The sequence below is a fragment of the Gopherus flavomarginatus genome, chromosome 4, assembly GCF_025201925.1.
Source record: "Gopherus flavomarginatus isolate rGopFla2 chromosome 4, rGopFla2.mat.asm, whole genome shotgun sequence".
In the NCBI taxonomy this organism is placed as follows: domain Eukaryota; kingdom Metazoa; phylum Chordata; order Testudines; family Testudinidae; genus Gopherus; species Gopherus flavomarginatus.
Genome location: NC_066620.1, coordinates 157,696,230 through 158,272,945, shown reverse-complemented (window position 1 = coordinate 158,272,945; position 576,716 = coordinate 157,696,230). Strand labels below are relative to the sequence as shown.

At 41.2% G+C, this 576,716-nt stretch overlaps 4 protein-coding genes and 2 long non-coding RNA genes across 8 annotated transcripts; 2 read left to right on the top strand and 4 right to left on the bottom strand.

The window, feature by feature from the left end:
* Positions 1–167,895: 167,895 nt before the first annotated feature.
* Positions 167,896–306,544, bottom strand: COL12A1 (collagen type XII alpha 1 chain). The gene is given in 69 exon segments (XM_050950508.1): positions 167,896–168,819; positions 168,821–168,939; positions 171,363–171,533; positions 172,637–172,705; positions 173,875–174,063; positions 175,729–175,795; positions 175,915–175,950; positions 183,276–183,347; positions 184,353–184,406; positions 185,748–185,801; positions 186,878–186,931; positions 188,468–188,563; positions 189,172–189,225; positions 192,377–192,463; positions 193,184–193,261; positions 194,478–194,627; positions 201,191–201,300; positions 201,702–201,844; positions 204,447–204,585; positions 204,693–204,731; positions 205,653–205,817; positions 208,659–208,802; positions 208,993–209,116; positions 213,067–213,206; positions 213,902–213,976; positions 214,467–214,613; positions 215,153–215,269; positions 216,208–216,357; positions 217,258–217,377; positions 217,615–217,744; positions 220,303–220,445; positions 222,000–222,129; positions 223,685–223,827; positions 224,597–224,726; positions 227,085–227,224; positions 227,529–227,658; positions 231,217–231,359; positions 231,690–231,716; positions 233,445–233,577; positions 233,799–233,938; positions 234,797–234,926; positions 237,354–237,493; positions 238,362–238,491; positions 238,774–238,919; positions 240,085–240,214; positions 241,580–241,719; positions 242,445–242,591; positions 242,762–242,926; positions 243,800–243,919; positions 244,003–244,152; positions 247,097–247,218; positions 248,321–248,510; positions 252,148–252,414; positions 254,002–254,271; positions 271,129–271,401; positions 273,797–274,069; positions 276,379–276,651; positions 278,502–278,774; positions 281,679–281,951; positions 283,614–284,216; positions 284,446–284,736; positions 285,625–285,798; positions 286,250–286,414; positions 286,582–286,845; positions 288,370–288,429; positions 288,968–289,111; positions 291,632–291,748; positions 303,356–303,463; positions 306,306–306,544. Coding segments are annotated over 68 exon segments (9,918 nt in total). The 5' UTR covers positions 303,429–303,463; positions 306,306–306,544; the 3' UTR covers positions 167,896–168,756.
* Positions 306,545–329,559: 23,015 nt separating this feature from the next.
* LOC127049791 (cytochrome c oxidase subunit 7A2, mitochondrial) lies at positions 329,560–333,812 on the bottom strand. The gene is made up of 4 exons (XM_050951090.1): positions 333,695–333,812; positions 331,508–331,597; positions 330,495–330,579; positions 329,560–329,955 (listed from the first exon to the last, which is right to left on the bottom strand). Exons 1-4 carry the CDS (start codon positions 333,710–333,712, stop codon positions 329,897–329,899), a joined length of 252 nt encoding a protein of 83 aa, XP_050807047.1. The 5' UTR covers positions 333,713–333,812; the 3' UTR covers positions 329,560–329,896.
* Positions 333,813–334,186: 374 nt separating this feature from the next.
* LOC127049810 (uncharacterized) lies at positions 334,187–342,460 on the top strand. The gene is made up of 3 exons (XR_007774067.1): positions 334,187–334,284; positions 339,299–339,391; positions 340,352–342,460. It is a non-coding gene; the product is annotated as an uncharacterized LOC127049810 (long non-coding RNA).
* A 4,276-nt stretch (positions 342,461–346,736) lies between these two features.
* TMEM30A (transmembrane protein 30A) lies at positions 346,737–371,132 on the bottom strand. Its single transcript, XM_050950922.1, has 7 exons — positions 370,779–371,132; positions 362,144–362,260; positions 360,248–360,355; positions 357,030–357,117; positions 353,933–354,076; positions 353,119–353,325; positions 346,737–348,978 (listed from the first exon to the last, which is right to left on the bottom strand). Exons 1-7 carry the CDS (start codon positions 371,019–371,021, stop codon positions 348,785–348,787), a joined length of 1,101 nt encoding a protein of 366 aa, XP_050806879.1. The 5' UTR covers positions 371,022–371,132; the 3' UTR covers positions 346,737–348,784.
* A 211-nt stretch (positions 371,133–371,343) lies between these two features.
* On the top strand, positions 371,344–381,307 carry LOC127049804 (uncharacterized). Its single transcript, XR_007774059.1, has 3 exons — positions 371,344–371,909; positions 374,639–374,761; positions 378,816–381,307. It is a non-coding gene; the product is annotated as an uncharacterized LOC127049804 (long non-coding RNA).
* FILIP1 (filamin A interacting protein 1) lies at positions 375,498–531,565 on the bottom strand. Of its 3 annotated transcripts, none has more exons than XM_050950664.1 (7): positions 531,174–531,565; positions 476,501–476,779; positions 442,554–442,727; positions 438,318–438,496; positions 393,398–396,200; positions 385,813–386,036; positions 375,498–378,441 (listed from the first exon to the last, which is right to left on the bottom strand). In XM_050950664.1, the coding sequence occupies exons 2-6, from the start codon at positions 476,771–476,773 to the stop codon at positions 385,830–385,832; spliced, it is 3,636 nt and encodes a 1,211-aa protein (XP_050806621.1). In that variant the 5' UTR covers positions 476,774–476,779; positions 531,174–531,565; the 3' UTR covers positions 375,498–378,441; positions 385,813–385,829. The 3 variants fall into 3 exon arrangements, with proteins under 3 accessions (XP_050806621.1, XP_050806622.1, XP_050806623.1); XM_050950665.1 differs by having other exon boundaries at positions 385,979–386,036; XM_050950666.1 differs by lacking the exons at positions 438,318–438,496; positions 442,554–442,727; positions 476,501–476,779; positions 531,174–531,565 and adding an exon at positions 409,472–409,597.
* Between the last annotated feature and the right edge of the window lie 45,151 nt (positions 531,566–576,716).

The window sequence follows — 576,716 nt, the reverse complement described above, 5'->3', positions numbered from 1 at the left end:
AAAATTTTAATTCCTGATATGCATTCCTTCACTGACAAAATTACATATCTTAATTACTGGCTCTGAGGAAGTAATTAGACAGATAACCCCAGTGAAGGTGCTACCAACAAGGGCATTAATGACTAGGATTTTTTTGTTCTTCTTTGTTGGCAAGTAAAAAAAAAAAGATCAAAAAATTGTTTCAGATTGAACCAAAATGATTTTACGAACATTTTCAGTTGAAAAGTCGAAAAAAATTATTTAGGGTCAGATCATGCATTTTGTTTTGATGAAATTGAAACATTTCACTTCAATTTTGACTATTTTTAAATGTTTTGATTCCTTTTTAGTAAAATTAAAGGACTTTTGAAATGAAAAGTTATTTTGTACCAAAAAACTCAAAACTTTTCATTTAGAAAATGTCAAAATGAAATGCTTTGACAATTTAGAAATTTGTTTTAGGATTTTTTGGTTCTTTTACTGGAACAATTCAGCAAACCAGCATGAATTTGGGCAACATTTTGATGTCACTGAATCTGTATTTTTTACCAAAAATAGTTTTGACCAGAAAATTTACCCAGCTCTATTAATGATCTCTTCTTGGCCAAGGCCAAGGGTCTCTTTGGTGTCCTATCCTTGTTCTGTCTGAAAAGGTTTACACAGTCAGCCAGTCCTCATCCTTCTTTCCTAGATATTTATTTCATCTCTCCTGAATTAATTCTCTTCTTTACCTCTGCTAACTCCTTTAGCATCCTTGCTTCCCTTATCTACTCCCGATATGCATTTAGCTTTGAATGGCCTCACTGAAGACACAGATCAGATCTTTAATCTCTCTACATAGTGTCATGAATATGCCTTTCAACATATCAGTGAATTCTGAAAAAAATAGACAAGTGGAGCTTAACAAGTTCTACGTTGTCCAGTGTATGCAAAAAGCGATAATCAACAGCTCTGTCCAACTGACATTAACAACTGGGCTTCAGCATTGCAGAAAATTAAAATTCTGATGTGTTAAACACATTTATAACATAGTTTGGATGGCCCAGTGGCCAGGGCTAAACTGAATCAGGACTGTGATCAAGAACTGGGCATTAGATTTCACCTTTGAAACAGTGGGTTAAAATTATCAATGGATGATTCAAAAGCTTATGAAACCTAGAACTTTTTTTTTAAGTCACTATCTTTTTCAAATCGTGAAAAAGTTTGGGCTTGGTTTGTGTCATAAACAGATAGCTAAGGGTTAATGTCTCTTTCACCTGAAGCACCTGACCAGAGGACCAATCAGGAAACCGGATTTTTTCAACTTTGGGTGGAGGGAATTGAGGTCTTTTGTCTTTGTTTTCTGCCTGCCTGCTTTCTCTGAGCTTTGGAGAAGTAGTTCTACTTTCTAGTCTTCTGTTTCCAAGTGTAAGGACAAAGAGATCAAATAGTAAGTTATATGGTTTCTTTTCTTTGGTATTTGCATGAATATAAGTGCTGGAGTGCTTTGATTTGTATTCTTTTTGAATAAGGCTGTTTATTCAATATTCTTTTAAGCAATTGACCCTGTGTTGTATCATCTTAATACAGAGAGAACATTTGTACTTATTTTTCTTTCTTTTTATATAAAGCTTTCTTTTAAGACCTGTTGGAGTTTTTCTTTACTTCAGGGAAATTGAGTCTGTACTCACCAGGGAATTGGTGGGAGGAAGAAATCAAGGGGAGATCTGTGTGTTGGATTGCTAGCCTGATGTTGCATTCCCTCTGGGGGAATAGGAAAGTACTTTTGTTTCCAGGATTGGGAACGGAGAGGGGGAGTCCCTCTGTGTAGTTTCACAGAGCTTGTGTCTGTGTATCTCTCCAGGAGCACCTGGAGGGGGGAAGGGAAAAAGGATTATTTCCCTTGGTTGTGAGACTCAAGGGATTTGGGTCTTGGGGTCCCCAGGGAAGGTTTTCAGAGGGACCAGAGTGCCCCAAAACACTCTAATTTTTTGGGTGGTGGCAGCAGGTACCAGGTCCAAGCTGGTAACTAAGCTTGGAGGTTTTCATGCTAACCCCCATATTTTGGACGCTAAGGTCCAAATCTGGGACTAAGGTTATTACATGAGTGGCAGCTGGTGGGAGATAGACAGAACCCAGAAGCCAGTAGAAATATTATATTTTTCTTTTCTCTGCTAAGGGCTTTTTAGCAGAGAGAAGCAGTTGGTTTTAAAAGGGAACCAGAGAGAATTTTTTTTTTCTGCTCTCTCTCGCAGTTTGTGGCTTGCATGTTAAGGGTCTTTTGTCATGCAATAGCCCTCCCATTAGGAGGCAAGTACCGGCACTTATATGCATGCAAATAAAGTGGTTTTTCTGGTTTCCCTTCATTGAACCTTAGCTAGAGAGAGAAAGGAAAATTAACTAAAGGCACTGTTGCTAGGCAGACTTCAGGAGGCAACAGAGAACCTGCAGTTCAGAAAATAAACACCGGAGGGCACCCCAACACAAGAAAACAGGAACCATGACTTCTAAGGCAAAAATTGACGCCGAAGAACAAATCAAAGAAGCTGAACACAGGCGACAACTGGAAATAAAACAAAAAGAGATGGAGATGAAAGAAAGAGAAGAACAGATCAAAGAGGCAGCACACAAAAGAAAACTAGAAGAAGAAGAGATGGCCTACCGAAGGAAACAAGCAGAAGATGAGTTGGCCCACAGAAGGAAGCAAGAAGAAGAGGAGGCGGCCCACCACCGAGAAATGGAAAAACAACAAAAAAAAATGAAGAGAAGGAAAAACAGAGAAAACATGAACTGGACTTGGCAAAAGCTGGGCTGCCTGTGCCAGCCAACCCTAACAACCCAGCGCCAAATATTGCTCCACAGCACAGGAAATTTCCCACCTACAAGGCAGGTGATGACACCGAGGCCTTCTTGGAAAATTTTGAAAGAGCCTGTCTTGGGTACAGCATTCCCGAAGACCAGTACATGGTAGAATTGAGGTCACAGCTCAGTGGACCTTTAGCAGAGGTGGCAGCTGAAATGCCTAAGCAGCAAATGAATGACTATAAACTTTTCCTAACCAAGGCCAGATACAGGATGGGGATAACCCCAGATCATGCCCGTCGGCGCTTCAGAACCCAAAAGTGGAAACCAGAGGTGTCATTTCCCAAACACGCCTACTACATTGCAAAAAACTATGAGGCCTGGCTAACAGGAAACAACATTCAAACCTTGGAAGAACTGAACCTCCTCATACAAATGGAGCAGTTCTTGGATGGTGTTCCTGAAGACCTCACACGGTACATACAAGATGGAAACCCCAAGAATATCGCTGAGGCGGGGGAGATTGAAGCCAAATGGATGGAACTGGCAGAAAGCAAGAAAGCTACTGTCAAGGGGAACGATTACCCCAGGGGGCACACAGACCATAAACCCTACAACCGAGGACAGCCAAAGACCCCACATACCACCCAAGTAAAGCCACAGATACCCTACCCTTCAACCTCACCAGTCTCCAGTAACTCACCTCGGCCCAGTGACCCATCAGATGGAAGATGCTTTAAGTGTAATGAACTGGGACATATCAAGGCCAACTGTCCCAAGAACACCATGCGAGTGCAATTCATTACACCACCATCACACCAAAGATCCCCAGGCCCGGATGCCTCTCAAATACCCTTGGAGCGAAGGGAAAATTTGAGAGTGGGTGGAAAGAAGGTTACTGCGTGGAGAGACACGGGGGCACAAGTGTCAGCTATCCACCAATCCTTCGTTGACCCCAAATTCATCAACCCAAAGGCCAAAGTTACAATTTACCCCTTCATGTCACAAGCTGTAGACTTGCCTACAGCTCAACTGCCTGTCCAGTACAAAGGCTGGTCAGGAATGTGGACTTTTGCAGTCTATGACAATTATCCTATCCCCATGCTACTGGGGGAAGACTTGGCCAACCAGGTGAGGCGGGCCAAGAGAGTGGGAATGGTTACACGTAGCCAAACCAGGCAAGCTTCCAGACCCATTCCTGTTCCTGAGCCGTCCACAGAGGCCCCGTCTGTGTTACCAGAGACCCAGACAGAGGTAGTGGACCCGGATTCCATGCCAACCTCTGAAACAGCCACAGCACCTCCAGTCCCAGGCCCGGAACTGGAACAGCAACCAGCACCAGCAAGTGCAACCACATCTTCAAACTCAACGCCAGAGGGCGCCAGCGAGCCAGAACTGGCAGAAGCAAAAGACAGCCATACCCAAAAGGCTCAGCCAGAGCCTGAAATGCCCTCAGGTGCACCAGCGGAGAGCGGTTCACCAGCAACGGAAACAACCCCATCACCTACAGCGCTTCCAGAGGGACCAAGCCCAAGTCCACAGTCTGAGGAAGAACTGGTAACCCCAGCCTCAAGGGAACAGTTCCAGACTGAGCAGGAAGCGGATGACAGCCTTCAGAAAGCTTGGGCGGCGGCACGGAGCACCCCACCGCCTCTCAGCTCTTCTAATCGATCCCGGTTTGTTATAGACCAAGGACTTTTATACAAGGAAATTCTTTCTGGTGGACACCGGGAAGAATGGCAGCCGCAAAAACAGTTGGTGGTTCCAACTAAGTACCGGGGGAAGCTCTTAAGCTTAGCCCATGATCATCCCAGTGGCCATGCTGGGGTGAACAGAACCAAAGACCGGTTGGGGAAGTCCTTCCACTGGGAGGGGATGGGCAAGGACGTTGCCAAGTATGTCCGGTCTTGTGAGGTATGCCAAAGAGTGGGAAAGCCTCAAGACCAGGTCAAGGCCCTTCTCCAGCCACTCCCCATAATTGAGGTCCCATTTCAGCAAGTAGCTGTGGATATTCTGGGTCCTTTCCCAAAAAAGACACCCAGAGGAAAGCAGTACGTACTAACTTTAGTGGACTTTACTACCCGATGGCCAGAAGCAGTAGCTCTAGGCAACACCAGGGCTAACACTGTGTGCCTGGCCCTAACAGACATCTTTGCCAGGGTAGGTTGGCCCTGCGACATCCTTACAGATTCAGGGTCTAATTTCCTGGCAGGGACCATGGAAAAACTGTGGGAAACTCATGGGGTGAATCACTTGGTTGCCACCCCATACCACCATCAAACCAATGGCCTGGTGGAAAGGTTCAATGGAACTTTGGGGGCCATGATACGAAAATTCATCAACGAATTCTCCAATAATTGGGACCTAGTGTTGCAGCAGTTGCTGTTTGCCTACAGGGCTGTACCACATCCCAGTTTAGGGTTTTCACCATTTGAACTTGTGTATGGTCACGAGGTTAAGGGGCCATTACAGTTGGTGAAGCAGCAATGGGAGGGGTTTACGCCTTCTCCAGGAACTAACATTCTGGACTTTGTAAGCAATCTGCAAAGCACCCTCCGACACTCTTTAGCCCTTGCTAGAGAGAATCTAAAGGATGCTCAGGAAGAGCAAAAGGCCTGGTATGACAGACATGCCAGACAACGTTCTTTCAAGGTAGGAGACCAGGTTATGGTCTTGAAGGCGCAACAGGCCCATAACATGGAAGCATCATGGGAAGGGCCATTCACGGTCCAAGAGCGCCTAGGAGCTGTAAACTACCTCATAGCATTTCCCAATTCCTCACTAAAGCCTAAAGTGTACCATGTTAATTCTCTCAAGCCTTTCTATTCCAGAGACTTACAGGTTTGTCAGTTTACAGTCCAGGGAGATGATGCTGAGTGGCCTGACGGTGTCTACTACGACGGGAAAAAAAAAGGTGGCGTGGAAGAGGTGAACCTCTCAACCACCCTGGAACGTCTGCAGCGGCAACAAATCAAGGAGCTGTGCACTAGCTTCGCCCCATTGTTCTCAGCCACCCCAGGACGGACTGAACGGGCATACCACTCCATTTATACAGGTAATGCTCACCCAATCAGAACCCCACCCTACCGAGTGTCTCCTCATGCCCAAGCTGCTATAGAACGGGAGATCCAGAACATGCTACAAATGGGTATAATCCGCCCATCTACCAGTGCATGGGCATCTCCAGTGGTTCTGGTACCCAAACCAGATGGGGAAATACGCTTTTGCGTGGACTACCGTAAGCTAAATGCTGTAACTCGTCCGGACAACTATCCAATGCCACGTACCGATGAGCTATTGGAAAAGTTGGGACGTGCCCAGTTCATCTCTACAATACACTTAACCAAGGGGTACTGGCAAGTACCGCTAGATGAACCTGCCAAGCAGAGGTCAGCATACGTCACCCATGCGGGGGTGTATGAATTCAATGTCCTTCCTTTCGGCCTTCGAAATGCACCCGCCACCTTCCATAGGCTGGTAGATGGTCTACTAGCTGGACTGGGAGAATTTGCAGTTGCCTACCTCGATGATGTGGCCATTTTTTCAGACTCCTGGCCCGAACACCTACTACACCTGGAAAAGGTCTTTGAGCGCATCAGGCAGGCAGGACTAACTGTTAAGGCCAAAAAGTGTCAAATAGGCCAAAACAGAGTAACTTACCTGGGGCACCAGGTGGGTCGAGGAACCATAAACCCCCTACAGGCCAAGGTAGATGCTATCCAAAAGTGGCCTGTCCCACGGTCCAAGAAGCAGGTCCAATCCTTCTTAGGCTTGGCCGGATACTACAGGCGATTTGTACCACACTACAGCCAAATCGCTGCCCCACTGACCGACCTGACCAAAAAGACCCAGCCAAATGCAGTTAAGTGGACTGATGAGTGTCAAAAGGCCTTTACCCAACTTAAGGCAACGCTCATGTCGGACCCTGTGCTCAGGGCCCCGGACTTTGACAAGCCATTCCTAGTAACCACGAATGCATCTCAGCGTGGTATAGGAGCAGTGCTCATGCAGGAAGCAACAGATCACAACTTCCATCCTGTCGTGTTTCTCAGCAAAAAACTGTCTGAGAGGGAAAGTCACTGGTCAGTCAGTGAAAAGGAATGCTATGCCATTGTGTACGCCCTGGAAAAGCTACGCCCATATGTTTGGGGACGGCGGTTCCAACTACAAACTGACCATGCTGCACTAAAGTGGCTTCATACTGCCAAGGGGAACAACAAGAAACTTCTTCGTTGGAGTTTAGCTCTCCAAAATTTTGATTTTGAAATTCAACACATCACAGGAGCTTCTAATAAAGTTGCTGATGCACTCTCCCGTGACAGTTTCCCAGAATTCAGTAGTTAAAAAGTGTTCTTAAAATGTACAAGTCTGTTAGTTATATACTTAGGAGTATATGTAAAGGTGTATGTGTTGTATTAATCTGTTTATTTTCAAGTTCTAGAAGGAAATCGCCGCCAGTGAGCTTCCCCACTGTCTGCAATTTGGGGGGCGTGTCATAAACAGATAGCTAAGGGTTAATGTCTCTTTCACCTGAAGCACCTGACCAGAGGACCAATCAGGAAACCGGATTTTTTCAACTTTGGGTGGAGGGAATTGAGGTCTTTTGTCTTTGTTTTCTGCCTGCCTGCTTTCTCTGAGCTTTGGAGAAGTAGTTCTACTTTCTAGTCTTCTGTTTCCAAGTGTAAGGACAAAGAGATCAAATAGTAAGTTATATGGTTTCTTTTCTTTGGTATTTGCATGAATATAAGTGCTGGAGTGCTTTGATTTGTATTCTTTTTGAATAAGGCTGTTTATTCAATATTCTTTTAAGCAATTGACCCTGTGTTGTATCATCTTAATACAGAGAGAACATTTGTACTTATTTTTCTTTCTTTTTATATAAAGCTTTCTTTTAAGACCTGTTGGAGTTTTTCTTTACTTCAGGGAAATTGAGTCTGTACTCACCAGGGAATTGGTGGGAGGAAGAAATCAAGGGGAGATCTGTGTGTTGGATTGCTAGCCTGATGTTGCATTCCGTCTGGGGGAATAGGAAAGTACTTTTGTTTCCAGGATTGGGAACGGAGAGGGGGAGTCCCTCTGTGTAGTTTCACAGAGCTTGTGTCTGTGTATCTCTCCAGGAGCACCTGGAGGGGGGAAGGGAAAAAGGATTATTTCCCTTGGTTGTGAGACTCAAGGGATTTGGGTCTTGGGGTCCCCAGGGAAGGTTTTTTCAGAGGGACCAGAGTGCCCCAAAACACTCTAATTTTTTGGGTGGTGGCAGCAGGTACCAGGTCCAAGCTGGTAACTAAGCTTGGCGGTTTTCATGCTAACCCCCATATTTTGGACGCTAAGGTCCAAATCTGGGACTAAGGTTATTACAGTTTGCTATAAAGTTGGGATGAAAACCATGATAATTTGTTATAAAATTCAAATTTACCCTATGCCAAGTTAAAGTCTGTTTCAGATCACAAGTGGAACAGTGATGGGGGCTTGTTTTCTTTTTCCAGATGAAAACCTAGTACACCTTTGTTCAGACTGTAAATTTAGCATGCTGTTCAGCAGAGCTGCCAGATTTAATCCGAAGCAATCTGTTACTAGAATTATGGATTCAATATACGTAGATATTGTTTCTCAGGATTGGAGGTCAGACACATATTTATACTGATAGGCTTGACAAGCCTGCCGGTACTATGTCTTGCTCTAGTCAGTGCAATCAGGATCTCATTTTCATAAATTCATATATTATAAAGCCAGAAGGGACCATTATGATCATCTAGTCTGACCGCCAATATAACACAGGCCATAGAATTTCCCAGAATCAATTCCTGTTTATATATGCATTAACATATACAAAAATTATTTCCAAGATATATGTCCAAACAGTAGTGTCTATTGGGCTTACTGGCCAAGCCTGTATGTATATTTTAAATACAGATATAAGGCAATGATGTTGGTTTTTATTACCTTGTAGGAAAATTGTGCATGACTTAATGCAGACAGATTCCTTTTTCATGATATTCAGAAAAGAAACCATCTGCACCATAGAACAAGTAGGGTAAATGGCATTGCACCAGAGTGCACAGTCTGCTCATGCTGATTCTCTGATGTTGCCCGCTTGTCCCTTAGGATGCTCTTAACCCTGATGACTCATTATGCTCTGTCACTGATTCATATAGCCCTAGTTAAACGAAAATGTCTCTGAGAAAAATATCACATGATGGACATTCATGAAAATACTCCTCAATTATACCATTTTACTGTACTTCAGCTTCCACTTTGAATGCTTATGCTGCTGCTCTAGAGAAGTCTGCTGCTACATTTCTAGACTGGTTTATATCACTCTGGTCATAGTCAAAGTTATTGGTTCAGTCTGAGAGTTTAAAGTATTTGTTAAACTTAGCAAACTGTGTCTGACTGTTTGAAAGTTGGGCTCCTTATAACATATTTCAGGTGGTGAATATAGAAGATTATTTCAGTAGCAGTCACATGGCCATACATATGTTGGTGTCACTCTGGCATAACCCTAGGTAACTCGGGAGGGTGGTAGACCACAAGTGTCAATGAAGCCCTCCTGTTGTAGGCCTCAATGAACTAATGTTCTTCCATGTTAAACACTTTGTGTAACCTAGTGTAACCTAATATGTTAGGAGCTGTAAAATGTAATGTTAGCAGTTAGTTTTCTGATTGTAACAGCCAGTTCTCTGCTGTAACACACTGGAGCTAAATTGAAGCAAGTTTCAAGGCCGCTTTTAGATACAGCATACATGTCTCTGTAGCAGAAAGGGGGAGAGGGAGGGGGAAGACAAAGGAGTGTGTGAGAAGAGAATGCTGCAGCTGGACAGAAGAGGGAGGGGAAATGGGGGATTGTTAGTCAGCAAGAAAAGTTCTCATGGGATATAAAGGAACAGACTACTTGTTTTAGCTGTGCTTGATTTGAGGCATCAGCCTCCCAGCACCGCTTTGAGATCTCAAATAAACTTGTGTTTTGCTTCTCCACCCTGGTGTGTTCATTGGCGCTAAGCACTCTGGGCAACGAACCGCTGTTGCTTGCCTCTGGCACTTCTGTCTCGGCAACACATACATCATAAAATCTTTCCACTTACTGCTAACTACTTGGATTTTAGGGTCTGATCTTAGTCATTGACATCAAAAGTGAAAGTCCCATTGATTTTTGTGGTACATTATTCTTTCTTTCTTTCTTTCTTTCCAGCCAAGAGAGAGAAAGAGAGAGATGAACTCACCCTTTCTCTTTTGTACATTATGATACACAATGTAGAGAAAAAGAATGGACCAATAGACAGTGCATTGGAATGAGAATCCACTAGCTTACCTTTGCTCCCCCATACTGTACAACAGAGCATACAAATGAGAAAAATCAAGTTCAACTCTTTTTATTTTATTTTTATGTTATCTTGAAAAGAAGGAAATTAGTTATTTAGAGCCTGATGGCTAATCAAAGGTAGATTTGCCATTGATGTCAATCACAGAAGGATCAGACCCAAAGATCACTGCAGCTGGCAGTAAGCCTGATGATTTTATGATGTGTGTATGCACAAAATGTTCATTGCAAAACACATACCATGTGAATCTTGCCTAGTTTAAGGTTTTGTTAGGAATTTGAAACTCAGCCTAGATTCATTGAAAGCAGGGCCAACTTTAGGCCAATTCACCCGATTCCCCAGAATTGGGCCATGCGCCTAAGAGGGCCCTGCGCCCGCACCTAAGAGGGCCCCATGCCTTAGGCGCCTTTTTAATTTTTTTTTACTCACCCAGTGGTGGTCCGGGCCTTTGGCGGCACTTTGGTGGCAGGGGAGTCCTTCGCTCGCTCCAGGTCTTCAGCAGCATTTCGGTGGCGGGGGGTCCACGGAAGATCCGGAGAGAGGGAAGGACCCTCCACCAATGAAGTGTCGCCGAAGACCCAGACCGCCGCCGGGTATTCGAATAGGGCCCTGCGTGAAGCTGACCCTGAGTGAAAGCTTTGTTCAAAGGTCATGAAGCTTTTTAAGTGAACTTGCACCAAGATCTAGATTAGTAATAAAACAATGCACAATTTGTGACGCTGATGGAAATAGTGCATAAATCACAGGAGGCTGCACAATTTACAGGAATGCAAACATCTGAGATCTTTACAGCTCCAGCTATGGTGTGAATTCACTCACAAAATATTTTTGTTGCTTTTTTTCTTCTCTCTCTGTCACCTCTGTCCTCTTAAAGCATGAAATGTAACAATGTAACTTCAAAAATATGTATAAGGATTTGAATTAAAATAAAAGAGTTTCTTGATACTCAGCAGTGTATGGAAATTCAGAGTTTAGTTTGACAGGCTGACCAGACTTCATAATGTTTACCCTTGACATCTGAGTACAAAGATAAGGAGCACTCTTTCAAACAAAAATTCCTCTTCCCACTCCTCTCACCTCCAAGAGCATAACAATTAGTGAGTCAAAAAAATTCAGAGAGCAGGTCAGACAGTCTTTTCCAGCACTTTTCATGCTGAAAGCAAACACCCTGTTCAGAGCTGCTGCCCAACCTACTATCCTCCCCTTGAGCACATTTTGTACTCATAAAATGATGAACAGCCAGTCCCCTTATATCAGGGGTTCTCAAACTGGGGGTCAGTCGCAAGGTTATTGCATGGGGGTGTCATAGTATCTTTCCCCAATCTGAACCTTAGAGTCCAAAAGTTGGGGTACTAGCATGAATTCCTCTAAGCTTAATTACCTGCTTAGATCTGATAAGCTGCCACCAATCAGGAATTCCAGTGCCTGATACACTCTGGTCCCCCCAAAACCTTCCCTGGGGACTCCAAGACCCAAATTCCTTGAGTCTTACAACACAGGGGAATAAACCATTTCCCTCCCCTTCTCCTCCCCTCCAGGTGTTCCCTCCCTGGGCTCCTGCATAGATATACAGATTCAAGCTCCGTGAATCTAAAACAAAGGGATTCCACCCTTCTCCCTCCCTGTTAAGTACAGACTCAATTCCCTTGAGCCTCAACAAGGGGAAAAAATCAGACAGGTCTTAAAAACAAAACTTTTAATAAAAGAAAAAAAAGAATAAAGAAAATCACTGTAAATTCAAGATGGAATATTACAGGGTCTGTCAGCTTCTAGAAACTGGAGAAAAACCTCCTCCAGCAGAAATGCAATTTAAAATACTTCCAGCCAAATACACATTAGACCTCTACCAGCCAGATACACATTTGCAAATAAAGAAAACCAATTAAAAAGACTAAACCGCCTTTCTACTTGCACTTACTACTTGAATAGAAAATTAGAGCCTGTAGTACGTCCAATCACTCACAGATCCCAGAGAGAACAAAGCCAAACCCAAAAAACACAAACAAAGGCTTCCCTCCACCGAGATTTGAAAGTATCTTGTCTCCTGATTGGTCCCCTGGTAAGGTGTTTGGTTCCCTGTTTGTTAACCCTTTACAAGTAAAAGAGACATTAACCCTTAAGTATCTGTTTATGAACGGAGGGTCCTGAGCAGTCAGACTCCATCCCCAAACCCCGCTTCGCCTCTAGCACTTATAATAACGTTAAATATAAAAACAATGTTTTTAATTTATAAAGGCGGTCACACTCAGAGGCTTGCTGTGTAAAAGGCATCACCAGTACAAAAGTTTGAGAACCACTGCCTTATGTCATAGCTTAGGGTCTGCTAGCAGTGCAGAAGTACTGTTCAGTATAAACCACTGCCTGTCAACCAAGAAACTAAAGAGTTCACATCACCTTCTTGCTCCTACATTTCCCCCATTTCAAATGTCTAGGAGAGATGATGAGTTTTGCAGCATGCCCTGAAGGGTACCAAATATGGGCTATTTTGGATAAGTGGGGGGCATGAGATCTGTAGCTGTTGGGCTTCCCAGGAAATGTCCAGCCAGCAGTCTCTTCTTGTGTGTAACAAGGGGGCTTCAGCTCAAGCACCTCTGTTGATCTCTGATACTCTGTTAATGTCATGTGCGCGCTGCGAAGAAAAATTCTTTCATTTTCCAGTATTTTCATTCCTGCACCTTTCATTCACTTTAGACACTATGATGGAAAAATATTATTGATTTTATATTTGTGTTGTCAAATAGGCTTCTATAATATGTCTCCTGCGTGTGTGGTGGTGGTGTTGTATTTCTGTTGGTCCCAGGATACTAGGCAGACAGGGAGGGTAAGATAATGTTTATTGTACAAACTTCTATTGGTGAAAGAGACAAGCCTTTGAACTCTTGAGAAGAAGCAGCTTATCTCTTTCACCAACAGAAGTTTGTCAAATAAAAGATATTCCCTCACCCACCTTATGTGCATGTATGTATGTGATGGCGTGTGAACACCACAGAAGGCCTGAAAGGGTTAATTAGGTCAATTAAAGTGTACGCTGCCCCTGGAGGAAAGCCAGGGAGTGCTAAAACCTAATTTTAAGTAGAATTCCCCATATGCCAGTCCAGCTAGGGGAGAAGCTGGCCTGGGTTTATAACGACAGGTAGTTGGCAACACAAAGGGGCTGCAGGTAAATAGTTTGCAGCCAGCGAGGCTACAGAGTTCAGAAGTTTGCAATTACTCTCTGGGAGGAAGGAGTTTAAGTTGGTACACCTAGAGAGGGGGACGACCATACGGTTGCCAGATATAAGATCCCTGGACTGGAACCTGGATTAGTGGGTAGGCCCAGGTTCCCTGACTGGCCAATGGGGAAGTGGCACCATCAGGACAGTGCATGAGAAGACTGCCTGAGACAGTATGTGCAGCAGGACTTTGATATGCTGGAAGGGGGAAATTATAGTGACCTGGCTGGAGGGCCAAGCTACAAAGACAGAGTACACTGAATCACAGGGAGCAAGAGAGAGACAGCAGGGCATGCAGCGTGCAGCAGAAGGGGGAGTCAGACCTGAGTGGAGCTAATCCTCAGATACGGCCACAAGGAGGCACTACCCAGCAGTGAGTAGAGTACCCTGTCACAATATAATATATGTATAATTTGTTTAGCCTGATATTTGTTTGAGCTTCATTTTTACATTCAAAATAATCTGAAGAACAAATGTCTGTCTTGTCTCTTTCAATGGCTGACACAAAACTTGAAATTCCTTCTGATATGCCTCTTTCTCCTTTCTTAAGGAATTCTGGAGCTCAAAGTGTTCCTCAGCATTGATTTAGCCATCAGAAAGTGTTAGATGTGTTAACAATTTATTGTTATAGAGCTTAAAAGATAACAATGAAGTCATAAATGAATATTTTGTAGGACAACACCATGACATATCAGAGATACAGAGCAATTGCGGAAGGTGAGAGGTGCTGCTGAGATGCGTACATAGCAATAGCAGAAGTAGATAGTAAAACGCTGTAGCGGCTTCAGTAATTTGTCTTGAACAGGATCCGGAGATAGGTGATGTCTCTTTCCCCAGAAGCTTCCACTTGCAATAGCCTACTGGGATCTATCTTATGCCCCTTGTGCCTTCTTCTTCAGTACATAGCAGCCCTTGCTGAAGTTATTTTGTTGGGAGTGGAGCCAGCAACAAAGTGGTGAAACCCCAATGTATATTTCATTTTCTACCAATACAGCCAGTGCAATCAAAAAGATTCCTGTTGCCAGCAAGAGTTGAACAGTCAGTTTTAACTGAAGCCAGAAAGGCTGGAGAAGCACTAGTGGGAAGGGGAATAATATTCAATGAGCTAACAGAGATATTCACCAATCCTCCCATTTGGAGGTGTCTGCCACTAAACAAGGTATATAGGCAGTTCAACTTAAAAACTGATGCACAATTGGATACAAAATGGGCCCTCCGACCACCTACATCAGAGTGCCTCAGAGCAGGAGCAACACACTCCAGATAAAGCAGAGTATAAATGGATGTAGACCTCAGCTGCACACATCATTGAAGTATATCATCCCCTTCCTCTCCAAGGAAAATAATACTTAGGAAATGCCAGTTCACCTTATATATAGACCTCAGGATTTGTTTAGCCTTGATGACCACCTGAGGGTTTAGCTTATGCATCTGTTCCCACTTAGCCTAATTGACAAGAGGAAGAATATATTTACGTTTGATGAAGCCATTTTACTGAAGCAACAGAATATGTTAATTTCAAATAATAGAATAAACTTTGTTTTAGCAATGATGTAAAATAAGTATATGATGATGTGAAAACATTTGCTTAACCTCTTGTGAGCCAGCATTCTTATAATCATCATAAAGAGTAGAATATCCATGCAGTCACCATCACAGAATGAGCACAGTATTTGCTGAGGCTTTAGAGATGTTTACATACATATCAAAGGAGCAAAAGAAATCCAAACCAAATTGCTGAATAGTGTATTTTACACAACCTGGCAACTAATAAATACCCAGTGTTTTTTTATATATATATATAGTGTTTTCAATTGGAGAGCTCAATGCACTTTACAAATAAGGTCAGTATCATCACCATTGTACAGGTGGCAAAACTGAGGCACATGTAGTTGAAATGACTTATCTAAGGTCACACAACAGGCCAATGGCAGAGCTGGCAATAGAATGCAGGTCTTCTGGATCCCAAGCTAGTGCTCTGTCCACTAGGCCACATTGCTCCCCCATACAGTACTGTAACTTTGACGTTTTAAAATGTTTATTACAATCATTCATTACTTCTATGTCCCTTTTACCTAGTTGCAATATATTGGGAACCACATTATTTGGCTTATCACTAGTAATGGGCAAAACAATGTAGTTAGAATAAGAATTGACCCAAGCAGCTAAAGAGAAATTTTGGAGAGGAATGAGGACTAGAGATAGATGACAAAAGAGGAGGTGATGGATAACTATAGAAATGGTGAATGGGCTTCAGAGCCTAAGCCCTAGCCTGAGCTGCAACTTCAAAGTGCTGCCTATTTTCGGAGTGCTAATGCAAGTCCCACTAGCACAAGTCTGTCAACTCAGGTTGGGCGGCTCACTTCTGGGGGCTGTGTAGACTACCCAAAGCGGCTCCCAAGGACAGAGCTACAAAGTTGTTCCACTATAATTGAATAATTAAATATGAATTGAGCCAGAGGAAGAGAGACAATCACTCTATAGTCCGATGGTCAGAGCTCTTGCCTGAAAGGTGACAGATCCCTGTTCAGATACCTGCTCTTCAGCAGGCAGAGAGGGACATTAACCTCCTGCACCATAGAAGAGTGTTCTATCCACTGGAATCAAGGTTATAAGGGAGCAAATCCTACCTCCTGCTGGCTGCTAGGTGATATCTGAACATGTGGTTCTGCAGGCAAGAGGGGTGGGTGAACTATCATTCTCCGGTTTGTGGATTGCATATTGATACTTAGGTGAGAGATAGGCATCCAGGAACCTAGAGGCAGCAGCGGTGTTCCTGCCCAGAGGCATCTAGGAAACATAGGCACCTAGGAAACTTTAACTGTAAAAATGTAGGTGTCAACTGCATTTAAGCACCTACTGATAGATATGGCACTAGGCATAAGCAGACTCAGCCTTGGTCTACCCTACACAGTTAGGTCAATATAAGGTAGCTTACGTTCATGGGCACCAGGTTTATATAATTTTTGGTGGTGCCCAGAATGGATCCAAGCAGAGCCATCCCGTCCATAGGACAGACGAGGCATCTGCCCTGGGCCCCGAGCTTCAGGGGGTGCCGTGCTTCAGGGGGACGCAGGGTCCAGGGAGACCTGGGGGGCTAGTAGGGTGGCCTGGTACCAGCAGCAGTGAATGACCTGGCCTCAACCTGCCCCACTGGCTTGGGAAGGGGGCGGAAGCCGGAAAGAGTCAGGGCAGGGGCTTGGCAGAAGGGGTGCAATGGGGGTAGAGCAGAGGTGGGAAGATTTGGGGTGGGGATGGAACAGGGGCGGGAAGAGTGGGGCAGGGGCTTGGGAGAAAGGGTGGAGTGGGGGCAGGGCAGAGCAGGGTGGGGTGGTCTGGGGACCAGTCACTCACTGCTGACAGCACCAGCCCCCCCCGAACTCTGTACCTCCCTGAAGTGCAGGGCCCCCAAAGCACAGGGCGTGGGGCGGTTGCCCTGGTCCATCCTATGGATGGGACAGCTCTGAATATATAAGCCCAAATATTGATGGAGCATGGGTACCACGGGCCCATATAACTCGCTGCCTATGCTTATGTTGACCTAACTATGTCAGTGTGCACACTACAGTCTTGCTCCCACTGATGTAAATGCCTTACTGCACTGAAATAATAACTCCATCTCCAGGAGAGGCGTAGAGATTATGTCAGTGTAGTTAAGCCGACTCAGTGTCAATGTAGGTACGGCGTTACTTACATCAGCTGTTGGATGTCTTGTCCCAGCCAGGCTGTTGCTGGTTCTCCACTCCAAGCTGGGTTGCCACCCAGGTTTCCAGCTTGGTCTGTTATCCCCCACTGCCTCAGAGTCCCTGCTTCTTGCTCCCAACAGAAAGCCCAGCTGTACCAAGACTCTTGGCTAGAAGCCTGGCTGCCTCCCCAGCCTCTTAGTTTACCATTAGGAGCACAGCAGCCAACTGGACTCTGGGCACAGATCTCCGCACCAGAGACGAGAAGTCCTGGCCAGCTTCCCACGCTCCCAGAGGCGAGAAGCCCTCTAGACTGCCAGGGGCGGCTCTAGCTATTTCGCCGTCCCAAGCACGGTGGCATGCCGCGAGGGGCACTCTGCCGGTCGCCGGTCCCGCGGCTCTGGTGGACCTCCCGCATGCGTGCCTGCGGGTGCTCCAACGAAGCCGCGGGACCAGCGGACCCTCCGCAGGCACGTCTGTGGGAGGTCCACCGGAGCCGCCTGCTGCCCTCCCGGCAACTGGCAGAGCCCCCCCCCGTGGCTTGCCACCCCAAGCACGCACTTCGTATGCTGGGGCCTGGAGTTGCCCCTGCACACTGCCCCTCTTCAGTCGGTGGAAGTGTTCCTGGTGAGGACACACACCGATAGATGGAGAGTAATTACTGTGGTGGCTGTAAGTCAACCTAACCTAGGTTGACTTAATATTGTAGTGTAGGACTCCCTATGAATTATTAGTACATGTTGTTTGTGTGTGTGTGTGCGGGGGGGGATATTCCTGCTTAGGGCCCTCAATGGGCTAGGACTGGCACTGCCTACAGAGTTAGGTGGCAGTCAGGCGGTAGTTTTGTAGTGTGCAGTTGCACCTAAAACTGGGCCTTGTGGATCCTGGCCTTTGTCTCTGCCTCAGTTTCCACATCTGTGAAATAGGGCTGATAACACTCTCTTGTAGGGGAGTTGTGAAGATAAATTCATTAATATGAGTGAGGCACTCAGATACAACTAGCATGAGCACTGTTGAAAAGGCCACAAGGCAACGAATAATCCTGTATTTAGGGCAGGGTTTAAATAGTGTGCAAGAAATAAGGTATGGAGGCGCACATTGAATTATGATAAAATAATATTGAACAGCAGCCTCATTCAGTGAGCACCATCCTTCCTATGCACTGAACGAGACAGCTGTCCTATAGAGGAAATATGTGATCATATAATTAAAAGACTGTATAATAATATAGATTCACAAGGAGATCAAATTCAGGTTGCACAGGCAATCCTAAATCTGTCATTTTCAAACTTTTGAGTGCTTGATTTTAGAAGCAAAGTAATATTATTTGAATGTAATGTTTTGTGTATAACATATTAATTTTACAACTCTCCCCCCTAAAACCTAATATGATTCAACATATTTGCAAAAATATTAGGTTATTCAAATTTGCGTTTGAATCCTTTTGATCTTCCAACTTTATCTGAGCAGCTCCTGAGTAGTGATAATATTATGTAGTGATATATGACAGAGTTAATTTACAGAGCTGTCATGAGGGTTAGTAAATTACTGAGCTCAATTCTGTACTCCTTCACTAGACAAAACTCCTGTTGGCCTACGTCATTGGCCTAACTCCAGGGCTTTGACAATGTAAAGCTTTATGTAAGTGCTAAGTATTACAATATGACCATTACATTATAGAATCCATTTTTATCAGTACATTTTAATCCCTGCATTATATTGCAAATTGGAAAAGATTATCTTGCTGGAATATAGAAATTAGAAATAGAGAAATAATGACATTAAAAACATTTGTAAACTTGTTTGTACATGAGGTAGAAGGATGATTGTGTTGTTAAGTCTTGGGTCTGTGAATCAGGGGATCTTAACTCCATTTCAGTCTGTGCCACAGATTTCCTCCCTAACCCCGGCAAATGAGCTGTGCCTCAGTTTCCTTATCTGCCCACTACACCACTGAGCCACTCATTACCTATTGCTGTTCCAATCCCTAAACCAATGTGCAAGAGAAGGAGGAATGAGAGCACATTGGTGACTGAGTCCCATTCTATACAGAAGTGGCATAATCCACACGCAGAGAGTAGATACAATAAAACCCTTTGTTAACACATTCTGGTAATAATAATGCCTAGCTCTTATAGTAGAGAGATATGGTGGGTGAGGGAATATCTTTTCTGGACCAACTTCTGTCCAGGAGAGAGACAAACTTTCGAGCTTACACATTGCTCTTCTTCAGGTCTGGGAAACGTACTCAGAGTGTCACAGCCACCTTGTCATAGTCCTCCTATAGTATTTTTCATCAGTAGATCTATCGCTTATTAGTTATCCAATTGAAAGTGATCTAGAGACCATACTGATGAAATGCAGTGTAACCAAACTTATCAAATTACCGAGCACGCTCAAATAAATTTGTTAGTCTCTAAGGTGCCACAAGTACTCCTGTTATTTTTACAATTGTCTAATTACTAAGAGACTTGGAAAGCTGCTACTTCATCTGGCAGCAGAGTCAATGGAGAGAGTTAAACTCAGCTGGTGAAGACTAGCAGAAAAGACCAGCACAATAAGGATATAGGCCTGCCTAGTTCTACTATCATTTACTTCAATTTTACATTAGTTTAACTTGATTTATGTCAGTGTAGTAATTCCTGACTTATACTAGTAACTGCTAGAAGAATTGGGCCTTATGAGTGTAGCTGGAGCAGCTTCCTGATGTATATTTTAGAAAGGCATACATGTTCAAAAAGACTGCAATAATTCTTCTCCATACCAGGGTAGGGTAAATACTTTAATTTGGTCCATAGAAAGGAATATGTCGGATGTGAGAAAACAAGGACGCATGCTCCATTTATTTTCTTTCCATCATAATGTGTTAAACTTATTTTAAAATGCTAAAAAATAAAATAAGCCAAGGCTAAGCTTCAAGGACAAACAATTATAAAATATAATGATAAAATCATATAATCTCTTCATTATCTGGTATTTCCTTAATTTTGGGCAGATGTTTTCAGTATGCAACAGATCAGTTAATAGCCTGGTTTACAGAAACCTAACAGTCCATAGTACTAGACTCTTATGCAATGGAAGCAATAGGAAAAGTTACACTTAATAAAAGAGATGACTATGGACAGATTAATAACTCTTGCTTAACAACATTATCCAAAAAATGAGGTTGTTAAAAAGAGTGAAATTAATGGAGAATGAGTCAAGGACTTGGATGATTTGTACTCCCATCATATAAAATCACACACAAAACTGAATTGTGTTAGGACTGGAAAACTTGAGAGAAATTCTATTTCTGGAGTTGATTCTATTTTTATTTGAACTAAATAAACCACGTTCTGAACAGTCACAAATTAAATGGAACTCAATCAAAGTTCCTCAGGATCAGAGCTCATTAATGTAGCTAGAGCACTGAACAAGGCCTCAGAAGATATGCATTCCATTCCTGGTTTGGCTGGTGACCACGGTGCCTCAGTTTCCCCACCCGTGATATGAGGACAATGGATTCTTGTCTCCTTTTTTGTAAAGTGCTTTTAGTTCTACTGATGAAAAGTGCTATGTAAGAGCTAGTTAATACTATTAATTTAGTGGTCTCTCAACCTTAGACTATATTCCCCCATATCTCACATACAGGCCTGGTCTACACTATGTGTTTATACCAATTTTAGCAGCGTTAAACCATTTAACGCTGCACCCGTCCACACTACGATGCTCTTTAAATCGATATAAAGGGCTCTTTAAATCGGTTTCTGTACTCCTCCTCAACGAGAGGAGTAGCGCTAAAATCGGTATTATTATATCGGATTAGGGTTAGTGTGGCCGCAAATCAATGGTATTGGCCTCCAGGCCGTATCCCACAGTGCACCACTGACCACTCTGGACAGCTATCTGAACTCGGATGCACTGGCCAGGTAGACAGGAAAAGCCCCGCGAACTTTTGAATTTCAGTTCCTGTTTGGCCAGCATGGAGCTCTGATCAGCACAGGTGACCACGCAGAGCTCATCAGCACAGGTAACAATGCAGTCTCCTGAGAACAGAAAAAGAGTTCCAGCATGGACCACATGGGAAGTACTGGATCTGATCGCTATATGGGGAGAGAATTCAGTGCTAACAGAACTCCGTTCAAAAAGACGAAATGAAAAAATTTTGAAAAAATTTCCAAGACCATGAAGGAGAGAGGCCACACCAGGGACTCAGTGCAGTGCAGAGTGAAAGTGAAGGAGCTCAGACAAGCCTACCAGAAAACCAAAGAGGCAAACGGAAGGTCTGAGGCAGGGCCAAAAACATGCTGCTTCTACGCTGAGCTGCATGCAATTTTAGGGGGTTGCGCCACCACTACCCCCCCCCGCCCGTCCTTGGATTCCGTGGTGGGGGTTGTAATCTCAGCCATGCCTGAGGATTATGCGGACAGGGAAGGTGAGGAGGAGGAAGAGGAGGACGAGCTTGAAGAGAGCACACAGCACTCTGTTAGCCCCAACAGCCAGGAGCTTTTTCTGACCCAGACGGAATTACCGTCCCAGCCCTCCCAAGCCACTAGCCCAGACAGTGAAGCCATGGAAGCGACCTCTGTTGAGTGTACCTTTGGTGAACGTACCTTTGTAAATATAAAACATAGTTTAAAAGCAAGCTTTTGTTAATGATTGATTTGCCCTGAGGGCTTGGGATGCATTCGCAGGCAGTAAAGTTACTGGAAAAGTTTGTTAACATGTCTGGGGATGGAGCGGAAATCCTCCAGCGGACATCTCCATGAAGCGCTCCTGGAGGTACTCCAAAAGCCTTTGCAGAAGGTTTGTGGGCAGGACAGCCTTGTTCCGTCCATCATGGTAGGACACTTTACCACGCCATGCATGTAACAAGTAATCGGGTATCATTGCATGACAAAGCATAGCTGCGTATGGTCCCGGTGATTGCAGGCATTCAAGAAACATCCGTTCTTTATCTCGCTCTGTTATCCTCAGCAGAGCGATATCGTTCATGGTAACCTGATTGAAATTCAGGAATTTAATTAAGGGGACAGAGATGGCCTTTTTCCTACAGGGGTGTTTGGCTGTTGCTTACAAGAAATCCTTCCTTGCATGTAGCCAAGCAGGGGGAGGGGAGGAAGGATAGCGCTGAGCTTTCTCGCGTTTGGCTAGCAGGAATCTTCCCAGCTACCAGCCACGCGGTGGGGGGGAAGAGGGGTGATTAGCAGTGATCTTCCATGTTACCAGCCATGCGGTGGGGGGCGGGGGGTAAAACGATCATCCTAGAGAATTGGAGTGGGGGTTGGAGGTGGCTTCTGTGAATGGAAGTGAAGGCTGGAGAAGCCGAAAGACAATGGCTTACCATGGCCGCATGCAAGCTGAATTCTGATGCCCGGACCTGCGTCTGTGAGATCTGTAACACCAGAGCCCAGGCACTCAAAGTTAAGATGCAAAATGCGACCTTGTAGTGAAATCACATGTGCTGTGTAAGGTGAATAGTGTTGTTCACTGTGAAAGCATATAACCATTGTTCTGTAAAATGTATCTTTTAAAATATTTCTCTCCCTTTTTTCCCTCCTTCATGCAGCTGCACATTTTTCAAGCCTCCCTACTCCATCCCAAAGGCTAGCTCAGATAAGGCAGAGGAAGAAGAGGACGTGAGACGAAATGTTCTCTGAAATCATGGAAGTAACCCGCAATGAAAGAGCTCATCTGAATCAGTGGAAGGACGTGGTATCAAATTACAGGAAAGATGCCAGTGAACGTGAGGACAGGAGGGACCAACGTGAGGAGAGACGCTCGAGATGAGAGGTGGCGGCAGGAAGATCAGAGGTGTAGGCAGGAAGATCAGCAGTGGCGGAATGAAATGCTGGGGCTGCTGCATGATCAAACTGACATCCTCCGACGTCTGGTGGAGCTTCAGAAAGAGCAGCGAGGTCACAGAGTGCCGCTGCAGCCCCTGTGTCACCACCCTCAGTACTCACCATGTTCCATATGTTCCTCACCCAGACGTGTAAGAACGTGTGGGGGAAGGCTTTGTGCACCCACACACTCCACCCCCGTGGACAGCCCAACCAAAAGGCTGTCATTACATTGAAATGATTTTAGTGGCCTTTTCCTTCCCTCCTATCCTCCTCCCAAACCGCACCCGGGCTACCTTGCCAGTTCTGTCCCTCTTTTTATAATGACCTTTTTAATAAAGAATACATGATTATTAAACAATAGTGACTTTATTTTCTTAAGCAAGCTGTAATCAAAGGGGGAGGGTGGGTTGCTTACAGGGAATGAGTCAGTCAAGGGGGTGGGGTTCATCAAGGGGAAACAAACACAGCAGTCACACCATACCCTGGCCCGTGATGAAACTCATTTTCAAAGCTTCTCTGATGCGCACCGCTTCCCGGTGTTCTCTTCTAATCGCCCTGGTGTCTGGCTGCGTGTAATCAGCGGCCAGGTGATTTGCCTCAGCCTCCCACCCCGCCATATAGGTCTCCCCCTTACTCTCACAGAGATTGTGGAGCACACAGCAAGCAGCAATAACAAAGGGGACATTGGTTTGGCTGAGGTCTGAGCAAGTCAGTAATGTGCGCCAGCGCGTCTTTAAACGGCCAAATGCACATTCTACCACCATTCTGCACTTGCTCGGCCTGTAGTTGAACAGCTCCTGACCACTGTCCAGGTTGCCTGTGTATGGCTTCATGAGCCATGGCATCAAGGGGTAGGCTGGGTCCCCCAGGATAACTACAGGCATTTCAACATCCCCAACAGTTATTTTCTGGCCTGGGAAGTAAATTCCTTGCTGCAGCATTTTAAACAGAGCAGTGCTTCTGAAGACGCGAGTGTCATGAACTGTTCCTGGCCATCCCACGTGGATGTTGGTGAAATGTCCCTTGTGATCCATCAGTGCTTGCAGCACCATTGAAAAGTACCCCTTGCGGTTTATGTACTGGGTGGCCTGGTGCGCCGGTGCCAAGATAGGGATATGGGTTCCATCTATCGCCCCCCCACAGTTAGGGAATCCCATTGCACCAAAGCCATCCACTATGGCCTGCACGTTTCCTAGAGTCACAACCTTTTGTAGTAGCAGCTTAGTGATTGCTTTGGCTACTTGCATCACAGCAGCCCCCACAGTAGATTTTCCCACTCCAAATTGATTCCCGACTGACCGGTAGCTGTCTTGCGTTGCAAGCTTCCAGAGAGCTATTGCCACTCACTTCTCCACTGTGAGGGCTGCTCTCATCTTGGTATTATGGCGTTTCAGGGCAGGGGAAAGCAAGTCACAAAGTTCCATGAAAGTGCTCTTACGTATGCGAAAGTTTCGCAGCCACTGCGAATCGTCCCACACCTGCAAAACTATGCGGTCCCACCAGTCTGTGCTTGTTTCTCGGGCCCAAAATCGGCGTTCAATGGGTAGAACCTGCCCCAGTACCAGCAGGAGCTCCAAAGCGCAGGGGCCTGCGGTTAAGGAGAATTTCCATGTCCTCATCACTCTCGTCGCCGTGCTGCCGTAGCCGCCTCTTCCTCCTTGCCTGGCTTTGCAGTTCATGGTTCACCATAGACTGCACGAGAATGCATGAGGTGTTTACAACGTTCACGATTGTGGTGTTGATCTGAGCGGGGTCCATGCTTGCAGTGCTATGGCGTCTGCACAGTTCACCCAGGAAAAAAGGCACGAAATGGTTGTCTGCTGCTTTCACTTAGGGATGGGTGAGGCTATACCCAGAACCACCCGCGACAATGATTTTTGCCCATCAGGCACTGGGCTCTGAAACCAGAATTCCAAGGGGCGGGGGAGACTGCGGGAACTATGGGATAGCTACCGGATAGCTACCCACAGTGCAACGCTCCAGAAATTGATGCTAGCCTCGGACCATGGACGCACAGCGCCGAATTAATGTACCTAGTGTGGCCGCGTGCAATCGACTTTATACTATCTGTTTTATAAAACCGGTTTATGTTAAATCGAATTTATCCCGTAGTGTAGACGTACCCTTAGATTTAAAGGTTTTATAAAATCACATACTAAAAATATTATCCAAGAGACAAAAAATGTCCAAGTTTTTTAGCTATATATTTAGTTTTGTGTAAAAACCATGTATTTAATTTGCTAAATAGCTTTTCAAGAAGCATCAGGTGAGTTAAATATTATGTACTATGCATAATTTACATATTGTCATGAAACAATAAATTTAATGTTCCTGATTAGCTCTTTTTAGAATCCCCAAAACAACCTAACAAAGAAACTCATTCTATATATATATATATATTTTCTTAAATTAAATGCTTTTAAAAGCAGGCAAATCACCAACCCTCAACTAACAGGCACACCTGCAGAGCCACATATTCAGAGCCCCCTCCAATGTGTTAAAGCTTAATGCTAGCATTAAGCAAGCATTGTTTAGACTCTAAAACCCCTTCAAAGTACTCAGCAAAATGCCAAGATGAAAAACAGCTTGGTGTTGAATTCTAACACAACTCCCGTCATATCAGCCAGCGCCTCTTTCCAGTACTCTGTCATGGTAACACATTCCAAAACAGCATACAATAAAGAGTCCAACATGAAATCCCGTATTTACAAACAGCTCATCTTGAAATAATCAAAACAGATCCCATATGAGAGATCAAGATGGATTTCCCTTAATCTTACAGTGGCAAAAACATTATACTCAGGCGACTGGCAAGACAATGTGAGAGCATTAATAAGGGAGCAGATTTCACACTAAGGCACTCACATACAACATGGGAAAGAATGAATTAGAATTTAATGTCTGGACAACATTGCTAATAGGAATTTGGGGTTTTAGGAAACTTCTAAACTCAATTCTGCAGTTTTTCCTCAAGCAACATTCCACTTAACATCAAAACTCCACCTTCCCTCCCTTCCATCCCCTTCCATTTTCCCTCTGCTAAGAAGGGCCTGCTGTGAAGCACTGTTGTGCTCAGTGGTGATGTATAAATAAGCCCCTCCCGGTGGAGAGGGTTACAGATATGGAAGGGCGTGCTAATAAGGAAATTATGTATACCACTAATTTAACTATAGCCACAGGAAGTTGTGTCAGTAGCAGCTGAAGAATATTATCATTTCATGGTATGTAATGATCAGTGCCTTACTCTCAGATACCCATGCTGTCCCTAGGAGGGTGAGCCGGTGTGATGCGTGACATTCATCATGGCACCACAGATAGCTTCAGTGGTAAACTAGTTTAGCCCATCACTAACCAAATAATGCTTTTGTTGTGTTTGCTAAAATCCAGATAAAAGCCAAACCAGGTTTTATTTTTTTTTTAAATCCCTAACAGGATCTTACATGTGGAGTTTTAGTCGGGGTATGATATTTTAATACAATCACTGAGTTATAAACCATTTAAAGCTGTGGGCTAATAATGGAAACAGTGAGCAATGATAGTAGCACTACCATAATACACCAATTCCCCTTAGAATAGGTACTTTTTCTTAAACAGCCTCTGAGTTCAGCCTCAATGACCTTGCCTGGTTAGGCCATTGCAAGCTTGGCTCTTTATACAGCACAGTACTTCTTGATATGTGTTTCAAATTTACCTTTATTTTCATTGTAGACTGAGTTATGGTCTGATGAGTAACCAGAGCAGACTTTACCTACAATATTTAGATTTACATTTTTGACAGCTTAATCTCCTCTAACTCTATTTCTTTTAAGATTGATTGACGTTTGAAGGATGGAGAACAGGTAACCATTTTGAAATCAGGAAATAATCATCTGAAATTGTTAACAGGAAGCATGAATTTAAGAAAGATGTTTTCTTTGAACTGACAAAGACTGTATGAAAGCCTAAATAATATGTGTTTTCTACGTAAAAAAAAAATCTGATGTCATAAATTCAGTCATTTTTCAATGTAATACCATGCCCCATTGATAGTCCAGTGTATGCAAGACAGAATTCTAATGTAGTCTAGCATTTAATTCCACAGAAGAGATTTTTAAAACTCTTTTAAATAAAGTTTATATTTATAGTTATATATATAATAAATAAGTTATACATATTAATACATAACTATTAATATATATATAACTTAAATATATATTAATTTTTAAAAAAAATACTTCAGAAGATTGCTAAGGTTGCAAAATTAAACATTAGAAGTAAAGAAATGCCAACGTTAAGGCTACCTGCACAACCTTAACTCTGCCCCTTTGTGGCTATGCATTAGGTTATAGCCTTAAATTAGCCCACAAGAGTTAGCCCTTAGAGTCTGTGCAGGAGATAGGACTGATGCTGTTACTCTGCAAATAGATTTAGGGTATCCAGAATGTAACAAATGTGATCTTATTAGGTATGGTACACAGAGCACTAAAATTAAACAAACAGCTGGCTCCAATTGATGGCTTCTTAACTCAAAGATATTCCCAGTTCCTGTAGATGTATTCTAGGAAGCTGATGAAGTTCATCTTTATCCCAAAGCTAGAGTTTTTCCAATTTTCTTCTCACATTCGCTTGTGACTTAATCACTGTTTCCAATATTCTTACATTTAAAAATGTACACTTTGTTTATTTTTCCAAGTTTTAAATTGTTTGAAATTGCGCTTTAAATTGCTTTCAGCTTTTCAGCCTTTCCTTTCAGAGTTATGATGCTGCTTTCCTCCATTCTTCTGAGTTGAAAAACACCCTGTCAGAGGCGTTTTTTCCTTTCTTTCCCCTCCTACTCCCCACCCCCCATTCTAGGCCTGTCTTCAAAACCTTAAGAGAAGAAAGAGTCTTCAAATAAAGTTCTAATTCAAAGTTTTAGAGGTTGATAAACCACACCTCATTTCTTTCTTCAAATCATCGTCCCATAGATTACGTGCTTTTTTTACTGGTTATCTTCTTAACACTTTATTTGTTTCCATAATCATGCATAAACTAAACTGGGCATCTGCTGTTTTAAAAAAAAAGATTTGCTCATCTTGTAGCACTGAGGCCTAAATGCTATTCAGCAGCAGCACACAGCCTGTGTAGGGGGCTGTGCACTGCCCTGTTTCACAATGAGTGGGGAGGAATTCTCCTCTAAGGTTTGGAGCAGCTTCTGAGCTCCTCCACAACCTGGATGTTACAACAGCCCTCAGGTTTGTTAGGTGCCCTCTTCACTGTGGGGAGGCTAGGAGATCTTGCATAGCTGGGGATCCTCTGACTCCTTCCTCATGACTCACACTGCTTAGCCCAACTCATTCATGGTTTGTCCGTGCACAGGGGACCACTGAATAACTGAGCTTCAAATATGTAGGGGCTGTGTACTCCTGTCCGCTTCCCTGGGCAATGGTTCTGGTGCCAGAGGAGCCTCCACAGCTTCAGACATGAGGGGCTGATTTGCCCCAGGAAATCTTTCTCTTGGCCTATTTGATTTCATTCGTGGGTAAAACACAATAAACATTGTTTACACTTCAGTATAAGTTTTTCCAGCTGAGCCTAGAGAGGCTCGTAGAGTAGGAAGATCTGGCATGCAGCTTGCCAGCAGAAGATCTCTTGTATTAAAAACTAATTGATATTTCTCTAAAGCTCATTTTTATTTTATTTTTAACATCTATTTCCATGTCATCATGCAGCCTGACTGGTTCTTTGTCCTTTGTTATAGTGATTCTTTCCATTCTTTCCTCACCTGTATCTAACACACACAACAATCCAGAATTTTCCTAAGGACCTTCCAGTCTAGCCACTTTTCTATAAAATCTGGCTGTAATTTATTTATTCCTCTCCCAAGGCCTCATTTCCTCCCCTTTCCCACTACTGCGCTGTTCAAAAGATGATGTAACGCTTCTATTCTTAACTTCAGTTACGTCTGTGTAACTTTTCTGTTTTTCAGGCTGGGGGCTTAGTTACATGTGTTTACATTTTCCAGACATAAGTCTACCCCTTTTCCCACTTCTGCTCCTCAGTAATGTCTCAGAATCCAGGAATGAGACTGAAAATGCCATTTAAAAAAAATGCTACTGAACAGTAGCCGTATCAAGACTGGATATTTTCTTCATTACTGGTATTAGGGTAGTTTCTAGAGCCACTGACAACTGCACCCCAATGTGCTAGGTACTGTACAAATACAGACTGACAGACAGGCCCTGCTCTGAAGAGTTTGCAGCCTAAAGAGACAAGAGAGACAAAGGATAAGAGAAATAGATAGAAAATACAAACAGACAAGCAGAGTGATGGTTTGCAAACAGGGGCGGCTCCAGGCACCAGCACGCCAAGTGTGTGCCTGAGGCGGGCAAGCCACAAGCGATGCTCTGCCAGTCGCTGTAAGGGCGGCAGGCAGGTTGCCTTCAGTGGCATGCCTGCAGAGGGTCCGTTGGTCCCGCGGCTTCGGCAGACCTCCCGCAGGCTGCCGCTGAATCTGCGGGACTGGGGACCTCCCGCAGGCAAGCCATCGAAGGCAGTCTGCCTGCCGTGCTTGGGGCAGCAAAATACCTAGAGCCGCCCCTGTTTGCAAACATCATGTTAGTGACACAATTTATTTTTAATTCTCTATGTGAGGTTTTGTTAGGAGGGGTGTAGTGGGGTGGTTACCCGCTCCTGCCCAGAGGGGTTTAAAGACAGCTCTGGGAGAGGGCTGTGGCAGGGGAAAAACTAGTAGGCTGATTGGGGAAGCAGCTGCAGCTGGGCCACACCCTAATCAGGCCTCAGCTGGCGCTATAAAGGCAGGGGAGCCAGGGGCTCAAGAGTTTCTCTCTGTTTGTAGAGAGAGATGGGCCTGGCTGCAGGGAGCTAGAGACAGGGTACCTGAGTGAAGCAGGGCTGGGGAAAGGCAGCGGAGCTGGGGAGTTCCAGCCTGGAAAGCTCCAGGCTGCGGCCTAGCAGAAGGCAAATAGGTACTGGGGGTTGCAGAGGGCAGCCCAGGGGTAGGCAAAGGCAGCAGGTCCAAACCCAACCTTGCTGCTGATACTGCAGTCTTCCCCAGGCCGTGGGAGCTAGACAATGACTGGCAGTAGCTGTATAGTGAGGTGGGTTAGTGGGTGGGGGTTCCATGGGGAGGGGAGACCCTAAGACTGAGGGGTCAGCACATCAGGTCCAGGGGGGCCACGAGGCTGTGGGACACTACCCTGCAGAGGGCACTCCAATGGCTGGATGAGCGAATTCCCTGGATGACCAGCAGGAGGCGCCACAGGGGTCAGTCTGCATTGCTAGAAGGGGAAATCGCTAAATAGAAAGACAAAGGAAAGGAAGTGGACATAGAGGGGAGGGAAGTAACAGGTTCAGGAGGAGAGAAGAAGGAGAAGAGGAAGGACAGGAGCATAGAAGACAGGAGGAATAAGGTTGAACTGAAGAGACTGAGGAAGGGGCTGGGAGAGAGTGTGACAATCAGGGTGCAGATGCCCAAAAGGGAAAACAGATGGTTTAAACTCCAGTTAAATCAACTGATTTTTATAAAATATGTTGGTTCTATAAAAATACACTATTCTTTTATTAACCCTTGTAATGTTCTAAACTCAATCACTATGAGATAGGTATACAGGAGACTGTGGTTATGAACGTATATAGAAAACTGTGCTCCTAATCCCTGCTGCAACTTCAGTCCACCTCCCATCAGGGAAGTGAGCAGTCAAATAGGGGAGGGCAGCCAGTTGTTTACAGGAAACTGGCTTCCAGTAACTATCCATTGTCCAGCCCAGGAAAGGACAATGGTGGACCATTAGAGTTAATGGGAAGACATTGAGACAACTGGCTCCCCAGACCTTGCGCATCAAATCAGGAAAAAGTTTCCCCACTCTGATTTACCATGAGTCACTGTGGACTGAGAGGGGAGGGAAAAAAGGTAAAAAAAAAAAAAAAAAGGCTTTTAAAGGCAGGCTTGGAAATGAGGGGTTTTTTATCCAGAACTTGGGGGACAGTCTCAAGGCAGGAGGCTGTCCGTGAATGCTGGATCCCTCCTACAACTAGGGGCTGCACTGGAGAACTCTTTTAAGGCAATAGGGTAAATCTTATTTTAAAAGGGATTTTATCTAATATGGAAATGTAAAGCCTGAGATTTCATCTTTGTTTATTTTCTGTGTCACTTGTATGTGTTTGCACTCCCTTACTATATCATCTTTGAGTCTGGGCTGTTTTTATTAAATAAACTTTTTGTTTATTTTCATCCCCAGCAGGTCTCTGGTGCACAAACCACAAGCGCTGACTTTCCATTGTGTCGGGGGGTGCTCCACCTCTGGCTCTGCCCCAGGCCCCGCCCCCACTCCTCCCCTTCCCTCAAGGCCACATCCTCTTCCCAACCCATTCTGACCCCTCACCCATGTGTACCGTGTCCTTGCTCCTCCTCCCTCCCCCCTCATCCTGCTGCATGCTGCAAAACAGTTGATTGTGGTGAATGGAAGGTGCAGGGAAGGAATGGGAGGTGCTGATTGGCAGGGCTTGCCAGTAGGCAGGAGGTACTGGGGGAAGGGAAGGTGCTCATAGGGGGGCTGCCGGTGAGTGCTTAGCACCCACCATTTTTCCCTGTGGGTGCTCCAGCCCCAGAGCACCCACGGAGTCAGCACCAATGGTGCAAACTGTGGAGTGTGTGCGTGTGTGCCAAAGGGAGCTAATAACTGGGGAGGAGTTCATGCACTCAGGGATAATGAACCAGAGCGGAACCATCTGAGTCTCTGATAACTAAAAACTCAAGGAAGACATATGTGGGGAGACTTGGAATTGGAAGGGCAGTTGGTGTCATCCTAGAAGAAGTAACTGGGCTGGTGAGAGCCAGGGTCAGATCTTATTCTTGTGGGATGGCTACTGTGTCAGGGATCTGAACCATAGCTGCACAGCACAAAGGCCTCCTTCCCAATCTGATGGGTCCCTGAAGCATCACAAGGGGTTGGAGCAAACAGTCAGTCCTCAGAGAGATTGACATTGTGGCAATCTGCTTTTAAAGTTCATCCCTCATCCTTTCATTATAGGAAATCTGAAATCTTTTACTGTAATATTTTTTAAACAATTTCTTATATAGCATTTTTCATCAGAAGCTCTCAAACCTCTTCAGTCTTTTTTAATGTATTTAGCTCCATGACATTCCTCTGAGATAGGGAAGCTCTGCTGTCCACACTTTACAAATTGGGAAACTAAGGGACTTGCTCGAGGTCATACACGAAGTCCATAGCAGAGCAGTGAATTGAGCCTGGGTCTTCTAGGTCCTTAGCCAGAGGCCTAACTACTGGAGCATTCTTCCTTCTTATATAGCAGGCCTGTTTGAGATCCATATTGCTAACTGAGAAAGTAGCCCTAGGTTTCAGCCAAAGACATTACACCATTAAGGTAGCACAGTTGAGAATTTAAAGGTCAGGAACTGCAAAAGAACAACCTTGACTCTCATAGACTCAGACTCTAGGACTGGAAGGGACCTCGAGAGGTCATCGAGTCCAGTCCCCTGCCCTCATGGCAGGACCAAATACTGTCTAGACCATCCCTAATAGATATTTATCTAACCTACTCTTAAATATCTCCAGAGATGGAGATTCCACAACTTCCCTAGGCAATCTATTCCAGTGTTTAACTACCCTGACAGTTAGGAACTTTTTCCTAATGTCCAACCTGAATCTCCCTTGCTGCAGTTTAAGCCCATTGCTTCTTGTTCTATCATTGGAGGCTAAGATGAACAAGTTTTCTCCCTCCTCCTGATGACACCCTTTTAGATACCTGAAAACTGCTATCATGTCCCCTCTCAGTCTTCTCTTTTCCAAACTAAACAAACCCAATTCCTTCAGCCTTCCTTCATAGGTCATGGTCTCAAGACCTTTAATCATTCTTGTTGCTCTTCTCTGGACCCTTTCCAATTTTTCCACATCTTTCTTGAAATGCGGTGCCCAGAACTGGACACAATACTCCAGTTGAGGCCTAACGAGTGCAGAGTAAAGCGGAAGAATGACTTCTCGTGTCTTGTTTACAACACACCTGATAATACATCCCAGAATCACGTTTGCCTTTTTTGCAACAGTATGACACTGTTGACTCATATTAAGCTTGTGGTCTAGTATGACCCCTAGATCTCTTTCTGCCATACTCCTTCCTAGACAGTCTCTTCCCATTCTGTATGTGTGAAACTGATTGTTCCTTCCTAAGTGGAGCACTTTGCATTTATCTTTATTGAACTTCATCCTGTTTACCTCAGACCATTTCTCCAATTTGTCCAGATCATTTTGAATTTTGACCCTGTCCTCCAAAGCAGTTGCAATCCCTCCCAGTTTGGTATCGTCCGCAAACTTAATAAGCGTACTTTCTATGCCAACATCTAAATCGTTGATGAAGATATTGAACAGAGCCGGTCCCAAAACAGACCCTTGCGGAACCCCACTTGTTATACCTTTCCAGCAGGATTGGGAGCCATTAATAACTACTCTCTGAGTACGGTTATCCAGCCAGTTATGCACCCGCCTTATAGTAGCCCCATCTAAATTGTACTTTCCTAGTTTATCTATAAGAATATCATGCGAGACCGTATCAAATGCCTTACTAAAGTCTAGGTATATCACATCTACCGCTTCTCCCTTATCCACAAGGCTCGTTATCCTATCAAAGAATGTTATCAGATTAGTTTGACATGATTTGTTCTTTACAAATCCATGCTGGCTATTCCCTATCACCTTACCACCTTCCAAGTGTTTGCAGATGATTTCTTTAATTACCTGCTCCATTATCTTCCCTGCACAGAAGTTAAACTAACTGGTCTGTAGTTTCCTGGGTTGTTTTTATTTCCCTTTTTATAGATGGGCACTATATTTGCCCCCTTCCAGTCTTCTGGAATATCCCCCGTCTCCCATGATTTCCCAAAGATAATAGACAGAGGCTCAGATACCTCCTCTATTAACTCCTTGAGTATTCTAGGATGCATTTCATCAGGCCCTGGTGACTTGCAGGCATCTAACTTTTCTAAGTGATTTTTTACTTGCTCTTTTTTTATTTTATCTTCTAATCCTACCCTCTTCCCGTAAGCATTCACTATACTAGACATTCCTTCAGACTTCTCAGTGAAGACCGAAACAAAGAAGTCATTAAGCATCTCTGCCATTTCCAAGTCTCCCGTTACTGTTTCCCCCTCCTCACTGAGCAGTGGGCCTACCCTGTCCTTGGTCTTCCTCTTGCTTCTAATGTATTGATAAAAAGTCTTCTTGTTTCCCTTTATTCCCATAGCTAGTTTGAGCTCATTTTGTGCCTTTGCCTTTCTAATCTTGCCTCTGCATTCCTGTGTTATTTGCCTATATTCGTCCTTTGTGATCTGACCTACTTTCCATTTTTTATATGATGCCTTTTTATTTTGTAGGTCACGCAAGATCTCGTGGTTAAGCCAAGGTGGTCTTTTGCCACATTTTCTATCTGTCTACTCTGTCTCACCATGTCTTTGTATTATCTCAGGTTTTATTTATGTCATACAATTTTGTCAATGTTTTAAATGCTATTAGCCTTTTTGTGAAAGAGAAATGGCCATAAAGATCGCATGGTTCATGTGTGTTTCACAGAAAAATTCAGAAGGCCAAATTCAGTCCTGTTGTAAAAGGACATAACTCTGTTACACTCACAATTTGGAGAGGGCCTCTCTTACATCAGGGCTAAATTTGGCCCAGTAGTGTCCACTGTAATAAAAGGAGTTCACTGCAGAAGAGGCAGTCTGCTGCAAGAGGCAACTGAATAGAGAATGCTATTGTGTAGCCATAAGAATAGCAGCCATTCTGCAGTAAATCATAAACCATCATGTCACATGTATATTTAAGTATGGTTTTAAATGTCCGATGTACTGCTCCAGGCACATGCACACTAAAAACATTTACTAACCTTATTAAATAAACATCAAATTCCTTATTCAAGATTAAATACAAATTATCTTAAGTCCTCTTCTTCACTCACCCTCTTCTCAAAATCCTGACACAATTGACGGACCTTGTAGCATGCTCTAGCCTCAAGCAGATTTAGGATGTATCAGGCTACTTGAGAGGAAAAGGGTCAAAGTTCCCGACTCCAGGGCAGTCCCTCACTGAGAATGCCCTGCCAACAGCCTCCTCTGGGTTAAGGCCTCACTTTAGTAAAGCACTTAAGGATGTGCTACACTTTAAGCATGTGAACAGTCCCATTACTTGTGTGTTTCAAGTTAAGCATGTCCTGAAGGGCTTTGTTGGCTCAAGTTTTAAAGCAAGGAACTGTCAGTTCAAGTTTCTAAGGTCATCTCAGCCACCTGGTTATCACAGGAAAAGAGGTGGGCTCTCAACAAAGAAAGTGACAGACCACACAATGTCAAACTCAAAGTGCAGACAAGCAGACTACAGAAAACAACTCACAGTACAATTTAACCAGGTGCAAACAGAGTTCGAACTAATTTGTAACTTGTCAATATGGCATGAACATTCTTTGCTTTTCAACACAATATATCACTGTGAATTATTCAGTTTATATACTACATATGTAACTTGTTTATAGTATTATCATCACTTTCTTCAACAGCATGAGTTCACTGGTCAATTAGAACAAAATACCTTCCCCTTTTCCTGCCATTTTACAATGTTGTATCTGAAACAAGCCAGCTTTGTGACTAAAGCAAAAAGAAAAGCATCAATGACAGCTAAATGAGCAATGGGAAGTGATTCCAAATGAAAATCATACCAACATTTTTAACAAATGGAAATATTTAAAGAGCAGACCCATTTTACAAAGTGACCTAATTGCCTGTTTTCTAAGTTGAACATATAATATTGGAACAAAATAGCTTATGTTTAACCTTTCTAGGAGAAAAGCTTTCTAATGTTCCAGTGTAGTTTTTACAGTCATGAATTAGTGCTTTTCTCAACAGTAGAATAGCCTTTCCAAAGATAAATCCAAGATATCAAAAAATAAATAGATACAGTTGTTTAAGACTTTCAACAGTATTACTTCAGCATTTACTAGTAACTGGATAATCCAAGGGAATTGTGGTTTCCTAAGGGATAATGTAACTCAGTTGATGTCACCGTCACTGGGGTTCTGCCTTTAGAAATGTTTAGGAAAAAGGAAGCCAAATGATGGATATTATACAACTTATTTAGAAGGATTTATCCAATTGTCATCCTGCAGGCATGAGTGTGTAGGCCAATATATCTGAAATCATGCCATTAACTGGCCAGCAGGGAGGTGGAAACTGTAGCAGATGTTATTAGGGAGCAAAAGAAGTAGGGGAGTCTTTCTTAATGTATGCCACTTTAAGGAAATCTCTTAGATATTGGAACCCCTTGGCTTCAATTCTTAGCCCTGCCTGTTCTGCACTCAATGCAGAAACAGAGGGGTGGCACAAAAGTAGCTCTTGTTTTCTCTGTATTTTGGAGGCAGACAGGGCCTGGCCGTGTGTGACTTAGACCAGTTTCCTAACATTCTTCCTGTATTATTTATTTAGTCTTAAGTACAAGGAATTTTCTGGTTAACTATCCCAGCTATCATTCAATCATGCTGTCTTTTCCTTTCTGATCCTCCTTACCTCAGTGAACTTTGCCAACTTGTATAAAATAATACATCCTTCTAGTTGAAGGGCACAGTTGTTTGATTCCCTATTCCCTTTGTCTGCCACACATTTTCTGTCTTCCTTGTGTAGTCTTAATGATGCTAGACACGTGATTTTTTCTGATGACAGAATACCATTTGATGTCTAAGCATCAGGTCTTCATTAGGCAGTGGATCTAAATAACACCTTCTCAGGTAGAAGTCAGAAAGACATACAAATTTTATAAAAATCTCACATTTGGAATTATGGATTTTTTAAACAATTTCCCACTGCTAGATAGTAAGTTATCTTGATTATTATTTTCCTTTCTGTTAAAATTAGCACTGGAGATCTTAAAGAATTCAAATTATGTACATAACCTAAAGAACATGTTAGCTACTCAATTTATATCTAGAATTTCTGTGACAGAGTTAAGTAAAACATCTTTGGTATCAGGAACAGGACTTGTTGCAAATTACTTCCAGGGCTGGCGCTTCCATTGAGGTGAACTAGGCAATCGCCTAGGACGCCAGGATTTTCGGGGGGCAGCATTTTGGGTTACCTAGGGAGGTGGTGGAATCTCCATCCTTAGAAGTTTTTAAGGCCCAGATTGACAAAGCCTTGGCTGGGATGATTTAGTTGGGGTTGGTCCTGCTTTGAGCAGGGGATTGGACTAGATGACCTCCTGAGGTCTCTTCCCACCCTAATATTCTATGATTCTCTAACGGTAGGCAGTGAAGTCTGACACAGAGCGTTACCTACTTGTCTGAATGGAAATTTGTTTCATAATCCTTACATTTATACATTCTAGGGTGAAATCTTGGCCCAATGGACAAAACTTCTTTGACTTTAGGATTTCATTCAAAATCTCAGCCATGTTTGTGCCTTCTGTTACACTCCCAGTATGTCCACTCACAAGTTGCTATTCCTAGTATCAATGCAGATGCAAATCTAGAAACCCAAACATGCTTGCCCTGCCCCCTTCCCAGAGGCCCTGCCCTGCTCGTTCCATCCCCCCTCTGTTCCTGACTCTCCATCACCCTCACTCACTTTCACGGAGGTGGGATGCAGGAAGTGGTGCAGAGTGTAGGCTCTGGGAGGGAGTCTGGGTGCTGGAGGTAGGCTCTGGGCATGGGCAGGGGATTAGGGTGCAAGAGGGAGTGCGGGGTGCAAGCTCCTGGAGGTGCATACCTCAGGTGGCTCCCGGTCAGCAGCACCACAGGGCTAAAGCAGGCTCCTTGCCTGCCCTGTCCCCATGCTGCTCCCAGAAATGGACATCCCATCCCTGTGGCTCTTGGGAGGAAGCAGGGGGCTCTGTGTCCTGTCCACACCCACAAGCATCACCCCCGCAGCTCCAATTGGCCACAGTTACCAGTCTCATTCCTAAGTGAGCACTAAAACTGGTAGGTTTCAGAATATTCAAAATTAGCAGTACATCACAAAGGACATTATTGTGTTGTGTACTTGGCATACAAGTATGCCACTATAAGCTTTGTTTTAGATAACCTTATGCACTCAAATAAGAAAAATTAGCTTTTGTAGCACAGTGGTTTCAGAAGGCTCATATGGCAGACCCATGTGAACCCTAATTTGATGGCCACCATTGTCATAATCTCTAAGAGGGAAAAGGAGTCCAAGATTTCTACTGGGAAGGCAAGATTGTCACTGGCATCTGAATCAGAAGAAACCATTGTCTTTTGCTTATAGGCACACAGACAAGGCCACCCAAGGGTGCGGGTGGCAAGCGGGGCAATTTGCCCCGGGCGTCACAGGGGCCCCACGAGCCCTGGCTGATAATCTCTTCCCTGACTAGAGGTGCCTTTTTAATTTTTACTCACCCGGCGGCGGTCTGGGTCTTCAGCGGCGAATCCTTCAGTGCTGCCGAAGATGCAGAGCGAGTGAAGGACTCACCACTGCCGAAGACTCGGAGTGCCGCCCAGTGAGTATGAGCACCACAGTGGGTGACGCCTTTTTTATGTCCACTCCTCTGCTTTGCCTCAGGCAGGGCCGGCATTAGGAAGTGCGGGGCCCAATTTGAACCGTTTCGATGGGGCCCTGGCAGGGATGACTAAAAAAAATAAAAAAAAAAATAATGTTAACAAACACATGGGGCTTGTATTAACCTGGAGGTTCTCCCAGCACTGAAGGACCCGCCACCGAAGTACCGCCGAAGACCCGGAGCGAGCGAAGGACCCACCGCCAAAGTGCCGCTGGAGACCTGGACAGCCGCCGGATGAGTAAAAATTAAAAAGCCGCCTCTAGCAAGGGAAGGGATTCTCATTGAGCGTGGGGCCCTCTTAGGTGTGGGTCCCAATTCGGGGGAATTGGTGGAATAGGCCTAAAGCCGGTTCTGGCCCCAGGCCCCCTGAATCCTCTGGGCAGCCCTGCACACAGACAGCAAAAGGGATACAACTTTGTGAGAAGAAGCTTTGCCAGAAGAAAAAACACCCCAGTGATTACACTTTGTCAGCAATTCCTTCAACCCTGAGAGAGCATTTAAGCTAACCCACAGTCCATTTAAAGATAAGTATCAGAGGGGTAGCTGTGTTAGTCTGTATCCACAAAAACAACAAGGAGTCCGGTGGCACCTTAAAAACTAACAGATTTATTCGGGCATAAGCTTTCGTGGGTAAAAAACACACTTCTTCAGATGCATGGAGAGCATGGACAAAGCACTCTAGCAGTATTATTAATATACCATTACTACAGTTTATGCAATGGAACGATCATCAAGAAAATAGCTAAAAAAAAGTCAGAGATTTCAGTTGTCAATAGATCAGAGTATTTCACGACCTTTTTGGAAGCGGGAAAGAAACTGCAGTAAACTACAGACAACAAAGAACAGGGTGTTCTAAACAGCATGGCAACTCCATGATTTGAAAAATATGGATAGATCTTGCTATGACAGAAAATAATCAAAGGAAAATTAGCTTAATTGAACCTTAATTGAAAATTAGCTAAATTGAACCTTAATTGAGGTGATAAACAGAGTTGGAGAGAATTAGAATAAACCCATATTGTTTATCTTAAAAGGAATCCCTATATAGATAGATTTGTAGATTCTTTTTCAAGACAGCTTTCTTATAATATTATATTTGATATAATACTGCCAAAATTTAGTATGTGTGACTAAAATCTAATGTACAATTTCAGTGGTAATTTTAATATTTTGCATTTTAAAAAATGTTAATCTCAATTAATGTAATGGAACAAGAAACAGCAAGAGTGAAAGAGTTGAAACTCTCAAATACATCTCCCACAATGCAATGCAGACCCAGTTGACTGATCTGTGTGACAGACTGGTCAGCTGGGCCCACACTGCTTTAGGGATATGTAGTGTTATAGGGAGGATGGCTCTCCGAAGAGAATGAAGGCCTGAACTACAACTCCCATAAAGCCTTGGGGAATGTAGTTTACTGGGTTTTTAAAGCTAATATGCTACAAAAACGTGTCATGTCAGTTCAATAACATTGGTACAGGTTGAACTGACCCAAAACAAAATATTTCATTTAAATTTTTACAGTGGAAAATCAAAAATTTTCAAAAAATTGAAGTTTTCCTACAGAAAATTTAGATTTTGTAGAAACAATATTCTCCTTTGGAAAATCATTCCAGTGGAAAATTACTGAGCAGCTTTGCTTGAGATAAACCAAGGGCTTGATCCTGTGCCCAGTGAAGACAATAGTATTGATTTCAGTAATGCATGCTCAAGGCCTAAGACCCAACTCCTGGGACCCAAGATCAGTGTGATCTGGCACAAATATCTAATCAGCATATTCCATTAGGTCCTGCAACATCTCAGTAAACTTAAAATTAAAAGGGAAGATGTAGCTTGCCTCTATTATTTACTGGAGCTGGCTCATAAAGTATTATGTGGAAAGTGTGGATGACAAATCAACTACCTCATGGGACCTGTGGCTGAAACTAACTGAAGAATTTCTGCCCCTCAGACAAATACAATTTAGTTTCCATCAGAAGATTCTATGCTAAGTCAGGTAATGTTGTGAAATAGTTGGAAGTTAACAGGAAGAAACTTAAATTACTGTGGAAGGGTTTTGTGTAAGTGGAAGGGTTTTATGTAAGAAAATATAAATACTAACTATACAGACATTTATGTGAAGTGATGGTTATGTTTTCTGTTCTTTGTTTATAACTCAATTACTAATTTTAATTAATGCTAGGGGCATACTGCAAAATTTGCCAGATTTATATGTAGTTTTATGTTGCTTGCCAAATTAACTTTTTTGAATTTACCTTGAAGTATGACCTACTGTTGTGTTCAGAAAAGATATGATAGCAAAAAAATTTGGTTTGTTGGCTCCATAAGAAAATTATAGGATCTGGGTCCAATCCTGAAACAATTACCCAAGTTGTTTTTACATAAGAAAGGACTGTTTGCCTGCATGAAGTTTGCAGGACTCAGCCCTGTGCTGTGTGTAGTTATGATTCTGTTTTCTTTTGTAATGCACCTTTAAATTTAAGATGTCTGCCTGTGAGAGGATTCAAGATGGAGGATCTTACAAAGTGAGAGATACTGTTTTTTCGCTTAGGGAAAATTTACATACGAATTTCAGTCCTGATTTCTTTTAAATTAGATTAAAGATGAAAACAAAACAAGAAAGAACAAATATGAAATCTTTGAGAATCAGAATTAAAGAGACACAGCCCATTTGAAGTCTTGTCCATTTTTCAAAAATGAGTTAAATTGTGGATACTTCACCGGAGACATTCTGAGGTTATATTCATCCCATTTTCCTGTTTTTAAAGTAAGTTTCTCTCCATTGTGACTGTATGAAAGACACAAATAATAAAGCGGGAGAATGACTGTTTACCCTTTACGATCAACGTATATGTAAAGTCCTATCACATGCACAAAATAAACAAAGTAAAAATAGAAAAAATATATTTGTTCTCTAATCTATTTATAGTCATTTTAAAGCATAACTTCTGATAACAGTTCTCAATCTATAGAAGTATGGATTTTTTTTAAACTAATGGTGTAAAGTGCTAAAGGTAAAGTGCTACAGAATGGAGAAGTCCAGTAAATGAGTAAGAATTACATTGGAAGAGAAATTGAGGCACTATTGGGAATACGCTGCTAAAGCCAATGAAGCCGTTTTGTGAAGCATGCTGTTTTATTGAGATTATCTTAATTGGGACCTTTAGGTCATGAAGTTGCTGGAATAATTTAGGATAAGCAAACATTCTTATGACAAACCACAGTAGGATTCTGCAATTTGGAATTTTTTGAACCCCTGACAAGTAACTTAAGTTAAACCAAATTTTATAAACATTTTGTGAAAGATTTTTCTTCAGTAAATTTGAGAATTACATTCACCAAATTGGAGATTCTATTAAAAAAATAATAAATTGTAAGGCCAGAAGTGGCCACTGCAATCATTTGCTCATACTTTCTATCTAAACAGGCCATTGGATGTCCCTGAATTAATTCTTGTTTGCACTACAGCATATCTTTTTAAAAAAGACATCCAATCCTGACTTAAAAATCCAAATGATGAGGAATCCACAGTGACTCATGGTAAATTGTTCCAAAGGCTAATTAACCTCACTGTTAAAAATGTGCACCTTATTTCCACTCTTATTGTTGACGATGACACCAGAATTGTGGTCTGGAGTGACTGAGAGTCTGATGGCACTCTCAGTGGTGATGGAGAAGTGGAGGAGATAGGAAGGCTTGGGAAGAAAGAGGGACAGTTTGAGTTTGGCCATATTAAGTGTAAACCGACAAACACATCCATTAATTCTTTATAACGTATTTCCTGCTTCACCTGACTTTAGAAACACCTGATCATGGTGGTTCTGTAACCAGCAGTATGCCACAAAACTTTGATCTCATGCTTCTCTGATTAAATTCCCTTGTGGTTTTCATCCCACAGTAACTTAAAGGAAACATTTAAAAACTTTTGGGTGGATAGTCACAAGATCCAACTCATCTTTCATCTTCAAGCTGTGTGAAAAATATTCTTTGAAGACAAATTAATTAAACTCACTGTTCAACCAGCATTCAAGCTCCTTTTGCAGTAGACGTGCACTTACTTGTTTGCTTCCTCTCAGCATTGCAGTCTGCTTTGGCCAAGAGGAAATTTATCAGTTATATATGAAGAAACGTGCTGATCCTCCATTTAGCTTAAATGATGGGTTTGTTAAAAATTTCCTTTTCTTCTCCAAATTACAATACAAAAGCAAATTGCCTGCCTGCATTTGAAATACAGGACTGAATCCAAGCTGTTGTTTTTCTATAGGATTTTTTTGTGTCGTGAACTTTCACAAACTTTGTGCATTTCTTCAAATAGTGTCAACAAGTTAAAGAGTCAAAATATAATAGTCAGCAGCTCTGAATCCATGACGCTCAACTTACCTACTATTTTACTAAACAAGGTACATGGGTAATGGAATGGCATGTTTATTAGCAGATTTTTACAATTATATCTGCATATTCTTTGCAAAATTCTAAATAATGGTAGCAACCCATAATGGAAAGTCTTTACAATACTGCCCAGATACCACAGGGATGGGCATTTGGAAAATAATTAATACATTAATTCTATATCTGGTGAAGAAAGAAGAAAAGTAGCTCCCCTTTTTTAAAATATATCAATTCCTCAAACAAGCTTTATTCCATATTAACCTCTCAATTGTACAGCCTGAGCTGAAGGCAGTGGTATGGAAATGACATAAATACTGAGTACCTCTTGCTGGAGCATTGAGCATTGGACACTGTAAGTGTTAGATAGCAAGAAAGTTGAGTTGTTTATAACATTTAAAGTGACTATCCCTTTTTTATAAATTGTTTTCTAATAGTAAAATTCCAAGTTCTTTTAGCACAGTGCCAGTGGACATTGATAAATGTCAGGCAGAACACCTAAGTGGGGTTCTGTGAAAGTCACAAGGTGCCAGTTGTCACTTCTCTACCTTTGGGAAACATGCCCTCCAGCAGTTACCTTGAGAAACAGCACTCAGAAAGCACATGCTGATCAGGAAGGAAACTCCAGCTATATATGTTTGAGGGATTACTTTATCAGAAAACATCATTTCTTGAAATATGAGGCAGAACTGCATGATCTAGAAGTATTCAATACCTGTTGTTTCCAAAATATGAGTATTAAATAAGCCTTGTGAATACACTGTAGAAATAAACCTTTATTTAACACCAATTTTATTTTTACAAATTAAACTTGAATTGTTTTGTAGTGTGGGGATCTACCTTTGAAACAGATAGTAGAGGTGTAACACTGAAATGAAATCCCTAAAGGCCGGATCCTGACAACTCTTTGTTACTAGTCATAGCGCTTTCATTAGCATGAGCGATTACCATTGTCGTCAAGCATGGGCGTAAGCATCCTAATGTTAATGGGACTGCTCATTGTTAAGTGCTACATTCAGTGACCTGAAGAAGAACTTCGTATAGCTTGAATGCTTGGTCCAATAAAAGATGTTAACCTCACCTACCTTGTCTCTCACATTCAATGATGAGCATTCATGAACTGGGCCCTAACCTACATAATAGCCATAGAATTCAAGTAACCGTTAAAAATTTTCATGATGTGTGAAATTTGACTGTACCAACCCTAAATACATGGCACTGAATCCAGGCATCCTTGCAACAAAGCCCAATGCCAACTCTGTCCACATATTTATTCAAATGACACCATCATAGGACCTAATCACATTAGCCATGCCGTCAGGGGCTCATTCACCTGCACATCTACGAATGTGATATATGCCATCATGTGCCAGCAATGCCTCTCTGCCATGCCTCTCAAACTGGACAGTCTCTACACAAAAGAATAAATGAACACAATCTGACATCAGGAATCATAACATTCAAAATCCAGTAGGAGAACACTTCAATCTGTAGAACTGATAAATGAAATTGTTTTTAATTGTTCACTTTATTAATGTAACTTCTGTTCACCATTCACTACACTTGCCTACGCTGTAACTTCTGTTCCATATTGTAATTCAAACCCCATTTTAAAACACTCAAGCCATTTTGTAAAAGCTTCCTCCAACCTTCATTTTTGCAAACCCTGCTGTAATCTTATTAGTTTAGTTTAGATGTGTGAATGAGGTATGTATGAATGACAGAATCAACCTCCAGCCCCAGCCTGTCCTGATGAGATAAAGTTCAAATATCAACGGCTGAAGACCTAGACAACAGCCCTAAACAAAGTAAGAAGCATCCACCCCAAAGAAAAGGACAACAGAACAACAGAAGGAAGATCAAAGCCAGGTTCGAGGCTGAAAGTCACGCCTGCAATTGATGGGTGATCAATCTAAACCCAGAGGCAGTGTGACACAGCAAGACCTATAGACTTTGAATCCAAACTAAAAGCCTATGAAAAAGAAGGGTGAGATGAGAGACTCTCGGTAACATTCTGCTGCCAACATGGAAGGACGTCAGTGCCTGCCCAACAGAGATCCAGCTTGTCCTAATGCCTAGCTTTCCTGGCCAGTTAGCCGCCACAAGCTACAAACCCAAGCTACAAAATCAAGCTATGAACTTAAGCTATCTTCAGGACTGGTAACTATGCAGCAGCTGCAGAACATCTGATGGATATGTGTGTGTGTGTGTGTGTGTGTGTGTCTGTGTAGGTATTAGGTATAATGTGTGTGTATAAGAATTAAGATATTAGTTATTAGTCATAAATCAAATTGTTATCATAATAAATGTGGCATCTTTGTCTTGTCCCCTTTTATAAGATCCTGCTGGTTTTTACTGGTCTAATGTAATTGGTATAACAAATCTTCCTGATCACTCAGTAACAGACTTAAAGGTGGCAATTTAGCAACAGAAAAGCTTCAAAAACAGACTCCAGTGAGAAACTGCTGAGCTTGAATTAATATGAAAACTAGATACCATTAACTTGGGCTTGAATATAGAGTGGGAGTGGCTGGGTCATTACACATATTTAATCTATTTCCCCATGTTCAGTATCCTCATACCTTCTTGTCGACTGTCTAAAATGGGCCATCTTGATTATCACTACAAAAGTTTTTTTTTTCTCCTGTCTCCTGCTGATAACAGCTCATCTTAATTAATTAGCCTCTTACAGTTGTTATGGCTATTTCCACCTTTTCATGTTCTCTGTATGTATATATATCTTCTTACTATATGTTCCATTCTATGAATCTGATGAAGTGGGCTGTAGCCCACAAAAAGTTTATGCTCAAATAAATTTGTTAGTCTCTCAGGTGCCTGTTCTTTTTACTAACATGGCTGCTACTCTGAAACCATATTTAGCAGAGCACTCCTTTCCATCTATTGACCAAAGCTCTCATGCCTCCTTAGTACAACATATCTTTAGAATATATTTTTTCTACATCTTAAAGTGGGAAACCATACTCTTTCCTCCTGCCCCCAACATATGTTATATCCTATAAAATAATCCACCTTCATGGTAATTTTCTGCTTTAAACAAAAATACAGTCCTTTCATGGCCTTCAAATCAAACGTGAATCCTGCAGGATTAACACTGTATGGAAATACAGGTCCCATAGAAGTCAGCAGAAGTTTGCCAGAGACTGCACTAGGGCCAGGATTTCACCCATGGAGTTTAAAGATACAATGATTTCCTGCTAGAAATACACCACTGAAAAATGTAATATAGTTGTTGCATATACTCTGTCTCATTTTGGAAGGGTTTGTATTTTTTTAGACTACAATGCAAAATTGAAAGATCTGTCCCTCCTTGCCATAACATCAGAGTACCTGGCTGTCTTGGAATGTACGTAACCTCAGAATACCCCTGTGAGGTAGGGTAATACAATCATCCCCATTTTACACATGGGGAACTGAGGCCCACAAAGGACTTCAAACCCATGCAATTCATGTACTCAGGCTCCCTCACCCTAGGTGAACACCATAACCACTAGACCATCTTTCTTTCTTGCTGTGCTAATAATATCTGCAATACTATATTAAGACTCTTTAGTCTAAAACAGTATCAGTTCATTTTCCATACAAACTTTGTATGTTTCCCCATTTGTAGAGTCAGTGATATTCATTTCTGAAATGTGTTATACTATTTGTGCTGATTTCTAATGAACACTGCAGTGAAACAAGTTTCACACTTCCATTTTCCATCAGTTGAGCCAGGAACTCTGATTTTTGAAGAAGTTCACCAAACTCACAATCCTAGTGGTGGAAGGACTTGTAAAGACAAAAATGTAATTTAAGCAATAAAAAAAGTTAAAATAAAGAGCAAAGAAAAAAAAATCTGCTGTGCCTAGACCTGAGCTGGTTCACACATCAAGAAACCAGTAGTTGAGATTTCATTCCAGGAAAACTTCCAATCTCATCTGAGGTCTTTCATATCCTTGAAAAGATGATAGAAAGTAGTGAGTTATTAAATACAACATCACTTTTGCTAAAATACTTCTAGACAAGACATTAAAAGCCATAGAAATGAGAAAGAAAAATGTAATTTACTTTAAACAAATTAACTGTTGCCACATAACCTCTTTCAAGAGGATTGTTTGTCTTATATGTTGCTGCATTTTACTGCTTTTTATCTTGTTTCAAAATTAAATGTTTATTTAATTTTTGTTTATGTACAATAACTACACGTATCCCTGTTTATTTGAAAATGTAATTAATAAAGTGTACAAAGTTTATGCTCCCACAACATTTTTGGTCTAACATATACCAATTACTTCAGGTCTTATGTATAGATATGAGACTCGTATCTATTCCCCTGAATTACATGTCATACCATTTAGTCTTGTAAAGAGACAGTGACAGAGCCTCAGGTGGTGTAAATGGGTGTGGCTCCACTGAAATTAATGCTGCAAGGACTGGGAGTGCCTGCCAGGGGCAGCAGCAAGTCCAGATTTGCAGGGTCTTCATGTGAATGACCCTGGCCTTCCATGGATCCCACAAGGTCCAGTGGGATTGGCCTTAGCTGTGGGATGGCAATCTATGCTCTCCATGCCCTCAATGAAATGATAGTAGAGGAGCTCTACAAGGGGATCCTCCCCATGAGCTTCCCCATCCATAGGCTTCTCCATTCCAAGGGATGATCTCAGCCTTGGTATTAACTTACTTCCTTTAACCCTTAAACATGTGCTTTGAATACAACATAAGATAATCTTTTAATTAAGCTGGACTTCTGCTAAATAGCAGGGCTTCATTATAATACAAATCGCTCAAACGATTCACACAGTCAGCATTGGCACCAAGCAAAACAGTGAAGTCAGCCAAACCAAACCTTCTACAGTATGGCATATTCAGTGCTGTGCAAGTTGTTGAATATGTAAAATATAGGAGTTATTAATGTAGTATGTTTGAAGACTCTGGCTACAGTGCATTCGTCATCAAATTGTCTGATTATCAGTTATTTTAAGGAGGACTGCTCTAAGAAGTGCTTTATGCAAATGAAATGCAAAACTGGGTGTCTAACCACCTGGTAGTAACTCTATGAATATTTTATATTACAGCCTATCATTGTACCATAATTAAAGAGCCCACAGTACATCACAAGAATCCCAGTGTCCTAACCACGTTACATTTTGGGTAATTTATTTCTGTCCACCTAAATTATCCTGATAGTTTTAGGTAGATAAGGAATATTTAGTCTCTTTCTTCCCTAAAGATGCACTGTTGACATTTTCTACTCTTTGGATCATGGTAGCAGAAAGGCAAGTAGAACTGCATGGTCTCAATGCATGAGTGAGATGATGGTATAAGGAGGATGGCTTTAGGTTCATTAGAAACTGGGGGACCTTTTGGGAAATGAGGAGCCTATACAGTAAGAATGGGCTCCACCTAAACCAAAACTGAAAGAAACTGCTGGCATGTAAAATTAAAAGATTGTTGATGACTTTTTAAACTATGGGTTGAGGGGACACTAGATGCAAAGGAGCACACAGTTTGGGTGGAGACATCCTTTAGGACCAGCGGATGCTTCAGGCGCCAGTGCTCCAAGCTAGAGCCGCCACTGTTTAGGACGGAATATATTAATGGGGGAACGCCATATACTAAAACAGGATAAGAAGGAGGGCAAAGGTGGGGGGTGGGGATAGGGGCTAGAGAGGAACAGTCAAATGCAAGAGTCCTATTTAAATATAACATAAAGGCAAGCAACTGAATATTGACAAAATGTACTATTGCTTATATACAAATGCTAGAGGTCTAAACACTAAGATGGGTGAACTAATTTGCCTGGCATTAAATTTGGATATTGATATAATAGGCATTACAGAAACTTGGTGGAATGAGGATAATCAACGGGACATGGTAATACCAAGTAAAAATATATATAGAAATGACAGATTAGGTTGTGCTGGTGGGGGAGTGGTACTAAGCATAGAGTCAAATAAAGTAAAAATTTTAAAAGACTCAAACCTCACCATGCAATCTCTATGGATAAAAATTCCATGCTTGAACAATAAGAGTATAGCAACAGGAATATACTACTGACTGCCTGATCAGGATGGTGATGGTGATTGTGAAATACTCAGTTTGATTAGAGAGGCTACAAAGGCAGAAAAATGCAGGTATAATGGGAGATTTCAACAATCTTTATACTGACTGGGTGTATGTAACCACAGGAAGATAAAATTTCTAGACACCATAAATGACTGCTTCTTGGAGCAGCTTTTCCTGGAACCCACAAGAAGATAGACAATTCTTGATATAGTCCAACTGGTGCACAGAGCTGGTGCAACAGCTGTATTCAGCTGAGCCATTCAGTAATAACAATTGTGATGTAATTAAATTTAACATACTTTTAGGGGGAAATTCCAAAGAAACCCGTCACAACGGTATTTACTTTAAAAAGGGGAACTATACAGAAATGAGGAAGCTAAACAAGAATTAGAAGAAACAATCACAAGAGTGGAGTCCCTGAAAACTGCATGAAAACTATTTTAAAACACTATAATAGAGGCTCAAACTAATTAAATTAAAAAAACATTAAGAGGACCAGAAAGCACCACTCTGGCTAAAGAGCAAAGTTAAAGAGGTAGAGGCCAAAAAAAAAAAAAGGGCATCCTTTTAAAAATTAGAAGTCAAATCTTAGTGAGGAAAGTAGAAAGGAGAATAAACTATGGCAAGTCAAGTGTAAAAGTATAATAAGGCAGGCTAGGAAAGAATTTGAAGAGCAGCTAGCTTAAGACACAAAAACTAGTTGTAAGTACATCGGAAGCAGGAAGCCTGTTAAACAGCCACTGAGGCCACTGGACAATCAAGATGCTAAAGGAGCACTCAGGAAACACAAGGCAATTGTGGAGAAGGTAAATTAATTCTTTGCAACTGTCTTCATGATAGGGGATGTTGGGGGAAATCCTCATGCCCAAGCCATTATTTTTTAGGTGACAAATCTGAAGAACTGTCCCAGGCTGAGGAATCAGTAGAGGTGGTTTTGGAACAAATTGATAAACTTAACAGCAATAAGTCACCAGAACCAGATGGTGTTCACCCAAGAGTTCTGAAGGAACTCAAATGTGAAACTGCAGGACTACTAACTGTTGTTGTTGCCTATCATTTAAATCAGCTTCTGTACCAGAAGACTGGAGGATAGCTAATGTAAAACTGATTTTTAAAAAAGGTTTCATAGGCGATCCTGTCAATTATAGACCAATGAGCTTAACTTCAGTAACAGGCAAATTTGTTGAAACTATAGTAAAGAATAGAAGTAACAGACATAGATGAACACAATATGTTGGGGAAGCGTCAACACGGCTTCATGTCTCACCAATTAGAATTCCTTGTAGGGATCAAAAGGCATATGGACAAGGGTGATCCAGCTCTGGGCCACCTAGGTGCGGGGAAGTGGGGCAATTTTTCAGGGCCTCTGGAGCAGGGTCCTTCACTCGCTCCGGGGGCCCTGGAAAACTCTCACGGGACCCGGGCCCCCGGAGCTTCTTCCGCTCTGGGTCTTTGGCAGCAATTTGGCAGCAGGGGGTCCTTCCGCTCCGGGACCCGCCGCCGAAGTGCCCCGAAGACCCACAGCGGGGGTCCTTCCGCCCCGGGACCCGCCGCCAAAGTGCCGGGTCTTCAGCGGCAATTCGGTGGAGGGCCCCCAGGCCCCCTGAATCCTCTGGGCAGCCCTGATCCAGGTGATATAGTGTGCTTGGCCTTTCAGAAAGCTATTGACAAAGTCACACACCAAAGGCATTTAAGCAAAGCAAACAGTCATGAGGTCAGAGAGAAGGTCCTTCCCTGGATTAGTAACTGATTCAAAGATAGGAAACAAAGAGTAGGAATAAACGGTATGTTTTCCCAATGGCGAGAGGTAAATAGTGGTGTCCACCAAGGATCTGTCCTGGGACCTGTGCTGTTCACCTCCTTTTCCCAATCATTTATAAATATGTTGAACAGTGAGGTGGCAACATTTGCAGAGGATACAAAATTAGTCAAGATAGTTAAATCCAAAGCTTACTGAAAAGTTAGAGGGATTTCACAAAAAACTGTGTGACTGAGCAACAAAACAGCCAATGAAATTCAGTGTTGATAAATGCAAAGTAATGCACTTTGGAAAAAGATAATCTCAACTATACGTATAAAATGATAGGATCTAAATTAGCTGTTACCCGTTAATAAAGAGATCTGGGAGTCAATAGTTGTCTGAAAACAGCTCAGTAAGCAGCAGCAGTCAGAAAAGCTAACTATTGTTATGAACCATTAGGAAAGGGATAGATGATAAAACAGAAAATATAATTTCCCTATATAAATTCATGAGCTATATAATGTCACCATATACATTTATATAAGCCCACACCTTGACTACTGCACGCAGATCTGGTTGCACCATTTCAAAAAAATATACATTAGAATTGCAAAAGGTACAGAGAAGGCAACAAAAATGATTGGGGGTAAGGAACAGTTTCCATATCAGGAGAGATTAAAAAGACCCAGACTGTTCACCTTAGAAAAGATTACTAAAGGGGGATATGATAGAGATTTATAAAATCATGAATGGCATGGAGAAAATGAATAGGGAAGTGTTATTTACTCCTTCACATAACACAGGAATAAGGGTTCACCCAATGAAATTAATAGGCAACAGGTTTAAAAAAGACACAAGGAAATACTTCCTTCACACAACAAATGTCTGAAGTTGTGTGAAGGTGGGGAACTGGGGAACTCTTAGTCAGGGGATGTTGTGAAGACTAAAAGTATAACTAGGTTAAAAAAAATTAGGTAAATTCATAGGTCCATCAATGGCTTTTAGCCATGATGCTCAGGGACAATCCCATAACCTCCAACTGCCAGAAGCTGGGACTGAACCACAGGGGATGGACCACTCGCTATGGCCATGTTCTGTTCATTCCCTCTGGAGCATCTGACACTGCCACTATCAGTGATGCCAGTATTACAGATGGGCAAACCAACTGAGGAAAATACAAGATCAATCCCAAATCTCAGAACAAAGTGGACCTCAGATTTTCTTTTTGTTCTGATTGGTTCAGGTACACAACCCTTCTCCTGCTGTTTTTCACCATAACAGGTCTCCTATCTTTTGCTGAAATACATTGCAAGGTGAGTCTGAGATCTAGCAATCTCTACTTGTCTAGCCACTGTCTACAGATCTCGTGAGTGCTGTGAATGCATTCTGGGATGACTGAGCTGGGAGAGCCTCAGAACTTGCTAAGTTTGAAAACTGCAATATGGAGACAGCAAAAGAGTGAGTGTGAGACCTGAGACCTTCTCTTCCTGCTTCCAATGGAAGGCAGAAGACCTGAATGTTGAGAAGAAGGAACTGGGGAGTCAGGAAATGGAGCTGAGAGGTTGGCTGGGGGACTGTTAGGAGCTCAGGATATAGATCTGGATGGTCAGAATACTGATAATAGGAAACTCAGACAATGGGCCTGCATGATCTAACTCTTATTTAAGAAAGGTGGAAATCCCAGATAAGCAGGCTGTATATTTAAAAGCAGAGTACACAGTGCCTTGGGATTTCTATAGGCAGCTACAATTCACTACTTGTGAGTGCAGAAACATCTTGTGAAATTTTAACTACATCTGACATTGCTGATGAGAAGACACAGAAAAGTCAAATCCTGATCTAATTGTCATTGATATCCCAAGGCTATAAGTGAGTCAGCCAGAATCACAAGTTTTATAAATAAAGCTTGGCAATCTAGGATTGGCTAAGAAAATTCAGACTATTCTACGAGACAAATGGAATAGAGTTTATCCCTAAGCAGAATCCCCATTTGTTTTCACTGTAAATTGCATGACTCCAGGACCTGCAAGAGAAATCTTGGCAGGCACCAGTGATACCTGGTATAATGCCAGCCAATGTTTCCTGAATGGGATTTTGATAAAAACAACATTGTCTCAAAAAATATATTAACACCTGCAGGAAATGACCAAAACACAAAATCAAATACTATTTGTTGCAATATACTTGTCATCATGCAGATAATAGGCAAGATTTTTTTATTTTTTGGACCTGCAAAGATATGCAAGGTTGGAGTTAGAAGGGTGCAAGTACCCCATATACAGGTTGGGCACAAAATGATCCTTCTACTTGTACAGATAAGGCCTTTTTCTGTAGCCATATTGTAAGGTCTGAGGCCTTTGTCTCTGGCCATATTAGGAGAGAAGCAGCCATGAGCTAAGAAGCAGAAAGTCACATCCTCACAGTCCATCTAAATTACATTAAAACAATGTAATATCGGGCTGTTAAGAGGTGATCCTGTCCTAATAGCACTCACTATCACCAGATAAAGAAACAGATCTTAAGATGGTTAAAGAAAACTTAGTTTATAGCAAGAAATCACATATCAATAGTTGTGGTTGTGAAATCCTCACTTCTTTATTGTTTTGTCCTTATGGTCCCCACTTCTCTATTGTTTGTCTGTATCATCTCTGTCTAGTTCTTTGATTGTTTGTCTGTATTTTGCTAGGTGTAAATCAAGAAAGGTGACAGGGTATGATTGGTTAAAGGATTGTTTTACAATATGTTAGGATTGGTTAGAAAATTGTTTAGTCATATTTTAATAAAATGATTGGTTAAGGTATAGCTAAGCAGGACTCAAGTTCCACTATATAAACTGGGGTCCAAAAGGAAGTTCTTTGGAATCAACTCCAAGATACAACCCCAAGATCAGAGCTGCCAGACCTCAGCCTGCCACCCATGCTGTGCAGAAGCTGAAGTTCCCCACATGACCTGATCCTGACTGGCCATCAAGAAAAGTTCATCTGCCTTGTTGGGGGTGGTGAGCATTGTATGCATAGTGTGTGTATTCTGTTTTGGTAATTGTTTTAAGACCTTGCAAACCTGCAGAGTATAAGGTTTTGCCTTAAGCCCTAGGAACTGGGTAAAGGTGAGTGTCCTTAGAGTGTGCGAGTAACAGAATTTTGTGTGGGTAACGCTCTGTGAGCACAAGAACTACTCAACGGCTGCCATTCAATTATTTATTATTTGCACTACAGTAAGCACCCAAAATGTGGTAGACATTGTAGAAACATATATGAAGAGACAGTCCTTGTCATAAAGCAGTTTATCTAAGTTGAAGTAAGATCAGGATAGAAGAACAAAATAAAGGGGAATAAGGATATTGAATACCGATGAATTACATAGTGGTTACTGAATATCTTTGTTTTGGAGGGGCAGACACAACAAATGGAAAGAATAGGAGATGAGACAGGAACATGTGGTTACATACACATAGACTAGCAGTGTGCATAATTACATGGTCATAATTCCTTCAATTTTTTTATTTACTATCAGAAATAAATACAGAAGAATAGTGATGAACGATAAAACAATAATCTTCACCTTCCTACCCATTAAAGTCGTCAGTGACATTGCTGATTCATCGGTGGGCCTGCAGGCCCCGCTGATCAACTCCTGCCCCTCCCTCCACAGCTGTTCTCTGGCATGCGGGAAGAGCAGGGACAATGCATGCTCAGGAGAGGGAGTGGAATCATGTCCAGGGGCCGCCAACTCCTCCCTCTCCCTCCCAGTGCCTGAACATCTCAAAATCTGCAGAGTCGAGGTGCATCGATGTCTCTGGAGCCCATGTTTTGGGCTGGGCCAGTCTCTAGTTAATGTGATACAATTAAGAGTTTTCTCCAGTACCAAAGTTCTGGTTTGGACCCTGACTCAGCAGAGCATTTAAGTGTATGTCTAAAGTTAAATACACACAGTGCTTGGCTAAATCAGTGCCTCCTCTTCCCCACCTCTTTCTGCTTTTGATTTGTGAAGAGTTGATGCTCGCCCGCACCCCGCTTCCTTCAGGAACCAGTTCATCTCCAGGCACGGATTTAGCTCTGGACTTTGAATACTCCATCTGGGTAGAAAGCCGTTTGGTGTTTACCAACTTCATTCTATAGACCAGCTGAAAGATGGAGATCAGGAACAGTCTGGCTTTGGGCCTGGACCATGAAAACATCATCAAGGCCATTATAGCTTCTAATGAGCTTTTGCAGCAATGCAGGTACAGGAAAACTTTACCAAGCTACTGCTGAATTTATTTATTTAAATTTCTGCTACTGTTCAGACTTTGCACAGGCTCAGATTTCTCAGAGGTAATACCCTTAAAATCAATTCCCTGCCCCATCCCAAAATACCATGAGGAATCAGTGACATAGTGCTAAGAAAGGGATCCCTGCTTTCATGGGAAGAACAAGAGATTGGCCTCACTGAGAACATAACTGTATGGGACATTTTCCAAAGATTGTTAAGAAGAATCAGGACATGATTCCACCCCGTCCCTCAAGTGCCCCGTCCCCCAAGTGCCCATGCACCTCCTGCATGGCTGGCACTGGGAGGAGGGGCAGCGGTGGAGTAGGAGGACATGGGGGTCCCTGAAAAATTTTAAATCAAAATGGGGGTCCTTGGGTTGCTAAAGTTTGAGAACCAGTGAATTACATATCTAATAGATCTTTTTGGTCTCTAATTTCTATCATATGATTCTACGATATATTATTTATCATTAAATTGGCATTACAAGAGATGGCCATATTTTATCCCAACTGTCTGCTAAAAAAACCACTTATTTCTTCTGGAAGAAAAATCACTCCAGCTTACTCTAAATCCTACTTGTGTAAATCAGTTGATGGAAGAACTAATGTGAGTACATGTTGTATCAATTCAGACTTCATGCTTTGGAAAATATATACAGAGATAAATTTAAGGCTTCATATTTTGGAAATATAGCTTTATAAACTGTTGGTCTGGCTGGCATACCAGGAAAAGGTGTGAAGTTGCAACTCTGCCCATAAAATTAGCATCAGAGCCTGAAGAGTTTATCAGGAATCACCTCCATAGGCATGCCTTGTTACTTCCTGTCATAAACAGATAGCTAAGGGTTAATGTCTCTTTCACCTGAAGCACCTGACCAGAGGACCAATCAGGAAACCAGATTTTTTCAACTTTGGGTGGAGGGAATTTTGTGTCTGAGGTCTTTGTTGTCTGTCTGCCTGCTTTCTCTGAGCTTTGGAGAAGTAGTTTCTGCTTTCTAATCTTCTGTTTCTAAGTGTAAGGACAAAGAGATCAGATAGTAAGTTATATGGTTTCTTTTCTTTGGTATTTGCAAGAATATAAGTGCTAGAGTGCTTTGATTTGTATTCTTTTTGAATAAGGCTGTTTATTCATATTTCTTTTAAGCAATTAACCCTGTATTTGTCACCTTAATACAGAGAGACCATTTGTATGTATTTTTCTTTCTTTTTTATATAAAGCTTTCTTTTTAAAACCTGTTAAAGTTTTTCTTTACTGGGAAATTTCAGGGAAATTGAGTCTGTACTCACCAGGGAATTGGTGGGAGGAAGAAATCAGGAGGAGATCTGTGTGTGTTGGATTTGCTAGCCTGATTTTGCATTCCCTCTGGGTGAAGAGGAAAGTGCTTTTGTTTCCAGGACTGGGAACGGAGAGGGGGAGTCACTCTGTTTGGATTCACAGAGCTTGTGTCTGTGTATCTCTCCAGGAGCACCTGGAGAGGGGGGAAGGGAAAAGGATTATTTCCCTTTGTTGTGAGACTCAAGGGATTTGGGTCTTGGGGTCCCCAGGGAAGGTTTTTCAGGGGGACCAGAGTGCCCCAAAACACTCTAATTTTTTGGGTGGTGGCAGCAAGTACCAGGTCCAAGCTGGTAACTAAGCTTGCAGGTTTTCATGCTAATCCCCATATTTTGGACGCTAAGGTCCAAATCTGGGATAAAGGTATGATACTTCTGCAATGAAACATTTGTATTTTATTTTATTTCTTAATATCTATAAGATAAGATGTCTATCACTTAATACATAGCCCCGTTACAGGGCTTTTCAAGATTAGATTTCAAAGTGCTTTACAAAAGAGGCCAATATCATTTTTGAAAACTTGTGATGACTGGAGGAGGTCCCGGATGATTGGAAAAAGGCAAATATAGTGCCCATCTTTAAAAAAAGGGAAGAAGGAGAATCTGGGGAAGTACACACTGATCAGCCTCTCTTCAGTCCCTGGAAAAATCATGGAACAGGTCTTCAAGGAAACCATTTTGAAGCACTTAGAGGAGAGGAAGGTGATCAGGAACAGTCAACATGGATTCATCAAGGGCAAGTCATGCCTAACTAATCTGATTGCCTTTTATGATGAGATAACTGGCTCTGTGCATATGGAGAAAAAACAGTGGACGTGATATATCTTGACTTTAGCAAAGGTTTTGATACAGTCTCCCACAGTATTCTTGCCAGCAAATTAAGGAAGTATGAATTGGATGAATGGACTATAAGGTGGATAGAAAACTGGCTAGATCGTCAGGCTCAATGGGTAGTGATCAACAACTCGATGTCTAGTTGGCAGCTGGTATCAAGCAGAGAGCCCAAGGGGCTGGTCCTGGGGCCGGTTTTGTTCAACATCTTTATTAATTAATCTGGATGATGGGCTGGATTGCACCCTCAGCAAGTTTTCAGATGACAGTAAGCTTGCAGAGGAGAGGTAGATACACGTGAGAGTAGGGATATAGTCCAGAGTGACTTAGACAAATTGGAAGATTGGGTCAAAAGAAATCTGAGGATGTTCAACAAGGACAAGTGCAGAGTCCTGCACTTAGGATGGAAGAATCCCATACACTGCTACAGGCTGGGGACCAACTGACTAAGCAGCAGTTCTGCAGAAAAGGACCTAGGGGTTACAGTGGATGAGAAGCTGGATATGAGTCAGCAGTGTGCCCTTGTTGCAAAGAAGGCATTTTGGGCTGTATAAGTAGGAGCATTGCCAGCAGCTCGAGCGACATGATCATTCCTCTCTATTTGGCATTGGTGAGGCCTCATCTGGAGTACTGTGTCCAGTTTTGGGCCCCACACTACAAGAAGGATGTGGAAAAATTGGAAAGAGTCCAGCGGAGGGCAACAAAAATGACCAGGGGGCTGGGGCACATGACTTATGAGGAGAGGCTGAGGGAACTGGGCTTATTTAGTCAGCAGAAGAGAAGAATGAGGGGTGATTTGATAGCAGCTTTCAACTACCTGAAGGGAGGGTTCCAAAGAGGATGAAGATCAGCTGTTCTCAGTGGTGGCAGATGACAGAACAAGGAGCAATGGTCTCAAGTTGCAGTGCGGAAGGTTTAGGTTGGATATTAGGAAAAATTATTTCATTAGGAGGTTTCAGAGTAGCAGCCATGTTAGTCTGTATCCTAAATTAATTTAGGCTTGAATAGAGACTGGGAATGGCTGAGTCATTACACAGATTGAATCTATTTCCCCATGTAAAGTATCCTCACACCTCTTGTCAACTGTCTGTAATGGGCCATCTTGATGATCACTACAAATGTTTTTTTCCTCCTGCTGATAATAGCTCATCTCAATTAATTAGCCTCTTAGAGTTTATATGGCTACTTCCACCTTTTCATGTTCTGTATGTATATATATCTTCTTACTGTATGTTCCATTCTATGCATCTGATGAAGTGGGCTGTAGCTCACAAAAGCTTATGCTCAAATAAATTTGTTAGTCTCTAAGGTGCTACAAGTACTCCTGTTCTTTTCACTAGGAGGGTGGTGAAGCACTGGAATGGGTTATCTAGGGAGGTGGTGGAATCTCCTTCCTTAGAGGTTTTTAAGGCCTGGCTTGACAAAGCTCTGGTTGCGATGATTTACTTGGGGTTGGTCCTGTTTGGAGCAGGAAATTGGAGTAGATGATCTCCTGAGGTCTCTTCCAATCCTAGTCTTCCATGATTCTATGATTATTCTTATTTCACAGATGGGAAAACAGAGGCACACAGAGGTGAAGTGGGCCAAGGTCACCCAGCAGGACAGAGGTAGAGCTGGGAATAGAATCTTGGTCTCCTGAGTCCCAGTCCAGTGCTCTCTCTGCTAGGTAACTAATCATACTAACCATATAGCTCAACATAAAAAGCAGATTCAGCACATTCCCTATACATCACTCCTGACTGTGTTTGCCCTTTCAGCTTGCCCTGAAAGCCAGCAGACTATTTCCGACACAAGGGAAAGCATGTTCAAAAGAAGTGTGCTTGACAAGAATCTCCCTCTTTTACATTGAGGAGGTTGCAGCTCAAGTAGCTGTGCAGATTTCAAATGTAGCAGGGTTGAGGTGAGGTCTGTTAGGTAGGAAGATCCTTGGCTACATGCTAATGCCATAAAGAACAATGGCAGCAACATTCGGAGAGGTGCAGGTCACAACTGTTACTGGAGATGATTTGCGTAGCAAAGTAGAAAGGGGGAGAGAATCAGAAACTGCATTTAAGCAAGAGAATTAAGGTCAGATACAAACAGATCATGATGGAAGATGGATCCTGTTAGAGATAAGAGAAAACAGGACTAAAAAGGAGAAGGAGACCTGAAAATGATGGGCGCATAGGCAGCAAGTTACATGGGCCCGTCATGCCCGTGTTCCACCAATATTCAGGAACGTGGGCCTGGTTCCACCAGCATTTGGGTTTATATTATCAGAGCCGTCCATAGAGATGGGACAGTTCTGCTTCAACTCGTTCTGGGCACCACCAAAAATTACACAAAACTTGCACCCATGGCATGGGAGAAAACCTAAAGAAGAAGAGAAACAGAACTGTGGTCATAAAACTGGACTCTGGAAAGAAAAAGAGTAACAGGCACATGTCAAGGATTCAGTAGGAGGAGGAGAGGTGGGTTCCTCACAGAAAGGAAGGGAGAGAGGGAGAGATGGCAAGTCTTTTCTACATCACACAGGATTACAGTGATATTTGCTGTTGCAGAAACATCTACACCATCTAAATAATTTTCTAGGAAAACATTCATTTTTAAGTACCCAATTAGTCCCACGGAAACAGGCTAAAAAAGTCACGTGTCCCCAGTGTATGTGCATGAGAAATGGAGGAAACCCAACTGCTTTAGACAGAGCTGGGGACTTTAGTGAGACTGATCTCATGAGTAAGAGCTCCTCACTGTGAGTAATGGTTACACTATTGTGCCATAAATACTGATTTTAATATTTTGTATAAAAAGAAGACCAGTCTGAAAGTTCTGAATCACTTTGGTATTTAGGGCAAAATTTTGCCCCCAGTTACACTGATGTAAATCCAGCATTACTCCATTAAGTCGGTGTCGCTAAGAGTGGAATTCATCCACAAGCATGAAACATTTCATCCTGAGCAGTTTAAGTTTCCAAAATAAGCAACTGAAAGTGGGTTGAAAGTGAAAATCAGTAAGCCTCCCTAGCTATCAAGCACACTTCCCATCTTGATACAATTGAACAGTATCATTTATTTTGCCATTCTGTAACCATACACAGTGTTCTAATTTGGTACTCATATACCCCTTTCTCTCATCTTATACCTTCACTGGTTAAAGTCCTCAATCTCTTGAACTCTTTCAGATGAAACAATTAAATTTCTTTGTCATTCCCTCAGCAGAGTGTTTTGTGGGGGATCTTTTCCTTTCTGCTTTTTTCATATTGAGTGGTTATCTCAAACTAGCAGATGTACTTCTATGTTTCTGTATTTTAAAGGTACCCAATTACATAATTCCAATAAAATAAATAGATCTCTAAACAATACTACCTCAATTCCGTATCAAGACTCAAAGGGCTAAATACCTCGCTCTACCTTGTGGCAAGTCAGCCATGGAAAAGAGACCATAAGGCCAGTTTAATTAGCTGCTGGGAAAATACTCCCTCTCCCCACTCCCACCGTATGGGAGCGGCTTGCCGGAGGAGTTTCCATGGCAGATGTGGGAATGGCTGCAGAACAGCCCATAGCCAGCTTTGTGGAGCTGCCATAAGTCCAGGAGCTACTCTAATTGATGTAGGGCCCAGCCCAGCACAGCCCAGCACACCTTACATCTAGGCTTGGCAGAATTTTATCTTTTTTCATAATTGCGACAGATAATATGTATGTTTATTTTTAAGTATTTTGTTCTATTTATATCAATTTTAATTTTAACAGTTACAGGAAATTTGGTGTGGGGGAGGCTCAGACAATAATTTAAAGATAGTAGATGTTGAGATTCAAAAAACTCTGTAACCATTTGTAACACAAATTGTTAACATCACATGTCAAAATATACAAGGTAAATAGCCTTAAATCAAACTCTAAGAAGTTCTTTAGCAGCATTTTTCATAATTTACCTCTCTGCACATTTTGATTATTATCAGAAATATTTTTCCATTGGTTTGTGTGTGTGCCATGAAATTGCTGTTTACTGCCATTTTCCAATTAAAAAAAAATCCAATTCCAAACCTGTTTACATCTCCAAGAAGGAGCAGTATGTGTCCCATCTAGGGAGTGCTGCTGATACATGGGGACAATCTCATTGGGAGTTCCACTGATGACAAATCTGGGACATTAATTTGATGCATTTATTTAATTGTGTTTCTTTTTAAAGGGATGAGACAGAGGCTTTACATCAACAGTTTAATAGATAGTATTTCAAAAGTGACCACAAAAGAGAAAGAAACAGCAAAAGAACCAAGACAACATTTTTCTGCTGTTGAGAAGATATAATCTAATAAATATATTTCCAACCCTGTGAACAGGGAGTTGGCAACACAGCTCCCATTCATATTAATTGGAGGTGATATCCTGCTCACCACTCCAAAAGTATTCCCCTAGCAAACCTCTAGAAAGAGTAAGGAAAGCCAGAAATCCCAAACACTAATTCTGCCAGTCTCATCCCTATCGGCAGCAGTATAAATAAACTAAACACTTTATGGGTTAGGTACAAGATGTTCTTTCAGAAAAGAGTCATCTGTAGCCAAAGGCAAAGAGGAGGAAAATTATATGGAAAGTAAAGAGAAAACAAGAAGCAATGCAAAAGAAAAAAAAGGGTAATTGTATAGCTCTAGAGCAAAAGAAAATGTTTGGCCCAGAAAGCTATGGAACACATATGTAACGTACTGTGGGAAGAAGGCATAAGGGTTTACAAGACACACACAGATGTGAAAATTTACTAAGACATATTTAAGTTTTTCCCTGTCCAATGGGTGCTCCACTGTTTTTGTACCACCAAGCAACAGAAGCAGTGACAGTTCTGAATGACTCACACAGACATTTCTAACATGAGTCAGTTATCACTTCTTGGAATAAATATTGATTCCATGCCTGATTGGACTAAAGATGCCTCTATTGGCTCATTAGTGAAATTATACCATGCTTAAGGACCATGTTTTTCTCCTGTAACTTGTGTCTTCTAAGGCTCTGATCCAGCAAAGCAGTTAACCTGCTTAACTTTATTCCATTGACTACAACTGCATTGTTACTCACATGCTTAGAGTTTAGCAAATGCAGGTTCTTTCCTGGATCAGGGCCTAAATGGTTAATATGTGTTTATAGTTTTACTATATTGTATTCTTCAGTTACTGGCTCACTAACAGCCTCATATTCTTTCCCATGTGTTTTTACCATCCCGTGTGACCCTTGGATTTGTTCTTTCCATAGCTGAGATGCTCAGCTGAAACTCTTGCTGAAGGTCATACGGTCACCACCTTGGCCATACCCACTTGGCATGAAGGTCTTACTTGGAGTATTTTGGCCTTCTTATAGGGTTTATAAGAAGTTGATACTATGATAATGAGATGCTATTCCATGTGAGGGTGTAGCAGGGTTTCTGTTTCTTATGAAGTTTATTGTATTCTGTTTGTATGATTATATAGAATTATTGGGGCTGTCAAGTGATTAAAAATTAATCATGATTAATCATGCTGTTTAACAGAATAGTATTTATTTAAATATTTTTGGATGTTTTCTACATTTTCAAATATATTGATGTCAATTACACCACAGAATACAAAGTGTACAGTGCTCACTTTATATTATTTTAATACAAATATTTTCACTGTAAAAATGTAGAGAAGGGAAATAGTATTTTTCAATTCCCCTCATACAAGTACGGTAGTGCAATCTTTATAGCTTTAAAGCACAACTTGTAACAAAGAAAATCTACATTTGTAAGTTGTACTTTCATGATAAAGAGATTGCAGTACAGTACTTGTATGAGGGGAACTGAACATCTCGTATTAATGTCAATGGAAGTGACATCAAAAGGAACAGGCTTGGAACCTAAAACTGCAAAATTATTTAGTTCTTCACTGAACCTATAAATGATTTGAAAGACAGCAATAAAAGTAGTCGAGTATTTGTGAAATCCTGTGAAATACCCAAAGTCTGACCTTGGCCTGAGAGGGAAAACAACTTTATTTTTCACATTTGATCTTGCTAGATTCAAACTGCACATTAGGAGATAAAGGTGAGGCTATGATTACAAAGTTACAGTATCTTTTCCTTCTCTAATGTGATCTTTTCATGGTTCCTTCAGCATTTTGACTCTTAGTGGTATTGTGTTGTGCAGATGGTAGTTGTTTCACCAATAGTTAAAAGCAAGTCTGTTCTGACATATCAAGCAACTTACTTCCAAGAATGTGACATGTATGTACAGGCTGTCACACAATGAGGCAGGCCTTATGTGGAGAAAAAATATCAGACTAGATGCTCGCTTTCTGAGGAAGTTCACAGTCTAGCCCAGAGGGTATGATTTGATTACACATATTGGGCTCAATTCTCCCCTGAGTCTTAATAATCCTATATGTAGGAGGCTGTGAATTCAGATGAGACTGACCTTGCCTGACCAACAGGGAAAGTCCACTTGCATGATCTGGATTTCTGAGCATAGCATTGTATGCTTAGCATGTGTATTTTGCTTGGTAATTGTTAATAAAGAGGGGATAAGGATATTACTGTGTAAGGCCCGTTCATTGATAAGAGGTCCTGCAAACCTGCTGAAGATACACTCTGTGCTCTGGGAATTGGGTAAGGGTGGGGGTGCCCAAATTAACAGGATTATGCCTTGAGCCCACAGAAGGGTAAAGTGTATAAGGTTATGCCTGAGCCCTAGGAACAGGGTAACGGTGGATTCCCCCTAGAGTGTGTGAGTAACAAAATTTTGTGCAGGTAACAGATCATATCATAGGAAATGGCCCTTTATCTTTAAGCAATTTTTGTTCTGTTGTCTGGCCCTTTGCTACCCCTTCTCTTGGAGAAAAGCTTTACACATACCCTTCATAATGCTCATCTCCTGCTCTTCACGTGAGCATTTTTCTGTTCTCAATGCGGCTTACGTAGCAGACATGGACATCAGGTTTGTATAATTTTGGTGGTGCCCAGAATAGGTCCAAGCAGAACCATCCCATCCATAGGACAGACCAGGGCAACTGCCCTGGTACCTGCACTTTGGGGGGCCCCACGCTTCAGGGGGACACAGGATCCAGGGTGGCCTGGGGGCTTAGCGGTGGGCCTGGCACCAGCAGCAGCAAGCGACCCAGCCCGCCCCACTCCGCTGGCTCCCGGAGTCACTCGGGGGAAGAGATAGAAGCCAGAAAGAGGCAGGCCAGGTGCTTGGGGGAAGGGGTGGGAGTGGGCGTGGGGAGAGGGCAAAGCAAGGGTGGGAAGAGGAGGCATGGAATGGGGGAGGCTTGGACCAGGTCGCCTGCTGCTACTAGTGTCAGGCCGCCCACTACACCCCCAGGCTGCCCTGGACCCTGCATCCCCCTGAAGCACAGAGCCCCCCAAAGCACGGGGCCCAGGGCGGTTGCCCCGGTATGTCCTATGGACCGGACGGCTCCAAAAATATAAGCCCAAACACTGGTGGAGCAGGGGCACCACGGGCCCATATAACTTGCCGCCTATGATAGCAGATGATGTATTTCAGTCTTGTATGGCTCTTACGAGATTTAGTCTTGTTTAAATATTGTATGTGGTAGTAAGTTAACCATTTTTGAGTTAGCTGGAATGGTAGTGTTGAAATAAATATGCTAGTTTTTTGAGTAAATGATAAAGCTATCTACAATGCTATTTTAATAGTTCAAAGAAAAGGAAACCAGTGGGACTCCGAGACCCACTAGATGGCACTGCGTACAGGTCTGATAATGTGCGATATTAATCATCAGGGAAGAGTCCTTAGCAAAACCAAGAGGTAAAAATAAGTCTTAGCCCAAACTCTTTATATTTTATTGAATCGCTTGATTTCCAACAAAATTTCTAAATCTGGAACTTCATACAACCAGTCTGCCTGCTCAGCAGCTTTCCTTAGTCACTCTAAATTAATGCTCTTTTACACAATTACTGCTATTTTTCCCGCAGAAGCTCCAATGTTTTTTTCTTCCAGGCTCTGGCCCACTCCCAAAACATTCCAGAGGTTTCATGAAATATTTAGAAAACCAGTGAATTTGTCTCGTGTGCCATGTGCATGTGACTGGACGGGTACATATTTCAACCAACCCCCTCAAAAAGATTGTAATTTACACCGATAACCCTATTCTTCCATCCTGGTTACAGATTGTCTGATATAGAGGCTTGATCCAGATCCCATTAAAACCAATGGGATTATTTCCATTGAGTTCAGTGGGAGCTGGATCAGGACCTCTGCTGGGCTGCCAAGAGACAAAAATGAGGGCACTGTTATTTTATGTGGATAAATTTTTCCCCTTCCTTGTCTGGAACATCTGCGCTCACTCAAACACCCACCAGTTAATACTCCCATTGAAAACTAATGGGATGATAAGGTGCAGTTTAGAGTTCTATGTTTTGGAGCAGCTTTTCACCATGTGTGCTTTACCAACTGCTATGGGAGTGCATTTTTCAAAGGTAAAATCTCTATTACTTCCTTCCTACCCCCATCTCCCACCTTCAAAAATGTCACTTTGGATGTGACTCCTCCAGGGTTCTAAGACACAGGATTGAGGTTCTTTTATCTTTTGAAAAAGTTTTAGTGACTTGGCTTCCCAAGCAAAAGTGCTGTGCAAGAAGCTCCCTGTTCTCCTTCCCTTTGACTTCATTCCTCATTCCAATTCACCTAATTAGATCATATTAAAACATGCCATTCAGTGTTCTAGCCACAAATAATCCAAATTTAAAAATACACAGAAAATGTACAGGCTAATCAAAAGTCAGCAATAAAGTGCGGTGACTCAAAGGCAAGTCCCACTCCACCCACTCAAGCCGCACTTCAAAGAAAGTCTGGGTATATAGGCCACTCTAACAGCGTGTTTGGCTACCATCATGGCACCTCTGGCTGGCTATTCTGGGAATTAGCTTGGAGTTGCCAGGGCAACCTCTTCTGGTGGTGTCTCACCCATCATCACTTCTGTCTCTACCTCCAGGACCCAATCACTCCCCTGACCATGTCATCCTCTTCTGGACACAGCTCTCTGGCTGTGCCCCCCTCAGTTTTTTCCGCCTTTCCAGGGGGACCAACAGTCCTCAGTCCAACCACTTGCCTCAGTGGCAAACTGCAATCCAGGTTCTAGCCACTTATCTCAGTGGCAAACTGCAGTCTGTACACTGCCACTCCCCTCAGTGGCAAGGGGATTAAACAAGGGGAGGACCCAGGCCCGCCCACTACTCCAGGTCCTAACCCATGGACCCTACAGCTGGCAGCCTTGTGCTGCCCCTCCTTCAACTCCACCATCTCCTTCCTGTCATAAACAGATAGCTAAGGGTTAATGTCTCTTTCACCTGAAAAAAAAAAAAGTATCCTGAAACACCTGACCAGAGGACCAATCAGAAAACCAGACTTTTTTCAACTCTGGGTGGAGGGAAGTTTGTGTCTGAGTTCTTTGTCTTCTGCCTGAATCTCTCTCAGCTAGAGAAGGATTTTTCTATTTTCTGCTTTTTAATCTTCTGTTTCCAAGTTGTGAGTACAAAGTTGGTTTTTTGTTTTGTATTTACATGTCTATAGTTGCTGGAGTGCTTTAAATTGTATTCTTTTGAATAAGGCTGTTTATTCATATTTCTTTTAAGCAATTGACCCTGTATTTGTCACCTTAATACAGAGAGACCATTTGTATGTATTTTTCTTTCTTTTTTATATAAAGCTTTCTTTTTAAGACCTGTTGGAGTTTTTCTTTAGTGAGGAACTCCAGGGAATTGGGTCTGCAGCTCACCAGGGAATTAGTGGGAGGAAGAAGTCAGGGGAAAACCTGTGTGTGTTAGATGTACTAGCCTGACTTTGCATTCACTCTGGGTGAGGGGGGAAGAGAGATTGACTCTCGGTAATTCTGTTCTCCAGGCTGGGAACGGGGAGGGTGGAATCCCTCTGTTTAGATTCACGGAGGTTGCTTCTGTGTATCTCTCCAGGAACACCAGGAGGGGGGGGAAGGGAAAAGGTTTATTTCCCTTTGTTGTGAGACTCAAGGGATTTGGGTCTTGGGGTCCCCAGGGAAGGTTTTTGGGGGGACCAGAGTGCCCCAAAACACTCTAAATTTTTGGGTGGTGGCAGCAGTACCAGGTCCAAGCTGGTAACTAAGCTTGGAGGTTTTCATGCTAACCCCCATATTTTGGACGCTAAGGTCCAAATCTGGGACTAGGTTATTGACACTTCCCCAGGCCACTTCCCTGCAGCCACTGCACCTCTCCTCTCCTCTGCCCTTGTATCAGGGCCTCAGTTGGGCAACTGTCAGCCTGAAGCTTCCTCATACTCTACTGACCCTGCCCAACACTGCTCTGTCTATGGTTCTCTTCCCTCAAACTCTAGGGAATGACTGCATCTGCTTTGCTCAGCAGCCCCTTCTTATATGCGTCAGCCTGGCTCTGACTGGCTCCTCCAATAAACTTTCCCCTAATTGGCTGGCATTGCAAACCTTTTCCTTATTGACTGCCTCCCACGCAGCCTCCCCAAGATTGCTTTAACCGCTTACATACCAGTGAGGGGATAGCTGCCCCATCACAGTCACACACAGCCTGTTTCTCCAATGAGGGTAAGTTCCAGAAGCCCAGGGTGGCTACTGAAAATGGAATTCTGGCCTCTAGTCACAGAGAAATTGTCAAACAAACATAAAAAGAAGAGGAAACAAAGAGAAAAAATGGAGTGAAAGTTACTCTTGTCTTTTTAGGCACTGGTCCTGCAATTGAGTACATGTGGGTGGACTGTGAGCCTGCACAAAGGCCACTGGAGTCAACAAGACCCCATATTCTTATACCTATTCACAGACAGTTGCAGGAGATGGGCCACGTTTAGCACAGTATTGTGGTTTAAGTCTTTTCAAACTTTTAAAATGGGTCTGTCTCTTAAATGGACAGCTAGTTCCATCAAAAAAACAAAAAATGAAAACAGGCAATCCACCAAGGTTTCCATATTAAGAATATTCACTGTATTCAGTGTTTTACCAGCAACTATATAGAATCCCAGACTTGAAATTGTCCTAGGACCTGGTCTTCAGGCTCAGCTAAGCTCTACTCAGATCATGGGGGGAAGTGGGAAGATTTTGGGGGGCCAGGCCTGAGTTATGACAGCTGCAATGCTGCTTTAACTTATAGCAACATGTAATGACCCCTAATGGACATTACACCAACCACGGGACACTGAAGTACAGAGTACTGTAGCCAAGACCTTCACAACATGACCCATATGCCAGGGTAATGGCATGGAACAAGTTTTAACGATCCACAGAAATCCTCAGGTGCCCATTTACTGCAAAATTTCCTGCTCTATAGCATAGGCCAGTATCTGGTCCCCAAATCTTCTGCTAGCTCCACGGAACAATTTCTCACTTATTAAACCTCTACCACAAAACTAGTGGGTACATCTTTGTTCTGTATTTTCTCTAGGCAAAGAGCAAATTATTTGGGGGCACACTGTTTATCAGACTTTGCAACTGCCTAATAATTTCTGGCCTCTCTGAATGTTATTTGAGAAAGCAGGGTCATGGCACTGTTCAGCATTCCACGTCCACTTCCAGTGTCTCAGGATCCAGTTCTTATGTTTGCTTGGTTTTTTTTTTTTAAGAGAATAAGGTGTTCTGGGGGGGAAATCAACAGATCTTTGACGAAAACCATTTGCAGATGCTCAAAGAGTGAGACACTACACAAATATTATGAAAATAACAAGAAGCTGTGAAACAGCAGCATTGGTTTTCCATAACAACTAAATACACACCCGCAGGTTCACATTTTCTTCTGTGCCCTTTGCCACCATTCATTATTCATGTTTAAACAGTGTAGAGATTCTGCATTCATTTCTCCTGTAACTTCTTGTTTGGTCCTATAATGAAGCAATTAAAGTGAGTTTATATTACAGTTAAAGTTGGCAAATCCAAACGTACCTGCAGTGCTTTTAGATGGCAAGCCAGTAGGAATCCACCCTCAGCTCAACACGTGTGTATATGTTTTACAAGCTATTTAAACCCTGTCCTTGAAAACCTACCTTAAAAGCTCCTAGATTACCTGCAGTTTCATACTCTACTGCACTTAATCAGAATTTAGAAGCCTCTAAGAATAGTTAAACAAAATAAAGGAATTTAAACTAGATACACTAAGATATTTTTAACCTCTTCACTACTGAATGGATTTGTTGGTACTTTAAATAGATATTACATTGATATAAAGGTACTCAATGTCAGGCTATATCAGTAATGAACAGAATCATAGAATATCAGGGTTGGAAGGGACCTCAGGAGATCATCTAGTCCAACCTCCTGCTCAAAGCAGGACCAAACCCCAACTAAATCATCCCAGCCAGGGCTTTGTCAAGCCTGATCTTAAAAACCTCTAAGGAAGGTGATTCCACCACCTCCCTAGGTAACCCATTCCAGTACTTGACACAATGTTTGCATACGGATACCCAGTACATTCTGCATCAGCAAAGGAATAGGCCTTCACAAAGGAACAGCCAGATATAAGGTGCCCCATAAAGGCTCAATCCCACCTTGTGGAACAGAATTATCAGAACAGTTCGCATAAATAATACACATATGCAACAGCTTCAGGCATGTGTAAATTGTCAGATGTGATTCTGATTATGTACTACATTCTAGCTGATAACAATAATCAGATTCTCCTTTGAGCCATGACGAAGGGGCAGCATGGGAGGAATCATGTATGCCTCACTGAGTCACAATTCCTTCTTTGCTGCTCCCTTACTGACCCATGCCATCTGTGGATTGTTATCTCCACATGTCCTTCTAGCTACAATGGCCTATGAGTTGGGAGTGATGGGAAGGGCCAAGACTCTGTCCATTAGCATTGCCTTGTTTGGAGAGGAGGGGCAAGCAGCCATTTACCCATAGGTACCTGGACCTAAAGTCTAGGGGAGGCCACACAGAGACACACTAGGTGTGTATAGGTGAGTCTTCCTTCCCCTTCTGCCCTTTCACAGGCACAGAACCCAGGCCACTGGCTCCCCCAATCTAATTTAAGCAATGAAAGTTCATCTGCACTTTCTCAACTAAAAGCAGCACAGACAAAGCAGTCTGACTCTACTCTGACTTGCATTGATTGTACATAGTGTAACTCCATTGACTTCGACAGATTTACTCCTGATTGATCCCAGCCTATGTGAGAGGAATCAGGCCCAATTCATCTACACTACACCAGCTAAGGTTATCAACTGCAGGAGCGATGCTACCAGTTGCATATTCCAGTGTTCAGTGCTTCAGCTGGTGGTTGTATTGGTTGTGTGGCTGGTGTGCAGTAGTTATATATGTAATAATGATGATTGTAATTCTACCACCACAAAGGCATTGGTGGTGATACTGACTTGACAGCAGTTACACCGGAGAGAGGACAGAAAAGACAATCTTTTTTTAATGTATTATTATTTATCTCTAGGGTGACCAGAAGAAGGTCCTGAAAAGAAGATTTAAGAGTCACCTGACCATAAGCAAAGGAAGTACATTACTTCCACAGTGTACCTGAGCTGCTACACTCCTCCATCCTGAGAAAAGCAGGCCTTTGAAGTTTACTGACAGATATTGCTCCTCACATAATAGAAGAATATATTCTGGCTGAGTAATCTGCCTGGACATACTAGTATTAGCCATTGGTTTCTTTTTGAGTTTGAGCCAGACTTTATCCCATCCTCATTTGCAGTGCATTCCATTTTCCAGGACTGGCATTCTAATAAGGTGGAGTGGCTTCATTCCAGTGACAGGGAGATTAACTCACTCTGCTGGTCTCAGCTAACCCGTCCCCACCCCTCTTGCAGGAAGTGTGAGGGTGGAGGGAAGGAAATATAAGAGCAGGGTCCTGCATCTCAGCTGAAGCCAGACCATAAAAGTGAAAAAAACCCAGGGTCTCTGCCAACCAGACCCAGGGGAAATTTCCTTCCATCTTCCATTCCCTGTAGGCTGTCTTCTTTTTTAAAATCATTTGTTTGAGATTCTTGTTCATCCAGCTTGGTCTGCAACCTTTCCCTACACATTTTTCCCCCTTGTTTAGGATGCAGGCTTCAGATAGTTTCTGTAACTTTCACTTGAAGTAATTCCAAGATTCCTTCACATTCAAGTGCATTGTGGTGACAGACTTTCAATAGTATTTTAATATTTACATTACCAGCTCTATCCAAAATAGGAGGTGAACTGAAGGGGAACAATACAGCATTTTTCCAGGCTTGTTGAAAAGCTGAACACCAATGGAATGACCCAGTGAGAATGAATTTCAACATTAAAAGGTTTGTCTGAGAAAGGAGAAAATTAAAAAAGAAGCGGGGAGTGATCATTGGAAGGCAAAGTGTAATAAGAGTGAGATGTCTGTAATGAAAGCTGAACTCCGAAAGAAATGACTGCATCACGTCTATTCCTTTTCACAGCTAGAAGCAATTCTATGGAATGTACCATATATGGAAGCCATATGTTGTGTAAACCCAAAGGTGTCTTTAGAATGGTTCTGTGTGATTCTCTCAGAAAAAAAATTTGTAATGATCATTTGTAAATAGCACACTTACCACAGTAGGAAAATAAATTACAGTACATAGGGGGTTCAAAGAGCTAGAGGCAATATTTGCAAATAACTTGATTTATAAATGTATAGCATGAGAGTTTTGGTATGCTTTTTTTTTTAACCAAGAATGGTATATATTGCTTTTAAATGATTCTTTTGCAAATTATATAAAAGTAAGCAGACACTTTTGTAAATATTTCGTGTATTTCATGCAACAAATATCTTCCTTCCAATGCATATGAAAAGCTTTGAGCCATGCAGTTTAGTAGAGAAAATATAGATAATTACAATGCCATTTATTCAGCAGAAATGTTACCTATCTTTTCCACGCATTACAAGACTTGCAGAAACCACATAATGGGCTTCCTTTGCTTTCTAGCTATTCAGCAGAAATGTGGTCATCTTGCAGAATGCTTCCTAGTCAGTTCTATTTAGCCATCTGCTTGGGAACTTCCTATGGAAAGCCATAAGGAGGTGTAATGGATACCCACTAATTGCAGAATACTCATCCTTGGACGTGAAACTACCTTGGAGAAGCATTTTAAACATGTTTAGAAGTTCATCCTCTTCTGAGCTGTAGTAGCAATAGAAAATCCTGTGCCCTTTAGGAATTTATAACTGTAAGGACTGTTAAGATTCCCCTGGCTTCAGATAATACTCCATCTACCCACAATCATTGTTGCTTGTCAGCAAATAATTGTTCCTATATGTTATGGAAATGTAGTCCATTTTTTGAAGTCACTGTGCCGCCTGGAACTGGGTTACCACTGTGCCTGCCTGACCCACCAACCCGGGTTCCCACTCTCCTGTAATGCTCAGGGCCACCCAGAGGGAAGGCAAGTGGGGCAATTTGCCCCAGGCCCTGGGCCCTGCAGGGGCCCCCACGAGAGTTTTTAAGGGGCCCTGGAGTGGGATCCTTCACTTGCTCCGAGGGCCCCAGAAAATTCTCGCGGGGCCTGAGCCCCCGGAGCTTCTTCCGCTCTGGGTCTTTGGCAGCAATTCGGTGGCAGGGGGGTCTTTCTGCTCCGGGACCCACCGCTGAAGTGCCCCAAAGACCCACGGCGGGGGGTCCTTCTGCCCCAGGACCCACTGCCAAAGTGCCGGTCTTCGGCGGTAATTCGCTGGCAGGGGGCCCCCACCGCAGGTCTTTGGGGCACTTCAGAAGCAAGTCCCGGAGCAAAAGGACCCCCCGCCACCGAATTACCTCCAAAGTGGGGCCCCCCTGCCACTGAGGACCTCAGGCCCCCTGAATCCTCTGGGCGGCCCTGGTAATGCTGTGACAAGCTGCAGACACGCTCCCAGTCTCAAATTTTCACCAGTACGCAGGTATGGACGCACCTAGCTGCAGCTACTCCTGAGATCAGCTCTGCATGGGAAAGTTTCAGCTAATGTACCTCCCAGTTTCTAAGACACACGGCCCCCTCTGGAAGGTAAACTCTAAATTATACCATCTTGCTCTGCACAGAGATTTGTACAGCATAAACTCATGAGATTCGCCCCCTCCCTCAGTGTGGAGAATATACACAGTTTTCTGCCTCCAGTTATGACTTCCACACACTGCTTTTAGACAACGCATAAAAAAGTTTATTAACTACAAAAGATATATTTTAAATGATTAAAGCAACCTAAGCAAACGGATCAAAGTGAGTTACTGAGCAAATAAAGCAAAACACACAAACTAAGATTAATATACTAAAGAAATTGGATATGTGTAGCAAATTCTCACACTAAATGTTGTTTTAGGCAGATTGCAGATATTCTTGAAGGCACACTGCACTTGCTTAAAACTCCAGGTATTCCTTTCACAGGCTAGAAATCCCTCTAGCCAGGGTTCAGCCCTTCTCCTCACAGTTCAGTCCTTGTTTCTCAGTTGTTTCCAAGTTTCCCTTTGGGCAGCGAGACAGTGAAGAAGAACTAAAATGATGTCACTCCCCTGCCTTAAATAGCTTTTGCATATGATGGGAACCCTTTGTCTCTAACTTTAGTTCTCACGCCTTTCAGTGAAAAAACACTCATATTCTATGATGGAGTCCAGTACCAGGTGACTTGGTCACATGCCCCTGTAGGGACATAGCAGCCATGACTCAGAGGCTGTTTGTAGTGTCCACGGGAAGACTCCTCTGGAAGGCTTCCTGGTGGAAGACTACCTTCTTCTAAGGCCTATTTTTCTCCCTAATGGTCGATTAACTTGAATGTTTTCTTCCCAGCCAGCCATCTAGACTGATAGCTTTTTGTCTAATGGGCGTTCCCCATGTGTAAACACAATTTGTAATACAGATACATAGTCAATATTCCTAACTTCAGATATAAAAATGATACATGCATACAAATAGGATAATTCAATAAATTAAAACCTTTCCAATGATATCTCACATGACCTATCTTGCATAAAGTACATTATAATTATGTCATAATCATATCATAATAATATTACTATGAAGAATATGAGACATAATGCCACACTCACGATGATAGATGCACACAGGCATGAGCACGTGCACCGAAGATGTGTTTAGATGGGCAGGATGCTGATCATTGTAAGCACCATCTCTTCTTCAGATTGTTTTTTCTTTATCACGTTTCTCCATTGATATCACGTGCCTATTTACATCAGATTGTTCATGCATATTTATGAGCTGATGTAGAATACTTTGGGAAAGGAAGCCAAGGGGTTTGTGTAGTACCCACCACAGATTCACAGAGAACTGAAATGGAAATAAATAGTCAGATAAAGAGACAGGTTATACTAGCTTGTGCACAGGGGACTTTATTAAGAACATGTCCTGTCAAAACATAAGTGAATGAAAAGTAATGGATGCTGGCACTCAGTTTAAGGGCAAACTACAGCAGGCAACCATTGATGGCAGCGAACAGCAGAGGCTAACAGAGGGAGTTTGCCTGGGATCTGTCCGAGAGGAGGTACGCTAAGTGCTGCATTAGGGGGGCTGTGTTGGTGAGTATCTGAGTGTCTGTTGCGGGGACAGTTGCCAGTTTGTCAGTTTGACCGTGTGCTTGATTATTTGTTTGAAAAGTGTGAATTGGGAGTGCTTTGTTCCAGATGGGCCTTGAGTGGGCCTGACTGTTATAAAAAGGCAGTCAGCAATGAACCAGCTGAACGGTGAACAGCAGAGGCTAACAGAGGGAGTTTTCCCGGGAGTTCGCCTGGGAAGAGTGCACTGAGGCTTTCATCTTTAATCACCCTGATATCTGCTGGGAGAGCAATACAGCGGTGCACAGAAAATCCAGGAAGTTTTTGGAACGTGTATGGGACAATTTCCTGGTGCAAGTGCTGGAGGAACCAACTAAGGGCAGAGCTTTTCTTGACCTGCTGCTCACAAACTGGGAAGAATTAGTAGAGGAAGCAAAAATTGATGGGAACTTGGGAGACAGTGACCATGAGATGGTCAAGTTCAGGATCCTGACACAAAGAAGAAAGGATACCAGCAGAATATGGACCCTGGACTTCAGAAAAGCAGACTTTGACTCCCTCAGTGAACTGATGGGCAGAATCCCTGGGAGAATAACATGAGGGGCAAAGGAGTCCAGGAGAGCTAGCTGTATTTTAAAGAATCCTTACTGAGATTGCAGGAACAAACCATTCTGATGTGTAGAAAGAATAGTAAATATGGCAGGTGACCAGCTTGGCTTAACAGTGAAATCCTTGCTGATCTTAAATGCAGAAAAGAAGCTTACAAGAAGTGGAAGATTGGACAAATGACCAGGGAGGAGTACAAAAATATTGCTCAGGCATGCAGGAAGGCCAAATCATACTTGTAGTTGTGTCAATAACCTAGTCCCAGATTTGGACCTTAGCGTCCAAAATATGGAGGTTAGCACTGGAAAACCTCCAAGCTTAGTTACCAGCTTGGACCTGGTACTGCTGCCACCACCCAAAAAATTAGAGTGTTTTGGGGCACTCTGGTCCCCCCAAAAACCTTCCCTGGGGACCCCAAGACCCAAATCCCTTGAGTCTCACAACAAAGGGAAATAAACCTTTTCCCTTCCCCCCCCCTCCAGGTGTTCCTGGAGATAGACACTGAAGTAAGCTTCGTGAATCTAAACAGAGGGATTCCACCCTCCCCGTTCCCAGCCTTGGAAAACAGAAGCACCGAGAGTTAATCTCTCTTTCCCCCCTCACCCAGAGGGTATGCAAAGTCAGGCTAGTAAATCTAACACACACAGATTTTCCTCTGACTTCTTCCTCCCACCAATTCCCTGGTGAGTACAGACTCAATTTCCCTGAAGTTCCTCACTAAAGAAAAACTCCAACAGGTCTTAAAAGAAAGCTTTATATAAAAAAGAAAGAAAAATACATACAAATGGTCTCTCTGTATTAAGGTGACAAATACAGGGTCAATTGCTTAAAAGAAATATGAATAAACAGCCTTATTCAAAAAAAGAATACAATTCAAAGCACTCCAGCAACTATAGACATGTAAATACAAAAGAACATATAAATCCCTATCTGATCTTTGGTACTTACAACTGGGAAACAGAAGATTAGAAAGCAGGAAACAGAAATCACTTCTCATCTGAGAGAGAATACAGGCAGAAGAACAAGAACAAATGACTCACACACAAACTTCCCTCCACCCAGAGTTGAAAAAATCCTGTTTCCTGATTGGTCCTCTGGTCAGGTGCTTCAGATACTTATTTCCAGGTGAAAGAGATGTTAACCCTTAGCTATCTGTTTATGACAAGTTGCAGCTAGCAAGAGATGTTAAGAATAACAAGAAGGGTTTCTTCAGGTATGTTAGCAACAAGAAGAAAGTCAAGGAAAGTGTGGGCCCCTTACTGAGTGAGGAAGGCAACCTAGTGACAGAGAATGTGAAAAAAGCTAACGTACTCAATGCTTTTTTTGCCTCTGTCTTCATGAACAAGGTCAGCTCCCAGACTGCTGCACTGGGCAGCACAGCGTGGGGAGGAGGCGACCAGCCCTCTGTGGAGAAAGAAGTGGTTCAAGACTATTTAGAAAAGCTGGATGAGCACAAGTCCATGGGGCCAGATGCGTTGCATCTGAGGGTGCTAAAGGAGTTGACGGATGTGATTGCAGAGCCATTGGCCATTATCTTTGAAAACTCATGGCGATCAGGGGAGGTCCCAGATGACTGGAAAAAACCTAACGTAATGTCAATCTTTAAAACAGGGAAGAAGGAGGATCCGGGGAACTACAGGCCAGTCAGCTTCACCTCAGTCCTGGGAAAAATCATGGAGCAGGTCCTCAAGTAATCAATTCTGAAGCACTTAGAGGAGAGGAAAGTGATCAGGAACAGTCAGCATGGACTCACCAAGGGCAAGTCAGGCCTGACTAACTTAATTGCCTTCTATGAGGAAATAACTGGGTCTATAGATGAGGGGAAAACGGTGGATGTGTTGTTCCTTGAATTTAGCAGTACATACAGTCTCCCACAGTATTCTTGCCAGCAAGTTAAAGAAGTATGGGCTGGATGAATGGACTATAAGGTGGATAGAAGGCTGGCTTGATTGTCGAGCTCAACGGGTGGTGATCAGTGGCTCCATGTCTAGCTGGCAGCCAGTATCAAACAGAGTGCCCCAAGGGTCAGTCCTGGGGCTAGTTTTGTTCAATATCTTCATTAATGATCTGGAGGATGGCATGGATTGCACTCTCAGCAAGTTTGCAGATGACACTAAACTGGGAGGAGTGGTAGATATGCTGGAGGGTAGGGATAGGATACAGAGGGACCTAGACAAATTAGAGGATTGGGCCAAAAGAAACCTGATGAGATTCAACAAGGACAGGTGCAGAGTTCTGCACTTAGGACGGAGGAATCACACGTGCTGCTACAGACTAGGGACCGAATGGCTAGGCATCAGTTCTGCAGAAAAGGACCTAGGGGTTACAGTGGATGAGAAGCTGGATATGAGTCAACAGTGTGCCCTTGTTGCAAGAAGGCTAATGGCATTTTGGGCTGTATAAGTAGGGGCATTGCCAGCAGATAGAGGGACGTGATCATTCCCCTCTATTCGACATTGGTGAGGGCTCATCTGGAGTACTGTGTACAGTTTGGGCCCTACACTACAAGAAGGATGTGGAAAAATTGGAAAGAGTCCAATGGAGGGCAACAAAAATGATTAGGGGTCTGGGGCACATGACTTATGAGAAGAGACTGAGGGAACTGGGATTGTTTAGTCTGCAGAAGAGAAGAATGAGGGGGGATTTGATAGCTGCTTTCAACTACCTGAAAGGGAGTTCCAAAGAGGATGGATCTAGACTGTTCTCAGTGGTAGCAGATGACAGAACAAGGAGTAATGGTCTCAAGTTGCAGTGGGGGAGGTTTAAGTTGGATATTAGGAAAATCTTTTTCACTAGGAGGGTGGTGAAGCCCTGGAATGGGTTACCTAGGGAGGTGGTGGAATCTCCTTCCTTAGAGGTTTTTAAGGTCAGGCTTGACAAAGCCCTGGCTGGGATGATTTAGTTGAGGATTGGTCCTGCTTTGAGCAGGGGGTTGGACTAGATGACCTCCTGAGGTCCCTTCCAACCTGATATTCTATGAATCGATGATTCTAGAGGCCATCTAAAAAGAGTCAAGGAGGCAGATCACAAAGTATAGACATATGTGCTGAAAAACTGTCACTGTTGCATAACCTCTGACTTCTTCAGTGCTTTTTTTAAAGATGAAAAAACCTACTGCTGGCCTGTGCTGAGATCCTCCTTTTTGCTTGGTACTTGGATTATAGGTCCTGTAAAAGTGAAGGCAAATGTATCATACTTCTCTACTGTGTTATACTTACACAGGTGAGGAGAATTGTTTGAGTACAGGACTGTCAAGTAGGATTTCCCATGTTCTGATCCTGTCAGAAGCAAATCTCATACCCTCCCTGCCTTAGTTCCTTGTCTGTGAAACAGGAGATAATAATACTTATTTATGGAGTGAGGATAGGGCCCCAGGATTCTATTTCTGCTCCTTATGCCCCCATATACTGCTTACTAAATATTAGTGAGTTTACTGAGTCCTCAGTTCTGCTGTGCTTACCTTCTCCTATCTCACAGCTCTTGACTGGCATTTCATTGAGGCTCTGGATTTTGCCTCTACGTTCCACAAAAGGATTTCCCGGGGCTCTCTAGTGTTCCATTCTCTGTCTCCATGTCTGTTTGCTTTTGACCAGGGTTACTTTTGTCATCAGTGGCTGAGTTCTGTATTTCTTTTGCCCTCATTATTTTCTGTGTATAGTGTATATTTTGCTTTGCATTTTAGTCTCCTCTAATGCCTTTGGGGTTCCCCAGGCATGCCTGTAACATTCCTGCATTTCAGGGCCCAGGGAACCCCCTTCAGTGGTGGCAAGGAATCAGTGCTCACAGCTGATTAGGCTCTCCCCTATTGAGATCCGGGAGTGGGTGGGCACAAGCCCACCCATGTCTAAAGGTCTTTCCCCCAGCCTAAGCGATTAAACCCAGGACTCAAATGATTCTAGGGACAACTAATAAAAAAAAAGGGACAGGTGTGAGGTCATAGGGCCATAAGCAGGGAATCAGAGGGAGAAACTGAGCAGAGAACCCCAGACAGCTACTGCTACTCAAAGATCCCACTGCTACTTAAAGATCTCTAGGAAGCCAGCGGATGTGGGCCAGAGGACCTCTGCCCAGATGCATGATCAAATGGAGGAATAGAAATAGGTCCCACAGTCGCACAGAGCACCAACCTGTCCTCCTACTTTTATAAATGTCCATCTTGGTCAGCACCATGAGGAGGTTGATGAAGAGGTCTTGTGACTTCATGGAGCCACAGATAGGGTGTGTGTAAATCAGGAAGTGTGGGGAAAAGTGCAGTCAGAACCTTAGGAGAAGGTTCTGAAGGAGCCGGAAAAGGTGCTGCAACCTGGCACACTCCAGGTAGACAAGCGTCAGGGTCTCCCTGATGCTGCAGAAGGGCTGGTTAGTCTCTCAACTGAGCAAGCAGTAGCGCAGGCCTCCTAAATGAAGGCTGAGCTGGGAGAGTGAGTGGCTCAGTCCTTCTGGGTAAGAGCTGAGCAAATCAATAGTCTATAGCTCAGGTCTTCTGGCTGAAGGTTGAGCAAATCAACAATCAGTGGATCAGCCTTCTAGCATAAGAGTTAGCACTCATCCAGCCCCTGGTGCGAGGCCGAGGTAGTGGGACCTGAGTCCATCCTGCTCCACAGAGTCCAAACCCAGGGCCCTAGAAGCAATGGGTGATCCCATAATCGGGTGAGGTGAGAACGTGAGGTCACTGTCTTACCTCCTGGCAACACAACAGGACCAATGTCTCTATTCCCTGGGCTACTTCCTACTGGCATCTGGTCAAACTGTTCTGTGGCTGCTGGGGCCTGGGGCCTGGTCTCCTTGTCGAGTGGCCTGCTTACTGCTCCCTCGTTGAGTATCTTAGTCTCTTGGGGCAAGGGTTTGCTTTTCCCACAAGCTGGCTCCAGAGGGTCATTGCCCGCCACAGCTGGTCAAGGGCTCTGCTGGTGGTTTGGCTCCCTGGGAAGGATGTCTGGCTCTTTCCCTCTACACCATGGGGCACGGTCACTTGCTGATTTAAGTCAGTGTAAATGGTGAATTCTCTTCAACTTGAAATCTTTAAACCATGATTTGAGGACTTCAGTAACTCAGCCAGAGTTTAGGGTTCTATTCCTGGAGTGGGGGAGGTTTTGTGGCCTGTGATGTGCAGGAGATCAGACTAGATGATCACAATGGTCCGTTCTGGCCTTAATGTCTATGAGTATGAGTCATTGGAAAATAATACATCCCAGTGACTACTGTGGGCTTTGTATCAAGCCTTAATTTCTAACCCAGCCAGAATCAGGAAGGTTAGAAATAGGATGGCTACATATGCATACCCAGAATACAGGAGTTCTGAATGATATGGATCCACCCCTACCTGAGTGATCCCACCCACGCTAAAATGGTATCTTCTGTGTGCCCATGATGATATCAGACAAAACCATGTTTTATTTTATAGCAGTACTGGGCTAGGACAAAACAAGACTGTCCAGCTTAAAACCAGCTGAATGGCCTGCCTAATTAGAAAGTTTTCAGGAAACTGATCTTGTGAGATTCCCAGTCTGATTACCCAAATAAAGATACTCAGAAAAGTCCAAGTAAAAAATTAACCACTTTAAAGCTCTCTCTGTGATCTCAGGCCAGAATTCAAGATTCTCACTTGTCATGTGGTTTAAAGTTTCAAACACAGCAGATAATTCCGGCATTACAAACAAACTACTCCTTTGCCTCGCTATGTCAATAAAGGATTTCTTGACTTCATTTCCTTGATTCTACGACTATAATAGTCTTTTGAAAGTTTAGCTTCAATTATAGTATTGCAACAACTTGAATTCTGGCCTGGTGTTAGAGCAACAGCGTTTAAGCCATTTTATCTTTCCAAGTGGTTTCATGGACAATGGCTCATCTGCTATTGCCTACTTAGATTGTAAGAACCCAAGTCCTATTTCTAGCCCACTTAGTTTTGATTTATGTGTGTTTCTTTCTGGCAATATTATTCAGATACTTGGTTTTTGAAGGTCAATATTTTAACAAAAAATATTTCACACCCACAATTAATTGTGGGCACAAATGATAAATACCCTATCAGAATGCACCCATAAACCAGAGAGATGTCTAAATGCTATCACTTGTTTCCATAATTACTTGTATGCACAATTTCTCCCCCTGCAATTAAGTAAAGGTACATAATTAGAGGCTAAGTTCAGCCCATTTTTAAAAATATGTCTCTATAAGCCTGAAGTACTCTTACAGTTTCTCTGATGGATCTGTTTGTTGACTGCAACAATAGACACTTTCATTAAAAATCTTGGAGTTATTTCTGCTTCATACTTCTCCCTAATACCAGTTAATACTTTATAATCAGAAATGCTGCTGTCACCTGAGGAATATTACTATTCTTTGTTAACTTGTCAGAGTCTGGATACTTTTGCTCAAGTCTTGGTCTCTGTGAGATTCAGCTACAGAGGGGTCAACAACCTTTCAGAAGTGGTGTACCGAGTCTTCATTTATTCACTCTGATTTAAGGTTTCGCATGCCAGTAATACATTTTAACGTTTTTAGAAGGTCTCTTTCTATAAGTCTATAATATATAACTAAACTATTGTTGAATGTAAAGTAAATAAGCTTTCAAAATATTTAAGAAGCTTCATTTAAAATTAAATTAAAATGCAGAGCCCCTTGGACCGGTGGCCAGGACACAGGCAGTATGAGTGCCACTGAAAATCAGCTCGAGTGCCGCCTTCGGCATGCATGCCATATGTTGCCTATCCCTGAGATACAATAACCTAAAAATGACCAGTATTTTGCTTTGCTTTTTATTTTATCTTTACCTTCTGCAGAATTCTACTGGTAATTACAACATAGACCACATCAATTCTGCAGGACATGCATGGATATCTGACAATATACTGAATATAATAGTAATTAGTTGTACAGAAATTTCACAGTTTTGCTCTACTTATGTGTTTGATTGATCCCATGTGCCTGGGGTTACTTCTACATCAAGTTTTATCTGAACTTGTATTAAAATATTGTATTGGCTTTTGTTCCTGTTTTGCTTGTTTCATGTGGAATTCCTTTCTTTAAGTACGAAGAGCATAGAAATTGTTAATAGTTTTAAAACTTAGTCCTATTCTACTTGGGCTTTTACTTAATTTTCCCATTTAGATCTTCGTAAATTGCTTTAAGATTTTGAATGACAATTACTATGCAAAATAACATGATATACTCAAAATTTTGCTTATAATGGATATTTTTTCTGATTCTGCTTTTCTATATTTTAATGAATTAGTTTAAAGATCTATTTTAAGTGTCAATGCTTAGATCCTATGCCAATGGGCACTATTCAATACCATAAAATAAATTAGTATAGGGTATTAGTTAATTTATAACATATTCCCATATAAAAGTAGAAGTTTTATGTGGCTCAGTAACTCATCAGATTATTAAAAGGGGCATAAAAGATAGTTCACATTTTTTCCCTTTCGTCTTAACAGGAGGCTTTGATTTCTCTACGGGATTGAGTAACAATTAATGCAAAAAACATCAAGAAGAAAAGAAAAATATCAGCTTTCTTGTCAAGCACTATGGGCCTCAACACCTGGCCAAACAGGGCTGCAAAGCAAGAGCCTTACTTCTCTGCATCACTACAGTGCAAAGCCAGCTGAAGGAACTGCAACTGATACCCCTCAAAGAGGGGCTACACCTGCTGACTTGGCATGATCAGCTGACTAGCAGCAGACTCTTGATTAGCACCTCTTTGCATAAAGCTTCCTGTTCCTGCTCCACGCCTTGTCTGAGCAACTAGTTAGTAGATCTATTGCTGACTAGAACTCTGAGATCAAGTTCTGGTTCCTGCTCATTTTTCTGTTGCCTTGACTTGTGCCTTATTCCTGCTCCTTGCCCTAACTCCAGTTGTTGACTATGGCTTGACCCTTGGTGTGACTTTGAGTCCAGTTTGACCCTTGGCATGGTTTCTAACTCTGACTTTAGCTCTGATCCCGATGTGACCTCTGGCTCCAACTCTGGTTTAACCCTTGAGGAGACTTCTAACTCTGGCTGTGACCCTTGGTGTGACTGCTGACCCTGACTCTACTTCTGGCTGTGAGCATTAGGTCAGACTGCCCACATTACAGGTCCTAACAGTTCTGAACAACTTACGCTGCAATCTTGTTCTTTGCTGAGGAGGGAAGAAAGAACACAATAGCTACTGTTGCATTTTGGAGATCTCTGGAGTTGGTGGTCAATTCTTGGAAATTACTGAGGGACAATAAGTTGTGTTCAGCTAGAGCTTTTATCTATCGATCTATCTTGCCATGTTACTATATCTATTCATACAATACAGGGAAAAAAGGATGTATATCCAGTATCTAACAGTGTTTGTGTGTGACTTGGAACACTATAGACTGTGTCAGAATAATAGATTTCATGTTATATTAATTCCCCTTTGATGTGCCAAATTGTGAACATTTATTTTATGTGAAGTATTATTTTCAGCATAGCCCTGTATTTCTCTTAGCTCCTTCCTTTTACACTGTGAAGGACACTACATCATCACCACCAGACAGGGTATTTTTCCCCACCACTGAAGTGCAACTAATTTGTTTATTGAATTATTCATTCATTTGAAAATAACGTTTAAAAATTTAGGCTATAATTACTTTCTCTTTTAGCTGATAGTAGAAAACAAAAACACATCCAACCGAATCTGTTACCTCAAAAAAACAGAGCACATAAATAGTTGTTACTTAATAAAATGGGGAGGTCAGATATCAAAGGAACAGAATTTATACCCATTCCTCATCTTGATTAGAATTCTCAAATTTACTGCAGTGTGCCCCTATTTCCTGCTGGCTGTTCTTCTTCATCAGTAATAAATCCCTTTAGAAGTTGTTGATAATAAACACATGAGGCTGATTAAATCTGTAAAACAATTTGCTTATTTGCAGTTTCAATCCTGCTGTGGTTTCTTATTCATTCTTTGAAAGGTTGCCATTTACTGACTGGGATTTTCTGTGGCTGTGAAACTGAAATGCTTAATAGTATGTACAGTCTATCAGATTTACTTCCATATATCTTAAATTGGACTAATTGGGTCCTGGACTCACTTTTGGTAGAGAGCCTGATTTTGCAATTCTCAGTCAGTTAAATGAACAAACCTGACCACCCAGCTAGAGAGCTGCGGCCTGTATCCAATAACTCTGGGATCATATGTTAGGACAAGCGTATGTGGTAAATGCTGGAAGATCCATATATTTCATCAGTACAAAAAAGACAGATGATCAGCTGAGTGTGATGAAGCCAAAGTAAATAAGCTAAAAGAAAAAATACACCAATGTGACATGAAACAAATGTGGCAAAACCAATCTCATCACCAGGCTCATTCCTATAAATTCTTACATCATAGTTGTTTGAATGTGGCGTGGATTGCAAAGGGTGTTCTCTCAGCACCAATTACACAAGAAAATGTATATCCTCATCATGGATCATTTGGTTACACTCTTGCCTCTGAGCCAGGTTGTGGTTTCAAGCTCCCCCTTAGCATGTGAGATCCCACCCACTGCTGGCAGAGCAATTATTAGTTGTATCATTAATTACACTGCTCTACAGCCAAAATGCTTCTGAAATAAATGTAGTCCAACTTTACTAATTCTTGGTCACTGAGAATGAAAATGATGCTTAAAATTGTTGATTGGCTCTAGTTTTCAAGATATGCTATTGGGTCAGTATGTACGACCCTTGACTTGGGAATGGCGGAGATAAGTGAGTTATAAAGGGAAGGGATCTCAATTTAAACTAGAAATGACTAAAATACATCTTTGACTGGATCTATGAATAAATCTATGACTGGGTTTAGACAGTACTTGCTTTTTAGGCAAAGCAATGAATGATACAATCTGAAGCTGGTATTGTGTCATACATGATATGAATTGCATCATGTTATTCCTAGAAGTCATGGATGATGCAATCATAAGGAAGCTTACATCATTCTGCTGAACAAATTGCCCTATATCAGCTCTAGAAATCATACAGTGTCGTGCTCTCTTATTTGTCAGTGTTTGATTTTGCAAAGGGACACATTTCTGTTTAGCCAAAGTGAGCAGAGATGCCTCATGCTTGTGTGAAGAGTGCAGATAACTTCTGCTATGTTTGTGCTGAAGTGATTTTTGCATCACAAAAGTGCAGTATAACCAGTATGGTTAAGAAAGCCTATCCCCTTTATTTTGGCTGCAAAATTGGAGATCAGGACAAGAGGTGGGCCCCACACATATGCTGCAACACTTGTGCAACAAATCTTGCCAGTGGTTGAACAGGAAAAGGAAATCTATGCCTTTTGCAGTGCCAATGATTTAGAGAGAGCCAAGAGATCATACCAGCAATTATTACTTCTGCATGGTGCCTCCAGTTGAGAAAGGTGTGTCAAAGAAGAAAAAGTCCACTGTGCATTATCCAAACATTCCATCAGCTATACGCCCAGTACCCCACGGAGAAGGACTGCCGGTTCCTGATGCACCAGAATCATTCTCACTTGAGTCAGACGAGGAAGAGGAAGAGGATGAAACTTCTGGTCCTGAACCATCAATGTCACAGGACCCACATTTTCTCTCATCCTCCTCCTCTGAACCACACCTCAGAACACAAGGTGAACTGAATGACCTTGTCAGGGATTTGGAACTACCCAAGAGTAAGGCAGAGCTGTTGGGCTCCATACTACATCAGTGGAATCTCCTGGCAGGCTATCAGGGCAAATGGAGCCCAGCAATGCTTGCAGACTATTGCTGGACAGTGACAAGAGATGCACCATTTAATGAATACAAGAGACAAGCCAAGAAGCACCGAGTAGACACTGAAAAGGACTAAACTATGTACAGAATAGTTTTTTGCCTTTTGTTTCATAATACATTTTATTTATATAACCATTTTGCTGATTTTTAAAGTGTTACATAAACAGGACAGGTGAAATATTATCATGTAAAGCAACCATAAACACATGAAAAGACCTAGGTTTGCAATTTATGATTAAAACTCTACTATCTACACAATATACATAGACATAAAATGTAAAAACTTAAATATCTTAGAAACAGTAGCCAATCAGTTGTTTTAATTGTCATATTTGAATTCAGCACATCAAAATACATAATAAATATCACATTTTATCTCTGAAGCAAACGACTTCTCAAAAATTGTAGACCAGTGTTATGATGATTATGATTATTGCAGCATTGCTTGGTCATGGATCACGACCGCATTGTGCTGGGCACTGTATAAACACAGAACAAAAAGACAATCCCCGCCCTAAAAAGCTTAGAGTCTAAATATAAACCCAGGAACAACAGGTGGAACCAGACTGACGGGGGCAACACAAGGAAACAGTTGTAGTGGTTGCTGCAGTATATGTAACCTATATGAACTAGCAGCTGCTGCGCTGTTAAAAGTGCTACTCTTTAGCTGACAGACATTTACCTGCGGTTGCAGCAGCTCTGCCATTTACACACACAGAACTGGAAAAGGTGGGCAGAATTCTTCTGGACACATCACGTGACATAACACTCCAAAGAACGTAGAGCTCGAAGTGGCCAGGTCACATTATGCAGCCTGACCTGCAGATTCTCAATTCTCAGCTCTGAGATTCCCCATCACAGGAATCCATTCCATGACCATAGAAGTCAAAGCACAGGAACAAACTCAGGGACAGCATGAAGAAGATTTTCATGTTAGTGGTTTTGACCACTCACATTTGACTTTACTGCCTGCTCTTTTCAGATCAGCAACGAAGGAGGAAAATAGTCACTGAGGAGAGACAAGACTTTTTCAATACCAAACTAAGGATTCTGGGAAGATCAAGAAGTCATTCAACATATGGTATGTGAAGATGTATCACTACCTGAAATTCAGGTCTGGGAGAAAATGGCAGATTTAGGGCTAGATTGTGGCATTTAGCCAAAGCCCAGAGTAAAGGGAACTATGGAACCACATCAGCTGAGTGGGGGTTCACAAGCTACAATCCTTTCCTAGCTCCCCAAAGGGCAGGGGGAGGCCTCATGTAACGCCAACCGGTTGGATGATCTGGTATGCATTAACATTGAGCTTAGCAGGCCATTGAAAGGGGCCGAGCTCCCTGCCCAGTTTACAGCAATTTGTGTCCTGGGGGTGCACGGAAGAAACACTCTCTTGTGTTTTCCTGTGAGCAGTGTATAGTGAGTGTGATGTGGAAGGGAGAATATTCTCTACAAGGAGTCATACACCATAAACCTTATAAGGCACTGTTCACACCATAAGTTTGCAACGTTATAATGAGAGCTGTTATGACAGATTATGTAAAACCGCACATGGTTAAGCTCCATGCCTGTCTCTATATCATAGCCAAATGCTGCTTGCCTTTATCACAGGAGAAGTCCCAGTAATATCAATGGGGCTATCCTCATGAGTCAGCTGAGCAGTAATATGAAGCAATTTGATGTGACTGACTTTATTAATAACAAATAATAAAATAATACCCTCCTTTGGATTTCCCAGTATGCCCCATCTTCTAAGTATCTGTTCTTTAGCATGTAAACTCCTCAGAGCAAGGCCTTTTTTTTATCGTAGTTCTGTGTTTTGTATAGCATTAACCATATGGTTGGTGCTAAACAAATAGTGTAAAATTTCAGCTCAATGTATAAGGTTTTACAGGTCATAAGAGCTATGGATATAACTATTTATGCAACATGAATTCAAGACCTCAAAATTCTATAAATCATTCTTTATTAACCATTTGCACATCAAATCCATCCAATCACAAGGATATGTTTTGTTTTCGTTGTGTGGGTCTTCTGGGATACACTGTATAAACATTTCAGGAAATATTTTTTCTATTGCTATATTTATTCAGAGTGGGAAAACGCCCTTTCATTGTCTGCATCCATGTCAGCCTTAGCCATTGCTCTTTGATTTATTTATGCTGGATGCTTTTGACAGTGATTCAGGGTTGCAATTTGTGGGGTATCAGTAATGCATAGAGTTGCTGGTTTGTAAATTCTTAATAAATTTGAATGCCAAGGATAGTACACAAGAGCATGTTGGAAATACTGCTGGGCTCCAGCGGGAAAGTCTGTCTCAGCTAGCAGCCAACCCTCAATTAGACATTTGTTTACATGTTTCTGTTTATTTTGTTGTTTTTCTTTTCTTTCTCTTTTTCTCTCCTCTTACTTCTAAACTCATTTAAAAAGGAAACTATAAAAGCTGCCAGGTACATATGCCAAACGTAGTGGAGCACTTCTAAAGCTAGGTCTCTTTTAGCAAAGCAGAGTGCAATACAAAATAATAATAATAATAATAATAATAATAATAAAATAAAAGGCAAGTGAGACACAGGTAGGCAGAAGAGGATACAAAATTTGGGAAATAAGATTAATTGTGCTTGCTATGAATTTGGCAATTTTTTTATGGGAATGCACCTCATCTGAGTCACCAGATGCTTAGGGCCTTGCAGATATTAAATAGCCTCATTTTCAAAACTCCATTCCCTCTAAGTGATGCTAGATGATTAATTCAACAGGCTTTGATGTGTCGTGTGTGGATGGCATTGGAGCACAGACCAGGCCCAGTTGGGGATCTCTGGAAATGAGAAATCTGCAGTGAATAAAGTTACTTTTTCAAAGACGTCCCAATGTGCTCTTTATTCAGTCAAGAAAGGGGAAGAAGCCAATAAACCAGAGATTGGGACTTCCCACAGGTGAAGACTACAGGCCAAGCTCGCCTTGCTGGCATAGGCATGCCTGCATTGATTGAAAATAAATAGCACATAAAATAGAAAATTCTGGTATTGTGGTGGGAGCCCATTTCTGTGCAACTCTGCAAAAAAGTGCTCTTTTTCTCACTGGAGATTGTGATGAAATGTTTTTTTGGACTGTGCAGTGTGGACAGAAGCTGTGTGCTTTCTCTAATCCTGCTAACTTTTGGACTGATAGACAGACATTCACTGGGGTTTTGTGCTGCTATACAGAAGCTCTCCGACTTACGCAAGCGTTCTGTTCCGGAATGCCTTGCATAAGTCGCATTTTGTGTAAGTCTGGAACGTATCTCTGACAATAACGCAAAAAAAAAAAAGGCTTACAGAACTTATGGAACTTTTTCCGTAAGTCTGGTTTTCTGTAAGTTGGATTTGTGTAACCTGGGGAACATCTGTATACATGTCCGTTTCATTCCAGGACATCCCTGCCATCTATCTATTCCTTCCATTCCTCTACATAACTCACACTTGAGTGTCTTTTACAGTAGGTGGTTAATCTGTAGTAGCATTCTCCCAAAACTAATATCATCTCCTAAAATTTAGCGAAATTTCAGGAGGCTAAATAAATCTGTCACTTAATTTACAGAGCCAACTTGTTAATAACAACTAACTCTAAGTGTCCCCAGTTTTAGCAGCAGAATATGGGCAACAGTATCACTGGCTCCATCTGCACCAGAAAGTTGTGCTGGTAAAAGTTCTGTGGACAGAATGCCAGTGACGGTGCTTTCACACTCTGGCACATGTACCAGCACACTATAGTCACACTACATCAAATATATCCACAAAAGCTTGTTGCAGTGTGAATAGACATCCCAGTGCCCTTCACACCATCTCCAAGCACACCACCTCCAGAGAAATTGTCGCTGGATTTTGCAGGATGCCTCTGCAACTCTAAATCAATTGTGGAGGGTTGGGGTCAAAAACCCACAATTCCCTCTGTTCCCGCCCATAAACATGTGCTCTTATGTGTCATTTGCAAACTCCTGGCAGCAAACATGGATGCAATGCAGAGGAACAACTCGCCTATAAGGACAGGACATATGATGATACCCAATTTTTCAATCATAACTAATCCAAAGTGTCCCCAACTTAGCAGCAGTATAGGGGTTAGAGTGCAGGAAGAACTCTTGCTGAGCGTACATCTTCACTGCAGCCTTGGGTATGATTTGCAGTTCATGGAGAAGTACCCATGCTAGCTGTACTCTAGCTAGCTTGTTAAAAACAACAGTGGGGACCCTTCAGAACAGGCTACACAAGCTACCAGACACCCTCCCCCCAGGAATGTACTCAGAGTGCAGCCAGTGCTTAAGCCCATGCTGCTGCATTCTCACTTCCATTTTTAGCAAACTAGCTAGAGCACAGCTAGCATGCGTATGTCTACATGAGCTGCTAATCACATCCATGACTGCAGTGTAGACATACCCTTATATGGCTAAAAGACAGGACTAAGAATAAGGAGATCTGTTTTTATTCCTGGTTCCTTCACAGACTTCCTGTCAAACCTTGAGCAAGTCACTGGATTTCTGTATGCCTTGGCATCCCTGCTTATGGAAGAGGGTTAATACTGCTTTCCTCCCTCATGGGATAATGTGCAGGCTGTGAAGTAGTAGTCCTTTAATATCTGAAAAGGAATCCAGGGAGCTCAGATGACAGAATTGTAGCCAGAAAATGCTAACCCACATAAAATGAGCTATAAGGAAATGGCAGAAGAGTTGCCAAGGACTGGCCCCTGGGAAATTTTGAAATTTAAATACTCTCAGATGCTATGTTAACATTTTATTAAAAGAATGTTTGTGGGAATCTCCACAGAGTTTTTCACAGTAGTCAAAAATGTGCAGCAGTTTGTGCACTCTCATGCAGACCAGGGAGCTCCAGGAGGCAAGCTGCTTCTCCGAGGCAGATTGCCTTCATTCAGTGTCTCATCCTGTCTTCCCTCCTTCCCCGCAGGATAGGTCAGCACCATATTATCTCCAAGGCAGAACTGGGAAATAAAGCAAACCCGTAGAAAATATATTGAAAGACATAGTCCAAAACTGCAAAATGAAAATACTAGCAGTAAAAGAGGTTGGGATTTATTTGTTTATTTGATTTTTAAAATTGAATAAAATAAAATAAGGCGGTTGGGGGGGGCAGTTTTTCAATGGGTAGATTCTGTAGTGTTCCTTGTGGTAGAGAAGAGACTGCATTTCGCTATAATACATTTAAAGTTACTCTTGATTTGCGCCATTGGTCCTTGAAATTCTATGTAGCTCCCAGAATAAATTAACCTGTGTTGGTTTATCATCACAGTGTCCCTAAGGGCACATCTACACTGGCAAAGTTACAGCACCAGCAGTTACAGTCATCTGTTCACACTGTCATCTGCCTGCGCAATAGCATGTGCACACTTGTGGCACTTGCAGCGGTATTCGGAGTGGTGCACTCTGGGCAGCTATTCCACAGAGCATCTCTTCCTCTTCTGCTGCTAAGACTTGTGGGAAGGCAGAGGGGGTCGTGCAGCATGCTGGATCCTGTCCCAGTGACCTCTGATGCATTGCTTCGCATCCCAGAAATCCCTGTGCTTCCATCTGCATTTGGCACCATCTTTCAATGGTTTTTGTACTGCATGCCCTGCCTCTTTGGACTGCAGGAATGGATCCCGAACTGCTGACCAGTATGCTGCTCACTCTGACCAACACATCACAAATGGCAGTTGAGTTATTCCTTCAACCACAAAGGCAAGAGGCTTGCGACTTTGATCTCACCATGCGTAGTAGCTACAACATGAGATTGCTTGTGGCATTCATAGAGGTGCTGACCATGTTGGAACGCCACTTTTGGGCTTGGGAAACAAGCACTGAGTAGTGAGATTACATCATCATGCACGTCTGGAATGACAAGCAGTGACTGCAGAACTTTTGGATGAGGAAAGCCACATCATAGGACTGTGTGATGAGCTCTCCCCAGCCCTGCAGCATAAGGACACGAGAATGAGAGCTGCCCAGTCATTGGAGGAGCATGTGGCGATTGCACTACTCCAGACTGCCACCAATTGGTTGCTAACCAGTTCGGAGTGGGAAAGTCGACTGTTGATCTTGTGTTGATAGAAGTGTGCAGGGCCATTAATCTCATCCTGCTCCCAAAGACTGTGACTCTGGGCAACGCGCGTGACATTGTGGATGGCTTTGCACAAATAGGCTTCCCTAACTGCAGAGGGGTGATATATAGCATGCACATTCCAATTCTGGCACCAGACTGCCTAGCCACAAGTACATTAATCACAGGGGGTATTTCTCAATGGTCGTCCAGGTGCTTGTGGATCACCATGGGTGTTTCACAGACATTAACACAGGCTGATCCAGAAAGGTGCATGATACATACATCTTTCAGAACACTGGCCTATTCAGGAAGCTACAAGCAGGGACTTTCTTCCCGGACCGGAAGATCACTGTAGGGGAAGTCGAAATGCCCACTGTGATCCTGGGAGACCCCACCTACCCCTTAATGCCTTGGTTTATGAAGCCACAGACGGGGTAACTTGACAGCAGCAATGAGCGGTTTAACAACAGGCTGAGCAGGTGCAGAATGACTGTTGAGTGTGCTTATGTCCATTTAAAAGCCCACTGGCGATGCCTCTATGGGAAGCTGGACCTGGCCAATGACCATATTCCTATGCTTATAACTGCATGTGGTACGCTACATAATATTTGTGAAGGGATGGGTGAAAGCTTCACTCAGGGCTGGACTACAGAGGCTCAGCACCTGGAGGATGAGTTTGAACAGCGAGAGACCAAGACTATTAGAGGGGCACAGCGCAGGCCATAAGGATCAGGGATGCCTTGAGGCAGCAATTTGAAGCTGAAAGCCAGCTTTGAAGTTGAAGCTGAAATATTTGTTGCTATGCTTGGGATTGCAGTGCCATGAGGGCAGGGGACTGGACTCGATGACCTCTCAAGGTCCCTTCCAGTCCTAGAGTCTATGAATCTATGAATCTATAATGCTGGGAGGTGATTGGTGCACATGATGCAATAAGGGGGTTTAACATAATTGTATGTTGCTTTGCAGTGTTCTTTTTGTTTTCAATTAATAGAATAAAGATTGCTTTCAAACCAACACAATTCTTTTATTAAAAGACAACAACCGGTGGAGAGGGTCAAATGAAAAAATACATCATCTGGGAGGGGGATGGGTCCCGGGATGGCTAAAGATTTGTGTATGTCCAGGGATCATATACTTTAAAACACAGCCAGTACACACACATCTGTCACTAACTGGCTGACCCCAGGCAAGCACACATGAGCCACAAGACCCCCAATATGGTGAGAAGCCGCAGGGGCAGGGTGAATCACTCTTCCGAGACCCTGCTGTACACTGGGCACGTGGTTCTTGGGGAATCCAGCACCATAGGGAGGGGGGCACTGATAATCATCATTCCTGTCTCCACAATTTCCACTGGCTGTGATCATTATGGAAGATATCTCGCTGCTGAGAGTGAGCAGGGAATCAAAGGAGGGTCTTCTCCAAGGCTGGAGCTTCTGGCCTGGCACGTATGCAGCTCACCTGTATGCAACATTGTTCCACGCTCCTCCCATGATGGCCCAGTGGAGTGGGAAAGTTACCATTAATGGGGCAAGAAACAAAGCAGCTCTACCAAAGAACCTGTGACAGTGGATTGCCCCAATATCTCCATGAGAGTTTCCTGGAGATCTGTGAGAGAGTTTCCCTTAAAATGAGGGAGTCAGTCAACAGCCTGTCCCACTGTTCAGACTAGGCATGCAGTGGAAGACAAGCCTGCTTTCTGCAACCCTCCTGCCCCCAACAATTCACTTCAGAGAGTCCTAAAATCAGATCCACTTACCAGGGGCCTCCTCTCCTGTTTGTGCTTCACCAAGATCCGACTGCTGTGACTGGCTAGGCTCCTCCAGGGTAGAAGAGAGCTCCTGGCTGCATGTATCTCTGGCCTCCAAGTCATCCTCTGCCTCTGGGTCCCCCTTCCCACCCTTGTCCAAGATTTCCTCCTCTTGGCTGAGTCTACCCTCAATTGGCATGCGAGCCAACAAAGTATCCACAGGACCTTCGCAGTGGAGGTGGGGTCGTTGCGGAGTATTGCGTAGCTCTTTGTAGAACTGGTAGCTTGTGGGCTCAGTGCAGGAGCAGCGGTTTGCCTCTCATGCCTTGTGGTAGGTGTTCCACAGCTCCTTCACTTTTATCCTACATTGCAGTGTGTCCCTGTCATTATTTCTTTCTATCATGAATTATGAAATCTGTCCACAGGGATCATAATTCCTATGGCTGGAGCGCTGCTGGGACTGGACAGTCTCCTCTCTGCAAATGCTGATGAGGTCCAGCAGCTCAGCATTGCTCCACATGGGGGATCACCTGGTGCATGGAGCAGACATGGCCATTGGAAAGATTCACTGAGACCACTGCACATGTCACCGAGTAAACAGGAAGGGGACTTTCAATTTTCCAAAGGAATTTATGGGGTGGTGATGACGGTTGGTCAGCTGAGGGCAGGGCAGTAAGTTCAAACTGATGACCAGAGAGATGATAACAGGCATTGTGCGACACCTTCTGGAGGCCAAATGCAGTGCGGTAATTGCCACGGTGTCTACACTGGCACTGCGACACTGTACTCTCAGCGCAGAAAGCTGTATGCCTCCCGTCAGAGTGGTTTTTTAAAAGTACTACAACTGTGCAGTTTCTGCACACTAAGTGGCTTGGCAATGTGAGCTGCTTTACTGTGCAGAGAGCTGCTTTACTGTGCAGAAACTTGCTAGTGTAGACAGGGCCTATGTCATGGCCTGTGATAAAGATGATGAGAGGTACTTTTAACTACACTATACTACAACTCAGGGGGGGCCTGGGAGGTATATGCTCAAGTGACTAGCCCAGCCTGGCACCCGTGCTACCCCCAGCTATGCTGGTATTGTTCATATGCTAGCTTGACTAAAGCTAGCACAAGCAGTCTATGCAAGATGGGAATCACATCTCCCAGCTCAAATGTAGATGTACCCATAGCGGCTGAGTGGCAGCAGGCTCAGAGCAAAATGCAGAGAAGTCAAGTTTTTTATCTGTCCACAGAACAGCCACGATCTGACCAGCAATACTGTGCCTCATCCAAACATGCCCATTCTCTCCTGAATCTAGCCTTCTTGGTATAAATGAGAAACTTTCAGCAAGTTTTGGCTCAGGACCTCTATCTCTGGCTTTCCTGCCGTGGAAAGGTACCAGTTATGATTGCCATGTCATAGCATGAACACTTAACCACTGAGAGTGTGAGACCACCAATGAATTTCAATGAATATGGCAGATCACAGCAGAGTTATCATGTGACATCAATCATATGTCACTACCAGCTAGAACTAAAGATTAAATAAAGTCTTCATTTTCATTATCGTTCCTGAGCCAGTCTCCTACCTAATAAACCATTTCACTTACCAGTTTATCTGAGCAAACAGCTTGCTCATGATTTACAATTTAAGTAAAGACATGCATTCTTCTTCCCCATAATCTCGTGTGATATCCATTATGCTTACATAGTTTTTTGCCAATCACAGTGGAAAATATGACATGCTGCTAAAAGTCCTTCTGATAATGTTTTCTCATGGGCTTACATCTTTAAAACATCATAACATACTAAAACATATTTTAAAATATTTTCCTTTGTTTGAGAAATTAGTTCCATCTTGTGTTACATAAAAAAGGACATTTACAAGTATCCCAAACTCACACAAAAAATAAGCCTTATCTTGCATTTTTCACATAGGCAGAACTCCTATTGATTCTAATGGGAATTTAATCCATAGAGGTTTGCAGTATGAAGCCCAGTAATATTTCAAAATTCAAACTTTCATTTTGGAAAGCAAAACTTCATAGGTTATAAGGCCAGAAGGGACCATTAGGTCATCTAATCTGACAACCTCTGTAACACAGGCCATACCATTTAATATAGTTACTCCTGTATTGAGCCCAATGACTTGTGTCTGACTAAAGCATGTCCTCCAAAAAGGCATCCAAATGTGAACATTTAAATTTCCAATATTAAATTGGCTACCTGTTCTCAATTCATAGAATCATAGACTCATAGGACTGGAAGGAACCTTGAAAGGTCATCTAGTCCAGTCCCTGCACTCATTGCAGCACATCCCTCGGCCCGCGCCACTTCCTGCAGCCCCCATTGGCTTGGAGTGGCGAACCGCGGCCAGTGGGAACTGTGATCAGCCGAACCCGCGGACACGGCAGATAAACAAACTGGCCCAGCCTGACAGGGGCTTTCCCTGAACAAGCAGTGGACTGGCTTTGAGAACCACTGATCTAGACCATCCCTAATAGCTGTTTTTCTAACCTGCAGTGATGGAGATTCCGCTGCCTCCCTAGGCAATTTATTGCAGTGCTTAACCACCCTGACAGTTAGGAAGTTTTTCCTAATGTCCAACTTAAACCACCCTTACTGCAATTTAAGCCCATTGCTTCTTGTCCTATCCTCAGAGGTTAAGGAGAATAATTTTTCTCCCTCCTCCTTGTAACAACCTTTTATGTACTTTAAAAATATTATCATGTCTCCTCTCAGTCTTCTCTTCTCCAGACTAAATAAAATCATTTTTTTTCAATTTCCCCTCTTAGATCATGTTTTCTAAATCTGTAATCATTTTTATTGCTCTTCTCTGGACTTTCTCCAATTTGTCTACATATTTTCTGAAATATGGTGCTCAGAACTGGACACAATACTCCAGTTGAAGCCTAATCAGCATGGAGTAAAATGGCAAAATTACTTCTTGTATCTTGCTTACAACTCTTCTGCTAATACATACCAGAATACTGTTTGTTTGTTTTGCAACAGTGTTACACTGTTCACTCATATTTAGCTTGTGGTCTGCTATGAGCCCCAGTTCCCTTTCCACAGTACCCCTTCCTAGGCAGTCATTTCCCATTTTGTATGTATGCAACTGATTGTTCCTTCATAAGTGGAGTACTTTCCATTTTTCCTTATTGCATTTCATTCTGTTTACGTCAGACCATTTCTGCATTTTGTCAAGATCATTTTGAATTTTAATCCTATCCTCCATGGCACTTGCAAATTCTCCCAGCTTGGTAATTGCTGCAAACTTTATAAGTGTACTCTCTATATCATTATCTAAATCACTGATGAAGATATTGACCAGAACTGGACCCAGAACTGATTCCTGTGGGACCCCACTCATTATGCCCTTCTATTATGACTATGAACCACCGATAACCACTCTCTCAGAATGGTTTTCAAACCAGTTATGCACCCACATTATGGTAGTTCCATCTTAGTTGTGTTTCCCTGGTTTATTTATGAAAAGGTCATGCAAGACAGTATCAAAAGGCTTACTAAAGTCAAGATATACCACATCTACTGCTTCCCCTATATACAAGGCTTGTTACTCTGTCAAAGAAAGTTATGCAATTGGTTTGACATAATTTGTTCTTGACAAATCTGTGCTGACTGTTACTTATCACTTTATTATCTTCTAGGTGTTTGCAAATTGATTGCTTAATTACTTGCTCCATTATCTTTCAGGTACAGAAGTTAAGCTGACTGGTCTGTAATTCCCAGGGTTGTCCTTATTTCCCTTTTTATAAATGGGCACTATATTTGCCCTTTCCAGTCTTCTGGAATCTCTCCTGTCTTCCATGACTTTTCAACAATAATCACTAATGGCTCAGATACCTCATCAGTCAGCAACTTGAGTATTCTAGGATGTATTTCATCAGGCCCTGATGACTTGAAGACATTGAACTTGTCTAAGTAATTTTAACTTGTTCATTCCCTATTTTAGCCTATTCATGCTGGTATGAGTCAGTAAAAATACCTACTATAAACTGGAAAAAATCATAAAATATTAGAGAACATTTTAACTGTTTTTCTTATGGCATATTAAATGAAACTGAGGAATTTGTCATAAGGAAAAATGTACAAGGAATTAAAAAGCCAAAACCAGAAAAATGTCAAAAGCCTTTATCCCGAAGTTCTTGGGGATATTCTGAGCTGTGCCTCTAGCAAGGGTGAAGGGGAACCAAGGTGGCTTTAAGCCACCTTTTATCTGAGCTGCTCTGGTGGCCCCTGTAATTAAGACCACCATGGTGTGACCTAAGAACCTCTGATACCAGAAAGCACAGGGGTGCAAAAGGGTTACAAGGTTTCTCTAGGTTTAGTATTTACTTTCTAGTTCAGCCTAGAGCAGGGGTTCTCAAACTTCATCACACCATGACCCCCTTCTGACAGCAGAGTTACTACATGACCGTGGGAGAGGGGCAGAGACTGGGCTACAGTGCCTCAGGTATGGGGAAAGGGGGTCACATCCCAAGTCCTGCCGCCCCACTTGGGGGTGGAGCTCAGGCGTCAGCTTCAGTCCTCAGTCCCAGAAAGTCTAATGTTGGCCCTCGCAACTCCATTAAAATGGGGTCTGCTGTGTAATGTACAATTTCTTCTGAAAGCCTGTGTCACATTGGTTATCATAATCTTTGCAAAATGCTTGTGTGGATAATATGTAAGAAGATATGTGTATATACTGGAAATTATGTTCTAAAGCCCTCAAGTTAAAGGCAGGTCACCCAGAGGTAGCATGACCTAGGTCAGGTTCCACCAAACAGGAGGTGGGGAGACATTTATGTCCCTGGTTGACAATTCTGTATTATGTGTCTTACGATGGAAGGCAATTTGCATACTCAGTCAAAGGCTAATGAAGATATTACAGGGACTTCATTAGAAGAAATTAACAGGAAGAGATGAACAGCAGGGAGGGGAGAACCTTGTTTACAGGTCAAGAAAACAGGACTGATCTAATGTATCTAGGTGTGCAGGGGCGTGCACAATGGGGGGCAAGCAGGAGCACACACCCCTAATAATTGGTGAGGGCACAGAACTCCTCAGGGGCTGTGGGTTATCCTAAATCTTCACAGTACTACATGTTGCAGCCCCATCCCCACAACATGTCTCTATGCCAAGGCTTTTGAATGGGCCTCCGGAAAGATAATTTGCAGCTGCCTTCCTAAATTCCTGCATCAGAGGAGTACAGATCAGGGCTGTAGTGGGAATGAGGATCTTACCCTTTCTAATGATAAAGAGGAGAAAAACACACTTAAGACATAACTCCAATTGGTATATGCCACAAAATGTCATGATGACCAAAATAGGGTGGAGCTAGCATGCTTCTACTGGTAAAATATTGGCTACTGAGTTGGTTTTGTAGTTAAGAAGTCACAGATACTACAATATGAAGGGTTTTTTCATAATTAACCTTTACAGCAAAACTTCTACAATGCAATAGGTCTCAGTGGGGCTGATATTTGCCCAGGCAGAGCATCTTACAGGATCAAGACCTAAGTTATCATGTCATTCAGCTAAAAGTACCACATCTGGAATGTTGAGAAAGCAATAGCAATAAGAAACATTTATATGTGTTCTATTAAATACTTTATTATTCTATGTAGAACAGTTAATATCCCACAAAGAGCAATATTTGATAAGAAGAGTTTTAGGTTTTAAATTTTTGTTTTATTAGAATGGAATTCAGGCATACTAAGAATGGAAATAAATTCACAAAAATAAATTTCTTTCTGATCCTGCATTGTTCATATTAATGAGTAAAATGCACTAACATGAAATATTGTATTTACTCCTAAGTTAAGCAATTCATATTTGTCAATTTCCTGATTTGGAGTGCCAAGCAATTTCTGGGATGGGAGTCCCTGTTTAGAATTTGTTTTTATTTGTGCCAGCGGTCCACAAGATTTTACCTCTGACACACATTGATCTGCATTCACAATCTTTATTAGATTATTTTGTATATGTTCTGTGAGATCCCTTCAAATAACTGGAGGAAAATAAAAATTGCTAGTGTTTTCATCTTGATGTTACTCTGGTCCTTAATGATCGTCTGCAGTTTCCTTCTTCATCCTATATCCCCTATGGAACAATGACACTAAAATTAGCTGAGAAAAATCTGAAAAGAATGCTGAGAAGGTAACAGCTGCACAAGCTAGATCAATACCAGGATAAAAGTGATCAGATAATGTGGCTATGGAAATAGGAGTGTAGATAAGAAGACACAACATTACAAATTTATTACTTTCACTCCACTGTGATTAATCCAGCTACCTCTAAACCATCTCTAATCATATTAGCTTCTGCAAAACATTTTGTTTAATAAACTTTGGACCTTAACGAAGTGGATAACGTCCCCTGTTCCAGGCTTATTATGTTGCAAACTAATACAAATGAATTATACGCTTACATACATTAATAAAGAACTACTCACGAATTTCTTACTTTATGCAAAAGTGCATCCCTAATCTGCCAAGAATTCAACAAAATTGAACTGTCATATTTTCATCCATTTTACTATCAGGTGTGATGCCAGAATCTCTGTAGGGACCTGTAATCGGGAGGCTGAACACCACAAGGGAGCCCAAGGACTCACAGCTGCTAGTAATTAGGTTTGTTAGCATTGCTCTCAGTAGATTTCTGTTGGCTCATCAAGGCTAATTGCCAACAGGCATCTGTTTGGCCTAGATTCTGTAGATATAAAACTTAGCAAGCAATGCCTTAGGAAGGATTGGGTTGATTTTATAAAAATCTACAGAGGTAGTTCATCCCTTATTTTCCTGCTACTACTGATTTAGAGTCTCAGAAGCTAACCTCTTTGTGTCCCCTCCATTTGGCTCCTAGCTAATACAAGCCTTTCATATAATATCTACTTTATTTATATTTGGTCTCTATCCAAGGGAAGTCTTCATTTTATATTTAGGACTGGTTCTCTTTTTCTTAGTGCAGTCAATAATCCATCACTAGCCCATTACTGTGTATCATCCCTGTGCATAAATAGAGGAAGGAGTTTATTCCAGGAAGATGGTTATTTGCAGATTAATCTCCTTATAAGCATGAAGGAACAATTCCACTTTCCCCCTTTCTGACTATTTCAACGCCAATTGTTGTATCAGTATGGTATGCAAACTTTGTAAGTTCTTTCAATAGTTCTGTGCTTGGTAACTTTTACATCAGCCAACAAACTAGTATTCTTGTAGGTATTTCTATTTGGTTCATAGAAAGGAAGATAATTTTCAAACTTAGTTAATGCTCATTAAATTGTTCCTACTCAACAAAACTGGCTTCTTTCTCATTTTACATTAGTAAGTTTCTTTATTTAGATTTTCAAACAGTGGAATAAAATAAACCTTCTGAAATTGTAGTAGTTTTTCATTGCCACATCTATCTGTAACCAAGTTTTTTAATGTTTCTGGGGTGAGAAATCTGGGTTTTCCAAATTAATCCAATTTAGTAGCAGAACAAGAATAAAAGCCTTCCCTGGTCTGTGTGCCTCCTGCTCTCAAGTGTACCCTCTAGTTTAGTTTTCCACCTCACGGTTCAAAGTTGAGTTGGTCTCTGTCTTGATGAGGCTCTGGGTTACAGATGGCAAGAACCAGTGAAATATTAATGAAAAATGTGGGAGTTAAGATCAAAATGTGTTCAGACAGATAGCATTATCACAGGTACATAGTAGAAGCAGAAAGTCAAAGCTGGCTGAGTTGGAAAGGAGTTGTGGAAATAGAGAGCTTTAGTACTTGGTGGAGCAGGGCATAGCCAGGTTTTTAGGAACAAGGAAGGTGCTAGAAAAGTTTCGTTGTGATACAGTTGCTTTTAATTTCTTGCCTCAAAACATTCTCCAGATTAATGGAAAACACTTTCAAGAGCCTAGTGCCAACTCTCTATTTACCCTAAAAGCAACCACACATTGAAGCCCTAAAAGCAGCCAAACATTGGCACACAGAGACTTTGTAGCTTGCAAAATAAAACAAAAGAGAACTTTCATAACTGTGTTGGTTCTCTGTTTAATTGCCTTTTTATCCCAGGAAGGAGATGGAGGTTTTACCCACTGGGCGCCACTTACAAGGAGTCTGCTCAGCTCTTGGGTTAGAAATATTACACCCTTGCTCTGTTTGTCATAGTTCCTTAACTGAGAGACAGAGGTCAAGTTTCAGTCTCTACACAAGTTGGCTTTATTAGAATTTTCACAGCAATCAAGTCATGAAACATTTCTGGGTTGGCTCCTGTACACCTTGGCTGTTCAGACAACCATTTCAAATTGTCCATCCAGATAATTACACTAAAGTGAGAAAAAGAGACAGCACGCTCTTCTGTTTAGAAGCCTTCTGCCTATAGGGCCTGCTTCTCCTCTGCCCTCCACTTGAGGGACTCTTATCAGGGAGCAGTTATATGACTCAGCTCCCTGTGTTTTACCACCTTGATCTTTGTAACTGGAATCTTTTCTGCACTAGAATTCTTTGGAAAACATCTGATGGTTTTTCAGTGGGATGAGCTGTGACATAGAGTGATGATGGGAATATGCAATTTAGGCCTCAGTCCTGCAAACATTTGTATGTTCGTTTAATTTTACACACATGACTAGTCCCATTAACTCAGGACTTAATCACAGGCATAAAGTTAAGCTTGTGCGATGCATATGTTTGCACAATTGGGGCCTTATATAGTATTGCACATCTCAATGGATAATACTGTACGGTGTGATAATAAACAAAGTCAAGATAAGGTGATTTGTAATATAAAAAAAATACACAAAATCGCTGTAACTTATAGTATAAAAGTTATTTCTAAATGTAAAAAAACACCCTAAGTGAATGTTCTTCTGGGTATCAGAAAACTGTTAATTGATACACAAGTTTTATGCTTTGCCAGTCTTCAGTGCTTTGAGGATCTGGGCCCTTGCTTCTCTGAGGAGTGGAGTTGCAATTCCTCCAATACATTCTTCTTGCTCCATAGATGGAGCCATGTGTTACTGCCCTCTTCAGCATGTTTTCTCATACTTATAGCCAGCCAGCTCTTCTGGCCAGTGCTTGTCGGGATGGAGCCATGGCTCTAACTCTCCCTCCCACTTGCTCAGAGTAAAAAGTATCAGGCATAAAGTCCCTGCTATTCTTGTGCCTGGCTGGAGCTGCAATCCAGGCTGGTGTAATGCAGCTGTGCTAGGGGGCAGAGGAGTCCTTACTTCCTCCTGTTTTTCTGCACGTTAGTCCTAACCACAAATTAATACATAATGAGAGTAGAATGCATTACTTTATCATTGTAAAACATAGTGGAATGTCAGCATATGTTGTGTCACATCTGAGAACAATCAGCATGCAAGTATGCAAGGGACATTCCACCACTACAGGGGGCAAAAAAGACTAGACTTAAGTCATCTTGTGCTTGAAACTTCCTTAGAATGTGAATTAGTTCATGATAGCACGCGCTGAATCTCCCTCTACAAAATCCACAAGGGCCAAGAACATTCTAAAATGGCATGCAAGAAATCCATAGTGGCATGAAAGATTGTATAAGGAAACCCAGCTATTACATGGAGTTGTTAGATATAAACTCAATCATTATATCTTGCAGTTGGGCATATAAACTAAAGAGATTACTTTTCTTGTCTGCACAGTATTCTGGTTGTTAATGGCAATGGGAAACATGAGTGAGTGGTGAACAGAAATGAAAACGTCTTTAATTATATTTCAGAAAAGTTCATCCTTCCACAAGCATAAATTTCACTGCAGGTTGAATAAATAGTGGTTGCTATTTAGAATGTATTTGATTATTTCATTTTATGAAAATTTAGTGCTTATGAATTATTCTAGTTTTGAGAGTTCTGGAGTCCTACAGTCATTGCATTTATTTCTTTTTGTATTTCAGTTTATACTAAGCATTTCTAGGCAATTTTATAAATTTAAAATGTGCAGTACAAAAAAAATCATAATATGCTATACTAAAAACTGCATTAAAAGAACATTATTCTGGTCACAAAGTAAAGCATCCAAGAGTTAGGAAATGCCAGAATTCAGGTAATCCATGCAACCTTATTTCTGCCTCCTGATGTGTTTGCATTATTAAACATGGGCAAAACAAATATATGGATGTTCTGGACATTTGCAGTAATCCAGGTCAGATTCTAAATAAATGATATTGGTGAGATATGTTGTACAATGTTGCTTATTTTGATGAGTTCAATGATACTCTTAAATTCACTATTCCAGAGCATGGATTGATCATTTCCTTTTACAAGGGTCTGCAACACCTCATTATAAAAGGAAATTCAACATAATGTCTTTTTCATGTATTTTCTCATATGGAATAAAATAATCACAAGCTTAATGGAAAACTGAAATAAAGCAAGAGTCACATATCATCCCATTTTTAATTTCAAGGCTTTGTAAAATAAATTCCAGAACTCTGTAGGAGTAAAAGCTAAAGGCAAGTGTTCTGTTGTCTGAAAAATGGATTGTGGCTTTTCTTTAAGCAAATGAAGATCTCAAGCATTTTATCAGAAGACTCCCAACAAAAAAAATCTCTAGGGAGGTCACTTGATCATATCCTTTTTATAATAGAGTTGATTTACATCGCTCTCCAAGGCATTCTAGGAAACTGTTTCCATTGAGAGGTCTGGTTATGAAGTCTCGATTCTGACTACTATAATTGCTACTGAAGTCTCCTCCTGGAGACTCATGACTGGAACTAATAGACTTGGTGTTTCCTTACTTATTCCCCTCACCATTCATGAGATAGTGTCTCCAGAAATCTGTACTCTCTCATTTTCACTGAAGCTTCCCATTGTTTAGCCAGGGACCACAGGATGAATTAAAAACAGAGGACCTGATTGTGATCTCCTATCATGGAGATGGGGAGGCAAAGTAGAAATTTGTCTGGTTCCTGGTTTGTCTGTGTTTAGCTTTCCAGCAAAACTATTCATCCACTCTTTCATTCTAAAAAAAGCTAATGAAGTCCAGCATAAACAAACACATTCTTCTCTCCTGGGTAATTTAAATGAAATCTCTTTGCTTCTCTGAAGTGATTCCATAGCTGAATATCGCAAACAAAGGTCTAAACTCTTCCACCAGGGATCAGAGGCAGACCAGTTCAAGGTGCTCAGTGGTCTTGGCCCAGCTGCCCAGCATATCTAAGCTCGAGGTTGAAGTCCATGGTTGACAACTCCATGCCTAAGAAACGATGGAACTCTCTATCATAAGGGAAAAGCTCAGCTGTACAGGAGCTAGAGCTTTCTTGTGGGGTCAGTCCACAAATTTGGAATAAACTTCCACAGGACCATCACAGACCTCACTCACCACCTTCTGCGCTAAGTGAAAAGTGCACTTCAACTTTCCCTTTGCTCAGATAAACACACAGTATCATGCACGTAAAAAGAAAACAACCAAATCAAAACCAAACTCAATTGTACTAATACAAACACTCCACTGCACACACATAATTTCCCCACTGTGGAGAGGATGAGATAAAGAGCAATGATATGATAGATGTTAGTCACATTGCTCAATGCATGTTATGAAGGTTCCCAGATACCTCAGTGATGATAGTATTATAAAAACTTAGATAGAATAGAGTAGAATAGTATCATGTGAAAGAGTCTGTGGTGTTGTTTCCCTCTCCATTAACAAGAAAAAGGGAAGCTACATAGCTGAGCCATCATTTATCTCAAATCTTCCATCTATCGTTAACCATGACAGAATGCCTGTGTTCTCCAGCCTCGCCTGGTCCCCCTCAGCCTTTGCCATGGAAAACAAACCCTTTTCCAATCAAGCACACTCATTTCTGCACTGCCCTCAAGGCAACATTCCGTGGGGAGGCAGTGAAGAAAGTGCAGCACAGGGGTGAGGCTGTGACTCTCAACAATCTCAGAGCTGATGGAATGCTGAATTCTAAATCAATTATAGCTGCTTTAGCGTCAGTGGTTTCAGGCCTAGGCACAGAGAATGACAGTAATCACCATACCAATCAGTATGGCTAAGCCCAAATCCAACAACAGGAGGATTCAATCTTCTTTCAAGTCATGGACAGAGATGGATTTTTCTTGCAGCTGTGACTATTTAAGTATTGAAAACAGTGAGGAGTCCAGGTAAATAGCAAAGTCTTAATGGTCAGAGGGTACCCTCACTGGAGAGCAAGTATTACTAATGTTACAGGAGTGATGAGGTCTTCTTTCACCCACCAGCATGACCTCACTCTTTCCAAGAATCAGATTCAAGCAGCGGCATTTTATTCACTCCAAATCTCTGGAGAGCTGAGATGGTGTTGCTTGTATATGATGAGAAGATAACCTAGAGCTGACAGGTAGCTCTGTATTGCTGACATTTTAGCCCATGCTGTTCATTCAACAGGCTGCAGCACAGCAGGCTTCACGCTGGTTTTTGAAGCTCCACTAATGAGACCTGTTGTACTTATTTAGATGAATTACATGGGCCCAAAGAGTTAAAGATGTTAACAAGACTCTTTTGCTGTCCAATATTAAACAGTGTTAAACAAGTTTCAGGATTTGGTATACAGAAACCTCAGCCTGCTTAGTACCAAGGAAAATACACCATTAAATGACATTTTAACCTCTTATTAAATGTATAGAAGAGAAAGAAAAACAGTTAAAGCATTTGAAAAGTAAAATATTAAGTACAGTTTTCATTTTAACAACTTCCCTTGTTGCCTTTCACTGGAGAGAGTTTTAAATGGAAAAAAACCGTTCTTTGACAATCTCACAGGGAAAGTCCGACCACATTTCCTATTAGACAAAACAAGACAAAACACACGAAAAAGGAGTCTTTGTGTTAGTTCAGTAGGCCTTTATGTTTGGACTAATTCAGTCTCTCTGTCTAGCTTTTCCACATTTTCCCATCAATATCTGTTGTTTTACATTATTGTGGCATGTTATGAATATACATGTACTTTTCACAGTTGAGCTTACCATTAGAATAAATTTATAGGCCCAATTATCACAACAAACCACTATCGGTGGAAGAACAAGTTCCCCTCTCACCACACTGAGTAGGGACTGGGAGGAATCACAGACACCATCCCAAAAGGATCTGGCTCACCCATGCTATATCTCTGAAGTAGAACAGGGGGATTCAGCAAGTTTGCAGATGACACTAAGCTGGGAGGAGAAGTAGATATGCTGGAGGGTAGGGATAGGATCCATCGTGACTTAGACAAATTGGAGGATTGGGCCAAAAGAAATCTGATAAAGTTCAACAAGGACAAGTTCAGAGATCTGCACCTAGGTTGGAAGAATCCCATGCACCACTATAGGCTGGGGACTAACTGGCTAAGAGGCAATTCTGCAGAAAAGGACCTAGGGATTACAGTGGACAAGAAGTAAGAGAGGGTTAGCCGTGTTAGTCTGGATCTGTAAAAGCAGCAAAGAGTCCTGTGGCACCTTATAGACTAACAGACGTTTTGGAGCATGAACTTTCCTGGGTGAATACCCACTTCGTCGGATGCATGTAGTGGAAATTTCCAGGGGCAGGTGTATATATATGCAAGCAAGCTAGAGATAACGAGGTTAGTTCAATCAGAGAGGATGAGGCCCTGTTCTAGCAGTTGAGGTGTGAAATCCAAGGGAGGAGAAACTGGTTTTGTAGTTGGCAAGCCATTCACAGCCTTTGTTTAATCCTGAGCTGATGGTGTCAAATTTGCAGATGAACTGAAGCTTGCACCTCCTCCCACACACAGCCCCCTACCCCAGCCCTGATCCTTCTCCTGCACCCCAAACTCCTCATCCCTGGCCCCACCCCAGACTTCCCCCCCAGCCAGAGCCCTCATCCTCACCCTCCCTCACACCCCAACCCCTTGCTCCAGCCCAAAGCCCCCTCCCACACCCTGAACCCCTCATTTCTGGCCCCACCCAAGAGCACACACCCCCCAGCTGGAGCCCTCACCCCATCCGCACCCTAAGCCCCTGTCCCAGGTGAAAATGAACAAATGGGCGAGTGTGGGGGAGAACGAGCGATGGAGAGAGTGGTTATGGAGTGAGTGGGGGCAGAGCATCAGGGAAGGGGTGGGGCTTCAGGGCAGAGACAGGGAAGGGGTGAGGCAAGGGTGTTCAGTTTTCTGCAATCAGAAAGTTGGCAACCCTACCCTTTTTCCCTGTCCATGCCCCCCTCTGGGGGGGAGGGACATGAAGAAGGGTAAGAAAGCCAAGGCTGGGGCCGCAGCTGGGGGTGGGGCCTCCCACATGTTCCTCAGCACACCCCCAGGGGAGCATGTCCCACAGTTTGGGGACATAGAGTAGCACCGCTGTGTAAGCTGGGGTGATTTAGACATCTACTGAATCATAATGTCTTTTCTTTCTATAAATGAGGGCATTTTGGCATGTTTCACTCTTCTGCGGGAGCTTTCTTTAAAAGTTCCAGACTAGGAAGTACTTCTCTGTGTCTGCTGACCTTTGACAAAACATTTCAGTCTCTGGTAAATTGGAGTAAACTATCCTCTTGTTTGCACATAAGAGAGATCCCTTTTGAGAAAGCAGATGACCTTCAAACCAAGCTGAGGCTGCATCAGCTTTCCTTTGAGGAACACTGAGGATATCCAGCGTAGGATCAATAGAAATGTAACAATTCTCTTTTCTGACACCTTGTGCAAAAAGGTTATTAGAAAAGTACATAAAAGGCTAGGTTGTTTATGTCAATTTAACAAAATTGTTTATTTGGTGCATAATTGGTACACTTACCCTCAGGAGCAAAACAGGGTAATTACTTGGGACCACCACCATATCTGATACTTGCATGTAGTTGCATATTCACCTAAACTGCATAGACAAACTCACATGTTCATTAAAGTCCTAAAGTTGAAATTGAAATAAAAACCCCAGACTCCCATAAAATGACATCAGGCATCATTTTCTTTGCATCATGTTTTTAAGACTAGTGCCAGAATAGCCAGGAGACCCCATCTCTAGTTCCGTTGAATTCCAGTAATTTTAGTTAGTGTAAGATTTAACTTTATCTTCATATTTTGTTTACTTTGGGCACTGCAGCTCTTTTAAATGCCAGATTCATTACATTTCCATTTAGAACAATTTATAATATACAGCATTTATGTAGTGCCTTCGTGTTCAAAGTGCTTTACAGACATTGTCTAGTTTTATTTGTTATAACTTTATAATTACGCTGTTTTTTGTTTAGTTTAAAATATATCTTTCCCACCTATGGTTACATTATCCATAATGACTGCCGAGAAAACAAGTTTTACAATAAAAGTTTTAAACTACATTAAAATGAGCTGGTTTCCAAAATGTAGTGTAAAAATTTGGACTTCATTTTCTTTCAGACACATTAAGCTTTTATGGCTTCATTTTTTTAAAGATAGGCCTATGCTGTATTATTCATTTTCATTTCTGCTGTGGTATCTTATCTAATAGATGTACCATATTGCATTTCACTTTAAATAAGGGGTTTATCACCATATTTTACAATTTTTTAAATATTATTCTCTTTTCAATTCTTTTTTCAATTCCCCTAGAAACTCACATTCATGTACCATAACTGATCTGTTGGAAGCAATTTTATTCAGAAATCAAAAGTCAATATAGGATTCTCCCTCTGGGCCCTAAAGGCTAGCAGCCCCAGTAGATCTGTGTTACGCTATCAATTTCCTTTCCATTTTAATTTTCCACCTGTAATCAGATTTTTGTGAATTTTGGTTCAGGTAAAAAATCTGACCGTTTCCATCAGCAAACACATTTTAGTAGCAAAAATGGTGATATTTGGTCCCAGATACATCCCAAAATATCTGTTGATTTGCCTGGACACAAGTTCATCATTTTTCTAGAAAGATTTCACCATCCAAATGATAGTTTTCTTCATGTAAAACTTGCCTTTTATTTCCTCATAAAATATCAAAAAAATTTGCTTCGGAAGATGGCTGAAAGGCAATTTCAAATTGGATGTACCTACAGAGTAAATTTTATCACACAACTTAACCCTCTCTATGCTTTTATTTACAACCTCTTGGTTTACTTTGCTCCAAGCCTCCGGCTTTTAATAATGTAATATAATATAAAACCCAATGTTAACAGTAAGCTTTCTTGTTAAAAGCTAGGAATGATAGTTTTGTGATGAAGGCACTGGGTTGCATCGCTGGAGATTTTAGCTCAGTTCCTGGCCATGCTACAGATTCTCTTTGTGAGTCTAGCAAGTCTCCGAGGGTATGTCTACCTGCAATAAAACACACATGGCTTTTCCCAGGTCTGCAGTCTCAGGATCTCGGGGCGCTGCAGGGCTATAAAATTGCAATTTAGACTTTTGGGCTCGGATTCGAGCCCGGGCTCTGGGACACCCCCTCCTCTTCACGGGGTCCCAGAATCCAGGCTCCAGTCCAAGCCCGAATGTCTACACTGCAATTTTATAGTTCCACAACCTGAGCCACAGTGGCTGACATGGGTCAGCTGTGAGTGTTTAATTGCAGTGTAGACATACCATCAATCTCTGTCTATAAACTATGGATAATAATTCTGTCTTCTCTATTTAGATTGTAACCTTAGGGCAAAACCTGTCTCTTACTATGTGTAAATACTACGTCTAACACAATGGGATCCCCGCTTCAGTGGGGGTCTCCAGACACCACCACAGCACAGGGCAGGAACTGTCTCTATCTTTGTACAGCATATAACACATTGCTTGCACTATTGAAACAAGTAATAAGAATACATTTAATTTCAACCTTGCTCCAATTTTCAAGTAGACAAGATTCTTACACCTCCCTTTCCCTGGAAACTTGTATAAACTCTTAATAAAACAATAGAAAGTCTGGAAAAGAGAAGACTGAGAGGGGGCATGATAACAGTTTTCAAGTACATAAAAGGTTGTTACAACGAGGAGGGAGAAAAATTGTTCTTCTTAACCTGTGAGGATAGGACAAGAAGCAATGGGTTTAAATTGCAGCAAGGGAGGTTTAGGTTGGACATTTGGAAAAACGTCCTGACTGTCAGGGTGGAATAAAGCACTGGAATAAATTTCCTAGAGAGGTTGTAGAATCTCCATCATTGGAGATTTTTAAGAGCACCTGTCAGGGATGGTCTAGATAATACTTAGTCCTGCCATGAGTACAGGGAACTGTACTAGACTGCCTTCTCAAGGTTCCTTCCAGACCTATGATTCTCTGATAAAGGTCTGATCCTATAGTGGTACCCACCATGGAATTTCCATTGAAGTCAGTGGGAGTTCCATGTGCTCCAGGATTTGTCTTGACTATGGTAGCTATGCTTTATGTATAGTTGGGACTAATGATCATATGATTAGTCCTTATAGAAAAACTGGCCATTCTATTCTTGGACCCAGCCCTGACCTACTGGAGAAGCTTGGGCAAGTCAATTTCCTTCTCTGTGCCTCTGTTTTCCCATCTGTACAATGGGGGGAAATTATACTGACTTCTTTTTAAAGTGCTCTGTGATCTACTCATGAACGACTGTTAAATACGAGCTAGGTGTTTTATTTATTATTATTTTAGCTAGAAAGAAACCTAATAAGCAATTATGAACAGATCTTTCTCTACCAGAGCAGTAACATAATTTATACCAGATTGAACTCTCCATAGCCCTCCACATCTGATATCACATACAATTATGTGGCTGAAGGTAGAATTTCCATTCCATAACTTTGCCAAACATGGTGATAGTGCTGCTCATATACTTGGGTGTCTCTTTTTCCACATTCAGGTGTTTTGCTCCTTTATGTTTTGCAACCACAGAACTAGCTCATCCTCAATCATATCAATACCTGAAAGAGTAAGTGTACCCAAATAAGTGACAAAATAGGGTCCAAATTGCAGTTCTCAAAAACATTTGGAATAGGCGAACTGGACCAGATACAATGAGAAATTCTCCGGCACTTACCCCTGAGCCTTTGCCCCAAACTTGAACTCTTTGCTAACCAAATTATTTTTAGCTTTAGGAAGCTTGGTTAATTTATTTTCATTGTGCTTCATGTTTGTATGCCTCTGCGCTTCTGGTTTCTGGCAACAACTAGAAGTGAGAATGCCAAAGTACTGTGAGAGAGGCTGTTCATATCGTATGTTTGGCCAAACTAGAAGAGGAAAGTACTAGAAATCTTGTAAGAGGCTCTGTTCTCATGAACTTTCTGTTTTCATGGACTTTTTAGATTTCAAAAGTTCAGAAACTTCAGATAGGAAACTAAACTTTTGAGATTCTCTCATCATTCAACAATATAGGCTATTCAACTGGTGACTCAACAAGACGAGCGGAAGAATGAGGAGAAAATGAAAAAGAGGATATAAAGTCCAGAAAGTTGAAAAAATGGTCAATTAGATAATAAATGAACTGAATAAGAAGAAATTCCAGGAGGCATAAGGTGCAAAGAAGATGATTATATTAAGAAAAGGAGAGACTGTCCAAGAGGTAAAGTGGGTCAGAGATAGAAGATTCAGCTGATGTGCCTAATGAAGCTTCAATGACACATGGCTGACCATTCTTAGGGTGTCATAAAATGGACTTATGGAGGATACTGCTAGACATCTAAACAATGAATGACCAAGCTGTCATGTCGTCCATCCTGCTCTCAAGTATCTAGGTGTGCTAAAGTCTCTCAGACTCATAGCCTTTAAGGCCAGGAGGGACTGTTGTGATCATCTAGTCTGACCTCCTGCACATCGCAGGCCACAGAACCTCACCCCTCACTCCAATAATAGACCACCTAACTTCTGGCTGAGTTCTTAAGTCCTCAAATCATAATTTAAAGACTTCAGGTTACAGAGAATCCAATATTTACTGTAGTTTAAACCTGTAAGTGACCCATGCATCATGCTGCAGAGGAAAATGACCTCCCCCGCAACTCCTGGGTTTCTGTCAATCTGACCTGGGTGGAAATTCCTTTCCAACCCCAAATAGGGAGATCAGTTGGACGCTGAGCATGTTGGCAAGTCTCACCAGTCAGACCCCCAGGAAAGAATTCTCTGTAGTGACTCAGAGTCCTCCCCAGCTAGTGTCTCATCTCCAGCTTGTGAGGATATTTGCTACTAGCAGTTGCAGGTGGGCCACATGCCACTGTAGGCATCTCATCATACCATCCCCTCCACAAATTTATCAAGCTTAGTCTTGAAACCAGTTAGGTTTTTTGCCCCCCCCCCCCACTGCTCCCCTTGGAAGGCTGTTCCAGAACTTCACTCCTCTGATCATTAGAAAACTTTGTCAATAAACTTGTTAATGGCCAGTTTATATCCATTTGCTCTTGTGTCAGCATTGGGGCTTAACATAAATAACATTTCTCTCTCTCTGGTATTTATCCTTCTGATGTATTTACATAAAGCAATCATATTTGTCCTCATCCTTCATTTAGTTAGGCAAAACAAGCCAAGCTCTATGACTCTCCTTTTGTAAAGGAGGTTCTCTCTTCCACTGGCCATCCTAGTAACTCTTCTCTGCGCGTGTTCCAGTTGGAATTCATCTTTCTTAAACTTGGGAGACCAGACTTGCACGCAATACCCCAGATGAGGCAATATCTGTATCTTGTGTAATGGCAATAACACCCTACTATCTTTGCTGGCGATATCTAGCCAGACACATCCTAGAATTGCATTAGCCCTTTTCACATCATATAGGTGGCTCACAGTCATCCTGTGATCAACCAATACATCCAGATTTTCCTCCTCCTCTGTCTCTTCCAACTGATAAATCTCCATCTTATAGCAAAAATTACTTTTGTTGGTTCCTAAGTGCATAAGCTTGCACTTTGCACTATTAAATCCCATTTGCATTTCTCCAGTTTTTAACGTCGTCCATATCTTCTTGTATGATATTTTGGTCCTCCTCCATATTGGCAATACCGCCCAACTTTCTGTCATCCACAAATTTTGTTAACACACTCTCACTTTTTGTGGCAAGGTCATGAACAAAAATGTAAAATAAGATTGGTCCCAAGACTGATTGCTAAGAAACTCCATTAGTAACCGACCTTTCACAATGACCTGTTGTAGTCTCCCCTTTAACCAGTTCCTTATCCACCTTTCAGTTCTCATATTAATCCCCATCTTCTCCAATTTAACTAATAATTTCATATGTGGAACTGTATCAAATGACTTACTGAAATCCAGGTAGAATAGATCTACTGCATTTCCTTTGTCTAAAAAATCAGTTATCTTCTAAAAGAAAGAGATCAGGTTGGTCTGGCACCATCTACCTTTTATAAAACCATGTTGTATTTTATCCCAAGTACCATTCACCTCTATGTCCTTAACTACTTTCTCTTTCAAAATTCATTCCAAGATTTTGCATACAGTTGAGGTCAAACTAACAGGTCTGTAGTTTCCTGGATCTGAGAGCAAAGTCTGGAGATGAGCACAGAATCATAAGACAGTTCACTCAGTTCAATTACCTTTGTACTGTCACTGAGGATTTTAAATAAAGTGAATAATGTAAGATGTTAAAAACAACATCTAAGTGTTCTTCTGTTGTTTATCAGCGCAGATAGAAAATACTTTCCTTGTCTCCTAATCCTTAATACTTCATTTTCTGTGCACATCTAAATTCTTTACCTCATTTTATTTAGTAATAAAATTGGTATTGTTGCACACTTTAAGGGTTATTATTTCTTACTTGCAAAACTTTTGACATGATGAATATGAATAATCTTATTGGTCAATAATTATGACACATTCATCATAACTCCTAAATGGCACAAAAGTTAATAGTTAATTATTAGAATTTCTCAACAAACACTACATAGAGAAGTTCTATATAGTAGAATATCTCAACAGAGTTAAGGTAGCAAAGAAAATTGTGTTGGTTTTTTTAAAAGGAAAAATTGGGCTTCATGCTAGCCTAAATTATTTATATTCACCCATTCATCCATCTACCTATCCACGTATTGTGATGCTTTCGTTCAAGCTTGTATTACAGCCTTTGTGTTCAATTTATTTAAAGTCTTTGATATGCAAAACCTTATAAATCCCTATTCAGTAAGTACTGGAAAATATAAGCATTTTAATAGAATGAATAGTTCTCCAATCATATGCTCGAATGATCACAAAGAGCCCAATTTTCACAGCACTGCAGGAGTTTTGACTCTTCACATTCAAATCTCACCCATCACTTTGAAAACGTACCCCTTTAACATGTTGTTAATAGTGTTCATATGTGCCTGCCAGGATTCCTGAAGAGTTTTTCTTTGGCTCAGCACTGGTTTTAATTTATGTGGATAATATAAACCACTTGCACCTCTTGCCAACTACTAATCCTACTTTCTTTGTTAAAGTCACAATCCTTCTTAATCCAGCTTTTATCATTCAAGTAACCTTTCTGACTTTTAGATTGATGTAACATTAGTAAGTGACTAGTACCAATCCAACCCATATATTCATCAATTCTACGAGCAACATGGATGATAATTACTAATTATAAGAACCCATTATTAACAGTATATATATAATATCTGGGAGAACTAATAGAGCAAATGAAATCTGACGGCATTCTGTTTCCAGATTTTGTTAGGGAAAAATGCAGATTTTACATGTACAGTAGCTACCTGGTTGTCAGTATTGATTTGGTTGTTGTTATAATTTACACATTCACATTGTTGTGGTGCCTAGATGCCTTAGCCAATCATGGCCCACTGTGCCATGCAATGAACACACAAATAGAACATGACAGTCCCTGCCCCAAAGACCTTACAATCTAAAAGTAGCCACTTCCATTCTTGGACCTTCTCCACTTCTCTCCTAGATGACAATTCTTCATTTTACAGAAATAAAATATGGTGCCATCTACTAGAAGCCTCCAATATTGCATTATAACCATGCAATAGTACAGTCCACTTAACACAAGAACAATATTAAGTTTCTTCAAGAGATTTTTTGCTTCCTTTATTTTAGATAGTTATTGTATGGCTGAATTAGCCTTCTAAAACAGGTAATTTATTTCTGTGTATTTAAGTCAAAGTTTGACAGAAACAGGAGTGAAGCTGAGGTGCCCTCAGAAACAAAATCCTTTTTGACACTGTTCAGCACTTTTTTCCACAGCTGAGCAGCAGAGATCAAGTCAGGGAATAGTCGAATCTTGCAGCCATCCATCTCCATCTGATCTTTTTTCAGTGTTTTCATAAGAAGCTGCCCTCTGTTCTGAACATGTGGCAGTTATTAAGCTGCTTGCTGGAGCTCATGGGTGCTGTTCTTCATAAGGGATTCTATAGCAATGTTATGGGAATACTAGATCTTTACTGAGATCTACGCCATAGCATGTTTTTGTTTGGAAAGTTCACAGTGCTAAGATTTTTTGTCCCTGGCTTGATTCTGCCACATTTCTAGCCTACTGTAAACTTAGGAACCTTGTTTTAACATAGATATTTTAACCGCTGAGCTCTTGGCCACCATGGTGTTAATTTTACAAGATTTTAGCTACTTCATTCTCAGACCCAAGGATTGCAGTCATTTTAAATTCTAGAAATTCCTCCCTATTGCTCAGTTTTTGGATTTTTCATTTAATTTCATTTCATGTCTGTTGTCTTTAACACAATCTAGAAGCTTCTAGAATTTCTATCTCACCAGCCACAGCAGCTCTGGAGGAATAGAGACCTGAATAGAGCCTGCAGCTGGCTGTAAGTGTGGGGACAATTTCTGTCCTTTCTCTATCTTGTCCATTCATGAATTAGAGGTAATTTTCAATCTGTTAGCAGGGATGAGAAATGGCACTTTTAACATTGGAAAGTAAGATGTAAACAAGACTTAAGCTGCTTTTAGCAGCAACAGTCCAGCTCTAGCTGTTCCCCATCTTATTCTCTGAGCTGTTATATAAAGATTTTGGTTAAAAACTTGTATCCTTTTTGCTTTCAGTATCCCTTTGATTGTTGAATGGGATAGATTCAGTCTCTTCATGGATAGAAATGTAGAATCAAGCAGACAACTTGTTTGCCCCTGAGGCAAAATCTCTTTTACTTTGGCTTTGCTCAAAGGAACTTGATCCATTGTTTTTAGAGTTTTTAACTTCAGATAAAACAAAACCACCAAGCATTATTTGCATTTTCAATGCTATCTTCCTAAACACAAGACTTCTAATTTTATAACTCAGTTTAGAGTACAGAGGACACTGAAACATCCCAACAGATGATTCAAGTTTTCTTTTTGCTCATTTTGGTTTTATTGTGAGGTACCTAGATGCTTTAGGCAGTAAAAATATGTTTAAATAATGCAATTACATAAACAGAATAAAAATCTGCGTGGATGTATTCATTTTGTTATGCTGTGATGCCTCCTGACAAAAACCTTCTTTTTCTCTCCAGAGGTTCTACCTTTTTTCATTGTCCAGACGTTATTCCTTCAATTGTTCCCTATATTACTTCTAACTGAATGGTGCTTTTCACTTGCTTGTGCCTGGGATGTGTGAATGGGGGATGTTTCACTGACTTTTCTAAACTCCTTTGAAAGACTTACTAGCTTTTTCAATGAAACCTTTTGCTTTCCTGGAATTTCTCCTCTACTTTTCATAATCTTTAGATTTTTAGATATACTTTTACCTACATCAATATTTCTATTTTAGCACCTTCTTCTAATAAGCACCCATTATCCATGTTCTTAAATATGCAATACATATCCATTAGTTTATTGTATATTTCTCATTGCTAACTTTAGTCACCATCCTGACTGGTGGGTTTTAGATCAAACCTAATCTGTATGCATGTTTGGAGTTTTATAATTATATTTTCAATTTCAGTGCTCAGTTAAAATATTTTAGCTGAATTTGTAGCCCACATATAGTACTGATCAGCACATGCCCTTTTATTCTCAGCGTTACTTCCTTGAATTATTCTAATTAATAATTTATTCATTATTTCTTTTTCCTCCCTGCTGCTTGATTGTTAATCTCAGGAATTCACTACATTTATTTTTGTTTCATAATTAATTAACTGCAATGCTACTATTTAAACCTCTTAGCATAGTAATCTTTCTTTTTAGCCCTTTCTGTATAAATTTTGTCTGTCATATTCCATTTAATTACAGCCTGTGGTGGAAATTGAAATATTACTCAGCATTGATTCATATTCATTTGATTTTTTCAATGTTTATACAACCCCCAAAATATGGTTTATCTGCTCTTTTCATGTCTACAAAAGAGACTTTGCTGTCTTCTAGGGTCTGTAAAGTGCCAGAATTTGTGATGTGGGCTTGAAACAGACCAAAATGTAAGATTTTTTTAAAATACATAATATTAAACAAACAACTAAAAGAGCCATATGACTGGTCACATAAAATTATTTTATCAAGATTAAATTAAAGAAAAGATCTCCTTCCTTTTCAGATTTAACTAAGTGACCATAAGGTTTGCTGATCTTTTAAATTCTTTGAAGATTCACATTAAATTGTAGCATATCACAGAACCCTTCAAGTTGGAAATATTTGATAAGCAAAGTCCATTGCATACACACACTGACACACACCCATTCTATCTTGCAGGGCAGAAACCGAACAGGAAATGCCACTGTTGCCCCTTTTTGACATGAGTGGCTAGTCAAAATTCAGGGCCCAATTCCAGTTGGAAGGAGAAATTGATGGATCTGGTATTTTCTTTGATGCAGTCTTGTTTATTTACAAGGAATGTACAAGTCCTGCATCTCTGAATGCAGGAGAAATCAAGAACAAAAGGAGCTGTTTCTAAGCTTACAGGCCTAGCCTCTTTATCCAACAGACCCTAAAGCTTTCTCTCTCTCTTTTTCTAAGGTCATACCAAGTTCACAGGCCATTGCTTGGATTTCTTGCATTTTTGCCTTTTCTTTTCTCTCTGTTCTTGTCCTTTACAGTGTTTTGTCTCTTCTCCTTGAACCAAGTAAACTTGTCTTGTGTCTTTGATAAGTAGTTCTCAAACTTCTCACCTTCAGGCCCCACTTTTGTCAGAGCATATGAGTTTAGGCCCTCAAGTGAGAAAAACAATGAGTGAAATTCTTATGCTACTGAAGTAAATGGCCAGATTTCTACTTCTTAAGATTGAATCATCGTTTCATCCAATATTCATGTGTATCAACAATTTGTACAGTGTTTCATGAGGTGGATGAACTTCTGTGTCCATAGTTTATCTGTTTTTTGAAAACTGACATTAATTGAAACTGGAAAGTAACCTGAGAGTCCTCACTAAGAAAATGAGATCCAAGGGGGAGCAGGCTGAGGGGATAAAATGAGGCATTAGAGACTGGTCACCCTCATCCTAATTCCCATGAGCCTCCTGTCTCCCCATTCTGATCCTGCAATCTGTTCTTATTACATAATCATTTAATATCATTCTAGGGTGTACTAACAGGAATGTTGCATGTAAGACCAGGAGAGTAGTTGTCCCACTGTACTCTGCACTTGTGAGGCCTCAGCTGGAGTATTGTATTCTATTCTGTGCACCCCACTGAAGGAAAGGTGCGGACAAATTGGAGAAAATCCAGAGAAGAGCAACAAAAATGATAAAAGATTTAGAAAACCTCATCTATGAGGAAAGGGTTAAAAACTGGACATGTTTAGTCTTCAGAAAAGAAGACTGAAGGGGGACTGATAACAGTCTTCAAACATGTTAAGGGCTGTTTTAAAAGAGGATGATAATCACCATGTCCACCAAAAGAAGGGCAAGTAGTAATCGGCTTAACCAGCTGCAAGGAAGATTTAGGTTTAATATTAGGAAAAACTTTCTAATTATAAGGATAATTAAGTACTTTAATGTGTTACCAAGGGAGGTTGTGGAATCCCCATCACTTTAAGAGTAGGAAGGACAAACAACTGTCAGGGATGATCTAAGCTTATTTGGTCATGGTTCTATGATTTACAAATAAACTTTACAACTTAAAAGCAGATTCCTAGTGGAAATCAAACGGAATTCCAAGTAGGCTTAAGTATAATCTAGGAAGCTTTCTGCTGCTTTGCTTGTGCCAAACAGATTTAAAGGTGTTAGCACCCTAAAGCTTTTTTCTTCCCCAAAAATCTCCAGTCCCAGTTAAGTTCCACTGAGAGACAAAGAGATCACATAGGGGGACATGAAGGTCGGTGTAATGGTTAGGGTGATAACCTCGACTCAGGACACATGGGATCAGTTTCCTGCTCTCTACAGACTTTCTTTCCAACCTTGTACAAGCCACTTTGTCTGTCCATGGTCCAGTTCCCTGTTTGTAAAAGGGGCATCCCGGTTATTTTCCTTCCTCCAAACAATAGGGCTGGCCCCCTACATATTTATATTGTAAACTACTCCAGGCAGGGACAATGTATTCATTTGGTTTGTAAAGAACCATTCAGAGCTATGGTGCTATATATAAATAGTGTTAATTATCAATAATAATAAATGATACTCAGTAAAGAGTCCTTGAATCTGTTCCAGCAGGCTGTGTTTTATAACTCCACTCCCCTTGGTAATAGGCTGTACTTAAATACAGCTTGTTGCTCCAATCAAAGCAATGCATGATTTGATTAATTATACGCTGTGCACTTTAAATCCTTTTAACCGCCAGCAACAGTGATATTTTAAACCAATCAATTACTGTTATTAACAATTTCACAAAGAATTGTTGATTGCAGCTAAGTGCTTTTTAATTTAAATTGTGATATTCCCATTCATTTTCAAATGTCTCAGGGGACCATTCACAATTTGTTGAAAAGGTCATAGTGGAGAGAATTAACCTTTGGAAAGTCTTACTGATTTATTGGTCATTTTTTTTAAATAAACGATTAAAAATTCACCATAATCATATCTTCTTGTCTGGTACCAAACTTATGTCTGAAACTTAAAACACCCAAAGTGCAAGGCAGAAACATCAAAATGTTTATCATCAAAAATAAATTCACAACAGTCATGTGGAACCACTTGTTTTAGTGACAAGATTTTCACTTAAAACAGCCACCAGGCTGCCTGTAGTGCTTTGTTGCTTGTATCCATTTTTTCAAAATTAATTTTGAATCCAACATATAAAAAAGTTAACCCTGTAAAATAAATATTTAACCAGTAGGCTGTCACTATGTAATTAAAGACCCTATCAAATTGCAAAGTGTTTCAAGCTAAGATTATTACCAGCAACGCTGACTTTACATTTCCTGCATTTTTTAAAATGTAAACTCCCAGAACATCAATGGGTTTTGCATCAATCCCTAAATGGACCCAATCCATGTCCCCCTTAAGTCAATGGAATGACTCCAGCTGGTCTATGTGAGAGCTGGATCAGGCCCTTCATCTGGCTATTTTCTTTTTCCAAATGTCTGTAACGGGAAATTCCCATTTCTTAGGACAGTCAAGACTCTGCACATTAAAGCGGGTCTTTCATTTCTCAGATAATTAAAATTGGTTGGATGTCAACTACATAACATCTGAAGCATGCAAGCCTGTACTATACCTTAATGCTTGAAAGGATAGACTCAGGTCTGAGTTACATGTTTAGTTATGAATTTAATTGTTGATTGAAACATTAAGAGCACATTTCCTTGCCCCTAATTACCAGCACTTATTTGTGGCAATGCAGTGGAAGGGATATAGGGAAGATATTTTGGCTGCCATGTTTTAAGAGAGAAATTATTTAAATGGCACATTCCAGATTAGAAGAAGATTGATCATGTGATTTAGGAGTTTGACTCAGGTTCAAGAGATCTAAGTTCAATTTCTAGTGCTTCCACAGGCTCATTTTATGACCCTGAGCAAGACACTTAATCCTTCTGTGCCTAAGGTTCAGATATGTGAAATGGGCAAAATAATATTTCATTTCTCTCTACCTTTGTCAGTGATCTTGTTAGAGCATAAGATGGTTGGGGTGGGAGATTGCCTCTTACTATGTGTTTGTACGGCACCTAGCACAATGGGACCCTGATCTTAGCTGGGTCTTCAGGTGGTACCAAAAACAAGTACTAAATAATCATTTCAATGCCCTAATTTACTTCCAATTATTCCTAGTTATATCCCTTCATTAACTGGCTTTAAAAAAAAAAAAAAAGAAGGAAACTATTCTTCTGCTCCAGCCTTGGATTAGAGGGTGATGACCTTAAAACATTAATCTTCCACTTCTGTTCTTTTTCTTTGTAAATACAACAATCTTCCAGCTGCTACAGTTGCACTCACTGACAAGCACCAGAAGACGTCATCCTTCAAATACGTTGTTAGTTATTGTTTGGCTTTTGATGGATTTATCTTCAGCCAGCTAATAAGTGAGAGTTTTTCCAGTGATGCTTTTTACATCAGGCCTGTAAGTGGGAGCACTGGTTCAGGGAATCTATGTGAAGCAATGTCTATGGAGACAAATGGGGTTGAGGGCGGGTTTCTAAGTTTTACTAAGCTCTTACTTAGGAAAGAGGATTTTGGAAAATGTTCAGAGGTCAACTGGTCTCTATGTTAGTCAGCATTGTTTTGGATATCCAGACGGAAAGAGAAAGTCATTACTAAACATGGTGTTTTCCAAAAATGGCTTCAAGTTAGTAGATGGAGTGGGATGTCCAGATTGCTGAGAGTGCACAAGTCTCCATTTTAAGCCTTAATTCTGCATTCTGACCCTGATCAAGAAAAATATTTATGTATGTGGTGAATATTAAACATATGGATTGCCTCACTGGTTTTTAAATGGAACTACCCCTTCTTAAATGGTTTGCTGGATCCAGAGTGCTGGATTGGGACAGAGTTCTCAGACCCTTATATGATGCATCTAAAGAAGTGGATTTTTTTACCCATGAAAGCTTATGCCCAAATAAATCAGTTAGTGTTTAAGGTGCCACTGGACTCCTGGTTTTTTTTGTGGATACAGACTAATACAGTTACTCCTCTAATATTCTTAAAGTAACTCAGATTGTGGATCATTGGCTCAAGGATTGCCTCTTCTACTGTCTTTTTATACAGAATCTAATGCAATGGGCCCCAAATCATTATGGGATCTCTTGATGCTTTGGTAATGCTGTCTCATTCTACAAGCAGGTAACAAGATTAGCTAACACACATGAGCTAGTATTAATGGAGGATTTTAACATCCCTGATATCTGTTGGAAGACTATTACAGCAAAACATAACATGTCCTGCAAATTCTTAGCATGGGTAGAGGAAACAACTAGGCGATCATTCATTTTGGGTCTGATGTTGATTAGCAGAGTTGAATTAGTTGAGGATGTGAAGGTAGTCAGGAACTTGGGAGGAACGAGAAGTGATCGAATTCAAGATCCTATAGAAAGGAGGAGATGAGGACAGCAAAACAAGGACACTAGACTTCAGAGAGGTAGATTTCAACTAGTTCAGAGAAATCGTAGGCAAGGTGCCATGGAAAGACCAATTAGGAAGAAAAGGAGTTGAAGAGGGCTGGCAGCTCCTAAAAGATGTAATACTCGAGGTTCAACATCAAGCTATTTGGATGCAGATTATAGATAAGAAGAGCCACAGGAGGCCAATGTGGCTGCACAAGGAGCTTTTTAGATATCTAAAAACTAAGAAGGATACATACAGGAAATGGAAGGAGGGACATGTTACAAAGGAATAGTGCGAGCATATAGGGACAAAATCAGGACAGCCAAGGCAAAGAATGAGTTCCATATAAAATGATGGGGTCTGAATTATCTGTTACCACTCAAGAAAGAGATCTTGGAGTCATTGTGGATAGTTCTCTGAAAATATAAACTCAATGTGCAGCGGCAGTCAAAAAAGCAAACAAAATCTTGGGAATCGTTAAGAAAGAGATCGATAATAAGACAGAAAATATCATATTGCTCCTATATAAATTCATGGTATGCCAACATCTTGAATACTGCGTGCAGATGTGGTAGCCCCATCTCAAAAAAGATATATTGGAATTGAAAAAGGTACAGAAAAGGACAACAAAAATGATTAGAGTATGGAGCTGCTTCCGTCTCAGGATAAATTAATAAGACTGGAATTTTTCAACTTGAAAAAAAGACTACTAAGGGAGATGTAACGGTGTGACATCCAGGGAATTAGCTCTTTCCACTCAGGAGTGCCCTCTCCAGGCCAGTGTCCCGCTTGCCCCTGGCAGTACCCCACCAATCTGGGTCTCCCCTCCTGGGGAACCCCCAACCCACTACCCCTACTTTGCCTCAGAATATGGCTACTGCCAGTCACCATCTAGCCCCCACTTCCTGGGGCAGACTGCAGTGTACATGCCATTCATCACTGGCAAAGAGGGGTTTGGACCTGCTGCCTTTACCTACCCTTGGCTACCCCTCTATAGCCCCAGTACCTGTCCTGGCCTTTATCAAGGCTGCAGGCTGAGGTTTTCCAGGCTGGAGCTCCCTAGCCCTGCTCCACTCTAGGTACCTTGTCTCTAGCTTCTAAGCAGCCAGGCTCTTCTCCCTCTACAGGCAGAGAGAGACTGTTTGCTCCTGGCTTCCCTGGCCTTTTTATATAGGCCAGCTGTGGCCTGATTAGAATGTGGCCCAGCTGTGGCTGCTTTTCCAATCAGCCCAGCTTTTAGAGCTGCAGCTTTCAAGCCCTCCCAGGCCACTTTTTAAACCTCTCAGGGCAGGAGCGGGTAACCACCCTGCTACAGGCTCCATGTCCAATTGGCAGCCAGTTTCAAGCAGAGTGCCCCAAGGGTCGGTCCTGGGGCCAGTTTTGTTCAATATCTTCATTAATGATCTGGAAGATGGTGTGGACTTCACTCTCAGCAAGTTTGCAGATGACACTAAACTTGGAGGAGTGGTAGATACACTGGAGGGTAGGGATAGGATACAGAGGGACCTACACAAGTTAGAGGATTGGGCCAAAAGAAACCTGATGAGGTTCAACAAGGACAAGTGCAGAGTCCTTCACTTAGGACAGAAGAATCCATTCACTGTTACAGACTAGTGACCAAATGGCTAGGCAGCAGTTCTGCAGAAAAGGACCTAAGGGTTACAGTGGACAAGAAGCTGGATATGAGTCAAGAGTGTGCCCTTGTTGCCAAGAAGGCTAACGGCATTTTGGGCTGTATAAGTAGGGGCATTGCCAGCAGATCGAGGGACGTGATCATTCCCCTCTATTCGACATTGGTGAGGCCTCACTGGAGTACTGTGTACAGTTTTGAGCCCCACACTAGAAGAAGGATGTGGAAAAATTGGAAAGAGTCCAGCGGAGGACAAAAAAAAAAATAATCAGGGAGCTGGAGCACATGACTTATGAGGAGAGGCTGAGGGAACTGAGATTGTTTAGTCTGCAGAAGAGAAGACTGAGCGGGGATTTGATAGCTGCTTTCAACTGCCTGAAAGGGAGTTCCAAAGAGGATGGATCTAGACTGTTCTCAGTGGTAGCAGATGACAGAACAAGGAGTAATGGCCTCAAGTTGCAGTGGGGGAGGTTTAGGTTGGATATTAGAAAAAACTTTTTCACTAGGAGGGTAGTGAAGCCCAGGAATGGGTTACCTAGGGAGATGGTGGAATCTCCTTCCTTAGAGGTTTTTTGAGGTCAGGCTTGACAAAGCCCTGGCTGGGATGATTTAGTTGGGAATTGGTCCTGCTTTGAGCAGGGGTTGGACTAGATGACCTCCTGAGGTCCCTTCTAACCCTGATATTCTATGATTCTATGATCTCCTGCCTCTGCCTACCCTTGGCTGCCCTGTTGCAACCCCAGTACCTTCTCAGCCTTTAACAAGGGCTGCAGTCTGGAGGTTTTCCAGGCCAGAGCTCCCCAGCTCCTCTGGCCTTTCCCCAGCCTGCTCCACTTTAGGTACCCGGCTCAGCTCCCAGCAGCTAGGCCCATCCCTCTCAACAGCTAGAGAGAGACTGTCTTAGCTCCAGCCTAGCAGCCTCTTTATAGGGCCAGCTGTGGCCCCAGCTGAGGCTGCTTCCCCAGTCAGCCTTTCCCCAGCCACAGCCCTCTCCAGGGCTGCTTTTAACCTCCCCAGGCCAGAGCAGGGTGACCACTCCGCTACAGGGGAATATGGTAGAGGTCTATAAAATCATCACTGATGTGGAGAAAGTAAATGAAGCGTTATTTACTCCTTCTCATAACACATGAACTAGGGATCACCAAATGAAATTAATAGGCAGCAGGTTCAAAACAAACAAAAGGAAGTATTTTTTCATGCAACACACAGTCAACCTGTGCAACTCTTTGCCAGAGGATGTTGTGAAGGCCGAGACCATAACATGGTTCAAAAAAGAACTAGATAAGTTCATGAAGTATAGGTCCATCAATGGCTATTAGCCAGGATGGGCAGGGATGGTGACACTAGCCTCTGTTTGCCAGAAGCTGGATGGACAACAGGGGATGAATCATTTGATTATTACCTGTTTTGTTCATTCCCTCTGGGGCACCTGGCATTGGCCACTGTCAGAAGACAGGATACTGGGCTGGATGGACCTTTGGTCTGACCCAGTATGGCGGGTCTTATGTTCTTATGTACAGCTGTCAAGGAATGATAGAGACTATAAGAAAGGGTTCTTCAAATATGCCAGACAAAAAGAAAGATCAAGGACTTTGTGGGTCAGCTGCTCCATGGAGGTGAGCTGGTAACAGGAGATGATAGAAAGGAAAAATTACTCAACGGCTACTTTGCTTCAGTCTTCTTACAAAAAATAACATGTGACCAGATGACTAGCAAAGTTTCCGTAGTCAGTAAAGGGGAAGGGATGGAGATCGGTATAAGTAAAGAACACATCAGAGATCTTCTGACCAATTTGAATTAATTCAAATCATCAGGACTTGATGCTATTCGCCCAAGGGTACTGAAGGAATAAGCCAAAGAAATCTCAGAGCCACTGACAATAATATTTGCAAACTCATGGATGACAGGAGAGGTCCTGGAAGACTGGAGAAGGGCTAACACAGTGCCCATCTTTCAAAAGGGGGAATAGGAGGAGCCGGGAAACTATAGACTAATCAGCGTGACTTTGATACCTGAGAATCTACTTAGGACAATGTATAAGATATTCAATTTGTGAATACCTGATGGATGAAGGAATAATCACTAACTGCCAGTACGGATTTATCAAGAACAAATCATTCCAAACCATATTGATTTACTTCTTTGACAGGGCCACTGCTTTGGTGGATAAGGGGAATATAGTGGAAATAATATACCTGGACTTCAGCAAGGCTTTTGACACATGACATTCTGAAAAGTAAACTGAAGAAATGAGGGCTCGTCAGAACTACAATTAAATGGATACATAATTGGTTATACAACTGCAAACAAAAAATAACTATTAATGAAATGATGTCAGATTGGAGGGAGGTTTCAAGTGGGGTTCCACAGAGATCTGTTTTGTGTCTGCTGTTGCTTAACATCTTTATTAATTACCTGGAAGTAGGTATAGAGAGTATACTAATCATATTTGCAGGTGACACAAATGTAAGAGGGTTGCTAACACTTTAGAGGATAAAGTGAAAATTCAAAGGAATCTTGATATATTGGAGAACTAGTTTATAGACAATGAAATGAAATTCAACAAAGACAAATGTAAGGTGCTACACTTAGGGAAGAAAAAACAAATGAACAAGTACAGAATGGGGAATAACTGGCTTGGCAGCAGCAGTGCTGAGAAGGATCAGAGAGTTGTGGTGGATTGCAACCTTAACATGAATCGGCAATGTGATGTGGTTGCAAAACAAAGAAAATGCAATTTTAGGTTGCATTAACAGAGGCATAGCATGCAAGTCACAAGAGGTGATAGTACCACTCGGTGCTGGTTACACCTCAGCTGGAGTACTGTGTCCAATTTTGGTCATCAATTTATAGAAAGGATGTAGAGAAACTGGAAAGGATCCAGAGGTGAGCGACAAAGATGATCAAAGTGATGGAATGCAAGCCATATGAGCAAAGGCTAAAAGAACTGGGTATGTTTAGTCTGGAAAAGAGGAGATTAAGGGGGGGATACAGTAGCATTCTTCAAATACTTACCATACAAAAGGATGGAGAAAAGTTGTTTTCTCTTGCCACAGAGGGAAAAACAAGAGGAATTGAGTTCAAACTACAGTATAGCAGGTTTAGATTAAATCTCAGGAAAAAATTCCAAACTGTAGGAACAGTATGACAATGGAACAGACTGCCTAGGGAGATTGTGAAAGTTCCTTCGCTAGAGCTTTTCAAAAGGAGGCTGAATGATAGCCATCTGTCTTGGATGATTTAGACACAGTAAATCCAGAATCTTGGCAGGGGGTTAAATTAGATGACCCTTGCAGTCCCTAACTGATTCTACTTCTAAAACTGTCACCACTGATTACAGGAATCCTTTCTTTTATCTCCTAACTTCCTATTTCCCTTCTCATCCCTTCTTTCTTTCTTCCTTCCACTACTTCTGTGCTCTGTGTGTCCATCCTTTGCATTTCACATCCTGTGGTCTTACTCTCCTACCCTCTTTGGTTTTCTCTTCTCCTCCTCTTCTTATTTTCATCTATCTGTGACCAGTGACAGACCTGGACCACTCATCCTTGTAAAGCTGACTAGTCCCTCAGTGACCACTCCTTCCTACTAAAATCAGGGTAAGGTACCTTTGCTTCCATTCAGTTCTGAAGGGCAGGAAGGAGACTGCCACAGTTTCAGGGTAACTGTACCCCGACTCCCTCTTTGGTCAGCTTAAGGGACACCCCCTTAGATATCAGACCTCAAGCCATCACCTCTCTATGAGCAAAGACCTCTGTCCCTCTCTCTCAACCCCAGGGTTTCAGGCTGCAGGCTGCAGCAGCTCACTGTGATTACCCCAGCAGATCTGACCTGGCTCAGCACCTGCAGTTTCTCTCAAAGAGCAGACAGCTCTGCACAGGGAACAGGGCATTGATCTTAGGGCTAATGCGTGACTGAGAAAAATTACCATAAAACAATAAGGGGTTTGAACACAGACTTAAACTTCCTGTGGGCTCTCATCTTTCCTATGGAGACCCTGGCAAGTTCAAGTCCTTTGAACCCTTTCAGCGGGGTTTGTCTTCTTTGTGAAAGATTTGTGTCAGATTTTTTTATCAAAATCTGGGGTCTACCTAGTCAGTTCTAGCTGGTCCTTTCTTTCTTTGTCTTCTTAGTCTCTTGAACCTGATCTAAACCAGTATGTGCATTTCACCCCAGGGAGTGATTCTTCTCTAGAATTGTTTATCTGTCTCAGAGTCTGCAGTAATTATCCCCATCACAGTTCAGTGAAACTGCACCTGAATTTCCTCTCACTGGCCCAGCAAGGGCACCCACTATCAGAAGTCCATCTCCCTAGAAATTGCCTTAATTGGTGGAGACCCATGTCTGTCTCGCATCTGACTGAAATATTTCCAGGTTGTACAGTTCCCTGCCTTCACTGTGTATTTCCCAGCACAGAGCATTTAAAAGGACACCTGCTTGCTTTCTCTTCAGAGATGGTTAACACAGATACAATTGCTACAGTTATAAGGTACCACAGAGCACTTCCCATGCAAACCTACTTTATTCTTAAGGTGAAAAGCATTATAGAGAAAACTTATTAAAAAAAAATAGAAGGACCTAAAAACGTGCTAATAAGTTTACCAGAGTAAACCTCAACCCTCACATGGATTTTGGCAGGAGCAGTCTTTCAACATCCCCACCCAAAGTGATTACCAGTTCATCACAGCTTCAGCTCAGAGCAAGTACCCAGTCTTATGAGATCCCAGGCAATCCAGTCCTTCCAACTGGGGCCATACATGGACCAGGGATCTTCTCCATTTGCTGGATCAGGAAGAAGGCTCTGAGCCATTTAAAACCAAGAAATTTGTCAAAGAATACTTTCTTTGTCAGTTGATGGAGAATCTGCTTTGAATTCATATATGCATCTCTCTCCAGTGGATGGTCTCAAAGGGTTGATAAGAAAGGAAGTATATTAGCATCTCCCCCTCCCTACTAGGGAAAGTACATATAATGCCATAATAATACATACACAAATGCATTTTTATATACTAAGTACCCCAGAAGTACTAACAACCCTATTTTGATAAACTTTACTAAATTAAGTTAAACTTCATCTTAATACAGGGCAGGCGCAACCCATTAGGTGATCTAGGCAGTTGCCTAGGGCGCTAACATTTGGGGGGCGGTGACCGCAGTGGCCTCGTGTTTGGCCGCCGCAGTCGTCGGCAGTATTTCGGGGGCAGGACCTTCCGCTGCCTAAGGCACCAAAAAGGCTGCCAGCACTCCTGTCTTAATGCCATAAAATTTGTTCAGGATATGTCCTGATTTTATAGGGACAGTCCTGATATTTGGGGCTTTATCTTCTATAGGCACCTATTACTCCCCACCCCATGACCTGATTTATCAAACTTGCTGGTTGGTCACCCTATCAGGATATTACAGGACATTGACAGTCTCTCAAAGCCCCCACTGATTTTAGTTCCTGAATGGAGCTTGGTAACCCTTCCCATACAATCTCTGGCTCACAGTGATACAGATAACAATGATAAAGTTGATACAACAGTCTCAAAGATGTGTCTGTGTTCATCATATCTGTCCCCGAGAGCAGCAGTGATCACATTCTACACCTAAGAATTCACCAGGTGAGTTATAGCTAGTGTGAAGATGGGCCCAATGAACATAGTGCAATCAAAGGACAGCAGCAATCAACAGCCAATCAAAAATACTTTACAAGTTTTCAGTAAAATTTGTGGAATGCTCATCCAGCACAAAGCTGAGCTTTGAAGATACATTCAGGCCTTGTCTACATGGGGTTGTTACATTGGAGTGACTGTAGTTTGTTCATCTTAGATTGCATTTAATCCACAGACTACTATTAAAGCAATTTATTTGGTGTCTTAGATTGCAGGAAATAACTCTTCATGGAACAGCAGTAACTCCACTTCGCAGTGAGTTTTTGTTTGCTTTCAGGTTTGTGTGGACTCATTCCTGACTACTCCACTGCTGGCAGTGCTCCAGCTAGTATCCCTCATTACATTGATTCACACATGGCTCAATCTGCCTAATACCTGGGTGTTGGCCATTGCTCCAGGTTCAGCTTCTCCAGATGTCACCTCTCCATCTAAAAGCTAACACAGAGCCAGGAGTGCCCATTTCCTGTGTCAGGTAGAAATAAGACTACATACCCATTACAGCACACAGGCCTCCCTTCCCTACGCTTCTGTGTGAACATCTGCAAAGCTCCTGGATTTGATTGCCCTCTTTGGAGATCTGCATCTTCAGTCGCATCTGGAGAAGAATCACTGAATACAGACATCCACAAGGTACTGTCAGCACAAATGAAGAATTAGTATGAAATTGTGGAAAGTATGGCAGCAAGAAACTGAAAGTGTTATTAGAAAACTTTCTTTACTGAAGTTGCCAAGAATTTTACTCCAAAACAGAAGCTAGAAACTTCATCTGGGTGAGAGGGATTCCTATTAAGGCCTGTATTATTCTGTAGAAAAGCTTTCCCTGGAGACTGGTAGCTGCCCAGGACATATAGGAAATTGGATAGAAGCCCAGGAGGGCATCAGTCCTTTTTAATTAAATAAAATGACAATGATAATTTACTGGGCATGGAAAAGAGGAGAAAAATACAAACATTTTTAAAGCGTGTCAAAAGTTATCCATATAAAAAAAGTTCTCCTGCCTGTAGGAAGTTTCATTTCCCTTGTGACATAAGCCAATGCCTTAGAGTGTCAAAAAGAATGTATTTTAGCAGTTCAGTTCATAAAAGAAACACAGTGGCATGTATGTACTCAAGCCAAGAATTCATGGAAAGGTTTAGCCTGAACAAAGGACTACAGTAGCTTCATTCTTTATAGCAGCTTTGCAGAGCTTCAGTTTGTGGGACATCAGTTTTTGACAGTGTGAGTGATATTTACAGAAATTTACAAATGTTCTTATGGCTTGTCTTCACTACCGGGAGATTGATGCTGCTACAATCGATGCAGCAGGTGTCGATTTAGCGGGTCTAGTGAAGACCCGCTAAATTGACAGCAGCGCGCTCTCTGATCAACTCCAGTACTCCAGCTGCCCAAGAAGAGTAACGTAAGTCAATCGGAGCACGTCCCCCATCAATGCAGCACCATGAAGACACCATGGCAAATCAACCTAAGTGATGTTGACTTCAGCTCTTTTATTCACATAGCTGGAGTAGCATAACTTAGGTTGACTTACCCCAGTAGTGAAGACGAGCCCTCAAGGTGCTATTGTAGCTGTGTTGGTCCCAATAAACGTAAGTTAGTCCAATAAAATATATTACCTCACCCCCCTTGTTTCATTCTCTATATTCTTTTCTTAGTCTTCGTTCTCACTGCCCCTCTCCTCAGCCTTTCCATCACCCACCAGCTTTCCTCTCAGTATCTTTCCCCTTTCATGTTCCAGCAGAAGGTAGCCTGCAAAGTAATATTTCAAAGCACAAAAAAGCCTCTTATTGATCTTTAACTTCTTTCCTCCTATTTGATCTCATTGTGCTTAGCAGATAGAACAAATTTTTCATTGTGTTGTTATGTTAGCTTTAAATAAATGTTCTTTTTACTGTGCTGTCTGATGGTGTTATACAGTTGCTTGGGGAAATTGTATTTGGCTGAGTCATTTACATTTTAGCAGTGTTTTTAGAGTACTCTGGTTTCCTGTCTGTATTGCTATAACCCTTTGCTGCCCCTTTTCTGTATCCATTCACATTTGCCCATATTTTTATTATTAATAATACTAATATTGGTATTACAGTAATACCTGTAGGCTTTAACCAATTTAACTAAGCATTGTGCGTACACACAGTAAGAGGCAATCCCTGCCCTGAATATCTTACAATCTAAACAGACAAGCCTGGCAAAGGTTGGGTGAAGGGAAGTGCTATCTTCACATCACAGATGGGGAAATATGGCACAGAGAGAGTATGTCAGCTGCCCGAGGTCACATGGGGAGCATGTGGCAGCAGTGGAAATTGACCCTGAATCTCCTGAGTCACATCCTAATGCTATAACCACCGCCATCCTTCCTCTCTTCCCACTACTCCTAGCCCATTACTTCCTTCATTAACATCAATTAAGAATAATTCCGAGAGGACTCCATTTTTCTTCACTCTTTATTCTGTGTGTAGAAGCTGGGGAACATGAGGGTTTCTCAGATGCCTCACATCACTTGGCTGTCTGGGTGGAAGAGACTGTGAGACAGAGAGAGAGTGAGATCCAAGCCAACAGCCCCACAAATGAAAGGTTGCCTCTCCACTTTTCAAGCAAATTTCCAAACAAGACTGTTAACAGAGAAGCTATTCTGAAGAAGTGGGTAGATTTCTGGCTCCTTCTTTTTCTCACCCCACCACAATATTTTTTCATGGTAAACCAGACTCGGAATGAGACAGACAAGCCGAACACATGTAATGACATTGTTTTAACCACACAAAAACTTTCCAGGCTTCCTCCCATATTCATGTGATGTTTGCAAGTTTCAGATAACAGGAATGATGACTGAAGCTCTATGAAACAACCAGTCACAGTCTGTCATTGAGGATAGAAATAGAAAGCTCTGTCAGCCCACTAAGCTAGGTATGAGGGACAGGGCAGAGCTGCACCCCCGCACACATCTCCCTTATACAAGGTGCAACATGAGATCTTTTCCAGAGGATAGCCAGCTCTCCTGAGCAGTGCCGGGGCCATGGCTTTTCCTCATCCATCTTGCAGAGGTTAGCACCACTAAGGGTACGTCTACACTACAGGATTATTCCGATTTTACATAAACCGGTTTTATAAAACAGATTGTATAAAGTCGAGTGCACGTGGCCACACTAAGCACATTAATTCGGCGGTGTGCATCCATGGTCCGAGGCTAGCGTCGATTTCCGGAGCATTGCACTGTGGGTAGCTATTCCATAGCTATCCCATAGTTCCCGCAGTCTCCCCCACCCCTTAGAATTCTGGGTTGAGAGCCCAGTGGCTGATGGGGCAAAAATCATTGTCTCAGGTGGTTCTGGGTAAATGTTGTCATTCCTTCCTTCCTCCGGGAAAGCAACGGCAGACAATCATTTCGCATCCTTTTTCCCTGGATTGCCCTGGCAGACGCCATAGCACGGCAACCATGGAGCCCGTTCAGCTTTTTTTTTTACAGTCACCGTATGTGTACTGGATGCCGCGGACAGAGGCGATACTACAGCGCTACACAGCAGCATTAATTTGCTTTTGCATGATAGCAGAGATGGTTACCAGTTGTTCTGTACTGTCTGCTGCCAGTGTAATTTGGCAATGAGATGACGGTTATCTGTCCTTCTGTGCTGTCTGCTGCTATCATGGGTGCCCCTGGCTGAGATCGGCCGGGGGCACAAAAGCAAAACGGGGAATGACTCCCCAAGTCAATCCCTCCTTTATAGTTTCTAAAAATAGAGTCAGTCCTGCCTAGAATATGGGGCAAATGTACTAGAGAAGCAGTGTATCAGAGAGTACAGCTGCTCTGTCAGATCCCACAGAAATGATGAGCTACATGCCGTTCACGGGGGGTGCCCCTGCAACAACCCCACCCGTTGCTTCCCTTCTCCCCCAACCTTCCTGGGCCACCGTGGCAGTGTCCCCCCCATTTGTCTCATGAAGTAGTAAAGAATGCACGAATAAGAAACACTGAGTTTTTAGTGACATAAAATGAGGGGGAGGCAGCCTCCCTGTGCTATGATAGTCCAGGCAGGATATTAAGCAGTGTAGGGGAGAGGACCCCAGCATCCCACTGCTATGATAATCCAGACAGTACAGAATCTTTTCTTTTCACGTGAAAGGGAGGGGGCTGATTGAAGCTCAGCCCCCAGTTGCTATGATGAAGACAGTTACCAGCCGTTCTGTACCATCTACTGGGAATGACCGGGAGTCATTCCTATTTTCAGCCAGGCTCCCCCAGCCAGCCTCACCTAAAGCCAGCCAGGAGCACTCACAGGTTGATAAGAAGGACGGTTACCAGTCCTACTGCACTGTCTGCAACCGGGGAGGGGAGAGGAGCGGATACTTCTCTTCACTGCTGCAGCATCGCGTCTACCAGCAGCATTCAGTAGACATAGGGTGACACTGAAAGAAGTCAAGAAATGATTTCTTTCCCTTTTCTTTCACGTGAGCGGGGAGTGAATTGAGGAGCTATTCCCTGAACCACACCGGACAATGTGTTTGACCCTACAAGCATTGGGAGCTCAGCCAAGAATGCAAATACTTTTCAGAGACTGCTGTGGACTGTGGGATAGCTGGAGTCCTCAGTACCACCTCCCTCCCTCCATGAGCGTCCATTTGAGTCTCTGGCTTCCCGTTATGCTTGTCACGCAGCACTGTGTAGCCTGTAGATTTTTTTTTCAAATGCTTTGGCATTTCGTCTTCTGTAACGGAGCTTTGATAGAACAGATTTGTCTCCCCATACAGCAATAATATTCAGTATCTCCCGTACGGTCCATGCTGGAGCTCTTTTTGGATTTGGGACTGCATTGCCATCCATGCTGATCAGAGCTTCATGCTGGGCAAACAGGAAAATCAAAATTTCACGGAGCTTTTCCTGTTTACCTGGACACTGCATCCGAGCTGAGATTGCTGTCAAGAGCGGTCACAGTGGTGCACTGTGGGATGCCGCCCAGAGGCCAATACCATCGATTTGCTGCTACACTAACCCTAATCCGATATGGTAATGCCGATTTTAGCGCTACTCCTCTCGTTGGGGAGGAGTACAGAAACCGATTTAAAGAGCCCTTTATACCAATATAAAGGGCCTCATAGTGTGGACGGGTACAGCGTTAAATCGGTTTAACGCTGCTAAAATCGGTTTAAACGCGTAGTGTAGACCAGGCCTAACAGTGATAGCTTTGCGGAGTCCTTTGACTTTCTGAACTTAAGGATGCTCATTGTGCCCAGCCCTTTAGCAGACGCTCTTTCCCTCCTCCCTAGCACACCCAAACAAGGGTCTGATACAGTCTAATATAGACTAGAAATGCACTATCAATCCTAAACCAGATCCTAAAAGTTAGAGATGAACAACAAATCTATCACCGCACAAATTCAGGGCATCCCCACAATGTAGAATGTTTGAGATAATCATGTAACCCACCAGTCAACATGTGTTATGCATCCCCCTCTGTGCCTGATCCACAGAGGATATGGGTCAGTTACAGATCTATTCAAGTGGCAATAGACACAGACAAAGCACTGATACCAAATATAATAAGCTTCCCCCTTACTAAGGGTTTGTTGATGAACCGGAAGAATCTGCTGAACCAGTGAGCATAATACCCAGAAACGTTACTGTGTCCATTAACCCTCTCATAGATTTTAAGGGACCATAATGATAATCTACTCTGACTTCCTGTATAACACAGGCCATAGAAATTCATCAAATGATTGCTGCATCGATTCCGTAACGTCTGGCTAAGCTAGGATATACCTTTCAGAAAGATATCCAGTCTTGATTTAAAGACTGCAGGTGATGGAGAATTCTCCATGTCTCTAGGTAAATTATTCCAATGGTTAATTACCTTATCTTTAAGAAAATGGACTGAATTTGTCTGGCTTCAGCTTCCTAACGTTGGATCTTATGCTTTCCTTTGTTTAGTGGTTTCCATTTTTTATTTTGAGATGGAGCTTTCAAAGGAGAAGTCTGGGGGAATGTGTCACTACATTATAGAACATAAACGTGCAGGAAGTAAGACTATTGGTCCCTTCTGGTTAAAATCAATTAACCCGTAACATATGCAACATTGAAATGACCAGTTGTTGAGCAGATGGTAGCTTGGCAGTTTTGGTAGATTTGCATTTCTGCTGAGGTGAATTTTAGTTCAGTGAAATCAGGTAGACAACATTGCTTCTTATAGATGGTGTCTCTAACCACAGATGAGTAAAGCAGCCAATTATAACTCATGCCAATAAAATCTTATACCACACCATACTAGCCACAGTGAAGCCTGTGATAATTTTATGTCTGAATAGTAAAATTGTACAGTGTTATAGCACTTTTCAACTGAGGCCCTCAAGGCATTTCACATGCATTAGTTAACTGAGTCTCATGGTACCATCTAAGGTCAGCAAAGTATGTATCATGGTCACTTCATCCATCAAGGAGTTTGCAACCACTGTCTGAGGTGGAACACAAGAGCTGTTTAATGTACAGCAATAATAGTTTAGGATAGAAAGTGAAGAATAATAAGTGCAACTGAAGTAGCACATGGAATTTGGATAAGCAGAATGTTATTGCCTAAGCAGGAATTTTGGTCAGGACATCAGGGTTAACACTGCTTCCTGGGAAGCCTTAATGATTCCATTGGCACTTTCAGCAGCACATTATCTGGTAGCCCCATATTGGGGCCTTTTTCATCCAAGAGTGTACGGTGCCCCAAAAGTGGGAGTGGAAGTGGGCAAGGAGGAGTCAAGCCAGGTTCCCTTTTTCCTCCTGCATTGGCCTGTAAACCATTAAAGGGGCATATCGCCCATGCATCCTTCCTTTGCACACCAGGGAGCACGTCTGATATTCAACCAAGGGCATGCAATCCCAGAGGACCCCTTACTCTGGGCTTTTCCTCAAACACCCATTTTAGCTCCGTGTGGTTAGTTCTGTACTGTGCGTGACAGGTTTTGTTTTTAATCCCTGATTTATTCCATGCCTACAATACTGGAAGCTGATACACAGTGAAATGAGTTCTGCATTGTTCTCTGTGAATCACACACACACACACACACACACACACAACCAGTCCCCCCATAAAAGGTCTTTAGCAAAATCATTACAATGCTCACATATGTAAACCAGCCTTGCAAACTTCCGCTGAGCTGGTGTGTGTCATTTTTTTATGGGCAAGTAAATTATCATTAGTCTGTCATTAACATAATCACTGGAGAAAGGGTGGATGGGTAGATTTTGTGCTTGAACTGCTCAATTTTTCATGACATTTTTTCAAGTCTGAGGAAAAAGTGTCTTTTTTTTTTTTTAATTATTTGGTTTGGTTTTCCTGCTGGTTGCGTGCTCACTATACATGGAGTATATATAACACATAAATATTGAGGCCAAGCATTTTACTCTGTTTGTTTCTACATGGAATTTCACTTTCCTGGCTCTGGATCAAATGGTGATGTAGTCTATGGTATTTCTTGAGCCTTTTCCTTTCAGCTCAATTAGCTACTAAATTAGTAGCCTCCCTAAGCATTTTGTCTATTGTCGCAAAATTTTAACCACTGGGTTAAAAAGCAGAAGTCAGGGCTCTTTTTAGAACAAAGACTAAACAAAAGTTGGAGATTTTTACCACGAACAGTGGTTCCCCTCCGTTATGAGTTACTTGTTAAACAGGTTCTACTCTCTGTAAAGTTCCCAACCCTGGACATACAAAGTGTTGCAGTTCCCTCAGCAGCCAAAGATGTACTGGTAACAACTAAGCATAAAGCTCTCTTGGCACTTGGGATTCTGCAGTGAGCTTTGGAATTGTTTCCATTTTGCTGGAGCTGGCAATGATGGATAGGGTCAGTTTACAACAGCTCCTTTTTGGAGAGGGCTGTCTGAGGTAATTGCTTATCCTTCTCAAGGGGTCTCATAAGCAGAGGCCTATACGTTTCCATCTTTCCATGTCTTGCATTCAGTGTGCATATGTGGCCTCTAGAGAACATTGTGAAGCATTGCTTGACACGACTTTTAGCACCTTCAGGTAACCTAACCAAGAGTTCCTAACCTTTCTGATGTAGACTCTCTATATCTCTGATAACTCTAGGCTGAACTTGCAGATGATTCTGCTTAGGGCTACCTACAATGACCACTCACAGGTAGTGTTGCATGCAGCAAACAAGAGCACATTAAACCACTGCACCATACTTTGCAGTGGCTTCTCCTTGAAAGGAAGGCTGGCTCAGTGGTTAGGCTGTTTGAGAGTCAAGAGACCTGGGTTTAAGTCAGTGCTTTGCCAGGGACTTCTTGTGTGACCTTGAACAAATAATTTTGTGTCAGTTTCTCTTCTATACAATGGAGATGGAGGAAAAATATATTAAAGAGTGTGAGTTGGAGATCATGGAATTACCTGAAATAGATTGACTTTTGTGTGCTGTTCTGTCAGCTTTTGGCATGCTTAGTTGGAATGTTTTAATTTCTGCCAGTGTACCCAGGATACAATATACCTTTTTATACCAATAAAAAGCAAATAGAATAATAACTGGGTATGTCTCTCAACCTTAAAGTTAAATTTCATTTGGTTTTATGTTTAGTATTTACACTGAATAACGAGTATACAAGCTAATGAGTGCTTTACGTTTGGAGTTTTAGTATTCCTATTTTAAAAGACTGAGTAATAACACAAACTGGAGCAAACTAAGTTATTATTGGCAAAAGCTCGGCACAAAACATTTGTGTGCAAGGTTCAAGGCTGTTGATAATGGGCTTGGGAAAACTATTGGATAAAATAAAATGAAAATAGTCCAAGATTTTGATTATTCAAGAATCTGCATAATCCTGAGACAAATTACAGTTAACATGAGTTATGCCAAGAACAATAGTACAGGACACCCATAATAAGAGTTGTAAAAACAAGGCTTCTTTCTCTCTCTGAGAGACTCGGTGTTGAAAAAGGTTCCACTATAACTTTGTCCCTTTTATCCATTTTCTAGTAACCACGAATGGCATGGGCCATTTACAAACAGTTAGTGTTTTTGGAAGTCATGCACATTGAACCTGTCCAAAATCCACTGAAGTCAATAGCAAAACTACCATTGACTTCAATGGACCTTGGATCAGGAGTCACAGATATTTGACTAGGATCTATATACTACCTTTCGCTGTTTGCACTGCATTTGTATATCACTGATATGCACCTTTTCCGATTAACTGTCCAAAATAATAACCAAAAACATTTTGGTACAAAGTTTTCATTCTTCATAGCAAACTTCAGAAACAACATGGACAGCATCTGTAAGTGTAGTAACTGTGCCCATAATGATAAACTAATAAATAAAATGGTTCTTATTAAAGATAAGATAGTATTTACAAAAAGAGAAGTTTTGAAAACAAGATTAGCATTGAAAGAAATCAGTATGTAGAACCATAAGTACATTTAGCAGATTCTGGAGTTATCACAACCTTAAATAAAGGACTACTCTAAAAGTAAGATGAATGGGAGAATTTTGTGTAGACTTTCTCCCGGAAAGTATATGTTTCCACCCTTCTCATTTATTTTTGTAAAATAATAATAGTACTCAGGATAGAAAAGTACATAAATATGATAATCTGTCCTGGATTCATGAGTCATTGATTGTTTTCACTGGTAAAGTTAGTGAAAGGTCTAATGTAATTTTTTCGTAAACCACTGTAACGTAATACAGGAGTGTATCACTGATCTGTAGTAATGAGGTGGAGGCCCAGTGAGAATCAGTGAACTTTTCACATTACCAAGGTTCTCTCATTTTAGAGCCAATGTTGGTAATGAGATACTTCCTATGGACTACTAGGAGGGGGGGTCACATCACCCTTGAAGTAGTTAAGAAGATAGCAATTGCTGTACCCAGTCAGAATAGAGGTTTATCTAGTCTAATATCCTATCAGACAGTAGCTAGTAGTGGATGCTTCAAAGGAAGGTGCAAAAAGGGCTGTAATGAATAATTACGGAATAACCTACCCATTCCCAAAGTGGCTGAATTATGATCTGAAGTCTAAAGGTTTATATCCCTTCTAAACTAAAGTTCATCCTATCTAATGTATCTGCAATTCTTGCCATTATCCGTATAAATGTCCAATCCTAAATCCTTGGCCTCAGTGATATCTTATCGCAATGAATTCCACAGGTTAACTGTATGTTTTTAAATGTATCTTTCTTTTAAATTTGCTGCCTCTCAATTTCACTGAATGTCTTTTGCTCTTATATTATAAGAAAGAGGAAATAAGACCCCAGACATAGCTTCTGTGAACCATTTGTTATTTTGAATACCTCTGTCATGTCCCATCGTATTTGTCTTGAGACAACTCTTCACTTTACTCAAGCTTTTAAGTCTCTAGACATCTTTCTCTGCCTCTAATCATTTTTATGGCCACCTTTTTTTTTCTGCTTAATTTGTTTTGAGGTACAGTGACCAGACCTGAACACGGGTAGATTAATCCTTTAAATCCCTCTTTGTCACAGAGTAATGCCATGGGATATTTACTGGGTTCCTTCTCCTATGATGATGATTCTGGGTTTGGCAATGTGACAGGATCTAGGCAGGAATGACATCTGACTCCTGCTCTATTATTTTCATTTTATTCACAAGTTCAGCTACAGGGAAAGGACATTACAGCATATAAGTCACAGACGTGGAATATTTTACTTACAGCTCAACAAATCAGACTATAAAATTATCAGTGTTAACCATGCAGTGTAGAACCAAACTCATTCTGAATTGCTGCCCAAGCTTCTTGGGATGCAGGTAAAAAATGCCCACAAACATATGGAAATGCAGGAATAACCTTGCTTTTCCAGCTGCAGCTGCAGCACTGATTTTAGAACCACTAATACCATGTCTGAGCCAATAAGGATTATGGCATTGCATCAGAGAGATTACAAAAATAAATAAAAGATCAAAAGAAAAATTCCTATTGATATTAAAGATCACATTTGTATTTCCTTATGATAGTATGCCTCTGGCATTCTAGACTCTACATAGACAAAATCTAAAAGGCATGTACAATATCTGGCACTGGGGAACATTAAGGAATGGGAACACCAAATCCAAGTCACATTCAGCAGCAAAAACAAACTTGTCTCTGGCAGTGACATCACAGTCTAGGAGAGCTTTCCCTTCTATGAAATACATTCTGCTTTAAAAATACAATGATCATTAACTTTAGACTTGGCATATTAAATACGTTTGGGTGAAAAATGTAATGTGGGAATTAAAATATCCTTATCCATTATAAATCTGCAGACAGCACTTCCTAACCAACTTGCATGGAATACATTTCAGCACCTGGCCTGAAGACCGATGTGCTGGACAGGGACATAGAATTATTACGAACCTCCTGCAAGTTAGTAGATTCTGTTTGCTTTAAACATCGCTTCTTCCTTCAAGTGTATGTATTCATTGCCAGTTGGACTAGAGGTGACAAAACTGAGGTGGATCAGTTAGATAAAGATGTTTTTCCCTTGCCTTTTTGAAGCTTTATTGTACCATTCATGATACTGGCAAGAAATCAGGGTCTTACTGACAGCCCTGAAATCCATTTCTCCAGTTGGAACATTTCAGAGATAATGTCAGTCTAAATGTATATTGTGGCTGAACAAAGATCTGCCATTGTAAGATGATATGCTGTGAGGAAATAGAGCTATTTACCATAGTTGTCACTGATTTCTCCCATATCACTACAGCTAAGATTGTCAGAATTTCCTTATTATAAACATCTCTGTTCAGGTGTCATAAGATTTTCATCTGGCTAAGAATGTTTACATTCTATATTGCTTTACTCTCTATCCCCCCAAGGTTATCTACCAGCATTGCTCCTCTCCAGGTAACAGAGTGGAACTGTACTCCATTGATTTTACTCCACCATAATGACAAGGAAGGACAGATGAAGATAGAAAGGACTGAGATCCCTCAGCACCTGACTCCCTAGATCCAAATAAATTGATCAAATGGCAGACACTCCTCTGATCCCAATAGATAAACCCAAAGTTATGGTCCATTGAACAGTAGGAAAAAAAACAAGATTATTGCCAATATATAGTACTCTCAGGGTTCCTTCCTCATTCTGGACTCTAGGGTACAGATGTGGGGACCCGCATGAAAGCCCCCTAAGCTTATTTCTACCAGCTTAGGCTAAAACCTAGTACGCTGCCACCACCAAGTGATTTAACAAGAAACAGGGAACGGACCACTTGGAGTTCCTCTTCCCCAAAAATATCCCCCCAAGCACTTACATCCCCTTTCCTGGGGAAGCTTGAGAATAATATCCTAACCAATTAGTTACAAAGTGATCAAAGACGCAAACCCCTGGGTCTTTGGACAATGGAAAAATCAGTGAGGTTCTTAAAAGAAGGATTTTATTAAAAAGAAAATGTAAAAATCATCTGTGTAAAATCAGGATGGAAAATAACTTTACAGGGTAATCAGATTCAAAAAGCCCAGAGGAACCCCGTTTAGCCTTCGTTTCAAAGTTACAACAAAATGGATAAATTTCTGTGATGAAGTGGGAATGTTCTTGACGTGTTATGTGAATGCTGAGTGGGGAGTATTAACCTGGGAAGGTTGCAGGGGAGTTTGGGACTGCCTGAATTGGGGAACGAAGCATACCTGAGCGTGTAACCTGAGAACCTAGGTGGGGGGTTGGAGGCCAGGTAACACCTCTGCCCAGGAAACTGGAAAAAGGACAAAGGCTGGGGGAGGAGCCGGTGGGAGGCTGAGTGGGAGGCTGGAGGGAGTTTGAGTTTGGAGCTGGCTGGGAAATGGAGACGGGCGCCCTGACGGGGCTTGGGCTTCCCAAAGGGGCTGTGACCTCCCTGGGGGCCCCAGATGGACCTAACCAAAGGGGGTCCTGTTGTCTGTACTGGCTAGACCTGTTTTGGACTGTGTTCCCTGTCGTCTAAATAAACCTTCTGTTTTACTGACTGGCTGAGAGTCATAGTGAATTGCAGGAAGCCGGGGGTGCCGGACCTAGTCTGCCCCACACTCCGTGACAACTTCCATCCAGCAAAGGTAAAATTTAGAAGTTGAGAAAACAAAGATAAACGAATACGCCATGCCTGGCTGTTACTTACAAGTTTGAAATATGAGAGACTTGTTCAGAAAGATTTGGAGGACATGGGTTGACGTCCAGTCACTCTTAGTCCCAAGAGCGAACACCACCAAAAACAAAGAGCACAAAGAAAAGTCTTCCCCCCACCCAAGATTTGAAAGTATCTTGTCCTCTTATTGCTCCTTTGAGTCAGGTGTCAGCCAGGTTACCTGAGCTTCTTAACCCTTTACAGGTAAAAGGTAAATTGATCAAATGGCAGACACCATTTGGTGCCTCTGGCAAGGAGGGATTTTATAGTATTGTATACAGTAGGGTTGTTACTCTTCCCTTTATAGTTATGAAAAGTACTTTAAAGGGAAATCCCTTCCTTCACTAAATCTCCCCAGGGTGTCCTTATGCAAATATACAAGGTGGAGGGGAAGGTTTTCTTTCTGCTTCCCCCAGCATGTACCCACCCTAAGGTAGAATCTTCCCTTAATAGCTCAGCTACAGAGGCATTTCCAGAAAAGTAACTAACTCAAAGTCTTTCTCCTAATCTCATAATTCTCCTTCAATCAACTCAGCTGGATACACACTCTGGGCCAGATTCAGCCCTGAAACCAGTTTGGAACTGCAGCAGCTTACACCATGGCTGAACTTGACCTCTGAGTCAGCATGTGTATTTCAGTTCTAAACAGGAATATAGGCACTCAGATCCTATAGACAGGGGCGGCTCCAGGCACCAGCACGCCAAGCGCATGCTTGGGGCAGCAAGCCACTGGAGGCGCTTTGCCAGTCACCGTGAGGGCAGCAGGCAGGCTGCTGTGCTTGGAGCAGCAAAATGCCTAGAGCCGCCCTTGCCTATAGATCCAGAATGAGGAGTGACTCTTACTCCATAGAACCCCACTGATACCTGCTGACTGGAGCAGAGTTGTTTAACATCAATCTTTCTAGGTAGATCAGGTGTATAGGCCTCTACCCTTACAAAGGAATAGTAGACTATATTTAGTACCAATTCATTTGTGTCTCTAAAAGCATTGCCTTGATTATCTTTTCTGAAGATTCACCTCTGAAGACCAACCTTTCTTTTAAGCGCTCTGATAAGAAGATAAAGCAAGTAACAACATTAAAATTAGATGACTCATGTCAGAACAGTGCATTAATAGAGGTCACTTCCCCTCTCTTTGAAATGAATTTGCAGTGGGAGCTGCGGGGGCTGACTGGATTGGAAAGACATCAAAATCTGGAAAAGATCATATATTGCTAATAACATCTCCACGCCTTATCTCAACAAGTGTTTAAAAGCATGACAAATTGGGCCAGAGGCTAGAATAGTAACAATTTCTATTGTGTTTGCTCAGATGCTTTCCATAAGGGTATGAGCTGCTTAATGTCTCCTGAATTAATGCCTACGCAAACAGTGAAAACATGCATATATAAGTTCAGTAGATGCCGGTAATATGTTTATGTACATAATTCCACTAAATTATATGAGTGATGAGTGAGTGAAAAATAATGACTCTATAATAAGTTGTCTGCCACCTCCACTAGGATTTGTCCCATTTCTTGGTTTCCATTAAGTCATTATTGGCTGGAAAAGTCTTTTAAGATTCAAATGCAGTATGAGAGTGAGAGAAACCAGAGCAGAAAGAACTTTTTACTAGCCCTTGCTTTGCTAACTACAGTCCATAAAAAAGAATAGGGTGACAGAGTGACATATGGAAATGACATAATTTGTTTCATTATTCCAGTCTTTAATTAAAATAATTAGTTTTCACAACCTGTACAAGATTTTAAATATTTCAGTTCAATGACAGATTTTTTTAACAACTTCCTCCTTGAGACAAACTTATAGCAGTTATTGAACTTTCAAGTGTGCCTACCCTATATTTTATTATAATTATGGGAGGGGTGGATTTTCCAAGGTGCCTGAGGGAGTTAGTCCAGTAACTCTTGCGCACTTTTGAAAATCCCACCCTATTTTTTTCCTTGTAACATCTTTTAGTTCCTGACTACTTTAAAATCAATAGCATTCATTATATATCTATATCCTATATCTAATTTTATAGATTCATAGATTCTCAGGCCAGAAGGGAGCATTGTGATTATCTAGTCCAGTGATACTCAGGAGCCACAAAAGTCTCTTCGATGTGTCTCCTGCTGCAACACCTGATTTTAAAACACAATGTGATTTAATTAGTAACCAGGCTGAGTTATTAACCAGTCAGGATGCTTTTACTATGGTATTAACCACTGTAGAATACTTGGTCAGTCATTTTGCTGTGAGAATAATAAAATTATATATATGTATAAATAGTATATGAAACAAAGAATTCACACTACTGCGGCTCTTTTCGGTAATATTGGTCATTAATTTAGCTCCTGAACCACTGAGGTCTGAGTATCACTGATCTAATCTGTTTCCCGGATAACACAGATCATAGGATGTCCCTGAATTAATTCTTGTTTGAACTGGAGTCCACTAATCATTTTTGTGGCTCTCTCTGAATTCTCTCCACTTTATTAACGTCCTTTCTAAATTGTTTTCCAGACATCATGACAGAGGGGTGGCCAGGCCAAACCTAAGTGGTGCTGCAACCCTGTGTGCCAGGTCACAATTGTAGGTCCAGTCCAGGGTCCACTCTATCCATAGACAAGGTAGGCAGCTGCATAGAACAGTGGACTTGGCTCTGGAACAACCTTTCTATCCCCCTGAGGGCCTCCACTCTGCACAGGGCTGGGATTAGGGTTGCGGTACTGGGGCAGTGAGTATACATATGTAATGATGAGTCACAAAAAAAGACTAAGGTGGATTGCCTTAGTAAAAAGTTTGGGAACAGTTGAGTTAATAGGTACCATGTTGATTTTGTTGTGTTCTAGTTTTTTAATCAAAATATCTTGTGGTACCAAGCCAAATGCCTTACTGAAGACTCAATATAATATATCACCCAAAATTGCAATCTCAGCAAAAAAGATATCAAGTTAATTTGATAATCAATTTTCCATAAATCTATATTGATTGCCATTAATGATTACCATCCTTGTATTACTGTCCTCTAAGTCTTTATTAATCAAGTCCCACATCAGGCATTACATTATTTAGCCTGGGCTTTATGTCAGAATGATAGGCCAATAGTTATCTGGGTCATCCAATTTACCTTGTTAAAATATTTGCACAACATTAGATTTCTCCCAGTCTTCTGGAACTTCCCCAGTGTTCCAAGAGTTAGTAAAAAATCAATATTAATAGTACAATGATCTCCTTGGCCAGCACTTCTAAAACTCTTGGATGCATGATATGCAGACCTGCTGATTTAAAAAATGACTAACATTAGTAGTTGCTGTTTAATATTCTCTTGAGTTACTATTGGAACAGAAAGTTTTCTTTACCATCATGTAATATAACATCTGGTTTTCCCAAATACAGAATAGAAATATTTATTGAACATTTCTACCTTTTCTGCATTGTTGTTGACAATTCTACCATTTCCAGGGTTACTAGAATCTTTAGTTAAGATTGCCTAATTTCCAAATTTGACCTTTCAGGATGACATTTTCCAGGCCTGTTCTTTTGTGACAAATTAGGGGCTGCTTGTTGGTGAATACTGATCTGTACATGAAATTATGATTTATGTATAGTAGTTCTCAGATGGTGTGTTGGAATGTCAGGAGGAGCAGACAGGTTCAGCACACTGCCCCACAGGAAAGAATCATCAAAAGATCTGTGATTGCAATGATGGAGCACCTATCACTGGGGTATTCTCTTCAGTGTCTGGCTGATGGGGAAAAATAGTCTGAGGCAAAAGGAAAATAGTCTGAGCTCTCCTGTAACACAAGCCATTAAGATATATTGTTATTAGGCTCAGACTCACAGAGGGAAGGCGGGGCTTGGAGAAAGGAGAGATCATTTGATACAGAAGAAAAGACTAAGCGAGAGTCAAATGGAGACCACACTGGGTCCCAAAAGCCCTTTGGCTTCCTAAAAGAATACAAATTTGTTCCATCCTTTTCCTGTAACTCAAAAGAGAAGCCCAGCTCATTTAGCTTGTACTGAAGGAGATTAGATTAAACGATGGGTATAGATTGTTTGTTGTTTTGAAATCATTCTATAATACATTGTTTAATTTTCCTAATAGACGTATTTGTCCTAAGATGACTGCTAGTCACTCTGGGCCTGGTCACAGGATTCCAAGAGAGGTTCAAGTTGGCGCCTGAGTCCAGTTGTGCCTGCATGATAATGAGCAGTTGGCATCATGTGATTCCATCCCAAGACAGTTGTAAAGGCAGGAGGCCTGGCCCCTGAGGGGGGCCCTATTCAGAGAGACGGGAAACGGGCAGAGGTGTGATCAGCCCCATAACTATGACATTCCTATATTGGAGGGAGGGGTTTCACTTTTGAACAAGTATGAAGAAGAAGAGAGTAAAAAAAAACAAAAAACACTTCTTCCCATTCTAAAATAACTATTTGCAATTTTTTTAACAGTTCTAGAACTGAAATGTCAGAGGGCTGGAAGGTAGGTCTTTAGAAAGAGCAGTCCTCACAGAGAAGAGTCTTTCTGTGTTCTCATGAAAATTGATTTGGCCATATGAATTGCAAATGATATTTGTTAGCATTTTTTGAGCAAGGTTCAAAGAGAAGTGACACTGCATGGGATGCTTACATGGAACAAGACAGAGATACATGATGGAAGTGTTGGGGGCTGAGTGTTTTTGAAAATCTGACATTTCATTTAGTTGCCTGAATGGGCGGTAAGGTTTTTGAAAAATCTGGGTCCAGTTGGTGGGTACTTGGGACTCTTGAAAATTTGGCGCATATCATATTCAGCACCGATCAGTTTTAAGATGTATAACATTCAGCTGTATAACATTCAACCCTGATCAGTTTTCAAGAAGTTTAATCAAGTCAAAATCCACTGTTTTTTTTTTTACTCTCCTGGAATTCCTATAGGAGCTGTACTTGTGTTTATCTATAGTGTGATACTCAAGGCTTGTCTACGCTACCCTGCAGTTTTGGACTACTGGGGTGTGAACAGCAGTGTGTGCCAAAGCGCTGCGATGCCTGTAACTTCCCAGTGTGGACGCTGCAGGTGTGAACTAAAAGGTTCCTACTTCGTTTTAATTTAGTCCTTTTAAACAGAGCTTCTTTAATCTGAACTAGGAATCTTCTACTTCATGCCTGCGGCTTCCACACATGGGCGTTACAGGACTGCGCTTTAGAGCATATAGATATTCACACCCCCATAGTCCCAACCATGGAGCACTGTAGACATAGCCTTAGTCTCAATAATGTTGCAGGATGACCACAGTCCAAAGTATCGTGGATAATGTCAGGCAACATGCCACAGGTCAACATACTAACAAGATGAGAAATTACGGTTGTAAATTTAAACTACCAAAGCTGAATTGGTTCAAGATGTTTTAGAAATGTGTATCATTTGCAGCATTTTTGTGCTGGTGATGCTCCTGGAAAAAATATACAAACTCAAATCAGCTGTAACTGATAAAAGCTGGGAATATTCTGAACGGGGACAAAACATAATATATTGTTGGTGCTATAATGAGAACTTTCATAACTATTGCAGCAGGAGTGATCCTTACAACTACAAAATCAAGCAGATGAAGTAAATAAAGAAATCCCACATCAGACAAAATATGATGATACACATAAGTGTAACAAAAACACATTTATACTACATCATTCATACCTCAATTCATTCACTGTTTACCCAGCATGGAAACCTGAACAAGAATGCGATGATATATAAACCATCTGGGGGTTGTAAGTTAGTTTTTTGATCCTTCAGGACTTTGGCATAGTAACTTATTGGAGTTTTCTCCTTACATATGTAGTGAATTATCTAAGAATCACCAAAATAAACTTTTCTATTGCTGCTATCAGACCATATTTCTACAAGACTCTTGTTGTTGGGCGTTACCATTTGAATAATTTTCTGTGTTCTCATTGGCAAATGTTTATAGAACATTACATTTCCCACAGTGAATCAGATAATAGGTGGATGAAGTCCAGTATCCTGTCTCTGGCTGTAGCTGATAACTGATAAAAGGAAGATGCATCCTGTCTTTCCTGTGCCCTGCTGATTATGAGCCTGATGGACTTCAATGGGTTTAGCATTGAGCCCCAAATGACCATATTTTGCAAGGGGATCTTGGACATGTTTGTGACAGATATGGCAATTTTCTGCAATATCCTTGAAAAACCTTGCATTAAGTTGGTATCTTTAGAGTACATTGTACTAAATGCAATGGTTAGATGTTATTGTGAGCACTAGGAAGTGTTGGGTACTTTTATGGAACAGTGGACCCGACAAGAATGAACTTTTGGATGCACAGCATTACATGGTTTGCCTGGGGAAACTCTAGAGAGCGGTGAATGCAGATTCCACACTTGTAATTAGGCAAAACCCTAGCCAGACTTTTGAAGCTGTGCCCTGATGAGGGGACCGTTGTCTGCCAGTTACCTGTTCCTAGAATCTGAAGGCCAAGCTGTATAAAGGAAAGACTAAAGGATTCATGGGGGTGCTTGTTCTGAGCTGAAGCTGTTATGAGCTTGTAACCATAGAAACCCCCCTTTGTGCGGTTTGAAGAACTGACTCTGAGCAGAGCCTCTACAAGAGTTGGGAGGTGGGAGATGTGCTCTGGTATGCTTATTAGCATGTGTATAGGTTCTTTTATTGTTTTTAATATGTTTCCTCTGTAATGCTTTCACCTTAAAAATAAACTTGTAGTACCTTATAACTATGAACGATTATGCTGTTTATTATCTATAATGAGAAAATAAAGTACAGATGTTGACCTATTTAGGCAGCCTGTCTCTGTTGGGAATGACACAGTAAAGGCAGGGAACTGTGCAGCCTGGAAAAAAACCTGGTCAGGAGGGAGAGAGACATGCTGGTCCCCACCCAAGAGAGCTGACGGCTGGCAGCCGGAAGTCTGTGATGGTTGCCCTTGTTGGACCATAGCAGGTGAACACAGGTGCAATTGCTCTTACCTGTGACATTATTTAAAAAAGGAGCAATTTTTTTGTATATTCTGCTTGAAGATACCATAAACAACTTTAGGTATCTGTATTTATAAGCCAGACACACTTTAATGTCTATTAAAAATGCACTACTGATTCTTGCCTGCATATTTATACCTGCCTCTGGAAATTTCCGTTACATGCATCTGACGAAGTGGGTATTCACCCATGAAAGCTTATGCTCCAATATATCTGTTAGTCTATAAGGTGCCACAGAACTCTTTGTTGCTTTTTACAGATCAAGACTATCATGGCTACCCCTCTGATACTTCATAGCATTCATGATACTCTTGGACAAACCCTTCCTGTGATGTTTAGTCATGTCATTCAATGCTCTCTGCCTGCTCTTATCACTACTTTGAGTAAAAAAACATAGTGACTCAGAATGTAAAAGTGGAGAAGGAAGAACAAACATGTTTATTCTAACTAAGAATTGAAAGTGAGAAGGTGGAAGACTGAGCAATGTAATTAGACTAAACTCAAGACACTCCATCGCACACCCACTGATCAGAGCCACAAAACTGAAGCAGCTTTCTCATGCTGGATTTTCAAAATTTTCAAAGAAAACCTCTATTTCAGGAAGTCTGTACTAACCAGAAAATTTCTTTCTCAACCAGGGCTTGGTTGAAAGGTCTGCACTCAAATCACAGTTTTACCAAAACCAAAATACCATGCTAGTGATCGGTCTCTAAAGGTGCTATTAATTAATACAGAACTACTGTATTGAGGTATTTCCTCTTGAGCCTAAATTCCAAAGATAATTGTCTGAAGTATCTTAACTATAAAGATATATCTGAAACTTATAATTCTCCATTCATCACTTCTCATTCTGGTGCACTGGTGATAAAGGTCTTTAATCATATCCTTAAATTAGCTCAATGTAAACCAAATTCAATCATCTGATTATACACAGTATTGCAAATTTTGTACATGCAGTTACTTGTGTGCAACTTTATCTGCATATCTTCCAGGAATAACTTGTAGTAGCAACCTTTATTTCAAACAGTGGGCCAGTTTTCTTTTGTGTTTTATTGTAGAAAATGGTCAGGTACACTCTATCTTGTCTTTATTCCTGTTGTGGGAAATGTGTTATATCTCCATAGCAAATTACTTTGGAAACTATCTTGAAAATCTATACAGCCAATCCCTTTATACAGTTTTTAAAATAATGAAACTGGTTGAGTCTATATAGCCCAATTGTTGTAAATTTAGTGTCCTAATTTTCTAGGATCTGTATAATATTCCCCTCTCCCACAGGCAACTGAGACCTTCGTTGTTATCCTTGTGTAAACCTCCTACCAATGTGACATTTAATTCTCATTTTCATATTACAATATGATTAGATTATATTAGATTTTTCATGATGGGCCATTAATTTAATGAGAGATAAGTCTGTATATTCCATTTGAAGATTAGTGCCGCATTTCATACACATCTATTATTCAAGTTGGCAAATGGACAGTCCTACTGATGGCCATTTAAGGAATTAAAAAATAAAATACCAAAAAACAACAACAAACACCTCTAAAAGCACTAAATGGATTATTTAACAAGTGGAAATTTCTCCCACTTTTAGAACCAGGTAGTGCCTAACTCGAAGCTACCAACTCACACACCCTGTGCATCTTTGCCTTTTGCTCAGGTGAAGTGGGATGACAGGCACTGAGAGTCCAGTTCTCTCTCTCCCCTACCCATGCAGTTTAGTGAGGAGCAGGGTCAAGTGAGCAGAGCCTTGACTAGCCATTATATCTGGCCAGAAGAATGGGAAGGGAATGACCTGCACCTGGTAAGGGAGTGGCCCAGATTCCTTCCCCATGGAGCAAGTGGGAGCAATTAATTCCAGGGGTGGTATAGCTATGCACCACTTCATAATCAAAGCTCCATTTAGCCCTTAGCACTTGTTTGTAATTCTTACAGATCCATAGTAGCTGAGCCTTTGGTGATAGGCGTCAAATACTCCGTTAAAGAAAATGCACACAAAGTTTGAGCACTGGCTTCAAGAAAGCAAGTACCATATCTGCCAACAGGGTGACCAGACAGCAACTGTGAAAAATCGGGACATGGAGTGGGGGGTAATAGGCACCTATATAAGGCACAGCCCCAAATATCAGGACTGTCCCTATTAATTTGGGACATCAGGTCAGCCTATCTGCCAATAACTGTAATTAATATACAGAATACAAATTGTGCCAGCATTTAAGTTCTGAGGTAACATTTAAGTTGCTACCTAGTAACATCTCTACTGATCACGTATTAATCAGAAGTCCCTCCCTCACCTTTGTTAAAAGACTGTACCCATCATCTAAAAGGTATATCCTGAAGCTTCAGCTACCCCATTGTGAAGTTGGGAAAACCTTAATGTCAAATGGATTTGTTCAACTCTTTTAAAAAACTGTTAGCAACAGGTTACATTTTTATCTTTGGGTCCAATTTTTTAAGCACTTCCTCCCATTACCCAATGATGGTTTGTGTGGCCAGTACAAAGCTTATAACCTTTCCCACTGGCAAGGAACACGAGGCAGGCTGATCTCCTTTTGCTTCTGATCATTCAAGCTATTAAACCTCTCACTTTTTTCTGTCAAGATATACTCTTGGGTAGTGATGTCACTGTACCTAGCCATGAAATTTATCTTCACATAGTGTGCAAATTATTTATTCCAGTTTACGAAGAATCTATCCATCATTCACATCTCTTCATGTTGTTTAGCATTTTTTCCTCCACGATATGACAATATATTTTGAAAGGTTTGGGGTTGGGCTCTTATAAACTTAAAGAAGCAAGTCCCTTCCCTAATCCACAGGTGTGAAAAATGCTGATTATAGCATAAATGGTGTGGTTCTGCTGCCATGAGAGATGAAAGAAACAGGATGGAGGGAACCTACCATTCTGCTAGACCACAGTCCCTGAACTTTTTTCCCCTATGGGAGCTCCCATCTTTCCGGCATGCTAGAAGAGTTTGTAGGGAGGCTTGGGCAAAGTCAGTGGATCTGTGTCTACATGGGTTGTACACCTCCCCCCAAAAAGAGGACTGTAGCGGAGCCTTAAAGATGCAACAGTAACTCAACTGCCAAACCACAGCCCAAGGAGAAGGTTCCAGCCTTCCCAACAATTAATTATAGCTATTAACTATATCTCCAAACATCTCCTGACTTGCATAAGCTTTTAAATAACAGCCCTCTTTCAGAGAAAGAAAAAGGATATACTATTGTTCTTGACTGGACAGGGTTAGAATCCATGAACTTAAGGTATTACAGACAGATCGTTAGTTACATCTTTCCCTCCTGCTGCCTCGTCCCTGGGACATCCTGCTGCCAGATAGTTTATTGTTTTTCTTCTGCTCTTCAGGGCTTAATTTTCCTCCCAAGGAGGGAGGCAGCTCAACCAACCAAGACCATTCCAGCAGGTGGCCAGAAGGCAACAATCAGGTGTCCACCATGCACCCTGCCATTCTGTCTTCTTTATTGCTGTGTCTGGGCTGCTGTAGCAGGGCCTAGACACCAACACCATTAAGCATGGTGACGGGTAAATGAGAATTTATTAAATGAGGATGGAGAAAATGCATATTTCAATAAAATGAACCATGTATTCCTGACCTAGGTTTTGGCAGATCATCCTGTGGGAATTTTTCATCTCTGTGAGCTTATTTATCCTAGCAAGAATGAATTCAAAAAACATTTCCTTGTAGGCTGGAGCAAGGGGTTTTGATTTATCCTACATTTAAAGGAATTAATCAAAGACCGTGCACCCAAAAACTGGGCACAGCTCCCATGATGAGTTCTCTGGGTGACCTTCCTTTATGAAATTCCTTATTGTAATGGCACAGTAGTGATGCTGTTGAGGATGCACTTTCGCTAGAAACCCTTTGTCATAAACAGATAGCTAAGGGTTAATGTCTCTTTCACCTGAAGCACCTGACCAGAGGACCAATCAGGAAACCGGATTTTTTCAACTTTGGGTGGAGGGAATTTTGTGTCTGAGGTTTTTGTTTTCTGTCTGCCTGCTTTCTCTGAGCTTTGGAGAAGTAGTTTCTGCTTTCTAATCTTCTGTTTCTAAGTGTAAGGACAAAGAGATCAGAGAGTAAGTTATATGGTTTCTTTTCTTTGGTATTTGCATGAATATAAGTGCTGGAGTGCTTTGATTTGTATTCTTTTTGAATAAGGCTGTTTATTCATATTTCTTTTAAGCAATTAACCCTGTATTTTGTCACCTTAATACAGAGAGACCATTTGTATGTATTTTTCTTTCTTTTTTATATAAAGCTTTCTTTTAAGACCTGTTGGAGTTTTTCTTTACTTCAGGGAAATTGAGTCTGCACTCACCAGGGAATTGGTGGGAGTAAGAAATCAGGGGGAGATCTGTGTGTGTTGGATTTGCTAGCCTGATTTTACATTCCCTCTGGGTGAAGAGGAAAGTGCTTTTGTTTCCAGGACTGGGAACGGAGAGGGGGAGTCACTCTGTTTGGATTCCCAGAGCTTGTATCTGTGTATATCTCCAGGAGCACCTGGAGGGGGGAAGGGAAAAAGGATTATTTCCCTTTGTTGTGAGACTCAAGGGATTTGGGTCTTGGGGTCCCCAGGGAAGGTTTTCCAGGGGGACCAGAGTGCCCCAAAACACTCTAATTTTTTGGGTGGTGGCAGCAAGTACCAGGTCCAAGCTGGTAGCTAAGCTTGGAGGTTTTCATGCTAACCCCCATATTTTGGACGCTAAGGTCCAAATCTGGGACTAAAGGTATGATATGAGTGGCAGCGGTTACGAGATAGACAAAATCCAGAAGCCAGTAGGAATATTATTTTTTTCTCTTCTCTGCTAAGGGCTTTTTAGCAGAGAGAAACAGTTTGGGTTTAAAAGAGAATTTTTTTTTCTGCTCTCTCTGGCAGTTTGTGGCTTGCATAATAAGCAAGAGACCATTAAGCTGTGACAAAGAATCTTTTGTGACAATAGCTCTCCCATTGAGAGTCATTACCAGCACTATATACATGCAAATAAAGTGGTTTTTCAGGTTTACTTAACATTGAAGATTAGCTAAAAGCATTGTTGCTAGGCAGACCCCAGGAGGCAACAGAGCCTGCAGTTCAGAAGAGAAACACCAGAGGGCACCCCAACACAAGAAAACAGGAATCATGACTTCTAAGGCAAAAATTGAGGCCGAAGAGCAATGCAAAGAAGCTGAACACAGGCGACAACTGGAGCTGAAAGAAAAGGAAGAAAGCATCAAACTGGCAGCCTACCAAAGAGAACAGGCAGCCAAAGAGGCAGCACACAAAAGAAAACTAGAAGAAGAAGAGGTGGCCCACCGAAGGAAACAAGCAGAAGAAGAGTTGGCCCACAGAAGGAAGCAAGAAGAAGAAGAGGCGGCCCACCGCCGAGACATGGAAAAACAACAAAAAGAAATGGAAAAACAACAAAAAGAAAATGAAGAGAAGGAAAAACAGAGAAAACATGAACTGGACTTGGCAAAAGCTGGGCTGCATGTGCCAGCCAACCCTAACAACCTGGCGCCAATTATTGCTCCACAGCACAGGAAATTTCCCACCTACAAGGCAGGTGATGACACCGAGGCCTTCTTGGAAAATTTTGAAAGAGCCTGTCTTGGGTACAGCATCCCCGAAGACCAGTACATGGTAGAATTGAGGTCACAGCTCAGTGGACCTTTAGCAGAGGTGGCAGCTGAAATGCCTAAGCAGCAAATGAATGACTATAAACTTTTTCAAACCAAGGCCAGATACAGAATGGGGATAACCCCAGATCATGCCCGTCGGCGCTTCAGAACCCAAAAGTGGAAACCAGATGTGTCATTTCCCAAACACGCCTACTACGTTGCAAAAAATTATGAGGCCTGGATATCAGGACACAATGTTAAAACCTTGGAAGAACTGCACCTCCTCATACAAATGGAGCAGTTCTTGGATGGTGTTCCTGAAGACATCACACGGTACATACAAGATGGAAAACCCAAAGATCTCGCTGAGGCGGGGGAGATTGGAGCCAAATGGATGGAACTGGCAGAAAGCAAGAAAGCTACTGTCAAGGGGAACGATTACCCCAGGGGGCACACAGACCATAAACCCTACAACCGAGGACAGCCAAAGACCCCACATACCACCCAAGTAAAGCCACAGACACCCTACTCTTCCACCTCACCAGTCTCCAGTAACTCACCTCGGCCCAGTGACCCATCAGATGGAAGATGCTTTAAGTGTAATGAACTGGGACATATCAAGGCCAACTGTCCAAAGAACACCATGCGAGTGCAATTCATTACACCACCATCACACCAAAGATCCCCAGGCCCGGATGCCTCTCAAATACCCTTGGAGCGAAGGGGAAATTTGAGAGTGGGCGGAAAGAAGGTTACTGCGTGGAGAGACACGGGGGCACAAGTGTCAGCTATCCACCAATCCTTCGTTGACCCCAAATTCATCAACCCAAAGGCCAAAGTTACAATTTACCCCTTCATGTCACAAGCTGTAGACTTGCCTACAGCTCAACTGCCTGTCCAGTACAAAGGCTGGTCAGGAATGTGGACTTTTGCAGTCTATGACAATTATCCTATCCCCATGCTACTGGGAGAAGACTTGGCCAACCAGGTGAAGCGGGCCAAGCGAGTGGGAATGGTTACATGTAGCCAAACCAGGCAAGTTCCAGACCTATTCCTGTTCCTGAGCCGTCCACAGAGGCCCCGTCTGTGTTACCAGAGACCCAGACAGAGGTAGTGGATCCAGATTCCATGCCAACCACTGAAACAGCCACAGCACCTCCAGTCCCAGGCCCGGAACTGGAACAGCAACCAGCACCAGCAATTGCAACCCCATCTTCAAACTCAAAGCCAGAGGGCACCAGCGAGCCAAAACTGGCAGAAGCAACAGACAGCCATACCCAAAAGGCTCAGACAGAGCCTGAAATAACCTCACGTGCACCAGCGGAGAGCGGTACACCAGCAACGGAAACAACCCCATCACCTACATTGCTTCCAGAGGGACCAAGCCCAAGTCCACAGTCTGAGGAAGAACTGGTGACCCCAGCCTCAAGGGAACAGTTCCAGACTGAGCAGGAAGCAGATGACAGCCTTCAGAAAGCTTGGGCGGCGGCACGGAGCACCCCACCGCCTCTCAGCTTTTCTAATCGATCCCGGTTTGTTATAGACCATGGACTTTTATACAAGGAAATTCTTTCTGGTGGACACCGGGAAGAATGGCAGCCGCAAAAACAGTTGGTGGTTCCAACTAAGTACCGGGGGAAGCTCTTAAGCTTAGCCCATGATCATCCCAGTGGCCATGCTGGGGTGAACAGAACCAAAGACAGGTTGGGGAAGTCCTTCCACTGGGAGGGGATGGGCAAGGATGTTGCCAAGTATGTCCGGTCTTGTGAGGTATGCCAAAGAGTGGGAAAGCCTCAAGACCAGGTCAAGGCCCCTCTCCAGCCACTCCCCATAATTGAGGTCCCATTTCATCGAGTAGCTGTGGATATTCTGGGCCCTTTCCCAAAAAAGACGCCCAGAGGAAAGCAGTACGTACTGACTTTAGTGGACTTTGCTACCCGATGGCCGGAAGCAGTAGCTCTAGGCAACACCAGGGCTAACACTGTGTGCCTGGCCCTAACAGACATCTTTGCCAGGGTAGGTTGGCCCTCCGACATCCTTACAGATTCAGGGTCTAATTTCCTGGCAGGGACCATGGAAAAACTGTGGGAAACTCATGGGGTGAATCACTTGGTTGCCACCCCATACCACCATCAAACCAATGGCCTGGTGGAAAGGTTCAGTGGAACTTTGGGGGCCATGATACGAAAATTCATCAACGAATTCTCCAATAATTGGGACCTAGTGTTGCAGCAGTTGCTGTTTACCTACAGGGCTGTATCACATCCCAGTTTAGGGTTTTCACCATTTGAACTTGTGTATGGTCACGAGGTTAAGGGACCATTATAGTTGGTGAAGCAGCAATGGGAGGGGTTTACGCCTTCTCCAGGAACTAACATTCTGGACTTTGTAAGCAACCTACAAAGCACCCTCCGACACTCTTTAGCCCTTGCTAGAGAGAACCTAAAGGATGCTCAAGAAGAGCAAAAGGCCTGGTATGACAGACATGCCAGAGAACGTTCCTTCAAGGTAGGAGACCAGGTTATGGTCTTGAAGGCGCAACAGGCCCATAAGATGGAAGCATCATGGGAAGGGCCATTCACGGTCCAACAGCGCCTGGGAATTGTAAACTACCTCATAGCATTTCCCAATTCCTCACTAAAGCCTAAAGTGTACCATGTTAATTCTCTCAAGCCTTTCTATTCCAGAGACTTACAGGTTTGTCAGTTTACAGTCCAGGGAGATGAGGCTGAGTGGCCTGACGGTGTCTACTACGACGGGGAAAAAGACGGTGGCGTGGAAGAGGTGAACCTCTCAACCACCCTGGAACGTCTGCAGCGGCGACAAATCAAGGAGCTGTGCACTAGCTTCGCCCCATTGTTCTCAGCCACCCCAGGACGGTCTGAACGGGCATACCACTCCATTGATACAGGTAATGCTCACCCAATCAGAACCCCACCCTACCGGGTGTCTCCTCATGCCCAAGCTGCTATAGAACGGGAGATCCAGAACATGCTACACATGGGTATAATCCGCTCATCTACCAGTGCATGGGCATCTCCAGTGGTTCTGGTACCCAAACCAGATGGGGAAATACGCTTTTGCGTGGACTACCGTAAGCTAAATGCGGTAACTCGTCCGGACAACTATCCAATGCCACGCACCGATGAGCTATTGGAGAAGTTGGGACGTGCCCAGTTCATCTCTACAATAGACTTAACCAAGGGGTACGGGCAAGTACCGCTAGATGAACCTGCCAAGGAGAGGTCAGCATTCGTCACCCATGCGGGGGTGTATGAATTCAATGTCCTTCCTTTCGGCCTTCGAAATGCACCCGCCACCTTCCAGAGGCTGGTAGATGGTCTACTAGCTGGACTGGGAGAATTTGCAGTTGCCTACCTCGATGATGTGGCCATTTTTTCAGACTCCTGGCCCGAACACCTACTACACCTGGAAAAGGTCTTTGAGCGCATCAGGCAGGCCGGACTAACTGTTAAGGCCAAAAAGTGTCAAATAGGCCAAAACAGAGTGACTTACCTGGGGCACCAGGTGGGTCGAGGAACCATAAACCCCCTACAGGCCAAGGTGGATGCTATCCAAAAGTGGCCTGTCCCAAGGTCAAAGAAACAGGTCCAATCCTTCTTAGGCTTGGCCGGAAACTACAGGCGATTTGTACCACACTACAGCCAAATCGCTGCCCCACTGACCGACCTGACCAAAAAGACCCAGCCAAATGCAGTTAAGTGGACTGATGAGTGTCAAAAGGCCTTTACCCAACTTAAGGCAAGGCTCACGTCTGACCCTGTGCTCAGGGCCCCGGATTTTGACAAACCATTCCTAGTAACCACGGATGCATCTGAGCGTGGTATAGGAGCAGTGCTCATGCAGGAAGCAACAGATCACAACTTCCATCCTGTCGTGTTTCTCAGCAAGAAACTGTCTGAGAGGGAAAGTCACTGGTCAGTCAGTGAAAAGGAATGCTATGCCATTGTGTACGCCCTGGAAAAGCTACGCCCATATGTTTGGGGACGGCGGTTCCAACTACAAACTGACCATGCTGCACTAAAGTGGCTTCATACTGCCAAGGGGAACAACAAGAAACTTCTCCAAGATTTTGATTTTGAAATTCAACACATCACAGGAGCTTCTAACAAAGTTGCTGATGCACTCTCCCGTGAGAGTTTCCCAGAATTCAGTAGTTAAAAAGTGTTCTTAAAATGTAAAAGTCTGTTAGTTATATACTTAGTAGTATATGTAAAGGTGCATGTGTTGTAGTAATCTGTTTATTTTAAAGTTCTAGAAGGAAATCGCCGCCAGTGAGCTTCCCCACTGTCTGCAATTTGGGGGGCGTGTCATAAACAGATAGCTAAGGGTTAATGTCTCTTTCACCTGAAGCACCTGACCAGAGGACCAATCAGGAAACCGGATTTTTTCAACTTTGGGTGGAGGGAATTTTGTGTCTGAGGTTTTTGTTTTCTGTCTGCCTGCTTTCTCTGAGCTTTGGAGAAGTAGTTTCTGCTTTCTAATCTTCTGTTTCTAAGTGTAAGGACAAAGAGATCAGAGAGTAAGTTATATGGTTTCTTTTCTTTGGTATTTGCATGAATATAAGTGCTGGAGTGCTTTGATTTGTATTCTTTTTGAATAAGGCTGTTTATTCATATTTCTTTTAAGCAATTAACCCTGTATTTTGTCACCTTAATACAGAGAGACCATTTGTATGTATTTTTCTTTCTTTTTTATATAAAGCTTTCTTTTAAGACCTGTTGGAGTTTTTCTTTACTTCAGGGAAATTGAGTCTGCACTCACCAGGGAATTGGTGGGAGTAAGAAATCAGGGGGAGATCTGTGTGTGTTGGATTTGCTAGCCTGATTTTACATTCCCTCTGGGTGAAGAGGAAAGTGCTTTTGTTTCCAGGACTGGGAACGGAGAGGGGGAGTCACTCTGTTTGGATTCCCAGAGCTTGTATCTGTGTATCTCTCCAGGAGCACCTGGAGGGGGGAAGGGAAAAAGGATTATTTCCCTTTGTTGTGAGACTCAAGGGATTTGGGTCTTGGGGTCCCCAGGGAAGGTTTTCCAGGGGGACCAGAGTGCCCCAAAACACTCTAATTTTTTGGGTGGTGGCAGCAAGTACCAGGTCCAAGCTGGTAGCTAAGCTTGGAGGTTTTCATGCTAACCCCCATATTTTGGACGCTAAGGTCCAAATCTGGGACTAAAGGTATGATATCCTTATTCATAGCCCCCAAACAGGTAGATCCCAGCCATTGTCAATACCCGTAGAAACCTGGCCAAAAGCTGCTTTTCCCTGCTTCCTCTTAACCACTGTTCGTCTTCCAGATTTGGGAGGGCATGGCATCAACTCTGTGGCTCCTCCAAAAGTGCAGTCAGCTGTACTAGTTACTGCCCCTTCAGAGTCTGTGCGTGCGTGCGTGCACGCGCGCGGGCTCTTGAGCTCTAATTGTACTGAAATGTCCTTTGTTTGGCCAAATACTGGGATCATTTGACCTTATGTACTGCCTAACATCATAAACTATTAATCATTGGTGTATACAAAACAACTATATTTCTAGCTGAATTCATGAAATGTCTAAGAGCAGTTATAACAGGCCTTCTTTGGGAAAGAAATGCTGTAGACAGGGGGAAATGTCCTTTCAAAGTTTCTTGAAAACTTGGGACAGCTATTTGAAATGTTTGGTGTTGGTTTGGCTTTAGCTGCTATTGACTACATAGCTAAGTTAGGCAGATTGTTTCATTTTAAGGAATATAACCTCAGGACACTGCTGCTGAGAATGCGTTGGCTGGGTTTTTGAAGTCCAGCAGAATTTTCTTTCAGTTGTGCCATGTACCAGGGTATTGCTAGTAGCAATACAGAGTGTTCGTGGCATTCTAAGGGACTGCCAAGTAAACCTATTGGTGTTATGCACAGCAAATTCACTATATTTGTCACTGTACTGGCATGTGTCATACCATTAGAGTTCTTAGAACTGGAACATGAATGCTAAGTCTGATATTGCTGTTTTTACATAGGTCACAATCCCATTTGGGTCCTTAAGGACAAATCCCAGTTCACTGCAATCAGTGAGAGGAATTTGTTCTTAGACTAGAAAAATCTCCCCTCCCTTCTGTATATATACACTAATGTGTTACTTTAAAGTTCAGGGGAATTGTTTTCCTTTCTTATTCAAGCCATGGCTATGTTCTATGCAACTATTTAGCCGTAATGGGTAAAATCCTGCCTTCTTTGAATTCAATGGGTTTTTTTCCATTGTAACAAAGAGAAAGTTAAGGGGTGACTTTATCATAGTCTGTAAGTACCTATACTTGTAAACAAATATTTGATAATGGGATCTTCAATCTAGCACAGCAAGGTATCACAAGGTTCAATGGCTGGAAGTTGAAGCAAGACAAATTTAGACTAGAAATAAGGCATAATTTTTGAACAATGAGGGTAATTAACCACTGGAACAATTTTCCAAAGCTCGTGGTGGATTCTGCATCACCGGCAGTTTTTATATCAAAACTGGATGTTTTTTTAAAAGATCTGTGCTAGTTCAGAAGGAATTTTTAGGGGAAGTTTTATGGTCTGTGTTATGCAAGAGGTTAGACTAGATTATCACAGTGGACCTTTCTGGCCTTGGACTATATGAATCAAGAAAAACCTTATATTGATCTGCAGTACAGCTGGATGTTCCTTAAACTTGTATTAGTACAGTTATGTCTAAAATATAAAAAGAAAAAGTAAGCACTCAAAGCAGCAAAAGGGGGAAAGTGAACAGAATTGAAAACTATCAGAGGGGTAGCCGTGTTAGTCTGGATCTGTAAAAGCAGCAAAGAATCCTGTGGCACCTTATAGACTAACAGACGTTTTGGAGCATGAGCTTTCGTGGATGAACGCCCACTTCGTCAGATGCATGTAGTGGAAATTTCCAGGGGCAGGTATATATATGCAAGCAAGCTAGAGATAATGAGGTTAGTTCAATCAGGGAGGATGAGGCTCTGTTCTAGCAGTTGAGGTGTGAAAACCAAGGACAGAGAAACTGGTTTTGTAGTTTGACAAACCAGTTTCTCCTCCTTTGGTTTTCACACTTCAACTGCTAGAACAGGGCATCATCCTCCCTGATTGAACTAACCTCGTTATCTCTAGCTTGCTTGCATATATATACCTGCCCCTGGAAATTTCCACTACATGCATCTGACGAAGTGGGTGTTCACCCACGAAAGCTCATGCTCCAAAACATCTGTTAGTCTATAAGGTGCCACAGGATTCTTTGCTGCTTTTACAGAATTGAATACAGCAGAAAGGAGCCAGTGGAAAAGAGATAAAGAAAAAAGGGCTAAATATAACAAGGGGCCAAATGCAAAGACAAACATGAGCAAAAGGGGAAGAGAGGGGAGGAAAAGCTGGGCCAAAAAGAGATTTGTGAGAGGATCTGATAACAGAAATCAGGTACTGTACAGTGTACAGAAAATTTGAATAATTTGCTGTTATCTACATAAAAGGAGCCAGAAAGCTGCAAATATTAAACAATATGTTGCAACATTCCAGTGGCAGTTGCTATGAGGCATAAACAGTAGACCATTGTAATTGATAAACATCTCACATCTGTTTTGCTTTAACAACTGTAAAACCATTCTCACTGTAGGTATTTATTAGTTATACACATCTGTTTATCCAAGACAGGAAAACTTTTAATATAATCAATAGTAAACTTAGAAATGTCTTTATTATTGTGCCACGTCAATGAAGACTCATTCTGGCTGATGTCTCTGGTAGAAGGCACTGGCCAGATACCCTTTCTAATGGAAAAAAAGATACAGATCCTTTCCTTTTCCCTTTCATGTGTATTTCCTGAACAGCTGAAGCTTTTCTACTTTCGTCATAGCTGTAGGCATTCATAATCCCTCTCCCTCTGTATTTTATTTTCTGCTTAAGTATCTTGAAGGATAACATGCTAGGAAAATGACAGAAAAGGAGATTCTATTTCTTATTGGTCTTTTTATTTATTTTTTTCCATCTTCATTTATGAATTGTTTAACATTTTGAAAATATTTATTTACTAAAGAAGCATTTAAGATATAGCTTATGGTCATGATTTTCAAAAGGGACCAATGATTTGGTGGGTGCCTCAATATTTGGAAGCCCTGCTTTTGAGACACCTTAAAGGGGCTGGATATTCAGGGGCTGAGCAGGCCCTTAAAAATCAGAAGTCACTCAGATGTCTCTGGGGCTGGCTCTAGGTTTTTTTGCTGCCCCAAGCAAAAAAAAAAAAAAAACCTCAGAGAACACAGCTGACGAAGCAAAAAAAAAAAAAAAAAACCTCCCGGAATGCCGACCCTGGAATTGTGCCACCCCAAACACGTGTTTGGTTTGCTGGTGCCTAGAGCTGGTCCTGGGTGTCTCAACTGAGCATGCGGAAATCTAGCTACCAAAATCAGTAGTGACTGCTGAAAATCTTGGCTGTTCACATCCACAATTATTAGCTTAGGCTTAAATATAGTTCACACTTAAAGAAAGAACCATAATGGTCATGAGCTAGAGCCTGGAGGTGTCCATGAATGGCTAGTTGGGGGGGGTGTGTGAAAAAATAGTATTTCACAGTCACATATTATAAGCAAAAGTGTGAGCTAAAATATGCTTGTAAAAACAACTTTAAAGCAAAGCCACTGCAGATTGCCAGGAGGAGGAAGCTGGCCAACCATTTCTCTCTGTACATATGCCCAAAGAACTAGATAGGTCTGAAGTCTGCTCTCAGTTACACACAGGTGTGAATTCAGAGTAACAACATAAAATAAGAGTGTGACTGAGAGCAGAATGTGGATCATAACTCATACAGGCAATAATGCCTTTCCTCATTATATTGCAACCAATATCTGCTGAGGGGTCTTGTATGTCCCCAAATGAATGTTCCAAATTTGACTTCAATGGGCTTTCACCCCAAGTTTTTTAACCATCTGCTCAGGTGTCATTTGGAACAATGAACTCAGTTGTAGTGCTACTCTTATCCAACACACGACAAAACAAAAGCAGTGGAGCGAAAGCCTATAACTCAAACAATGCAGGAAAAGAAGTGCAAAGATAAGTCAAATAAGATGCTTCTCTTATTTTCAGATGCTCATGTTGTATTCACCACTGACTCCATTTTCTGCATTTACTGCTCTTAAGTGAATGTTGGCTAACAGGTTTCCAACTGAGAAGAAATCTCCAAAACAGAATTTTCTTTCATGTTTCACGCTGATTTGTATATTGCATAAAGAGATGACTGTCCATATTTAAATTAGTTTCACCAAGGGAAAAGCTCCTTTTCTTTTACCTGTAATGAACAGACAATTTGGCACTTTAGACTTTGTATTTGCCTGATGGCTGCAAAAATCCAGTTTTTCACCTCGGGGTTGGATACTTGAAATATGAGTGTTCTCCACTGATCATCAGTATGCTGCAGGTTCAGATAGTCTAGTAGGAAGTCCAAACCAAAATGCCATTAAAAATTGGGTCATCCAATTTATATCCAATGAAACACCTGGGGTTTCTACTGTCTCCCAGGAGGTGTAGATCGGTGGCCATTTTATCTTTGATTTTGTTTTTCAGCCACGTCACAGTCAGGATCTCAATGTCTAATTTTTCTTCACTAGAGCAGAGGAGAGTTTTGGGTAATGTGTAGTTCCTTGAACATTTTTTATTTTTTTTTGCAGTGGACTTTGCTGTCTGGAATTAATGCTCCTGGGCTCCCCGCTGACCCATGTCAAGCTGTAACTTATTTATGTATTTATTTTCTCCAGAAGGGCCTGCTTGGGCTCCAATGGCAGCTCTGTGTGGTGCAGATGGTGGTGTCTGCCATGCACATGGCAAAAATCAATCAGTATGCCTTTATGTTCCTCTCCTTCAAGTGTCTTAGCTTCACAGTCACTTCAGCTTTCCTTCCGCTTTCCTTTAGAAATCATTATTACTGCAAATACGCAACTGAAAAATAGTGAAAAACAGGCTTTCAGTTGAAGTGCTATAGCTTTGCATCCTTGCCACTGAGCCCCTTTTGCCTTTATTTATTTGGTTTGCATACCAGTAGTTACACACTACAGTCACAATGTGTACAATTTTAGCCATTGTAAGTAGACAGCCTTACCAGGGCTCTTCCAGTTTCTCCTCTCCTTGGTATCAGGAATGCAACAAAGAATCTGCTCTGTGTGTGTGAGTGTTTGTGGGTGGAGGGGGGAGGAATTATTTTCTTCACTAAGGTCACACCCTAAACATTCCATTCTAATCTCAGATCAGTGGAAGCCCATGGCTGTCTACCTGTACACACATGCACAGTCACTGCCAAAATACAGCGAGAGAGCTGTAGATGAGCTTAGAAGTGTGTCTTTAATCCATCCCCTTGTTTAAAATTGCTAAACTAAATAAACTGTGCAATTGGCACATTATCTGCACGAGTTTCTCAGGAACTAAGGATTGTTTATATTTGCTTTATACGCTGTCTTTCTAGTTTCTATAACTGAATGGCTTCATTTCAGACATACTTCCTCAGAAGTTAAAGCTTAAAACCACAGTGCTATCTAGTCCATCCTGAGGGTCATTCCCCTGAGGCTACATTTCTTAAATATTATTTAATTTCTTCCTTCTCGCTGTGCCAAATTAGTGAGCACTCATTTAAATGCAGCTCAAACATTTCATATCATTGCCCTCAAATTTTAGATATGCTGGTAAGTGTCTTTTTTCTCAAAAAGTGAGTTTCAGAAAGAGAAGCTCTTTCTCAGCCTTTGTTGTGGAGATGGAAGAAGCCCTCTGCTGATCTTGTCTGAAAAACAATGACTACCAGCAAAATCCTTCTCTCAGATTCATAGAACTGATCCTCACTCATTTTGACTGTTTCCCTCTTATTTTTTACTGGGACTTCCATGCATTTAAGGAATAACTTGCAGATCTGAGAATAGAATTAAATCATAAAAGTGTATTAACTATACATAAACATAGTTTTTATTTAAATCTTCTGTGTCTCCAGATTATCAGTCTTAATAGAGGACATTACTGAATGGGCATTACTGTGCACTGCAGCTGGCAGGAGTTGGATACATTTCATAAAGAACTAATTTTAATTCTGTGTTTTAGATAAGATATTTTGGCTATGGGCCTTTTCATTTTGTGGATAAATGGGAATACCTTCATGGAAGATCTGGGCATCTTTTTAAGCTTTCCCCAGGTATACATTTAATCCCTGAATCTGCAAGAAAGATTTTATCCAATAATATTATTTTATACAAGACACACAGTTCAGTCAATTTTCTAAATTCCTATCAATCATTTTAGCAAGTCATAGGTAATGCATTATAGAAAACTATAATGCAGAACCACATTTTCTATGCTTTACCTTTTGCAACTAGAGGGTTACACCAAACATAAGAACTTGATATCTTTGACTTTCCTTTGAACATCTCAGCTCATTATATCTCCTGCTAAACTCCCAATAGATTACGGACTTTACTGCCCTAATTCTAGTCCATTTCTGCTGCTTCACTTGATTGGATTCCATTTACCATATAACCAAGCTGGCAGTTTACATAGCTGTGTTGTATATTTTGCATTTTAGGGTACTAAAAATTCAATGGGAAAAAAGCTTACTTTTTAAAAGCTAAGCACTTTCAAATATAATTTCACTATATTGTTCCCACTAGAGCACAGGGATTGTCCAGTGGTGAGAGGGTGCGAGTCTGGAGAGCTGGGTTCACTTCCCTGCTCTGCCACAGACTTCCTGTGTCACCTTGGGCATCTTTCCATTGGCATTGACCCAGATGCTACACTTTTGGGGGATATAAGTACCTAAAATATGTAGCTAGAGCACAATGAGTGTGTGGCCAAGTGTGGAACAGGTGCCACCACCAGCCATGCTCTGCCTGCTACCTAGTGAGAACTTTTGAGGCATCTGGCAATTTTCTCACCCCCATTATTCCTCTGCTTCAATCTCCAGTGGCCTCTCTAGCTGCTCACCCATCCACTAATCTCATAGGGACCAATGAGGTACGGGGGATGGTGCAGCAATTGGAGCGTGGAGCCTCAGTTTTTTTTTCACCACCTGTGTTACAGGCTGCATTATATTGCCAGCTACATCAAAACCCTACAGGGTGGGAGCCAACTAAATCCAGAAACTCCACCACCCTCCCCTAATCAACCAGCGTCACAGCCTCAGGGACCTGTTTTAACACTAGTAACATTCCAAATTAATTTGTGGTCACTATAACATCAGAAGGAGTTAATAAAGAAAATGTAATGGTCTGGGTGTGTTTGTTACATCTCATTCTTGTAACTTACAAGTCTGTATCCTCACAGCCCCATTCAAGAAATGATCATACAAAGTAAATTTTCAGTAGTTTTATTGAAAAATGCCTCCTTTGTTTCAGAAATAAATAATATAAGGCAGTGAAATTCACAATTTGCAGTTAAAATATAAAAGCAGCAATTCTATATCCATAGTCTTGCAAACAATTTCCAACTGCTTTTGATAACTAAGAAACATTATATTCTGAAAAAAAAATCCATACTAAATATACAACACAAACATGCAATTCCATCTCTGCAGGATTGACTGCAATTTGGCATAAATGTTAATGAGTCTACAAGGAGATTTAAAGCATTATAAAACTATATCCAGTTGATACAATGATTTCAGCTACATTACTTAAGGTTTGTGGTTGTTAAAAGAGATGTATAAGAGCAATATATGCCCTGCAAGGTATAACTAAGGATAGAAAAAATTGACAATGATGTAGAAGGAGTTGGTTTGCTTTTTACTAGACAATGCAGACTTGTGATGTGACTTTACTGCAAACAGGCAATAAAAGGAGGGAAACTGTAGAGCTAAAGCAGACAGGCCTTTGAAAATTTGCAGCAGCTCTGGTTTTTGGTGTTTTGTGTTGTTTTGGTTTTTTTATTTAAAGAAAATGCAGCATTGTGATAACTGAATGCACACATTAAGTGCTAAGCAGCCACTTTAAGCAAAAGTATTTTACAGGCATTTCAAGAGCAAGAACGAAATCTATAGTTACATACATTGCTATTCGCACATAAGCATGATACGCCTACAAGATGCGAGTGCATTTCTGATTTGAGAAGGTGGCATTGGAGAATATAGGATGCACCCACTCTGTATGTATCTGCATATGAGAGCATAGCACAAACAAAAACAAACAACCAAAAACACAAAACAAGACAGATCTTTTATGGTTTTGTTTTTGCTTTTCTTGGTAATGATCTTTTCCAGCACATTTGTTCAGGGTAATCCTGGTGAATGCATTTCAACTTCATAGTCCTCATATTCATCCTCTCTCCTTTCTGACTCCATTGGTACTATGTAGGGCTCACTCTCAGGTTGATAGGGTCCACTTTCAGGTACGTATGACTCTGGTTGAAAATAGTTGTCTGATTGAACATTATAGTTATCGCATGTCTTTGAATCCACAAATATAATGAAAGTTAGTTTGGCTACATAATGTTAGTTCAATCTTAATTTCATATAATAAATATCTAAATTAATAATTCACTGTGTTTTTTTCCAGTTTTGTTCATGGCATTTTTGGGGGGGAGGTGAGAGCAGGAGAGGCAGTAAAATAATAAGAAAAATGATATTTGGTTTTGAAAGGCCTTCCAGGATCCAGCTCTTTATAACACAAGAAACATTGTAGAAACAGTCTTAATGTGTTATGCAAGGGCCCAATAAATTGTTAAAAAATAAAAATAGCCTTTTACATCTACTTCAATCAACCTAAAAAATACTTGGATTTGATTTAAAAAATAATTAATTAATAGAGCAAATGGATTACGTAAAAAGAAAATGTTTGACTGGCTTCTAGTAATGTTCTTTGAGGGTGGGAAATAAATGTACACATAACTATCACCAGTGGCAATATGCAGTACATGTCATTTTCTGATGCTGTTCCTCGTAACAGACTGAGTTACAGCTGGTGCTGGAGGAACACCAAAGACTACAGCAAAACAGAAGAAAAATAATTATAAAACTTTAGTATTTAGAACTGCAATTACAAAACCCAACAAGATTACATATACAAAAAGGCACATGCCTTGAATCAGACATGTTGATCACAAGCAACAGACAGGTAGATTTCATACAGAGTCAAAGATGTTATTCTGGCACATAGCAAGCAGCAGCAGGCCTTAATGCAGAAGCTTAATGTAAAGATGTTAACTGATTTTAGTGGACACAATCCCTTACAAATCATTTACAAGCCACAATTAGTTTACTATTTACATAAGTCATTTCTTGTTTATCAGGTTAAATCTGTATCCCACAATGGTGTTACTTCTGCTGGTTAGTAGTTTTATAAGCCTCCTTCAGTACTGAGGCTTCTGATGATTTGTGTGTGGAGGGGAGGGGGTGTTAAAAATAGTTGTTTTTCTACTTTATTACTGAAATGCAACAGGCTTGATAATGAGTTGACATCACTGTCCTTATGTCATTCACAAATGTTGTTAGTATTATATAAGGCCAACACGGTTCGATTTTAACCATATCCGTGGTGAAATATCCATACAGACTCATTTCCTACTAAGCACGTGCGCAAACATCTCAGAAACAGGTTTTTCATGTATTCAAACTGTAAGCAGCACTGGAGACTTAGAAAATGTGTTAGCCGGAACCTGAAACAGGTCAAAGATTATGTTAATTTTTAAAAAGTCAGACTGCTGTGCAAAAATATATTGTCATCCAACTAAAATACACAATGGTTAAGTTATATGCATATATCTATATATGTATACATAGCTGTTCACTAGGAAGGATAGCACTGCTGCACAATGGGTATGAGTTTAGCTCTTTTTCATTTAAACAGGAATCTTGGATTAGATCTGTGCAAGTACTTGGCTTTTTACACCCAACAGCACTGCGTCTGTATACACATATATATATATATATTTTTTTTTCATGTATACATGCACAGTATGCTAGTGGCAAACCATATCCAACATCAGTATCACATACACTAATTGTAAAATGCTACAGTGCACACATATGAATTTGTTAACAATACTGCGGGCCTGGACTTTCTTCGTGAAAATGGCCTGCAGGACCCTAGGTATAGAATATATTAGTGTCTTCTCATTAGTCAGAAATTGATGGCCATTGTCATCCATTATTTGACTCCCTGTGACAGCCCATTGTTTTAAACTGCTTCTCGCAGCAGGAGGCTGACATGACTCAGGGCTAATAGAGACGCATGGGGTTTAATTCAGTGTAAATTGTAGGATAGTGGAGTTTTTCAGTTGTTTGCACTGTAACAGAGAACAGTTTTTGTTTGTGGAAAATTTTAATGTCAGGTATTAATTTTGTATAAATAATCCTGATGTTGATCAAAAAACACACATACAAAAATTGCCAACCAGAGCGTTCTTTTTACTTTTCAAGAGAAACATGGAGTATTCAACCTTGTTCTGAAGATTGGAGGGAGGGAGAGGAGAAGAAGAAGAAGAAAATGGTCATTTAAATCCTAACAGCAAAATAATCATCTACTAATCTTCTATGTATTACAAACCAGTTATCTGTATACTTTAATCACCTCCTTCCTAAAGCTAAACACATTTCAAATCAACGCGAGACAAGTTTGCATAACAATCTGAACAGCTGCTCTAAGACCTGACTGTGTTAGAAGGACTGAACTGTTCCAAGATATGTTACAACTAAGCAGTTTCAGTACCATTTGCTCCTGAAATGATTCACTACGTCCACACTAGCGGGCCTGTCTTGCATAAAGCTGCTCTGCATCTGGGAAGGCTATTTAAAATGACTACAGTTTAAGTTGTCAATAACCTACCTGGGAATCCTTGACCATTGTAAGCGATGCTAGAACACTGGGATGAATCACAATACCCAGGTGGGCCTGGGGGACCTCGAATACCCCCATTTCCAGGACGACCCGGTGGCCCAGGTGGCCCTCGTGAACCTGTAGAACCTGGTGGGCCAGTTCGAGACTCTCCTGGTGGACCTAATTTTAGAATTAAAAGGAAGATAATTTTTTTAAGGAATCAACCTGTCATAAACCACTGGCACTACTGCCGTCTAGACTATGAATGAGCCTTTGGTAAGAAAACGTTGATATTTGGCTTCTACATGTGGTCAATGAAACAACCAAAGAGAACCAAAATGTGACTCATCACTAGTTGCTTTCCTGTGTGTGGCTAATTTAAGGTCTTTATTCACAGAAACTGATTTGGCAAGGTTTGAGCCACGCTAAAGACATCAATGAATTCTCTGGTTTATTTCCACTCTGTGTGAGATATGAAGATCTCAAGGGAAACTACTACATTAGACAAGCACATTGGATTTCAATTAAAACATAGGAGTGTATTAATTCTGCTACCCTGCAACCCTCGAGTAGATGAGGTAATGTTTTCTTTGGAACAGGCTGTATTATGGTTAACAGAATTGTAGAGTTTCAACTGAGGCTAGAATTTGTTGCAAGCTTCTTATGGCTCTTGTAATGAAAAAATCATGTTTAAACTAGTAAATTAAAGGCAGAAACAATGAGAAAGCCTAACTATTTCTGCCAAGACATCAGTAAATGATCAGTGAATGAAATCAAATGACACAAAGAACAAAATAACAGAGAAAGGATCATATTCTCGACTAGTAATGCTATGCTTTGCCACTAAAGGACATCAGGGAAACTGCAAACATAATCCAACAATGGCACTAGACATTCCAAAAGTATCAGGTGATATTTTGTTTCTATCAAAAAGAAAAAAGTGAGAAAATGTCCATTTCAGTAGGAATCAACTCCTGATTACTGAGTCAATAAAGGTTCAATCAGTATTTTCATCAAAAATATTTTCATGCGCAAATGTGCCAGAAGAAAAAATTATATGATAAAGCCAACTTTGAACTAGCCATGTCTAAAAACTATTTCTAGTTACAGTTTTCAGGATTTCACTTTATTTCCAATAAATGTCAAAAATGTACAGTGCATTGAGTAACATATGCTTATTTGCTATAAAGAGCAATTAAGCAATCTGACTTTCTAGGAAGTTTTTGTTCTCTTTTACTTCTCCTGTTCTGTAAGCTGATGTAAATTAAAAACAGAAAATTTACCAGGTGGTCCAGGCAAACCTCGTGGTCCTTGTGATCCAATCCCTCTTTCACCTTTCTCTCCTGGTAGTCCTAAAGATCGAAAAGGAAATAAAAACCACACACACAAAAAGAAACCATGTCAGAAAACTATATTTTTTCATGCTCTCTCATTGATTATAACATATACTTCAAATAGTTTATTGCTTTATATCTCTGATTTAGGAAGTCTTAATTTGGATGAGGAAAATATTTTAAGGAAACAAACATCTCAGTTTGAAAGACAAGATTTTTAAATGTAGTTTACAGAGGCAACCTGGTGTGAAGAGACTGTCTTAAAACATAGTAACATCTTTGAGGTACCCATGATATGATAGAAGTTCATTCCACACATCTACCAACAAGAGTAAAGGGATACAAGCTTTGTATATTTCTGTTACAAATACACTTCATGCATCCTTCAAAACCTAATGAAATAGTGTAAGTCAATGTTATTATATAGCTGGATTCAGAAGTTCATTATTTTCTTTTAAGTGGTAAATATTTACAGTAAAATCTATGTTAGAAAACACAACACTATGTCCACATTCTGAAGTGTAAGAGCCAGAACAACTGAGGGCCAGATTCACTGGTTACAGCCTGGGTCCCTTATGCTATTGTAAACCAGCCATAACCCAGGCTTCATCAGCCATTTAAACTGAGTTTGCACCAACTTTGCATCACCAGAGCAGCTCAAAGCAGCTGAAGTGTACTGGCACATCTAATCATATATTTCCCATATACCTACTACTCTGCTGCAGCTGAGACACACAACTGCAGTGTTACTAAGCTACGGTTCACCCCACATTCTTGTTAACGAATCTTATTTTCCCCTCATCCAGATGCCAGTTCAGAAAAGTAGCTTGTCAAGATGCAGCTAATAGCAGAAATAGCTTTGAGAAGAGAATGTTCTTTGTACTAAGATATCTTGATTAAGTTGATATATTTTCTTGAGATAGCATTGAGACTCGGCAGTGACTGGTGTTCCATAAATACCACACGGAGAGGGAAGTACTGTAGACGCAAATCTTTGTAATTTTAGATCTTGTCTTCAGACACTGAATATTCCACTGTACCAGCTGTACCAATACCTTCAGAGCAATTCGATTGGCTATGGAAAGCTATATGTTTCATGGCCTTTCTGGCTGATGCAGCTGCATTGCATTCCCCTGCTGACAGTTTTTGAAATATGGTCATACATGTGCTGTTTGAGCACTACTCACCTCTTTCACCAGGTGGTCCTTGGTCGCCAGGTGTTCCTGGGAACCCTGGTCTTCCTCCAGGTCCAGGTTCTCCTCTTGCCCCAGCGCTTCCTGGAGGCCCTGGTGGTCCTGGAGGTCCTGGTTGATTGCGGTTTGCATAGTAATCATTCGGGATTTGATTCAGCATGTGATTGAACCGGTTCATTTGGCCTTTAAAGAGAAAGAAAGGGTTTTTTAATCATTTTTCATTAAAATCACACATACACACACCCACCACCCACTGTCCAAATAGTGGAGAATTGGAACATATGCACAGATTAAGATGAATGCAAGCTATGATCACGTAAAATACGTGGGGAAGGGGAGGGGGAGAGGGGAGATTCTGGCAGCAGACATGAGTAGATAAAAATTCACAGCCACCAAAACTGAGTTTTGGATTACAACAGCCTTGTTGGTTGAGACCCGGCAAAGAACTCTCTCCTAGTCTGCAGACAGCAAAGGCTAATTCCAAAAGATGATCTAAAATGCAATTCTAGCCAACAAAAATTGACATTTCTGGGTACTCTGCATTCAAAGAACAGATATTACAGTGGCAGGGAACAGAAGATGAAATTCAGCCCCATGTCGAGGGCTTGCACAAGGGCGATGTATCACTTAAGACCCACTTAAGCTCTGAGGGTGCATACATCTCTGCTAGCCCTGGTCACAGGGGCAAATTTAACTCCCTGAGAATGTTTGTGTTGCTCAAGAGAGACAGCTGTGTCCAAGTAAGCAGCAAGAAGTTCTGGAGGGGAGACCCAGCTATTTATTCTTGATTAGAAGTATGGTGACCATGCAGAGGAAGGCTCAGTATAGGGAACCTAAAACAGAAGAAGACATCCTAGTAGTTCTATTACAAGTGACACTGCTTGGGCACAACTTGATATTTTTTGGCTGAACAAAATAAGTATGTCACAATTCTGTATCTATCTGGGGTTACCTCAAAAACAGCAGTATCAGGGTATAAGCAGAACATGCCATATTGCATAAATAACAAAGCATAAGCAAATATTGCCCTGTCTTCCTTGGGGGACTTCCCGACAGCAAACGCTGGGCAGCTGTGCTGTGGAAGAGGTAGAGATGATTTGAGGAAGCTGTGCAGGGGGGTTACGCTTCCTGTGGAGCACAGAGCTGCACTCTGGGGTTACTCCCTGTAGGGTGGTCTAGGGAGCTTAGAGGATCCTCCACTGAATGAACTGTCCAGTGGTCGCTCCTGCCTGGAGGTAGGGGCACATTAGGGCTACAGGGTGCTACGTCAGCTTTGGGGATGAAGTAAAAACAAGAACCATTAAATATTGTTTTGGGGGGCCTGAATTTTGGGACTTGCCCAGTGAAATTATTTCTTCCCTTGCATAACACAATTTGTCCTGTATGCATCACTTGCCCAGATAGCATGTGACAATATACTTCAATCCTAATACCTGTAATGCTCCTTCCATTCCAGCCTTGTGCCTTCCAACTCTCAGAGGTGAGACCTGGTTTATGCCAAAATGTGTGGTGGCTTTATGACATGGACAGTGCTAAAACAGGGACATAACTGACTGCACAAAATCATTCCCTTTGTGGCATGTGCACGATCTGAATATGGGTCTCCAGAGGTGACCGATTAGTTCATTAACAAGTTAGCCCTTCAGATTCAGGAACCAATTTTGTGGTGCATTTTCCTTCCATCAGATCGGTAGTACACAAGATAGCAATGACAACACACTGGCTCCTGTTACGCTTTGCAACTGGGATCCTTTCATCTCAAATTTAAATCATTTTGACTTTTCACAAATGAGCTATTAAATTAGCCATATGGAAAACAGAACTAAGAAAAAGCACAACATTGTTTACCATTTATCAATTGTTCACAGACTTGTCTTGCAACAGCTCGCATCATGTTCTGAGAAGCAATATCTCCCTTAATAATTAAAACAAGTATTATATTAGTACATTGTCTGTGCTTCTAAAAAGCCAGTATTTATTACATTAAAGTAAGTGATAAATAAACTAATTTTAATAATTGTAATAAGTACTTACTCTGTCACCTTTTTCTCCTTTCATTCCAGGTGGACCCTAAAACAAGTTAATTTCCATTATTATTTAATGCATCCGCATATACTGCAGTTTATTGTATAGGAACACGGAAACATAAAGGGATGAAAGAAAATGGAAGAATGAAGAAGAAAAAGAAAACATGCTTTGTAAGTGCAGTCTGGTGCATATATACTACACTGACAGGTGCTTTAGATGGATTTGATAGAGCAACTGTTCAATAACCGCATCCAGTTGTGTCCTTACATGCACCTGCAATCATGCAGCACCTGCAATTTTTCATCAGCAAATCAGATAGGTCAGACGTTTCAATGGAAATATTTGTATCCAGTTATTAGCAGATGCAAAACTGTGCCCAAAAAAATAGAGGACACTTTTTTCTTTTAAAAAAGGTACCCTGTTAAAAGCTCTCTTGTACTCCGGGTAAATTGTGTCCCGGTCTGTTGAAACAGTATATTATTTCCTCACAAATTCTATCACATTTTTCATTGTATTTGCTGTTGATAGCCATGCTGATTATCTCTCCTTAAATCAGAAATATTGATCTATTCTGATTCTGATAAGTGACTGCAGTACTTTCTCCAAAATTGAAGGCCTGTTTTTTCCATACCTTCCCCAGATGCTTTCTTAAACATAAAAGAGTAACATTATTTTCTTCAAATGTTACTGAATATAAGCAAATTCTTACTTTACTCTTCAATTTGTCTCTGTCCTAAACAAACCTACTACTACTTCACTTTTGTTATAAATAATTTACAGTAGAAAAGCAACATCGTAAAACCGAGGTTGTAGAAAATGTTAGAAAAAAATGTCACATGATTCAGAGTTAACGTCACTATTGTTTTTATCATGTGCCTCATTCTGGGTCTTTGTCCTGTATGGGACCTGATACAGCAGTCTTTTCACAGAAAAGCCCTGTTTACTCCAGTAGGAGTTCTGTCTGAGGAACAGCTGCCGGATTAAGATATTTCACCCAACATTTAGGTCCTGGAAGTGTTATTCTTGAAAGCATGTTTACCCTATCAGCACAATCCTGCAACTGGATTCTCTTTGAACTTTGTGGCAGGTTCCAGAAGAGAAAGAGCAAAGCAACCATTTGGGTATGTGACTGAACAGACTCTGACAGATTCTGAAAGAAGAGGTTTGAAGGAGAAAGTCAAACTAAACCCAGAGAGACTGAGGGATTATGACACAGAGCACACTGTAAGGTTAAAGGCTGTGTTCCTAGTAGGGCACCTCTGAAAACAGGGCCATATGATCTGGTTCAGTCTTGTTGCATATATTATGTTACTCTTTAATTGTAAATAATAATTTCAGTCTGAAACAATGTCTTGCCTCATTCATTAACAAACTAAACTGAGACCAAAGACTGCACATCCAGGAAGGGTAGCTATCTCCTCCAAATTCAGCAGTGAGAAACAGAGAGTGTAATCCTGCATTGAGGGATGCAGGACTACAGGCAGGAGGTATAGAAGATTGGGAGAGATGGCTTCAAGTACTTATTCTATTTCCAATGACATCTCCCTTACTAGTTGCTGAATGCTTCTAATCTTACAATATACTACAAATACCTGTTGTAGTGTGAGCTTGAGCTGTCACCATAATTATTTTAATTTGTCAAGAGCTATATTTCTTTCTCTGACAGCATTTTCCCATTTGCATTTGCATTCCATGGTGGTTTGTTTTTGGTGTTGGTGTTGTTTTTACAAGAAGCCAACAAGAATGACTGATTATCCACTTATAAAAACAAATGTCTGAATTGTCACAATTGCATAAAATGCACTTGGAGGCCATTTTTAAAGAACACAATTCAGAAAATATATACACATAATTCATTCTGAAAATTAAATTTTGTGTGTGCCTCTCCCATGTAATGTTTTGAGACTTTAGCCTTTTGTTTGCATTCCACTGTTAGCAAATAGAAGGACCAAGAAAGAGCATGACACAGTTTCCTGGGAAAATGTAATTATGATGCTTAGTATGTTGAATTTTGCAGATTTTCACATTAGATAACAATGACCTCACAAAGATGTTTATAGCTGGTTTTGGTCCATCTGACATAATTATGGCCACAAGCTAAATACAGATGCCCATTTCAAATAGGCCAAAAATCAGACACATGATCATTTTAACTATTCGTTTGCTGTCTGAGAAATCTAAAAATCTGGTGCCATTTAAAGCCTTTTTTAAATGTATCCCCAGAGCTCAAAAAGAAAAAGCTTGCTTGACCCATGTTTAGTGCAAGAGATGCTTTTGTGTACAGCTCTAGCAATGCACTTTAATCATAACTGTAACAACCCCCGCCAGATTTTAGAAATGTTCAAGAGCACTTTGCTCCCATGGAAGTCAATAGACATTTCATTGGTGACTTCAGTGGGAACAGAATTAGGGACAGCGCTGAGTGCTTTTGAAATTCTCACTCCTACGGTCTCATGAGCAGACTGCAAATTTTGCCAAAACATGCCCAAACTGCAAAGTAGTTCTGAATATAGACCTTCTGCAAATTCCCAAAGATGACTCGTTCAATAGTCTGCTGCTTCACCTAGCTACCATCGTCATTAGTAACATCCTTAGCCCTGGTCCCTTTGACAATTTAATATTTTTAAGCAGCCCATTTAACACTATTATAAAAGCAAATGCTGAATGTGGGCAGTAGCTGATTTTTTTCATAACATTCTTGTTGTACCCACAAATAACTTCAATAACACACTATAACAAATCATTCCACTGAGGTCACAGTAGAGCTGGATATAATTTGAATGCAATAGCAGTGTTTCATAAACTTCCTTTGAGATCATAAGGCCTCAAATTAAGGAGTTGGAATGGCTACTTTGAAATGGCATGTGTGGACACGATTCATAGCCACTGGAGCACATCATGCCTATAATTTGCAAACTAATAATTGATTAATAATAAGCATACAACCCATATGATCATGGGTTCAGAGATTAAAGTTTGCCTAAGAAAACACTGTCACATCAATACTCAAAATTCAAAGCAAACGTTGACAGAACAGCGTTGAAGCAAGAATAGTTTGACTCCCGGTTATGCAGACAATGTTAAAGGCCTGCTAGATACAAAAACATCTCTCACATTTCTCTCATGAATTACATAGGGAAATATTATGGCTTTTTCTACTCCAGTATATATAATATGAATATCTTGGTAAATAGGGTGCAACCCACAAAGCAACTTAGGCTCAGAGAGTGGGAATGACTCTGTAGCCCAGTGCCTAGGCCCTAAGGTACCCTTGTGTGTATGGTCCAGTCCCCCTGCTCCAGTCACGTTTTTGTTATTTATCCATAGTGGAACAGCTTCAGCGGGAAAGACTGAGGGAGCCCCACATCAAAGTGCTCCACAGTTCAGTGGCTGGAGCACTCTACTGAAAGGTGGGAGATCTCTCTTCAAATCCCCTCTCCTACTCGGGAGAGAGGGGGAATTAAACCAGTGTCTCCCAGGTCAGTATGTAAAGCACTGGGTTAAAAGCTATAAGGTAGGCATCTCCTCCTCCTCCTCCTCCTCCTCCAGTGCTGTTTTGTGTGCAGCAAAGCAGAGGCCTAACTCATTCCCACAAGAAGCCGCTAAGGCGCCTAAGCCACCTCATTCCAGAGTTCCGTTCGTGGACTGCAAGAAGCGATAGGCACCTCCCTGCAGCCCAGACTTAGGTGCCTATCTCTGAGCGGAGCAGGGCTTAGCCCACACCCCTCTGGTTGGCATCTCCCATTGGCTAGTTTAGGAGGCTCTGCACCTAGCATGCCGGCTTTTGTGGATCGCAATCTAAGGAGCCTGTCTCTCCCCATTAATTGTATAGGGAGCCTAGGCACCTAACTCGGCTTTGTGGATCACAGTGTTGTCCCTGGGATTTCTTAGGTGCCTACAAGTTAGGCTCCATGACACTCACCACTGCAACACCTAACCTGGATCCCACCCAGAATTCATCACAAATAATTTTATTCAATAAATTTAGTTTCTCTTTCTGTTTGCAAATTGTCAGCATGTTGCTATTTTCTGGAAATGAATTTATTTATACCGGTACCTATTTGCTGAATATATTTGTGTAAATATTTCTTCGTCTGTAACATTCTTAAGCTGCTTTGATTGGAAACATTGTCATATAGTGTGTCTCAGTTCCCTGATTAAATGGATGCACATATGAATTAAAAATTCATTTTAGTCAATTATCCTAGCCACTTTCTGACCATATTCTCTAATGTTTGCTTAAAATTAATTGTTCCATAGAGCTCATTTGCTGGAGTGTCTACAAAACATGAACACAGAAAAGAGGGCAACCAATTGAAGCAAACTTCAAATGCTCACATGCTGCATGCTATTTGCAGAAATATTTTTGCAGTGCAGTGCCGATCAAACAAAAAGAAACTTCTCAAGGCTCACATCAGCCAAAAGCCATGCTAGCTGGTTGAAAAGCTTTTTCAAAGGGGCATATTGCATCACTGGTTTCTAAGCAACAACCTTTCCATTAACTTTGTTGGAGAGTGTTGCTCCAATACAAAAGGCAAAATATTCCTCAAAGATATTTATTGCCAGCAAAATTTCGATAGCTGAGAAACATCAAAAGCATTAATCTCGCCAATGCAAATAGATCCTTTCTCATTAATGAGAAGGTGCATTAGTCAATTTTCAAAACTTCACTGAAGCTGAATGATCCTGAGCCTCACATCAGCAACCTCGCAAAGGAAATACTTGATTTTGATTTGTAAATGATGCAAAGGGTTGTCATTAATACAGCTGAATACTAAAGACAGACCTGCCTAAAGACTAAACTAATTTTCCATTGGGATGTTTGAGAATACTACCTGTTCAACAACACAATTGTCTTTTCAATTACTGAGTGAAGCTTGTCCATTTGTGTCCTCATCCAACCTGGCAACATTCTGTTTAGATTTCACTTTATTTTCTTTTAACGGAGAAAAATGTGCACTTCAGCCAACTGCTTTCCAGAATGTTGAGAGAAAACGGCTGCTGCCACCATTCTAGTTTGTTGACCTCCTGTGATGAGGATACTTGGGGTGACTGAGAGGCAATGTTAGCTTTTGCTTTATCTGGGACTTTTCTGAGCAGTGGGGTGAAGGCTGGAATTGTGGCAAGACTCCGCAGCTGAGAAAGGATAAGCCAAGAAATATACTTTAAAAGACAACAGGCTTGACTGCTTTCCCCAGAAGATCTTCCCCTACTCATGTGCTGTCTCCACGGGACCATGCACAGAAGTGAATAAAATCTGAGGCTGCATTTACTCCTGAACAGAGTTCCCTTACACATACTGTGCAACCCCCTTTAAAGAGGGTTCCAGGGCTAGCCACAGCATGCTAGGTCCCTGGAAGGATCTCTCCATTGCAACTCTATATAGAAAACATAAATGACTTCTTTATTCCTAACAGTTAACAGATGCCATAGTGCTCTGATTCTTTTCTTTTCTTCTCTTCTGTCTATTACTGATCTAAAATCCCACTTCCTTTTCTTTTGGGAGTACTTGTTAGCAAATTATCAAGGTGAAACTTTGCAAATCTATGAAAATTCAGTTAATGCTTCAGAGAACAGCTTGACTTAGTACTAATGTGCATTGAGGTACAAAACCTTTTACAGCCATACTAATCCGTTAAGGAACTTCTGTGATCTACTTGATTTTGCAACGTTTGTAAGAGCTGCAGTGCATTTATTGGCTAAAACTGAGGTGGCCAAATGTATAACCCTGATGTCAACACTCACTGGCAATTTGCCAGGAGCCCGAGGGCTGCATATAATTTGAATTTAATTTTTGGTATAAGGTAATAATATTTGAGTATATTTGCATCTTCTCTGGTAAGTGCCAGGTCCCGTCACACTTACTTACACTGAGTGTTACCTTATACCACATACCACTCAACAGGAGCAAAAATGACAAGATCTAATCCTATGTGAAGAGAGGTTATTTGCTCCTCGAGTTCACCAACAGCAGCGGGCAGGTGACCAGTTCTCTCCTGGACCTGCGGTTACAAATACCAGCCAGGCCTGGACTACATGTCAGGATTTTGCAGGCTGTACTTGGACCTTGGGCTGCACCTTTGGCACTTCTAATGCAAAACACAAACTTAAATGTCGAAATCCTGTCTACCATGAGTCTCAGAAAACATCTGCACAAAGCACAAGCCAGAATTCCTGCTGGGATCTGTTCTGAAAACATTTGAAACACTAGATGTGATGTCGTGCAGTGTCACTTCACAGGAAAGTGGGAAATTTGAAGCAAATTATACTTTTAAATGGCATGAACTCTGGGATTAGCGTTTAGAAGTACTTAAACAGTACTTGTACTTTCTGAATTTATACAGATTTGGCTAGATTAAGGTTATTCCTGCATGGGTCAGGGCATAGATAGCCTCTTTCTTCTTTTGAGTGCCTGTACAAGGACAGACACAATGTTGGCTTTTGTGCTCCTGGCCTGTTAGGAGGAGGGGTGGCTAGCACTGATAGCAGAACTAAAAATAACAATAGCACTTTATTTGTTCAAAGCGTTGGACAGACAAACTAATGAATCCTCACAACCGCCCAGCAAGCTGGTAGGTTAGATAGCATTAATTGCATTTTACAGAAGAAGAAAGCTGAAGTGACTTCCCAATGCCTCACAGAGACCGAGCCAGCATTAGAATACACAAACACCTAACTTTTCGTGCCTGTGCTCATTCCGCCAGACCACACTGCCTAAGAACTATACACTCCATGAAGATGGAGAACTCTGCCCCTTTCCAAACTGGCTGGCACAAGGGAATGAATCCTGCACTCTTTCAGAGACATCACAGCTCCTTTTCTGGCTGATTCAGCTCAAATGTTTCCTGGGACCACGATACTTCTGCTCCCTCCCTTCCACTGTGGGGCCGTGGCTGTCAAAGCCTCAATAGAGCCCACAGTACTTAAATAATGTTTAAATCATGTTGTTAAATCACAAACATTTGCAAACCACCAGCGATCATATAACATTATCAAAGATTTTCCACCTTCAGCATTATACCACTTTTTACTATAAAAAAAAACCAATTTCCAGTTATTCTGCTGACCTAGCTCTTGATGTTTACACAGTGTAGAAATATGTGTCTTGGCACATACAGACTGTGCTTTTTTCTTAGTAGAAACCAGTAACCACAGTTTCCAGGCCCAACTATTAAAATGAACAGAAGGAAGTACTATAAAATGAAATTGTTTAAAAATTAGGTTTGTGGCCTTAGCTCAGCTTCAATGTATTTACCACTTTCATGAACATACATGAGACAAATATTTTAAAGCCAGGGTAAGTCACATATTTATCTGCAGCCAGAGTATGTTACAACTCATACTGTAAATATAAATCATTCTCTCACTTGTGGCCCACGATCTCCTGGTTTCCCTGGTTTTCCACTTGGACCTGCTACTCCTGGAACGCCTGGAGCGCCCTAAAACAGAACAACATACAAAGGAATGCTAAGAAACAACGTGAGTGGCTGAGCGTAACTGGTTCTGAAATCTGCCACAATGGGTACATCTACGCTGTACAAAACAAACAAACAAAAATGATGGCAGCCAGTCTCTGAGCCTGGGTCAACTGATTCGGGCTCATGGTGTGGGTTTCTGAGCCCAAGCGGGAATATCTACACTGCTATTTTTAGTTGACCCAGGCTCTGAGATGCATTGCCGTGGGTTTTGTTTTCAGTGTAGCTGCACCCAATATACGTAAGTGAATAGCACGTTTAAGAGAAAATTATTCTTATCCCTAACATAGAGCCAGAATTGCAATGGCATTTAGGTGCTTAAAGATGCAGATAGGCACCTAGTGGGATTTTCAAAAGCACCCAGGTGCCTCCGGTTTCGTTTTTATTCAGGGTTTCCTGAATAAAGAGCACATGATTTGGCCCTATTGTAGTTCTGTGATTTGTGCAGAAGTCATGACCATGAGTCTACAACATTCACGTCAGTGATTTTTAGATAGATTTGAACAAATGAAAGACCAGCACATTGTCCAATACAGCCACCAACATGTGCTATAAAGTTCAATATTTTTAATTAGTCATAACTACTCAAATATTCTTCTATTTGTCCTGAAGTGATAATTTTTCATAATTATTGGGTCTATAGTTACCTGATCCAGTTTCCCTATATTGTTTTCTAACCCAACAGTAATTAAGGAATAAGTAAAGTTCATGAAAGTCAATTGAGTAACACCACTATGAAAACAGAATCAAGCCCTAGTAGTTCTGTGTATCATTTTTAAATTAAGAGTTTGCAAGTTTTAAACAACTTCTTCCCTTTCCAATAGTTCTCAACATCATAATGTTCATTTGATATGTTTTTTCAAATATGATAAAGGATTCATTTGATGGAGTTCAAAATAAGCATTGTGGAATTCTCTCCTTTTTGGGTTATATCTCTTGGTTCATTCTATGCTGAGGTATTATATTTACCGCTGATCCAGGTGGGCCTCTGGGTCCTGTGGCACCATCTTTTCCTGTGAAACCCTATTCCAAAAATGAAAATATTTACAGATTAATAAGGACAGGGCCGGCTCCAGGCACCAGCGCCAAGCGCGTGCTTGGGGCGGCATGCCAGGAGGGCGCTCTTTCGGTTGCCGGGAGGGCGGCAGGCAGCTCCGGTGGACCTCCCGCAGGCGTCCCTGCAGAGGGTCCGCTGGACCCGCAGCTCCGGTGGAGCATCCGCAGGAATGCTTGCAGGAGGTCCACAGGAGCCACGGCACCACCGGATCCCCCGCAGGGAAGCCTGTGGGAGGTCCACCGAAGCCGCAGGACCGGCGAGCAGCAGAGCGCCCCCCGCGGCGTGCCGTCATGCTTGGGGCAGCGAAATGGCTAGAGCCGGCCCTGAATAAGGACAGGCCTAAGGCTGCAGCAATCTTCATTTAAAACTAGTGGCCCTTAAAGCTATGTATAATGGTGCTATTCATAATTAATGCTAAAATGTATGTATAATTTAATGTGTCAGTTATTTAAATATGCACCATTGCTATTGCCAGTTAAATATCTCATTGGCACAGTTTTACCCAAATTAAGAGAGCCTCAGGCTGCTGACTCACTGAGAGTGGAGTGCCTGTCTCTCAGACACAGCCATATATATAATCATTAGAAATCTGCTGCCTCCTTCCCAGAGGTGGAATTGGAGGTTCAGCCCAAAGTGACTGATGATCTCAATAAGAAAGAAGAAAGGGGCCCATTAGGTCAAAGATTCCTCCTTATTGCCCCACTTTGATAAAGCAAAGCCCTGCTCATGGAGAGGATTAAGCAATGCAGAGAATAAGCTTCTAAAATGATAAAGGAAGCAGCTTCTGAATGGTCTTGAGAAGTTCCATCTAAACAGCCTAACACAGCAGTTCTCTAAGTGGCTGTTAACTCCCAGTGATCAGAGGTCAAGCATAAAGGGACAAATACTGCCTTAACAGTAGGTTCTGTACATGCACATCCCCCATGTTGTGGACATGCCATTCCATGGGACTCCCTAACAACAGCAGACAGAATGTGGGAGGGGACCAGGATATTAGCAGGGTCAGAGGAGTCCTGCTCAGTGGATCTCTCATTCTCTCTGCATAGGAGTCATAGAGCCCAGTCCGGTCAGTGAATTTGAGTAGCCTCTGCACAAGTTCTGTGGCTGTTTTATGGCCCATGGGTGATCCTCCCCACAATCTTCCTGGTCCCCACCAAGCATCCTTCCTGAGTCTCGCTGGACTCTGGGCAGAGGACTTATTTCTAAAAAAAGGAAGAAGCTGAAAAACAGAAAGCAGTGCTGGAGTTTCATGTGCTACAAATGGAGCATGGCTTGTGCCATAACACTGTAGACTGAAAAGACCTTACCCTGTCACCTGGTGGTCCCACTGGGCCAGGTGGGCCAGACAAACCTGGGGTTCCCTATGGGAAAAAATAATGAGACATTCACATAAGACAGAACACGTACTTGATCTGTACTAAACACTCCTATGGCAACGAGACCAGCCGTATTTTAACAATGCAATGTACTTTATTATTTATCCCATTTTTCCTTATTTCCCTTAAAAATGTGTTTTACATTTTCAATCCTATTACCAGAATATAGATCTTTTTCAAAAGCCTTTTCAGCCATGGCTTACTAATGTTGACTAGTTATTAAACACTTGGTACTAAACTCTGGTTGTAAGACAATGCTCTATCAATTTGGTTGTTGTGAAGAGCATGAGTTGCAGTTTCTCTTTATTACCCCCTTTTCTCATTACCACTAGTCTCTGCCTGTTCTATTTTATAATTAGCTGTTGCCACATTTTATATTCTTTCTTAGTATTGTAGCTTCTGTGTCAAGAAGAAACACTTGAAGGTAGTTACAGAGGGCTTAATGGGAACTGAGGACCTCAGCACCTTGCAGGGTCAGGCCCAGAATTACAGGAATTAGAGATATCTTCTGGTCCATTCCAGGCATTTTCTACTGCCTGAGTGAGTGTTTCAGATAATACAAATAGTATAGGCTGTATACTATCCTCAATTTACACAAAGGGTTCCTATTTATGTAAACGTATGGGCAGATTGAGGCTCATATATCAACAGTATACATATGGTCCACAGCTGTCATAGCAAGTCATAGTCCCAAAACTCCCCCTGAAAATAAATCCCTGAAAAAGACAATAGACGTGTTCTTGATATTTGATTATTCTATGCATTCTTAGTTGTTCTCCTCTTCTAAACTTAATCCCACAATCAACATGGAATCATTTCCCTTACATATATGTACAACTGCAAACAAGCTGAATTGAACATTGATTTCTCTATTTATTTATTTTCTCTTATTCACATTTTAAATGGTTTCATATTTCCTATAATTCAGATTGTTAATGTTACCCAGCACATGTCCTATGCAATATACAGGGAGCAAAAAAGTTCTATTCACAACACTGAGAGTTGTACGAAAAGTGTCCACGCACCGCTATACAGGCAAATGACATAAAAAATTAACTTACTGATCGGCCTGGTAGCCCTGGTTCTCCAGCATCACCTTTCATTCCTTGGCGACCCTATAATCATCACAAATTGGTATTAGGAATACAATTTCATGACTCAGGGCTGGTCTTCACTATGGGGAGATTGACGCTGCTTCAATTGATACAGCAGAGGTTGATTTAGCGGGTCTAGTGAAGACCCGCTAAATTGACAGCAGAGTGTTCTCTGGTTGATCCGGTACTCCACCTCTCTGAGAAGAGTAAGGGATGTCAACCGGAGAGCATCCCACATCGACACAGCACAATGAAGACACAGTGGTTAAGTCGACCTATGTACATGGACTCCAGTTACGTTATTCACGTAGCTGGAGTAGTGTAGCTTAGGTTGACTTACTCTGGAAGTGAAGGCAAGACCTCAGAGAGACATTACAATGTTTTGTTCTGGAAACAATTTCATCAATGACAAGTTCCAAGCAATATGTTTCTTTGTGTTTTCATACTTCAAAGTCTTTCAAATTGCCTGGGACAAAACAAAAATATTTATCACATTCCACAAACACAAGGAATGCATTTAGCCTTCCATGCTGTTTGGCATCCATGGGCCATCCTGATGAAGTTTTTCCTTCAAGCATACATGAAAACCATATACTGACCTTCCATTTGGTCCTTTCCTAAAGGGAATGTGGATCTAATTTCTACCATCATGTCTTTTTGGTTTTCTGTTTTGAATTAGGCCACTTATAAATCTATCAGACAGAGAAGATGAATTGCCTATTGAATGTAAGGTGTGTTTTCCAGTTAGAAGCCAACTCTGCCAATATTCCTAATGAAGAATAACACTTAGCCATATAGATTGTTACAACATTCCAGATATCCCTAATATACTCTCATAGGAAACAGCAAGTTAAGACATAATAAGATCTTCTCTGGCTACATGTTGAAGTGACCAAGAGTTGGCAGTAGTAGTGTCAGGATGCTGTGTGGTCACTTAGGGCTATATTCTGCTCTCTGACCAGTGTGGGAAAGTCCACTGATGTTAATGGAGTTACTTTATATGTTCATTAATGCAAATGAAATCAGAAGTTGGCATGGATAGCTGTATACGAGAAAGGAACAGCGCCAACAAAGCACCAAAAGAACATAAGGCCAAGCTTTAAAACTTGGATGCCTAAATTTAGGCACCCATTACCTGCTTTACACTTCTAACTGCTGATTTAGTTACCTAAAGAAAGAAGCTAGATATATAAATCACTGCAGACATGCATAAATCTGTGAAAAAGCTTAGCTGTGACTTCAGATTCTTAACTTCTCAACATCCGACTTTGAAAATTTGAGTCTCAGAGTCTGAAGGTCTGGACAGTGTGTAGAAAAGCAGTAAAATAAACCAGTGAAACACACCACACACTACTTCATATATAATCCCCAAGACTGTAGTACGTGTAACACTCAGGGTAAAACAATGTGACATTTTAAAGGCAACCAACTTTTGAGCTACAGGGCAAGAAGAAATGACAAAACATGATGGTCAGAGATTTTCGGAGACCGCTCCCATGATGTATCAGTTCTCTGTCTCCACACAGTTTCACTCACAAATACAGAATGGTTACTCACTGGTTCTCCTGGAATTGAAAGTCCATTGATCCCTTGTGGACCTGGTGGACCCTGAGGACCCGGTGGACCTGCCTCACCAGGAAGACCAGGTGGCCCCTTAAAACACAAAATTAAAAAGATATTAAACCATGGTTTCTTCCTAGAGTTGCAGCTAAAGGATTCGTATGGACATGCACGTAGGACAGGCCAGCAGCATGGGCTTAGTTGATACTTGAATAACATTTGAACTTGCAAGTCCTTATTAAAGCTGTGCTTCCATCATTGTCCACAGGAGGGTTGATGCTGCTACCTTAGTAAGGATCGCAGGATCAAGCCAAGAAACTATATGCATTTGGCAGCATGAATATAAACATAGATATCCACTACTTCTGGAGAGGAAAGTGTCCCAGAGAGTGACTGCCTGCGTCCTCTGACCCCCTAGTGCCTCCCCAGAGAAGGGAAACCATGAGGTAGAGTTGGCATTCCCAACTTTCCATGGCTCCTACCACTGATACACATGATCTGGCTCCCCTATGCGAAAAGCAGAGGACAACAGGATCCTAGGACACACAGACCAGATATATAAATAACATCCAGACTTATCCCTACTCAGAAAACACTTAAACTTGGGTGCTTGGATATATTAGTTTACTGTGGATTTTAACATCCAAAATTCCATGTGGTGTGCATATAAACTTTGAAATGCATTCCAGAGAGATACTTACGGCAGTTCCAGTCAAACCCCTTTCACCTCTAGGCCCCTTAGTGCCTGGACCACCCTAAAATAGACATTTGAAAAGAAAATAAATATACACACTGGGGGAAGGAGAAGATAACTTGTACAGGCAGAAATTATCCATCCCCATGATAAAACTGACCAGCTGACCCAAGGTTTCAAGCAAGAATAAAGTTCTGATATGAACAGATCTTGGCATGCTTGGTGTTCAAAGAAGCACTAATGCAAGAGTAAGAGCTGCATCAGGCCCCAAATCAGTAACAGCCTCACTGACCTAGAGGACCCGTGTTGATGCCTAGGAAATAGGGAATTTATGCTATCCAAGCAGCACTTTGTGGACTATGAGCCCCATCTGTCTCCATGTGGGGATCACAGAAATACTGCAGACTAGGAATTGCAGTAACCCTGAGGACCAGCTTCTGAAGGAGTGAGGAGAACTAACATGAGACAAAGAAGGTTCGGAGTAGGAGAGGGTTTCTATGATGCCCTTCCTCATTGCCCTCAAAGAGGAGGAATGACCCATTCTCCTGTCCCAACTGACAGCTCCATTTGAAGCTGTTTGTTTCCTGGGATTACTGTTTTGACCATTCAGCCCCTTCAAGGCTCTCTGCAACTCAATGTACAGAGATGGGAATGTTCTGAGCATGCACAGGGCCTCTCTGGTGTCATCTGCAAAGACTCAGTGAGCTATCACAGAGTCAGGAGGAGCAATCACTCCATGGCAGCCATGAGGTTTGGATCCCACTCAGGATACCAAGTTGAACGCTGTGACTGTGGAATCAGCCCCTGCCAGCTCTGCTCAGTGGAGCACAGTGCATCTTAAAAGAAGCTTATTTCAACCTTTGGTCCTTTTGAGAGACTACGGTTTACTTTCAAAACTAATCTCAAAGATCACTGAAAGATTGTTTGAAAGGGCCAAAATTTCTCTAGGGCCAGAGAGACAGGATTAAAAAAAGAACTAGATAAGTTCATAGAGGATAGGTCAATTAATGGCTATTAGCCAGGATGGGCAGAGGTGGTGTCCCTAGCCTCTGTTTGCCAGAAGCTGGGATAGGGCAATAGGGGATGGATCACTTGACGTTTACCTGTTCTGTTCATTCCCTCTGGGGCACCTGGCATTGGCCACTGTTAGAAGACAGGCTACTGGGCTAGATGGACCTTTGGTCTGATCCAATATGGCTGTTCCTATGACAGGTATCCATGTTTCTTAATGAAACTCAAATAACACCACCACCATAGTTATTTGGAGAAAATGTAAATAGAAGAATAAAAAAAGGAGCTCCTATCTCAGTCTCTGACTCACACAAATCAGGTGCAATTCCATCAATCAAATTTAGAGCTCAATAAAAACAGAATGTGAATTTACCACGGTCCTGGATCAAATCCCACATTGACTTGTAAATGTGATAATCCAACCTCATGCTTTTACTAGTTAAGAAATGAACCATACTGCATAGTGGATGTTACTCAGAGTGATTTCAGACATAGCAGAACTCCATTTTATAGGGAAGTATAGTATTGTTTAACACACTGCACAGTGCAAACTGTACTTCTATGTATAGTGAACCTTTGCTTATATTCTTCTTTGAGAATAATGACATAACTGATTGGAGCTGTATTGCCTAACCCAGCTCTGCAGACACAAACGCTACAAGTCCCCTCCTTAAACACAGCCATGTAATGCTTATGATAGGCCACCCACCTCCATCCCTCCTGAGCCCTGGGATGGAGTCTGGGAGCACTGAACTCCTTGAAGTCAATTGGATGGGTTCTCTCGAGCTGACTGATGAGCAGCTGGGAGGATCTTAGAAGGACTGCAAATTCCTAATACAGCATTCTAGGCTGATAAATTCAAAATGAGAGAAGAAAGGGCCATGAGGCTGAAGATAATCCTTCACACACAGCCCTATTGTTGATCTCCCCATCCACAAAGAGGTAACCAACTTCTTTCCTCAACAAAGTAAAAAATCTCTCTCTTTGGATAAAATCCTGACTCCATTTAAATCAGTGGCAAAACGCCTATTGATTTAAGGGGGGCAGCATTTCCCCTCTTCCTTCAAAAGTTCTGAGGGACTAAGTGTGGCCACAGGGTTGCAGTAACCTCTGCAGACCCATTGCAGAGAGAATGACTCAGGGATCTGAAGAAGGCTGTTTGGGAAAGAAGTGTGGTGAACTCACTTGCATCAGCTGCTCATTTGCATTGTTTCATCCTGAAGGGAAGCTCCAAGGATCCTCACTGCAGAGCAGGTACAAAGCCCCTCTACATCACCGCCAGTGAGGAAAAGGTCAATGCAGAGTAAAAGTAAATGGCACTAATGCCCAGATTTTTAAAGGTTTTTAAGTGTTGCTGTTCTTAGCATTGCAGTGCATTAGGAACCTAAGCCTCATTTTCAAAAGCGATTCAAACACTTAGGAGCCAAAATGCCATTGATTGTCAATATGATTTTGGCTCTTAAATGCCTGAATCCCTTTTGAAAATGAGACTCATGCTTCTAAAGCTGTTAGGCACTGCAACACTGAACACAGCCAAGCCTAAATACCTTTACAAATCTGGGCCTAAGAATCTACTTCACCTCCTATGAGTGCCCAGGCCTTGAAGACAACTGTATTGCTCCTGTGTTATGACATTTTCCTCCGATGCACAAAGGTAAATTCTCTGTATCTAACTGAGCCACCATATATATTCTCTATAGATACTTGTAAGTGCAAAGTTGAGGAAGATTTGCCTTTTGTTGGACCAGGTTCTGTCTCCCTTACTACTCCTCGTTGAGTGTCTTACTCCACAGGTAAACATATCGACTTCAGTGGGACTACTTGAGAAGTAGCACACTACTCAGAACAGATAAAGGTTGCAGAATCTGACTTGTGTTTTAAACTCAGAAAAAAGAATAGTGGGCTAATTTAAATGGTGACATGGATCTGTTGATCCCAAATTTCTTCCTTGTTGATGTTTGTACATCTGACAAAAACTACCATACAGTATGGCACTCATGAGCACAGCTGACATTTCCATGTAGTAAAGGAACACCAGGAGATCAAATGCAAGGGTTCTGTGAAGTCCAGATTGAGGTGCATTAACAGGGCATTATGGAAATGCTTCTTTGATTTCTGCCATTACTGTCTTTCCTTATTTTGAGAAACATCTCCCTACATTTAGAAAACCAGACAATTTCTCTGTACTAATAGCTGCTTACAGCAGGTCCAGGAGGTCCCGGGGGTCCCACGCTGTCTTGTGTACATGTACAAGCATTTGGAAGAGCTGGGCATTTTGCTTCATCCCTCTGAAAATTCAAGCACATTCATCACACACTCTCTTTAAAAGAAATGTATTAGCTGGTGGTGTTTTTTTCCCCTCACAGCAATAACAAAAAAAATCTCCATAACCTAAGAAGAAACTCTATTCTGAAGTATAACTGAGTTCAACAGAAAAATAGTAATTTCCAAGATTTCCTACTGTGTTTTTCAGATTTGTTATTAGTTTATTTCCTCTAGGATCTTCTTAAGGCAATGGAATATTTACAACAGTGGAGGGACAGGAACACACATTGGTGCACAATCTTTATTGTGTTTCATATGCTCTAATTCCAAATTCTCTTCTATTCCCTCACCAAGACAGAAAGTTTTGCATTGGATAATCAGCTAACACAGACAAAAATAAATGGGATTTTTTTCAAGTTCAATCATACAACTATTTTAATACAAATAAATGTGGACATGACATACATAATAGCAAGGAAGTTAAATATTATTGCAATTTAGAATATATTTCTGACTCTGTCTGATACTTGTGCCATCATTCTTGAGCTGAATCATTTCAGCACATTCTGAACTTATTCTTTCCTACAGAAGACTTTGAAATACAGAGCTGTACATTGCAAGCTTTGACAACTGTGATTGACATAGGCTCATAGGTATGAGGCATAACAGCTGGTTAATATTAAAGTTGCCAAGTCTTTTATGAATACTATTTCCTGAACAGGATCTGGTCCACTTACACTTACCATTGAAGGAAGATCACAGCATCTATCACGGCTAGTCCAAACTGCATTACATACTATGTCAAAACTCTGGATTTCAAACTGTAAAACAAAGGAAATTTCTCTTATTCCTTGATGCATTAATTATAAATGTTTCAAGAGAGAAGCAGACCTAATATGAATACATTTAAGAATGAAACATCTACAGAATGCTCCATTTTGTACATAGTTAATATACTTCAATTTTACTCTGCTATTTTTGATAAGAATAAAAGAAAAAAAATGCTGAAAACACTAAAACATTTCATTAATACCAGGAACTACCCCAAGGACCGATGCTTCTGTTGACCTCCTGCTCCTGTTCTGGCGCAAAAGGTAACTGAATACACAAATATTTCACAGCACTTAATGAAGAATGCAGTTTCCACATCTGCTAAATGCCTGTACATGTCAACATGGAATCTGGCCTGAGAACATCTGGAGTAACTTTACAGACTGCATCACTGGGTTGTACATTGACCCAGATCCATGTGTGAAACTGACATCAGTGGGGAATAGTTTGTAAGGAAGACTAAGGGAAGAAGATGGCCATTAGATAGAGCTGCAGGATGACAGCAATTTCTTCTCTTTCATCTATGAGCCCTCATCCTGAAATCTAATCCCCACAAGCAGATTCAGGTGCCCACCAGAAACCCATTAGAGTCTACAGATGAAGATTAGACTGATGAATTAAGGCCCTTATGAAGCCCAAATAGTAGTATTGATCATACACTACATATACAGTGAGCCCATTGTACTATGACAATTGACATAACTTTCATAGCAGCAGCAGTTGTTCAGCATAAACTATAAAGCCAGAATGGACTACTGTGATTATCTAGTCTGACCTCCTGTATAACAGCAGGCATAGGACTTCCCAGAATTAATTCATCTTTGAACTAGAGCATATATTTTAGGGGAAAAAAAACAACCAATCCTGATTTTAAAAGTGCCAGGGATAAGTTGTTCCAATGGTTAAGTACCCTCACTGTTAAAAATTTGCATTTTATTTCTAGTCTGAATTTATCTAGTTTCATCTTCCATCCACTGGATCTTGTCAGACCTTTGTCTGCTATAACAGAGCCCTCAATTATCAAATTTCTGAATCATGTAGCTTAGTTCCTGCAGTACAAAAAATTTACAAAATTTGTACAAGATTTGGTGCTACGACTGGGTCTTTAACTGGTCCATTCAAGTCCTTTTATTCAGAAAATCAAAATTTATCTAGAAATCATGAAGATGTTTTGAGTTAAGAAATAAATACAAATGTACTGCTTACTGTTGCTGATTTCCGATCACCTTTCACTAGTTTGCCAAGTATTTCAAAGCCATCAGTTGTGATGTTTCCAGACTCCTTAATTGGTTTCTCCATTACTTCACTGCAATCAATGTAAATCTTAACACTTGTTGAGGTTACAACAATATGAACCTAACAAAAAAGGGTATAAAAATAGCAATGTAACTAAAAACATGTGAATGTACTTGACCTTTAATAGTGTTCACCTTTTTATGTCTTTTTATATTATTTTTGTTCCCTTTCCAGGAACCTAGTTTCTAAAGGGGGAAAGTGCTAATTTCAGGAAAGTATAGCACCTAACGTCTGCTTTAAAACAAGTTGAAAATTTGGCAAAATGAATACACAAGTAAAATCAAAAAGTAAAAGAATAATATCATTTAAACCATAGAACTACCATGAACAATTTACATGAGTTTTAAAAGCTTGAATAAAAAATTCTCTAAAACAGAAAGAAACAAACTAACAAAGAATAGAACTGAAAGAAGTAAATGTCACTTCTCTTCCTGTAAGAGCTGGGACCACACAAGAAGTTTATGAGTTTGCTACTGATGTGTAACTAATAGACCTGATCTGATAGTTGAGACAGTAGATTGTTTTAGATCCAGAGATCTGGGGTTCAAGTCACACAGATGAGTCAGGCAGGAGTGTCGTTACATGATACATGACAACCCAGAAGGGAGAAGAAAGGGGGGAACAAAAAACAAAGCAAACACACCAGATCCATCAGGGAATAGAAAACTGGAAAGAAGAGAAAAGGACAAATGACAAGTAGTAGAAAGAAGACTGGGTCAAAAGAAATGAAAGACATGAGCAAAGGAGACAAGGCTAGTGAGAAAGGAGAATGAAATCTGTTAAGGAAATCAGGGGTAATTAAAGGGAGAGGGAGAAAGATATGTAAAACACACTGTAAACATACTGATTTGTCCTGCTGTGACTGTACATGGTTAAGTACCAGATTATGCCTGGATAAAATAAAAGGATGTCCTGCCTCCAAAATATTCAGTATTTTACAGCTTGGTTCCACTCCGGGACTATATTTACCTATGGACCAGTTGGGTCAAGCTCTGGGACAACAGTAAAGGGGACACAACAGCCAGGAAACAAGTGTTGGAAAGAAAAGGGACACAGATGAGCTGTCAGAAACACGTTTCTTTTTCATTTCAACTTGACTTGGTGTTGAATTTTTCTGTAATCAACCAGAAGACTCTCTGATCACAAGGATAATGTGTCCACTGTTGCCTTATTTATGTATGAAGTTTTGCCTATTTACAGAATTTGGCCAATTCTGGCCAGAGGTCAATAATTTTAGTCCTGACCTAGGGCACCAGAATGGTTTCACAGGTCCTACATACCTCTGCCTGTTAAATGTTACCATTTAGGAATGCTAAAAACAGGAGCAGACAATTCTTGAAGTATATTTATTTATGCTCCAATTTTCTGTTTATCACATCACATACTGTACAAATACCAGAACAGTATTTGGTGATTACTTTAAAAAGTCTGGCATAAAGTTGAAAAAAACAGAAACTCTCTTAAATGTCTTCAGTCAACAAGTGACTGACCAATCTCCTGAGAATTAGATTTTTTTCAGGCTAACTATTTTCCATGTAGAGTTGTCTCCAGGACATTAGCTTAGCTTATCTAAAACTCTCCAAACATTCATATTACTGTATATAATTAGAATTACGACTTTACAAACTGCCATAATTTTTTTTTAATTCAGTTAGTTTCATGATCTAATATTACATGTACTATGAGCTTTTTGTTAATTTTCCAAATTTTGTGTGTTAATCAAATGAAGAACTTTTGCAAAACAAGAATAAGAATGTAATCTAACATGCCAAAAATGTGTTATGTCCAGATAACTGGGCATAAAGACCTGGATGGTGATGAAACCTCCCATAACAAGAAATTTCAGGCATTATGACAAGACCCTAAATTCATTCTCATTTAGTATATGACACACGATTAAACTGTCATAGCAGCTTTTACCAAACAATTTCATATTAAATTTAACCATGCTATAGATATGTTTTACTTCAACTAAAATATATTTAAAGTGTGCACATATTTTTCACCTTTACCCAAAGCCTATCTGCATAGCAGTTAAGAGTTACACTGTACTACCTATTTACAAATGTGAATTATAAGAGATGGGTCTAAACCAGAACAATGGATATGAATGCCAACAAACTTTGGAAATGTTCATATCAGTGCTGTGCTACTTAAACTCCATCAAAAGTAAGAAAAACACCCTAAGGTTCCTTTCAGTTTTAGAGTGAAAATTTAATAAGGGTCTCCCACAGACACTTGAGAATCCTCTCCAGGTCATCACTAGTTTAAATCTGAATCTGAACCCAGGCTTGAATTTCACAGATCAACCACATCTGTAATTAAAATGTTTGCACATTTACCTAAAGTTGATCATAAATATAAGATATATTAGTTCATTGGTTTGAATTCTTTTTCACATCCCTCACTTTAAGAGAAACGTTCCTTCCAATTTCTAACCAACTAATGTAAAACATCATTTCTGACTAAGTTCAGTTGCCATATCTGGCACTGAAGAGTTACAAAAAATATATTCTTTGCAGTAGTGTGTGTCTGCATGGACCATACTAAAAGAAAATTGATGATCTTTGTTAGCTACAACTAATCAACAGACTATGTAAACTATTGTTCCATTAAAAAACTACACATCATAAGAAATAAAGTGTATTACGAAGTTCTCTGCAGTCAACTTCTGGAAGACTGTAATCTAAAAGACAATCTAGCATAGTAAAAAGAAAGAACAATAAAAGATATCTGTCTCTCCAAGAGGTTTAAATGTAATTTTAATGGTTGTATCCAGGAGCCAATATTTTTCCTAAGGCACTTGCCAGATTCAACAGCTTTCATCATAGCCATGCTACACAAAGCCTACAAATATGCCAAAGTGAATTTCCCCTGTACCACTAGCTGTAGGCTAACTGCTTTTCACTGAATGAATCTGTAAGTCATCAGATGAAAACCACAAAAATGTTTGATATTCTGGAACACATTTGGTCATGTTTTAAAGATGTGTCATCTTTTTCACACTGAATGGCAAAAAAATTCTGAAGTACATTTTACAATGTGTTCGAAACTGCCTCCACCCCCAAACCTAAGACTTTCAACTAGCTGAAACTACAGATATTCATTACTACAAAATACTCCTGTTTATCCCAATGGCCTAGGGGACATCCCAAACTTTCAGATAATTGGGTGTTCATATAAATGGTTGTTATTTCAACTAGCGTAGGATTATGTGGTGGGCACACTGTCGATTTGGCTAACTAGGATTTCCAGATACAGGGCATTCAGAGAGCTGGAATTATACTGTACTGATAATCAACGGGTCTGACAAAGAATTCATCCCTGCATATGCATGTTGGGCTTTAAGTGATACCCGGTGCATGAGCAGGGGAGGCCCTTCATGCCATCATCAAGAGTCCGACTCACATACAGCAGTCAGGCTGGAGAGAGAGTCCAATGGCCAGATTATGATTTCAGTTATACTGGTGTGAAATCCAGAATACCTCCAATGAAATCAAAATTACTCCAGATCAACTCTGGTGTAAATAATCTCAGACTCTGAGCTACTGATTCAGTTCTGGGAATAGGGTGCAAGGAATCATTCCGCTACATCAAAGAATGGATACATATTTCAATTGCCCCCAAAGAATAAGGAATAGTCTAGTAGTCAGTTTATGGATCTGGATTTTCTTAAACAATTTGCAAATGACTGCTGCTCCTCAATTAGTGGTGATCAGGTAGCTATCTGCATTTATTTAATGACAGAAATAACATCAAATGCTACATTCTTATTTTGCCTTACTGAATGTAATTAATGCACACAACTAATACCCTATCTTTTTGTTCCCATTAGCTCTGATTTCTAAGCTGATCTTTATTACGAGCAGTATCAGAGAACTTTGTCACCTCTGCTGTATTCATAGTGGGATGCTAAGAACAACATGACACCAGCTGCCAATATACGTAATGATGGACACCTCAAAAGAAAGGTGGCAGCATAGCGCTCAGAGCTTTAGAAAAATGACTCAGGTATTTTATAGTCCTCTAGGAAAGCACTTTGAACCCTGAGACTGACATCTGGAATAAGACATGCTAAGTGCTATTCTGCATTTTGTAACTGCTTTTTTGTTATATATATGAATATAACTTTCATGCCAAGAAAAATATTTATTCTACATTTTATTGACAGTATTACTCCATTTCTGTATATGGACAAAACTACTTAAAATTCAAGTATCTTACTGAACTGTTATAGAAAGAAAGACAAAGGGCCAGAGGCCAAGCATAAAACAGAGACCACCCTAGATTTAGGGGCTATGCAGCTGTGATCCAACCCACTTACTGACATCTTTCCCAAAGTCCCTGGGATAAACATTTCTTAAAGTGGAGAAAGAAAAGTTCATTACAACAGAAAATAAATGTACTCAAGATGATGTTTTTGGCAGTATCCTGTGCTTGTTACATTATAAAAAGCTAGCAGTGAGTGACTTTTATTCACTTGTGTTTTAATTAGGTGTGAAGATCATGGTTCAACATACTAAAATGCTGGTACAAAAAAAACCCAGTTACTACAGAGAAGTTAAAAAACCCTAGCCCGCTTTCACTGAGGTCCCAGGGAGTAGGATAGGATCACAATATAATCTGGCTCAGTGGGCAATAATAGCAACCTGAATTTAGTATCAATAAAGGGACCTGTTGCAACCATATGCAGTAGCCAGAAGAAAGCTAAGGAAAAGGGAGATAAAGAAAAGCAAAGAGAACATATATTTCAGGTGATTAAAAATGTTGTTATTCTAACTCACTTTCATAGCTTACATCTAATTGCTTAAAAAAGAGATTTTTAGGCCTATGTATTCATACGGTCTGGGCCAGACTCTTTCATCTGCTCTTTGGTTACAGGTAGACAAGCCTGTTCGGATCAAATTTTCAGAATTAAGTAGACAAAAATGGATATGCATAATCTGTGCATAAAATTACTACAACTGTGTGACACTAGGGTAATAGTCAAACATCTCACTAGTTATTTATGCTTTAGACATGCTGGGTTTCAGTCTAAAAATTGCATTTACATCAATTATCTCTTTTAATCCAATTTTCCCTTATATACTTTTTCTATTCAGCCATTGCAGATTCATGTGCCAACCCCATTCCTAGCAAACGAGCAACAGAGGCATTTGCTGTGTATGCATCCTGCACAGATACCACATAAAAAAATAAAACCTTAGCATCTATGTAGTAATTTTATTTGTGATTTCAGAGAGACTTACAAAAGATGGTGTTGTCCCTATGTTACAGATGGGCACTCTGAGATAGTGAGACATTAAAGGAATTGATCAAGGCCCCAGACTAAGCCGGCTACCAACAGAAGAACAGAATCCAGGTCTCCTGACTCTCTGTACTCTGCTCAACCAACAGATACACTTATCTCGTTCATCTATATAACCCTATGGCTGACTGAGAGCTGACATTCTCCCAACATGGTTATTAATCTTGAGAAATCAAGTAAGTTTTGATCTTGCCTGGCTCAAGGCACAGCTGTAACTGGCAAACATTTTTTCAAAAATGCTATGCTCGTGCTGGAAGCTGAAGGTGATGATACAGACAGAAGACATTCTGGTGCTAGCTTTCAGAGAAGTGAGTAAGAGTTCCAGCTCAAGAGAACATACTTGCAAGCATACTTTATCAACCAATATGTGCTTTCTCCAGATACAGTAATTTATGCAATTAGTTAAGTACTGTACACCTCTGCTAAAATTCATATTAAATAATATTTTAGACTCAATATTTCAGAAGCCATTGCACTTAGTATAATTACTAGGCATTACATGTATCGTGCTTGTTAAGCACATGACTTCAATTCAAATAGCTATTTATCTTTTAAACTACTGATGCCTCACAATTGACTGCATATTCTCACACCCACATATATCTCAGCTCCTATTTCTTCCTCTTTTCTCTGTCTTTCCCTAGGCTCCTCCCAATTGTTTCTCTCTATGGATTCTTTTCCCTATTTTCTGCTTCATAATTTTCTTGCTGTCTCATATGCCTGGAAGAGTCTCCTGCCTCTTGTCCACATAGGGCCCTCCCTCCACACCTTTGGCAAATCCTTTCTAACACTGGACCCCATGTCATTTTCACTGACATCAATAGGAGCTTGAAAAGTGTTACTTCAGGCATCTTGTCTCACTGTGATTTGTAAACCACTATGTAAATGCATGTGTCTGTACATGGCCGGCTCCAGACACCAGCTAAGGAAGCAGGTGCTTGGGGTGGCCAATACAAAGGGGCACACTCCGTCCAGTATTGGGGTGGCACATCCAGGTCTTCGACGGGAATTCAGCAATGGGTCCCTCAGTCCTTCTATTCCTCTTTGAGCTGCCACCGAAGTGCCGCTGAAGAGGAAGAGAGAAAGTGAAGGACCCGCCACCAAACTGCCGCCAAAGAATGGAGCGACGCGATTGAGCTGCTGTCAAAGTACTGCCGATAAGCTTTTTTTTTTTCCCCACTGCTTGGGGCGGCAAAAAACCTGGAGCCAGCCTTGTGTCTGTACAAAGTATAAATATTACAGCTGTTTTTGTATGCTTGTTTGTTTAACAGAGAAGCATTTGCAAGATAATATGCACATCATTTTAATTCTTTACCTTGTGGAAGCTTCCATAAAAGATTTTCTTTACTTCATTATCATCAAAAGTTACTGTCTGAACTTCTCCTCTTGTATCCTTGTTAAAGAATGACAATAATTTGGTGGAAGCTACAACAAGAAGATACAATAAATAAATGTCATTTGGGCCATAGTGTTGATGTTATTCAAAGAAGAGAACGCCACCACACTAACAATACATACATATACATTGTACAGTTCTACCAAGTACCTTTTTAATTGTATACACAGCAATTACTGGGACAGTTTTAAAGACCCAGATTAGTGAAAGTGTGCATTCCACTGGTCTTAGATTTAATAATGATAAAGAAACATACTGCTTATACAGATTTTTGAATAATTGAAATAAAATATTAAAAAAACATTTAGAACACAAAATAATATACCTTTTTACCCGGTAGGAATATTTGGGTTTTGAAACAATTTTGGAAAGAATGCAAAACAATTGTAAATTTCTATCTACAAATTTATACAAGTAAAATCGTTCTTACGATCAAGAATTACTCCGACTTGTGGTTTGAAATCCCTGTCTGTAATCTGCCAAATGGCAAATGGCTCATTGGGGGTTTCCGAAAGAAGGCGGAACAGCAGTATGATTGTGTAAGCATGTGGCAATCCGTCTGGATGAAGCTCCCTGTTCAGAGAACATGAGGATATTTCGCATCAAACATGCATAGAAAAAGGAAAGATCTTCATCATTTTCACTTTTTTTAAAAGACAGGACATAATCAAAATGGGAAAATTACATCGTTTAGCAAAGCTCAGCCTGTTAAATTTTTAATCAAATAGCAAAGAATTTAGCAAATAGAAATCACATTATGGACTATGTTGAGACCTTAACTCCTAGCCTGCATTAGAGTAGAGGTGGGAGAAATTGATGCAGGACCAGCAAGAATAGGCATTTTAAAGGCATTCTGGTTGACTCAGCCAGGGTTTTGGTGCCTGACCTCTGTTACATTTACAGGATGTGGAGTGGGATGCTCCCATATAAACTCAGCTGGTGATCCCTACAGGAAGAGGATGGGCCATAACCTAGTTCTTGCCATGCACATCTCATTTTGAGTAGGCAGGCACTGGGAGCACAAAGAACTCAGCTGTAGCTGGCTCACATGCAGAGGGTGCAATGGGAGAAGGAGACATTAAATTTATTCCACAGATGTAGTGCAGCATTTGGGACACGCTTCCTTAGTTGTCACCTGTGGATTGTTAGGTTTGTGTCGTGGACACCAAATGACAGAAAACCACAAGTAAATGAAAGTATGTTAAAGGGAACCCGGAGACCTGGTTGAGCAAAGTCTGGAGTGAAAAGGAAGCAGCAGAGTGGATGTGAGGGAAACTGTGAGGAGGAGCAAATTTTGTTTCAATTTAGCCAACAACATGGCTGACACTATTACTGCTAAAATTCTGCCATTGGCTGAGAAGGCCATATGGCACCGTGAGCTAAAACGGAGAAACCTCAAAAACCGGTAGTGAAGCTTTTATATATTTTGGATAAAACTGACAACCCTTTACATTTAGTATCACGCTACTACAGTAACCATATCGCTGCTTCAATAAAAGGCGTCTGACATAAGGGACAAGATAAGCAAGTGAATATGACAAACCTATGTATAATTCAAAATCAAGAGATAACTCAGATATTAATGCAACTGTGCCATTAGGATTCCTAGGGAGCATTGATTTCCTGAACACTACAGTTTAAATTGAATTTAATTTTCTGGCTTTATATAATATACATGTATCAAGAAGATCCCACAGAGGCTATTTTTGCTTGCGCTCTCTCTCTCTCTCTCTCTCTCTCCTTACAGTCAGCCAGCCAATTCTTCAATATTTTTCCTAATTTGAATACACAGAAAACATCTTACTCAGGTCCCACTTAGGTGCAGGCTTTGACTTAATAAAATGGTAAAGCAAGCTATAAGATTCTAATGAATGCAAACTATCTGCACTTTATGAGTCCTGCAATATCCAGAAAACCATAGAGCTTTGCTCTTTCCCAGGCCAAGCTATCAAAGAGAGAGACTGGCTGACCAAAGAAGACAAAAAAAAAAAAAAAAGTCCCCAAATACTCCACCGTGGCACATTGAGAGTTGAGCAAGCTGGCAAGGGGAAGGCGAAAGAGCCTGTTTAAATTTATTCCTTATATTTGGCAATTCTTCTATGTTTTGTCTGCCCCCTTCTATCCATTCTGGTAGGATTGCACAGCTGTCAAAAGTTCCCATAACTGGACAACTCGAGTTACATGATATAAAAAATGGGGAGACGGAGGGGTGGACTGGCTCTAGACGTGTCCTCTGGCAGAGCAACGCTAAATACTAAACTTTACCTGAGTGGGAAGAGAAGAATCTTCTGGATCCTCCCTTCATGGTGGGAAGGGAAAGGGGTTTCTCCTCTATGACTGGACTTCTGGGGATTGGTTCTGCTTTGAGCAGGGGATTGGACTAGATGACCTTCTGATGTCCCTTCCAACCCTAATCTTCTATGATTCTATGATTCCTCTTATTCTAGCTAGCTCTGTTTTTTGTGAGGGTCCCACATAACCCCTCTCAGTATCTCCCTAGCTGAGCTCTAGAACAGAGTGGTCAGCTAGGGAAGACTTGCTTCAGGACATAGCTCCTTGAAAAATTCTCCATTTGTCCAATATGGTGACTGGGCTGGGTGGTGTCACATACCTGGGGCATTGTGACCACAGGCAGAAATGTGCTGCCTGTTACAACTGCTAAACAAATGGCACTTATCCTTCAGAATCAAAAACAGTCTCTTTGGCTAAGTGGTTTCTTTGTACAAGTAGCCACAGAGGGCATTTTTTTTATTGTGTAGGGCCTGTAATGTGAATTAAATTAATTAACTAAAGTAGGCCTGGTTATATGAGGCATCCTCTTGAGAAATGAACAGGGACTGTCTCTTTGTTCTGTGTTTATACAATGCCTAGCAGAATGGGGTCCTGGTCCATGACTGGGACTCTTAGGCACTACAGTAATACAAATCATGATCATCATCATGAAGCTGGAATTACCAATATAAAGACCACTAATGAAGGAACTGAATAACGTTTAATCAGAGCAATGGTCGCACATTCTTTGGAGTGTATTTCTTGGACTTCAGTAAAAACAAAAACAAAATAAAACTCATCCTCCAGCAGGTATTAATACCATTATCTATAAATTCTATTATCCTTCCTCACTTCCCCCCCTATATACAGTGTTCCAGGAAAACAGGTTTCACAGATAACTTACGATGCAGGCTGACTGATGAAAGCATTTCTATGGAGTCTGTATGCCACATGGCTAGGGAAGGATCCTGATTCCAGTGATACTCCTTGTACAGAGGCAAAATGCTTCTCTGTTAAGTTGTATGATTCCAACATCTTGAAACCTTTTTTGGGGGGAGGGGAGAGAAACACAATTTGGAGAAATCATGATAAATGAAAAAAAAAACCTTCAGAATTATCCTGTGCTAGGATGTTTGTATATGATTCTTACCAGGTGAAGTGTATCCCTCCAAGTAAATGAGAGGGCAAGCTGAAACAGATGAAAACTGTGTTATTTTAAAAAATTCAAATGGAATCATGAAATACAAATATTTTCAAAAGATTTTATTCCCGTAAGTTTGAACTATTGTTAATTACCAGCCAACATCTGCCACTACAATAATTATCATCTGTTTGTGATCTTAAGCTTTATTCTGCTCAAGATCAAGCAGTAGATTTCCAAGTATGTTGGTGAAATGTTCAAATCCTTATTTATGAGGCTTTTTAATGTACTATTTCTACCATGCTGGAATATAAGGAATAGCAAACAGATGAGCTTCAAGTATATTTTATTTTAAGAGCCCAATTCATAAAAAGAAATGGGCAAAATGACACAATCTTTCCATGGATCTTTTATGCATGAGTCAGACTGCATATTATGCCTCAGATTCACAAGGAAAAACTGCAGATTTATATGGCTTCTTAGTCGTATGTGGAGGAGGCAATATGGGAACACATAGTTGCAGATGATACAAATGTACAAATATTTCCCTTTTTTTTATTCTTTTTGCCATAGAAGGACTCCAGATTTGAAAACAGATGGATTTTATTTTAGATCTTTATAAAAGTAATATTAGACATGGGTTAGCTACATCCCCAATGCAGCCAAAAAACAGTGGTAAAGAGGAAATCTGTCACATCCAGAAGTCCATTTTAGCTACCATTCTACTAGCTCTTCAAAGAAAAATAATTGTCACTTACTGTTTATTCATTTTTAATAGAGTATCACCTCAGGGTGGGAGATAAGATAAAAATATAATAACCACTTAAATAAGAAACATGCATTTGCTCACTGGAAATATATATTAATATGTCTTTAAAAAGGTGTAAATGGGAAAACCTTGACATGAGAGTTGTAGCAGTACATAGTCAAATTTACTAGCTTGTGAGAGAAACATTGTCTCTTACTTACTTGAGGTAGCTGTCTCACAAATAAAAGTGAGGAGGTTCTCCTCAATCTTTTCAAAGGCATCAAAATCATCAACAATAAATACATGACGTTCACTGGGTTTGCTGGCAATCTTTGACAGCTCATGGTAATCCACATCAGCTACACCAACAACAAAGATGCTGAAACCTGCAAAAATAATGTTTGTTATATGAAAATGCAATGAATATACATGCTTATACATTATCATTGGCTCAGTAACTCAATATCAAATCCCAATCATGTAGAGATACTGTATTCTCTGTTAAAAAACACAAGAACCAAATAATGCAAGTAGAATATGCTTTTGGTTGAACCCAGTCCCTTTGCACTTTCTGGATAAAATAGAGAATAAAGTAAAACCCAATGGAGAAGAGTATTCAATATGCTTTTGACCAAGGGATGTCAAATGGAGAAACTCTTTCTCCATTACCTTGACGAAACAGAAGAAGCAATAATTTAAAACCAACGGCAAAAATGTGGCGCAAAGGGCTCATGTACTGCAGGGAAGGGAAATTCTGTTATGGAATCATTCAGCTGCACTAAACGGTTTGAAATAGGCAGAAGGAGTCTTTTTATGAGGTCTTCTTGCTGCTAAAAAAATGGCTGAAATAGATGAATCTATGAGTTAGATGACTGAACACCCAAGGAAGAGACATACTAAACCTAAGTATACAATTTAGATCAGAAGTGCCCAGCCAATCTCCCTGAACCAAGCAGAGGAACGTATACTATTCTGAACATTTCCTTTTGCAAGAATAGGGTGAAGAAACTCATGCCAATGAAGACACTGAATAGAAACCTTGAATTTTCTGGTATTAAACCACCACTATATAAACCCCCGGAAGCTGAAAATGAAACTGTTTTCTAATGTACAATATTATCTTATGAGAGGGATCATTGAAACATTACAGGAAGGCATTTGAGGAGAAATGAAGAGCATAACAGTTCTGGGTTACTCCCAAGACAAACTAATCAAAAATAGTTAGGCTCTGCTCTTCAATAAAAAGGATGATTAAAAAAATACTCTTCCACTTTAGGCACTGTTGATCACTCTCTCATCCTGGATTCCTCTCCTGCCTGTCAGGTTGCTCCTTCCAGTTCTCTTCTTCCTCTCCTCTTCCACACTTTTGGCAACCCTCAAGACTCTGCTATTTGGTCTTCTCCTGTTTTTCTTATAGCTTATCCCTGGATAAATCATCCACTCACCAAGCTTCAACTGTCATCTCCATGCCAACAGTTCACAAATCTTCTCTATCCCTGACCTCTCCTGTTCATCAGTCTTCCATCTGACTATATTTCTGATATATACTCTGGAGATCATATCACCTAATTAAACTCAACAAGGCTTATGATGAGCCCCTCATGTATTTTCCAAAACTCGCTCCCCTTCTTCCAATGCCATTGGACAATATCATCATCTTCTCCATCATCCAAGCTCACAAACTTGCTATGAGAGCCTCCTTACTCTTTCACAAAACATACAGGCTGCCACCGAATCCTATCGGTTCTACAACATTTCATAAATCTGACTCTTCCTTTCTGTCCCTATGTCTAAAATCATTATCCGTACTTTGGTTACATTGACTGTTGAAGTCTCCTAATTTCTGTGCTTCTTGATTTCCATCTCATTCCCGTGGTCCATCCAAATCACCCTGGCTAAAGTCATCTTCATCATCTGAGTCTTAAACCATGTCATTCTCCTCTTCAAATCCTTCTAATGGCATCTTCTTGCCTTGAACATCAATGTTAGCTTATCTTCTTCAGCTTCTGGACTTTGCATAATTTTGTCTCTGCCTATATCTCTCTCCCATTTCCTCCTCCTCCTTCTCTCACCACTTCATCCTATCAATAAATCCCCTCTACCACTTTCTTTGTCACCTCCCTGATACACCTGAAGACTGAGGAAAAGATGAGGCAGAAGGAAACGGACTTTCCACCAAACAGTTTAGAATGCAAAAGTGATTCTCCCAAGAAGTACCATTTCAAATGCTGGCTTCAGCCCAAACACTGATGGCAGCAGTCACATGTATTGCTCAACAAATATGATATAACTGCCTTTATTATGCACTTTAAGCTTTCTTAAGCCTTCGGTTGTTTGTTGTTGTTCTTGTTTTCAGTAAGTATTAGCAATCAAAACAGGTACGATATAAACACAAGTTGAGAGCTACAATCAGCCCTGTAACTATGATTTTAGCATGCTTGCTTATACTTGGGCTGAATTTGGCCAATTTAACAATTTTTAATAGCTAATATGAAACCCAAGGAGGACAAATACAGAATTCCAAGGTAACAAAGCAATCTGAGTCTTAATCAACAGACACAAAGAAACAGAGCTAAGGTAAGGAAACACAACAAATGCTTCTATAGGAAATTAATCACCAGGCTGCTTATACTGTATATAAAAATATGCACTAAAAATGCAGAATTGGAGAACTAGAGCCTCAGCTACAGTAAATTACACTTGGTCCATCTAAAGAGGGACTATAGCTGGCCACCTCCTCCTCAAAACCGGGGTGAGAGAGCCAGGGGCCTGGTCAGACCCCTGCTCAAGGTAGAGTAAATGAAGGGCTGCTCTAACTTGTGCCAGCATTAAAAATGCTCTAAGGACCATTCCAGCAGATTGGGATCACTGGACTGAAGGGCACTTAATAATGTCTCCGCCCTCTGAATAAGGGCCAGGAGTGATATAGGACAAGTTCTGTAACTATGTAAGGGGAATTCCCAGCGAACTGTTTAAGGCTGCTCTGTCCACAGAGAAAGAAGAGGCTAGAATTAGGTCCAGTCAATCTTAACATTCTTAAAATAGTCTGAGCCATTTCAAATCATATATTGTAATTCAAATGTCTCTCTCAGGAACCACTACCTATTTAGGATGAATAAAGGACCAACAATACCTGATACTGTTATACACCCATATGTTAAATTGCATGACTTAAACTCCTTAGTAAAATGAATGTCAGACTCAACTTCGTTTTACAGGTTGCTTACCAGAGTGCTGTATAATTGCAGCAGCTTTCTTAACTTCATCCTGTGACCGACCGTCTGTGACAACAACAAGTACCTTGGGCACACCTCTCCTCATGCCACTTTCCCAAGTCAAGACTTTTTCATTGATAAATGTAAGGGCTTTGCCTGCAAATTGCACAAAGAATGAGGACTCACACCACATTTGCCACTGAAAATATTTGCTTTGAAGAACTAATATAACTAATACGAGTAGAACATAAAGGCCTGGCCTTAAACTACAGAGGATTAAGATAATGAATAGGTTTTCAAAAAATGGACTACTGGGAAGGAATACATCGTTATTCATCAGACGCACCTGTTCTTGTATTTCCTCCTTTGTACCGAATATTCTGAAGTGCTCCTAGAGCCTGGGCCTTATCATCATATGTATTCAGTTTAAATTCAGACTTTGCATCATCGCTGTACTGCACAAAGGAAACCTGAAATGAAATGCAGCACAGCGTTCAGCCTTTGACCTGTGTGGCTTCAAGTGATCTCTCCACTAAAGTGAATTATGTTGTCAGTCACCACTGAAACAGGAAACCCATGACTGAAGTTATATGTAAATATAGATATAACAATGGTCAAGTTATTAGTTAATGCATTCACTAGAAAATACTTGTTAGAACTATGGTGGCACCATATTTAGTGCTGATTCTCTAGTTCAGCTTGGGAATACAGCACTTATAAAAGCTGTTAAAGATTACAAAAAAATGCAAGAAGCTCATGACATAGCAATTAATAGGGAATGTGCCAGAATTTAAGTCATTTGATACATACAGTATAATATACTTCCTGAACTGGAACGTTAACTCATCTTGTATATTTGTATATATCCATGTAAACCCAGAGTGAATGTTCTGCCTATGTATATTATGTATATTTCATTTTGCATTTCCTTGCAGTCATAGAAGATTAGGGTTGGAAGAGATCTCAGGAGGTCATCTAGTCCAACCCCCTGCTCAAAGCAGGACCAACACCAACTAAATCATCCCCACCAAGACTTTGTCAAGCCGGGCCTTAAAAGCCACTAAGGATGGAGATTCCACCACCTCCCTAGGTAACCCATTCCAATGGCTTCACCACCTTCCTAGTGAAATAGTGTTTCCTAATATCCAACCTAGACCTCCCCAACTGTAACTTGAGACCATTGCTCCTTATTCTGTCATCTGCCACCGCTGAGAACAGACTAGCTCCATCTTCTTTGGAAGGTAGTTGAAGACTGCTATCAAATCCTCCCTCACTCTTCTCTTCTGCAGACTAAATAAGTCCAGTTCCCTCAGCCTCTCTTTGTAAGTCATGTGCCCCAGCCCCCTAATCATTTTAGTTGCCCTGCGCTGGATTATCTCCAATTTGTCCACACCTCTTCTGTAGCGGGGGGGGGACCAAAACTGGATGGAATACTCCAGGTGTGGCCTCACCAGAGTGGAATAGAGGGGAATAATCACTTCCCTCGATCTGCTGGCAATGCTCCTACTAATACAGTCCAATATGCCGTTGGCTATCTTGGCAACGAGAGCAAACTGCTGATTCATTTCCTTCTTCTCATACACTGTAATCCTCAGGTCCTTTTCTGCAGAACTGCTGCATAACCAGTCAGTCCCCAGCCTGTAGCAATGCATGGAATTCTTCCTTTCTATGTGCACTTGTCCTTGTTGAACCTGATCGGTTTTCTTTTGGCCCAATCCTCCAATTTGTCTAGTTCACTCTGGATCCTATCCTTACCCTCCAGTGTATCCCTCTCCCCTCATCGTAGTGTCATCTGTGAACTTACTGAGGGTGCAATCCATCCCATCATCCAGATCATTAATAAAGATGTTGAACAAAACCAGCCCCAGAACTGACCCCTGGGGCACTCCGCTTGATACCAGCTGCCAACTAGACATCGAGCCATTGCTCACTACCTGCTGAGTCCAACAATCTAGCCAGCTTCTATCTATATTATAGTGCATTCATCCAATCCATACTTTTTTAACATGCTGGCAAGAATACTATGGGAGACCATATCAAAAGCTTTGCTAAAGTCAAGATATATCACATCCACCACTTTTCCCATATCCACAGAGCCAGTTATCCCATTATAAAAGGCAATCAGGTTGGTCAGGCATGACTTGCCCTTCGTGAATCCATGTGGACTGTTCCTGATCACCTTCCTCCTCTCCAAGTGCTTCAAAATGGATGCCTTGAGTACCTGCTCCATGATTTTGACGGGGACTGAAGTGAGGCTGACCCGTCTGAAGTTACCCACATTCTCTTTCTTCCTTTTTTTTAAATATGAGCACTATATTTGCCTTTTTCCACTTGTCTGGGACCTCCCCTGATTGCCACGAATTTTCAAATATAATGGCCAATGGCTCTGCAATCACATCAGCCAACTCCCTCCGCACCCTCGGATGCATTAGATCTGGACCCATGGATTTGTGCATGTCCAGCTTTCCTAAATAGTCCTTAACCTGTTCTTTCACCACTGAGGGCTGCTCATCTCCTCCCCATACTGTGTTGCCCAGTGCAGCAGTCTGGGAGCTGATCTTGTCTGTGAAGACTGAGGGGAAAAAAGCATTGAGTACTTCAGGTTTTTCCACATCATCTGTCATTAGGTTGCCTAATCAGTAAGTATCCCAGAGTTTCCCTGACCTTCTTCTTGTTGCTAACATACGCACAGAAACCCTTCTTGTTACTCTTCACATCCCTTGCTATCTGCAACTCCAATTGTACTTTGGCCTTCCTGATTACACTCCTGCATGCTCTAGCAATATTTTTATACTCCTCCCTAGCCATCTGTACAAATTTCCACTTTTTATAAGCTTTCTTTTTGAGTTTTAGCTCACCAAAGATTTCACTGTTAAGCCAAGCTGGTCGCCTGCCATATTTGCTATTCTTTCTGCACATCGGGATGGTTTGTTCCTGCTCCCTCAGTAAGGCTTCTTTAAAATACAGGCAGCTCTCCTGGACTCCTTGCCCCCTCATATTAGCTTCCCAGGGGATCCTGCCAATCAGTTCCCTAAGAGAGTCAAAGTCTGCTTTTCTGAAGTCCAGGGTCCGTATTTTGCTACTGTCCTTTCTTCTAGACTGTCGCATTTCTATTATTAACATGCCTTACTAAGGTGGTCTTGAGCAGATGTCTAAGTATTCACACTTACTGAAATAAGTTTATCTTTTTTAATCCTCATAAATGTCTAAAATGAAGAACTAAGAATGTGTGTAACTAGCCCAGGACAAAAGAGGAAAGGAGCTTTAAGTCTTTCCCTAATAAGCCCAGGAAGTTCACAGCTATTCTCCTCCAATAGCTAATTTGCAGCAACTCTCCTGTTGGGCCAAAGAAGAAAAAATGTTTGAAAACCAAGCAGTGTGAGGTTAGAGCTAGGCAGGATGGAGATACTGGAGGAGATTTTTCTTTCTAGAAGTATGTCTGCAGAATGAAATAGGGGGAACCAATGACCTAAAGGCATGAATGAGGAAGGAGAGAATTGTTCATGAGCAAGATAACTGGGTGCTGCATTTCAGAAAAACAGAAATAAAACATTCTTCCAAGGAAAATCACTCTCTTCCTTCCTACATGGGAAGATGGTCTTGCACAAAGCGGTGATGGCAAAGCTCCAGAGACATTCTTACTCATGCCATTCACCTCTAGCTAATCAAAGAGCAATGCTTATGAGAGCGAGACAGAGCTCCTATCCAGTTCCCCTTATCTAGAAGGAAAACAGTCATGATGTAGGGTCTTGACCATGGGAAGATTACCATAAGACATAATTAAAGGCTCCTCAGGAGTCTGGCAGGGACACATGGAGAAACCCAGGACAAAGACAAGATGTTTCAGCCTCTCCAATATTCCTTATAGCTTTCTCTTTAAAGATGCATCCAATTTCATCCAGTGAATCCTCTTTGCCACCTCTCCTGCAATTGTCTCCATGCTTTCTTCTGCCCACTGCACATGCACCATCCTTTCTGAACCGACACACCAAGACATTACCCTCATTCATCACCACACTCCTTCTCAATGCCCACTTCTGCTGCGACACAAAAATTAGCCCATTCATAACAACTATGGAGAGGGGCAGCTGAGGATATTTTATATGCACAAAGAAGCAAAAACATGCAACTAACATTACATTGGCCACAGAGCACCCTGACCACTCTGCTTGTATGCTGATTCCCTTTCATCTGCTTGCCTTCTGTCTTTTGTCTTTCAGGGTATCTACTCTTAAACAGGGACTGTGTTTTCCTTTATGTTTGTATAGCACAGAGCACATATATATACACACAACATAGTACCAGAATAATTGGCAGAAATCCTATACAATAGAAAAAGTTGGGGAGACTTTAAGAATTCAGGTTTGTTGGTTTGTTTGTTTAATTTCCCTGCAAAAAGCATGTAATGGAAATTACTCACCTGAATTCCAGCAGGGTTGATTAAGTCAAAGGCTCCAACAGTATTAAAAACAAATTTCACTACTTTGTTGAAATTATCATCACCAATACTCCAGGAAGCATCAGTCAGGAACACAATGTCTGCTTTGGCGCCTTTACATACTGAAAGACAAACAGCTCAATGAACTCTAAAACACCCACCTCATTTAGGACTGTGGACTAAACAGCACTGTTTTGATAATTTTAAAGAAAGAAAGATGAGCAAACATTCAGCAAACTTCAGTCACATTCTCAATCTGCAGACTACTCTTAAATATTAAAGTAGTGTTTCTCTTGCGTGTATCTCTTGCATTTCCTGGGTTTTGCAGGTTTTCACACTATGCATTCAAGGACATCTCAGGTCAAATTTTGGCATATATGTGCAAAAAGTTCATATGAAACAAAACCCTGAAGACTGCAACTTAACACCAGTTTTCTTGGCAATCTACAACAAAAATAGGTTCATATGCTAAAAAGCAAAGCTCACAAATCCACAGTGCACACTGAGAGTCATGGCCATTCCCCCAAATCTATGCACATTCCTACCATGACCCAGTTGCTATCTGAGCCCAATGCAACACTCTGGCAAATAGCTAGTATCAAGGGAATGAGGCCCAGGCATCATTCCCCTGTCTACATAAGGCAGGTGATGGTGTCAGAGCTGCCGCAAAGGTCCAAAGTGGGCCAGAGGATCATTAGGCCCATATATTTTTGAACTTACTTCAATTTAGGAAAAATATAATTCAATCTAACCTTTGAGTGTCTGGATGGACAGCAAATAAGACAAAATATACCACGAATCTACAACGCACACTTACCATCCCGAGCTGGTGGGATTGTGGGAGGTGGAGGAGGAGGAGGCGGTTGAGTTGGTGCTTCGGTAGGTTTGATGACTGAAGTAAAACAATTAAAAACTTTTATTTAATGTAACACTTTACTCAAGAAAAGACTCCACGCATGTGAATTACCCTGTGTCTGACTGAGGAAAGAACTATCAATGCTTTTATTGGTGACCAAGGCAAGTAATTCCTAATCAGCAAAGAAAAATCTGCTGTTACAAAAGCAAGTCCTTAATTATGACAAGGGACCAGATTCTGCCACTTTTACACAAACTGAGAAATCTCTCACACTGTGGTTACTGCCCAATGGGATTAACCTGAGCAAGATAATACTCCATTTGAATTTCCCCCAAATAATTGCTATTGTCTGTTCCCCAGTTCAGGATGTTTCCCACTGACTTACACTTGGAGACACAACAAAATAGACCCCTTAGTTGCGGTATTGTATGTCTTGTACAAACAAGACAATTGTAAAATCTGTAGTCTGGACTATTTCCATCCCATTCTATTCACACACTTACTGTTCATATTGCCCCTGACTTACATGTGCGCTCTTTCAGAGAGATGGGCGGTCCCTCAAGGTTCGGAGTCTGAACAAAGACAGTAGCATTGTATTCGGTGTCTGGTGAAAGGCCAGTGAAACAGTGGCTGGTTTCTGTCCCACGTACTGTAATTTCTTGTCCTCGGGATCCTGTGAAAACAAACCCAAAGGAAGGAAGATGTAGGGTCCAGTACTTCCCTTTCCATAGGTGTGCAGAACAAAACAAGGGCAAGTGCAGGTAGGGAGGGTGCTGAAATGGGATGAATGGCACCTCTGCTGCTTGCTCTTCCCAGCCCAAGAAAGCCTCTGTGCAGCAACACTGTGTGGTGGGTGCTCTGCCCGCTGGGGAGCTGTCACGCTTTGAAGGGGAAGAGGCAGAGAGCAGCTGCTCTCCATAGTATGCACTCATAACCTCTGGTGAGCAGCAGATTTCCATTGGGAAATCCTAGCAGGAGTTAACATGGATAGAAGCAGCATTAATTTCCAATCTGCATCTTCTTAGAAAGGCAGGCTGCATGCAAGCCTGGGGAGTTTTACCAACACAGCTTGCCTCCTGGGGGAGGCACGGGAGTTGTAATTATCGCAAACTCAGGGCCCTCAGCCTGTCACATTACAATCCTTAGTTAGTCATGGCATAAAACCGACACGTACATCTGCCCTCAGAATGCACAAGGAATCAAAGGATTTACCATCAGATGGGTTTAGCTTTAATCTGTAGGAAGACGCTGACCGGTGAGGTGACCATCGGATACAGAAGGTATCCCATCCCACCTTGTAACTTGTTAGATCAGTGACATTCAAGTACACTGCAAAAAGGGAAAGTGTTCAATTTATTATCTGGGAAATATAATACATTAGATATCAAATTAACCAGATCAGAAAGAACAATGGCATTAGTAGTGCTGGCCCATATATCACTATGGCAGTAAATTTTGCCCGCATGTGGTTTTATTTTAAAAATGTCCACAGAGGAAAAAAATAGTTCTAGTCAATTCATCTCTGTTCTTTCTGTTTAGTCCCACAGATCTGACCTCTGTTATTTACCAAAGCCCAAATTCTGATACTCTTTATTATGCTAAGTACTATCTGATTCTATGGGCTGTCCCACTAAAATCAACAGAATCACTTATAAAGATATTTAGCATGAGGAAAGTGCATCTGATTCAGGCCCCGTTGTATTTTATTTTATTTACTGGCAGTGCCAAGAGCTTTTAATGAGACCATTTAACAAAATCAGGATTTTACAACTCATCCTTTTTTGCTGAAATCTCAAATGGCTCATTAACTGAGTTCAGCAACAAACCAATCCTCCGCTGAGCACGTTCAGCTTTGATGGAATGTGTAGTCAGTCACTATTACCATGAGATGCACTCAGAAGCAGTGAGGGGCCTTAATCTGCATGGTGCTGACTGCACCCTGCAATCTACTGAACACATTCTAGCCAATGGGTGCAGCAGGTGTTGAGCACCTTGCAGGCTCAAACCCAGCTACAGCCAAACAAATTTTAAGAAATGGAACTAGAGGGTTGTCTATTGCAAGCCATTAGTAAAAGCAGTGTTTAAATAATGTGGGTTTCTAAGCTTCATCTTATTTATGGGCCTGATTCTCACAGGTCTGAGCATCCATAATTGTGGAGTGTGAAGACCTTAAGGATCAAGGCCCTAAATATGGACTTTTCAGTCAACATGAGATCACTTCAACAATTATATCCTATGTGACTACAATAAAAGTGGTTTGGACTTACATGTAGTGCCTTGATCAATCAGGGGTGCGCTGAGTCCAGAATCGTATTGGGCATAAACATTCACATCATAGATAGTACTAGGAGACAGGTTGTGCAATGTGTATGAAGTCACTTCCCCAACGAACACCTCCATTGGCGGCTCAGCAGAACCTTGAGTTAAAGGGAATCACAGAAAAAGACACACAATTCTGAGCATTCTGCTATGGCACTATCAGTGGTCTTTTATATAATCCATACCCCTGAGTGTCATAGTTATATCAACCTAGCCCCGGGTGTACACAGCACGAGGTCTAGAAGCTGGGCTTCTCCAATCAACATAGCGACTGCCTCTCACACAGGCGGATTAACTATGCCAATGGGAGAAGCTCTCCTATAGGCATAGTAGTGTCTTCAATGAAGTGCTACACTGTGCAGCTGCACTGATGCAGCATTTTATGTGTAGACCTGCCCCAAAACTTGGTCCTTCTTTTTAAAAAACAAACATACTTGTTATTTCTTAAACCTATTAATTTAGTAAACATTCTGACTGCTAATAAAATAAATGTAGCTTTACTAGTGCAATTTGTATTTAATTTAATTTAATTTCCAGAGAAGCATGCAAATGTGGATTCATTCTCATGTCAAATAAAAGCATTGAAGGACAGTCATTCATTCAAACTCTAGGCCTGATTCTATTCACACACTTGTGTAAATAATGAGCATCTCCATGAAAGATACAAAAACTGGTGTAAATGAGAAGAGAACAGGCCTGGGACAGGAGATGCATGTTGTATTAAATATCAAATACGTAATTAAATCAAATGTGCTGCAATGTGTGTGACAATATATCTGGTGTTCTAATGGTCTTTCTTTTGAAACACTGAAATTAACAGAAAAACTTTTTACTACTTTAAAGTTAATAAACCCACAAATTAAAATAAATAAAGAAAACACCTTTGAAGCAAAGGGCTCATTTTTCATGAGGATACACAGGATATTTCCACCCAAATATCTTAACTCATTCCTCATTGTTTTCAAAGTGTTCTCTTCAAAGGAGACAGGTTTTCTTACCTACAGGTTTATATGCAAGTTTGTACCCAAGAACAGGAGATGGTGAGGGATCCCAGGAAACTCTGAATCGTGTATACCATTCATCAGAAATATGTATATTTTGAGGAGGAAGCAACCCAACTGAAAAGAAAGAATAACCATTAGAATTGTTATTAGTAGCAACTGCCTTTTAAAGCAGCATAACAGGTAAACTGTAAACTCCCTGAAGAAGAAATTATGACTTTGGATATGTTTGTATCGTGCCTAGTACAACAGGGCCCCCACACAGATGGGGGCCTCTGGCACTACTGCAGCAGAACTATTAATTAATAAGGAGGAGAAATGAGAATACAGTACTTAATGCTAAAGCTAAGTTACCAGTTCGTCCATTTCCTGTCAGCTGTCCACCGTCTCCATCATCATACACAGCCACAACAGTAATTTTATATGGCGTGTCTGAATGCAGTGGCTGTAATATCACATTATTTCTTCTTCCGGGTACTGTTGTCTAGAAATCACGAGAGAAATACAGATGAATATGTTGTAATATTTTACCTGACCTATAATTGTAATGAACTGTAAATGAGCAATCCTTGCGGAATTTGTGGATGTATTTCACTGCAAATACCCAGCTGTGGTTTTTTAATCCAGCTATAGAGAAATCCATTTTATTGAAAGGAAGACTCCACTGCTTTACCATTTCAGAACAATTTCAGCCTGCCTAAAATTAACAGCATGGCCTGTTAAAATTATTTTTAAGTACAACTTTGTAACTTTTGTCAAAAAACTGGACTTCTCGTCTCCTTCCCTTTATAATATTGTAGCTATCCTCACACCAGAGTGATATTCCATAGCTCCCTGTGGCTTCTCCAGACCTCATTCAAGAATTAAACAGCTACACACACACAAAAGATTTGTTTCCTCCTCACATACACTCACATGGAGAGAGGACAAGTTATTGTTGTGGGTTTTTGGAGAGAGAATAAACAAGAGAAGACAAAAGCTACTGAAGGGAGGAGGGTGTTGGTGTGTTTCCATTGTGAGAGTGTGGAGTAGAGAAAAGGCAGAGTACCCACAAACGCCATGGTCATCTTCTCCGAGGCACAAGGCCAGAACAGCAGGGTAAAGAGAGATGGGATGGACATACACAGAAGGGAAAAGTATGTGTGAATTGGGCCTGGAAACTCTCCCAAATCCACAGATAAGATGAGGCTGGTTGGGGAAGGAGAAGCTATGGAATGACAGCGGGTGGGACTATGATAAATGGTGTGCAGAGGGGAATGAGATAAAGACATGACTTTTTTCTACCTGTCACAAGTTAGCTATATTAATTCATGGTGTATCTCCACTGAGCCATTGCAGTTAAACCAGATATGAATTTCAAGATATATATCAGCCTCCAGAATATAAAGTCAGAGCCATCCAAGGCACAGAAAAGATGAAACCTCCACAAATATTCCTTCACATTAACATTCAAAATTCAAAAGTAACAAATACTAGTTATTATTTTAATACATTTATCTGACTAATCAACCTTTCCTATAAAACAGCTGGACTTTTTCCTTTAAAACACCTAATTTGTGCCATCTGCTCCCACAGCTGTTTCATTGTCCAAAAACTCTTCATGAGAAGTAAGCGCTCTTTCCAGTATCTGGCTTAAACCTTAACAGTCTGCAGCTTCTCTTCATGACCACATATTTTCCACATTCTTGGTACAGTAGTTGGACCAAACAATGTCCTGGATCCTTCTACATCCCCTTTAAAAACTGAAAAGCCATAGTAAGGTACCCTCTCAGTCTCCTTTTTTTCTCCATACTAAGCACATTTAACCTTTCCTTTTCAGACAGAACCAGTCACACTATTACTCAATCCCATTACCCTCCTCCACTCTCTACCTAAAAGCTGGAAATCCTTCTTGTCAACCAAAACTGTACACAATATTCCACATTACCATATCAATGTTTTATGAATGTCAACAATAATTATTTTGATGTGCAAAATTTTCCTAAGTTATGCAATCTGGTACCCCACTTGCTTCCTGCTGCAGCCATGCATCATGGTCTCTCCTTTTACAGAGACACTGTGGTGCATCATTGGAGAGCCATGGCCACAACACATCATGGGAGATGTAGTCCACATGGCAGCTGGTCCCAAAGAGGAGAATGAGAGCATAAGGCACAGGAACTACAAGTCCTATGAGACACTGCTGTGGTATTTTCTCATCGAAATTTTGAGGTTTTGGACAAAATGTTTTCTGTCTGGGGCTGAAAATCAGCATGATTTTGGTTTTCAGTGTGTAGCTTTTTTAAGGAAAGTCAATTTTTTTTTTTGCAGAAAGCAGACATGTTTTGAGAAAAAAACTATTTAGTTGAAAATACAATTTCCCATCAAAAACTAATTCTGAATGGCTAATTTTCAACCAGCCCTATTCAGCAATAATATAGTGCTCTATAGGCCAAATCTTTGTGCCATGGAACTTGATGTGAAACAGCAGAAAGTTAAGGCACAAACTGTTACAATTCAGACAAAACCACAAAAGCAAGTACTATAAAATTTGAATTCAGGTTAATCCAGCTTTCTTAACGCAGCTCATTCTACCTACTGATTGCCGCATATACTGTATGGTGCTGTGTTTACCGGGAGTTTTAGCATGATAATACATAGTATGTGAAGCAACACGAGGCTATTTACCTAACCACAATGACTTGAACTAAGCATATTGTGATAAGCTCAGCTCAGAATCTTCTCCTTGATCTCAACTTTAACACTATAATATGCATTGCTTTCAAGGCCGTGGTGTCTTTCTATATTTTATGTATGCAACTACTCTGTGGAACTGACTGTTTCACTCAAGAGACTAAGACCCAGCTCCTTAAGTGCCCACTTAACATTGCCCTATATAATAATGCCCAAACAATTCATCCCTTAAGCAACCAAAATGTACAATATCCAAATATCAGATATTTTTGTTTTTCTCTAATATCAACAGAGGATATTTAAATGATTATTAATGAATATGTATGTATATATATTATATATATATGAATTATATATATAGGTACTTACATATTCATCTATGGGGTCTCCAACGGTGGGTGAATAAATGATTCTGTATTGCTGAACTGGCCCGTCAGCATGGTCCCATTGTACAGACAGGCTGTTTGTTGTTGGATCAAACACCTTCAAGTTCCTTGGCCCACTACGAGGTGCTAAAAGGGGAATAAGTATAAGGACCAATGAACTGCAGTGAAGACAGAAGTCCTTTCACACTATGATACCTTGGGATATACAACTGTCATTGTCAGTGGGTCAGATGTTGCCCTGGAGTGCACATCAAGGACTTCCACTGATCCCTGCATGTACATGTACATTAGGTAATAACAAACAGGTTTTGCTGTTTCAGGTAATGGGGGGCAGATTTTTGTGGGCTCTCTACAATGGGTTGTACCATGGCTGGCCCTAGACCAAATGGGGACACAGGCAAGGAGCGTTTTCAGCAGCCCCCCTCCCTTCATTTGTTAACATTTTGAATACCTTATTTTTTATTGCATTTGTAGCCCATTTCACGATTTCGATGCACAATTTGCATGCATGATTTATCCCTGTCATATAAGACAATAAATTTGCACACTAGGATCTGTAAATCTGTATTTATATCTTACTGTTTGACTGTTGACATCTCGACCATAATATACCTGCAAGGGCATGGCTAACAACATTCTAGGAGGTTTGAGGAAAATGTAGTTCTCAGAAAGTCTGGAAGATTCCATGAAATTCTGCAAAGGTCTGGAACATTCTAGGAGGTTAGTGAAAAATGAATCTACGTATGGAATACCTGAAACACGTTACTTCAAACATGTTCCCTTTTGTCGCTAACAACAAAAACAACACCCCAAGCCTGGGTCACCTGGGTCACCTGCCCCTAAATCTGGCCCTGGGTTGCACTCATGTGATTATTATGGCAGACAAGATCCAGAATTCAAGCTCAAATTTATGCCTCTGTTTTGGCAGCAAACTGTCCATTTTAATGTGCTATTTGTTTTGGAGAGAGAGAGACAGTTAGGATTGTAACTGTAATTGAATGTTACAGGCCAAAGGACTTTTTTACTGCTAAAGACCTAGGTTCAATTTAAGCTCTCATCACAAATGTCAGTCTAGTCTGGTCCCTAGTAAGAATTTATCTGCATTACAACCAGCAGATTATCTGACCTAATTGGCAGCTGTTGTTCCAGGGAGGTCTAAAATCGAAAAAGCCATTACTCAGGTGAACTGGCAGAACTACATGGGGAAGTGTACCTGACATTTGTTTGTAGGCAATCCCTCACTCATATACAGGGCCGGCTCCAGGCTCCAGCATTTCAAGCAGGTGCTTGGAGCAGCAATCTGCAAGGGGCGGCAGTCTGTGTCTTTTTGCCTCCAAGCAACGCACTGAATTGCCGCCGTGGATGGCGGGGGCAGTCCGTGTGCCGTTAGGGCAGTTCGCACGTTTCCATAGCAGCGGCAATTCGGCGGCAGCTTTTTTGTTCAGCTGTCTGCGGCGGCGCAGCTTCTATCTTCCGGCTGAAGACAGAAGCTGCTGCCGAATTGCTGCCGATGTGGAAATGCGTGAGCCGCTCTAATGGCACATGAACTACCCCCGTCATCCACGGCAGCAATTCGGCGCGCTGCTTGGGGAGACGAAAGCAGTAGAGCCGGCCCTGCTCATATAAACAGCAAATAGAGACACAAAGATAGCAGTAAATAAACATAATTTTGCCTCTTACTTGTTCTCCCCTGCCCAGAGCTTTGATTTCCCTCTCCATCAGCATACAGAGCCACAACATTCACAGAGTAAGGAGTGTCAGGGGTCAGGCGCTCCAGCACAACGTCACGAGTGTTCGCAGGAACCACAATCTAGAAGGAAAAAGAAAGTGAAGTTTTATCTGACAGGTTCATACAACATCCTAATATGGATAATGCCTCATAGAATTATTATTATCCAAATTAATTATCAGTCATTTATATTGAAAGGAGGAAATTTAGAAGCCTGATCCTGTTGTGTATTTTCCAACTACAATAAGGCAAGTTTATAGGAACCAGTCAGTACTGCTTGCCTAACACAAAACTCAACAGCAGGAGATGCAATTATGTGGCAGTACAATACAGGAGTTTTCATTGTGCAAAATGACTTTTTTTCTAAAATGCTGATAGTTTAAAACCATAATTATTGTACATTATTTGAACATGAATGTTCATGGAAAAGCTGCGACTGGTAAAGATAGAGACATGCAGAAATCCAGAGCAAAATATTTCTCCATTGTGATTTACTGACATATGTTAAGGATACATTTTCAAAAGGGCCTCTATTAGGTCTCACATGTGTGCACAGTTATAAGCACCCACACTTGACAGATGCAAACAATACATTACAAATTCTAACAGATTCACACAGATGTTGGACTGCTTATAGTGAACATATTTGTAGAGTGTGGGTGATTGTCTGTACGTACAAGGGCTCAGGTACCCCTAAAACTTCTTATCCAAATCAAAGCATATATAAAGTCCTAACTTTACATCCCCAGAGAGACCTGAAGCCATTCCCACATACATATCAATAGTCTTTGCTTAGTATTTCTTATGTTTAAAAATCAATATTCCAATTTAATTCCCTTTTGTTAGCAATACAATAAAGGATTCTCAATAGCAAATTTAAAATGGGTGGGGCTTTTATTCTTTTACTCCACTGAATGGTGCAATTACATACAGTACATTAAATTCATATGGAAATGGGGTTTTCAGCAGAGATGCTGCATGCAGATGGTTACAATCAATGGCATAATAATGGGGGAACAAGGGCACTGGGCACCCCCAGCCCCAGGTGAAAGTGAAGTAGAGGGCACCAGGAATCTCCAGGAGGTGGAAGGATTGAATCCAGGCTTTTGGTGCTTCTTGGAGAAGTAGAGATGCAGCAGAAGATGGGTTCTAGTGGTCCCAGATCTGCCTGGCCTCTAGTGGGGATGATGCTCTTCAGCCTGACCACCCCTCTGGGTAATAGCTCAGGGTGAGTGAGGGGAGAGGAGACCATGGGGCTGGATGCAGGGGGAAAGTTTGGAGCTGGTTCCGTGGGGGACGAGCATGGGGCTAGATGGGGTACACCTGGAGGGGCGTGGGTGTAAAGTAGGGTGCCAGGTTGTGAGCATGGATCCGGGTGCAGCAACAGCGAATGAGAGCTCAGGGCTGGGGGCAGAGGCAGCAGAAGTGGGGATACTGTGTGGGGTTGGTTGCAGGTGAAGAGCGTGGGGGAAAGAGTATGGTGCAGAGCATGGAAGGGAGAGCTCTGGGTCTTCTGCTTAGGAGAATTCTGATCGTGCCCCTGGTTACAACTGTTTTGTTACTGTGAGCCAGAGATCACTGGAGGTAACATCCTCAGCACTTCTTTGAGGAATACTCAGGAGGCTAAGTAACTTACAGATTCTGATGGCCTTGGGCCAACCAGCGGAGCGTAGACAACTCTATACTGTTGTACTGGACCTGGTGCAGGTTCCCATCGGACATTCAAGGTGTTCGGTGTAGGGTTGTAAACTTGTATGTTTCTTGCTGCTCCTCTAACCACTAAGCCAAGGATAATTTAAATAAGTGTTAAAGAGATGAATACACAAGAATAACTCTGTTCCGTCCGGACTCACACAGTAGCACAAAAATGGTGCTAACAGTTCATCTATCTAAGGTACTCATATGCCCTTCATTACCACAGTATCTGAGCATCTCACAGTCTTTAACATGTTTATCCTCACAAACACCCATAGCAGGTAGGCAAGCGCTATTGTCTCAATTTGTATAGATAGAAAGCTGAAGTACAGATAGACTAGTGAATTACCCCGGGGCATACAGAAAGTCTGTGATAAAGCAGGGGATTGAACTCATGTGTCCCAAGTCACAGGCTAACATCCTAATCATTGGACCTCACTTCCTGTCAGCAAAAGCAGACTGAAATCCTTCCTTACAGAGAGCAATGAAGACTGAGTACATTGTGAAAGTGAATCATGATACACTCATATCATATTCAGTGACACATGAGAACATCATTCTTGTGTACCTGCCCCACAACTAACTCAGGATCAGAAAATTTGCAGAGGAAATGTAAAGTAAATTAGGACTATACAAGCAGCAAAGGGTCCTGTGGCACCTTATAAACTAACGGACGTATTGGAGCATAAGCTTTTGTGGGTGAATACCCACTTTGTCCCCCAGGACTTTTTGCTGCTTTTACAGATCCAGACTAACATGGCTACCTCTCTGACACTTAGGACTATACTATCTATACTTTTGAATTATTTATATATAAATCCAAGGATGTTATGAATAAGACTACTTTACTTACAAGTTCTTCCAGTGTCGGATACACGTCCACCATCCCCTTCTGGGTAAGTTGGAACCACAGTTATTTTGTAAGGTGTGTCAGGCTGGAGAGATCTCAGGATGATATAATTTGTGTTCCCTGGTACTGTTGTCTGTCGGTTTAAAAAAAGTGATGTGGTATTTAAATAAAGGATGAAACAATTGAGCATTTCAAGTACAACTGTCACTGCAGACGTCAGTTTAAACCAGGGGTAGGCAACCTATGGCACACATGCCAAAGGCGGCACACAAGCTGATTTTCAGTGGCACTCACAGTGCCCAGGTTCTGGCCACCGGTCTCGGGGACTCTGCATTTTAATTTAATTTTAAATGAAGCTTCTTAAACATTTTAAAAATCTTATTTACTTTAAATTCAACAATAGTTCAGTTATACATTATAGACTTATAGAAAGAGACCTTCTAAAAACGTTAAAATGTATTACTGGCACGCAAAACCTGAAATTACAGTGAATAAATAAAGACTCAGCACACCACTTCTGAAAAGTTGCCGACCCCTGGTTTAAACTATTTTAGATTTTCTTAATGATCCCAAAAAGGAGTCTACAAATGAAGTCAGTGGGGCTACCCTGATTTATACCAGCTCAAGATATTTGGCCTAGTAATTACTACAAATGAAATTCAAAAGCACATTTTCTTTTTACTTAAAGTGACAGCTACAGCTACATCTGTGCAACTTAACATGACAGGCTGCAGCTGCACGTTGGTTTAGAAGCCTGCTTCTGATGTCAAGGACAACTTTGCACTTCCTTGGGTCATCTGTTAGGTGGGAAGTGACAATATATTTTGCAAAACTGGAACATGGGTGAAACTTGAAACTGAAACTCAGCCAAAGAAAGAAACATTTGGCTGGTTAATGTAAAGACAAATATCCATATCCCATCCAATTTACACATGAATGATGAGTGATGGCTGGAAATACAAGACATCAACTGAAGAAACTTTTTTCTCCTTATTAAAAGCTATTTATATGGATAGTGGAACTATGAAGCAAAATAGCAGTTTTCTGGGTAGAGAGAGTATCTTAGACAAAACCAATGCAAAGGACTAATAGTGCTTTGTCAGTTTAAAAGTAAAATAGTTAAAGGGAAAGTTATTATTTAATTTAACTTTTAATTTAATTTTTATTACTCCTTCATAATTACTTTCATTCTATTTACTCTATTCTACACAAGTTTTTATACTTCCCTCATCATTGTACTATCCGAGCTCCTTCCACCAGTGCATTGAATAACGTAGCTAACATCTGTCATGTCTAATTCATTCTCTCTCTCATTCTCTCCGCAGACAGGGAAATATGGGTGCAGTGGATTGTGTTGTGGTGGTAGGGGTTTTGTGTTGTTGACTGTTTATTATTTTTAAGTGTGCACCCACTGCTGTGTGTGTTTATGTTAGAGGAAGCAGGTCAAAGAAATGTGCCTTGTACTTAGGAGCGGAAGGTGGTGAGGTTTGTGATAGTCCTGAGTTTCTGAAGGAGTTTGTTCCACAGGTTGAAACTGGGCCTGATAAAACTCTGTCTCTGTACTTAAGCTTTATATTCCATTCCAAACAGTGATTGTTATTTGCTATGCTACACATTCCCTTGGAACTGACCTGGACTGGTGGTGGACTTAGGGCCAGATGCCACCGGTATCAACTCCAAAACGTGCAAGGATTGGTTTAAGACAAGGATTTGGCTCATAGCATTATATCTCAACTCAGTTATTTTTAGAGTTCAGTACTAATAATATCACATACATAAGTAACATTACATACTTGTAAAGGCAGGTAGAAAGAAACTTCTCAGTTTAATATAGTAATACCACTTAGCACTTATACAGTGCTTCTCAGCAATAGATTAGTGCTCTCTGAAAGACGGATAAGTGGCACTATCATTAGTTTACTGGTGGGAAAACTGAGGTACAAAGAGGTGAATAGTAAGATTTTCAAAAGTGATTTAGGCTCCTAAGTTCCGAAGTCCTTTTAGAAGGTGTGATGTAGGCACCTAAATCACTGATGTGTTTTTGAAACTGTTATCCGAAGTTACTTGAATAACGTCACACCATCAGTGGCAAAGATGGGAACAGAAATGAGGTCTCCTAAGTCCTTATCCACTGGCCCTTCCCCTTATGACAACATTCATGCCCATATATTTTGCCTTCAGAAGGAGGAGTGCAGTAGTTGGTGTGGAATAAAAATACAGTTGCTCCCATGTGCTAACATCTCATCGCTGAAGATTTGCTTCTTAATGTATTACATTAAAAAAGTGGTATTAAGTCATGTGTCTTAAGGCATAAGTCACTGACTTCCATGGAGCTACTCTGAATTTATACCAGTGTAGCAGAGAACAGAATTTGCACAAGGTCTATATATGTCCTTGTATTGGAGTGAGGCACTCATCATTGTCAATTTTTTTCAGGGGTTTATATGGCAACTTTTCTGAGACAACTAATAAGACCCACAAGAATTATTACCATTTCCTCTGCACCGCCTGTTGTTGGCACATAATATATTTTATACTGGCGAGGACTTCCTTCAGCATGATCCCATCGTACACTCAGTGTGCTGGTGGTTGGATCATACACCCGGAGGTTCTTTACGGTGTTGAGTGGCTCTGAAATACATCGAAAGCCCTGTCAGATGCTGAAATCACACTCCCTCTCCGGCAAATTCATGACAATTAACACAGGGAATGAAGCACATGTGCTATGAAGGGAGGGAAGAAGATTTCAGATGTTTTTAAGTTGTAGGATAGGGACAAAATGTGGTGGATTACACTCCAGAAGGTCCACACTATAAGACACCCCCTCCCAAAGCAAAACTAGTCGATCTGCTGATCTCCAGCACAAGGTATAAATGGTTTCACAGCCATTTGCTAACCATTGCCATTTGCCACCACAAACAGTTCTTTTACTTACTGGTCTTGCCCCTGCCTGTCATCCGTCCTCCTTCCCCATCCGCATACATAGACGATACAGTAATAGTATATGGTGTGTCGGGCTGCAGCTTCTGTAGCACTACACTGTTCTGCCTCCCTCCTACCATGGTCTGGAGTAAGACAAAAATGAACCATTAAAATCACGTATTTACCAAGTCTCACTGCTGTAGTAAAGAATGCAAGTATTTGATACACACAATAGAATCCTGTATAGACTACATGAGGTATTGCTCCTGTCATGATCAGAAAGCTCACTAATAAATTAAACAGTAATTATATTCAGTTCAGTGTGGCAAAATTCATTAAGGCTGGTTTTAAAAGACTACAGTAATACAAAGCCAGCATTTGTGAAAAGATTTCCAAACTTGTATATAACAATGAAATAATGACTTTCAATCTTTTTAGTGCCACTGTAGAGATATTTCTTCCCAGATAGCTCCTGATCCATAGCCCATCGAAATCAGCCTTTCCATTAACTTCAACGAGCTTTGGAGTAGGCATATCACACCTATTGCTCAGGTGTATTTCAAGAAATGATGATAACACTCTGTAGAGCTCTAAAACACAAATAATTGTATAATATTAAAATTATGGAATTCTAGCCTCACTTTCACACATTTCGTTGCATGTTGATTCTAGAAATGTCCTAAACATTTTTGCTTTAATCCAAAAAATACAATAACCTTTCTACTTCAATTATACCTAGACAGTTAACCATGCGACTACAGTCCTTCTCAGACCACATAGGTAAAAGATTTACAGTGACTTGAGAATGACACCATGCTAGCAGGCTCAATTTTCTTTCATTATGTGAAATCAGTGTTTTCATACATTGCTCAAAGTAGCCTAACAATCCTCTTATACAATTTGTACATTTTTAACAGTCTACTGAATTCACATGTTTATGCCACAGAAATTAGAATCAGTTGAAAATGGAGAACTCCCAAAATGAGTAAGCATTTAGACATCTGGACATTTTACTGGAGTCCAGATGTTTTTAACCTAGTGCCCACCCATCCACTGACATATTCTAAATTTCAGAGTAATCTACAATCTTTAGCGGAACAACCTTTAGCATATGCTAATGAAACAAGCAATCTAAATAACAGGTTTAAATCCTTATTATTTGTATATAGTTACTAAGGGCCAGAGTTTTAAAGGTGTTTAGGCACCTAGTAGGATTTTCACAAGTTCCTAGGTGCCTTCCTAACTCCTGTTGGAAGTAAGGCACCCAGGAGTTTTTGAAAATACCACTAGGTACCGATTTCCATCCTTAGGTGCCTAAATACCTTTACAAACCTGGCCCTAAGTCACTGGTATTGGCTCAGATACTGGGGTGTGGCTTGAAACCACCTTTCTCTTCCCTGATCATGGGGCTGTTTGGCACTCGACCAATCTCTCAGAGCAACCTACAGCCTCTTTTTGACAATTTGGCTTTGAAAGTTTTAGATGAGGTACTGATATAATCCAATAGTACCAGCAGTTTAATCAAATACCTACACCAGAAAAGTAGTCAAGAAATTACTGTCATATGGCTGGTAATCATTAGCAAATACTGATTTTATTGATCAATATACCATGAATCCAAAAATTATATACATAATGTATTATATAATACAAATGTGAGGTTTGGAAAGGGCCATCTGGGTCATCACTAGTCCGATGGTTCTCAACATTTTTGTTCTGAGGAATGCTTTCCAGGAGGAGGCCTCCTCATGGGTGATCTCTTCTCCCAGTCCCATACAGCGTTGCTCTCCAAATGAGGGAGAATAATTGATCTAGTCCATCCTCCGCTTTTCTCAAGGACAGAGTATTCATAGATTTCTACAGAATGCCTCTTTTTGCCCTGTCTCACTTGAAAACCACCAGTTACAGATCACAGCCCCTCTTGGCAAATCATTCCCTGTTTAATTGACCTTATCACTGTTCTCTGTTATTTACTGACTTTTCATTATAGCTGCAATGACTGTTGAAAACACACCCCCTTAATTCCTCACAGATACTTCCAGGCCTTTCTAACACATGTTGCTGCTTATTGACATATTTTGGGTTTTCAAAGAATCACATATTTCACATTTTAACTCAAATATATGCTGTTCATAGAAAAGTAAATTTGGATGTGAAAACATCCAGCCAAATCTAAAGTAAATATTGTCTTGATATGCTTGTGAACATGTAGGCTCTCGGATTATTATATTGAGCCAAATGTTACTGGCTTTCTTCCAAGGGCTTTGAATCCAATGGTAATCACCACAATAGTCTCATATTACAGAATAGAGCTGTTAGCCAACATGTATGTTATACATATTGCACACCATATCAATATGTATTACACACCACGTTAATATTATATAAATTATAATATATATGAATGCTAACACAACCTTACGCTAAGTTTCATTAGGTTCACTCTTGCCCACTTATGCGAAAAGCTACCCTGCAAAGCTAAATGTGGTGTCTGCTGTAAACCCTGCCAAAAATCAAGATACATGAATTTTCTACCCTGGTACAAGGTAGGGAATGTCTTCATGGCCCAACCGGTTTTGAATGCTTGTTCAAAAAACAAGAGATAAGGGATATGCCATGGTATCAAAAAACAAGGTAAAAAGCTGATTGGTGAATTTTAGTCTTGGGTGACACTGAGAATGTCTTTCACTTGTAAACAGGTCTACTATGAATACAGCTAGTTTGGAGGAGTATTTTGGGAGCACTTTCTGCATACCGTGAACAGACACAATGCAAGAAACAGCTTGCTAGAAGGATTGGTAACCTAGTAACTCTTTCCTGTACTATTACTGATTTTTAGCAATAGAACTGGCTACATTTGGTTATTTTGAACATTTTTCATAATAAACCACAAATGCAGACAATCAACTGGGCATGCTATTAGTCAATAGGGTTTGGTTTTGTTATTAGTAGCATACATTTCAGGTAAACTGGGTGACTAGGAGAGGGGCTGGATCAGTGGTTGCCCAAATGAGCTGTATGGACGACCAGTGGTGTAAAGAGCACTAGCTGGTGGTCCGTGGGAAGCTGGTCACATGGTGCCGGCTGTCCTCCTTGTTTACAAAAGCTAAATCATATTAAAAGAAGCTAAACTACCTTCACTGCTTTCCTAATACTACTTTCTCACCTAAGCAGTTGCTGTAGTTACCATAGAGATGTTACTTATTCACTACTGGAATAGACGGTGGTCCACACTATCTTGAATTAGTCACCGTGACACAGTCCCTCTATTAGCATGTTAACCACACAGTGAAAATCTCAGACAAGCCCTGGACTAGAAGATATTTGTGAATCACAGTTCTCCAGGACTTACATTTTGATATTTTTATTTGATTTGTACATATTTAAGGTAGAAATATAGCTAGTTTTACTTTATTATCTGATCTGTACAGATAATGGGATGCAAGAAGATCTCAAGAAAATTGACTTTCCAAATGGGCACTTTTTTCCCCCATAAAGAACATATTAGTTTGGAAATGTTATATTTAATATACAAATACACATATTTATTCTGAACATAAAGCTTCATCTAAAAATGCCCCTATTAATATCCGCACTGCTGTGATTTGAAACTAAATTGTTCTGACACACTAATCTTAAGAACTACATGGTCAAATTTGTTTTTCATGGTCTAATAATTATAGTCCTTAAAAATTAGTTACCGATTGTTCAGCACCATCCCCAGTTGTACGCTGGTAAGTGATCCTGTATCTCTGCACTCGGCCACTGGCTGGATCCCACTTTACAGTCAGGCTATTGGAAGTCGCATTGTACACCTGAAGGTTTCGAGGGCCGCTCTTTGGTGCTGATTTGAAGTTATTGAAGCACAGGGTAAGCACACAGTTCAAACAATGGGCCAAATTCTGTACTTGGATGTGAGCCAGGATGCCACTGGCTTCACTGAGCCAGGCATGTGCAGAATTTGGCCCAGAGTTTTCAAAATACAATCAAGAAGAGAATTTAACTGGAATATTAGTAAAATAATGAAGCGTGGGTTAACCATATGTTTAGTATCACTCCAAATAAAAATATATATTTATTAACAAGCTGAGATCATCGTAAATATACTATTCAGTTTTAAATGGGAATTATGACTTCTTTAAATAACATGAAACCTGATAATTCAGGTTCTTACCTTGCGTTGTTGGACGTATTGCAGGTACTAGGAAAAAGCACAAGAATTTTTTAGAAGTACTGCCTTTAATTCTAATTTAATAGCTAATAATAATAATAATTAGGGATGCTGATTATTGTGGTTTACTCACACGATTAACTCAAAAAAATAATCGCGATTTAAAAAGTTAATCACAATTAATTGCAATTTTAATTGCACTGTTAAACAATAGCATACCCATTGAAATTTATTAAATATTTTGGATGTTTTTCTACATTTTCATATATATTGTATTCTGTGTGGTAACTGAAACCAAAGTGTATATTATTTTTTATTATAAATATTTGCACTGTAAAAATGATAAACAAAAGCAATAATATTTTTAAATTCACCACATACAAATACTACAAGAGGCAATCTCTTTGTCGTGCAAGTGCAACTTACAAATGTATTTTTTTTGTTACATAACTGCACTCAAAACAAAACAATGTAAAATTTCAGAGCTTACAAGTCCACTAAGTCCTACTTCTTGTTCAGCCAATCACTAAGGCAAACATCTATGGGAAATAATGCTACCCTCTTCTTATTTACAATGTCACCAGAAAGTGAGACACTTTTGTAGCCATCATTGCAAGGTATTTAAGTGCCAGATATGCTAAGCATTCATAGGCCCCTTCATGCTTCAGCCACCATTCCAGAGGACAATGCTTCCATGCTGATGACACTCATTAAAAAATAATACATTAATTAATTAATTTGTGACTGAACTCCCTGGAGAGAATTGTATGTTCCCTGCTCTGTTTTACCTACATTCTGCCATAACAGTCTTGAATGATGACCCAGCACACATTGTTCATTTTAAGAACACTTCCACTGTAGATTAGACAAAACGCAAAGAAGGTACCAATGTGAGATTTGTAAAGATAGCTACAGCACTCGACTCTAGGTTTAAGAATCTGAAGTGCCTTCCAAAATCTGAGTGGGATGAGGTGTGGGGCATGCTTTTAGAAATCTTAAAAGAGCAACATTCCAATGTGAAAACTACAGAACCTGAACCACCAAAAAAGAAAATCAACCTTCCGCTGGTGGCATCTGACTCAGATAATGAAAATGAACAGGCGTCCATCTGCACTGCTTTGGATTGTTATTGAGCAGAATCTGTGAGCAGCAACAACATGTCTCTCCTGGAATGGTGGTTGAAGCATGAAAGGACATATGAATCTTTAGAGCATCTGGCACATAAATATCTTGCAACGCCAGTGCTATGCAAATACCTGTTCTCAGTTTAAACACGAAGTGGGCAGCATTTTCTCCTGCAAATGTAAACTAACATGTTTGTCTCAGCAATTGACTGAACAAGAAGTAGGACTGAGTGGACTTGTAGGCTCTAAAATTTTACATTTTTATTTTTGAATGCAGTTTTTTGTATATAATTCTATATTTGTAAGTTTAACGTTCAAGAGATTGCACTACACTACTTTTATTAGGTGCATTCAAAAATACTATTTCTTTTTTTTTTACAATGCAAATACTTGTAATAAAAATAAGTATTAAGTATAAAGAGCACTGTACACTTTGTATTCTGTGTTGTAACTGAAATCAATATATTTGAAAATCTAAAAATATCCAAAAAGATTTAAATAAATGCATTCTATTATTGTTTAACTGTAGGATTAAACGTGTGATTAATCACAATAAAATTTAATCACTTGACAGCCCTAATAATAATAATAATTAATAACACACATTATCCCTTTTAGGGAATTGATTACTTACATGTTCGCTCACTGCCAATCAAGTCATCACTTTCGGATTCATCAGGATAGATGGCAGTAACTGAGACATCATATAGGGTGTCTGGGTTCAAATTTTCAAAAACCAGAGAATTTTCATCACCATTTAGGATGGTCTGGTGGTGAGAGGAAAGAAAGGAGATAACTGAACATTTTTCTTTACATTGTGACATTTTAGTTGGCTGCAAATATTGGATCAGATCCTGAAAGCCTCTCCACATGCAATTCCCACTGAAGGCTTTCCAAGATTGAGGCCATTCACGAATTTAATTTCAGATAAAAAGTACTGCTCTGATAGCATCCTAAAGAAAACTACATGTTGACTATTCATTCCTACCTCCTGCTTTTCTGTTCCACCATAGGGTCCCCAGGTGATTCTATAGAGAGCCACATCTGGAGCTCCATGGTCCCAAGTGCCTCTGAAACTTTGCTTTGTTACTTCTGTGAGTCTGAGATTGACTGGTGCTGGTACAGGCACTATTAAGAAGAAAGGAAAAATACTTAAACAAACAAACAAACAAACAAAAGATACAGCCTATAAACTAAGAATAATCACAACCACAAAGCTCCATTAATAAACAACCTTCTTTGCAACAGAGTACGCTCCCAGACACATTTCCAATGACTTTAATATAAATTGTAGTGTTACTCAGCACTTATACAGAGCAATTTATCTTTCATAGGGCCAGGTCCTCAGCTAATATAAACTGGCACAGCTCCATTGACTTCAGTAGAACTACACCAATTCATAGCAGCTGAAGTTCTGGAACATAGGTTTCCCTATGTATACCCCATAGGTATAATTATGACCATCTAGTCTGAGCTCCTGCATAAATAATTCTTAGAACTTCACCCAAGAATTCCTGCACTGAATCCAATATCTTTTGGCTGAACACTTTCCCTGTTTTTTCTGTCACTGACAAAAAATCTGCTAGGTTAAAAAACTTTTCAGTATCAGCCTTTTTTCCCCTGTATAAGGGCAGAGGGCTATTCCCATTTTACAGATGAAGAAACTGAGAGAAAGAGTGGCTTATGCAAAGCCACACAGTTTATTAATGCAAAACTGGGAACAGAACCCATATGTCCTGATTCCTAATGCTATGCCTTATCCACTGGACAGCTTCAGAAGTTGTATAGGTCCCAGAGGGCAGAATTCTGCCCGGTAAGCATTCTACTTAATAAGAAGAATTTAGAATTCTCAAACTGAAGGTTAGGAAATGGATTAAATGATATTGCTGCCTAAATTCTATAATAATATGCAGCATATTTTGCTTAAACAGAATCTAAGACAACATATTTAATAGCAGAGTTAAATTAAATATCCCCACAGCTTACAAGTGGTAGCTTTAGCAGCTACTGGTATAGATTCTCCTTCATCATATACTGCAACGAGTTGTAGATCATACAGGGTTTGTGAGAGAAGACTAGGAAGAACTGTGCTCGTTTTTGATTTATCAACTTCCACCTAGAAAAAAAAATAAAGGAGAAGAATTGTAAATTGGCACACAGTTAAGTTTCTGTCCCTATACCTGCACATTAATATACTGTAGTCATTGCTACAAAAAAAGATGAAGATATTCTGGGATAATTTTGCATTCCTTTTGAGGGTGCAATTTGTACCTACATTGTTGCACCTGCACTTGAACTGTGGGTGCAAATCTGGGTAGTCATATCTCTGACTACCAGACTGTAGGTGAAAAATAAGTCGTTTAAGCAGCAAGTACTGTAACTGGCACCTAGAGTTCACTTCAAGAAATCAGGGACTGATGAAATACATTGTAGAGTACTCAAGGAGCAGACAGAGGCAATATCTAAGCCATTAGCAATTATCTTCCAAAAGTCATGGAAGACAAGAGAGATTCCAGAGGACTGGAAAAGGGCAAATATAGTGACAATCTATAAAAAGTGGAATAAGGACAGCCCAGGAATTACAGACCAGTCAGCTTAACTTCAGCACCCAGAAAGATAATGGAGCAAATAATTAAGCAATCAATTTGCAAACACCTAGAAGATAAGAAGGTGATAAGTAACAGTGAGCATGGATTTGTCAAGAACAAATTGTGTCAAACCAACCTAATAGCTTTCTTTGACAGGGTAACAAGCTTGTGAATGGGGGGAAGCAGTAGATGTGGAATATCTTGACTTAAGTAAGGCTTTTGATACTGTTTCGCATCACCCCATAAAAAAGCTAGGGAAATACAACTTATATGTACCTGCTATGAGGTAGAATAACTGGTTGGAAAGTAGTTCTCAGTGGTTGACAGTCAAGCTGGAAGGGCATACCAAGAGGGGTCTGCAGGGATCAGTTCTGGGTCCGGTTCTGATCAATATCTTCATCAATTATTTAGATAATGGCATAGAGAGAGTACAGTTATAAAGTTTGTGGATAATACCAAGCAGGGAGGGGTTGCAAGTGCTTTGGAGGATATGATTAAAATTCAAAATGATCTGGACAAACTGGAGAAATGGTCTGAAGTAAATAGGATGAAATTCAATAAGGACAAATGCAAAGTACTCCACTTAGGAGGGAACAATCATGTGCAAACATACAAAATGTCCCTAGGAAGGAGTACTGCAGAAAGGGACCTGAGGGGTCACAGTGGATCACAAGCTAAATATGAGTCAACAGTATAACACTGTGGCAAAAAAGCATACATCATTCTGGGATATACTAACAGGAGTGCTGCAATCAAGACACAAGAAGTAATTCTTCCACTCTGCTCTGATTAGGCCTCAACTGGAGTATTGTGTCCAGTTCTGGGCACCACATTTCAGGAAGGATGTGGACAAATTGGAGGAAGTACAGAGAAGAACAACAAAAATGATTAAAAATCTAGAAAACATGAGCTATGATGGAAGATTGAGAAAAATTGGGGTTTTTAGTCTGGAGAAGAGAAGACCGAGAAGGGCCATGATAACCATTTTCAAGTACATAAAAGATTGTTATCAGGTGAAGGGAGGAAAATTGTTCTCGTCAACCTCTGAGAATAGGACAAGAAGCAATGGGATTAAATTGCAGCAAGAGAGGTTTAGGTTGGTCATTAGGAAAAAGCTTCCTAACCGTCAGGGTACTTAAACATTGGAATAAATTGCATAGGGAGGTTGTTCAATCTCCGTCGTTGGAGATTTTTAAAAGCAGCTAGACAAACACTTGTCAGGGATGGTCTAGATAATACTTAGTCCTTCCATGAGTGCAGGGGATTGGACTAGAAGACCTCTCAAGATTCCTCTCAGTCCTACAATTCTATGATTATCCATGTACAATAATGCAGATGCAAATTGCACCTGCAAAAGGAGCCTTGGCCCTTTTGACAATGTACTTTATTGTCAGGTTTCCAGTAACAGCTAAGTCATTACACTAAGTTATGTTCCCTCAGTATAAATATGCACACCCTGTTATATCACTCAGTGCAAATGGCTCTAGGGGTGCAATTGTGTGCTGTGCCTCCTGGAAGAGCAGCACATGCAGCTGTAATCCAGGGCCACAGGGGATTAAAATAGCTTGAAGCCACCTTTATGCCCTCCTGACTTTGAGGTGTTCCAGGGGTGATGTAGCCACTCTTAGAAAGCCTGAAGGATTGACTAAGTTACCTCAGCCCATCTTTGGCTGTCTATGGGCAGCAGGGCCACACAGAATGTCCAGTGCTTACTGCACAGAAATTGTCCTTTGGCCAGCTAAGGGGCTTTTCCAGTCCCTTTGTAGAACCAAGGGGATCAGGGGGAGAATTTCAATCCAAGCTTGTAAACCTTCCAAGATGTCAGTACCCTTTTAATGATATTGCAGCTGCCAAGAGCTGATGTTCTCTGTTTTTACTACCTGTTTCTAATATTATATTTAAGCTTCTTACAGTAAAACAATCTTCAGTTACTTGCTAAAATGCTTTCCACCTACCTCTTTTGGTTCATCTCCCAAAGTTGTTTTGTATCTCAATAGGTATTTGCGGACTTTTCCTGGGGCAGGATCCCAAATGACATTCATGCTGCTGTGAGTAATGTCTCTAACCCTCAAGCTTTTGGCTCCAGCTAAAGGTACTGTAAAATAGAACCATAATATACAACTACTATTCTCAAACTGGAAAAGAAACTCTTTTCACATCTTTTTTTGTTAAAGAAAAAAAGCCAAAAACTTATCAAAGGGAATCCCTGTTTTGGTCACCAGATGAGTCATTTCAACAAATTATCCAGCCACCAGAATAGCTGAAGACCTGTACTCTGCTCATGTTGGTGATTTCAAAATTAATCAGTATTGGCTGGAAAAGGCCCAGATCCTCTTATAAACATAATTTAAATGTCATTTAAAGGAGGTTGCTTTAATTAGAAAGTACAGGTGATGCCATTTTAAATAAACACCATTTCAAATGTGTTTATTGTTTTTAAATAATCCTTTTTGCACCCAAATACTAGTTGTTATATTTAGGTGAACAGTCCCACTGAACTCAGTGATGTGCGTAAAGCAAGCAGAATTTGGCTTTTAGTAGCTACAGGTAATGCGAGATAGTCCAACTTTTCCTCTACCTTTAGTCTTCTTCCACTTTAATTTTTAAAATACTGAATCTTTTTGAAAACTGGTATAAGTAGGCTCACAATAAAATAAATCCACTGTAATCTGCTGTCTGCAAGTTGTTAGCCAAATTGCCCTTCCTTTATCAAGCTCCCATGAGCTTGGAGAGGAAGCCATATTGGTGTTTTTTTTTTAATTAGATCATTTTCAGTTGAAGTAGCTCTATGACCTTTCAAAACCCTTGCAATGATAAAAAATCCATATCTAGAGTAAAAAATTGGCAAAAAGTGACAAAATAAATGCCCCGCTCCTCCACCCACGCATCGCTGCTAAAATATAATGTAAGTTAGATATTACTGATACAACAAAAAGCAAAGCAAGAATTCAAGAAGCCCTTACATGTCACTTCCTGAGTGGTAAGTGGGTCACTGCTGAGATCGCCAAACTCTGCATGAATAGTTAAAGTGTAGGCAGCATTGGGGATGAGGTCTACCAGCTGAACATCATTCACTGTTGACCCAACGCGCATCTGCATGTGAAAGAAAGATGCAGGTGTTGAAAAATAAAAGAGAGCAGAAAGAAAAAAGCAATGATTTAATTAAAAGAGAACTTTGTTTCCAAGATTTACATTACATTTACAACTTCCTGACTGATTTCATTGTATATAATACTCCAGTAAATGTGCTGCACTTCATAAGTACCTGCCAGACTTTTCTTACTATTATGGGATACCCTTGAAAATCTAAGAGCTTTTTGTGGAGATCCAGAGGGGAGAGACAAGTTACAGAGAACTAAAGGTAACTTTCCACACCTCTTTTTCTACAGCTGGTATTGTGGCATTGAGAGGTTCATACAATAACCGATAACCAGTAGCTCCCCTGAGAGGCTCCCATCTCACTCTCATGGAAGTCGATCCAATGTCATAAGCATTCAGGTTTCTGATTGTAGGGATTGGCACTGTGAAAATATGAAATTACTCATTTTATTCAATCACTTTATTTATTATTTTTCTGCCTACTCCACCACCTTTTAGCATTACACAGCATCCAGCAGTACTATAGAGAATAGGTCACTTGGGAATAAGGAGGTATAGGGTTAGTGAAATAGGGAATCCATAGATTTTGTTGTTGTAAGTGGTGATTAACTTAAAGAATTAGTAACAGTCATATCTTTTTTAATGTGTCCAGTGATTTTCTGTCATAACACTAATTTTCAAAACTTTAACATTCCCTTCATAAAGGACAAAGCTGCATTTTGAAGTGTATATTAAGATTCTTGAATATTCTAAAGTTCTACCTTAATTAATATTAAATGTTGATTATCAACTCCAAACATAGCGGGCTTGTGGATTTGTACATGTAAAGGGAACATTTTTGTATCTATTTTCTTTACTACGTTACACATTTTTCTTACTCTGTAAAAAACTACACGAACAGTAAAAAAAAAATCACCTCAAATTTTAAAGCACCAATGTGAATAAATTAATTTTGAATTTATGACTTGCCTAATGTAGAGCAATCACATATGACAGAAGGGAATTGCTAATGATCAACATTTTGACAGGCTCAGGATGCCACTCTATCTTGCACTCAGTAACAACATACATATTATCAATCATTTGAACAGCTGATAATGGAAACATGAGACAATCTATGCCCGTAAGCATGAAATTGATGTAATTGCTCTGAACCAGGCACACATTAATGCTGCAAAATCAGAGTCAATTTGAGACAATGTTTTGGCTGCCTGGAGCAAGAATGATCTGTGTAATATGGAAGTTGCACAGGTTGAATGAAGGTGTGTATTTGACAACTTCTGGACCATATTCCCTGAGGTTATAAGTTATTTTCTGGAATGTTTCTCCAGGGCTCTGGCCCAAGAGGACTAGTAAAGCAGTGTCTTTACGAGTTTGGAAGGAAGCCAGAGTCAGGGCAGACAATTTCCACCCTGCTGCTGTCTCTTATGGCCACAACTTTCCAGGCATGGTTATATGGGCTCAAAGGACCAAACTACCATTTTATGTTGTCAAGAAGTGTTGCAGTAATAAGTGTTCTACTGAGGGACTATCATTGGTGTCACACCAGTTGTTAAACACATTGATCATACTGGAATTTTAACTTACAAGTTGTTTCTGTGCCACTTAGAGGTTCACTGCTTTCATCTTCTACCACAGAGAACACTTTAATAACATATTCCGTTTCAGGTTTCAGGTTCTTCAGAACTGTAGTAGTTTCCACTCGATTTACATAAAACTACACAAAAATAAAAGCAATGTTAATTTCATTTACCAAAGGCATCTTCAGTTTTGCTGCATATTACTCTTGCATCAGTGGAGTTACACTATAAATAAATCCATCCCTTAGTCTTCTGCATGTTTAGTTTTTCAGTATTCTGCCTCCATTATGTATGAAAAAACAAGTTGTAGGGATTTAGGCAGACATATGTTTTCAATAGGGATACACACGTGTAACAATGTACAATAGATTAAAATGACTCTCTGCTATCACAGGTGGTATTTATGCTACCCAGTGGTTCTCAAACTTTTGTACTGGTGACCCCTTTTAGACAGCAAGCCTCTGAGTACATTAAAAACACCTTTTAACATATTTAGCACCATTATAAATGCTGGAGGCAAAGCGGGGTTTGGGGTGGAGGCTGACAAGTTGTGACCCCCAATGTAATAACCTCACAATCCTCTGAGGGGTCCCAACCCCCAGTTTGAGAACTCCTGTGCTACACATTATTTGGTTGAATGGGGAACATGCTTGGAAATGTAGTTCAAATTCTTCCTCCTTGTTTTGGAAATAGAATGTAGACAGTATGGCACCATGGAAAATTGAGACTTGTATAGCACATGTACTGTATGCAGTGATATTAGTAACAAGGATCAACCAAAAACAAGCAGAAAGTCTTCAAAATAAAATGCCACTGGATAAGCAAGGTATAAAGTCAACATGTGCCAGAATGGCTGCCACCTGCCGTAACCAAAGGACAAATCTGGAAGAAAGTGCTAGTTTAGGCTGAGTCAGATCTGAGTATGGATTTAACAGTCTTGACCCTAACTTTGACCCTAACCTAAATACTCTCTCACAACCTGTAGAGCCCACCATCCCTCTTGCTTTTAACCATGACCCAGAACAAGGTGACTAAAGGACTACTATTTCCAGTTGCTGATATGGTCAGAGAGTTTTCATGAACGGACTTGATTAAAGGAACATATGACTGTGGACATTTGAGCCAATGGGCATTACTAGGAAACATAGACAAGTATTTTCCGAGGTATATTAAACTCCTGGTTTTATAATTTTAAAATATCCAAGGTCATCTGTAGTATGAACCTCACTTCTGTTAGGTTTTTGAAACACAAAGCAAAAAGAATGTAACTTGCTATTTGTGGCCAGGAATATATCCCTTTTGTAAGATGCCTCCATGCTCTTTGAGACAGAAGTCCTTTCCCACCTCACACCACTCCACACATAATCAGTATTCTTTCAGATTAACACAAACTTTAAATTGGTACCATGCTGTCTTGGCAGAATCTAGATGAGAGAAACTTCAATATGTAAGAGTCTGCGGTTCATACAGATAAGATCGGAACAGAGACTCCAGGCACTAACCTGCTGAGGTGGGCCTCCAGAAACAGGGTAGTATTCAACCCTGTATCTATCCACGCTCTCAACAGGTGCAGTCCACGTCACTCTGAAAGAACGAGGTGTCACCTCAGATGTCACCAGGTTGGAGGGAGATGACAAACCACCTACAGCATTGAAACAAATAAAGGGAGATGCTCATTAATGAGGAAGCTCGCCAACGATGGGAATGGAACTCAGAATAATACACAAGTTCAACTGCTTTGAAAAAAATATTTACTGGTATTTACTGGCTCTTTGGTGGTATTTCTGAAATGAAGCCTCACATCACCGGGGGAGCCCTTACAACAGCAATGACAATGATAACCCAGCACCATGTCATTATGTGGCTCTGTGGGCAGCAGCCTTCCAAACAGACCTATGCAAATTCCTTCTCCTTCCTACCCCACTCCGAACACTAACATTTGATATGGAGAACCCTCATCTTGAGGGGCTCTTTTTCCATGCTAAGGTTTGCTTCTGAGCTGTAAGCCAGCCAGATTTCACATTTCAGCAGTGCAGTCCTGTTAAAACTTTTCCCGGGTTGCATAACTGTCAGTCAGCCAGCGAAGAACCTTTCCCCTGACCCCCCATGTAAGGGGACACACATCAAACAACATCTTTTCCACGTGCCTGACCCTGGGAAGAAGGCAGGCTTAGATAGCCACATAATGCTGGTGGAGGCAAAACACAGTTGTTATCCCAGGTAGCCTGCACAGCTTCTTTAGGTCGGTAGCTGAAAAAGCAGATTGATTTGACAGTTTCCAGGCAGCAATGGAAATGAATTTTCAGGCCAAGGTATTAAAGCACATAAACTGGGAAAGGATGAATTTGATTGAAAAAGAAGACGTACCTGGGCCTTTTACACTATTACATAGATTAATCGTTAAGTCATCAACAATATTAGTGAGGAAGGAGAAATCAGCAACGTTGAAAACATGGGTATCATCTGGATCTGTTGCAATCTGCTTCAACTCATTTTCATCCGCATTTTTAATACCTTAAATACACGACACATAAACAAGACTTAAATCAAGTGTAATACAGCTAAACCCCCCACACCGAAACACATCATTTCTATAGCATTTCATGGATTCAAGTGCATTACTATTGATCTATTATATTTTAAAACATATCTCTACATTCAATTTCTCTTCATACAGTACTTACCAATCGCATAAAGTTCCACTCCCTCATCCCTGAGTCTCCTTGAAGGAGCCACTATATCATCTTGTGATTTGCCATCAGTGATGAGGACACCGATTTTGCGAGCTTTAGGCCGCAATCCAACTTCTGGTTTGAAATTGTCTTTTAGGATGAAACTCAAAGCCATTCCTAATGTGACATAAAGAGGCAACTTGTGAGCACTGTACACTATTACAAATATACCTTACTGGCAAACAAATATATTTCACCATAGCCATCACTGACCACATCACTCCCCTCTTTATATCCTTTACATCCCCCCTTTACATCCCATCATCTTCCACATCAAATTCAAGCTTCTCATCCTCCTCTACCAGGCCCTGCATCACCTCTGCCCTTGCCAACATCTCTGCTCCCCATTCTTCCTCCTCTCCCTTTTATGATAGAATCATAAACTTCAAGGTCAGAAGGGACCATTATGATCATCTAGTCTGACCTCCTGCACAACGCAGGCCACAGAATCTCACCCACCCACTCCTGTATCAAACCTGTGTCTGAGCCAATGAAGTCCTCAAATCATGGTTTAAAGACTTCAAGGTGCAGAGAATCTTCCAGCAAGTGATAGCCTTCCCTCCTGCCAAAATCCCCACCACACTACCCCTTTTTTATCTCCAGACTTGTTTTCATGCTGCCCCTTGTGCATTAAATTGCCTTCCCCTCTTTTCATAGGCCAAATTATTTCATCCATCACATTCCTTATCCACCCAAATTCTCCTCCATCAAATCCCTCCTTAAAACACACTCTACTGAGAACCCTTTCCTTTGAATGATGACCTCATCAAGATTTCCCCAACACCTCAAGCTTATGCCATCACCTTTCGTATTATAATATGTCTGAACAGTTTTAGTCATGTCAAAACTAGGCTGGAAGCACCTTTGGGCAGGGAATTTTTTTATGATGCACAGTGCTGAGCTAATTGATAATACTGACCAGATAATTTATGGCAATTAATGGAACATTTTTAAGTATAGCTTAAGGAAAACTAAGGGAATGTAACATACCAGTTAGAGTATTGCCTCCTTTGTATGGTAAGTTAGCCACAGCATCTAGTAAACTCTGTTTGGAACCGTAAGTATTTAGGTGCCATTCTGTTCTGGGATCTCCACTATACTGAGCAAGAGCTGAAAAAGCCATTATCACTCGGTTACTACACAGTTACGGAACAGTTATGTGCCCAGACCCCTTTTATACCTGCAAGACTTACCAATCTGCACTTTATCAGGACCAATATCAAAGACTTCAACAATACGAGCAATGAAGTTCCTGACTGTTTTAAAATTTGGTCTCCCGATACTCCATGAGCCATCCACCAGCAGCACAATATCAGCTTCTGCTCTGGTAGTACACTCCAAGCCTGCCACACCAACCAGAAAAAAAAATGCTTTATCCATATTAATCCAGGTACTTTATTTTCTTCTGCCCTCTTCTACACTACATAATATACACTGAATTGACTTACTGACTGAAGTACTTCTAGCATTATCCACTGATGCTCTGTGGCCTGTCAATATCAGCTACTGATCCACTATTCATGAATTATTTCACTGGTACAAGATTTATTAATTTCATCATACACACATCCCTCCCAGAAGGACTTCTTCTAACATGTCAGAATTAATGAACATGCTTTTCCCTACTATGATAGCTTTTACCTAGCTTGATCTTTATTAATGGAAAATAAATTTTTTTCAGATTCCTCAGGGAACAGAAGTTTAAGATAATAACTAATCTGGCAGTGGGATTGCCCTATATTTTGAACAAACTAAATGCAAAATTAAAATATGTGAGCATTTTCAAATGATCCAGATTTACATTATTTTAGTCTAGAATCAGGAGCTAAATTAATGTCCTGTTTTCAATTATACACTGGAATAATTAGTATATATCATTAACATAATCAGGTAAGCAACATCACACAACTTGTAGAGAAATAAAATAAATTAATATAGATGGTGCAGAAGTTTGCACATGTAAAACAAGAAAGAGAGAACATAATTTAGAAGAAGATATGCAAACAAATACACAAGTCATGAGATACAGAAATGACAAAAACAAACATTTATATAAAGCTGCAATGTTTTGAAAAGGAAGAAAGTTATCTCAGATACCCTCAGTTTACAAACTATGGAATAAAAATATGAAAAATTTCAGTTTCATCATATTAGAAATCACAGAACGTTTATACAAAGCAGAAAGATACAAGTATTTAAATGATCTTATTATCAGTCATTTGAAAAAAAGAACACTTGTTCTCTCTCTTTTCCGGGAGATTGAGTTACCAGCTGCAAATTTTCTGGCTTCTTGCCATCATAGCTTCTGGTCTTTATATGGAAGAAATCCCATTGAGAAAAATCGGCCAAACTCATCACAGTTGACATTGTGATTTCATCTATGTTCCACATAATTGATCCAATACTGTAGACTCCTAACTACTCGATGTACCTGAGGGTTTAAAATCATGATCCTCTTCTGCATAGAAAATATAGATCTAGTCTTTAATCAGGACAATACAAATAGTTTGTGGAGTAGAGTTTAAGTAAAATCTTGTTAGATCAAAACTGTGCATGCATATGTTCACCAACGAAGCTTCACGTACCTTTAACCAATTAAATTATTTTGGCTTTTACTTTTCTTCCAAATCCCATAATCCCACATCTGAAAGTTCTAGCAAAGGCACTATATCTTTATTAATTTTTGTTATTTTAATAAATATATAGGGTACCACTGCATACAGAATTTACTTTCCCAGCTACAAACTTCATTTTTCACAGTAACCAGGATTTTAGTCCATGCATTACTAAAACAGTTTAGCTTACTGTATATGACATTGTAGGAAGGAATGGTAGCTGCAGTAACATAAATATAATAAATATGCCTGGTGCAATTATTTTTCTGCCAGAATTACTAGTTTCTCTCCCATTTCACTGATAGCATGCTGCTATGCCACCTTTCTCAATTTTACCCTCTAGTATTAGCTAGAGTTTCTGGCTAAGGTCAATAAATTCTCTTAAGCACTATATTTCAGGCATATCATTTTTCTAGTTCCACCTAGGTAAATACCTCTTCAAATCCAGCAACTACTGCTAAATAACATTTGTAATTTTCTGCCTACCTGCTGCAAAAAAAGGGAGCTGTGTACTTCAATTTTTGGCAATCCAAAAATAGTTTAAAATCTACTTACTGAAGCACATCATCAGCATTTTCTAACTGCTGTTGAAAAATGTTATATAAACAAGTATTATTTTTCCATAACATGGTGCTCAAAGAGGGCATTGAATAAAAAAGAGTATCTTTTAAAAGGTTAAGAAAAAAAGAATTTATGTTTGCCTGAATATCACGTTTGGCAGCCAAAAGTAGGTTTTTATCAAATTAATTTCTGAGAGACCTTTGGCAGGGGTTAGGATAGACTTCTACAGTAGATACTCAGGGCCAAACCCTCTGTCCCTCTCTGCAGGGCACGCCAGGCCTGAAATGGAGAAGAAATGCCATGGTTCACACAAGCACAGTAGGGTAAAGGGAAGCAGAGGTCCCTCGCAAACATGTTTGTCAGTCCTTACACCAACTGGAGCTCAACTCCAGGCAGGGGTGCTGGAAAAATTTGTATAGTGGGGGTGCTGGGAGCCATTGAACCAAACCATAAACCCTGTATATGATGGAAACCACTTCAAGCCAGGAGGTGCAGCAGCACCCATGACTGTGGGGGTATGGGGCAATGGTGGGCAATATGAGTCAATCCAGATACATAGGCCCAACACTGCACACAGGGAGAGTAGCTGCCTTGACCATTACATGTATTGTTCCTCAGTCCTGTGCACAATACCCCAGAGGTGAAATTCATCCCCGTGCAGTCAGCAAACAAAAGGCCTATGCCCACTTATGACCTATTTTAAGGATGCTAAGTGGTGGATAGGCCTTGTTCTGGCTCTCTGTGCAGAGGTATATTTCACCCTGTGTGCATAACTCACTTATGAGGGCAGCATTCTCTGATCAAGCATTTGGCCCTGTATGCGAGAAGTTAGGCATGTATAGCTTCTAAATACAGTGAACTTGGTCTCAACTAATCAGCACTGCTTAACAGTAGTGACCCTTTAATAAAAGTGGAAGAGAACTGTACTCATGAATGTAGGCATACTTGAGGATGCAGGTTTTACTATTCATCAAACCCTGTAAATAAATGTTTGTTAGTTAAATGTATTGCAGCATCTTATGATAAAAGTGACAGGGAAATGCTAAACCTATCTGAAACATTAGAAAACAAAAGACAGATATTCCACTTGCCGCAATGTGATCAAGTTTACCTCTGGCTAAGAATGGCGTCACAGTGACATCTGAAAGGGTGGTCATTTCTTGGCCAACCAGTGGTGCACTCTCCCCTCCTTCAAACATTCCAAAAACATTTACCTTATAGGTAGTGCCTGCCCTACAATAGTAAAAAAAATACATGGATATGTCAAATCAATTTGATTAACTAAATGCTGAGGTTTCACCAATAAATATATTAGATCTTTTAATGTGGATTTGATTGCTTTTTCTCACATATAAAGCATAATCACAGTTTCTATACTGACTATTACTATATTATGTTATATGGTATAGTACATATTCTAAATCCATATATCTGTGTTTGCTTACATACCTCTTAACTTCAGTGAGAGTTTTCCTTAAGGAAGTATCTGAGTGAAGAACTAAGGAATTTATGATCTGGCCCTTTGTTATATTAAAGATAGCTACTCGGTTTTTTTCTATAGAGGAGAAGGTCCAGAAATGTAAAGCCCCGAGTCCTGTGCCTCAACTGATATAACGCGGTGTAATTCCATTGAAGTCAAGGGAGCTCTCTCGCTTCATACCAGCTGAGTATCTGGTTCCAGATCTGTAACTGTATACCATAGTTTGTTCATCTGAGGTCAGATTTTTAATGGTGCCACTCTGAGCATGCCCAGCTGACACACATACAATTCCTGATGCTCCTGTGCAATTCCCAGTGCTCATGGAGGAGTATGACATGCTCAGAATTGCATCTTTAAATCTCTGGGTCTTCCCCATAATGAACATAGAGTTCTATCCAGAACTGAACTAGACTGCTACAGTTTTAGCTTCAAAATTCTTTAGAAAAAACTTTGGACAACTCAATCTTCTCCTCTGCTTCTAGTATCAAGCATGCCATCTTGCTCTCTCACATGCCCCAGTGAGATCACAAACAGAACATTGGAATCCATGCTTGCAGATGCCTTTCTGGAGTTGAATAACAATTCCCTGGAAGCTCCTAGCCCTTAAAGGCTTTTCTTACTTATGCTTGATTCTATCCTACCTACCAGCCTCTGTATCATCGTGGCCCTAGTGCAGCCTTTACCTAAAATAGCATTAAAACTAAGGAAAAAGGGGTATCTTTGTGAAAAAACACATACTTTTTTCATAAACACATTGCTGTAAAGAAGGGATGATAAAGCTATTCATAACCTGAGCCATTTTATTTCTATTAATTTAACTATTAACACAAAATTAAAAAGAATTATTAGCCATACCTAAGCTCCTCCAATACAACTGTATTGTCATATGGCCCAACAATTAGTTCTCCAAGTCTATCTTCTCCTGTCGGATGGAAAGTTATTTTGTAACCTCTCACTTCCCCAGGGGCTGGCTCCCAAGTTACTCTGAAACTTGACATAGTGGAATCAGAAGTTTTCAGGTTTCTGGGTGGTTTATACGGAGAGGCTGCCAGGAGCAAAGGGGAAAAAAGCCATAATTTAGATCATTTATGTATATGAAAAATATTAGTAAATACTACGGCAAAAAACTCATGTACAACTGACATCGGTTATTAATTGTTTGTGTATTTTTCAATTTAAAACAATATTTTAAAAGCACCTATTCCAGGCTCGTACTGGATTTGCTTGACATAATCACTAGTACCAAGCCATGACAGGCAAGACCAGATGCTTGCTTTCAACCCAGAACCAGAAAATAAGAAAATTACCAACCAGACATTAAAAAAAGCCCAACCGTCCTCACCCACAAATACTACCAGACCTTCTCAGCCTCTTCCTCCTTACGGGTAAAGAGACAGGCCTTGCAGCATGTCCTGAAGTTCAAAAGATTCAGGCTATTTCACACCAAGGAGGGAAATAAATTCCAAAGTTGAGGCCCTTCATAAAAAATGCCCTGCCAGCAGTTCCCTCCTTTTGTACTCAGAAGGCAGTGTGACAGGTCTCAAGCCATTTAGAGATTGACATGTCAAACTTTACTCTTTATTTTGAAACTGACAGGCAGCCGGTTCAGATCAGAGCGCACTGGTGTCATGTGCTCCTGGTGAGAGACACTGCTTAGCAAACAAGTGGTTGATAGACATGGCAATTTCTTGCACAGTCCTTGAAAGACCTTATTGTATTAAGTTTACATATTATTGTGGGCCAGGATTCTATGTAATCTCTCGAGGGGGAGATGGGGTAAAGGTCCTACGTCATGTTTTCTAGCTCTTTAATCATTTTTGTTGCTCTTCTCTGGACTTTCTCCAATTTGTTCATGAGTATTCCCCCATTCCAGTTTTACAATAATCCAGCTGTCTGAAGCTACACCCTGAGGAGAAGGTCATTTTCTGCTGATTACTTGTTCCCAAAGACCAAGATCAAGGACCAAGCTGTATAAAGAAATGGCTGCTCTGCCCAGCCTTCATTCTGGTTCAGGATCTAAGAGGATGAACTTGAGACCACAGGAAACACCTAGTTGTGGGTTTTGAAGGACTGACACCTATCAGCGTTCTAGTTTGGAATCGGGATTGACCTCTGGTAAGCTTTTTAGAATGTGTGTATGTTCTTGTATTGTTTTAATACATTTTCTCTGAAATGCTTTTACTTTAAGAATAAATGTGCTTGCTTAAAAGGAACTGCTTGATAACTTATAACTGCTGACAATATATGGTAATAGTTCTTGAACAGAAAGCAAAGCACAGGCATGAGCACCCGTCTTTTAGGCCATTTGGCTTGCTGGGGATATCACCATGTAAGGCAGGAAGCTAACGAATGGTGGGCATACCCCCTCACTTAATAGATCATGAATTACTTTGTACATCTTCCAGTTACTTCCTCATCCTAGCTAAATGACACCAGCCTTATCCAGCTGGAGACTCAGCTATCTAGCTGTTCATGTCTCAGTCCTTACCAAGCACTGGGTAAGGTGCTCAACAGAACTACCTTAATCAGATATGTAACAGGGTGGCTTGCCCTGAGCTGAAGAGCCTGGGGCTAAGTCAACTTTGATTACAGGATGAGCCCCACCTGAGAGGAATCAGATGATTCCAATATAAAGAAGGGGGAAAGCTCAGCAATCTGTGGCAGGATCTGCAGAGAGTGAGGAAAACTCTCCAGGCAGGGAGAGACTCTGACCAAGCAGGGGAGGAAATGCAATGGTCCCTGGTAGAAAGGCCTGGGAGAAGGAGCAGGAGAAACTTTGGGTTGTGTGGACTTATGAATGGACTTTATATTGGGATTTTTAGTTTTATTTACCACTTATTTGATATTAATAACCCCAGTCCCCAAGCAGGGGTATTTTCTGACAAATAAAAAGCTTAAAGTGAACAATCTAAGAGGGGAAACTGAGGCAGGCTGCCTGTAGCATGATCCTAGGCCATGTAGAGGTATCTGGGTGGCAGCTGGTCTGGTTACAGAATAAAATAGACATGAAGCTGAATCTCATCAGTATCTTGAAAGCACTATAGCACATGCTTCCTCCCTAACTCTTCCAATAGCCTCATACACATGTGGAAGAAGAGGGACAAGACAGAGCTGTCCAGAATCCCACAAGGCAGTCCTTGAAGAAGAAGAGCTATTATGCAGAACCATCTAAAAACTGAATGGGAAGACCTGTTTTCTCCCACTTGAGTTCACAGGTAGGTCAGATAGATATTCAGTCACCAGGAGGAGATCATCTACTACAATGCTACAATGCCTGTGCAGTCTCTATGTCATAGCCTTGCCTGTACCACAATTAACACAGGCCATGGAGATCTTAGGCAGCTGGGTATCTGAGAATTATCTCACCACAATTTTCCCAATAACCATAACCAAGGCTTGCAAGCTAGTCATTTGACAATAGCTGACCAGACTGTCAGTGTCAAGTAACAGCCTTATAAGCACTTTCTTAATAAAAGCCAGCAAGCTGCCTTTCCTAACCAAAATGTTCACAATCTCCACCAATAATGGACACATTTCGTCCTCCTTGAGCACCACCAGCTCACCATGAGATGGGTCCAAAGTGCAGGTTGTGGCACAATGTGCTCACAATGACTCTAGTGCCCCAGTGAGCCACACTGGCAGCAACTGAAGCAGAGAAGTTGTAACATTTGTCTCTTTCAGATATTGCCCTACATCCATGGAAGAACACAATTAAATCCAAATCCATTTGATTTTCTCTGCAAAGCACCAGATAATTGCATTGCAAAAGGAAGCACTCTTTAATTTTTATATTATATATGGAGATAGCCTATCTCCTAGAACTGGAAGGGACCCTGAAAGGTCACCGAGTCCAGCCCCCTGCCTTCACTAGCAGGACCAAGGACTGATTTTGCCCCAGATCCCTCGTGAAAGACCTGATGCAGAAGATTCCTGGCTTCAATCTCCCACGAAGCTCATGGGCAATCATACACCACATCCGCACAAACCATGGCAGATACAGATACTTGCTACACAAATGGAAATTTAAAGATTCTCCAGAGTGCCACTATGGTCACCTAGAACAGACCATGGAACATATAACAACTCAATGCTCAATTCACAAATACTAAGGAGACATCACCTCAATTCACTCTGCTACTTCAGATGCAATTATTTGGCGTAACCATTTAAATGTCAATGTGTAGTTATTGCTCTATATTTATATCAGCCATATGAAGAAGAGTCATGAGGACAATGCCAAGGAATAAGTTCCCCATAGGCCACTTCAAGAACACCTGAGAACCAAAGACAAATTACAAAGTCCTAACAAACCACTGAGAAGTGGTCTGTTGAAGGAACAATATTCTCTCACAAAACTGCCCAGAAACATTTATTTTTCATTGACTTCTAAGGACCAGCCACCAGAACAGGTTTGCTGCTCTAACAAAAGTGGTATACCCCAATCTCAAATAGCAGGAGGCAACGATCAGGCCATGGCACAGGTAAAATTTTCAGCAGTCCCAACTCCATGCCCATCCTGTAGCAATTTTTTGTTAATTTCTGTTCTTGGAGATTTTGTAGATAATGGATTAGCTAACACCCGGCCTACTTACTGTACAATTGCTTTTCTACTTCCTACAATGAATACCTTTAATCATAAGCTTTTTACTATTTATTCTAATTTAATTATGTGTAATACATACCTGTTGTTCCTTCTCCTTGCCTGTGTTTTCCTTCCCCAGATTTATACATTGGAATAACAGAGATGTTGTATTTGGTTAGAGGCTGAAGTCGTTTTAACACTGTAGCTGTGGAAGTAGCTGGTACTTTTGCAACCACCTGTCTTCCTCCACTGACAGGTCGATAAACTACTCGATAGCTCACAACTTTCCCAGGTGCAGGCTGCCATGTAACTCTCATTGAATTCTCCGTCTCTTCATCTACTCTCACCCTCCTGGCATTTGGTGACACTTTTCAGTGTAAAAATATGGATAAATATTTATTTTGTCACATACAAACATGCACAGATATGTCTACACATTCATTCAGCACTACAAATATCATCTGTGATTTGTCCTTTCATATTACAGCATATCATTAAACAGGAGTTCATTTGTGGTTCTAAGAGCCCACCATGAAAACTTTCTGATCCCGCTGGAGTAAATTAACACAACAGCTATGCTTAGATAACTATGCTTTCCATCACAGAGCAAAAAAATGAGCAATTCATGTAATACAGCAATCCAGCATAATAGGGAGTTCTACATAGTAAAACATCATTTTTGGTAACCTATTGTTTAAATAATGAGTTCAGCACTTCCAAATGCTAGTGCTAAAGGGCCAAATCCTGCAGACATGACTTGTTTGTTTTTTTGGGGGGGAAGGGGGATTTTTTTATACAGGCGAATCTCCCTGTGAAGCCATTTTTCAGACCAAAGAGGTTCAGATTGTTCTGACAAGGTGCTGACAAGCATCCAAACTATTGGATGGTTATCTCAAAACAAACAGACCAGCCCAATCTTTTGTAAGTCTCCCACCTCTAATCTTAAGGCAATAACAATTCTGAAGAGTGTGGATGTCTTATAAAGAACTTCAGTTTCACTCTCCAGGCAATAACACCCAGGCTTTTTAAGTCATGTTCCTGCCTCGTAGCATACACCATCAAATAAAAAACCTGAAGTGAAATGGAAGGCATGTCTGGATCTGGCTGTCAGCTGGGCATGCTACCCTAGGTTTTGGCAATGCAGAGCCTTCTTGGCGTGCCAGAGTCAGAGTTGGTTTTCACTTCACTGAGAGCTATGCCACAGAATGCTGAAATAATCTCTCTCAGCATTTGGAACTGGTCATAGACTCATAGGCTTAGAAGGGACTGCAAGGGTCATCTAGTCTTTCTATTCTGGTCTGTTCACTTTCAAACAGCTGTAACATTAGGAAGATTAATACTATGTGGTGTTGGTCACATAAGAAAAATCTAGAACTGTGAGTAAGAGATGTAGCCAACTTCAAACCCACTCACCTGAGCCTGGGAGGAGGAAATCACAGGGCAGGAAACTTACTAACCCCAATGGAATGAACTCTGACTTCCCTCTCTACCCTGGTCACTTGTTCCTCCCATTTCTCCCCCAACAATATACCCTCCAACCCACAAAGCCCCAGTAACTATCCCCAGATTCTGCCACTCTACTCACATTAAACTGTAGCTTACTCTCTAAGTAACCCCATTAATTTCAGTGGGGACTCCTTGCAGAGTAGGATACAATTTAACATGAATAAAAGTAGCTGAATCTGGTTCCATGAGATATAAATGACTTATGATTATAAATAATCATAGCTCAGAAAAAAAGTGGAGGGTTGGTACCTCACTGAGTTGAGATGGGCAAGGGTTTGGCTGATTTTTTTAAGGAGGGGGGTTAATAAAAAATAAGGTCTAGTCTCTTGTCAATGCAAGTTGCATTAATAGGATTATCAAGAGTTTGTGTGTGGGATAATAAGTGTCACAATATCCCAGGTCACAATTCAGGCTGTTCTTTGGGGTGGCTATGCTGTACTGCACTTACCTTCAGTAGTTGCCTCTCCTTCTAGAGGAGCTCCGTCTCCACTGCTATAGGAAGCAATGACTGAAATTTTATATTTAGTCTCTGGCTGTAAATTCTCCAGCACAGTATTTATTACATTTCCAGGAACTGTGCTCTCCCCAGTCTGACCATCATAAAGCGATCTCCATACTATTCTATAACGACGAACTGCTCCTGGAGCTGCTGTCCAAGATAGTCCCATTGTAGTGTCAGTTATGTCTCTAATAAGCAAATCACGAGGTGAGCCACGGTCTGCAAGAAAGGAAGTCATAAGAGAGGGACTATGACTAAGACACAGCGAAATAGGAACAGAAAAATAAAATGCTCATAGAATAAAATTAAAATGTTCACAACATCAGCTCAAATGAAATACAGTCATTCTTTTATGAGGAAGATTAAGGCCCTTGTTCAGCAAAATACTTCAGACTATGGTTAACTTTAAATACATGAGGAACGATGAGCACTTGTGGCACCTTAAGAGACTAACAAATGTATTTGAGCATAAGCTTTCATGGGCTAAAGCCCACTTCATCAGATGCATGCAGTGGAAAATACAGTAGGAAGATATACAGAGAACATGAAAAAAATGGGTGTTGCCATACCAATGCTAATAAGACTAATTGAATAAGGTGGGCTAAAAGCAGGAGACAAAAAACATTTGTAGTGATAATCAGGATGCCCCATTTCAAACAGTTGACAAGAAGGTGTGAGTAACAGTAGGGGGGGAATTAGCATGGGGAACCAGTTTAGTTTGTGTAATGATCCATCCACTCCCAGTCTTTATTCAAGCTTAATTTAATGGTGTCCATTTTGCATATTAATTCCAGTTCTGCAGTTTCTCGTTGGACTCTGTTTTTGAAGTTTTTTGTTGAATAATTGTGACTTTTAGGTCTGTAAAAGAGTGACCAGGGAGGCTGAAGTGTAAATTTGTTAGTCTCTAAGGTGCCACAAGTACTCCTCGTTCTTTTTGCTGATACAGACTAACATGGCTACCACTTTTAAATACATGCGCAATCTCAACACTACTCAGCAAGACACTCAATCTTGAATACTTTGCTGAACAGGGATGGAATTACTTACATGCTTAAAATTAAGCATTAAAATTAAGCATGTGCTTCAGTACTTTGCAGTTAATTTAGGTTAGCTTTATCTTCCAGCAATTATGCCTCTCAATCCATCTTCATCCCAAAAGCTCAAGTAACTCATTTATAGGCAAATAATGAAACCTTGGGTAATTTTTTCCTGATGTTAAATCTCTGTGAAAAAAATTCCTTCTAAATTTCTTGAGTCCTTCACCCTTTCTTTACTTGTTCATATCCCCTTATCCTTATATTTGACACTGCCCCAAAACAGCTATCCTCTCACTTTCTTTTATGTCTATATACGCCAATGAGATCCCTTTTTAGAAGTCTGTTCTACCACTGATGCAAGGGCATTTATGCATATAGGGTTTATTGGATTTACCAGAAATAAATCGCTTTCCACTGATTGATTAATTCAGACACTTAAGAGTTTTTGTTTGCTTGTTTTTCAGGAAACATTATGATTCCAACTGCAGTTAACAGAATTTACATCTATGTGACTTGGACCCCGGCTGACCTAAAGCATCAGGTAGGATAATCAAGTTCCTCTGTCATTCTACTTGTTCTTTGTTGTATAACATCTTTATTATAGTAATAGGTTAAGAACTGCACACAGGTTTTTCATAACATGCCCCCATTTAGGAAATGTCTGTCATTGTTTTCAGCCCTTCCTTTCTTTCCAGTGCCTGAGAATTATACATTTGGCTGCTACCATTGCTACCAGCACCCGTCTTCCTGAATGGTGTGAGAATATACCTGTCAGCTGCACCCATTGTATCTATTTACAACTCAGCTGTCATGTATTTACAACATAAAGTGTAGTAATTGTAGGCTGGAGGTGCTATCTTGTCTGTACTAAGTTTTGCCAGACTCCTGTTGTATTGTTCTTCATAGCTGGTTGTCCTCATATTTCTTGGAGTGCACTAAACAGTTCCTTAGTTTGTATAATCAAGAAGGTATAAGCTAGCGGTTTGATGCTCACTTTAATACACCAGTTTCAAGCCCGTATAACTCTGTTGACTTTAATAGAGCTCACTGGTTTAAAATTAATGAAACAGCCCGGAGGATTAGGTCTATGGAGTTTGCTGCATTCATTGTGACATCTGGGTACACTTATTAATGGGAGCTAAAACATGCTACTGGAATGGCTAGAGCCCTAGTTTTTTTTCTTTATGCAATGGCAAAGTTGTAGTTATAAACAAAAATCCCCACACACACAGATGCAGCGCCTACTTCGACGTGTACTCTATGTGGAATTCCTTACTGATCTCCATAAGGCCTTCCTGCAGTGAGCAGAGCTAGAGTGGCTCCCCTGAATGGCTGCTTAGCAAGAGGTTCCCCCAAACCAATCTCTGTTCTAGGCTTAAGCAGTGAGGAGGGCCTTGAGCCAGCCCTCTGCACCACAGGTAAGCTTTACCCACAATGACAAGTACCCACTAATATATCTGAGATTGACCAAAGCCATAGTACCAGAATCAAACCTCTTTGAATGCGGGGGAAGTTTCAACCCCAATCCAACCTCCATAGAGCAGGGTCATCTTTGCAAATACTATCAGGCAAGAAGTTTATAATTGTGAACAGATTTCAATGCAGAACTATGCCTGGAAGGATTTTGAGATTGGTCCCAACTTATATACCATGGTTTAATCTTCCTAGGCATCTGTCTTTATTTAAACCCTGATCCGACATATGCAATCCCATTGGATATCAGAGGAGCAGCCGTGTTAGTCTGTATCCACAAAAACAACGAGGAGTCCGGTGGCACCTAAAGACTAACAGATTGGGTAAAACTTTCACGGGTAAAAAGCCCACTTCTTCAGATGCATGGAGGGAGCTTAATCCCATTGGAATTGGTAGGACTACTTGTATAAAGGCTGAAGGTTTGAATGATATTGTTGTAGCAATAATCAACAGATTAAATAAACACAGTCTCCCATTAATTCTGAATCAGTGAAAGAATAATTCCATTTTGGTTTATTGATGATAGGACACAGTTGCTGGAATTTTATTAAAATGTTCTTAGTAGTTGTATCTTTAATAAACAGAATATATTTGTAAATCTTATTTTTCTAAACCCAACCCATTGCTAGTATGTGATCCAGACAAGGATCCTTTGGATATCTTATCACCTTTCTCTGGAGATAACTGGTTTTTCCATCCAAACTTAAACAAAAATTCCTTCAATCCTTCTCACCCGCCACTCTAAATATGACACGCACACAGAGGCACTCTTGATTTCAAAAACAACATTTTAAGATCCAGCTTTTTGTAACAGTTGAATTATTTATTGTCATAAGAAAAAATAACTACACTACTGCATCTTTCAGTGTAACTCTACCCTGTTATGCTACAAGAGCCAGATTCATCCTGATATACACTCCATGCAAATTCACTGATTTCAGTCCATTAAGTCAGGGCAGAATTTGGACCCCAAAGAGTAACTTTCCTGGAAGACTGAAAAAAGATTTGTCTTCAAAAGTAAATTACATCAATTTTCTGTCTACTCTAAAGTTTCTGCTCCCAACCCTTGGCTTTTTCATTCAATATAAAAATCTGAATATACTCCAAATGGAAATATTATGGAAAACCCAACATGATAGAATGCACAGATGTTTCACAATAAAAACCTCTTTTTCCATATTTTAATGTAATATAAATACACAAGTCACTTTATATTGACTACTTCAAATCAAGTCTCTGCCACAATGTGATTTCAGTATTAAACTATCTGCTACCACAGCACAATTCTCAGCAAATAACACCGGGATAGTATAGCTAATGATGTGTTGGAGGCACTGCAACAATCACTACATATTTAAACCAATTATTAAATTATTATATGTGCCACTAAATAGCAGAAGAAAATAATTTATTTTCAATGGAGTGTAATCAAGCCCAGCTACCGACAAATGTTAGCTCTGGAAAGAAAAAAGAAATCATATGGAACTAAAGTACCATTTTTTGTTGAATAAAAATAAACTTTGGGCTTCCTACCAAGCCGCTGGGTCTAAATGGAAAAATTTGACTTCAAATAGCTGGAAACTGCTGACAAGACATCTTACCAACTAAGGGAAATTAGACTTTTAATATGTTATACTGCAACTGAAAACATGTATCTAAAATAACACACTAATTTGATTTGCACCTCATGTGTGAGGTATAAGTTTGTAGGCAGATATTTTCACAAGAAGCTACCACATGAGTATCTATGGGTCTGGAGGTGGGGGAGAAAAGTAGCTGTGTTTAGAATGTGGTGCAAAGTTCTAAGATTCCACTAAGCATTAACTAAGCTGCTACATTGGGAGTTTAGAAATATTCTTAAGTTCGGTAACATTACCAGTATAATGTAATGGCTAGTAGGCATACAATTTTACCTATTAACCATGTTTAGTTTGTCTGAGAAGTACAATTATGCAAATCACATGGTAACTCTGCTTACCTAGTATTTATCTGTTTGCACTGCTGCCTATCACTAACATATCTGAGCAATTATTCTGATCTTCTGTTTAAATGTTCAAGAATCTTAATTGCTAAATGCAGGACCGGCTCTAGGCACCAACAAAGCAAGCACGTACTTGGGGTGGCACAATTCCAGGGGTGGCATTCCGACCACCTGTGTTTTTGTTTGTTTGTTTGTTTGCTTGCTTGCTTGCTTGCTTGAGAAGTTGCAGTCTTGGAGCTTGGGGTGGCAAATATTTTGCTTGGGGCAGCAAAAAACCTAGAGCTGGCCCTGGCTAAATGCTCCAACAAGAAGGATTCTGTGCTAGGCACTGTGGTGTTCAAGAGTTCCAGAATTCACTAGCACAAGCACAGTTGAAGCCTTGCTGTGTCTATAAGCATCAAACCAGTGCTGCTGTGTGGACATGTCAAACCATTGCAAAGGCAAGCAAGGCAAGCAACCATTTCCTGCCATCAGAGCCGGATCCAAAGCCCACTGTAGTACTGAAGACTCCCTTTGACTTCAGTGGGCTTTGGCTCAGATTCTCAATGTCTCTACAATAGTTTCCACACTCCAATACATCTGTTAGTCTATAAGGTGCCACAGGACTCTTTGTCGCTTTTTACAGATCCAGACTAACATGGCTACCCTTCTGATACTTTTCCTCATTTAGTATAGACAGATCCTTAGATATAAAACAGGTTCTCTTCCTTCCAGCCCTGAATCTCTTCAGGTCTTCACTTTCCACATCAAGGTTTTGCATCATGCTGAGCGAGAGACACAATATCCAATTTAAGTAAGTTTCCTGCACTTGCTTGGCTCCTGTCTCCTGAGCTCTCCAGCAATCATTTTTGATCCTGAACACATGACTTAATCAGTTAAGGCTACACCTACACTACTAGATAGGGGTGGGCGTATAAACACCAGCAAAGCTGCAGTAGCATGGGTAGCTGTAGCAGAGGCACAGCTAAGCAATGCCGAGTACAAGCCCAGTTAAAACCGATGGGTCTGTACTCAGTATGGCTGGGCTGGGCCTCCGCTGCTTCTACTTGAGCTTGATCAGAACTACCTCTAGTGTATGTACACCCGCAAAGGAATCTCATCCACAGTTCATAGTGTGGACATAGCCTAGGGTAAAAACCTTAACAGTCATAAAAAATAAATGTCTGTATTCTGTCCTCGGTTACATACCCACAATTCCTTCTGATTTCAGTAGAAGATACACACCTCTATCAGGCCTAAAACGTATACATTTCTATACATGTACTCAAGCTAGTTTTCAAGATTAATATGTAACCGTAAATCTCACATTGATCCATATTTCACTTAAATTAAATGTAAGTTAGATCTGAGCCAATATCCTAAGCGGTCAGAATTTAATCAACTAAGGAAACAAACCCCCTCATGCCGTGCACACTCTGAACTTTTATGACCTGATTCCTTTCTTGTTTACAACAGTGTAAATCACAAGTATCTCCACTGAAGTCAGAAGGCCAGATCCTCACATCCAGCCAAGTTCATCTCAGAGTAGGACGCGCGCGCGCGCGTGTGTGTGTGTGTGTGTGTGTGTGTTGGGTGGGACACAGGCAGCTACCTTAACACTACTCCTCATCCAGGCCCTGCTGCTGGTCATATTGGCCTCTGGCATAAGATAGGAAAACTACTTATGTTGGCTGGTAATGTCTCCCTAGGGGCCATTATGCAGCTGAATACGGGAGTGCAGAGCACTCTGGTCACACCTCTTGTCATGTGACATAACCCACTATGCTGGGGAAGTCAGAAGGGGGTAGAACAGAATTTCCTGTGCCAGCTCTCTGCTAGGGGAGGATTCCTCTACATAAGCAGAGTCCTCACTTGCCCTTTTAAGCCAGGTTGCTGGCTCTTTTTCACAGGAGGCTGAATCAAGGAGCCCTGGATCTGCTCCACCACAGTTACACCAGCATAAAATTGATATGAGATCAGAATCAGCCCCTGAAAATCTACCTTATCTCTCTATTCCAGCAATTAATTAATTACCCAGCAACTAATTAGTTAATTATTTGATAGATAATATTTAGAAAAGCAGTTCAATTTTTCTTATGTAATTAATCACTTCCTCTGAGTGGATTTGTTTTTTCCTGCAAGTGGTGTACTTCCCCTGACAAGAAAATTCAAATGATTGCTCGATGGTTATCAAAAGTCACTTGCAAATGTCAGGGTGAAAAATCTTGGAATGTATCATTGAAAAAAATGCATGAGACAGCACTAAATCTCTTTGAAAGACACTGAGTCCTTGTTTCAGTCTGTATGGAGAAGAACTACGTAATTCAAACATTACGGAAAGTTCCTATGATATGCTAAAAACCTCTTTGTCAGGAAATGTCACTTGAGTTAGCCCCATTCACTCTGTAGGAGGTCATTCATTTCTAAAACATTCTTATGTTGCTATAGAAACAGCAAAAAAACAATAACATATACCTACTAAGAAACCACAATTCATTTCCTGGCAAACCCCACCCCCCCAAGCTCTGAGAAATGGATACAGCACAAAGAGTCCCTGAAACTAGAAAGTGAATCAACTATAATGAATCCTCACATCCCAATTCTCACAGCATTAAAAGAAATGGCAGAACTGGGCCGTACAACATTTAAATGGAAAGACTTTCATACTAAGGAGGGAAAGACCATTATTTAATCCCCAATAAAGAATATCTCCTGAGTATAGTAAAATATGCAGTTCTTGTTGTTTACATTACACTAATCTACATTATAAGTATTGGGTCAGATTCTGATCTCAGCTTCACTGAGGTTTAAAGCATGATGAGCTGAACCCTCACCTTGCATAAAGCCTGGCACAGCTCATTTACTTCAATCGAGTTATGTCAATTTACACCTGCAGAGATTCTGGTCCAGTAACTTCTCTAACATAAGTGGAGTTGCTCTGGAATCACTGTGGTGCAAGCAAGGTCAGAATGGGGCCCACTGTATCTTGTTCTGATAAACAGCCATAAATGCTTTTTTTGGTGACATTGCTCTCAAGTTCATATTTAAAATAGTAATGAACACCTCTGCTTTTAGATGTCTGATGCATTCACCCTCACCAGCAGTAGCTGTGATATCCTTAAGGCAGTTCTCAAAAATCCTAGCTTCCAGCAACAGGGGGCTCATAAAATAGATTTTCATCTTCCAAAGCATGAAGAAATAGATTAGGACTAAACGTACCTGTATAGACTGACTGACCTAGAGAGAAATTTGTTTTTCTTTAAAAACTGCAAACTATTACCTGTTCAGGTTAAGCTATTAAACAGCCTGTGTATAGTATGTTCTTGTTATCTGACAATATGCCTCTAGGCAGAAAAGGAAACTCTTGCCAGGCCTGCTCTTCCCACCCCCTTTCCCAGGGGAAAACAGATTAGAAAAACAGTAGCTCTCAGAAACAGTTGATTGTTAGCTATCGACTGGATTTCCACTCACCACCCTCACTGTGTTCACCATTATATTCCATTTCTGGGGCATGACATGTGGTTTTGGCTGAATTTATGTAACCAAATAAAATGGACATCTTAGTGTGCTGCTGGGGGAAATCTTTCTGCGGGTTTTCTTAAGTCTCGTCTGTATGTCAGCTTGTGATTTGTGTTGTGTCACTGGGACAGAGAGCTAGGGAACAGCAACAGATGTAGCTCTCCAGTCACTGCAACTGTTATTAGTTGCCTGGGAGTAAATCTGACAAAGACAGCTGTGCCTAACTGAGAGATTGGGAATAGGTTGGAGAGAGCTACAAGACTAATTAACACAGTAGCCCAGAACGTAGCAAAGGCACTGGAAGGAAGTGCCAGGGTGGAGAGAGAACCAGAAAGAGGCAGGCTCTCAGAGTCAGTCCCACGAGAGATCTCTGAGGGCAAGATCTCCAACCCCTCCTACCATTGGTCTAAGGGGCTGAGGGTGATTTGCTGTTGTAGATCAGGTGCTGCACAATGCTTTGAAGATGGTGGGGAAACACTGTAAATAAGCCACATGTGGTGTTTACAAGCAAAGAGTCTCCCCGTGGTCTGCATATGCAGAGGAAGAAAGGCGAGAAGGAGCCTCACCCTGTTATAATGACCACAAATAATGAAGAATACTGTTAGTGTTGCATGAAAAACAAGATGACCCTGCTTATGTGCCTTCACTGTCACATATCCTGTTTCACTAGCTGAATTCTGTGGTTGGTTTAATTTTCTTTTCCTTTTCACAGTTTCATTTCTGTTACATTTAAAATTCAATACAATTCTATTTAGCTACTGGTAAGGGAAAACTTCTACCAGCCACCTCTGTGAGGTGAAGGGAAGCCAAAGCGGTCAGATCCTGGCTGGGAAAGAGGGATGGCTCACCCTCTTGACACCTACCAGTGCCATCCAACCAGAGCTTTGTGGTGTCAGGCCCATATATTTTAGAGAGAGGATGAGTACGGAGCAACTTCAGCAGCATTCTCACCTCTGGAGCCTGCAGATATCCAGTCAAGGGCTGATGCAGTTTAAGCATTTTTATCCTCCACAAACTTTCCCCTGACGGTTACTCCTCACCAACAGGTGCACTCAGCCAATGGCTAAAAGAGGCTGAAGACTTGTGCTCTAAAAACAGGCCCAGGACTACTGTCAACCTTCTCAGATCTGTATGAATGTGGCATGAAAAAAACCTGCTTTATTCCATGGGGTAGGGAAACCCACCTCCCCACCGCATCCCCAACAAAACAGTAAGGAAGAAACCAATGTCCCCTACACAGGAATAACTTTCATAGTATGGAATATGGCCCTCCATTTCTAATTTCTCATCTGCTACATTCTTCCTTCTCTACTGTCTTTGAACAGTTTATAAAACACTGGGCTTCTGGAATGTGTTTATCCTTGGGCTGGATCAGAAAGCTATGCAAACATTTTATACCGCTGAGATTAGTTGGAGTTCTTTGAAAAACTTTGCACCTGAATTCTTTTAGAAGGAGAAAAGATGAGGCCAGTGCAAACCAAGTCCTGGGAAAGATAAAAGGAAAGGGAAGGGAAAACAGGAAGAGATCCAAATGGTAAACAAGCTCTACAACTAGCACAGCAACTGAAAGTTTTGGAGGGTTTTTTATCTCAGGGAGACTCCTAGAAAGGACAAGCCTGTCCCACAAGGCTGAATATACTGTAGAACATTTGTATGTTGCAATGGAGAGGAAAAGGATGGTTTTGAAAGAATAGGGAAGCGGGATTAGTAAATGCAACAATAAATTTTGGAGAAACGGCAAGAAAAAGAAGTTGCCTTAAGTCACCACATCTACACAGCAAATACCTGCGCCTGGCTCAGATCAGCTGACCTGGGCTAGTGAGGCTCAGCTTGCAGGGCTATAAAACCCCTTTGTAAACATTTGAACTTGGGCTGGAGCTCAAATTCTGGTTTCCCATGAGGGGCTGACAATTTTTAGCCCCTCAGCTTGAGACCTTTGAGCCCAACTGAGTTGACCCAGGCGAACAATGGGCCTTTTATTCCAAAGGGCCCTATTGCCTATTCATTAGAATTCCATGGAGTCACTGGAGAGTTTGGATTTTTCCTTTTGTTTCCTTCCACTATGACTAAACAATAGAAGGAGATACATTTTTAGATTGTTTTACCCATTCTTGTTTCATTAGTTTTACCTTTTCTCAGTTGCCTTATTTATTTTTCTTACTATTTCTCAACCTTCCCTCCATGGATGAAGCATTTTATTTCTCGGTACTGATCAGGTTAAAAAACATACCAGTATTTGAAACACTATTCCAAACATTAAACCCAGATAGCAAAGACTTCATTTATTTTGATGGCGGGCGGGGGGCGCCTTGGGGAGGCACTAATTTCTCCAGGAGTTAAGGTCTGTACCAGTTTGAATCTCATAGCTTTCATGTCACAATATACTATGGTTCCTTTTCATGCGGCTTTCTCTTATTTGAGAAACTAAGATAAATAAATGGGCACTGCATTTACTGATATTCACATTTATTACAAAATGAGTTCACTATTACACTTTTTACTCTGCCACTGTCATCTTTCAAAGGATCTAGAGCTGAGTAATGAGATTTATTACATTAGACACATTTACTCTTTTCCTTTTGTTCCTGCACTGGCAAAACAGTGATCTTAAAATCTGGACTTGGTGCTTTTATATAAAATCATCCCTGAGATAAGGCCCATTTATCAATTTGAAATTCTTAAATTCTAAACCACAACCAGATTTTTTCATATTCTTCTTATCCTTATTCATTTACATTGCATTATTACACACAGGCATGATGCATATTTTCACTTCTTTAGAAACTTCAGGAATGTGGTGCAATTTAAAGCACGTAAAATGTAACCAAATAAACGAATGTGGATGTTGTAGCATCGGAAACCCTCAAATTTCTTGGACTTCCTCGGGCTATACATGTGAAAAGACATTGAAACATATCATAAAAAAGCCTCTTTTCTTTCTTTCTTTTCAGATCATAAGAGAGAGTAGCGTACGTTCTTAAGTGATTTCCTGGAACACTTCCAGACTGCTCAGGAAATTCCAGGATTCAGCCCAGAGCATTGATCTAAGACCTGAAAGGAATTTTTTAAATACAACTTCACAAGAAGTTATTCCCTAAGGTAAATTAGAGCTTTGGGATATTTTTAAGTGTTTTTGAAACTACCATGATATAATACTTAATTTTGATAAAACTCTATTGAACATCCATGATATAGTAAAGCTTTTGGTACCATCATGATAACAGGCTCCCTGCCCCATTTCCCATGAGCACACATATCCATTAGGATGTAGCCTGAGGACTCTACGTTTTGACTTCCTACCACAGTGCAAAGACTCAGGCTCAATCCTGGAATTTGCTGAGCCCTCTTGAACTGATCCAGCAAATCATTTAAGCATGTCAATGGACTGCAGTATGAAAGGGCAACAAAAAAAAACCCTGCTTATTCCATGGGGTGGGGGAAGACACCTCCCCATCCCATCCCCAACAAAACAGTAAGGAAGAAACCCATGTCCCCTACACAAGAATAATTTCCATAGTATGGAATATTGCCCTCCATTTCTAATATCTCATCTGCTAAATTCTTCCTTCTCGACCGTCTTTGAACAGTTTATAAACCACCAGGCCTCTGGAATGTGTTTATCCTTGGGCTGGATCATATAGCTATGCAAACATTTTACATAGCTGAGATTAGCTGGAATTCTATGGAAAACTTTGCACCTCAATTTTTTTAGTGAAGAAAAGATGGGACAAGTGCAGACCAAGTCCTGGGAAAGATAAAAGGGAAGGGAGGGGAAAACAGGGAAAGATCCCAAATGGTGAACAAGGACTTCAACAGCAACTGAATGTTTTGTGGAGGGGTTTCCTCAGGGAGACTCCTAAAAAAGACAAGCCTGTTCCACAAGGCTCAACACACGGTAGAACATGTATGTGTTGCAATGGGGAGGAAAAGGATGGATTTGAAAGAACAGGGAAGTGGGATTAGTAAATGCAACAATATACTTTGGAGAGACCTCAAGAAAAAGAAGGTGTTGCCTTAAGTCCCCATGACTGCACAGCAATCAAATACCTCCGGCTGGCCCAGATCAGCTGACTTGAGCTAGTGAGGCTCAGGCTGCATGGCTGTAAAACAACTTTGTAAATGTTTGAGCTCAGGCTAAAGCTCAAATTTTGGGATCCCTTGAGGGAGCAGCAATTTTTAGCCCCGTAGCTCAAGACCTGCGAGCTAAACTCAGTTAACCCAGGCCAGCCGTGGGTCTTTTATTCCAGTGTAGATGTCCCTAAAGGGCCCTGGTGCCTATTCATTAGAATTCCATGGAGTCACTGGAGAGTTTAGATTTTCCTTTTGTTTCCTTCCACCATGACTAAACAACAGCAGGATATAGATTTTCAGATTGTTTTATCCACTCTTGTTTGGCTAGTTTTACCTTTTCTTGATTGCCTTATCTATTTTACTTATTATTTCTCAATCTTCCCTCCATGGACTAACCATACTATTTCTTGGTACTGATCAGGGGAAAAAAACATGTTTGAAACATTATTCGAAACATTAAACCCAGATAGCAAAGACTTCATTTATTTTGATGGTAGGCAGGGGGCACCTTGGAGAGGCATAGATTTCTCCAGGAGTTAATATCTGTGCCAATTTTTGCACCAAGTAGATAGTCAAGTCATCCAAGTATGTCGCTAGTTACATTCTCACCTCAGTTCAGAAGTTAATATGACTTATGCAATATTTCAGCTATATCCTACCATCTTCATCTTAAATTCATGGGAAACATGACCTAATTTTAAGTGCACTTTTAGTCTTAGCTCCAAAAGATATTTTCATTTGTCTCCAAAACTGTTGTGCTCTTATTCTTATCTTCTTTACCTGGAAAGGTTTTTGTCTAAATATCCACAAATTTTCCATTTTCTATTTTAAATAAAATACAGTACCATTCAGTGAGCATGTGCCCAATGTCGATCCTTATAGATCTTTGGAATCCTTTCTTACTATGAATTATGCAATTTTGTTGACAGATCAAAAGCTTCTGGCCAAAGTGTCCTGCCCCAGTTTGAGACTTAATTGTGTGAAAAGTTCATTCTGTTACTCTAGATAACTGTATATATGCCACATGTAGGCTACGTCTTCACTACCTGCTGTATCGGCGGGTAGCAATCGATTGCTCGGGGATCGATATATCACGTCTCATCTAGACACGATATATCAATCCCCGAACGCGCTTATATCGATTCCGGAACTCCACCAACCCCAATGGAGTTGCGGAGTCGATATGGGGAGCCGCGGACATCGATCCCGCGCCATGAGGATGGTGAGTAATTCGATCTTAGATACTTTGACTTCAACTACGTTATTCACGTAGCTGAAGTTGCGTATCTGAGATGGATTTTCCCCCGTAGTGTAGACCAGCCCGTAGAAATGCAACATGGGTGTTCTCTGAACTAGTACTACCATGCTGTATTATCAATATTTCCATGTTATCACCTGGGGCCTCCACTGTTATGCAAAGGACACCTACATTTATAAGCTATTTTTACTTTGAATCTCATAATAATAACTGCCTTGCTGTTAGTTTCTCGGACTAAAATTTAGCTGCAAGACTAGTTTAGTGTATTTCAGTACAAAACTATGGTACACACATTTCCTGATTGCACTGTGAAAGGCTTTTCCTATTTGGCTGACTCTTCCAGGAGGCTGAACATTAATTTGAATCTCACAGCTTTCATGTCACAATATACTATTGTTCCTTTTCATGCGACTTTTTCTTATTTGAGAAACTGAGATAAATAAAGGGGCATTTCATTAACTGATATTCACATTTATTACAAGATGACTTCAGTATTACACATTTTACTCTGCCACTGTCATCTTTCAAAGGATCTAGAGCTGAATAATGAGATTTATTACATTAGATACATTTATGAGCAGAGTGGCACAGCAGAAGTGTGCTAGGCCCGTAACCCAGAGGCTGATGGACCAGAACCATCCTTTGCTACACTTGTGCTTGTTTCTTTTTGGAGTGGTATCTCAGTGCTTTGTGCATTGGCCTGCTAAACCCAGGGTTGTGATTTCAATCCTTGAAGAGGCCATTTAGGGAACTGAGGTAAAAATCTGTCTGGGGATTGGTCCTGCTTTGAGCAGGGGGTTGGACTAGATGACCTCCTGAGGTCCCTTCCAACCTTGATATTCTACGACTCTTTTCCTTTTATTCCTGCACTGGCAAAACAGTGGTATTAAAATCTGGGCTGGGTGCTTTTATAGATTCATAGATTCATAGATTCTAGGGTCAGAAGGGACCAATGTGATCATCTAGTCCGACCCCCTGCCCAAAGCAGGCCACAGAACCCTACCCATCCACTTCTATAACAAACCCCTAACCTATGCCTGAGTTATTGAAATCTTCAGATTGTGGTTTGAAGACCTCAAGCTGCAGAGAATCCACCAGCAAGTGACCCATGCCCCACGCTGCAGGTGAAGGCGAAAAACCTCCAGGGCCTCTGCCAATCTGCCCTGGAGGAAAATTCCCTCCCGACCCCAAATATGGCGATTAGCTAAACCCTGAGCATGTGGGCCAGACTCACCAGCCAGCACTCAGAAAAGAATTCTCTGCAGTAACTCAGATCCCATCCCATCCAACATCCCATCACCAACCACTGGGCATACTTATCTGGCGATAATCAAAGATCAATTGCCAAAATTAGGCTCTCTCATCATACCATCCCCTCCATAAACTTATCAAGCTTAATCTTAAAGCCAGACATGTCTTTTGCCCCCACTACTCCCCTTGGAAGGCTGTTCCAGAACTTCACTCCTCTGATGGTTAGAAACTTTCGTCTAATTCCAAGTCTAAACTTCCTAGTGTCCAGTTTATACCCATTCGTTCTTGTATCTACATTGGTACTATGCTTAAATAATTCCTCTCCCTCCCTAATATTAATCCCTCTGATATATTTATAAAGAGCTAGCATATCTCCCCTCATCCTTCTTTTGGCTAGACTAAACAAGCCAAGCTCTTTGAGTCTCCTTTCATATGACAGGTTTTCCATTCCTCAGATCATCCTATAGCCCGTCTCTGGACCTGTTCCAGTTTGAATTCATCCTTCTTAAACATGGGAGACCAGAACTGCACAGAGTATTCCAGGTGGGGTCTCACCAGCGCCTTATATAATGGTACTAACACCTCCTTATCTTTGCTGGAAATACCTCTCCTGATGCATCCTAAAACCGCATTAGCTTTTTTCACGGCCATATCACACTGGCGGCTCATAGTCATCCTGTGATCTACCAATACCCCAAGGTCCTTCTCCTCCTCTGTTGCTTCCAACTGATGCATCCCTAATCTATATCTAAAGTTCTTATTATTAATCCCTAAGTGCATGACTTTGCACTTTTCACTATTAAATTTCATCCTATTACTATTACTCCAGTTTACAAGGTCGTCCAGATCTTCCTGTATGATATCCCGGTCCTTCTCCGTGTTAGCAATACCCCCCAGCTTCGTGTCATCCGCGAACTCTATTAGCACATTCCCGCTTTTTGTGCCAACGTCGGTAATAAAAAGGTTAAATAAGATTGGTCCCAGAACCGATCCTTGAGGAACTCCACTAGTAACCTCCTTCCAGCCTGACAGTTCATCCTTCAGTACGACCCGTTGTAGTCTCCCCTTTAACCAGTTCCTTATCCACCTTTCAATTCTCATATTGATCCCCATCTTTTCCAATTTGACTAATAATTCCGCATGTAGAACCGTGTCAAACGCCTTACTGAAATCGAGGTAAATTAGGTCTACTGCATTTCCTTTGTCTAAATAGTCTGTCACCTTCTCAAAGAAGGAGATCAGGTTGGTTTGGCACGATCTACCTTTAGTAAAACCATGTTGTACTTTGTCCCAATTACCATTGACCTCAATGTCCTTAACTACTTTCTCCTTCAAAATTTTTTCCAAGACCTTACATACTACAGATGTCAAACTAACAGGCCTATAGTTACCCGGATCACTCGTTCTCCCTTTCTTAAAGATAGGAACTACGTTAGCAATTCTCCAGTCGTACAGTACAACCCCTGAGTTTACTGATTCATTAAAAATTCTCACTAACGGGCTTGCAATTTCATGCGCCAGTTCCTTTAATATTCTCGGATGAAGATTGTCCGGGCCCTCCGATTTTGTCCCATTAAGTGTTCAAGTATGGCTTCTACCTCAGATGTGGTAATATCCACCCCCATATCCTCATTCCCGTTTGTCATCCTTCCATCTCCCCTAAGCTCCCCATTAGCCTTATTAAAGACTGAGGCAAAGTACTTATTTAGATATTGAGCCATGCCTAGGTTATCCTTAACTTCCTTTCCATCCTCAGTGTGTAGCAGTCCCACTTCTTCTTTCTTTGTTTTCTTCTTATTTATATGGCTATAGAACCTTTTACTATTGGTTTTAATTCCCTTTGCAAGGTTCAACTCTACTTGGCTTTTAGCCTTTCTCACTTTATCCCTACATGTTCTGATCTCACTAAGATAGCTATCCTTGCTAATCCCACCCTTCTTCCACTCCTTGTAGGCTTTCTGCTTTTTCTTAATCACCTCTCTGAGGTGCTTGCTCATCCAGCTTGGTCTACAACTCCTGCCTATGGTTTTTTTCCCTTTCTTGGGATGCAGGCTTCTGATAGTTTCTACAGCTGAGACTTAAAGTAATTCCAGGCCTCTTCCGCATTTAGATCCACAAGTTCTTCAGTCCAATCCACTTCCCTAACTAATTTCCTTAATTCTTTAAAGTTAGCCCTTTTGAAATCAAAAACCCTAGTCCCAGATCTATTTTTGTTTATCCTTCCATCTAGTTTGAATTGAATTAGCTCATGATCACTCGAACCAAGGTTGTCCCCTACAAAACCACCCCTGAGATAAGGTCCATTTATCAATTTGAAATTCTTAAATTCTAAACCACAACCAGATTTTTTTCATACTCTTCTTATCTGTATTCATTTACATTCCAGTAGTGCACACAGGCAGGACTCATATTTTCACTCTGTAGAAACTTCAGGAATGTGGTGCAATAAAGGAACCTAAAATGTAACCAAATAAATGAATGATTATATACTATCTAAAAATAATTACCTTCAAGTGTTTCTCCTTGCCCAGGAAGAGCATCCCCTGCTCCAGATGCATACAAGGCAGTCACGGACAGGGTATATCTGGTGCCTTGTTCTAAATCTCTCAGCACTGTAGTGGTAGTATCACCCCTTATGGTTACCTCCTTGGCTTCACCTCCGGCCACTGGAGTATACGTTATACGGTACCGCTGTACTTTTCCAGGTGCTGCACTCCAAGATAACTTCATTGTGGATGTTGTAGCATCAGAAACTCTCAAATTTCTTGGACTTCCTCGGGCTATACATGTGAAAAGATATTGAAAGTATATCATGAAACAAGCCTCATTTCTTTCTTTCTTTTCAGATCATTATAAGAGAGATAGTATACATGCTTAAGTGATTTGCTGCATCAGTCCCAGACTGCTCAGCAAACTCCAGGATCCATCCCAGAGCGTTGATCTAAGACTTGAAAGGAATTTTTTAAATACAAGTTCACAAGAAGTTATTCCCTACGGTAAATTAGTGTTTTGGGATATTTTTAAAGTATTTTTGAAACTACCATGATATAATACTTAATTTTGATAAAACTCTATTGAACATCCATGATATAGTAAAGCTTTTGGTACCATCATGATAACATGCTCCCTGTCCCATCTCCCATGGTCACACATGTCTGTAAGGATGCAGTCTGTAGACTCTAAGTTCTGACCTCCCACTACAAAGACTCAGAACTAAATCCTGGAATTTGCTGAGCACTCTTGAACTGATCCAGCAAATCATGTAAGCATGTCAATGGACTGCAGTACCAAAGGGCAACAAAAAAAAACCCTGCTTATTCCATGGGGTGGGGGAAGACACCTCCCCACCCCATCCCCAACAGAACAGTTAGGAAGAAACCCATGTCCCCTACACAGGAATAACTTTCATAGTATGGAATATTGCCCTCCATTTCTAATTTCTCATCTGCTAAATTCTTCCTTCTCGACCATCTTTGAACAGTTTATAAAACACCGGGCCTCTGGAATGTGTTTATCCTTGGGCTGGATCAGATAGCTATGCAAACATTTTACATAGCTGAGATTAGCTGGAGTTCTATGGAAAACTTTGCACCTCAATTTTTTTAGTGAAGAAAAGATTGGACAAGTGCAGACCAAGTCCTGGGAAAGATAAAAGGGAAGGGAAGGGAAAACAGGAAAAGATCCAAATGGTAAACAAGGACTACAAGTACCACAGCAATTGAATGTTTTGGAGGTATTTCTTCCTGAGGGAGACTCCTAGAAAGGACAAGCCTGTCCCACAAGGCTCAACACACTGTAGAACATTTACATGTTGCAATGGGGAGGAAAAGGATGGATGTGAAAGAATAGGGAAGTGGGATTAGTAAATGCAACAATATACTTTGGAGAGACCTCAAGAAAAAGAAGATGTTGCCTTAAGTCACTATGTCTACACAGCAACCAAACACCCGCGGCTGGCCAAGATCACCTGACTTAAGCTAGTGGGCCTCCGGATGCAGGACTGCAAAGCCCCTTTGTAAACATTTAGGCTCGGGCTGGAGCTCAAATTCTGGGATCCCATGAGGTGGTGACAATTTTAGCCCCACAGCTTGAGACCTGCGAGCCCAACTGAGTTTACCCAGGCCAACAGTGGGTCTTTTATTCCAGTACAGATGTACCCAAAGGGCTCTATTGCCTATTCATCAGAATTCCATGGAATCACAGGAAAGTTTGGATTTTTTCCTTTTGTTTCCATCCATCATGACTAAACAAGAGCAGGAGATACACTTATAGATTGTTTTATCCGCCCTTGTTTCATTAGCTTTACCTTTTCTCAATTGGCTTATTTATTTTTCTTATTATTTCTCAACCTTCCCTCCTTGGACTAACCAGTTTATTTCTTTGTAATGATCACAGGAAAAAACAAATCTGAAACACTTTTCCTAACATTAAACCCAGATAGCAAAGACTTTATTTATTTTGATGGTGGGGTGCCGGACGCAGGGACTGGCATTGATTTATCCAGGAGTTAATGTCTGTGCCAATATTTGCACAAAGCAGATAGACACGCCATCCAAGTATGCCACTAGTTACATTTTCACCTCATTTCAGAAGTTGATGTGACTTATGTAATATTTCAGCTAAATCCTACCATGTTCATCTTAAATTCATGAGTAACATGACCTAATTTTAAGGGCACTTCTAGTCTTAGCTCCAAAAGATACTTTCATTTATATCTAAAATTGTTGTGCTCTTATTCTAATCTTCTTTACCTGGAGAGGTTTTTTTCTAAATATCTTCAAATTTCCAATTTACTATTTTAAATAAAATACAGTACCGTTCAGTGAGCACCTGCCCGATGCCAGTCCATATAGATCTTTATTACATTAGACACATTTACTCTTTTCCTTTTGTTCCTGCACTGGCAAAACAGTGATCTTAAAATCTGGACTTGGTCTTTTATATGAAACCACCCTGAGATAAGGCCCGTTTATCAATTTGAAATTCTTAAATTCTAAACCACAAGCAGTTTCTTTTTCATATTCTTCTTATCCTTATTCATTTGCATTGCAGTAGTGCACGTAGGCATGACGCATATTTTCACTTCTGTAGAAACTTCAGGAACGTGGTGCAATTTAAAGCACCTAAAATGTAACCAAATAAACGAATGATTATGTAATATCTATAAATAATTACCTTCAAGTGTTTCTCCTTGCCCAGGAAGAGCATCTCCTGCTCCAGATGCATACAAGGCAGTCACGGACAGGGCATATCTGGTGCCTTGTTCTAAATCTCTCAGCACTGTAGTGGTAGTATCACCCCTTGTGGTTACCTCCTTGGTATCACCTCCAGCCACTGGAGTATACGTTATACGGTACCGCTCTACTTTGCCAGGTGCTGCACTCCAAGATAACTTCATTGTGGATGTTGTAGCATCAGAAACTCTCAGATTTCTTGGACTTCCTCGGGCTATACATGTGAAAAGACATTGAAAGTGTTTTTGAAATTACTATGATAAAATACTTAATTTTGATGAATCACTTTTGAACATTCATGATATAGTAAAGCTTTTAGTACCATCATGATAACGTGCTCCCTTGGGCACACATGTCTGTTACGATGTAGCCTGTGGACTCTAAATTCTCACTTTCTACTACACCAACTCAGGGGTCAATTCTGGAATTTGCTGAGCACTCCTGAACTGCAAATCACTTAAGCTTCTCAATGGGCTCCAGTATGAATGGAGCACACAAAAACACCCATTCTTTTATTATGTTAGTGAGATTTATTACATTAGTCATATTTACTCCTTCCCTTTTGTTCCTGCGCTGGCAAAAAGGTGATCTTAAAATCTGGGCTGGGTGCTTTTATATAAAACCACCCTTGAGATAAGTCCCATTTATCAATCTGAAATGCTTAAATTCCAAACCACAACCAGTTTCTTTTTCATATTCCTCTTATCCTTATTCATTTACATTGCAGTAGCGTACAAAAGCCTGACTCAGAATTGAGGCCCTTTGTTGCTAGGTGATATACAAACACAACGGTAATCTAAACTCCTTCTCCCCCTTTTACTTCTGAAATTAAACTTTAATCTTCTGGTGACTATGTAGTTTATATTTTGGTTTCTGCTGTGTATTTCATACTCCTCTCAGTATTTGGAACCTTATCTCGCAGCATTTCTGGGAAGTGCCTTGTTTCAGGGCCCTATTTTCATCTGCCTTAAGAGCCCTTCATACTGCTCTCACAGTATAAAAGGGACCACATGTAAATCAGAAGCAAGCTCTTAACACAGGAGTCCCCAAGGCTGTGCCCACAGGCACCATGGCACCTGCCAGGGCATCTATGTGCGCCCACGTACTGGCCGGCAGAAAAGCATCTGCCGAAATGCTGCAGAAAAGCGGCGTCATGAAGAGGTAGCAGTGCCAAAATGCTGCTGATTTTCAGCAGCTTTTCGGCAGCAACGCCTCTTGACGGTGCCATTTCTCAGCGGATGACTGTCCGCCGGCCACGGTCCTCAGTGGCTCGTCATCCAGCGCCTGCCACCCGGAAAAGGTTGGGGACCACTGCCTTAACATATTCCAGGATGAGATTAACAATTCCTTTTTAGTTTATCTTTTGGTTGTGAACTACATTCATTTGCTGTTATTTTACCTCCTAGGGGCATCAAGATACACCTCTGACCAGCACAGAATATAGCCACGGTTCCTTTCATAGCCTAGTGGCAAAGTTGTCCTACACATTGACAAATATTGGATGACAATGAGAATGTTCAGACAGCAAGTAGCAACATATACACCTGGAAAATTCACCACAGCAAGGCAGAGAGACATCATCCTACTGTCCATATAAGGAAACCTATGGCTCCTGCTTATTCCTGCCAGTGTTCTGTTAGCTTTCATTTCCAGGCTCTAGCTCTTATTGGTCACAAACAGCTGTATTCCATTCTCCCTCTGCATAGGCTATATGTTGCTCATTTTATGTGATCCTGGATGTCTTACATTTAGAGTAAATGTCATTTCCAACCAGAGTTTCAATACAGGTTAAGTATCAGAGGGGTAGCCGTGTTAGTCTGGATCTGTAAAAGCAGCAAAGAGTCCTGTGGCACCTTATAAACTAATAGACGTTTTGGAGCATGAGCTTTTGTGGGTGAATACCCACTTCGTCGGATGCATCCAACAAAGTGGGTATTCACCCATGAAAGCTCATGCTCCAAAATGTCTGTTAGTCTATAAGGTGTCATAGGACTCTTTGCTGCTAATGCAGGTTAAAGCTCTGCTCATATTTTCAATCAGACAAGACTTTTTAACACCAAGATAATAAAAATGATCTATCTCCAAATTGTTCCCAAGTTCACAGCCAGCTGTATCCTGTAAGGCAGACACCTATACTGAGGTTGGTTTGGAGGCGCACAGCCCCAGTTGTGCGAGTCACTAAGGCTGACTTAATCCAAAGCTTCCAGGAACCCAGAGGATATATTACCAATGCAACACACTTTTTTAGGAGGCATAGTGGGATCCCCCTGTCCAGTGAACATTCCCCACCCCTTCCTGTCCTCTGGTGGATGCTAGCCTTAGATAGTCCTTGTGCTGTGAGTAGAGGGATGGCAACTGTGCTTGATTTACAAGAATGGTCACGAAGGGAAGAAGGGAGGTTCTTAGGCATATTTTTTATTCAGAGTTTTACTTCTGTAGAAACTTAAGGAACATGGTGCAATTTAAAGCACCTAAAATGTAACCAAATAAATGAATGATTATATACTATCTAAAAATAATTACCTTCAGGTGTTTCCCCTTGCCCAGAGAGAGCGTCGCCTGCTCCAGATGCATACAAGGCAGTCACGGACAGGGCATATCTGGTGCCGTGTTCTAAATCTCTCAGCACTGTAGTGGTAGTATCACCCCTTATGGTTACCTCCTTGGTTTCACCTCCAGCCACTGGAGTATATGTTACAAGGTACCGCTGTACTTTTCCAGGTGCTGCACTCCAAGATAACTTCATTGTGGATGTTGTAGCATCAGAAACTCTCAAATTTCTTGGAGTCCCTAGGACTATACATGTTAAAAGATATTGAAAGCACATCATGAAACAAGCCTAATTTCCTTCTTTCTTTTCAGATCATTATAAGAGAGAGAGCATACACACTTAAGTGATTTGCTGGATCAGTTCCAGACTGCTCAGCAAATTCCAGGATTCAGCCCAGAGGGTTGATCTAAGACCTGAAGGGAATTTTTTAAATATAACTTCACAAGAAGTTATTCCCTGAGGCAAATTAGTGTTTTTGATATTTTTAAGTGTTTTTGAAATTACCATGATGTAATAAACATCCACAATATAGTCCAGCTTTTCGTACCATGATAACTCTTTTTTGCCCATTTCCCATGGACACAGATGTCCATTAGGGTGTAGCCTGTGAACTCTCAGTTCTCACTTTCTACTACAAATACTCAAGACCCAATACTGGAATTTGCTGAGCACTCTGGAACTGATCCACCAAATCACTTGGGCCCCTACGGAATAGGTCCCTACGGAATCAGGTCTAAGACTATCAGTAACAAAAAACAAAACAAAAACAAACAAAAAACAGAAAGAAAAAAACAGAGAGACAAGGAAGAACTATTTGCTTCTGTAAGTCACTATGCACATCTTTTATTGGTATGTATATTATATGGAATAGAAACTACATTAAAATAACTTTCATGTTGATGCACAAAATTTATAAAAACAATGAAAATGTGAGGTAACAGTGAAAAATTATTTTTGTGGTAACCATTTGTGCATAGGCACAGAAGCACACATGGTTCCCAATGGAAAAGTCCAATGACCCTATGAGACACTTTAAGTACCACTCAAAAATACTGACTTCCACAATACAGTAACTCCTCACTTAAAGTTGTCTCGGTTAATGTTGTTTCATTGTTACGTTGCTGATCAATTAGAGAACATGCTCATTTAAAGTTGCGCAATGCTCCCTTATAGCGTCATTTGGCAGCTGCCTGCTTTGTCCATTGCTTGTAGGAAAAACAGCCCATTGGAGCTAGCTGGTGGGGGCTCAGAACCAGGGTGGACTGAAAGCCCCGCATCAGCTCCCCGCTCCCCTAAGTTCCCTGTGCGGCAGCTGCCTTGCAGGCTACCAATTGTCGGCAGTTCAGCTGTCCTTTCCCCACTGCCATGTCCTGCTCCTGCCCTCTGCCTTGGAGCTGCTCCTTGGAGCCTCCTGCTTGCTGTGCAGTGAGGGTGAGAGAGAGGGCTAATGTAGGGGTCTCCTCCTTCCCCCTGCTCCTGCCCACAGTTTCCATTTAGCAATCAAACTTTGGTCTTTATTTTTGTAACATTTTAATGTTGCGTAAACATTAAGAGCCCAATCCAACAGTTATTGAATCAATGTAAAGATTATCGCTAATTTTAATGGATGCTGGATTAGTCCCTAAATAAGCAACTTGCTGAAAGTAGATAAAGATGTGTCACCTACAGTGATATTACATGAACAATTTTTAGGCTTATTTTTATATATAGGCTTTTTTAGGCTTATATACTTCGTTTGAGTTTTAACCTTTCAAATTGAAATGTTTTTGTAGCAGACAATTCAGAAGTCTTTTTTTCTTTGCCTGACGTATATGTGGGCATTTCGCCCAAGGCACATCAACACGTTTAGGAGTTACAGATTCAAGACTGTATACAAAAGACGAAATCCAAAGGTTCTTGATTAGAATTTGGGATGTTGTTACATTAAATTGTTTCTCAATTAAACTTGTGTGATTCTAAAACACCCCATTCATCTTGCTGTAACATGAAAAAAGAGAAAGAAACATCCAAGTTACACATACTGAAAATAAAGAATATATCAATGTGCACAACCTTCTTTTCAAGCCACACTACAAGCCTGTTATTTAATACAAACCTTCTTCAGTTTTTGCATATCCATTCAATGAATTTCCAGGCCCAGACTGATACTCAGGAATAACATAAACTTCATATCTTGTATCGGGAGTCAAGTTCAGTAGCGTAGTTGATCTTTCATTTGCTGGGACAGTTACATGTTTTCTCTCTCTTCCAGTCACTGGCCTGTATTCAACCCTATACCTCAGAACATTTCCTGGAGCGGGCGTCCAGCCAACCTTAAAGCTATCAGTAGTTTCATCTGTTATCATTAAGTTTCGAGGAGCCCCTTTAACTGCAAACAAACACAAATATAATTTGCACACATTTGTCTTCAGAGAACCAACTGCATTACTTCATTCCACTTACCAAGACCAGGGCCTACATTTTCAAAAAGTGACTAGTTATTTTTCTATGCTTCTAATATTGGATGACCAATCTGAGACACCTTATAAGGTCTTGGTGTTTCAGAGAACTGGTACACAGCACTTTCTGAAAATCAGGCCCCTTTAATGCATACCTGCCTCTGACTGCCAGAAGGGGACTAGAAAACAGGGGATGGATCTCTCAGTAAATTGCCTTGTTCTGTTCATTCCCTCCAAAGCATCTGGTGCTATCCGCAGTCGAAAGACAGGATATTGGCATAGACGGACCATTGGTCTGATGCAGTATGGCCGTTCTTAAGGTTTTATCAAGTCAGGCCACCAAAATTATGAGTTGCTTTTGAAAATTTAGATCCAGAGCTACAATTTAAACTGCACCAATGCTTGCTGATTTATGTAACCACTCAAAGATCTGCCAAAGTAGCTGTTTAAGCCTTCTAATAAAGGTACAGTAGAGCTGTACTCAGTACATTTGTGTATACTCTCAAGCAGTTTCTTAAAACAACAAGTTGCTTAATAAAGGGTTTTTTGGGGGGGAGGGTTTGCACACATTTCACTGATTGTGAGTATTTACTTCTGTGCCATCCTCAATCATGGATAAGTGTCAGATGCACTTGACTATACATATGCATATACCAGATTTTGAAAAGCCATCTAATGTAGTAATCAGGAAAAATATTGAAAATATTGGAGCTCTATAAGCTAAATGCTCAGCATTTATATGAAATTTTCATTTATTGACTATTTAAAATATTTATGAATTAGGCTGTTCCCCTCAAAAGAGAAAATCACTTGTTATCCTGGAAGATAATAAAAACTAAGGCCTGCTTTTTAACCTAGCCTGCTCCTTGACAAAAATTATGGCTTCAGTTGAGACATTCAGCTGGATTGGATAGATGGAACAGGGCAGAATTTAATCCTTTGCCACATACCTTGGGCCAAATTATATCATCGTTGCCCAGCAGTCAGCGGGAGTTTATTCACATGCATTTGAGGACAACATTTGCTCTTGAGTGTTCACTAATCACATCAAGGTAAACTTCCTCAACAAAGATCATTTGAACATCAGTATACCAGGAATATTGGTCTTGGTTATTAAATTAAAGTTTGAAAGTTGAACAAAAAACACTTCCTTAAAAAACACCTTATTTTTTCAATTGATCATAAATACAGAATAGGATTTAAACTCTGTAGCTGCCTAAAGCCCAAATCAGCTATCAAGAAACCAGTTGTTCAACCCAAGCTGCTGGCAACTCAGCCTGCAGAATTATTGGCATTTACATGGCATTAGTGGCGTCTCAAAAATGGCAGGATTTTATCAGATCAAAATGACAAACATTTTAAAATGCACTATCAGTCACAATATGGAGTGTATTTCTGACATGTCTGAATTTTTTGTTAAAGCTGCTGTTCGCCTAGTTCTTCACATTTCAGCCCTACATTTCTATGATTTATGAACTGTGGATAGTATCAGCCCAGCAGCCATTTGAAGCAGATGGTTTCCTAAGGGAGAGTTGCATGTGGTTAAAACATTATGGCCTGTACAGTTACAGTGAGATTGTGTATACCAACACATACAGGATGAAAGTCCAGATCCTCAACTCCCATTCATCTGAAAGTAGGTTAGGTGTCTAAATACATTTGAGGATCTGGGCCAAAATTGTCCAAACTGGATTGTTCCCTCAATCCAAGCCATTTTATAAATAAACACATATTTTAATCAATACTAAGGAAAATACATCAACAGAATAGCTTTTCATGCTATTTCCTTTGTTCATGTAGTTCACCAGAATCTTTTGGAATACAAAGGTCAAAGATTATAGGGTGAACTAGGAATATGGAAAGTAAGAAGTACAGCTTAATAGCCTAGCTAGCTTAGATTGAATTGAATAACTAACCATAGAGGTAAAAAAAATAAATTAACTGTAATGTTACCCCTTAAAATAGGCGTGATCTTGCAGACGGTACTCACAGAAAACTCCCATGGTAGTCTAATATCTATAGTGTCAGGCCCATTAAGTCCTGCTATTAAGGAGTTCCCATCTGGGGAACAGAGTTCTTTATTCTATCCATATAACCTTTTTTTCTATAAACACAAATTAAAAGACCTAGATGCAGCAAACCACTTAAGTATATGCTTAACTTTAAGCATGTGAATAGTCCTAAGGAATTTGCTGGATCGGAGCCTTAACTAGCGTGTGTTCACATTATACATTTTTTGTTATTTAATTTATTGATACTACCAACTCTACTGGAAAAGGTGCCTCTGAACCTCCAAGAAAATACAGTATCCAGCAAACTTCAAGGAAATAAAACACACTCTTAAATCTAATAGTTGTCCTTTATTGGAATTTTAGACCTAAAGGCCTGATCTACACTGAGGGGAATTGATCTAAGATACGCAACTTCAGCTATGAGAATAGCATAGCTGAAGCTGACATATCTTAGGTCAACTTACCTCACATCCTCACGGCACAGGGTCGACTGACGCCGCTCCCCTGTCAACTCCGCTTCCACCTCTCACCACGGTGGAGTACAGGAGTTGATGGCAGAGCAATTGGGGATAGATTTATCGCATCTACACTAGATGCGATAAATCAATCCCCAACGGATTGATCACTATCTGCCATCCAATGGGTAGTGTATACGTACCCTTAGTCAAGGCATTGGGAAACAGTAATTCCCATTCTCATCCCACATACCAGTGCCATCTCTCAGCATTAGCTTGGTATTCCACATACACAAGTTCTATCAATAAAGCAGATTGTTACTTGAATACATAACATATTTCTGGCTGAGCATAATAGGAAAGGTACCTTCAAAAGTCGTTTCTTCCCCTTCCAAGGAAGGACCATCACCATCTTCATACTCTGCAATCACACTGACTGAATAAAGAGTTTCAGGGAGTAAATGAGTGAGAACTGAGCTAGTGCTTGAAGCTGGCACTGAAACAAGGAATTCTTCTCCACCAGCAGCTACTTTATATTTAATAAGATAGGACAAAACCTCAGATCCAGCTGGAGACCAATTCACTTTGAAACTGTCAGATGTTACCTCAGAAAATGCCAAATTACGGGCAGGTAAATAACCTGTTAAAAAAAAAGCCACACATTACAATAAAACACTTAAAAACCCCTTTAAAATCACTCAAAAATATTTCCTGTAGTCAGTTGATTTCTTTGATTCAATAAATATTTTCTTGATATGCATCTATGCTCATTTGTCATTCTCACTCATGAATGCATAAAATTCTATGATGATCTCTGAGTTGTCTTAAACAATATGACAATGAGTAGAAATACCAACTCAATGTTTTCCACCTCAAGTGTCCTATGTTCAATTAAAAAGTTGTCATTTGTTACTGCCAGCCCTGAAAACTTAAGGTGGAATCTGAGAATCAATCTGAGTTCTTTCTTTCTCATGTTCCCTCAGGGACAACAGTGCATGCTCAATTTACTGGAGCACTAGCACATAAATGAAATTAACAGAATTTCAACACTCTTACAAGAACGGATCCAGAAAGGGGAGTAATGGAAATGGCCTGAGGCACAAACATAAACCTGAAGTCCTCAGATAGTTTTGGCTGGCTTAGCTAGCCTACCAGTGGGGATGTCAAGTGTTTGAGCCCTCCAACATAAAAGTTTCCGAAAGGTTTTCTGAAACAAAGGCTTATTTTTAAAGAGGCTGGGGTTTTCAAATTTTGGGCTTATCCAACTTCAATGTCCCTTTTAAATACAAAAATTGTATAGGATTGTACAGGATGTAGCAGCAGATGAAAAATTCCTTCACATTTTTGAATGCTGTGAGCCAGGTTAATGTCATGAAGGATTTCTCACTCTTACCCTGAAATTTGTGAAGTTGGTGACTTTCTAAACTCTTTTAAATATAACCGCAGAAGAATTTACAGTGACAATGGCAAGTAATTTTTTACTCATGAGGACATATTTTAACTTCTATGACTCCTTTGTAAAAGCAAAGTCGCTGAAAGTCATCTGAAGTAATTCCATATTTACATCAGTGTAAATCTGGTCCTCCAGCTTTAATGTCATCTTAAACACTTGCAGGGGGGACATATTTCCCAGTTAATTTTCTTCTTTACCATTCACAAAATAATTGTTTTTCCCCAGTGTTTTTAGTAAGTTTAAAATGACCAGTCGAATCTTAAATTACTTTAAATCAGCATTGTTCCATGGAAGCAGGGCTGACGTTTCCATTAGGTGACCCTAGGTGGTCGCCTAGGGCGCCAGGATTCAGGGGGAGGCATTTTGTGCACTCCCCACGGGGCGCACAGGAGCTTCCAGTTCTGCTCCCATCGCGCCACCGAAGAAGGACTTTCTGCCGACGTGTCGCAGAAAACAGCGGCAGGCAATTGAGCAGCTCAATGACTGCCGCTGTCGCCTGCGGCATTTCAGCGGAGGGTCCTTCTTCAGCGGCGTGATGGGAGCGGAACTAGAAGCTCCCGCGTGCCCTGTGGGGAGCACACAAAATGCCGCCCCCTGAATTCCTGCATGGAAACCAATGGTGTAATGAAGTGAAGAATCGAGTCCACTTAGCTAATTATTTAGAGTTATTTTATGTTTTGATTGTATCACTTTAGCTAAAAACAGATGAACAGATTGTGCCCTCATTCATACCTGGACATTTTCATTGACAACAAGGGGGTTAAATAAATGTAACTGAGAATCAAATTTGGCTCAGAGTATTTTCATTGATTTTTTAAAAAATTTCTCTAAGTATTGATAATTACTTACTTTTCTTCCTTATAGCAGCCAGTTCCTGCTCAATTCGTAGGCAGACAGACTGTGTAAGTTCAAAAGATATTCTTTGGAAAGCATCAAAATCTTCCACTGTGTACACATGGGTTTCAGCAGGGGGTGAAGCAATTGCTTCCAATTCTGTACGTACTGCATCCTTAACACCAACTGCAAATATCTCTACATCTGATTCCCTCAATTTTATGGCTGGCTCTTTAAAGGCATCTGACGATTTTCCATCAGTAATAAGAATCATGACCTTTGGTACATTTGGCCGTGATCCTCTGTTGATAACAAATACTTTCTCCCTCACATAGGTCATCGCTTTGCCTGTGTTTGTAGATCCACCTCTGTAGGGGAAGGTGTTAATAGCCTGAATTATATCTTCAATTTTGTTGTATCTGTTCAAATAAAACTCCGTATAGGGATCCCTGCTGTACTGGACAAGACTTATTTGTACTTTTTGAGGTGAAATCTCAAAGCTTTTAACTAACACTTCCAAAAAGGCTCTTACTTTAACAAAATTGGCGATACCAATGCTGTAGGAGCCATCCACTAAAAGCACAATATCAGCTTTTACATCCACACCACGGGAGCATTCTGTAAAGAGAAAAATTACCAATATAAAAGCCAATAGTCATGGCACTTTTATTGCAGCTTTTCTAATCAGCTGACTCATCACTTATAAACACTAAACGATGATGGTCTTTGGTTAAACTAATTCCATTAACTAAAACTATGTCTTCCAGTAAGTGAAGGTCTTTTATTAAGAGAGACATTTAGAGGTATGAAAAAGAGCTACAATATCAGAACCATATCGATAACTTACCCACTTGAACTTTGACTGGCTGTGTTTTTTCCATTATTGTAATTGGCTCACTGGCTGCCATTCCTCTCATTGCATATACATTAATCTGGTACTCTGTTTCTGGAGAAAGATCTCTTACATTTAAAGCAGTTGTTTGAGGACCAACACTCAGCACATGTTGTTTGGCGCCTGCTATCATTGGAAAGAACTGCACTCTGTAGCCTGTTATTTGGCTAGCAGATGGATCCCAAGTGACTCTAATAGATTTTGATGAGATTTGGGTGGCCACTAGGTTTGAGGGAGGCTCCACAGCTGAAAAATTAAAAACAAATCCAAAAAGATCAAATACAATGATAAGCAGATTTTTTTTTCAAAATTGATTTGTTTTTATGACTGACTTTTATGACAGATACAGTTGTATTTGTTCTAATTTTCTCTAGTTATTTAAAAAAAATGTAGATGTAAATAAACTCAGCAGAGTGGTGGGGGACTCCAAATGAGGCAGAAGGTCAGCAACAAAAGCTATTCTCCATATTGCCTCAAAAAAGAGTAAAAGTTACAATGGAATCCTTGTCATTCAAACCAGCAATAAAACTTTCCCTATTTCCCGGAAACATATCAGAAGGCTTGAATTAATAAAGGCACCCGCAGGAAACCACAGAAATAGAGCAGTCTGCTCTGTCGTTGTCTAGAAGGGGAAGATTTTGGAACCTTGAAGAGGCATAGAAGTGCAAGACGACAGCTTGAGCAATATTTGGTTTCAACAGTCTTCAGTCTTTACCCATGGATCCTTGCCAAACCATATCTTCTGCCCCTTAACCCAAGCTGCTTTGCCCTGAATAACCAGTGAGACAATAGGGCATGATTCATGCCCTCCACATGTGGATCTTTTCAAGTGAATTCTCCCCTTTAACACATTTTCCACCATGTGGTCTAAAGTTTTATGTTCTCAGGATTTGATAACTCTAGAGGCAACATAACAATTTTTAGTTATGGACTTCAGTGGGATATTTTAAATCCAGTCACTCATATGTGTTCTAATCCTCTGCTGTTTAAATCTATACAGCTGGAAACATGTCTTCCATATTCTAATGGCAGATTATAAAATGGATGGAACTATCAAAATAAGCATGGACCATCACATTAAAAACACATATCAGTACATTCCAGTTAACAATAAACTTGTGTCAAATGTCTCACCTTCTTCTCCACTAACCAGTTCACCCAGCTGTTCATCAACACCTGAGCACACTTGCGAGATTATTTCATTCTGTATGTCCACTATTCCATCAAAATTTGCCACATTAAAAACATGCTTCAAGGATGGCTGAGATGCCATTAGTTTCAGTTCTTTTGCATCTGCTGCTTTGATTCCTAAAAGTTATGACAGATGAGACCATATTATGTGTATAACATTTAGATCTTTGTAAGTGTATTTTTAAAGTTTTAAAGCATCTTGAAATAAAGCTGATGCAGGTTAAGCTCTGTAATTACTAACAACCAGGCTACTAAAACTTAATTAAAGCTGTGGGTTAATGCGGTAGACTTTTACTTAATGAGGTCATATGTTAAACTGAGTTTGTTGGTCATATCCTAGTCTCCATCTGGACATGTTACAAAACTACCACACAGTTTGGCACAGCTGGGACTCTCTGCTCAGGAGAGACCAAAGGGTCAGTCTCAGGTACCATGCATTGAACATCCCTAGCCTGTAAAATGCATGAATCAAGCCAGTGCTATTAGAATGTTAATGCCTCACTTTAATGAGCATTAAATTTACCCACAATATTAAATAGTAACCATAATTAATGAATAACTGATATACCCAAGGAGAAGACTTCAACTCCTACGTTGCGAAGCTCTCTTGCAGGAATTTCAACTTCATCTTGAGATTTTCCATCCGTAATGATAATTGCTACTTTAGGAATGCCCTTTCTTGCTCCAGCAGATTCAGTGAATGCATTCCTAATCAGATAATCAATAGCTTCACCTAAAAACAACAAAATGGTCTGTGCTTTTCTTAGGTATGAGTGAACTAGGATTTAAATAGTATTTCAGCTGTAAAATAAAATGCTATACAAACAGATTTCAGGGGAAGTTTTTCCCTCAGCTATTGCTTTTAGCTTTCATATGCTATCCAAGAGCTAAAATCTGTACCTGTCATTGTATTGCCACCTTTGTAAGGTATTCCTTTAATTGCATTAAGAAGATCATTCCTTCTGAAATATTGATTTAAGTTGAACTCAGTTCTTGTATCAGTACTGTACTGAACAACTCCAATTCGTGTCTTTTCTTCCCCAATGTCAAAAGCTGATACAAGAGTGGCCATGAAGTCCAAAATATATCTGAAGTTACTTCTCCCAACACTCCACGAGCCATCCACAAGAAAAACTAAATCTGTCAGTGCACTGACGGAACACTCTGAAACATATTAAAAACAACACAAATCTCTTAACAGAACAATGAAAGATCACTTATATGTCAATATCGTCAAACACTTTCACTACCCCATACCATAGTCAAAAGCTAGCAGTTTAAAATGAACAATAGAACTCTAACAAGTAGAAGCCAAGCCAAACAGAAATTAAACAGATTAGAATCCTTATTTGAAATATCTTACTTGCGTTGGACACTGTTCACCTAGCTTTAGTGATATATCTACTTGGAGGATATTCCAGAAACAGAGAACAGTTGAAAGAAATTCATTACAATAACATTGATAAGCACTGGGGCAGAAACAGTAAACACTGAACAAAACATTCAATGATTTTGGTGGAAAATAACTTCACTAAACCACTAATAAAATATAGTATTAGTAAAATGTGTTAAAATGTGATTTTGGAAGCAACAGACTTGTTTTTGTATGTCACATTGATCATCTATGCAAAAAACATACAACTCTGTTTAACTTTTTATAACTTTTATAAATTAGACCTATTATTAATGGGTCTAATTTAAATCAACACCAAATTGCTTGTCGCCAAATGTGCCTTTGCATATGTGCAAACTTTCCACTGATATCCAAAGGAGATCTGCGTATCTGTAGGAAGAATTTGTCCCTGAGGGCCAAATCCTGGGCTTTGGTTCATTTGCAGAACAGGACCTACCAAAGCTGTGCACCCCAACCAGACTTCAAAGCCCCCAAAAGCTATTTATGTGCTAAAGGAGGAAGCCAGCCTTAGAAGTGGCAATGTAACACCAGCTCTTCCCCTGTCCCGGAGTGGTGTCAGTCTCTCTCTACCTAGGAACTAAGGGATGACATTGGAGAGGCACTGAGCATGTGCAGCCTGAGCTCCTGATGGTAAGTTTTGTTTGGAGAACCTGAATGGAGCTGCACACCCTCAACAGGGGCCTTCCAACTGGGAGCTCCAAAATGGAACTGTCCTGCTCTGGCTGGGGTTAAAGAGCACCTTGTCACGCAGTGATCAGTAGTTACAAAGGGAGACATACAGCTCCTGCAGCAGTGCACACCCCGCAATATACAATGTTGTAGACGAATTTGATGCTGGGGAAGAATTAATTCTGATACTGCTCTTCTCTCCCTCCCCGACCTTTATCCCAACATGGCAGCAGTACAGGTTTTTTCTGCAACCCTGTGTGTCCTCAGCAGGGAGACATTTATTAAAGGGCTGAGATGTGCTTAGGGCTACTCAGAGGACGTGAGTTTATTTGCGTGAAATCCCTGGCTCTCAGCTCAGCTTTTCACCTCTTTCCCATAGAGAGGCAGCAGATTTTTAGACCCTCCTCGAGTCTGGTCAGCCCAGCACACACATAGCCAGATTACATGTTAATACAAACTTACTGCTAAACAACATAGGCACAGGATTTGACTTTATCATCTGATCCAAAGCCCTTTGGGAGACTTTGCACTGACTAAAATGGGCTTTGGATCAAACCCTTAGTTACCACTAAAATTTCACATAAGCTGGAAGACAAAAAACGTACTTTTTATGTGACTCTGGTCAGGCTTCTTGTCCTCTGGACCCACTGCAACACCTGTCTGAACTAAACAAACCACAACATAAACAGGATTAGTGGAAGGGAAACAAGAAATTGTCACTTGGCTGTAGGTTACATTTTGTAAAAGTCAAGAAAAACAAGGTGAGAAGGAGATATGTCAACCAGATTTGTAGTGTGCCTCTCTCAGAATGTGACAGCATTAGACTTAGTCCAATACATAAATAATTACAAATTCCTTGCACTCACACTATACCTTCCATCCTGAAGTGTTTTGTGAGAACTAATAATTAACCTTTGCAACACCATGTAAATCAGGTAAATAATATTATCCCCATCTTACAGGTGGGCAAACTGTGGTTAAGTAACATGCTTGTGATTATATGAGAAATCTGTGGCAAAGCCAGAAGCAAAGCATAATGGGGAAAAGGCTGCTCATGGGCCACAGATGGACAGGCTATAGGTATGCAATGATGTTTTCTTGGTCACTTGGCACCAAGCCAGAATTTGCTCCTATAACCCAAATATTAAATAGTCACTTAAGTTGCTTTATTCAGCTATGTCTAACTTTTTTATGTGCACTTACTTGTAAGTTGGCCAAAAACAGGTAGACTCTCTTCTCTGTCATCATATGAAGTTATTGTCACAACATATTCTGTATCAGGTATAAGATCTGACAATATAGTATCAGTAACACTAGGTGCAAGGGTAAATTCTTTAGTAGGTCCATCTGCAATACAACATACAAAGCACATTTAACACAAAGGGTCTAAACCCTGTAATAATAATGATGAGTTTTTCATAATCTGAAAACACAGTAGAAAGAGCTATCTGTCCACAGGCTGTAAATAAAATTTTAAAACAGCTGTTTACCTTCCTGAAACACCTAGTTGCAAAGGACATACAAAACTGCTTCCAATAAAGCATTTCATTTACTCATCAATTTTAACACCAATCATGTGTACAATAAAATTAGCTGTCATTCAGAAAATCAGTTTATACAGTGGGTCTGATTCTAACCTCGTATCATATTCTAACCTCATATTCTAACCTCTTTTTACACAGCTATAACTCCAGTGATTGTAGTTGAGTTACAAATTATGTACACGGTATAAATGAGAGGAGATGTGGCCCTAATATTTTAAATTCAGAGAGATGCACACTATTTTCCCTAGAAAAAGCACATGGTTGGTATAAGGTACTTTCATGTTATTTAAGCTATAATATTCTTAATAGAGGACTGTTTTCAATTTTCCAATATGTAAAATCAGGCAGAAGAGACATGTTTCCAAATTGGTATTACCCTGGGCCTGATTCTCAACTGCCTTACACCGCGAGTAGCCACCAACATGTATGGAGAATTAGCATGAGAAATATTGTCATTTGGACTTAGTAGCATTCTACATTACCTCTGCACTTGTTAGAGGGCAAGGCAGAGGAAATTCAGAGACCCATCATTTATAGAGTCAGTTTTGGTTAAAAACAGTATGTCTGGATCTCATTCTGAATTCATATCAGTTTTACACTAAGGTCATTAGGAATTACTCCTGATTTACACTAGAATAACAGCTGAAACAAGATTTCCAGGAATCAGACACCATTAAAAAGATTATCAACAGTGGACATTACCTTTCCCGCTATACAGCTAAAAGCAATAGTAGCTAGAGTGACCAAATAGCAACTGTGAAAAAATGGGACAGGCACCTATGTAAGAAAAAGTCCCAAAAAACAGGACTATCACTTTAAAAATGGGACATCTGGTCACCCTAATAGTAGCAGAACTTCCACCACCTATCTACCATCAATGTATGTCATTCAGCAACTATTTCTGACAATGGGCTACATGTTTAAGAAAAAGTTCTGCAAATGTAATCAACATCAATAAATATTCACTATCAACCCTAGAACATTTGGACCTAATCCTGCATAGTGTCTCCTGAGCAGTGCATAGCGCTCTCAATTCCCATTTAAGTTAACAGGAGCTGAAAGGGCTCATAACTATGCAAGATTACGTATTTCTTAGGGCAATGGTCCCCAAGGCGGTACCTGCGGGCGCCATGATGCTCGCTGGGGCATTTATGTGTGTCCGCCTACTGACAAAGGAGTGCTTCCGCCAGACAACCCACCACCGAGGAGCACAGCTGCCGGACAACCAGCTGCCAAAATGCCACTGAAGTGGCAACACCAAAAAGCATCGCCGCTTCTCAGTGGCATTTCAGCAGCGATGCTTCTCGATGATGCCGCTTCTCGGAGGCATTTTGGCGGCGATGCTTCTCAATGACGCTGCTTCTCAGTGGCATTTCAGCGGCTGGTCATCCGGCACCCACCACACTCTTCTGTGAACATGAATATGCTATAGCAACAGAAAGGTTGGGGACCACTGTCCTAGGGAAATGAAAGAGTGGGTAAACTTTCTACATCAACGGCAGGATTCCAGGGCCCAATCCTGTAGACCCTTATGGATGTAAGAAGTATCACTGACTTTAGTGAGACTACTCACAAGAGTAAGAGCTCACTGGAATGAATAAGGTTTCGCAGCCAGGATTTTCAAATGACTTTCAATGAGATTTGGGTCCCTAAGTCTCTTAGGCCCTTTGAAAATTCCAGTTTGCAATATTGGGCCTTCAAGTGTTTTGGGAGAGGGGCTGTTATGAAACTAAACTGCTGAAGAAATTAACCATGAGTGAAGGACTTGAACAGGTGGCAGAACACAGAGGCTAGATTTTGCTGTCTGCCTGCATCACGCAGCCACACAGAGGCCAGATTTTGCTATCTGCCTCCATCATGCAGCCAGGGGTAGTGCAGGCCCACCCTCCCAGGAACTCCCTATTTTCCCTCAGGGGCAGAAATGTACACCTCTTTATGAGGTATAGCATACTCCACCAATGTGGCCAGCCAGCACATAGGAGGAGGAAGTAGAGTCCTCACTTCACCTACTTCCTGCCCCTCCACACCTAGATGCTCCAAGGGAGAAGCATCTAGAGCACAATCCTTGCGTATTCCAAAGCACTTAAGCTACAATGCAGGAAGCCATAAAACACATGCCACACAAGAGAGGGAAATCCTTCTCCCTCCTACGCCTCTATGGAGCTGTGTAAGGACAAGGCACAATCTTACATGTAAAAATTAGGACGTTAACATCTATCCTCACACCTCATTTCAACACTTACACAAAAATCATTTTTAACAGATTTCACAAAAACAAATGTAGTGGTGTGAGATCATGTGACTTTATAAAACAAAACCTTACCAGTTGTAGGGACCACTGTTATCTTGTACCCCTCTATTGCATCAGGTGGTCTTGTCCATGACATTCGAACAGTATGTTCATCTATAATTGTAAAATTCAAGTCTGACGGTGGATTAACTGCAAAAGATTTACATCAGGGAAATGTTTACTAAATAGAACAAGCCACCATCATCTTAATAAACAAAATAATAATGTTGAGCAAAGCTTACTAAGATTGTCTTTGCATAAATTTGTTTCCAACAAATATAAAGATATGTTGTTGGAAAGAAGAGTAAAATAAAAGATGACGAAATATGACAAAACATCAGAGAGCATACGCATTACAAAGGACAGCACAGAACATTTGTTTCTTGAGTTGCCAAGTCATTCAAGAATGGCCAGCAAAATCAAGCACAATAGAAAACACATTTGGATACAAGTACAATGACTTCACAGATAAAAACCACATATGCAAACATGTCACATGACAATTAAAGGATTTTTTGTACATGCTGGGTGCAGATCGTACAAGCATGCCAAATCACAACCTGCTTACAACACCATGAGATTGTTCAGAACATCAATACAGTACTCTTTTCCATAGGACATCAAAGAATTAATCATCTTTTTTAGATGATCTCTGCATATTCATATTTCTTACCAATTATATTTCACTAAATCTAAAAACTTGGCAGAGATAAAGAAAAATAGATTTTTAATAATACAGGAAAAGTTTGAGCATTTTAATGTTTAGTCAAACAATTATATTATGTTCGATATGTAAGTATACATGTAAAATGTATATCAAGAATACTATATCCATGTATTACATTATTCCAAAGTACTGGGAGCTTAACCCCTTTGTTCCTCGGAGCCACTAATCGGGTATATTTTGCATATGGTTGCAAAGAATTCAGGAATGAAGGGGTTAACAAATAACAATGGTTATAAGAAATTTGCTGTAATATCTGAACTGATACAAAAGTTGCAAAGCTACGATTCTCCCTGTTTACACCAGTTTGCTGTACAATTTCTAAGGTGTAAACCATCGTTATCATGTTCCCTTTGCAGCAGGTGTACCCATACTAGAAGTAGCATTTTAACATAAAATGCCAGTATGGTTCTTTCAAACACATTGGTTAATTATGAAAAGACAACATCAAGGTATATTTGTAGACATTTATTTACAGAACTTATAGAAAACAGTGAAGAGGGCATCAGTGATCGGAACAAAGGACTGCAAATAAAAACTTGTAGGAGCTGGTGACAAAAGTAATTGAACAGTATAGAAAGAAATAGTTTACATACGCTATCTTGCAGCATCATGCATATGGACATGAAATGTCAATTATTTTTTTAGCTTCCCACAATGGACAAAAGCCTCCATGTACAGGGTTCATTACACAAAGACGTTTCATAAAATATTTTATAATGATATTCTCTTTTTTAAATTTTCATGCTCAGTCATGCAGTATTTTACTGACTCACTGTCAGTGCATGGTAGGTATAGTATAGATCACTATTTAAACAGGTCTACAAAGTAAGATAAGATTCAGCCATACTTTCCATAAATACTTTACTCTGTTTTGCAAGCATTCTTTATTAGTCAGACTTTGTCTGTTTCCTGGAAGATCTCCATAATAGATTAAGGATTTTTTGTTCTGTTATTTAAACACGTTTCAATGAAAAGAGCATCTCTGAGACATAAATCACAGAATTTAAACTGCTGCTAGGCCTTTACACAATAATAATAAATGATAATAATGAAGTAGACAGTCTTTTTATAGATATCTACTGTCACTTCCAACCATAGGATAATATGGCTTTGTAATATTGATATAATAGATATACTAGTACTGTAATAAATGTTATTTTTCCTATTATCCATACACAGGCAGTGAGATTAGACTATTAATCTGCATGCAGTTTATTCATCATTCTGTTTCCTGTAATCACACTGCTAGAGACAGCAAAGTAGTTATTTAGTATCAAAAGCATGCAACAGATGTTAATAGTAAAATACATTTGCATATTAAGAATATCATTATAAAATATTGATTCAGTAGCAATGGCTCAGGACAAATTTAATGCAAAGGCAGAGACAACTGACCTGAGCATGCTTCAAAAGAAAAAAAAATCAGTACATGGAAAAAATAGCACCACCAACCTTGAAAGTAAATTGACCTGATGCAGCAGAGACCTTAGGCTGTAACTGCTGAAGGACAGCAGCAGCCCAACTTGTTGATATCCAAATGACCGGATTCCTGATAAACTGAAAAATTGACTGTGGGGAAAAGTCTTTAACATTTTAAAGGATTTTATGAAAACTCATAAGTGGTACTTGGAAATTAAAAAGTAGAGTACAATCAATATTTAACTACTGTAAATGCCATCCACATATGAAAGCTAAACAAATCCAAATGCTGCTCCCACTAAAATCACAAGAATTTTCCCTTGGATATGCAGGATTTGGCCCCCAGCCATTAACATTTCAATTGAATTAATACCATTTGAGTGAAAGAAAAGCTCTTTAGACTCTGAGCCTACAACTGGATCCAAGCCTCACCCAAAACTCCACAGACTCCAGTGGGGTTCTGCACAGACCAAGGGTTAACCCCTGTGGAACTTATTGCAGGCTCAGGGCCTAACTGTGGTCATATGACTGAGAACAAGGAGTCAAATGAAGCATCATAAAAGATTTCTGTGGTAAAAATCTCATTATGCTAATCAAAAATAAATGAGACAACTGCTATTTCACATTATTATTCGTATTCCCTGGCTCACCATGACAAAATCATATACCTGTTATATGGGCTCAACCCTACAGTACTTTAATAGACAAAATGTCCACTGAACACAATGGGAGGTTTGCCTATGCTAGGCCCAAGGAACTGGGCCCCTAAAGCTCTGATCCTACAAAGACCTATGTATGCATATAACATGTGAGTAGCCCTCATCAAGATTTCTCATGCAAATAAAGTTACCTGTGTGTAAGTCTCTGCAAGACAGAGACTAGGCATTTACTGCCTGGTCCTGTGCTGTCAATGGCAATGCTTCCTTAATATATGGTGATGCCATAATATTCCAGCAAATATGGGAAAGGAGAATAATAAGATATATTTGCCTAGTAACCAAAAACTAGTAATTCTTGATAGGATTGTACAGTTACTTAATAAGAGAAAAATTGCATTGTTTATGTAGTATTAATGATATAGAACTCATTTAAAACAATATAAATGTCTATAAATCATGGAACTTGCAGCTAAATGGCCACAGACTGGTTTCAATCCACCACACAATCAGGGCCAATCATTTGACCTGGGCCTCAAGCTCAAAGGGGGCCTCAAATTTAGACACTTGTTAATTTTTTGGCATTTGATAAGTTTCACAACTTGGTTTTATGTGCATCCCTATTGGACCAAAATGTGACACACTCTCTCAGCTTAGAGCTGCAAATTTAAGCAAATAAGAGACGTGATTTGGTAAAAGACATAATTTTTTTGTTAACTGATATAGATTTTGTCATATTAAATAGTTTAAAATGTTCATAAATATTGCGTATTTTTGTCAGTTTGCCTGCATCAGTGGCTTCAAGTGAACGGACCTTCAACATGCTGAAGCAGGTAAAGAACTATTACCGTTCAACTATGGGACAAGAGCGTTTGAATGGGCTCACCTTGCTTAATATCAACTGTGACATTGCACAACAGCTAGATTTTTCCTCAATAATTAGTGCATTTGCACAGAAAATGGCTAGAAAAGCATTTGTTAAATAAAAAAATTCAAATTATGTCTCACTCTTTTTTTGGTGCCTTATTTTGTTTTCATGTGTCATCATTTTTTATTTTTATTATGGCTAGGGGGGCTTAAAAGCTGGAAGTGTCCTGGGCCTCTCTTGACCTCTGAGGGGGCCTGCACACAATTCACTAATTCCACCAGGGCTTGGGGACAATGAGGAGGCCCCAATGAATTAAACAAACAACTTACAATAAGCCATTTTTAGAAGCCAATATTTCATGTGTTCATATATGTTTCAGTCAGTTCTAGAACTATCGTAAGATAAATTTCTTTATTATATAACCTATATTATATATCCAAAAAAAATGCATGTCCAGTCATGATATTTCTAATTCATGCCACTATTTATATTGTATATATCAGAATATTTTCTAAGCCTAAAAATATAATGTTTTTTTCCCCATTTATGTATACATTATATTGGTTTGTATTGCTTACCAGATAGCACAAACCCAATACAAAATAAAAGCCAATGGCATTTCACAGATTGTACAAGGTAGCTGCTAGAGGTTCCCAATGAATATCTAACGAGAGAGGAGAAGATTACTTAAAAGAACACTGTCAAATAATTTAGATCCATAACTTGACCTATAGTAAAATATCATATTCTAGACGCTGCTGTCCTGCAGCATCTAACCATCCATTAACCAAAAATTCCAACCTCATCATTGAGAAATTAAAGTAACCACGACCATTTTTGTGGGGCACATAAAATAGTATGGTATGATTTCTCCTACTGGCTAGCATTGCAGCAGCAGTCAAACAATACATCTAATCTTGCTCCTACTGAAGTGAGTTCTGTGAAGGATGGATAGGACCCAATATTCATGTTTATTCATCAGTTATTCTTTTCTTTTCTTTTATATATGGCATGGATTTGTTTTTATGCAACTAACCGGACACTGAACCCAGCTTTGTTCCCATTAAGGTCAAAGTTACTGATCTCACTGAAGGAAAAAATAAGCCTCTTATTTTAATAAAATAAAGCTACTGTTTAGTAAAGCATAACTTCTCACCTCGTCAGATATGCAGTGTTGCTGACAACACCACAAGGTTGCCATCTGTGTTCATATTTTTATAAACTATACATATTTCTTACATTTTGAGTAAAAATGTAACTTATGTGAAGTATACTTTGTTAATATTTCACATTTTAAAATATATATATAATAAAAATATATTTTTGAATATACACACAGTTCTGTGTGTTTGTGTATATATATATGTGTGTATATATATATATATGTATGTATGTACGTATATACATAGGCTTCAAAGGATTAGACTTTTATCAATAAATGTTGATAAATGTCAATTTCACCATACATAAGAAATGATGAAAAATATTTTCATCAATCATCTAAATTTACAGATAGGCAAAGTAAGAAAATACTGTTTGAGGACTTATTAGAGTTGGATTTAAGGATATTTACTTTGCATATTTTTACATGTGATGTTGACAATTTGTGTTTTAATGGTTATAAAACTTTAACTTTATCAGTCTCAGCATCTACTATCATTAAATAATTATTACCTGACCCCTTCAATTGCCCAACCTCCCAGAACTTTCAAAATTTAAATGATAATAATCAGAAAAAGTATTAAAAATAAACATAAATATTATCCATTGAAATTATTTTTAAAAACATCAAATTCTGCCAAGTCTATATATACACACACACATGTTTGCGTGTGTGTGTGTGTGTGTGTGTGTGTGTGTGTGTAGACTTGGCAGAATTTGAATTATGAAGATATAGATATAGAGATACAGATATAAACTTTGCTACAATCAATGAGAAAAATAAGGAGTTACAGTCACTTTAAATATTTAAATTGTACTATCACCTTTAGTACTTAGTGGTTTTGTGCGATGGTCACTAGGAATTTGGGTGAGATCACCAATTCACTTGTCAGAAGACAAGCAACAGCCAGCAAATGGTAACAAGCCATCAAAAGGTAAGTCACTACCAACCTGATCCAAATTTGAATAGGTGACATAGAGCTGAAAGGCATCATGTGCCCTTGCTTATCACCATTCATTGCTCTCCCTTTATTAAATGCATACTCCATTACATATGAAACTTCCCTAGTCCCTTAACAGCAATGGCTGCATATTATTTTTCACTCTCCATATTGTATTTCCTGGAGATACGTTTTCCTACAGACATTCTTTTTTCTCTCAGGCCCCCCCAACTACCCAGAGGTAGTGTATGGCTTAGCACAATTATGCTCTCCCACCTTCCCAGGAAAAAACAGGCTTTTCTGGAATTTAAATCAAATCTACCACCTTCTGAAATGCTGAAATGTCACAATCTTCAAATGTTTAATATTGCCAATAATATAAGGCATTATTCCTTAAGATACTGTGGGAGAGATTTTAAAGGCACAAAGGTGATCTTGAAAGTCAATGACAGTTGGGTGACTAACTCCCTATTGAACATCTCCCCTGTATGAGAAATATAACATAATACATAAACTATGACATGAAACAAGGCAGTATACTGAGACTGTAACTACAAGGCTATTCATACCTTAAAGTATTTTGCCCGTCCATGGCTAAAAAAGTAAAACATTTATATTTTTCTCTAAAAGACACTGACTTCCTTCTATTCTTCATGGTCCCAGATGAAGAAAAATTATGTGAGGAGGTAAAAAAAAGGAGGATGTTGTCATAAGACATTGATGAAAAGTACTATAGACTATCACAAATGCTGAACTAGAGAAGTAGGGGGAAAACATTAGGTAGTGAATGAGGTCTAGCATAATAAACCAGAAATCAAAGCAGAGAGTAGAAAATACAATATGTCAGAAAAAAGGTAGCTAAATGGATGATATATAGAATTTTATTATAAGTAGAACAGAGAACCATAAAATGCAGAGCTTGAAAAATCCAATTGCTCACTTGCTAAGGGTGAATGAATAGCTTTCACACTGAGGTGCCATCAACTTCTAAGAAGTTTATTTTTAAAAATACTATGTTTCTAACCCTTCTGGTATGAAGATAAATTTCCAAAGTGAACTGAATATAAAACACAGCAGTGCTGTCTTCCTAAGTCTGCAGCCCATTCCAGTGTCTTTGCTAATGTTCATCGCTTTCCAAACTATAGCAGGGTATTCCTGTTATTCAGAACTCCGAAAGGTATCCATGAAATAGACAAGAATAGGTCCATTTCACTGTGCCAGGGTTTGGGATACTATAAGCAGCAGCAGACAAAGATTGGAGCTATTCAGTGGAGAGGAAGGAAGGCTCAAAAACAGAGGCGGAGGGCAGAGTAGCAGAGACTCTCAACTTTCCCCCTTCAGCAGGGCCAGCTCCAGGCACCAGCAAAGGAAGCAGGTGCTGGGGCAGCCAATGGAAAGGGGCGGCATGTTCAGGTCTTCAGTGACAATTCGGCGGCGGGTCCCTCAGTCCCTTTCAGAGTGAAGGACCCACCGCTGAATTGCTGCTGAAGAATGAAGCAGCACAGTAAAGCTACTGCCAAAGTGCCACTGATCGCAACTTTATCCTTTTTTTTTTCCCACTTCGCCGCTTGGGGTGGCAAAAAAGCTGGAGCTGGCCCTGCTCTTCAGTGCCAACTTGCCATTCTTCCTCTGCTTCAGCAGGAGCCACATACCCCTGAGAGATACAAAGCTTTAAACTTCAGCATGGGAGGAAACTTTGCTACCTATGGAAGCCATAGGAGGAGCAGTAATGAACAGGAAGAGAAAGGAATCTTCTGTCAGCTAAAGAAGTATCAAATGCACAACTGCAGTAGCCTAATGGATATGGACAGGAACTGAAGCAAAAACTTCTATGGCACCTGCTCAGGGTAGAAGCCAAAAACTGGGAACTGTCTTACCCAGAATAGGACTGAGAGACAATATGATGTGAATGTTGGAGGAGTCAAAACAAATGAAGAAATGTGCATATGATAGCTATAGTTCAGCAGACAGATTAAATGAAGAAATGACAGTAAGACCAAGATAAACAAGATCCAATATGTCCTTCAAAAGATTATGCAAAATTGAGGCACAAAATTAAAATAATGTAGGAGGGCAACTGAGACTGTACAGATGAAAAACACTGAATAAGGCCAACTATAAATACTCCAAAAAAAAAAACCCCACCGAAACCCCTTTTCTCACTGGAGTATGTCCTGATGTAATCTTAAGTTTTTGCATTCCTATTTACAGCACCTCCAGCTCCCACTCCACTTCCCACTCCCACAATTTTCAACATTTTTTTATTCTTCTGACTTTGCAGAAGTCTTTCTATAATTTTTCTCACAGTGACAAAAATGTGTCCTGTTTATGTTAAGGTATGTTATAGCATTTCAAGAACTCCCGAATTATGACAAAGTTTGCCCTTCCCTAGAGAGAACTCACAGAAGCAAACTTGTTTCCTATTAGGAATATTTCCAGCTAGTTACTGCAGCCAAGAAAAGAAAACAGAACCTGTCTGGTATGAGCAAGGACATGAGCATAAATATTTCAGGAATTGGCACTGCTAATGGAACAAGCATATGCAAAAAACCATCGGGTGAGCCCTTGATATATAGATAAATTTTATTTAACAAAAACATCTGAATACAGAGTAAAGGTTGGGTTTGCAAAATGCTGAGTGCCTCATGAACTGTGTCGAGCCATTCAGTCAGCACTTAGCACTATACAGGATCAGGCCCAAGTCCTTTTTTCCTTAATATTGTTTCACAGGGCTTGAAATGAGAACTATATCAACTTTGATGAAAGGACTGAACATGCATCCAGTTCAGGCGTAGGCAATTTCTGGCACATGTGCTGAAGGCGGCACGCGAGCTGATTTTCAGTGGCACTCACAGTGCCTGGGTCCTGGCCGCTGGTCTGGGGGGGCTCTGCATTTTAATTTAATTTTAAATGAAGCTTCTTAAACATTTAAAAAACCTTATTTACTTTACATTCAACAATAGTTTCGTTATATATTATAGACTTATAGAAAGAGACCTTCTAAAAACATTAAAATGTATTACTGGCACGCAAAACCTTAAATTAGAGTGAATAAATGAAGACTTGGCACAGCACTTCTGAAAGGTTGCTGACTCCTGATCTAGTTTCACTATAACTAAATACTTCTGTACTCCACAAAAATACAATTTGGTAACTTTCAGCAGCAATACTCAGTCAATCACGATAGTTATCCCAATACTTAGTTGGTCAAGGTCCAGCTTAGACACACTGACTCATAATATATAGTATCTTACTCCAGAAGTGACATCACTGAAATCCCCAAAGCTATCTAAGCAGCAGGGCACTATTCAACATGAGTAAAGGTGGTAGGATCTTGCCCTTTTGTTAAATTTTAAATACATATATTCGTCCCCTCTCCATATCAGCTCTATACTCTTTCTGCTTTCTCTCGCACACTGCTCCCGCACGCCAAATGCAAACTCTGAAATGATTTTAAATGACATCCGTTGGTTCAACAGTGTGGCTGGAAGCCAGAGGCAATGATCACATTCGTTTTCAGCGGAACCAGATGTTGATAATATTGCCATACTTTTCAGCAAGCCGATCTGCTTTGTGCCTGTCTGATCACAGGCTAGGACCCTAATTCACAGCCGTGAAAAACGGACCATGAAATCTAATCTCCCATATGAAAACTGGTTTTTTGTGTACTTTTACTTTATACTACACCAGGGGTTCTCAAACTGGGGGTCGGGACCCCTCAGGTGGTCAAAATGTTATTACATGAGGGGTTGCAAGCTGTCAGCCTCCACCCGAAACACCGCTTTGCCTCCAGCATTTATAATGGCATTAAATATATAAACAAGTGTTTTTAATTTATAAGGGGGGGGTCATGCTCAGAGGCTTGCTATGTGAAAGGGATCACCAGTATAATAGTCTGAGAACCACAGTACTACACAGATTTCACAGGGGAGACCAGTGTTTCTCAAATTGGGAGTCCTAACCCAAAAGAGGATCATGGGAGTGGGGGGGGGAAGGTGTTGCAATGTTATTGTAGTGGGATTGCAGTATTGCCACCCTTACTTCTTCATTGCCTTCGGAGCTGGGATGCCAGAGACCAGCAGCTGCTGGCCAGGTGCCCAGCTCTGAAGGCAGCCTCCCTTCAGCATCAGCACAGGAGTAAGGGTGGCAATACCACACCATGCCTCCCTTACTTCTGCACTGCTACTTTCAGAGTTAGGTCAGGCCCCCTACCGTTAAAACACCATGAATTTTCAGATTTAAATAGCTGAAACCATGAAATTTATGATTTTTAAAATCCTCTGATGGTGAAATTGACCAAAAATGGACATGAATTTGGTAGGGCCCTACCAACAGCACTGCTGCTTCTGGAGGGCAAATTACATTAGTGTTTCACTGAGATTGTTTTTCATTAATTATTAATGATTAATTATTGTTATTAATCATTATTATTATTAGCCATAGGCTGGACCCATGGATTCAGATCTGGATACAAACTCTGCAACCTGTGTTCAGATTTGGGTTGTGATTCAGCCTCTTGCAGAACCAGGGAACAACCCTGAGCTCCATACCTGGGATCTGAACCTTTTAAAAAAGTTTGGAGGATAGTTTTGGTTCAGCCTATTACCCAGACAGGATTTCTGGCTTCAGAGGTCCACCTAGGCATGGCGGATCAGGGGAGTCAGCCAGCGGTAGCTTTCTCGCGAACAGTTAACAAACCACATCCAACTCACCAGGGAGATAAACACCGTCCCCCTCCTACTTGCCCATCGAGAGGCAAATGCCCCCTGCGAGCAGGGTGGTTTTAAGCGGCACTGATTGGGTAGCGCTGCCCAGGCTGGGGTTGGGGCTTCCTTCCTTTTCTTCATTCCTTCAGCTGAAGGCAGGAGCAGCCTTGGGCCGCTTGGGATCGGCTTCTCCTGCGAGATCTGGCCCAGGTCCCAAGCCCCCTGGTGGGAAAGACGGCGCCAGATCCCCGCGAGAGCCCAGCAGGAGCTTCGTTGAAGGCCCTGGACCCCCTGCAGAGAGAGTAGGGCCCCGGCGGCCCCTCTTGCGTCCTGCGAAGGGAGCAGAAGCTCCAAGCAGAGCGCTCCGTGCGCACACAGGGGCAGGGTAGGGCAGCCCGCGCGGCCGGCTCGGGGATTCCCAGGGCGCGGCGCGGGCTGTATCCCTAGGGGCCTCGGGCACTGTCCCGGGCTAGCACGCCCCAGCGCCTGTGCAATGCCTTCCGGGAGGCCTGCAGCCTTGCACCAACCCGGGCCAGAGGCCGCTGCCAGGGGAGGAAGGAGCTACCGAGGGAGTCTCCCAGGCGTTCGCGGGAGCTCAGCAGCCCGGCTCCTGGCTGGGAGCCGAGCCCGGCCGGGGAAGCGGCGCACTGAGGTGTCCCTGTTCTGAGCAAAGGAGACTGAGCCTCCCCTGGGAGCTGCCAGAAGCAGCGGGCAGCGAATGCCTTTCCCCGCTCCCCGTGACTCCCTGGTGGGGAAGAGCCGATCGCAACACAGAGAGGCGGAGAGCCACGCGCTGTTGGAGGTGTTTATTGGCAAGGGCTTCTGAGACAGTTCTGACTTCACACACAAAGCAGAGTGAGTACCAGGCAGGAGGGCGTGTGCCAGCGCTCCGGGGCTCCTCAGCTTTAATCTGAGCTTTCGTGTTTGCACAGGAGCCTTCTCCCTGAGCCCTGTGCACTCAGCCTGGGGGGCAAGGAGAGCACCGCGCCGCACCCCCAGCCTAGCCCTGGCTTTCCCAGGGCTGCAGGGCCCTCAGTGTGGACAGCACACCAGAGAGAGAGCGAGAGAGAGAGAGAGACGATCTGCTAAGTGAAATTAGCAACACACAGAAGGAGCTGGACCAGAGGGACAAGGAAGAAGAGGCGTTTCTCTGAAGGAGAGAGAGAAGAGTAAGTGAAGTAACTGCACTGAGAACGGAAAGCAAGAAAGTTGGGGGAGGGGGTTGTTTGTTTTAATTCTGCACCATCACTGCTAGGAGCCTTGGGAGGGAATGATTTACCTTCAGCCTCTGTCGAAGACAGGAGGAGAGCTGCGCATAGAGCAGCAATTGCTGAAGACAGCCTGATCTTCATGTCTGCCCTTTGGGATCACAACAACATGAATGGATCTGTGATGATTAAAAAGAGAAAGAAATAATAAGCACTGGTTAGAGGATGTGGTGGGTGTATTCAGAAAACATGAAAAGAAGAGCCGCAGAGACCACTGTGTTCCCTAACGCCCTTATCCCCAGCCCCCACCCACGGGACCAGGTTACAGCCTCTAGACTTGGAAGCCACCCAAACTTGACAGTTCTGCCTTACTAGCTGGAGAGTCTAGCCTCCCAATAATGTGCCTTTTGTTACTGGGCCCTTCTGATCATGTTAATCAGACAAAAATTCAATCGTGGCATTGAATTCGAGTTAATTTGATCACGGAAGTGGCGAAAAGATTCCTGCTCCTAGATATGCAAAACTTAGACTGAGATTCATGACTTCATCCTCTAGTGTGAGGATTGCTTATTCAGAGGTCATTTTGGCCTTGAATCCACTAAATGTCTCTTTCAGCTGGGGATTTTACTGGGCTCCTTTTTCAAAACTGCTGAAGCACTTAGTTAACAGTATTTTAATGGTCTCGGGGTAGTTTGGAAATTGTAATAAAACTTTTTTTGTTCTGCCTACAAATATGCAAGTCTTCCTTTCTTTAAGGTCTGCAATAGATTATACAGAAGTTTATGTAACACACAACCGAAACCTGACACGACCGCCTAAACCCTGATGTTTTAACATCTGATAATTCGTTTACACAATCTGAGGGGAAATCGCTTTACAGCGCTTGATAAAAGAAGACAAGAGAACGAACGATGCCATCGCTGCAGATTGTCTAGAACCATATTTAGGAATTAGAAAGATTTTTAGTCATTCCTGATTACAAGCAGCTGTACATTTATAACCGTGTTTGCTTAAGGCTATACGTTTTAGGTCAGAACCAACAGTTATTACTAAGACAAAACCCCCATAGGAGCGAATAGAAGTTTGTCTGAAATGTTAGGCCCTTATTCTCTCGGGGTGGGAGGGGATACATACCACACGGAAATTTCTGAGCTTTATATAAATGGGGAGTTGTGTGTGTTTATGAATAAATGCTACAAAGACCACAATAAGGTCGTCTGAGAGAGAAATCCACAAGCAATTAAGCAATATATTTAATCAAGAAGGTGCCAGGAGGAGCAAAACGAAAGAAAGAGGGAAAACGCATACATCATTAGGCTAATAGCCCACAGAAAGAGCTCAAAGGAAAAGTAGTTCTGTGCTATCTGGCGAACCAAAGACAAGACATATTTCATTGGTATAAAACGCTGACAAGATCCAACACTACCCTGCCCAGCTACTGGCACTGAACTTAAAAGCATACCATGCTGCTCTATATTAAATTGCTTCGCTTAATTGCCTGACACCGCAAAAAAATTACTTGGACCTGGGAGAAAGTCGAGAACAAAAGCCTGTTTCAGAGTCTAACGCCCATGTTTGGAGTTAGGCTTATGCCTAAAATTTGAGTCCCCGGCACTGGCATAAGGATGATTAAAGTATATTGATAACTTCAAACGCATTCCACTGTTCTGCGCGGGGACGGACAATTCTTGCAGCACATTCGCTAAAGAGCATTTGGTAACGGTCTTAAAAGCCTTTTAAACAAAACGTTAAAAGGACTTTTGTCCGCGAAGTTTTGTCTGGGCTTAGAGTGCCATCTTTTGAGCAGGAGAAAAACTGAACCAGTTCAGCCAGACATGTGCTTTGCTGCTGCTGCCAGACTGGCATTCCTGTAGATTTTTCCAAAAATAAAACTTTTTATTTTTTTGCCAAAACATTTATTTGATTGCTTAGCAACACTTCATTCAACTTTCTGCTTTCAAACGTGTATGTCTTGAGCCGCCTTTAGGTGGGGGAGGAATGCTCCTTTCGCTTACTGTACTGAAATAAAAACAGATTATCTTTGGACCAGGACCGAATTCTTAGCTTTGATCTCGGACAATAACTTCAAAAGCTACCACAGACCTTGCACCAGGATCAGTTTGATCTCTACGTTATACCAACTCCACCCCGAAGACCAGCAAAAAGTCATTCCAAGTCTATGCAATCAGCAACTTTTGTCGCTTCCCCACACAATTAGCTGTCAGACAGTTCAAGATTGAAAACAAGAAGAAGCTACTTACAAGGGGCTGCACACACCAGGGGCGAGAGAGAAAGATCCCGCCAAATGAAGGCAGCGCTAACATATCTTTAATTAGTCATCAAAGCTATTCAGAATAGTCTTTTAGTGCGTTAAACAGCTGATTTCACGTGAGCAACCCACATTGAAATTATAAACTAATTTCATATTAGACACAACAACCAAGTGATGCTATCCAACCTGTTTTTAAATGGGCATCTATCTATCTATCTAACTATCTAATATATGTGCAGTCAGTTGCGGAGCGGCATCTCCAAATGCACCATTGAATGCGATTTGCTACAAAATCTTCACTTTTCTGTACAGCTCCCCAAAACAGCGATCATCACCCATTCAGTGGGGAAAACCACGAACATTTTGCCAGGCTTCCCGAGGGCTAAAGGAAACAGCAGCTCTCCAGCAGAATCAGCTACAATCCGCTAATAGTGATAGGTGTTTCCCCTTACAGAGGCATTTCTCAGCTCCGGTAACCACAGGCGAGAAGGCTCCCCAGTTCATCGATGGTCTCCTCGCCCCCCCTTTCCCCCCACTTCAATTTCACTTCTAAGCCGGACTCCTAGGTTGTAAAACACATACATACACACGCGACACCCCGTTCTAGTCCCTCTTCGGTCCTGTGCCATTAGCTGTCAGTGCATACAGTGCATCAAGCAGAAGCGCGCGTGTGTGAACGACACAGAAAGGCAACAGGACTCCGAAGAGAGGAGGGAAGGGGATTCCCTCTCCTCTGCGCGCACACAGACCTTTAGTGGTAGCCGCCTGGTAGCGGGGTTCGTGGTGGGGGAGCTCCTGCGGCAGCGCCTGCAGCCTCAGCGGTAGGACCTGGAGAGAGGAGGAAGGGAGGAGGAGAGGGATGAGCTCCTGGGCACCTTGTGGAGGGAACAGCAAGTAGCAGGAGCAGAGGAGGAGGAGCAGAAGCAGCGGCAATGACCAAGACGCCTGGGTTGCTGTAGCTCCCAACGTGAGGGGTGCGCCTGGGAAGACTTGCCTTCTCCGAGTGGGAAGAGCCTCTCCCGAATCTGCTCCTTAAGAGAGGGCTGTTCCCAACTCGCAATTTACTCTCGTAAGCTATTACGAAACGGCAGGGAAGGTGGACAGCTGCCACCGGATGATATATGCGCGCCTCTCTCCTCCAGCAAGAAAGGGGATCTACTGCTGGAAACTTGTGCATACTTCGCAACATTCCTAAGGCATGAGGAGGGCGAGCGCCGCAGCAGCAGTGCCCTGGCGGGGAAGGGGGCAGGGGCCGGCGTGCCAAGGCCAGACGGATCTCTGTCTCCTCCGCTTGGGAGCCAAGCTGCACCCGGATCAGGTTTCCCTGGCAGAGGCGAGGACGAGTTTTCAAACTGGGGAACAATGGGAAGAGGGGAAAGGAGAAAAAAAACCTTAATCGACCTGCGTTAGGTGGCGGGACACCGATTCTGGACAGCCGGAGGGGGGTAGCTGCCCGGCCCAGGGCGCAGATTGAAATAGGTTAGAAGGTCTCCAGTAACTAACTGTCTGTTTCCAGTGGGTCCTTTTCCTGAATTGGTGGTTTTACGATACTGCCAGTGATTGAAACCATTTGCAGAGACGAAAACAACAACAACCACCCCTCAGCTGAATAGAAAGCGTGGCGCTAGCGATGGTTGTCGCAATCTGCCCTTTAAACACAATAAAAGCACATGCCCGCTAGGGCTTGGCAGAGGCGAGCCGGGCGGCAGCGAGAGGGCGCTAGATTATCAAGCCGATCGAAGGAAAGGCAAACGTGCAGCGTGCCAAGAAAGAGGAGGTGAAACAGTTTGAAGAAGCGCTCTGGCTACCAGCATGTGTGCTAGATTAGTCACTCCTGCTGCAGAGATCTATTGTTTGTAAGCACAACACACAACAGAGGCTCGAGCTGACAGAATCTGACTAGATGGAAAGGGGACATGGAGGGTCCATTGTTGGGGGGAGGAAACAATAAGAGAGAACGAACTGAACCTAAATTAAAGGATACATCTTCCCAATCCAACCTCCCTATTTCCCCCCGCCACAGGCGCGGATACCCCGCCCTGCCGCCTCCTCTTTCGACCCCTTCACTTATTATCCAGCCTAAATGTCTGCCACTAGCCCCAGGCGGGGGGAAAGTTGTAGGGGAATAGCTGGGCAGAGGGCGCAGACACCATGGCACAGAGATTTGGAACTGGGCCAGTCCATCGCTACCTGTGTCTGCCCACTGATGATACCACTAGGGCCCAAGTATCAGAGGGGTAGCCCTGTTAGTCTGGATCTGTAAAAGCAGCAAAGAATCCTGTGGCACCTTATAGACTAACAGACATTTTGGAGCATGAGCTTTCGTGGGCCCAGCGACTGTATGCTTTGCAACAGTAATAATATGTTTATCATTGCATCGCCCTGAAATAAACGGTTCCGTTACCGGGTACCTTCGAAAGTGTTTCCTGTGTGTAGAAACCTAAACAGAGCTCGGATCAGGGAGCTGGGTGATTGTAATTAAAATATCCGGATGTATTTAGTTTGCTCAGCCAGTGTCAGGGTAAAACCAACATACAATTTCAGCTTCAGGAACCTGTATATACTGTCTAGATCAGAGACAGGTCCTTACACAGAAATACACACACAGGCCACACAAACGCCCCGAAAAACACACACACACACACACACACACTTCCATTCTCTAGCCATGACAGAGTTCAAGCACACACCTCCCTAGTTGTACACGGCGCTCACAAGGCAAAAGCTATGCAGAGAAAACGTAGCAATACAGAGTGACTCCGGCTCTCCCACCGCCTGGAGACACCCAGCCACACGCAGACATTCCCAGCCTCAACACTCCCAAGCCGTAGACACGCTCCTGCCAAAATCAGACAGCCGGGCGCGCTCCTGCACATCCCCGTGTGCATTTGCAGACACTGATCCATAGCTTTCGCCTTCCTACACCCCAGAAGCAGCCTGATTCATACCTGCGCTCACCCATCCAAGGCAGCCTGCCAAACACCAGGAAACCCCTCCAGGTACTGACACTGCCCGCTTTGAAAGGTAGAACTGCAGGACACGTAAAAGAAGGTGATTTTTTACAGCCCTGCCCTCTAACGCGCCGGGGCAGAGCCGCTGTCTGAGTGTTAGTCGCACTGAACAAGGGTTTTCTGCGCCCGTGCACTTACATCAGTGCGAGGGGATTTGTTTTTGCAGGCTACATTTGGTGCTCGGCATGACTTCAAAGCTTTTCAGTGTTTAGCCTTTAGATGCCATTTACCACCATGTGTGCAGGAAATCGTAAACATTTATTACAGAAGGTTACACTTGCAGGAGGCTTCCCCCTCCCACTTCACAATAAAGGGGGGCCTTCATGGTCACGGCTGTGCGCCAATCTTTCCCCATCCCCAGCAAGTATTTGTAAATTAGGAACACGCGCACAAAAGCCAAGCACACACAAGCTGTGCGTTTGCCTCTCAAAATGAAGCCTGAAGTGACATTCAAACCAGCCACAGACACGCAGCCACATAAGCTGCCCCCCACCCCTTTGGTGTAGCCACTGCAGCAGTGTTGCAGTTGAAGAGACATTACGCCTGGATGCTCCATCCCCAGCACTCTGCCTTTTCTCCCCGAGCTATGAACAGGAGCGCCAGGTTCCAGCGCTGCTGCATCCATGGAAGATACTAGGACTAGGGACTGGATTTCTCTCGCTCGCTCTGTGTTTGAAGGTTTTCCCTCGCTCTGTAAGCCTTCTGTGTGGCAGCTCCCACAAAGGAATTAGAGTAGGAGGGGGGGAAATTAGTCCTATCATTTATTGTCCAACAGCGCAATCTAGCGGTGGATTTAAACCAGGACTTGCTAGGAGACAGGTGCCATCCATCAGCTAATGTGAAGAGGAAGGAAACGCTTCTACTAAAAAATGGCAATAAATGTTGTGAATTATTTACAAAATTAAGCACAATGGCCAAGAAGGACAACAATAAGAATGGCCATGCTAGGTCAGACCAATGATCCTTCTAGCCCAGTGGCCTGTCTTCCAACGGTGGCCAATTCCAAATGCTTCAAAGGGAATGAACAGAAGAGGGCAATTATCAAGTAATCCATCCCCTATTGTCACTTGCTAGCATCTGGCAGTCCGATATTTAGGGACACCCAGAGCATGGGATTGTCTCTCTGACAATCTTGGCTAATAGCCATTTGGTGGAACTATCCTCCATGAATTTATTTAATTCTTTTTAAACTCAGATAATGACAGGTTTCAGAGTAGCAGCCGTGTTAGTCTGTATCCGCAAAAAGAACAGGAGCACTTGTGGCACCTTAGAGACTAACAAATTTATTTCAGCATACGTTTTCGTGAGCTACAGCTCACTTCTTCGGATGCATAGAATGGAACACACAGACAGGAGATATTTATACATACAGAGAACATGAAAAGGTGGAAGTATGCATACCAACAGGAAGAGTCTAATCAATTGAGATGAGCTATCAGCAGGAGAAAAAAAACTTTTGAAGTGATAATTGAGATGACTCATAGAAGGTGTGAGGATTCACCATAAAGAAAGAGGAGAAAGAAAACAGAAACTACTATCTTTCAGTTTTTATATTTATATTGCAGTAGTGCCCAGAGACCCACCACATTCAGCGTCAGGCTCCAGTACCAGCCCATTCTGCAGACATACACAAAGGCATGATCCCTGTTCCAAAGAGCTTAGAATCTAAAAAGACAGAAAGAGAAAAAAGATGAAAGGTGGTGAAAGGGACGGGACATACAAGCAAAAGGTAAAATTCACTCCAACACAGAACCCAGCACAAGACTTGTGTACTATTTATGTACCATTTAAGCCCTACTTTGAGGATTTATGTGGTACTTAAGTGGTGCATAGGACTCCTGCTGGCCTTCTGTACAGAGATTAATTTCACACAAAGCAGTCAGAGTGATGGCAGGTGAATGTCATGTGAGTCAATGGGACTAAATAATAATGGGTCAAAACCTGCTCTGATATACATTCTATGTAGCCCCCTTTAATTGAAGTACAACTCTGCACAATTTGAACCATTGTATTTGTTTAAACTCACTTCTGCTCCATTTAATTTCCCCTGAAAATGCAGCTGAGTGCAAATAAAATTACAATTAAGACTTTAAAGGACAGGTTTGATCGGAATGACCTTTTCCAAAAATATCTTAAGTTTGATGGGCTGCTGTCCTTATTCCTGCAGTAGTCCCATTGACTTCAATAGACTGTTTAAAAAGAAAGAAAACAACATCAAAAAGAGGATAGGCATTTAGAAATTTGGTCCCCCTTTCTAGCATACTCAGAAGAGGAGATCTCTCCAGCTGGCAAGCCAGAATCTTTAGCCAAGGTCTTTTAATATTAACTGATCTTGAACAATTGATGTACATTGTAGTACGTTAACACTTTATTGCAATTTAACCTTAATAAATAGTTTTCAGAAAGAAAGAAATCTTAGAAGATGTGCACTGATATTTCCAGACACTTTGGAAGTGAGTCAACCACTCTTAGGAACATACCACAAATTCAACTGTCTGGTATTGCTAAAATGCACTTTCCAGAACTTATACCTCCTCCTCACCGATGGATTATCAAATACTCTTGACCTGCTAACCCCCAATCCAGATTTTCAATTTTAGTTTCCTGTCAGCATTTCAGTATGAAGGATGTTCAGTTTTTTAAAAACTCATCTCTGTTATCAAAAATCAAGTTTTTTAAAGAAATAATATTTGATGGTGGTGTGTTTTGGATTTTGAATTCTTTTACTGGATTGACATAACAAAGACATCTCCCTAAATTCAGAATGCCCCCAGGAAGATTGTTCCAGAAAGAGGGGCAGCATTAACTACATTGCAATATTTTTCCAAACAAAAATAAATGAGTGCATCTCAGATGTTTCCCTGTTTTCCACAATGAAACCACATTGTTCAGAAATGTGCTTTTGAATATTAGGATGCCAAAAAGTCTGTGATAATCAATATATGAATAATAAAAATAATCTGGATAAAATGAAATATCAGTAATTGTATCTAGAAACCAAAATTAAATTACTTGGCATATTTTTTTAAATGTCACATAAAAGAATTTGGTCACCCATTCTGCAATTGGATTCACATGGGTGGAGACCTTTTAAAGTCAATGGGACTCCACACATGTGCAGGAGTCTGCCCACATGAATCTAGATGCAAGACCAGAGATTCACTTCCTATCCCAATCAATTAAGCAGTTTCCGTGAATTTCTTGGGTGAAATCTGTCTCCACTGATGTCAACAGCAAAAATTCTATCGACTTCAATGAGACCAGGATTTCACCCCTTGTCTCTAACATTTTGTTTAAATGTATTTCATTTTGCCTCAAGATCTTTAGCTATTAAAAGCCCAATATATTGAAGAATTTCATTTCAAATCTGTGCTTTCATATTCAGCATTTGAAGGTAAAATGATATGATTATTTTTAATCTCCTCTGTTGCTATGTACTTTCACAGTTTGAGTACCTAATATGTGATGCAGAAAGTATTTCTGAAATGCATAAACATTTACCGACTCTCTCCTGTCTGCTTGTTTCTTGGACAAGTATTAAACGCATTAAGATCATGCACTCTAGCTCCAAACAGCTCTTTGCTATTTAAAGTGAATAAATAGAAACTCTAGTGACTTAGATATAAAAACTTCATTTTGAAATAAATATTGTTACAGTTTTAATAATATATTCGTGTCTTTTTATGTGATAATATGTATACAGGAAACTATAGATTGATTAGAAAACGTGAGCTGCTCCTGAATTTATAGGAATTTTATGAAGGGTGCTTTTGGCAATTTTTTCCATGTTCCCTTTGCACTGTCCTGGCAGATTGTACTGCCAGGACAGTGCAAAGCAGAATATTCTGCAATTCAGCACCATAAAAACCTGGATATCTTTTCCGTGTGGCTATCACAGTGCATTTGGACTTGGTTTCCTGGCAGTTGTGCTTGTAAATGTTATGTGCTTTATATGGACACAAAGAATCACAGAAAGGGTCAATTTATTCAAATACCAAACAAGGAATGGTTTTAGAATTAGGAAAAAAGCATTATCTTTAAAGCTACTCTGATTTACTGTGAAGTTTCTGCCTATGAGCTGATCCACCTACATCCTGCCTTGTTTCCTCCTGTAGATTTAAAAAAACAGTACACATATCCTCATAGCACTTTCCAGGTGAGGTTGCACAGTACTTCACAGGAGGCATTCAGTGTGTGACAGGCTCACGCCCTGAGAGAGGAGGAACAGAACCCAATTATATAATTGTCTAACATGTATTTACATTCATTTTTTATTAATTATTATTATTTCTGTTCAAGCAGCACCTTAGGATCCCAATCAGTAATCAGGGCCCCATTGTACTAGGCATTATACCAACAGATAACTCAAAAACAACTCGTGCCCAAAGAACTCATGAAATAAGACTCAGATATTATACAAGATGAATAAACTATAGAATGATGGCAAGATAAAATGCAGAAACTGTTACAGTGGCCTTAGGAGTCACAGGTGGTCAGGACAAAGGGATTAATTAAAAGTGATCTGCAAAAAGGCGGTGAAATTGGGGTTGATCTCCATTTTTCCTTTTTATGATACCCCAAGAGTGATATCCCCCATGATGAGGTGTCCACCCCACGTTGGCATACAAAGGGTTAATAGAGTCCTAAGGAAACTGTGTGGGAAGCAGCCAATAGGAGAGAGGCTGCAAGGAGCAGCCAATCATGGCCCAGTGGGTTCAGATAAAAGTAGCTGCAGGGCCAGAGTCAGTCTGTCACTGCTGGGAGCTTGAGGAGAGAAAACCGTGCCCTGAGTAGGCTGCAACTCCATAGTACCTTGGACAGAGCAGTGCAGGCAGGGACCTGGGGAATAGAGAAGGAGCTCCGGACAGGCTGCTGGTACTAAGTAGGGTGCTGTGGCCATGGGGAAGTGGCCCAGAGAAATGCAGTGATAATCAAGGCAAGGAACACAGTAGGTTACTGTGATTCAGAGGGTCTCTGGGCCAGGACTCAGAGCAGTTGGTAGGCCTACGTCCCTCCCACTCACCACTTTGGAAGTGCCCAGATAGTTGATGCAGATCCCCCAGAAGGTGACATGGCCAGAGGGTTGTGACTTGAAAAAGATACCGCGTTCCTTAGAGTGATGTGGGTCTGAGAGCAGCTCGGATGGCGAGCAAGGCACCATCGGGAGAGGGCATATCAACTTGCAGAGATAATCCCCAAGATGAACAGCAGGAGGCGTCACTGTGGTGGATCATGCCCCATCACACTCCCAAAAAACAATGTTTTTTTTTCCTTTTATAAACTTTAAAATATGTAAGGTCCCCAGAATTTGCTGGATGATTCTTTAGAAGACTAGAGAACTTGAGTGGGATCTTTCTCAGTGCTAAATTGAAGTAGCAGAGTGTAGAAACTTTCAGCAAGATCTTTAATCTGACCTGTCAGCTACTTAAGCAACACAGGAGTCTATTAATCTAAACTAAAACCAGAGTTTTAAACAGTCTGGCTACCAATTCCTTGCTCATGTTTCACTTCTTTGCTACTTCTGCTAATTGTGTTTCTTTAGTCTATATTTAAACTGGTATTTTGTGTAAAATACCAGTGTTTTAATGCTACTGGGTAAGACATACTTGGCTATACTTCTAGTGGATGCTAAAAAATGCTAGTTTGACCAAAAAAAGACACTGTTAATCCATTGCTTGTTAACTGTTATGGTTCTGGATAGGCTTGTTACCCATTGTAAATGTCTAATCAATTTTTGAATCCTATTAAGCTCTTGGCCTCAGTGATATCTTGTGACAAAGAGTTCCACAGGTTAAGTGTGCACTGTGAGGACAAGTATTTCCTTTTATCAGTCTTAAATTTACTCTCTTTTGATTTCATTGAGTGATTCCTAGTTCATGTATTGTAATAAAAGGAGAATGAGTGTCCAATCTAGTCTCTGTCATTCATTATGTTAAGTATCTTTATAATGTTCCATCTTATTCATCTCATCTTTGATGCAAACAGTCCAGTCTTTTCAGTCTCTCAAGTTATGAGACAAATTATACATCCTAATGCATGTTAGATGGCACACCAGAGTTTGACTCTGATCCTGCAAGATGGCAGGCTTGGAATTCTGTAATTTAGTCATTTCAGCAGGTACATAATAAATTAGAAGGATACAGTTAGACATTTTATTACCACCTTAACCCAGGAGAAATGACCCATCTTAGAAAAGCTATTTAATAGGCCTGTTCTTTTCCCAGCTATTCCTTACAATGTATATGTGATCAGTTTCCTTTCTAGTGGTTTTTATATTCCTTGGTAAATTAGGCATTAAATTAATATTACACATTCCATAAAATGCAGAATAAAAATAGAATATATCTTTTAGGCCCTGCCTTTCTTGGCAGATTTCCAGACAGTGACATGAGAAAAACTCCAACCTGCAGTTATTTATTTGGACAATTTCAGATCCTTCCATTTCAGTACTGGAATTCAGAGGGCAGCACTAGTCTGACCTCCCATTATGAGAAATGGCTTCTTAAATTACTGAGCTCAAACTTCCAGCACTGGTTCTATCTTAAATCTCAGCATTTACTGGACAGGATATGAAAGCAGAGTGTCCCAGGAGAGTGCTAGGGCAATGAAATCATTGTTTAGGATAGTTTTCGCCAGGTGCATTTTCCTTAGTAACTGTTAACTCCATTTAGTTTTTATAACTAATCTTTCCCATCATGTAACATTCTGAAAATATAAAATGATCACGTGGATAAACAAACAAAAAGATGGAAAACTAAACAAGTCAGTCAAAACCAGAGATATTAATAGAAAGGAACCAGATTTCTAGTTGGATTGGGAAGTTTTATAAGAGCCTGTGCTTTTTAATCAGCCATTGCAAAAATAAATAGTTTTTCTAATATCAACATTGAAACACGAGGGGCATGAGATGGTAAATGTGAATGCCCCCAATTTCCACATTAATTAAAAAAGTTTTCCAAAGTCAGTTGTACGTTCCTTTACGTTATTTCAAAGAGATCAGTTTATAATTTTAAGGCTCATTCCTGCACTTGCTACTGAGGCAGCACACCCCAGTGAAGCCAATGGGAGTTTTGCCTGTGTAGGAAGTGCAGGAAAGACCATAAACTAGACAAATAACAGCCAAGAGCACTTCACATTTACCTGTCAATCTGCCAAGGCTCAAATGTAAAAAACAGTGTGCAAAGTTGTGTCCATAAAAGGTCACATAAATTCCTTTCATGAAATCTAACACAATCAGCTATGCTGCCTACATTCAGCTATTGTCATGGCTAGGTTTTGTTTATGTTAAGATTTTATACAAGAAAAGAAGAGTCTTATATAAAGAGCAAATTATATGTACCCTTTTATATAACTCTATACATTAATCCCTGGTATTCTAGTGAAGTTAGACCAGAGATGAATCTGGCCCATTCTGTTTAATTATGCCTACAGCTATTTTTCATATACATTTTTCCATATATAGATTCATAGATTCTAGGACTGGAAGGGACGTCGAGGGGTCATTGAGTCCAGTCCCCTGCCCTCATGGCAGGACCAAATACTGTCTAGACCATCCCAGATAGACAGTTATCTAACCTACTCTTAAATATCTCCAGAGATGGAGATTCCACAACCAACCTAGGCAATTTATTCCAGTGTTTAACTACCCTGACAGTTAAGAACTTTTTCCTAATGTCCAACCTAAACCTCCCTTGCTGCAGTTTAAGCCCATTGCTTCTTGTTCTATCTTTAGAGGCTAAGGTGAACAAGTTTTCTTCTTCTTCCTTATGACACCCTTTTAGATACCTGAAAACTGCTATCATGTCCCCTCTCAGTCTTCTCTTTTCCAAACTAAACAAACCCAATTCTTTCAGCCTTCCCTCATAGGTCATGTTCTCAAGACCTTTAATCATTCTTGTTGCTCTTCTCTGGACCCTCTCTAATTTCTCCACATCTTTCTTGAAATGCGGTGCCTAGAACTGGACACAATACTCCAGTTGAGGCCTAACCAGTGCAGAGTAGAGCGGAAGAATGACTTCTCGTGTCTTGCTCACAACACACCTGTTAATGCATCCCAGAATCATGTTTGCTTTTTTTGCAACAGCATCACACTGTTGACTCGTATTTAGCTTGTGGTTCACTATAACCCCTAGATCCCTTTCTGCCCTACTCCTTCCTAGACAGTCTCTTCCCATTTTGTATGCGTGAAACTGATTTTTCCTGTCTAAGTGGAGCACTTTGCATTTGTCTTTGTTAAACTTCATCCTGTTTACCTCAGACCATTTCTCCAATTTGTCCAGATCATTTTGAATTATGACCCTGTCCTCCAAAGCAGTTGCAATCCCTCCCAGTTTGGTATCATCTGCAAACTTAATAAGCGTACTTTCTATTCCAATATCTAAGTCGTTGACGAAGATATTGAACAGAGCCAGTCCCAGAACAGACCCTTGCGGAACCCCACTTGTTATATCTTTCCAGCAGGATTGGGAAACATTAATAACTACTGTCAGAGTACGGTTATCCAGCCAGTTATGCACCCACCTTATAGTAGCCCCATCTAAATTGTATTTGCCTAGTTTATCGATAAGAATATCATGTGAGACCATATCAAATGCTTTACTAAAGTCTAGGTATGCCACATCCACCGCTTCTCCCTTATCCACAAGACTCATTATCCTCTCAAAGAAAGCTATCAGATTGGTTTGTCATGATTTGTTCTTTACAAATTCATGCTGGCTATTCCCTATCACCTTACCACCTTCCAAGTGTTCGCAGATTATTTCCTTAATTACTTGCCCCATTATCTTCCCTGGCACAGAAGTTAAACTAACTGGTCTGTAGTTTCCTGGATTGTTTTTTTCCCATTTTTATAGATGGGCACTATATTTGCCCTTTTCCAGTCTTCTGGAATCTCTCCTGTCTCCCATGATTTTCCAAAGATAATAGCTAGAGGGTCAGATACCTCCTCTATTAGCTCCTTGAGTATTCTGCGATGCATTTAATCAGGCCCTGGTGACTTGCAGGCATCTAACTTTTCTAAGTGATTTTTAACTTGTTCTTTTTTTTATTTTATCCTCTAAACTTACCCCCTTCCCATTAGCATTCACTATGTTAGTCATTCCTTCAGACTTCTCAATGAAGACCGAAACAAAGAAGTCATTAAGCATCTCTGCCATTTCCAAGTTTCCTATTACTCTTTCTCCCTCCTCACTGAGCAGTGGGCTACCCTGTCCTTGGTCTTCCTCTTGCTTCTAATGTATTCCCTTTATTCATGTAGCTAGTCTGAGCTCATAATGTTATTCCACAACACCATGACTGGGATCCCTGGTTTTTCTCTAACTGACAGTTCACTGAGAGATCAACAAGCTGCCGGGGAGAATTTATCATCCAAAAAGACACATACTTCTCTTGAATTATACTGGCCACTAGTTGTTACTTGTGGCACATTGTAATATACTATACCCAACACATCCCCTTTTATCAGACATATGCTTAAAGGATAATAATCATAACTGGTTTTCCTTGCATTTGTTAACTTTTGTATTTCTTAAATATTTCACCCCCTATATGGAATTCCAAAATATTAACACACAAAGAATCTTGAAATGATGCAGGTTTAATTTCTGAACATGGATACACTGATTTGTAACCTCACCTTCATAAGTTCACATTCTGATGTCCAAGAACTTCAGTACACAGGCACAGTGTTAGAGCTGATGGTTACAGATATGATATAAAAGTGAATGGTTAGAGATATATTATATAAATGGATGACCAAACCGTATCTTCTTCATAGCCAGTGGGTACTGGTCCTATATATGCTACAATTAATGGTGCAGTGGGAACTTTAAAAGCCATTAGGTCAAATGCTGTCCCCACTCATCTCTTCCCTTGTGTATAAAAGGCCGTACACACAATGAAACTGCCACGGTTACACTGCTTGGAGGGGACAAACTACAAAAAGACCACTTAGGGAGACTCTACTTTCATATGCTTCTCTCCAGGGAGGTTCAGAGAATGGCAGGGGGCAGCCACATGACACAAACTCTCATAGTTATCCCCTCAGTGGGCCCCACAAATATGCTCTCCATAAATGTATCATAGAGGCTTTTCAGTGGAGGCCCATCAAAATACCAATATATTTTGTGTACTTAGTCCTAGGATGTTTAATGTCTGAGGCCCCTGTGTAGACTGTTTAGCCCTATAGACCTGTGTCATGACCTGCTGATAACTATGACTATTAAGTCCTAGGATGTTAAGCATTACATTTGGGGGGGGGGGGGGTTATATTCTAATGGCTACCAGTATATAATAACTAGAGCCCTACCAAATTCACAGTCCATTTTAGTCAATTTCACGACCACAGGATTTTAAAAAATCATAAATTTCAAGATTGCAGCTATTTAATTCTGAAATTTCACAGTGTGGTAATTGTTGGGGTCATAACCCAAAAAAGCGTTTTTCAGGTGTTGTTGTTGTTTGGTCTACAGACTAACAGACACTTCTGAAAATCAGACCATTTATTTAAATATCTATATACAGTAACAGACCTACAGATCTAAGTTTAGGTCCCCATTTCTGAAAATTTTGGCCCAAGTGAAAAAATATACTTAGGTACTTCTGCACTGCCCTGTAGATCTGTGGTGCAGTGATCCCAGTGGGACACATACACACCACCCACACAGCACATATTAGTACCCCACAGTATAATTAGCAAAATGTGTCTCACTGTCTCTAAGAGATAACTGAGAAAGCCTTGATAACAGTGTTGGCCTGATCCCTACACAGCTTGTAATTTTTCCACTGAGCAGCTGAGATCAGTAAAATGTTTTAATTATATATTTCCATTTACCATACTGTTGCAACAGATAAGATTGTGTGTGTGTGTGTATATGTGTCAGCCTTTCCATTATAAATGTCTGTTCCCAAGGGGGTAGACATCCACAATAAACGTTCACATCGTGATGAACCTTGACATAGAAGCATTTTGTTTTTTAATCAAATTGATTAAAAAAAATTTGCAGTTAAAAGGGCTTGAGCCAACCTAAACAGTCTCCAGACCTGCCAGCACATGAAAGCTCCCTGTGCTCTGAAGGAATGGAGGCTACTCACAGTTCTTCAAAGAAACCCTCTCTCTCAGCAGCTAAGGAATGCCTGATCAGGACTCTGCACCTCTTTCTTCTCTAGATAGGTGTCTGCCACAATCTCACTGTTCAGAATTACTTCAGTGAACTTTCTCAGGAAGTCCTAGAGACATCCTTTCATGGGAGTAAGCGCTTCACTAGCTGATCCCACACCAGTCATCCACCCAATAACTTTAGATGGACCATAGCCCAGAGTTTACTCTAAAGAGCATTTCTACACTTACCTCCAGAGCAATCGATCCAGGGGGGGTTGATTTATCTCGTCTCTCATCGACGCTGGTACGAGCGAGAAGCGTAGGCGGAGTTGACAGAGGAGGATCAGCAATCAACTTACCCCAATGAAGTCAAGACAGTGAGTAGCTCTAAGTACGTCAACTTCAGCTATGCTATTTTTATTGTTGAAGTTGTGTAACTTAGACGGACTTAGCTCTCACACACACACCCATTATAGACCAGGCCTAAGGCTCTTCCCTAGTTGACAGGTCTAGCCCCAGAGTCAGTAGAGAAGAGCCATTTATATTAGCCATTTGGTTTCTTTCTTATTGTTTCAGTTTTTGTGAGGAACAAGCAGTTAGAAACTGCAGCTTTACCCTCTTAAGCTCTCCATAGCTTTCCTCCTACTCTGATGAGGGGGCTTAGGAGGGCTTTAGTTATGGTTATGTGAATAACTAGGTGAGAGTGGTTTTATACAACCAATTTTTTTTTTAGGAAAGGTCATTAAACCAAATCATTGTCTGAGAGAATGTTCAATGGAAGATGGGTGACGTTATTGCATACATGGTGCAGCTAGGGTTTCATTGCCATTTGCTTAATTTTTCTGGGCTGTGATTGGCTCAAATTCATCTTGGAGATTATAAATTTAACTCTCTAACTGGCTAGAGATGGTGCAAACCTGCTGAGTGATAATAAATAACTTCTTGAGTTGGACTTTTTTCAATAGTTCACATGATGCAAAACACCCCATTCATAAACAACCTCACGTTACTTGATCATGACAATTTCTGAAACAAAACTATGGTCACTCGTCTGTGGAGAACAAAACACAATCCTCCCAACAAGTCAACTAATTACATAACCATCAGAATGAAAAGGAGGAAAAATCTCTGTGCAATACAAGCTCTATAAAAGCCAGCATCTCAGCTGGGGTAAATGGCTGGGCCTCAGTGGGATTACTCCTGTGCTTAACGTTAGGTATGTGCATATGTAACCCATGCCTGCTTGATGTGGCACTCTGTCCCCTTTCATGGTGGCTAGACCACTAGAGATTGATGAGCCTGCTACAGGCTTGGCTAAGAGGAATATGCTTTTAAGCTCAGGCAGTAGAGGCTCATGCATTAAACTCCACAAATACCTGGTTTGATCCCAGCCAGTGATGACTGAGATTTGTCAGCATTACACTTACTTACCTTCCTGAATTGGAGCCAAATTCTTTTCAATGTGGCATTGTATTATAAAAAGATTGTGGTTAAATTCAGAAAGGGGCAATGTTGCTGTAATACAGTGGCTAGACCTACATAATCATCAATAGTTCTAACACAATAACCACCCTTCCACAAAGGCTATCAGTATGCTCAGAAACAAAGTGGAGAGAAGTTTACTAATAGCCTTTGCTACAAGAGCTGGTTTTTAAAAAGTGCTTTGAAAATTCAAATTTTTTCATTTTTTAAAAATTCACAATTTTTTTCACAAAATGTTTCATTTTTCAATGTAAAAATTTAATGAAGTTTTTTAAAAAATTGAAAAGTTTAGACGGGAAAATAAACGGTTTTCTCTCATTCTTTTACCTTTTCTCTCACTGGAAAAAGGAGTGAACAATGAGAGAAAATAGGATTTTAATCAAAAACTAATTTTTAATCAATATATATTAACTAATAGCCACTGAAAAAAAATCAAACTTACTAAAATATGTTAGACCCCACAAATGGACTTTCTTATTGGTGGACATGCACTCATTTAATTTTCTTCTACTATCCTCTTTTGGAAGAGCAACAAGACATGGCATACATATGCTCCCTGTGCAGATGCTTAGATATCAAGGGACAAAAGCTATGATACAGGTTTTTAAAATTATACCTTGATGGAGAGATGAGTGGTTGTTCTTGTGGGAAACATCTCCTTCACCTCCTGCACCTCGAGAATGTGAGCTATTCAGGCCCATAATTTCAAAGCTATTTATGTACCTAACTCCCATTGATTTCAAAGGGAGTTAGGAATATAAATGCCTTTGAGGATCTGGACCTGAGTGTCGTATTTACTAACTGCATTTTATTCCTGCAGGTCTTAAGGAAATTCTTAGATGTGATCTACACTTAAAATTTAGGTCAACATAGCTGTATCATTTAGTATATGAAAAATCCATACCCCTGAGCACTGTAGCTATGGCAGCCTAATGCCAGGGGCCAGTGTAGACGCAGCTACATCAATAGAAGAATGCTTCCATGAACCTACCTACCATCACTCAGGGAGGTGATGTTCCTGCAGCAACTGGGAAAAATCCTTACATCAGTGTAAGCTGTGTCTACTCTGCAGGGTTATGCTGACATAGCTATGGCGCCGTAGCTATGCTGGTGTAGCCCACTAGTGAAAACAAAGTGTCAGGCTAGAGAGACTATGGCAGGAGAGGCTCTTGTCATTCTATGTTCTGGATCTTTGTGGTAATATTTAAATTAAGCTGTCCTAGTTAAAGACATTACACTGCTCTACAGCCAAAATGCTTCTGAAATAAATGTAGTCCAACTTTACTAATTCTGGGTCACTGAGAACAAAAATGATGCTTAAAATTGTTGATTGACTCTAGTTTTCAAGATATGCTATTGGGTCAGTATATACGACCCTTGACTTGGGAATGGCGGAGGATAAGTGAGTTACAAAGGGAAGGGATCTCAATTTAAACCAGAAACGACTAAAATACATCTTTGACTGGATCTATGAATAAATCTATGACTGGGTTTGGACAGTACTTGCTTTTGAGGCAAAACAATGAATGATGCAATCTGAAGCTGGTATTGCGTCATACATGATATGAATTGCATCATGTTATTCCTAGAAGTCATGGATGATGCAATCATAAGGAAGCTTACATCACTCTGCTGAACAAATTGCCCTATATCAGCTCTAGAAATCATACAGTGTCGTGCTCTCTTCTTTGTCAGTGTTTGATTTTGCAAAGGGACACATTTCTGTTTAGCCAAAGTGAGCAGAGATGCCTCGTACTTGTGTGAACAATGCAGATAACTTCTGCTATGTTTGTGGTGAAGCGACTTTTGCATCACAAAAGCACAGTATAACCACTATGGTTAAGAAAGCCTATCCCCTTTATTTTGGCTGCAAAATTGGAGATCAGGACAAGAGGTGGGCCCCGCACATATGCTGCAACACTTGTGCAACAAATCTTGGCCAGTGGTTGAACAGGAAAAGGAAATCTATGCCTTTTGCAGTGCCAATGATTTGGAGAGAGCCAACAGATCATACCAGCAATTGTTACTTCTGCATGGTGCCTCCCTTTGGGAAAGATGTGTCAAAGAAGAAAAAGTCCACTGTGCATTATCCAAACATTCCATCAGCTATACGCCCAGTACCCCACGGAGAAGGACTGCCGGTTCCTGATGCACCAGAATCATTCTCACTTGAGTCAGATGAGGAAGAGGAAGAGGATGAAACTTCTGATCCTGAACCATCAATGTCACAGGACCCACATTTTCTCCCATCCTCCTCCTCTGAACCACACCTCATAACACAAGGTGAACTGAATGACCTTGTCAGGGATTTGGAACTACCCAAGAGTAAGGCAGAGCTGTTGGGCTCCAGATTACAGCAGTAGAATCTCCTGGCAGGCTATCAGGGCAAATGGAGCCCAGCAATGCTTGCAGACTATTGCTGGACAGTGACAAGAGATGCTCCATTTAATGAATACAAGAGACAAGCCAAGAAGGGCCGAGTAGACACTGAATAGGACTAAACTATGTACAGAATAGTTTTTTGCCTTTTGTTTCATAATACATTTTATTTATATAATCCTTTTACTGATTTTTAAAGTGTTACATAAACAGGACAGGTGAAATATTATCATGTAAAGCAACCATAAACACATGAAAAGACCTAGGTTTACAATTTATGATTAAAACTCTACTATCTACACAATATACATAGACATAAAATGTAAAAACTTAAATATCTTAGAAACAGTAGCCAATCAGTTGTTTTAATTGTCATATTTGAATTCAGCCCATCAAAATACATAATAAATATCACATTTTATCTCTGAAGCAGACGAGTTCTCAAAAATTGTAGACCAGTGTTATCAAAGCTTCTTAAATTTCTACAAGAGAATTTTTTTACCGTGAACCAATTTCTTACACCTTGCTCCTTGTACAATCAATGGAAACTATATTTTCACTATCCAAAAGGCTACAACACCTCTGACAGCCTCTGAGAAGAGATTACTACATAGTGTGGCTATTTGCAACCAGGAGTATCATTTTATTACAGTGAGAAACCATGGGGACCATTTATCTTTGACCTTTGGGAACAATACTCATGTGGCACTGAAATATGAGTTGACAATCTCCCATTACGGAAAGCAGTGTATTTAAATATTGTCTGTTTTCTGCTATGTACTATTATAACATTACTATGTCCTTGGCTATTTCATGTTTTATTTTGCAACATGCCTGATTGCTTCCAGAAAGCCTTCATTTGATTTTTTTTTAAAAACACTATGTCTCCATGTCTTTCTGCACAGTCATTTCTACTATAGCCCCTTATATGCTTGTATGTAAACCCCAAAGAGACATGATTGATGGTTATATATATTCTATATATAATGGAAGAATTTGTTCTTACCTGATCATTCCTTTTCAGGTATTCCACATCCACCGGTCATCACCTTGAGGTTTTCTATGTCTAAGGCATATAGCAAACCTGATTAGACTTGTCAAGGACTGGCAGGTGGCTCAGCTCCACACCCAGAAAATCCCACCAGTGAAAATTCCAGAGCTGTGAATACACTAAACAAGCTAGTTTACACTTAAATATTAGAACAACATAAATTCCGTGCATTGCAGAGACAAGACAGAGAAATATATCTTTATAAAGAGAGACAAAAAAGATCTTGCTGTTTTTGAGAAATCAGACTGATGGACTTGAGAACCTGAAGAAAGGAAAGTATCAGTTAAGAACTAATTCTTCTTTCTCCTGCATTCCCTTGGGCACGTAAAAAGTAACCAGTGAAAATTCTCTTAATGTACTGTGTATAAATATTGATGCTCCACAGGATGATAACATAAATGATTGTTTTACCAAGGCACCACAATGTGCAGTAAATACCCTTCTACCCAAGGCACCATCAGCCACTATTTGCAAATTTAGCTTGGTGGTGTTTTTTAAAGGAGCAGGCTTGATTTAGGAGGCTTCTTTGCAAATATCCTCATATAGAGAGATTGGATTGTGCATAACCCTTTAGCTAACACATCCCCATGCAGGCCTATGATGATTCAGTCAAACAGCAAACCAATTGGTCTTATTCATAGGAATAAGCTTTACCCCTTCCCATCCCAGAAACAAGGCTTGACAAATAGGGAGACAAGGTACAGTAACTACTCACTTAACGTTGTAGTTATGTTCCTGAAAAATGCTACTTTAAGCAAAACAGTGTTAAGCAAATCCAATTTCCCCATAAGAATTAATGTAAATAGTGGGGGTTAGGTTCCAGGGAAATGTTTTTCATCAGACAAAAAAACTATATATTATATAGATATACACACAGTATACATTTTAAACAAACAATTTAATATTGTTCACAGCTATGATGATTGTGAAGCTTGGTTGAGGTGGTGAAGTTAGAGGATGGAAGAAGGTGGGATATTTCCGAGGGAATGCCTTGCTGCTAAGCTAAATGATGAACTAGCACTAGGCTGAGTCCTCAAGGGTTAACATGTTGTTAACGTAGCCTCTCACTCTACAAGACAGCAGAAATGGGAGGGGAGATAGCACAGCAGAGATAGACATAGACCTTGTGTGCGGGAGAGAGAGAGAAATGCCCACTGCCCCTTTAAGTAAGTTGACCCACTCTTAAATGCATTGTCTTTTTAAGTGGATCAGGAAGTTGAGATAGCAGCTGCTGCCCTAGGCTCTCTCTGTCCATCAGTCTGTGTCCCCACCTTGTTCTATATGAAAAAGAAGGGGTAAGTGGGGTGTAGGATCGGGGGAAGTGGGACACCCTGATATTAGCCTCCCTTACCCCTATCCTCCCCCTCCCTCGCACAGCAAGCAGGAGGCTCGGGGAGCAGCTCCAAGGCAGAGGGCAGGAGCAGCACATGGCAGTGGGAGCCGGGAGATAGCTACAATTGCTAACCTGCTGGGCGGCTGCAGCACAGGGAACTTAGGGGAGCGGAAAGCTGATGGGGGGGCTGCCGGTCCACCCTGGTTTCAAGCCCCCACCAGCTAGCTGCAACAGGCTGCTCTTCCTGCAAGCAGTGGACAAAGCAGGTAGCTGTCAAATGATGTTAGAAGGGAGCATTGCACAACTTTAAACGAGCATGTTCCCTAATTGATCAGCAACATAACGAAACAATGGTAACCAGGACAACTTTAAGTGAGGAGTTACTGTAGAAAAGAACAGGCCTCAGACTTTTGGCTCTCCCTGCTGGGTCTACAGCCTTGAGGATTCACTTCTCACCTCAAGAAGTATTCCCATTTGCTGCGGAGTATCAAACAGGTAAGAGTTTGTTTAATGATACAAACAGCTGATACCATTAAATAAATTGACAGGTGGTCATTTGCTGAGCAAACACTGTAAAGTCAAAAGCACAAAAGTGATTTATTTTGGTTTCTCTTTTTAAAAAAATAAGTGATCACAGCAAATGCTTTTTATTTGTTTTGGAGGGTTTTTTTGGTCTTTTGGGAGTTTTTTTTGTTTTGTTTTATGCTTCAAATAGACTTTAGGAAAGCTAAACCAAAAAGAGGTGTTTTACTAAGCAATACTGTCTGAAAATCAGTAAAAGACTGCACAAGCATACACATGAAAGAATGGACAATAATATATGTTGGAAACATACATTTAGTTCTGACTCACAAAGAACTCTCACCACATAGATGACTTCTTTGCAGTCAGATTTGACTGATCAGGGTCAGTTTGTGCATAATTTTGTCTGACTCACTTTAGCAGTTATACAGCACCAGCTCCATCTCTTCAATATATAGCATAATCGGGACATGATGGGGGGAGGGAAGAATAAGGCACTTGTATCTCAATGACAGAGGCTGCTGAAGCAACATGCAATAGTAAGGAACAATAATGATGGCCAGTATGACAGTTTAGAGAAGTGATTTGGGGGCAGGGGACCCATAAGTTACAAGGCCAGAAGGGACCTGGCCCAACCTCCTGTATAACAGACCATAGGACTTCTCTGAATAAATTCCTGTATGAACTAGAGCATCCCTTTCAGAAAAACATCCAATCTGGATATAAAAATTGCCAGTGATGAAGAATCCATGACAACCCTTGGTGAGTGGTTCCAATATTATCCTCACTGTTAAATTTGCACCTTATTTCCAGTCTGAATGTGTCTAGCTTGTCAATTTGCAGTCATTGGATCTTGTTATACCTTTGTCTGCTAGATCCCTTTCAGTTTGGGATAGTCCTGCATGTAGTAAGGTGAATATGTAGATCTCATTGTTTAGATCTCCTGAAGAAATGGTAGGTGCCTACAAGGCTTCCTTTACATATTTCAGCAGTATCTTACAATTGGTATATCTGCAGAGGCTGGCAGCTATATACAGAACTGTGGATGAGTGGTTCTATTCCTACCCAGTGATCCCAGAGAATGACACTGGCCAGCTCAGCATCTGCAGGCATCTTATTCTATCACTACTCCTGTTTGTGAATGTGAGGCTGCCTCAGTGTACGAAGGGGAGAATGAAGGGATGATTTAGGCTGCAGCTCCATCATGTGCTAACATCCAGTCAGCTCACCTCCTTTTAGTTACATTGAGACAATGCACACCAGGCTCTCCCTCTCCCTTCCTCCTGTCAGTTCCATTCCTTCAGCCTTCTCTCTTCACTCATTTGTGCTCTCTTCATATGCATTGACCTCCTTCATACAGCAGTCTCCTCTCCTCCTCCAAATCCTTCAACACTCATTTATTAGGGTTGCTGTTTCCTCACTAGTCTCTGCTTATTGTAACAGGCTGTGTACATGTGAAAATTCCCTGGATGTCTTAATGTGAAAATCTATTCTATTTCTTCCTCACTTCTCTGTTCTATGTATTGCTCCTGGACACACACATTTGCCATATTTCACTTGTCTAAAGTAGCATGCTTGCCTGTGACACTCCAAAACTCCATGATTTCAACTGTGGTAGTAGTGAGAGATGTCTGATGGTCAGAAATGCTCTGAAAACAAAATATGAAGTAGGCTGGCACCCAGATTCTGCCATCATTTTAGTTTCGCTAAGGACAGGAGGGAAGAAATATGTTTCAAAACCTTAAACCTTTGCTTGTTGGTCATTTAATATTTGTTAATTGTGTGACAGTCTTATACGAATAGGCAAACAATAGATATTTTACAAATTGAAAAAAAAAAAAAGGACTGGGTAGAAGTTTTTTCCAAAATTAAAAAAAAAAAAAGTTACTTTTCTGGAATATTTTACTATGAAGGGTTCCTCCTACACATGACATGCACCTTGTTCAATTACATTCCAATTCTTTTCCATCAGCTACAGCACCTATCTGACTCTGGCTACAAAAAATGCTGTTTTGTTGCCTCACTGGTGCAATTATGTATATTATGATGCCTTTCTATTGTTAAATGAAGTATAGCAGTAGGTAAAAGCATTTTAAGAAAAAATCACCTCCATGATGTTGAATCCTGCCCCACTCACTTATAACATTGCTCAGAAGCCAACATCATTCATTCTCTGTCACGGTAGGTGTCTGTGTATGTGCTACTACAATAGGGAACAATTTTGATTTTACTTCATTAGTAACCAAAGTCTTAAGTGTCTACTATTGTAAAACCACTGCAGCTGTATTAGTCAGTGGAGCTGTTCTGGATTTATACCTGGAAAACTGAGATGAGACTCTATATTACTGTGCTGGACTTTCCTCCTTCAGATTAATTGATTGCTTTACCCTATACCAAAACCCAATATTGCTTCTAGATGTGAACATGACAACAAGAACCAAGTAGTTTACAGCTGACTGCTTTGATTTACTGTGATCAGTTTAGAAGCAGACTTGTTCAGTTTGAGATTATAGAAGTCAAAATGAATCAATTTCTGCTTATTTCAGCAGCAGTAAGAGAAACGCTTATCAAGTATACACATGAGCAGGGAAAGTTCACAGAAATAAGCTACAGAATTTAATGAAATAGACAAACAAGTGTTTTTTTAAGAAAAAGCACCAAGACGACCAACCAGTCATGTGAATTTAACCGAAAAGAGTTCCTGCCATCACCACCACCACCACAAAAAAAAAAAAAAAGTTAAATATATAATAGGTATACTGTATTTCCTTGTAGGCTCAATGATGCTGTCTTAGCTTGGTGAAACAGTGAGAGGAAAGATACTTTTACTGTTATTATTTTAAAACACATAGGAAATTCTACTCCTCCTGCAATATCTCAGTTTCTAGACACTTTAAACATGTTATTTTAAAACCAAAAAGCTTAACATATGGCTAATTAAACCTTCCAACTTGAAAATTTTCTTCATTTCTGACCAAAGATATAGTTATACTAAAAACTAGTTATTGATTAGAGGATTTTATTTTTCCTGTAAGTTACTGTAAGGTCTAACTAGCTTAGACTTCAAATAAATTAGAAATCAAAGTTAGACACTTCACATTTTCTCCTGTATTCAAAACACTTTTATACTTTTTACTGAACTCTTCCTTTCTTGCAATTTATATGCAAGATGAGTTCTGCTTAAGCAGAGCACATATCATAATGAACACAGCTAGTCACACTTAATAAATACACATTCATTGTTAGGAACCTGAACTCTACATATGTAGAATGTGTTTGATAGATTCCCAAATTACACAAAATCATGTAAAAACTGCTTTATTGGTTGCAGTTAACATGTTACAATACATATTGATCCCAAACATGAAATCAACCATTTATGACAAGGACAAGCAAGATCCCTGAAGAATTACATGAAATTGGACAAGGAGATGGTAATTAAGGAGGCATCTTGTAAACCGGAATCATTTCACTTTCTTGGGCATTGCAGCTACAAACAGTTCATAAATAGCATAGCATGTTCCTGAAATGGAAAGAGACAAAAGATTAAGTTTACAGAAAGGTACACATACAAACTGAGCTGCAAGTTAGCCTTTGCTTTGCAAAATCTCATTCTTTGAGTATATAGGATCCAATTAAGAGACAGACCTGACCTAAACCTCTCAGCAAGTGAGGGCCTCAACTCAAGCTTCACTTGAAGCACTGAAAAGCTTTTATCAATGACATTTTACCTTTGCTTCTCTTTTCAGGAGCAGCTTTAGAGTAAATTTATAATGTGCTTGCTTTGATTTTTTAAAATAAAGAAAACACTTGAAGTTGTATCTGTATGTGGCGAGTACTCCTAACAGATAGGTTGAAACTGAAACAAAACTTAAAGTTTTTAATTTACGCTGTACTAACACTTTGCTTGGCCTTATTATGGAGTGCATTTAACATACTTTACACACACACACACACACAATTGTACAAGAGACTTACCATTCACATTTTAAAAGACAACTACTTTTCAGGTTACCCAAGAAATATAACTGTTTAATAATACAGTTTTCTATCAAACCTTACCAAAAACCGTTAGAGCCATGGTGGTTCTATACAGCAAACCATCCATTAGTCCACCCTTAAGATGCACTGGCATTCCATTATCCTCCTAATGGAAATAAAAAAAAACAGGAAATGAATAATCTTGTGTGCATGCTGTTTTTAAGTTGTTCATTTTAGATATTCTAAATTTACCAAATTTACAAATAATTTGTTTTTGAGAGCTGAGCAGTCATATCATTCTTTCCAAGTACTGTTAGTTTTCATTATTTTTGAAGAATCCTTTCTAGCCAGTATGTTCCAACATATTTTTAAGTCAATAGCTTAAAAAGAGTCAATCTTGTACTTCAAGTTCTTTTTTTTTTTTTTTTGCACCAAAGTTCGATACTACATTCTGATACTACATTCTGGAAGTTGCAAAACTCAGCATCTTTCATTTCATTATATCAGTACCCTATGCTAATACAGCATCTTTAATCCACAAAATAAGCACTACTTACATATTTACAAAAACAATGAAGGGTCCGGTGGCACCTTAAAGACTAACAGATTTATTTGGGCATAAGCTTTCGTGGGTCAAAAAGCACCTCTTCAGATGCCTGGAGGCCTAAGTATTTTTGTTTTCAACCAACATTTTCTACTTTTCATTTGTTCTATGAACACACTTTTCCTATTTGGAACTATTTCATTTATCCCATCAGAAGGATATTTCAAGAAAGTGAAACAAGTTCATATATTTTAAACCATGTAGCATTATCACTCAAGCAGTCAGATTGTACAACAGTTGACAAGTCAAAAGATGCACCTTTTCCTATGTGCAGAGCATTTCAATAATATGAACACTACTCTTAGTCAATTTGAAACATTAGTTTTACAAGTTATTCCCAATTTAAAATGTGAAAGTAGATCTTTTCTCTACTTATTCCTCTAAATTATCTAATTAAATGCTAGAATAAAACTTCACAAAATATCAATACATTCTATCAAAATCTTTTCTATTCCAATAAAATTACACATTGATCATGCCTATTCAATACCTGAAAAAGCTTCTGCTTCTCCGGAACTCTGTTTGCAACCTGTCTGCGTGAAGCAGTGCTTATGGTCCTCTGGGAAATTTGCCGAAGAGCCTACAATTAGAACATATAGTATTTAAAAAAGGCAGTTATACTTATCCACAGCGAAGTGAAAAAGAGTTTTCCTAACTATTTACAGCTTACACATATTTCTAGAATTACAATGCTGAGGGGAGCTTAGCTTTCTGAAACTCAGGAAATGTGTAATACTAAGATTAGTCAACTGGAGGACTCAAGTTTTATGGAAGAGATTCAGGGGTTTTGTTGTTTGTTTTATTTCCATTCCAACAAACTATTACTGTTTAACTGTTAAAAGCAGAAGCTATAGTTGCAGGCCCTCCGTTCCTTCTCTTCTATGCCAAAGATCAGGCTTATGCTGCAGCACTAAAGAAAAACAATAGTCTTGATCAGTTTCATTTTGTTGTGCTGAGTCATGAGACTATACAAGTCTAGTATCACAGGGGTAGTCATGTTAGTCTGGATCTGTAAAAGCAGCAAAAAATCCTGTGGCACTTTATAGACTAACAGATGTTTTGAGCATGAGCTTTCGTGGGTGAATACCCACTTCGTCGGATGCATGACATACATCTGACGAAGTGGGTATTCACCCACGAAAACTCATGCTCCAAAACATCTGTTAGTCTATAAAGTGCCACAGGATTCTTTGCTGCTTTTACAAACCTAGAATCTCATTTAATTACCACAGCTCTGCCAGAAAAAGTTACGCTAATTGCAACAATTTTATCTTCCTTACAACTTTCTATTAAAGTCACCTTCCAAATGATCTCAGCCCAACATCTGATCAAAATTCATTTAGCCATTTCTGAGTTATGTACTCAACCATTCCAGCCTTGACAACTGACCACAAATCACTGCTGATCCCCTTACATAACAGGGGTGGAGTGACAGCCCAGCATTACAATGGCTCAAATTATTCATCTCCCACAGGGCTCAAAGAGTGGTAATATCAACTGCACCTTGTCCCCCAAAATACACCTGAAGTCTCAGACCCATCCTGTATTTCCTCATCTTCATGTAGGACCTCTAGAAGAGAAGGCAAGACACCAAGATTATGTCTACCTCGTTAAACACCCACAGCTGGTCTATATCAGAAGACTTGGGCTGCAGTGCTATTTAATTGTGATGAAAATGTTTATTTCTTTGCTACAATTCCTCTAACTGTAGTGTCTGCCCTAGTTGACAGTTTGAGACCTTGACCCAGCAAGTGCATCCCCACCAATAACCTGCCTAGATGGCAAGATCCCTCCAGGAGAATGCAGCTTACAAAACTCAGAATTAAATGTGTGACAGATTGAGATAATGCAAGAGGATCTCGGCACAGAATGAACTTCCAAAAGAGTCATGTCCAGAGTCTTCCCATCTTCAGCAGATGATGCAAGACCCTCCCTCCCTTTTCCACTACAGACCTTCATGTAGATATTTAATTTACCTGGGAAACCCATCCCATAGCAATGGAGCCACTCAGAAAACCCTAACATTAATAAGCAAAGAGGGGACAATATATGCTTTCCCACTTTTAAGACTGAAGACTATTTAACCCTTAAAAACTTGTGCCTAAGCATCACTAAGGAGGAGTGATCATTTGAAAACTTTATCTACTGGAATCATAACGGATTAAAAATTCACGCTAAGTCGCTCTTGCCCGTGATACTACGGGGCAGGGCGCTGCACCTGGGCTTTGTTTCTCAAACGTTCACGTCAGCTCATCGGGCAGCTACAGATCAAAAAGCAAAGACAACAAACAGGCTGCCTACATACGCCCCAACTGTGGCGTTTCCTGCTGTCTGACGCTGACCACAAGGTCGGGGGGACACCACCATGGGCCGAGGGAAGAGCCAACGGGACCCTGCTGCACCCTAGCAAGGCCCTTCCTCCGAGCCGCCAGCTCCCCGGAGCGCGCCGCGCCGGGCCGGGCCCCGGGCGGTCAGCGGGCCCCCGGGCCGCTCACGGTAAGGGAGACGGGGCAGGGCTCCGCTGCAGCCCTCGGCGCGCCAGGCCGCTCGCCGCCCTCCGCCAGAGGCGCTCCAGGAACAGCCCGCGGCGCGGCCTGGACGGCTCCGGGGCAGGGGACGCTGCGGCGGGGAGCGGAGAAGCGGGGGCTGAGCTGCCCACCCGCCCGACCCCGCTCACCAGCAGGTTCCGCAGCATCTTGGCTCTGGTCCCTTCACCTCGCACCGGGGAACAAGGACACCGGAAGCGGAAACCGCTCGCCTGGGGCTGGCCACCTACGGAAGCGCACAGCCTGCTATGGAGAGGAACGGAAAGTGGCTAGAGCGGCTCTACCAAAGTCATAGAGCGCCGCTAGTCATGTGGTACCCGCCCTCGGCTAGGCCTCCGGGCTCCGGCGCCTGCGCAGTGCAGAGTGAAGTGTAGTGGGGTGGGAGGTGTGTTCTCTGCTCTTGCCGTCACCTGACTATTCAGGATTAGTTAAAAGTCCCAAAGGCCCATCACGTTTTCCCAAACGTGGTTTGGCTTGTTCAGGGTAAGCCCCTGGGGGTCCTGAGATGCTTTGTTTACGTGAGTGTTGGAAGGTGTGACGGCTCGCAGCTCCAAGTGGCCGCCGTTCGGCGGTCCTGGCCAATGGCGCGGGCCAGGTCACCGCTTTCTGCAATTCCCATTGGCCAGGACCGGAGCTGCGAGCAGCCCTACCTGCGGACACTAAGCTAAACAAAGAGTTTTGCGGCCTGCCAGATGCTTACCCTGAACAAGCCATGAACCAGGTTTGGGAACCCCTGAACTTCAGACCATTTCTCCAGTTTGTCCAGATCATTTTGAATTTTAATCCTGTTCTCCAAAGCACTCGCAACCCTTCCCAGCTTGGTATTGTCGGCAAACTTCATAAGTGTACTCTGTATGCCAGTATTTAAATTACTGATGATACTGAACAGAATCAGACCCAGAACTGCAGGACCCCACTTGTTATGCCCTTCCAGCATAACTGTGAACCACTGACAACTACTCTCTGGGAACAGTTTTCCAGCTAGTTTTGCTACCACCTAATAGTAGTTCCATCTAGGTTGCATTTCCCTAGTTTGTTTATGAGAAAGTCATGTAAGACAGTATCAAAAGCTTTACTAAAGTCAAGATACATCACACCTGCCACTTCCCTCCTATCCACAAGGCTTGTTACTCTATCAAAGAAAGCTATTAGGTTGGTCTGACATGATTTGTTCTTGACAAATCCAGGTTGACTATTACTTATCACCTTATTATTTTCTAGGTGTTTCCAAATTGATTGATTATTTACTCCATTATCTTTCCAGGTACTGAAGTTAAGATAACTATTCTGTAATTACCCAGGTTGTCCTTATTCCCCTTTTTATAGACTGGCACTATATTAGCCCTCTTCCAGTCCTCTGAAATATCTCCCGTCTTCCGTGAGTTTTCCAAGATAATCGATAATGGCTCAGATATTTCCTCAGTCATATTGAGTATTCTAAGATGTATTTCATCAGGCCCTGGTGACTTGAAGACATCTAACTTGTCTAAGGCTATGTCTACAATGGCAATTGAATGACAAAACTTTTGCCTTTCAGACACCCCTTCCCCTCTCCAAAAAACAAAAGTTTTGCTGTGACAAGCACCAGTGTGAAGAGCGCATTGTCAGCAGGAGAACTGGGGATGAGTGGCTACACTGCACGCCTTTTACATGGCTGTAGTGACTCAGCTATGTCACTACATGTTAAAAATTACTTCGGCTGTGTCTACATTCACAGTCTTTGTTTAATCCTGAGCTGATGGTGTCAAATTTGCAAATGAACTGAAGTTCAGCAGTTTCTCTTCAGAGTCTGGTCCTGAAGTTTTTTTGCTGCAGGATGGCTACCTTTACATCTGCTACTGTGTGTCTAGGGAGGTTGAAGTGTTCTACAGGACCAGACTCCAAAGAGAAACTGCTGAACTTCAGTTCATTTGCAAATTTGACACCATCAGCTCAGGATTAAACAAAGACTGTGAATGGCTAGCCAACTACAAAAGCAGTTTCTTCTCCCTTGGTGTTCACACCTCAACTGCTAGAAGAGGGCCTCATCCTCCCTGAGTGAACTAACCTCGTTATCTCTAGGCTGATTCTCACTTGCATACTTTATACCTGCCTCTGGAAATTTCCACCACATGCGGCTGACAAAGTGGATATTCACCCACGAAAGCTCATGCTCCAGTATGTCTGTTAGTCTATAAGGTGCCACAGAACTCCTTGTAAATTTTTAAGGGCTTGACGGGAGAATTCAGTTGTGCTGACAGACTACCCCAGAATGTGTTGTGGCCCACCTTTGGGCTGCAGCTCACAGTTTGGGAACCCCTGGATTAGACAAACACCTGTCAGGAATGGTCTACTTATTACTTAGTCCTGCCCTGAGTGCAGGGGACTGGACTAGATGACCTATTGAGGTTCCTTCCAGTCCTATGTTTCTATGCCCAGAGACAGAAACGTATGCGTCCAGGGGACTTTTAGTCTGAAAATGTAGGTGCTGCACAATTTTAGACATGAATAGGGTTAGGCAGCAGCAAGCAGGAGCGAACCAGAACTTAGGTGTCTAAGTATGGGGGTTAGGCACCTACATAGTTCTGTGCATTCCATCCTGAGTATTATACCTAGAAAGTATAGAATGCTGTAATAAAGAGGGAGCTATATATGTTATTAGACCAATGGCTGCATACTTCTAGCATTCAAGAAGAGCTATTATAGTAGAAGGCACCTCTCAGGCTGTGTTGCTGCTTTTGTAAAATGTTTTCTTAAATTACTTGAACTGTAAACTCTGCATGGCATGTCTTCCTATAAGCGTATACAACATTCCTATTCCATTCAGGTTCTCATTCCACACTCATCCCCATATTATCTGAGCACTTAGCACAATAAGGTCTCTCAATCTCCAATGGGACCTTTAGGAGCTATTGCAATATTACTACTAAATAATTTACTCCATTTAATATCTGCTACATTTTTCCATTTAATAGCTGGACAATTCCATTCTGTTTGAAGCTGTAAACTCCTTTTTGTGGAATACTGTAAACACCCGATAATATTTTAATGCTATTGCCCATCAAAAGCATTCTTTATGATAGGAAGATCTACTTACAATTTGATCTGTGTGATGCATATGCTACTGAAGCCACTAGAGGGCTACTTCACTACTCAGAATGAGCAGAGCTAATGTGTGCTGGAGTAGCCAGTGGGGAGGCTGGGCAGATGTGGTGGGAGAGCTAATATCAAAATCATCTTAATAAATTTAGGAGCACTGGCAACACTAATGCTCTCGCTCTCTCTCTCTCTCTCTCACACACCCACCCACCCACACACACACACACACGAACTAGACAAGGAGAGTTCAAAAATCAAGACAGACCAAAACATAATTTAAAAAGAAAAAAAAAATTTTTTGTGAGTCTAACTCATGATTATTGAATCTTTGGGATTGGCAATACTGATAATTTTACAGTTTCTCAAAGACTAGATTGCATACAGTATTCATCAAAATGACGACATAGCAGTTCCATGTCTGTTGCCAGGGCCGGCTCCAGGCACCAGCATTCCAAGCTGGTGCTTGGGGCGGCAATCTTCAAGGGGCGGCAGTCCCTGTTGTTTTGCCCCCAGCAGCGCGCCGAATTGTCGCCCCGGACAGCAGGGGGAGTCCGTGTGCCCTTAGGGCAGCTCGCGCATTTCCGCAGTGGCTGCAGTTCAGCAGCAGCTTCTATGTTTAGCTGTCCAGGACTGCTTCAGCTAAACATAGAACCTGCCGCCTAATTGCCGCCGCCACGGAAACGCGCGTGCAGCCCTAAGGGCACACGGACTGCCCCCGCCTCCCGCGGCGGCAATTTGATGCGCTGCTTGTGGCGGCGAAAACTGTAGAGCCGGCCCTGTCCATCGCAATATGACCTTGCATTTGGCTGCATCAAAATATGTTGTTCAAAAGAGTCCAGTTTACTGTGGATCTAAATCACTCTGTAGAACCAACCTATTCTTATAATTATTTACCACTCAACCAATTCGTGTCATCTGCAAATTTGACCAGCAATGATTTATGTTCTCTTCCATTGTGAAAGGTTCTGAATAGAATTGGGCCAAGAACAGATTCCTATTGGAATCCTTGCTTCAATAATTTTCAAGTGAATCATTGATATCTCCAGCTTGCCATGTAAAAGTTGCTACCAACCCAAACACATCTGGACCTACATGATTGTTATTCTTTTTGAGGCATGCTATCTATTTACAACTTCTCTCCATCACAGCATATTTTGAACAGAACACAGCCTCAGGAAAAAGATGTTGGGAACCACAGTCTTACAGGAACACGTCTGAGGCTAAATTTAAGATAATATGCCTTTACGTCACTAAACAGACTAGGTCACACGGGTAATATGTTTCTAGGAGATGCTGTCTTAATTATAAAAATAATTTTCTTTCACTGCACTTCATCATGTAACTCTTTACACTCTTTACAAGAACAAAAGCTTACTGCATAGAAGACAAAATAAAATGGATAAACTAAAAATATTAGATTTAGTCAGGCTATTGGAAAAGAAGAGGTTACTCATCTTATGCAGTAATTGGAATTTTTTTTGAGCTGTGCCCCCCTCTGGACGCTCCACTTCAGGTGCACATGAGCTCCCATGTGCCTTTGATCAGAGATTTTTGGTAACAGTGCCCGTTTAGCCTCTGCACACTCTCTACACATCCTCATTCCCCATTCTGAGGATATATTGGGCTGCGTGGACAAACCATCCTTTGTTCCTTCTCTATCAAAGTCCCACAGAGGAAACTCTCAAGCATAAGGGAAGAAGGGTGGGTAATGGAGTACACATAGGGGGACACATCTCCAGTAACTGCACAAAGTGAGTAGCCTCTTCTCCTTCAAATAATGTCCTATGAGTGGTCCACAGCAGGTGACTCTCAAGCAGCATTCCCCAGGGAGAAGGGGGCTTCAGAGCAGAGTTTAACACTGAAGACAGAACTGCATTGCCAACTGCAGCATGTGATCTAGAGGTTTGAACCAAAGCACGGTGCTTGGAGGAAGTATGTACTGAAGTCCAGATTTCTGCAACTGGAACATCCTTAAGTAATGCCACAGAAGTAGAATGAGACCTTGTAGAATGGGCTAGCACACTAGGAGGAGGTTAAATGTTGGCAGGCTTGTAACATGAGATAATACACCCTGAAATCCACCTTGAAAGTCTTTGGGTGGAGATTGTAGATCCTTCGGGTCTATCCATAATTGAAATAAACAGTCTGGGAGACTTTCTGAATTGTTTAATTCTGTACAGATGGAAGGCTAACGTCCTTCTGACATCCAATGTCTGAAAGGCAGCTTCCTGCCTACTCCAATGGTATTTTGGGGGAAAAACTGTAAAATGAATGATCTGATTAATATGAAATTCAGAAGACACATTCGATAGACACTTATAATGTGATCCTAGTGATCTTTTCTTTGTAAAATACCACACAGGGGTGGGAATCTGCCATTAAAGCCCCCAGTTCTCCTATATTCCTGGCAGATGTGATGGCCACCAAGAAAGCTGTTTTCATAGATAGGTGAAACAACAAATGTGTGGTTAATGGCTCAAAGGAGTTTTTCATAAAGCAATTCAGGACAATGTTCAATTCCATTGGAGTAGATCTTCTAAGCTGTGGAAAAAGATTAATCAGTCCTCTGAGGAGTCTTGACATTGTGGGGTGGGTAAAAATCAAAAAGCCTTTGAAGGAACGTCAAAGGAACTAATAATAAGACCTGATCTTTTCAGTTCTAATGGGTAGTCTAGGATGGTGGAAAGAGAATGAAGAGGAGACAGTTGTCAACTGGTACACTGGACAGGAAAGGTCTTCCATTTCTTAAGGTAAATATGTTGTGTAGATGCTTTTCTACTGTTTAACGAAACCTGTTTCACCAATGTTGAACGGGGGTATCAAGGTACTATTCCCACTTTGAACTTTAGTGTCTAGAAAGCGGGGACCTGCATGTACCCCTCTAAGCTTAATTCCTATCTTAGATCTGATAGCGTTGCCACCAACCAGAAATTCCAGTGTCTGGTACACTCCCTATCCCCCCAAAATCTTCCCTGGGGGACCCAAGACCCAAACCCTTTGGGTCTTAAAACAAAGGGAAATAAACCATTCCCCCTCCTTTCCTTCTCCCAGACTTCCCCTCCCTGGGTTACCCTGAGAGATACACTGATCCAAACTCCTTGGATCCTAGAACAGAGAGGAATTAACCTTCCCCCCACCTCCTTTCCCCACACCAATCCCCTGGTGAGTTCAGACCCAATCCTCTTGGGTTTTAAACAGGGAAAAAATCAATCAGGTACTTAAAAAGAAAGCTTTTAATTAAAGAAAGAAAAAGTAAAAATTACCTCTGTAAAACCAGGATGGAAAATGTTTACAGGGTCTTCAGCTATACATAGACCAGAGGGACTCCCTCGCCCCTAGCCTAAGTTACAAGTTACAGCAAACAGAGGTAAAATATCCTTCCAGCAAAATACACATTTGCAAATAAAGAAAACAAACAAAAGACTAATCTGCCTTCTAGCTAGTACTTACTATTTTGAACATGCGAGACTGTTTTAGAAAGATTGGAAAAACCTGGTTGCACGTCTGGCCCCTCTTAGTCCCAGGAGAGAACAAAGAACAACACAAACAGCACAAACAAAGACTTCCCTCCACTAAGATTTGAAAGTATCTTGTCCCCCGATTGGTCCTTTGGTCAGGTGTCAGCCAGGTTCACTGAGCTTGTTAACTCTTTACAGGTAAACGAGACATTAACCCTTAACTATCTGTTTATGATGGGGGGGTCTCTCAAGAGCCATCGAGGAGCCGCGCCTGAAGTCGCAGTATTTCCAGATTAGGGTGATGCATCTGACTGGCATTCTGAGACAACAGATGAAAACCAGTTGGAAGTCTCAGTGGTGGACAAGAAGCAAGCCAAATGAGGTAAGGATATCAAACTTGTCTTGGCCAAGTCACCGCAAGTAAAATGACTTTGGCCCTCTCCTGCTTGATCTTGTTCAGTACTTTAAAAAATAACAGTGTAAAGAAGACCCATTGTCCATGAAATAAGGAAGGCATCCTCTAGTGACTGAGGGTCTAGTCCCCATCTGGAGCAAAATTTCTTGCATTTTGTTTTTGTGGCAATTGCAAAAAGGTCCACTTCTGGAAACCCCAAAATTACCATTCATAATTCTGGGATAAATGTTTGCAGAGGTTGTTGGTCTTGGTATTCTGTGTACCAGGGATGTAGGAAGCTGAGATGACTATTTCCAGAGTTTAATTGCTTTGGCACAAAATGAGGAAGCGTGAGCACCACCCTGATGACAGATGTGGAACATGCAGGCCCTGTTGTGTGTCATGAGCTTGATGGTCTTGACTCTGATCAAAGGAAGTAAATGAATACAAGAATCCCTGACAGATCTCAGTTCTAAAAGGTTGATGTGAAGATGCTTTTGGGGACACTATTTGCCCTGGATGGTGTGTGACCCTAGATGTGCCCCCATCATTCCAAGAGGAATGTGTCTCATGTTATAACAATGGTAGAAGGAGCCTAAATGAAAGGGACACCCAAACTTTGGAGGGGTCCTTCTACCGAATCAATGACTTCAGAACCTGATAGGGAACAGATACCTGCTTGTCCAGATTGTGCTTGTTCAGTACATAAACCGTCCTGGGCAATCCCTGGAGGCACTGAAGATGTAACTTGGCATGTTGGGTTATTAAAGTGCAAACTGCCACATGACACAGCAATTGGAGACAATTGCTGAGGTTTGAGGACTTATCTGAATTCTCAAAATGAGATTTCTTAGGATCACTAATCTGTCCATAAGTAGTTAAGCCCTTGCTGTCACAAGATCCAGAGAAGTTTCTATGAAATATATCTGCTGTACTGGGGTCAAAATGGACTTTTCAGGGTTGAGTCAGAGGCCTATGCTGCTGTTTATATTGCCAATAGGACCTTGTCGAGATAAGGAAAGACCATTATCTCTAGCTGACATAGGTGGGCAGATACAACCGCTGTGCTCTTTGGGAATACCTGTGACATGAGTAGACCTGTCAACCTGTGTATGATCCATAAAAACTTAACATGAGGCATTACAATTGTATCAGGACAAATTCATTCATATGTGAATTTCAAAGAGATGTACTAGACCAGCATCATTAACCCATTCATTTGCAGTAATAGAAACAAAGAGCAGTTGCTAAGTATATTTGTCTGTGTTTACCTATGTCCTGTTAAAAGTTTAACAATGTAACCAAATTATCTTGTAGATGCTAATTCCCTTTCATGTCTTAATTGCCTGACATTAAGTATGAAAATATGATCAGTTAACATTAAGAACAAAGATGTGAGATACTACAGGAAATGAATATTATCTATATTGTCTTCAGTATAACTAGCTCTGTTATAATGAAGGATCAGCTAATTGTCCTATGTGAATGAGTGTAACTAGTTTACTTGTGTATGCATAGGAAATAGAAGATAAGCTTGAAAGCAAAGGTCCACAGGCTATCTGCATGGCCTATTCTTCCTCAGAGGAAAACCCTGCTGTGATAATTGCTGTGAGGAGACTTGTCAGCCTGCTAGAGAGCTATAAAAGAGAAACTGTGGGTCTGATCCTTTCATCTCAGGTCTGCTTAAACTTTAACAGGGAAAGTCTAAGCCATAGGACCGAGATCTCCCAGTAGTTACTTGGATTATTCTGGAATTCTCATGGAAAAACTCTAACAGACTGTATACCTGAACTGCCTATTGGACTATAACCCTGTGGATTGAATCCAGAGAGACTTTTACAAATCAGCAGCCTCAGCATCTCTACTATGAAACAACTAAGGACGTTTTCCTCATTCATATGTATATTGATATTGTGCCCATTTATAACTCTCTTCTTTCTTTGATTAATAAATCTTAGATGTGTGTATTTTACCTGGTGGGTAATGTGTGATCCTTTGGGATTAGAAAGAACCTCACATATGGTGAATAACCCCTCACTATATTAGACTTGGCTGTCTAGATGGGCTGAAATGCCTAACGGGGGCTGTATTTGGCTTCTTGCTAAAAGTGTGGTGCTACAGGAGCACTTTTGTTACTAGTTTGGTGAATCTAATTATACAATAAAGCACCAGTTTGGGGGAGTCTCTGCCTATTTTTTTGCAATCTGCCCTGAGTGTGGCATTCTCAGTGTGGCCCATGTAGGCACCCAGTCACAATACCTTTGAGCAGAGGAGAGGCCAAAAGGGAGCGCACGCTATTGGGAGTGATCATGGTCAATTGTAGAACAAAAAAACCTTTTGTGAGCAGTGCAGAATTGATGTGGTTGCCCCATCTCAAAAAAAGATATATTGGAATTGGAAAAGGTTCAGAAAAGGGCAACAAAAATGATTAGGGGTAAAGAACAGCTTCCGTATGAGGAGAGATTAATATGACTGGGACTCTTCAGCTTGGAAAAGAGGCGACTAAGGAAGGATATGATAGCGGTCTATAAAATCACGAGTGATATAGAGAAAGTAAATAAGTGTTATTTACTCCTTCTCATAATACAAGAACAAGGGGCCTACAAATGAAATTAATAGGTAGCAGGTTTAAAACAAACACAAGAAAGTATTTTTTCACACAACACACTGTCAACCTCTGGAACTCCTTGCCAGAGGGTGTTGTGAAGGCCAATACAATAACGGGGTTCAAAAGGGAGCTAGACAGATTCATGGAAGATAGGTCCATCAATGGTTATTAGCCAGGATGGGCAGGAATGGTGTCTCTAGCCTGTTTGCCAGAAGCTGGGATTGGGTGACAGGGCATGGATCACTTGATGATAACCTGTCTGTTCATTCCCTTTGGGACACCTGCCATTGTCTACTGTCAGAGGACAGGATACTGGGTTTGATTGACCTTTGATCTGACCCGTATGGTCGTTCTTATAAAGCATAAATATTCATGATTTACATCACTTATTTCTTAATAATTCCTATATGTAAATATGATCTAACTGCTTAGATACTGCATAGCAACCTCATAGCTAAAGCCCCCCCAAAACTCCCTTTTGTGGAATCCTCTGGTATACTACACTTCTTGGTGGTTACTTGTTTGTCCCTCAAAATGAGTGCAAAATATCTGACCTGGCTACAGCGCTGCATGTACTCCACCTCGACGAGAGGAATAAAGAGAACAGTGCCAGCAGCGCTGGGGTGCCAGTGTAAACAGTGATTAATCTTACTATGCTGTAACTGATCTCCGGAACCTTCCCATAATGCTTTTAAGTAAAGATAACACTCTTTGTTTTGTTGTGAACTCGGGGCTCCCGGAGCTGCTTATCTGAAAAACAAACACAGCAACTGTTTGCAGTGAATGAGCAGAGGCAGGGGAATGTCCACAGCTAGTGTTTGCTTGAGGAGAGAAGCAGCACAGCGGGCGGGTCATTTCGGAGCAGCTGCTTATCTGGTCTGTGAGGAAGAAAACAAAGGCGGCTATTTGCATTCAGTGAATGAGAGAGGGGTGGGGGAAGGGGTCGGAACTCGCAAGGCAGGGAGCTAACACACAGTGTCAGCTCCAAAAATCCACTCTGTCTCTCCCACACTCCCTGTCACACTCCACCCCACCCCCCTCTTTTGAAAAGCATGTTGCAGCCACTTGAACGCTGGGATAGGTCCATAATGCACCACTCCCAACACCGATGCAAATGCGGCCACACTGCAGCGCTGGTAGCTGTCAGTGTGGCCACACTGCAGCGCTTTCCCTACACAGCTATACGAAGACAGCTTTAACTCCCAGCGCTGCATAGCTGCAAGTGTAGCCAAACCCAGTTAATTATTCACTCAGCCATTCACTCCCACTTATTTAGTTTCATTCTCATTGTTTAGAAAATAAAATTATAAAGAAGAATCAGATTGTATCAAACTGCCACAGCAGGTTTTGCATCAGCAATTGTCCTAATCTCAAATGATGGATGAGACCTCAGCTATAACAACATAGTTTTTAAGCACAGGTTACATTGTGTTTAAGATGAACAATGCCAAATACCAATAATAATGCTCATTGTAGTATCTGCCTGCATGAACCAATTAAGTAAGGATATATTAGTGTCTGCAGATATCACTTGCTGCTAATACATGCATCTACTTCTCCCCAAGGAGACTCCTGAATAGCAAGCCTAAGGCTGGCCTTCCATGCTTTTAAAGATAAACTCATAAAGCTAAAACCAAAATTGGGCAAGAGTATTCCAGGCCAAGACTAAGGGCATGGCTACATTTGCAGATGTAGAACCTTCGTAGAGAGCAGTAGGGAAAGCACTGCAATCTGTCCACACTGACAGTGCACTAGCGTGGCCACATTAGCAGCTCTTGCAATGGCCACAGAGAGCCGTGAATTGTGGTAGTTATCCCAGCATGTAAGTGACTGCAATGTGCTTTTCAAATGGGGAGTGGGGTGGAGTGTGACAGGGAGTGTGTTAGGGAGTGTGTTGTGTGTATGTGGGGAGAGAGACTGGGTTTTTGGGGGTCTGAGAGCATGTCAGCATGCTGCCTTAAGTTCAGATGCAGCAGATTCCCCGCCACCCTCCGCCAGCATTCCACAGTAATGGTTGCTTTGTCTCAGAGCACGTAAGTATGCCGGATGTTAGAAACGAGCTTTCAAAGGGCATATCCGCATTCCTGCAGCGATTACAAAGCATTTGACTTAAGGGGATTATGGGACGTTTCTGGAGGCTGATCAGAGCTCAGTAATGCAACACCCGGGTGTTCCAGCCAATGCGCCCCCAGTGTTAATCTTCTCGCTGAAGTGGAGTACCAGGACAGGACACTCTAGCTCTAGAGTCAGAGCGCTCTACGTGCCTTGGCAGTGTGGATGGGTAGTGAGCTAGGGGGCCCAGGGCTGCTTTAATGCACTCTAACTTGGAACTGTAGCCAAGCCCTTAGTACCAGTGCCACATACTCTGCCTCTTTCCCCTGCTAAAAGGCCCATGCCATGCATTGGCTTTTGACACTCAGGGCCTCCAAGTTTGAAATTGGTAATACAGAGCTGTGAGTGCAACAAGTAGTTAGCAGCTCCCAATTGGCCCAAGGTTCAAGTAACTTCTGATGTGGGAGATACTTGTAGGACCACTGCTTGAAATTGGATGGTTGCCCATAAATCTGCTTGCTTACAAATAATTGGGCTTTAACAAGAGATCCAGAGAGAGTTTAAGGACCTGATACTACACAGAATGGGAGCAAAAGGAGAGAGTCTCTCCAAGTATTTTTTCAAGGGAAGATTCTGCTCCATAAGCAGACTTTCATGTCAACAAGGACTTCAAGGAAATTCACTACTCCCCTGCACTGGGTGCACTGTCTCAGCTATGCCAAAATTAGAGGAAATTGGAAAATGTGCAATGGTAGTTAAATGAGGAACAGACATTCTGAGAGGACACTTTTGCCAATACCATTGTGTAGAATGTCTGATATGATGAACAAGGTCACATCTGCTCACATCCAAGTATAAGTGGAAAGACTCTAGACAGATATACTAAAGTCCCGGAGACTGACATTGCCCAGGGAAGGGTCAATCAGGGACACTGGAATTAGACCTATAAACAGACTGCATGCTGACAACCTGCAAGAGAAACAAGGTAAGGACCATGGAAGCTACTTGCTCAAGTGAAACTATGAGCTTTTACATATAGAAAGAACATATCTGAAACCTCTATAAGATTATTAGTTGAATCTAAACCAAGGCCTTTTACCTATTCACCAAGGCTTGTTTTAGCTTTACATTATATTCTTTCATGTTATTCTAGTTGTCTCTTATTTACTATGGTGTGTAAGCTTTATTTTGTAATTTGGGTCCTCAGATTGAGAACGTACAGCAGTGATTTTACTTCAAATAAAGGGAAACCCCTTTCTTAACTCTGATAAGAGCAGCAAAAAGTACCTCAGCTGATCCACGTAATTAAGATGACCTCCAAAGAGGGACAAGCATTCAGCAGGGGAATGCTGGGGGAGGAGAGACAGTCATGACTAACAGCAAGATTAGGGAATGAAGTTACATATTCTGCACACCAGAGGAAACAAATTGTCCTAGGAAAAATATCGTTCTCAAGCTAGTCAAAAGGTGATATTTACCTATTGCTAGAATCAAGTTTTCACCTGAAATGGCATTTCAGTTGTTGCATGTAATTCAAGAGGAAGTTCCTTACATTTAAAATATTGATTATGAACACAGCAAAATATATTCAGTTTACTTTTATTGAGCTGACAAATACCAGCCAAAAAACATTTATAAAAACAAAAATATTTAAATAACCAGTAATTGAGAGAAGTTCCCTTACTAGTTCAATGAATAAGATCTTGCAACTACTCTATAGTTTAAAGTGATCTTTTTAACCTAACATCTTTTGTGCAGCTTTTCTATTATGCTGTGTGGAGACATTAATCAAAGCTGTATACCCCAATTCTGTAGGACAATGACATTATGAAACTTCAACACTTTCAAAAAATCTTAAACTGTTCTTTTGGACATAAAATCAGCATGTGTTGCACTGCCACATTCTATCGTGCAGTCAACTACATAACATACCAACTAAAATTTATTTTATCAGTGAACAAACTATCTAAATCATTGGTTTAACTTTTGCCTCATTTCACATGGTATACAAAGGAACTATTTTCACTGCTAACTTGAAATACTACATAAGGAAACAAGCAATCCAGTAAAAAAAAAAAGGTCAGAGATCTTCTCAAAACTGATATACTAATACAGTATATTTCAGAAACTGACTACAAGTTAAGCTACTAAAATATGAACGAAGTTTTTGCCACAAGTGTATATGATTTCAGAAATACTAAAACTTGGCTAAATTGCATTGAAACTGTACATCTCATTCAGCAGAATACAATACATATTCATCCAGGTGAAAATAAGTTTAAGGACAAAAGTTTCATCATAAATCATTTGCAGCATTTATTCAATATTGAATATTCAGATATTTTATCAAGACAGTTACATGTAAAGTAACCTCTGCCATTTAAATTGCAATGTATAATGTGCATCATCTAAAATTACTAGAATGCAGTAGCTTACAATTTACAGTTAACTTTGAATGAACCAACAAAAATGAAACCAGTTTTAATATTGAGATTTGAGGGAACAGCATACACTACCTGTAACAGACTTTAAATGACTTTCATGTCAAGCTTACTCTATGTAAAAAGAAAAGGGACAGTCATTTCAATAACTATGAATTCTTTCAGTTTAGGATTTGAACACTTACCTTCAAAAGTAAATTTCAGTTTTATTTTTTCCAAATAACGAGGGAAACGAATATTACATTTGATTTACTACAACAAAGCCTGCTCTGAACATCTAAGCCCTGTTTTTAACTAGAGCAGGACAAGGAAGTTCCTCCACCAGCAAGATAGTTATTCCACCCAGATTTATGATTGGAAAGAACTTCTTCATTTTTTCTTGATTAATATCTTCAAGCTGCTCACAAAGAGCAAGATCACAAGTACAATGGGTAATCTGTTCTAAATATAACTTCAAGCAAAAGAAATATTTAGAACAAAGCTGCTTTTTTATCTCAACAACTGTTTTCAAGTGGAAACTAGACTTGGAAATTCACCCATACAGTCAGTTGACAGATCTCCTGACATTTTCAGGGGATGTTAGTTCCCATGCCAGGCACATCTGATATCTAAAATACAGAGAGTTATGTGAATTTGTAACAGCACTTTATGAAGATTTAATGTGTAACACACTTACACAGGAAATATTTTACAACTTTAATATATTAAACATCTCAGAAAGGAACATAAAGTCTATGCACACAATACAGTGACATGAACAAACACTAAAGACTTCTTATTTTTCCTTTTAATAGCACTGACATTGTGAATGGTTAACAAGTTATACTATATCCTAAAACTGCCTCCCTTCTCCACACAACCTATACATACAGTATCATATGGATATATTACAAAGCACAGAAACAAGCAGCAGATGCATTAAGGGAACAGGGGCTATATGCATCACATAGCCTGCCTAGGAAGAGGCCAACATCAGAAAACCATTTATGCAGTCAGCATAGATACAATCAGTATAGCTAATTAAATACCCGTCATTTTCAAAAGTCAATCCACAGCAAGGGGAAGAAAGGCTTTAGAGAAAGAAGCACCCAGCTTCAGAAGCAATATAAGCAGATTAAGCTATCAAAAACTGGGCCCACTCTGGACTGGCCTTGATGCACATGCAGTACATTTGTTTTCAGAATGCAAGATTAATTGGGAATGTCCGCACTAGTGTTTCGATTTCCGTATTTGTGATGAATGACTAGCAGCACAACTCCTAGAAAGAAGCATATGGACCCCACAGTGATGTAAGCGATTCCCAGAAATGGATTTTTGCCTCCCATCCATGATATGGTGCTCAGGATCATCCGTTTCCGTCCATCGAAACTGTGCACAGGGTAATCTGAAGAACGTATAGGAAAATTCATCCTAAATTCAGTCATTTAATTATAAGTATGGCTGGCATATTAAAACGTGAGATCATTTCAGTTGGTAACAGAATGTATCACACCCTGTCCCCAATATCTGATTTCCTTAGTGACCTAATTTTAATTCTCAGTTTTCATGTACTCTCCACTACTGTGCAGCAAAACGAAAGACAACAATAAGGCTCTCTCACTGACCAGTACACAGCTGCTAGTCACACAAATGATTAAGAACTCTTGTATGGACCCTGCTAAATTTTTAAGATCAACTTCTGCAACCTTCCTCCTGTCTGGTATTTTGGATTCTCACCTAACCTTCAATCTGTCATCTACTTTACCTGCTGCTCTGACCACATGCGTCTCAGTAAACCCCTTCACTGGCTTTCATTCACCTTGCAGGTCAATTTTAAGCATGTCCTGGGGCAGAGCCTCAGCTGGTGTAAACTGTCATAGATCCAATGACTACAGTTTACATGTCTGAAGGCAAAAAACCTGATGTACATTAAACAGATTCTGTATTTGCTGGAGCGGTTTGTGTCCATACTAGGAGGTAAGAAAGCTTCCACTTCCATTGATGTTCCTAAGACTCTGAGCTGGCTGGTGCTTCCTCAGAGCGTAATTGCCTCCCCTCTCTCTCCCTGCGGCTTTTGCGAACTGTTTATATCCTAGCTCCGTCACCTGCTAACTTCATTTGTCAACATGTTCTGCAAATTGGGGATGTTGACTGTTGGATCCACCTGAAGCTTGCCTCCTCTTTCATTAAAAGGAGGCAGTAGGCTATGCTGTAGGTCACTGGGGAAAGGTCCTTTCTTCCTATATTCCCAACAATTTCTCAGGTTCTCAGATTTAGCTTTGATAGGAGAATTAAGAGTGCCAGGTTACTAAAATGGCAGATAGATACTACAGTGATGAGCGTGGCTTAAGAGCCTGAATGGAACAGAATCGCTATACTGGTAAGCAGTGAGGCTCTTTGTCTTGGCAGATTCTTTAACCATCAAGTGAATTTCTCTTTATGATTAATGATCTGGAGGATGGCGTGGACTGTACCCTCAGCAAGTTTGCAGATGACACTAAACTCAGAGGAGTGGTAGATACGCTGGAGGGTAGGAATAGGATACAGAGGGATCTAGATAAATTAGAGGATTTGGCCAAAAGAAATCTGATGAGGTTCAACGAGGATGAGAGCAGCGTCCTGCACTTAGGCTGGAAGAATCCTATGCACTGCTACACACTAAGGACCAAATGGCTAGGCAGCCGTTCTGCAGAGAAGGACCTTGGGCTTACAGTGGACGAGAAGCTGGATATGAGTCGACAGTGTGCCCTTGTTGCCAAGAAGGCTAATGGCATTTTGGGCTGTATAAGTGGGGGCATTGCCAGCAGATCGACAGACGTGATCATTCCCCTCTATTCGACATTGGTGAGGCCTCATCTGGAGTACTGTGTACAGTTTTGGGCCCCACGCTACAAGAAGGAGGTGGAAAAATTGGAAAGAGTCCAGCGGAGGGCAACAAAAATGATTAGGGGGCTGGAGCACATGACTTATGAGAGGCTGAGGAAACTGGGATTGTTTAGTCTGCAAAAGAGAAGAATGAGGGGGATTTGATAGCTGCTTTCAACTACCTGAAACGGGGTTCCAAAGAGGATGGATCTAGACTGTTCTCAGTGGTAGCAGATGACAGAACAAGGAGTAATGATCTCAGGTTGCAGTGAGGGAGGTTCAGGTTGGATATTAGGAAAAACTTTTTCACTAAGAGGGTGGTGAAGCACTGGAATGGGTTACCTAGGGAGGTGGTGGAATCTCCTTCCTTATAGGTTTTTAAGGCCCGACTTGACAAAGCCCTGGCTGGGATGATTTAGTTGGGGATTGGTCCTGCTTTGAGCGGGGGGTTGGACTAAATGACCTCCTGAGGTCTCTTCCAGCCCTAGTATCTATGAAGTGGGGGGAGACGGTCCTTCATGTTCAAGGCTCCCACCTATTTCCTATTCTTTACACATTGTCTTTCCTTCTCCCTTCACTACACCCAAACCGCCTGCTTTACTTCTCCCCTTTTCGGTATGTCTTCACTGTAGAAGTAACTGAGATGACGGGATCTGGACATGATTATCAGCATAGATGTAGCACAGCCATAAAAGGCAACAGCACACAACTATACTGAGTGCATCCATTGGCCTGTGTCCACTTGGGAGCTGTACTCTCAAATGTGAAGCATTAAGACTTCTGTGGTAATATCCTATTGTTTAGTGCTGCATGGCTCTGTGAACTATTTCCACAGTGTTTTGTGGAAGAACCTGTCCGTCCTTTCTAGGCACCTGTAGATTTCGGACTACATCCTCCATTCTAACTTGTAGCATGGCCTGGATCCAACACATCTGCAGCTGGCATTAATGCAACTCTCATTCTGGAAACAGGAAGCAGATGCAGGCATGACATTGGTAGGGGGCATTCTGGCAGCAGCTTGTAACCCTGAGAATGCAGCACTGTGCCTTGCTAAGGAGATCACAAAGGCTGAATGCAGACATGGAGTAGTGGAGATAGTTGATGAGGTTTTAAACACTGTGGAATCCCCACAACCTAATGCTTCTGGAGTAGAACCACAAGCGGAGTGATGGGACTATACTGTCATGGAGATCTGGGATGAGGAGCAGAAAGCCCAGAATTTCCACATGAGGAAGGCCATATTCTTGGAGCTGCGTGAGGAGCTTGTCTTGGCCTCTTAGCACCAGGAAATGCAGAAGAGACAGAGAGCAAAAATACACAGCCTGGTGGAGGACTGTGGGAAGACAATGGCAGACTAGTAGTTCCTGAGTTGATTTGCCTGTGCCCACACTGCAAAGTGAACTGGTTATCAGACCATGCATAAACAGCACTTTGGCTTCAGCCTATAGCCCCAGACAGGGCAGCTAGCCAGGGCTGAAAGCATCCTGACTATACACACAGATCTCTAGCCCTGTTATGAACTAGGTTAGCAACAAAATCCAAGTACAAGCCCAAGTTAACTCTGCAGTGAAGACAAGCCCTAGGGGTCCTCCAGCTTCGTCTCTGAGTTTACCATGCAAGCCCTGTACCTGGAATCCATCGCTTGCATTGCCATGCCTCCGCCATCTCCTCAAAAGGCACTATCGTTGTCTCCTCAGTGACACATTAGACTGCATGATTGTCTTTATACCTGTCTAAAGGACTTAGCACATTACTGCCACTACATTCTGTACAAAAAACTAGCAGAAGTAAATGACTAAAGTTACAAAGTCAAGCACTCAAAAATTAAGAAATGCCAGGACTAAGGTTGCCAGAAGATGGATTTACATATCTTATGGATCAGGTTGCAACTGTATATCCTGAAATCTGTGCAGCAGCATGCATCTGAATTTCTTGACCAGGAACTGAAAACTCATAAATTAAACTAAAGAGATTACACTGTAGTGTGTCAGAAGATTCTAATTTTCTGGAATCAAAGTTAATTGGTTTAAACAGCTTGCAGACTCCACAAACATATCCTACATTCTTCCTGACCCAAAGTTATTTACAGTTTATGAAGTTTAAAAACTCAGGATGTTTGACAAAACTCATCAAGAAGTCTCTGCACATCTCAACATCCTCAGAGCTTCAAGTTTTCACAGCAAAAACCAACTCAAAAGCCTACAAAACAGTCTAAGGACCAGTTCTCATTTGAGGACAAATAAAAAATGTGAAATGTTTAGACCAGAAAGTTTCCATGTGTCTGATAAATGCCAGGTTTTTCTGTAGTGATTCATTTGGGCACTCTTTACAATATCAAACTGGTTACCTCCATTACAGATACTATGTTGCCTTCTTCAAACCAATTACCAGAGCAGTCTTCTTTGCACAAGTAGTAAACTGGGCTGATAATTTCATTAATTTACAAGTAGACGTGCTATGTGGTTCTGCTATGCAGCTAATAAAATAAAGCACAAAAAGGATATTAGTTATTCACAAACAACATCCTTCGCATTAGCTTCTCTGAATTCATATCAAAACAAAAAGTTTCATATCACACGTTCTCAGAACTGAAATACTGACAAATTCTGAAAGCTATAAATACATACATTCAAATATTCCGGGTGATATTAGCAGTTTTTAAAGTTTCAATAAAGGATACTGTATGTGATGTCCAAAGAGTACTTTCCAGCTTGTAAGGTAGGCTGCAAGTTATTTTTTCTCTCAATCAGGCGATAGAGTTTACGAAATGTAGGCAATGCTGCAGTACGCATCCACACAATAAAGTCTTCATTGATGAACCCATTGTTGTCTGCTTCGGAATCCAGCATATACACTGGTTTGGGCCAGTTCACAGGTTTTGTTGTGCCTAAAATTAAAGAATTCAATTAACTAGAAATATTTAGACAAAAGGTATATCTTGCAGATTTAGATACTGGTGTGCACTTAAGAACTTTTTTCTAAGACTCTGAAGTGTGTGTGCAATTCCAGATACTGGCATTCAAAAGATAATTTTGGTTTTGGCCAATTATACATCAATAGAAGGAATTAATACAGTTGCCAGAGGGTATGTTTATGACATTTATGTTTTGCTTGACAAACCACTAACTTTTACTTAAGACATTTTCTGGACTTTCTGAAAGATAGGCAGGGAATTATAACATGTTCTAATTCCAGCATTTCAAAATATCAGTTTCTTTCAATGACTGTACTGATTTTAAATCATTAATAAAAATACTACAGTAAAATAGAGACACACATAATTTCTGTCATTTTCAGACAATCATATATCTCTCTGCATGGCAAAAAAAGTGTTGAGCTTGGTACTCTTAGCAGAACGACAGCATAGTGATATTAGGATGCCCACTACAGTGCTTGTACTCGAAAAAAAAAATCAGTAACAATAGCTTTTAATTAAAATGCATTTCACATGTTTTCAGTATTTTGTTATTCAATTTAAAATTTTAAGATCTTACCTTGGAAAAGTGCTGTCAAATTATTTGTATTTCCAGAAGGATTCCTGAACTTAACATTTTTATCTGTCCACCAAGCAATACCTTTTTTATTCAAAGTAATAGGGATCCTTGTTTCATTATCAATGCGAAACAATTCCAATGTATCTAATATGAGAAATTCATGTTAGAGAAGGGGTAGAAAAACCTTCAATTGACTCTAGTTTAATCTGTTCAGGATTATTTGATATTTCCACAAAAACTAGAGAAGGCAGCATTTATAGCCATGACTATCAGAGTAAATGAATTGTTTCATAGGACACAATATATCATAGAATCATAACAATGTAGGAATAAAAGGGACCTTGATAGGTCTTCAAGTCCACAGCACTGAGGCAGCACTAAGTATTATCATCTAAACCATCCCTGACAGGTGTTTGTCTAACTTGTTCTTAAAAACCTCCAATGACAGAGCTTCCACAGCCTCCCTAGGTAATTTGTTCCAGTGCTTACCTACCCTTATAGTTAAGTTTTTCCTAATGTCTAACTTAAATCTCCCTTACTGCAATTTAAGCCCATTACTTCTTATCCTGTTCTCAGTGGTTAAGGAGAACAACTTCTCACTTCTTCTTAAAACACCTTTTATATACTTAAAGACAGTTACGTTTCCCCTCTGTCAAAGTCTTCTCTTCTCCAGACTAAACTAACCCTATTTTTTTTAAATTTTCCTTATAGGTTATGTTTTCTAGACCTTTAATCATTTTTGTTGCTCTTCTCTGGACTTCCTTCAGTTTGTCCACATCTTTCCTGAAGCATGGTGTCCAGAACTGGACACAATTCTCTAGTTGAAGCCTTATCAATGCTGAATAGAGTGTCAGAATTACTTTTTGTGTCTTGCTTATAACACTTCTGCTAATACATCCCAGCATGATGTTCACTCTTTTGGCAAGAGATTTAAATTGCTGATTCATTTAATTTGTGATGCACTACAACCCCCAGATCCTTTTCTGCAATATTCTTTCCTAGACAGTCATTTCTCATTTTGTATTTGTGCAACTGATTATTCCTTCCTAAGTGTAGTACTTCGCATTCATCCTTCTTGAATTTCATCCTAATTAATTTAACAACATTTCTCCATTTTGTCAAGATCAACCTGAATTCTAATTCTGTCCCCGAAAGGGCTTCCAACCATTCTCGGTTTGGTATCATCCACAAACTTCATATGCGTACTTTCTATGTAATAATCTAAATAATTTATGAGGATATTCCATAAAACCAGACCCAGGACAGATCCATGCAGGTGAGCCATTGATGACTACTAAGTCAAATTGCTAATGGCTCAGAGATCTCTTCAGTCAGTTCTTTATCTATTCTAGGATATATTTAATCATGTCTTGCCAACTTGATGACATCTAGCTTGTCTGTGTAATTAACTTGTTCTTTTCCTATGTTAGTCTCAGATCCTACGCCATTTACACTGCTGTTCACTACGTAAGTCATCCTATCGCTGTTTGTTTTCACCAAAAACAAACATAAAAGACATTTAACACTTCCGCCATTGCTGCAATTTCTTGTTTTTGTCTTTCCCTCCTCGTTAAGTAATGGGCCTACTGGGCCCTTGGTATTCCTCATGCTTCCCATGTATTTGTTACCCTTTATATTCCTGACTAGGTTAATCTTGGTTTGTGCATCAGTCTTTCTATTCTTGTCACCAAATTCTTGTGGCTTTTTTTTTTTTTATATTTGCCCTTTGTAATTTGACCTAGTTTCCACTTCTTGTATGTCTCTTTATTGAATTTCAGGTCACGGAAGATGTCCTGGTTAAGCCAGCATGGTCCCTACCAAACTTCCTATCTTTCCTACACATTGGGATAGTTTGCTCTTGTGTCCTTAATAATGTCTCTTTAAAAATCTGACAACTCTTGTGAACTCTTCCCCCGCCCCTTTGATTTGCTTCCCATGGGAGCTTACCTACCAATTCTCTGAGTTTGCTAAAGACTGTCTTCTTGAAGCCCATTGTCTTTATTCTGCTGTTTTCTCTTCTACTATTCCTCAGAATCATGACCTCTATCATTTCATGATCATTTTCACCCAAGCTGCCTTCCACTTTTAGATTACCAAACAGTTCCCTCTGTTTATCAGAATCAAATCTAGAATAGCCTCTTCCCCAGTTGCTTTTTCCACATGCTATAATAAAAAATTGTCACCAATGCATTCCAAGAACTTGTTGAATAAGCTATGCTGTGCTGTATTATTTTCCCAACAGATGTCTGGGTAGTTGAAATCCCCCATCACCACCAAATTCTGTGTTTTTGGATGGATTTTATTTATCATTATTCGTTGTTTAAAAAACAGCCTCATCCACCTTTTCTTCCTAGTTAGGTAGTCTACAGTAACACCTACCATGACATCACCCCTGTTTTATACCTCTTTTATCCTTACCTAGAGACTTGCAACAAGTCTATCTCCTACTTCCCTGTCAAACTCAGTGCAAGCGTATACATTTTTTAGATACAAAGCAATGCTTCCTCCTTTCTTTCTCCTGCCTGTTCTTCCTGAACAAGCTATACTCTCTATCTAATATTCGAGTCATGTGAATTATCCTACCAAGTTTATGCGACACCAATTATGTCGTAACTGTGATTCAATGGTATTTCTGATTCTTCCTGTTCATTCCCCATACTTTTCATATATATCTATTAGATTTCCTCCTCCGAAATTTCCTCTGCTCTCCTTTGTCCCTGCTGTGCTTGCCCACGTTTCCCCCTCAGACTCTGACCCTTCACTCAGATCTCCATATTTTATTTTATATACAGTACCACATATGTACTAGATAAACATAACAGCCAGTGCCATGTGGAAGTTATCCCCAAACCTTGCTGTCATAATTGAATGAATCTGATAACACAGTTTCAGAAGGAAAATAAGCAGTAGCAGTTCCCCTAGCATGTTTCCCCTTCCGCACTCAAGCATAACAAAATCTATTTGCTTTGCACAGTTAAAGCTTGTCTAATTTAAAGACAAAATCCTCTAACATTTTACATCAATTTCAAATAATTTATAGCACAATTTGATGTGTGTACCACATTGCAAAAGTGTCTTAATATTTTTATTACCATACCATTAAACATACTGTTGGCAATAGCTCCACAAGGAGCAATGGGTTTATTCTCACTCGTGCTGTAAGGCTCACACTCCTTACTGGGATGCTAATGTTTAAAAGAAAAGAAGAGATAATTAAGATCTGCAGCTAACTAATCTCACTGTAAACTACATTTTCTGCATCCTTTGAATAACATAATTTAAATTGCCAAGTCTAAACTATTTAAAATATCATTTTTAATATTAATTGTAATAGTTTTTACTCACTAAACAAAAACTAAATCAGAGTTTAGAACCCAAATAGTGCATACATTTTGTAGAATACCATTTTTTTTAATCAATGCTCTATATAGTGAAATTTTTGTATGTTTTTGATCTAATGCTTCAGAATAACCAAACTATATTTAAAACATATTTCCACCATTAAACCATTAAGACAATCTGAAAAAAGACTTAGGCACTTAACAGTAAAATATTTATATACTGATATAAGACCAATAGAGACTATAAAATGAAAATGTAAAAATGGTAACTCCTCCCCCAACTCGCCCTGTTTTGAGACAAAACATCCAAGTAAATAAAATTGACTTCAGTGGCACAACAGCCATTTACTGGAACTCTCCCACCCTTTTATAAAGGTCACAGGGAACAGAGAGTGAAGTATCTGCTAGAGCCACAAATAACTAACAATCTTGGCTATTAGCCGCTGATGGACCGATCTTCCATTAACTTATCTAATTCTTTTTTGAACTTTTGGCCTTCACAACATCCCCCGGCAACAAGTTCCACAGGTTGACTGTGCCTTGTGTGAAGAAGTACTTCCTTATGTTTATTTTAAACCTGCTGCTTATTAATTTCATTGGGTGACCCCTAATTCTTGTATTATATGAAAGGTAAATACCACTTTCTTATTCACTTTTTTCATAACATTCATGATTTTATAGATCTCTATTATATCCCCCCGCCCTAGTCAACTCTTTTCTAAGATGAACAGTCCCATTCTTTTTAATTTCTCCTCATACTCATTCTTTTTTGCCATTCCCTGTTCTTTTTCTAATTATAATATATCTTTTTTGAGAGGGGGTGACCAGAACTGCACACAGTATTCAAGATGTGTACCACGGATTTATATAGTTGCATTATGATATCTTCTGTCTTATTATCTATCCCTTTCCTAATGGTTCCTAAAATTGTTAGGTTTTTTGACTGCTGCTACACATTGAGCAGATGTTTTCAGAAAACTATCCACAATTACTCCAAGATCTCTTTCTTGAGTGGGAACAGCTAATTTAGACTCCATCATTTTGTATGCATAGTTGGGAATATGTTTTCCAATGTGCATTACTTTGCATCAATCAACATTGAATTTCATCTGCCATTTTGTTGCTCTGTCACCCAGATTTGAGAAATCACTTTCTAACTCTTTGCAGTCTGCTTTGGACTTAACTATCTTGAGTAATTTTGTATCGTTTGTAAACTTTGCCACCTTACTGTTAACCTCATTTCCCAGATCATTTATGAATATGTTTAACAGCGTAGGTCCCTGTACAGATCCTTAGGGGACCTCACTATTTACCTCTCTCCACAGTGAAAACTGACCATTTATCCCTATCCTTTTTGTTCCCACACTGCCTGTAGAAGATAAAGCATTCCTAAAGAGGACATGAGAAACTTCACATAGCTGTTTTGAACACATGCATTTTAGTATTGATATCTGATAACTAGTAGCTAATCAACTGGAATGCTGAATCTGAGTATCCAATTCTAAGCATTGAAAACTGCTAACTAGCTGGGCATTGTTCATTGTGAAAGATAAAACTTCAAACAGATCAAATAGAGCCAAACTGGTTTCACTGCCTGAAAAGCACAACAGATCTAAGGGCTTGTCTACATCAGAAAGTTGCAGCGCTGGTGAGGGAGTTACAGCGCTGCAACTTAGGAGGTGTACACATCTGCAGGGCACCACCAGCGCTGCAACTCCCTGTTTGCAGCGCTGGCCGTACTCCCGTTTTGTCTCGGGTGTAGAGGATCCAGCGCTGGTGATCCAGCGCTGGTAATCAAGTATAGTCACTTACCAGCGCTTTTCTTGACCTCCGTGGAATAAGCAGTTATCCCAGCATACCTGAGGAAGCCTCTGGTAATCAAGCTGGTCTCCTTCCCCGGCTTGCTCTCGCGTTCCCCGAACCCCGAGCAAGCAGGTCTCCTTCCCTGAGGTTTGCTGGGTGGTTCCGGGAAGGCGAGAGCAAACCGGGGAAGGAGACCAGCTTCGCCGCGGTTTGCTCTCGCGTTCCGCGAACCCCGAGCAAGCAGGTCTCCTTCCCTGAGGTTTGCTGGGTGGTTCCGGGAAGGCGAGAGCAAACCGGGAAAGGAGACCAGCTTCGCCGCGGTTTGCTCTCGCGTTCCGCGAACCACCCTGCAAACCGCAGGGAAGGAGACCTGCTTGTTCGGGGAACGCGAGAGCAAACCGCGGCGAAGCTGGTCTCCTTCCCCGGTTTGCTCTCGCGTTCGCCGAACCCCCGAGCAAGCAGGTCTCCTTCCCTGCGGTTTGCAGGGTGGTTCGCGGAACGCGAGAGCAAACCGCGGCGAAGCTGGTCTCCTTCCCCGGTTTGCTCTCGCCTTCCCCAAAACCCCTTGAAGCCGCCCAACAGCGCTGCAGTGTGGCCACATCTAACACCACTTGCAGCGCTGGTTGCTGTAAGTGTGGCCACTCTGCAGCGCTGGCCCTATACAGCTGTACTAATACAGCTGTAACAACCAGCGCTGCAAAATTTTAGATGTAGACATGGCCTAAGTTAATCAGAATTCATTTATTTGCAGTGAGCAATGATCAATCTACTGTATCACAATCCATCAGACAGAAGTACAGCTCTACCCCGTTATAACGCCATCCGATATAACACGAATTCGGATATAACATGGTAAAGCAGTGCTCTGGGGGTGGCGGGGCTGCATGCTGCAGTGGATCAAATCAAGTTCAATATAATACGGTTTATCTTATAATGCGGTAAGATTTTTTGGCTCCTGAGGACAGCGTTATATTGAGATAGAGGTGTATATAATGTCCATTAAGTGTAACATATATGAAGTCACCAATATAACTTTGATTCTTTGACAATGTCTCCTACTGCACAAAGAAAAGTGTCTATTTCACCTCAACGTTGAAAATGCTTCTGCAGCATATGGATTTATGTTATCTAATTATTACTGATGATTAGATTTGAGCATAAGTTTACTTACATGTAAAGAACTATTATCACCATTTAGTTGGCTGTCATCCCGAGACTTCACATAACGACGATGGTTTTGATAGAAGTTGGACAGTCCATAATACATAAACACATTGGTCTGCAAAACACAAGGTGGCAGATTGAAAGAGGATATTCAATAACACCAATACATAAGATAACGATCCATAAGATACATTAATGTGTTGATACAGCCAAGAAATTGACAAATCTTTACATATTGATGTTCTATATTTATTCTACATCAGTAATATTCATAATGTATTAGCTCAGAAGACAAATCAAAACAAAATGTTTTATACTGCGGGTATTGTATACTCAGCCTGGCATCTGAAAGACAAGTTGTGTCCTTCTAACCTCACATATCACAAGTCATCAAGAAGAAATCCTGAAATACCTTACATTCACTGTTTAACAATTCAGAGGCAACAATGAAAGTTTCTTCAGTGTCAATATCTAAGTTCAAGGGGCTTTCCCACACTTATTGTATCCAACACTAAGGCCCACATCCACAAAGGGACTTAGGCACAGCAATGCTGAGTACTGCTGTGCCTAACTTTTAGGCACCTAGAAAAATCACTGAAATAATGGAATCCACAAAGCCTGAGTTAGGTGCCTAGCCTAGCCTTTCTATACAATGAATGCGGAGAGATAGGTGACTAAAGCTGTGATCCACACAAGCCAGCAAGCTAGGTGGCTCCTTGCCTAACCTAGTCAATGGGTGATGCCAATGAGAGGGGTTTATCATAACTCCCACTCCTCCTTCTCATGGATTTTCACTGGCTAAATCTGGGCTGCAGGGAGGCATCTAAGCCTGCTTGTGATCCATAGCTGGGAAACTCCTCTCCTGGAGTCAAATGGCTTAGCGCCTAAGCCATTCTTGCATGAAACAACAGCGGAGCAGCAGCCACCTTTCTTATAACTTTTAGCCCAGTAGTTAGAGCACTCACTGGAATGTGAGAGACCCAGGCTCAATTCCTCCCCACTCCGTCTGAAGGGGAGAATGGATTTGAATAGTGGTCTTCCACTTGTCAGAAGAGCACTCCAACCACAGGACTATTGGGTATTCTAATCTGGGTCTCTCTCACTAACCACACAGGAGTGGTCAGGCAGCATCTGGTCACATGGTATTGCATAATTCAAGGAGTCTCAATTTTCCAAATCTTTACATTATACAGAGTGTTTCTAAAATTCACACAGAAACTCAAATTTTCTTTTAAAGCATAAGACCCCCAAACTTTTGTAAAACTGAATGCCCTTAGGGACTCATAAAACTAGTCTGCAAGCCTTGTTTACACTGAGTTTATTGTTAAAATCTGCTTTAGTTGCACTACCACCCACATTGTTTCATCAATGACTGGGAGTGCTAATGTAGACTGGCCATTTGTATCTTTACAACAGGTCATCTAACCCTGGTTAATGATAGTTAAAACATCAGCAGGCAGTCTATGCAAATGCTCCTACATATTGTACCATCAATGGTGCAACAGAAAGAGAATTTAATAAAAAGCTCAGTACAGACTGTCAAAATCTCACATAGTAAATCTATGGATTCATGACTTAAGGATCTAGTTAATGTTAAACATTTCTGGGTGATGCTAAATAAATTAAGACCTGATTCAAACCTGTTGCACTAGATGTAGTTTGTGGAGAAGACACAACACACAGGATTAGTTGATGGATGAAGAGAAGAGCAAAATAGGATTGAATTTTTAAGAATAAGGCAAGTATGATGTTCCTCTAACATAGAAATTTAGTTTTTTGACTTAACTAAGCAGATGTTAAGATAACTAGTACAATACCTTACAAAAGGAATGATAAAATGCAAAAGGCATGAACATAAAATTAAGAGTAATTCTGATAACAACTCACACACAAAGTAACAGACCTCAAAGGGTTGATTCAGTGTAAAGTTAATGGTGCAAGTACAAGGTGGTGTGCTATTCCAGGACACATTTAAACATTTGTTGCAGGGACTAGAAGAGTCGGTTCCTGTGTAATCAATCTGCAAGAGAAAGAGGATACTGAGTTACAATGAGAGAAAGATATAAATCATGATTGCTAAACCAAACAGACTGACGTAATCTCTGCTCTCAATCAACTCTATCTCAAATCCAAAGCATATTCTCACACAGAAGACTTCATATAGAATTAAGGTTTCACAAGCGGATTTTTCACATCACAGAAGGGAAAAAAAAAAACAGAATGTCTGTGCTAAAAACAAATCAACTCATGGAGGTTTACTTAATACATTGTTACTCCCCATTTAGGCACCTAAATGAGGAGGCAAGATTTTCAAAAGCACTCAGACCCCAATCTGGGAGCTGCTGGTTGCTTCTGAAAGGCTAGCTCTTAACATAAGATGTTAAGACAATGATGTTGGCATGTCTTTAAAGAAAGGTAGGAAGAATAGATTACCACTGGATAGTGGAGAATACCATCAGTGTTTATTTGATTGATTATGGATTACCTAACTTTTAAAATGATGTAATTCAAACAACATTAACATGAAGAGTTAAAAACCTCAGAGAATATATACATGGGTCAACTCATCATTCTGTTTGCTGTTTTAAACAAACTTTTATTACAAAGTACGTAAATACAAGAATTTTGTACTGTCCTGACAGAACAGTGATAATTTGACCAACTGTTTGGATGGTTTTCCAAAAAGCTATTGCACATTGTTTTGTCTGGTTCAGTGGTCCCCAACCTTTTTGTCTGGCAGGCGCCAGATGAAGGACTGTGGCGGCGGTGGAGCATCCGCCGAAATGCCGCTGAAATTTGGCGGCGATGCCTCTCGATGACGTCGCTTGTCAGTGGCAAGTGGTGTCATCGAGAGGTGTCGCCGCCGAAATGCCACAGAAATTTGGCGGCATTTTGGCAGATGCTCCACCGCCGGCCAGGATGCGGGCGCCATGGCGCCTGCAGGCACCGCGTTGGGGACCCCTGGTCTGGTCTATTTTTGCAGTTGAACCAACTGCTGACCCCCATTATCAACAATCCTTTTTCTAGTGTATACCAGGTTTGAGTGTCGGCAAGAAGGTTGAATTAAATAGAGTTATCTAAAAAATAAACAAGTTTTAGGCCCTGTGTTCACTTGAAAACAGCACCATTTCAGCAGTCTCTGTCAGCAATGTGTTTGGATAAAGATCTGAAACAGTGCTGCCCAGTCTGTCCTTATATATACAGGCAGTTAAACAGCAGCTGAACTAGTACTGTACTGACACCTGTTGTCAACAATTGATAGTTTTCCTATGACAAGCCAAACTTAGGGTGAAGTATCTTTCACAGAGATCTTAATACTCAGAGCCCACTAGTCAGCCAAAGAGTCCTACATAAAAAACAAAGCTTGTTATTTTAAGGTTAAAAAGGCAGGCAAGTTATATTTTAAAGTGTCAGGTCTTTAAACAACTGACTGTAAACTCTATGAAGCAGAAAATCACTCTCTCTCTTTCTACATGTCCGTATACCGACAATGGGACCATACTCTTGATTGGGGCCTCTTAGCTCTATGGTAATACAAATAATAAACAGTAATTGATAGTAGCAACAATGCAGAAAGAGAAAGAACAAACTCCATAATTTTTTTCATTTGTGGTCATCTATGATTGATAGTACACTTAACTGCCTTGTGATAGGTCAATTTTGTTCATCCTTACAAAGTAAATAATTGAACAATCATTCTGTATACATCATATTATTGACATTTTAAAAAAATTGCTTTAGACCCGGATCAGTTTGTCGGTATCTTTTAGAATTAATTTTCAATGTTATGTTTCAATTCCTGAATGATTCCTAAATAATTTAAATTTATCCAACACTTGTTGCACTGTTCCCAGGGTAGAGGAAAAGAAAGCAAGAAAAACTTGTAAGACATCGAAGACACCTTTTTGCTAGCCATATACATCGCTACCTTGATATAACATGAATTTGGATATAACGTGGTAAAGCAGTGCTTTGGGGGGGGGGGGGCACGCAGGGCTGCGCACTCCGGTGGATCAAAGCAAGTTCAATATAACATGGTTTCACCTATAACGCGGTAAGATTTTTTGGCTCCTAAGGACAGTGTTATATCGAGATAGAGATGTACTTGTTTTCCATCCAACAAAATTATTTATTTATTTTATTAACTGGACTGCTATGAACACACTACCCATCCTCTGAAGTATGTTCATGTGACCTAAACAGAATTTCAGAAAATGCTAGAAAAGCGACTCATGTAAAGGATATGTAATTTTATGTTACATTAAAGCTGTTGGAAAGCTTCTATATTTCTATTCATGACAAGTGGAATGGAAATCAGTGTGAAACCTATATTGATATTCGACATTTAGCTGAGTGATAAGTACTAACAAAGTATGCTTAAATTGCTTCTTATAAACCCCCCCTTCCTAAATAAAACCAATACAACCATTATTTTTTGAACAAGAGACAGTAACTTATACATAATTTTATGGAATAAACATGTTCGCGTACAGAAAGAAGTGGAATTATTCACTGACTCATACAGCTATAAGAACCAAGGTTCTCAAACTGTGGCCTATGGACCACCAGCTCCATTCAGGTGGTCCGCAGATAGCTCCCTCTAAGATGTGTGTGGCCACCCAGGTGCACAAGAGAAGCAAGCGTGGCTCCACTAATTAGATGCCTGGACCTTGAGAAGATGCACATGTAAGGTGATGTGGTGGCCTCTAGGGGGCATAGAGGGTAGGTGGGAGGGGGCAGTGGGGTGAGAAGAGGGAGTGGGGAAAATTTGGGATGTGCAGGGCTGCAGTGGCCAGAGAAAGGGGAGACTTTCCCCAGCTCCAGGGCTGCAGCTGCCCTCCTTTCCAGCCCCAGCTTGGGGGCTGCTGCGGCAGGGGAGAGAGGGCACATCCATTGCATCAGAAAGGTAAGACTACGGATATTAAAAAATGAGTTGTGTGCTTTTATTTGTAGAACAAAAAAAAAATCATTATTTTTTTTTTTATATATAGTGCTTTTAGCCAAGTACTTTACAATAGTTAACTAACGGTACAAACAACATTTGGAAAGATCATTAAGTGGACTTTCAGCAATTTTCAAGTGGTCTGTGAAAAAAAAAAGTTTGAGAACCATTGTATTAGAATATTCGACTGTTTGGTAAATATGGCTTTATTGGAAAATAAGCAATAAAGATATCAAATGTTGACATTACTTGACTAAATTTTACTTTAAAATGAAGTTGTTTCAAATCTGTAAAGTGCTTAACATGTTCATTTTGTTTTAAACCACAGAGTAGTTACCAAAAAAATTACATTGTTCATAAAAATTCTATGAGCTAGATTATACAGGTGTGCCTATCATTCACAGCTAAGGGGAAGAGAGGTGTGTCCATGGATGCGGATATCCGTGAACCATTTTTGCAGATCGTGGATGGATGTGGATCCAAATTTTATATCTAAAGCTCTGCAAACCTGCAGATATCTGCTTTATATCTGCAGATCATTTTTGCAGATCACGGATTGGATGCAGATACAAATTTTGAATCTGCGCAGGGCTCTATTTGTCAGCTCTGGATTATTTCAGAGTGGCATATAGGCTGCTCTAAAATATGCCAGCTAGCTATGGCTCTGAAGGGACAATATGTAAGCCAAAAATGGCCATGGCACATTCACATTCCAGCCACAACCCAGCCACACCCTTTATTCCATTCCAGGGACTGCAAGAAAACAACTAAAATGGTTTTACGCCAGTTAGGGATTTACCCATGCCAAGGGGATCCAGCAGGTCTGTTGCAGCACAAGGGGGCTAGACTGCAGAAGAAAATTTTGTTATATATCTTTAAAAAGACAATCATTAAAGAGTCTGGGAAATAAATGAATGATCCCCATTGGCATATAATCTTTTATCATCACAACATATACCTCATGCCATTGAACCTCAACTTGTCAAAAAAAACACTGGGACCAGATTTATTTATTTATTTTTAAATGAACATTCCTCTACAGCTAGCAGATCCATTTTATGTATTTATATAGACACTATGGTCTTAGTCTCAATATAAGAACCCAAAAATGAAAATGAACAGAATGATTCCCAACCAACTGAAAAAAGCAAATAGTACACAAAATGTAAGAAACTAGGCCAAAATTTTCAAAACTGGGAACTTTCAATTAAAGCTTCTTAGTCTATATTTAGGACCCAATCCCAAAAACACTTAACCGCATGTTTAACTTTAATCAGCGGGACTACTCATGCAAGAAATGTTAAGCACGTGTGCAAATGTTTGTTAGGTCAAGGTCCTAGACACCTAAATAAAAACAGTATATTTTTCAAAGATATTAGGTAACTGAAGCACCCGTGACCTCACACAGTATTTCTGCACTGCATCTGGCAGCTTGGGTTCACAGGCTTGTGTTAGCAGGGCCCCTGTTGGCATGATAAATATAGCTGTGTAGACATTGCTTTGACACTGTGGCTCCAGCTCTCAAGCCCACCCAACCTCTTAGGTTAGAAAGCCTGAGCTGCAACATTTATACAGCTTTTTTACCATACTAGTGTGAGCTCCACCAACACAAATCTGTGTCCTGCTACTGCTCTCTTTTTAATCAACAGTTTAGCTAAAGCTATTTTAAAGTTCAAAAGAACTCCGGTTGATATCTTCACCCTCTCTCTCTTTGTTGTTGTTCCTGGCAGACAACATAAGCTTCTCTGAGTTTTTTCTTGTTAGTTGTCATTCAGTAAGAGAATCCTTTGTATCCCCTTCCTTTAATGGAGTACATATTAAGGGCAAACTACTGCTACAAAGGCAAACAAGAATGCTTGCCAATAAAATAGCTAGAGACCAGAAGAGGTGAGATGGACTATAATGCCACAGCACAGAGTTCCTACATTTTCTTATGGGGTGCAGACAATTCAGTTTTGCAGAAGAACATTGGAACCTCCAGACAAGATGTTGCCCCAAACTGAATCTGGGATGGGTTGATGGTAAAAGGAAGGGGGGAAACATCTACAAACTGGCAGGTACTGGGGCTTATCAAGGTGATCTGGCAACGAAGGTCATGCACAGCTTGAATGTTTTGTCATGTCTGTTTTGTCATATCATGTCATGTCATGTTTTGTCATGTCATGTTGAAACAACAGTTCAGCTATGAAGGAGGATTCTCTGCAGCTTGAGGTCTTCAAACCACAATTTGAGGACTTCAATAACTCAGACATAGGTTAGGGATTTGTTACAGGAGTGGGTGGGTGAGATTCTGTGGCCTGCATCGTGCAGGAGGTCAGACTAGATGATCATAAATGTCCCTTCTGACCTTAAAGTCTATGAATCTATGAGACCTGGGCTGGAGAGCTTGCTCCCAGATGCAGTACAGACATACTCATTGAGGCTAGGAGGGCACAGCTTTTCTGAATATCTGACTACATAAATTTAGCTATCTAAATATAGATAGAAGGCCTTAACTTCAGTCATTCTGTTTTGAAAAATTTGCCCTTTGATTTTAAATATTTTTTGTTGTAATAATTTATTCTAGAACGAAACTAAGGAAATTTGTTTCTTTAAAGAAATGATGAACTATAATGGTGGCTGATGTGTTAGAAACAACAACTTTTTACTCTTGTTCCAATCATTAAAAGAACACTCAAATTTAGAGTTTACATGTCCATCCTAAGCGTTATTTCAAGAAAATGTCTTAAAGTTACTCTATCAAATCCAACCATGTTCTTTTAAGAAGCTCAGGGTTGATTTTGAGATGGAATGTGTGGCTCAATTCTGGGCAGAAAGGCATGTATATTTTTAGAAAGCAATTAAGAGCACACATAGTACTGGGAGAACATAAAGTACATTTCTACCTTAACTTTTAAATTCCTTGCCTTTGAGGGTTTCATTTATTTTTTTAAGTAGTCTGATGTTTATATTCTTTTGCATATTGCATTATAGTAGCGTTAACAAAGATATACAAATGAAAAATCTCAGACTCTTTCAATCTAGCTAATGAAATAATTTCCACAACTATTCCATCTTCACTCCTCAAGGAGGTTATCTCCACTGATTGACAGATAGAAGTGAACAATACTGTTTTTTATATAACTGGTATGACCTGATCTGCACACCAAAGTGTATTTTTAAGGGGCTCAGTCTGCAGCACATATGCACTTCACTTTATTGCTGTGAGTAATCCCACTATTTTAAGTGGGACTACTGAAAGCGGTAAAGTTAAGCATATATGTAAGTGTTTGCAAGATCAGGGTCTAAATCAACACAACGTAGAGTAGATAAGAGCTGATCAGATTTAACAATGATGGCAAGTTTGTTTTTGACGATGATGTGCAACTTTTCAGCTTGAGCTTTTTAAGAGTTGTAAAGCCAAAGCTTAAGGGTTTATATGAAAACTGTAGCTAAGTGCACCTTTACCTTGATATAACGCGGTCCTTGGGAGCCAAAATATCTTACCGCGTTATAGGTGAAACCATATTATATTGAACTTGCTTTGATCCACCAGAGTGCGCAGCTCCCCTGCCCCCCAGAGCACTGCTTAACTGCGTTATATCCAAATTTGGATATAACAGGTGGTGTTATATCGAGGTAGCGGTGAACCAAATGCAAAGCATTGCCTGAGTATTTATACTACAATATCACTGGAAAATGCAAACTGAAGAGCACACACCTTTGGTGCATTTACTGCTAAATTTCTGACATGTCAGGCTTCTAGGGAGCATGCATGCTAGGAAAAAATGTGTTTTTTATAATCACTAAATAAACACGACTTTTAACATGTTACAGATGTTTACCTCAGCCTGCTATTAGCATTAAACTATATTTGCCTTGTCCACACTGGGATTTACCATGTGTCAGTAAACATGTGGCAAAAAGCCACATTTTTTTTTACTGAAATCAAGGTCCTAGTGTTGAAATGTATGCTGATCAGGTTAGAGCAGCGGTCACCAACCTGTCAATCGCGATCGACTGGTTGATCCTACAGACTCTCCCAGTTGATCGCGATCTCTGGTGGTGTAGTGGGGCTGCCGCTAAGGCAGGCTCCCTGCCTGGTTTGTTCCCACGCCACTCCTGGAAGCTGCCAGTGCAGCCCCATGCGGGAGGAGGAGACAGGGGTCTCTGAGCACTGCTCCTGTCTGCAAGCACTGACCCTGGAGCTCCCATTGGCCGAGAATAGCCAATGGGAGCTGCGGGAGTGCTGCCTGCAGAGAGGGGCAGCAAGCCGAGCCACGTGCCCCCACCCACGGGGGCGTTGGGCCAGAGCAGGCAGGGAGCCTGCCTTAAGCTTGCTGTGCTGATGACTGGGAGCTGACCAAGGTAAGTGTCGCTCAGCAGGAGGCTTCACGCCAACCCCCAGGCCTGAGCCCCCTCCCAGAGCCAGCACCCCATAGCCCTCCTACACTCCAACATTCTGCCCCAGCCCAGAGCCCCCTCCTGCACCCAAACTCCCTCCCAGAACTTTCATCCTTCACTCCCTCCTGCACCCCAATCCTGTGCCCCCGGCTCAGCCCGGAGCCCCTCCCATACTGTGAACTCCTCGGCCCCAGCCCAGAGCCTGCCTCCCCTCCAGAACCCCAACCCCCTGCCCCAGGCTGGTGAAAGTGAGTGAGGGTGGGGGAGAGTGAATGATAGGGGATGGAGGGGTGGAGCCTCAGGGGGAAGGGGAGGGATAGATTCTGGGTTGCTCTTAAATTCAAGTGATCTTAGGTGTAAAAAAGTTGGGAGACCACTGAGCTAGAGAAATCAGTATCAAAGAAGGATGTTCAGGGTAGTAGGCAAGGTCATCTTCAGTATTTTGAGTCTACCACTCTATGTTCTTTCAACCTCCATTAGTTAATGCAAGAAATAAACAAGTAATTAAAAACAGAATGTTAACATCTGACCAAATTGAGAAACACAGTCATTTCCTACAGAAGTGATTTCTTCACGTCCAAAACCACATTGACCACAACAGCATGAAGAGACAAGAAGGATCTGGCAATGTCCAATGGAACAGCAGAACCTCTTTAATCCTGCAGGCTGCTAGACTATCATGCTACCTATAAAACCTACCTCATCTGACCGTGGTCTGAGAAATAGATGCTCCATGAGGAACAGTGGGTCTTCCAGTTATTACCCAGCCTGGGGACTTTTCTCTCTGTGTTTCAGAGTGGCATTTGTAACCTCAACCATAATGTGATAAATTATGGAAGGCAGAGAGCTATTAACGCCACACGCCTCCACCCCAGGCCAGTACTGTACAAGGTATTTCCCAGAAGTGGTCTGCCTGGCTTTAGCAAGCCCAGCTCCCTTTTCCGAACATTTCCTGCACTCAAAATCGCCCCAGCTCACCCTCTGCCAGGGTTTCACCGAGACGAGCGGGGCGAGGCGCGAGCTCAGACACCAGCTGAGAACAGGAGCCGGCAGCCCCGTCATCCTCCGCGGCCGGGAGAGCCCAGAGCCGGTAACCACCACGGGAGAGAGTTCTCCTCTCAGGGCAAAGACCCTCCGCCTCCCGGCTAACCGCCACCCCCACCCGGGCAGGGAGGGCAGCGCCGGTCCCCCAGCCCGACAGCCCGCTCCTCACCTCGTACTCGCGGATGTTGTTGGAGGTGACGAAGATGCCGATGCCGATGGGGATGAAGATGAGGCCGATGATGAAGAAGGCGGGCAGCACGGTGCCCGCGGTCAGGATGGGCTGCCAGGCCGGCAGGCGCTGCTGCTTGAATGCTGTGTTATCCGGCTTGCGGCTCTTCCCCGCCCCGCCGGGGGCCCCCACTCCCGACGGGTGCCCGTCCGCCTCCTCCTTCGCGTTGTAGTTCACCGCCATGGGGCCGCCGAGAAGGGGAAGCAGCCAGCGCCCCGCTCGGGAACTGAGGCCGCCTCCGCTCGGGCCAGTGAGGAAGGGGAGAGAACTGCGCCTGCGCGCGAGGAAGGGGACAGTTCCGCACCCACGGAGCCACTAACAACAAACAAACGTCACCAGCTCCCCTAACTGGGTGACCGGGACACCGTCTTCCGCCCAACCTGCGCATGCGCCGCCGCACTACACGAGGCAGGGGCTTGTTTGGATCTGGGGCGCATAATCGATGACGATAAGCTCCACTCTTCCGGCGTAGGCGGGGTTTCCTGCCCGTTCCCTGAAGGCGCATGCGGAAAAAGAGAGCGCGAGCGAGATTGCCCACGCATGCGCAATCTCCCCCGCCCCGGTTGGGGTGCACGACGCTCGGCGGGGAGGTGTCGCGTGAGCTTCCTGCTGTCGTCACTGTGGGCTGTTGCGGTGCGTTACGAAAACGACTCTTGTCCTGTTCAGAGACAGACGCCAACACGTCATGGGGCGGGGGGCGGACTCAGCTCCCCCAAGCTGCACCTCGGGATGTCGCCGCTCGCCCCGCTCAGGGCACTCTCGAGCCGTCCCTGGCCACCGGGAGCGGGCACGGATCAGCTCTGCCTCGCGAACGAGGCCGGGCGGCAGGACGCTAGTTTGGACACCGCAGCGCGGGAGCGCCACAAGCCCAGCCGGGCCCCCAGCGACCTTTGCTGGGCAGTGCCTGGCTCCAGGGGCCTTGCCCCGCCTCTGCTGCGCTAAGGGGCTGAGCCCTGCGTGCACTGGGAGAGCTGCCAACGGTGGGCCCTGCCAACGGCTTTTGTCAAATGCTTATTGCGAGGTTCAGCAATGAATGAGGAAGTGCTGGGGTCGGCTGTCTACACTGCTGCGGTAAATTGACCTATGCTACACAACTGCAGCAACGTGAATAACATAGCAGGAGTTGCCATACCTTAGGTCACGTTACCACAGGGACAACGCTGAGGGGGGGTCGATGGGAGAAACTCTTCCCTCCACTTACCATACGCTTCTGGTGAGAAGCTGACTGGAGAGCGACCTGCTGTCGATTTGCCGGATCTTCATTAGACCCGCTACGTTGACTGCTGGTGGATCAATGGCAGAGCCTGGAGCAGGGCTGTAGTGTAGACCTGCCCTGTTGTCAGGGGAGTGCACTATCCGCTGGACCCTCTCTCTGCTGGCCTAAGCTGAGGCAGGGGCAATGAAGCAAAAGAGACTAAGGGCTCGTCTACACTGGGGGGGGTCATTTGAACTAAGATACACAACTTCAGCTACTCTGTTCATGTAGTCAAGTACCAGAGGGGTAGCCCTGTTAGTCTGGATCTGTAAAAGCAGCAAAGAATCCTGTGGCATCTTAAAGACTAACAGATGTTTTGGAGCATGAGCTTTCGTGGGTGCCGAAGTGGGTATTCACCCACGAAAGCTCATGCTCCAAAACGTCTGTTAGTCTATAAGGTGCCAGAGGATTCTTTGCTGCTTCTATTCATGTAGCTGAAGTCCATGTATCTTAGTTCGACTTACCTGGCTGTTCTCATGGCGGCAAGTTGATTGCCGCGGCTCCGCTGTTGACTCTGCTTACTCCTCCTGCTGAGGAGGAGTATAGGATAGATGGATTACTACCTGTTGATCCGGTGTAGACGTGGTCTAAGAAGTCTCCTCTGCCTTCCCACCCACTTGCATCATCTGCTGTGTTAGTGCTGCTAAAATCACTACAAAGGTGGACTACTTTATTTTTGACTGTACTTAGTAAGTGGCTTTGGCTGGGTACCCACTATGGGAGCTAGTTTTGTTCTTTTGTCCAGTGTAACTATTTTTGTTAGGGGTATGATTGATTTTTTTTTAAACTGAAATCGTTATACCAGTACAGTCTCTAGTGGGGCTTTAGCTGTAGCAGTGTAGCTTATTCCCCCTTTTGTGAAGAAGAAAACTGTACTGAAATAAACACTTGTAGACAGATTATTACTGCATCCACCTTAGGGGAGTTGTATTACTTTATAGGTGTAGTCAAAGCAGTACAACATGTGTCTAGATAGGGTTACAGATTGATATTATTCCAGGATTTTAACTTGGGGGAAAGGGGACATCACATTTAAACAAGCAAAAATAAAATCACATGTAATTTTACCTAGTGGTGATAAACTGGCTAGGTCAAACATTTTTGCTTTGTGGAGGGCATTAGGCAAAGTGGATAGAAAATGGGAAATAAATACATTTTTTAAAAGAGTGTACACACACCAGTATTCCTTTTCCCCTTAATGCCCTTTCTCCATCCCAGCCTATCAGTGATATCCTGTACCTATGCAGAGCTCAGTGTAAGATTGGGGCCTTAATTTGTTACATTTGTTATCTAATCTTAAGTAGCTGTATCAAAGACTGGTAAAGAATGTTGAAATTAACTAAGTTACATTTGAGAGACCTTAAGATTGGATGTATATGTAGGTATAATAAAATTTTAAGAAGCTTGCCATGTGATATACTTCTTAATCTATATTACACATTGAGTCTGAAAAAGCTTTTATTTCTTATTGGTCAGTAACTAATTAAAAGATAGGAAACAAAGAGTACGAATAAATGCTCAGTTTTCAGAATGGAGAAAGGTAAATAGTGGTGTCCCCCTGCAGTCTGTACTGGGGACAGAACTGATTCATAAATTATCTGGAAAACGGGTTAAACGGTGAGGAGGTGGCAAAATTTGCAGATGATAAAGAACTATACAAGATACTTATGTCCAAAGAAGACCCCTAAGATTTAACAAAGGGATTTCACAAAACTGGGTCACTGGGCAACAAAATGGCAGATAAAATTCAGTGTTGAAAAATGCAAAGTAATGCACATTGGAAAACATAATCTCAACTATACATATAAAATGATGGGGTCTAAATTAGCTGTTACCACTAAAGAAAGAGATCTCGGGGTCATTGTGGCTAGTTTTCTGAAAACATCCACTTAATGTGCAGCAGCAATCAAAAAAGCTAATAGAATGTTGGAAATCACTAAGAAAGGAATAGATATGACAGAAAATGTCATATTGCCTCTATATAAGTCCATGGTATCCCCATATCTTGAGTACTGCATGCAGATCTGATTGCCTTATCTCAAAAAAGATATATTGGAATTGAAAGAAGTACAGAAATGGGCAACAAAAATTATTAGGGATATGGAACAACTTCCATATGAGGAGAGATTAATAAGACGGACTTTTCAGCATGGAAAAGATGACTAAAGCGCGGGGGCTATGATAGAAGTCTAAAGTCATGACTTGTGTGGAGAAAGTAAATAAGGAATTGTTTCTTACTCTTCACATAACATAAGAACTAGGGGTCACCCAAAGAAATGAGTAGGTAGCAGGTTTAAAACAAAAGGAAGGATTTCTTCACAGAAGGCACAGTCAACCTATGGACTCTTTGCCAGAGTATGTTGTGAGGGCCAAAACTGAGGGTGCAAAAAAGAACTAGGTAAGTTCATGGAGGATAGGCCCATCAATGGCTGTTAGCAGGTATGGGTTGGGATGCAAAACCATACTCTGAAGTTGCCCAAAGCTGGGAAATAGGCGACAGGATGGATCACTTGATGATTACCTGTTCTGTTCATTCTCTCTACAGCATCTGGCATTGGCCACTGTTGGAAGACAGGATGTTGACCTAGATGGACCATTGGTCTGACCCAGTATAGCTATTCTTAGATTCAGCAAGAATTTATTCCATCAGATTGTGAACTACTTTATAGTAAGAAAGCTATAATAAATAATATACATTAATAATTAAAGTGATAATTTATATTATATATTAATAATTAAAGCTATAATTAATATTCATAAAACAAAACTTGAAGTTTAGATACAAATGTACATTGTTAAACCCAATGAAGTATAATATAAAATACCCAAACACTGCTAGAGAATAAAATGTATCTAGTTGTCATAAAATACTTGAAATTTATGAACCTACAATATTCTTTTAAGGAAAAACAAACATTAATACAAAGTCAATTATTTAAAAAATGTTAACATTGTGACAAATAGAAAAAATCAGAGAATTCACAGTTGAAAATGGAGTGATCAATGTACCAAAGTTGATTTTCTGGTAGTTTCTGATTTTATACAATAAATGTTCTAATTTTAGTTCCCTTTTAAGTCCAGTGCTGCCTAGAAAGACATCAATTACAAAACTGCTATTGACTTTAACGGGAAGATTTATGTTTGCAGAACTGAAGAGTTTACATCACTCCCACTCCACCTCAAAAATTGAGTATATTTACTAAAAAAAAAAAAAAAAAAACTTGAACCATTATATTTCCTCACATAAAGCCATGTTAACAACTATTTAAAGTATCTGACTGACCATAGGGTCTTCTAAAGAAGATCATGTTCTTCACCAATTTTTCATTTTTTAACGTTGTTATTCATGGATTCAGTGTGGTATGTACAGTGGCTTAATCTGAAAACATCATGATTATTTCTTTTAAAAAATGCATGTATAGAAAATCATTTTTAGTATATTTTAATAGACTTTCAAAGTACCCCAAAACAGACTAGTTTTTCATATTTTGAAGTCAGGATTAAAATCTGAATTAGGTTGCATTTAAAGTCCGTAATACTAATTCACAGAAAGTTAAAGTTACCCTCCATATGAAAACTCTCTGCACAGGTATGATTTTCAACCAGAAGGTATTTGTTGTTTTACAGCTGCTTGCAACATGCCAGTTCAGTCAAACTTTATAATTCCACTCTCTATAGAAAAGCATAATTAGTACCTGTCTGTATGGTGTTTTATTTTGGCTGCTGCTCTCAGTTTCCCTCTTAGATAAATAAGACAGTTCATCCAAAATATTTTTAAAAACTGATTAGGGTAAAATAAACTATAACTGTATTTCTGTTAACCACCAGATTCACTTTTTAAACTTTTGAAAGTGTGAGTGTGGAGGGGTCGGATTGGGAGCGAGTATTCCTAAAAACAAAAGGAAAATGTTTCTTCACACATACCATAATGAGATTTCTTGTTAATCCAGATTGGGGGGGGGACTCATTTTACTGCTATTGAGACATTTATTCTACTTTTAAACCCAGAGAAACTATTTCAGTAGTGTTGCTATACTTTTCAAATCGCTGTCAGGTTCATTATAGATTAAGTCAAACCAGTTCTTACCCCAGATGAATATTCATTCACAGGTAAAGTTTTTTAAGGCAATGGGCTTGGTTTATCACTATGTTAATTCCCATTTTGTGCTGGTGTAACTTCATAGGCATCAGTGGCACATAAGTGGTTCTGATTCACCACTGTCTTACTCCCGTTTTACACTGCAAGTCAATATTCCTCAGTTCTGTGTAAGGAAATTGAAATATGCTATGTAAATTCTGGATGTCATTATAACTTTCTCATATTGGTTACCATATCAGCACTTTATACCCAGTGAAAGTGAACTCTATATAAAAAGTTTATACAAAACAAAAGAATATTAGGATTTCAGGAAACTTGAAACCAAGCTGTCACATAAAACTGAATGTAACTTCAGCTTTAAAAATGCTGTCAATAAGATATACAAGGGACAAGCATGTTCCTGCTATTCTACAGCTGTCAAATTTGCTGCAGAATCCCCCCTTCCCGCCCCAACCTTGCTGCAAAATTGTGCTCTAAAGTTTTGCCTTAAAAAAAACAGTCCAGCTTCAGTTGTTGTGAAATAACCTTGAAAAGACTATCTGAATGACTATAAACCAAATGTAATGTTACCTTCCAAAGTCTGCAGACAGCCTGATGGGTTATCTGCTTATTAAAATCTCAGTGAGATGTTAACATCTACTTACGACAAATTTAAAATGTCGTAATTGTTAACTGTTTCACTTTTGATCATTTCAGCAAAAAGGACTCGTTAATATGTTTATCCCACAATCTCAAACCACCTCCCCAAATGCCAAAAGCCCCAATAGCCCCGCATTCAGCTGCCAAATCCAGTTTTCCCCAGCAGCTTTACAGTACCATTATACACTAATAATATATAAGTCTGCAGCAAATTGGAAACTGAAAATGTGGGGAAAATGTAAAATAAAATGAATTTATTATAAAAAATAAATAGCATGAGGGATACCATACAGGTTCCATTCAATTTCATACATAAGTCATTTAAAAATCCATTTTTAATTCAAATGTAGCTGCCACAGAATTCTCATTATGCTTCAGAATGCAGCATCAGTCATCAAAGGGCCACTGCTGTAAAATTTAAGTTCACCTTGCAGTGGCATACGTGGAGTCTTGTTATATTATCATTTGGACAGCTTTACAATACAGTTTCCTTATATAGATGTGATATTTGATAGCATAGTGAAAACTCAAAGTTAGAAACAATGGCATCATTAATTATGCCAGATGCTAGATCTTTCTTCACAGCACTGACAATATCTGGATGCATGTAGTATGCACTGTGATATTGTAATGAAATACCAGCCTAAAGATGGTAACTACAAAAACCATACAATTCCTTTTTTATCAGTAGTACTTACTATAAAATAAAACCAACAAGATAAACTTCAACACTGTTAGCCTTATGGCATTTGTGGCATAATCCAAACACTTGGTTACATTTGTATTCTTGTGAAAATTTATTCGTTACAGTGTGGTGAAAATTGACTTTTTTCAGTACAGGCAGAAGTAAAAACATATTGTAAAATAATAATAATCACAGCTTAGTGAAAACTGGTTTACAATGTTTAAAAAGAATCTTTAAATTCAGGTAGTACTTCAGGGCTTTGGTTTGTTAGTACTCAGTTTTATGCTGAATTGCTGCACAGTGCAAGAAAAATTCTATACCAGTATACCCTATATGGCAGTCCTTTGAGCATTTAGTCTCACAGTCATATGGTGCAGGAAAATGTGTTACATACTATTTCTGTTAAAAATAAAGAAAGCTCTGTTCAGATTAAAATTTAAACTTCCTTTACTGTCGTTAATACAAAAATATCAATTGACACTAAGAATTTTGACAGTGTATTCTACAAATTAACATGCCATGGACAGTAGCAATTGGAAGTTTTGGGGAAAGTTACATTAAAGTGTTTTATAAAAATAAATTATATGGGAAACACCACCAAACAAAATCAAGCTGGTGCCTTAGGCTTTCCAAAATAAGAGTAACATTCAGCTGGCACCATAACTGCTTTTCTCTCTCTCTACATATTTTCAAATTATCAACAAGGCCATTATTTTTAAAAACTCTACAAATAATCATAATAATCCAATGGAAGCAGTAAAAAACTTCTGTCAGTGATCAGTAGCACAGGAGACAATGGTGATAGTGGTAGAGGGCTTCAACAGTGATCCATCCAACTGGTGTGGAGAGGAAGCACACATATAGAATACATTGGGTATGGTATCTCATCTAGAGTTCATGCGTAACTGATGAATGATGACACTCTCTAAGAGAAAAGAGCAAAACATTTGCTATTATATAATTGGAAATACAGGTAATTTTTAATAAAGTTAATAGAACTTAGCATTTATATAGTGCTTTTTTATCTTCAGAGACTCTTAAAGATTTTAATTAAACCTCACAACACTCCTGGGAGGTAGATGATATTCCCATATAAAAATGGGAGACTCAGATTGAGAAGAAATGTCCTGGACAGTGCTATAGAGGAAGTCTGGGTTAGAGCCAGGATTAGAACTCAGAAGTTTGAGACTCCAAATTCAATGCTCAGACCATATCTCTGTCATTATACCAAAAATGTAATTCAATTAAAATGTGTCTATAAAATGTGCATATTGACTGTCTATTCCCTCTTCTTCATAGGTTGCTTGTCCTCTTAAGCGCAGTTCATGTAAAGACTTACATGCAAAATTACTTTACATATCTCCATAGTCCCACTGAAGTCACTGAACTACTCACATGTTTAAAGACTTGCTTGTATGCTCAACTTCAAGTATGTAAGTAGTCTAAATCACTTATATGGGACTATTCGCATAGTGAAATCCTGGCTCTACTGAAGTCAGCAGTACTTTGCCATTGACTTCAGCAGAGCCAGGATTTCACACATAATATATAAAGCTATGTGTAGTCTTTGCAAGATCAGAGCTTAAGTTTGTACTGTGCGAACATAAGAGGTCCGTGATCCTGATCAGACTTTTGGTAGTATCACAACATATATTAAATAATTAATTAACTGTCCTATGGTCTAAATGTGTAGTACCACAACAAATATTAAATAATTAATTAACTGTCCTATGGTCTAAATGTGTTTCCATTGCACACAAGATGATATTTACTAAATCGGAGTTTAACCATAAATGTAAATTTCAATATGCCGTGCAGCTTTAAAGAAAAAATATTTATGGGTTTTAAATGATGAAATTGCAGTCAGACATTTAAAATTTAGTATAAGGTGCCTTCCAAAAGCATTTATTTATATAGCTGAAACTTCTTATATAAACTACTGTGATTATCTTCCCCTCCTTGTTTTCAAAAGCCATTTGCAAGATATGCAAAATAGAAATTCAGTGTATCCTTACCACTTTTATTAACATGTGCCTATGCCTCACCTTTAAAAAAAATACATTTGTAGAATGTTTGTGGGAATTGTACAATACTGTAATTTTAAAACAGAAAAAAATGTTCAAATATTTCATTTACCCTTTATGCCAGAACCTTGCCGCTAGATGGCATATATTCATTATTTTACTCATGGATAAAACAAGGCTAAAACAACAATTAGGAGAATGTGGGAACACAAGTGAACGATGGGATTTCCCAATAAAGTGAATTCTACATTTAATTTACCCTTTACATAAGGTTTTTCCATTCATATATGTCCATATTTCCTCCCAGATTTGAATAATGAACATACAGGAATCATAAACTGTAGTAAAAGTTAACCTTCACCACCAATGCAGTTTTATAACTTCAGGTCTTGGAGAATATGAAGCAAGGTAAAAGCTCTATTTGCTTAACATCAAATTTTATTCATATATGAACACATCTATTAATTTCAGTGGGAGTCACATGAGCTCATTTTAAGAACACGGTTCTTAATATCCAGTATATATATTAGATATCTATACACAGAGTTTGAAGACAAAATTTACAATTTAAAAACAAAAATTTAGTAGGCAAAAAATGCCTTCTTCCTTGTATAGGTCCAATTAATAATTGAACAGGGTAACTATAGTAAGGTTTCAAAATCAAAGTCTTCCTTTTATAGACCAAACATAGCAAGTATGCAGGGGGATGTCACAGACTTGAGAGGATTAAGAAGTCATACATTGTGAATACTTCCATTATTCATGTCTTCATTAATTTCTCTTACACCTCACCCCTTCCAACATTTGACTTTGTATTCTTGCTATTAAAATAGATGTCCAAAGAGGTGTAAAATTTTCATAGGATATATTCCAGGGATGGCCAAACTTACTGACACTCTGAGCCGCATACAACAATCTTCAGAAAGTGGAGAGCCAGGGCGCACCTGCTGGGGCTCGGGGCTTTTGCTCTATGGGAGGCATCTGCCAGGCCTTGGGGCTTCAGCCCCGCTCCTGCTAAGCCCTGAGCCCCAGTAGGTGCACCCCATGGGGCTGAAGCCCTAAGACCCCCCTTCCCCACTAGACAGAAGCCCCTACCCCATCACCCTGCTGAAAAGCAGAGGTCCCGAGCCCCCCCCCCCCCCCAGCCCCATCTGGTAGGTGGAGAAGGGAGGGCCCGGAGGGGCTCCATGAGCCACACTTTAATTGTAAAAGAGCCGCATGCAGCTCGTAAACCATGGTTTGGCCATCCCAGATATATTCTGGCATAGTGATGTAGGAATAATCTGGCAATGGCTAGAGAGAGTGCTTCTGGGACTATAAATCTTACAGCTTCCATGAGCTATAAGTTTACTTAAAGAAACAAAAACTTAATTAATTTGTTCTAAAGATAAAATTAAATGAAGACATCTGTATGGATAGGACCAAATTTAGATTTAAATTATATTGCTATAAATCAGAGGTTATTGTAGTTATTTGCATGTACACTGTTGTAAATGAGTTTAGAATCTGGCCCATAGTGAACAATTTGCATAAAGTCTGACCAATTCAGATAATAAAAGCAAATCAACTGCCATTTTAATATTTGAAATTTAAATTACATTTCCTTTTTACAATTTTTACATGAATGGATAGTACCAAATTATATTATATTGTCTCCAGTACATCTTTTTGTATAAGACCCAGTGACAAAAGTGGATCATGTACCAGTATAACTATTTCTGAACTTTTAAAATCATCTTTAGAAGAGTTTTTAATATAAGGAGTTGCTCATACCTGTATCTTGCAAGAAGCCAAAAAATAAAATAAAATAAACCCACACATGGTCCTACATGGCTTTGTTCCTGCAGCTGATAGCTCCCAGTTTGAAAGTAGTTAACCCTTTTGATGTTTTCCAAAAACCCAAATAAGAACAGAGACCAAGTAGTAAGATAGTTTCAAAGTGAAGTCAATATCTATAATGACAAATGTTAGAAAGAGCTCTGTCTGGGAGAGCTCCGTCGAAGTTAAGGGAATGAGCATTACTCACACAGATGGAAGAGAAAAACATTCCCCTAAAGGAGAATAAGTTTAAAAGATGAGCTCATAGAAACTACTGCCAGCATACTACAGGTTTCAAACTGACTTAGTCATGTCAGCAACTGATATGCGATAGGAACATATAATTGGTCTGAAAACCATCCTTATTGTTGTAGCCTGTGTAAAAAACCTGAAACATAGTAGGATGGTAGCCTTCCCTCTTTAAAGATGTGTTCTTAAAATTCTGATCAGTCACCGAACATTAGTGTTAACCTTGAGAGGATCTGAAAACATGTTTAACATAGTATTTAGTCTATAATTGGCATGAACCTTTGCAGACCAATGCAGTTTTAGAGATTATGCACATGATATTAATCACCATGTAAGTCGTTTAAAGTTAAAATACTGTCATGTACATTCTGTACAGTCATATATATAAACGTCACAAGATGTTTGCTTTTTTAATCACAGTGAAGGACTGTGATCAGAAAACAAAAAGAGTAAACAACTAAAGATCAAAGTGGCCATAAGAACTCAAGATATTGTTTGCTTATCATATTTTAAGATCTGAAAGAAACCCCTTAGACTAGAGATTGCATGTCATTATGAACCAAATTCTGCACACTTTCTCACGCTGAGCAGCACTTAGTCAGATCAGTATTTCTGTTTATGGCCATGAGACTACTCACATGAGCAAGCTGTACTTAGCATGAGTAAGGGTGACCGCACCTGGCCCTATATAATTCAGTAGAAACTTGTGTTAAGGATCAGATTTAAAATCAAATACAGGGAAATTCGGTTATGGAGGTTACTCTGTCCTTAACTCCACACACAGATGCTGGAACACTTTTGTGATGTAACCTGACTCATTCTTCTGAGACCTTTCTCACAGACAGAGATATTGTAACAGTCATGCTTCTTTCACTAGACAAAGTTTTAAGGTGCTGAGTGGCTTATCTTATTGTAGTCACTAACTATATTGCTACCTTCAGAGAAAAAGAGACTCTGAACTGTATTATCAAGACAGCTAAGCTTCAACTTTTAAAGACTTTTACAAGCCTTTGTTGTTGTTGTTGTTGTTGTAATTCCCTCCCCGCCCACAGCCTACTTAGAGTAGCAAACTTCAGGTACATGAAAACATATTACAAAGTGCTGAACTCACCTAATTTTTTAACCAAAGATGCACACTAAACTTAAAACAGATATCCATAAGTACTTATAGGCACATAGTTTTCTCCAGTTTATACAAAATATTTAATTTCCGTGAACCTCAGAATAAACCCTTATACATCAATACTTAGTAAATAATTTATCCTTTGGCTTACATCAACCCTTACATTTTATCTTTCTTTCCTTTTGAGAATCTTTGTAAATTGCGACCTGCCCTCTTCTTGCTAATATTTAAACAAGATTAGTATGTTTTCAGGGTCTTTTCCTACCAATATTCACAAGTTGTTACTTTTTGTTTGTTTGTGGGTTTTTTTTTTTTCCAGATTAGTTTCAGAAACATCCTTTTGCCTGGTTCTGATTCGTTGACCTTTTGCTAGGTTGGCTGTGGATCAGAGATTTTTCTCTGGTCTGGTCCTGGCAGTGGGCTCTGCCACTGAATCCTCAAAATACTAGTCTGACTTGTCAATTCTGTTTCGTCTGGGGTTGCTGGATTCCTTCTCACATGTCCTGATAACTCCACAAGTGCTACTTCTAGTTTGCCTCTCCAATTCCAGCTGTGCTGTGGTGGCACTGGATATCTAGTTTGATCTGATGGTTTCTTCTTCAGATAAAGCAGTCTCTCAAATCCCATCCAAAACTGATGCTGCTTTCAAAGGCAGGCACATTTAGACTATTGTCCCATATATATCATCACTTAAGTTAGGAAGAGCTAGTTTCTTTTTAAAAGCTATGAAAAAGAAGGCTTAAGCCATCCATAGTTCATTACTGTATCATACCACATTACCAGGGGGCTCATCTACTTTGCAGCATTTAAAATGACTGTTTTGAACTGAGTGGAAGATTTGGTTTAGCTCAGCATTTAGTGTTATAATGAGCTTTTAGCTTCATGTTATTATGTTTAGAACTTCTGCTGAAAAAGTTCTTATATTAGAAATAATAAGAACTCACTAATGATTAATTGACAAATTGAGGTATGGGGCATTTATTGGGCATAACAGTTAGCTGGAAGGAGTGATGCACTTCTGGTCAGTAACTCACAAATTCCCAAGAAGAAGCTCCAAGTTTGGTTCTGCTATTAGGAAAATTATATATATGAAGTCATGAGTCTGTTTTTCAGATGTCCTAGCACCTACGTTTCCAAAGTTAGTTAGAGATGCAGGTTAATGGAAGATGCTTGAAGACCTGTGAAAATCAGAATCAATACTTTTATGATGTTCATCAGAAGGACATGTGCATGAAAGAAGAATAAGAATGCCTTCAAGATAGTGAAGCTGGGGTAAGCTCTCTAACTGAAATATCAAGATCTTTAATAGGGTAGCAGCCAAAAGTGTGGATTAAGGATAAATATTGCCTGATTCTACCACCTTTTTGTTGCCCTCCACTGACAAACTCTTCTTTCAACCTCTCCTTCACAAGAGAAACTAATTACCCAATCCCTTGGTTCATTGCATTGATCCTGTACATCCTATTAACTTCATTTGCTTCCTTCAGCCACTTAACTTCTTCACTTAACATTATCCCTCAAATTCATTTTGCGTTACACTTGTATTCTTCATGCTGCATGAGTCATCTTCCTTTCTCATCTCTCCTCCAGCAAGGGCACTCACTGTTGTGGGACTCTTAATAGCTCACTCTAATGGTTGAATAATTATATATTTTTAAAATGCACCTTCTGGCTGAGACACAGCATGTCAAGTTACTTCAACCCAGAGTTCCTTTATTGTATCTTACTTGTGTGGAAATTGAGTTTTCTGGGGAAATTATGGTGCTATCAAACAAAATAATGACATCAATCATTTACATCCACATCCATTTCCATGCTGAAATACTTCCTTAAAACATGCTAAAAAAACCACAAACGGAACAAATGCAAATACTTCAGAACAAAACAAAACACAAACTGGTACTCCATAGCACTGTAAACTGGTTCTTTATTTGAGATAGACACATACCAGACTTCAGGGAACACGCTGGAATTCAGGGTAAGTTGGGTGCAAAGCCCTCTGTCCCCTACCCTCTGTATCTGAGCAGAGTTCTTCGTCAATTACTTTGCACCATTAACTGTCTGTATTAAGGACTGTTCTAAGACAGAAGAACTCTAGGCAGCTGATGTCAAACTACAGCACACTTTCTGATTATGGGCCTGATCCAAAGTAAACTGAAGTCAAAGGATTTGTCTACACTACCACGGTAAGTCAATCTAAGTTACACTACTTCAGTTAAGTGAATAACATAACTGAAGTTGACAAAACTAGATCCACTTATCGCAGTATCTACATCCTGCTGTGCTGACGGGAGATGCTCTCCTGCTGACTTACCTTACTCTTCTTGAGGAGCTGGAGTACAGGAGTCGATGGGAGAGCACTCTGCCATTGACTTAGCGGGTCTTCACCAGACCCACTAAATCGACACTGCTGCATTGATCACAACAATGCTAATCTAGCCAAAAGTATAGACAAGTCCAAAGAAAGTAATTCCATTGACATCCAGGGGTTTTGGATCAGGCCCATATTGTGGCTGTAACAAAAAATCAATTACATCAGTGCTTTCCAAATTGTGGTCTATGAATCACTGCTGATCTATAGAGAGATGGCTGATCACATGGTGCTGGCTCTTCCTCATTGTTTTAGCTATGAGACTTCATTAAAAGAGACCTAAAATACATGGCTTTTCTAGCATTACTTCTCTAGCCAAGCAATGCTTTAGTTGTCTCAGGAATGTTAAATGATCATGAAAAAGGAGGGAAAGTAGCCTGCGCAATTGTGAGTGAGATGGAAGGTGGTCCCATGAGACAATCTCTTAAGATGTGGCCCACCCTATCTATAAATTCAATAACCCCTGAATTAAGATCAATGTGTAAGTGAGGCTGCTCAGTCTGATTTCATTATCTGCAAACATTACGAGCCTCCAAGTAGCTTTTTAGCCCAGCATAGAAACAAAATTATATTGTTAAAGTCAAGACACACACACCTATTAGTCTGTTATGTTAAGTGACAGTTTCAGGACTTAATTAGTAAATGCAAACACCAGCAACTAACAGACAGGGGGTTGATTTCCATGGTAGCAGTAAAACCTGCACAACATACCCCCTTAGCCACTGCCCTCAGCCCTTCCCCCAGCCCAGGGAGGCAGAGCTGTTGGCTGAAGATTTCTTCAGTTCTATTTTCATAGACTGAGTCTCGGCACGAGGCTCGAATTTTGTCACATTTCCTGTTCCTGGGGCTGCCACTACTGGCTTTCCTGCTTTCATACCTTTTGACACAGGAATACGGGTGGGTGTAGGTCTCTGTGATGACCCATCCTGTCCTGTCTGCAAGAGAGAGAAAGAGAAAGGATATAATTGTAAACAAGATTTTTAGAAGTTTTCTTTAACAGATCCTAAATCTGTACAGTTCCTTATTTGTTTCTTCAAATTTTTAAAATATGCCTTGAAGCACTTATCCAGTGCACTGGGAGCCTCCCCCATGAATTAAAAATAACACCATAAACAAACAACTGGCCTCAAATATATCCACCCCTGCCCAGGCCCTCCTTAACAAAGACAGAGAAAAGATGGACTTTGCAAGCATGCCCAGAAGATTAACAAATCTAGGCTCTTGTGTACCAATGGTGGGGAGCAAGTTCCAAAACGGAGGGCCCCTCACAAGGAATGCCCTGCCACGCAGCTCCCTTTCACTTATATTGGGAGTGCCTCAGCTACTCTCAACAGTGGCAGAAAATCACAGGAAGACAGATCATATCTCAGGCAACTAGCTCACTGTGGGCACTTAAATTATTTAATTAGTATTCAACTTTGGAATCGGGGCATCTCCTTTGGTATAAGGGTGGTTGAATCCTTTGCAGCATCGGGGCCACCCAGAGGATTCAGGGGGCCTAGGGCAAAGCAGGGGAGCTGCGGTGCTTGTACTCACCCAGTGATGGAGGGCCCTTCAGTCGCTCCGCGTCTTCGGCAGTGCTGAAGGGCCCCCCACCGCTGAAATGCCACCGAAGACCCGGACCACCACCAGGCCAGGGCTCACGGGGCCCCTGCGGGACCCGGGGCCTGGGGCAAATTGCCCCATTTGCCCCCCCTCTGGGCAGCCCTGGGCAGCATATCTAAATATTAGTGGCATGAAGCAAGACAAAAGACCCTTAACAGTCTCTTAATGGCTTCTCGCTTAACATGCAAGCCACAAACTGCCAGAGAGAGCAGAAAAAAAAATTCTCTCTGGTTCCCTTTTAAAACCAACTGTTTCTCTCTGCTAAAAAGCCCTTAGCAGAGAAGAGAAAAATATAATATTCCTACTGGCTTCTGGATTCTGTCTATATCCCACCTGCTGCCACTCATGTCATAACCTTAGTCCCAGATTTGGACCTTAGCGTCCAAAATATGGGGGTTAGCATGAAAACCTCCAAGCTTAGTTACCAGCTTGGACCTGGTACCTGCTGCCACCACCCAAAAAATTAGAGTGTTTTGGGGCACTCTGGTCCCCCTGAAAAACCTTCCCTGGGGACCCCAAGACCCAAATCCCTTGAGTCTCAAAACAGAGGGAAATAATCCTTTTTCCCTTCCCCCCTCCAGGTGCTCCTGGAGAGATACACAGACACAAGCTCTGTGAATCCAAACAGAGTGATTCCCCCTCTCTGTTCCCAATCCTGGAAACAAAAAGTACTTTCCTATTCCCCCAGAGGGAATGCAAAATCAGGCTAGCAAATCCAACACACAGATCTCCCCGATTTCTTCCTCCCACCAATTCCCTGGTGAGTACAGACTCAATTTTCCCGAAGTAAAGAAAAACTCCAACAGGTCTTAAAAGAAAGCTTTATATAAAAAGAAAGAAAAATACATACAAATGGTCTCTCTGTATTAAGATGATACAATACAGGGTCAATTGCTTAAAAGAAATATGAATAAACAGCCTTATTCAAAAAGAATACAAATCAAAGCACTCCAGCACTTATATTAATGCAAATACCAAAGAAAAGAAACCATATAACTTACTATCTGATCTCTTTGTCCTTACACTTAGAAACAGAAGACTAGAAAGTAGAAACTACTTCTCCAAAGCTCAGAGAAAGCAGGCAGGCAGACAAAAAGACTCAGACACACAATTCCCTTCACCCAAAGTTGAAAAAATCCGGTTTCCTGATTGGTCCTCTGGTCAGGTGCTTCAGGTGAAAGAGACATTAACCCTTAGCTATCTGTTTATGACATGCCCCCCCTCTGGGCAGCCCTGGGCAGCATATCTAAATATTAGTGGCATGAAGCAAAACACCAACAGTGAAGAAGACACTTCGTATCAGAACAGTTACTGCACAATGGTGAATATCATGCTAGAGATGGACCCAAAATGCAGAGGTAAGATCAGGACTTTATTTTTCTGGTGTTCAGATCCAGTATTTTGAGTTGGCTTATTAGAGATGGGGGTCAAGTACAAGTTCTGGGTCCATACTTTCCTAAAGTTTGGAGCTGTTCAGATCCAGGGAATTGACCTAATCTTTTATTATTGAGAAAAGACAGGAAAAAGGAGAGAAAGTCTCTACTCTCTTACCTACATTGATGTAGACAAGACCAGCACCAATATGGGAAGAGATGAACTAGAAACCTAATAGGTCTTTACTATTTCCTGTTCATCTGACAGGCCAATGTATTCTGCAGCAAAAGAATTTGGAAGCTATTCTTTGCCATAGAACTATTGGCCAGAATCTAACCATCATGTAGAGAAAACGTGTATAGCCTTTCTTCGTGGTTGAGAAGAAAACATAATGCAAATGTAAACTGATGCAGCATTGCACATGCATTGCCCTATTTAGCTCAGTGGGCTGTTAAATTTGAAGCTTAATTAGCAATATTAGCTGCTTCACCACTGATCATTTTAAACAGAAAAAAAAATCAGTTGTTGTCCTAATCCCCAGGGCCGTCCTTAGGATTTATGGGGCCCTACGCAGTATTATTAAACTGGTGCCCCTATGCCGGATGGCAGCCCAAGCTCACAGCCTGGTGAGGGAGGGGGAAGAGGTACTTGACAGCAAAGGATAATGAGATGCCCAGCCTGCCTCATGGTGGCGGAGAGTCACAGTTCCCCGCAGAGACTTCGATGCACTCTCCTTCATGCAGAATGGACATGAAGAAAGTACCTAATTAAAAGCACTAAAATTTGGGAATAAAAAATGTCAGTCACAGGTTTTTTGATATGCCCTGAAGTTTGTCAGAGATTTATTTGCAAAAACTTCATAGTAAGGGTGAGTCAGCTGTCCTGCTGAATACAACATTACATATAATGGAATACATGATGCAGCTCTTCTCTGTTTTACATTTTCTTCATCAGTATTTCTAAGTTGAATTTATATTTTAAATGTACTCAAATCTTAAGCCAGCATTCCAGATTACTACATATTTAACTCACTGAAACAAAGACATTCTTTTAAATTAATCAGAGAGGTTTAGTGTGTTCATAACAATGTTCATTGCTTTTAGAAAAAGGGAACAGTAATTTACTTTGTGTGATCTCCATAACAAGAGACATGGTTATGAAATTTCACCAACTTTAAAAAAATATGTTTCCAAAGATTTTAGGTATAACAAGGATTTTGTCTTACTAAGGTACTGATTTTGCTGGAGGGTTCTTTTAAAACTAGTTTGTCGGATAGTCAGAAGTAAAGAAAGGGAACTCTTTGTCCAGCTATCTGGAAGGGAAGGACTGTTGTCCCTTTAAGGGCTCTCTTTAGTGGAGAGTGGGGGAAGAGGTGTTGAAGGGATGGACAAAAAGGACAGGAAGACTTGGAAGCACTTTTTTTTTTAACTATAGTAATTAAAATGTGCATTTTAGATAAGGGAGGTCTTTTGAAGGATTTATTTAAAAAACTATGTGTGAAGATCCACACATTTAAGGCTAAAGATGATTGTGCATCTAAAACTCTATGCAAGCATTTTTTAGAAATCTTTTATAATCTTCACCAGCTCACTAATGAAATATTTTTAAAGCAAATTTTAAACTAAGGTCCTGTAGACTGACATGTTCTGTGTAAATATTACATTAATGCACAACTGTTTTTGTCAGTAAAGTCAGAAACTGACAGTATAAAAATTGATTTGGGCATAAGCTTTCGTGGACATCTGATGAAATGGGTTCTAGTCCACAAAAGCTTATGCCCAAATAATTTGTTAGTCTTTGAGGTGACACAAGGACTCATCCTTGTTTTTGCTGATACAGACTAACAGGACTACCACTCTGAAACCTGTCAGTATATACCTTGGGGTTGGCAAATGCCTGTTAAATGGCTTTATTACCCCTTGAATGTCTCTTTAACAGTTTCAATGTTGTGCTAATAGGTCTGGCAGGCTGGAGGTTTTTTCACCTTTAACTACTAGATTCCCTCCCAAGGAAGACTCACCAGGCTAGAGCAGCCATCTGTGGGAGCCTGCAGGAAGGGTCAGAACAGGGATAGGAAAACAAGAGGGTGGACACTAAGACCCAGTGGTGCCCCAAATTTTCAGGTGCCCTACGCAGCTGCCTATGTTGCCTATGCCTAAGGACGTCCCTGCTAATCCCAAACTCCCAGAACACCTCCTTTAGTTCTAGAAGTCCCAGCTATCCGCAACCTAGAAGCTAAAATACTTCCAGGTTCCCTGACAATTATACATAGTAATTTTGTAGTGTGAAGACCAAAGCTGCAGCACACTGAAAACAGCAAATGTGGAAACAATATAAACTAAATTGAATCTACAAAATCAACAGTGTTGGGGGCACTTTGTTGATTGTAGCATTTAGTTGCACATTACAAACCTGAGTTTAAAATAATCAAATGAATCTGTCACAGAATCTCCTCCCTGCTGTACCAGACTTCAGCAGAATCTAGGGCCCTTGCCACAGAGTTTAGTTTCAAGTTGCCATGGTGCACACAGGGCCCTGTTTATATGTACTGAGCATTGCAAAAAAGGATACAAACTATCACCATCCTTACCAGTCAATCAGCGCTCTCCATTACTTAATGTTCCAAGAACAGTACAAAACCACATGCACACGTACACAAAATAAAATATATGAAATCACAATTTGGAAATTTGAATGCTGACAGACCGATGGAAAGCAAGCCATTTTCAACAATCAAAAGCAGTGTTTGCGACAACATTTAAAGGAACTCACATTTTTATGTCAAAACAAGTAAGAACCATGGCACATTGTATGGCACAACATGGAAATACATTTTATCAAAATAGGAAAATATGTCAACATACCCTGGAGCCAAAATGACAAACATCCTGCACTCCCTGAAAGCTTTCCCCTGGTGTGTAAACATACAGCTATTAAATGAAGTAGCTGGAATCTCAGGCATTTCTTGAGTTTTAATGACACGTAAATTATTAACTGAAGATTTTGGCACTCTAGAGTTACTAGTTTCATGTCTAAAACACTCAAAAATCATTTTAAAGTATTTTGACTCTGCTCTCCCCGGTTTCCAAAGAGGCACCCTAACATGTCACTCAGATCACAGCTCAACACACAACTCCAAACACATTTTTTCCCTGCTAAATGAAGGGAAAATTAGCTGTATGCGGGTCCCCACTGTCTGGCCTATGTGACTGAAAAAACATGCAGCCTGGGCTTCAAACAGCCTCAGCCAGTGCTGGTTCTAGGGGTGGGCAAGCAGTGTGATTGCGTTAGGTGCCAACTTCCAAGGGATGCTGTACCCCTGTGCCATTTGTGTGTGTGTTCTCTCTCCGCTTCCCTTTGCTGATTGGCCAGCTGTGGTGTTTTGAGGGGTTCAGCTGCTTATGAGGAGCATCTAAAACATTTTTTGGTGGCTGGGAAAATGGCTAGCGCTGCTTTTGCCTTAACAGTGTCAGTTATAGAGAATCTCTTGGTATAATTTTGCAGGATTCAGAGTCTGGTTGGCTCCCTTCTGCCTCGCACATTTGCAGGTGACTGCTTTTTTTTTTCTGCTTTACACAAATAAACAGCATCAGCCAGAATTTGGCTCTCTATACTTTTATGAAGTTAATACGGGACACCTATAATGCTGCCTCATTAGGACTTGCAGAGTGAAGCTAAGCTGTTCTCTTCCCAGAAGTACACACTAGTGGAACATTATAGGTACCCAGAACTAAATTTTAATGGAGGAGTAAACACATGCAACTGCCAAGGCTATTTACGCCCATAACGGTGGCTCACTGCAGAATATGCAGACATGACTACAAGTATACTAGTCAAAGTGTTCGCAATCAGGATGGTTCGTTGGTTTAAAATAAACAATGATTTGGACTTTTTGAAAGTAGCATATTCTTAAGCAGTTTATAACACAAATCCTCCTGAGTGTATTTTATTACTATCTGAGAATAGCTATGTCACTTGCGCATTATCTCTTGTAACGCTTTTTAATATGTGCAGGGAAAAGTGGTACAGAGGGGGCAAGAACAGTGATAACGCAATAGAGAATTGGGTCCCAGGCCTGTAAGAATGGCACAGAAGGTGTGTGGAACACACTGATGAGGAAATTACAAAACTGATAATCACGGACTTTTGTGGCTTGCATGAGTTAGCCAACCACATCAGAACTTCCAAGATGGTATCTGTAATTTTGTTCAAATTGAGCCTGCTGGAGGCACTTACATAGATTTTTGGAAAATAAAAATAGTTAGACAAACTAGAGGGGGTGTCAATTAAAAAAAAACAAAAAACCTATGTCCTAAATGGCCCAGACATGAAATTACAGCCACCATCTTGGAATCACCATGCAAGGAGGTTTCACAGCTCAGGCAGGACTCGCAAAAATTACATGCTTGACCCTATAGAAATATCCTCCCTGTTGAACTGGTGGTTCTGCAGAGTTTTGTTCCTCCACCACCACCTCTATTTTATACAATTAGGAAAAAGTTAAAACCACGGCAAATCTGTCATAAAACAGACAAGAGCCAGGAACTTCAGAATTAAATCTCTCTTTATTCACCTCACTGGGTACTGTACTGCTACATACATCCTATCATTTAGTTGAGAGCTATATACTAGCTAAGCACAATGGACTAAGTTAAGAACTGACACCTACAAAAAAATAGAAGCAGGGTTTCTCTCTGCATTGCCCCCTCTTCCTCTCTGCCTACCTCCCCCAACCACCACAGGAAAGTTTACAGCACCATCATTCTTTCATTTCCTACAGCTTTGTAAGTGCTTCCTCGTAAGGCTCACCTCCAGTGGTTATTGTGAGACAATGCCAAAATGGACAGTTTAAAAACACAACAGGGCAAATTCTGCTCTCAGTTACGTCCAGTTGAAATCCAGAATAACTCCAGTGAAGTCAGTAGCATGAACAGTTTTTTGCAACTGTTCTTCCACAATGGGGTCTCACAAAAACAGGGGCGGCTCCAGGCACCAGCATGCCAAGTGTGTGCTTGGGGCGGCAAGCCGCGGGGAGTGCTCTGCTGGTCGCCGCGAGGGCGGCAGTCAGGTTGCCTTCGGCTGCATGCCTGAGGAGGGTCCACTGGTCCTGTGGCTTCGGCGGACCTCCTGCAGGCGTGCCACTGAATCCGTGAGACCGGGGACCTCCCGCAGGCAAGCTGCCAAAGGCAGCCTGCCTGCCGTGCTTGGGGCGGCAAAATACCTAGAGCTGCCCCTGCACACAAAGTCCATTTTATGGCTTCCCATCTCCCCACCATGAAGTCTGGGCAGATATCCCATGGAATCCTCTGCTACTTACCATTGATTGTGTTCCTCGTGTGGATGATGTTGTAACTGGAGTTATAGTTATGGTACTTGTCACTTTGCTTGCTCCAGGCCTGGAGGAGAAATGGTTCCTAGGGGAACGAAGGACGGTACCAGTCATAACCTCTTTTTCTGCTGCTACATTCATTGGTCTGACCGTTATCACAGGACTAGCTCCCTCAGAAGCAGCACCAGGGGAGCGTTTAAACTGAGAACCTAAGTGAATGTGAATTTTATTGTCCTCTGTTGTTATAATGTTGGCATTGGCATTGTACTTCCGGATTGGGGTTGGGACAGTTTGTTTTTCTGGTGTTACTTTGAAAACAGCCCTTCCCATGGTCATATCCTGCAATTCTGGAGAGACAGAGATTTCTGATGGTGCTGCAGACGTAGATACTGTCATAATCTGAATTGGGGATATGGGTCTTTCCATGAAAGGAGCTCTCCCTCCATCTGCTGACTTTTCTCTGGAGAAAGTAGTTATAGTAACAGGTGACATAGCACGCTCTGGGCCCACTGAGCTCTCGCCACCTTTTCCTTTTTGTGACATATTTGGAGAGGGAATGATGGTAATCCGTGGCTTCTGATTTCCCAAGGTTGGAATGACAGTGGTGCTTGAAAAGAATTCCTCAGATGTTGGGCTAGTTATCTCCAGAGTAGCTGTACTATTCTCATGATCTGGAGTCACCCGAATATGAAGAGGTTGCCCCTGCTTTGGGGAAAGGACAACCTCTCCAGGATGTCCTGGGTTACCATGTGTTCGGGCTCCTTTATCATGAGCTCCTTGGGACACATTCTCTCTTTTTCTCATCCATGGTATCCAAGATTTCCTCATTGCAAGATCATTTGCTGCTGGGGGATACCTGTTCAGCACAGATGAGCGCTCTATGGGTTTTTTCAGTCCTACCTGTCGCAGATTACTCATGATGTGATTTTCCTCTTGGAAGGATTTCCTTATAAACACAGCTGGGGTTTCTTCTTCTGCCACTTCACTGCTTACTGCATCAGTCTGCACCCCAGTGGATGTCACAGGAACATCTACCATTCTTCTACCATTCATGCTGGGTCTAAGGACACGACTGTAACGCTTAGAAAGCTCTAACTCTTTTGTTAAGTTCAGGACTTCCTGACCCATATTTTTGTTTTTATCTTCTTCTTCCATAAATCTTTGCTGAAGAACGGAATAATCAACCTGGAGCTGGGAAAGCTGGTCTTCTTTGTTCATCAGCTCATGAATTTTTTCCTTAAGAGCTTGCACTTCTGCTTTCAAATCTCTGCTTTTAGCTTCTTCTAACCGAAACCTGTGCCTCAACTCTGCTTCCTGACTCACCACTTCACCCTTCTCTATTGCTTTGTTTTTGGCAATCTGGAGCTTCATTTCCTCCAGTTGTTGAGAAAGGAAGTTAGCTTTGTCCTGCTCAGTCCTAAATTTCTGCTCCAGCTGATCATATTCATCCTCTGTCTTCATCAAGTCTCCTTCAACCACTTCCAATTGTTTAAGACGTTTTTTCAGTCTTTCAATTTCAATGGTTAGTTCTTTAATTTTGTTGTCCTCATGATAAGCAAGTTCTTGTCCTTTTCTGGCTCGACCTCTTGCTATTTCTCTTTCAACTTCCTCTATACCATCAATTCTTTTCTTTAACAAATCAACTCTACAACTCAGTTCAGAGGATTTTTCCTCTTCACTTTTCAGTTTCCCAATTAACTCATCTCTTTCCTTTGTTAAACTGGACACTTTCTCCTCCATTTCAGTTTTCAGTTTCAAAAGTTTCTTACTTTCATCTATTAATTTCTCAGTCACATCCATAACTTTACCTTGTTCCACCTTAACATTTTTGTTCAGACCTTCAACTTTTCTTTCTTCCTGCTTTATTTTTTCCATCATATTTTTTCTTTCATCCACCAGCATGACAGTGAATGACTTCAGCTTGGTAAGGTCCTCCTTTAAGCTTAGTTCAGCTTTTTCCAACTTACTTTCTGAAGATTCAAGATCTTTCACTCGAGTCTTCACCATGTCCAACTCACTTATTAAGTCTTTGGTTAAATTATTTTCTTTCTCCAGATTTATGTGCAACTGGGTACATTCAGTCTTACTTTTACTAAAAGCCTCTTCCAGTTTCTCCAGTTCTGACATTCTCTTCTGCAACTTTTCCACTTCAAATTTCAGCTCTTTGCTATGATGTTCTTCCTCTTGCAGTTTCTTTTTCAGCTCTCTACACTGGGATTCAGTTTTTGTGATCTCCTCATCTTTGCCTTCCATCTCAAGTACACGCTTGCGTAGATTTTCCACTTCAGCCATCAAGCTAGAGTTTCCACATTCTCCTTTTGCTATTTTATCTCTTAATTCCTGAAGTTCTTCCTCAGCCTTGTGAAGATTTTTGTTAGTTTCTTCTAGCTCCTCAATTCTACGAGTCAAACCAACCAGCTTTAGTCTCAGCTGTCTATTATGTGACTCTTGATTACCTAGTTTAGCAGTCATCTCCTCATGCTCTTGAGAAAATGATAATGTCTTGTGTTCAAGTTCTGCTTCTAACTTCATCAATTTTTGTCCATCTTCTTTTGTTTTTGAACTAATAACTTTAAGCTTTTCTTCTTCCTCCTTTAGTTTCTGAGCAAGATCTTGTATTTTCTGACTCTGTTGACCAAGTTGTTCAATATGCATTTGTCTCTCATCCACCAGCATGAGTGCAAATGACTTGAGTTTGACCAGTTCGTCTCTCAGTTTATTGAGTCTTTTTGTGTGTTCTTTCTCCTTGCGGGCTTGATAGATTTTTTCCTGTTCGAGAAGCTTTTTTAACCTGAAAAAAAAAGGGGGGGGAATAAATACATTATACGAGTGCAATTTTCCCCTTACATTTGAAGTTTCAGCCACATTTTCTATAGGTTTTCATGTTTGCATTAGTGTCCTAGAGCACTCTTTCAACACTTGGTTCCATATAAGTCTCCCAAAGCACAGTTATTTAAATTAGGGAAGCTTATTGGAAATCACACAAAATCATTTAGTATTCTGAAAACAATTGTCAAGTGTAAGATTTTATCCTCCCACTATCTTCCCCACACATTTCCCCTTTTATCTGAATGTAAATGTAAAGATTTCCTCTTTAATACAATATATATGTGGCATTCAGTTGCAGAATACGTTATCTTCAGTTGCAGAGGTGACAAAGAAGATTTTAACACTCAGCTTTGAATTGAACTATTCCAAATGTATTTCTCCATCATCATCCCACCTGAGAAAGTGTACAGTTTACCCAACAGGACATATCTATAGATTTACTATCCCTTTTATACTGTGCCAGCTTTATAAGATAGAAGCCTCATTAGCTTGTTGTACATGCAAGAATGCGTGAAATGAGATCAGAATTGAGTGAGTAGCTTCAAGCAGCCAGCCTTCACCGGATCAACACTGGTCAGAAGTGAAACAGCTGAACAGAAGAACAGGATGTCAGCACTTGGTCACCATCTAGACATTGCAGCAGCGGAAAATTAATATAAAAATAGGTTTGGCTGCTTAATGACTGCTGTGGTAAAGACTTAAAACTGTTTATTCTCCTGGCCTTAATTCCACATACAGCACAGTACACAACTGGTACCACTCTACTGACTGCGAGGATCAGACTGATCAAAGCTTTGGCTAGAACACAAGCTCTCTACTTGACATACAGCAATTAGAGCATACAGCAATTTTCTGACATTTCACAGAATGTAAAGGCTGATATATGAACTAGATCTATTATTATCAGAAAAATGATTTAAATCTGTTATGTGCAATGATACTTTTCCAGACCTATTCATATAACATTTCAAAGCAGAAACAAAGTATAGTTGTACACATGTTAGGCTTGTGCTTTAAATCCAGAACACATGGATATCAATGTAGAAAGTGTTAGTGCATTATTTAGCAGAGATCTGTAAACAAGCTGTTTTTCCACTGATAGAGGTACTGTTGTTGTAGGGATATTTGTTGCCATAAATTTAGGAGTACTGCTGTAAAAAAAAGTAACAATATTGTTTTAAAGAAGATGATACAGTTATGTTTACACAAATTCCTGGGAAACTACACACTGTTCAATCCATTATCAAAGTACTCTCAGTTCCCATATGAAGATCCATCCAACAATACAAATTCATTTGCTTTCTTCAGTCTATATCCAAAACATTTTAACCCTTCACAACCAAGTGAAGAGCTAATTTGTTTGGACTTTGATTTAACAGCAAGAACTAAATTAACTTGGTTGTCAATATCTATTAATGTCTTACTCCTGATTCCATGGGGATCAAAAAAAGACGAATAACTGGGATGAAAAGCCATAAGAAAGGGGAGGGAAGCCAGAACACTGAAGGATTCAATAGGCAGGGAAGGTGAGTGTAAAAGAATGTGACTGAATGAAAGGGTGGGATGGGACGTGGGTGGAAGAGGAGAGTAACAACATTAGAAATGGAACTCATTGGCTCAGGAGGAAAGGCAACAGTAGGAACAGGAACGATCACTAAGGCTACGTTTTAATCATGGGTATTTTTAGTAAAAGTCACAGACAGGTCACGGACACTAAACAGAAATTAATGGCTCGTGACCTGTCAAGGACTTTTACTAAAAATACCAGTGAATAAAACTTGGGAGGTCTGCCCGGGCCCTCACAAGTGCTAGGAGAGGGCAGGCCAGCTGCTTGTGGGGGGTGGCGGGGAGAGGAAGGGACAGTGTGCGGCCCGGGACCCCCACTGGTGCGGGGGGGTGCAGTTGGTGGGGCCGGCAGACTCCCCACCTGGCTCCATGCCTCCCCCCACAGTAGCAGCAGAGTTTGGGTGTAGGAGGGGGCAGGGGTTTGGGGCACAGGACGGGTTGAGGTGGGATCTGTGCGGCACTTACCTGGAGGGCTCTCTGGAAGCAGTGACATTTCCCTCACTCAGCTGCTAGGCAAAAGCATGGCTGCCTCCAACTGCAGGCACCACCCCTGCAGCTCCCATTGGCCGTAGTTCCCAGCCAATGGGAGGTGTGAAGCCAGTGCGTTGAGTGGAGGCAGCATGCACAGCTGCCTGCCCACACCTCCACCAAGCAGTTGAGCGAGGGGTATGTCACTGCTTCTGGGGACCCCTGCAGGAAAGCACCACCCAGAGACCACCTCACTCTGTCCTGTGCCTCAACCTACTGCCCCCTCCCACAGCGAAACTCTGCTGCTGGGCATGGGGGCTCGGTGACCCGAGACTTCCCCAGCAGCGCCCAGTGCACCTGGCACAGGGGCTGCCTGAGCTGCCCCTGAGCCAGGTGCACCAGCTTCTGCAGAAGTCACAGAGGTCACGGAAAGTCACAGAATCTGTGACTTCCATGACCTCCATGACAAAATTGCAGCCTTAACTATCAGGTATAGGATGCTGTAGCACCTAGCACAGAGAAATGGGTAGGGGGAAGAGAGGGGAAAATCAGGGTAGCTAGCAGAAGAGAAAAGAAAATGTACTAGGAATGGGAGTAAATCAGTTTGTCTGTTGCATCCCCTAAGAGACGTGAAAAAAATAAAGTGAAAAAAAGAAGATCCCCAAGCAACATGCACTGTCTTTATACATTCTAAGAAATTGTACATAGGATGGCACTACCAATGCCAAGCTCCGTACTACAAGTTTCTTAACAAACAAGAACTGCTGAACTAAGCCCTTATAAGGTCAGGTAAGCAAAAAGAACTGTATCCTTGAAAACTCTCAGGCCCCTTTTCCCCAAAAAGTTAAAATAAAACAGCCTAGGTGTTTGAATTACTGATATTCAATTAAGGTACATATCCCCTCTGAATATGGCTCAGTGTAAATTAGATTCATAAGAACATAAAAATGGCCATACTGGATCAGAAAAATGGCCAGTATCCGATCTTCCAGCAGTGGTCAGTGACAAATGCTTCAGAGGAAATGAACTGAACAAGGTAATGATTGAATGATCCATCCCATCGTCCAGTTCCAACTTCAGGTAGTCAGTGATTTTGGGACACTCAGAGCAGGGGTTACATCCTTGGTCTTCCTGGCTAATAGCCATTGATAGGCCTATCCTTCATGAACTTATCTAATTCTTTTTTGAACCCTGTCATACTTTTGGTCTTCACAACCTCCCCTGGCAATGAGTTCCACAGTTGATTGTGCCTTGTGTGAAGAAATACTTTCTTATTTTTGTTTTAAATTTGCTGCCTCTTAATTTCATTAGGTGACCCCTAGTTCTACTATTATGTAAAAGGGCAAAAAACACTTCCTCATTCACTTTATCTACATCATTCATGATTTTATAGACCTCATTCATATCCCGCTAGTCATCTCTTTTCTAACCTGTGGTCAAGTATCAGAGGGGTAGCCGTGTTAGTCTGGATCTGTAAAAGCAGCAAAGAATCCTGTGGCACCTTATGACTAACAGATGTTTTGGAGCATGAGCTTTCATGGGTGAATACCCACTTTGTCAGATGCATGTAGTGGAAATTTCCAGGGGCAGGTATATATATGCAAGCAAGCTAGAGATAACGAGGTTAGTTCAATCAGGGAGGATGAGGCCCTGTTCTAGCAGTTGAGGTGTGAAAACCAAGGAAGGAGAAACTGGTTTTGTAGTTGGCAAGCCATTCACAGTCTTTATTTAATCCTGAGCTGATGGTGTCAAATTTGCAGATGAACTGAAGCTCAGCAGTTTCTCTTTGAAGTCTGGTCCTAAAGTTTTTTTGCTGCAGGATGGCCACCTTAAGGTCTGCTATAGTGTGGCCAGGAGGTTGAAGTGTTCTCCTACAGGTTTTTGTATATTGCCATTCCTATCTGATTTGTGTCCAATATCTGATTTGTGTCTGATTGGCGTCCTGCTTCTGATGTAGTAAAAAAAAAATTGCTGTTAGTTTTTTTGTCTTTTGTTAGTTGTTCTTGAAGTGCTTTCTTGACCTGCCTAATAATACTTTTACACTTGACTTGAGAGAGTTTATGTTCCTTTATATTTTCCTCAGTTGGATTTGTCTTCCAATTTTTAAAGGATGCCTTTTTGTCTCTAACTGCCTCTTTTACTCTGTTTTATAGCCATGCTTCCATTTTTTTATTTTTATTTTTGGTTTCCTTACTGTTTTTTTATTATTTGGGCGATACATATAATTTGAGACTCTGTTATGATGTTTTTTAAAAGTTTTCATGCAGCTTACAGGCATTTCACTCTTGTGACTGTTCCTTTTAATTTCCATTTAACTAGCCTCCTCATTTTTGTATAGCTCCCATTTTTGAAAATAATGCTAGTGTGGTGGATTTCTTAGCATTTTCCCCTGTTAAAGGATGTTAAATTTAATACATTATGGTCAACATTACTGAGTGATTCAGCTATATTCACCTCTTGGACCAAATCCTGTGCACCACTTAGGACTAAATAAAGAACTATCTCTCCACTTGCGGGTTCTAGGACTAGCTGCCCAAGAAGCAGTAATTATGTCGTGTAGAAATTTTATCTCTGCATGCCATTCTCAGGTGACACATTCCCAGTCAATATGGGTATGGTTGAAACCCCCCAATATTATTGGGCTGTCTGTTTTCGTAACCTCATTAATCTCCCTAGGGATTTCACAATCACCATCACCATCCTTGTCAGGCAGTCAGTAGTATATTCCTACTGCTATAGTTTTATTATTCAAACATGGAATTTCTATCCATAGAGATTCTCTGGTACTGTTTGATTCATTTAAGATTTTTATTATATTTGACTCTGTGCTTTCTTTCACATATAGTGCCACTCTCCCACTTTAATTTACTCTCCCACCAGTGCCACCTACTCTGTCATGCCTATATGTTTTGTACTTTGGTGTTGTACTTTGGTGTTACCATGTCCCATTGATAATCAAAATTCCACCAAGTTTCTGTGATACCTCTTATATCAATATTCTCAATTAATTCCAGGTATTCAAGTTCACCCAGTTTAGTATTTGGACTTCTTGCATTTGTATGCAAGTGCTGATAAAATGTATCAATATTTAGTTATCTGTGTTCGTGTGATGTAATTGACTGGGGCTCTTTCATTTGACTAATTATCTTCAGCTTCTACTTGTACTTAATCAACTTCTATCCTCTTCTCTTTACTAGGATATATAGAGAATCCTTGTATCCTCGTTAATAAATCCTCCCCTAAGCGATGCATCTATCTGAATAGTACACTTCTCAGCATTTGCTGGCTTTCGCCCAGTCCTTAGTTTAAAAACTCCTCTATGACCTTGCACCAAATATTTGAATGAGCATAAGGGAAACTAAATGGGTATCCAGTACATGCCAAAGAACTAGAAAAAAAGTAGAATGGATGATGCTTTAATTTACTCCCTCTTTCACAATCCTGTTATTTTCTTTTCTCCTCTTTATGAGTTACTTTAGTTAGACATGTTTTCACTCCTTTGGACTCAGTAGGCCAAATTTAAAGGCAATGCACAGGGAGAAGGTGTAGGTTAGTTTTGGTAGGTGAGTACCAATCTAAGTGAATTTAATGGTATGTCTACACTATGTAGACTATATTGGCATAGCTACATTGCTGTAGCTATGCTTGCATAACCTTGTAGCGTAAATGCAGCCTACACCCATGGAAGGGGTTTTTCCATTGGTGTTAGAACACTACCTCCTTGAATGATGGCAGCTACATCAATGGAAGCATTCTTCTATTGACATAGCTATGTTGCCCTGAGGATTAAGTTGGCATAGCTATACTAAGATGGGGTGTTGATTAATAATGGCTACCAAAAAAAAAATCCACCCCCTAAATCCAAATGTATAAAAAACCAAAGCGACAACCACACTAACCATTGCACTTGTTCTAGTCAACATCCTTCTGTCCTCTGGGGGGAAAAAAAAAACAGGCCCCTTTTAGAGTACTGCAAATTGAGTTCCCAAAAATCAGTCATCAGTTTTGAAAATCTTGACCTAAATGAATTTGCTTCAACTATACACATGCTTCTTGCATTCATTTCCCATTAATATCTGAATAAACAACCTTTACTGGCATAAATATTCACAGAAGAGGTGTCAAAGTCACATGGACAAATATTAGCAGAAATTATGTATTTGCATCAGAAATCCTCGCACATGCCAGGAAAGGTCATGTGACTTATCTGATTACTCACAGCTGACTAATGCAGTACAATCCACAATGTATTTTTAAATAACCTCAAGAAAGTCGTAATTTGCTTGCTGATATTAAACCAGCAGAAACAACAGCTAACCTTGTGTGTAATTTCTTATAGATTATTCTCCATGATCTGTTTTTCTGAGCTGTTGGAAAGGACTGAATGGACATGGAGATTAAACTACCTAACAGGTGCTGTGTCCAGGTTGTGTGGGTCAAGTTAAGAGTGTCATCTGACAATGATAGAAGAATCATAGAAAGAGTCACTTTTAACACTGAACAAGGAATTTTATTAGCAAAGCCTATTATTCCCAAGGCTACTCCATCTCTCTCTGCAATATTCAAGAGTATCTGCCTACAACTTTCCCCATACTCCCACTGATTGGCTTCCTGCAGTGTTTTTAAAAACATAGGATACATACCTTCACAAAGGGTTATGTAAAAACTCTTTTGCTTTACTTATGAAGCTATGGTACAGTGCTGCCAACTCTCACTATTTTATCATGACTCATAATATTTAGTGTTATTCTTAAACATCCAATTCCTGGAGTCATACAAATATGTGAGAACTTGAGTCTTCATTAAAAAAAAAAAGAAATAGTATGTTTGTAGTCTTCATAGTTGCAGAGAAAAGCTTGAAAATGTGACCCCAATGTATCCTAAAGGTTCAAAAATCAGAAAGCAAATAAAAAGAACCAAAATGGTTTGGTTTAGTTTTGTTTTTTTTAAATCTCATGATTTCTAAGCCAATCTCATGGTTTTTGCATGCTTGACTCTGATTTTTCAGTGCTTGTGGTTTGATAGTACTGGTCATCTGTCAACAACTGTGTATGCCAACTAATCTGCTAAGCAGAGTTAGAACCGTAACAGGAAGCTATTAATAATAAAGCTCCTTACAGAAAGAACTGTTTATGAAGATAGAAGAGAAGCTGGGGATGAGACCCAGGAGCAGAGCCATGCAGGTAAGCTGGCACTGCCATTGTTATGCCATCCCTATTCAGAGAGGTAGTGGAACACTACTATTTCTGGGGCAGTCGGGTTTGAACCTTTCACAGACAGTACAGCCACTTTGAAGAATTAATGTTACAGTACTTCTGTATGAATGAATTAGTGTGGGTGTGCATCTTTACAAGTGTTGTGTTGGACCTTCAGAGCACTCAACTCTGTCTCAGTTCCTACACAGTAAAATCAGAAGGCCTGCAGTTTAAGAAGTGGTCTTACATCAAATAGTAAACTTCTATTTCAGCGTCCACAGAAACCACTGAAAGTTGTTTTTGTGGAGGATGAGTGCAGGGCCGGCTCTAGCCATTTCGCTGCCCCAAGCATGGCGGCACGCTGCGGGGGGCACTCTGCCGCTCGCTAGTCCCGCGGCTCTGGTGGATCTCCCGCAGACTTGGCTGCGGAGGGTCCACTGGTCCCACGGCTCCGGTGGACCTCCCGCAGGCGTGCCTGCAGATGCTCCACCGGAGCTGCGGGACCAGCGGACCCTCTGCAGGCACACCAGCGGCAGGTCCACTGGAGCTGCCTGCCGCCCTCCCGGCAACCGGCAGAGCGCTCCCCTTGGCATGCTGTCCCAAGCACGCAATTGGTGTGCTGGGGCCTGGATCCGGCCCTGGATGAGTGGTAGAACCATGTCAAAACTGGAAGTGATGTAACAGTAACAGCGGAAATCTACAACCTTGTTTTAGTGTTACTGCTAAGCACCAGAATAAAAGTGACTTTTGTCTTGCTATGGCACTTACTATACAATAGTTCAGATTCAATGGTTAACTGGAATTTCAGCAGAAACCCAAGCTATGCTGGTCCATCTTGACCTTTACTACTGATTTCTCAGTAGGCTTTGCCTCCAGCATTAGCTTGGATGCTGTTGTTAAGGCTAGCTGCGTCACACTGGTCTATATAGGCTCCAATGACTCACCAAAAAAACACCCTTATAGACTCAGAGCAGGAAGGAATATGGTGCAGGCCCAACTGGCAAACTGATACATGATTAAGCTCTGGCAGCGGGGACTGAGATTTGATGGGTAAGCGTATCAGTCCATAAGATCTAATGCAGACAGAGGTCCTCTTTCATCTGGACCCCCAATACTCATACAACAAAGAATAGGTGAAAGGGGAAATAGGTTGCTGGACCTAATCTCTTATATAGTAGCAAACCTGGGGAGACTGAGTGAGGGTTTCTTAGTTGGAATCTGCATTGGACTTGGTCTGCTGAGCGGTTTAACTCTCCTTTAAAGCTGATTGGTTTATTGAATAAATAAAAGTTACAGCCTTGTTTAAACACATATTGTTGTCCTTTGTCTTTTTCCTGCATCTGTCAAGTTCAATCATTGACACACAAACATGGAACCCACAATGCCAGTTTCCTAGTCACTTTTCAGAGTAGAGTTGGACTTCAACATTCATTACATATTACAGATGGAGACAATTTTTTTTTAAAAGGACAGTGCAACAGTGTGTCACCTGAAGAGTTTAGAGTAGAGTTGTTATGGAGATCTAGTTTACATGGGACTTATTTTGTTTGCACACCACTAAGAGAAATACTGGAACCTCAACCAATGCCAAGGGCCAATTTTGGCTGATGGAGATGAGGAAGAAGGCCAGAGGTATTTCATTCAGTTGGCTGGTGGTTCCACGGTTCTTTGCTCCACTGAAACACATCAACACTACTGCTGTTCAGACAGTATGAGTACTTCTTCTGTACCAAACAGTCCACTGCTGCTAGTACACAGCTAAATATAGCCAACAATAGATATAATAGACTGACAACTGAAGGTCTCCTTAAACAGACAATCTGTTATCCTTTAAAAAAGTGACAACCAAGTTTCTTTTGGTGTAGTTCACCTAATACATATAAATTCTTTTCTCTCAAATATATTGAAGATTTCAAAACAAACATAATTTTTTAAAATCTTTCTGTGCTTTGTAACTTCCAACCAATCCTTCTCTGAATCTGAAAAGTGCGCGTAGAATGCAAACATCACTCTTATCTAAAACATATGGGAAGATTTTGCTTCAATGGCCATAGGGACAATTTTACAATGTCATGCACAAATTTGAAATTTACTAAACATACTTCACAATGGGTGAATAAAAACTGATAATGATATTAGCACTTAGAGTCAATATGAGAACCTAGATACATTTATAAGCCAGGATTTTCAGAAGAGACTAGCAATTTTAGGTGCCCAATTTGAGATAATTTAAAACTCCTGATTTTCAAAGGGAGGGGGCTCAGCAGTTTCTAAAAATCAGGTCCGTTTAGGGTGTTTCAAATTGAGCATCCAAAAATTGATGTACCCCAAATGACTTTTGAAAATCATTATAATAGATTGTATTGCACTTTTCATTTTTATGTCTCAGTACTTTATAATGGTGGGTAAGCATCGTTAACTCCATTATGCAGATAGGCTTAACTGGGGCACAGAGTTAAGTAATTTACCCATGCAAGTCAATGGCAGCACCAGGAATAGAACCCCCAGTTCAGTGGGATAATGGACAGTGTCAGAGGAAGGAGAAACTGTGTGAGTTCTTTGGAGCAGGCATCCTTTTCCTGTTCTGTTTGTACTGTGCCTAGCACAAGGAGGACTTGGCACAATGGAGTTAGTGGAGCTCCTAGGTGCTCCCACAATGCAAAGAAGAAGAAATAATAAATTTCAGAATTACTGTTAAAGGATAGAAAGACACACTTTAGTTATTTACATTTCTAGCACTGAAAACTTCTGAAGTTAGTATATTACGTTTCCTGTGGTTTGTGAATGGTGGGTGCATGTAGATAAATAAAAATTTGAATCTATAGAGTAAGTTATTGTGAAGATGTAGCCAGCTAATGAAAGCCATCTTCCTCTTTGAGGGGGCCTATGGCACCAGCTTACACTGCTCCTGCCAGTCACACAACCATCTTGAGGAAGCATCAGGAAAGCAAGTTCCTTTTTCCTCTCTTTCAAATTGAGCCACAGGGTATGTCTACATTGCAGTTACAAATCTGCGGCTGGCCCAGGGGGTTCAGACATTCGAGGCTGGGCTGCAGCCTCAGCTCTGAGGCCTCCAGTTTCTTAGGGTCCTAGAGCCTGGATTCCAGCCCAAGCCCGAACCTCTACACTGCAGTTAAACAGCCCCTTAGCTTGAGCCTCACAAGCCCAACTCAGCTGGCACAGGTCTTTAATTGCAGTGTTGACATACAGGAAGTTTGTTTCTGCAGGAGTATTTGAGAGGCCATGCAACTCATTGTTTCCAGTTAGAACAGGTGTGGCCAAACTATGGCCCATGTGCCAGATCCAGCCCGTGAGCCATTTTAAGGTGACCCGCGAGCCTAATCATGTGGCTTGTCCCTGCTCTGGTGCTCCAGCTGGGGTGCCGGGTCAGGGGCTGCACCACGTGGCTCCAGGAATCCGTGGCATGGCCCCGCTCCAGCTCCTACACACTCCAGTGGTCCCATCTGGCACTCCAGTGGGAGCTGCAGGGGTGGTGTCTGCAGATGAGGCAGCATGCAGAACCATCTGGCTGCGCCTCCACATAGGAGCCAGAGATGGGATATGCCATTGCTTCCAGGAGCCGCTTGAGATAAGCGCAGCTCGGAGCCTGCACCTCTGAGCCTCTCCCCATGCCCCAACCCCCTGCCTCAGCCCTGATCCTCCTCCTGCTTTCCAAACCCTTTGATCCCAGCTCAGGGCACCCTCCAGCACCCCAAAGGTCTCATCCCCAGTCCCACCCCACGGCCCGCACCCCTAGCCAAAACCTGCACCCCGATCCAGCCCTGATTTCCCTCCCACTCTCCAAACCCATGGGTCCCGGCCCAGAGCACCATCCTACACCCCAAACTCCTCATCCTCAGTCCCACCTGAGAGCCCGCACCCCCTTCTGTACCCCAACCCCAATTTTGTGAGCATTCATGGTCTGTCATACAATTTGTATTCCTCGATGTGGCCCTTGGGCCAAAAATGTGCTCACCCCTGAGTTAGAAAGTAATTGCCCATCAAACCTTGTTAAAAAAACCCTGAGTAGATTTTTTTTTCAATTAAAAATGTATATGTTTTAAATAAAGCAATTCCTTCCCTACTTTATTCATGCTTAAATTACATAAATTATTTTGGAGAAGCTATTATTTCATAGGTCACTGGGAAATCTAACTCTCATACGGATTGAGAGTGTGTGTGGTGGAGGAGGGGTTTGGGGGTCTGCAGCGATGCCCAGATATTTAAAAACATCCACTAGTTTTGGGACCTCCATTTTTGGATGCACATCTTGAGACACCTAGGACTTGATTTGCATAAATTCTGAGCATCCACAATTCCAGCGAAAGTTAATGAAAGGTGCTGGTGCTCAATGTCTTCCTGGGAAACAAACAGCAAACAACTAAATCAGGCTTACTATTCAAGTGGACACTCCAAAATATATGAAAGCACCCAAAATTAGTGGACACTTTTGAAATTTTTGGGTTCAATCTCTCCCCCAAGTCCATATGAACTGACAAAGAGAAGAGAAAACCTCCACAGTAAAACTGATGTGATCAGTCCTGGGATCCATTAGCAAAGAGAATGAATGAAATATATTTGTATTAATTCGTTAAATATGTGATCACCAATGCTGGTAATCTATGGGAAAATGTTACCTGCATCATAAAATTAAAGCATAGACTACGTATGCTAAACTAAATTTGATCTTGTATTTAGCTGTGACACTTGGAGTACATTTCCCAAATCTGAAGAGCTTTGTGTAGCTTGAAAGCTTATCTTTTATTGGACCAACTTCTGTTGGTAAGAGAGACATTACCTCACCCACCTTGTCTATCATAGGAAAACTACACATTGCAAATTTCTGAGAAGTGACTGTGTTAAATGAAATCAGACTTGTACATTAATAATTTTAGCCCTGTGGAATTTCACAATTATCAACGTAGACAGCGAAACTCATTTCCTTTATTTAGGAGGATACACTCTGCTGACCTTAGACAACAACAATAGGGTTTGTTTTTTCTTCCTTCTTTTGGAACTTGCTAGCTGATAGTTTCAGTTTTATTTATTTGTTATTAAAATCACATTTGGTTAACATGGCTCATCACTCTTAACTTGTCCTCTCCTCTTTGAAACTGGGCACTGAGTAAGCTCACTATTTTAGAGCAATTACACTTATTAGCTCCAGTGCCTCACCAGTTTTCCAAACTCCTTATTCACATCAGAAAAGAACCAAGGATCATGAAACAAACAAACAAAATTGTTTGTTCAGGGTACAAGAAAATACTCCAAATAATAGCACTTTACCCAGATATTTTTTTCTTCTGGCTTTAAAAGAAATCATAAATTAAAAGATACAGAGTTGCAGCATATGTCAGAAAGGGATGCAGGCAGGAAGCATTCAAAATACATTACTGAGATAAAGAAGATTTAAAATTTAGATCAGAGATTAAATTCCCTCAAAGCGTCTTTGGTCTGAGGTTGTCTTTTCCTTAACACTTCAATATGTTGTCTACACACACACACACATAGAAGCACAAAATATGAGCGCGCGCGCACACACACACACACACACACACACACACACACACACACACACACACACACACACACACACACACACACACACACACACACACACACACACACACACACACACAGAAGCACAAAATATGAGCACCAAAACAAGGTGTACCTTTAAATGGTCTTTGGATTCTTCAAACCGAAACATTCCACATAAGTTATTTTAAGACCATGGTGTTCCAGTACCTTAACAGAGTTGTTCCTCCCTTCCAAGTGAGTTAAAGTCTTAAGAGAGCTGTAACTTAAAAGACTGTAGAGTTCTCCCTTTGGAATATGTCAGATTAGTCAGTGCTTCATTAATGTACAAACCCAGTTCCCAAGCTGTTCTTTTCAATAACACTTACAGCTGTTTCCTTGCCAAGTAAACCCATTAACAAGTGAAAGGCACATGTATAAGAACAACTAACATTTGTTAAATAAAAGCAGATCTTGATTTTCTTACCTCTCAATTAGGAATATACATATATATATTTGCAAGAAGCAAAAGAAAAAAACAAACAAAAACAAAAAACCCCCACACTTGCTGAGGAACTTTAGCAGGCCGTGCTCAACCGCCTGCTCCACAGGGAATTAGCCATCACATTCCAGTCATGTCATCAGAACAATGAAAGGTGAATGTTGTGCAAAACAGCTTGGGACCACTCACTGATGATGTCATCCCTCCCTTATATGGTTCATTATTGTGCAGATTTACTTTGGTCAGTGAGAAGGGGTGGAGCCCAGTGACTCTAGAAGGAAGGCAGTTCTTAGGAAAAGAAAATAAGCTGGCTGCAGAAAGGCTTAGCAAAATGCATAATCTATTCTAGATGGGGGGAAAACCGCATCCCTTCCATCCTCCCCTCACTTTTTTTCCCTTCAGAAAAACTGGATTCCAGCCAATTCTATTCAGCATGGCTGAATGTAAGTCACAATCACATTAGCTGAAGATGCAGCACACTGAACTGAAGTTAGCCAGGATTTAGGTAAACAATTGATCAATATAAAGAATTCCATCCAAAATACAACACAACTAATGAATAGCAAACAACTTTTAAGTTACCTTTTCTTGCAGTTGCTTTCTTGGAAGTTATATTTAGCAAAAATGGATATGAATAAGCTCTCCACGCTGATTTGACGCTTCTGAATTTAAATCAGTTTAACTATCTTCAAGGTTTGCTTTTGTCAGCATTCTGCTATAATCCTATCTCCCCTCTCCCCCCGCCACCCCCCGGTTTATTATTAACAGCTTCCCACCCTCTACCACCAGGTTTATAACTTAGCAGTTATAAGATATTCATTTGAAATCAGGGAGCATCTACGAGTTATGTTCTTTTAAATTAAACAAGTATGTGCAAAAGAGAAGTTTACCAAGCTGAGTTGCCACTTTTGTTCCTTTAGCTGGAGAAAAGCTTGGTTTTTTGTTTGTTTGTTTGTTTTGTTTTTTTGGGTGTGTGTGTGTGTTAAAGTTAACAGTCATACTCTTGTTGATCATTTATTGACCCTATGGTCCATTCATAAAGGGATTTATATACTTATGTAAATAAAGGAAATCTATTGCTGCCGTCCCCCCGCCCCAACTCCAAAAATAATAAACTTGCTTGTTTGTTTTTAAAAGCAGATGCATGGCATCAGGACAATCACAAGAAATAGTAACAGGACAGAAGAGCATAGTATTGCCAAGCCCCAGTGTTTAAAAATCATGAATCACGCTGCTCCCTCCCCGTCCAATCATTGTGATTTTTGGGTCCTTTAAATGCCCTTTGATCCTCTATGCTGTGTTTCGGTCATCTTTTCAGGCTTTATTTCTCCACAAGTCTGAGGACTAGAAACTTTTTTTTTTTTTTTAACAAGAGACTTTTAAGCTTTCATTAATCACAGGATTCCAGAAGCTGGACTTTTAAGAAATTAAATCAAATATATAGTCAGATGGAAACACTGCAAGCACTCTGTTGTTATACATAAATACAGTTAAGGTTGCAAAGTCAAGCACTCAAAAATTAGAAAATTCCAGAGTTAAGGTTGCCTGTGCAACCATAATTCAGCTCCTTTGTGAGTATGTATTACGATACAGCCTTTAATTACATGATCACATACTTTTTTCTTACAGGACCTCTGCCCTGTTCAGTGCACAGAAAGGCACTGTTCTGGACATGAACCATGGTTGTGCAGTGAAAGAGGTTCTTGTAGGACCCCGGCTTCGTATTTTGCAGAAGTTGTAAGGTATATAGGGAATGAGGTGGGACTGCAAGAAAATAAAGTTCAGTCTTATGGTTTAAGGCAGGTAAATGCTTCCATGGAGAATTAGATTCTATCTGTGCCTCCACAGAGTTATGTGATGCTGGGAAAATCACTTAAAACCAAACTCTTAACAGGTGGTCACTAATTGTGTGTGCCTCATTTTCTGTTTTCCCAACCTGAGAAGTGCTCAGCACTCACATCTGCAACTGAAGTCAATGGGAGCTGCAATTTAAACATGTAAATGCTGTAGAATGCAAAGTACTCTGAAAAATCAGGTAGTAGGCATCTCAAATTGGGCACACAACTTAATGTCTCTGTGCCTAAGTTCCCTATCTGTAAAAAGGGGATAAAAATACCCAATTTTCTCATAGGGCTGTTGAAAAATAAATTCATTCTTATTTGTAGTGTAATCAGAAACTATAGAAAAGCTTTCGGAGCAAGGTTTGAATAGTGTACAGAAAATAAGGCCTAGAACCACACATAGAACAACGAGGAGAAAACATAATATTGACTAGCTAATCAATAAGTACCATCCATCCTATGCACTGAATGATTCTGGGGACCCGTGAAAAAAATGTGATCATGTAATTAAAGACTGTATCATAATGCATAGGTGCTTGGAAGCCAAATGAAGATTAGCCTTAATTCTGGCATTTCCAAATGTTTGAGTGTTTAACTTTGCAACCTTCATAAATATTCACTTAATGTAGTTTGTGTGTAAGTTTCTAGGTTTGTTAAAAAGCAAACTGACAACAGAAATTACATCATGTGGCATCATAATGACATCCACAGGGATCATCAGCAGAGTTGGAACCTTTAGATCCACCAGATAGACCTCTGCCTCTTGAACTAATGGCAGGGCCAGCTCTAGGCACCAGCAAAACAAGCAGGTGCTTGGGGTGGTACATTTCCACAAGGCGTCATTTTGGCCATCCATTCTTTTTCTTAATTCACTTCCTCCCCTCTCACAACCCTGCAGAAGCGAAGCCACTGAGCAGCTGGGGATCCAGCATGGGAGCTGAGAACCCACAGGACCCTGGGGAGCTGTAGTTCCTTGCCTAGCTCCCTGCCTATAGAGCCAGCCCTAAAGCAGTGAAAGAACTACATTTCCCAGCAATCCCTTGGCAGCTATCAACAGGAAAGGGAGGGATAGGGAGTGAGGTAGCTGAGCCATGCTGTGAGTGGAAAGGGGTGGCACTGCGAATGGGATACAAGTATGCTCAAGGAGTAGACGGCTTTGCCCTAGATATCCCCTTCAGAAGACTTCCCCAGACTGCATTAGGGATACTGGTTTGACCTCACCTTGCAGCCCACAAAGAAGGAATTGGGTGGACTAAATGGACAGTGCACCTCTCTATCACCTAGCAAGGGACATACGTGGATCCCACTAGAATTTAAAATGAAAAGTAAGGGAGGGGAGGCTTTGCTAGGCAGGGCCGCCCAGAGGATTCAGGGGCCTGGGGTCTTCAGCGGTGGGGGGCTCCTGCTTCGGTGGTAATTCAGCGGCGGGGGGTCCTTCCGCTCCAAGACCCGCCTCTGAAGTGCCCCGAAGACCCGCGGTGGGGAGCCCCCACCACCGAATTGCCGCCGAAGACCCAACACCCTCCACTCTGGGACCCCCCCGCTGCAGGTCTTCGGGGCACTTTGGCGGCGGGTTCCGGAGAGGAGGGACCCCCTGCTGCTGAATTGCTGCCAAAGACTCGGAGTGGAAGAAGCTCCGGGGGCCCGGGCCCTACGAGAGTTTTCCGTGGCCCCCTGAGCGAGTGAAGGACCCCACTCCAAGGGCCCTGAAAAACTCTCGTGGGGGTCCCTGCAGGGCCTGGGGCCTGGGGCAAATTGCCTCACTTGCCTCCTCCTCTGGGCGGCCCTGCTGCTAGGGGACTTTGGCAGCTTTAGATACAGTACCAGGCACATAGGAGGATTTCCACTTCTGAGCCACAGAAGCAGAAATTGACATTTCCTTTCCAGATTTAGCTAATATTCAGAAAGGGAATCTAGTACCTGCCTTCCAGATTTGAACATCCTCAAAATTCAGGAGTGCTCAAGCTCAGTTCGGGCAGCTGTTACTTCATTTCTCCTAAATCAAATATACTGATCCACTGTAACTTGCTGTAGAAAAAGTAGGATAAGAAATGAAGAAACAAGAAATGCTTCCCAGTGGTTTTTAGGACTGGAATTGCTATTTTCAACAGCTATTGGCCTTTTTTTTTAAAAAAAGTTTTATTTGTTTAAAAGGAAGACAGTAATATTGCATTGGCAAATTCCCCATAGAAACAAAGAGTGGAACAAAAGAATAATAAAGGCATCTCAACTTTTCCTCATTTATGTAGGACAGTCTTATAATATGCATCCAGATATCCTCCAATCACACAAGCTGAAAATTGTTCCACTTTGCTGCAGTTCTGTAACCATATGGGAACCAATCCTATCTGTGTTCTGTGCACATCCAAAATTCCTGCTGAATGACTCGCCCAGGGAGCAAGTTACCAGTGACCCAGGGCTGGGACAGCAGGAGGGTGCAGGTTGCGGGGACAGCCCAGGGTTGGGGGGTATAGCTGGTGGGGGGAGTGTAGGTGGGGGGGCGGGTCGGGGGCAGGAGGGAGCCCAGCGCTGGGGCAGCAGGTGGTATAGCTGGTGGGGGGAGCCCAGGGCTGGGGCAGCAGGAGAGTGCGGGGAGGAAGCCCAGGGCTGGGGTGGGGGGCAGCCAAAATTTTTTTTGCTTGGGGCTGGAACTGGCCCTGACTAATGAAGTAGCTGATAGCAGTAGCAGGTTGTTATCCTCTTTATGGACCAACACTAGAGGCGGATGGAACACTTTGGCTGTATATTTCACAGATATTTGGAGACAGCCACGAGTGGCGGGTATAAGAGGCTTGGGGAGGCTAAGCCTCCCCAATGGAACAAGAAATGCTGGATGAGACACACCTCCCTTTGGAGATGTGCCAGCCTGCCACCTTTGGAGTGCCACCACCGGCAGCTCCTGAGAAGTGTGGGGTCTACTGGAACCCAGATGATGGCCCCACCTGTGCTCCAACGCGAGGTCCCATTCCTGCTTGGCCTCTATCCCTGTGGCCCCGCCTGCACTGTACTTCTTCCTGCCCACACTCCACCTCTTCCCCCGAGGCCCTCCCACTACCTGCCCCTCACTCCATTCCACCTGCTCTCCCCTCATCACTTGCACTTACGGCAGGAGGAGGTGGAAAGGAGAAAAGGGCAGGGCACTCAGGGGAGGGGGAAGAGAGGAAGGAACAGTAGGTGGGGACTTGGGGAAGGGGGCAAAGAGCTGTGAACAGCAGGCAGGTGAAGAGCGCATCGGGGAAAGAGGTGGAGTTGGGGCAGAAAGAGGCAGAGTGGGGTGGGGTCTTGAGTGGAGTGAGAGGCGGGGCCACAGTCCAGGTGCTGGTGGCCCCTCCCACTTCTAGGGAACTTCTGGCACTCCCGCCCAGCCTCCCCAAACGCAAGAGTCATGCACTGCTTGTGCAAACAGCAGAGGAATGGTGAGACTCAGGAATCTTTGGCTACGTTCCATGCTCTGAAGAGAAGTGTGTGCTAGTGGGCACAGAGTCTATTTCTCATTTCCCCCAAGGGTGACCCTTCTTCTCCCTTCTTTGTAACCTGCCCTTGTCCCAGTCCTGCCTCATCCCCACCCCTGGCTCCTCATCCCAGTTCCATTTTCCTCACCTGGCCAGTCCCAATCTCCATTCCGCAGGCTTTTCACACCAGTCCCAGTATTCTAGGTCAGCAAATCCTAGTCTTGCCAGTTGTGACATGCCCTCTGGACTCCCCATTCCAGTCCCAGTATCCACACCTCAACCCCCACTGCCATTACCCAGCCATGCTCAGTTCCCCACTTCTTCATTTCATCTTTCTCTCCTTCACCTTGGTCCCCAATTGTCCCATCTCCCAACCCATATTCCTCATCCCCACTGCCTCATAGTCACAATCTCCTTGCCCCATCTCAGTGTCCACAACTTCCAACCCCCTTTCCCTTGCCCACCCACCCCCACTTCTTTCCTCCCCAACACCTCCACCCCCAGCTCCTCATCAGATTTGACTCCTCATCCCTATCTTAAGTCTGACTCCTCACCCCTATCTCAGTCCCAACATTCTGGCCCAGTCAGTCCCAGTTTCCACCACAGCTCCTCCTTTTACTCTGTCTTTTACTAGCTCCCAGTCCCATCCCTGCTAGCCCCATTTCCCTCCCTGGCTCACAGTCCCGCCCCCTCTGAAACTCTTCCTACCAGTTTCCCTCTTCAAAGTCACAGTCTCAGCCTCTCCACCCTGTCCCCAAGGGTGAAGCTAATCACACACAGAGACTGCCAGTTCAGGTCCAGCTCTCTTGTTCTGGTTCATTCAATCAGGCAGCTTCCTTCTCCACACGCCTGGAGCTGTGTCTTTGAAAGCATAGGAGAGACAGGCTCGCTCTCTGCTCTCAATTCAGCATGTCCTGCAGCTCAAAGCTGCACTTACAGGGAAAGTCCTGCCAGCCCTGGGCTGTAGCTTGCCAAGTGTGCACGGAATCTTTGGGGAAATTTAGCTGCTCAGATCTAAGGTGTTTTTAACATGTGCACACTGTGATTTTTCAAAGGCTTAGATAAACCATTTGGGCAGATTTTCACAGGGATGGCAAAAGGCACATCCCTGATGTAAAGGGCATTTCCCTGCCAAATTTCAAATCCCTGTTCCAAGAGTGCAGAACGCTAAAGCCTTGCAAAGAAGACGTCACTAGAATTTTGTAACACGGGCAAAACAATGTGTTTTCCCTAGCCTCATTCTTGAAGAGAGCTGAACAGTTTGAGCTAAAATAAACGATAGAGAGAGAAAGAGAAAGAGAGAGATCAGCCTAAGATAGATATGTGACATGGAAAATTTCAGGTCCAGCAGTTATTGTTTGGCAAAGTTATAGGTCTTCCTTAGCACTTTTCATCAGTAGACCTCAAAGCACTATACAAAGGAGGTAAGCAGCATTATCTCCATTTTACAGATGAAGAAACTAAGGTACAGAGCAATGATTTGCCCTAGGTTACGCAGCAAGCCAGAGGCCAAAATGGGAATAAAATCCCTGTCTCCTGAGTCCCAGTCCAATGTGCTACCCACTAGTCCATACTGCCTCCCTATAAACAACTGAAAACAAGGTCTTATAATGGGAAGTGTCAGGCAACCTTTATAGCAGGTGGTGCTTCCACCCCTCCTATGAATTATTTGTATTGCTGTAGTACCTAGGATCCCCAGTTATGGCCCAGAATCTCTTTGTACTTGGCCCTGCCAAACTCTTGTTTGTGTATTGACCTAGAGTCATGAGGCACATTAAGAAGAAAAAAATTCTCCTTGTAAAGTTTAAGATACTGATATATCAACTGTATTTGCATATTCATTTTAGGGCTGGCATTCAGCCAATACACCCTGACTGCACTTTTTACCAGCTGCATACTCAGCTCCAACTGATTGCCATATTTAGGGTCAGAAAGAAATCTTCTCCTGGGTCAGATTGGCAGAGACCGTGGGGGTTTTTCACCTTCCTCTGCAGCATGAGGAATGGGTCACTTGCAGATTTAAACTAGTGTAAAAGGTGAATTCACTGCAACTTGATGTATTTAAACCATGATTTGAGGATTTCAATAACTCAGCCAGAGGTTAGGGGTCTATTATAGGAATAGACGGGTGAGATTCTGTGACTTGCAATGTGCTGGAGGTCAGACTAGATGATCATGGTGATCCCTTCTGGCCTTAAAGTCTATGAGTCAGTGTATGTCTGTTTCAAAGGATGTCTCTGTTCTCATGCTGAGTTTTAGCCAGCATAACACTAGGCATATCCCCTAGAAATCTAGAGGGAGACAGTGGGGTTGGGGGCCTGTGTGTAGCAGGATTTGGGTTAGAGTGCAAGTGGGGCTGGGGCCCTAGAGTGTGAGAAGAAGCAGCACACAGCAAGGGATGAGTCGTGATCGAGAGAAGCTGAAGTAGCCTGCAGGAGTAAGAGGTCAGGAAGGGAGAGAGGAAAGGAAACTGGAGAGGCATGCACACGCGCGTGCACACACACACACACACTAGGGAGAAAGGAAGATAATATCAGTGATTTCCAGTCTGAATTTGTCTAGTTTCAAATTCCAGCCATTGAATCATGTTATACCTTTCTCTGCTAGACCGAAGAGAACAATATATATTTGTTCCCCATGTAGATATTTATAGACTGTAGTCAAGTCACACCTTAATCTTCTCTTTGTTAAGCTAACTAGATTGAAAGACTCAAGGAGCTCATTTACAAGGCATGTTTTCTAACCCTTCAATCATTCTCATGGCTCTTCTCTGAACCCTCTCCAATTTATCAACATCCTTCTTGAACTGTGGCACCAGAACTAGATAGAGTCTTCCAACAGCAGTGACACCAGTGCCAATATAGAGGTAAAATACCTTATTTATTCCTCAAGATTCTCCTGTTTATGCATCTCAAAATCACATTAGCTCTTTTGGCCATAGCATCACAGTGGGAGCTCATGTTCAGCTGATTATCCTCCATGACCCCAAATCTTTTTCATCAGAGTCACTGCTTCAAAGGATGGAGTCCCTATCCTGTAAGTATGACCGACATTCTTTGTTCCCATATATATAAATATACATTTAGACATTGATAACAAATGTTAAGTAGAGGAGGGCCAAGAAGTGATGCTAGCAGGACCTCTCTGGAAGCAAACCCTCTTGATGATGATTCCCTGTTTACAGTAACATTTTGAGACCGATTAGTTAGCACATTTTTAGTCCTTTTAATGTATACCAGATTAATATTATATCATTCTAGTTTCTTGAATCAAAATGTCATGCACTAACAAGTCAAACGCCTAACAGAAGTGTAAGTATATTATGCCAATACTATTACCTTTATAACTGTAATCTCATAAAAACTATCAAGTTAGTTTGACAGGATCTATTTTCCATAAACCCGTGTTGATTGGCATTAATTACATTACCCTCCTTTAATTCATTATTAATCAAGTCCCCTATCAGCTGCTTCATTATCTTACCTAGGACTGATGTCAGGTTAACAGGCCTATAATAACTTAGGTCATCCTGTTTACTCTTTTAAATACAGACACCAACTAATACCCCATCTTGTGCTTTATCTGTTAGGACATTGATCCATCAGCATTCAAGATCATTTTCTTCCAAGTTATCAGTTACTCGGAAACAGTAAAACCACTTTTGAAAGACTGCATCTCTCCCTACACTTTTGCCCATTTGATCCTTTCTAACTAGGTTATAACCCTTGATTTTAACATTCTAATTGTGTGAGCCATCCCACCAGGTTTCAGTCTTATCAATTAGACCAAGTTTATGCTCATAAATGAGCAATTTCAGTTTTTCTTGCTTCTTACCCAGGCTCCAAACATCGGTGCATAGGCAATTAAAGATTTTTTTCTCATCATGTCCTTTGGTTCCTTGATTAATTTTGTTCTCAGCATCTCTCTTTTGTGCTGAGTGTCCATATCTTCCCTTTTTTACCCATTCCTTTTGCTATTAGTTTAATCCCCCCCTGACTACTCTAGCCAGCCTGTCCCCAAGCAGATTGGTCCCCCATCAACTGGATCAAGGATTCAGGCCTAAATTCATATCAGTTTTTATATGTTTAATGTTTTTATCTTTACTTGCTTTGTGGGTCTGTAACTGCATAAATCATGGCCCTTGAACCACGCCACCTTTTACCCCCATGTGGAACACGGATTTAATTTGTTAAGTAAAAGTGAACAGCTAAAAAGTATTTAAATCCATTTTCAAAAATAACTAATTTTTCTCTCAAAACATATTGAATCAGAAAGAGCTTATCAGGTTTCAGATATAGATTTTGTTTCAGTTTTATCTAGAGTTCTGTGTATTTACACATTCCTAGGCCCCAATCTTGGAAACTGGGCAGACTCCTATGTAGCGTTCCATTAGGAATTTATGTATGAGTAAGGGTTCTGATTGTAGGATCAGGGACCTTTATCAATATCCACAAAACCCCTCACAAACCACCTTCCCTTAGATTGATAGAGGAGGAGAAGATTTTATTTAACTCTCAAGGAAATCCTGCAAAACTAGAAAGAGGTCTTGCTGTATGACATGAAGCTTAACAAATGCATATCATATACAGAATCCCTTGACTCTCAAACAAATGTTTTCCCCACACATCTATCATGGTGTGTTTGGCTGGCTGCTTGCTGTGTTTTTTGGTTTTTTTTTAATATAGAAAAGCCCATCACGGTATCCAAGACTAAGAGTCTCCCTTAAATATGTCTTGTGTAGTGGGTTTAAGAATTAAAACACTTTCCTTCATTTATTTGAGCTATTGCACTGTGCCAAAGTATAATGGAGCACATGAGATATAACAGCATGAACTAAGGCTGAATAGAGTTTCACCTTTAACCCTGAGAGACTCTTTTGAAGTGTGGGAATTAAATTCAGAGACTAAGCATTAAATGCCTTTTTAAAATTACTTTTTAATCTCTCAGCTTACACAGGAGGACTGAATAGGTCTAGCTTATTCCCTACAAGATTTACAGGTAAACACAACTTTTGCTTCTTAATCTCTACATTTAAGCTTTCAGCAACATGAAGTACTTTAAAACACTAAATTCCAGAACAAATTGCACTCACAACATTTGAGAAACCACATACGACAAAAAACAGGAAAAGAAAAGGTGGGGGGAGGAAGGGAAATCACAAATTCCAGCCTAATTCAAAATTTGTGCTACATATCTGAGTAAAGTCTTTTGCTACAGTGAAGAGGAGAAACTGGGAAGCAAACGATGAAATTGATTTAACTATTTAATTAAGTGCTAACAAACTACACATTGCTCTGATTTGTTGCTCTCTTTTGTTGGTGTCTATAGCCATCACCTTTAGCAAATGAGTATTTGATGATGAAATTTGCTTTAAACACTGCTTTGTATTCTTTCCAGGGACAGCCCCGCTCTCTCCCTTGCTCTTTATCTTCAGTGCAAGAACATATGTAACATTAATAGCAAAGGTAGTATCTGCAACCTCCCCAGATTCTCTAGCTATATTACAAATAACCCTGATGCTGCTATTAGTGCAAAGCAAAACAAAACAAAAGATTTATCTGGATTTATATTTACTTATAGATATGAAAATGCGCAGCATGTAGCTTGACAAACTGCAAATTACTGTCCATAAAAAACCCTAAGCAATGAAAACCTTTCATTATTAAGCTCTAGTGTTCTCCTTTATCTTTTAGGGCACTTATCTTTGCTATATGTTTCTGGATAATTAGCACTCATTTGTTAGGTGCAAATCTGTCTTCAAACTTCCACCTGTCCACATATCTTCCCATAGCTTAATAGATGTTAATGAATTCAATGGAACAAATTCCTGGTACAGCATAAAAGAAAAACTCAGAAAAAAACCAACTTTTTAATATACTGTTGAAAATATATTGAACTAGGTGGTTCCCTGTGCCTTTTGTGGAAAGTATGCACTAAAGATATATATATACCAAATCCTTGAAACTGAACCTTGTAGGAAAAGCCTAAGTTAAAGACCACAAGTTGGAATCTGTTCTGTTGTATATTCTAGGCAATACATTTTTTGCGGTATACGTCATACACCCTAAAAAACTTCATTTGGTGATCTAAGCTGAACAACTGGCTTTGTTCACCTTTCTTCTTATTTAAAACAGGTTGTTCCAGGCAGCTGTTAAAAAAACCCCAACACTTTGTTTTATTATTCTCTAGATAATTTCTAAATAAGTCATTCTGCCTGGGTTTAAATTTTTTCTTCTCTTTTCTTTTCAGTACGTAAATTTCACTACGTTTTTATGTTGTTGCCTTTTATGGAAGTATGATCCACGAGCTAACCATAAACATTTCTTTCTTTTTGGCTTAGGAGAAAACATTCTTGCTTTCATGGAACTGCTATATGTTGTGATACTATTTCAAAAAAGCTTGTTTTGGAAGCAATGATATTACACGCCCGAGTGGGAGATATTTAATAAAAGAAACAAAACAAAAAATGATTTAACTTAAATCATAGATAAATGAAAAAACCATAATAGTTGGTTTATACGACTAATCCTTTATCTGCCTATGAAGAAAGCCAATGTCAGTGAGACTTCTCTGAGCAATGATGCTTAAAGCTGAACATCATTCAGGACCCACCTAGACAGCAAGTTGTACTATGTCAGGGTTCTAATTGCTTTATGGCATGGTTTTTTCTTGCCAGTATGGACAGAATTCAATCATGTTATACAGCCATATCACAGTTCTTTAACAACAGGGGCCAAGTATATCCCTGGAGTAAGTGGCCTCAACTCTCAATGATTTCAGCAGGGCTGCCCAGAGGATTCAAGGGGCCTGGGGCTTTTAGCCTCCAAATTTGCTGCTGAAGACCCGGCACATCGGTGGCGGGTCCTGGGGCAGAAGGACCTCTCACTGATGAAATTGCTGCTGAAGACCTGGAGCGGAAGAAACTCCGGGGGCCTGGGCCCAGTGAGAGTTTTCTGGGGCCCCTGGAGCGAGTGAAGGACTCTGCTCCAGGGGCCCCGAAAAACTCTCATGGGGGGCCCCTGCAGGGCCTGGAGCAAATTACCCCACTTGCCCTCCCTCTGGGCAGCCCTGGATTTCAGGGGGTTTGTAGCTGCTAATGTCAGGGTTGTAGCATGGTTCCATGCTGTCCCCTATCTAGATGCTCATAGACTATCAGGGTTGGACAGGACCCCAGGAGGTCATCTAGTCCAACCCCCTGCTTACAGCAGGACCAAGCCCCAGACAGCTTTTTGCCTCCAATCCCTAAGTAGCCCCCTCAAGGACTGAACTTATAACTCTAGGGTTAGCAGGCCAATGCTCAAACCACTGAGCTATCCATCCCTCCCATGCCCACCTCATCACTAGACTGTAGCACTTCTGGTGAAGATGGACTATGCCGATGGGAGAGAGCTCTCCTGTTGGCATAATAAATCCACCTCCATGAGAGGTGGTAGCTATGTGGGTGGGAGAAGCTCTCCCGACGACATAGCACTGTTCACACTGCCACTTAGGTTGATGTAACTACGTCACTCACAGGGGGACCTCATTCACACCCCTGAGTGATGTAAGCTATACCAAAGCAAGCAGTACTGTAGACCTGGCCTAAGCAACTTCCATGTTGTTTCAGAGTTCACCACTGATCCTCTCTTGCTCTAGTCAGGTTTCCTCCAACCCCATCTTCTTTTCCACCTCATTTAGTTCTTCCTCTTCTTCCTCCTTTTCTCCAGTTTTCTCTCCTCCCCTCCCCTATCTCTTGCTGCCTTTATTTTTTTAATTGTTTATGTAAAAACACTAAGTTGAGGTGGTGAAAAATGCTAAGTTTTATATTCTGCTCCAAAGGCCATGAGGTTAGAGGTCATTTGGAATACAGAGGAAGAAGAATCCATAGTTTTGGGCCAGCCACAATCTGTCTTCCATTCTCAGAAGTTTGACCCAAGAGAGTGTCAGTTTCATAGTTCTAGTGGAATGTATCTGTCATGCGAGATGACAGATGAGAGAAAAGTGGTTCCTTAGGTAGCTTGAACCAGTGTCATGCAGGACTTTAGAGATGAGAACTGAGATCTTGACCTTGACGTGGTGCTATAAAGGGAGCTAGTGCAGTAAACAGAATACCAGAGTGGCATGTTCTCTTGTTGCTGAGTAGACTGGCGGTAGCGTGCTGGACCAATTACAAGCTTTTTGTGGCTGGAACAGTTTTCCTTCCCATTCCACCCAGCACCATCTCTTTCTTTCTTCAAGGTCATCCTTAAAAATCCCCAATTCCACTCCCACCCCCTTTTCAAGCAATTCCTCTTCTCTGACTCTGATCACGCCAATCAATCCTGAACATCCTGAACACTCTTTAAAAACAATTGATTCGGAGTCTCAGTATTTGGTTCTTTTTGATTTGTGTTTGTATAGCTCAGGGATCGACAACCCTTTGGCATGCAGCCCATCAGGGAAATCCACTGGTGGGCCAGGACGGTTTGTTTACCTGCAGCATCCACAGGTTTGGCCGATCACAGCTCCCACTGGCCGCACTTCGCTGTTCAAGGCCAATGGGGGCTGCGGGAAGCGGCACGGGCCGAGGGGCCCAATCCATCACTGGGGTTCCTAGGCACAACTCATAATACAAATAGTAAATCATCATCATCAATAATTCTCACAGCCCCTCACTCCAGAACTATAGTGTCCTATATAGACTAAGTTCTTTAAGTTCTTACCTACTTTTATAAAGCTCCATGAAACCTCCCCAGCTCTCCAACATTAGCCTCATTTCCCTTCTTCCCTTCACCTCTAAACTCATCAACACTGAATGAATCATTTACAACTGTTGCCTTGAGTTTCTTTTGTCCAAGCCAGTCATGAATCCCTTCTACTTTTTCTAGTCTACTGAAACTGTTATCACTAAAGTCTCTAATAAGTCTTCACAGCCAAATCTCAGGGCCTCTTACTCCATCCTCATCTTTGACATAACATCTCTTCACCTCTCCCCTTCCTTCCATTCTTCCACCTGCACAAGCCCTACCACATTCTTCTCTCTGACTACTTTATACCTAGCTCCTCTCGTTGCCCTTTCTTCCTTCGCAAATCTTCCACTTGCAATCATTTTCCATGTTCACCTCCTCTTTGTTTCTGGTATCATCTGTCCAAACTGATCCTCCTTTTATTCCTGCCATCCTTTTCTCTCAGACCCCTTCCTTTCCCCCATTATGCTGCTTTTAATTCTGCTGACCTTGTTTCCAGCTGCTGTTCTTTCTCATAATGCTGCCTAGAAGTAGCATGTATGGATCACAGGATGACTATGAGCTGCCAGTGTGATGTGGCAGTGAAAAAGGCTAATGCAATCCTAAGATGCATTAGGCAAGGCATTTCCAGTAGACATAGTGAAGTGTTATTACCATTATACAAGGCAGGGTGAGACCCAGAGGTGCTGACTTTCTGAGTTTGCGAGGGGTGCTCCACCTCTTCCCCCAAACCTGCCCCCACACCCCGCCTCTTCCCACACCTGCTCTGCCCCACCTTCCCATCCCATTATGCCCCCTCTCCCTGCCTTTTCCTTCCCCTTCTCCTCCCAAGCACCTCCTGCACACCGTTGAACCGGCAGGCAGGAGGGGGAGGAGCTGATCCATGGGGCTGCCAGTGGGTGCTGAGCACCCACTGTTTTTTTCCATGGGTGCTCCAGCCCCAGAGAATCCATGGAGTCAGCACCAATGGTGAGACCTCACCTGGAATACTGTGTGCAGTTCTGGTCTCTTTAAGAAAGATGGATTCAAACTGGAACAGATGCAGAGAAAGGCTACTAGGATGATCAGAGGAATGGAGAGCCTACCTTATTAAAAGAGACGTAAGGAATTTAGTTTGTTTAGCCTAACAAAATGAAGAATGAGGGGAGATATGATTGCTTTCTATAAATACATTAGAGGGACAAACACTGGGGAGGGAGAGGAGTTATTTAAGGTAAGGGCCAATGTACGCACAAGAACAGATGAATGTCAACTGGCCAATCACAGATTTAGGCTTGATATTAAACAAAAGTTTCCAACCATCAGAGGAGTGAAGTTCTGGAACAGTCTTCCAGGGGAAATAGTGGGGGTAAAAAACCTAACTGGGTTTAAGACTGAGCTTGATAAGTTTATAGAGGGGATGGTATGATGAGATTGCCTACAATGGTATTTGGCCCATCTGCAACTGCTGTTAGCAAATATCTCCAATGGCTGGAAATGGAGCACTAGATGGGGAGGGTCTGAGTTACTACAGAGAATTCTTTCCCAAGTGTCTGTCTGGTGGGTCTTGCCCACATGCTCAGGGTCTAATTGATCGCCATATTTGAGATCGGTAAGGAATTTTTCCCCAGATCAGATTGGCAGAGATTTCTGGATGGGGGGTGGGGGTTTGCTTTCCTCTGCAACGTGGGGCACGGGTCACTTACTGGTTTGAGTTAGAGTAAATGGTGGATTTTCTGTAACTTGATGTCTTTAAATCAAGTGTTGAGAACTTCCAGCAACTCAGCCAGAGGTTATGGGCCTATTGCAGGAGTGAGTGGATGAGGGTCTGTGGCCTGTGATGTGCAGGTAGTCAGGCCAGATGATCACGGTGATCCCTTCTGGCCTTAAATTCTATGAGTCTATAAATCTAGTGAACCAATTATGGGGCTGGTGGACAGAAACTCCTGCATTCTAAGCCTGATAATAATTGTCAGCTTTGTCATTGTCTTTCATTTGATACATCAGTCTAGAAAGGCAAATAAAATGAGAGGGCGAAACACACAAAAATGTGGGCAAAACACAGCAGAAATTGCTGTTTTGCGCCAATTAATCCAAAAAGTCAGAGTGACAGAAGTTCTGGGAGAGGGACGGATCTGACTTTCTGGTTAACAGTGTAACAGACATGAGGGCCATGAACAGAAAACTCTCTAAAGTAAAAGTTGAGACTCTTGACTTAGGAAACCATAGTAACTCATGTAGCTGTGTACAATGGCATAAGAAAGATCTAAGATTTAGGAGAACAGTGAAAATCACCTGCGTGCAGAGAAGTGAGGCCAAAAAAATAAAAAATAGAATTTTCCTAATAATAGAACAATTGCTAATGTGCAACTGGAGTGCAATTTCTGGGGTAGATCCCACCTTCACTGAAGTCATTAATAACATTCCCATTGGCTTCAATAGTCTAATATCAAGCCCTTCATTTTAGAAATTATTTTTCTACTTTTTGAAATGGTCATTTCACTGTTACATTTTAATCTTAGCCATTTATAATGTTATTTGCCTATACAATGAGTTTATATTAACTCGTTCAAAGATGTTTCTCAGGGTGCCAAAGCAGAAATACATGGCTTTATTTACTGAGGCTTTTTTTTTTAGCAAACTTTCCAAAGAATGGCTTTCTACATAATTTAGCAACATAAATCAGTGGCTGCTTCTGATCCCAGGTGAGACTAATAGATTTTAATAACTTCAAAACTGAGTAATCCTGACTGTCACCACAACCAAATACACCATGTCACAACTGTCAGTAGGAAAGACAGGAAAGGTATTTTCGTTAATGTCCATTTCACTGTCTGTGGATTTTTCCTGGAATGCAAAAGAGAAAACAGCTGTCCATTACATCAAAACCTCCACCACAGCATCTCTAATACTTTCTGTCCCCTTATTTTTTCAGTGTAATGAATCTAGGAAGAGTAGGTTACATGGATAAAATGTGTATTGGTATCTACGGCCAGTTTTTCTACTGTTTCTTGGCTAAAATTAGTACAATTCCCAAGTGATAGCTGTCTTCTGTGTCTGTGCTAGCATGTTTATAGGTGGCTGTGGAAGATAATGGCTTCTCCGTACTTCCATCTGTATTTTATGATATTTCTAGTATGTAGTGTGACAAATTTTGCCTTCACATATGCAACTCTTCTTGACTTCCATAGGTACAGACACTGGAAGTGTTGAGAGAACTTCTCCCCCACAACTTTGTACTATTCGGTTTGTCTTTCCTTTGAATAGCTGCAAGGTTCATGCATCTTCACCCACATACCCCTCAAATTTTGAATCTGTTTGCCCCACTGTTGACTACTACAAATTCCATTAGCTTGTATATTGCTATTGGTTTTATATGTATACAGTGCCATAAGTATGAATGGTGCAAAGTCCCTTTCCTGAAAAGCTAAGAACCTAAAAATCACCAGTTCATCTGCAATGTGCAACAGTGGCTGACTGTTGTTATAAAAATAAGTATACAGTATTTGGGCACAGAAATGATCTAAAATTAATATGATCACAAGCAGAACAAATATGGTCTGCAAGTTACTTTGCTAGAGAGCTAACTTTTATTCAGAGACTAAAAGTACAAACTGCAATTAGGAAACAGCTTATTTATATACTTTTAAAAAAGTTATTATTCAGATTCTGACTGGAGTTACACCAGTGTAAATCTTGGGTAGCTCCAATGTCATCAAAGGAGTAGCACCAATGTAAACTCGTGTATGTGAGATCACTAATCAGAGTAATACATTTATGAATTAGTTGTGCACTCAGGTCTAAATTACAACTTCCTGCATGAGCTTGCAGCAAGGAGCTCAGATGCCAGTGTAATGGACACAAAATGGTTCAGGGGTCTTTGGCCTGCCAGGTAGGGGGCAGCTACTTATCTAAACTGTTTGAAAGATATATTCATAGTGGAGGCTCATTGTTAACTTTTGACTATAGAGAACAGATTGAAAATATTTCTAAGGTCCTTTCAAGACACCACTTGAACTGATATGCAATACCAGTATTTTTCTTATAGTTCCATCAGTCTGTAAGGTTTTTTAATGCAAAATTAAAATCAACATGTTCAAACTGCAGAGCCTAAAGTCAGAGAGACAAAGTCTTTTATTGCACTAACTTCCGCTGGTGAGAGAGACAAGCTTTTGAGTTTACACACAGCTCTTCTTCAGGTACTAACACCTAAATCCATAATGCACCACATTAATAAGTGGTGCATAAGTAATATGTTAGCAGTGCTGAGCACCTGCCACTTCCATTGAAATTGTGCTTCTAGCCTGTCTGTTTGAGAAAAAAACTTTCTAAATGTGATCCTGATTCAGCTAAGGTTTCCTGGGCTGGTAGACAGCTTGAAAACATGACTAATAGAGCTGTTAATGAACAGATTTGTTTCAATTATATGATAATCATGAAAGACACCTATGCCAATTTTAATGTCAATATTGCTAGTTATTTCACTCTGGGTGGAGCTTGAGATTGTGAGTGGAGCTTGAGTTGAGTAACTTCCCTCCCCCACCTGACCCATGGCATATTTAGAGTGATGGGTCTGCAGATGCAGTAAACTTGTCCAGAAATAATGCAACAGATCTCTTCTGCATAATAATTTTCTCTGAAGGCCCATAAAGTTGATTCTGATTTAGAAATAATCTGCAGTTGGAAGCGTAGCTGAAATATCACATGATGCTATTTTATATGCTCCCAGTAATGACTAGAAGATCTGACAGTTTTAAAGAATATCCAAGTGTGAAGATAGGGATTTGGATTACCCCAAACTCATGGCAAATAGCACATCATATTGGCCTCACAATATTTTCTCATTGTTTTTGTGCAGTTAGATGTAGCTTTATGTTTTCTCATTATTTTAACATTTGTGGAACAGCCCTGTTTAAATCTGAGATCAGGATCACAAGCTTTACAACTCAGCTAAAATACATGCCTCACAAAAATCACATGTTCCAGTTATTATCTTAAAGGTCAACTGAAACTGTAAAATAGAACTTGAAGAATGGGGGACCTCAGGATCTTTTGATTTATTTAACGGTTTGGAAGTGGCATTTGTTGCTGTCAGGTGTTTTCATAACAGACTATCATTAAACTTGGACTACTTAATCCGCAATCCTAAAATGTTATCATACTGAGAGAAAAACTAATCTTTCTGAAGTATACAGATACTTATGTCAAGCTAAAGGAATGGGATGAAAGCTGTTTAATGATTGTAAAACTTGCCCTTGTCATTGTCAGCTTTTTAATTAATTAATACAAAATTCAGTTTGTAGATGCAATTACTGAAAAGTCAGAATAGACCGACTCAGCGAGTTACTGTTGCCAATAACATAATGGTAAGCTGAGTAGCAACTGTAGGCCATGCTGTGGATTCCTACTGTGCTGGCTTTTTCCTTCAGGCTCATGATTTGGAAAGCAGGTCAGAAAAACAAATAAATGAGAAAACTCAGTCAGAATAAGAAGATGGCTGAGAAGTCTTGGATGTATGGATGCAAATCTCTAACCGTGAAAGTTTCCAGAATTTAAAAGAAAAAACACATTATATAATTAAAGGCCAAATTCTGTGCTATTTTATACCCACCGTCACCCCTCTGAAGTCACTGCATGGCATTACATTCAGAATTTGGCCTTAAATGTTAAGTCCGAGAGATTCATTAATAGTGAACATTTCAAAATGACCTATGTTTGTTTGGTTAGACTATGCTGTAGATCGGTCACTGGCTGATTGATACTGTAGTCTTTTCTTTATTTTACTAGTGCTATAAAAATCAAAAGAATCTACAGATCTGAAAGGGATCACAGGTAAAACTCTACAACAATCTCAGAACTCTAGCCCCTACTAGTACCCCCTTGGCTGTCTTGGCTATATTAAAATAAAATGAAACAATTGAAAATGTTTAATAAAGAAAGGGCTTGGTGCTGGCTTCTCATGGGATAAGGGAAAGGAGAAACTTTAATAACAAAAGCAGGAAAAAAAAGGAGTTTGAAATCTGGTAACATCGATACTCCCGTTTTTGTATCAAGACTGTTGTGCTTTTTATTATTTGCAGATTAGTTTTCTTTGCAGGTGATGTGGGCCCAGCATTACATCACCAGAAGAGCAGCCAGGAGTATCTTGATGCCAGGATGACTAAAGCAGAGAGGAATGTATTATCACAGACCGCTGAGAAACTTGCCAATACATTCCTTGCTGGGGGTGCTGCTCTGGGGGAGGAGGAGAGGAGACAATTTTTCATGAAGAGTGAAAGAAAACTTTGTAGAAGAATGATCTGGGGTCAGAATCCTGCTGTCTCCTCTGCGCAGATCTAATTATGGTCATGTACTTCAAAAAGAGGGTTTAACTAAAACCAGATTTAGCTGGGCATTGCTTAAGAAATACAGAATGAATTCTCAACCCTGTCTTGGAGGAAAATGCTAAATGCTTCTTTGTACTTAAAACATTGTCCTATTAGTTGCAGAGTGCAATTTGAGGCTACAATGAGAAATGCAAACAGCCAGTTCAAATCTTTATCACTTTAATGAAGTCTAGCAAAAACATGTGTGTGTGTATAATTTATATATACATACATACATTAGTTCTGTTAGGCTGAAATATTGGTTTTCTATATTGACCGATAGGGAAGACATGGTATGTTTTGTGTTATAAGTGTTTTATCAGCATGGCTTTGCAATGGTCATGTTACTCCCAAGTGTCAAAGCCATGAGTGAGTTATGCAGATCATCCCAACTACGTTCCAGTAAAACCCGCATGCCATCCCACTCCATCATGTATTCTGTAAAATATATGCCATGTATATTACAGAAAAAGCTATCTTAGGAATGTTTTAGAGGGCTTTCAGGGCTATTTCTTGTATTCTTCTGCAAGACTATGGGCTTGGGCCTGATCCTGAATCATTAACATCAATGGTGCTGACTTCAATGGAAGATGGATATGCCCTTATGAGTCCAACCAAAGCAGGATTACAGGGAGATAAAATTGAAACCAATAAATGTAAACACTTCCACCACTGATGCAAAATAGATTTTCTGAGGCTAAAATTATCAGGGTTTTATGTCCAATCTCTCAGGCCTCTCCAGGACTTGGAACAAGAGCAGTTTCATTGAAGATCTCTCCATTCCATTGTGCCCATTTCTAGCCCCGCAGGATCATTAGATAACAGACTTCAAAGTTGTGACAGTTTTATGTATGGAAAACCTGCCACTGGTGTAGGACTGAACTGTGTGTGTCCTGGGCCTTGGGCAGATGTAATTTTTTTTTTTTTGGGTGGGGCGGGTGGTGTGGGAAATTAGACCACCCTGGAGGAGAAAGTGGACAGTTTTCTGGTAGGTCAATTTTTAAGACATTGAAATAGCAGCTATTTGAAGCTGCTCAGGGGTCACAGATGTGTGAGCAAGTGAACAGAAGTTATAACTTAACTGTATACTTGTGCACTTTATTATATGGATATAACCTCAACCTGTCAGGGGCCTGCATCTCCATGGCCTTGCACCATGTGCAGTCAGAGTGCTTGTAAAACTCTGCTGCTGGCATAAATGAATGGAGAATTAGGATTTGGTCAATTTTTACCCTCACTTTGCATAGGTTCAAATCAGTGGAGAATCAGGCCCAGGGTGTTAGAATTGTTAATTGTGTTACACTCTCTCTCTCTCTCTCTCTCTCTCTCTCTCACTCACCTATTTATTCATTCTTTTGCCTAGGAAGTGTAGAGGGGGATGCTAATACTCTATAATCTGTGTGGAGAGCTTACTCTTTAGTTAATATTTGTTAATACTAATAGTGTGTTGTTTGCATTTGTTGCATCCAGGGACAACAATATTAGGTGCATTTTAGAAATTGAAAAATAAATGAGAGAAGGGTTTCATAGAAGATTGGGGTTGGAAGAGACCTCAGGAGGTCATCTAGTTCAGCCTCCTTCTCAAAGCGGGACCAAACCCAACTAAATCATCCCAGCCAGGGCTTGTCAAGACTGACCTTAAAAACCTCTAAGTATGGAGATTCCACCACCTCCTTAGGTAACCCATTCCAGTGCTTCACCACCCTCCTAGTGTTTCACCAGATCCAACCCCTTTTATATTTTGGAGTAATTCAGATCTTAATCCAAGCATGTTTGCTCAGATCTATTTCTGCAAATGAATCTAAACAACATCACCTGACACAAATCTCTCTGAGCTTTACAGATTCAGATCTGAACCTGAACATTCAGGCTCAGGCCCATCTCTAAAACCAATCTATAGTCTAGTTTTAAACAACACCCAGCATTGTAGTATCTCTATTCTCAGGCCCAGATCAAAGGCATTCAGGTGCCTAACTCTCATTTGAATCAATGAGAACTAGTGGACTAAAAACCTTCAAGGATCTGGGCCTCAGAGCCTCCGAAATGGTTAAAAAATCAAGAATACAAACAGCCAGTGGCCTAATTTATTTTCTCTATGTGCCTCTAAATAGTTGGGGTGAATTTTTTGTTTGTGTAGGTTTTCTTTCTTCCTTCCATCTCTCTCAGCTCCCTCTTCGATTACACTCCTTCTGGTTCTTCCTTCTTGTCTTCAGCTCTTTCTCCTCGTCTTCCACCTTTTCTCTTCTATGATGTTGTTAGTTGTGATTGTATGAAAACCAAGCAAAGGAGTGTTTTACCTTTCATTCTGAAGGCTATGAGGTTGTGGTTGTGCTAATCTCAGCTGGTAATGCTTTCCAAAAGTTTGCTCCTCTTGCCAAGAAAACCCTGTCTCCTCCTCTCATGGGTTTTACCTGTGAGGTTGACAACTTCATAAGTCCAGAGGAGCTCTCCCACTGAGGGAAACTGCACAATGGAATCAGGCATTCTCTGTGACTGCATCTATTTTTTAGGACTGCTCTATTGCAACCTGCAGCATGGTGACAGAATCAGCGCGAGTTTGCAATGGTGCAGTGCTTCCACTCTAGCCATCCTGCTTTAGGTGCACACGGTGCTCCCTACAAGCATTGCAGGTTCTGAGATTTGTTTCACTGATCCCATAATGCCTAAGCCAGCTCCCAAGGAGCTAGGACCATGCTCACACCTGTAGATCATCACCAATCACCCCTGAGCCACTGCCAGACTGACTCTGGAGTGGACCTAGAGGCACAAGCTGTATTATGAGAAACATCACTGTCTATTAGTGGTGATGCCTGCAGAAGTGAGGGACTGGACTGTATTCTTTTCATTCATTTATTCAGTAGTATTATTCATTTCAGTTTTGCCATTAATGTTTTTTCAGTTAGTATTTTCCTGGTCTTTTGCTTTCTTTTGTAGCTGAACTATGGCTTTCTTCTGTCCTGAGTAGAGAAATGGGAGTGATCCAACCTAGGATCTGAAAGGAGGTCATCTCTATAGGGCACCCTCCATTTAGCATATCTAGTTTCTCCTGCCCCTCCCCCCTTCACAGTGCAGTAGGACTTCCAGGATACGAACTATTCCTTGAGGGGACAGTGAGCCAATGAATGGGTGCTGAGACACCATGGGGAGTTACAAGAGAGTAATGGGATTGGGTGACATCAATAGCCTTACTCTGCATTTTAGCTAATGACCTCTTCCTATGTTCGATCTCAGGAGCGTGGGAAATGCTGAGGCAGTGGATGGACAGCAGTGGCACTCCCCAGTAGAGTGTACTGAAGAGTGTGCCTGCATTTGTCTGTTAACTAATCTTTGATTTTTGTCTTTTGTTTTCCAGGTGAATCTCCAGGGGACCAAAGAAAGAGTTTAAAGTTTGTAATAAAGTTGTAGTTTTCTTTATATTTTTATATCCTTCTTTGCTATCTGAGGGTTGGGACTAAGCAGAGCTGAAGGCAACAAGCCCTCTATCTTGGCTACGCTAAGCCCTGCCCTGAGGAGAGGTTTGTAGGTGAATGGACAGAGCCAAGAATGGCCTGAGCCAAGAATGGCCCCAGCTGCTCTCATGCTTGAATACAGCCAGCTTGACAGGTGACAGAGCCAGTGCTCTCAGCTGTCAAAGCTGTGACTGAAGGATGGGGAAGATCATTGTGGGACTGTGCTGAAAGGACCATTTGCAACCTTGCAGCTGCTACACCAGCCTTTCCTTTCTACAGTGGCCAATTCTATCCAAGACCCCATCCCAACTCCAACTATACCTCATTTCGCCCATCCCCAGCCATTCCTGTTCCTTCTGGACCCCACTTACCATTGATGTCTTTGATTAAAAGTGGGCCTGGTGGCTTTCAGCCCTCTCCTTTCTTCCCAGGCTCTCTAGGGAGCCTTAGATTGCTGTTCTATTCCACGCTGGGACTTTAGGGTAGTTGGGGTGCCAGACACAGGTTACTGTTCTTCTCACCTATTGAATTTTCTGCAGATAGTACTAGGCATTTTCCTCTAACCTTGAGCTGGAGGGACTGGCAGTCTGCTCACTGCTGTGGCCATATACAATGTGCAGAAATATTTGCAACTAGATGAAGACTTCAGCCATGATTTAGCTGGAGAGATGACTGTTCCTTTCTCTGGCTACAGGAAAGGGGATGCCTAGAATCCCACATCCACAGAAAACTTCATGAATGAAGAAGGGTTGGCTCTCACCTGGCACCTCATCTCCAGGAAGGCACAGTGTGGTGTGAGTGGCCATTTTGTACTAATCATCCTATTAACCCTGAGAAGGTGGGAGGGGAATGAAGACTACCCCACTTCCCTACCCAAAACCACCAAGTATAAGTGAGGAAGAAGAGATGAGTGACAGGGTGCTGAGCATGAATGGGAAGACAGGACAATACCACAAGGCTAAGGAGCTTAGATAGGCTAAAGTCTTTGCAGTAGGAGAGGACAACAGAAGGAGACTAAACAGAAGGTAAGGAGATTGTGAGGGAAGTGGCTTGGGAATAGGCCTGGATATAGCTAATACATGGGAGGAATGAAGGGTGCCAATGGAAGTGCAAGGCCTGGATAGTTGGCTGAATGGAATGGTATCATCTGTACCTAACAGATACTGGTGAATTTAGCAGGCCACCAGGCATCCTCCTGAAAGACAGCACAGACTGCAAACAGGATTAATTATATCTAATAATATATCTCATTGATGGAGACATTGAAACAAGAACAGACAATTAGTAAACTTTGCTAAAGAGTAGAGGATAGAGAAGCACAGAACTGAACTGAAGGAGAGAATGAGGGTGGAGAAAATGGCGATAGAAATGAGTAAGGATAGAAAGTTAGACTTGTGGTTAAGGTACAGGACTAGGAAATAAAATATGTGGTTTGTATTCCAATCTTTATAAGAACAAACTATAGAGATATTTACAAAACACAAAGGCCACCCTTTCTCTAGGAGCATCTTCCTTTGGAACTTCTGATTCCAACTCTTCCTAGTCTAGACATGCCTTCTTATGGGATTTTTTTCCCAGCATGCCTTTCTGGAGCTGGCCTTTTATGTTTGGCAAAGTCGAACAGCTGCAGCCCTTAGGAGTCATTTTGTGACTGGCTGCTGGTTGCTACAATTTCCTCTCCTTGATGAGTATGTTTTATACACTCCGGTTATGTTTTCCACCCAGTGCTTTTTTTTTTTTTGATTGAATACCTAAACTATGTAAGTATTATAGCATTATAAAGTAAATATTATAAATGAGGATTGGGAAGATGTAAGAACCAAGAGCCCTCTGATTGTTCTTAGAGTGTTTCTGACCTGTAGCTTTGGCAAGATGGTATGGGGCATGTGGTCTCTGAAAGGCAGCCTATAAAGCATGAGTTATGAAGGATTTGTAAAGTTCTTTGAAAAGGGATAGAGCCATATAACTGCTAAGCATTATCATCATTATGTCTGACTTGTAAGAAATGGACCTTCTACAGGATTGTTCTTTCTCTAGGTTTTCACTCTCTATTACCACTACAGATACTGCATGTGAACAACTGCTTAACCTCAGCTCAGCTTCTGCTTTCCCTTGCACAAAGGGGACTGAGTATTTGTTCAGTTCCTAGCACAGTGGGGCCTGGGCTTCTAAGAACTGCCATAATATAAATAATATAGATGATGTTGATGGTAAAATAAGAATGGTTAGGCGAAGAGAAAAGGAAAAATGCCTTTGGGAAAGTTGACTCCCCATTCAATGTCTTAGACTGGATTGAACCTTGAGCTGGGGATGGATTTTTCTTATCTTAACTTAATTTTCTTTCCTGTTACAAACCCTGTCTCTTGATGAAAAGACCTTGCTGACAGTTTCTGTGGGGTTTTGTGATGAATCATCTTACTAGTTTATCTTTCTCTCTGAATTTGTCCTTCCAAAGATATTACTTTCAGTTTTAAATATATATGAAATAAGCTATTTGAACTCAGATTAGTCTGGATCCTGAATTCCTTGTGCACTCAAATCCTAAAGGATCTGTCCTCTGAAGGGTAAGAGTTGACACCATTTAAATCTAAATTAATGAACAATTTCCACACTTCACTCATAATGCCTCTATATAAAGTCATAGTACATACACACTTTGAATTCTGCATGCAGTTCTGATCACCCCATCTAAAAAAAGATATATCAGAAATGGAAAAAGTACAGAGGAGGGCAACAAAAATGATTAGGGGTATGGAACACCTCCTGTACGAGGAGAGATTAAAAAATTGTTGAGATTGTTCAGCTTGGAAAAAAGACAGCTAAAGGGAGAATAAATGAATAAGGTGAAAGTCACAAGAACCATGGGTCACCCAAAGTAATTAATAAGTAGCAAGTTTTAAAAAAAACAAAAGGAAGTATTACTTTGCACAATGCACAGTCAATCTGTGGAATTTATTGCTTGGGATGTTACGAAGGCCAAATGTATAACTGGGTTCAAAAAAGAGCTAGATAAGTTCATGGAGGATAGGTCCATCAATGACTATTAGCCAAGATGATCAGGGATACAGACTCATACTCTGGGTGTCCAGAAGCCTCTGACTATCAGATGCTGGGACTGGATGACAGGGATTGAGTCACTTGATGACTGCTCTGTTCTGTTAATTGCCTTTGAGTGATCTGGCATTGGCTACTGTCGGAAGACAGCATACTGGGCTACATGGCCCATTGGTCTCATCCAGTATGGCCGTTTTTATGGTATCATATTTCTTTTGTCACTCAAGAGAAATCAAAGGGACTTCAACAGGTGCAATTCTTACCGTATATCTATTTGCCCTTATGACTGAGGCAAATGGTCTTGGCTATTCCCAAAGGATCAGCTTTCAATATATATTTAAATTCAGAATTTCCTTTTTATTGATGTTTTTGCACTAATCATGGAGTTTACAAAAGGAGGCACACAATGGAGCAGAGAGACTGAGAGAATGCACATGGAGATGGGACTATATGTAGTGAATTAGTAACAGGACACAGAACTCAACTCCAGATCACCAAAGAAAACAGAACAAGTCAGTAATGGCCAATAGTTTATCATTTTAGGGCTGTTTAGTGGCCTATATGAATTGAGCTGGTGATCTCAATTCAATTGGCAGTGAACAGGTGTACACATAATAAATACCTCTCACCCTTGAAGGTGCTTTTCTAGGATAGGGATAAAGTGAGGTTGCAGGGAAACTCACACTGGTACTTTCAAACCATCCCTGATCAGTGGATAAAATAAGGTCTTTAATCTCCAGGGCTGGTAGTGCTGCCAACTCTTATGATTTGATGGTGAGTCTCAGGATATTAGGTTTTTTTCTTAAATTCCTAGCTCCTTTAACCATGTGACTATGTAAGAGTTCCAAAAACAATGTACAAAACTGTATTATTTGGACAACACAAATTCAATGTGGGATGGTGAGATGGCAATAACTGAGCTGGGTGATTTGTAGAAAGTAAATCAGATAAGATAATATTGCAACACTCTTATAATAATTTATTATTATAATATGTACTTCTATAGTGCTAAAGACCTGATTCAAAGATCATTAAAGACAATGGGTAGCTTTCAATTAACTTCAATGGGCTTTGGATCAAACCCTTGTTTGTGTAGTCTCTAGGCATAAATATGTATCCCTGCACACATAAATACTCAGCATATATCAAAATAAGTTATATACAAGCACCAAATGTGATAAGTGTAGTACTCCTTAACTGGAAAAACAAGCCAACATAGTTCTTGATATACTGTGAAGGTGACAACATTTCACATCACTGGGTAAAATGCAGCAGAGTTTGTGCTCTTTGAAGTTTGTCAATCAGCTCAGCAATGCAGCCAAGACATACATACTTTGTAGCTTTATGTGTCATCTACAAAAAGATGGTCTTGAACCTCGCTGAGGAAATAGGTAACAAATAATTTACTCAGTGAATCTGGCATCTTTCTTCCTGGGAATGTCTGTAACTAGTCTGAGGTAGCAGATGGGCAGGACTAGGCAATTTTTAGAAAACATTTCCTTCCTGGGACACACACGTTGCCTGAAACATCGCTCTCCAATCAATTGTGAATTCACAGCCCTGGATGTGAAGAGTGCAATCAACTTCTTCTCACTTCCGTGCCAAGGCTCTAGAATGTAGATTTGGAAACCATGTCCTTCTGCTGTGCTAAACAGTGTTCCATTCCATAGGACACCTACTACCTCGGGTTCAGCATGCCAGATTAAAATTCAGTCAATGTAAATAAAATTGGATCACTCAAAAGTTTCCAGAAGATGAACACAAATTGGCACTGGTGTGGCCAAAGCAAATGCATAATCACAAAAATGTCTGGCGGGATCTCCCAGCTCTGGACGTGAACAATGTCATTAGTACAATGCAATCACAGTGACATTTTACAAACATTTTGCATGGGTAATAGATGTATCATATAAAAAAAATTTCACTTCTAAACTGAGGAAGTGTCTGGATGTTGAGGATATGCTACACAGTAACTCTAATGCTCACCTTTCACGCTCCTGCTCCAAGAGGTTGGTAAAGTCATCGCTCTTGTTCATGTAATCTGTATGTTTATGCTTCTCATTTTCCAGCTCATAAACTGTGCGCCGATGGCACTTCTCGGCCAAGAGGAGCTGTTCCAACATGCGTCGATATGTCTCTTTCTGCTTTTCTTCCAGTCTGTCCAGCTGGATAGTTGAAAAGGAGAATGGACTGTTTGAAAGGTTTCATTCACTGACCTCGGCTGATTAACTAACCAAAGAAACTGTATTTAGTAAATGCCAGTTCAGTAATTTTACGTCTTGGGTTTTACATAAAGCAGCAGCTAGGAACCAGAGTAATTGCTCTATGAAAAAAAATGATTTCTTTATACAGTATATTTATATTAATTGTTTGCATAGCTCCCAGATCTATGAAGAACAGAATCTGACACCATTGTATAATACTTTTGCAGGACTGAGCGCTTTCTGCAGCACGGTGCTGAGCACCTTCAACTCCTACCAACTGGAAGAGGAATTGAGGGTGTTCAGTGCCTCCCAGGAGGCAGGTCTGAGACAATGAACAGACAAGGTGTTCAGCCTCTCCTGTCAGGTAATGTGTCCTCAAGCCTGTTGAAGTCAATGGCAATTGAGGGCACTCATCAGAACAAAAGAGGGTGGACCCTATGTACAATTTAAGATGCCTAATGTTACTTGTTAGACACCTAAATCCTAAATTCAAATAGCTAGATGGGCATTTAGATACCTAAACATGGGGTTTGGCACTTAAGTTGCATGCCTAAAGCAGAAAATTTGGGTGCACATCTGTGACTTGCATAGATAGTCACAGCTGCCATTCATTTGACTGATGAAAAATAAAATCTAAATTAGCTAGAGTCAGTGTGGATTCTTTTTGTAATACATTTCTGGTTACTGTTCAGTTTAGACTTTTTTTCCTCTTCCTCTTCTTTTACAATTTATCTCATTACTTTATTAGGAATGGTTTATGTTTTTTTAATTGGTCTAATTTTATTATTAATTATATTGTTATTACTTATTATTGTATTATTATTTTTTCAGCTATTTTTCAAACACTAGTTTTCAGGTACATGTTTAAAAAGTTGCTAGGAAAGAACAATACCAAACATTGCTATTCACGCTTCTACCTTCAGTGTTTTGTTGGGAAGAGGGCAGTTGAATCTGAGTTCTCATTCAGTTTGTAACAAACTTCCCACTCAGCTAGACCCACACAGTACCTTTCTGATTATGTGCCTCCAACAAAAATATCACTAGGTACTGCTCTGATCACACTCAGCCCACCCATTGTGGGAATCACGTCTTCTATAGCCAGGAGTGGCCAAGCTAGTTGCTATTTTATGGTATCCCTGTAATGGGCTAAAGGAAAGAGGAGAACAGGATTGCAGCCCTTTTGAAACAACTCTAGATGATAAACAGGAGAGTCTGAGGTGCTCATTAAACTTCACAAAGGAGAGAGCCTGGCATCAGCTGCATTCTCATCTGGATAATGGACCTTTTGAAGCCAGAAAATATTGTAAATGCAGTATTTTTATACCAATCATCTTTTAATAAACTCCTTGCTGTACAAGTCTTACAAAGAACAAAGAGTCCTTCCCAAACGAAGGGACTCCATGGACACAGTGCCCTTGCCACCTATTACAAAAGAGTCTTGTTAAGCTCTTTTAGCATTGTTCAAAGTGAATATTTAATGTATCCTCCTGAATGCTACAATCTGTTTTCCCTGCTTACTTGCCTCACAAATATTCCAGAAGAAGTCACATTAAAAGTACACAGTGTATTCTAAATTGTCTTCTACTAGACACAATTAATATGAATTATACTGTGTTCTACCCAGAGAGTCCTTGAAAAATTGTACATACATTGTGGCATATTATACATTTTTTGGCTAGCAGTTATCAGTGCTAGTTTTTTGATATGTGGGTAGAATTCATCAGCTGCACCATTGCTATTCTGGTACTAAGCAATAAAGTGGCTGCATGCATCCTAAGACTCTTGGGTGTTCCGTGACTCACTTTTTTCCTATATGAATCAAATGTTGGCATGAGTTAACATGGGAATCTCTTGGCCAATTCTTATGAATACCTAGCCTCATAATTTGCATTGGACACCTTTAGTATGGTGAGGGGATCTCAGATACAATATAAGTGTGTTTACAATGTGTCCTGATCCTTCTCTACATTTTTTTTAAACATAACCAATCACCCAGGCATGTTGAATCAGATTGACCATTCTGTTGACTCTAAATTCTGACAAGATGTCATCTAATACAGTGGGTTGTTCAACCATTGTACCATTATTACTGTAATTATTGTACCAATATTACTGATGTATTTAGAAAAACTAGAAGAGATTAACTAAAATGCTAGGGATGCTAGTCTTTACCATAATAACTGATCTCACAGATGGCCTTTTTTACCTTAAGAACATGCTCTGTGCTCAGTTTTGGATTCACCCTGTAGATATTAGGAGCTTTTTCTAGTCTCCTACCTATTCTACACTGGTATAGCTCCATAGACTTCAAACCAAGGATCAAATGCTATAGGTCTAATTTAGAGCCTGATCTTGCTCCCTATGAGTCTGATTCTCCACACTGTTACATCATTTTAATGCTGGTGTAACTTTGTTGACTTCAGTGGCATTACACCGGCATAAAATCAGTGTTATAATAGAGAATCAGGCTGACTGATGCCATTGGGTGCAGGATTGGGCCCACAGTCATCATATTGGCAAAATGACTGTTGAAGACAAACTTTCTAAGGACTGAGTAAAGACTATGGGATTTGGTCCCTAGACTTAACTTCTTCACCTGATGCAGTGATCCAGTCTCATGAAAATTGGGGTGGAAGGGAAATTTCTTTTGCATGTGGATTGACTTCAGTGGAGTAATTACTTTACACTGATGTGAGTGAGCTAGTCTTCTCAACAGGAGACACAATGTCAAGAGCACTTATCACTACAGATTTGTACCTATTGATGGAAAAGAATTTAAACCATTCACCATCCTGGGCGGGTTTGTTTTTGCTTAATTGCTTCAAGTTCACTACTTAGGGGAGCAGGGGAAGGAGGGCAAAGTCCCCTAAGGAACATGAGAGGACTTTGGCCATGTCTACATCTAAAATTTTGCAGCGCTGGTTGTTACAGCTGTATTAGTACAGCTGTATAGGGCCAGCGCTGCAGAGTGGCCACACTTACAGCAACCAGCGCTGCAAGTGGTGTTAGATGTGGCCACACTGCAGCGCTGTTGGGCGGCTTCAAGGGGTTTCGGGGAACGCGAGAGCAAACCGGGAAAGGAGACCAGCTTCGCCGCGGTTTGCTCTCGCGTTCCCCGAACCACCCTGCAAACCGCAGGGAAGGAGACCTGCTTGCTCGGGTTCGGGGAACGCGAGAGCAAACCGGGAAAGGAGACCAGCTTCGCCGCGGTTTGCTCTCGCGTTCCGCGAACCACCCTGCAAACCGCAGGGAAGGAGACCTGCTTGTTCGGGGAACGCGAGAGCAAACCGCGGCGAAGCTGGTCTCCTTCCCCGGTTTGCTCTCGCGTTCCCCGAACCGCCGAACAAGCAGGTCTCCTTCCCTGCGGTTTGCAGGGTGGTTCGCGGAACGCGAGAACAAACCGCGGCGAAGCTGGTCTCCTTCCCCGGTTTGCTCTCGCGTTCCCGGAACCACCCTGCAAACCGCAGGGAAGGAGACCTGCTTGCTCGGGGTTCGGGGAACGCGAGAGCAAGCCGGGGAAGGAGACCAGCTTGATTACCAGAGGCTTCCTCAGGTATGCTGGGATACCTGCTTATTCCACGGAGGTCAAGAAAAGCGCTGGTAAGTGTCTATACTTGATTACCAGCGCTGGATCACCAGCGCTGGATCCTCTACACCCGAGACAAAACGGGAGTACGGCCAGCGCTGCAAACAGGGAGTTGCAGCGCTGGTGGTGCCCTGCAGATGTGTACACCTCCTAAGTTGCAGCGCTGTAACTCCCTCACCAGCGCTGCAACTTTCTGATGTAGACAAGCCCTTTGTTTTTGCATTCAGAGCCAATGCTATTATCACGAGGAACATGCTTTGGTGATTTTGTAACAAGGAAATATTCACCTTCCCTTCAATTCCTTTTATTTGCGAGAGCAGTGAACACTGCATTTGGCTCTTGCTTTGTGAAATGACAGCAAGGTAAATGGGCGGTCTATTCATCATGACTCGCTCTATTCATCCTTTCTTGGGGAATTGGATAAGTTATTACCTCTGAAATGGGTTTCTCATAGACATCTTCCCCTATGGATTTTTCTTGGGCAAGGATGGCATCCCTATGCAATACTCGCAGCACATTCTCTGGAGCTGCTGATCCATAGTGGGCCTCTAAAACTTCAGGTTTGGTTTTCTCTGTCTTCAGCATGTGGATCACATCTTCTCTAGCCTGTGGGATTTCAATTCAATATAATTAGACAACCTACAATCAACAGGCAAACCACACTTGTATTACTACAACTACAGTGTGTCTATATAGTACACACACAGAGTACATTGGGAGGGAATGAAAAGAATATTAAGATTGCAAAATCAAGCAGGTGGGAAATGCCAGAATAAAGATTGCCTCTGTAATCTTAATTTGACCCCTTGTGGGTATGAATTATGACAGTCTTTCCCAGCATCACATATGAAGTCTATGACTTTCAGGGCTAAAACCTAGATCTCCTGGGCCCCTGTCTAGGACCTTAACCAGAATAGAATATCCTTGTTCTTCTTATTACCTCCTGCCTCATTCACTGTCCATCCTGTGCACTGGATGAGGCAGGTGTCTGGTAGAACAAAGAATATATGATCATGTAATTAAACTACATCACACAGCACACACAAGGGAGCTGAATTAAGATTTCATGGACAACTGTAATTCTGTTATTTCCTAAATACTGAATGCTTGACTTTGCAACCATAATGTTCTGTTAAAGTAATTATTATATGTACATTTCTAGGTTTTTTAAAAAAGGGAACAGGAAAAATAAAATATATGGAACCATATTAATTGTCACATGGATCAGCAGTAGGGTTTGAATCAAGGACCTTTATATTCATAGCATGGATCTCAAAAGCTTGAGCTAAGAGAGTAACTAGTAGGGCTGTTAACATCTATGTGGACTAGCCACTAGAGGGGGACACAGCACACACTTTGACAGTAGCTAACCTAATTATTTGCTAGATAACAGAGGAAATTTAGGAGTTTATTCCTGGCTCTGGATGGGAGTTTGTGCCTGCCGTGCTTGGGGCGGGAAAATTCATAGAGCCGCCCATGTTAACAGCAAGCTTCTATAAAGCTCTAAACACACAAATGGTGATTTTCAAAGGCTTATAACTTGGCCAAATCTGGGTGCATTTTCATGGGGACAGCAAAGGTACCTCTCTGTTCCCAGGACTATCACTCTGCAAATTTTACCATGGAGGCACTAGAGCTCTTCAAAGAAAAGGCTTTTAACATTAGCAAAACTACCTCTTTTCCCCAAACTTAATTCTTGAAAATGGCTGAGCCACTTCTACTGTCAATTAAAAATTGAGTCTGCGGCAGAGAGTAAGCAGCCCACATGAGAATGTTAACAGTTAAAAACAACTAAGAACAAGGGCTTCTAATGGAAAATATTAGGCAACCAGATATTGCAACTGCCTCTTTTATGTAATATAGAGAATACATAATAGAGGAGTATAAATATTTGTATCAGCATGAGTCTGATGAAGCCACATTACTCATGAGTGACAAAATGAGTTATACAGGTCAACCCCAACTTATGACAATAAAATCTGTACACTACAATCCATCATATACTCTGTATAAGATACTGATAGTATATGAAAAAAGTTATTGTAGGAATGCTTTAGAGATGTTAAAGAAAATTTATTGTCACTATTTTTCATACTGTCACTGTAACAGCAGGTACATTAGTTATCATGAATTCAGTGTTTTGGGGCTCAGAGGAAGCCGTAAAACCCTCTAAAAGTGGAAGGATACAGTTTTTCTATTTATATAAATGTCACAATTTTCAAATCCATTCTCTTGGGCCCTTCCAAAGGAAGAAGTGAGTATTGGATCTCACAGAAAAGCGGAAAGCACTACAAGGCTGCAAGATATTGGATTGTTCACTTGTGATGTTCTGCCCTCTGCTACAGGACTGAACATAATTTGAGGTGGGAAACAAATAAATATTTCTCTGAGAGGTTGATTTTATTTCATGTATAATGACAACTCATTGAAGATGTTTTTGGAATGTTAAAAAGTTCAAAGGAGGATGGGACGATGGATGGACATGGGACAGATGAGTTGCTCAAAGATATATGATATTAGTTCTTCACATAGTTCTATGATTTTTCACATGGATATCACCATATGTATATATATTTACAAGATGTGATATATGTCCATGTCATAGTACTGTATATTACCTTGTATATATGCATGTATAAATGAATAAATGTGTGTGTAGATATAATATGCTCATTGTTCATATCCTCATCTTGTCAGGGGTATCAGCTAGTTCACCAAGTACTGTTTCCTTGTATGTTACCATGGCCTTATGATAACAATTTATGGAAAGCAAACTTGCAAACAGATACTCCACTGAGGTTGCTAGGAAGCATCAGAGCAAAAATAGGTCTGTGCTAATAATAAACTGAACACAATTTGCTTTTATCTGGCAAGACCCAAATCCAGGAGTGGGAGGATTCTGAAGTGCAACTGCTCTTAAATCTTAATGGGCTACAGGGTCACAGATAATACTGTAGCTTTCAGGAGTTCTCAGGATTTCAGTTAGTCTCCCTAAAAGTTCCTCATAATGATTGCAAGGAGAATTGGCTAAAATAGCTGGCCTGTGAAATTAATGATTTAATGCTTCCTCCAAATGACTAATTTTCCACTTAAACAACAAGACTAGCCCTCATGCTGCTGTTTTGTTTCAAGGTATAGTGATAAAGTATATAATTAAAATAAACTTTGAGATGCAGGTCATTTTCAGATAGCAAGCCAAATAGTCCTGTTGGGAAAGAGCTGAGTTGCCTGGGGCCACATACTTGGGTTAAAAAAAGAAGAAAAAAGAACTGAGGCAGAATCTCCACTGTGAAGTACTTTTGTTGAAGTTCTTTTTTGCTATGTCTTCACTGCAAAGGTTCACTGACATTCCTATAACACTAGAGCATGTGCATATTTGGCCGCTTTTGTTCTTGCCGCACATCGCAACCACAAGTGGTTGTGTCAGCAGAATATGCATTGCATTGTGCGTGGACATCCCAGTATCTTCTGCACCACTGTCCGATATAATGCTTGTGGGACATTTTGCAGTGCATTTTGGGATAACAGCATAGCGCTCAGATTTATGGGAGCTCCCCCGTAATTTCATCCCATAATTTTCAAGCCATTTTTAAAAATTCCCACAGTTCTTCATGCCACTTTTTGCTGTCTATCATGTCACCAAAAGAAACATGAATCCTGACCAGCTCAGGGGAATTTTCAAGTCTGTTTTAGAAATGCAGTGCACATTTCTTCTGAATTTGTGGAACTTCAGCTACCAACTGTAGTGCTGCAATGAAGGTCAGACAATTGAGGAGGGGTAATGTATAATGTAGACAGTGAATTAAAACTGAGGGTGTTGCAGGCATTTGCTGACCAGCTCCACACACTGGAGTGGTGCTTCTATGCTGGAGAAAGGAGCACTGAATGGTGGGATCACATTGTGATGCAGATTTGGGGTGACCAGCTGTAGCTGCAGAACTTTCGGATGTAGATGGTCATATTCCTGGATCTGTGCGTTGAGCTCACCTCAGCCCTCTAGCACAGATACATTAGAATGAGAGCTGCTTTGACAGTGGAAAAGCGGGTGGCAATTGCACTCTGGAAGCTGGCAACTCTGGTTGGTAGGTAATCACTTCAGTGTTGGAAAATCCAATGGAGTGGTTGTCAGAAAGGTGTCCAAGGACATAAGGATCTCTTGATATGCAGACGTGAATCTGGGCAATGTGCAGAAAATAGATGAGGGATTTGAAGTCTCCCGAACTATAGTGGGACAATAGATGGCATACATATCTCAGTTCTGGCCAACGGAGAGACTCTAGCATCCCAGCTGGTGGGTATTTTCTTTTATGTTTCCTGTTTGTTCAAGGATACAATGTTACTTAATATAAAACACATGCTACGGGACAGGCACAAGGAAGGGATTTCAGATTGGAAGTAAACTTGCATATAAAACCACAGACTGCAGTCTCTAGTGGTTTTTGGTGGAATGAATGGGGTTTTCTGGCACTAGAAAACCATTTCTCAACTCCATTCCCCTTGCCACTGTGATAAGTGGGAACATTCAGAGATATGAGATGATCAGATATTACAACAATTTCTAGTCAATGGAGATATATTTTTTAAAGTTTGAAATTATTCAGACAAGAGGTTAAGAATCACTGTGAGGAATTTAGAAAATGGATGAGTTTTCACTTTTAGAAAATCACTTTACCTTTTAAATTCATTCATAACTTTAAATTGATATGAAAACTCCAAACCAACTATATATGCTATTCAGATCATATGTTCTTTATAGCTGGTGCCATAGTTAATCTTCCTTTATGTCTGTACTGTGCCTACCATGTTACTGATGCACCAGCAGTGGTTTTCAAGGTGAACTAGCACACAAGTTACTTTTACCTAGTTAGAGTGGAACAGTTTTTAGTTACTAACAGTTTTTGTTTCACCAGGGAGCCATGTGAGGGGCTCTGTGTGTGAACTTTTGAGAGGAGGCTTGTAAATGTTACAAACTTAGTTCCACCTAATCTGAATTTAAGGCCTAAGTTTACAAAATAAATTTGGCATTTGGGTGCCCAACCTGAGAATTCTTATACCTGGTTTTCATACTATAAGAATAAAGGGCTACCCAGTAAAAATCAGAGGCAGTACAATTTTAAACTGATAAAATTAAATTATTTTTATACAACCTACAACTATCATGTGGAACTCATTGCCACAAGATATTAAGTCCAAGATCTTACAGGAGTGAAAAAAGAATTGGCCATTTATATGGATAATAAGAACATCCACAGTTACATTAGAAAGGATAAAAGTATAAGGGATATAAGCCCTCATGCTTGAGAGCCTAAGCCAACCACTAGCTTCTCTGTAGTTAGACAGAAAATGCCTGTTTTCTGGCTTTCCCATTATTGTCCATTGTGAATATTCTTATATCTTCTTCCTCTGAAGCATTTGGTTCTGGCCTCTATCAGACAGGCTAGTGGACTCGATGAATCACTGGTCTGATCTAGTATGACAATATCTATATTCTTAATAACTAGGGACCATATTGTTGAAGTTCACATATGCAGCTGATGAGGGTTTTCAACTCAGAGGTAGAGAGTGACCAGGCCGGGGTCAGAGTCAGGAAGCTGTGGAATTTTAACTCTGGATTTCCTGAGTTTCCAGTGTTTAGGGTTTTTTATATAACATCTATTAATATTGTGTTAAAGGACAATATTTCTCATCCTTGACAATCACATTCTTTGGTTGGGAATTTGAGTTTGGGGTTACAAAGGAGTCCAAGGGAGTAGTTTCAATGGGATTTCAGTGCCTGACAAATAAGGCTCTGCTGAAAAGTTAACCCTTGATATTTCTCCCCCACTTAGCATATAGAGGCTAATCTGGTTGTAACAGCTGGGTAACTGATAACAGGTTCTGGAAGAAGGGGGTTTGGGCTGAGTGTAAGATGTCATGTTATCTGTTTTGATATCTCAGTGTGTTCAGCACTGAGGAATCATTTATGCCTTCTTCCTAATTCTTCCTGAGACTTGAAGGGAGAACAACAGGATGCATTCCTCCAAAAAGTGAGTCAGAAATCATGTGGTCCTCTGGTCTAAAGCCTCTGAGAGTAGGTGTTTAGTGAGATTTTCAGGATTTAATCTGAAAAAGAAAACTGTCTTTGAAGTTGAAGATTACAAAGGGTGAAAGACCATGTCTGACTTCATCACGGGAGGATACAACTCCATTCCAGCCTACATCTTGGAGCACCTTTCTTATTACTTCCCTTCATTCTACCAACACTGCCAGCCTCATTCCCCTTCATGCCCTCTTTCCACTTCTAGCTTTATGCCTTCATCCTTGCTATTACCAATGGATGGAATAACTTTCCAATCACATCCTCTCCTCATTCAAATAAAGGCACACTTTAATAAAGGCACACTTATTCTGTAAGGCCTTGACACTAATATTCGTCAAGTGCCTTCTTTACACCAACACTACATAAAAGGGAGAGAATAAGAGGAATAAGAGGAGAAAAACATTCCTCAAAATAAAAACTAATACTGCCCCTCTCCTCTGGTCACCCAACATATCTGCCTTCTTTACCACTGATGTGGCTTTGATATTGTTTCTTGTTCCAAACTGACCATAGTAAGTGCTTTACAAATAATAAATAGCATCACAGAAGTTTTAATTTTGTATAAAATATTCTTGGCCTTATTCTCATTCTGATTCTCACTGCAAAGTTCCATTTACATCACTCTGGCCTTAAAGTTGGTGTAAATTACACTGTAAATAAAGGCTTTGTGAAAAGGAGTCAGGCTGAGAACATTTTATGCAAAAGAGGAGGTAACTCCTCTGTGCAGTAACTGATGTTCTCTGAGATGAGTGTCCCTGTGGGTGCTCCACTCCAGGTTCTGATGCATCCCTTCGCTCAGAGAGTTATATACCAGTACCCGCCTGGGCCACGCATGCATGGTGCCTGCCTCACACGCTGCTAGTGCCTTAACAGCATGTGCACGGCCGTGACTCTTCAGTTCCTTCTCTACAAAGGAGACCGCCCCAAACTTCGAAGTAGAGGGGAAGAGGGTGGGTAGTGGAGCACTCACAGGGATACTCATCTCGAAGAATATCAGTTACTGCACATGTAAGTAACCACCTCTTCTTCTTCAAGAGATGTCCCTGTGGGTGCTCCACTCCAGGTGACTGAAAAGCAGTATCTCTAGGATGGTAGGGACTTTGGATCTGGTAAGAAAGCCATAGACAGCACAGCTCAGGCCCTTTGAGTGTCAGTCAAGGGTCCCTGAGAAAAGGCATAGTGTTTGGCAAAGGTGTGCTCTGAAGCCCAGGCAGCAGCCTTGCAGATGTCTATGAGGGGAATGTTACATAGGAATGCAACAGACATTGACACAGATCTGGTAGAGCGTGCCTTAATAGAGGTTGAAGAATGTATCTTCTTTAGTTGATAGCACAAATGGATACACTCTGACATCCAGTTGGATATCCTCTGGGTGGATAGCAATTTGCCCTTAGATTGCTCTGTGACTGAAATAAAAAGCTTAGGGGAAGCCCTGAATAGCCTAATCCTATCCAAATAAAAGGACAATGCTCTGCACACATCAAGTGTGTGCATTGCTGCTTCAAAAGAGTTTGCATGCGGTTTAGGAAAGAAGGTTGGTAAATTGATAGGTTCATTAAGGTAGAGGGATGAATGTACCTTCGGGAGAAATCTGGGATGCATTCAGACTGTAACTTTATCCTTAAAAAAGATAGTGTAGATAGGTCAGCCATGAGAGCTCCAAGTTCTCCTATGCATCTGGTAGATGTAATTGCCACTGAGAACACAGCTTTCATAGAGAGGTGTAGTAGAGATCAGGATACTAGCAGTTCAAAGGGCTTTTGTGTCAAACATGTGAGGACCAAGTGGAGGTTCCAAGGCTGATGGGCAGTCTGATGTCCGGGGACTGGGTCTGGATGCCTTTGAGGAATCTTTTTGTGATAGGGTGAGAGAAGATAGTGATGTCACTGATCTTGTGGTGAAATGCTGTGATTGCTGCCAGATGTACCTTTATGGATCTGAAGAGAGCCCAGATTGTTTGAGCTCCAGAAGATAGCCCAGTATGACTGGAAAAGGTGCGGAAGTAGGAGTGGATTGCGTAGCAGAACACCACGCCATGAACCTGGACCATTTATGTATATACGTGGTGTGTGTAGATTGTGTCCTGCTGTGTAATAGTACAGTTTGCACCTGCTTGGAGCAGTCTAGTTCTTCATAGGAGAACCATTGAAGAGCCATGCCTTGAGGAGTAGCATTGCTATGTTTGGGTGGTATAGATGGCCCCTGTGTTGGGACAATAAATTTGGAAGGGGGGGAGAGGGAGATTGGTGGACAAGTGGACATCCATGTTAGAAGTGGGTACCACGGCTGTCTGGGCCATGTAGGGGCTATCAGTATGATCCTGGCCCTCTATATGATTTTGTGAAAATATGCTAATGAGTATGAATATAATGTAACTGGAATATGCTTCATGAAAAAGGTCTCTTGTAAGGTATCATTACAAAGCTTATAATCTACTGAGTGTGGTCATCCTATTTGTATAAATGTATCACTCTTGTATCTGAAACTAGAAATATGAAATATAACTCTGAGGAGCGAATGTAATTATGCAAAGTGTGGTCCATTAATCATAGAATTATAGAATCATAGAATATCAAGGTTGCAAGGGACCTCAGGAGGTCATCTAGTACAACCCTCTGCTCAAAGCAGGACCAATCTCAGCCAGGGCTTTGTCAAGCCTGACCTAATGATGGTTTAGAATCTTGATGGCTCCCATTAACCAGGATAATTGACTGTAGATGGCTCTGTTTACTTGTAAGGCCTCTTGTATACCAGTATGCTGGCAAGTGGATAATGAAGTCTTACAGTGACATGTGATCATGTCACCTGAACTGGAATCCATCTTTAACCTGGTGCTTTTCCATTTTTAGAAGAATGGGTGGAGACCCAGAAGGTCAAAGGATTCCCAGCTTGTGCAAAAGATTTAAGGGGGTGGAACAGAACAAAGGGGGCTGCAGTCATGAGAAATCCTCTAGCTACCATATGAGCTGGAACAAGGGCTGTACCAGGGGAAAGGATTGGACACAGACTAGGAAGGCATCCAGTCTGTGACAGAAGCTTACTGCAACATCTCTGAGTGAGATTTTATCTGTATTCAGTTTTCTTACTTTATTAGGCTTAGAGTTGTGTTTTATTTTATTTTGCTTGGTAATTCACTTTGTTCTGCCTGTTATTACTTGGAACCACTTAAATCCTACTTTTTGTATTTAATAAAATCACTTTTTACTTATTAATTAACCCAAAGTATGTATTCATACCTGATGGGGGTAGGGTGGAACAGCTGTGCATATCTCTCTATCAGTGTTATAGGGGGTGAACAATTTATGAGTTTACCATGTATAAGCTTTATAAAGGGTAAAACAGATTTATTTGGGGTTTGGACCCCATTGGGAGTTGGGTATCTGAATGCTGAAGACAGGAGCACTTCTTAAGCTGTTTTCAGTTAAGTTTGCAGCTTTGGGGGTCTGGGTCTGTGTTTGTAGCAGGCAAGCATGTCTGGCACAACCAGGCAGGGCACTGAAGTCCCAAACTACCAGGGAAAATGGGCTTAGAGGTAGTCTCAGCACATCAAGTGGCAGTTCGAAAGGGGCTTTCTGTGACCCAGCCCATCACACCCAGCCCATAACAATGGCTGTCGCGGTGGACCTGGCTGCGGTGTCCGCAGCATCAAGGGCAGCCTGGAGTGTGTGTGGGAAATTATTTGCCCTTCAGAGACCACTGCCTTAAATTGCTGTCTCTTTTCTTCTGGAAGATCATTAATAAATTCCATTAATTTCCCATAATTTTATGGTCATATTTGGCTAAGGGGGGGCATAGTTTGCCACTCTGAATTGCATTATGGAGGATGCATAAACCTTGTGGCCAAATAAATCCATTCTTTTACTGTCCCTGTCAGAAGAAGTAGACAGGAAATGCTGCTGCTTGTTTCTTTGGTTGCCACTTCCACTACTAGTGAGTTTGAGGCTGGATGTGTGAAAAGAAACTCTGAGCCCTTGGAGGGGACAAAGTATTTCCGATCTTCCCTCTTGCAGGTTGGGGATATAGTGACTGGAGTTTGCAGACATTCTTGGCCAGGTCCATGATAGCGCCATTGATCAGGAGGGCAATCTTGGAGGAGGTTGCAGGTTGCAAGATATCTGTCAGTTCACATTGAGTGTCTGACACCTCCTCCATACTGATCTTGAGTTCGCTAGCCACCCTTTAAAATAGGTCTTGAGAGTGGGTAGAATCATCTGCCGTTGTCAGTGGTGGTGGCATAATAGACTCAGCAGGTAAGGAAAATGGATTATTGTTATTTGGAGAGGTATCAGGTGGCACGTCTTCTGTATACATCACTGCAGGTTCCTCCTGTACCTCTGCCACAGAAGTGTGTGAGGATTGAGGAGGCGATTTCGTGTCACTACTACATGGGCTGTGTCAACTGGTGTGATGTCTCCTGTAGGACTCCCATGGGTTCCAATAATGCCATTGTCCGGGGAAGGGCATGAGTGGTCCCATCCAAGGGTGTCCATACCAGGGTGGTACGTCTTTGGTGTATGAGGACCTTGATCTTATTGGTCCAGCATTAGCAGATGTGTCGATTGGGAAGAAGTGGTGTGGTGAAAAAACTCCCTCCACTTCATCATCCCCATCACTAGAAAAGTGAGAGGGGTATAGCAGGGTGGTCACCCACTCCGGCCTGGAAAGGGTTAAAGCCAGCCCTGCAGAGGGATGGGGCGGTGGAAGTAAAGAGCTGGGTTGATTGGGGGAAGCAGCTGCAGCTGGGCCACACCCCAATCAGAGCCCAGCTGGCCCTATAAAGAGGCTGGGAGCCAGGAGCTCAGGAATCTCCCTCTGGCTGTAGAGGGAGAAGGGTCTGGCTGCAAGGAGCTAGACACAGGATACCTGGGTGAAGCAGAGCTGGGGAAAGGCAGAGGAGCTGGGGAGCTCCTGCCTGGAAAGCCCCAGGCTGCGGCCTACCATAAGGCCAAGAGGTACTGGGGGTTGCAGGGGGCAGCCCAGGGTAGGCAAAGGCAGGAGGTCCAAACCCCTTTGCCAATGATGAGTGGCTCATACTGCAGTCTGCCCCAGTGAACAGGAGCTAGATGGAAACTGGGCAGTAGCTAATAGTGAGGCAAAGTGGGGATAGTGGGGTGGGGTTTCCCCTGGGAGGGGGAGACCCAGTTAAAAGAAGCACTGGGGTCCAAGGAGGGACTTGGGGCCAGAGGACAGGCGGATTACTGGCCTGCAGAGGGTGCTCCGGGCTGGAAATTGAGCTAATTCCTGGAAGTCACCAGCAGGAGGCACTGCAGGGGTGAGTCCGCCCGTCTACAAGGGGAAAGGGAATAATTGTAGCTACAGTCCCAACACTCCTGGTGAGACATCTGTACCCAGCAAGAGAGATTCAGGGGTTGGTGAAACTAGCAAATCCCTTTGATGAAAACACCGTGGTCCCCATGTAGATGGTGCCGATGGGTATTGTGCTGAGTGCAGCAACGGGACCGCAGGGTTGGTTGGTGCTGATTGGAGTGGCACTGTGTGCATCACCAGAGGTGGTTGAGGAGTTAGTGCCGTGGCTGAACTAGTGGTTGTGTGCAGCACAGACAAGTGCGTCTGAGGCAGCGCCAAGTCCTTTGTGGTGCCGGGCAGTACCATGAAAGAAGAGGCAGGCAACTTCAAGCTATTGGCCTTGGCACCAGAGCAGTGCGTATTGGCAGTAGCTGGGGTATGGATGGCATCAGAGGTGCGTCGAGTGTCATATGTGCTGAGCCATGGTGCGGTTGACACAGACGAGACAGACCTGCTTGGGAACATCTGAAGGCAGTTTGGTCCCTCTGAGGTGACAAGGCTGGCAGCTTTTTTACAGATTTTTTTGCCCTTGTTGGTCTTAGGAGGGCTCTGTCCCGAGCAGGATTCATGTCCTAGATCAGAGGTGGGTCTGAGGGACTTATCTATCAAAATTAACTTGAGCCTCAGGTCTCTGTTCTTCCGTGGCCTGGCTTTGAGCTTGCTACAATGGGCACATTTTGGGGGGACGTGGGATTCCCCCAAACAGCAGATGCATTGAGAATGTCCATCAGAGATGGGGATGGCCTCTCTGCACATAGTGTCTCTCTTAAAGCCTGGGGAGCCAGGCATAATATAAACTCATTAACTAGCCGTAAGGGAAAAAACAGGAGGAAAAATTACTTATTTTGGGGGGGGAGGGGCAAAGGAGAGGGCTGAAGAAAATAAAACTTTGACTAAAATACTGTACTAACTATACTAACTGTGCAAAAGCAAAAAAAAGTTTTGAGTGGGACCACTGAGCTCCATCTCAGGCTGGGGACGGTAGACAAGGACCTGAGGAGTCACAGCCACGCACACAATGTTAAGGCACCAGCAGCATGTGAGGCAGGTACCGTGCATGCATGGCCCATGCAGTTACTTCTGTACAACTCTCTGAGCGAAGGCGGAGGGATGCACCAGCACCTGGAGTGGAGCACCCACAGGGATGTCTTGAAGAAGAACAAAAGCTTCCACAGTGTTATTTGTTAAACACTGCAACTCCTTCACACTGCTCTGGTAGGGTTAAGGGACCTTACACACACCATATCCCATGTATTACACTTATACTCACAGTAAGGGCCAGTTACACTTCCAAAGCAGCATAAATAGGCCTTAGCATACATGAGAATTAGGCCCATGGTTTAGAAAAAAATGGTGTCATTCACTGCTTGGGAAGGTGATTGACAGCCTGGCAACCAATGGTCTTGATTTGTTGACAAACCAGTTCTGCATGAGAAGTAACAATGCAAGCTTCCTCCTTGTGCCCTGCTAATTTCTTACCATTCTGACCCAGGAGATCAGCTCTGAGTGAGTTTGCAGTTTGGTCTCCAAGTCCACTCAGTCCTTAGCCTCTCCAGTTAGACTGCTGACAAAGCTGCACTTTAGTGCCCATTGAGGTGGCATGTTTTGGGACAGGACACGTGTGCACTGCAAGCTGAACTGAGTGAGTCAAACTTGTTTCACATAAACCACCAAAGAGCCATTAGATTATATCAAATTTCAGTCATTACCAAAATGGGCTGGATTGGAATCAAACCAATGACTCATTGGTGAAAGTAAAGCTCATACCAAGCCCCTGAGCCAATCAGTTTCTTAACTTCTTTCTTCAATTCTGGCTCTGCATAACTTGCCTTCCTGCTAACTGGCACCACATCTTCTCAGAGCTACCTGTCTGTCAGTAATAATCTGCTACCCAAACCAGTAATTAGTTTAGAATTTGCTGATCAAAGAGCTTCTTTATTTCAGTAACATAATGAGAATTCCCCAAGCTATTACGAAGGAGCGTGGTGTAAAGTTAAGGGCAAATGATATCATTCATAAGCAATGCTTTCAGGAAACCATTAGAAGTTCATCTGGTATTTTTCACTTTCAAAAACTGCCTTTCTAATCACCATGGCACATTGGAATGATTACACAGGTAAAAGCACCATATAATACAGGATCAAAGTTTACAAAGTCATATTTTATCTCTGATTAATGGCATGACAGTAGCTGTGAAATCATGGATAGGAGCACATTTTTTATTACTTGTGCTGTTATTTTACACCTGCAGTTTATTAATAGTGCAACAGCTGCTGTGAATAGGATCAGAAACTAGATAAGGTCATAGGTTCCTCATGCAGTGTGGTGATCCCACCAGTGGCTAATTTCCTAAATTCCAATAGACTTTGCAAGCTTTTCACATAGTGCTAATAAAGACCAAGAGCAAGGCCTCATATTACACTCCTCTCAAGGAAATCAGGTGGTTGTTCCCAACCTGCTCTCAGCTGCATCTGAGGCATGCTGCGTGATATGTCACTGCAGAGATTGAAGGGACCTTTTGTTTCTGGAAATTCCAGTTAGACAGTTCAGGTTATGCATGTACAGTAAGGGTTCATCTAGATGAAATTAATGCAGACAACTTCTTCAGGCAGCTGTAGCCCTACTGTGTCTCAGAGGACATTATAAGCAAACATGGATATCAGTGTAAGATTCCTAACAAAAGTCCAATGCTTAGATTTTGTAACTCCCGTTCTCTTGTTAGATTCTTAATAGACTAATTTAAATATTTTTTAAAAATCTTCCTACATTTTGTATTAAAATAAGAAAAAAAAATGAAGAAATAAAAATTGGCCACTGCCAAGATATCAAATTGAGGCTCCTTTGAACCATATAATATTCAATTGTCCCTTTAGGGTCCTTCCATTAATATCCTACCTCCTCAGAGTATCCCCATGTACTCTTACAACCACTTTGTCATAGGGTAGCTGGACTTTGTCCATAGACTGAGTCCAGTACCCTGGAGTGGAGCAGATGAGCCCAACTGAGTTAATTAAAGAGGGCTGGGCTACACCTGGGACTATCAAGATAATTCTACGCAGCAAAGAAAAACCCACAGCCGGCCTGTGCCAGCCAACTTGGGTAGGTGAGGCTGCCTTTCATTGCTGTGTAGACTTCTAGGTTCCAGCCTGAGCCCAGAAGTCTACACAGCAATGAAACAGCTCTGCAGTTGGGCCAACCTTGGGTTTTTCTTTGCTGTGTAGGCATACTCTCAAGGGCTGTTAATAGGCTGGTAGCAGGAGGAAAGACTGAGATAGGCTGAGCTCTTGAGAGGAAAAGCCACAGCAGACTGGAGCTAGCACCTGTGGTTGGTCCCTGGAGCAAGGGGGCAAGCAGCTCAGGGAAGCAGCCCTATGGATGCTAATCCAGGAGGGGAACAAAGCTGACTGATGCTGGAAGGCTGCCAGGAGCTAGGGGGCTAGAGACTCCTGGGAGGGGGTGGCCCTGAAGCCTGGGGCTCAGGACTGAGTTAAGACTTTGGTTTTGTTTCTTTACCTCTGATATGAAAATAAACCTCCTTGGCTGAGGCTGGGCATAGCAGCGTGCTTTGGATGCGGGGAGACATGATGGCCCTGGTAACAGACAAGCTAGGCATGTGTTGTTGGGATCAAATGTTTACTGTGCACAAAATCCATTGCACAGGCTGCTTCAAAGCTGGAAGCTTGGACACGGTCACTGAGCACCACTGCACATTGCTATGTTTTTTTGCCAAAAACTTGAGAAATAGCTCTCACTCTTACATAAAACCTTGGAAGTATGTTTTTTCTCACTTCTATAATAACTCCAAACATGAAAAAATCCTGTCTTTTTCCCTCTGAAAACAGATGCATAGTTTCCCTAGGTTTAAAGAGTTTTTATTCTCCACAAAAACTGTTTTTCACCTGAGCTAAATTCCCCACCACCTGGTGGTATGTAGTTCTCTTGAATGAATTTGTTTTTATATCTACAGACCCAGGTCTATTTATGTGACTTACAATTTGCAGTTCAAGGAGCCAGGAGATTTCAGGGATGAAAACTTGACTTTCAGCCTTTGTTGTACAGTTTAGTGAAATTTTACAAAAATGCAAGACAGTTCTAAAAATGCTGAGAAAATGAAACTGAAAAGGGTTATCCTGTCCATAGTATGAATAACTTTTACCTTACATTATGACACTGTCAGTGTGATGTGATAGCTGTGAACTGTATATTGCTGTGAGTCTCTTACAATGATAATACAGAAAGTCCTATTAAAATCAGTGTGTGGGGGGAGACATATGTTGGGCCACACTGTCCCCTATGTAAACTCCATTGAAGTGACACCAGTGGAGTTACATCAGAGAATAATGTGGCCTTTTACAATTTAAAAAAAAAAAAGGTCCAAGCTAAAGATGGCAGCGCTATGAAGGAGAAACACTGAGCAACATGTTACTTCTTACAGAAAGCTTTGAAACAGATCAAATGAGCACTAGAAGACATCTGTCTGTTATTTCCTGCCCACACAGCTTTGTTCTGTTTTATTGCCAGTGAGCTCCATAGATGATGTCACTTTTCTCTGAAGAGAACAGGCCACCAGAGCCTTTCACTGACATAATTAATTATCTGTAGTCTGGGCTAGGGCCAGCAAATTCCCATGGCCAGGCTCCTAGAAGTATTAACTCCACACTGCTTGATGCTTTCTGACTTTTAAAAGGCTGCAGTATAATTTTTTGTCTGTTGACATTGAAAAGGAGCTCTGCACTGTATTATCAGATAATGGGTAGGTTGCTGCAACATACAGATTTACAGTTTCATGATCTTTGGCAGTGGAGAAGCAAGCTCAGAAGGTCACTCTAGATTATGTATACAAATCAAAGCATGTTGGGATATGTCTTACATGCTTCAGAAATGCATCACAATGGCTCACGCTGCTATTTGGGGTTTGCTACATAAATGATATTTTAGCCACAGTTAACCACATAAAAGCATTGTGAACATGACTTGTACCCAGCAACAAGTAGAGACCACAAACTGAACAGCACTAGCTAACAAGAAGAATGCTTTTCAACCAATCTGTAGACTGTACATAGGGAAGAATCATCTACAGTTGCACAGAAAAAGACTCTTATCCACATTTCAAGATTTCTCTGGGGTTCTGTGTTGCAGTGAACAATTTGTTTGCTGATCTCATTTTAGACTTTATTCTCCTTCCAGCAGACAACAAGCTAGTCACAGAATTTATTGGTGTTTAAATCTATGCTCTGATTTGCAGTAAAGTCATGGTAGTAGATGATCAAAGTTTACACATTTTTCTTCAAGCTATAAAAGGTAACTTTGTTCAAAGCAGATTTTGCCAATAGTTAGTAACTTTGAATTCACAGTTTTTGAGGCTAGAAGGGTCTGTTATGATCATCTAGTCTGACCTCCTGTATATCACATCCCATAGAAGCCCATGCAGGAATTCCTGCATCAAGCCCATAACTTCTGGCTAAGGTAAAACATAACTTTTTGTAAGATGCCGAATCTTGATTTAAAAACATGATGTGGTGGATTCGGCAGCACTTGCTTTGGTAAATTGTTCCAATACCTAACTACCTTCACTTATAAACTGTGTTTTATTTCCAATCTGAATTTGTTTAGCATCAGCTTCCAACCACATGCTCTTATTATGGCATTGTCCATTAGATCAGTGGTCCCTAAACAGTGGGGCATCCCCCTCTAGGCAGGCAGGGAGGAAAGTCTGGGGAGGGCACAGTGGGCCCTAAGCCAGTCCCCTGGGGGGCGGGGAGGGAGTGCCACTCAGCCCTGCTTTGGCTCCAGCCACCAGCACCCAGTTGCACTCCTGGCCTCCGCTCCCGGCCGCAGCCCCAGCTCCCGGTTGCGGCTAAGCCCCTACTCCCCGCCACATGGGAGGGGTGTGTGTGTGTGGATGCATTCAATTACTGTTAATGTGGAGACATGAGGAAAAGTATGGACACCACTGCATTAGATTAAAGAGCCCCCTACAATCAAATCTCTTCCCTGTGCTCCTATTTGTAGATGGTGCTCAAGTCACATCTTACAATTTACTTTGATAAGCTAAATAGACTGAATCTCTTAAGTCTGTCTCTATAAGGCAGGTTTTCCAGCCCTTGAATCATTCTCATAGCTCTTTGCTGAACCCTTTACAATTTTTCAGTATCCACTCAATAACACCCTCCTCAACAGCCAACCTCTTAAGGAAAATTAGTTTCCCTTGAACAAGAAGAGGGGATCATGCTTTCTCATTGGTACTAATATCTTCATTGTCAGTAACACTTCAAGGAAGGATCTTGAAATCACAAAAACCTGTAGATAACCATTTTACTGCATCTAATTCTGATTTACAGGATTTTACACCACTTTGGCAGTGTAAACACCATTGAAGTGGGAGTAAAGTATACCCATTTTAAGGCCTTTTTTACACTGCTATACCAGAGTCGTGTAGAACAGCCTTAGTGTGAATGAGACTCAGGCCTGTTATTTTATGACTAGCTGGTACCTAATTAAAAAAGGAAGAAAAAGGTGGGTTGAATTGTGACATCAGGGAGAGCCTCCTTTGCTCCTCCTCTCATTCCCCTCTTATTCCAGGTGTTCTTGAGGTCCACACTCTGGATTAGGACCAGGAGATCTGGGTTCTGCTTGTGATCTGCCACAGACTTCTTTAAAGACCTTGGCACAAATCATTTAATATCTTTGTGTTTCAATTCCCAGTCTGTATGATGGGGATGATAATACTTCCTTCCCTCCTGGGGCTGTTATGAGGCTTAATTCATGAATACATTATTGTGGGTTGAGTGAAAGATCACTGAAGCAGGCAGGTGAAACTACCACCCTTCATTTAAGAGAGCTGTAAGAAAGTTTAGCTCCTTCACAGCAGCCCCCCACCAGGTAGGAAATATAATTATGTGGGTGGAGGGCTTGACTTGATATTGTTTTGGATAAGAGTGTGTGTGTGTGTGTGTATGTATGCGAGACAAGCTAAGAGAAACAGAAACAGCCAGAAAAAGAAAGCCACACACAGCCAGTTCAAGCAAAATGTAGTGCTGGCCAAAAGAGGTTTAGGGCTGCAAGCGAAGAAACTATTGTGACAGTTCTCTGTTCTCCCACAACTGTGAGTCACCATGTTCCGCCCTGCCACCAGCATAAGGGAGTCTTACCTGTGTGTCAGCTCTTTAACGGCACCAGCCTTTCAGCCACTCTCCTCTGGGCTTACTAGCCCCAGCTTTGCCTTGCAAGTGAACAAGAGGTGCACCCCAGTCTCAGAGTTCCTTTGAATTGTTCCCCTGTGATATCCAGCCCCTGAGGCTGGTTACTCACAGAAATACCAGATCCTCTGCCCCCAAAGGAGCCGTGTACACCAGTTTACCAGTTTTACCTTAAATCATTGCTCCTGTAAAAAGCAGAGCAGTGGCATAGCCAGGTGGAGGGAAGAGGGGGAGGGAAAAAAAGGCACCACCCGCTGCAGCACTTTTACTAACGGGGCAGCTCTGGGTCTTTGGCGGCACCTCGGTGGTGGGATCTTCACTCGCTCCACAGGTCTTCGGCAGCATTTTGGTGATGAAGCTTTAGTGCCGCTGAAGACACCTGTAGTGAGTGAAGGTCCCAACGCTGAGGTGCCCGCCCTGTCAGTAAAAGGCGCCACAGTGGGTGGCACCTTTTTTTTTTCCACTCCTGGATGAGTAAAATTAAAAAGGCACCACTTGTGCTCAGTGGGAGAGTGGCTGCTGCCCCACTTCCCCCCCATCTACGCTACTGATGCAGAGCACTTATAAGCACTTATAATAACACAGAGGAAGGCTTACTTAAGAAAGAATAATGATTCTACATTTTGGGTAATAGTTTGGCATTGCTGTCTCTTGTATGTAGACCACTAAAATAAATCAATCAGACTCAACTTTTTTTTTTTTTTGGACCATCATGCAGAATCTTGAGGTCAAAGCCAGTAAGCTATGGAAGATGTGGCAAGACCCAGGAGCATGAGAATAGCCAACAATTCTTGAAGTGAAAATGTTACATTTCTCTCATTTAAATCAACCAATAGGTGGAGCCTGTAACCCTAGATACAAGACACTTTCTCAGAGTTCAGGTTCCCACAAGTATGGTTTGAAAGTTTATATTTGCTGTTATTAAAATGCATTTTGGAAGGAAAAATATTAGTTTTGATTTCAAGAGATTATCTGCTCCTCAGCTGAGGATCAGGAGACACAAACTTAATAAATACACCATTAGGGCAGTAAAGCCAATAAAACCAGTCTAGGAGCCACAAACTCAAACATTAATTAATGACTGATGATGACGCAGTACTGCCCTGCAATGTGACCTGTGATACAGACATTCACCGCAAGTTTGCTTCAAGAATCTCAGATAGATTAGAGCTGGAGCAACTATAAAACTGCCATGTGTTACAAGAGTGTCTGACATGTTCCCTCAGCAAAGAATGAGTCTTCAGTAAAGTACAAGGGAAATTATACAAGCAGCTCCCATCGCTGTTACTACATAATTCCTTATTAACTGAAGCACAAAATATCTTCTGAGGTCAGCTGATCAAAAAACCCTTCTATCCATTAACGTCAAAAGGTAATAATGGAAGAAAAGAACGCGGATCGTAATTTGCTCCCTTGGAAGCCAATGGAAGTTCAGCCATTGACACCTCTTGGAGAAAGATTATGTCTCATAATTTTAGGAATGGTGGTGCCAGACTGTTCAATTCTGAAGGGCTAAGACGAGAAGGCTAAGGATATTTCAAAAGAAATGTGTGTGACACTGGTAAACCAGGTGCCAGCTCTTGCCAAAGTTGTAGGCATCCGCCAAGCACTGACAAATTCATAGCTGGAAACCAGACCAGTTCACCTGTATGTTAATACTGTTCAAGACGGGTGTTGAACTTGTAAGAATGTGTTTAATGTTTAGACTCTATAAAATGCTTGTAAGTTGAGGCATGCAGTAATCTTATTTGTAAAATGTCTGTATTCCATGCTATAATATGTAAATTTTGCTTTATAACTGTAAAATTCCCTGTTCTGAACTTGTGAACCTAGACAAGAAAAGTGGTTTTCCCACCCATCCGGAAGAAATATCAAGACTAAGTGGACCACTGTGGAACATCACAAGAAAGCTGGACAAGGGCCCTCTTCTACCCAGGAAGATGCTATATGCAAGAAGGCAGGCCCCATCAGTTTGAATTCTAGAAGAGGGAATAAAGATGGTACACTATAGCAAAACTGATGATTAGATGGAATTTACCTCTGATAACGATTCCATTCATAAAGCACTTACCATCTGAAATCTACTTTAGTTTGGTATCAAGTCAAAAACATGAGTTGCTAGAAAAGAAACATGTATTCAGTCAGATCTGAGGAAATAGCTTAGCTCCTCGTAGCAATACTGTTTTTTGCTCTCTCTCTCTCTCTCTCTCTTGTATATGGTATCTGCATAGTAACATTCTCTAGATGCAGTTGTAGGTCCATAAGCCATTTCAAGGTCTCTTCTCTGATGTGTTTTTGCTACTTTACTCTTCTAGTGCTATCATTCTGCTGCCATCTCAAGACCCTCCTTCTCCTTCATTCCCTTCCTTCTTTCTCAGTCCCTCCTTCTTTTTCCTCTTCCTACTCTCTATGTCAAATTCATTGGTCTCTGTTCCATTCCTCCTTTCCTCTTCATCTCCCTTCCTCCATCATTCTACCCTTTTATTTCATTCCATTCTATTTCATTTAATCTAGTTCTCTCTCCTGTCTCCTTCCCTGCCTCCTTTTTTCTGTTGCTGTGTATATACCTAGAATTTTCTCAGTGCTTTAGTAAAGTTAACTCTCATCCAAGCAATATGACCAGAGTAGACTAAATCAACCCACTCATAGTGCTCAGCATAGTTAATAACAACTTCACCAAACCACTACATGCATATGCTTCCTGCTCTACTCAGCTCGTCTCCTCACCTCTCAGACACAGGTTTATCAATCCTCTTCACCCATACTCCATTCCAGATGACCAATGCTTCTCACACCAGCTGATACTCCTGATGGCCATTTCAGAACTCCCTCCACTTCCCTCACCTCACACACACCATTTGATTCTATTGCTTCCCTCTGGAATGATTCTCCAGCAGCTTCTCCTCACTTCCCTTTCTAAGTGAGTCCCCCTCAGAAATCATAATGTAGCACCTCCATATACCACCCCACCAACAGCCCCACCTTCCCTGCTCCAGTATTCAAGCAACTAATTATTTAATCAAATCAATTCAAGAATGTGAGAGCAAGTCTCCAGGGGGAAAAAATGAGTATGTCCAGTATTTCTTTAACCACTTTCCATATCACCCATCACAACAGTGTTTAAGCCTATCATCATAATTTCTGATGGAGGAAAATACAGTACAAGAGGACAGAACCAGTTCTTACTGCCACAGTGACAGCACTGTAAATACCCAAGAGAGATGGGAGGAAAGATGATGTAAGAAGGCAGAAGATGGACAGTAAAGTGATACAGGTACACATAGTTATCTAAATGTAGACTAATATTGATCTCCAAATGTGGAGATAAGGTTTTTTTGATTTCAGACCAATTCTCCAATTTGCCAAAGCCATTTTGAATTCACCCTCTCCTCCAAAGTGCTTGCAACCCCTCCCAAGTTGGTATCATCACAAATTTTATAAGTATACTCTCCACTCTATTATCCTACTCATTAATGAAAATATTGAATAGCACCAAAACCAGGACAGATCCCTGCAGGACCCCACGAGATTCATCCTCAACTAGCTGTTGATAACTATTCTTTGAGTACAGTCTTTCAACCAGTTTCCATCATCATCAAACACACACAGTCTACTAAGGACCTTGAGAATCAAAGAATCATAAAAATGTAGGGCTGGAAGGGACCTCAAGAGGTCATCAAGTCCACGTCTCTGCACTGAAGCAGGACCGACTAAATCTAGACCATCCCTGACAAATGTTTATCCAAACCGTTCTTTAAAACCTCCAATGACGGGGATTCCACAACTTTCCTTGGAAGTCTATTCCAGAGACTATCTACCCTTATAGTTCGTAATATCTAACCTAAGTTTCCTACCTTCAGTATACATGGAGAACAATTGGTCACCATCCTCTTTATAATAGCCTGTAATATATCTGAAGATTGTTTTCTCAAGATTAAACATGCCCATTTTTTAAAACTTTTTCTCATAGGTCATCTTTTCTAAACATTTTATCATTTTTGTTGCTCTCCTCTGGACACTCTACAATTTGTCCACAACTTTCCTGAAGTAGAGCTCCCAGAATTGGATGCAGCACTCCAGCTGAGGTCTCACCAGCACCTCATAGAGCAGGACAATTGCCTCCTGTGTCTTACATATGACACTCCTGTTAATATAAGACCATTGTACCCTCCAGAGTGACCACATCTGAGAGTACTGCACTAGGCATCATGTAGTGAAGTTCCCAGCTTTGCCTCAATCCTGCAAATCCATGAATTTCTGAAGCAGTCGCATAGGCAGTGCCAGGTAGGGTCAGGGTGTGCATTCTTTCAAGCTTCAATGGAGAGTCTGACAGCATAGTGCACTGGTTGCTTTTGTCCATTCTGACAACACATCCAAAGAGCACACAACACCACTTTTGAATATAACAAGTGTAACCCTTCTGCCCCTCTGAGTTGGCAGCAACAAGGGCCAGGTTCAGTATCCAGGGGTTCCATTTCAATAACACAATGCCAAACCAGCTTGAGTCCCCACCCAGTGACCTGGGAAAACCTTACACACACCCTTGGGCGCCTCGAAGAGGCAATACTTCCCCTCTCGCAAGCACAGAGTCTCGGTGTAGCAGAAAAGGTTTAATTACATGAGATAAACAACAAGCATTAAATGGGAAAACACCTCAACTAGAGTTCCTAGACCAAACCATGAGCAAAGACCCACCCCAGGAAATTGGGCCATGTCCTTTTCCCTGGGCCCTTGAGTCCAGCAACCCCCAAATCACCCACAGTCCCAAAAGTCCCACAATCCAAAAGTCTCTGTCCTGGGTCAGTGCAGCCCCAAAGTTCGAGAGTTTATCTGCAGAGGTCCCTCCCCCCAGCCTGGGTAGAAAGGGGCACCTTACGTGGTCTGGGGCCAACTGCCCTGCCTCTCCGTGGGGTTCTGCTTCAGCCTTCTCCATGAACTGCCCCGCTTTACCAGCCACTCCACTCTGCTCCTCCAGCCGTCCTCACAAACTGCTCCGCTCCGCTCTGCCAGCCGCTCTGCTCCACCAGCTGTCCCGTGAGCTGCTCCAGCTGTTCCCGCAAACTGCTCGGCTCCACTCACTCTGTGGGCCGCTCCACCTGTCCCACATCTACTCTGCTCTGCCAGCTGCTCTGCTTCACCAGCTGTCCTGTGATCCGCTCCAGCCGTCCCCACAAACTGCTCCACTCCACTCTGCCAGCTGCTCTGTTCCGCCGTATAGCTTCAGGCTCCCCCACTAGTTAGCACAGCACTCAGTGCTCTCAGCTCAGTAATTCCAGCTCTTTAGTGATTTCAACTCTTAGTGATCTCAGCTTACAGTAGGGAAGCCCCAGTGCTAGTGCACCATTAGCCCAAAGTGAGTTCAGCTCAGTAACCTGTATCTAGATTCTTAAGGGAATAAAAAAATCAACTCTGACATTCCACAGGAGAGAGAGAAGTGGGTGGAACTACTGCTTCTGGCTCCACAAGGCATCTACACCACCAAGCACAAATACCTGTCCCCAGCCTCTCTCAATTCACTGGGTTTTGGAACCCATGTCCCTTGTCTAGCAAGTACCACCCAACTGAGGTTGAGTCAATTCTGTCACAAAGCAGTCTCACAGCTCCCCATTCACACAATCAGGGTGACAAACTCCACTCCTCCCGCCCCAACAGCAAAGAAACTGGGGATTCCAGAGCTGTCAAAACAACCATCCCAGGCTGCCGTTGGAGTAGGTGTGCCTATGCAAATACACTCTCTGAAATTCTTTCCATCGATGTCAGAGTAGAGCTCATCCTGACTCTGCTTAAACAAGCAATGGAAGGAAGACTAGATCTTTGTGAGGCTCTGACATTTTGCACAGAGTCAAACCACTTTATGCTCAGGATTTTGCGCTAACACCACATATGGAATGCCTCTAGCCCAGCGGTTCTCCAAAGTGGGTCACGAACCCATTTTAGTGGGGTCACCAGAGCTGTCATTAGACTTGCTGGAACCTGAGGCCACAGCCGAAGCCTGAGTCCCACTTCCCTGGGCAGAAGCTGAAGCTCAAGCCGCACCGCTCGGGGCCAAAGCTGAAGCCTGAGGTCTTCAGCCCTAGACAGTGAGGATCAGGTTACATGCCCCCTGCCTGGGGCTGAAGACCTTGGACTTTGGCTTTGGTCTCCTTATGCAGGGAGGTGGGACTTGGGCTTTGCTCCGGCCCCCCACACCTGGGGTGGTGGGGCTTGGGCAGGCTCAGGCTTTGGTCCCCTCTCCTTGGGCCATGTAGTAATTGTTGTTAGAAGGGGGTTGCAGTGGAATGAAGTTTGAGAATGCCTGCTCTAGCCATTCCTAGACCCTGTGGGAGTCCAGGGGTCTGATCCATATAGCAATACAGGTAGTACACAGATTTGAATGTGATCTCTGAATATAATCTCAGAGCAAATATGTTTTTGTGTCCATCAGTAAGAAAAGAATTCTTGCAGGAGGAAGTGAAAACTATTTGTTGAAGAACTTCTGGTTTGCTGCGACCATTTTAATTCTGCTTGCAGCCCAGCTAGATGAACTTGACAACGCTACCCATGGTTCTTGACCCTACTTCCTTCTAGGACTCTTGTGGCCCAGCTCTCAGGTTCTGGACCTCAACTAGGTTTGCACCCACCTTATAGTAATTCAATCTATACCACATGTCCCTAGTTTTCTTATGAGAATGTCACATGGGACTGTGTCAAAAGACTTACTAAATAGTCTACAGCTTCCCTCTTATCCACTAGACTAGTAAGTCTGCCAAAGAAGGAAATTAGGTTGGTTTGCCATGATTTGTTCTTGACAAATCCATGTTGGCGACTCCTTATAGCCCCATTATCCTCTAGGTGCTTACAAACTGACTGTTTAATAATTTGTTCCAGTATCTTTCTTAGTATTGAAGTTAGACTGACTGGTCTATAATTCCTAGGTCCTCTTTGTTCCAATTTTTAAACGTAGGTGCTACATTTGTCCTTTTCCAGCCTCTGGGACCTCACCCATCCTCCAGAAGCTCTCAAAGATAATCACTAATGGTTCCAAGATTACGTCAGGTAGTTCTCTGGAGTGGAACTGCTGGACTGGAGAGGGTGGTAGAAACAGGCTAAACTTGGTGCTGCTGGAAAAGATGAGTTTGGGGACAGAGGCTTGATCACTGAAAGGAGAGGGATGGTGGTGGTGGATGGGAGAAGTGGAGATAGTGATCAGAGGTAAGTGAGACAGGAGTGGGAGTGGATTTGGAGATGAAGGATGAAGAAGATATGAAACTGGAGAGGAATGAAAGATAGACCATTGTGGAAAGCGGAGGAGAACATAGCTGGAAAAGAAAAGAAGGAAAAAGAGAGAGAAAGCTAAGGGAAGAGTGAATGTCAGATACTGACAGAGAGAGAAATGTAAAGTAGATTAGAATAGAATATATTAATATACAATGGAAGGAAAGAAAAGTAGGGTGAAAAGAAAGAGCAAGAAAAGGCTGTAATTACGATTCTTCATTATTTATTAGAAAGATGAATGACAAAACGCTACAATAAACTACCCAAAACAGCGTTAGAGTATGTGCTATATACATACATGCGCACACTATTTGAATTTGTAAGTAAAGGGGATTTCCCTATGTCTTCAGGAGGTCATTCCTTTGTGGGGTTATGACTACCGAAATCTCCCCCAAAGCCTTAGCAAACAGAATACAATTAACCCTTAAAGCCTTCATAATATGTGACACAGCAGTCCACCGGTGCCAGTAGGGAAAAGGTTCACTGTTCTTTACCAGCAGCTTCTGTTTCAGACCAACCACACTCACTACACCACTTTCCTGGTATTTATCCATGAAGAGTAGCATGTGAGGAGTCTACTGAAAAGTTGTAACTTATCAATACTCAAAATCAATGTGAGATGTGTACAGATAATATTTAAAGAACAATGGACCTATATTGAAAACTATGCCTTATGGTCATAAAGTAAAAGTTAGTCACTCAAAAGTTAGGGACTCATATGTCTCAGTGATGGCCCATTCAACTGAGATGGAGTTATCACCCCTCCCTGATCATCTGGTGATGTAATACAAGGTTCAATTGTCTACCCTTGCCCCATCCCAGAACAACTCTCAAATGAAAAACTATCCAAGACAACTGCAAACAATTGAAACCACTTGGAGTTAAAAAGGAACATTAGAACAGACAGAGGAACAAATAAAAACAGACTGATATAGTTTATCACAGGGTGGAGGAAGACACTCTGCATCCATTTCACTGAGGAGACATGTTGCTGGCTGGGAGTGTTTCATGAATAATTGGAGAACCAGGCTCCTGTGAAGTCAGCTGGCTCTACAACAAACTGAACCTGGAGGGTGAGGATGAGGGGTTGGAAGGAGAAATCTACTTTATTAGATAGGAAAGGTAACTATCAAGAAGAGTAGGGCCTAGTTACATTTTATGATTTTATTTTGTATTGTAACCATTTGTTTCCATCACTCTCACTTGTTTCCAGTGGGACCTCTATTTTTTCTTAAATAAACCTTCTTTAGTTTTATTATAAGTATTGTGCATTACACAGGAGCAGCAATTAAAGGTAAAACTGGGGTATGCTGCTCTCTTGGGAGCAGAGGATCTAGAATTCTGGCGACTAGCCAGTGCCAGGGGCTGGATATCACAGGGGAACAATTCAAGGGGACTTGGACACTGGGAGGCACCTAATGTTAACTTGCAAGGCAAAGACAGAGCTGGCTTAGCCCAGAGGAGAGCCCTTGAGAGTGACTGACTAGTTAAATATATAGACTCATAGAATATCAGGGTTGGAAGGGACCTTAGGAGGTCATCTAGTCCAACCCCCTGCTCAAAGCAGGACCAATCCCCAGACAGCTTTTTGCCCCCTTGAGAATTGAACTTACAACCCTGGGTTTAGCAGGCCAATGCTCAAACCACTGAGCTATCCCTCCCCCCATAGTTGGTGGGGTTAGGGAGCTAGCACCAGCTACCGCAGGCAAGACTCCCTCTCATTAGAGGCAGGGGGTAATAAGGTGACTCTCAGTCCCTGGTACCATGAGAATCAGTTCCAATATACCTCTCACTGACAGGCCCAAGACAATGGATAGTTGAATCTTGCAGCATGCGCTGAATTCAACAAGTCCTAGGTCTGCCAGAGAGAGGTGAGTTCTTAGGCCTTGCCTATATGGGGGATTTGTCCCCATGTCAGTCACCAGTGGTAACAGCCAGTCACAGATAAGGAGAACCACAATTTATGCCAACATAGTTTATCCCAGTTTCAGACAAAGGTAAGCTCCACAGGTGCAGTTAGTGGCTTTGTCTGTTAGCAGTGGAGGTCTGGGCTAGTGCAGCTGCACCAACGGCTGGGCAATGATGGCTGTGATTAGAACAAACCTCATTGTAGCCAAGACCTTAGCCAAGGACTTGAATGTAGATATCCTGCTACCAGGCCCCTCATTTTTATTACTGGAAGTACTAGCTCTAGTACTAGCTTGAATGTATGCAACTGATACAGTGTAGCATAGGAAGAGATGCGATCCCTCAGAGAGCTGGGCCCTTAGAGGACTCCAGAGAGGGACTCCTTAGAGGACTTTAGCCTGTGCCCAGTTAGAATTTTATAGGTTAAAACCAATGCCTTACATGTGGTGTGAACTGGTAGCCTTAGTCCAGTTCCTAATGTTCAGGCGTTCACGTTACAAATTAGACTCTTACTAGCACTCTCTCCAGAGAGGCCAATGATTGAATGGACACACCAAGAAGAAATCCGTCCAGGCTGGGAATTGGTGGTATAGTGGAAACTTGCATTGCCATTGACTACGCTGGGCCTATTGCTCTTAAGAGAAATGAAGAACTCTAGTCTTCAGGGCTCTCAGTCTGGTGCCTTTCATGAGCATAGGCGTGGGAACGAGGGGTGTGGAAGGTGCTGCAGCACCCCCTAGTTTTACATGAGGCTGCTGGACCTGCGTCTGGGGCTCCACTCCTGGCCTTGCTCCTCAACCTCATCCCCCTTACCCCTGTCCATGTACCCCCCCTCCAGAACCCATGGCCCTGCTCCCGGCCCCAGCAGCGGGGGGCACAGACAGGGACAAGGGGAGGCACAGCTCCCCCACTCTAAAAAGTATTCAAGCCCCATTATTCATAAGCATTAAAATTAATTGTAAATTGAAACTGTGTTAAAGGATAAATAATCTCTGTCCATTTGTCATGCAATGTTTACACCTTTCACAATAAGCTACTAAAAAGATGTCACATCTGACCATTTGGAAGAATGACGATTTCTCAGGGCAGCTGTTTTGTGTAAATTCATGTTGTTCTTTTCACACCCTGAGTAACATAAGTTATATCGATAGAGGTAGTGTAGACATGGCTTGTTTAAAGAGTGCAAGAGACAAATGTAACTGGTAACCTCTGAGCTGTGTCTGATACATACCAGTGCCACACTAGGGAATCATGCTAACTAGATATAACTAGAGGGTTGAGTTGAAAGGTGCTTCTACTTTAATTGGTGAGAAGTGTAGATTTTAAGCTTGGTAGACAGTTTCCTACATCTGTCAGGCAACAGACAAAAACCTGGCTCATAGATGATTTTCCTTGAAAAAAATAACTATTCCTAGTGGAATACTGTATTTGCAGAGATTTTATTATTGTTTTTTTGTCTGAAATAGGAGGGAGGCTGGTAAAAATGTGTACATGCTGCTTCCTGTTTCCTTTCAGGCCCCTGATCAGGAAATGTTTAACATTGGGGTGGGTATTTCTGTAGATTAATGGCTGCTGTTTGGAAAGTATAGAGGGAACATTTTCTTGCCAGTACAAACATGTAGATGTATCAGACTAAAGTCTGTGTACCACAGATAGGATGACACCTTAGCTGGAAAGATCCCCGATGCCTCTGCTGTTCTGTTATGGTAATCTATGCCTTTTCTTTTGTGTCACCGAAATCACTGAAAGCACAAGGATATTATTATTTCATGTCTGACTGTAGTTCAGGTTCTTTTTTCTTTTTAAATCAATTTCTCATGATTTAAAAACCTGCAGACATTTTTCATGTTGTTACTGGGGAAACATCCCCTGCAAATTGTTTACTCTTATGCGAGAGGTGGGTGGTTAAAGACTACATAATCTCTGCTTGTTTTCTGTAAGCAGTAAGATGCTGCAGAATAATAACTATTGTACCAAGCAGTGTGTGGCTTTTTAAATCAGTTCCTGGCATGAGCTTGTTCTTATTCCCTCCTGGAGAGGCTGTCCTTCAGGCTCTCCTGCTCATGAATATTGGGAAGAAGTCTAATTACTGCAAGTTTGTAAATGCATTTTTTCCTTCTGCTTTCTTACAGACCAACATTTAGGCACTGTTGACTTTAGTGGTTTATGAAACTCTATTCTTCTGTAAACTCAGTAACTAGATATGGCCACGCTAGGAAATTTGAGACAGACAAATCAGTGTCTGATGTGGCTCTAGGAACCAAAACTCAAGCAAGCTACTGGAGGTCTGTCATAACATTTCTTCCCAGATCTGGACCTTAGCGTCCAAAATATGGGTGTTAGCATGAAAACCTCCAAGCTTAGTTACCAGCTTGGATGTGGTAATTGCTGCCACCAGCCAGGAATTATACAGTGCCTAGCTCACTGTGGTCTCCCCAAAACCTTCCCTGGGGGACCCCCAGACTCAGATGCCTTGAGTCTTACAACAAAGGGAAATAACCCTCTCCCCTTGTTTCCTTGTACTTCCTCCCAGGCTCCCCTCCCTGGACGACCCTAGGAGATTCCCTGCTTCCAGTCCTGGAAACACAAGCACCGAGAGATCTAATCTCTCTTCCCCCTCACCCAGAGGGTATGCAAAGTCAGGCTTAGTAAATCTAACACAAAGAGATTTTCCCCCTGACTTCTTCCTCCCACCAATTCCCTGGTGAGCTGCAGACTCAATTCCCTGGAGTCCCCACTAAAGAAAAACTCCAACAGGTCTTAAAAAGAAAGCTTTATATAAAAAAGAAAGAAAAAGACATTAAAAATAGTCTCTGTATAATGGTGACAATATACAGGTCAATTGCTTAAAGGAAAAGAATGAATAAACAGCCTTATCCAAAAAGAATACAATTTAAAACATTCCAGCAACTACACACATGTAAATACAAAAGAAAACAATATAAACCTATTGTCTTATTATCCTCGTACTTACAACTTGGAAACAGAAGATTAGAAAGCTGGAGATAGAAAAATCATTCTCATAGCCGAGAGGGTCAGACACAAGACAAAGAACTCACACTCAAAACTTCCCTCCACCCAGATTTGAAAAAGTCTTGTTTCCTGATTGGTCCTCCGGTCAGGTGTTTCAGGTTACTGTTTGTTAACCCTTTTATAGGTGAAAGAGACATTAACCCTTAGCTATCTGTTTATGACAAGGTCACTGTAGTTTTTAAAAAAAATTATAACTATCACTGTTAGGAGATGTCCGTATAGCTTGTTAGTATTTTCAGCCCCTGGAGCAGAAGCTAGAGATTCACATCCCATACTAAGGGTTCATTATCCATACTGACAGCAATGCAACAAAGTTCTGGGAGGTCTCTGCATTGTTAGAAGTGTGATAAATTAGATCAGTTGCCTTGTAGATGTTAAAGATTTTATGGCACTTTTTGCAAAGATATTGGTTAATCCTAGATGCAAAGCCTGCAGTCATTCTCCAAATAAAACCTTGTCACATGTGTCTACGTGATGTTTTTTTCTACTGCTGTTTAAATGGTTTCCAAAGACAAGGCTGTACGCCCTATTTTGCGTGTCCTGGACCCTGTCTCAATATCTTGAGCAGGAAAGGTGCTTTATAAAGCACTTAAACCATAGCACGAGAGCTGTGGCTAACAGGAGTCTCTTGTTCTAGAGACTAGCTAAGTAATGTAACTTGAACAATCCAGAAGGTTTAAAGACCAAGCTAAACCCAGAGTTTGATTTGGCTCTGTGAATCAAAACACTAGTCAGGCCACTACAGTTGACTCTACACATCTGAAAAAGAAAATACGTAAAACGATACAGTGTAGTAGGTCACTGTGACAGCCAGGGAGTAGTGCCAGAATATTCACCCTGGCATGATTCTTTTTTGGCTTGTCCTCATTTATGATCACAAAGCCCAGACCTTCATCTCAAGCCAGGCTTCTTTGGCCTGTCCACTCTATTAACAATTCAATGCATTTAGAATAATTGGGTAAATAAATCAAATTGGTTTTTGAACCGATATTAAAAAACCCAATGGATTAACAATTAATACTTTCCATTTCAATAGCACCTTCTTCCTGAGGATCTCAAAGTGCTTCACAGACATGAACAAATTTAGCTTCACAGTCCTCTTGTGGGGTAGGTATCGGTAGATTCTACGCTCTTTGTGGCAGGGACTATTCATTTGTTTGAATAGTGTCTAGTGCAATGGGACTACATCTTGACTGAGAACTTTAGATGCTACTGCAGTTCAGATGATGATTGTGCTCGGTTGCCATATGAGGATGTGGCATATGAGAAGGTGGATGGATGGGCCTTTAATCTTTCTGTTCCCTCAATGTAAAGTGAGAGACAAAGACTGAAGACCCAGCTGTGCTTCAGTGAAGTCCACAGGAATTTACATGAGTGGGAGCAGGATCAGCAATGCTTATTTTGTTATGAAAAAGCTGGCGGGGCTCAAGCAGGGTGACAGGAGAGTGGCTGCTGCTGGCCAGCACAGGGCATGATATGGTGTTGCTACCATTACTTCTGCATTGCTGCTGCCAGCTGTGCTGCCTTCAGAGCTGGGCAGCCAGAAAGTGGCAGTTACTGACTGGGCACCTAGCTCTGAAAGCAGTGCCACTGCCAGCAGCAGCACAGAAGTAAGGGTGGCCTGGTATAGTGTATTGCCACCCTTACTTCTGTGCTTTGGCTGGCAGCAGCACTGTCTACAGAGCTGTCCAAGGGACCAGCATGGGGCTATGAACTGCCAAGTCTAGAGGTGCCAGGGTAATCCCTAGCAAGCCCCAGCACAAATTAAGCACTGGGGATCAGGCTGTAAGTGACTTAACCCAAGTTAGACAGAATTCCACAACAGAGTCAAGAATAGAAGCAAATTTCCTGCCATGTTGACTCGTGTCTTCACCACAAAAGTGTACTTCATCCCTCCCCCATCAGTGATGCATACAAATCACTGAACTGATTTCTGCTTAAATCTTTCAGGAAACCATACATATGCTAAATGATTCAACAGATCAGACTGTATTGAACACTACAGCTGTGTGTGACAGTTCTGCTTTGCAAAAATTAACACTGATATTTTCAAACATAGTTGCAAATCTCATCCAAGGTGAATTTTTTTCATTTTTAACAGCACACAGGGCTAGTGAAATTCTGCCCCAGAAGCAATAGCTTTTCGTAAAACTAAATCAGACAGAATTTCATTCTCTTTATTTCCATTTGTCATAGAACAATTATGGCTGTATTCCTCTGGAAAGGTGCCTTTTGTTTGTGACAAATTAAAGTCGAAAACCAAAGAACAATTTAGTTTCTGCCACTAAATGAAAAAAAAAAGCTGGTTTCTCTTCTCTGCTGACAAGATTATTTTTCTTTTATACAGATCTACTAAGAAAGCAATCAATTAATGTGCCTTTGGTGATGAAATATGGATGGAATACTAGTGTTCAGTAATGAGCTCAGGCCTAGTGTTTTTGCAGTGCTGGTATAACTCAGGTTTCTCACTGGTTGATCACTCACAACATAATTGTTTCCTGCCAGTGGATTAACAGAGAGGCAACAGGGATCTAAAACTAAAGGAAAAGTCCAGTGAATGTGGCTTTCAGGAAAAGCAGGGCCTAAAAAAGTGCTGTGTAATAGTGGTTCACTGGAAAGAAGGGGCTGGGGATGATAAAAGCTCTGACCACTTTTAAACTGCACCAAGGGTACTTTAGGAGAAATGCAGAGAGGGGACGCCACTATGAAAAGAAATCCCATTTCCCCTGTTATAGCACCATCCCAGCTGCAGGTAAATGTGTCAACTCAGCCAGGAAAATTGGTATAGCTTTCGGAATGTTGCTGTGGTTCACAAATATAAACACAAGTGCAGTATAAAAGGCTAAATTGTTTCATGGGTTGCCCCACTGTCACCTCAAGCTCTTTTCCAGCATTACTGATTTCCAGGTTTCTCCCTTGCACTGAATAACCGTCTTCTGGGTTGTTTCCCCCATTGTAGTTCTTTGCATCTGAATCTCATTTGGTTGTTTTCTGCCCACATGTCTAATCTCTTTAGGCCTCTTTCTCTTCTGAAACTCCTTTGCAACTCCTCCCTCCTTTGGAACTCCTCTGCAAATCACTAATGAGCGTTTCAATAAGGTTGTACTTAATAGTGACTGCTGCACTAAACACCTCAACCCACTCAATCCCATTTGTCATTACTCCTCCTTTGGAGTTCTTCATCTTCAATCTGTGTGCCAATGTTGAAACCCAAGTCTCTCAAGATACGTCTACATTTAGAGCTGGGGGTGTGATGCATAGCTGCAGGAGACATCCTTGCACTAGCTCCTATTGAGCAAGAATGCTAAAAACATAGTGTAGTCATGGCAGCATGAGCAGTAGGAGGGGCTAGCTGTCCTAAATATCTGCCCAGGGTCTCTCACAGGCAGGTACACGGAGCAGCTAGCCTGTCCCACTGCTTGCTCTGCCATGGTTGCACTCCATATTTAGTGCAATAGCTTGGTGAGGGCTAGTGTGAGTACGTCTCCTGGAGCTGGGAATTATCTTCCCAATTCCAAGTGCAAACATACCCTCAGAGAAAAGTGTAACAAGGAGAAAAGGCAGAAGCGTTATATAAGAGAGAGGGATGTTTTATTTACCTGCAGTTCTCCTTCCATTATACTGAGGAGCCGGATTAAGTCCTCTTTAGAAAGTTCTATGGATTTCTTGTTCTTTCGTTCACCAGGTGCTGGTGACTTTAACTGTCTTTTTACAGTCCCTGAGACTATGACTTCCTCTTCCTTTCGATGAGATTTGTTCTTTTTCTTGGCATCTTCCTGAAGGTTTTCATTCTCTGCATTGCTAACAATGGGCTTAGAACTGGGGAAATGCCCATTAGGAGAGCTTTCTCCACCTTGGTTTCGGGATCTCATCCCCACCTAGAGAAAGAAAATTATAAAGATGCATTTTCTAAGCACGTAAAACTATTTACATGAACATTTGATCTACAGCAGAATTATTGCCAAGCGGAAGAGCCATCTTTTCATTCTGAATACCAAGATGAATGTCATGCTCAGTGCAAGAGTGCTGAAAAGCTGACCCATGTCAACAAGTTTACCTTTGGAAGCCAATGAATCAAAATATTGATTATAAATGTAACAGAGCCTTAAAACAGGGTAACCATACTGAGGTGAGTTACATTCTGCAGTGCTTGAAATGATGTGGGAGACTGGTAACTAAAATTTTCCAGTTTCTTTATTTTATCATTCAGCATTCGGTTGGCTCACTGTAAGAAAAAATGAGAACACTGGGTTTGGAGGCACATCTTGATTTAATATCAGAGTTAGCTGAAAGATAAGATTGTACTTAATATTTATAAAAGCATATACCTTGAGCATAAGTTTTCTAAGAGAGAGAGTGAGAAGGAATGTGACAAACAAGGATAATTCTCTAGCTTTTCACCTGTGATGTGTTGGGTTCAATGTTGGTAACTGAGATAACCCTCTTCTGCAGACCCTCTTCATCATTTCCAGTCTTGATTATTGTGACACCAACCTCTCCATCCCTCCCTAACACCTACATCACCTTCCTGGGTTCACACTAAACAGAGCAGTTAAAATAATCTCTTCTGTATGTCACTCTGACCACAGAAACACCCTGTTTAATCTCTCCATTGGACCTCTTTTAACTACACCAAGTTGAAGCTGTTTGTCCTTATTTTCAAGGTTCTTCACCACACTATCCATCCCTACATGTCTGCTCTTAACAAGTTGCCTCCCATGCAGTTTTCACTCTGTCAAGAACAGCACCATCTTCCTGTTTGTTTGCTTCTCTCACAAACAACTCTATGTCTTCTTCTGTGCCTCCCCCGCAAGTAATTCCCTTCTTGATCTGATCAGTAAGGTCATTATTCTCTGTTCCATCACATCTCTTTGAGACTCACCTAGGTCTCAGTGCCTATAGGAAATCAGCCAGTTAGTTATGGCTTGATGGGGGAGGTGGGATTCATTGGCACTCACTTCATCTACTTACAATTATAAAATGCAAAATATAGTCAAGTGTATATATTTGGACATATATCCCTACCCTCACACCCTTCATGTGTCACTTACCTATGGTAAGGTGTTTGAGGCAGGGACTGTATCTTTGTAAGTATTTGTACAGTGCCTAGCACCATGTGGCCCCAGTTGCGATTTGGACTCTGGATGTTACTGTAATAGAACTGTAAAATAGTAATAATGAATTTGGAGGCCTGGTTCAGGGCCAAATTCAGAGCTAAGGAGTAAGGAGGTATAAGTTAGACTCTCTGACATTAACTTTGTCACCCTAAAACTCAGACCTATTTATTAATGTGTAAGACTATAAACTGATGTAATTTATAGGCTGAACAGTCAGAAGAAGCCATAAAAAGGATCAGGTTAAAAGTAAAGGGGGGACCTCTTCAACTTACTTTATGACACACACCCTGTTTCTTTTTGTGCTACACTCCTGTCTTCTGGCCCTTTATTGTGTGAGTTAAGCAATTTTAGACTCCCTTAGACTCAGTTAGATTAGGTAGGCAGATTCAGAACTAACATGTAAAGCAGCTGAAGATATAATAAGTGGAAAGGAGCATAGATGGAGATTAAGTATAACAAACTGCCTGAGGGACCTGAAGGAAGTGTAAATAACGATATCTTAGATACCCTCTAGAATTTCTTTGACGTTCTTAGGGCTTGATTCTCTGATCGCTTATACCGGGGTAAAACTGGTATAATTTTACTGATTTCAGTGGCATTACTTTTGATATACATGTTAATAAGACTAGAATCAGGCCCCTAGATTTTTCTCAGACTTGCCTAAATTCACTTCTGACTTTAGTTTGAACTTTGTTCTCTAGTCACAGGAGATGATTTTCAGCACCACGAGTAACACCAGTCACAGATAATTGCCAATCTGTGTTGATGAAAAACCCAGAAGTAGCAGATCAGTAATGACAATGCAAATCTTAAGGTACACTGGCAAATCAGTTTGGGTAATCTTACACAGAGCCTAGAAGGATTTACACTTAAACTGATTCTAAATATCGTGTTTAGATTAACCTTAATTTTTCATAACATCATTCACAGTGTGCCTGATTGTTATTTTCATTTTCATTAGTTATATACTGGTTTAACGCTATTGAATTCAAGGAAGTCTATCCTGAGAAGAGAATCCAGCCCAGTGTTTTTAACCAAGAGAGTCTCATAATGAGGTTGCTTGCATTGCAGGGTTATTTCCACCCAGATAATACATGATACAGGTATACAATAGCTACTAACTTCCTGAAAGCCTTCTCAGTATATTATTCATCAGACTAGTTTAGATTTATCACAAGAACCATGTTTTCTAAAAACAGATCTTCATTATGAGCATGAACAATACCTGAGGAGCTCAGGAAATCTTTTGGGTCTCAGGTTTGTAATGGAAAAATAAACACTGTATTGTGTTTCCTTTCAGATAGGGCCACTCGATTTGGTTGTAATGGGTTTTAAACTCCACAACCATGTTTCCTCTCCAAGACGGAGCACTTCAGATTTACTTTGTCTCTATTTTCTATGTATTTCCTTTTGAGTCCCTCTGGTCTGCAGCCTCCAGCCACAAGAGCACCTAAAATGTTTTTCATGGTTTAGACTTGAGAGTGAATGATTTCATGGTTTTAGAGCAGTGGTGGGCAACCTGCGGCCCATCAGGATAATCCACTGGCGGGCCGCCAGACAGTATGTTTACATTTGTGCAGCCACCCACAGCTCCCAGTGGCTGCTGTTGGCCATTCCCGGCCAATGGGAGCTGTGGGAAGCGGCGTGGGCCTCAGGGATGTGCTGGCTGCCACTTCCCACAGTTCCCATTGGCCAGGAATGGCAAACCATGACCACTGGGAGCTGCAGACAGCCATGCAAATGTAAACAAACTATCTGGTGGCCCGCCAGCAGATTACCCTGACTGGGCCGCGTATGGCCCACGGGCTGCAGGTTGCCCACCGCTATTTTAGAGCATCCTGTAAGCATTTCAGATCATATATATATGTTTTCAATTGGAAACCAGATTGTTACATTCCATAGTGCTCTAGTTTATGATATATTACATAGTGACCTCGGCAGAAAGATGACTAAACCCTTAGAACTGAAGATGCACAGAATAGTTAAATTTAACTCATGAACAGTTGAGTAATGCTGTTTGGACACCTCAACTGTGCCATAAAAGACTAGATAAGGGTAACTGTGTATGCCAGACTTTCTGAGGGGCGTCATGTTGCTTTCTTGTGTCACATCATTCTGGGGCATATTCACAGGAGCTTCGTATGTAATTGTCCCTCACTACTCGGCACTGAGGAGATCTCAGCTGGAGTGCTGAGTCCAGTTCTTGGTGCCAAACTTCAAGAAATATGTGGACAAATTGGAGAGCATCCAGAGGAGAGCAACAAAAATCATAAAGTGTTTAGAAAACCTGACCTATGAGGAAAGGTTAAAAAAACTGAGCATGTTTAGTTTTGAGAAAAGAAGACTGAGGCAGGACCTGATAACAGTCTTCAGATATGTTAAGGTGTTACAAAGAGGATGGTGATCAATTGTTTTCCATGTCCATTGAAGGCAGGACAAGAAGTAAGGGGCTTAATCTTCAGCAAAGGGGATTTTGGTTAGATATCAGGAAAATCTTTCTAAATATAAGGATAGTTAAGCTCTGAAATAGGCTTCCAAGTATGGCTGTGGAATCCCTATCATTGGAGGGTTTTATGCACAAGTTAGACCAACACCTGTCAAGGATGGCCTAGGTATACTAAGTCTTGCCTCAGTGCAAGGGGCTGGATTTGATGATCTCTCAAGGTCCCTTCCAGCCCTTCATTTCTATGTTGCCATTACAGTATGACAGAACCACTTTGTTGACACACACCAGTGAAAGCCTTAACAACCATTCACATAGGATAGTAATTGAGCAACTAGGTGCAGGCTTACAAGCATGTGAACAGGATAATAACTAGTGCCCATTTACACAAAGTTTAAAAAATATCTGGGGCCAGATCCTCAACTGATGTAAATCAACATCACTCCACTGAAAACATCTGTTAAATTGAATTACAGAATATACTAATATTGCATGTAGATTAATCAATAATCCCAGTTTTTCATACTAATTGCCAAACTGAGAATTTGCTTGTCATGGTGCTAAAAAAATCAGCCTTTACAATCTTAGCTGACTTTTTGATATTTCTTTAGTACATGTAATTTTATTTTGCATTAAATTTGAGATTGACATGTTTGGCAAGCATTCAGTTACACTCACAGACACTAAATAAGCAATCTTTTAAGGTGTAAACTCACCAGGATAAATGTACTTTTAAAATCTCTGCCTATCTCTTAAATTCCTTCCCTCAGTGCTTTTTCCAAAGCCCCTGTTGGGCACCAAGGTGTTGTATAGAATCTCAGAGTTGGAAGGGACCTTTGGAGATCATCCAGTCCAGCCCCCTAACAGATTTTTACCCCAGTTCTCTAAATGGCCCCCTCAAGGATTGAACCCACAACGCTGGGTTTAGTAGGCCAATGCTCAAACCACCAAGCTATCCCTCCCCCCTTGCTAGTAGCAGAGATGCAGGTGAACTGAGGATTAAATGACAGTAGCAAGGACTGAAGTTTTAATAACTGCTTAATAGAGCATTCTGAGACTAAAGGCCAAATTTACTGCTATGGTCTAGCTGCTTTGCTATGCTCTGGTGATGCAAAGCAGCTGTAAGCCTGACTCAGATATGGCTGCTTTTTTAATTGGAACAGTGCAAAGCAACCAGAATGTACGGGTGAATCTGGCCTGAATGTTTTGTCTTGGAATTATGAGTACTAAGTATTATTATTTTGGACCCAGACTACCATTTTTTATATCTCTGATAACATGGTGATCTAAACAAAAACAGTGTATGAATTGTTGGATGATATTCCAGGGTTATGCCAAGTGTGTGACTGCCCAAAGCCCTGTTATCTGGCCTATTTGTCATCCAATCACAGTTCCACCTCCCTGCTCCACAAACTGATTTTGGGGACCTACTCAGACCTAATTCTAGTGATAAACATCCTCCTGCTGCCTGCCCTCCCCACACAGGACCCCACATCTGTGAAACTGAAGGGACTGTGTACCCGGAAGAAGTAGTTCAGATGTAGATTATTTACATTGTAGGAGTTTAATGTTTACATTTAACCCCGTGCTTGTTCTTTCCTTCACCAAGCTGTATCTTAAACTATGGCCCAGGCTGCCAACTTCTACTCAAACAAGGAGTTGTACAACTTATCCCATTGACTGCAATCGTTACTGACTACTTGTGTAAATACATATTTGCAAGATTGAGCTCTATACATGGGCTGTAAATGCTTCAGGACAGTGACATTCACTCTTTTATTTATCTATTAAGCACCACAGTGCCTTATAGATAATAAGGAAAAGATGAATGCTGTGATTATTTACTTGAACCTATATTGTTGTTCTGGGCAGAGATTCTTCAGTTTTTAAAAGTTAACACCACACACAAGTTTTTTGAAATGTTCTTTACTTTTATTGTAAGAAATCTTTGTGAGTAATTTGCTGAGTTGAATGTCAGGAGAGCGTAGACTGTTATTCCAACCCTTTTTTTTCTATCTATCATTATATAACCTCACTAGAGTTCCTGGAATAACAGGCCAGATTGGAATATATTGTTACATTAGCTGTGTTATTATTAGAAACAGATAATGCAAAGATTTCTCTGAACCTAGCAGACGGTCCCTTATGATAATCAAACATGCTGATTTTGGCTACACAGTGGTTTCTCTTCTCAAAAAAATAATAGTGTGAGAATTCAAAAAAAGACTGTTGATTTGGATCCATAATATGGTCATTGGCTGTGGACACAAACTGTAGTCTGAAGATTAATAATAGATCTGAATAAAAGAAACGCCATATGGACATGCTGTGTTTCTGTGAAAGGCTAACAGGATACCGCATGTATGTCTAAAAAAAGGTTTTTTCTAAAAATGAGTTCAATGTAGAGCCATTTCTGCAAATTCCTCTCCCTCAAAGTTTGGCATTCAGGTACTATGAAACACAGATTTGAGCCATCCCTGGTTTTGGTTTTACAAAACACTCCGAAGCCAATTTGAGTTATGCTACACATGTAGCCAGAAGAGAATGTAACCCTAATGACTAACACTATGAAGAACGGAACAAATGTTAACCCTTTGTAGTTCTACAGTTTCCGAAATCTCCAGGGGAAAAAAGGCTAGAGTACTACCCCACTGTGCTCTCTAGCTGCCTTTCTTCTCCTCTTATGGGTCACAGACTATCTGTACATCTGAAGAATCAAACTGAATACAAGGTTCTTATTCCTTTTACCTTTACCAAATGTAAAGTAATGTATTGGGGGGGGGGGATTGAAAGAGCACATCCTTTTGTGATGGAGGATGTCAGGTGCTTGTTTAAGAACAGGTATCTGTACACTAGGAATCATGGGACAAACCCTTGCCTTGGTGCTTAGGCAACCAAGCTGCAGGCTGAGGATCTTCACCAGGACCAGGGTGGGAGTGCCCTCTCCCCCAGGGCACTGCATGGCTGCTTTATTTGCAATAACACCAGCAGTGCTCCATGAGGTAGGGAGAATAGCTCGTGGATCCACAGGTCACACCTTTGCCCCTTTCTGCCAGCCTAAACTCATCTGTAAGCATGAGTGGAGTGAGACCCACACAATCGGTTCACGGCCCCTGTGCAAGGCTCAGCACTCTGCCTGTCCAGTGCATTGGAACAGTACTGCTGATGTCAGGGAGCACATCAGTCATGGAGTTGGCCCTATTAGCACTATCTGGTTTCTAACAAACAGTATGTGTGGGCGGTGATGTATTATAAAATACATTGGTATCTAATGTATATTACTGCTTTCTACTATTAATGGAGTGGATGGATAAACATCCCCTAACCTACTTTGGTTAACAAGTGGTAGAAAACATTTTGAGAAAGACCTGCTCTCTGAGGTGCAGTATTGGTTGCCTTAATTTCTTTCTTTTCCTCATATTTTCAAATCAAATTATTTATTTGTCTACCTTTTCAATTTTGTTTTCCCATCAATAAAATGTGTGCTGGATGTGAGAAATTGCTGCATTATTTTAAATGAAAAATATGCATGACTCAGTTTCCCCACTTACTTGTGCATTGTGACCTATTAGCACTGAAGGGGTTAATTTCTCCTCTGGGACAGGGAAATCAGAGTGTTGGTCAGGTAGGCATGTTTGGGTTGGTATGAATGAACTATCAAGAACTGTCAACACATATGAATGGAGTTACCTTGGAGATATAAAGGAAGACCAACAACTGACATTACTTTTAATGAGACAAGGTAGATGAACACGGGTAGTGGGTGAAGCTTCCCCTTGAAGAGTCTAGTCCCCTGTCCTGCCTCTTCTGACCAAAGCCCCACCCTTGCTCACTGCTCTCACACCCTCTCTCCTATGATCCCAGCCTAGGGGCTAAGAGCTCGGTTGGGTCCACGGGGGGAAGCTGAGAGGTCGGCCCGCATGGCAGAGCTCTTTGCCCTGGCTGGAGCTCAGAGCCTGGAGCCCCTCTCCCATTCTGCCCCTTATGCCTGCAGTTCTGCCCATGTTCTGCCCCCACTCTGCCTTTTCCAACCTGAGGCCCTGCCTCCTGCTCACTCCTTCCACCACCACTCCCCTTCCCCGCTGTAGACCTGAGACCACAAAAGCTCTGTTCCCCTACCACCGCAGCAGGGAGTGAGAGCTCCTCCAGCCCCAGGGCTGTGGTGGGGGGAGATTTTTCCAGGGCCCCCAAATCTGCCACTGCTCGCCTCCCCCTTCACCCGCCCCCAGCAGTGCGAGGTTTGGAGAGGTTTAGCCTCCCCTTGTCTCCATTACACATTGTCTATGTGTATGAGATAATATGTTTTATTGGACCACCTTCTGCTGGTGAAAGAGACCAGTTTTTGAGCTTACATAGCACAGAAGAAGAGCTCTGTGTAAGCTCAAAAGCTTGTCTCTTCCACCAAAAGAAGTTGGTCCAATAAAACACATTACCTCACCCATCTTGTCTCTCTACTATACTGGGATCAACGCAGCAATTAAATTTTTAATGACTGCCAATCAAAGGAGGCAGAACATGTGAAAACAGCTTGACTAAAGATTGAAACAAAGAACTGAGATGTCAGGGGTCAGGAATAAGAACTCTGCTGCTTAGTGTAACGGATTTGAATTCAGGATGCTTGGCCAATAGAGGCAGGTTGAGCTGCTACTGCTAAGGACCTGCATACTGCCTTTCCTTTGACTAAAACAAGCCAGCTATTATTAGACAGGCTGTCACTGCTAATATTGCTCTCAAAAGGATAGTGTGTCTGACAGGAATTCAAGTTCTTTTGGATTGCTGAAAGAACCATGGTGAGAAACAGGAGAACTAAGCCACAGGGCCCAGTCTCAGGGCAAGTCTACACTACAGCGCTACATTGGCCAGCGTGGACAGCATGTAACTTGTGTCCTTCAGGAAGTGCTTTTTCAAACCCTGGAGCAATTAAATTTATATCAACTTAAGCAGTAGTGTAGAACTGCTGTCCATGTACTGGACCTGCTGCACTCTGTCTTGCCAAAAATGGAAGACCTTGCACTGAAGGGTTACACTCTCAGAGAGATTGTCTAAAGGTCAGAGAGACACTCATGCTACAGATAGATCCATGGCAAAGCATAACAGCATGTGAATTATAACAACCATACAGTTTCTCTACTGAGAAAAGTACTTCAGTTTTGTGTGAGAGAATTGCTATTTAGGAACTATTTGCCTATCAAAAAATTTTCTGAAACTTTCTTAGTCATTGTGAGTTGATATAATGTTCTTCAAAACAAGTCAATTTCACAAAACTAGTGATATAACCTTCAGGGCAAATCCAGTGGACACAGAGTAGGATGCATGTGATTTATGCTAGTGTCACTTTATTAGCTTCATTGATATCAAGCCAAACTTTCTCTCACAGTTACATTAGTTGCTCTTGAGCAATCCACTTTGTCTAGCAAAGTAGTGGCATGGACTTGTTTCACAGGGAGTCATGTCCAGCTGCCTTCAACTGGAAAGGCATTTTGGCTACACTGGCTGAGGGATAATAGGGAGAGGAATTAAGGTCACCACCTACTCAAGATAAACTTTTATCATTTGATCTGTGTCTGTTTCATAGATTCCAAGGCTGGAAGGGACCACTGTGATCATCTAGTCTGATTTCTTGTATAACACCAGCCATAGAACTTCCCCAAAATAATCCCTAGAGCTTAACTTCTAGAAAAAACATCCAGTCTTGATTTAAACATTGTCAGTGATGCACAATCCATGAAACACTTTGGTAAATTGTTCCAATGGTTAATAACACTCACTGGTAAAAATGTATGCCTTATTTGGGTGGATTTACTGTCCTTCCTAGCCTAGTACACCCACTGCATGTCTTCTTGCATAGCAAAGGGCCCACCTACCACTACAGTTCTCTATTCCCATTACGATGCAACCTAATTGGGTATCTGGGATGCTTAATTTTTAATCTGATGTTACAACAAAGTTTGGTTTTAAAAGAAAATCATCACTGGTAACACATTACTCAAGCAGCTGGCTATTTTTACTAGATGGTACATTATTCTAATTCGTTTCCCACTAGGATGTCAATAGGAGTTTTGGCATTGATTTCAATGAGATCAGAATTTAGCCTACAAATACAGTATATTGTATAATGGATAGAGCCAGACTGTGCCATTAAGGCATAGGGCTGTATTGAGGTAGCATATCTGAACCAATGCCTTTTAAGGCCAGGTCTACACTACACATTTACTTTGATATAACTTCGTCACTCAGGTGTGTGAAAAATCCACACACACCCCTAAGCGACATAGTTACACTGACCTTAATCCCCCATGTAGACAGTGCTATGTGAGCAGGAGAGCTTCTCTTGCCAACACAGCTACTGCTTCTTGCGAGAGGTGAGTTAGTAAGCCAAGAGGAGAGCTCTCTCCCATCGGCTTAGAGCGTCTTCACCAGACATGTTGCAGCTGCACCGATGTAAATTTGTAGTGTTGGCCTGCCCTAAAGCTCCCCAGCAACCTGGGCCACCTTTCTAGGGTGTAGCATGTGTGGAGGTGATAGGCGTTGCTGGGTTATTGGCCAGCCTCCCCACTGCCCCCTCTATTTTGAGTAGCTTGTCCCACAGTGGACATTAGCATGGAACATGCCTTATTCTGAGGAAATTGCAGCAGTGTAGTTGTGACTGACCCATTTGGGAAAAAAGGCTCATAACAAGCCTGAGTTTGTGAGGTAGTGAGTACACTCCATTTCTGGGTACTAAGTATCTTTGATTCACATTAACTTTCGTGGATGTTAAGGTTTACTCAGCACCTCTTCATAGACATGTAGCTCCTTGAAGAATTGGGTCAATGGATATTTTTCCCTTTGCATATTTTTTTCCTGCTTTCCACTCTCTAAAGTTCTTCCATTCCTCTAGAAGAGCAGCTCATGACCTTTAATGCAGGCTTTAAAGAAACCTTGTCACCATTAGCTGTAGTTACAATTATTAAACATTTGCTTCATCATGTGACAGTAAGAACATGCCTGGGAGATTACCAGGCAGGCAATGCAGTCTAGCTAACCTATCAAAAACTTTATTTGCTCCTGAAGTGGAGAATCCTTGGTATTAGATAACAATATAAAAATGATTAATGCTTAACAATATAGAACCAAGCTTATATCCCACAAGGTAAAATATACCATGAACTTATGAACCACGCTCAACCTTAGTTAAGCAGTTTTTGTTCCCCGTCAGAGAGTAGACTTCCCTCACACTGGATTCCTTGCTGCAAACACCACAATCAAGTTCAACACCAACTGCTTTATCTTCAAGGTGTTAAACAAGCCCCTGCCCCTCACCCCATAAGTCTTTTACCTTCTCACTAGGCATAAGATGGGGGAATCACCCCCTCCTTACAATCATGGGCTTCTCTAGCTCTTTCTTTTCCCATTTCTCTTTTAACTGTCCTCAGCTGAGGTGCTGAATCACCTTGTTAACTGGTGAATCATCCAGTCCTTAATCAATTATCTCCTCAGTTTGGCCCATGTGGGGACACTTGCCAAGTGCACAGAGTGCTGAGTCAGCCTTAAGCTACTTACACTCCGTCACACTCCAACAATGGATTTTCTGTTTCCAAAATGGCAGGAAATGGGTATTCCAATATTAAATGCAGCTGTTGGTTCTTCCTTCTAGTCCCTTGTCATTGCCCTTCCAATGACCCAGGAGAGATATATATCTGCTCCAGCACCTAAGAGTGATATATCACTGCTCCAGCATGATGTGGAAATTAAAGTCTAATCCTTCACTCTTTGGGGCCCAAAAAACCTCATGTTTACTTAGAAATGTGTTCCAGAGAGCTAATAGTGACAATAAGACACTGCCAATAAGGAAATGATGCTTTTATATTAGAGGCTGATTTTTTTCACTTTAATTGAAACATGGAAAACAATTACAGCTAGATTTTACTTTGGCTTTTAAAAACTGGTCACGGGGGTTGGGGGGGAAAGCAAAGAAGAAGATACAAACAAATACAAGCACACCAAAGACAAAACCAGCAGCACTATCCACAGCAATAGAGCAAAAAGATGAATCTTGTCCTGCAGCACGTCCTGCTAGGTCTAATTCGGCTATTGACCAAGGCGGAGAACCAAATCCCTGACAGCAGCTCCCTCTCTTTTTTTGGTATTATGGGAGTTCAGGCTTGAGCAGCAGTGCTGGTCTCCATCTAAGTACTGTGTAATCATTCCACCCAAAGGGCAGAATTGCAGCTTCAGAAAGGCACTGTCCCTCTGAAATCTAGCCAGTTTCAAAAATGAGTTAAAAAGTACTTTGATACTAAACCAGCCCCAGAATCCCACTGCCAATTTTTGTGGTTTTTACAATAGTATTTTCCTATTTTAGTTTTTTCTTTTTTTTTAAAGAAAAAAAATCTCTTTTCCTTCTCCCTTGCCCTGTTGCTGTGTGAAAAATCCACAAAACCAAAATAAAAAAATAAAGCGCTAGCTGTCTTGACACAGGAAACAGTGACACTCACTATAAACAAACAGTAAACAAACTGGGTAGGAAAAATAAAGCAGCTCTTTCATTTCCAGTAAGGGTAGGTCAATTCTTTGCAGGCAGAAGTATGCTTGCAGAGCAGGAGGAGTTCTTTTAAGCCACAGCCCTCCTTAGTGGGTGTTTGGAGATGCTTCAGCTCAGAGGGAGTTCTGAGAAGCATTGAGCCTGAAATAGCACAATGTTCCACTAGTGCTCGAAGATTGATGCTGCTACCACACTCCTTCAAAAATGGCAGCAACATTCCCTCTTCAAGCCATGCCACTTCTACTGGCTGTACAAGGAGTGGGGAAAGATAATAATCCAGCTCTGCCTCTCCGTGTTCCCCTTAGGAGGGCTAGCACTCTCTAAAGCACAAGACACTTGAGTTGTTACTACCATTTGTGCAATGAAAGAGGAAAGGATTATGTCCTCTACCGGTTTTGCTTCTCTGTGCAAGGCTAATAACAATTTTGTCCCAAATTATTTTACCACAGGGTTCTCAAACTGGGGGTTGTGACCCCCCAGGGGGTCACAAGGTTATTACATGGGGGTCGCAAGCTGTGAGCCTCCACCCCAAATCCCGCTTTGCCTCCAGCATTTATAATGGTGTTAACTATATTAAGTATTTTTAATTTATAAGGGGGAGTCAAAGACAGAGGCTTGCTATGTGAAAGGGGTCACCAGTACAAAAGTTTGAGAACCACTGTTTTACCAGCTCTTCAGTGAGTACCATACAAATGTATTGAAAAAATTAAAGAGGAACCAAAGTTAACCTGCGCCATATATATGTTTTCATTGGTTTGAAAGATAGCAATGCTTCATGCTGACAAGGAGCAACATAAAATACAGCACAAATAGCCCTCTCTGTGCACTGATGGTGACTTCATATGCTTCAGTGCCTTTCAGATATAGGAACCGCATTCATTTATCTGTTCTAATTATCTGATTTAAAAAAATTCCCAGCCAATTTCTTGACTTGAAAAGAATGATTTAAGATCATTCTTATTTATGGATCTACAAGTTGAGTCGGTTTTACTCTATTCTTGACCATCCTGTCCATTCCAATTTGCTAAAAGCTTCTCCTGTCTTATTAGCTCAGAGAGAAAAAAAATGCTAACCTGAAAACATAACACAGCTACTTTGAATATTGGAGAGAAAAAAAGATCCAGATAAATATTCCCACACAGAATCATCTTGTTTTCACATAACTGAAACTACACACTGTCAGAATCACCTTGCTTTAAGGCTGTAACCTCTTAAAATCCCATTTCAACATGGATACAAGGGAGAGTAAATATTTGTCTCAGTCAGCCAGGCTCCCTACATGTCTCTAAGTTTGTTTTTAGTGATACAGACTCTTGAATTTTCTTTTTGCTACTAGTGCATGGTAAAAATCACTCAATTATTTTAATATAAATAATTTCAATACAAAGTTATGGAAAAGGGGATCCTTCAAACTGTGTGGAGGTAGTTGGAAATGTTTTAATTACAGTTCAGTCAAAATCCGCTGTAGTGTGGAAGCACAAGTATATCAGCATTGGGCTAATGCATGAGAGCCAGAAAAAGAAAGTGATCATCGTGGCTTGAAAGCCAGATTTTCAAAATTGCTCAACACCAAAAATTCCCCCCACTGTGACACTTATGGCCAAAAACAGCTCAACATCCAACATGCTGAACACTCCTGAAAATCTGGACCTGATTTAGGTGTCTAAATGGGAACTGAGCTCATTTGCATATCTAGCCCCAGTTCTTTGAGCTGAACTCTTTTTTGAAAATCTGGCCACTACCACTCAAGATAAGTAAAGATGACAAACAATAAAGTATTTAAAAAAATATTTTTGCATTGGTAATATAAAGTGATACTCATAAAAGATGTACTGGTAGTAACAGAGGTATATTGAAAAAAAGACATTGGCCAACATTTTCAAACTCTTATAACTAGTATTAGGCACATGATGTAAAAGTGGCCTGCTTTTCAGAGTTACTGAAAGGCATTGTGCAGGTGCCAAGTACCTTTCAAGATCAGCCATCTTTTAGGTATCTAAATATAGATCTAGGCAGGGCCAGCTCCAGGCACCAGCATTCCAAGCAGGTGCTTGGGGTGCAATCTGCAAGGGGCAGCAGTCTGTATGTTTTTGCCCCCAAGCAGCGCGCCAAATTGCTGCCACGGACGGCAGGGGCAGTCCGTGTGCCGTTAGGGTGGCATGCATGTTTCTGCGGTGGCAGCAATTTGGCGGTAGCTTCTGTCTTTAGCCGGAAGACAGAAGCTGCACTGCCATGGACAGCTGAACATAGAAGCTGCTGCTGAATTGCCACCACCCCGGAAATGCACGAGCCGCCCTGATGGCACACTACTGCTCCTGCCATCCATGGCGGCAATTCGGCACGCTGCTTGGGTCAGTAAAAAACAGTAGGAGCCGGCCCTGGATCTAGGTGCCTAATTTTAGATATCTAAATCTGGAAAATGCACAAGAAAAGTCTAGGGACATATAAGGTCCTTGCTGGCAAATTAGATTAGAAAGATTCATACAAGTAGAAAAATCACTGTTCCTCAAGAATTATACATAAATTGAGAAAATATTTTTCCTATTAGTTCTGTGCTAAATGCTACTTATTTGTTTACTTAGCTATTTTTCAGCCAACCTCCAAGGAATGGTGGGCAACAGAAAGAATTCTGGGCTTATTTTCCCAGGAGAGTTTGCAATCCCTGAACTGGAAAGGAGATTCACTGCTGGGGGAGTGCAAAAGGCAATGGAACTGTTGCCCTCTCCTGAGTGTTTTGCCAGGGAAAGTAGCTTTATATTCCTGCCAGGGAGCCAGCCTGACCCTATCCTGCCTTGGGAGCTGTAATGCCCAATTCCAGCTCACCTAGCATAACAGGGGTCGCAGGAATTTTAAGCCACTGTCCTCACTCTTGGCAGACTTTCCACCACTGAGGATTGTCAGCATGGGTTTTATTGGAAGAAAACTATGAAACCCAGGCAGTGAATTGGGCTCGATGCTTTTACCTCCCAACCATCTAAGAACTTGTGATTGGTATAACTTAAAATATACAGTGAAGGGCAAGAAGAAAGTGTAGTTATACCAGTTGATAGTCCCCTACACACCACTCCTGAATTGTGTATTGGAAGACATTTTAAAGCCTACTCAATTTTCTACATAGTGATTAATGAAGAGAAAAAAATAGTAGAGATTTATATGCTGTAGGAAATGTGGCATCCTATTTGACTATACATACCAATAAGATTGATATTGATATTGCAATTATTGATATTGGTATTGCAATTATTTAACAAGAGTTAAATAGCAAATGTTCCTGGATGGAAATGCTGATTATTATTAAAAGCTTAAACCTATCTCTGTATTTAAACTGCTCAAAATTACATCAATATAACTTTTATATTTTTGGATGGATCTGCTAAGCAGGGTACAACTCCCACCAGCTCCCTCCCCATTTGCACATCCCCTTCCTCCTGGCCAGGTAAGGTGAACTAGGAAGTGGCCGGCCTGTGTTAGGAAACAGCAGCCACATGGTGAGCCAAGAGCCGCAGAGAAGTTGAATGTAGAGGGGAACCCCCAGGAACTGTGTGCAAAAGTTATCCGTGTGTGACACCAGCTGTGACAGCTGGATGCAGGTCTGTGTGAGACTTACAGGGTAGCAGCAGCAGCTGGGCTGGGAGCCAGTGCGAAGAGGCCCCAACGATAGTCACTAACTGAGCTTGCTTGGAAACAGGAAAGCTTCTATTTCCTTGAATAGAAACTGACCTAGACAAGGCATTCCAGGCACCAGGCCTGAAGAGTCTTAACCCTCTAATTGCTATTGCTCACTTTGAACTGCACCTGTTCAAGCCTCTGTATCTAGGGTATTTGCAACTTATCTCTTTCCTGCCAGCCCTAGTAAAATACCCTTTCACTTAGCTGTGTGTCTGAATGGTTACTGAGACTTGTCATAGCTAGTAGCAGGGCTATCCCCTGTGAGGCCTACCTGCTGAAGTGCCACCATTTCAAAAAAGATGTGGACAAATTGGAGAAAGTCCAAAGAAGAGAAACAAAAATGATTAAAGGTCTAGAAAACATGAGCTATCAGGGAAGATTGAAAAAATTGAGTTTGTTCAGTCTGGAGAGGGGGACATGATAATAGTTTTCTAGTATGTAAAAGGTTGTTACAAGGAGGAGGGAGAAAAATTATTCTTCTTAACCTCTGAGAATAGGACAAGAAGCAATGGGCTTAAATTGCAGCAAGGGCGGTTTAGGTTGGAGATTAGGAAAAACTTCCTAACTGTTGGGGTGGTTAAGCACTGGAACAAATTGCCTAGGAGGTGGTGGGATCTCCATCATTGGGGATTTTTAAGAGCAGGTTAGACAAACACCTATCAAGGATGGTCTGGGTAATACTTAGTCCTACCATAAGTGCAGGGGACTGGAGAAGATGACCTCTCAAGGTCCCTTCCAGTCCTATGATTTCATGCTTGCCTCCCTGGTACCTTACATGTTTGTTATACTCCAGCACTGAACTGCCCATGTAATGACTGGGTTTGGGGCAAGGGAAATTAAGTAGCAATTATCCTCTATGGCAATGCTGTGTAATGGAAGCCTTGGTCAGTTATGTCTGCATGTTAAGGCCCAGTTAATCTATCCTGCTTCCTTAAATGAAGAGGCGATTTTCTTTATATATGCTTGGATATTTCTTTGCCAAATATTATGATGTAAAATTATATCTATAAAAGTCACAAGATTTGGCAAAGAATAGAAAATTCCATTCTGCCCCACATCCTAACCTCATCCCCCCCCAAAAGAAAATATATCACGTTAGGGTTATTCTCTGTAATGGAAAGTTCTGGGAAAGCAAGTAGTACGCTCTGATCTCTGATAATGTTCATTTCAAAACCATCAACAGAGCTTTTTCTCCTCTCTCCCACTGCTTGCTCACACATGCACTGCAGGTTTTTCCTGGCCAATAGACATTTTCACACCTGCTCAACGGAGAGTTTAATTGCAATTCTCCAGAGTGCAGAGTAACTGATTTTAGAATAATTATGCTCAGAGTAAATCACTGGGCCTAAATGCTCTATATACAGTGAGAATACATCTTCCATACAGTTTTAGAGCAGTCAAGATAAAAAATGCACATTAAAGAAATAAATCTTTACCAGAGTTATTAATAACACTTCGTATTATTAAAGCTGAAAGACTCTGTCAAGTCTATTTTACTTTCAGGCATTTGTGTGCTTGTTCACTTTTTGCATTTCAGCAGACACTTTGTCTTCACTGCACTGTTAGCTCCGAGTATAACACAAATATTGCCCCTAGTCCAACTACAGTTGCCAATTGTTTGATCACACAAACCCAACACCCTTGCCCTGCCCCTGTGCTGCCCCTTCCCCAAGGCCCTGCCCACTCCATCCCTCCTCCCTTCGTCGCTCGCTCTTCCTCACCCTCACTCACTTTCACTGGGCTGGAGTAGGGGTTGGGGTATGGGCTCTGGGTTACGGGCTAGGGCCAAGGGGTTTAGAGTGTGGGAGCGGGCTCTGGGATGAGCTGGGGGGAGTTGGGGTGCAGGAGGGGTTGGAGGTGCAAGCTCTGGGAGGGAGTTTGGGTGCTGGATGGACTCAGGGCTGGGGCAGGGCATTTGGGTGTGGGAGGGGGTAAGGGTTGCAGGCTCTGGGAGGGCGTTTGGCTGCAAGAGAGCTGAGGTACAGGGTTTGGATGCAGGAAGAGGTGTGGGGTGAAGGCTCCAGTCAGGAGACACTTACCTTGGTCAGCTTCCGGTCAGCAGCACAGCGAGGCTTAGGCAGGCTCCCTGCCTGCCCTGGCTCCATGCTGCTCCCAGAAGAGGCTGGCACATCCCTGTGGCCCCTGGGGGGAGGGGCAGGGGCTCCATAATCTGCCTACACCTGCAAGCCTGTCCCTACGGCTCCCATTGACCAGAGTTCCCAGCCAATGGGAACTGTGGAGTCGGCACTTGGCGCGGACGCAGCGTGAGGAGCCACCTGGAGTCCCCCCACCCAGGGGCTGCAGGGACATGCCAGCTGCTTTCGGGAGCAGCTGCACCGCCAGACTTTCAGCACCTAAAATCTCCCGGTTTGGCTTTAGTAGCCTCTTGGAGCTAGGGCCTGATTCCAGGAGACTCCTGGAGAAACCAAGAGGGTTGATAACCCTAAGTCCAACTTTTGTCTATACACAAACATCTCTAGGTCAAGTTAAGTGGTGCTTTCAACTGGAACTGTCTGGCACATCAGGAGGTATGGGCTGAAGGTGGTGTGATGCTGATGCCTGAGCTAGTAATGCAGTGGGGACTCATTTACTCTGTGCCTGTAACACAGAACATTCTGTGCTGTCTGAATGTTGTTTTGCAGTGTGAATGCTCTCACTTGACCTAGCCTTACTCCAGTATAGACTACAGGACCTGATACTTCAGTGAAGATAAGTCTTCTGCCTGGGAAACTGAATTAGACTGGTTAGTTTCCTTATTGTTTCTAATCAGTTTCACTTTTTGATTTTCAGGCAGCAGTACAATGATTCAGTGTGTGGGGTTCAAACACTGTAGACAAATATTTGAATCCAACCAAAAACACGATAAAATTATTTAAATGAATATTAAGTTTTGTAACTTTTTTAACCAACACTAATTTTAAAAGTATAAATTCTGATATGGTCCTTGAATTCATCTGTACAAAATCAGGCATGATTCAAACAGTGACTTTAAGTAAACAAGTCAACAAAATCCCGATCTATTCTAGAACTGCTTAAATAATGTGGTCTGATATGGACATTTTTAGACAGTAACTGCAGCTGGTGGTGTGTTGTGTGACTGTATTTCATTATGACACACTTAGTGTTTTTGTTACTGTTATCAGAAGAAAGGTTTACATACAGAGCAGTGACAATATGCATGCCCTTATGTCTGCTGTTGTGTTTGCAAAAGCAACTTTATTACAACCGTGTTTATCGATACTAATGCCAGTTACTGGTTTTTAGTCCAAGAAATGTGGGTCAAGAAAAAACACATTAAAGGAAAGATTTTTTAAAAAAATAGAAACATATCTCTGTGTGGTATTGTCTGATATTGTCAGGTATTGTCTATGGTTCAATGGATGGACTATAACATTGACCTTTATAACTACTAGAAACTACTGAGTACCACTGCAAGGTGAATATCAGACACTGAGCATCCTTCAGACCTGTGATTTGCCGGGGCAAGGATAAGTATGAAAGACAAAGGATTATCATTGAAAGGATAAAGGGACCCAGAGCATAAAAATATCTTTAAAGTTCCAAAATTCTCTATCACTCTAAGCACTATGAACTGAGCCCTTCTCACAGAGTGTCAGCAGTCTCAGTTACCTCCCTCAGTTCATCCTAATAAGCCAGCTTGTTGTTCAAGGTGTCCTTTAGCAATGTACATTCAGTTCCTGCAGAGACCTAAATAAATATGAATCTCTCTATTCTGTTAAACCACAACATGACTGAATAGCTCTGTATTTATACTTGTCATTCGTCAGCCCCTTTTCCCTCAGACACATATTTATAGTGAGGAAATAAAAAGATTTGATCATATTGAGGTATCCTTTCCCATCCAATAATTTAAATACTGTGAGAAAACCAGATTTTATGATACCTTAACTTCATAAATGACTCCTGAAAACCAGAACCATAAATATGAAGAAAAGTACTAAAACCCTTGCCCACCATAGGAAGCTAACAAAATGTTATTTTCCACATCTATAGGTCAGTTCTACAAAAACAACATTTACTGTACTTATTGACTTCTGGAGTTTTCTAGCTGTGACACCAGCCTCTAATGAAAAGGATGATAAGCTGGAGAAAGCTATATAATGGGGATTTTCCAAACCTTGAAGAAACATTTCTGAAGCCATAAAGGAGGAGGCCTGAGGTAAATGCTTTGTTCAAGCAGTGGAATAATTATTGGGCGATAGAACACCAACACACTTTTAAATAAGACTGCAGCATGATCCAACCCCAGTTTACTTTGGTGTGACATGGGATAGGTCATTAATGTACCACAACCACTTGAGGAAGACAGCAGCCAAAGTCACCACTCAGCACAACCTGCTCAGAAAAGGACCAGTTCAACCTGAGGTACTAACACCCGAACGCTTAGATCATCAACCCTTGCCCTCTGCTATTCAACAGCAGAGTACTGTGTTCCTGTCTGGTGATGCTCACCTCACATGAGGCTGGTCAATGCAGAGCTTAACAAAGCTATGCATATTGTTACAGAGACTTTGCGGACAACTCCATTGCCATGGCTACTGATATTTAGTAACATAACGCTGCCCCAGATTCACTGTGAAAAGGCCTGTGTCATGCTGCTGGCCACATCCGTAAGAATAGCGACCTGCCATTGTACACAGACCTCTTCCACCACCTACCAGCTCACCTGTCTTATAGATGTCCTTTATGGTCATTTATGCCACCACAGGACATGATGATGGAATCTGCTTGATGCAACAAGTGGTCAATGACAACAATCATTAATCACTCTCTCACTACTGACCCAACCATCTGTAGACCAGGTTTTGATCTGGCAAGGTACATGTGGATCTCTCTGAACCAGTTTTGAATGGGACAGAGCAACTGTGTAGCCAATCTTTTTAAATGGGTGTTTTCTAACAATCACTTTAGACTATGTTGCATATCCTTGATGAATGCCCACTGACTTATTTTGATGGTGGGCTACCGGGTCCTCATCTGACTGATGATGATGCCATTAAATGGGTGGGCACATTGCACATACACTGACGATGAGTTAGCACCTCTGAAATGTGCAACCCAGGCATTAACATGTAAATTTTGCTCTCACTTATATAGTCTTTGTGTGTGTATATGTATATATTGTTGCACAGGGTATAGAAAACTAGAACTAGAAATATTTAACGCCAGATTCTGACCTGACAGATTACTGTATGCAGTGTAGTTGTAGCTGTATCAGTCCCAGGATATCAGAGAGACAAGGTGCACATGGTGATAGCTTTTACTGGACTAACTTCTGTTGGTAAGAGAAACAAGCTTTTGAGCCACACAGCACTCTTCTTCAGGTCCATGACCTTTCCAAGACCTGAAGAACAGCTGTGTGGCTCAGGGGCATGCATGTGGGGGGCAACCAGGGACGTAGGGCCCCAATAATTGGCAGGGGCACAGAACTCCTCCAGCCCTGGGGCTAGGGTTGGACCTAACAGAGCTTTAAGTTACAGCATTTGTCAGCCAAAGCCAGTCCTCCAGGAGCCAGCATTCTCTGGACCTCATCCACCCCACCCATTTTTCTGCCTCCACCAGGCAAGGAAGGCATCAGTCAAGGGGGGAGCATGGGGTTCCTGGTGGTGGCAGCATAGGATAGCCTGTGGTGAGGGTGGGTAGGTGAGGGGAGCACAGGGTTCACAGTGGGGCCACAGGGAAAGAGTCAGCTCCTTTGGCCCCAGGGCCGTGGAGGCAGCATAGAATGTGCCCCTCCAAAAAGGGTCACATTTTTATTCCTGTGCACGCTCTTGGTGTGGCTTGAAAGCTGGTCTCTCTCACCAGCAGAAGTTATTCCAATAAAAGATATTTCCTCACCCACCTTTTCTCTGACAATTTACTGTCATTCTCAATGAAATTAAAACTTCTCAGAACAAGATGTTCCTTGGATGAAATATTTCATCTAAGGGACCTCTCTAGCCTTATTACTCTAAACATATCCCATTTCTTGGAAGCTGATTGGCTCCAGAGATTGTGCCTCCCTCCTCAAGTGGCAGCCTGACAGTTCAAGCCAACTGACTCTAATCATTCTATCCCAGCTGTCCCTAGAGTCACTAAGACGACTTGCACTGTTTGTTCACCTCAGCAGGATGTTATTTAATATTTTGCCTCACAGCAGTGAAGTCACATCAAGTGATGTCACCATTTAAGGAATAACCATGGGGACAACTATAGCTAACCAGAATGATAGCACTTATAGCAGTACAAGACATATTTTCTCATGTCATTTCTAACTGAATTATTCGTAGATCCCAGCAGAATAGGAAATAAATGGGAAAGTGATATAAAACCAACTTGACATTTGCAGAACATATAATGTTATTGGAATTGACAAATGATCCAAGAGTACTTTCAAAAACTCTGAATTGGCCTATGAGAGGAAAAAGGGAAAATATGGTAAAGAAATTGGAGCCAGACTCTCCTTTCAGTTAACCTGGTACAATTCCATTGAGTTAATGGCTTTACACCACTGTAGCTAAAAGGAATACCTAGCATTATATGACATGAGATAATTTTACTGATAAAGAAAAGAAATACATTTTTTCCTGGAACTTTAGAAGAGGAATTTTAAATCCCAAACAACTAGTGCCAGAGTACAATTGTGCAATCTTTGTTTGTTTTGCTTTATTCGCAGAAAGCATTTCACACCAGCACTTCAGTCAAGGACGTCCTATTTGTTATACCAAAGAGCTCTGAATCATGACTTACATTACACTTTTGCAGGAAGCAAAGCAGAGATCTCTGGGGTATTGATGTAAATTTGTACAAGATACAGGAGATGTAAAGAAATCATTGCTTTGCTTCATAAGAAGTCTGTCTTTTGGGACATATATGTGGCTTGATCCTACACCCATCAGAGTCAATGGGAGTGTTTTCATTCATTTCAATGGGAAAAGGATCAGGTTTATTATCTTAAAAAACTAATTTAAATATGCAAGCAGATAGACCTGATAAAAGATAGTGAGCATTCATTTTGGTAATGAAGAGCTTAATTTTCAGTGCAGTTAATAAATGCTAAGAAGCAAAGGGGGATAATTTTCTTTTGATGTGTATACTTTAGTAGATATTAAAATGATCAGAAGGGTGATTCTGGTCTCACTTCTGCTAGCACATGTCTGAAGTAACTCCAGTTTGTTTAAAGAGTTCCTCTAGACTTGGATCACTGTAAGTGAGATCTGAATCTGGGCCATGAACCTGAAAAAGCAACTCGGTCCATGATTTCCTAAGGTCTTGTTCACAGGGCACATAGTTTAAAAACAGCACTAAGCATATTTTGCCTCCACACTATGTAATTTGAAAACTATGTTACAATCGTGTTAACCATGTTCAAACCTCACTCAGAAAGGGTAGCCTAGAACACGGCTCCAAATTGCATGGTGTAGCACCACTGACTGTTCATGGAGCGCTGGTCTGGGGCAGATGCTTTAAACCAGACCAGCGCTGTTTCATTTAATGCCAAATCATGTTGCAAAATAATAATTAGCTGTACTTATAGAGATACAGTCGTATATGCTGGTTTCGTTTTCTAATCTTCTTCCCAAACTTACTGCCTTCCAAGGTAAGTCTCTCTTCTCTACCCAGCCACATACTGAGCCTGATTCTTTTCTCACATACACTGGTGTAAATAAGAAGCAACAGATGCTAATTAAATTAAACCAACATGAAAGCAGTGAGAGACCACAAATCAGATCTACTGCCACTACCTTTTAGCTAAAGTTCTGATGGTGTTTAGTTAGAGACTTGGGATGAAATCATGACCCCATTGAAATCAGTACAATTTTTGCCATTGATTTCAATGGGATCAGGATTTCACTCATGCTGTTTATATAAGTAGATTAGAAATCACTTATCTTTGTACATCAGGATGCATTTTTATTAGACCACAGTGTATCTTTCTCACTTTTTCTAGTTCTTAGAATTTTAATCACACATGTATTACCAGCATCAATATGTTACTTTGAAATATGAGGCATGGAAATTATAAGATAAACAAAGATTTTCTATTTTTCAGTTAGCACTGCCAGCAGATCCATCTGACAACAATGATTCCCATCAATTTGCTTCCTCCTGTTCCTTTCCCCTTTCTCATATGCTGCTTTTTCCCCTGATTCTCTGGTGGGAAAAAGGAGGCCACTGATCAGGCAGGTGAGTTTTTAAAAGGAAATCAAGGTATGACTGAGATCTATGCTCTAAATCCCTTTTGGCGACAAAATGTAGTGTAAATCCTTAACATAACATGCAGGGTCATGCAGAAAACACATTCTTCAACATTGCACTGGAAGTTTGTGCCAAGGCCCCAAAACAACGAAGCTGGATCCACAGAGCAGAGAGCTGGCCAAGATACTCTAATGACCTAAAGATCTAATGATATTGCTCCTTCTCGCTGACTCTCCAGTATCATTCTTCAGCAGGCCTATAGGCCCCATTTCTCAGTAAGGCTGACCCTGAGCTGAACACTGGAATGGAGGGGCCAGGAGTGGCAAAGGAGGTTTCAAACCTTCTTTTTACTCCTTCTATTTTGGTAGCTATTTAGTGGATGGGTCAGCCCCAATATCACTGAAAGCAGCCTCGAGACTGCTTAACTTATGGCTCACTTCCCATGGCCCACAGGAGACTGTCTGGAATGTAGTGTGAGCCTCCCACGCTCCCACTTCTTGCACAAGACACACCCCCTACTCTGGGGCCTGGAGGCATAGGGCTATTCTAGCAGCTGTGCACCAGTGAGCAAGTCCCCTTGTGCAGCAGGTATTCCCTGCTTTGCAGTCCCTTTTTGCAACAGATAACTGGCATCACAGTGTGTGTGTATATAAATAATAACTATGAATCTTCAAATATAGCCCCAGAATACATATATTCTGTATCTCTCTAATGTGTGTATATACTTGAAGATTCATCTTTATTACTAGCTGACATATTCTCTAGCATGAAAGTTTCAATTTTTGTTTACTCTCAATTATCCAGTTAATTTGTTCTTGATCATGTCTGAGAGCCCCCTTTCCTCTTGCTTAACAACATTGTTTGTGTTTTTAAAAGCCTTCTGTTCATTGCTGGCATTAATCTTCATATGTCCATTTAACAAATTAGGCCTGCTTTCCTCTTTTCCTTCCTTGTATTAGGGCTCTGTGTTCCCTTATGCTGTGATATGTGGACAGCAAATAAATATAAAATAAATTTTAAATAATTCTGAAATGAGTGGAGGAAGGGGAGAGGAGTCAACCCAAAGTCTCCTCCAATCCCACAGCACCCACACAAGCACGCAGAACCCTGTGGTCAGGGATCCACAAATCTAGGAAAGGTATGTAGTTTCAGCAGATCTCCAAGGCAGTTGCTCTTTGTGGCATGTTCCCCTTGAATCTTGGTGAAACTTCCAAAACCACTGGAAATTAAAAAGAAGAAAGATCGTCTTGCGGTCTTCTGGGATTGGAAGTCAGGTGATTTGTCAGGCTACTTAGGGAGACATGCCACCAGGGAGCAAGTACTTCTCAACCTGATTGAAGTGACAGCCAGTCTACAGATGTGAAAAACCTTTTCTCTGTGAGTCCCTGGGATTTGCAGGGTTTATACTCCCTTCACTTCCACAATCCCTACTACCAGTCAGCAACACTGTCAGAAACTGCAGGATTAATCCCATGGAATCTCCAGGACCTCTCTCCAGGGGTTTCATTACAGGAGAAGTATGAATTTTAAATGCGGTGTCCCCAACTGTCTGAGCTGTTTTCAAAACTGCAAAATTGACCACATGCTGTATGATGCCCCTTAGATTTTCCTCAGCATTCTATCAACGTAAACTTTCTTAACAGCAATACCAAGATATGTTGCTTCCTTCAAGGATTAACCTCATCAGTATTTCAAACCAATTTGCTATTGAGTTCACTGAGGGCTTGATCCAAAGCTGATTGAAGTCAATGGAAAAACTTTATTTCATTTACCACATAAGCAAAAAAGTCTGTATTACACAAGCATTTTGCAAAGTAAACAGCTCTTCAATTCAGCTGTCAAGCACTGAAATTCCTAAGATTGTTGAGAATTATTTCCCATTTGTCCTGTAGCATTGATTTGAGGTTTGTGATAAATATCAAAGAATTTTTTAATTCATAGTTTAAAAGTCTTTATAGCAGAAGTTCAACTGTTATTTCTGGTATTCTGCTCTGAGCTAATCCTAATTAAGTATAAGTACTTTTTGTATTTATGCATTTCATCTTGGAAGATACTCAAAAAAATGTAGCCAGAGGACAAGTATAATAAGCTGAGGGGTTTATTTAATGGTTAATAAACTGCTGAATAGATTATTGTTAGTTTATTTTGGTTACAACATAGTTGGTAAATGTGAGAGGTAAGGCATTTTATTAGAAACAGAGATGGACTGAACAAATTGATTTTTGAAGAAATTTTTAGAGCTCTCAATTTTCCTATGGCCAAGAGACAGCTTGAAATGAGTTTCACAACAATGGGAAACAATTTTTTTGACCAAAAAACTCCAAGAAATATTTGGTAAAAATATTTGAGTTTGGGGGAAAAAAACCCTTATTTTAAGTAAAAGTATTCAGTTAAAATTTGGGGGCTTTGGTTTGATTTTTGGTAAAATTTTCAGTCATTTTTTAAAAGCTAATTTTTACAGAAAGTATTTTTTGTAACAAAAACAAGTTTTCGGTTAATTTTTTTTGGTTGAAAAACCAAAATATTTTGATGGGAAAATGGGATTAAAAAAGAATTTCCTTTGAAAACAGCCTTTGTTTTAAACCAGAACTACCATTAAGCCACTATGATCCAACTGAGTTGAGAGAGAGTCACTGTAAGGTAGCTTAATAAAAAAGCATCAACACAAAGAGCTCTCTTATATTACTGAAGTGGGATTTTATTGTAACAACAACTAAAAATTACTAACGTATCTTAATCTTATTCATATCTATTCCCACAGTACCCCCTAGGTTTTATAAACCTACAATCAAGGTTGGTGGTCCATTTTATTATTACCAACTCACTTCCTTAGCCAGTAAAATTTAACTGTTCACATCAGTTTCTGTTAGGAAGTGTTAATTGAGCTGTTCAGATACAGGCTCAGGCGTATTTAATGGGAGTAAAAAGGTACTGAAAGGAGGAGGCAGCTTTCCAAATTTATGTGCCTCTGTTGCTTAAAATATATAGTTAAACCCATGGACAACCACCATAGCAACTATATACTTAAAAGGAAGCACTGTGAAAACTGTGTTTCACATAAAGGACATTTTGGCACTTAAATCAGAGCTATTAATTTAGAATCCTTGATGTAATCCATTGAAAGAGAACAAGCATGCTTTTAGAATTAACTTGTCTTTCTCAGATACAGACAGGAACGGTGCCAGAGTTTCTGGCACCCTAGGCAGAATTCGTGGGGCGGCATTTTGTGCACTCCCCATGAGGCGAGCGGGAGCTTCCAATTCCGCTCCCATCGCGCCGCCTAAGAAGGGCCCTCCGCCAAAATGCCGCAGGCGACAGCGGCAGTCATTGAGCTGCTCAATTGCCTGCCGCTGTTTTCCGCGGCACGTCGGCAGAGGGTCCTTTTTCAGCAGCGCGATGGGAGCGGAACCGGAAGCTCCCATGCGTCCCATGGGGAGCGCACTAAATGCTGGCCCCCGAATCCTGGCGCCCTAGGTGACCGCCTACGGTCGCCTAATGGAAGCGCTGGCCCTGGATACAGAGCGGGTGCACCAATACTCTCTTTCCAATAGAGAAGTAACATTTCAAGCTTCTCTTGTATCTTGACAGATACAGAATATTCTAAATTGAATGTATAAGGACATCAACAGTATTTTGAATAACATTGTATACTAAAGAGACAAGTGGATGAGGTAATATCTTTTATTGGACCAACTTCTGTTTGTGAAAGAGACAAGCTTTTGAGCTTACATGAAGAAAAAGGTATTACTTCACCCACTTTGTTTCTCTATCCTGGGACCAACACTGCTTCAAAAACACTGCAAACAACATAGTATCAGAGGGGTAGCCGTGTTAGTCTGGATCTGTAAAAGCAGCAAAGAATCCTGTGGCACCTTATAGACTAACAGACGTTTTGGAGCATGAGCTTTCGTGGGTGAATACATGCATCTGAGGAAGTGGGTATTCACCCACGAAAGCTCATGCTCCAAAACGTCTATTAGTCTATAAGGTGCCACAGGATTCTTTGCTGCTTTTGCAAACAACATAGTGTACTACAGGCATTCTAGATGATATTAGAAGTACCATCTAAAATCAGATATAAACAAACAAATCTATATATTGAGTCAAAGATTCCTCCATGGAACACACAGGAAACTATTGTATAATTCAGCTAATGGTTAACTAAAGATTTATGCATTGTTCAACCACTTATAAACCCACTGCCGCTTCTTTTTAAGGTTTAGGACGTGCAGATCTGTTGTGATTTGTTTTGTAATAAAAATAGCAAAGCCACCTAAATATCATGCTACTTATAAGAAAATCATTTACTTTTGTTATACCAAATTTAATTAGGCAGCATAGGAACACAGAATTTGTCAAGCCAGGTAAGATCAGCTCTCCTTCTACTCCATTATCCTACCTCTGACAGTGGCCAGTATGAGATGCTCCAGAACAAGCAGCCCTGCAGTCTCTAAAAGGAATCTTTTTTCACTATCTTATATGGCCATTGTTTATTATACATATAAAAAATATTTTTAAATTCCTAAACTCTTGGCTTTAATCATCTAGTCTGGCAGATTTACATGGGTTATTCATTCATTCTGAAAAAATTATTTCCTTCTGTTTTAAATCTATTGCCTTTCCATTTCACTGCTAGTTCATTGTGTTTGTATTATAAGACAGGTTAAATAGACGTGTCCAGACCTTCTTCTCTATACCACTTATTGTTTTGTATATTTCTATTGTGTTCTCTTTTATTTCTTTCCTCTCTGAACTAAACATTTTTTTTCAAATTTTCCTCACAAAGAAGTCACTTTGTGCCTCCTAATCATTTTTATCACACAGTTCAGAACCCCTTTCATTTTATCTGTGTATTTTTTCAAAGATACTGACCAGGGCTGAACTTGGTGTTCTAGGTGAAGACATACCACTGATTTCTAGAACAGCATTATAATATTTTCAGTATAATATTAGTTTTGCATCCTAGCATTTTTGTTAATGGCATCTGCATATTGAGCAGAGATTTTTATTGAGCTGTCCACAGTGATGCTCAGATCTCTTTCTAGGTGGTTTTCGTCATTCTAGAACCCAGAAGTGAATATGAGTATGTCATAAACAGATAAAAAAATTAATAGCACAGAAGTACTTCATATCTCTTTGACTGTAAAGGGTTAACAAGTTCAGTAAGCCTGGCTGTCACCTGACCAGAGGACCAATCAGAGGACAGGATACTTTCAAATCTTGAGGGAGGGAAGTTTTTGTGCCGTGCTGTTAGTTTTGGTTGTTGTTTACTCTGGGGGCTCAGAGGGACCAGATGTGCAACCAGATTTCTCTCCAATCTCCCTGATACAGGTTCTTATAGATTCAGAATAGTGAGTACTAGATAGATAAAGCGAGTTAGGCTTATGCTTGTTTTCTTTATTTGCAAATGTGTATTTGGTTGGAAGGAGTTCAAATGTGTATTTGGCTGAAAGGAGTTCAAATTGGTATTTTGCTGAAAAGATTCTAATTTGTACTTGTATACTTAGACCGGGAGGGTATTCCCAGTGTCTATAGCTGAAAGACCCTGTACCTATTCCATTTTAAATTTACAAAGCTAATTTTTACTGTTTTTCTCTCTTTAATTAAAAGTTTCTTGTTTAAGAACCTAATTGTTTTTTTATTCTGGTGAGACCCCAGGGGACTGGGTCTGGATTCACCAGGGAATTGGTGGGGAGAAAGGAGGGAAGAGGGAGAGAGAGGCTGATTTCTCTGTGCCAGGATTACTTTCTCTCAGGAAGAGTCTGGAAGGGGGAAAGAGAAGGAGGGAGGAAGGTGAATTGTCCTCTCTGTTTTGTGATTCAAGGAGTTTGAATCACACAGTGATCTTCCAGGATAACCCAGGGAGGGGAAGCCTGGGAGAGGCAATGGTGAGGGAAAGGATTTACTTTCCTTGTGTTAAGATCCAGAGGGTCTGGGTCTTGGGGGTCCCCGGGCAAGGTTTTGTGGGGTCCAGAGTGTACCAGGCACTGGAATTCCTGGTTGGTGGCAGCGCTACAGGTTCTAAGCTGGTAATTGAGCTTAGAGGAATTCATGCTGGCACCCCATCTTTTGGACGCTAAGGTTCAGAGTGGGGAATTATACCATGACAGAGTAATTGACAATTTTCCTTTCAATGTTGGTGTTTATCAACAACCAATTGCGTCTGTCTGTGATGGGGTGGATAAGCCTCACACCAGGGAGCCAAGGGTTAACAAGCAGCTTTGGGACCAGAAGGTCCTGCCCAGCCACACCTACTGGACATGCTCACAATGGAGGGAGAACTCAAAAGGGAATAGTCTAGCTCAGTCAGGGTGGACAGACCAAGGGAGCAGTCCTGTGCTGATAGCTCTTGCAGAGAGGCTGCAGGAGCTCCATACTGCCTGGACCAAACCCTGCTTCAGAGCTGCCAAAGGCCCCCTTGGAGACTGGGAACAGTGGACAGGGATTGAGAGGTCTCCAGATCGCTGTCAGTGAGAACCATCTGCCCTGCCCAACGAGTCCATAAACTGACACCTGTTGTGATGTTGGAGGGCCAGAGGCTATAGTACGAAGTGACCCAGGGTGCAGGTTTGGTGCCAGGAGTTGGGAGGTTTGGGGGGAACCCAGGCCTGCCCTCTACTCTGGGTTCCAGCCAAGAGCCCTGTGGATTGCAGCTGTCTAGAGTGCCTCTTGGTACAGTTGTGCAACAGCTACAACTCCCTGAGCTACTTCCCCATGGCCTTCTCCCAACACCTTCTTTGTCCTCACCACTGGACCTTCCTCTTGATGTCTGATAATGCTTGTACTTCTCAGTCCTCCAGCAGTATGCCTACTCACTCTCAGCTTCTTACACACACTTCCTTTCCTCTGACTCCCTTTGGCCTGATTGGAGTGAGCCCTTTTATAGCATCAGAGGGGCCTTAATTAAAGGCAGGTGCTTAACAGCCTCACCTGACTCTTAGCAGGTTAATTGGAGTCAGGTGTTCTCATTAGCCTGGAGCAGCCCCTGCTCTGGTCACTCAGGGAACAGAAAACTGCTTATCTAGTGGCCAGTATATCTCCCTTCTACTACTCTGCTGTTCCTAACTGGCCTGGGTCTATTACAATATGTTTTAAAAAGATACAAGACTTGCCATTTTCCCTCCACCTGCTATTAGAAGCTTTCTTTGTAGTGTGTGACCAATATGATACTACATACCAAACTCTCTGAGTCCTGTAGATACTGCTGGGGAGTGTAAAGGTGAGAATCTCAGTCCTGAGAGGTCATGGGAAATTGAACATAAGATACTGGGTCAGAGCAAAGATCCATCTAGCCCAGTATCTTGTCTTCAGACAGTGGCCAATGTCAGGTGCCCCAGAAGGAAGGAGCAGAACAGGTAATCATCAAGTGATCCATCCTCTCTCTCCCATTCCCAGCTTCTGGCAAACAGAGGCTAGGGACATCATCCCTGCCCATCCTGGCTAATAGCCATTGATGGACCTATCTTCCATAAACTTACCTAGTTCTTTTTATTAACCCTTATTATAATCTTGGCCTTCACAACATCCTCTGAAAAAGAGTTACACAGATTGACTGTGTGTTGTGTGAAAAAAATACTTCCTTTTGTTTGTTTTAAACCTGCTGCCTGTTAATTTCATTTCATGATCCCTACTTCTTGTGTTGAGAAGGAATAAATAACATTTCCTTATTTACTTTATCCATACTAGTCATGATTTTATAGACCTCTATCATATCTCCCTTTAGTCATCTCTTTTCCAAGTTGAAAAGTCCCAGTCTAAATAATCTCTCCTCATATGGAAGCTTTTCCATATCCTTACTCATTTTTGTTGCCCTTTTCTGAACCTTATCTAATTCCAACATATCTTTTTTTGAGATGAGGTGACCACATCTGCACACAGTATTCAATATGTGGGCATACCATGAATTTATATAGCAGCAATATGATATTGTCTGTCTTATTATCTTTCCCTTTCTTAATGATTCCCAACATTCTGTCCGCTTCAACTGCCGCAGCTCATTGAGTGGATGTTTTCAGAGAACTCTCCACAAGGACTCCAAGATCTCTTTCTTGAGTGGTAACTGCTAATTTAGACCCCACAATTTTCTATATGTAGCTGGGATTATGTTTTCCAATGTGCATTACTTTGCATTTATCAACACTGAATTTCATCTGCCATTTGGTTGCTCAGTCACCCAATTTTATGAGATCCCTTTGTAACTCTTCACAGTCTGCTTTGGACTTAACTATCTTGAGTAGTTTTGTATCATCTGCAAATTTTGCCACGTCACTGTTTGCCCCTTTTTTCTAGATGAATATGGGGAATAGTATTGGTTCCAGTACAGACCCCTGGGGGACACCAATATTTACCTATCTCCATTCTGAAAACTGACCATTTAGTCCTACCCTTTCTTTCCTACCTTTTAACTAACATGAGAGGACCTTCCCTCTTACCCCATAACAGCTCACTTTGCTTGATAGCCTTTGGTCAGGGACCTGGTCAAAAGCCTTCTGAAAATCTAAGTACACTATATCCACTGGATTCCCCTTATGCACATGGTTCTTGACCCCCTCAAAGAATTCAAGTAGATTGGTGAGGCATGATTTTCCTTTACCAAAACCATGTTGACTTTTCCCCAACAAATTATATTCATCTACGTACCTGACAATTCTGTTATTTACAATAGTTTCAACCAGTTTGCCTGGTACTGAAGTCAGGCTTATTGGCCTGTAATTGCTTGGATCTCCTCTGGAGCCCTTTTTAAAAATTGGCGTTACATTAACTGTCCTCCAGTCATCTGGTATACAAGCTAATTTAAATGACAGGTTACAAACCACAGTTAGTATTTCTGCAGTTTCACATTTGAGGTCCTTCAGAACTCTTGGGTGAATACCATTTGGTCTTGGTGACTTATAACTGTTTAATTAATCAATTTGTTCCAAAACCTCCTCTACTGATACTTCAGTCTGGGACAGTTCCTCTGATTTGTCACTTAAAAAGAATGACTGAGGTTTGGGAATCTCTTGCACATCCTCAGCCAGGAAGACTGATACAAAAAATTCATTCAATTTCTCCACAATGGCCTTATCATCCTTGAGTGCTCCTTTAGCATCTCAATTGTTCATTTGCCCCACTGGTTGTTTAGCAGGCTTCCTGCTTCTGATGTACTTAGCAAAACAATTTTTATTACATTTTGAATCTCTAGCTAGCTGTTCTTCAAATCGTTTTTTGGCCTTCCTAATTATATTTTTACACTTGGAATGTTAGAAGTCATCCTGGGAGAGATGGACTAATGAGCAGAGTCCAGGCAAGGTAGTCAAAGCTGTATGATAAATACAGATTATCACATGGCTGCTTGCACCACATAATAATGTGTTTAGTCAGTGGTGTGCTACCAACATTAAAAATCAATCAAAAACAGAAATGTATACAAATGTGTATACATACAACTATTTAAAAATGAAAGGCTAGATCTTAGATGATGTAAATCGGTGTAGCCCTATTGAAATCAGTGGAGCTATGCCAATTTAATCTCACCGAGGGTCTGGTCCAAAATGTTTACTGCTACATAGTGAGTGATGTCTTTGGTAAACTGCTTCAAACAAATGTACTCATTAAATTTAATATATTTATATAGCACAAAAGGTCTCATTTTAGAGTGATTGAACATTATAATACATATTCCATAACACAGTACACAAGCTATCTGTATCTTTAACAGAAGTCAGTTGAAATCAAATCACCAGCTATTATTGTATTTGGACCTTGGCAACTGCCTTTTACTTGGTTCATTTCCCAGATGCTAGTCCACTAATGGATTGAGCAACCGCTAGCGCCACCCTTCTACAGATGCAGAGGGCCAAAGGATTCCGTTAGCATCAGATCCTCCTGCCTTGCTCCAAGCCTCACTGGCTCTCCGTTTGCATGTGGCAATATAAAAGAGCTTCTGTGGACCTGAGTGCTCTCAGACACAAAAAGTGAGCGGCCGCTGTCTCCGTGCTCATGAAGCTGAGGCATGACTTGCCCACTAATGATTTAAAATCTTAGCCTTCTGCTTTTTTTTTTTCCAGTTCACTCTAAATTGCACCAAGGACTTAGTTTTATTTATACTGTGATAGCTAGAGATGCCAATCTGGGCTCCATTGTGCTAGACACTGTACCCACATCCCCCAAGACAGTCCCTTCCCCCAAAGAATTATAATCTTAAAATACATTTTTGCAGACATCTTTTCTTTACATGTATATATCTCCTTTTGGAAGGGAGCTAGGGACCAGTCCTGTGAATTACTATGTAGATCTGGGTTCTTTGCTGTCATATACCGTTTACTCTTAAGGAACTAAAAGGATCAACAAGCATAACATTATCACAGATGAATCTTTTGACCATAATATTATTGGATGTGTTCAGTAATACTAGCATTTCAGGTCCGTCATATCCAAGAATGATTACAATTCTTTTAGCTTTTCGCATCCATCAAATGGCAGCAGAACAAAAAGCCAACCTGCCCTTTTAAGGTAACAACAATGGCAAGCAATCAGTGTTGCAGTTCAGGGAAGATGTTAAAATAACATCTAAAGGAAATACTTAATTTCAGCCTCATGTAAATGAAAAATTCTTTTCAAATATATTTTGATATCTGATGTGCTGCTAAATTCTTTTCAATGCCATGACTTTGATAAGTTCCATATATTCCAAATTTTGTTGCTACATATATTTGGCATTAAAATTAAACACATTTTAGATAGTTTAAGATGTTCTTGGAGAAAATTAGTTACTCCTCCTCTGTCTTGTGTGGAGTCTGATTATATAATATAATATACGTCTGTATTGTATAGCAGATTTTATGCAGGTACTCAGATGCCCCCATGATGAATGTGTGCTGGATACATGAAAACTTTTTCCTACAAGTCCACAACTGTTTCCATAAAACAAGCTGCCATATAACTTTTCAGTGGGAGTAAGAATTGGAGATGTGAAGCCCCACTGTGGATAGGGTGACCAGACAGCAAATGTGAAAAATCGGGATGGGGGTGGAAGGTGATAGGACCCTATATAAGGAAAAGACCCAAAAATCGGGACTGTCCCTATAAAATCGGGACATCTGGTCACCCTAGCTGTGGAGGTGTGAATTCTCGTTCCACAAAATGGCAGCAGCAGTGCTGTGAAAGCTGCCCTTGCTCCTGAAGCCCTGACTGATGATGGAGAGCTGGGCAGAGAGATGGCACGAAGTTCTGCACAACTTCCTGGGACTAGGGCTGATGAAAAGCAGGTATGGCTGGGGCAACAGTGATGCCGGGACAGCAGCTGCTGCTGCAGGGACCCAGCAAGCTCAGAGCATCCTGAGCATGTTGCCCTGGGGAACTTGCTCTGCACTGTACACGAGACTCAACCAGAACCTCAAAAGGAAGGAGATGCCCCCATCCGTGACTGAGGGAGTGAGTGGACAGATATGTGGTGCCCTTTATGTCCTGCATATCTGGGCATCGTGGGACTGTATGTTATTTTGACCACTAGAGGGAGAGCAGGGAGCAGTTCAACCAGAATCTGCAGCTGAGGGGTCAACCAGGGGCCAGATACAACACAGACCTGGACTTCGCACTCAGTGCTCACACACTAGAGAGACACGCTGGGGCATTTTGGATTCTGAATCTGTCTGTTGCTAATCAAGGTGACTGTTTGTACAAACTGAGTCTTTGTACTAGTCATGGCACGGGAGTGATTCCTGGGTATATTCCTGCTTTCCCAAAAGCAGTAAGAGTGGTCTCCACCCCAAGCCACGTCTTAGTAAGAAAAATTGAAGTAGATGGCTAAGATTGAATAATTCTCTTTCTTGATCTAAACTTAAATTGTCTGACAATGGGAATGAATGTTGATGCCTTATCAAATCCATTTTACCCAGACTCCACATGTCACTTTTAGGGTACTATTAAATCAATACACTAGATTCTCAGAGAACATGTGGTATCTTACTTTAAAAAAATAGTTCCAAGTAAAGACTGAAGTTTTCTTAATTTGATTTATTAAATTCATTTTCCTCTTTTCCCATGCTTTCATTGAAAATCAACCAAACAACTATTATATTTTTAGAATGTATGTGAGATCTCTGGATCACAGAGGTGGCATATTTTCAAAGATGATCTGAGAAACCGTCTAAATATTCATATAACAATGGCAGCCAAATTTATTAATTTTTCTCCTTATCTGAAAAAGATTAATTTTGGCAGTGCTCTGGAAATACATGGGAACAATTTAACATCTGTGATTTATGTTTTCCTGCCTCTAATGTTTTATGACAGCTTTTTTTAAAGATGTACTTATTTGACACTCAGCCAGTGTTATCTGCTATGTCCTTGGGAATTCTGACCCTTTAAACCACAGTTGAATTTTTAACTTAAGCTATTCAAGGAAGGGGATCTTTTCTCTAAGAAGCTGTTTTGAACTTCAAAAACAACATGCATGAAATGCTACGTAAGCCTGCCCTTAAACTAGAACTAGACAATGCTACTAAATTCTGCTGTGACGGAAAGTACAAAGATAATGTCAGTTTCTGCCCTGTGCAATAGACCTGTGGAAGAAGAAAGTCATAGGAGAAGAGGGGAAAGGCCTTATTTGCGCACAGACTGGCTAACCTAGTAAGGAGGGCTTTAAACTAGGTTCGACGGGGACAGGTGAGCAAAGCCCACAGGTAAGTGGGGAACAAGACCTGGGAGATGGGTTGGAAACAGGAGGGAGCACGGGCTATAATGGCAGAGAGGAAGGAGGGTCAGGGCAAAGCTGGGAGGCAAGATCAAACCAGTATCTTAAATGCCTTTATACAAATGCAAGAAGTATGGGTAATAAGCAGGAAGAACTGGAAGTGCTAATAAATAAATACAACTATGACATTATTGGCATTACTGAAACTTGGTGGGATAGTACACACGACTGGAATGTTGGTGTGGATGGGTATAGTTTGCTCAGGAAGGATAGACTGGGGAAAAAGGGAGGAGGTGTTGCCTTATATATTAAAAATGTACACACTTGGACTGAGGTGGAGATGGACATAGGAGACGGAAGGGTGGAGAGTCTCTGGGTTAGGCTAAAAGGGGTAAAAAGCACAGGTGATGTCGTGCTGGGAGTCTACTACAGGCCACCTAATCAGGCGGAAGAGGTGGATGAGGCTTTTTTCAAACAACTAACAAAATCATCCAAAGCCCAAGATTTGGTCGTGATGGGGGACTTCAACTATCCAGATATATGTTGGGAAAATAACACTGCGGGGCACAGACGATCCAATAAGTTCCTGGACTGCATTGCAGACAACTTTTTATTGCAGAAAGTTGAAAAAGTTACTAGGGGGGAAGCTGTTCTAGACTTGATTTTAACATATAGGGAGGAACTTGTTGAGAATTTGAAAGTAGAAGGAAGCTTGGGTGAAAGTGATCATGAAATCATAGAATTTGCAATTCTAAGGAAGGGTAGAAGGGAGTACAGCAGAATAGAGACAATGGATTTCAGGAAGGCGGATTTTGGTAAGCTCAGAGAGCTGATAGGCAAGGTCCCATGGGAATTAAGACTGAGAGGAAAAACAACTGAGGAAAGTTGGCAGTTTTTCAAAGGGACGCTATTAAGGGCCCAAAAGCAAGCTATTCCGATGGTTAGGAAAGATAGAAAATGTGGCAAAAGACCACCTTGGCTTACCCTTGAGATCTTGCGTGACCTACAAAATAAAAAGGCGTCATATAAAAAATGGAAACTAGGTCAGATCATGAAGGATGAATATAGGCAAATAACACAGGAATGCAGAGGCAAGATTAGAAAAGCAAAGGCACAAAATGAACTCAAACTAGCTATGGGAATAAAGGGAAACAAGAAGACTTTTTATCAATACATTAGAAGCAAGAGGAAGACTAAGGACAGGGTAGGCCCACTGCTCAGTGAGGAGGGGGAAACAATAATGGGAAACTTGGAAATGGCAGAGATGCTTAATGACTTCTTTGTTTCGGTCTTCACTGAGAAGTCTGAAGGAATGTCTAGTATAGTGAATGCTTACGGGAAGAGGGTAGGTTTAGAAGAGAAAATAAGGAAAGAGCAAGTAAAACATCACTTAGAAAAGTTAGATGCCTGCAAGTCACCAGGGCCTGATGAAATGCATCCTAGAATACTCAAGGAGTTAATGGAAGAGGTATCTGAGCCTCTAGCTATTATCTTTGGGAAATCATGGGAGACGGGGGAGATTCCAGAAGACTGGAAGGGGGCAAATATAGTGCCCATCTATAAAAAGGGAAATAAAAACAACCCAGGAAACTGCAGACCAGTTAGTTTAACTTCTGTGCCAAGGAAGATAATGGAGCGGGTAATCAAAGAAATCATCTGTAAACACTTGGAAGGTGGTAAGGTGATAGCGAATAGCCAGCATGGATTTGTAAAGAACAAATCGTGTCAAACTAATCTCATAGCGTTCTTTGATAGGATAACGAGCCTTGTGGATAAGGGAGAAGCAGTGGATGTGATATACCTAGACTTTAGTAAGGCATTTGATACGGTCTCACATGATATTCTTATAGATAAGCTAGGAAAGTACAATTTAGATGGAGCTACTATTAGGTGGGTGCATAACTGGCTGGATAACCGTACTCAAAGAGTAGTTGTTAATGGCTCCCAATCCTGCTGGAAAGGTATAACAAGTGGGGTTCCGCAGGGTTCTGTTTTGGGACTGGTTCTGTTCAATATCTTCATCAACGATTTAGATGTTGGCATAGAAAGTACGCTTATTAAGTTTGCGGACGATACCAAACTGGGAGGGATTGCAACTGCTTTGGAGGACAGGGTCAAAATTCAAAATGATCTGGACAAGTTGGAGAAATGGTCTGAGGTAAACAGGATGAAGTTCAATAAAGATAAATGCAAAGTGCTCCACTTAGGAAGGAACAATCAGTTTCACACATACAGAATGGGAAGAGACTGTCTAGGAGGGAGTATGGCAGAAAGAGATCTAGGGGTCGTAGTGGACCACAAGCTTAATATGAGTCAACAGTGTGATACTGTTGCAAAAAAAGCAAACATGATTCTGGGATGCATTAACAGGTGTGTTGTAAACAAGACACGAGAAGTCATTCTTCCGCTTTACTCTGCGCTGGTTAGGCCTCAACTGGAGTATTGTGTCCAGTTCTGGGCACCGCATTTCAAGAAAGATGTGGAGAAATTGGAGAGGGTCCAGAGAAGAGCAACAAGAATGATAAAAGGTCTTGAGAACATGACCTATGAAGGAAGGCTGAAGGAATTGGGTTTGTTTAGTTTGGAAAAGAGAAGACTGAGAGGGGACATGATAGCAGTTTTCAGGTATCTAAAAGGGTGTCATCAGGAGGAGGGAGAAAACTTGTTCACCTTAGCCTCCAATGATAGAACAAGAAACAATGGGCTTAAACTGCAGCAAGGGAGATTTAGGTTGGACATTAGGAAAAAGTTTCTAACTGTCAGGGTAGTTAAACACTGGAATAGATTGCCTAGGGAAATTGTGGAATCTCCATCTCTGGAGATATTTAAGAGTAGGTTAGATAAATGTCTATCAGGGATGGTCTAGACAGTATTTGGTCCTGCCATGAGGGCAGGGGACTGGACTCGATGACCTCTCGAGGTCCCTTCCAGTCCTAGAGTCTATGAGTCTATGTTTTACAAGAAAATAAACCTAACTTAAAATATAATCCTGTAGCTTCTAAAACTTTCTTAGAACTTCAAAGGCTACAGAATCTGGCCCCTAAAAGTCATTTGCAAAGGGGGGAAAATCCTGGGATTTTGGTCATTTTTAGTACTGCTGTGGCATAGAAGGAAGGCAGCAATTTGTTTTAAATATGGGTATTTTGTTTGTTGCTTACCTTGTTCTGAGGGAGCTTGGGGAAAGAAACATAGGGATAGCCACTAAGTGTCCCATATTCCCTGCATCTGAATGAATTGTGGGACCATCTGCACAGGGCCTCCTGTGGCTTCATATCAGCTCTGTGCCTCAGGACTCCCTCCTTCCAACTGCTTCCTGGCAGCACAAGCTCCACTGGAGTCACGCTGCCACCACTTTGTCAGCCAGCAGCAGCCATAGGGACTAGCCTTAAAGGAGGATGCCCACCACAGGGGGTCCAGCAATGGAAAATGTGGGGGGTTATTATTAACAACTATAGCCTAGGGCTGTAATAACTGCCCTAGGGAATGTCCATGGGATCATCCAAAAGGATGAGGCATTTCCGCTCAACCTCACCCTGAAGTGCCTGCTGCTCTCCAGTCCCAACATCTTGCTTCCTCTTCTCAACTCACAGATCCTTGGACTTATGGTGCAGCCTCTGCAGGGTGTAGGACAAGACTGGGTTCTGAGGTAGCTAATTACCACCTCTTCCCCTGATCTATGTGTGGAGAGCCCACTCTGCATGAATCAGTAGGGCATGATTAATTATTAAATGAAGGGGGTGGCAGCTATTAACTGAGAAACTTGACAAACTTGAGTGTGCTTACTGGGGGATTTTTATTTTATTAACTTGAGTAGCACATCTTTCCACCATTATTTTGATTATGCATAGTAAAAATAGACACTATTGTATTACATATCTACCTACACATGGCCACTGACACTGTCAAATTACATTAATTGGTACTTCGTTTCTTTGTGCACCAATTAAGGGCTTGTCTTCATTACCGGGGTAAGTCGACCTAAGTTAGGCTACTCCAGCTGCATGAATAACGTGAGTCGATGTAACTTAGGTTAACTTACCGCGGTGTCTTCACTGTGCTGTGTCGATGGGAAATGCTCTCCAGTTGACTTACCTTACTCTTCTTGGGGAGCTGGAATACCATATCGGAGTCAACTGGAGACTGCTCTGCTGTTGATTTAGCAGATCTTCACTAGACCCGCTAAATTCACACCCGCTGCATCGGTTGCAGCAACTTCCACTGTAATGAAGACGAGCCCTAACACTGATAAATAATAAGCTTCTGCCTTCTTTAATACTGCACATGAAAGTGCCTCTTTACTGTTGTCTTTTACAGTTATGGAATATCTGCAGTTCCCTGTCATTTTAGTCTGGTGTCCCCTTCTTCTTTCCACTCTAAATCTTTGGTCTATGAGATTATTTTGATGAGATTTCATTTCAATACATCTCCAGAAATGTTCTCCATTAAGAATGTGTTCTGTAAAGCAGCAAGAATAATTGCACTGCTAGGAGCAGAAGGAGAGTAGTGGTATGTAGGTAAAACCATGAGAAAGCTAGTTGTTATAGTCAAAGTAAAAGAGCTAAGAGGCAATGTTGGTGTTGGGATGAACTGAAATGTTAGCTGTAGCTGTCAGCAAAAATGTTAAAGAAACAGCAGCTGCATCATACTGCTAGCAGAGGAGTAGAGCATTCCTAGATCCAAAATAGTCTTCGGAGTCAGTGTTTTCTTCTACTGAACCCCATTAAGAGTCATGAGCTGTTTATTTTAAAGGCTAGTTTGAGCTGGATGATAATACCACTGCTATTAAAATGGGTGACCCACAAAATATTTGAAATATAAATACAAAAGGCAGAACTATTTAAAGTAGAGGTTTGTGGGTATATTACTACACATCAGTTATGCAACTTGCCTTACTAATGAGTCTCAGCTACAGTATCCCAGCTTCATTTTAATTAACATTAAAGATAATTAATTGCTAATAAAAATGAAAATTACATTGCTCAGCTGAAGCACAATGAATCAGTTTATTTTCAGCTATTGTAACATTTACTTGTCCTTTTGGGTAAAATATTTACAAAAGCATATCTTTCCATCTTTTTTGGCTGGCTTTATAGAATAAAAGAAACTGCCATTTTCTTTTGATCATGAATGCCAAGATAAATGTAATAAAGCCTGTGGGCTTTTTGTGGTTTTACTGTTTAGAAAAACCTATGCAACAGCCCGATGCAGTTCTGATTGTCAAGCTAATGGAGTACAGCCAGACTGGAGATACTACAATGGGTCAGGAGACCTGGACATTTCTGATCTGAGGCCAAGGTAGCCCAGACACATCACAGAGGTGCTGTATACATAACCTTTGGGGAGGGCATGCTCAGTTGTTTTTCAGCACCACATAGCTGCTTGATTCAAGGAGCAATCCTGATTCAAAGAGTGGCCTAGGTAGGAAGACGGGGACACTTGTGTACTGCTCAGTTTTCCAAGGGTCACTACCAAAAAAGCAGAACAAAGAGGACTTAGTGGCTTAGTAGTCTATGCTTCAGCATTTAAATTAGACTCACTGGACCAACAGATCCAAATTTCAACGTTCTTTCCTGGTAGATAGATGTACCATACAAGCTATTGTCTGGCGAACTTCTGATGACCTTTTGAAGACAATGTTCTCTGTGTACATAAAAAATACCGTGGCTCTCTTCATCAAAATTGTGGTGTTTCCATTGTGTCCATGAGAAGGACTGTTTAACAGTTTGCAGACTGGTTGGCTTGCTACATTTCAGTGGTACCCTATGGTATACATACAGATTTATAGCATTGTTGATCCTTCAGAAAACTAGTCATGACGGGGTCAATATTGAGCAGTCTGGAGACTCACCACTTTAAGGTGAATTGTATATTGTATGTTGTGCCATAACGTTAGCAGGTCTCTTTCCAGCAGGGCACAGCCAATTCTCATTCCCCTCTCTTCTCTTTCTTACAACTAAATGTAATATCTGCCTGAGACCCTCATTTCTTTACCCTCCCCCTGCCCTTCCTTAGGTGTTCCTTCTCTCACCCATCCCAATGTCTCTTCCAGTTGGAAGGCTTCTCAAAGTTACAGTGGCTTTCATTGTTGCTCTAAAGAAAATTGTGAGCTCTCAGTGGTTTGCTCTCTGAACAGTGCTAGCTTGACTGCTATTGGGGGTTTCCACTTGTCCTGGACCTCCACCTTTTGTCTTCCTCTGGAGGGAGCCTCAGGACAAGGAAAGCCCTCCCAGCCATGAAATCCAACGTGACCCTTTACCCGCTAAGAAGGATCTCCCAGATTTCTTGTTCCCAAGCCCCTTGGTCTTAACCGGCTAGCAGATCTCTATTGGAAGTGGCTCTCCTCGGTAGCAGCAACAACTGCTAATTTGCAACAGAGCCTTCACACTGATATCTGCCTTCTGCTGTGTTTCAGCAACTGAAAGTGTGACCCCCGATCTGTTCGCTCTTCGGACTGTGATTAACATGTGAACGTTGGACCTTCCACTAAGCTCAGATCACTCTCCCTTCTCTCTAGCAGCATTGCCAACCCCAAGCATTCAAACTTCAAGTCAAAACCCAAAAATTGAGGTTGGCTGGAAAATCATGACATTTAAAGCAATAATTTGGGGTTCTTTTTTCCCTTCTGATACTGGAAAGTTTAGGATTCATGTTTTTTACCTGATTCCGGGAGCTGGGGCTCTAACAAAAATGCCAAATATTATGGTACTGTACTTGTGATGAAATTGTGAGAGATAACAATACTGTTTAGCAAACTGTAGGTGCCGGACTAGGACATTTAAACCTCTCTCGTCTCACCAAACTGAGTGCACAACTCAGAATGACAAGATTGTTTTACAGGAACATTTTTTCCCTCACAGGTTCATTGGTCCCCTTCCCTTATCCTCCAGGGCAGTTTTCCCTCTGGCTTTCTAACTTAGCTAGTGGAACCCAGGGCCCTCTGGTTAATTAGGAACTTTGGTGTTCCTCTCAGCTACTGGGTTAGTCTGTCTTCTCCTGTTGGCTGATTTTGCCCCCAATTTTCTTTTCCTTCCGCACTCTCCATCTTGCACCAGACGGCTTTCTGGAGTGCTGTCAGTGGTCTGCCTACCATAGTGCTTCCTTCTCTATAGTAGGAAGTTTTAGAAAAAATGTCCATTGGTGTATATGCAGAGTCAGAGTGTAGAGGAGGTTCTGCTAGCTTTTGATATTTTTACTAATGTACCATTTGTTAACACAGTAGTAAACCCACTGGTAGCTGCCCAAGGCCTTCCTATGCATCCCTTCTGCTGCAGCTCTGCCAACTGATATGTTTTTCTAAAGCTTCTTAGTGTTGACATTACTTAGTTTTTATTTGCATGGGTTTCCCTTATTGCAACATCATGGAGACATCTCATGTCTTCATTTCCCCTCTGATGCTTTCAATGCTGGCTAACTAGCTGTTTTCCCTGCCTCAGAGCATAGGCTGCCCAGCCACACTTCATTCTGTCTCCTTCCTCTGAGGCTGCATGTTCTTATCCCTCTGATCAATCAGCTTCTCTTCCCTCTTTATGCTGTAGAATCTGCCTTCCAATATGGAAGAGGGTTAAACTCTATTTTAGGCCCAATATTTGAACCCCTCACACTCTTCAATGTGTTTATCATCTACCCTGCAAGGTAGGGAAGAAACAAGGCACAGACAGACAATGTGACTTGTCCAAGGTCTTACAAGAAATCTGCAGTGGAGCTGGGGACTGAACCTATGTCCCTCAATTCCCAGAAAAGCATCCTAACCCGAGGACCATCCTGCTCATCCATTATTATCCTGAAGATCTGATATCACAGGATGAAAACTGTATAAGAGGAATGGACTGTGCATTCAGAACTTAGAGTGAATAGATCATGAAAGATCATCTGAATTTAGCAATGTGGCCTTCACCCATCAGGATATTGTCTTATTAATGGGAGCCACTTGTCAGATGCTTTGTCATGCCTCAAGTATCTCCACTTTAGTATCCTGAACTCATTGTTGAGCAAAATCTAAACATTGCCCCTCTCTGCATTTATGCCTGGCCCTGGAGCTATCTTTAGGTATTGCTTGCTTCCTCTGAAGGATTTTTTGAGATCACAGTAGCATCTTGTGGAACTGTTCCTGGTATATTTATTTCATAGCCAGCAATCTGGTCTTGCCTGTATCTTGGATTCTGTATCTGTAAAACTCAGGCATAACCAGGACAGGTGTTGAGCACTGGACAGCTAGTGGGTTTTATTTGTGATGCATCTTTCCTGTGCTTCTTTTATGATGCTTGCACTAATGAGAAACTCACAGTATTTCACATTTTTGCTTTTGCAGCACCTTGTAGGTTCTCAGAGAACTTTGCAGACATGATTGATTTATGCCTCACAATACTATTAGAGCTTGACCTCATTTTGGAGATAGAAGCTGAAGAAGTGAGAGACTGTGTGACTTGCTTAGAGTGTCTTAGAGGTTATGCAGTAGAGCCAGAAATAGAATCAAGGGTCACTCAAGGTAAGCTGTTCCTGTGGAAAAAAATCAGTTGACTGTATTACTGTCATTTTAAGTGCTGTAAGTCTAAGCACCAGCGATACTGAGGGCAGCCTCACACCTCAGTCCTCTGGTCTGCTCTTATCTCTTAGTTCTCTAATTTTTCCACCACAAGTGAGTAGATTCCCAATTTTAGGCTTCCATTCCTTTGACCAAAGCTAAAGGGTCTTGTTCTAGAAAGTGTCTTCTCACACTGACATTGGTAAGGAATTCCCTCTGTGCTGGTTTGTCAAATCCCTGCACACCAGTTTTTGGTTTGAGGCCTTCAGCCCAAGGCTGAGATGCCTGTTCCTGGGACTGAGAAAAGGGAGTTTGGTTATACACACTTTTTACTTTTCATGCCCTGGACCCTTTGCAAGAGCAGAATGCACAGAGCAATCTTTATCCTAATTGCCCACATAGATTAGGGGCCCTGTCTCCCAGGTTTACTGGATCTTGTATGGAGTACATATGAGCTCTTTCAATATGATCTTCTCTTTCAGAGGCCACCACCTCTATTTAGTGTAACCTTCTTTGAACTTCTTACCCCTCACAGTAGCAAATATGCTTGCTCAATAGCTGCATTCCTCAACAAAGAAGCTCTATTATGGTCGAGATGACCTTTCTATAATTGTTTGGGCCAACATATTACAACCTCAGGTTCTTCCCTTCAACAATTCTGAGTTTTGGCAGGTACAACAAGGGCTTGAAACAACTCTGATATGAGTGTTCCAGCTAGCTCAGCCTTCCAAGGTCCAATGGGCTTTTTTTAAACCATCTTCATACCTACAAGTTTTCAGTGCCCTCTTATACAGAGACTCCCTCACTTGAACCTGTCATCTGTGCTTCACGGGCTGTGGGGAACTTGTATGAAAAGTTCCCATGGAGCTGATGATGCTGAAAGCAGGTCCTTTAGTAGTTATAGCCCTGTCTTATCTTATTAGATAATTAAGATCCCTAGTTATTGACTTCCCCTCCTTTGTTTTTTCACAGGACTGAGACTTTTGTGAAAATTAAGGCTATGTTTGTTGTTGTTTTTCATGATCCAAGCAGAGAGGAAAGAGGACTCCTGGTTTCTAAGACTGCAATTAGTAGTTGATAGAAATCTTGTATAAAATGACTTGTAGCAGATGGGTAAACCTTCTTTGCAGGCTCATTACAGTAGAAGCCTTTCTACTTCTTGGGTTAAGAGAGTGCTGGCCTCATCCCTTTGAAATCAGCAGGGCTGCTTCTTGGTCTTTGCTTCACCCCTTCACCAACCACTACCAAGTGAACCTAGACACATCTGCAGAGACTTTAAGCATAAAATAGCTGAAACTACTACTCAGGTTAACCAGTGTCGCCTCTGGGGACAGTGTTTGCCACATCTGCTTGCTATTCGGGTCCTCAGCAGGACAAGAGTAGAAGGAGATTTCAACATGGGAAGTTTACTCAGCCATGAAAGAGTTTTTCTGCATTCCCTTTCTTCTATCCAGCATCCCTGCTGCACTTCCCTATTTACATGTTCATTTTACACTCCCTCTCTCTGATAGTCCTGGTGTTTGAACTACCTAGAAGGATGAAAGGTGAACTCTGCTTCCATATATTTTCAGGCTTTTGATTTTCTTTACCTCCTTGCTTTCTGGTAGATGGCACCCTAATTCTAACTGTGCTGCACTGCAGGAGGGAAAGAAGGAGGGATGAACAAACTCCTTTACCATAAGCAATCTTCCCCTAAGAACACTTTTTAAGTGAATGAGGACAGCAAAAGGAAAACACACAGCTTTCAATTGCTTTTTTGCCCTTATGTCATTTTCTGTTAGTACTTAACAAAAAGGAAACAAATTGTTTCACTGTTACTACTGAAATCCTGAAACTGTGGCCAGAAAGAAACCCTGGACCTTCACTCTGCTCTACTCTGTCTCTGTGGCACAGTGAAGAGGATTGATTCCAATTCACTTTGCTACTAAGGAAGTATCTCTCGTTCTACTATGTTCAAGCCTTCTTGATCCAGATATGATGGGAGACATGAGAGGAGTTTAGAGAAATGGGATATGGGGCAACATTGTGTCTCATGTGTTTATCACCTGACTGTGATACTAGCTGGACTTGTCCTAACTTGCGGTAGCTACTGCTGAATCTGGCACTGACTCCCAGTGCCTCAGTCTTGTGGCTCTGAAAGGGGAACTTGAAGAACCTCTACCAGCTCCAGACTAGGACACCTTGCTCTGCATACAGGGGATCTCTCCTTATTCTGCCCCCCTACAATCAACACTGCTCAGGGAACTCTCCGCCTGGCATTTCTCACCCTGGGGCTAACAATTAAAATAAAATTATGTTACAAAGAGTTTTTCCAGAGATGGCAATTGAACTCCTCACCCATTTAAACTAAACACTGCTCTACTCTGCTTTTGGTAGAGGGGAGCTTGCTCCTCTGGAGGAGAAATTAGAGAAGAGAAGTGCGATGGGAATAAGCACTGTTATCTTTGAACAGAGTTGTGATTTTACAGGTGGTATGATCATAGTTACTGTCTTTTGACTAGTAGGGGTTTCTTCAGCATTTTATGTGCTGACTGTTTAGATAAATGAGATTTTTGGATAACTGAGGCTTAGACAAACAAGAGTTTGAATGTACTTGAAATGACAGATCTCTGCCTAGAAGCTACTGTGAACCATTCAAGGCTAACCACAAATGCTTTGCCACTTTTTCATTTGTGCCCGGGACTACATCTTTTAATGGCACAGTTAGTCTAGTGAACAATCTACATTATACAGTAGAAAGATAATAATAGCACTTGAGTCACATAGCAAGATACTTAGGGGGCTTAAGAGTCCTGTCTGCAACGCTCACAAACTATGAACAGGAGAACAAATCACATCATTTTATTTTCTTTTAGTTTGTGTTTGTCAGTACAGTAACTACAAAGCTAACAGAAATTGCATCATTTCATTAAACAATCAGGTTGCTTCACTGAAATGGCATCATGAACTCACCACCCCTTCTCCTTCCTGTTGTTGTCAAGCTGTTTGTCATTTAGTTACAAGGATGGGTACTAAAATAACTTTAGACATGAGTGCATTAGAACCATAAGACTCATGTAAGGGTCTGGGGGAAGACCTTCTTTTCAAAGGCCTCTTGGATAAACAAGGCAAGTTTGCAGTGATTCAGTTGTGCTGATTTCAGGAATCTGCTCCTTTCAATCACATTAATTTAGTTTACATTTTCAAAAAAAATGTAATCCATGTGATAAAGTAATGGAAATTCTTGTAGTAATGCTACAGTACCTTTTTACTTAAAGTGACACTCTTAAAACAAGTTAATAAAATTCTCTACTTACAACTGTTGTAATTGCAACACCAATAGAATCTAATTTTTCAGTTGTTTAATCTGTTAGTTTTATAAAGCAATGATATATGAGTGTGCATATACATATTTTCTCATTATCTCTCAGTTAAATAGCTGAGAGGTTGGCGCGCAAAATAAAAAATCCACAAACAAAACCAAACCACCCACCTCATCCCTAAATCCTATAGACTTTAGGGAAGAAAGATGCCCTTCAGATAAGAGACATTAGGTTCTAAAATACAACTTTTACTCTTTCAGTAGAACAAACCTTAGAACAGCATAAATCACACAACATTATACAGACTGACATCATTTCCCCAAAAAAGGAAGTGCAACAAAAGCAGCTCTTACTGAACTGAAGTGCTGCTGGGGTTTAAATCAAACTAGAGCTTATTGAAACTTCACTGTGGGTTTTTCTGTCCTCGGATTCCATTGGTTAATATCCAGATGGGATAGGTCACTTCATATATTATTTTTAAAGTTTTATGAAGCAAAATGAAACTCTTCAGTTATTGTACAGAAATGTCCTCAATACACTCCCCTCCCCTTAATTCTGGCTTGCTCATGTCAGCTAAGCTGCAAGAGGTGGCCATTTAAGGGAAAAAATACAAGCTCCAGCTTATTTCCCTGTAGTTTGCATGTTTTTCTCCCACTCCCTCAGCAATGCATTCTGTGATGCCAGATAGCATTTTTTAAAGGGAAAAAAAAACAAACACTTCTGATTAACTTTTAGCTGCTAATGGCACATCTGCAGAATCAACGAGGTTTCCATTAACACAGCCTATTTTCTCCCTTTTCCTCTCAATTCAGTAGTATTACAGTTAGCAATTTCCTGTTCATTGGCAAAATAAATAAGCAATAGGGTTTTATTGCTACACAACACTGACCTCCACACACATCGTTTTTAAACCATTCTTTGATTGTTTTAATAACCATGGGGACAGTTAAAATGTCTCTTGGAATGAAGGAAATTCATAAATTGCAGAAATATTGTATAATTATGCTTTTAAGCTATGTGTTCTTCATGGAAGGACCTCTGAAAAGTGCCTAGCTCATTATGGTGGCTATTACAATCTATATCATCTTATGAAGTCATCTTTGAATCTAGTACTTGTGGCTTTTGCTTCTTCTGGGTAAGATTTGGAGAGGTACACCAACAAAAGCATCAAGGCAAATGACATAAAATATCTTAAATGGAAAAAAATCCTTTCATTCCCATTTAGTATGCTTTTATGTAAGCACTGACTTTTTTTCCGCCTGACCTGGTAATGAATAAAAGTCAGACAAAAGTACAATAGTATTTGTGGGGAATGAAAATGATAGATCTAATAATTTATGCTTCCCCAGAGGAACACTATTCCCAAATACATTAAGCACACTGAAGTCTTCAGTTACAGTTATTAGACTCAATCCTGCTCCCATTGAAATTAATAACAAAATTCCCATTGGGAGTCTTTCTTGAGAGCAGCATCAAGGCCTTCTACAAGAAAATATAGGTATAAGTACCCTGCCACCCTTTCCTCCCCCTCCCCACCCCACAGCCACAAAACAATAGGCCATGGTCTGGATTATGAATAATTTATATTTCAGTATCACTAATTCTATAAGAACAGTAGCTGCTGAGTGACAAGAGAGAGCTTGAGAAACCCTAATTCTTTTCTAGAAACCTGGCTTCCACTCCCGTTGTGTATCCCCGGAACTCAACAGCACTGCCTTTCCAAACAGGATTCTGAATATCAGTGTATACATTCTTCTGCCACTTTTATGTGATAAGTGGATTCTGAAGTTTGTCAAAAATATAAGTGGACAGATATTTTTAATGGTCAATGGGCAATAGATGAATGGAAATATCCCCATGACAGATCTTTGTTAACACATTAGGATAGAACTGAAAACTGAGTTTGTGATTTATATACAGAAGTACTAAATGGGCTTTTTTATTTTAATGGAACCCTTATAAAATCATTGTCACAAATCATTTTCTGTTTAATTATAGTTCTTAATACTTGTTCAGCATTTTCAGATACTAAATTTCCTCCATGTCATTTCATATTGGATTTTATACAGCTACCTCGCTGTGCATGGTATTTTACAGACATGCAAGAGGACATAGTCCCACCCCAAATAGAGTTGACGTTCTAAACCAGGGATGGGCAAACTATGGCCAGCGGGCTGGATTGGGCCCATGAGCCATTTTAAGCCAGCCTGCAAGCCACAACATATGGTTTTGCCCTGCTCCAGCACTCCAGCCAGGGCGCAGGGTCGGGGGCTGCACCACGTGGCTCCAGGAAGCTGCGGCATAGCCCCACTCTGGTTTCTATGTGCTCCAATTGCCCCCTCCAGTGCTCCAATGGGAGCTGCAGGGGCGGTGCCTGTGGATGGGGCAGTGTGCAGAACCACCTGACCGCACCTCCATGTAGGAGCCAGAGAAGGGACATGCCACTGCTTCCAGGAGCTGCTTGAGGTAAGCGCCGCTTGGAGCCTGCACCTCTGAATCTCTCCCCACACCCCTGCCTCAACCCTGATCCACCTCCCGCTCTCCAGACCACTTGATCCTAGCCCAGATCACCCTCCTGCACCCCATACCTCTTATTCCCAGCCTCACTCCAGAGCCTGCACCCACTCTTGTACCCCAACCCCTATTTTGTGAGCATTCATGGCCTGCCATACAAGTTCTATTCCTCGATGTGGCCCTTGAGCTAAAAAGTTTGCCAACCCCTGTTCTAAACTAATATGATGAGAAACAACACTAGACTATGAGAAAGGAAGGCGAGAAACAGGAAACTAGGGGGAAAGTAAAACAGCTCTTGGGAAAAGATTATTTATAAATAATTCAGCTGCTCTATTTTTGTTCACCGTTCCTGTGAGGGAGTGGATATTTGTTTGTTAATAACTAAGCACTTAGATCCCAGAGGCATGGTTCTACTCCCACTGAAGTTAATGGCAACATTCCCCTTGGCATTAACCATATGGATTTGGCCTCTGATTCAGCAAAGCATTTTGGCATGTGCTTAATTTAAGTATGAGAGTATTTCCATTGAATTCAGTGGAACTACCCACAAGTGTAAAGTTAAGCTTGTGTGTAAATCAATCCCAGATGAGGGCCCTAGCTTCTGCAGCGATGAGCACTATAGATAACCCATGGCTTGCTAGATTAGATTAATGTTTTAATATAGCCACTGACATAAGAGAGGAACCAGATAATACTAGAGCTGAGATTAACAATCCACAGAATGTAAAATGGTGGAGATAGAGGATCTGACAACTGATGTAGGCTAGGGCAGAACTCTGTTGAGCTTTGAAGGTGAATTCAAGGTCTTTGAGCCTGATGTGTAAAGTGACAGGGTCAGAATGGTGGGATAAGTTGATTTTAGTTTTGTTTAGACTGAAGAAAAGAGGCCAAAAAGGAGGAAGTTGCTATAGTCAAGATAATTGAGCCATGAACCAGAGTGGTAGCAGTGGATATTTAAGGAAAGGGCTTGGCAGTCTTTAGCACCATTATGACACCATTAGTTTCCCAGTGGCTACAGGTTCTAGAGGCTCAAATAAGGATGCTGTAATACAAAGGACAAATAGATATGACTGAGAAAATGACTATCTGTGCTTATGCCTACTTATCTTCCTAGATAATCTATATGGAGAAAAATACAGGCAACACCTGAAGAACATTTTCTGTTCAATATAAAATTTAAGCTGGTTTCCATTCTGAAGAATAGTCAAAGCTATAAACAATCACAATGAAACCAGCTGCTGAATGGCTACATTGCATATTTCACAGAGTTGATTGGAAAATCCCAGAGCCTCTTTCTGGACACCTGTTGAGAAGAGTAATTTTAGCCTGCGTGCCCATTTTAAAATGGAAAGAGAAGGCAGAAGAACGTATAATCATGATTTTTCTTTGGATGGAAGTTGTCAGCAAATTATTTGAAAGTCACCTCATTTGACCACCAAGTTTTGGAGCTAATAAGACTAGCTTCCCCCTCTCCACCCCAAAAAAAAGATTTATGGAGGAAAATTAAAATTACAATATAAAATGACATAAAATTAGTGGCATTTTCTCCCCAAGACTGTAGTTATCCTAAAATGAAAGGTGAATCTGCTGTTTCTTCTCAGCACTTTTAATGAATTATCTACCACTGTATTCAGGAAGAAAAGGACAAAATTTATTCTACTCTAATATCAATGAATATTAGAAAACAAAATTTAAACAATGAATATTTTCCACCTTATGGTTTTCTCTTGAAAAAAAATAACTTGCTCAAAATATATCTATGCTCTCATGAAGTCTCAGAGTTTCCACTGTGAGCTTGAAAGAGGTCACAATAGAGCTGAAATAATTACCATTATTAACTTACAGGGTCACTAATTAACATTACATGCAAAAGAGTTTATTTCTAAACAAGCAATGTGCCCCTTTTTAGGACATAAGCTGGTAAAAATGTAAAACATGATTCTTTTCAGAATTCTTTCCTGGCCCAGCACTTCATCTTTTCCACTGTTTCACTGGCAGTTATATCCCCTGGCACTGCCAAGTCAGAACTGGTTTAGTGTATTGTTAGTTTTATCCAATTTGTAAACATTTCACAGCTGAACTGTGGTACTGACATAATGTATCTAGTATGCAGGGATGCATCTAAAATCCATTTTGATAAAATAAGAGACTCTAAACTTTCTGCAAGTGTCTCAGAGCCTAGACCTTGAGTGTCAAACAAGGTAGAGGACCCAGTCAGCATATTTCTACTGAGAGAATCCCAGACTACAATCTCTTGTCCGTGCTAAAGGGATTTTTATTACTCCCCTAGTAATCTTTGCCTTCAGACCTTAATTGGTATGGTACAGAGAATAGCTTTTGTAATGAGTACATATTCCTTATCCATAAATGATAAAGTTCCCCTCTGTATAAAGAAAGCCGCTTTAGAAGGATGTGGGTTAGTTTTTATTGGACCAAGCTGCTTTTGTCAGTTTTGACATAGACTAATCACTCTAAACAATTCCTGCTTAAATTACTTAGCAGTTCATGAAGCTGAAGGATACATTTTTTGAACAGATTTCTCTTGAGCTGTTAGGGGAAAAGGTTTAAGTACTGACTGTCTTGTCCATTATTTATTTTTTAAAAGAAACAATCAGTTAGTGGCATGCAAAAAATTACACAGTTTAAGAACACTCAGGTACTAAAATTATAAGGACTTTTTAAGAAGGCTCTGATCTGCAATTATCCAAGCAGCAATTTGATATTATACATATCACAGTAGAAGCAGAAGCACTTAGAGCTGTTGTCACAAGGGCAGAACAAAATGTACCAGGTGACACTAATGTGCTTAGAGTATGGGGAAAAAAAACAGAAAAGTAGAAAGCAATAGGTCACAAGAACATACATAGTTCAGCCACTGTATGGCTATTTCCTCTGGCTTACTACATAGGCTGTTAGTTTTTATAGCGGTTAAATTTCTGGCTGCTAAGGTACAATAACCACTTTATTATTGAATCTTGGTGTGTCTTCTGACAGTATGAGTTTACAAAAACAAATGTTGAAAGTTTCAATCCATATTCCTTTTTCATGTGATTACTAGCTAGTGTCACAAGTCTCGTTTCAACCAAGTTTCAAAAAATGGTCTGAACAACAGTTTGATTCTCTATTAAAACAGCCAAAAAAAAAAAAAAAGACACGCTTAACTTCCTATTTTAGCTTTTCTTGACTGAATTTTTCCATCAGCAGAAGGTTGATCACAGGAGGAAAAAAAGACAAGCAACTTTCACATGAAAATATATAAATCACATCTTACAAAGCTAATGAATTGGAGTAGTTAGTTCATTCTTACCTGACAGCAGTAGGACCCTAGGAACTATCCTACAATGTCAGTTTGTTCTTTGTAGATCAAAGCAGCTTGCTCCACACTACACAGGCAGATTTAAGACCTGGAAAAGTGTCCAGTGCAGAAGCACCCAGAGAGATAAGCTTTTCCCACTCTTCTAGGTCTACCAGCAGTTGAAGTAATGCAGAAAATAGGGTAGGGAGCAGAAGAGGAACGTAGTTTCTTCTCACAGAAATCCCAATCAGGAGAAATAGGAGGTATGCTGTCTGTCTGTCTCACACACAGACTTCTGTTTAAATTTTTTTTTTCCAAACTGTTGCTACGTGGTGTTAGGCTTTGGCAGTTTAGTTTCAGATTGTATTTCCCCTCTTCTGCTCTCTTCACACACTGTTACAGCAATGACTTTGTTGAGCTCAGCTCCCTTGTTCTATATTTAACCAGTGTTCTCAGCAAGTCAAGCCTGTCAACAGCTGAGAAGTTTGAAGCAGGCTTTGCTGAGTTCCTCAGCTGCTGAGTTATCAGTGGATGTAGAACTGCATTGCCTGACTACTATGTTAATGAAAAATTGTGGTGAAACTGTCAAATCTTTTTAATGCCTTCCAGTGACTGCACTGGAATAATTACTGTTTTAAGCAATACATAGAAGTTCTGTATTTAGGAATATATTTTAGAACGTTAGAAAGATACTTGTGTTGATACTCACATTAACATCAAATCAATTTACACAGTAAGGAGTTTAAGAAAACCTAGGATGTTTGTAATTTGAAAGGTATTCCCAGTCCTTGCAAAAAATCAATCAATCACACATTGGGAAAACATTTTAAAATATGTTTATTCTGAGTAAATGAGTAAACCATTTTCTGTTTGCACAGTTCAAATGTATCAAGCTGGCATGGAGATATAATGAAAGGCTTAGCTAGAAAGTGTTCAGAGTCACTTTTATTATGAGTAAGACAGTATCAGCTGTCTTCTTCCACTTGAACCTTGCTGTTGTGATCCATCCCTTCATTACCTCCGCATTGGAGTAGGTCACCTCTCACTAGGAATGAAGGTGAAAGCCGGAAAAACTCCAATTTGTGCAATACACAACAGGCAAGAAAGAATCAGGAACACATCACACTAGTGCTCTGCCCACTACACTGTCTCTGCATTTGCTTCTGGATCTAAATCATTGTCCTAGTTCGTAAAGTCCCTTAACAGCTTGAAGTCTGACAACTTTAGAGATTGCCTCTCTATCTATAGACCATTGACACAACTACACTGTCCAGGGAAGAGAAGCTGCAGTTGAGAGAGACCAGAGCATAGTTCTCCAGGGCTGGAGTGACATTCTCTGCAAATGGCCCCTGGCAGTAAAACTCTTAACCACAGGAGTTCAGTCTGAGTCCAGCCTGTTTTTAGGATGCAATTGAAAAATTAATCTCTTCCCAAAAGCCTTTCCACAGTAACCTTCCCTGGCATCTTTCCTTGTGGTCTGAGGAGGGGGAGAGAAGGAACAAAGAATAGAGTGGAGAATAAAGGAGAAAGACACACTGGGAAAAATACCAATTCATTTGTTATTAATTTGTTTATGGTAGTATCTCCTATGTGCTAATCACTTTCCAGACAAGCTTGGCAAAAGAAAGGAATAGTTCCAACTCATAATCCAAGGAATCAGACAAGTAGACAAGACTGAGGGGGGACATGATAACAGTCATCAAGTACTGTATGTAAAAGATTGTTATAAAAAGGAGGGTGATCCATTGTTCTTCTTAACCACTGAGGACAGGACAAAAAATAATCGGCTTAAATTGTAGCAAGATAGATTGAGGTTAAACATTAGGAAAAACTTAACTCTACAGGTAGTTAAACACTGGAACAAAATTACTTAGGGAGCTTGTTGAATGCTCATCATTAGAAGTTTTTAAGAGTAGGTTAGACTCCAGTCCCCTGCACCAAAGCAGAACTATCGAGGTCCCTTCCAGTCTTGCAATTTTGTGATTCTATGATATTACCCTTAGCTTGTGTTCTTGGTGCTTAGACCTCGTACTGATGGATTATAAATACTCTCTATGCTTAATGTGTCAAGTAGACTTTATTTTGGTGACCTAGTAAGAGCTAATACTTTCTCATTGTATATTTAAATATTTGGCTTGGGTAGAGGAATAATAAGACTAGAATATAGTTAAGAATTTTTATCAGCACAGAGATCACTGGTTCGTGGAATTTATCTAAGTATTAGAAGACATTCAAGTCAGGAGATTTGGGTCCTATTCAAAGCCCAACATCATGTACTCACTCTTTGAACTTTGACAAGTCAATACAGCACCATTTTAAAAGAAGCCTCAAATTCTGAGTGCCTCAGAGTTAAAATTGAGTTACATAAAATCACTGAACACTTTTTTGAAGATTTTGGCCTTAACTTCCCTGTTAATGGATATGCTACTGCCAATATTGCACTAACTACAATAAAGTTCAAGCAAACAATACACTAACACTGAATTCTTATGAAAATTCAGCTTTAACTCACCCTTTCCGCTTTAGGAGGTGCTACAATATGGGAGACCAATAAAATCACCCAGGCCAGTGGTTTGCAACCTGTGATGAAAATCTTCTGATGAAGTAAATCTGCTCAGCATTGTGCAACTGCAACCTTAGCTGCCAGAAATGCACCATAAAGTAGTGTGCAATTCCTGTAGGACAATTCCTAGTGTACAATAAAGTAGTGTGCAATTCCTGTGCCAAAACTATTGTGGATTGTTGTGTTACTTAAGTCATTTCAGTTATTCAAAAGTAGTATTTTACCTTAGCTATTTTAGCATTTAGCCAACAAAAATATAGCATTTAGAGGGACTTCTCCAGATAAAATGAAATAAACCAAAGATGGCCAGGAACACATACAAAGGTATGTAAGTTGGTCAAAAACATAAGTTACATACATTCATAGCTTTTAAGATCCTCTGGCACAATGGAATTCTCAACATAACAGTAAAGCTCATCTGAGTCGAAACAGACCGTTCTACAGAATGGTCTGAGACTGTGGAGTAAACTCCCTAATTAAAAAAGAAAATGTCCTCTGTGATGGGTTGAGCTAGTTGGGAGGCCCTGTTGAGCCCAAAATGTCCACCAATTGATATAAGCTCTCCTGAACTACCTCCATTTGTATGTCCATGGAGGAAGCTACCCTCATAAATAAGTCCTGTTCTGCCCTGTAATTATCCTGAAGAGGTGAGGACATACTAGACACCACTGCCTCAGCAGGGAATGGAGAGGAGGTACCCAAAACAGATTGAGGTGGAGCCTCCCATGTTTCTTCCGATAGGGGTTCTACTGGGAAAGTTTGCTTGTACTAAGTATCAGGAGTGACTTTGCATGCCTTCTCACATGAACTATCCCAACCTCTACTCAGGGATCTGGAGGGATAAGGGTCTGGAGAGGATCTGGTGGTGGGAGGAAACCTTCACAAATTCCAGTACGGCCACTGGTTAGGCATTGGAGCCAATCTCGTATGTACCACTCCACCAATACAGAACCTCTGCTGAGTATCACGGGTGAAGATCCCTGGATGGAGAGTGACAGTTTCTATCCTGAGGCCACGACGCCTAAAAGCCAACCTCCAATTAGGAAGATGAACCCGAGTCACCCAACTAAGGGGATGTGGTACCTCAGTCTCAAGGAGCATCATCAAGATGCCAGAGATGATGGTAAACAAGACAGCTTATTAGACTTGTCCCTCGATGGACCCAGGTGAAGAGATACAGGAGGGTATGAAAGAGGCCACAATACTGAAAGTTGAGCTCTTCCTGCGGGTAAGTCAGTCTGAGGGTTTAACGTTACTAGACAAAATGTCTCCTGAGTTGCTGCGAAGGCTGGTGCTGAGAGACACAGGACATCTCATACAGACGCATATGCATCTGGCATTGTTAACACTTAGAGGTTCGACTGATGCTGCTGATGCTGTTGCATCAAAGGGTTGGTGCTGTAGTAGCGGCTCGTCTCAATGGCACTGGCATTGATGCTAGCATCAACAAACCCACCCGAGGTGCTATCAGTACCAGTGAGAATTTCCTCTCCACGTGCACTCTACCCTGCTTTCCTGCTTTGATTATTGGTTGACAGTGCCAAGGACCTTTATCTTTTAGAGCAGTGTTTCCCAAACTTGGGAAGCCACTTGTGTAGGGAAAGCCCCTGGTGGGCTGGGACGGTTTGTTTACCTGCCATGTGCGCAGGTCCGGCTGATCACGGCCCCCACTGGCTGCGGATTGCTGATCCAGGCCAATGGGAGCTGCTGGAAGTAGCAGCCAGTATGGCCCGCACCACTTCTTCAGTGTAAACACATAACAGGTATATTTATAACAGTTAAACCAAACTAACAGAAGCCTACCAAAAGAAGACAATTCCACTGCACATGCTTCTATGTCTGGGGAGAGGATGAAAGAGCAAATACCACATGACGGATGTTGTCACATTGTTTATGCACTGCTGGAAGGCGTTCAGGAACTACAATGATGAGAGTGGTATAAAAACATATATAGAATAGAATTAAAGCCAGAAGAAACTATTATGATAATCTAATCTGACCTCCTGAACAATATAGGCCATAAAATTTACCCATCTAGCTGAGTAATTTATGATTTAACTATAGCACATCTTTTAGAAGGATTTTTTAAATCAAGACTGGATCTCCAAGTGATGGAGAATTTACCATATCTGTTCCAAATGTTAATTACACTCAATGTTAACAAAAGTAATTGCAATGTATTTCTACCTTAAATTTTGTTTACTTCAATGTCTAGCCACTGGATCTTGTTATGCCTTTGTCTGCTAAGTTAAGGAGCCATCTAGTACAGTAACTGATGTCTTCTCCCTACATACATTATAGATGCTAATGAAGTCACTTAACTTTTTCTTCAGTAAACTAAATATACTGAGGACTTTTAGTCTCTAAGAAGACATTTTCCATACTATGAAAAGGAGCCACTCAGATTATTCCCATCTATAAACAAAAGCCTAGTGCTCCAAATCTGACACATTGGATTATACAAGGAACAATCTGAAAACTTAAAATATCTGCTTAAAAGGCTGCTTGAAATTTGCTTCATAAGGATCACAGTAGTCGTGCAATTTCAAGTATTTATTGGTGCACTGTTCAACACTCAAGGGTATTACACTGAATTTCTACAGAATTTTAATATAAAAATAATCTTGTATGTAACACCAGAATGAAGCTCACTTTCCTAACTCTCATTCTAAAGGGTCAGAAAAATGGACAGAAGCAACAACTTGATAAATGACACTTTTCAATCACATGCAAAGGATACAGCAAATAACATTGTAAGCATTGTTCTTCCTCAATAAAACAAACATTTCACTTTTTAGTTTCGTCTTGTGCTGTAACAAGAAGCAAGTTATGAGGTGGATGAGGACCTGATAGAGCATCTTTTTCATTGCTGATTAATTCTATTCAGGGTAGTTAATCCCATACTGGTTTTGAAAAATCAGACAAGTTTTAAAACTGCTATAGCTTCACTGAAGTGATTTACACTACCTCAGGGTCTAGCCACCTATCTTTAAAAAGGCTTAATTTCTCTTTATCATCTCCTCTTCATTAGGTCAAGCAACTTGCAAGCAAGCCCAAATTACTCAAGTGAACATTTTTATTATTTACTTCATAATATAAAAGTAAGCAGAACCAGGGAAAGGTTTGTTTCCTATAGCCCTGCTCTTTACTGTCTCTCCTATAATATTGTTGCCCCATAGCCCAGGTGGATAGGCAGTATTCAAGGCCTTGATGGGTTGTTTCCATTAGGAGAATAAACTGATTATACAAGTCAGGTATTGCTTTGATGCAATCTTGTTTGTTTATAAAGAATGTACACAAAGTCATTTTCCCTAAACATAGTTGGCAGGACCGGCTCTAGGCAACAGCAAAGCAAGCATGTGTTTAGGGCGGCACATTTCCAGGGGCGGCATTCCGGCCAATGTCTTCAAAAATTCCAACATCAAGTCCCAGCTCTCCTTGAGCAACAAAGTGCCCACCAACTGCATGGATGTGGCAGGCAGTGACCCTCCAGGCTACTGCTACAAAGTCTGCCTGACCCCAGAGTCCACCAAGAGTGACTTCATGTTCCTAAAGCCCTACAGCCCAAGTGTCCCGAGGAACAATGAAAAAGCCACCGAGAACTTACCAGGGCCGGGAAGCCCCGAGCAGCCAATAACACCATCAATGCCACCAGCCAGGTAACCCTGCACTGCAGCACAGCCAGTAGGGCTCAGTGAGACTCCCCGGGAGAGAGGGCCATGAAATATCCCTTCAAGGATTAGCCTGGCTTTCCCCATTCTTCTCTCCCTTCCCCTGCCCTCTTGGAAACGCATCTGAACTGGGAGAAATCCTTTCATTCAGGCACAACTTTTTAAAGATAATTACCTGACCCTTTGATCAAGTAGCAGTGTCGGAATTAGTACCTGTCAGACAGCAGGCAATTCTCCAGAACACTCCTTACCCATTTCAGTTAATGATTTGAGGAACGTCAGGCTCATTTTAAATTAGCGAAAGTAGCAGAAAGTGCTCAGAAGCAGCAGTCCAGCTCCTATTAAGACTGAAATACAAAGCGTGCCCAGGAAAGCCAAGGGCTGTCTCAAGAGATAACCGTCCCACCAGGGCAGCAAAGCAAGCAGTGATTTAAGTCTCTTGAAATTTCACTCTCTTGTTCTGTATTTCCCCTCTGCACATATTACAGGAGGCACAAATTACTGAGGTGTTCTAGAGGCCCAGGGGGCTTTTCAGCTCCTTTGTCTCAACAAAAAATTCAGGCAGATACACTCGACTCAAGCGGATTCAGATGCACTCATTGTCCAATGCTGCATCAGTACCACACCCAGTCAAAAAACAAAACAAAACATTGCAAAGTGCAAAAGCCCCCCAACAGGGAGAAGGGAGCAGCAAAAAAATGTTTTGCTTGGGGCAGCAAAAAACCTAGAGCCGGCCCTGAACATTGGAACAAACAGTAGGCAGTTTCCTTGCTCACAATTTCCAAGCCTGCCTTTCTACCCAGTACACTGCCCAAAAGCGCCTCTGTTGGTTTCCTCCAAAGGCCACAATCACACTGCTTCCCTTGCTGTCTGCTCACTGTCTGGTTCCCTTCTGCTTCTCACACACAGAGACATATAGCTCCATGCATCTATGCCCCAGCACCTGCATTTTCAGTCAGTTCCAGGGAAACCCCTGTCATTCTGAGCAGCATCTTGTTCAGTTCTTCCCATGTGCTCCAGCAGCTTCTATTGTTTCAGCTATCTTACTCCATAAGGGAACTTAATTTCTTCCTCCATTTAGCTTGAAATGAAAGGTGGCTAACAATCCATCAGCTTCTTTGAGTTCTGCGATTGCTCACAGATTGAAGACACACTTTTTGGCAGCCATCAACACATTCCAGCACAACAATGAATGATTCATCCACAAGTAAAACGCAGCAACCTCTGGGGTGAAACATGGCAATTTTAGTGCACTTTTAACACTGTATATCACAGAAAGGGAAGAATAATTTTGTCCAAATGCAGTAGAATATTTTAGATCAGCTGAATGAATTACCAAAATTGGAATTTGACTAGACTACCAGGATTAGCACTGCTATTCTTGCAAACAGGGCTCTTTAATGTCCACAAGCGACCAGGACCGTGACTTTACTTCTCATCCAAAAGGAAGCACCTCCATTAGCACAGTGCCACCTATAAACACGCTGGAGTTTTTGTTCAGTATTAATTCAAAGAGAATTGTACCAAGTGCTGCAGCACCAATGCTGCATTCTGACATCACCGGGGTTTTCTTTGGATGCTTCCGTTCAAATGCTGACCCACCTCCATCTGCTTTGTTTCAGATATTTGAGATCACCATCTGACATCATAAGGCTACTGTATAACAGAGTTTGTTGGATGAAGCCTAAGTTCACTTCAGCACTTATGGATATGTCTATGTTGTGGCTGGGGGTGTGAATGGCCACTTGTATAAACATACCATAGCTGTACTCTAGCTAAGCTTGCTAAATATAGAAGCAAGGACACCACAGCACAGGCCTCAACACCAGCTACACAATCTTGCCTGCCTGCCTTTCAGCCCCAGAGTTATGTACTCACTTGTGCAGCCGTCACTGAAGCCTGCACCACAGTGTCCTCATTTCTATTTTTACCAAGTTAGGTAAAGTACAGCTAGTGCAGGCACCTTTACATAAGCTGCCATTCATTGCACCGGCTACATGTAAAAGTTCCCTATGTGCCTGATTCTGCTGTGGCTCAATGCCTGGGGAGAAATGTTTAGTTTAATCATTTGATTAGTTCATTAGCTTCAGTGGATTTACTCAAGGTATATGCAAGGGCAGAATTTGGGTCACAAATCTCTTTTTAGATATCTGATTATTTATAGTATATGAATATTAGTTTTCTCATAGTAGCCTTTTAGTGAAAAGGGATTATACATTGATATGCCTATCAAAAGTTCATGTTAAAAAAATATCTAAGCTAAGTTCCTGCAAATCAACCTAGGTAAGAACCTGCCTAAAAACCTGCACCCAGCAAGGGTTGGGTCCTCCCCAGTTTGGAGAAAGTGTCTTGGCTCCCTGAAAACTCCCTTAAGACAGGAGTCAGAGGTGCACTCCAAAGGATACAAAAGTACTCTATGCATATACCTCTGCATAGGCTGTTTAAGCTCTTTCCAAGAATAATCTGTGTGTGTTGACAAGGCAGAGGAGAGACTCAGTAAGGATGAAGAGGGTATCCAGAATACAGAAACACTTTCATATTTGTGGGGGCATTTAAGCACTAGGCCAGAATTTGGCCTTTTGCTTGATTCTATTCTGTGCAATAAATTCAAGAATATAATCTCAACGAAGTATCAGAGAGACACAGAATTGGTTTAAGTATAAAGAAGAGAGGAATGTATGTACATTAACTTGTGAATCTGTCAAACTGTTCTGCAAACATTGGGCCTTCTGTTTTTGATTTACCACTGTATCATCCTATTTTACATTTTTTGTTTGGTTAGGGAGAGGATTCTGCTTAAGTACTTCTTGCTACTTCCTATTTAACAGTCCCTTCCGTGGCATGTATATGTATGACTTGTCAGTGGTCTTCAAAAGCGAAAAGTATCTTCCACAACATGGTCCTTTTAAAGCAATACTATCTGGAACACAGTGCTCAAAGTGCAATTTACAGGAAAGACTAGAGGTAGCATTGGGGTTTTTTATTGCCTAGAGAAAAGTCAGGAGAATTTAAAATTAGTCTCAACAAATATAAAAGAAAATAGGAAATAAAACCTTTTATTGCTCCAGAACCCATTATATTGCCCTTACTTTTCCATATTAGCATATGATCCTTCTGTATACTTTGGCACTAAAACCATAAAACATAAAACTACTCCTGTTTTGCAAACAGTAGGAGGTTTGTATCTTTTCAAAAATATTGTTTGGAAAGTACCATCTATTTGAAGCACCTACTCTCGCAGTGATTAGGATAACAGAAAAAGTTATAATATCTTGGGGCTGGAGTTCTCTGTATGCATCTCCCTTTGCCTTCAATAAAACATGCAGGGCCTATCTAGAGAAGAATTTGGCTCCAATCAAGAGATGAGGATAGGAGATAATGAACCAATCTCTTTTTTGTATCAATATTCTAAACCTACTGAATTCTTATTATCTATTGTGTACTCCTAAGAAAAAAGGAAATGAGTAATCATCCTCTTAGTTCATCTCTAGCTTTTCTAGTGTGATGTTGCTCAGAGAACCCATCTGAACCAAAACAAACATGCATGACTTTGACAAGCTCACTAACTTGATTGGTCTCTAACCTGTCCCTTTTGGGCAAGTTTATTGAGAAGGCAGTCCTGGCAGTATCTGAAGTACTTAGAAGTCCTTGATCCTTGTAAATTAGGTTTCATTCCTAGGCATACTATGGAAACTGAGCTAGACTGATTGTTTGTTGATGGAGAATCTCCCAGCAAAGTTGATCCTGCACAGTGCAAGACTGTAGTGTTATGCGTATAAGAACAAGGTAAAAAATGGTGAGCAGGACCAGGAGTGCAGAGGAATCTGATTCCGCATTAACAAGACCACTGCTGAACGTCTAGCAAATCATCCCTGGTTTGAAGCAGAAATAAGAGCAAATAGGGAACTGTGTACCTGAGTGTCTCATTGCACATTGAGGATTACACTTCAGAACATAGGACTAGCAGGGACCTCCTGGGTCATGGAGTCCAGGCCCGTCATAGCAGGTAACTCGATCATATAATCCCATTCATAAATTTTTGAAGGTCCGTCTTAAAAACTAGGTAGGTTTTTGCCCTCACGACTTCTATTAGTAGGCTGTTCCAGAGCTTCACTCCTCGGATAGTTAGAAGCCTTCTTCTAGTTTCCAGCCTAAATTTATTCATAGCCAGTTTATACCCATATTGTGCCAGCACTGTCCTTTAGTTTAAATAGGTCTTCTCCTTCCCAGGTGTTTGCCACCCTGAAGTATTTGCAGAGAGTAATCCTATCCCCTCCCATCCTTCATTTTCCTAGGATAAATGAGCCAAACTCTTTTAGTCTCCTCTCATAAGCTAGCCTCCACATTCCATCCCCAACCATGCTAGTAGCCCTTCTCTGCACCTGTTCCAGTTTGAACTCCTCTTTCTTGGGAATGGGTGACCAGAACTGTATATAGCAAGAATTATATATACTGATACTTCAGATCCTAAGAGCCTACGTCACTTTTGAAAATGTGTCGTAGCTGCTTAAGCCACTGTAGGTACTGCTCCATTCAGCATTTCAAGGCCTAAATACCTTTAAAAAATCTGGGCCTACCTATCTAAAGAAAAGTCTCTTGAAATACACATTTTAAATGATACTCAAAACTCAGGAAATGTAAGCTTCATAAATTTTTCTCCACAGTTATTGGATCTCTAATTTTACTCTATTGTTCTATTCACTAGCTTAAGCATGACATTTCTTCAGCAAACAGTAAGTTTCCTTCTGACCAGTCTTGCTTCCTCACCCATCTCTCTGCAGCAGGCACTAAATCCTTTTGCCACGTTTTCCACATATTTTGTTTCATTAAGGACAGTTTGCTTTCTCAACCTTAAAGAATGCCTTCTAGAAAGTTGAGAACATAATTTTCTCATTTATTTCAGTTATACTTCCCTCCTTTTATCACAAAAACATCCCCTAAATCAGTAATCCCCAAACTTTTTCAATTGTGCCTCCCTTACCCAGTCAGTGGGAAGCAGGGCTGGGAGATGGAGGGTAAGTGGGGCAGGATGGGAGAGGGCTGCCAGTATCTCTCCCTGGAGCATCCCTGAGTGTTCCTCCAGGTTCCAGCAGCAGCTACTGCTCTTCCTGCCCCTCCCCACCATGGCAGAGGACTTTCTGATAAAAAATTGGCACCTGCCAACTCTAACTGCTGGGGCCAGAGGTCTCAGCTGGGAGCCAGGGCCGGGAGGGGAGCCGGGGCTGGGGCGGAACTGGGGACAGAGCAGGCTGGGTGGTGCTTCCTCCCCACCCCTAGGGGGCTGGCATAGGCCTACCACACCCTGTGGACGTTCCTCTGTGCCACCTAAGGGGGTGCATCCCGCAGTTTGGGGACCACTGCCCTAGATCATACATTAAGTGCCTGCTGCACAGCTTACCATTATTCGTTGTATACTTCACAGGGAGAGTACTAGGAGATTGCCAGCAAACAACGACCATGGAGAGGTATCACCACTAATCCTGTGGTGAGCTACAAACTGCTTTCCCCACAGAAAAGACGGGAAAAAGTTAAATACCCGAATATCATAATTGCACACTCCGAAATAGACTCAGAGTAGAACAATGTATGTATGACATTGCATAAATAAAACCACCATTCTGAACACAAAGTGCCAAAGTTCAGAAGTCTGACTTGAGCATCTTCATCCAGGAAATTACCTGTATAATTCTCCTGTAGATGAAGGGTGGGGTATTCAGGGAAGGGTGTGGGGAGCTGGTTATGTCTAATTAGTGTTTCATAAAATAAAAAATGCACAAAGCTCGCTGCTAGCCAAAAGGTACAAGAATCTGAAAAAGAAGAGAGTCCCATAACCTGTAGCTAAAGTTTTAGCTTGAGTTTGGCCTATTCTCTCAACCCATAAGCACTCTGTCACTCCAAGTGCAGAAGGGGGGCCCGCAAGGATTTTTAAAAATTAATACTTGTATTACACTCCCAAGGTTACAGCTTTTCTCTGACTTTGGCTTGGTAAATGCTGCCACCACCCAAATGCAACAATCCCCCCTTTGAACCCAGGAAGGAGCACTTGGGAATTCCTCCCTGTGGGGTACTCTCAAGCCCTTTCACCACCCACTCCAGGGAAGAGCTGAGAAAGGAAACAAAGGAAATTTGCTGTGGCTACCAGCTAATCAAACAACATGCATAAACCTCTTAGGACATCAAAAATCCAATCCTGTTCCTAAAAAAGGTAAATATTATTTAAAAAGAAAGAAAATACATCTGGAACTTAGGCTTTTGCTTGATTTTAAAAGAGCAATTCCAAAAATCAAGCACCCAAAATAGCTTTCTTGGGGGTTCAGCTTAAAGGTTACAAGCGAACAAAAGCATCTGGGGTTAGCACAGAGGAGGCCACAAGCCAATAAGAAATAAAAGAAATAACCCTAATTGCCTCTAACTAAACATTCTGATCTACTTACACATTTGGAGTTCAGATAAATAGTTCTAGGCATGATCCGATGACTTATAATCATACCTGGTGTAGCTGCTTATAGCATGGCTGCTCTGTTCCTGCAGCCCAGAGAACAATAGACAAAGGGAAAGTTTCTTTTCCCATTTTAAAAAGTTCTAGCCTTCCCATTGGCTCTTTGGTCAGGTGCCCACCTTTTTTCCCCCCTTTACCTGAGAGACTTTTTTAACCCTTTACAGGTAAAGCGAGTAAAGAACAGCTACTAAGAGGAATTTTACAGCTAACTGGCTGGCCGGGTGTCCATCAAAGGGAGCTATCACAGTACTTTATTTATCACACCCTCAAACCACAGGGAAAAGTAATGAAATAAGAAAAGGACATAGTTAAAGGGTGGGAAAAGGAAGAAGTGTGAAAAAGGAAAAGCTTAGAGTAGACAAGAAAACCACACCAGACAATGAAAGGTTCAGTCAACATACTCTGAAATAGCATGGCTGGAGTACAAATGCATCAATGATGAGATCAATATAAGAACCTAAATAGACAACCGCTTGTGATAAATTACTTTCTGTTGTGGAATCTGTTTGGCTCACTCTGCATGCTGTTATGAAAAGGTCCAACCAGTCAAGTAGCAACAAAAATTCTTTAGCACAAGAATTTGAGCTTCAACTATTTACTGGATTTGAGGTTTATTCTCCCCATTTGTAACAAAAAGAGGCTTTCACCAGGGTGCTTGAACAATTTGTATAGTGGGGGTGCTGAGAGCCATTGAACAAAACAGTAAACCTTGTATATGATGGAAAACACTTTAAGCCGGGGTGTGGCCACACCCCCCAGCACTCCTAGTTCCAGCACCTATGGCTTTCACATAAAGCAAAAGAGCCTCCAAGGTAGCCCTTCATCTACAAGCTGTGGCATTCTACTTTCTGTTTTCCATCCCTTATAAATTTATAAGGTTTCCAGTTAGCTCTGAGGACCTGACTGGACGTAATGAGTCATTAATAAATGAGGTGCTCATAGATTATGGTAATGAGCCCCATAAAAAAGCCTATATATACAATTTAAAGCCAGTGAACTGTCGCAACCCTAAACCTATGCTCAAACATGGCATCTGTATGGCCAATTGTCGGTCAAAAGGTCACATTGGTATCATGTGCAACACCATAGTGCCATGTGCTACCCTATGGTGCAGTGTGCTACATTATAGTGCCCTGTGCCTATTCTCAAACCTTCTGTCTGGTCAAAAGGTCAAGTTGGTGCCGTGTGTTGCACTATGGGGCTGTGTGCAAAAGTACAGGACTGTGAGCAAAGGGTAGTGTGCCGGGTGCAGATCCTGTTTACGTAGAGGGCACCAGCTTGGAACCTGGTTGGTGAAGGAGCTAGGGACCAATCAGACGCTGACATGAGTAAGAGTCTTCCATTAAAACTATGTCTTGCGCCAAAAACTGCAGGCGTATCTGCGTGTTAGCTGAAAGGCCTGATCACCCTTTCAGCCAGGGTCTCCTACGGATTTTGCCAGCTCGTTTCGTGTCGATTTTTTCTTTTGGATTACTTCTCACCAATTTGTCATGCCCTTGGTGTCTGTACTGCTGGTCAGCTGCGCCTGGAGTGTTGTATGTGCATTTTGTTTTCTGTAAATACTCTGTTCGCTCAGCCTCTTCCTTCCTTCTTTTTTCTTTCTTTCTCTCCCTCACTTGGTACAAAGTTGTGTATACAGTATATGAAAGTCAAATTGTTGTATTGATTGCTATTGTGATTGGTTGGTGTATTTTACAATATTCAGTTAATGTGTGTACAGTTTACTTAGTTGTGTGTATCTGCTCTGGATTTTAGTGAGCAGTTGATTATAAATCGCTTGGTTTCTTGTTGTCAGATGTAAATAGACTGTTTCGAGTTGTGTGTGGTTTTATTCTGAGTAGTATTTCTAGTTGACAAATTGCCTCTCCCCGGCCCAAGTTGTAACTTAACCCTGTTAATAAACAGCCACATGGTTTGAAATTTCAATCTGTCACGTTTTAATTTTCCTCTCTCAATCAAATCCTTACTCGAACCTGCATCTGTCTCGGACATGGTGTCACAAACAGGATTGAGTGAGGAAAATTGTTCCCTGCCACTTGTGCACTTTAACTGTCCATGGCGAACCAAAGTCACTGACAAAACCCCCGATGATGAGTTTAATCATCTTCAACATCATGTTTTACTTGATCGGGGGCACTCTGAGGCAATTAGTTGGAATTGCATTTTGGAATCGGCTACTCGAGCCAGACCTATACTGCTAGCCTATCCATCAGTGCCGCGGGTTGTCTTTTAACGTGCCACATGGGCCTTCAGCTAACCCCCACGGAGGCCAGTTATTGGTCAATTTGTATCAAGTCGGGGGAAGCCGGTGCTGGGATTGATCCGACGCGTTTGTGGAAAGATGCTCGAAAAATTTTATAAGTGGCCAGGGGCACCTGTCCATCCACCATTAACCCCCCGAGACTCCCGAGCGGGGGCCCTACACATGAGCTAATAATTCAGCTCATTCAGGAGTTAGAGGACAGGAAGGTATCTAAAAAGCTTCATCCCGACCAGTATAAATCAGAAGCTGTTGCCAGCGCCTATCACAAAATCCTATGCCCGGCTCTAGATAAACTGACTATTGTCATAGTGGCTTTAACCTCCACTGCTTGAGAGATGATCGATACCCCCAAGGCTCCCGGTGTGACCCAACCATTGTCTGAAACCCCACTTCCTCCCCCCCACCAGATCTTGAAATCCCCGAATCCTCTCCTCCACCATACCCGTCAGCTCCCGGTTTATATCCAGCTTTACCACCCCCAACCCCCGAAGTGATAGCTCCCAGTTCCATAAGGCTATGCCAGTGCAGTTAATGTGCACTAAAGTGGACCCAACCGGGGCACAAAATATTACTTACGAGTGGCATACCCATAGTAAGGCAGAAATGAAGGAGTTTATTAATGATACAGGACGAGAACCAAACAAGCCGGTATTCACCTGGTTAGGACGACTCGTTCTAGAATACAGCCAGGAATTAGTTGATCAGGAAGAAGCAACCCTTATTGCCCGAAGCGCTGCCTGGTCTAGGGGAATGGGCCGAGGACTGCTTTTAATGGCTCCTGTATGGCCAATCTCTGTACCGGTAGCTGCCTATTTACAAATACAGAATAGCCCCACAGCATTCCAACTCCCTTCTGGCGGAATTTCCACCCCTTGCGATTTAATTTTTACCATTGCAGGGGCGTCGCTTATCTGGTGGGACCCTGCACAAACCCCCTTAAATCTAACATTAGCACAGCAGCAACTTCGCCCGTTCGAGGCCTACTGTTATGTTACCGACCCAGCTGCCATCCCCATACATGAACAAGGGGTAGACATGGAGCTTGATAGTAACCCCTTAGGGGATACAAGCACACTGCTATGGATGCGGGGGTTCCAGGGATGGCCGGTTACCTCTCTGTTCCAAGCTATGGATTGCCTAAAATGGCCTACCCCCCAACCACCTGTAGTGGCCACAGGCACAGTAACCCCCGGGACCAAGCCCAAGTATCCCAAATGTTCTTATATAGAATGAAAAATCTTTGGGTTTCTGCTCAATAAAGGGTGGCTTAGCAAGGATGCCGCTCGTAAATTAAGCCTCGTACAACAGAAAGAGCTGGCTATAACCTTGGAATGGGAAGACCGTTCAGAGGGACCACATCAGGGAAACGACACAAGACCGAGTGCGCAATGGCGGCCAACACCAGGTCCAATGATCCCAGGCTGTATTTTTCCCTAGTTACCCTCGATAATCAGGATGTCCAGTTTTTATTAGACACAGGCGCCCAAGTATCTATTATTCCCCCATCCATACCCCATAAACGTACCGGTCGTGTTGTCTATGTCCAAGGGCTCAATAGTATTGAGTCCCGACTCGACGTTAAAGTTAAAGCCACCCTTCGGGGCATCTCCATTCAGTTTACTGCTCTCCTGGGAGATCAGGCCCTTCTTGGGGTGAGCGAGTTGAAAGCTTTCAAGCTAGCCCCAGTCATTGTCCAGGCCCTACTGACCACTTTAATCACCAATCCCCATGAGCCCCGCACGAGCAATCCAACCCCGTGGAAATATCAGCCTATCCCCACTCTCCCCAGGGAAAGGCCTCCATTAGTCAACTCCTAGTTCAGCTTGAAAACGCGCAACGTATCCATCGTGTCACCACTAGTCAATATTTGTCCAGTGCGTGGGGCATCCCGAAGCCTCATAAGCCCAATGAGTATCGTATGGTTATTGATTACCGTTTGGCTAATCAACATATTGAGGCTATTGCATTCGCAAGCCAGTGGGATCTACCTACAATTGAACGAGTCCTACTTAACCGACAGGCCAAGTGGGCATGTACCCTTGACCTTAAAGACATGTTTTACCAAATACCCCTCCATGACCCACAGAGGCTCCTTAATTTTGCGTACGAGGGCACCCAATATCAGTGGTGAGTCTGTCCCCAGGGGTACCGAAATTCACCCACCTGTGCTACCAAGGCCCTAAGTCGAACCCTTCAAGCTGTCTCACCCCAGTTGGGGGCTGAGATCGTCCATTATGTAGACGATATCCTCATCTGTGGCCCTGATCCTGACTCTGTCCAAACCCTCACCAATCAGGTCCTCCAGATCCTAGACAATGATGGCTGGGAAGTTAACAAGGCAAAGAGTAGCTTATCACCATCAACCTCATTTCAGTTTTTGGGGTTTAACGTTGAGGAGGGAGTCCTCCAACATTCCTCATACCATTTGCTACAGCCTCAGTTTAAGGTGGGGGTTCACCCCCCCGAAAGCAAATTCAAAGAGTACTTGGAATTGTTAACTACCACTGGGCCTTCCTCCCAGCCAACTTGCTTAATGCCTTTTCCATCGTCCAGCAGCTTGCAAAAAGCAAGAGACTGCTCTGGACTGAGGAGGCTGATCAAGCTGTGAATAATTTAGCAGCATGGCTTCATTCTAACCCAATCCTATATTGGTGGGACCCCAAAAGCCCAATTCTTATTGTATTGTCAGTCATGGCTCATGGCGTAAGCACCACCATTACCCAGGAAAACCACCCAGTGTACCATAGTGTCCACACCTTTAACAGCCCAGAATACCGGTACGGATCGGTGGGGCACATGCTCCTTGGAGTCAAGCTAGCTGCCCCTTTGGCCCAGTTAGCTTATGGCAAGCTCCAAGGCCCCCATGTACAGCTCATCCCCTGGTTGTCATTTACTCCAGCCCCACAGTTCATCAGCCACTTGGGAAAAGTTAGTGTTTACGGCACAGGAGGCCTTTGGTCAGTGGGTATTGTGTTCAAGTTCTATAGCTGAGGAAGACCTCAGTCTAGCTGAGCTTAGTGCGTTTGACCCATGGATCTTATCTGACGGGGGCACAGCCCCCTCCCCCCGCGCTGATATTCTTTGCCAGTGGTGTGAGATGTTTCAAGCTGAACTCTTCCCAAGTCATGTCTCAGCCCACTTAGCCAAGGTTCAGGGAATATTTTTAGCTGCCTCCCACCTTGCTTGTGCCCATCCGTGCACTCGGGTTATCCTTGGTATTAATTCTGCCTACGGGGTATCCATCTTCACTCGTGAGGGGCAGCCATAAGCTCACGAGGACTTGTGGGAGCAAGTTTTCACCCTCATGCATAAGACTAAATTACCCTGGTTTGTTACCCACTGTCCCTCCCACCAACCAGACACTAACCCACTCCATACTACCCTTGACCAACATCTCCGGACCTTTAAGGCCGAGACCTCTAATAGCCCCAAGGTGTCTTCTGTTACTCTTTCTAACCCTAGAGACCCTTTTTTGACATAGATGCATGAAGAATGGGGGCATTTGTCTGGACGAGCCCTCTATCAAATTCTCATGGTACACGGGCACCGTAAATTGGATTTGACCCGTCAGCGCTGCAATGAAGTTATACATGCTTGCCAGCAGTGCCAAGCGACCCATCATACGTCCTGACCCGTTATAACCCATGGAGCTTTACAACTCCAACTTTTCAGACCTGGATATCATTGGCAATTAGATTTAATTGGCCCTCTAGCTGGGGCTAAACTGTTCCCAAAGGGGCTGGTAGTTGTGGATCTAGGCTCCCATCACGTCTATTGCTCACCATTAAAACGGTCTACAGCTCCAGCTGTTATCAAGGCATTGCTTCAAGTTTTTGCGGCTTGGGGTGTTCCCTCTGAAATCCAGACTGACGGAGGGCCCCTATTTACCAGTCATAGTTTTGAGGCCTTAGTTACCAAATGAGGCGCCCAGCTCCATGTTCATCTCCCCTATCAACCCCATAGCAACAGTGTCGTGGAGCGTCGCATTGGAATTCTTAAGACACAGCTCCGTGCTATTTTTGGGAAACCAGACTACAAAGGCTGGCACCTGGCCCTGCCACAGGCCCTCATTCCTTTAAATGCAGCCTATAGTCAATGGCCACATACCAACCCGGAGCCACCCTCACCCTGGAAGCCAGTTTTCTCCCCCCAGGAACCAGTGTGGTTATCTGCCCCAGTGGAGTCCGGGCATCCACAACCCCTTCCAGCTGTTGTATCTAAACCTGGCCACTTCCCCAATACATACCATGTTGTGTGTTCTGGCCAGGCGGAAGCCCGGCTGGTCCATCATAACTAGCTTAGCCGGCGGTCATAATGGGACCCGCCCTAGGGGCTCATCCTATCCTTTTTTTTATCATTTCAGGTTTATTTGCAACCGCATCATCCACATCCAAACCCTCTGATGAACTGGATTCTGACCTACGCCCATCAGGAACTTCTGGCTGCTAATTCAGGTGATGTTTCTTCCATTCCCCCAAATCACTATTGTGTAGTATGTTCTAGCCCCCTTTCCACCTCTGGGGAGACCCCCTTTTCTCTTAAGTTTATCCCCATCGAAAATGTGTCTCGCGAGGAACCCACCTCGCGGTGTAATGAACTCGACTGGCCCTGGAGACACTTGTTTACCTGTAACGTTACCCAGTCGGATCGATTTGAAACCCCTAGTACCTCTGTCTCTGTATTTAACCCCAGGCCTCCAGCCAGTCCTTGTTTTGTGCTTCTGGGTCCTGACTCTCTCCGTTCCTGGGGGCAATATCCCAACTGCTCTCATTTCTATATGCTCCCACCTCCCTATCGACGGTGTGGTAAACAATATAATTGTGGTGATCAACACAATTGGCAGCGGTCAACTTCCCCTAATTGGTATTGTCAGGCATTTGAGTCCACCTTAGCCATTCTTAATCAGTCTAATGTCCCTGTTACTGTTTTTAATGCCACCTCGTGGTTGTCCTCTTTCCACCTTGTATTCTCTACTAAAGAGCGAACAGTTGGCCTTAGGGCCATTGATTGGGCACGTTGTTACTGGATCACAGTTGTACGCAACCCCACAGCTGTGAGCAAAAGGAACATGCACCCTAAATGGACCAATGCTTCTGGCGTGTATTCTTCTTCTGGAACATATTGGCTGTGTGGTTATGGCATTGCCCACAGTCATCTTCACTTCCCCAAGGGCATCTGCGCCCTCGGACAAGTTTTTATTAAAAGGAGGAGGCATCTTTCACAGACCTCCCCCCATGTTTGGTCCACAAAAGCATGAATTTACATGGTGGACTCGTCTAAAATCTGCCACTGAAACCCTTTTTTGGGGCTATGTACAGTTCAATCCCCTTAGCTATGCCTTCACTTTCAATCAGTTTCACAGTCTTTCAACAAACTTAGAAATGCTTACTAATCTTACAGCTCTTGGATTCCAACAGGTTGATAATTCCCTCACTGTGTTGGCTGAGTATGCTGAACAAAATCGCCTTATGCTACAAACCCTGCTACATCAGGACTTCTGTGAAGCCTTAGAGAATCTTGATTCTCGTTTCAAAGGACAATGCTGCCTTCATTTATGCCCAGGATGGAACAACATCTCTGCCATCACCCAACAATTATCATCTTTGGCTGTCCGCATCCGCGAGGAACGCCAATCTTGGGACTGGTGGCAAACTACTTTATCAGGCTGGGGCCTAGGACAATGGGCACAATCTCTGAAACAATGGTTAATTATTGCAGGAGTTGTAATTATTGCCTTCTGTTTAGGTCTGGCTATTACTAAAGTTTTGATTGTTAAAACTGTGTCTGCATTACCTGTTCAGGTTGAGTACTCCCCCCTCCAGCCAGCTGACAACCAATCAAACACCGAGTCCCCGGTCTAAATTTTGTCCCTTCCCTAGGCTCGCCCCCCTTCCTAGGCATGAGCTGTCCCTTTTGTAATGGACCGCCAATTGGACACGGGGGCATGTCGCAACCCTAAACCTATCCTCAAACATGGCCAATTGTCCGTATGGCCAATTGTCAGTCAAAAGGTCACATTGGTACCATGTGCAACACCGTAGTGCTGTGTGCTACTCTATGGTGCAGTGTGCTATATTATAGTGCCATGTGCCTATTCTCAAACCTTCTGTCTGGTCAAAAGGTCAAGTTGGTGCCATGTGCTACACTATGGGGCTGTGTGCAAAAGTACAGGGCTGTGAGCAAAGGGTAGTGTGCCGGGTGCAGATCCTGTTTATGTAGAGGGCACCAGCTCGGAACGGTTGGTGAAGGAGCTAGGGACACTGACACAAGTAGGAGTCTTCAAATAAAACTATGTCTCGCGCCAAAAACGGTAGGAATATCCACATGTTAGCTGAAAGGCCTGATCACCCTTTCAGCCAGGGTCTCCTACGGATTTTGCCGGCTCGTGTCATGTCAATTTTTTCTTTTGGATTACTTCTCACCAATTTGTCATGCCCTTGGTGTCTGTACTGCTGGTCAGCTGCGTCTGGAGTGTGGTATGTGCATTTTGTTTTCTGTAAACACTCTGTTCGCTCAGCCTCTCCCTTCCTTCCTACAAAGTTATGTATACAGTATATGAAAGTCAAATTGTTGTATTGATTGCTATTGTAATTGGTTGGTGTTTTATACAATATTCGGTTAACGTGTGTACAGTTTACTTAGTTGTGTGTATCTGCTCTGGATTTTAGTGAGCAGTTGATTATAAATCGCTTGGTTTCTTGTTGTCAGATGTAAATAGACTGTTTCGAGTTGTGAGTGGTTTTATTCTGAATAGTATTTCTAGTTGATAAATTGCCTCTCCCTGGCCCAAGTTGTAACTTATCCCCATTAATAAACAGCCACGTGGTTTGAAATTTCAATCTGTCACGTTTTAATTTTCCTCTCTCAATCAAATCCTTACTCGACCTGCATCTGTCTCGGACATGAACCACTGCAGCTTCAGTTATTGTGGTTTCTTGTCCACATTGGGGAGAGAGACTATTGTAGACTTCCTTGCTTCAGGGAGGCCTGAGCTCAAGATCTCATCCCAGGAGTTGTAATTAGAGCTGGTCAGAAGTCAGAATTTCCCTTTTGCAGAAAATTCCAAAATTGGGGAGAGGAAATACAGAATTTCCCACAGAAGGGAAAACCAAAAAATAAACATTTCAAAATAATTGAAACATTTCATTTTGAAACTTTCAAAACAAAATTGACCCTGGGAGCCCAAGGTTCCCAGCTCCGTGGCAAAGAGCCTGAAAGCCCTGAGAGTCCCAAAGCTTCCAACGTCCCTGGAAGCCAAACCCTTATTAGACTCAGCTTAAAATCTGGAAGCTCTGAAGTCCCTGGTCTCAGGCAGTCTACACATGGGACTGTCCCAGAATGACAGAGCCTGGGCTCCTCAGAAACCCACCACACAAGGTGGCAGGAAAAGCAGCAGGGTTCAGATGGAAACCTGCCTGTGGTTTGTTGGATATTCTAGAAACCTAGTAAGTTTCCACAAAACCTTTTTGGATTCAACAAATCAGCATTTTCCAGTGAAATCCTGTTTCATCTGAAAATTCCCAGCCAGCTGTAGTTACAACCATTCTCTGGGGCAGCAGTTGCATGTGAAATGTATCGTACAAGTGTTGTAAGCTCAAAGTATTCCATTTGTTTAGGTTTCGTTTTTTTCTGTGTAACAGTTGTAGGGTCTTTGGCAAGAAATTAACTCCCTGTCCATTTGCCCATGCTCATGTGAGTGCTTTGCATCCTGCCACAGTTGGGAACAGAGCAAATAGGAGGTGTCCCAACTGCAGTAGGAGCAATCTCCACAATCTTTGTAGCTAGTATAGACTAAAATATGCAACTAAACAAAGGAAACTGCTGCCTTTGCAGATTATAATGTAGTTCCTTTCTCAGATAAGAGGCTTCAGGGAAGCAGCTCCAAGCTGCTCCCACAGAGAGCAGCACAGAACTAGAGCCTGGAATTGGAACTGAGATTTGCCTGTTTTCCTTGAGCCTGAGACACACAAACAGCCTCTGGGGGCTGGATTACACAGCTGACTGACAAGCAGGGCAAACAAATGCCAGCCCCAGATGTCCTTCAGATGGCCGGAACTTTCCAGACTTAAATTGAGCAAGGACAGATACTGTATTTGGGAGGCGTTTTCAGGTCAGAGCCCATTTTATATTCCTGGGCAACAACTGCAGGCCCTGGAGAGCCTGGGATTGCCCTAACATGTGAGCCAACCCTGGGTGGTGTCTGGAATCAGGCCCTCAGCTCACTGACTTCTTAACACTCATGCCCACCACTATACCTGCCCCTGCCTTACCGTGTTCCTATTGCTCTAGCCTTACCTCTGTCCTGCCCTTGCCTTGAACCCTTCTTTGCCTGTTACCCTGCTCCTGACCTCTGCTTTGACCCTCAGCTCTAGCATCCATCGATTATGGCGTGACCCCCTGCAGTGCTGGATTAACACATAAGATAACTAAACTACAGCTTAAGGCCTCGCAATATGAGGGACCTCTGAAAAAAAAACAACTGACTCCATTTCAAATTGTATAAAAACCGGTTGATAAATGAAGATTCTCTCTCTATATATAGACATTTTTGTTCAAATATGACAAAAAACACACATCTGGCTACACAAATACCCTTACCCTTCACTAATTGTTCATTATTGACAGGTGGGAGGCCAGGGCTGAGGGAAAAAAATGTAAAAGTAGACTTGTAAAATTAGTTTTTCTATGAGTAAGTCTGCTATCAGGCTCCTAAGGCAGAGTTTTGATGGCCAGCTGCTACTGGTAAAATTCTGACAGTGCCTTCATAACTTATTTAAATAAATAATCTCACTGCTGATAAAATAGGGAAAAATATGAGGTCAAAGGCAGCAGTGTCGTGAAGTAATCCTGCCAAGCTCATACTCGTATGTTACTGTGTTCTCTCTTCTTTTGAACTGTATATGTACAATTGTGTATTTTAGTGCACATACTGATTTCTGCTTCATGCACTATCCATGCTTCACATGACTGAATTTGCAGATGGTTGTCTTATGGACTTGGGTCTAGTGGATCTTCAGGAGGATAAATTTGTGTTGCCTTCCCTCTGTCAATTTTGGGAACCTTCACAGTAAATATCAGAGAGTGCTGATGAAAGGATAAATAGAGGGTTTTGAGAGAAGTGAAGGAAGATATATAAATATATCAAAATATTCTGAGTACTTGGTGAACAAGTTATTTCAAAACTATGAGCATATATGATTTATAGGCTAGTAACGCCTATAACGTTATATTTTCTTGAATATAGATTAGTTTTTCCTCACTTTCTCAATGCCTGTCTAGAGATTAGTAGTCTTTTTTTCTGGTATATTGTTTCTCTCTGTTTCGCACACATAGCTTGTTGTCACTCTGTGTCCCCAAGGTGTTTACTCAAGATTAATTAGTGGTCCTGGGAAGACAGAGGATAGCGAAGTGAATGCAAAGGGAGATGTCTGCCTAGAAAAAAACACTGGGATTTTCTGCTCTTCTGGTTTGAAGCACACAAGATAATATTTTTTTATAGGTAGTATGCTATTAAAAATTCTTATATAGACTTATAAATCAGATATCATATGCATAATGCATTGTATTTTTATAGCGTGGCAAAAAAGAAATCCCAACAATTCATTGTTTCACAGTGAAAATTAATTGGAATAAACAATTGTAAATATACTATCTGGATAAACTTTGTATTTCCCTAACCAAACTAATCAAACATTTTTTCATTTATTCATATGAAATGAAGGATAATTTTCCTTATTCATGGTGTAAAAAAAAAAAAAAAAAAAAGAGAAAAAGAGTATATATCCTCTCTTGTTTTCCTGTAGGAACATAGACAAAATAGCACTAACTTTCACAGAAATATCATGGTAAAATAGCACAGGTTTTTAGCATATATATGTTAATAAATTTGTTGTTGTATAGATATATATAAATCTCAAAATAATGTAAAATTTTTTTTATTGGTTTCAGTAAAAACTTCCTGCTACTAATTTTAGTACCAATGTTAGGTAATTCAGCATAACCTTTAATAAAAACAAAACAAATCAAATTACTGGAAAAATACAACCCGCATCCAATTTTCTGATGGCTTGCTTATTACCTGGGTATAATTCATAACAATATAACTAATAAGTGAGCTTTAAGCTTGTGGGTTATCCGCCTTCTATATCCTCGATTGCCATCTTATATCCTCAAAGAGTCTCATTGCATTTTCAGACAAGGAATTCCACAATTTAGATGCCCCAACAGAGAAGAAAGAATTCCTGAAAACTCCTCTAGTAAATTGTATTATTCACAGTAATTTTTATATTGTATTGTTTACTTCTACTTTACTTACGTATGCAATTAGTTCAAAGAATTTGTCTAAAATTTATTTCTGTCATGATGTCATCGTTACAGAGAGGGCTGCTGAAAATGAAGAGTATTATTCTACTTTTAGAACATCTCCTTTGTATATATGCAAACAATAAAGCTTTCATGTTTATCTATTCAATGTCCTTTCTGTGAAAAAAATGTATTTTTTTTAAAATGGTATGGGGCCTCTTACACTTGACACAGTTTAGGGCCTCAGAATGTCATAATCCGGCCCCGGCCCCGTGGCTATTGTATCCAGTTCCTGCCCTCCAGTTTTGACACTAGGTTCCCGACTCCAGACCGATCCTTGTCTCTAGTTCCTAGTTTCTGCCTCCTGGTTTTACCCAAGACTTTGGTTCCCAATGACTGACTACAGCTCTGATCGTAGCCACTAGGCCTGCTGCCCACTCTGGCCACTAGAGTAGACCACCCTCATCCTGGTCAGCTGACAGGTTGGCACTCTGTTTATAGATAAAAAGCTGGATGCAGGGAGCAGCAGAAGGGGATGCAGCTCCTGAGTTACTTTCTGCTGCAGAAATCCCAGTACTCTAGTTTCTCTTGTGAGCAAGCATGCTGCCTGCCAGCTGAGTGTAGTAGAGCTGCCTTCCAATGGCAAGTCAGGGGACAGACAGGTCTGGAGGCCAACAGGAGCAGCCCACTCCACAAAAGGAAAGACTGAGTTTGGTAGGCCTCCCCTGCACCAGAAACAAGGAGATGACAAGGGCTTTGCTGTGCTTCGGCCGGCCAGCAGGGTTTTTTGTGTGCGTGTGCGCACGCGCTTGGGGCAGCAAAAAAGCCAGAGCCAGCCCTGTTTCTCTAGCAACAAAAGAAACATCTCACAATAAATAAAAAGACACTCAGCCTCTGGTATTTGGGATCTCCAGTCTTGTAGACAGATTGGAGAGGGCTTCCTGTAGCATGCAATAAGAATAATACACCTAAACATAAATAATTTGAGAAATAATAAACCCACCTCAAAACTATTTGCACAAATTTTTAAAAAAAATTTAAATGATCAATTCTGCCATTAATCCTGACCATTAGAATGAAGGTCCTTCCAGAATTCTTTTTGCTCTTCTAGCCCCCATATCATATTCCCAGATAGTTGTTCCTATCTTATATTTCCGTGTTGATTTGATAAGGAAAAATATAGAACAAAACAGAAGTTCCTATATGGTTTAGAAAAGTACAAAGAGAACTAGCTTTCCCAATCATCATCAGGCTGCCCACCTAAACTACATACTAGACAGTATGTACACAGTTTGCTTGTGCACAAAAAAATCCAACCTTCTGAAAATGCTAAAGTCTATACCCTTTAAATATCCCACAAAGAATAAAATGCATTACAAACTAATATGGGTCAAATATACCTTAAATATTTAGAAACTCATTAATAAAATGGGCTTGAAATTTCTCTATCCCATTTAATAATTTGAAAACTTCTCCAACAATACTGTCTTCAAAGATCAAAGTTTTATAAATACCAGTGTATGAAATTACCTCCACACCAGAACAGATTGAGCACAAGTCTGAACAGCAAGATTAAAAAAGGAAATTAAATTGTCATTCTCTATGCAGCTTCAATAGTGCAGAAAGAGGTAAGTTATCTTATATAAGGGAAGAAAGGCAAGCCAAACCAAGACACAATAGAAGAGAGGGTACAGGGTAGACCCTCCAGAATGCCTATTCTACCACCTACCCACCATCATGAAGAGAATTCTTATGGAAAGTAAACAACTTTGTTCTATACTCCAATTATTGCAATAAAATGAAATCAAACTTCTTCCAGCCTTCACCAATATTAAAGAGATGCAGCATGGAAATGCATCACCGTATTATTGCTTATAAGAAGAAGTCCCACAATCTTTTTATAAGCAGTATGGATATGAGAAATTGTACGTATGAACAGAACACAGCTCAGGTTAGACTGTCAAGACCCAAGATGAGTTATGGAACACTAGGTTTCAGCCAATGAGCTACTTGTTAAATGCAAGAAAAAGACAAACCATGATGCCTCAAACTAAAATTTTATTATAGTACAAATAGAAAGATGTCAAATTATACCTACTTGTGTACCTGTTAAGGTATAATGATGCAGCAAATATATACATGCCACAAACACCTGTATTCTTACCTTCATATAAAACTGCCTCAACTAAAAACTGAAACTTATTTGTTTATTTTACATATGTTTACATAAATATTCATACAAAAATTTGCTGAATAGACCAGTAGTTAACCAGTGTTACATCTGTACCAACATTATACTGATACATTGTGTACTGTTCTGACTCACTGATTTTTGCATTAAAACCATTGCGTACTTGTGCCCAAATACATTGTTTTAATGTTCATTAAAAATTTGGCACCTACACTCTTTATTATGAATGTATCCTACAATATCTAAAGATATCACTTGTAGCAAATATTGTAATCTATATAATATCTTTGTAACTAGATGTTCTTGGTTCATAATCTTGAGCTTTTCTTTTAAGCAGGTATCCTAATTTTCTAATTATGGGCTTTCCCACTTTCACTTCATTTTTGGGGCACAATATGTTCCTGTTTCTTCTTCAGCACCTTCACCCCATCAAGCTAGCAGAGGAATGAGACCTGTTGGTTTTTTAGCCCTGGCTGTAACACTTCTTGGATAAGCTGACAAACACTTGGGTAAAGAAGACATCTGGCACATTACTGTTGAAAGCTATCCAGTTTCTAAAGGTTTGCAATAGCTGTTGAGCCAGGGTCTCCTATAAACCACTCTACCAAAGCCATCTTTACCTATATATTGTTTTTAATATATTATTCTTCCATCTGATAAGATAGTTGTCTTGCTGAGCAGAATTACTCATTTCCTGAATTTACTGCTTTGTTTGGGAAAGCTGTACAAAGTGTAGATTCAAGTTTCTGTGGGAATTTTAGAGGCTGGTAATGTATCTTAACCATTGATATTTTATTATTTAAGATATCATAGAAGTAATAGAATAAAAAGCACAAGAGTTATTAATTTACCATTCATTGCTGCAAAATTAAGTAGATTGGATATCACTCTTAATTTAATCTAAAAACAATATTCCAAAAATGTATGTTGGAGTAAACACATTTAGTCTAGCTCAGTGGTTCTCAACCAGGGTCCGCAAGCAAGCTTCAGGGGGTCTGCCAAGCAGGGGTAGCATTAGACCTGCTGAGGCCCTGAGCCCTGCCACCTGGGACTGAAGCTAAAACCTGAGCAACTTAGCTTCAGAGACCCACTGTGGTGTGCGGCCCTGGGCAATTGACCTACTTGCTACCTCCTAATGCTGGTCCCGGAGATTATATGCAGAAAAACTGTTTTTATAGCATGTTGGGAGGGGGGCCTCAGAAAGAAAAAGGTTGAGAAACCCTAGTCTAGCTAATAACATTCCCCTCCAAATTTTAACTGAGCTCAGCTGCTTGATATTAAGCTTTGGTTACCTGACATGAACTAGCCCTGTGGCCATGTGTGTGTCAGCTGAAGCCAATGTAAATAAGGAAGAAAAAAGTGTAGAATAAAAATGCCTAAAAGCACCCTGATTATCTTTGGAAAGTTTAATGAGTCACTTCCTACCCCTATTTATGTCAGATCTTGATGAGGAAGATTACATCACATTTGGTATGGGGGAAAAAAGCCAGAATAAACATAATCATGCCTCAGAAAGGCTTATGTCTAACAGCAGACAGGGATTTGCTAATGCAGTGGTGCTTTCTTTTTTACTCAGACATATGCCATGCCCATGGTATGGAACCAGAAAAATGCAACATTATAATACAGTGAGTCAAAATACTTGCTTTCCATAGGTGAAACTTGCTCTTTATGAGGGGATCACAGTAAAGAACTATATACCACCTAAACCCTCCATATAGAGCCTAAACCACCTAAACATCCCATATAGGGCCTAAATTGGGACTTCAGTGATCTGATGCTGTAAAAAGGGATGAACTTCAGCCCTTACACAAAATTCTCACTGGAGCAATTAACAAAATGTTCCAACATGCCTGAGCATTGAGGGACATAATGTAGCTTTCACTCACGTGTGACTGGTTTTGCTTTTGGTGTTTTCTATCAAACTTTCCATTCTCTTAACACAGGACCAGATCCTTTGCTTAGTAAAGCCAACAAGAGAAGATTAAAGGGTGCAAAAATGTTCATTAGACTTGTGTGGAAATGTGAATTTATTAGGTTAATGCTAACAAGGATAGACATATGTATAACTTAATTCACATATGTTAATGTCACAAATAAAGAGTTTAAAGGTTGGAAAACCTTTCTCCTGAATCATTCCATTGGGGGCTGCCTATCCAGTCACACACACAACAGGCTGGATTTCCTGGATCTAAGGAAGCAAGGGTCACACATGTGGAGAACCTGTTCCTTGAGTTGAACTGCAGACTTTCATCCCATCTCTGTTCCTTGGCACTATACAACAGCACCAATGGATCCTATTACCTGGGTCTCCCTAACTGCATTTACCCTAAATAGCCCCACTAAAGAGAAGAGTTCCCTAACAGAGAGAGGCACCATGGAAGTTATTTTAAAAAATACCACTCTCTTTTACTTTCTCTGCTTTATCATCAGGGATGTGTGGGGGAACAATGTCTTAGCTCCTCATGAACCTAGTTCAGCTTTGCATTCATTAGCTGGGAATAGGAGAAAGGATGGTGTTGTTTACTCACATTGGGGACTCTTGTCTCCACCATACATTTTAAAAATAGAAAAAAGTCAATTTTCAGTAACAAATAAAACAAAACTCCCTGATATTTTTATTTAGGCTCATATTTTAAAATAAAACAAATGCTTAATTTTAAAGTGCCCAAAACATTTTAGGCCTGAATTTGCTCTCAGTTAAGGGTGAACCAATGAGAGTTACACACCTCTGTAGCTAAGGGCAGAATTAGATCCTTTATTCATAGGCTAAGCCACTGGGTTTTGAGTTGTGCCTGAATAAGGACTGTAGGATTGGTCCATTGTAGGCTCATGTCTGATAGATATTTACTCACAAAGAGCCACTGTAGAAACTGGTAAATTGAATAGTCTTTGCTAAAGAAAGTCTGAATGACTGTAGTATTATTAGTAGAGATATACTCAGATGGCAATATTTGGATCTTAGTCAGCCTAAAATGCAACAACAACTGATTCCAGGGTTTTTGCTTGTGCCATTATAAAGATGAGGGCCATATGCAGAAGTCCTAACGCTCTCAGGGTTTGGAGTTATTAATCTCCAGAGTCTTGGTTGAGGCCCATTTCTAGTTGTAAGACAGAACTTTACTGCACTGGAAGATTAGTAGGTGGAACCTAACAGTGCTTAGCCATAATAACCCTCCCTGCCCCACTTGTCCCTCACATTCAGAAGTGCCAAATTTGCAACAAGCAAAACTACTAAAACACAAAGGTACTGAGGATTTAGTTGTCAGAGTAAAGAAACCACAGAAAATGATTACTAGCATCCCATTACAAGGGCATTACTCGAATAAATCCCATGGTGAAGTACCATTAGACAATTGTATGAGTGACTTTTACTACTTTATTTTTAAGATTTTGTTGTAGTAAACTTATTCTTATTGGTTTTCATATTACCTGTATGTGTTATTAGTATTTTGTGCTTTCCCATACTTACTGAATGATTATATAGCACCACCTACTGATATAGCAACCTTCAAAAGAAGCTTCAGTGTGTATTTGGGTTATATACAATTTGTGACCCTAGATCCTGAATAACCAGTTATAGGATTTGTTTGCCACCTGACCAAAGACAGCAAAATTGGGATACTAGCATTTAAAAACAGACAACCTCTGAGCCCAAAGACGACTCAAGATAATGACTATCCATTTATATCAGCACCATAATACAATGGTTAGTGCCCTCATTGACTAGATGGCTAAGACAAACAGACTTTGGCCATTAGTGTAGGAATAAGTATGTAGCAAAATAAAAGTAGCTGGTCATCCATCTGCAGCAAACCAAACCTGCATTGACATTGTGCATACTTATATTGCACAGGGAAAGCACTCTTCAGTCTCAGGGCCACCCAGAGGATTCAGGGGGACTGGGGCAAAGCAATTTCAGGGGCTCCATCCATAAAAAAAAGTTGCAATACTATAGAATACTATATTCTCATGGGGGGCCCTGCGGGGCCTGGGGCAAATTGCCCCATTTGCCCCCCCCCACCCCTCCGGGCTATGCTTTTGTTTTAAGATACAGTAGAACTTCAGAGTTACAACCAACTTCCATTCCCACGTGTTTGTAACTCTGAACAAAACATTATAGTTGTTCTTTTAAAAAAGTTTACAGCTGAACATTGGCTTAATACAGCTTTGAAGAAAAATGCTGCTTTCCCTTTTTTAGTAGTTTACTTTAACAGTACTGTACTTACCTTTAGGGGCTGGGGGGCAGACTCTCTGCTGCTGCCTAATTACATACTTCCGGTTCCAAATGAGGTGTGTGGTTAACTGATCGGTTTGTAACTTTGGTGTGCGTAGCTCTGAGGTTCTACTGCAATACAGTACTAGACATTTTCACTGAGAAAGTAGCCTTTAGAATGTGAACCGAGTATTAGACTAAGTTTGTTAATGATTTCTCCTAAAAATCCACAGGTTAGTTACACTGACCTTTAGAAAAAACTAGATGACTTCTCATATTAGTTGTGCTCTTCTGCTTTTCATAAAGTATATAATCTGTTCCACTAGAACAGGGAATCTGTAGGAAAGGGGAAGTTCTTAAAAATCTGATAGATATAAATTGTAACAAAATTCTGTAAATATTTCACTATTATGTTTCTTATTTCTATGTATCCAAGAATCTAATTAATACAACTGTTAAATGTATGCATGACTGCCAGTCTTTGGGCTATGTAGAGTATGCACATAACTAATAAGAAGGTAATTAAATATTTATTGTTTAAGCAGTAGAGTCCATTTTTTAACTGTACTGAACTTCAAAATTAAAAAAAACTTCTGATAAGTTTATGGCATAGTAGTATTATTTTAACACAATTGACAGAAGAAAGAATGCTCTTACCATAGCCTCTGCCACACTGTTCCAGAAGTTTCTGAACATTATAGTTGGCTAATGAACTCAAGAGTCAAAGAAAGGAGACTGGACACATTTCCAACATTTTTGAAAGAGTGTAGAATAAAAATCCTCTCATATCCAGAAAGACTTCTTCATGTACAAGTTAACAAATAGCGTATACAGAACGTTTGTCAGTTGGACTTTATCATTGGGTAGTCTCTAGAAAAATGTCTTACAGAATATTTTGATTTAGGTTTAGATGTGGGATGTACAGTGTACAAAAAAACTCTGTATATTTTTGTGATTCAGAGAGCTCTGAATTCAGTGAATAAGGCCAGCACAAATTAAACTTACCAGTAGAAGTACGGACTGCATTGAATAAATGTCTGGCATAATTAATGCATTCTTGTTATTTAACCATTAACATGGCCAACTTGAAGATAGATACATATTATCTATTACTTCTTTGATTTGTATTGATATTTCAATAAATAAAAACAAGAACTAAAGACAAGTTGCCATCTTAAACATAAAAAGTTTCAAGCATTTTAGCAATAGGGTTTTTGGTCTTTCTGATGCTTTGTCTCTGATATGTGAGCACCACTTATTTTGGGTACATCTACACTGCACACCACTGACAACAGCATACACTATGTGTAGCTACATGCCTCAGGGAGAAGCAAGCAGTATCCATGGAGCAGTGTGAAGCTATACACATTAGTGAAAGGCTCTGTAAGCAGGGAAGTAACAGGAAAAAGGCTCCAGCAGCTTCCTGCTGCGGCAGTGAAAGGCACTTACAATGGGACACTGCACTGCTAAAAAAGAATAGTGTAGAAGGGGAAGGCACTGCTTTGGCACATAGAGAGACACGTGGGTACCTATCCACAGGGTTCAAGTGCATCTTTACTTGCCTAAGCAGCGCCTCACCGTCTACACTGTTATTTATACACATGCTATGGGTAAGCGCTATGTATGTCAAATATATGTTAATCTCCCATTTAAAGGAAAGGGAGATGTGTGAGGGTAGAATTTGGCCTTTATACTATTCCTGAAATTGTAGCGGGACCAACATTTGTCGGTATTAAGAGATTCAAATTTCAGTTCCTTTAATGGAACAAAGATCACCATAGACTCCTGATATATGCAGCACTACCAGCTAAGTTCAGGTTGCCTGACATTTCCCATTTTAAGACCCTGTTTGAATATTGGCAAAGTCAAAATAAACAATCCATTTGGGCTTAAATTTTCAGTGCACGGTGTCTGCCTCAGGCTGCATTATTTATTTAGAAAGTTCGAGCAAAAACTCTAGTGCCACTAAACACAATTAAACTCTGTTCTTAAACTCCAATTCAGGGGAACATTTAAACACATGCTTACATCCCGTTGACTTCAGTGAGACACCAGTACAGACTTAAGTGGTTTCCTGAATCAGGACCTTACATTGTAAAGTCTTTGGGGGGACTGTCTTACTGTGCACAGACAAAACACAATACAAATAATTTTTTTCTACTAATACTGTGAGTCTTACAGAAAAATGAGGACATTACCTTTGGTAATGTTGGCATGAATATAAAAGTTATAAAACAATAAAAAGAGGGCACTGTAAAGAAGGAGTGTTAAAAGTAAATCAAGTTATGTTACTGCTAATGAGCTATACAGGCAGTAAATGAATAAAAAAGTGGACTGTAATTTAAGCTAAACAGATATAGTTTATAGAACATCAGGTAAAGAGAATAAAGTTGTGTTTTTAAAATGGGTGAAATTTTCATTAATGACAAGTTAGTTATTTGAAGAAATTGTGCAAGTTTGCAGTGTGAATATAAAACTTTCAACTCTTTATGCTAAGCTGTTAAAGAAAACAAGCCTTAATGAAACACGTAATGTTTGCATTGATAAGCAAATTATAAAATTGTCCAGCATCAAGTAGTTCTGCAGTAGTTGGACTGAACACTTTATAAACAGTGAAAAAAGGTGGAGGGAAACTCAATATGAATCACTCAGATTAACTTTGGTTTTGGCTTGTTATTTGACTGAATAGCTAAGCCATTCAGAAATACTTATGAGAATTCATTCCTACTGAGTGGGATTCATTCTTTGATTAGAATATTTATTTTAAAAATGGTTTAATTTATATTTTAAAAAATACAGCTGTCTGTAGGAATTTAAAAATTTCTCAAATGAGCAAAGTGATTATTTTGTCCTTGAGAAAAAACTGCTGATTGATGGATTAGCTGTAGTACAAATCTGCCCCCTAGTGTGAGACCAGAATAAAATTCTGCAATTTTAAAAAAGACTATCCCTAGAAATGAAAGGTCATCAGAAGAGAGATTGGAATTAAAGATGAGAATAATTAAACCATATCTCCATCAGCCAGAACACTTTTGATGTGATTACAGTGAATAGGAGTATTCATTAAAACTCAATCAGAGATGGATTCCTGACACCTGTCACTGAAACAACTGTTGCAGATTGAATGAGAAATGGTTACTGGCTCTCTGTAGACCATAAAGTATGGTGGAATCAAATGGGGAAGCCATTTTTGTGAGCTTTGTGATGTTCCTAAAATGTTAAGAAATGTTTCACTAAGTACACTAACAGAGTTTTGATAGTTGGAAAGACTGTGATACATAGCTTTGTTTACAAAATATCATGAACATAATGTGTACATGCTTCCACTTTATACAAATGCAGGATTTGCAGTTGCAATTTAGGTGCCAGCCTGTGAAAAATTAGTTCTAAAAAAATAGTTTAAAAAGAAAAATGTACCATTTGCATGGGAAGTTATACTTCTGCCTATTATTCTCTATGTGGAAGTTTGAAAAGGCTGGGTGGCCACTGCTATTGATATCTAATGGAGCTTCTACAGCTCCACAATTGAAGCAGTCACTCAAGTTTAAGAAGGTTCCAGTTTCAGCTTCACAAGTGAGTGAAAAATGGCTTTTGTCAAACATATCCTTCCAAGGTGCACATCCCTGAGAAAACCACAGAAGGTAGAGCTGTCATAGACCAAACTATTCAGTAGAAAAGTCATTCTGCTGCAGAAGGCAATGCCTAATAATCCTGCCTGTCAACTTCGATTGCCAGGTTGAGTTCATCAGAGTCATTGGGACTAACCTGGAAGTTGTGGTTATTTATTAATATGGAGAGACATGGCATTGTGTCAAAGTAGTTTTGTGGTATCTTACCACATGTTTATGCTTCCCACATCTTTGACTTGTGAACATCCCACAAAAGATAATTGGGTGGGCAAGGGAGAGAAGGAATGAGTACTAGGAAAAAAAACTGATGCAAGAAATACTAGAAAGGATATGTAATAGGATGCATTCTATTCCTGCCTTTAAGCACCAGAGAAACCACCCCCAACTCCATTGTAGGCACACTGTCATTTATTGGTTTCCTCCAACAACATCTTTACAGTCCTATATACAGTGTCTCCTGCACTTTCAGCCTTTTCCCCAGTGCCTGAGAGGAGCAAAGGTCTCCCCTCTCCAAGATCTGTAAAAACAGGTTCTGGCCCCTAACCCTGTGGCTTCTCTCTCTCCCCACCATCGCTTCCTTCCTGTGCCCTTTTAAATCAGACTTGAACTGATGGGCCAATTAGTTCTTTAGATAATTAACTTCAGTTACTCTAATCAGCTTTCTCTAGGGGAACTGACTGGTATTAGTGATCAGAGTACAGCCTCACCTGTTGCCACCTGTTGCCACTGAGTTAAAGTGCAGAGAGAAAGCTCTATCCCTTTACACAAATTCAGCATGATATGTTACTATTACATGTTCACCTAATAGTTCACCTAAACATGTTCACCTAAACTAGGTGTAAAAACATCCCTTTGAGGTACTTTATTATAGGTTAATTACACTTTTTATAGACTTGGTTCACATGCTATTTGTAATATTATGATTATACAAGTTAAGCATAGAGATAGGTCCTGGAACACTGCAATTCTAGAAGTCAGTAGGACTACTTGTTAATGAAGGTTATAATTATAATGAGTAAAGTAGTGAAATCCAAATGTTTATTAAGTATATAATAATTACCACTATCAGAGGGCTAGCTGTGTTAGTCTGGATCTGTAAAAGCAACAAAGAGTCCTGTAGCACATTATAGACTAAACAGATGTTTTGGAGCATGAGCTTTCGTGGGTGAATACCCACTTCATCGGATGCATGTCATCTGATGAAGTGGGTATTCACCCACGAAAGCTCATGCTCCAAAACATCTTGTAATAACCTTAGTCCCAGATTTGGACCTTAGCGTCCAAAATATGGGGGTTAGCATGAAAACCTCCAAGCTTAGTTACCAGCTTGGACCTGGTACCTGCTGCCACCACCCAAAAAATTAGAGTGTTTTGGGGCACTCTGGTCCCCCTGAAAAACCTTTCCTGGGGACCCCAAGACCCAAATCCCTTGAGTCTCACAACAAAGGGAAATAATCCTTTTTCCCTTCCCCCCTCCAGGTGCTCCTGGAGAGATACACAGACACAAGTTCTGTGAATCCAAACAGAGTGAATCTCCCTCTCTGTTCCCAATCCTGGAAACAAAAAGTACTTTCCTATTCCCCCAGAGGGAATGCAAAGTCAGGCTAGCAATCCAACACACAAATCTCCCCGATTCCTTCCTCCCACCAATTCCCTGGTGAGTACAGACTCAATTTCCCTGAAGTAAAGGAAAACTCCAACAGGTCTTAAAAGAAAGCTTTATATAAAAAGAAAGAAAAATAAGTACAAATGTTCTCTCTGTATTAAGATGATACAACACAGGGTCAATTGCTTAAAAGAATATTGAATAAACAGCCTTATTCCAAAAGAATACAAATCAAAGCACTCCAGCACTTATATTCATGCAAATACCAAAGAAAAGAAAACCATAGAACTTACTATCTGATCTCTTTGTCCTTACACTTAGAAACAGAAGACTAGAAAGTAGAGCTACTTCTCCAAAGCTCAGAGAAGGCAGGCAGACGGAAAACAAAGACAAAGACACTCAATTCCCTCCACCCAAAGTTGAAAAAATCCTGTTTCCTGATTGGTCCTCTGGTCAGGTGCTTCAGGTGAAAGAGACATTAACCCTTAGCTATCTGTTTATGACACATCTGTTTAGTCTATAAGGTGCCACAGGAGTCAATTACCACAAGTACATTTGGCCCAGGTGTTTCAATAAATTTGACCTATTGTCTAATAAAATAGAAGGGAACAGAATCTGAGTTGTTATACAAACAGAACAAGTATGACCCCCACCACAAAGAGCCTACAATCTAAGATATTACAGTTTACTCCCATTTATCCAAAACCCCATTATCTGAATTCTCCATGTTTACTAAATCCCTTCCTTATCCCCAGCATGATATACGTGCCCTTTGCAGCATGCTGGGGAACAAGGAAGGGCATCAGATAATGCAGAGGTTCAGACAGAGCAGAGAACCCAGGCCAGAACTGCAAGGTGGAGGATGACAAGTCCCCAGCCATGGTGGAGGCTACCCCACTGCTAGATGGCTCATGCTATCTCATTTATCCCAACTCCTGATTGTCCAGATAAAACCCATGCCCCCATGCTATTGGGTAAACCAAGAACACACTGTGCTAGCCATTCCCTCTCCCTTCCTGGAGAGCTCTCAGATGGAATGCTGGGGCCCAAACATTCCACAGCAGTAGGAAGTGACCTCTAGGCAGCAACAGCGCATGAGGAGACATGCTAGGAGAGGTGCAAGGTAGTGTAGTGTACTCAACAACATAGCACCTCCTTGTGTCTGGGTGCAATACTACAAAGAATCCACATCTCTGGAAACTCCTACTGGCCATCTGCCTCTCAGTGGGTCTTCCATAGCTCTATCTTTCAGCCAAGCCACATACAGTTCAGTCACCTTCTGGGGAAACAAGGTCCAGCTAAAAAGTTAACAAACTATGCTAACACACACACACACACACACACACCAGTGTTCAGCCCCCTCTTGGGCTATTCTTCAGCCCCACTAAGGGCTCCATATTCCTTCCCTTAGACTTGTTTCCTAAGGGGCTGATAGAGCACAGGCCCATCATCTGTTCTAGGTTCTGACCTAAGGACACCATATTAAAGAACTAGATCTCTTCCTTTAGACAGGGTACTGTTTCTCTGGGCTACTTTCTACCTCTAAGGCCTTTGGTACTTGCCTACAGCTTATACATAACACAACCTCCTTTTGGTTCCTAGGCCTCCCTCCTCTGCATGAGTCCACACAACTTCTTCCCTCTCTGCTGAATTAACCACTCTTACACTCCAACTCTACTCCAGTGTTTTTACTGACCCTACCTCAGGGTCTCTTACTTCATAGCCTAACTTACTTCTCTGATGATGATGATGATGATGATGATGGCAGCGGCAGCTGCTACTCCTCCTTACTGATTTCCTGCCTGTTTGAACCCTAGCTCCAGATTCCTCTTAGGGCCAATCAAGCCTTGCTTTGCTTTGAAATAAGCACTACCTCTAATATAGTCCCTCCACTTCCTTATAAGGCACAAGTGCCTAATGATCCTTAGCTATTTCAACCGCATCTGTCCAGAGATAATCAAACACAGGTGCACTAATGGGCTTTGAACGCCTTGTCTAACAGGTGATGGGGGTAAGCCCCACCACACGAAGGAGGAGAATTCATTTATTCTGCCAACCTGACAATCAAGTGTGAATGTTAGCACCCAAGCCAAAAGAGGAAGTGTTCAGGCAGTAATACAGAAGAGGTCTCTCAGGAAATCTCACCAGGCAATTACCCTAGCAGATCAACACTATTTGTGCTCCCAAGTGTTTTGCTAGATTTTTCTTTCTCCCTAGGTAGATGGACTTTCTTCCTCAGCAACCTAGGAAAAACCTCACCAATGTCTGTGTCCTCCAGGCAGCTGTCACTCACTTGTAAGTACTATAGGAGTGTGAGATTTCATATTGTCAGTAGAAAAAGAAATGTGTGATGGAAAAATGGATCCCTCTTTCCCATGGAAACATGTATAAAAATGAGTTTGTGATCAGTCCTAAACTCTAGTTATCTCAGGTACAGAGCTTACCATAGACAGGTCAGCATTCACCATTGGGTATTGCATACTGATATGTGGAACACCACTATCCCTTTCTTCCTGGTAGAGGAAACATTGCATTGTGGCAGCTTTTTAATGAAGGTAAAGGATATCTGCAAGATGAGCAATGGCTAGGCTAGGATTCTGAAGTTCCACTGAAGATAGGATTGCTGCCTCATGGTACCCTTACTTGTCAGGTGGAGATGATTAGTGATTATTATTTCTTGGAGGGACAGGACTACTTCTATTTCAGATGGTTAACCTCTCTGATCTGGTGGGACTGACTGGTTGTGGTCAATAAGAGTATGTGACCTGGGATTTGCTAGTGATTGTGTCAGATTCCTTGTGAGCTAACAGTGGTTAAACAGGTGGGTACAGCTGACACTCATCCACTATCAACTGTTAGTATAGTCCATAGGTCCTCACTATAGAAACATTTCATATAGAAATCAGAATTTTGGAGAAACACATATGCTACAGCACAACTGGGGAAATCTTATGCTTATTTCTCTTCTATTATGAGTATGTATGTCTGTGAATATGGTATTCCTTGGTTTTGTCACCCACTTATACTAATTTAAAAGCACAGTCCAAATGAGTCATCTTCCATTCAGTTTTCCAGAAGCAGTTGTATCACATTTTTTCCAGTCTCAAATTGACTATAACGAGAGTACTAATTATTATTAATAATAATAATAATTATTATTATTATTTCTGTTACTGCAGCACCAAGGAGTCCTTGAAGAGTTACTACTAGAGAACCCAACTCTAACACCTTCTCTCACGTCCAGTAGTACCTTACTCTGAGAATAGTCCCTTTGAAATCAACAAGATTACTTTTGTAGTTAGATACTACTGGGGTGACAGAATTTGTGAAGATGTATAAGAAACCAATACTTGCTTCCTACACTCTATTACACGTTCTGTTAAGTTAGGGAGATAAATAACTAGTAGCATTATAAAAATCTCAAAAATTCACTTACTAGGTTAGATGCATTTCACTGATAATGTTATATATTTTCATGTAAATCTTTAATACTAAATTACCTGCTGTGTTTTCAGTGTTGTTGTAGCTAAAATTTACATGTATGCAGTATTGCAACAAACCACAACTTCCTTTGAAATAACTAGAGAGAGATTTATTTTCTATATCCCTCTATAAGTATCTTATATATAAAACTAATGCTCTATTACTGGATAGTATGTTGCATTCTCTTCTCTAGCAATATGTGGTCATGTAAGAAAAGACCCTATCATGCAGACACAGCAGGAGACACAGTTAAGGTTACCATGGGAACCTTAGCTTTAAATGGTCTGGCTTTTGTTGACTTAAAATCTCAAACATTGCATTAATTACATTTTTGTTGGGGGGGGTGCACTGAATATATAATTATGTTGGATTTGCTGTTTTATTCTTTTATAAGGTTATGTATGAATGCAGAATTTGTAAAAACAAAATTACATGCACTTTCAAATACAAAAAGAGAAAAGATGTGTTTAACTACCAAAATTCTTTAGAATACAGAATAAGATTATGCTTTATAAATAGCGATGGGAAGAATTTTTTTTGTTTTTGTTCATCTAGATAAGTAGTGCTGTCAGTGCCACCAAATACTGAATGTGGATCTTGGATACTGATAGACACTATCACAGAATGAGCTGCAGTAGTGGGGAGCCATGAGAGGAGAATCTGGAGCCAGGAATGGGGCAATATCTGTGGGAGGGATGGCTTGGGGAAAATCTATGTCTCAGACAGTGGAAGGGAGTTGGGCAATGGGAGGATGGGTAGAAGGATGCTGAGGCAGAAGCTGTCTGAAGGAAGGGAACCAGACAGATGGACAGAGCAGGCAGAAAGACTAGGGGGTGGTGAAAGGAAGTTGAGCAGTGACAGGCAGCAAGTTGAGAGACTGATCTTAAGGCAGGAGCACAGGAAGTAGTGAGGCAGTGAGCAGAAACAAAGGGACTGTGAAGCCAAGGTGAATCAGCTGTGCAGTGGGAGGGAGGAAGATTGGAGCTGGACCACAACTGAATAGACACTGTCAGTCATCATGGTAATTAGAGTGGTATAAAACCCTAAATATAGGATCAAATAAAATATCTGTAAGTTGTGTAAATACTTTGAATCAAATTCCTACCAATTTTAAATGGGCAAAAATAAATTAACTTATACAACATGTTCTGTAGAACAGAATTTATTCTTTAGCTTCTTTCATACTTCAGATATCTCAAAATACTTTACTAGGCAAAAAACTGCAATGCTTAACCCACAATTTTAGATACTAGAATTTTTTTAATGAGAAAGGAAACGTTCATTTTTCATTTGCCCTTCATTTTTCTGAAAGTGCAATTTGATCATTTTCTTGTTCCTAGAAAGTCACTTATGGATAATGCATATGGCTTAATTTTGCTTCTTGTAAATTACATTATCTGTTCCTGAAGAGTTTATATTTCATCTGATAAACTTGCCACAGGACAGTCACAATCCTTATTCATTTTTATGGGTGGCACAGAGTCTGAAGCTTTTATGATGAAAACTGATACAACACTTAAAAACTTTCCTGTCCTTTGAAAATAATTTGTTGTACTACAGGGTGGCAGTCACAGCCCAGGTATTAACATTATGTTACTTAGACCCATTGTACATGTCCTTATTTGAAAAAAAAAGAAAAAACAAGACAAAACAAGACTAACATTTCATCCCATCTTAGAAATCATAATCCTCAATCAGACAATATATACCTGCAAAATGATTGAAAAACTGATTAATTTTTATTTATTTATTTTGATTATAACTAAGGAGGAAAGTGCTTTTTGTGTTCTAGGTGCCTTTTACAGAAATTTACATAATACAGTACAAATCAATGAGACCTAAGAACAAGTTTAAGTGTTTTTCTGGAGAAAGGTCATTGAGTTGGGTGTCAACAAAATACTGAAGGTACCATTGCCTATTTTTTCTCACTGCCCCCTATACACCTTGAAAAAGGGGGGGAGCCCTATCAAACCCACATGAGAGCTCACAGAGAAGATTAATTACCAAAAACAACCCTGAGATTTTTCAGACAGAAAGGAATGGAGTCACCCACAGTAGAGTTATCCTATCTCATTAAGATTTGCTGGCAGAACAACGACATCTGCTAATATCCCAGATGCTTCACAGTCGAGCTTCAAGCCAAGTCACAGTACTGAAGCAGCTCTTCTTGCACTAAAAGATAACTTCCTGAGCCAGTGGAGGTGATACCTCAATGCTTGCGCCACTTGATCTCTCTGCAGCTTTCAACAGTCAACAATCAAGTATATTACTGCTTTTGTTGTTGGGATAAATTGCATAGCACTGTGGTGATTAAATACATTTATTGACTTACACAACTAGGATTCTAAACAAGTATCTGTCTTTGTTTAATTTTAGTTAGGATATTGCTCCAGCTCTGTAAGAGGGTTGTGAAAAAACTCTGGGAGATCAATCTGGGGAGACATTCTCAGAGGTTATGAATATAGTTCCCAAGGGATTCCTGCTAGCATTTTGTAAGTTTTTTATGTCAGTTTTGTAAGAATTATGTGCAAACATAGTTAAAATTTACATTGGTGTCCTTTTAAATATGAATGTTAGTAAGCTTTTTGATGAAAAGCTAAAATGAAATATTATGAACTATTAAAATCTACAAAAATGCTTGTATGGCACCACACTGATAAAGTACAACAGCTCACTAAATTACTTCAGAGCAATCCAGTGACAGTATCAGACTCGGAAACTTTTATGTATTGTCAGTGTACTAATTCAATAACAGTAAATGTCTATAAGAAATCTGGATGAATAACAGTGAGACAATTTCTTTATAGTTTCAGTATGAGGACCCACTGAAAACCCCATTCATCAAGGATGGAGGGAATCTGGGAATATCTCTCTCATTGCACTTTCACAGAAACAAAGACAGATGCTGTCATATTAATTGCCACAGGAGTGGATAAATAAACTATATACAGTGGAACTCACATAGTAGCAAATTAGAAATTGGATACAGGGACCAATCACTATGGTTTAATTGTATTTTTTGGCCATGAAAGTACAGCAGAGGCTACTGGGCAAGTTCCCCACTAAGAACCTCAGTCCATAAAAATGAGCTATTAAAAGGCCTCTTTAGTAATAGGTCATTTGAGTAAGTGCAGCGGAAGTTGCCATGACCACAGGAGAAAAAAGGTTTGAAAGTTCCAGAGCAGTGACTGGATATAAATTTACAGATAAGATTTCAACTGTTACCACAAAACCTTCCAAACCTGAGACAGAAGAATTTGATTGAGGGAGAGGACAGAAATGTAACTCTTCCATGCAGAGTTCAAATCACACGTGATTTGGTGTGTCCCACCTCTTTTCTGCATAACTCAATCTTTTAGATATTTTCCATTTCTCTTGCCAAGACACAGGGTTGCAAGCAAGATATACAATCCAATGATTACCTTTTGAAATGCCCTCATTCTCCTATTGCTGTTTTTTATGTTATACCATCATTTTACTGATACCTACCTGTTGATCTCAAATGCAAACTAGCACGTTAAACATTCAGTTTACTTGTGATTGTTTATGCTATGTTTTTAAGTTTTGCATTTCTGTCAGTTTGGACAATGAAAATCAATTATTCCTCTTTCTCTTAGAAACCATAGGGGGAAACAAGTGCAAATTAATGATCTGATTTACCTTACAGGGGTTTTCCCTTTATGTTGTGGCACCATCATAAGGCATTTATAGGTGTAATCATGAGGGAGATGATTTTGGAAGCCCAGTTATTGCAGGAGTTGTGCTATCTAGGTACTGGTGGGAGCCAGTCAGTAGAGCAGAGGCATGGGGCATGTGTAGTTCCTGCAAATTCTTGATACTTTCTGCAAATCCCTTGTCATCGGTGGGTTGAGGTGGAGAGGCAAACCCTGCTTTCATACAGAAGAACTCCAAGGAAACTGAGTTAAAACTCAAAGTTTCTTCTCTCCTGTGTGGGTCTTTTTACATACCCTCTGTGACAAGTATGCATGATTGGCTTAACTTTAGATAACACTGACTGCTATGAATAAAGTCTAAATTTTACAATCCCCTTTAAATGGAAAAGAAAGTTCTCAAAATTTGTTGCCAGAAGTAGGATTTGAACCCATTCAGACATGTCCTTTAACTCTATTTCCTAACTGCCCACCCACCAGCATAAACAGAGAGCATAACAATCTCACACACAGAAAAATGTTATGGGTTGGGTCCTTATATGACTTGCTTTGAGAAACTAGTTGAAAAGCAGTGGATTGAAGATGTAATATGGTGTAACAAGGTGGTCTGCCTCTTTATAGGCCAAAGGGTCTGGGGCCAGCCAGTGCATTTTGATTATCAGACCAAGCTGGGAAAGGGTCAGGTGTTTTCTATAAACTACTGAGGGAGATTAATGCCTGTGACTTACAAAGGAAGCTTGGCTCTGGGCCACTATGATGTGTGTTGGTCGTAGCTTTATTTTGTGTTACTTTGAATCAATAAACTTTGTCCTGAGGGAAGGGCCTGAAAGAGACTAGAGTGGCCTTGAGTTTTAACTAGGGTGGTGAGGGGACCCACCAGCCTATATAAATCAATTTTGAATAAAGAGATGATTTTACATTTTAAACATAAACTTCTTTATTTAAACATGCAGTCACAAAGTGGAGCTCATAAATATGGGGGAGGGAGGGAGATTATATATATCTTTATCTGATACCAGTGTCACCAAAGATGGAAATGACTTAAATTTGATACCTGAAGTTTTTAAGACTAAGTTTTATGAAAAAGGGGTGCAAGTGAGACTTTTGAAGTTGAGGCAACTGATTTTTTTAATAGAAATTTTGAAGTATTCAGCAAACTTAACCTAGCCAAAATATCTTCCCTTAGGAAACATCAAAATCTTAGTATTTGCAGTTAATGGCAAACAATAGGCATTGTGACTGTATAAAGCATACAATGGCCTCACAGTCAAATTAATTTTTAAATGCCAGTTGTATGATTTATTGTAAACTAATGAAAGTAGACATTTTAGACTAAAAGCTGTTTGGGGAAGGCACTTTTTATTATATGTGCAATGAGTAGTGCAATTGGTTGGGACTTCTAGATGCTATTGCAGTACAAATAATAAATCATAACATCTTTAAATATGTGTTATACAGAAA

What these genes read in the sequence shown, in the direction of transcription:
- LOC127049791 (XM_050951090.1), bottom strand. An exon ending in AGAAGCAGAAGCTTTTTCAG is followed by an intron (nt 330,580 to 331,507) that starts GTATTGAATAGG and finishes TATTTCCATTAG; the next exon opens with GAGGATAATGGAATGCCAGT. An exon ending in CATGGCTCTAACGGTTTTTG is followed by an intron (nt 329,956 to 330,494) that starts GTAAGGTTTGAT and finishes TTTCCATTTCAG; the next exon opens with GAACATGCTATGCTATTTAT.
- TMEM30A (XM_050950922.1), bottom strand. Translation starts at nt 371,021, where the DNA reads ATGGCGGTGAACTACAACGCGAAGGAGGAGGCGGACGGGCACCCGTCG. An exon ending in TTTGACAGCACTTTTCCAAG is followed by an intron (nt 353,326 to 353,932) that starts GTAAGATCTTAA and finishes CTTTAATTTTAG; the next exon opens with GCACAACAAAACCTGTGAAC. An exon ending in CTCTTTGGACATCACATACA is followed by an intron (nt 348,979 to 353,118) that starts GTATCCTTTATT and finishes TACGTTCTTCAG; the next exon opens with ATTACCCTGTGCACAGTTTC.
- FILIP1 (XM_050950664.1), bottom strand. Translation starts at nt 476,773, where the DNA reads ATGAGATCCCGAAACCAAGGTGGAGAAAGCTCTCCTAATGGGCATTTC. An exon ending in ATGAGAAACCCATTTCAGAG is followed by an intron (nt 438,497 to 442,553) that starts GTAATAACTTAT and finishes TCAACTATCCAG; the next exon opens with CTGGACAGACTGGAAGAAAA. An exon ending in CACGAGGAACACAATCAATG is followed by an intron (nt 386,037 to 393,397) that starts GTAAGTAGCAGA and finishes TCTCTCTTGCAG; the next exon opens with ACAGGACAGGATGGGTCATC.